At 54.6% G+C, this 515,388-nt stretch overlaps 22 protein-coding genes, 6 long non-coding RNA genes and 1 pseudogene across 100 annotated transcripts in view; 16 read left to right on the top strand and 13 right to left on the bottom strand.

Moving 5' to 3' along the window:
• The window catches only part of LOC125752636 (uncharacterized), a 9,657-nt gene extending 6,583 nt beyond the window's left edge, over positions 1-3,074 (top strand). Inside the window, exon 3 of the long non-coding RNA XR_007402623.1 lies at positions 1,158-3,074. This is a non-coding gene — a long non-coding RNA (uncharacterized LOC125752636). The remainder of the gene's footprint in view (positions 1-1,157) is intronic.
• Positions 1-13,353, top strand: part of LOC112645416 (uncharacterized) — a 69,052-nt gene extending 55,699 nt beyond the window's left edge. For 2 of the 3 annotated variants that reach the window (XR_007402614.1, XR_007402613.1), the window contains 2 exons: positions 10,070-10,252; positions 10,681-13,353. This is a non-coding gene — a long non-coding RNA (uncharacterized LOC112645416). Of the gene's footprint in view, positions 1-4,843; positions 4,974-10,069; positions 10,253-10,680 lie in introns of all 3 variants that reach the window. The other variant, XR_007402616.1, reaches the window with a different exon arrangement.
• Positions 13,354-19,645: 6,292 nt separating this feature from the next.
• On the top strand, positions 19,646-38,789 carry LOC112645414 (carcinoembryonic antigen-related cell adhesion molecule 6-like; annotated as a pseudogene).
• A 5,860-nt stretch (positions 38,790-44,649) lies between these two features.
• On the top strand, positions 44,650-48,504 carry LOC125755082 (carcinoembryonic antigen-related cell adhesion molecule 5-like). Its single transcript, XM_049109872.1, has 4 exons — positions 44,650-44,663; positions 44,974-45,154; positions 45,968-46,325; positions 47,509-48,504. The coding sequence occupies exons 1-4, from the start codon at positions 44,650-44,652 to the stop codon at positions 47,775-47,777; spliced, it is 822 nt and encodes a 273-aa protein (XP_048965829.1). The 3' UTR covers positions 47,778-48,504.
• Positions 48,505-64,694: 16,190 nt separating this feature from the next.
• Positions 64,695-70,733, bottom strand: LYPD4 (LY6/PLAUR domain containing 4). Of its 8 annotated transcripts, none has more exons than XM_049094818.1 (6): positions 70,582-70,703; positions 68,911-68,997; positions 66,517-66,709; positions 66,177-66,320; positions 65,217-65,543; positions 64,695-64,959 (listed from the first exon to the last, which is right to left on the bottom strand). In XM_049094818.1, the coding sequence occupies exons 3-6, from the start codon at positions 66,581-66,583 to the stop codon at positions 64,757-64,759; spliced, it is 741 nt and encodes a 246-aa protein (XP_048950775.1). In that variant the 5' UTR covers positions 66,584-66,709; positions 68,911-68,997; positions 70,582-70,703; the 3' UTR covers positions 64,695-64,756. The 8 variants fall into 8 exon arrangements, with proteins under 8 accessions (XP_048950775.1, XP_048950776.1, XP_025280663.1 ...); XM_049094819.1 differs by having other exon boundaries at positions 70,628-70,648; XM_025424878.3 differs by having other exon boundaries at positions 69,516-70,621.
• A 207-nt stretch (positions 70,734-70,940) lies between these two features.
• DMRTC2 (DMRT like family C2) lies at positions 70,941-76,576 on the top strand. Of its 6 annotated transcripts, none has more exons than XM_025424868.3 (9): positions 70,941-71,058; positions 72,177-72,404; positions 72,485-72,642; positions 72,922-72,998; positions 73,274-73,457; positions 73,607-73,733; positions 74,690-74,750; positions 74,900-75,074; positions 76,009-76,576. In XM_025424868.3, exons 2-9 carry the CDS (start codon positions 72,181-72,183, stop codon positions 76,119-76,121), a joined length of 1,119 nt encoding a protein of 372 aa, XP_025280653.3. In that variant the 5' UTR covers positions 70,941-71,058; positions 72,177-72,180; the 3' UTR covers positions 76,122-76,576. The 6 variants fall into 6 exon arrangements, with proteins under 6 accessions (XP_025280653.3, XP_025280652.3, XP_025280650.3 ...); XM_025424867.3 differs by lacking the exon at positions 70,941-71,058 and adding an exon at positions 71,190-71,329; XM_025424865.3 differs by lacking the exon at positions 70,941-71,058 and adding an exon at positions 71,331-71,422.
• A 6,572-nt stretch (positions 76,577-83,148) lies between these two features.
• Positions 83,149-94,113, top strand: RPS19 (ribosomal protein S19). 5 transcript variants are annotated; one of them, XM_025424864.3, is made up of 6 exons: positions 83,149-83,320; positions 83,789-83,859; positions 84,140-84,240; positions 90,055-90,238; positions 90,752-90,806; positions 91,762-91,823. In XM_025424864.3, exons 2-6 carry the CDS (start codon positions 83,789-83,791, stop codon positions 91,786-91,788), a joined length of 438 nt encoding a protein of 145 aa, XP_025280649.1. In that variant the 5' UTR covers positions 83,149-83,320; the 3' UTR covers positions 91,789-91,823. The 5 variants fall into 5 exon arrangements, with proteins under 5 accessions (XP_025280649.1, XP_048950690.1, XP_048950731.1 ...); XM_049094733.1 differs by having other exon boundaries at positions 83,239-83,320; positions 91,769-94,113; XM_049094774.1 differs by lacking the exon at positions 83,149-83,320 and adding an exon at positions 83,333-83,668.
• A 965-nt stretch (positions 94,114-95,078) lies between these two features.
• On the bottom strand, positions 95,079-100,277 carry LOC118353830 (uncharacterized). 3 transcript variants are annotated; one of them, XR_007402601.1, is made up of 3 exons: positions 99,444-100,277; positions 96,977-97,126; positions 95,079-95,241 (listed from the first exon to the last, which is right to left on the bottom strand). It is a non-coding gene; the product is annotated as an uncharacterized LOC118353830 (long non-coding RNA). The 3 variants fall into 3 exon arrangements; XR_007402602.1 differs by having other exon boundaries at positions 96,977-97,123; positions 99,444-100,276; XR_004813250.2 differs by having other exon boundaries at positions 99,639-100,275.
• On the top strand, positions 95,807-99,440 carry CD79A (CD79a molecule). The gene is made up of 5 exons (XM_025424863.3): positions 95,807-95,972; positions 97,389-97,712; positions 97,877-97,995; positions 98,771-98,839; positions 98,972-99,440. Exons 1-5 carry the CDS (start codon positions 95,894-95,896, stop codon positions 99,089-99,091), a joined length of 711 nt encoding a protein of 236 aa, XP_025280648.3. The 5' UTR covers positions 95,807-95,893; the 3' UTR covers positions 99,092-99,440.
• A 171-nt stretch (positions 100,278-100,448) lies between the features above and the next one.
• Positions 100,449-119,492, top strand: ARHGEF1 (Rho guanine nucleotide exchange factor 1). 6 transcript variants are annotated; one of them, XM_025424860.3, is made up of 31 exons: positions 100,478-100,501; positions 100,594-100,683; positions 105,519-105,561; positions 105,653-105,736; positions 106,194-106,307; positions 108,255-108,353; positions 108,527-108,569; positions 108,809-109,055; positions 109,466-109,495; positions 109,772-109,871; positions 110,015-110,111; positions 110,193-110,228; positions 110,417-110,554; positions 111,445-111,550; positions 112,710-112,877; positions 113,174-113,319; positions 114,743-114,889; positions 115,226-115,308; positions 115,529-115,654; positions 115,760-115,874; positions 115,987-116,087; positions 116,280-116,357; positions 116,605-116,680; positions 116,763-116,930; positions 117,451-117,538; positions 117,682-117,768; positions 118,035-118,105; positions 118,197-118,283; positions 118,531-118,700; positions 118,790-118,892; positions 119,126-119,264. In XM_025424860.3, the coding sequence occupies exons 3-30, from the start codon at positions 105,532-105,534 to the stop codon at positions 118,871-118,873; spliced, it is 2,919 nt and encodes a 972-aa protein (XP_025280645.1). In that variant the 5' UTR covers positions 100,478-100,501; positions 100,594-100,683; positions 105,519-105,531; the 3' UTR covers positions 118,874-118,892; positions 119,126-119,264. The 6 variants fall into 6 exon arrangements, with proteins under 6 accessions (XP_035568473.1, XP_025280643.1, XP_025280645.1 ...); XM_035712580.2 differs by lacking the exon at positions 118,531-118,700 and having other exon boundaries at positions 100,449-100,501; positions 119,126-119,492; XM_025424861.3 differs by lacking the exon at positions 112,710-112,877.
• A 274-nt stretch (positions 119,493-119,766) lies between these two features.
• Positions 119,767-125,131, bottom strand: ERFL (ETS repressor factor like). The gene is made up of 5 exons (XM_025424854.3): positions 124,980-125,131; positions 121,957-122,191; positions 121,373-121,568; positions 121,144-121,261; positions 119,767-120,705 (listed from the first exon to the last, which is right to left on the bottom strand). The coding sequence occupies exons 1-5, from the start codon at positions 125,044-125,046 to the stop codon at positions 120,251-120,253; spliced, it is 1,071 nt and encodes a 356-aa protein (XP_025280639.1). The 5' UTR covers positions 125,047-125,131; the 3' UTR covers positions 119,767-120,250.
• A 35,931-nt stretch (positions 125,132-161,062) lies between these two features.
• On the bottom strand, positions 161,063-163,754 carry RABAC1 (Rab acceptor 1). The gene is made up of 5 exons (XM_025424853.3): positions 163,556-163,754; positions 163,033-163,245; positions 162,674-162,771; positions 161,384-161,485; positions 161,063-161,299 (listed from the first exon to the last, which is right to left on the bottom strand). The coding sequence occupies exons 1-5, from the start codon at positions 163,609-163,611 to the stop codon at positions 161,211-161,213; spliced, it is 558 nt and encodes a 185-aa protein (XP_025280638.1). The 5' UTR covers positions 163,612-163,754; the 3' UTR covers positions 161,063-161,210.
• Positions 163,755-169,011: 5,257 nt separating this feature from the next.
• Positions 169,012-189,038, bottom strand: ATP1A3 (ATPase Na+/K+ transporting subunit alpha 3). The gene is given in 24 exon segments (XM_025424850.3): positions 169,012-169,400; positions 169,621-169,712; positions 170,194-170,295; positions 170,566-170,696; positions 170,956-171,101; positions 171,890-172,013; positions 172,091-172,245; positions 174,749-174,917; positions 175,034-175,184; positions 175,436-175,572; positions 175,659-175,834; positions 176,150-176,342; positions 179,336-179,470; positions 179,553-179,662; positions 179,753-179,951; positions 181,435-181,703; positions 181,844-181,961; positions 182,361-182,495; positions 182,607-182,720; positions 184,170-184,307; positions 184,309-184,374; positions 184,737-184,796; positions 184,936-185,064; positions 189,018-189,038. Coding segments are annotated over 24 exon segments (3,084 nt in total). The 5' UTR covers positions 189,024-189,038; the 3' UTR covers positions 169,012-169,371.
• LOC112645401 (uncharacterized) lies at positions 171,097-173,402 on the top strand. The gene is made up of 3 exons (XR_003127068.3): positions 171,097-171,541; positions 171,704-171,868; positions 172,860-173,402. It is a non-coding gene; the product is annotated as an uncharacterized LOC112645401 (long non-coding RNA).
• A 4,362-nt stretch (positions 189,039-193,400) lies between the features above and the next one.
• On the bottom strand, positions 193,401-245,498 carry GRIK5 (glutamate ionotropic receptor kainate type subunit 5). Of its 4 annotated transcripts, XM_025424823.3 has the most exons (20): positions 244,592-245,498; positions 241,019-241,147; positions 240,578-240,742; positions 238,028-238,125; positions 237,766-237,931; positions 235,705-235,883; positions 234,145-234,198; positions 233,886-234,047; positions 232,061-232,213; positions 231,570-231,674; positions 231,353-231,460; positions 224,046-224,249; positions 210,703-210,819; positions 210,392-210,501; positions 209,784-209,957; positions 201,531-201,696; positions 200,096-200,321; positions 198,119-198,247; positions 197,902-198,023; positions 193,401-194,414 (listed from the first exon to the last, which is right to left on the bottom strand). In XM_025424823.3, exons 2-20 carry the CDS (start codon positions 241,095-241,097, stop codon positions 193,986-193,988), a joined length of 2,946 nt encoding a protein of 981 aa, XP_025280608.1. In that variant the 5' UTR covers positions 241,098-241,147; positions 244,592-245,498; the 3' UTR covers positions 193,401-193,985. The 4 variants fall into 4 exon arrangements, with proteins under 4 accessions (XP_025280608.1, XP_025280607.3, XP_048950577.1 ...); XM_025424822.3 differs by lacking the exon at positions 244,592-245,498 and having other exon boundaries at positions 210,703-210,816; XM_049094620.1 differs by lacking the exons at positions 231,353-231,460; positions 244,592-245,498.
• ZNF574 (zinc finger protein 574) lies at positions 244,238-255,412 on the top strand. 7 transcript variants are annotated; one of them, XM_025424831.3, is made up of 2 exons: positions 244,238-244,360; positions 252,430-255,412. In XM_025424831.3, the coding sequence occupies exon 2, from the start codon at positions 252,450-252,452 to the stop codon at positions 255,144-255,146; it is 2,697 nt and encodes an 898-aa protein (XP_025280616.1). In that variant the 5' UTR covers positions 244,238-244,360; positions 252,430-252,449; the 3' UTR covers positions 255,147-255,412. The 7 variants fall into 7 exon arrangements, with proteins under 7 accessions (XP_025280616.1, XP_035568464.1, XP_025280613.1 ...); XM_035712571.2 differs by lacking the exon at positions 244,238-244,360 and adding an exon at positions 249,481-249,604; XM_025424828.3 differs by lacking the exon at positions 244,238-244,360 and adding an exon at positions 249,616-249,764.
• A 30-nt stretch (positions 255,413-255,442) lies between these two features.
• On the bottom strand, positions 255,443-257,587 carry LOC112645399 (uncharacterized). The gene is made up of 5 exons (XR_007402584.1): positions 256,982-257,587; positions 256,718-256,884; positions 256,351-256,395; positions 256,038-256,200; positions 255,443-255,862 (listed from the first exon to the last, which is right to left on the bottom strand). It is a non-coding gene; the product is annotated as an uncharacterized LOC112645399 (long non-coding RNA).
• Positions 257,588-257,601: 14 nt separating this feature from the next.
• Positions 257,602-263,772, top strand: LOC112645398 (uncharacterized). The gene is made up of 3 exons (XR_003127066.3): positions 257,602-259,524; positions 260,147-260,268; positions 263,255-263,772. It is a non-coding gene; the product is annotated as an uncharacterized LOC112645398 (long non-coding RNA).
• A 468-nt stretch (positions 263,773-264,240) lies between these two features.
• Positions 264,241-355,781, bottom strand: POU2F2 (POU class 2 homeobox 2). Of its 16 annotated transcripts, none has more exons than XM_025424838.3 (17): positions 355,283-355,781; positions 322,688-322,748; positions 289,131-289,196; positions 288,992-289,026; positions 288,802-288,858; positions 285,388-285,570; positions 284,868-285,149; positions 271,470-271,575; positions 271,291-271,382; positions 269,717-269,878; positions 269,409-269,550; positions 269,172-269,320; positions 268,911-269,087; positions 267,547-267,613; positions 266,119-266,320; positions 265,913-265,986; positions 264,241-265,658 (listed from the first exon to the last, which is right to left on the bottom strand). In XM_025424838.3, the coding sequence occupies exons 3-17, from the start codon at positions 289,186-289,188 to the stop codon at positions 265,327-265,329; spliced, it is 2,118 nt and encodes a 705-aa protein (XP_025280623.1). In that variant the 5' UTR covers positions 289,189-289,196; positions 322,688-322,748; positions 355,283-355,781; the 3' UTR covers positions 264,241-265,326. The 16 variants fall into 16 exon arrangements, with proteins under 16 accessions (XP_025280623.1, XP_048950643.1, XP_048950605.1 ...); XM_049094686.1 differs by lacking the exon at positions 355,283-355,781 and adding an exon at positions 339,621-339,728; XM_049094648.1 differs by lacking the exons at positions 322,688-322,748; positions 355,283-355,781 and adding an exon at positions 296,359-296,488.
• Positions 355,782-357,101: 1,320 nt separating this feature from the next.
• DEDD2 (death effector domain containing 2) lies at positions 357,102-373,433 on the bottom strand. Its single transcript, XM_025424821.3, has 5 exons — positions 373,294-373,433; positions 372,323-372,679; positions 370,667-370,792; positions 367,267-367,410; positions 357,102-358,297 (listed from the first exon to the last, which is right to left on the bottom strand). Exons 2-5 carry the CDS (start codon positions 372,648-372,650, stop codon positions 357,906-357,908), a joined length of 990 nt encoding a protein of 329 aa, XP_025280606.3. The 5' UTR covers positions 372,651-372,679; positions 373,294-373,433; the 3' UTR covers positions 357,102-357,905.
• On the top strand, positions 372,967-380,113 carry ZNF526 (zinc finger protein 526). Of its 8 annotated transcripts, none has more exons than XM_025424810.3 (4): positions 373,472-373,608; positions 374,906-375,069; positions 377,273-377,371; positions 377,460-380,113. In XM_025424810.3, exon 4 carries the CDS (start codon positions 377,477-377,479, stop codon positions 379,505-379,507), a length of 2,031 nt encoding a protein of 676 aa, XP_025280595.1. In that variant the 5' UTR covers positions 373,472-373,608; positions 374,906-375,069; positions 377,273-377,371; positions 377,460-377,476; the 3' UTR covers positions 379,508-380,113. The 8 variants fall into 8 exon arrangements, with proteins under 8 accessions (XP_025280602.1, XP_025280601.1, XP_025280600.1 ...); XM_049094591.1 differs by having other exon boundaries at positions 374,906-375,178; XM_049094594.1 differs by having other exon boundaries at positions 373,486-373,608; positions 374,911-375,178.
• Positions 380,114-382,342: 2,229 nt separating this feature from the next.
• On the bottom strand, positions 382,343-392,072 carry GSK3A (glycogen synthase kinase 3 alpha). Its single transcript, XM_025424820.3, has 11 exons — positions 391,775-392,072; positions 389,673-389,860; positions 388,279-388,362; positions 387,986-388,096; positions 386,040-386,170; positions 385,833-385,939; positions 384,734-384,831; positions 384,558-384,653; positions 383,991-384,177; positions 383,600-383,692; positions 382,343-383,044 (listed from the first exon to the last, which is right to left on the bottom strand). The coding sequence occupies exons 1-11, from the start codon at positions 392,055-392,057 to the stop codon at positions 382,971-382,973; spliced, it is 1,452 nt and encodes a 483-aa protein (XP_025280605.1). The 5' UTR covers positions 392,058-392,072; the 3' UTR covers positions 382,343-382,970.
• Positions 392,073-393,660: 1,588 nt separating this feature from the next.
• On the bottom strand, positions 393,661-413,171 carry ERF (ETS2 repressor factor). 2 transcript variants are annotated; one of them, XM_035712567.2, is made up of 5 exons: positions 413,048-413,171; positions 407,980-408,109; positions 399,098-399,332; positions 398,593-398,708; positions 393,661-398,490 (listed from the first exon to the last, which is right to left on the bottom strand). In XM_035712567.2, exons 3-5 carry the CDS (start codon positions 399,127-399,129, stop codon positions 397,196-397,198), a joined length of 1,443 nt encoding a protein of 480 aa, XP_035568460.1. In that variant the 5' UTR covers positions 399,130-399,332; positions 407,980-408,109; positions 413,048-413,171; the 3' UTR covers positions 393,661-397,195. The 2 variants fall into 2 exon arrangements, with proteins under 2 accessions (XP_035568460.1, XP_025280592.1); XM_025424807.3 differs by lacking the exons at positions 407,980-408,109; positions 413,048-413,171 and adding an exon at positions 403,762-403,920.
• On the top strand, positions 412,849-439,413 carry CIC (capicua transcriptional repressor). Of its 8 annotated transcripts, XM_049094570.1 has the most exons (22): positions 413,632-413,782; positions 416,170-418,682; positions 418,884-418,995; positions 430,501-430,650; positions 430,733-430,967; positions 431,048-431,177; positions 431,272-431,454; positions 431,538-431,703; positions 432,507-432,709; positions 432,790-433,015; positions 433,449-433,552; positions 433,799-435,035; positions 435,117-435,304; positions 435,693-435,814; positions 435,923-436,089; positions 436,197-436,487; positions 436,584-436,909; positions 437,171-437,427; positions 437,527-437,681; positions 437,761-437,892; positions 438,192-438,323; positions 438,422-439,413. In XM_049094570.1, exons 2-22 carry the CDS (start codon positions 416,181-416,183, stop codon positions 438,787-438,789), a joined length of 7,386 nt encoding a protein of 2,461 aa, XP_048950527.1. In that variant the 5' UTR covers positions 413,632-413,782; positions 416,170-416,180; the 3' UTR covers positions 438,790-439,413. The 8 variants fall into 8 exon arrangements, 7 of the variants coding, with proteins under 7 accessions (XP_025280582.3, XP_048950527.1, XP_048950524.1 ...); XM_025424797.3 differs by lacking the exon at positions 413,632-413,782 and adding an exon at positions 412,849-412,996 and having other exon boundaries at positions 416,170-418,995; XM_049094567.1 differs by having other exon boundaries at positions 416,170-418,995; positions 436,587-436,909.
• A 903-nt stretch (positions 439,414-440,316) lies between these two features.
• Positions 440,317-443,116, bottom strand: PAFAH1B3 (platelet activating factor acetylhydrolase 1b catalytic subunit 3). Of its 2 annotated transcripts, XM_025424805.3 has the most exons (6): positions 442,895-443,116; positions 442,424-442,517; positions 442,153-442,242; positions 441,420-441,536; positions 441,219-441,341; positions 440,317-440,641 (listed from the first exon to the last, which is right to left on the bottom strand). In XM_025424805.3, the coding sequence occupies exons 2-6, from the start codon at positions 442,499-442,501 to the stop codon at positions 440,354-440,356; spliced, it is 696 nt and encodes a 231-aa protein (XP_025280590.3). In that variant the 5' UTR covers positions 442,502-442,517; positions 442,895-443,116; the 3' UTR covers positions 440,317-440,353. The 2 variants fall into 2 exon arrangements, with proteins under 2 accessions (XP_025280590.3, XP_025280591.3); XM_025424806.3 differs by lacking the exons at positions 441,219-441,341; positions 442,895-443,116 and having other exon boundaries at positions 442,424-442,743.
• Positions 443,117-445,149: 2,033 nt separating this feature from the next.
• Positions 445,150-447,141, top strand: PRR19 (proline rich 19). Of its 2 annotated transcripts, none has more exons than XM_025424795.1 (3): positions 445,150-445,280; positions 445,870-446,482; positions 446,602-447,141. In XM_025424795.1, the coding sequence occupies exons 2-3, from the start codon at positions 445,876-445,878 to the stop codon at positions 447,072-447,074; spliced, it is 1,080 nt and encodes a 359-aa protein (XP_025280580.1). In that variant the 5' UTR covers positions 445,150-445,280; positions 445,870-445,875; the 3' UTR covers positions 447,075-447,141. The 2 variants fall into 2 exon arrangements, with proteins under 2 accessions (XP_025280580.1, XP_025280581.1); XM_025424796.2 differs by lacking the exon at positions 445,150-445,280 and adding an exon at positions 445,282-445,379.
• A 1,802-nt stretch (positions 447,142-448,943) lies between these two features.
• TMEM145 (transmembrane protein 145) lies at positions 448,944-457,416 on the top strand. Of its 2 annotated transcripts, none has more exons than XM_049094609.1 (15): positions 448,944-449,109; positions 449,886-449,960; positions 450,077-450,154; positions 450,237-450,323; positions 450,417-450,518; positions 450,635-450,719; positions 450,831-450,902; positions 451,018-451,086; positions 451,590-451,670; positions 451,754-451,832; positions 451,978-452,071; positions 452,780-452,952; positions 453,760-453,880; positions 455,904-456,110; positions 456,599-457,416. In XM_049094609.1, the coding sequence occupies exons 1-15, from the start codon at positions 448,990-448,992 to the stop codon at positions 456,845-456,847; spliced, it is 1,692 nt and encodes a 563-aa protein (XP_048950566.1). In that variant the 5' UTR covers positions 448,944-448,989; the 3' UTR covers positions 456,848-457,416. The 2 variants fall into 2 exon arrangements, with proteins under 2 accessions (XP_048950566.1, XP_025280579.1); XM_025424794.3 differs by having other exon boundaries at positions 448,946-449,109; positions 457,072-457,416.
• Positions 457,417-457,837: 421 nt separating this feature from the next.
• Positions 457,838-500,387, top strand: MEGF8 (multiple EGF like domains 8). Of its 3 annotated transcripts, XM_025424792.3 has the most exons (42): positions 457,838-458,773; positions 465,765-465,928; positions 466,214-466,420; positions 467,217-467,397; positions 467,479-467,567; positions 468,338-468,753; positions 469,186-469,331; positions 469,469-469,591; positions 472,227-472,381; positions 472,666-472,785; positions 473,150-473,294; positions 473,377-473,540; positions 476,502-476,702; positions 477,126-477,326; positions 477,768-478,004; positions 478,831-478,949; positions 479,039-479,170; positions 479,269-479,382; positions 479,791-480,039; positions 480,529-480,728; positions 481,052-481,262; positions 481,366-481,615; positions 482,107-482,239; positions 483,603-483,850; positions 483,932-484,042; positions 484,202-484,320; positions 484,713-484,920; positions 485,436-485,616; positions 486,135-486,298; positions 487,065-487,209; positions 488,051-488,282; positions 489,410-489,542; positions 489,646-489,859; positions 489,996-490,210; positions 494,054-494,261; positions 494,424-494,583; positions 494,911-495,103; positions 495,635-495,805; positions 495,910-496,040; positions 496,531-496,663; positions 497,535-497,801; positions 498,189-500,387. In XM_025424792.3, the coding sequence occupies exons 1-42, from the start codon at positions 458,587-458,589 to the stop codon at positions 498,801-498,803; spliced, it is 7,992 nt and encodes a 2,663-aa protein (XP_025280577.1). In that variant the 5' UTR covers positions 457,838-458,586; the 3' UTR covers positions 498,804-500,387. The 3 variants fall into 3 exon arrangements, with proteins under 3 accessions (XP_025280577.1, XP_025280575.1, XP_025280574.1); XM_025424790.3 differs by having other exon boundaries at positions 457,839-458,773; positions 489,410-489,533; positions 497,535-500,387; XM_025424789.3 differs by having other exon boundaries at positions 457,839-458,773; positions 497,535-500,387.
• Positions 500,388-504,869: 4,482 nt separating this feature from the next.
• On the bottom strand, positions 504,870-507,080 carry CNFN (cornifelin). Of its 4 annotated transcripts, none has more exons than XM_049111243.1 (5): positions 506,945-507,080; positions 506,237-506,558; positions 505,685-505,795; positions 505,150-505,286; positions 504,870-505,059 (listed from the first exon to the last, which is right to left on the bottom strand). In XM_049111243.1, the coding sequence occupies exons 2-5, from the start codon at positions 506,271-506,273 to the stop codon at positions 504,970-504,972; spliced, it is 375 nt and encodes a 124-aa protein (XP_048967200.1). In that variant the 5' UTR covers positions 506,274-506,558; positions 506,945-507,080; the 3' UTR covers positions 504,870-504,969. The 4 variants fall into 4 exon arrangements, with proteins under 4 accessions (XP_048967200.1, XP_025277694.1, XP_025277695.1 ...); XM_025421909.3 differs by having other exon boundaries at positions 506,237-506,417; positions 506,945-507,000; XM_025421910.3 differs by having other exon boundaries at positions 506,237-506,357; positions 506,945-506,993.
• Between the last annotated feature and the right edge of the window lie 8,308 nt (positions 507,081-515,388).

The raw sequence follows: 515,388 nt of genomic DNA, 5'->3' as shown, positions 1-515,388 counted from the left end.
CTTTTTGTGTAGAAAGTAATATAGCTTATTGATGAAGACTTCTCCAACAATTAGATTGTGTATAATGGACGCAAGAGAACTCAGGACATAAATAAGGGTCTTCTTCACCATAAACTGGCACATCTTTTTGAAACAACCCAGGAATTTCCATTGGTTGTCTGGCCATGTCACGAACAATGCAGGAACATAACTTCTTATCTTACCCAGGATAAAGGTAGCTACAACTTCCACCATTAATTCTGTGATCCAAAGTTTGATATTGAGCATAACTGACCTGTTACAGAACATAGGCAGTGTCCCCTTGTCTGCTTCGGTCCCAAAGAAGATGTGAAGCCTAGAGAGCCAGCCTTTAATAGTCACTGCTACACAGTAGGAGCTGGGCACGTGATCTCTGTGTCTCATTTCTGGAGAAGTTGTGCCACTTTAGAATTATATCCTTTATGTTTATAAATCTTGTGAGCCCTCTGAAAATAGGTTGAAATAGGTCCCAAAATAGTACAAATCAATTTGTTGGTAAATTTATATGACTACTAATAATTTGCTTATGATTTGAGTCAATGACCCTGTGGCCTTTTTATAGGCTCCACAAATGTAAGGAAAATCCTCCATCAATAAAAATAACCCCATAAAGTTTGAAATTGGATTTTTTTTTTGAAATTGGATGTTTTTTATCTCAAACATCTCAATCGGATTTTTTTTAATCCGATGTTTTTTATCTCAAACATCTCAATTAGATATTTTTTATCTCAAACATCTCAATTGGATGTTTTTTCTCTCAAACATCTCAATCGGATGTTTTTTATCTCAACGAAAGCCATTGTTTTTTTTTTCCCCTCATGCCTCCTAACATTGCTTCTTGTGAGAGGGTTGAAAAAACCCCTTGTCCTCTTGTTTATACATATTGTGGCAAAATGTAGGTATTTTCAGTTTCAATATTTTGTGAAAAACTTCAAAAAACCCTGTTCTTTATCACACACATAAGCTGGCCAAATACAGGATTTATAGTGACAATATTTTGTGAGAAGCTTCAGATAACCTTGTCATTTTTATACATATCATAGTGATACAGAGGTACCTTTTGTTCCAATATTTTGTGAAAAGCTTCAAAAAAAAAAAAAACCCGTCTTCTTTTCTACACATATGCTGGCTAAATATAGGTATCTTTTGTGACAATATTTTGTGAAAAGTTTCAAAAAACCCTGTCCTCTTTTTTCCACACATCTTGGCTGAACATCGGTATTTTTTAATAATATTTTGTGAAAAATACTTCAAAACCTTGTCCTCTGTTTTACACGTTTCCTGGCTGAACCTAGTTATTTTTTGTGGCAATTTTTGTGTGTGACAGGCTTTCAGAAACCATATCCTCTTTTATACATGTATCCTGGTCTAACATAGACATTTTTTTGTGACAAGATTTTGTGAAAGGCTTCGAAAACCCAGTCTTCTTTCTTACACATATCCTGTGCGAATGTATGTTTTTTTTGTAACAATACTTTGTGATAGGTTTCAAAACCGCTGGCTACATTTTTACGTATATCCTCTTCTAAAAAATTGAGATTTTATTTATTTATTTATTTATTTATTTATTTATTTATTTATGAGAGATGGAGAGAGAGGCAGAGGGAGAAGCAGTCTCCCTGTGGGGAGCCTAATGGGAGACTCTTTCCCAGAAGCTCGGGAACAGGGCCTGAGCGTCTTCTCAACCACTGAGCCACCCAGGTGCCCCGCATATATCCCTGTTGTTACTTGTCAGTCTCCTTCATTTTAACTGCTGGCTAGGATCCCACCATAGGAGTAAACTCGTTGCACTCCTGAAAGGCTGTGAGTTGAAACCACTGGTTTGGCTATCACAGCTAGATTTCTGCATCCTGGAACATGTTTTCTTCCACACAGGCTGAAGAGTTTCCCCAGGAGATGTATTCATGCCCAATGTAAGGCTAGTTGGGCAGCCCGGGTGGCTCAGCAGTTTAGTGCCGCCTTCAGCCCAGGGTGTGATTCTGGAGACCTGGGATCGAGTCCCACATGGGGTTCCCTGCATGGAGCTTCCTTCTCCCTCTGTCTCTGTCTCTGCCTCTTTTCCTCTCTCTCTCTCTCTCTCTCTCTCTCTCTCGAAAATAAAAAGAGAAAGAAATCTGGGAGACGTAGATTCAAGAGGAACCAAATGTGCTTTGGGGGCTGTGGGGGTGAGGGGCTCAATTGATGAAGGTAACACCATAGGCTTGTAGAAGTTCTTCTGAAAGAATTAGGATCGATGCAGCATAAATAACTGGCTTTGCCACATAGAGATGGTGTCACTGGGTGGAGTTCAGGGAAATAAGCTTCCTTGTGACAACTGTGGCAGAACGGAGCTGTGTGTCGGTTGGTACAGGCTGCAAGTTCATGTGACATCAGACGTGGAGGCGGATCACACCAACTTGCACATTGGTCTCCGGCCTCCATTCAGTAACTTTTGATGGCTCTCATTTCACTATAGAATTTTTGCAGCCTTCAGGGGGAAGGCATGTAGTAGGTAAGTACCTCTCTTGAAAAAGCCACTTGGAATCCACTCTTTTTGTGAAGATTTAAGCCCATGTCTCTCAGTAATTTTAGGGCAAACTAAACAAGAAGGGTATAGAATATTGGAGCAGTGCAAGCAACTTGGCCTGTATATACATAAAATGCTGCAATACAGTTTTTCCAAGCAAACAAGGCAACTTTATGAATATTTGCCACATACTACACCAAAGAGCAACTTTCAGTAAATACTCATAGATGTAATGCTCTGTAAACACTGTGCTATGAAGTTAGAAGTCCGATTACAAGGATGTCTAGAACATCACCATCTGAATGGAAACCACCTTTTAAAAAACTTGTGCTTGAAGGAGAAATGATAACGGCCATTTCAAAATTTGTATAACTAAAAGTAAAAATACTTTCCGTAGGGACACCTGGGTGGCTCTGTGGGTTAGGCGACACTTGATCCCAGCTCAGATCTTGATCTCAGGCTCCTAAATTAAGCCCACCATTGGGCTCCACACTGGCCATGGAGCCTACTTAAAAACAAAACAAAACAGCTTTCTTTTTTTTTTTTTTTTTTCAAAACAGCTTTCTTTAGAACACATAGGATGCAACTGAGGCGGGCTTCTGGGCAAATTTAAAACACTAAATTGCTTAATAGGAAAGGATGAAAGGTTGGTTGTTTCTGAGCTAATTATCCGCTGGTTGAAGTAAGAAGGAACAAAGTCAAAGGAAAAAGAACGTAAGAGGTGAGCAAGAAACACAAAATTCTAGATATGGTTCTTCTGACCGCGTGATCAGGAAAAAAAAAAAAAAAAAAGAACCAAGGGGCAAGAAGCAATGTTAGGAATCAAAAAGGGAAAAAAAGGACAATGGCCTTGAAAGAGATGATGAACATTTTGATTTCAAGCTTTGGTATTCATTTGTGGAGTGATTACCTACAAAAAAGGACCAAACTGGGTCAAAATGGAAGAAAAGCATGAATAGCCGTATGAGACATCCAACAAACTGAGTTTTACTATTTTGGAACTATTTCAACTGGTAGGAGAGATTTTTAAACATTCATGACTCCATTCTAATCTGACGCATACTCTTCCAGAAAAGAGAAAGAGAAAACATGTCCCCAGCTCTTACTGTGGGGTACAGTAACTTTGACCCCCAAACCAGAAAAAATACAGCAAGGAAAATACCAGGCCCAAGTCAGCACATACAAACATCCTTCAGGGCTCGGAGACACAATGCAGAAATGAATGAAAAAGATAATGTGCATGGAAATGTAGGGTTTATTCTAGGAATATAGTAGTTTCAAAGTAGAAAATCAGTGTCATTCATGGCATTAATGGTTTAAAGGAGGAAAACCATGTGAGTTCTTTGAAGATGCATTAAAAAAAAACAAATGCCTCTACCTAAAATTCTGGTTCCATTGATGGTAAAACTCAGTAAACCTGAAATTAAAAGGAATTACCTTCATCTGATATAGAGTATCTCCAAAATGTTACAGCAAACGTGGTATTAAGATCAGGGGGCCAAGGCTTGGGGACTGCCATCTCCAGGAAGGGTGTTTAGGGGGACTTGCCATACAGCAAGACAGAAACAGAAAAGGAATGACTTGAGAAGGAAAAATGCAGAAACAGTGTCCTAATTCACAGGTGGTATCATTGCCTAGATCAAAAACTCAGAAGAATCTGACAAATTATCAGAATCAAAACTGTAATTTACCATGAATGCCTGATAGGAGCATCCATGTGTGAGGCTCAATGGCATGGCTTTATAAGAGCACCTGTGATTTCTTAAAAAAAAAGATTTTATTTGTTTATTTGAGAAAGAGAGTGAGCAAGAGAGAGTGAGAGAGCACAGCAGGGGGAGCAGCAGAGGGAGAAGGAGAAGCAGGCTCCCCACGGAGCAGGGAGCCCAATGGAGGCACAGAGGGGCTGAGGGGGGTCGTGTGATCATGACCAGAGCCTAAGGCAGATGCCCAACAGATTGAGCCACTCACATGCGCCCCGCACATGTGATTTTAAATAATATTTGTAATGGCAATCTGAGAAGAAACAGATTTATTCTTTATTTAGAACAGAAAACTTAGCTGAATGTGAAAGCTTGACTGTGAATTAGCAATAGGTAACAGATGACAAATAACAGGAAAGAAAGGAAGAGATACCAGAGAGTATCAGTAAAGGGAGGACTTAGTTGGGTGGAATAACTGTTCTCCCCAAATTATCTGGACAATTATGAATCTCCAATAGCATTGTAGTTGCTTGCTTTAAGTGGGCAAGCCAATTCTAAAATTAAATAGCATAACAGAGGACCTCAAAGAAGAGTAATGAGGTGGCAACTGCCCTGCTAGGTGTCAAGATGGACCACCAAGAGCCACACTGTTAAAAACTGGTGCTGTGTCTCCAATGGCGAAGGGAATACAAACTCAGGCACCCCTCCTACACGGACAGAGAAACTTCATAAGGGAGATTGTTTGACAGGTAAGGTGTGCAAAGGAGCATTTTTCTCTAAAATGATTCTGAAAAACCGGTCTCACACACACGGCCTTGGGAAAATATTCTAAAGTAGGGTGAAAATGCACTAATGCAAAGGTAGAAGAAATGATTTCCACTGTATATTCTAAAGTAGGGTGAAAATGCACTAATGCAAAGGTAGAAGAAATGATTTCCACTGTATAAAAATTAGTATCTACTTAAGAAAGGACACTCTAAGGAAAGAACAAAGACCAGCCAGACTGGAAGAAGGGTAGAACACATGGCTGGCAAAGAATGACATCCAGAATATATAAAGACCCTTACAATGCAACAAGGAAAAGGCAACGCAAGAGAAAAGCTGAAATTGTTACCCCCAGGAATGTGTGTGTGTGTGTGTGTTTGTGTGTCTGTGTGCGTGTGTTCTAGCAGACATGTACAGAGGAACGTTCGTAGAGGCAGTATTGATACAACAAAAGAAAACATTTTTTAAAAATCCCAAATGTTCACAAGTAGCCAATAGGAGGGAAAGAGAATGTGCTAATAAGTTCATTCAATGGGAACCATATAGCAATGAAAATGCCCAACTCACATCGAGGCACCTGCAAGAGTGAATCTGGGGAACATAGTTTTTTAAAAAAGATTTTATCTATTTATTTGACAGAGAGAGAGAGAGAGAGAGCAAGCAAGCACAAGCAGGGGGAGCAGGAGTTGGAGAAGCAGACTCCCTGCTCAGCAGGGAGCCCGATGCGGGACTTAATCCCAAGACCCCAGGATCTGGACTTGAGCCCAAGGCAGATGCTCAACCAATTGAGTCACCCAGATGCTATGGGGAACATAATTTTGACAGAACAGAGCAAGTAGCAGAAAATCCAATGTAATTTCATTTTTATGAAAGTCAAAAACACTCAAAATTAAATCTATGGTTTTTAAGAAGATAGGATGTGAAAAAAAATGAAGTGTAGGGGTGGGGCATATTTTGCAAAATGCAGCTGGGCGTGGAGTGGACTGGGGGTTGGACTGGCTGGGAACACAGGAGTGGTGGGGTGCTGGTTCTCTCCTTCCTTTAGCTGAGTGAAGACACAGAGTGAGGCTTTTTCTTTAAATTATTGCTCTCCACACCCAGCACAGCTGGTATAAGAAATTACTTTGAATATCTCCAATACTCAAGATGAAAACAAGAAAAAGTTTGTAGGTTTTTGCTGTTAAGAAAAAGCTCCAGTATAGATTCCTACAAATACTGAGCAAACCTTGAGCCTACACTCATGATAATCAACCGAATTCTACTAAACAAGTGCTTTATTTTTTTAAAACATTTTATTTATTTATTCATGAGAGACACAGAGAGAGAAGAGGTAGAGACACAGGCAGAGGAAGAAGCAGGCTCCTCGCAGGGAGCCCAATGTGGGACTCGATCCCAGGACTCCAAGATCACGCCCTGAGCCAAAGGCAGACGCTCAACCACTGAGCCACCCAGGTGTCCCTAAACATGTGCTTTACAACCAAGAATCATAACATTTGAGAAGAATCCATAAGGAGATAGGAAAAGGGGGGAATGGAGGAGAAAGTAGGTGGCCAGTGCACACACGTCTGAGGAGACCCAGCTGAGGCAGGTCCGGGAGCAATCACCCGAGGTAGAAATGGAACCCGTGACTGCTGGAAACCTCGTGTAAAAGCGTAGATGGAAACTTCTCAACATCCTCCTGACACCCAGGGATTCAGGCAGATGGCTGATGAACTCCCATGGAAAGGGTGCAGTCAACTGAAAAAAGACTTCCCAGAAATTCACACACACACACACACACACACACACACACACACACAAATGGAATGTGTCTGTTAAATAATTGGACTGTAACTGATGAAAAAAACAAATGATCTGGAAGATACAACCGAGGAAATCAACCATGAATCCGGGAACAAAGACGGGGTGTGTGAGAGAGAAGTGCTTGGGGAGATGCACCCATTTGTTTAGTGCCTGACGGGTGCCAGGTGGTACGCGCTGGACTGATACTGGCTACTTTAGTCTTTAGGCAGCCTAGGAGGATGTCAATGTGTCCCTTTCCCAGTTTCCTCTGCGTGTCAAAGGATTTTTATATTTTTTAGAGTTAGGGTTGACTTTTATCAAATAATTTTATTAAATCTATGGAGATAAGTAATTTTCTCCTTTATACTGTTTTTTTTTTTTAATTTTTTATTTATTTTATGATAGTCACAGAGAGAGAGAGAGAGGCAGAGACACAGGCAGAGGGAGAAGCAGGCTCCATGCACCGGGAGCCTGACGTGGGATTCGATCCCGGGTCTCCAGGATCGCGCCCTGGGCCAAAGGCAGGCGCTAAACCGCTGCGCCACCCAGGGATCCCTCCTTTATACTGTTGATGTGGATTGCTACATTCTGATATTGAAACACATCTGCATTCCTTTTTTGCTTTGTAGAGAGAGAATGAGTGCAGCAGTGGAGGGGACAGAGGTAGAGAGAGAGAATATGAAGGAGGCTCCACGCCCAGTGTGGACCCAAAGTAGGGCTTGATCTGATGACCCTGAGATCATGACTTGAGCTGAAATCAAGAGTCAGATACTTAACCAACTGTGCCACCCAGCTGAGCACCCCCACTTTTTTAAAAAACACACTTGCATTCCTGATAGATATCCTATTGGTCATGGTAACTTTTTTGTCTCTATGTTTTTTTTATTATTAATTCTGCACTTGGTTTTCTAATGTTTCCTTTGATTTTGTACATGTATTTGTAAGTGAAATTGGCCTATAATTTCTTGCCTGGTTTTCTAGCTTCATAAACCGAATTAGGAAGTGATCTCCTTTTACTACTTTTTATTCCCTGTAGGGATTTGTTGAGGATTATTTTTACTTGAAGATTTATTAACTCACCCATAAAACCATTGGGTCCTGATATTGTTTTTTTTTTTTTTTGGTGGAGGCTAATTAGTGGCTCTCATTTTAATTTCTTTAATGGTTATTGCTCTACTCATATTATCCATTTTGTTCTGAGGTCAGTTTAGGTAATTTACATTTATCTAGAGAACTGTTCATCATCCATATTTGTAAATACATTGGCGTAGGTTTTGTGGTCATCTCCTGATAACGTTTACAATCTCTTTTGTATCTCTGTGATAAGTCCTCAAAGATTTTTATCAATATACCAATAGATCCCTTTCTTTTTTAATTTTTATTTATTTTTAAAAAGATTTTTATTTATTTATTCATGAGAGACAGAGAGAGAGAGAGAGAGAGGCACAGGCACAGGGAGAGGCAGGCTCCATGCAGGGAGCCTGATGTGGGACTCAGTCCCAGGTCTCCAGGATCGTGCCCTGGGCTGAAGGCGGCGCTAAACCACACAGCCACCCAGGCTGCCCCCCTTTCTTTTTTTAAATATTTACTTATTTATTTGAGGAGGATAGGGGAGAGAGAGAGGAAGAGAGAATCTCCAGCAGACTCCATGCTGAGTGGGGAGCCCAACATGGGGCTCTATCTCACAACCTTGAGATTGTACCTTAGCCAAAGCCACGAGTTGGGCACTTTTTTTTTTTTTTTGAGTTGGGCACTTATCTGCACTATCCAGGTGCCTCTCAGTTGGTCCCTTTCTCTGTTTTTCTCTACTTCTCTCTCTGTATCTCTGAACACCATGATTTAGTGGTGAATGGTACATGGTAGAGGAAAGCTCACAACGAAGATTCTCTCCTGGACAGACTTTAGTCAGGTTCTCTGAGTCTCTTCCTTGACTAGGCCTGACCATATGCTTTAGGTTCAGACTGAACGAGAAACCCGCTAAGTCAGTTGAGCCAGAATCCTCCACTCTTGCTATCTGACCAAATTCCTCATGTCCCAGCATCCCATAGATAGTCTGTGATCACTCTGGCCTATCTTCAGTAAAAGCCCTGTTGGGTCAGTTTAGCAAGAATTACTCTACCTTCCTGGTAACTTTCCATCCACTGACCATCACTTGGTGCTGCCCCTTGGCTCTAATTCCCCACTCTTCTTGTTTTTGAAGTGGAGTCCAATCTGTGTCCCACACTGCAAAACCACTGCAGTAGTCTGCCTCAACAAAGTGTGCCTCACTGTCCTAATGAGTGTTGGAATACTTTTTTTGGTAACACATGGAAACAAATAATGACAATATGATTGATGAGGGCTAGAAGAAAGTGCATGCCAGGAGCTCTGTGGTTTCTAGGTAATCCCTCAGGGGCATTTAAAGGTTTAAGAATTTGGAAAATATTGAGAATAGTGATAAGATGTTATTTAGAGTGGACCAAAAGACTGGGGAAATAACAGGTGGGGGAGACAGAGAAATTACCCCATCAGTATGGGCAAAGCAAGTGAGGACCCCACAGAACAAGTGTCAGAAGAGCTGAGATCTAATAAGCATTTCAACATTTTATGTCCAAAAGGTAGCTCTTTGGTAAATTTTCCCCCAAGTGTTTTCCCCTAAAATACTCAGTTTCCCAGGTCACAAACTGGAATCAATATTCCCTCTGTGTTGAACAAGCTCAAAGCTTCAGAAAGAGCAGTGAGGGCTTGCATTCTGAATGCACTTTTCTTCCTTTTCTTTTACTTTTTTAGTTTATTTTAGGGAGAGAGCTCACGAAAGTAAGTAGTGAGGAGGCAGTGTGAAGGGACAGAGGGAGAGGGAGAGAATCTAAAGCAGACTCCCTGCTGTATATGGAGCCTGACATGGGGCTGGATCCCACGACCCTGAGATCATGACCTGAGCTGAAATCAAAAGTCAAATGCTTAATGGTCAGGGCCACTCAGATGACCCAATGGATGGACTTTTCAAGTGTGTGTGGGGACATGGGGGGCTCGATGGATGCCTTTCCAGAACTCTGTGGCAGGTGAAGTTTGTCCTGGGAGTTCTGATTGCTGTATTATCAGGAAACCCGTCAGTGGGAGATACTTTCAACACAGCAGGGGCTGTTCCAAAACAGGAGTGATAATATTTTTTATCAAAAACGAGAGTTCTGGGTGAAGCAGTGCAGTGGATGCTCCTCATAGCTAACTGTGGTGGGGGAAATAGGATAATTCATTCACTGTTCCAGTGTTTCCATGAATTAGTTGACAAGACAATCCAAACCTTTAAACTTTGTTTCAGAAGCGACAAGTGAACATCATCAACAGAAAGAAGGCAGCCGATGGTCCGTTGTCAGCATGACTCTTTGGTCCAGATGATGCTTCCAGTCTCTCGGGGTATGACCCCTGCCAGTGGGGTCGCAGAAACCTAGACTGAATTCCACTAATCAGAAGGAACGTTGTACACTAGGACCCCCAGAGTCAGGTAGGTGCCCTGGAGGTGAGCTGTGTTCAAAATCTGAGCCCAACCATTTTTCTGGTTTGCTGGTCACCAGAGAAACCTGACCATGTTCCCTAGGCCCTGGCACTGCCCTGTCAGCTGTATCTTTCCATCTGTGCAGAATCCCATCATGAGCCCAAGGGTTCCGGAGGGTGTGGTTGGTCACAGGGCTTCAAGGAGGAGCCACCACTCACTCTGTGAGCTGGCAGCTGTGTGCTGGGAGGCGGCACATGGACTCGGGTCACCCCCACAGATGTTACTGGTTCCTCTTCTCCTTCCTGATTGTGTGAAGACAGATGGTGTTTACAGGGAGAAGGAGGGATGAGTCTTCTGACTATAGGAGTGTTTGCTTCTGTCGCTACCCTGGTGGTGGTGGACCTTGATTTGTGTTTCTTTTGGTTTTGTTCTTTTAGTATCTTCAAGCTCCACGAGGAAAGGAAACAAAAGATCCTCAGGACAAAATGTAGGTTGGATTACTACTGTCTTTGTAGTTGGGCCCGTGAAGCACAGACATGCCAGTAATCTTGACGGCACACAGAATACAAGCAAGACCGAAGGATGTGGGTGGTGAATGTGCCCCAACCAGTGACTCTGTGACTGTAGCTGCAACATCCAGGCTGTTCTGGCCACCAGCAGGGCTGCGGTCACACAGCACCACAGGCTGCAGGACAGAAAGGTGTTGCTCCAGCTGGGGCCTCACTCCGGTCCATGCATCTTGTCAGCACAATTTGTGAATCCTAGAGTTTCATAGATCAGAAGCCAATGATATAGCCAATGATCACCCAAAATAATCTCTTTATTCATTCATTCATTCATTCAGGAGAGCGAGAGAGGGAAAGAGCATGGGCATGAGGATGCGGAGTAAGGGAGCAGAGGCAGAAGGAGAGAGAGAATCCCAAGCCGACTTTCCACTTGGGGCAGAGCCTGACACATGGCTCCATCCCTGGAGCCCTCAACCATGAGCTCAAAACCAAGAGCCACCCAAGTGCTCTGATAATCTCCCCATTTAAGGGCCACATTAACACCTTTAATTCCCCATTGCCATGTCCAGTCATGCATTCACAGGCTGGGGAGCAGGCATGGACATCTCTGGGTGCAACTCTTCTGCCTACCGCACTCAGTTTCCACTGTCTCCTCCCTGAGGCCCTCTCCAGCTGGTAAGCAGAGCGATACCACTAGAACAGCATCATATAAGATAGATCATGTCACTTCTGGAATATCAATCAATCCAAAAACAGTCTCTTTACAGACTTCCAGTGGCCCATCAAATAAGGCACAGAGTCCCTCTTGTGGCCCCCAGAGCCCTGCATGATGGGTCCCCAGGCTTCAGGCACACTGGCTGCTCCAGGATTGGGGGCAGGTGGGTGTGAATAGGGATGGTGGGTCTCCCCGGCCTTTCACTCATGGAGGGATATTTCATTTCTTTTTATTGTGTGGTGAGGTCGTGAAGGTCGTGAAGAGTTAAGCCTCTGGGTCATTTTCTCCCTGAAGAGCTCCTCCATGTAGCTCTTTAGACGTTGTGCTAGCCTTCCTGTGATCATCGGCTCAGCATGTTCCAGCAGCTTTATGGACTCGGCCTCTACCTTAGTGAAACAAGCCTGTGAGTGGTTGATCCAGCTGGACCAAAGAATAACAGAATCTGCGATTACACCCTTGTCTGAAGTCCCCACTGTGGGAGGATGGCGAATAGTAGCTATTACCGTATTGAACTATGATCCTTTTCTGCTAAATTTTGAGGGGGGCTCAAAAACCACAAGTAGTATTTTTGTCTCTAGGATTCAAGGTACCTCTACATAACTGATGCCATATTTTGGTTTCGTTTTTTAAATTGTGATATAATTGACACACAATGTTATTGTAGTTTCTGGTACAACAGAACTAGTATTGAACAGAAAGCCTAGTTAATACCTGTTACCACACATTACAAAATTTATTTTTCTTGTGATAAGAACTGTTAAGATCTACTCTCTTAGCAACTTTCAAATATGCTAAAAAGTGTTATTAACTGTAGTCCTCATGCTGTGCATTACATCCCCAAGACCTTTCTTATATTATAATCAGGTGTTTGTACCTTTTGAGGATCTGCACCATTACGTTTCCCATCCCACTCTGCTTCTGGCAACCACCTGTTTATTCTCTGTATCTGTGAACTTGTTTTTTCTTAATTTTTGTTTTTATGATCCACATATAAGTGACGTCATATGGTATTTGTCTTTCTCTAAATTATTTCATTTATCATATTGTTCTGAAGGTCTATATATGGTGTCACAACTGGCAAGATTTCCTCCTTTTAATTAATTAATTAATTAATTAATTTAGAGGGAGCACGTGTAAGCAGGGGTGCCACAGAGCCAGGATAGTTGGATGTGAACATATGAAGAAAGACTCAGAATCTCACTGAATTTTCATCCGAGACCTGGACTCAGACCCTGAGGCTGCGGCAGGAGGCGCGGGATTAGCAGCAGCGGCAGGCGGAGGAAGAAGCCCGGTGGGCCCAAGAGGCCCAGGCCTGGGCGCAGCTCAAGGAGCAGGAAGTGTTGCAGCTGCAGGAGGAAGCAAAAAATTTCATTACCCGAGAGAACCTGGAGGCACGGGTGGAAGAAGCATTGGACTCGCTGCTGAAGAGCTACAATTGGGCTATCACCAGGGAAGGGCTGGTGGTCAGACCACAGCATAAGGGATCGTAAGGGTCCAGTAAGGACAGTGCCCACCCAGGGACCATGTGTGTATGGGGTAGGAGGGTTGAGCCGGATCTGGAATAGATATGTTGTTGCTGCTTGGGAAGAAGGAGGCTCAGCCTATTCCAGTGTCCTCCTCACATTCTGCCCTGCACCCACCACCTGGTTGGCAGTTCCCATATACACTGTCCTGTTCTACACCATGTACGACTCAGCAAAGCAGCAGACCTTAGAGGTTTCCAGCTCACAGTGGCGCAGAATGGACCACAGTCCCCTCGATCAACTAGGTCATTTACTAAGTGTCATCAAGGACATGGACAGAGGTTGGCAAATTACAGTCCTTTGGCCCAATCTGTCCTACTGCCTGTTTTTGTAAATAAATTTTATTGGAACACACACACAAAAAAATGGACTCAGACCCATTGCTTTGTCACTTCCAGCTTCATTAAGAGAGCTAGCAGATTGGCTATAGGAATGATTAACTTTGGGAAGCAGAGAAAAACACTTTAACTTCAAAGGGTAAAAGACTAGGCTATTGACTCAAGGAGGGGGAGTGGAGGAGCTGTATCTGGAGAACAATGTAGTCAAGAGTCAGTGTGCCAACTCAGGTCTTCACGTATCCCCAGGGTGCCCAGGACTAGAGAAGCTCCGCAGCTGGTTCCCCATGCAGGACGAAGGGCAGAGGGAGACAGGGAGAGAATCTCAAGCAGACTCCGAGCTGAGCTGAGCTGAGCACAGAGCCCAATGTGGGCTCAATTTCAAGATTCTGAGATCATGACCTGAGCTGAAATCACGAGTTAGACATTTAACCAACTGAGCCACCAGGTGCCCCCAAATATCCTTCCTTTAAATAACTGAATAATATTCTGGGGCACCTGGGTGGCTGAGTCAGTGAAGCATCTGCCTTTGGCTTGGGTCATGATTCTGGGGTCCTGGGATCCACCACTGTGTGGGCTCCCTGCTCAGAGGGGAGTCTCCTTCTCCCCCTCTCCCCACTCGAGCTTTCTCTCTGTCAAAAAAATAAAATCCTTTAATAATTATTTAAAATAGCTGAATAACATTCCATTTTACATACATACCACATTATCTTTATCGTTTCATCCATGAATGGACACTTGGAATTCTTTGCTTTAGTTTTACAGGTTCGGATAAAGAGGACTGATTCGCAAAGCTCCTATAAACCGCAATGTGGCAACGATCTGTCCTACTGATGGAATCAGTAGAATTAAACTATTTCGGGAAATGTTTCTCAGATTCCCAGGGTTCTTGAAAATGACATAGGGCGAATTTTGGGAATAGAGATTTCTGGTGTGTATGTTCCTGTGGCCAAGTCTGCAATAAATACTTTCCTCTGAGTGGGAGGAGCTGCAGGGGCGTGGGCAGAAGGTGTGGGTGGGTCACTCTAGCACTGGGCAGGCAGGAAGATTAAGAAGAGGGATTCAATACAACAGGAACCCTCGCTTATTTGATATGGAGTCCTACCATGAATCCCTGAATGTAAAATAAGTATTCATTGAATGAGTCTCAAATTCCCTCAACCTCAGATATCGCATATGTGCAGGGGCTTCACACACACACACACACACACACACACACACACACCCCTCAGAACCTCCAGGATCCTGGACAGTTCCAGGCAGGCAGCTGCAGTGTAGGAATGGCCCATATGATGTCCCTGGGGCAGGTGTCTCTTAGGAGTGGGGACCTGCATGGAGTCTGGAGGGCACCGTGGAGCTGGGTGCTGACACGCAAGGGGGAAGCAGCATTGTGCCCAACAGAGCACATCTCTCTGCAGCAGCTGTGCACACAGGGTTCCCGGGGCCAGGCTGCCAGTGTCTTGGCCCCAATAGCAAACCTGTACTAAGGCTGTGGAATTTGTAGTCTGGGTCCCAAATGGTTGGTTGGGATGGAAGTTGCTGGGGACATCCAAGGGAAATTTCTAATTCCCAACTCAAAAGCCTATGACTAGAAAATAAGAAAATACCCAGGCAATCACCATGACTTCCCAGGGCAACACTCTCCAGGTTTAAATTAGCAAGAAGGTCCATCATTTTCCTGGTTACTGTCCCACATGTGAATCTGCAGACACGCAGAGTAGCTAACAATTGTCCCTGCATCTCTCCTTTGTTCGGGAGCTGCCATTTCCTGGCAAATGACTGACAGCCTCCAGGTTGGTGGGGACAGAGGTGCGATGACTGCTGGGAGGACCAGGGAGGTCGGGACAGCTGGGCACACTGAGCTGCCCGGGTGTGATGGGGACAGGGAGCTGATGCAGGACTGGCTTGTGGAACAGGACTGAGGTGCCTCGGCTGGAAGCACCACGGTGGGAAGTGAGCAAATGTTTACAAGGAAAAGGCTGGATTCTCCAGAGGACAACCTCTCCATTAGTGAGTCAGCTGCAGCAGCACACGGGCTGGGTCCCATGTGTGTGTCCATCACCCTAACCACTCCTACCTCCAGGAATTACAGTCTCCTTACCCACCTGCCCGAACTCACCTGTGCTCCTTCACTGTCCAAGTCTGAAGGGACTTTGGGGTTCTTTCCTGCACTGTAGTCAGAGGGTGGGGAGGCCGAGTTCCCCACACACAGCCCAGCAATGGTGTCCTGCAGAACCAGGCCAGGTGAGACCTCACTCTCCCGACATCTGGGGGCCTGACCCAGAGGAGGTGGTGAAGCCTGGATACCACCTACTCCCTCAGGCCGGGAGAGTTCCTGTGCCCTGGAGAATGCCATACCTCTCCTGATTCTTCCAGGTAAGAAGGTTCTTGAAATACCCAGGAAACCCTTCTGGAATGTTCTACAGAAGCCCTGCCAAGGCCCATAGCACAGATCCTTTAGGGACACAGGCTCACAGTCATTCCCCCAGGGCCCGTACGTGGGGCTGGGGCATCTGAGAGTCCAGCCTACATTGCCCGCTGTCCCTGCACCATCCCCTCGCCAATGCCTTAGACCTGAGGTTGGTTCCAGGTCACCAGCCCATTCAGACACATCTTCTCATCGGAGGTTCTTCTCTGGGGACCCCTATTTCCATCCCAGGAACTTCACCCTGAGTGAATGTAAAGAGTATTTGAGGGTTGGTGGTTTTGGCAGTGAAAACACAATTGTCTCAGAAGATGGGAAAGATGGATGAGAGTTCAGGGAGGGCCGTGGGTGCCGCCTCGTGGATTGCTCCTGCAGATGGAAGAGCAGAGCGCCCTGGAGAGGAGACTGTGGGGCTCAGCCTGGACAAAAGGGACATTCAGGTTCCCAAGGAGGCATATTGAACAGAGATTCATTTATGGCCGCCCAGGGCTCACCACCTGGAAGACTGGTTTTGCAAAGCGGGTAACCACAAATCAGAAGGGCACCCACCGGGTTATACTGGCAAGTCGGCTGAGGGAGAACTATAGACATTGGGACGTAGAAACACGCATGAGCACAAATCTGTATGCGATGTCCTTAGACAGTGTCCGCTGATGTTCTCACCATTTGAGGGGCATCTTAGCAATGAATGCGCAGTCGTAGTACCATTTGGAAGAAATCTCAAGAAGGACATGAGGGGCACTTGCGCGCCTCGGTTGGCGGACTCTTCATTTCAGCTCTGGTCGTGATCTCAGGGGTGAGACCCAGCCACCAGTGGGGGGCTTGCTTGCTTAAGATTCTCTCTCTCCCTCTGGCCTCCTCCTTTCCCCTCACTTCCCAGGCACAGGCGCTCTTTCTCTCTCTCTCAAGTACATTATATCCCAGGAGTGTCTCTGTATCTTCAGAATCATATACTTTGGCATCATTCCCTAAGTATGAGTCTAAACTCCACAAAATGGACTTTAGTCAAGGACTGGCCAGTGTTGGTCTGGTTCCCAGCACCTGTGGGCTGGCAGGTCCCTGCCCTTCAACCCTGGGTCCCCTCTGAACCACGGGAGCCTCTGATGCTCCACCATTTAGAGGAGTGCTTTATCAATGTCCTCACCAAGCACCCGCCCACCTCTCGACTCTGCGGGGCTGGTGGCACAGGCAACTGATTGGCAGGTTTGCCCCCCAGGCACCCCCAAGTGGCTGAATCCCAGCCATCACCAGAACCTCCAGCTCCTGGCCACAGGCAGCGTCCACAGATTGAGAAGTTCTGAAAGCACCAACCCGCACTCAGCTCTCACCGGCAGCAGGTTGGAGCTCCGGAGCACAGCCCGCACCGGTTCTGCCCCGACCCCATGACCACCCAACAAGATGCAGCTGGATGGGACATGCAAGTCCCAGCACATGGGGGTCACCTCGGCTTGGAGGCGCTTTCTCAGGAGGCTGCCCTGATCCTATAACTGAGCCCTTCTCTCCAACACAAAGACGGTTATGTGAGGCTCAGGGTTTGGTCAGTTGGAGGCCCCAAGAGGGCCCAGACGTCTGCGCCAGGGAGTTGGTGCTGAGGCAGAGGAGGGCCGAAGACAAGGTTTGTCAAGATACCATCTGGGAGAGCAGTGCGGGGAGCCAAGGTGCAGGCCGTCCGCCACTAAGCCCCTGATGAGAGATGGGAAGGTCCTCTCCTTGGGCCCAGTGTGTCCTCTGAACAGACACTGCACCAGCCACAATGTCGGGGAGGATGAGACAGCAGCCAGGCCTGTGTCCAGGCGTCCCTGTCTGCACCCAGTAAGAGTAGGTCAATAAACACGGATGAAGGCGAAAAGGAAAACTTAGAAGCATGTCAGCCACGTGCAACACCTGGTGGTCAGAGCCCCTTTGCTGTAGACCCAGGGCCCTGGCATCAGCATGGGGGGGAGGCCACCGAGTGTGAAAGGTGGCCCTTTAGCCTGTGGGGCCTCTACCCCCTCCTAGATTCAGGAGGGAGGACAGGGGCCTCTTTCAGTTAGAGGCCGGACCCCATTCATTCCAGAACATTGACACCCCAGGAAGCCCAGCCTACATTGCCCATCTACATCTTGTGAATGACTTCTCTCCCCAGAGGGCCTGGGTGGGCAACCTGTGTCCCTCTTCTGCTCTCAGAGAACTGACCTGGCACAAATTCTGGATCACACCCCATGTGGACTTACCACCAGGGGAGGCCAGAGCCCTACCCTGACCTCAAAAGATGTCAGGTGGCAACTCCTCATCCTGAGGGCCTCTGGTCTGTGGGGACACCTTTTCATTCCTTGAAATCTCGAGGACAGAGAGCTTCTGTGGAGCACATCCCTGAGTGGATAATTCTCCTGACACAGGACCGGGAATCTTCTGGACAGTGCCAGTGCTCTCCCCGGGCTCACCCTGCCCTGGGATGGACTCAGGAAGTCTAGGACCCACAGGGACCAGGACCCAGGCTGACCAGTCCCTCACCCCTGCCCAGGGCTCAGGGCCACTCACATCCTTTGGAGCCTCCTTAAGATCCTGGTGCAGCCCCTGGCATCCATACAGGGGTGACATAGTGACATGCAGACAACACCCAGGAAACCAAACCCTGAAGCTGGCTTTGGCTAAGGAGGTGGAAGAGGAGCTAATTTCCATCCGTTTCTCCAACAGACCCCCTGGTCCTTCCCACATGCCTGTTCTGTCCTGCTTACTCCATCTAGGGCCCTAGGAGCACCCCAATCTGTCAGGAGTCCCTGTGCAGCCTACACTCTGCCTGGCAACAGACAATGGGAGACGCAGCGTGACCACAGGAGGGTTTCCCAGGCAGACAAGAGAGGATGCACAGGATTCTGAATCACATGGACAGTCTCTGGGCCAAGTTCTGCTCACAGACACTGAGAGAGGGTCTCCTCCAAAACTCCCCTTGAGAACCAGGGTGCGTTGAACCACCTAACCAGCCGCCATCATCTACTGTTCCCAGGACATAGAGAAATCCACTTCTCATCTGGGATCTGAAATCCAGAGATACCTGGTACTGGGTCTGTGTCCCTAAAGCAGAGGCCAGGTTGGAGACACTGAGTGATGGACAGTGGATCCTCATCAGTCATCACCCTGCCTGCCTATGTCTCACCCCCAGAGTCTTCTCTGTGACCTTGCTGCCAGGAGGAAATCCATCCTCCCCAGAGCAGGTGAGATCACTGGGGAGACCCGGGCCCAGCTGGGCTTCTCTGTTACCAAGGGAAACGATCCCCTGGACCTGGGGACCCTGGGCTGTGTGTGTGGTGCCCACAGACTCAAGGCCAGGACACAGCACAGGCCACTGAGGGAAGGGACAAGGGTCACCCTCTCAGGGAGCCGGGTCCCCCTCAGCCCGGCTCTTCAAAGCCTGCCCCCCGGGGCCAGGAGGATCCGCGTCCCCTGGGAGCTGGTTAGATGCAGGCTCCGGGGTCCACACCACACCTGCCGAGTCAGATCTGCTTTTCCACAGGATCTGCGGACCCTCCCTCCGTGGGCGCAGAGCAGAGGCGGCCCCGGCGCCACGTCCCGGGGTCTCAGCCTGGCTGCGCATCTGCTAAAGCAGCCTGTCCAGGGGTCACCTGGGCCTCCGCAGTCTTGATGACGTTCCCCAGGTGATCCCCAGGCCCGGTGGGGGTGACGTCCCGGGACAGGCTCTGGAGGCGGCCGCGGGCTCCCGCTCTGCAGGGGGAAGCCCCAGGGCCAGGATGGAGGGCTGTGGGGGCGCGGACCCTGCACCTCGCCCCCAGCTGCGGGGCGCGCCCCGGACCCGACGCCCCGGGCTCGTGCTCGGGCCAAGCAGGCCGTGTGCGCAGCTGCGGGGACCCCCACGGGGACAGAGGAAGGGAACCCCGGGACCTGCCGTCGGGGAGGGGGGGGCCGGCGAGCCCCCGCCCGGCCCGCGTGACCCGGCCCCGCCCCCAGAGGCGGCCCCGCGCGGAGGGGGAAGGACGCGGCGCTGTGGGGCGGACCGCGGGGCCCGAGCGTCTGCGCGGCGGCAGCTGCTCTCACCCCGGCCGGACGGAGCGGGCAGCGGGCACCATGGAGCCCCCCTCGGCCTCTCCCCGAGCAGGGCGCGGCCCCTGGCAGGAGCTCCTGCTGGCCGGTGAGGGGGCCGATCCCCTGGGAGGGGCGGGAGGACGGGGGAGCGGCGGCCTGGGGCCTGGGGCCTGGGGGGGCGGACGGGGCTCCGCGGGGGACGGGGCGGCGGGCGGGGCGGGGGAGCCGGCTCAGCGACGGGGCGGCCTCGGGATCTGCAAGTGGGGAGTGAGGGGCTGGGTCCCAAGGGCCTCCTCACCGGGGACTCAGTTTTGCAACCTGACGGGAACCACACCCAGGGACCCTAAACCCTGGCCTTGCCACCACCCTGGGGTCCTGACCGATAAGCGCCAGACTCGGAGGGCCCTGGGGACGCTCAGCCCTGGTATTTGCAGCCGGGCCACCCCGGGGGACAGCACAGAGCAGACCAGTCCCTGCTCCCTGAGCTCACTTCTCTGGGAGGAAGACAGACCCGCAGAGACATCTGGAATGTCATGTCAGGTAAGGATAAGCGGCAATGAAGGGAACAGAGCAGGGAAAGGTCAGGACATGAAGACAGAGGGTCCTTAGAGGAGCAGGTCACGGCAGGCCTCTCCCAGGGACCCCCTGAGTGTCACCAGGTATCTGAGGGCAGTGAGGGTGTGAGCCACACACATTTGAGGAAGAGCTTTGGAAACAGGAAATTAAGTTGAGGGGCCCAAAATAACGTGGTCATGCCACTGACCTTGACCAACAGGAGACACACAGACACCCAGATACACATGTCTGCTCACACCCCTCCCCTGAGGCTGGGGGATTAGGACCTGCTGTGTCTCCAGGGCCTCAGCTTTCTGTCCCAACATGTAAGTCCAAACAATAATCCATCCCCTCTCTTCCCTCCTAGTCTCACTCTTAACCTTCCAGAACTCGCCCACCACTGCCCAAGTCACTGTGGAATCTGTGCCTATTGATGCTGCCGAAGGGAAGGATGTGCTTCTGCGTGTCCACAATCTGCCCGGGAATCTTCTAGGCTATGACTGGTTCAGAGAGGAAATTCTATCGTATCATATGTAGGAAACACACAAGTGATTACCCTGGGGCCTGCACATGGGGCAGAGAGACAGCCTACCCCAATAGATCCCTGCTGTTCCAGAACATCACCCTGAACGACATGGGGTATTACACCCTACAAATCATTAAGAAAAAATTTCAAATTGAACAAGTACTTGGACAGCTCCGTGTATTTCGTATTTCCTCTCTCATGTCTGGTGTCAGGTGGGGGGATTTCCACTACACACACACAGGATTCGCAGGCCTGCACTGGGCCTCCATCCCTCTCTGCATTATGTCCCATGAGGGGTTCAGGCATTTCGTGGGGGACCCACACACAGTGGAGACATACTTCCTAGGATTGGAATTCCTTTCCTGGAATTCAGACTCTGTAATCATCTGACAAAGACCCTGCAGGACTCATTCAAGGCCAGGCCTGAGGGATCCTCCCCAGACCTCAGCCCAGAAAGCCTCTGCCCAGACCACTGTCTTGGACCCCTGATTCTGGTGACCCCGGGGAGTGTGTGCCAGGATGGAGTTGGGGCTCTTGGGCAGAGCCAACTGGGAACAAGGAATTCCTAACAACCTGAGCTGGTCACCAGCCACATGTGGGGGAGTGGCAGGGCCTGGGCCTTCACCTGAGGCTCAGAATGGACAGCACAGACATAACAGGTCCCCAGTCTGTTGGCCAACTGCTGTGGGGGACTTGGGGTCTCCAGAGGAAAGGCAGTTCCCCAGGGAGCAACAGAGCAGTGAGATGCTCCTGGCAGCTCCTCCTCCACCCAGATTCAGGCCCAGGGAGCCCTCTCCTGTGGGGTGAGCAGGAACAGAGGCCATTTGATTGACCAGCTGCTATGGACAAAATTTAGATCAGGTATTTCAGGATGTTTAAAGGTTAATTCACAGGCCTGGCAAATAGACATCATCTACCATTATTCCTCTTGCATTCTGGGGAAACCAAGGCATAGGGATAAACAGTCACTGAATCAGGGTCACACAAACTGATGAGCAGCACATCAGTCACCCAAGTTCTCTCTGCAGACCCAGCCCCGTCGTCTCCTCCATCAGTGGGTCTGGGCAGTGAGACCAAATGGAGGCTCACTCCAGTTTACTCTAGACCAGAATGACCTGCCTCAGCAATCAGAGGGAGAATGCCCCTGCCCCCCCAACCCCAGGGGGCTCATCCTCGCCTGCCTGGGCTGGACTTGAAATCAGATTGTTTCCTGATGTGTTGCTGTGGCTCCCACTGGGGTGTAAGGGATGGGACTTGCCTTCCCCTCCTGACTCTGCATCTGAAACCAGCACAGGGTCCACACGTAACAGACTCAGTTGCTTTTGCTTAGGAGGGAAGGAGTGGATGGTGGGGGATTCTTTCCCGCTGGAGGGCAGGGAGCCTGTGTGGCCAGACCTCCTAGGATCCTGCACCCAAGACCCCTCTCTGAAGAGATGATGGATCATTCATCGCTCACCACCCCTGCTTCCTGCTCATCCTCTGGCTCTTTGCTTAGTGGTTGGACTTGGCTCTGCCATGTAAGGGGTCACTGCCTCTTGTCACTCGTTATCAAACAGCCAGGGGGTGCTACGTCTCCAGGCTGTGGGGGGCTGAGAAGTGAACTGACCTCTGGGCTTGTTCCTGGTGGACTTGGGTGTCATTTCTGCTCATAACCCCATCTCCAGGGCAGGCTGTCATGTCTCTGATGAGCCAGGAGAGGTCCAGGGCTGCCTGTGACTCTGTCTGGCGTCTTCTCCTCTGACTCTGTAATCCACATTTGAGAAAGCCTGAAGTTTCAGGCACACAGAGTTGGGGCTTCGCTCTCCCTGAGCGCTCAGATACTCATGTATTTTTTTTAAAGATTTTATTTATTTATTCATGGAGATGCAGAGAGAGAGAGAGGCAGAGACACAGGCAGAGGGAGAAGCAGGCTCCATGCAGAGAGCCCGATTTGGGACTCAATCCAGGGTCTCCAGGATCACGCCCTGGGCTGCAGGCGGCGCTAAACCGCTGCGCCACCAGGGCTGCCACTGTATTTTTTTTTTTTTTTTTTTTTTTTGCGGATACACAGATTTGCTTTATTCTTTTAAGGACTCTAGTTGGCTGAGTGCTGGGATATGTCACGTCTGATTCAAGATGCCTGTGGAAGGGGCACCTGGGTGCCTTAGTTGCTTAAGAGTCTGCTTTCGGCTCAAGTAATGATCCCAGGGTCCTGGATCGAGGGGTTGGTGGGGCTCTCTGCTCAGTGGCAAGTCTGCTTCTCCCTTTCTCTGTGCCTGATCCTCCCCCTTCTTGTGCGCTCTCTTTCTCTCTCAAATTATATATATATATATATATATATTTAAAAAGATGCCTGCTGAGGAATCACAGGTACCACACAGGGCAATGTTCTCTCTATTGTCTGCACAGCGGAGTTACACAAACCCAGCATCACAAGCAACAACTCCAGCCCCGTGGAGAATGCGGATTCTGTAGTGTTAATGTGTGAAGCTCAGACTCAGAGCACAAGCTGCCTGTGGTCAGTAAACAGTAAGAGCCTCCCGGACAGTCCCAGGCTGGAGCTGTCCCTGGACAACAGGACTCTCACTGTACATGGTGTCACAAGGAATGACACAGGACCCTATGAGTGTGAAACTCGGAACCCAGTGAGTGCCGATTGTAGTGACCCATTCACCCTGAATGTGCTCTGTTGAGTAACTTCCATTCCTACCTGGCCCAGCTGCGAGCTCAAGTCCACACAGCCAGAGGCCAAGCCACATCCTTCCTTCTGGGGTCCACGTCCATGACCCTCAGCTGGACCCCCAGCCTGGCCATGGCTTCCTGTCCCCAGCAAACTTGGGCAGGCCCAGCATAACCAAGACTAGGAAGGGGTGGGCTGCTCCTTCCTGGGAGGGTCAACAGCCTGGGAGGGGAAACAGCTTCATGTCTCAGACCCAGGCTCAGTGAACACAGGGGGCTTCTGGTTGGGATGTTTGAAAACAAGGTTGGGACCCAGCTCAGAGGGACACTGTGGCCCTTATACAGATGGGAGCTTCCCTTTCCCTGGGATTACATCACCTGTGGCTTTATTCTGTTTGCTCCAGATGGCCCGGACACACCCACCATTTACCCCTCAGACTCCTATTACCATCTAGGGGGAAACCTCAGTATCTCCTGCGGCACAGCCACTAACCCACCTGCACAGTATTCTTAGTTTATCAGTGGGAGACCCCAGCTATCCACATAGGAGCTTATTATCCCCAACATCACTGTAAATCATAGTGGATCCTATACCTAACTTATCTATCAGAATGGCTCACCATTATCTATCTATCTTATCTATCAGAATGGCACTTGCCTCAATAAGACCACAGTCGAGATTGTCACCGTCTCTGATAAGTGCATCCCTGGAGCATCTGCACTGAGCACTGATGTGAAGTTCTGTCTGCTTTTCAGAAAAGGGCCTAGAATAAGTTCTTTCCCATTTTCTTGTCACAAGCATATCCCAAATCTGTCCCTGAATGATCCCCTTACATGTCTGCAGGTGCTTCCTCCCCTTACTCTTGGATTTTTCATGGCCCCTTGGGTCCAGCCTGTAATGTGGGGAGAGGGTCCTCAGCTCCAGAAAGACCTGCATAAAAGGGGGCTTTGCAAATGGGGCAGAAAGAAGGGTCCTCAGGGTCAGGTTGCCTTTTGTTATTGAATTACAGAAGTGCTTTATATATTCTGAATATTAACCTTTTACCTGATAGGAGTTGCAATTATTTCCTTCTAACCCACAGGTTGCCCTCACTTTTCTTTGCAAAGTGAACTTTAGTTGACACACTATGTGACATTAGTGACATCTGGGCTCTCTCTACAGTGGGCTATTATGGACATTGCTGCTTTAAACTTTGGGGTGAAAAAAACTTTGGGGTGCAGGTATCCCTTCAGATCACTACGTTTATATCCATTGGAAAAATACCTAGTAGTGCAATTGCTGGGCCATAAGGCAGCTCTATTTTTAACTTCTTGAGGAATCTCCACACTGTTGTCCAGAGCGGCTGTACCAGCCTGCATTCCCATCAAGTGTAAGAGGGTTCTGCTTTCTCTGCATCTTCACCAACATTTGTTGTTGCCTGACTGAATTTAACCATTCTCACTGGTGTGAGTTGGTATCTCATTGTAGTTTTGATTTGTATTTATTTCCCTGATGCCAAGTGATGTGGAGCATTTTTTCACGTTTTTGTTGGCTCTTGTATATTTGCTTTGGAGCAATGTCTGTTCGTGAATATCCAACAGAATAAAGACAGTCTCCTCAAAAATGGTGTTGGGAAAATTGGACACCCGCACATAGAAGAATGAAATTGGACCGTGATCTTACACCATATACAAGGATAAACTCAAAATGGATGAAGGAACTAAATGTGAGAGAGGAATCCTTCAAATCCCTAGAGAAGAACACAAACAGCAACCTCTTCGACCTCAGATGCAGCAACTTCTTGCTAGACACATCTCCAGAGGCAACAGAAACAAAAAAAAAAAGCAAAAACAAAAAAGAATTGGGACTTCATCAAGATAAAAAGCTTTGCACAGCAAGGGAAACAGTTGATAACCCTCCCTGGCCCCCAGGAATCCCTACAGAATGGGAGAAGATATTTGCAAATATCTTATCAGATAAAGGGTTGGTATCCAAGATCTATAGGAACTCATCAAACTCAACACCCAGAAAACAAAGAATCTGGTCAAGAAATGGGCAGAACTCATGAACAGACATTTCTGTTAGTTTCATTTTGGGGTAGTTCATTCTTAGTATTAGCAACAGACTGATTTTATATGTCGATTATTTATTCTGCAAATTTGTTGAAATTATTTATTGGTTCAGCAGTCTTTGGGGGGATCCTTAGGACTTTGGACATAATTTCATGTCATCTAAAACAGACATAATTATACTTATTCCTTTCCAATTTGATTGCGTTGTGGTTTTTTTTTTTTTTCTCCTCCTAATTATTTTAGCTTGGATTTCTGAACTTTTTTTTTTAAGATTTATTTATTTATTCATGGGAGACACACACACACACACACACACACACAGAGGCAGAGACACAGGAAGAGGGAGAAGCAGGCGCCATGCAGGGAGCCCGATGCGGGACTCGATCCTGGGACTCGATCCGGGACTCCAGGATTACGCCCTGGGCTAAGCGCAGGCGCTAAACCACTGAGCCACCCAGGGATCCCCTTCTTTTTTTTTTTAAGATTTTATTTATTTATTCATAGACACAGAGAGAGAGAGAGGCAGAGACACAGGCAGAGGGAGAAGCAGGCTCCATGCAGGGAGCCCCATGTGGGACTCGAATCCAGGTCTCCAGGATCACACCCTGGGCTGCAGGCGGCGCCAAGCCGCTGCGCCACCGGGGCTGCCCCAGGGATCCCCTTCTGAACTGTTTTGAATCAGGTGGTGAAAGTGGCATGTTTATCTTCTATCTGATCTTAGAACAAATGCTTTCAGTGTTTCATCATGGAGTATGATGCTAGCTACGGGCATTTCATATAAGGCCTTCACTATGTTGGGGGTAGTTTTCTTCTATTCCTAAGAGTGCCAGTACTGTATATACAGTAACCACTTCTCTACAGGAGGTTTTTGCCATGAGAGTGAATCCACAGGTCTGGAGGTGAAAATCTTTTTCAGAGTGAGAAATCCTGTAGATTGAAAAGTCTTGGATTCCTAAGGTTATGAAGACTGGGCAGTCTGCTCTCATTCCCTAGTAAATTATAACAATGTGAATGATGGGGCAGCCTGGATGGCTCAGGGGTTTAGCGCCGCCTTCAGCCCAGGGTGTGATCCTGAAGACCAGGGATCGAGTCCCACATTGGGCTCCCTGCATGGAGTCTGCTTCTCCCTCTGTTTGTGTCTCTGCCTCTCTCATGAATAAATAAATAAAGTCTTTATTAAAAAAAAAAGACAGCGTGAATGAATGCCTTCCCTATGTTACATAAAGCTATCTTGAACAGAGAGATGGAAGGGCTATGAGTCTTTCAATCACAAACTACATGGAAAGATATATAAGGAAAGAAGCCTCATCTTTTAAAGTCACAAAAATTCAAGAAAAAAATCATACAGAATTCCATGGGAAAAAATTCCACCTGATGATGAGGATTCTGGACATGTCAACTTAAAAGAGGTTCCTAGTGCTGATACTACAGAGATGTCCAGGCAGATCAGACACATGACTGAGGGCCAGAAGGGAATGTGAGGGCCAGAGGAGGAGGTAAAGCCCTCTCCTTACAGATCATCACCTGAACAAAGACCTTCATCGGATCTGAAGACAACGGGATCATCCCCTGGGTCACCATTATAGAGCTCACGGGGGCCTTAGAGTGGCCGAGATCTCAGAGGAAAGAGCACAGCCCTTGGCTCCAGGCCAACTCTCCTTCTGTTTCCCCCAGTGTATCTCCACAGAGCAAGTGGACCAGCCTTGTCTCCAGGCCAGAAATACCATAGTCATAGAACCTAATAACTCTGTGGTCCTGATCTCCACAAATGACACTGGGGTCTCTATCCAGTGTTCCTTCAATGGCCAGAGTCTAAAGCTCATAGAGAGGATGAAGCTGTCCCAGGACAAGGGCACCCTGGCCATATGCCCTGTCAGGAGGGAAGATGCTGGGAATTATAAGTGTGAAGTCTCCAAGGTGGTCACTTCCAGCAAAACTGACCCCCTCAGTGTGAGGAGGAGGTAGAGGCCTGCAAAACATCATGGATAAGATCCCCAAAATTAGACTTGCTTGTAGTATCTTGCTTCTGTTATGTACCAGCTCTTGAACCTTGGGCAAGACACTCAATCTCCTGAACCTCAGTGTTCTCATCTTAAAAAACTAGAAAGAACAGGTGGATCTTAGGGCTGCTGTGAGGGTTGTTAATATGAGCTCATGAGATGAAATCCTGAGACAGTATCATGCTTAGATTTGGGGCTCAATCAAATTTAGTAGCTATTGGTTTTTTGTTATTAACATTTTTGTTACTAGCTGTAATGTCATGTGGATTTGAGATTCAGTGTTGTCTTATCACGTTGCAGCTCTGTGACCTTCACTGATTTAGTCAAGCTCTTTCCACACTCAGATACTCATTTTGCACAGTGGGGATGACATCTGGCCCCCTCCAGGGCAGAGAAGCAACAGATGAGATAAATACAAAGTATTTCCCATGTGCTTTGCAGAGAACTGACCTCAAAAGCTATCATCTAATGTTCTTCTCTTTAATCAGTGTTGAGTGGACAGGTAAGAATCTCCCTGTAAGAGCATCAGTGATGATGAAAGGGAAGACACAGGGGAAGAGGCATAACGTGAGAGGAAGATACACAGGACAGCTGTGCTGGTGCGGGGAACTACATGAGGATTAGAGCAAGTCCAAGGTTTTACTTCGAGGAGCAGAAATGATGCAGCAGTCAGGGGGTCAGGACTCTGGTGACAACACATACACCACCCAGACCTCAGTGGCCTTTCCTTCCTCCCTAAGCATGCCCTTCCCTCTTGGCCCCTCCTGGTGTCCCCAGATTTGACTTCGGACACATTCCCCTGACTTTTTCTTCTTATTTTGGATGAAAGACCACAGGCCTCCCTATGGGGTCCATCATTAGCATTGTACTCGGCGTTCCGCTCGGACCAGCGCTCATGGCTGCCTTGGGGTGTCTCCTGCTCTGCAGAAGGACTGGAAGGTACAACGGCATTTCCCACATGCTGATCCTGTCCCACAGCCTACTCCCGGGCAAGACGGAGACCCCGTCCTGACCTAGGATTCTGGGCTGGCTCTTACAGACCTCCCAACTGCCCCCTGGATTTTCCCTCTCATTCCATCTGGCTCCTTCCTCATCAGCTACAGACCTGGGCACTTCCTTCACAGCCTCCTCTGTTATAAATGAGAGACAATTGGGGAACAGCCCCTCAGGGTTGTCCTGATCATTTGCCAAACCTATAAAAATGCTGACAGGAGTAAGGGCTCAGTAAACAGCACCTCCTATGGTTTTTGTTTAGTCCACACACCTTGTGCATGGGATTTGTGGGCTCCGGATGTGAGAGAGATCCTGGGGAAGGTCACACAACAGAGAGTGGAAGAGCCTGACTAGCCAGGTGGGATCATCCCTCAAAATGGCAGATGCAGGAACCAGAGCCTCTGTTGTGGAAGACAGGAAACCTGGGTTCAACCAAAGGATGTCCTGGCATGTCCTTTGTGCCTCTTCCAGGCAGAGGGAGATTGATGATGGCCAGTGTCACATTACAGCATCATCAGGCCTGAGGGGCCTTGGTTCTGACCCCAGCAGGAGCCCCACCTTCAAGGATCCAGTATCCCCAAGGCTCTCCACTTGTCCTGAACATACAGCTGCAGCTTTGCTCCTTCTATTCATCAAACCCTCATGTTTGATTCCTCTCCTGGGTCTTCCATCACTTTTCAGGACACTTTCTCCTAGACTCCCATCAGCCTCCAAGGCTTCCTCTGTGGGCCCAGGACAAATGTGCTCCACGGCCTTTCCTTATCCCCTCTCCTGGGCCCTTGCTCTCCTAAATAGCAGTGGTGGAGAGAAGAGATCTCTAACTCCTACCTGCATGAGGATCCTCCTTGTCCCCAGCTGTGACACCAAAGCTGTGACCTCACCCTGCTCCCATTACACGTGGTCTTTCCTAGGGTCACTGCCTGCCATGATCTCAAAGAGCTCCAGAGCCCAACATCCATCCCCAACCACTGAGTATCTCTTCAGCCCAGAAGAAACTGGGATCCCTACTCCTGCCCCACAATGTCCACTCCTGGATTCAACTCCTGGGGCTTCTGACCCTTTCTCTGGGGCTTCAGCACACAGGACCTCCACTGGCCATACTCCCTGACTTGTGGAATTTGGATCATAGGTTATAACCTGGCACTCATGAAGCCCTAAAATATCCTATGGGTCTTTCCCTGGAAGGTGCTCCTTCTGTGGTTCTCTGAGCGCTAAAGACGTGTCCCTGACTGGGAGTGTGGGCTCAAAGTTCCTCACAGCCCTGGATGCTAACTCCTGTCTCTCCCCCCAGGCCATGGTCCAGCCAGCAGCTCTACATCCCCGGTAAGCTCGCTCCCTCCCCCAGCCTTTCCACTGGGGTCCAGGCTGTGCAGGCTCAAGGCAGGGCCACCAACCAATTCAGCAGCATCACAGACCCTGCTTCCCTAAGAGTAGCCAGGCAAGGCAAGCCATGTATTGGCCAGGAGTGGACCTACTCCTGGGGCAGGACCAGCCCTCACCATGTCCTGAGATTTCCCTATTCCCCTGAGCTGGCCAAAGGTAAACCCTGGAGTCCAGCCAGGCAGGGGCAGGGTGGGTACTGGGAGCAACAGGAAGGGTCCTGGCTAACAAGAATGGGGCAGGGAGTGCAGTGGGCCTGTTTGGGCATGGATCAACAGGCTTGGAGAAGGCTGCTCAAGAGGCAGATCTGCTCACTCCTGTAGAGAAAAGACCCTCCCTTCCTGCTACCAACACCCATTCTCTCCTGTTCAGGACTCCCTGCCCAGCTCCACAGCAGCAGTTCCTATCTGCCAAGTGAGTAGGGCAATGAATGTTCTGGGCTCTGAAGCCCAAGGGAGCCAAAGATTTGCCCCCTTCCTGCCCTGGCTGTGCTGTCAGGTTCAGGAAACAGCAGAGCAAAGAGGATCAGTGTCAGTGGGAGGAAGAAGGGGCCTGGGGCAGAAACCTGCCACATGGCCAGGCTCCCAGAGAGCAGCCAGGTAGGCCTAGAACCTGAATGTCAGGCAGATATGTTCACAGAAGGTTATAGGGGCTCAGAGGCCTCTTCTTGTTTTACAGGAATTATGACAGCTGGACACAAGCATTTACTGCAGACCAACTACACCACAGAAATTGCTGTTTAGTTTCCCCTGCGAACTGCTACTTCCAGGGGCCTTCCTGAGACCCCAGACCCTGTGTGGGGTTAGAAGGTCAGGAGCCGCAGCTTGAGCCACAGAACCAACTCTAAGCATTGAGAATATTCATAGACCTGGACCCACAAGTGGTCTTTTTTCAGTCCATTCTTTGTTCTCTCTTCTGGTTTCCAGTGATGTCAATGTGAGATCGTTCCCTTTTTCTGATTTTTTTTTTTTTTGAGAGAGAGAGAAGGAGAGAGAGAGAAATGCTCCTGAGAATGGAAAGGGGCTGAGGGAGAAAATCCTTAAGCCGACTCCCAACTGAGCAGGGAGCCCAGCACAGGGCTTGATCTCAGGACCCTGACATCATGACTTGAGCCCAAATCAGATGCAATGCAATCCCCATCAATGTGCCTACAGCATTTTTCAATGAAAGAGAAAAAAGCAATTCTGAAATTTGTATGGAACCACAAAATGCACCAAATAGAAAGTCTGCTTGAGCAAGAAGAAGGAAGCTGGCAGCATCACTTTTCCTAATTTCAAACTACATTCCAAAACTGCCATCATCAAAATACTAAGGCATGGTGACAGCACTCCAACGAATGCATCTACCGTCACTTGTCTCTCAAGTGTGGATTTAAGAGATGTGAGCAGCCAAACCCAAGTTCATAACCAGTTCTCTGTCAGGTACCAGTATTCACAGAGGGAAACAATAGTGGAACAGAAAAGAGCCCTGAACTAAATCCATGCATATAAGATCAACGGATCTTCGACAAGGGTGTCAAAAATACACAGTGGGAAAGGATAGTCTCTACAACAGTTGATGTTGGGGAAAGTGGATAGCCACATGCAAAAGAATGAAATGGCACACTTACTTTACACATACAAAAATCAACTAAAATTCACCAACTTAAATCATAAAACTCCTAAGAGAAAACATAGGGGAAAAGCTTGATGACATTGGTCTTGGCAAAGACTTCATGGATATGACAGAAAAAGCACAGGTAACTGAAATGAAAGTCAACAAGTAGGACTATATCACACTAAGCACTTTCTGTACAGCAATGGAAATCAGGAACAAAATGAGAAGGCAACCTAGCAAATGGGAGAGAATATTTTAGAACATGTACATATAATGGGTTAATATCTCCCAGATAAAAGGAACTCCTACACCAGCATAGTAAAAAAGACAGGAACAAATGACCTAATGTTCAATGGGCTAGCATGTCTCCAAAGACAAAGGAAACCAAGCAAAAACGAAGTCTTGGGTCTTTGACAACATGGAAAGCCTCCACACAGCAAAGGAGATGGTCAACAAACTCAAAGGCAACCGATGGAATGGAAGAAGATATATGCAAATTTCTTATCAGATAGAGGGCTGCTATTGAAGATCTAACAGAAATCATCAAACTCAACACCAAAAATAAACAAAGAATCCAGTCAAGAAATGAGCAGAACACATGAACTGACATTTCTTCGAAGAAGACAAATGGCCAAGAGACACAAGGGAAACTGCTCCACATCACTTGGCATCAGGGAAATACAAATCAAAACCACATGAGTTATCACCCTACACCAGTCAGAATGGCTAAAATGAACAACTCTGGAACAACAAATGGTGCAGAGGATGCAGAAAAAGGGGAACCCTCATACACTGTTGGAGGGATGCAGGCTGGTACAGCCACTCTGGAAAACTGTATGGAGTTTCCTCAAGATATTAAACATAGAACTACAATACGATCCAGCAATCCCACTTCTAGATAATTCTCAAAAGAACTGAAAGCAAGATCCCGAGGAGGTATGTGCACACCGGTGCTTATTACAGCACTATTCCCAACAGCCCAGCTATGGAAACACCTAAATGTCCATTGCAGATGAGTAGTTGAGGGAGATGTAGTATATACATATAATGGAACACTATTAAGTGGATAAATCTCATATGCACTGTTAATAAAGTTAAAGTAAGGTAATAGACAATGATAAATGTTTTCACAGTTGAAACCAAAGCAAACAGCACCCTGAGATGCCACTTCTCATACATCAGACTGGCAAAACAAATGTAAAAGACTGTCCATAATTAGTGTTGTTGAGGATGGAAGCACTCTCATACATTACTAGTGAGAAAGTAAAATTACAATACTTTGGGAAACAATATCGCATGTTCTTCAACCAATTAAACTTGTGCCTCCTCAGCGATACCCTCACTGCCCTCCTGTAACTCTTCCCAAGAGATATGAGAGCACACTCCCATTTCAAAGCCTCCTGCACTAAAGTTTCTGGCAAGTCTACTTGTAATAGCCCAAAGATGGAAACAATATAAATGTCCATAAATGAGTGAACGAATTAAAAAAAAACCTTTCTGCACCCTTCCAATGTACTACACTAAGAGATTAAAAAGAATAAAACTGTGGATCCATGCAATAAATGTACCAATGGGTTAATTTTTTTTAAACCACACTGAGTAAAGAATTCAACCCCGACCTTAAATTATATTGTATTATTCACCTATTCAAAATTCTAAAAACTGTAAACTAATGTCTAACAACAAGCAATGTAAGGTTTCATGTGAACAGGGGAAGGAGGGTTAAAAGGGGCCAAAGAAAAGAATAGAGAGGACATGAGGGGACTTTTGAGAGGAAGGGACATGTTCACTATCTTATGTAGGAATGAATTTTCTAGTGCATCCACATGGGAAAACTGAACATATTGTTTACTTTACATATGTTGAGTTTCCTTTTTATTTCTTTATTGGGGAGAGATAGCAGGACCAAGGGGGAGGGATAAAAGAGGAAGCAAAATCCTAAATGAGCAGGGAACCCACTTGGGGCTCCATCCAGGACCAGGAGATCATCACCTGAGCCAAAGGCAGACACTGAACTCCCAGGCACCCCTGGTGAGTTTCTTATATGTCCACTATATCTCAATAAAGTTGTCAAAATTATATATACATATATGAAATATTACTTAAGTACAAATTTAAAAAATAGCCAACTTCAGGGCAGGTCTCTGTCTTCCCTCCTTCCCTCCTTGTCCACCAGGTGGCGGCAGAGCTGCTCTGTAGCCAAGAGCCTTGCTCAGGGCGCCACAGCCCAGCAGGCTCTGACCCACCTGTCTCACCGCCGCACACTTCTCCTGGCTCCCAGGCTCTTCGTCCTGAAGGCCCCTGGTCTGTGGAGACCCCTGAAGATTTCTCAGCAGCCCGTGGAGTCCTGGGGAACTAGGGGACATTCCCGTGCAGGTGGGACAGGAGAACCCAGGATCTGCCTTTGTTTCCGGGGGGCTGAGAGTCTCCTCCCCTTTACAGAGGCAGCCCTGGGATCCCTCAGCTGAGTCTCTGGGTGGAGCCGCTCCAGCTCCTGTTTCCTGTGGGAGATCTAGAGCAGAGAAAAGACAGAGACACAGATAACTTGGAGGCAATACCCCTACCCCTAGGCTGTGATGGAGAGACAGGGCATTGTGGTGTCCAGCCTTCCAGGCAGGTATGTTTTCCCCCAAGTCTCAAGAGATGACTACTAGGTCATTCCTTGGACTGTTGAGGACAGAGAGCTCCTACTGTGGAGCACATCCTTTTGGGTAGATAATCCTCCTGAAAGAGGCTCAGGAATCTTCTGGACAGTGCCTGTCCTCTCCCCAGGCTCACCCTGCCCTAGAATGGACTCAGGCAGTCTAGGACCCACAGGAACCAGGACCCAGGCTGACCAGTCCCTCACCTCTGCCCAGGGCTCAGGGCCACCCATATCCTTTGGAGCTGGTCAGCATCCTGGATGCAGCCCCCGGCAGCGCCTCCAGGAGGCGACATAGGGACATGCAGACAATACCCGGGAACCCAAAACCCTGAAGCTGGCTTTGGCTAATGAGGAGAAGGAGGAGCCTGAATTCTATCCCTTTCTCAAACAGACCCCCTGGTCCCTCCCACCGGCCTGTTCTGTCCTGCTGGCTCTGTCTAGGGTGCTCCTAGGGTGATCCGTAAGGGGTCTCTGTGCTGTCCCCACTTTTTACCTGACATCAGCCAATGGGAGAGACAGTGTGACCACAGGAGGCTTCCTCAGGCAGAGGACACAGGCTGCCCAGGATACTCAAGACCACATGGACAGTCTCTGGACCATGTTTCAGCCAAAAGACCTTTAGAGGGTGAGTCTCCTCAAAACCTTCCCTTGGGGACCAGAGAGCCCCAGCCACCTGATCTCCCACCACTGCTTCTCTTCCCAGGATGTGCAAGAATTCCTCTTCACACCTTGTAAATGAGCTCCTCAGACACCTGGTCCTGAGTCTCTGCCCCTGGAAGCAGAGGTCAAGCTGTTGACACCCAGGGATGGGCACTGGACCCTCACCAGTCATCACCCACGCTGCCCCTTTTTCACCCCCAGAGTCCTCTCTGTGACCTTGCTGCCAGGAGGAAATCCATCCTTCCCAGAGCAGGTGAGAACACTGGGGAGATCCGTGCCCAGCTGAGCTTCTCTATTACAAAGGGAAACGATCCCCTGGATCTGGGGACTCTGGGCTGTGTGTGTGGTGTCCACAGACTCAGGCAGGACACAGCAGAGGGCACTTAGAGAGGGGAGAAGGGTCATCCTCTCAGGGAACCAGGACCCCTCAGCCCGGCTGCTGTGTCAGGAGGGATGATGCTGGGAGTTACCAATGTGAGGTCTCCAGCCTGGTCAGTTCCAGCAAAAGTGACACACTCTGTGTGACTGTGACCTGTGAGTGAACTTCAACCCCTCTTCCATCCATCCTGTATATTTTCCTGGCAGGGGGTATGAAATGGATGAAGTCCCAGAGGAGGTAGAGGCCTATAGGACATCGTGGATGAGGTCCCCAGAATTAAACTAATCTTTTAGCATCTTGGTTCTGATATGTACCAGCTGTTGGACCTTGGGCAAGACTCTCAACCTCCAGAGCCTCAGTGTTCTCATATATAAAACTGGAAAGAACAGCTGGATCTCTGGGCTGTTGTGAGTGTTGTTAATATGAGCTCATGAGATGAAATCCTGAGACAGCATCATACTCAGATTTGGGGCTCAATCAAATTTAGCAGCTATTGGTTTTTTTGTTGTTGGCATTTTTGTTACTAGCTGTAATACCACGTGGAATTGGGATTCAGTGTTTTCTTATCACGTTCCAGCTCTGTGACCTTCACTGATTTAGTGAAGCCCTTTAAACACTCAGATGCACATTTTGCACAGTGGGAATGACACTTGGCCCCCTTAAGGGCAGAGAAGCAGCAAATGTTATAAACATAAAGCATTTCTTTCTCATGTGCTTTGCACAGAACTGACCTCAAAAGTCATTGGCTAAGGCTTTTCTCTTTAATCAGTGTTGAGAGGACAGATGAAGGTCTCCCTGTAAGAACATCAATGATGATGAAAGGCAAGAAAAAATGATGATGAAAGGGAAGACATAGGAGAAGAGGCATAATGTGAGAGGAAGATGAACAGGATGGCTTTGCTGGTGGGGGACAATGTGAGAATGAGAGCAATCCAAGGTTTCACTGTGATGAACAGGAATGATGCAGCAGTCAGGGTGTCAGGACTCTGTGGTGACAACACATACACCACCCAGAACTCAGTAGCCTTGTCTTCCTCCCTAAGCATGCCCTTCCTTCTTGGCCCCTCCTGGTGTCCCCAGATTTGACTTTGGACTCCTTCCCCTCCCTTTTTCTTCCTATTTCAGATGAAAGAAGCACCATGGGCCTCCCTGTGGGGTCCTTCATTGGCATTGCATTTGGGGTTCTGCTCAGATTAGTATTCATGGCCACCGTGGGGTGTCTCCTGCTCTGCAGAAGGACTGGAAGGTAAGAGGCATTTTCCACAGCTGATCCTGTCCCACAGCTGACCCCCAGGCAGGAGGGAGACCTCGTCCTAACCTAGGATTCTGGGCTGGCTCTTCCAGGCCTCCCAACTGCCCCCCTGATTTTCCCTCTCATTCCATCTGGCTCCTTCCTCACCAGCTGCAGACATGGGTGCTCCCTTTACAGCCTCATCAGTTATAAATTAGAGACAATTGGGAAACAGCCCCTTAGGGTTGTCCTGATCACTTGGCAAACCTATAAAAATGCTGACAGGAGTAAGGGCTCAGTAAATGGCACCTCCTGTGGTTTTTTAAGTCCACATGCCCTGTGTGGGGGATTTGTGGCCTCGAGATTTCAGAAAGTTCCTTGGGAAGGTCACACAGCAGAGAGTTGAAGAGCCTGACAGACCAGGTGGGGTCATTCCCCAAAATGGCAGATGGATGAACCACATCAGGAACCACAACCTCTATTGTGTGAGGCCAGAGAACCTAGGCTCATCCAGGGAGAGGTCCTGGGATGTCCTCTATGCCTCTTCCAGGCAGATGGAGATCAAGGATATCCATGTCACATTATAGGATCTCCTGGCCTGAGGGGGCGAGGGTCTGACACATCAGGCGCCCCACATTCAGGGATCCAGTATCCCCAGGGCTCCCAACATGTCCTGAACACACAGCTGCAGCCTTGCCCCTTCCACTCATCAAACCCTCATATTTGATTCCTTTCCTAGGTCCTCCATCAATTTTCAGGACAGTTTCTCTTAGATCCCATTGCCTGCGGGTCTTCCCCTCTAGGCCCAGGACAGGCATGGTCCATGGCCTTTCCTTATCCCCTCTCCTTGGCCTTTCCTCTCCTAAACAGTAGTGGTTGAGAGAGAAGTTCACTAATCCTGCCTGAATGAGGATCCTCTTTGTCCCCAGCTGTGACTCCAAACCTGTGACCTCACCCTGATCCCCTCACACTTAAGCTTGATCTTTCCTAGGGTCAGTGCCTGCCATGATCTCAAAGAGTTCTGGCGCCCAGCATCCACCCCTCATGAGTATCTCTTCAGCCCAGTAGGGACCGAGAGCCCCATAGACCTGCCCCATATTGTCCACTCCTGAAATCACCCTGTGAGGTTTCTGAGCCATTCCCTTTAGCACACGAGACCTCTCGTGGCTTTAGCACATGGGGCCTCCACTGGCCATACTCCCTGACCTCTGGAATTTGGATCATAGGTCATAACCTGGCCTCACTGTGCCCTAAAATGGCCTATGGGTCTCTCCCTGGGAGGTGCTCCTTCATCCCTGGTCCCTGAGAGCTCAGGACCTATCCCTGCCTGGGATGGTAGGCCCAAGCTTCCTCATAGCCCCGGGTGCTAACTCCTGTCTCTGCCCCCAAGCCATGGTCCAGCCAGCAGCTCCACATCCCCAGGAAGTTCGCCACTTCCCCTACTCTTTCCACTGGAACCCCTTCTGTGCAGGCTTACGGCAGAACCACCAACCAATTCAGCAGCATTCACAGGCCCTGCTTCCTTCAGAGTAGCCAGGCAAGGCAAGCCATGTACTGGCCAGGAGTGGACCCACTTCTGGGGCAGGACCAGTCCCCACCATGTCCTGAGTTTTCCCTGCTCCCCCGAGCTGGCCAAAAGTGAATCCTGGAGTCCAGCTAGGGGCAGGGTGGGCACTGGGAGCATCAGCCAGGGGTCCTGGGCTAATAGGAATGAGGCAGCAGTGCTGTGGGGAGTAGTCTGGGACAGGGGCATGGGTCAACAGGCTTGGAGAAGGCTGCTCAAGAGGCAGGTCTGCTCATTCCTGTAGAGAAATGACCTTCCTTCTCTGCTACCAATACCCATTCTCCCCTATTAGGACTCCCTGCCCAGCCCCACAGCAGCAGTTCCTATCTACCAGGTGAGTGTGGGCAATGAATGACCTGTCCCTTAAGCCTTAGGGGGACAAAGATCTGCCCCCGCCTGCCCCTGGCTGTGCTATTAGGTTCAGGAAACAACAGAGCAAAGGGGATCAGGGTTAGTGAGGGGGAAGAAGGGGCCTGGGGCAGAAACCTGCCACACAGCAAGGCTCCCAGAGAGTGGCCAGGTGGGCCTGGAGCCTGAAAGTCACACAGATATGTTCACAAAAGGTTACAGGGGCTCAGAGGCCTCTTCTTGTTTTACAGGAATTACGACAGCTGGACACAAGCATTTACCGCCAGATCAACCACAAAGCAGAAGTGGCTTCTTAGGGCAGCCCGGTGGCTCAGTGGTTTAGTGCTGCCTTCACCCCAGGGCTGGATCCTGGAGACCAGGGATCGAGTCCTGTGTCGGGCTCCCTGCGTGGAGCCTGCTTCTCCCTCTGCCTGTGTCTCTACCTCTCTCTCTCCCTCTCTGTGTGTCTGTCATGAATGAATAAATAAAATCTTAAAAAAAAAAAAGAGGTGGCTTCTTAGTTTCCCCTGGGAATTGTTCCTTCCAGGGGACTTCCTGAGAACTCAGACCCTAGGTGGGGTCAGGAGCCACAGTCTGAGCCAGAGAACCAGCTCTAAACCTTGAGGATATTCAGAGTCATGGAACCAGGGTTGCGTACCTCCTGTTCTCTGGAGATCCACAGGCTGGCCTGAACCCGGGACAAAGGCTGCCATCTCCCAGGAAGTACAGGTTCCCAGGGAAAGTGTCCTTACCCCTGAATCACCAGGAACATGTTGAGAGGACCTGAATAAAGAGGAGTCTTCCCCTCTTTTGCCCTTTTTTTTTTGTGAATAGCAATTTCTCTTAGCAGAAATTTTCCCAGGGGCACCTGGCTGGTCAGTCAGTAGAGCATGCTACTCTTTATCTTGAGGTCATGAGTTTGAGCCCTATGTGTGGCATAGCGTTTACTTTTAAAAAAGAATAAAGTAAAAAAAAAAAAAAAAAGAAGAGAAAACATATTCACCTGAAACTCTGGGTCTCTTCTCTCTTGGGTCACACAGGGAGATGTTTACCTCTAAGCTAACCAAGCCCCCATCTCTAGTCTCCCAGAATAGAAGAAGTGGTGAGGGGTGTGGACATGTTGGGACCATGCTCACCAGAACACCAGAGCTGTGGCCAAACCATGAGAGCACTCAGCAGTCCTCACACCGCATGGGGACCAAGGCTATAGACACTCCCAGAGCTTATAAATATGCAGCAGGTTTATAAGTGTGCACAGAACATGGGGCCTCTGCTGACCACAGGAAGAGGAGCTAGGGAGGAGCAGCCACAAGCCGGCAAGCATCCTGAGTGGGACCCTTTCACAGCCTTTTGGTGTCCTGAGCCCTTTGGCCCTCCTCACCCAGCCCTGGTGGCCTTCACCAATAAACTTTCCTGTCCCCAAATCCAGGACCCAGGGGTCTGGCACGGGTCCAAATGTTTCTCCTCTGTGTTAGAGGCCAGCCTTCAGGATATCCTTACCTCTGGGGTGACAGAGAGAGGCTGTCAGAGTAACCCCAGTGGGGAAGACCCAGAATTCATGCCTTGAGCATGGCCCTCACAGGCACTGCCTGTACCCTCTAGCCCAGTCCTTCCCATCAGTGTCCACTTTTCTCCCTGAACTGGATCTTCCTGAAACATACCTCCTGACAAAGAAGTGTCTAGGTCAGAGGCAGGGGGCTTACCCACCAAACTGTCACCCAAGCTCCCATGGCTATTGGACAAATGGTCTCTTCCACCTGGGCCATGGGCTTCCTCCTACCTGTGCATCACTTGCAGCCCCCTCCGCACACCTGGGCCAGCAGTTCTTCATTCTTCCCTGAGGCCCCAGCTTGGGCGCTCTTCCCATGGGGATTCATTTGCATCCCGGTGCCCACATTCACACAAATAAAAGTGGTCTGAGCACCAAGGCACCACTCCCATATTTCACAAGTGTGCCTGCCTTTGCCTGAGTGTTCTTAGTCATGAGATGAGAGGTAAGAAAAACAACCTCCAAAGTATCATTATTCAGCTCTAAGATCTTCCTTTTCCCGATGCACCCTATGCTGGATTAGACAAGGTGACATCTCTTGCTAGTTTCCTCTTGCTGCTGTACCAAATTATTGCAAGCTCAGTGGTGTAAATCAGCACAAGTCAAGGTGCTGACCTGGCTACTTCTTCTGGAGGCTCAAGGAAAGTCTGTTTCCTTGCTTTTTCAAGCTGTTGGAGGCCACCTGCATCCCATGGCTGTGGCCCCTGCCTCCACCTTCAAAGCCAGCAGAGCAATGCCAGGTCTTTCTGTGTCCTGTTTCCATCCATCAGGTCTTCTTCTTGGCTCTGCCTCTCCTGCTTCCCTCTTTTCTTATAAGAAAGAACCATTGTGGTTATTTTGCCCCTCCCCCTGGAAAACCACCATAATGTCCCAGTCACATGATCCCTAGTTTGTAAGTCTCTTTATCATTGACATATTCACAGATTCTGAGGATGAGGATAGAAACATCTCTGAGAGGATCATTGTTCTGTATACCACACCCCTCAAGGTCAAATTCGACACTCCTTCGAAACAAACTGCTGATGGGCACCTGGACTTGGTCATCTGACTGTGGTCGCTTCCTGCAGTGATGGCCACCGCACCCTCACTGCCCTGAGTGTTGGAGACAGAGGCCAGTCCACACTCCCTGCAGCCCTCTCCACCTCTTCCTCATCAGTAATGTTCCTTGTTAAGAATGGAAGAGAGGGGTACAGCTAGAAGATGAAGGCTCCCAAACCCTGGGAAGGCCTGAGGGTCCTCAGCACCACGGACAGCGTCCCAGCCCTGCTCCCCCCACGACTTGAGCAGGGAGGAGCAATGAGGGACTGCTGGAGAGGCTGCCCATTTCTGTTCTACAGAAGAGAGTGCAGTGAGGCAGAAGTAGCATTCTCATGGGATAACCCGATTCTGCTCTCATCTCTCAATCCTAAACCCTTATCACATGTGTGGATGTTACTGTCTGGCACATCCATTCCAGCTCCCTGCATGGCTGATTGCTGCACCCAGAGGGTGTCCATAGGGAGGCTGGGAGTCTGCTCAAGCCTTTGAGGAATCTCCTGGCCCCTGAAGGTCAGGCAACTCACTCCCTTGCCTACAGTAAGGCAGGAATGTTTCCTGATTAACTTCTGACTCTTGGTACCTGACCTTGGAAACATACCCATCACCCGCCTCCAGCCCCCCTGAGTACAGCATCCTGTTTCCTGAGCTCCAGCTGAGCAACCCCCCTCCCCCAGGCAGCAGAGCTGAGCAGAACCCTGGGCTCTTCTCACAGCTCCTCCTGGCTGAGCCCTGTGCCTGGTGTCAGAGTCCTTTGCTCTCTGCCCGCCCTTCCCGGCAGAGCAAACGTTCCACCCAAGGGCTAGTGAAGCCTGAAGATCTCCCAGGGTAGAGGTCAACATCTGAGGGTTCCTGCATCTGCCCATGACCCTTCAAAGGGAGAGAAAAGACTAGGCCCCTCACAGCCACCCCATCTTCCTCTTTTGCATCCACATCCCACCCACAGAACCAACTCTGATGTTACGGACTCAGCCCTGCCCTTCTATGGGGCTCAGGTCAATTCTATCCACTCACAGTGTCTGACATAAGGGCCACCTGGGTGCTCTCCTCTTCATGATTTTTTTCTTTCTACTTTTAGTTGGGTTCACTTTGCTCTTATTTTCCTAGTTCTTGTGGTAGGACATGAGATTATTGATTTGAGATATTTCCTCTGTAAACATTTCAGAGTACAAATTCCAATCTCAACACACAGTACAACCTGCATCCCAGAAATGATGGAGATTTTTTAGTGTATTTAATTCTGTGTATTTTTAAAATTTCCTTTGAGTCTTCTCTTTTGACCCATAGTTTATTTACATATATGTAGCTTACTTTCAAAATATTTTGGAAATTTTTCTGTTGTCTTTCATTTATTGATTTCTAGTTTGATTACTATTTTTAGAGAACATACTCTGGTTCCATTTATTTTAAATTTAGTTAGGGGCAGGGCACCAGGGTGGCTAAGTCATTAAACATCTGCCTTAGTGGGTCCTGGGATTGAGCCTCCTCTGGGATTGAGCCCCCTCAAATCCTGAACCCCTGTTCAGTGGGGAGCCTGCTTCTCCCTCTCCCTCTGCTGCTCCCCCTGCTTGTGCTTTCTCACCTCTCTCTCTCAAATAAATAAAATCTTTTTAAAAAATTGATTAAGGGCACCTGGCTGACTAGGTCTGTGGAGCGTATGACTCTTGATCTCAGGATCATGAGTTTGAGCCACCAGGTAGAAGTACAGTTTACTTCAAAACCAAGTAAATTTTGTTAGCTTTTAGATAGGACACCAAAGATAAGCAACAGAGAACGATGAATTGGATCTTTTCCTTTTAGCCATCTTTTAATAGCAGGTCAAGTAGCAACAAATTTTCATCTTCCTCCTTCATCAGAAATTTCCTTATTTCTCTTTTGCTTCTCAGGATCATTTTGTCAGAGACAGGATTTGTCCTCCACTAGAAAAACAGGCTACTTCTTTTTGGCCTCCATGCATCAGATACAAAACTTGTGTCTTAATATGCAATGAGTTGTTTCTCTGGCTGTTTTTAAAGATTTTTTTCTCATCTTTAGTTTTCAGAAGTTTGCCATGTGTTTTAGTGATGTGTATCATGTTTGGGGGTCAGCTTGTTGGACCATTGTTTCTTCAGACACTTTTTCAGTCCATACTTTTTTCCTTCTTCTGGTGTCCAGTGGCACCATTGTGAAATCCTTTCTGATTTAAGATTTATTTCTATATCAGAGAGAGAGAGAGAGAGAGAGAAATGCTCCTGAGTAGGGGGATGGGGCACAGGGAGAGAATCCTCAAGCAGATTTCCCACTGAGCAGGAAGTCCAATGCAGGGCTCAACCTCAGGACCCTGACCTCATGACCTGAGCCAAAAAAAAGAGACCACAAGCCAAGGAGAATCAGCACACTCCAGAGGCTGGAAAAGGCAGTGCCCCCACCCCTGGGCTGTGATGAGGAGAGAGGGCATTTGATATCCAGACCCCCAGGCACGTGCGTCTCCTCCAAAGTCTTAAGAGATGCCTACTCCGTCATTCCTTGAACTGTTGAGGACAGAGAGCTCCTCTGAGGGAGCACATCCCTGGGTGGAATCAGGAATCTTCTGGACAGTGCCTGTCCTCTCCCCAGGCTCACCCTGCCCTGGGGTGGACTCAGGCAGTCTAGGACCCACAGGGACCAGGCCCCTGGCTGACCAGTCCTCACCTCTGCCCAGGGCTCAGGGCCACCCACATCCTTTGGAGCCTGGTCAGCATCGCGGGTGCAGCCCCCGGCAGCGCCTCCAGGGGACGACATAGGGACACGCAGACAACACCCAGGACACCAACCCTACTGCTGGCCTCAGCTAAAGAGAAGGAGCCTCAATTCCATCCCTTTCTCAAACAGCCCCTTTGGTCCCTCCGGGAGCCTGTTCTGTCCTGTCGCTCTGTCTAGGATGCTTCTAGGGTGACCCGTAAGGGGTCCCTGTGCCGCCCCACTTTTTACCTGGCACCAGCCAAGGTTGAGCCACAGTTCAGCCAAGAGACCCTGAGAGGGAGGGTCTCCTCAAAACCTTCCCTTGGGGACCAGATAGCCCCAGCCACCTGACCTCCCACCACCTCTTCACTTCCCAGGACACGCAGGAAGTCCTATTCACACCTGGGAAGTTAGCTCCTCAGACACCTGGTCCTCAGTCTCTGCCCTTGGAAGCAGAGGTCAAGCTGGTGATACCCAGGGATGGACACTCCCCTCACCAGTCATCACCCAGCCTGCCCCTGTCTCACCCCCTGAGTCCTCTCAGTGACCTTGCTGCCAGGAGGAAATCCATCCTCCCCAGAGCAGGTGAGATCACTGGGGAGACCCGGGCCCAGCTGGGCTTCTCTGTTACCAAGGGAAACGATCCCCTGGACCTGAGGACCCTGGGCTGCGTGTGTGGTGCCCACAGACTCAAGGCCAGGACACAGCACAGGCCACTGAGGGAAGGGACAAGGGTCACCCTCTCAGGGAGCCGGGTCCCCCTCAGCCCGGCTCTTCAAAGCCTGCCCCCCGGGGCCAGGAGGATCCGCGTCCCCTGGGAGCTGGTTAGATGCAGGCTCCGGGGTCCACACCACACCTGCCGAGTCAGATCTGCTTTTCCGCAGGATCTGCGGACCCTCCCTCCGTGGGCGCAGAGCAGAGGCGGCCCCGGCGCCACGTCCCGGGGTCTCAGCCTGGCTGCGCATCTGCTAAAGCAGCCTGTCCAGGGGTCACCTGGGCCTCCGCAGTCTTGATGACGTTCCCCAGGTGATCCCCAGGCCCGGTGGGGGTGACGTCCCGGGACAGGCTCTGGAGGCGGCCGCGGGCTCCCGCTCTGCAGGGGGAAGCCCCAGGGCCAGGAGGGAGGGCTGTGGGGGCGCGGACCCTGCACCTCGCCCCCAGCTGCGGGGCGCGCCCCGGACCCGACGCCCCGGGCTCGTGCTCGGGCCAAGCAGGCCGTGTGCGCAGCTGCGGGGACCCCCACGGGGACAGAGGAAGGGAACCCCGGGACCTGCCGTCGGGGAGGGGGGGGCCGGCGAGCCCCCGCCCGGCCCGCGTGACCCGGCCCCGCCCCCAGAGGCGGCCCCGCGCGGAGGGGGAAGGACGCGGCGCTGTGGGGCGGACCGCGGGGCCCGAGCGTCTGCGCGGCGGCAGCTGCTCTCACCCCGGCCGGACCGAGCGGGCAGCGGGCACCATGGAGCCCCCCTCGGCCTCTCCCCGAGCAGGGCGCGGCCCCTGGCAGGAGCTCCTGTTGGCCGGTGAGGGGGCCGATCCCCTGGGAGGGGCGGGAGGACGGGGGAGCGGCGGCCTGTGGCCTGGGGCCTGGGGGGGCGGACGGGGCTCCGCGGGGGACGGGGCGGCGGGCGGGGCGGGGGAGCCGGCTCAGCGACGGGGCGGCCTCGGGATCTGCAAGTGGGGAGTGAGGGGCTGGGTCCCAAGGGCCTCCTCACCGGGGACTCAGTTTTGCAACCTGACGGGAACCACACCCAGGGACCCTAAACCCTGGCCTTGCCACCACCCTGGGGTCCTGACCGATAAGCGCCAGACTCGGAGGGCCCTGGGGACGCTCAGCCCTGGTATTTGCAGCCGGGCCACCCCGGGGGACAGCACAGAGCAGACCAGTCCCTGCTCCCTGAGCTCACTTCTCTGGGAGGAAGACAGACCCGCAGAGACATCTAGAATGTCATGTCAGGTAATGACAACCCCAAGTAGGAAACAGAGCAGGGAAAAGTTAGAACGTGTGGACAGAGGGTCCTCAGAGGAGCCAGTCAGGGCAGGCCTCTACCAGGGACCCCCAGAGTGTGAGTGGGTATTTGGAGGCACTGACAGAGAGTCACAATTTAGGGAGAGCTTTGGAAACAGGAAATTAAGTTCAGAGGGCCTAAAATAACATGGTCATGCTGGTGACCATAAGCAGCAGGAGACACACACAGACACCCAGATACACATGCCCACTCACACACACACACTCCGAGGCTGGGGGATTAGGACCTGCTCCATGTCCAGGGCCCCAGCTCTCCATCCCAACACATAGGTCCAAACGCTGATCCATCCCCTCTCTTCCCAACTAGTCTCTTTTAACTTTCTGGAACCCGCTCACCACTGCCCAAGTCACTGTGGAATCCGTGCCTCCCAATGCTGCTGAAGGGAAGGACGTTCTTCTGCGGGTCCACAATCTGCCTGGGGATACAGCAAGCCTTGCCTGGTTCAGAGGGGAAACTGTAGCACCTGTCCATCAAATTGTATTATATGTAGTAGACACACGAGTAATTACCCCGGGGCCTGCATACAGTGGCAGAGAGATAATATACCCCAGTGGATCCCTGCTGTTCCAGAACATCACCCTGAACGACACTGGATCCTACATCCTACAAATCATAAACAGAAAATTTGAAACTGCACTAGTACGTGGACAGCTCCGAGTATTCCGTGAGTAATTCCTCTCTCACCTCTGGTGTCGGGTGGGGGGAATTCTACTTCACACACACAGGATTCACAGGCCTGCACTGGGCCTCCATCCTTCTCTGCATTATGGCCCGTATAGGGATTCAAGCATTTCGTGGGGGACCCACACACTGGAGACAAACTTCCTGAGATACGAATTCCTTTCCTGGAATCCAGACTCTGTGATCATCTGACAAAAGACCCTGCAAGACTAGGTCAGGGCCAGGCCTGAGTGGCCCCTGGGATCCTTACCAGACTCCAGCCCAGAAAGCCCTGCCCAGACCACTGTCTTGGAGCAGCCCCTGATTTTGGTGACCTGAGGAGTCTGTACCAGGATGGGGTTGGGGCTCCTGAGCAGAGCTGACTGGGGGCAAGGAATTCCTAGCAGCCCGAGCTGGTCACCAGTCAGGGCTCAGTCTCAAGAGCCACATGAGGGGAGTGGCAGGGCCTGGGCCTTCACCTGAGGCTCAACATGGACAGCACACACCTAACAGGTCCCCAGTCCATTGGCCAACTGCTGTGGGGGACTTGGGGTCTCCAGAGGAAAGGCAGCTCCCCAGGGAACAACAGAGCAGTGAGATGATCCTGGCAGCTCCTCCTCCACCCAGATTCAGGCCCAGAGAGCCCTCTCCTGTGGGGTGAGCAGGAACAGAGGCCATTTGATTGACCAGCTGCTATGGACAAAATTTAGATGAGGTATTTCAGAATGTTTAAAGGTTAATTCTCAGGTCTGGCAAGTAGACATCATCTACCATTATTCCTATGCAATCAGGAGAGACTGAGGCGCAGAAAGAAACAGTCACTGAATCGGGGTCACGCAGACTGATGAGCAGCACATCAGTCACCCAAGTTCTCTCTGCAGACCCAGCCCCGTCGTCTCCTCCGTCAGTGGGAGGGATGCTGGTCTGGGCAGTGAGACCAAATGGAGGCTCACTCCAGTTTACACCAGAATGACCTGCCTCAGCAATCAGAGGGAGAATGCTCCTGCCCCCCACCCCAGGGGGTTCATCCTCACCTGCCTGGGCTGGACTTGAAATCAGATTATTTCCTGATGTGCTGCTGTGCCTCCCACTGGGGTGTAAGGGATGGGACTTGCCTTCCCCTCCCGACTCTGCACCTGAAACCAACACAGGGTCCACGCGTAACAGACTCAGTTGCTTTTGCTTAGGAGGGAAGGAGCGGATGGTGGAGGATTCTCTCCCTGGAGGACAGGAAGCCCGTGGGGCCAGACCTCCTAGGATCCTGCACCCAGGACCCCTCTCTGAAGAGATGATGGATCATTCATCACTCACCACCCCTGCTTCCTGCTCATCCTCTGGCTCTTTGCTTAGTGGTTGGACTCGGCTCTGCCATGTAAGGGGTCACTGCCTCATGTCACTCGTTATCAAACAGCCAGGGGGTGCTACGTCTCCAGACTGCGGGGGTGCTGAGAAGTGAACTGACCTCTGGGCTTGTTCCTGGTGGACCTGGGTGTCATTTCTGCTCAGAACCCCATCTCCAGGGCAGGCTGTTATGTCTCTGATGAACCAGGAGAGGTCCAGGGCTGCCTGTGACTTTATCCTGTGTCTTCCTTGACTAAATGCTGCCCTATAACCCACATTTGAGAGGGCCTGTGCTTTCAGGCACACAGCAGGTGTTTACTTTTTCTGAGCGCTCAGATCCTCATGCGCTGAGATACACAGATGTCTTATTCTTTTAAGGACTAAGTTTGGCTGAGAGCTGAGAGAAGCCAACTCTGATTCAAGTTGCCTGTGGAAGGGGTGCCTGAGGCCTTCGTTGCTTAAGAGTGCTTTCAGGGCAGCCTGGGTGGCTCAGTGGTTTAGCGCCACCTTCAGCCCAGGGCATGATCCTGGAGACCCGGGATCAAGTCCCACGTCAGGCTCCCTGCATGGAGCCTGCTTCTCCCTCTGCCTGTGTCTGCCTCTCTCTCTGTGTGTGTCTCTCATGAATAAATAAAATCTTAAAAAAAAAGAGTCTGCTTTCAGCTCATGATGCCATGGTCCCGGGTTTGAGCCCTGGGTGGCACTCCTAACTAAGTGGGAAGCCTGCTTTTCCCTCTCCCCATGCTTGCTCTCTCTCTCTGTGTCTCTCTCTCAAATAAATACATAAAATCTTAAAAAAAAAGAAAAACATTCCTGCAGAAGAATCACAGGTACCACACAGGGCAATGTTCTCTCTGTTGTCTGCACAGCGGAGTTACACAAACCCAGCATCACAAGCAACAACTCCAGCCCCGTGGAGAATGCAGATTCTGTAGTGTTAATGTGTGAAGCTCAGACTCAGAGCACAAGCTGCCTGTGGTCAGTAAACAGTAAGAGCCTCCCGGACAGTCCCAGGCTGGAGCTGTCCCTGGACAACAGGACTCTCACTGTACATGGTGTCACAAGGAATGACACAGGACCCTATGAGTGTGAAACTCGGAACCCAGTGAGTGCTGATCATAGTGACCCATTCACCCTGAATGTGCTCTGTTGAGTAACTTCCATTCCTACCTGGTCCAGGGTGCCAGCTCAAGTCCACACAGCCGGAGGCCAAGCCACGTCCATCCTTCTGGGGCCCACGTCCATGACCCTCAGCTGGACCTCCAGCCTGGCCACGGCTTCCTGTCTCCAACAAACTTGGGCAGGCCCAGCCTAACCAAGACTCAGAAGCAGTAGGCTGCTCCTCCCAGGGAGGGTCAACAGCCTGGGAGGGGAAACAGCTTCATGTCTCAGACCCAGGCTCAGTGAACACAGGGAGCTTCTGATTGGGACATTTGAAAACAAGGTTGGATCCAGCAGAGGGACACTATGGTCCTTATACAGACAGGGAGCTTCCCCTTCCCTGGGATTACATCACCTGTGGCTTTATTCTGTTTGCTCCAAATGGCCTGGACACACCCATCATTTCCCCCTCAGACTCCTCTTACCATCAAGGGGCAAACCTCAGTCTCTCCTGCCGCACAGCCTCTAACCCACCTGCACAGTATTCTTGGCTTATCAATGGGAGGCCCCAGCCATCCACACAGGAGCTCTTTATCCCCAACATCACTGCAAATGATAGCGGATCCTAAACCTGCCTTGTCTATAACAATGGCACCTGCCTCAATAAGACCACAGTCAAGGCTATCACAGTCTCTGGTAAGTGCATCCCTGGAGCATCTGCAGTGAGCACTGTGGTGAGGGTCTGTCTGCCTTTCAGAGAAGAGCCTAGAAGTTCTTTCCCATTTGCAACCAAAGCCCAAATCTGTCCTTGAACTCTCCTATTATATATCTGCAGGTGCTTCCTCCCCAAAGTCTCTGATGTCTCATGGCCCCTTGGGTCCAGCCTAGAATGTGGGGAGTGGAGTTCTCACCTCCAGGTAGCCCCATGCATAAAATGAGACTTGCAGTTGGGGGAAGAAAGCAGGGTCCTCAGATCAGGTTGCTTTTTGTTGTTGTTGAATTGCAGAAGCACTTTATATTTTCTGGGTATTAATCTCATTCCAGATATGATTTGCAAATATTTTCTAATCCTTGCATTGCCTCACTTTTACTTATTTATTATTTTTAGTGAACTTAATTGACAGACAATGTGACATTAGTTCATTAGTTTCAGGTGTACAACATAGTGATTGAACAACTCTATAGGTTCTGCTATATTCCACACAATGTAACTCCCATCTGTCACCGTGCAGCCCCATTAAAATACACGGATTGTATTTCCTATACTGTATATTTCATCCCTATATCCTGTTCATTCCATAACTAGTGCTATCACTCTGCTAATTGTGTTTTCATGCACAGAAGTTTTCCATGTTGATGCTATCCAATTCATCCGTTTTTTTGTTGTTGCTGTCTTTGCTTTGGGTGTCATATCTAACAAATCATTGGGAAATCCAGTTTCAATAAGTTTTGCTTTATGTTTTCTTCTAAGACTTTTATAGTTTGGACTCTAATGTTTAAATGTTTGATCATTTTAAGTTTATTTCTGTACATGGTGTAAGTCGGGTCCTACTTCATTCCTTTTCATGCATATCCAGTGTTCCTGACACCATTTGTTGAATAGATTTTTTTTCTCCATTGAATAGTCATGACAGTCTATTGAAAATCATTGGAGGGATGCCTGGGTGGCTCAGTGGTTGTCATCTGCCTTTGGCTCAGGTTGTGATCCTGGGGTCCTGGGATTGAGTCCCTGCAGGAAGCCTGCTTCTCTCTCTGCCTCTCTGTGTCTCTCATGAATAAATAAAATCTTAAAAAAAAAAAAAAAAGGAAGTAGGAGTCCTCCAACTTTGTTCTGGCCTGAGGGGGTAATGGTCTGGGCACACAGGAGCCCTACATTCAGCATCCCTAGGCCTCCCCACATGTTCTGCAATTGCAGCTGCAGCCTTGACCCTTTCACTCAGTCAAACCTTCACGCTTGATTACTTTCCTGAGTCCTCCAGACCTTTTCAGGACACTTTCTCCTAGGTACTGTCAGCCTGTGGGGCTTTGTCTCTGGGTCCAGGACAGACATGTTCCAAAGGCCTTTCCTTATCTCCTATTCTAGGCCCTTGCTCTCCTAACAGCAGAGGAGAGAGGCATTCTCTAACTGCTGCCTGAATGAGGATCCTCTTTATCCCCTGTTCCAGCACCAATGATGTGACCTCACCCTGCACCCCACATCAATAAGGATGATCTCTCATAGGGCCAGTATCTGGGATGATCTCAGGTACCTCTGGCGCCCAGCATCTACCCCCTGTGAGTATCTCTTCAGTCTGGGTGGGACTGGAAGCCCTAAAGTCCTCCCACGGTGTCCACTCTGCCAGTCACCCTCTCTGGAGCCTCTGACCCTTTCTCTGGGCTTCAGCACAGGAGACCTCCACTGGTCATATTCCCTGACCTGTGGAATCTAGATCATAGACCAGCACCTGGGCCTCACTGGGCCATAAAATAGCCAGTGGGTCTCTTCCTGGGAGGTGATCATTCTTCCCTGGTTCTCTGAGAGCTAAAGACGTGTCCCTGACTGGGAAGGTGGGGCCAAGATTCCTCACAGCCCTGGGTACTAACTTCTGTCTCTGCTCCCAGGCCATGGTCCAGCCAACAGTTCCACATCCCCAGTAATCCCCCCCTCTCCCACTGTTTCCACAAGAGTCCAAGCTGTGCAGGGCCACCATCCAATTCAGCAGCACAGCATGCTCCCTGCTTTCCCCAGACTAGCCAGGACAAGACAGTCCTCATTTTGGCCAGGAGTGGACCTGCTTCAGAGGCAGGACCACACCCCACCATGCACTGAGTATTCCCTGCTCCCCTGAGTTGGCCAAAGGTGAACCCTGGAGTCCACTCAGGGACAGAGCGGGCACTGGGAGCATCATCCAGGGGTCCTGGGGTAACAGGAATGAGGCAGGGAGTGCAGTGGAGAATGGTCTGGGACAGGGGCATGGGTCAATAGGCTTGGAGAAGGCTCTTCAAGAGGCAGATCTGCTCACTCCTGTAGAGAAATGACCCTCCTTCTCTGCTACCAACACCCATTCTCTTCTGTTTAGGACTCCCTGCCCAGCCCCATGATAGAGGTTCCTATCTAGCAGGTAAGTATGGGCAATGAATGTTCTGGTTCTGAAGCCATAGAGGGCAAAAGATCTGCCCCCAGCCTGCCCCTTGCTGTGCTCTCAGGTTAAGAAAGAGCAGAACAGGGATGCCTGGGTGGCTCAGCAGTTGAGTGTCTGCCTTTGGCTTAGGGCATGATCCCCGGGTACAGGGATCGAGTCCCACATCAGGCTCCCTGGGAGGAGCCTGATTCTCCCTCTGCCTGTGTCTCTGCCTCTCTGTGTGTTTCTCATGAATAAATAAATAAGTAAAAATCTTAGAAAGAAAGAAAGAGCAGAACAAAGGGGAACATAGGGTAGTAAGAGAGAGAAGGGTCCTGGGGCAGAAACCTGACACACATCCAGGATCCCATAGAACAGCCAGGTGGGCCTAGAACCTCAAGTCACTGAGATATGTTCTCAGAAGGTTACAGGGACTCAGAAGCCTCTTCCTGTTTTATAAGAATTACAACACCCGGACACAAACATTTGTTGCCAGATCAACCACAAAGCAGAAGTGGCTTCTTAGTTTCACCCTAGAACCCTCCTTTTCAGGACTCTCCTGAGACCCCAAACTCTAGGTGGAGTCAGGAGCCGCCGCCTGAGCCTCAGAATCAGCGCTAAGCCTTAAGGATACTCATGTTCATCATCATCCTTCACTACAAACTGCTGATGGGCACGTGGGCTTGGTCATCTGACTGTGGAGTCACTTCCTGCAGTGATGGCCACAGTATCCTCACTGCCCTGAGTGATGGAGACAGGGGCCAGTCCACACTCCCTGCAGCCCTCTCCACCTCTTCCTCGTCAGTAATGCTCCTTGTTAAGAATGGAAGAAAGGGGGAAAAATTAAAAATAAAAAAAAAGAATGAAAGAAAGGGGATACAGCTAGAAGATCAAGGCGCCAAGCCCTGGGAAAACCTGGGGGTCCTCAGCACCACGGACAGCGTCCCAGCCCTGCTCCTCCCACGACTTGAGCAGGGAGGAGCAATGAGGAACTGCTGGAGATGCCGCCCATTTCTGTTCTACAGAAGAGAGTGCAGTGAGGCAGAAGTAGCATTCTCATGGGACAACCCGATTCTGCTCTCATCTCTCAATCCTAAACCCTTATCACATGTGTGGATGTTACTTGCTGGCACATCCATTCCAGCTCCCTGCTTGGCTGATGGCTGCACCCAGGGGGTGTCCGTGGGGAGGCCAGGAGTCTGCTCAAGCCTTTGAGGAACCTCCTGGCCCCTGAGGGTCAGGCCACTCACTCCCTTGCCTACAGTAAGGCAGGAATGTTTCATGATGAACTACTGACCCTTGACGCCTGACCTTGGAAACACACCCATCACCCAGCCCCCCTGAGCACAGTATCCTGTTTCCCAAGCCCTAGCTGAGCTCCCCAGGCAGCAGGGCTGAGCAGAACCCTGGGCTCTTTTCACAGCTCCTCCTAGATGAGCCCTGTGTCCCGGTGTCAGAGTCCTTTGCCCTCTGCCCGCCCTTCCCGGCAGAGCAAATGTTCCACCCAAGGGCAAATGGAGCCTGAAGATCTCCCAGGGTAGACAGCAACATATGAGGCTTCCTGCATCTGCCTGTGACCCCTCAGAGGGAGAGAAAAAACTAGGCCCCTCACAGCCACCCCATCTTCCTCTTTCGCATCTACATCCCACCCACAGAACCAATTCTGGTTCTACAGACCCAGCCCTGTCCTTCTATAGGGCTCAGGTTCATTCTGTCCACTCAGTGTCTGACATGAGGGTCACCTGGGTGCTCTTCTCTTTATGATTTCTTTCTTTATGCTTTCACTTGGGTTCACTTTGCTCTTATTTTCCTTGTTCTTGCAGTAGGACATGAGATTATTGATTTGAGATATTTCCTCTTTTGTAATGTAAGCATTTCAGGGTATAAATTCCCCTCTCAGCACAGCATAAGCTGCATCCCACAAATGGTGAAATTCTAGTTTTAGTATATTTAATTCTGTATATTTTAAAATTGTCCTCAGAGACTTCCTTTTTGACCCATCATTTATTTACATATATGTAGCTTACTTTCAAAATGTTTTAGAGATTTTTCTGTTGTCTTTCTTTTAGTTGATTACTGTTTTCAGAGAATATACTCTGGTTTCATTTATTTTAATTTTGGTTAGGGCCAGAGCACTGGGTGGCTAAGTCCATTAAGTGTCTGCCTTCGTGGGGTCATGATCCCAGGGTTAGGATCCAGCCCCCACTGGGATTGAGATCCCCTGGGATCAAGCCCCCCATCTGACCCCCTGCTCAGCAGGGAGCCTGCTTCTCTCTCTTCCTCTGCTACTCTCCCTGCTTCTGCTCTCTCACCCTCTCTCTCAAATAAATAAAATCTTTTAAAAACAAATTTGGTTGGGGCATCTGACTCCTTCTGTGTGTGTTGCATGTGACTCTTGATCTCAGGATCTTGAGTTTGAGGGTAGAGTTTATTTCAAAACCAAGTAAATTTCATTAGCTTTTAGGTAGGATGCCAAACATAAACAACAGAGAACAATGAACTGGACATCTTTTCCTTTGGCTGTTTTTTAGTAGCAGGTCAGCTGGCAACAAATTTTCATATTCTTCCTTCATCAGAAAATTTCCTTATTTCTCCTTTACTCCTGAGGATCTTTTTGCCAGTGACAGGATTTGTCCTCCACTCGAAAACAGGCCACTTCTTTCTGGCTTCCATGCTGTCAGATACAAAACCTACCGTCACTTGAATCAGTGTTCCTTAACATGCAATGGGTTGTTTCTCTGGCTGTTTTTCAAGATTTTCTTTTGTCTTTAGTTTTAAGAAGTTTGTTATGTGTCTTGCGATCCTTATGTTCGGGGTTCACTCAGTTTGTTGGATCATTATTTCTTCAGACACTTTTTTCAGTCCATTCTTTTTCTTTCTTCTAGTTTCTAGTGGTACCAATTTGAGATTCTTTCTTTTTTTTTCAGATTTATATATTTGAGAGAGAGATTACTTCTGGAAAGGGGGAGTGGCAGAGGGAGAGGGAAGGAGAGAATCCTCAAGCAGACTCCCTACTGAGCAGGGAGCACTCCCAGGGCAGGGCTTGACCTCAGGACCCTGACATCATGACCCCAGCCCAAATCAAGAGACCACAAGTGAAGGAGAATCAGCAGACTCCAGAAACTGGAAAAGGCAAGAAAATAGATCCATCCCTAGAACCTCCAGAAAGAAATGTGGCCCACCAATATCTTTATTTTAGCCCAGTAAAACGCATATTGGACTTGTGACCTTCCAAAATGTAAGATAACAAATGTCTGTCGCTTTTGAGCTGTGGTGGTGGTGGTTGGTAGTGGTGGTTTGTTACAGCAGTAGTAGGAAGCTAATATAGACATCACAGTAGATTATATTATTTAATTAATTCAAATTGGTGAGCTTGAGTACTGTGGATATATAGGAGGAAATCCTGGTTCTGATGAGTTACAGGCGAAGTAGTTAGGATTAAGTATTAGGATGTATGTAACTTTCATATGATTCATCAAAAAATTACATATATATGTGTATATATATAATGAAAATGTATGCATCCACCAGCATATATTTACATCTGTACAGCTAGAATACAAGTGCCGCATTGGTAAATAAGCATGAAATGTATATGGGAGTTCCCTCTAATAGTCTTGCAACTTTTCTCTAGGTTTGATTTTTTGTAATTGGGGGGTAGGGCCTCATGTTTTAGAAGTACACACACACACACACACACACACACACACACAAAAGAAGAAGTACACACAAAATATTTCCCAACAATATTCTATGATTTCTAATGTTGAATCCAGTGGGTGGAGGAGTAGAAGGGAGACAGATACAGCAAACTTTACCAGAAATTGATACTTTGGAGCTGGAGTTAGGTTCAGGATACCATTCTGTCTGGAATTATGAACTAGAGTCCATTTGTACATATTTGTATACAAACTCTCTTTGCATATCTTTGCAATTTTCCATATGAAAAGCTTTTAAGGCAAGAGAAACAAATTTCCAGCTGAGAAGTTTTATTAGTGAGTTCCACAGAACTTTCAAGACATGTCATCTCAAAATCATACAAATTCATCCATAGAACAGAGAAGGACTATCCCCCAACTCATTCCAAGGTTGGTTTACACTTTCAATTGAAATAAGACCAACAACAAAAGTACAAAAAAAGGAAACTATCAGGCCAGTCATCTTCATGAACAGAGGGGCAAAATTGCTGAACAAGGCATTCTCAAACCAAATCCAACAGAACATAGAATAAGACAGCAGACTAGGACTAAGTTCAGTTTGTCCCAGGAAAGCAAAGGTGATTGAACATCAGAAGTGTATAAATGGGGGCCACCTGATGGCTCAGTCAGATAAGCAGCTGGCTCTTGGTTTCGGTTCAAGTCATGAGCTCAGGTTCCTGGGTTGATCCCAGTGGGCTCCGTGCTCAGTGGGGTGTCTGCTTGAGGATTTCTCTTTCTCTCCCCCTCCCCTTTCCTTCTCCCTCAAATAAATAAATTAATCTTTTTTAAAAAGGAACTTCTAGGGATGCCTGGGTGGCTCAGCGGTTGAGTGTCTACCTTTGGCTCAGGGCATGATCCTAGGGTCCTGGGATCAAGTTCTGTATCCCACCCCCTGCATGGAGCCTGCTTCTCCCTCTGCCTGTCTCTGCCTCTCTGTGTGTGTGTATGTCTTTCATGAATAAATAAAATCTTTTTATTTATTTTTATTTTTTTAAAGATTTATTTATTTATTTATGATAGACACACACACACACACACACACACACACACACACACACACAGAGGCAGAGACACAGGCAAAGAGAGAAGCAGGCTCCATGCCAGGAGCCCGACACGGGACTCGATACCAGGACTCCAGGATCGCGCCCTGGGCCAAAGGCAGGGGCCAAACCGCTGAGTCACCCAGGAATCCCCATAAAATCTTTTTAAAAAAGAATTTATAAATGGAAGAGGTCAGGAACTTCTAGGGTGTTAGCAGTGTTCTTTTTCTTGATCTAGCTACTAGATATACGGGTGTATTCAATTTTTGAGAATTCGGTAAGCAATACACTTAGGATTTGCATACTTCTCTATATGTAAGAATACATCAGTCTAAAAGTTTTTAAAACTACATCATGTGCCCCATTACCAGATCAAAGGGAAAACTCATGATCACCTCAATAGACACTGAAAAAATCATTTAATAATATTTGCCATCGGTTCATATTTTTTAAATTATTACCTAGGAGCCAAAGAGAATTTAATCTGCTAAAGAACATCTACAAATATCTGCACTCACATATTTATTGCAGCATTACTCACAATAGTCAAGATATGGAAAGAACCTAAGTGTCTGTCAGTGGATAAATGGATAAAGAAGCTGTGATATATATATACAATGAAGTATTATTCAGCCATGGGAAAGAAGGAAATCCTGCCATTTGTGACAACATAGATGGACTTTGAGGGCATTGTGCTAAGTGAAATCAGTCAGAGAAAGATAAATACTGTATATCATTTATATGTAGGATCTAAAAAAGCAAAAGTCAAAAACAGTAGAATGCTGGTTACTAGGGACTGTGGAGAAAGGAACGGGGAGATGTTGGCCAAAGGATACACACTTCCAAGTACAGTAATCTCTCTCTCTCTCTCTCTCTCACACACACACACACACACATACACGCACACACATACACCCACCATCCACGGTTTTGCTTACTGACGATTCAGCTACCCACAGTCCAGAAGATAATCCTCTTTCTGACATATCCTCAGAAGGTCAATAATAACCTAACAATACATCACAATGTCTACACCATTCACCTCACCTCATCTCATCATGTCGGCATTTTATCATCCCAAAATATGATAATGATGATGATAACATGTGGGCATTTTATCATCCCAAAATATGATGATGATAACATCATCACAAAAAGGGCAAGCGCAGTATAATAAGATATTTTTAGAGGGAGAGACCACATACACATAACTTTTATTATAGTATGTTGTTATAATTGTTCTATTTTATTGTTAGTTATTGTTAATCTTTTACGGTGCCTAATTTATAAATTTTGTTTTAGGTGTGTATGCTTAAGAAAAAACATAATATATATATAGAGCTCAATACTATTGTGGTTTCAGGCATCCATTGAGGGGTCTTGGAACATATCCTCCATGGATGAGAGGGGACTACTGTAGAAGATGAATAATTTCTGAGAATATTATGTACAGCACAGTGACTTTAGCCAATAATACTGTATTGTATATTTGAAAGTGCTAAGAGAGTATATCTTAAATGATCACACCACAAACAAGAAATGACAATTCTGGGCATCCTGGGTGGCTCAGCAGTTTAGCACCGCCTTGAGCCCAGGGCCTGATCCTGGAGACCTGGGAACGAGTCCCACGTCGGGGTCCCTGCAGGGAGCCTGCTTCTCCCTCTGCCTGTCTCTCTGCCCCTCTCTCTGTGTCTCTCATGAATAAATAAATAAAATCTTTAAAAAAAATGACAATTCTATGATACAATGGAGGTGTTAGCTAATGCTGTGGTAATAGTCATTTTACAATACATATGTGTATCAAATCATCACATTGGGGATGTCTGGGTGGCTCAGCAATCAACATACTTTTAAAAATTTATTACATTTCTATAAATTAGAAACAAATAGAAAATGTACTTTTAAAAAGACATCATCAGGATCCCTGGGTGGCGCAGCGGTTTGGCGCCTGCCTTTGGCCCAGGGCGCGATCCTGGAGACCCAGGATCGAATCCCACATCAGGCTCCCGGTGCATGGAGCCTGCTTCTCCCTCTGCCTATGTCTCTGCCTCTCTCTCTCTCTCTGTGACTATCATAAATAAATAAAAATTAAAAAAAAATTAAAGACATCATTTATAATAAACACTATAGATTATTTTGGAATAAATTAATAAAAGATGTGCAAGACCCCAATGCAAAAACTAAAAAACTTTACTGAAAAATATTAGAGAAGACTTAACAGAGAGGCATCACATGTTCATGGATAGAAAGGCTCAACTTCATCAATACATTAAACTCTCTCCTAAATCAGCTATTGTTCAATGAAATTCAAATGAAAATCCCAACAGGGTTTTTTTTTTAAAGGTTTTATTTATTTATTCATAGACACACACACACACACACACACACACACACACACACACACAGAGGCAGACACAGGCAGAGGGAGAAGCAGGCTCCATGCGGAGAGCCGGATGTGGGACTTGATCCTAGGTCTCCAGGGTCTCCAGGGTCACACCCCGGGCTGCAGGCGGCGCCAAACCGCTGCGCCACCGGGGCTGCCCCCAACAGGGTTTTTATGGAACCTACAGCTGAACCTAACTAAACTTACATGGAAGTGCAAAAGCTCAAGAACAGCCAAGATTCTCCTGAAGATGAGCAAGGGGGGAAAGGAACGACTTGCCTTCTCAGGTATAAAGATTTAGTATAACGCTATAAAAATTGGGGTGCCCGGGTGACTCAGTAGGTTAAGAATCTGCATTCAGCTCAGATCATGATCCTAGGGGCCTGGGATTGAGCCCCATACCGGGTTCCTTGTTCAGCAGGGAGTCTGCTTCTCCTTCTCCCTCTGCCCCTCCCCCTGCTTGTGTTTTCTCTTTTAAATAAATAAATAAATAAATAAATAAATAAATAAATAAAATCTTTTTAAAAAATAAGAATTAGGGATCCCTGGGTGGCGCAGCGGTTTAGCGCCTGCCTTTGGCCCAGGGCGCGATCCTGGAGACCCGGGATCGAATCCCACGTGGGGCTCCCAGGGCATGGAGCCTGCTTCTCCCTCTGCCTATGTCTCTGCCTCTCTCTCTCTGTGTGACTATCATAAATAAATAAAAAGAAAAAAAGAAAATTAAAAAAATAAATAAATAAAAATAAAAAATATATAAAAAATAAAAATTAGGGGGTCCTTGGGTGGCTCAGTGGTTTAACACCTGCCTTTGGCCTGGGGCGTGATCCTAAAGTCCTGGGATCAAGTCCCACATCGGGTTCCCTGCATGGAGCCTGCTTCTGCCTCTGCCTCTGCCTGTGTCTCTGCCTCTCATGAATAAATAAAATCTTTTTAAAAAATAAATAAAAATTAAAGTTATAAAAGTTAAGACGACGTCATGTTGGCACAGGAGTAGATAAATTGATTGACAGAGAAAATAAGGAGCCCAGAAACAGACTCATGCAAGTGTGGAACTTTGATATACAACCAAGATGCCATTGCAGAGAAATGGGGAAAGATGGAATTATATAATAAAGGAGATGGGGCAATTAGCTATCCATATTTTATTTTATTATTAAATATTTTATTTATTTATTCATGAGAGACACAGAGAAAGGCAGAGACACAGGCAGAGGGAGAAGCAGGCTCTATGCAGGGAGCCCAACACCGGACTCAATCCCCAAACTCTAGGTTCACACCCTGAGCCAACTGCTGAGCCACCCAGGCATCCCAGCTATCCATATTTTAAAGATGAAAATAGATTCCTACTTCAAAGAAGCACAAAAGTAAATTCAAAATGAATTAAGAATTTAAATGTGAATGGAATATTGTGTTTTTTCTTTTGTTGTGAGACGTACTTTGGGTTTGTTTAAGATTTTTAATTAATTTTTTAAAGTAATCTCTACACCCAATATGGGATGCAAACTTACAATCCTGAGATCAAGAATCACGTTCCACCATGTATGGAGCCAGGTGTCCCAAGACATACTTTGATTTGCTGTTTGATTTCTTATTTGGCCCATTGCTGGCACAGCAATGTGTAGTTTAATATTTACATATTCAATATTTAATAATTCCATTGTAGATTTTCCAGCTTTGTTTTACTGTTGATTTATAATTTTGTACCATTGTGGTTGGAAAATATACATGGTATGATTGAATTTTTAAAAAATTTTTTGGTATGATTGAATTTATTTATTTATTTATTTATTTTTGGTATGATTGAATTTAAATGTGAAAAGCAAACAACTTTTTGGAGAAAATACAGCATCTTTAAGCAAGGCACAAGAAAAATCAACCATAAAACTGGAAGATTGAGAAATTTAACATTGAAATTCTGTTCTTGGGGATCCTTGGGTGGCTCAGCGGTTTAGCGCCTGCCGTCAGCCCAGGGCGTGATCCTGGAGTCCTGGGATCCAGTCCCACGTTGGGGTCCCTGCATGGAGCCTGCTACTCCCTCTGCCTGTGTCTCTGCCACTCTCTCTGTGTCTCTCATGAATAAATAAAATCTTTAAAAAAATAAATTTTGTTCTTCAAAAGATATAAGAAATGAAAACAAATCATCCAAGTGACAGAATGTTCGTATTTAATACATAAGCACACATAAGGAACTCCTACATATCAATAAGAAGAAGACAAATGACCTGATAGGAAAAGAGACCCAGGAAACCCATAAATAGGCATTTTACAATAGAAGCACAATAAATAGGCACATGGAAAGAAGCTCAGCCTATTTACTAATCAGGGAGATAAAGTTCAGACCACAATGAGAAGCCATTTTACACCCACCAGACTAGCAAAAATTAAAAAGTCAGAAAAGTTGGAGGGATCTGGATCGACAAGAATTCTTTACTCTCTCACTAGTAATTTTTAATTGCTACAACTTCTTTGGAAAACAATTTGGCGTTCTCCAAAGCTGAACAAACTTTACAGCCTAGCAATACCACTCCTGGGTGTGTGCCCAGGAAAAACTCTTCTTACACATAAGCACTAGGGGACATGTAAAAGAATATTCATAGCAGCAACAGCCGTATCAAAAAACTGGGTGGAGGGGCACCTGGGTGGCTCATTGGTTAAGCCTCTGCCTTCAGCTCAGGACATGAACCTGGGGTTCCTGGATCAAATCCCACATGGGGTCCCTGCAGGGAGCCTGCTTCTCCCTCTGCCTATGTCTCTGCCTCTCTCTGTGTGTCTCTCATGAATTAAAAAAAAAAAAAAAAAAAACCTTAATAAAAAAACCTAGGCGGAGGGAGAGAGGAAATCCAAGGATAATTGACAACAATTGTCTTGTGATATGATAACTCAAGAGGAGGTAATACAATAGTAAAAACAGAGGAACAGGGGCACATAGGTGTCTCAGTGGGTTAAGTGTGTGCTTTCAGTTCCAGTCATGATCCCGGGATCCTGGGATCGAGCCCTGCATCTGGCTCTCTGCTCAGCCAGGAGTCTGCTTCTCCCTCTCCCTTTGCCCCTACCTTCTGCTTGTGTACTGACTCTCTCAAATGAATGAATAGAATCTTAAAAAAAAAAAAAAGAACAAAAGTATATCCTGGAATTTGAATGAATATTAAAAATATAGGAGCATCTGGCTGGCTTAATCCATGGAGCTTGCAACTCTTGATCTCAGGGTTGTAAGTTTGAGCCTCACATTGGGTGTAGCGATTACTTAAAAATAAAATCTTTTTTAAAAATTAGAAATATGATGATGAGTTTTTAAAGAGCAACTTTCAGAAATGTATAAACATACCATTTTTGCATAGATCAAAGGAAGCACATTAAACATGTATTGTTTAAATATATTATACATATGCAATCAAAGTACACAAAAATCCAAGGCAAGTAAAATGTAGAGGGGTGGTTACATCATGGGAGGAGGCAAAGAGATGGGATGGGAAGAAATATATAGGTACGATACAAGTTACTCTTCCTATCCTGTTTCTTAGGTAGAATTGAAGTGGGAGAGCTTGGTTCTTGTCTCACACAGCCAAAGAATGAATTCCTCGGGCAAAGGAGAATGAGTAAAGCAACAGAAGTTTATTAAGCAAAGATACAGAGAAAGCTCTCAGAAATGAGAAGGGTCCCGACAAGGTTGCCACTGAGGGCTTTTAATTTGTTTTGTTTGTTTTTTTATGATAGTCACACAGAGAGAGAGAGAGAGGCAGAGACACAAGCAGGCTCCATGCACTGGGAGCCCGACATGGGATTCTCCAGGATCGCGCCCTGGGCCAAAGGCAGGCGCCAAACCGCTGCACCACCCAGGGATCCCCCACTGAGGGCTTTTATAGAAAACCTGACTAGGGAATTGGTGGACTTGAGATTTCTTGTGCCATCTTGAGTGAATGACATAGGACTGTTTGGGATCTCAGTGATTACTTGATAGCTGACAAAGGAAGATACTCCCTAACATTTTGGAGTCAAGGGGCCAGATTTACTTCCTTCTGTTTTTGTTGCATCTCAGTGTCCTTGGGATTTATGGGAGCCTGACCTTGGGGCCTCTTGGTGCCCTAGGTTTTATGGGAGCCCAGAGATTTGTGGGAGCCTGACTCTGGGCCTTTCCCTTATCTTTCCCTGCCTAGCCCCTAGCCCCTTTGTCCTTAACTCAGTGATATGTTTGTGGTATTCATTAAATTGTACTCCATAAGGACGCCTGGGTGGCTCAGTGTTTGAGCGTCTGCCTTTGGCTCAGGTTGTGATCCCAGAGTCCTAGGATCGAGTCCCATATTGGGCTCCCTGCGGGGAATCTGCTTCTCTCTCTGCCTCTCTGTGTCTCTCATGAAAAAATAAATACAATCTTTAAAAAAAAAAAAAATTGTAGTAAGAATAGATAAGGGAATGCACAGAAAATGCTTAATCTACCATAAAAGTACCTTAAGTTCCCATCTCCTCAAGTCCCCAATTCTCAGTGGGAAGAATTAAACTGAGATCACATATGGAAATGGTGGACTCTCTTCCCTATTCCCCACCCCCACCCCCACTCAAACCACACCTAACTTGTAGACTTGCATATGCATAGTGGGATTATCTGCTTCCCCCTATGGCCATATAGAGGAATTACATTGCCCTCCTTCTAGGAACTTGGAACCTGAGCTCTGGGTGAAAACCAGCCACCGCCAGCAGCACTCCTTCTTTCCCTTTTATTTGCCAACTTACACATAAAGACAACTATTGGGCAGAGGAGAGCAGCCCAGGTCTCCAAATTTCTCAATAAAATTCCCTCTGCAGGGATGGAGATCTGCAGGGAAGGCAAGAGGGAATCTACTCTGGGCAGGTAATTTAACCTCTTAGGGTCAGTTTCTTCTTTGCAAAATAGGAATATACCTATCTTACTGAGGTTTTCTGGGGATCAAATGAGATCCTGTATGTAAAACCCTAGCACAAATACCAGCACAGTATCTGACACTCTCAATAAGTGATCCTATTTAAAAACCACCCTGAAAGGTGGCTTAGTTAAGCGTCTGACTTCAGCTCAGGTCATGATCTTGGGATCCTGGGATGGAGCCCGTGCTGGGATCCCCACTCAGCAGGAAGTCTGTCTCTCTCCCTCTGCCCCTCCCCCCAGCTTGTGTACGCACTTGCTCTTTCTAATAAATCCTCTGGTGGTCTCTCAAATAAATAAAATCTTTAAATTTTTTTAAAAAATAAAAACCACCCTGATGAAACGTAGCTCTACTGCATAAAGTCTTTCATTTTAATGGGGAGGAAATTGAGGCCCAGAAAAGGGGAGAGATTTGGCCAGAATCTCTAGAGTCGGTGGCTGAACCTGGCTAGAGCTCAGGTCGCCAAAGGAAGGGAAAGGAGAAAAGAAATATTGGTGGGGGGAGGGGTGTCTGGCTGGCTCAGCTGGAGGAGCATGCCAACTCTTGATCTCAGGGTCGTGAGTTGGGAGTCCCAAATTAAGTGTAGAAGTTACTAAAAAATAATACTAATAATAAACTCCAAAGAATATTTGGGGTCCTCCTGGTTGCTGGGCATGACTGTCCCTTTGCCAGTGACCCTGGTCCCCACCCACCTCCTCCTCACTGCTCCATGCACCTTGCCTGCTGCTGCCCCTCCCCTCCACTTTTCTGGATACATTGGCTCCCTTCCCAACTTCCACACCTCCACCACCCTCATGGATCACAGGACAAAGCAAAAAGGCAACTCTGTGACTTTACTGGGTTACTGGAAAGGGTTTGTCCAGGCTGGCTAGACGGTTAGTCCCTGAAGGCAAGCAGAAAACTGGAGAGGATGCTCCAAGCAGGACTATGGCTGGAGCGCTCTGCACTAGCAACCTGGGCCTTCTCTAAGATGTTGAGGACCTCAGTTACTCTGATGTTTCCAATATGGTGAAAATCTGATAAAAGTTTGTGATGTCCACGAGCACAGCCCAAGAGGAGGAAGGTGGTATTGAGAAGCCCTGTAAGTACAGCAGACAAAGAGGAGAAAGGAACACTTTCCAGATGCAAGCACACTGCCCCTCCTTCCAGACACCCCTTACAAACCAGAACATCAGCTCTCACACCAAAAATTTGGGTTCCAGCCACCTGAGTCCTTCCTCCCTGGAATTCACCCACCTGCCCCTCCCCTCTCCCTCCCCCCACCCGCTTTGGCGCCAGTCCCCTCTCAGATTCCACTAGCCTGGGAAGGCACTAAAGCAAGCTTCTCTTCTCTCACCTGCCTGGAATTTTAAGGTGGAACTGTAACACTTAGAGGCGTCGTAGGGGCAAAAATCAGTGGTGACAAAATTTGGGAGGCAAGACTTAGAGTGTTCACCCACGCAGGTGGGGCAACTGTGGGAAGAAAATGCTGTCGACTTAGGAGTGCCGGCCTTGAGTTTCACAAATGGATCCAAGTTGGTGAGGTTATTGCAGAGATATGTGCGGCAGACACGGCTATAGGAGGCAATGGACAATCCAGGTGGCGAAACAAGGTAGGAGACTTGCGGGGGGTAAGATGAGGCTGGACTGCAGCCCTTAAAACCCACAACTCCCCTTCTGGTCCCTGAAGAGCAGATAGAGAGCTCTGATCAGATCCCTTGGCCACACCCAAAGGCCACCCTCCCTCCCTGCACCCTGCTCTTCCAGCTCACTCTGCCCCATCCCCAACTGTGCCAGGAGGTCCACTCGCTGCAGCTGCACAGATCCCAGGGTCTCCCCCTTGCTCCTCTCTCCTCTGTGTCCCTTTCTTTTCTTCTCTCCCAGATTGTCGCCCATCCATCTGTGATCTGCCTACTTCCTTTTTTTTTTTTTTTTAAGATTTTATTTGAGAGAGAGAGAGAGAGACATCATAAGTAAGCATTTGGGAGGGGCAGAGGGAGAAGCAGACTTCCCCCTGAGCAGGGAGCCCAATGAAGGACTCAATCCCAAGACCCTGGGGTCATGACCTGAGCCAAAGGCAGATATTTAACTGACTGAGCCACTCAGGTGCCCTGCCCTCCTCCTTTCTGCCCTCCTATCCAGCCCACACCACATCCAGCCAGGTCCTGCCCCTCTCCTGCCAGTGTCTTGACATTATTCCCAAAGATATAATGGAGTAAATGTTTGGAACTCGAGTCCAGAGTCCTGGGTACTGGGAATGGAGTTGGGGGTCAGAAGAACCATCCCCCCCAAAAGTATCAAAGCCACTTCCCTTCACCTGTCTCGATGAACACCAGCGTCTCCTCACAGCCCTCACTCAGCTTACACACCATGCTCCTCATCAGAAGCCATTTCCAGTCATGGAGAGAAACAGCTCTGAAGAGTGAGGACGTTGCTTCATAGCATAAAAGAGCCGCAGCCCCTAAAGAGAGAGTGCCCTTCCAGGCATGGGCCCCTCGCATCGCCTTCTAAGTGCCCCAAATTGCTAGTCAAGAACTCAACCTCCACAGATCCTGTCCCCTGAGGAACCCAGATATCCAGCCCTCCTTCCCCCAGATAGGTGAATCCAGCCCCCCACCCTCTAGAGGTCCCAAAGCATCCAGTCCTGCAGGACATACGGGGAAGAGTAGAGATGGCCCCTAGGAGGCAGAGCAGCTGCGCAGGGCTCAAGTGCTGGGGTCCCATGGTCCTGGGTCTGGGTCTGGGTCCTGAATGCTAGAGGTGAATCTGGAACCAATTTCAATCCAGGTATCAAGCTCAGTTCTTGTCAGTATCTGGATTTTCTGTTCACCTGCCTCTGGGTCTCTGTTTCTAGAGCAGAAAGTTGATTGTCAGTTTTTGTGACATGGGCTCCCTGAGACCTTCAGGGACTCAGGTCTTCCCATATCCATAGTTTGCCCTCCAACCTGCCCCAAACCCACCACATTAGCTTCTCAAGTCCTGACTCTCAACCTGCTTAGGTTTTCCCATTGGACATGGTGCTGAGCAGAGCTGACTTAGTCATTAAAGAATCACTGTTACACAGGCTATGCTCCAGCCAGAGACAGTAAGATCAGAACAACAAAGATGTGTGTGGAGGTTAACGGAAATACTACTAAATAACTCTTGGTTCAGAAAGGATCTTTAAAAGTATTTAGAAGTGAATAATAATGAACATAGTACACCTCTCTCACACACACCCACACAAGTGCATGTACAATCTGGTGAAAACTAATTAAGGTCTATAGTCTAGTTAGGAGTATCGTGCCAATGTCAAGTTCATGCTTGTATACTACAGTTACAGAAGAGATCCCTGTGGGGAAGTGGGAAGAAGTGTTAATGGATTTACAACTTTTGCAACTTCTTATGAGTCAATAACCACTTCAAAACCAAGGTTTTTTTTAAACTACACGTCAAAATATGGGACCCAACTAAAGCAGCAGTTACAAGTAAATTTATACTTTCAATACATTTGTCAGGAAATGGGAACATTAAAAAAAATGGTCATGAATTAACTTCAGAAGTTGTACAAGGCACAACAAAGCATTCCCTACCCCCTCAATAAAGGATAGAAATCAACATAATTTCAGAAATCAGGGAATTAAAATAACAAAATTACAGAAAACTTAACATTCTTTGACAAAATCAATGAGATAATTCTCCAGCAAATCCAATCAAGAGACAAACATGCAAATAAAATACCAAATTAAAATAGGAAGTAACAGACAATAGCAGTTAAAAAAAAAAAAAAAAAGTATCCCGACGCCTGGGTGGCTCAGTGGTTGAGCATCTGCCTTTGCCTCAGGGCGTGATCCTGGAGTTCCCGGATGGAGTCCCACACCGGGCTCCCTGCATGGAGCCTGCTTCTCCCTCTGCCTATGTCTCTGCCTCTCTCTGTGTGTGTTTCATGAATAAATAAAATCCTGAAAAACAAAAAAGAAGAGTATACACAATGCCTTAAAGCAATGAAAATGGCCAAGGATCTCTGGCAAACTGACAAGAAGGGTAATTCCAGTAGGACAATGGGCCAAGCATATGAACAAGCAATTCTCAGAAGAACAAACCAGAAAGACTAAGAAACATGCAAAGAGACACTCAAGCATAAGGATAATCAGAAATGCAGCCTATCAAACTGCCCATATATCAGACTAGCAAAGGATTAGAAAGCTGGAAAAAGGTAAGCGTTGGCACCAATGTGGTGATACAGATACAGGGACCCTTGTATACTGCTGCTCATGAGGTTGCTGAGAGGTGGGAGAAAGGATCCCCTTCTGGACTCTGAGGAACAGTTGTGAGTTCTGAAAGGCCCAAAGGCCCAAAGCAGCATTGCGGGGAGGAGTCTAGCAATACTAAGTCAAATTAGGTTTACAAATACCCATTTCTAGTATATTGTAGGTGCACATAATAGAGATTTCCACCCTCTTCTACAAAAGAACATAGACCAGGATGCAGCATTACTATGGAGAAGGTGAGTCGAAGGCATAATTTCCTGAGACTTAGTGGACACACAACGTGCAGAGGATGCACACCACAGAATACTGTTCAGTAATTAAGAGAAACTGATTAGATGTACACATAACATGTATATGGATGGATCAAAAAAGCATAGTGCTGATTATCTTAATAGTAAATATCACTTGCAAAAGTTAAAACCACATGCACAGGGCCGCATTGGTGGCTCAGTCGTCTGAGCGTCCAGCTCTTGATTTCGACTCACTACTGATCTCAGGTCCCTGCCTTGAGCTCTGCCTTTAGGGTATGGAGTCTGGTTAAGACTCTCTCCCTCTCCCTTAGCCCTACCCTCCTGCCCGCTCTCTAAAATAAAAAAATAAGGGGGCAGCTCTGGTGGCGCAGCGGTTAAGCGCCGCCTGCGGCCCTGGGAGTCCCATGTCGGGCTCCCTGCATGGAGCCTGCTTCTCCCTTGGCCTGTGTCTCTGCCTCTCTCTCTCTCTGTCTCTCATGAATAAATAAATAAAATCTTAAAAAATAAAAATAATAAAATCTTTAAATATAATAATAATAAAACCACATACACAGGGGGGCCGAGCTGGCTCAGTAGGAACAGTGTACAACTCTTGATTTTGAGGTCATGAATTAAAGCCCCACGCTGAGTGTAGAGACTATTTAAATAAATGAATAAACATTTTTTTAAAAACCACACAGACATAAGACACTACACATCTTGCAAGAACACACATGAACCAAAAGATAGGCATTAGCCACCTGAAGTGAGGGTCTACAGGAGAGTTAGGGAATGAAAGTGGGAAATGAGTATTACTGGAAATAATAAAACGGTGTAGGTGGTACAAAAATTCATAGGTTTTAAATTCAGCCAAGTTCAAAGGCTGAAAGGTTGAGCAAGGTTAGAATCTTTACCCCTCCATTTACCAGCTGTGCAATCTTGTGTGAGTTGTTGAACTCATTCATAAAATGGATTAATAATACATCTCATAAAGTCATTGTTGAAAATTAGTAAGGCCATTAATATAAAGTGCCAGGCAAGTGCTAAGCTCTCCATAAATGTTGGCTCCCCAGTCTCTGTCTCTCCACTATCTAAAGGATCAAGGTCAACCTCTTTAGTAGGCAGTCAAGACTCCGGCACCCCACATCCCCCATGGCTAGATTGGCCCCAAACAACCTGTCCAATTTTGTCTAGCACTGCTCCCCTGCACAGCAGTCCAGCTAGAGGTCACTTCTGCCACCCTTTACTGTTCGGAACACCTGGCACACAGGCTCCGTAACACAGAAGCCCGTGGCAAACAAAAGGGCTGAGAGTCGCAGAAAAGATGGGACACAGGACAGGGACAGGACAGGCTGACAAGGGATCACACAAAGGGATTGGGCCAATCAGAGAAGATGGCGTGCACCAGCCTGGAATGCAAAACGATAGGACCTCAAAGTCTGAGCACGAGAGGAGGTACAACCAGAAAAGAGTGGGATGAAATTCTCAGGGGAGAAGGATGAGGAAGTGGTCAGAGGGGATGCTACCCCTGCAAAAGAGAAACCATGCAGAGGAGGAGGAGCAAACGGATGGACTGGAACCTTGCCAGGAGTCAGAGGTCCGGCAGCAAGAGTCCAAAAGGAAGGGCAGGAAAATGAGGCCTAGGGCACAAAAACGCAGCTGGAGAGGGGTGTGGGGGAGGAGACGGGGCAGGAGGCACAGAGAAAAAGAGGACAACACAGAGAGGGTGGGAGGGAGAGGCACCGTGAGACTGGAGAAGACAGGTGACAATTACAGAGTGGAGCCCAGATGGGAGGGAAGGAGATGCACACAGGGAGTGGCGCAGCGGTTTGGGCCGAAGGGACAGAAATATTACAGCGGCTTCTCGGAAAGGAAGCAAAGAAAAGGGGGGTGGGGTGGGGCGGGGGGACAGGGCCAGGCTATTCGGAAATTAGGGAATCCTGAACGTAAAGGAAGGGGTCCGGAAATCAGCAGGATGTACAGGCGGACAGCAACTCCGAGAGAACGGGAAAACCAAAGTTAGGAAAATCAGCACCTAAACGGACACGAAGAGAGACGGAAAAGGAGGCGCGCACCCTGAGGTGGGGTAAGCGAAGGAAACGGGGAAAATCACAGGAGGGGGAAAGGGTAAAAGGAGAAGGGTAGATCGGGAGATGGGGCACAAGGAAGAGAAACACGAGCGTCCACGCAGGCAAGAGGAACCGCCAGAGCGAAGTCGCCGCCAGGGACCGAGCGGCAAGACCTGGCTGTGCAGGCTAGCTAGAGGGCGAGACTGCGCGTGCGCACACCGGGCCAGGTCAACGACTGGGGCGGGACGCGGCAGCCGTTTCTAGGGGGCAGGGCCAGTCTTATCCTGGGAGCAGTACTCGACGCCCCATTGGCCACATCTCCCAAGAGGGCAACAACAATCTAGGAAGTCAAGCCACAGGGGGAGGGGTAAGGGGGGGGGGGACGAGACTCAACTCGACGCGCTATTGGCTGGCCGGACAGTCAGGCGCGAGGAGAGGCGGGCTGGGGGTAAGGGGAGGGCCGTCAGTGTAGGATCTTGAAGCGCATTGGTCGCTTGCCTCTGCGGCGTGAGGCGACGCTCGAAGCTCATTGGTCCGTGTGAGAAGGGGCGGGAAAACTGGCGCGAGCGCAGCCGTTCCTCACGCCACTTCCTCACGGCGTCCTTTCGCGTCCTCTTGACTGAGTCTGGCTTTGCTCGCTCGAGGCTGTGGTAACCGCGGGCCGGGGACGCGAACACGACCCCGCCCCTCCCTGTCCCTTCTCCCGCTCTCAGTGGCGTGGACCCCCTCCCCCGCCCCCCCCTCGCGCTCCTCGCGCCCCTCTCCTCCCCTCCCCCAGGCCGCGGGCCCCTGGGCGCCCTCCCCGTGCCCCGCCCCCGCCGTGGGACCCTGGAGCGAGGCGAGGCGAGGCCGCAGGCCCAGCTGCTGAAAGGGGGTGCACGCGAGTAACAGCCGCTCGAGGCGGCGGTGCGCCGTGGGGAGGTGGGCTGGGCGATGCATGATTCGTTGCTGGGAATGGGCAAAGGCCGCTCCCCCCTCGCCGAAGCGCAGGGCGCGGCGGCCACCGCGGGCGGGGTTTGCCTCGGGGTTTGGAGGGCATGTGGGTGCAAGAGGGGAATCCGTGCCATGAGGGGGCCTGCGGCCGTGGTCGGGGCCTGGCACCTGGAAGGGGCTCAGTAAACGTTTGTTGAGTGAATGAAAATAATTCTTGAGTGGGGCAAGCAATCCGTGAGAATAAAGTAATCGCGGGGCGGGGGTGGGGGGGAGGCAAGAGAGTGTTCTGGTTTAAAAGGGGGGCAAGGGGGATGTTGGTGTGCGGGAGGTACCTGACGCTAAAAATTGACCGGGGAGCAAACACGTAGTTGTAGGAATTGGATAAATGCAGGAGGGAAGGATGGTGGTTGCCGAAGACGGTGGCAGGAAGAAACAAACCATTGGAACAGGGACATTGGGGGAAAGGGAGTGTAGAGTCCCTGGGGAGGGGGGGCATGAGTGCACGGCTAGGAGCATGGGACTTGCTCTGTTCCTGCCCACTCATGTGCCCGGGAAAGCACAGGCCAGGAACAGAGAACAGTGTTTGGTTGAAAGAATACATAAGAAGGGAAGGAGGAGGCAGGTGGTGGGAAGAAGGCGAGCCTTCTAGGAAGGAGGCTCCCAAAGGGAGGCAGTGGGTGAAGGAGAGAGAGAGCCATGCGGTAGGTAGCAGGGTGAAAGCTGAGTCCACAGATGGGTGCCGTGGAAACCCCTTCAGGTGTGGCCTCCTAAGGGCAGGAGGGCTGGTCAGGAGAATGCCCAGGTGGCCACCCTGACCTTCCACCCCTGCCTCTAGATCCATGGATGCCAACGAAATGCCCACTGCCCAGCACTGTGCCTCTGACTCTACCACAGGGGGTGAGACCAGAGCCCCCCCGGGCATGGAGCTTATCCCCAAGAGAGCTGTCAGCCGCTCTCCAACCTGTGCCCGCTGCCGAAACCACGGAGTCACTGCCCACCTCAAGGGCCACAAGCGCCTGTGCCTCTTTCAGGCTTGCGAGTGTCACAAATGTGTCCTCATCTTGTGAGTATGATCCAGGAAAGAGAGGAGGATGGGCCTCATCTGCACCGTGGCTGACTTTTGACCTGCAACCCCCATTTTAGGGAGCGCCGAAGGGTCATGGCTGCCCAGGTGGCCTTGCGTCGGCAACAGGAGGCACAGCTCAAGAGACATCTGGCTCAGGGCCTGATAAGGAGAAGGACAGCTCCTCCCAAAGCTCCTAGCCATGTTAAGAAGGGAGCCATTCGACCAGGGGTCCCCTGTGAGTGGCCAGGGATGTGGCAGGGTCTGGGGTGGAGAAAGCATAGTAGGAAAAAGAGCCTCAGACCTGCCATTGGAATTGGTGTGTGACCTCGGGCAAAGCATTTCTACTCTCTGGGTCTCTGTCTCTCCAACTTTAAAATGCAATCAGGTGTTGGGAAGATGTAGTGAGATCCATGGGTAGCAAAGGGCCACAGGGAGATAAGAACTCAGTTTGCAGTTGGAGTGGGAGAGTGGTCAGGAGAAAGGGTTCATTGAAGCTCTCCCTGTTCCCTCACAGCTGGAAAGGAGAACATAGCACCCCAGCCTCAAACACTCCATGGGACAGCCCCCCTGGCACTGACACCCCCTGGGAAGGTAAGGAGAACCTCAGTCCTGGGGAAGTGACTCCTGTGTAGCATCTGCCCAGATCCCTTCCTCTCTGTGCCTTCAACACGTGTGTTCTGGGTCTAGCCCTGACTTGCAGTATCATCCTGGGCAAATCACTTCTCTTCTATGAGCAAAAACCAAGAGGGTGGGATTTTATAGCCCTCCCAAGGCTAAAGTTTTGAGGTCCTGCCCCCACCCTAGAACATATTCATTCTTTCCCCAGCCTTGTACCTGACTCTGACTTGTGCTCTCTGCCCTTGCAGGATAACTCCCGGGGGCCTCTGCTACTCAGCGGTCCCCCAGAAGCCTTGCCTTTGTCTTGGACTCCAGCGCCTCCGGGCTCTTGGGCTCCTGGACACTGGCTGCCTCCAGGCCTTCCCATGCCACCTCCAGTGGTGTGCCGCTTGCTGTGCCAAGAACCTGCTATCCCTCTGCATCCCTTTCCTGGTGAGATGAATTCAACATTTGTTCAACTGATTATTTGAATGCCATTGTACCACTGTATCAGAAAAAGAAGAGGATACAGGATAGGAAGGAAGATGGAAGCCATGACCTTTTAACACCCGTACACTTCTGCATTCTCTTACCCTCATTAGGCTTTGACCCTGGCACTTCCCTCCTGCTGCCCACTCATGGGCCCCTCCCAACCTGCCCAGGATCTCACCCAATACTGACGGCTCCTATTTCTGGAGAATCCCAAGGGCCCTCTGCCCTGCCCCGCACGTGAGTAGGGAGGGAAGAATATATGTCTATAATGTGCCTAATCCTGTCCTGGACATCACAGTGGATGATACAGAACACCAGGTCCCAGGTGAACGGGTGAGGAGGAACTCTCCTAGCTCTGCCATTGCCTGACTGGGAACTTTTTTAGTATATGTGCTGCTGAAGCGAGCACAACTGGGAACCTTTGTACAAGTGTCTTTACTTCTTTGAACCTGGTTTTCTATCAGTCATTTGGAGACACAATTACCTTTTTTTGCTTTGTCTTGAGAATTAGTGATAATATATGGAATACACCTAGCAGAGGCCCTGGTCTTGGACAAATAGTGGCTATTAAATCCTCTTAAACAGATAAGATGGAATCAGATTGCCTGCTGAAAGGGTGGGGTAGGGTGTGATGTTGAAAGACTCAGGCCTATTGTAGAGGCCATTAGAGAAAGCTTCTTAAAGGTAGGCCACGGGCAGCCCGGGTGGCTCAGCAGTTTAGCGCCCGCCTTCAGCCCATGGTGTGATCCTGGAGACCCGGGATGGAGTTCCACATCAGGCTCCTTGCATGGAGCCTGCTTCTCTCTCTGCCTGTGTCTCTGCCTCTGTGTGTGTGTCGCTCATGAATAAATAAATAAAATCTTAAAAAAAAAATGCCAAACTGCTCCTCAAGTTCCATGAGGATTGGGGACCTAGGGGAGAGAAACTAGACTATAATAGGGCAGGAATAGCCATCCCAGCCCCTTTCACTGTTTGATAGGTTTTTAAAAAACTGACACCAGTGACTTCACAGTAGTTCTGGAGGAAATAAGCTGGCAGGATTTTCACTTTATAGTAAACAATGCCACCCAAGACAGAGGGAGGGACTTGCCCCATTCCACGAAGCCTAATGGCCCAGCAGGCCCTGAGATTCCCATGTGTACATGTCTGTCCATGTGTTTCGTCCCACTGGCATCTTCTCTCCTTGCTTCTAGATGTTCGACTCTGATACTCCAGCCCTGTAGCACTCCAGATCCTCTTCTGCTGCAGCCACAGGTCCTGGGAAAAAAGTGGGATCCAGGACCCTGGGAGGAAGTTGACCATGGGGAAGAGAAAATAGGGGATAGTAAAGTACCAGGGGCTGAGAGAATACTTGGAAGGTGGGCAGAAGTGGGGATGCCCAGTCTATTTCTTTCCTTTTGCAGGCCCCTGGAGCCTCTCGTCTGGCCTGGTCCTCTGCCCCCTCAGAACGGCAGCTGCAGCGGGAGGTAGCTGAGGCTCTTGTGGGTCTGAAAGACTCTTCCCAGGCTCCCCGCCTGACCTCTTCTGTTCCCCCCAATCCTGCGTGGATCTCCCTGCTCCACCCCTGTGGCCCACCAGGTAACCCGTTCCCTGAAAGGGACAACATGGGATAAGGATAGTTGGGAATGGAGGTACCAGAGTAAGTAGGGACTAACCAAGGAGATCGGGATCAGATGGTTGAGCATCTTCAGTGGTGTGCCGCTTGCTATGCCAAGAACCTACTGTTCCAAGCTTCTCAATCTGTCTCCTGGAATTGCAGTTGAGAGTTGTTTGATAAATTAGTATTAGTAATTTTGTGCACAAAAGTAAATACCTGGTGCCCTGATGTCAAGGAAAAGGAGGCCCTGAGAGAGGCAGGAACTTGCCCAAGGGCATATGGCAACACAGTGGCAAAGCCTGATCTCCTCTGACCCTAGCCCAAGGCTACCTAAGGTCTGGAGAGGGGCTGAAGAAGGAACAAGGGTCTGGCCTGGAAGGACATCTGATAATTGCCTTCCAGGAGCTTCTATTCTACTTGGGAAAACGAGATGCCTTCACAAAGCTCAGTGACAAACCTGGAAAGAAGTAGAGGAATTTTGAGGGGGCAGAGAGGGAAGGCCAAGGATTCTTCTGTCCAAAATGGTGGATTGGACATGGTGTGTGGGTGAGGAAACCTACTTGGAAGAACTGCTGGAACAGAAGGACATGAGACTGGAGGGACTTCTGATCTTAGAGGTCTGGCATTCCAGGCTTAGGAGTCTAGACCAGCAACTGCACATAAAAGGGAGCCAGGGGATGTTTTTGAGCTAAGCAGGAACATATCCAGAGACCCAGAGCTTTAGATAGCCAAGAATGGTGGCTGTTATGGAAGGACTGAAAGAGATAAGACTGGAGGTGGGAAAATCAGTGACGGATAAGTGTTTGCTTTAACCCAGGTGAACAAGGATGAGGCCTGGATTGGATGGGATAAAAAGCGATTTCTGGGAGAGGATATGAATGTGACTTGTCCTACCCCCTTCCTTCCTACCTATAGCTCCTGCTGGAGGAAGAGGATTCCAGCCAGTTAGCCCTTCTCTCCGACCCAGCCCAGCCCCCTCGGTGGCTTTGCATATTGGGCATCTGGGCTCTATCTCCCTCCTAAGCTAGAAGCTCAGAGATGGAGGCCTCACTGGGGCAAGAGGTAACAGCCTTTGGGTACTGCATATTTGGTATTTAACTTCTGGATTTATGCATGGAATTTAATTTAGTACAAGCTTCTGGCTTTTTTTTTTTTTTTTTTTAACCTTTTAGGTGCCTCAGTAGCTTTTGGTTCCTTTTGTAGTGTGGGCATTTCCTAGACTGAAAGTTGATTCTCTTATTCACTTGGGTCCTGGGACATTTTTAAATCCCCAACAAAATGAGAGTTGTGCAGTTTAAGCTAACCAGTGTCTAAATAATTTTTTGCATGAGTTCATGTTCCAGAATATTTATTTGACATGTGATTCTGTATAAGCCTGTGCACTCATGTCTGTCTCCATGCATGTAAAAACAGGAGAGTATTTTCATTTTGTGTCTACATTTGGGTGAGTAACCAAGAAATAAACCTTTGTTGTTGTAAGCCACTGAGATTTGGGGGTTATTTGTTGCCATAGCCTAATCTAGCCTATCCTGACTGACACAAAGGACTTGTTCAATTTATTTTTCTGTACCACAAGTAAATACAAACACAGATTTCTTATAGCCAGATAAGAAAGATTGGTAGAGGAGGATAGTGGGAGATTCACTAATTTGATAATGAAACCTCCACTCTGTGCCAGGCATAGACCATTTCCAACTGTATAGAGGACTACAAATTGAAATGTGAACAGGGCCAAGCACATCCTATAAATGAGTAAAGAAGGCTGGATGGGCCCTAGAAAACTGAGAATGCATGCCCTACCTAAGGGAGCAGCCTCTTTTGGGCCTAGTAGATTATTGCCGTTATTGTCACAACTTCTGATTCTTCCAAGAGAAGCTGGAAAACTGAATTTCTATGTAGAACATCTCAATTTTCAAATGATGACTCAGTTTTCTTCTTTAAATCCTATGTGAGCCAAACAAAACATATCTTCAGGCCAGCTTTGGCCAGTGGAGTGCCAATTTAATGCTAACCTAAAATAACATTGTTCAAATGGGGAAACTGAGGGCAATGAGAATAGGAAGAATCAAGTTAGCCTTTATCAAGGGCTTTTTCTTGAACTATGAACTAAGTTTTGAAGGGCCTATAAAAGGTAAGAGACAATTATTACCATTTATCGAGTACCCCACTATATATGAATCACATATATCCTCGCAGCAACTCTGTAAACCATGCGTGATTACTCCTGTTTTACAAATAGTAAGTTTGAAGAGAAAAACCGACTTGCCCAACTATTTTTTTTAAGATTTATTTTTTTAAAGATAATATTTATTTATTTATGATAATACACAGAGAGGAAAATGAGAGAGAGAGAGAGAGAGAGAGAGAGAGAGAAGCAGAGACACAGGCAGAGGGAGAAGGAGGCTCCATGTAGGGAGCCTGATGTGGGACTCGATCCTGGGTCTCCAAGATCACGCCCTGGGCTGAAGAAGGCGCTAAAGAAGGGGCTGCCTAGTGGCTCACTAGGGGATTTATTTATTTATTCGTGAGAGACAGAGAGAGAGAGAGAGAGGCAGAGACACAGGCAGAGGGAGAAGCAGGCTCCCCATGCGAAACCTGATGTGGGACTCGATCCTGAAACTCCAGGATCACACCCTGAGCCAAAGGCAGATGCTCAACCACTGAGCTACTCAGGTGCCCTTGCCCAACTATTTTAGGGGAAAATTTCTGGGCAAAAATAGGGGGAAGTATATCTCTCCTTGCCAAGCCCCAAATCAACTAGGTAATTTTTATAAACAGAGTGAAAGAGTCAGGACTCCAGGAGACAGGGATGAGCCCAGGGGTTTTTCAAAAAGTCTTTTATTTTTCTACTCAAAATATCCATAAGTGATCATGAGATCTTACCTGCATTCGTTTCTTAGTCCCCCGCTGTCAAGTTCTACTTGAACCGTTCCACACATATGAAGACCTCTTGAGCTATTCCAAAGATATGAAGATCCCCACCCCCATTCCCAGCCTTAGAAGGGACAGACAGCTCAAGGGACATGTCTGCTCACAGATTCTTTTTCCTGATGCTACCTACACCCCTCTTTAAAAAAAAAAAGGGGGATCCCTGGGTGGCGCAGTGGTTTGGCGCCTGCCTTTGGCCCAGGGCGCGATCCTGGAGACCCGGGATCGAGTCCCACGTCGGGCTGCCGGTGCATGGAGCCTGCTTCTCCCACTGCCTATGTCTCTGCCTCTCTCTCTCTCTCTGTGACTATCATAAATAAATAAAAATTTAAAAAAAATTTAAAATAAAAAAAAGGTATTTGAGAGAGAGTACATGCGCTCACATGAGTGTGGGCGGGGGCAGAGGGAGAGGGAAAAGCAGGCTCCCCACAACACAGGGCTTGACCCTGGGACCTGAGCCAAAGGCAGATGTTCAACCAACTGAGCCACCCAGGTGCCCCTTTATGCCTCTCTCTCTCTTTTTAAAAAAGATTTATTTCTTCATGAGAGATACAGAGAGAGAGGCAGAGATACAGGCAGAGAAAGAAGCAGGCTCCACATGGGGAGCCCTATGGGGAGCCTGATGCGGTACTAGATCCCAGACCCTGGGATCATGCTCTGAGCCAAAGGCAGACGCTCAACTGCTGAGCCCCACCCAGACATCCCTACGCCCCTCTTTTTATTCAAGCTTTTTGCTGGTGATGAAATTTAGTCATAGCTTGTTCCTTCCTGTCTGGGGCCTTGAGAAGATAGGCTTCTTCTACTTCCTAGCATTACAGAGAGCAAATGTGCAACACTTCTCAGGACTCGGCACAAAATAATCAAAGGAGGAAAGTCTTCACGTTTTCTTTCCTCTTCTTATAACTTAGGTATATGATTGCCCCTTAATAGACCTGCCTAAGCCTTGGCATGCCATACTCTCTGTATGTCACTCTCAAGTGACAGATGACTAAGTCCACATGGTCACGGAGGAGGTTTGCAATACGAAACATGGCTGAGACCCTGCTACTCAGGGCTGACCAAAGGTCCCAGTACACCAAGGTCACACAGCTGGGAAGAGTAAAAGAGAAAGTATAATTTGGGATTAAAGGATTACATGAGAAGGTGGAGGAAGAGATGAGGACTAGGCCAAGGAGCTAGGGGCAGGCCCCACTTTGCAGGCCCTTCTCAGTTCTCAGCAGCCCCTTATAACTTCAGAAGCTCATTTCACATTCTGCCCTTTGGGAATTTATGCTTTCTTCACTTCAGCTCCCTTAACTCCAGGAAACCTGGTCCACTCCTGACCATACTTCTTGTCCAGTGTAGAACTAACATCATGCCACCCAACCCTAACCTGTTTCTACTCAGACTCTCATTGCCTGGCCCTTATAGGCCTCATTCTGTACCCCTGTCCCATTGTGTAGCTGTCTCCGTGGACCCCAACATATGTCTTCATAGACACAGTCCTATAACCCTTGTGAGATCCTGAGCTCTTCCCAAAAGCAAGTCTCTATTTAGGGGAATCTTCTTAGTATCTCCCAGAAGCTCCTCAAGCAGAGTGCCCTACATTCCTACTTTCACAAGCCTGATCACCCTGAGCAGCCCCTGGCTCTGTGCATCGGTTTCCTCCTCTGAGAATAAGCAGTCTCAGGGCGCAGGATCTACACTCAGTTCCTCTCTGGGAACTCAAGAAATAATTAAACACATTCTGTCTGATTCCTTTGGATTTATTTTTTTCCAACAAAGTTCACACACTCCAATGCTGCTTCTCCCCTTACCACAATATGAACAACTTCCTGTCCTCAAATCATTTTTTTTAAAACAGAGTTTGTTTTTTAGAGCAGTCTTGGGTTCGCAGCAAAATTGAGCGGAATGTAAGTGTTCCCATGGTCTCCTTGCCTCCAGGCAAACACAGTCTCCTCCGCTATCAACATCCCATACCAGAGTGGGACATTTGGTATAGTTGATGAGCTACACCGATGTGTCACTTCCACCCCAAATCCATAGTTTACATTAGGGTTTGCTCTTAGTATTGTACATTTTGTGGGTTTGTACAAATATATAATGACATGTACCTACCATTATAGTATCACACAGAATAGTTTTCACTGCCCTGATTTCTCTGTGCTCCACCTATTATTCATCCTTACCCCCACCAACCCCTGGCAACCAATGATCTTATTACTGTTTCCATAATTTTACTTTTCCCCCCAGAACATCATATAGTTGGAATCATACAGTATGCCTTTTCAGATTGCCTTCTTTCACTTACTACCATACACCTAAGTTTGCTCTGTTTTTTTCATGGCCCAATAGTTCTTTTTAGCACTGAATAGTATTCTATTGTCTGAATGTACCACAACTTCCTATCATTTTTAAATTCTGTCTATAGAGTTATTGGAAAACGTTGGAGAGTCATTACTTATGGATTCAAATCCCAGCCAGGCTTTACCCTTATCTGAGCTTGGTCAAGCGACTTGACTCTCTAAAACTCAGTTGCCTGGTTTGTAGCCACCTTAAGAGTTGTTAAGATTATGAACCTGTAAAAATGAACACCAAGGACATAGTACTGAGAAACCATGTTATTTAAAATCATAGACTGTCAGAACGTTTGCTCTTTGAAATCATAGTAATAATAAGAAGGGGACATCTTACTGTTGCCTGGAGAGTCACTTTAACACAGAGAATCAGTTATGATTTCCAACCCACGTGCAGAGCTTCAGAGGGCAGTTTCTGGAGATGACACTGCACATTTATCTTAATCTTATAATTTCCAAAAAAACCAGGACCTTGTGTCTGCTGCTCAGCCCAGGCATGATGTTGACTCCATTACATCAGATCTGCTTTGCCTTGAGTCCATCAAAGCTCTGCTTAATGCAAATTTTATCTAACCTTCATTCTTCCCCAAAACTTATATTAACCTTGTGTCTTCCTTTGTTTGGTGAGTGACACTACACAGTTCCTCTAGAGAGCTCTTTTCTCAAAAAAAGAAATATTTAGTAAATTGACTCAAGTGAACTAAGCTTAAATGATTCAGCACTGATATTAGAAACATATATCGAAAACGTATAAAAGTGGGATGCCTGAAGTGGCTTGGTGGTTGAGCGTCTGCCTTCGGGTCAGGGCGTGATCCTGGAGTCCCAGGATCCAGTCCCACATCGGGCTCCCTACATGGAGCCTGCTTCTGCCTCTGCCTGTGTCTCTGCCTCTGTGTGTGTGTGTGTGTGTGTGTGTGTGTGTGTCTCATGAATAAATAAGTAAAATCTTTTTTAAAAATTCATTATGAAAAAAATAAAAGTGAATATAAATTACCTAAGTATAGGATATTTATAGTTACACATGCATGCAACTTAGGTATTCAAAAACACATATATTGATTCAGGGGGAGGGGTGGAATCTGAGATACTAAAACTATTCTTAAGTTTTCAAGACAGTGTGAAATAGGTTTCAACCACATTCTGCATGAATGTGAGGTGCTCTAATCTAAATACATGATGCTAGAAACATGGTTTATGTTCTAGACTAAACATTTGTGTTACTTCCCAAAATCCCTATGTTGAAAACTAATTTCTACTTGTGATGGTATTTGGAAATGGTGCCTTTGGTAGGGATTAGTGCCCTAATAAAAAATTCCCCAAAGACCTCTCTCCCTCACCTTTCTGCAAGGTGAGGACATGGCAAAAAGATGGTTATGAGCCAGGAAGCACATCCTCACCAGACACCAGATCTGCTGGCACCTTGATTTTGGACTTTCCCAGCCTTCAGAACCATGAGAAACAAATTTGTTGTTCATAAGCCATTACCTGTGGAATCTTGTTATAGCAGCCTGAACAAACTAAGATAGTTGGTTTTAATTTTTTAACAGTTATTGGTATAACATATCGGCTTATTAATAGCTAAGGCATTTTGCATACACAGTATCTCTGGAAAAAATATTCGCTCTTATGTTTTAAACTCTGTCCTTTCAACATAATAGCCACATACATTTATTATTTTTTTAATATTTTACTTATTCATGAGACACACAGAGGGAGAGGGGCAGAGACACAGGCAGAGGGAGAAGCAGGCTCCATGCAGGGAGCCTGATGAGGGACCCGATCCCAAGACTCCAGGATCACGCCCTGGGCCGAAGGGAGGTGCTAAACGGCTGAGCCACCCAGGCGTCCCAGCCACATGCATTTAAATGTCTCCTTTTGCAGCGAGTTAACAATTTTATCAGACAAGAAGTGTGTCCTTTCTGTTCTCGGTTGCTGGACTTTACAAGGATTTAACTATCAGGCATGTAACACTACATAAGGTTTATCTGTGCCTCGCACAGGGTAGGAACAGACACAAAAATATGTTGATAGAATTAATTAGACACATCAAGTACAGGAGCAGTCACTTAAAGGGGGCAAATAAAACAGGATTTCGGTGCATCCATTTAAATTGTATTCTTTTCTTTAATGGGGAAAGACTGGAGTGTTGATAGGGCAGTGGACAGCTTGGACTCGCACAGGTCTGGGAGGTGGATAGATTTTAAGCGGGCAAAATAAGCCCAAAGCGCTGAGCGAACAAGATTCAGGCACTAGGAGGCAGAGCTGCACTAACTTCTCCGAAGGTCCCGCCTCCGCCTCTTTGTCCCTGCCCCGATCTCCTCCCCGCCAGCACTGCCTCATTCCCACTGCGGTCGCCTGGACGGTGATGAAGCAGTTTCCGCCCTAACAAGGGTGGTCCGCCTCCTCCTGCTCTCGCGAGAACTGGTGGCCGAACGCTTTTCTTCCTTGCTCCACCGCTGGGTCCCCCAACACAGTTCCGCCCTTACTGCCCCCACTTCCGGCACGAAAAGCTGCTTCCTCCCGGGGCGGGGGGGGTCGCCCCCCTGGGGGCGCGGGCAGTGGTCCCGTCCCGCTTCTCTGCCCACCCAAGTGCCCCTCAGCTTCCGCCACCACCGTCTCCTCCGCCGCTGTTCCTTCCGCCCCGATCAACGCAAACGAAGCCACCTCGCCACCCCCAGCTCAGGATCGGAGCTCTGTTTCGCTCCGGGAGAGGAAAGGGTGGGGAGGAAGCACACCTCCACCCCCGCGTGCCCCTGGCTTTTCCTCTGCCAGCCCGCCCCCTGGCCACACACCCTCCCATCTCCACGGAGGCGAAGCCGCATTCGCCCTGAGAGAGGCGGAGCGGCTCTTCTGGTCCCGCTCTCGCGAGCTCTCGCACCTCTCGCGAGACTCGACGCCCGACTTGTGCGCCCGGGAAACCCCGTTGCTCCCTTTCCCCTGGCTGGCAGCGCGGAGGCCGCACGGTAAGGCGGGCGCTCCGGCTCGTGTTGGGCGCCGGGCGTCAGGGCCCGGCTCTCCAGCCGGGATCGCGTACCGGGAAGGGCTCCGAGGCGACCGCGTGGGGCCGCCCCGCCCCCTGGAGCCGCCGCCACGTGCGAGCGGCAGGCCCGGACATGCCTGGACCGCGCGGTCCGGGAACCGAGGCTGGACCGAGTGGGCGGCGGAGATGCGGGAGGCGCCCCCGAATCGGGCCAGGGTCGTCTCCGTCTCCATAGCGGCGCCAGACCGTGCTGGTGCGACCCGCAGAGACCGCGAGGCGCGGTGAAGTGGAGCGCCCGCAGGCGCCGGGGCCTTCAGGGCCCAGTTCCGAAGTGGGGCCTTGGGAAGTAATGGGAGTGCGGCGGTTTCGGTGTCGTGGGGGCCGCACCCCGTCCCCTGTCAGTCGTCTGCCCGGGTCCTGAGCTCACATGCTTGCTCTTTTTTTCTTCCAGATGCCTGGAGTTACTGTAAAAGACGTGAACCAGCAGGAGTTCGTCAGAGCTCTGGCAGCCTTCCTCAAAAAGTGAGTGTGGGGATCGGGGCTCGCGGCCTGTGGGGGCTGTGGTCTTTCCGGGCTCCTGGGCGGGCGTTTCTCTCCCCTGGTGGAGGGAGGCTTGTGAGGTCTCTGTGGAGTCTGCTTGTCTGCCTGAGGCCTGGGTCTGGCTTGTAATTGGGTTTCAGATGCTTTGTATTCTGGGACACGTGGGGCTCCCCTTAACCTACAGTTATGCTGAGCAGAGGGGATTTGGGGGACGGAGTTTGTGGAGACTCCTGAATCGTGCCTCTATCGCTGTTGATCCCAGGTCTGGGAAGCTGAAAGTCCCTGAATGGGTGGACACTGTCAAGCTGGCCAAGCATAAAGAGCTTGCTCCCTACGATGAGAACTGGTTCTACACGCGAGCTGGTGAGGAACTGGGGCCTCTGCCTGGGTAGTGGGGGCCTGGGTGACCCCTGGCACAAACCATACCTCCCCATTCTCTGTGAGCCCAGGATAGGCAAGAGAGGTGAAACTTTTTAAATCATGGTTGACCTACGGTGTGAGAGGAGAAACCTCAGACGGTCCCTGTGTGCTTGTGTGAGACACTTGATATCTTCACATTCTGAATTTGTTTTCTTCGTTTGTAAGAGGGTTAAGTGAGGACCTGTGGCTTCCTCTGAGCCTCCAGGGAAACCCAGGGTCAAGCGAGTGTTCATATTTTACTTAGAGGTGGTGTGTTTTAGAGGGAGGTATTTATGTTCATGGGGTCTACACTCTCTGGGTTCAAATTCTTCTCTACTGCTTACCTGTGGCCTCCCCATCTGCCTGTGCCTCTTGTTCTCTTCTGTAAAATGAGGCTGATGGAGATGCCTGGGTGGCTTACTGGTTGAGCATCTGCCTTCTTCTCAGGGTGTGATCCTGGGGTCCTGGATCCTCCACGAGACTCCATATCACATCAGGCTCTCCTTGGAGCCTGCTTCTCCTACTGCCTGTGTCTCTGCCTTTGTCTCAGGAATGAATATGTAGAATCTTTAAAGAAAAAAAATAAAATGGGACTAATGAATGTACCATTGCAGGGTTGTAGTGGGAATCAAATGAGTTTATAACTGTTAAAATGCTCTGGAGTTTACCTGTGGCAGTAATCCTTCAAGAAAAGTCGTGTGTGTGTGTGTTTGTTTTTTTTTTTTTTTTTTAAGATTTATTTATTTATGATAGAGAGAGAGGCAGAGGGAAAAGCAGGCTCCACGCAGGGAGCCCGATGTGGGACTCGATCCCGGGTCTCCAGGATCACACCGTGGGCCAAAGGCAGGCACCAAACGGCTGAGCCACCCAGGGATCCCCTCTATTGTGTTTTTTAATGTTTAGATCATCAGACTCACTTTCTCATTGCCTTTTTAGTAAATTATTTCTAAGAGGTTGGGGTCTGGCCAGATGATTCCTTTCTCTAAATCTTGGTAAGTTCCAAGTGCCTGAAAGAAAGCCTTATGGTCTCCCTGTAACCATTGCCAGTCCCAACTATTGGTTTTCCAGTGATGACAACTTGGAAGGAATGACAAATGTAGTACCTGATAGCACAGTGCTCATTTTCACCTGTCGTTGACATTTTAAGTTTCTCCAAGCTGTCTCCTCATTAAGGCCTAACTTGGGGATGGGAGTGGTGCTGGTCAGTGCTCAGTTGTTCTAGGTGGCAGCCTCTGCATAGGCCTTCACTGAGGGCCCTCAGCCTCTACAACCTTCGATCTTCCTCCGTGACCTAGGGGCCCTATCCTGGCCAAAGCTTGTCTCCTGATAGGAAGTAGGCGGGAAGCAAGGTTTGGGAATTGAGAAAACCTCCAGATGACCTTGAGAAGAGTTGACTTTGGTACAGATTGCCTTAGTGCTGTGGAATATGGACCGTTTCATAGATTGGTGGTGCACTCGTGGATTGAATATCTGTGAGGTCCACTCTTCATTCAGGCCTACACTGGGCACAGGGGCAGCAGCCTCAGATCTCTGAGGTTGAAAAGGTCAACTCAGGTGGGTAGGGTGGATGGCATTATGGTGGGAATCACTGCTGTGCTTTCAGGAGGAAAATGGGGTTGGTGAAGGAAAGCTGATGTGACTTGCCTGGGCACAGTGAATGAAGAGGTCTGGGTGAGACCACCACCCCATCCACCCATCTAGGGAAGAAAGCAAGCCTGCCCGATCCTGAGTTTTTTGGCAATGCCCCAAGAATCCATTGGTCATGGCAACTTTGGGTCTAAGATGAGAATTTGAGGTAGCTTTTCCTGTACGGTTAGGTACACATGCATATTTTGCTTAATCTGCCTTATCAAAAACCTCCAAGGTAGAATTGGTGGTTTCTGTTTTATGGTTATTGTCAGGAACCTTAAATAACATGCCAGCTAGTGATGCCACAATCCACCCCATCCGTGCCATCACTTTGAGGAGGGGGTCTCCAGCTCTCTTCCCTTAGCTGCATTTCATACTTTATTTTTGGAGGTGGGGAGAGATTAATAGGAAATGAGATCAGGACTCTGGGCAATACACACAGATGAGTCTTGCTGTAGCTGTGGCCCCTTTCTGCCTACCCCATCCCTCCTCTTGACAACTAAGTGTGTGTGCTCTTCTGGTCTCCCTTACTCAAGGTTCCCAGATTCCTTTTATTTTGGCGGGGGTTAAGATTTATTTATTCATGGAAGAAGCAGAGACCTAGGCAAAGGGAGAAGGTAGCCTCCCTGTGGGGAGTCTGATGCAGGACTCGATCCCAGGACCCCAGGATCACTACCTGAGCCAAACCACTCAACCACTGAGCCACCTAGCACCCCCCTCCCGCCCCCATTTGTTTTTTACCTCTATTTTCCAGCTGCCTCAATAGTATATAGCCTGGTGATTCTAGACAGGTCTGTTGGGTACATTTTTGTTGGGATACCGCTACGCCTGTTTGTTTACATCCACACCAGAGGTAGAGTTGTAGTTGTCCCAGACCACATGGCCTACAAGGCCAAAAATGTTTACTCTGACCCTTTACAGGAAAAGTTTGCCAGCCTAGTTAGAGTTCTCCCATACTTCAGACAAGTCATAGGAGATACTCTGCTACCAAAGAGGAAACTAAGGTGCCTATGGGGTGAAGTGACCCTGGGAGGACATGGCAAGCAGTCTGTGCTGTATTTGCTTTTTTTCTTTATTTGGATCATGAGGCCTTGGCCTCTAATCTCCTTGGAGATTTGGAGCCAGAGCACAGTAGGACAGTGGCCTGTTCTGGTAGGCTGAGCTCTGGCAGTGGGTGGGTGGTATGGGACTTGACTTCTGGAGGCATGTTGATAGAGCCATTGTGGAGTGAACACGTTTTGATCTCTGGTGGAGGCAATAAAAAGGCAGTTGGCAGAGCCTTCCTGAGGGCTCCTCTTGAAGAGGAACAGAGCTAGAGGAGTTTAAGAGGTCCCAAGTCAGTGGTGAAGGGTGAGGTAGGGCTAGAAAGAACCTGTCAGGAGCTGCTCTAAGAAGAGGAGGGGCGGTGTCCAGGAAAGACCACCTTTAGGGCTTTGTGAGGGGCCTTGGACAAACTCTTAATCTCTTGATTTTTAGAGGGGAGGTGAGAATCCATTGTCTCGTCTTGACAGTGAGTGACTGCTGAATTGGGACATTGGAGTGCATTTCATTGTAGGATGGAACCTGGTTGTCTCTGACCCCTGCTCAGGGCTGGGCAGTCACCCATGTTGTGTTACTGGCAGAATCAAGACCTTGCAGGAAGAAGATCGGGGTGACAATGTCAGGAAGTCATTTTTGTCTTTAAAAGCTTAGCAGAGGAGGGTTGGGGGCAAGATGTACATGAGAGGCTTCCTTTTCCCACTTTGTGACTCGGGAGATGAGAATGGGGTCACAGATCTGAATTTAAACAAGCTGTTGAGATGCTGGCTTGCAAAGACACTTGTGCAATTTCCTTGGTCCGCCAGGTGCTCCAGTGCATTCTGACCCTCTTCCCTCTGGTGGCCCCATGCGTGGGGCATGCTGCTGGTCCTTCACAGTTGGAGGCACCAAGTGACTCCTGGATACTTGGAATAGGATTTCCCCCAGAGGAGTGGAGCAGAAAGCCTTTAGAGGGACTTGAGGAGAAGCCATTTGACTCGCTGTGGCCCTCATAAACAGCATCTAGGATGGCCTGGATTTGTGATGTTACAACTCCACTTCAAAAGAGGTTGGGGGCTGGGTCTTCTTCAGGGGTGGAGGGGTGCGAAAAATTGGTCAATATTTCGTAGAATTTGTTTCTTTTGACTGTAACAGCTTTCAGTTTGTGGAGTTAGTACTCTTCTAATGGGTCAGGAGAATAATTATCAAGGTGAGGGGGGCACCTCGGCTTGTGATGTCTGACACCACACCAGATAGTTTGATGCAGCTTTAAAAAACAAATTAGGGGCACCTGACTGGCTTGGTTGGTGAAATGTCTGTCTTCTCCGATCATGATCCCAGGGTCCTGAGAGAATCTGGCATTGGTCTCTGCTCAGTGGGGACCCTACTTCTCCCTCTCTGTCACTCTGCCTACTTATGCTCATTTGTTCTGTCAAATAAAATCTTTTTTTAAAGAACTTTAAAGCAACCCGCCACCCCACCATTTCAAAGAAACTAATGGTTGGACTTTGCTGGAGCTTATTCTCTGCCACTCACTTCTCAGGATTTAAGGAAGTCTTCCCCTTTAGGTACCATGACCCAGACCACCTGAAACGGAAATGGACTCTCACAGCTGATGAGGAGTAGTGTTGGGATTCAGACCCTTTGGTATCAGACAGTTCGGGTTTAGGTACCCCTTTTTATACAGAGCCCAGATCGGGTTTGAGCAGAGTGTTAATCCTATCTTGGCCAGGCCTCTCCAGGGCAGCTGTGTGCTTAGGAATATGCATCTCACCCCCTTCCTGAGGCTGTCCTACTCTCACCCAGGCCAAGCTGTGGAAGGAAGGATGGTGGCTGTTGGGCATGTGAGCTGGTAAAGTTCGGAGTTCTTCAGAGATGTGTCCCTGGAAAGGGAGTTTTGGTCCTAGAGGTGGTGTTGGGAGGGTAAGGGGTAAAGTGGGGATGGGAAGAACCAAGGAGAATGGTTTTTAAGGTGAGCAGCAGCCAGAAGCAGTTGTTCTAATAGGTGGTGAAGGGTTCATCTGTGCTATGGCTCCCAGAAGCCCACAGCTGTAGCTGGAGATTATGTTACAGGGGTGCAGGGGCCTGGGGAGCAAGTGGTGTGGAAGAGCTACTCTGGGAGGGGCAAGCAGAGGGGTGGCATAGCCCTCTTCAACTGGTCAAGTCCCCCACCCCCAGGGGGTCGTGGACACGGCCCAGCACCCAGCTCTTCCGAGTAAGTGGTTACTGAGGAAGTGAGTCCTGATTGCCCCTTTGATCTGCGGGACTAAACCTGACTTGCTGGTCTCCGGGGGCCCTGGAATGACCTGGAGTCCTTGTATCTTGGGCCCCAATTCCTTCATGTGCAGTGGCCCCCTGAGGTAGAAAGCCAGAACAATCTGGAGGGGCAGTCCCTCAGGGCTATGTGACTCCAGACCAGTGAGTACTTTCTGGAGCCTGTTAGCTTTTCTGTGAAGGAGACTAGCCTTAGGCACCTGTGCAGTGTTCACAGCCACGCTCCTCTGAGGGACTGTTACTCCTGGTTCTCAGATGAGGGTGAGGACTTGCCAAGGCCATGCCATCAGGCCAGGTGCTGAGGGTATCTTACTGCCTCATGGAAGAGAGTGAAAAGCAGATCGTCCAGTGCCTGGTGGAGAAGCGATTCTGTAGGACAGAACCGTGAGGGAGTGGGGACTTGCCCAAGCAAGGCTAGAGATAAGAACCTTGTGTCCACAGAGTGGGTGACACCCGTTCCAGGTTGCATGGGGCATCCACCCTGACCCTGAGTTCTCCAGAGCTGAGGGGCTTGGGGAGCTGCACTCCGGTAAGCAGCATGTCCCCTCCCCTACCTTCCTGCCCCTTGGGCCTGGGCACATGGAGATGGACAGTTGTGGCTTAGGCATTTTCTAGGCTTTACCTACAGGTTAGAGTCCTCCTTCATGGCAGCATAGCTGTGGTGGGGCAGCTTGGTGGTAGGGGCCTGGAACTGGGCCTTGGTGCATCTTCGCAGTTCCCCAGGCCGGCCATACGAAGGGAAATACTAGCTTCCACACGCGCACAGAATTGATAGGTGTGACCTCGAGCAAAGCCCTTCCCTCAGCCTGTCTCGGCTATGGAAAGGAAGGGTCCTCACAGCTTCCACGCACCCCACAGCTTCCACAGCACGGCACCTGTACCTCCGGGGCGGCGCTGGGGTCGGCTCCATGACTAAGATCTACGGGGGACGTCAGAGAAACGGGGTCATGCCCAGCCACTTCAGCAGAGGCTCCAAGAGCGTGGCCCGCAGGGTCCTCCAAGCCCTAGAGGGGCTGAAAATGGTGGAAAAGGACCAAGATGGGTAAGTGGGAATGGCGGGTGATGGAAGAGACCTGGGGCCAAATCACCTGTAAGGAAGTGATCTAGAGCCATCCTTCCCCCTGTGGAGAGGTGTCCGGTCTGTCCTGCATGGTCTGCAGCTGCCCCTCAGGCAGGCAGGGGATTCAGCAGAGAAGCCAACAGTCAGGGGCCTCACCCCGACCTCTCTGGCTGACTACCCCGAGCTCTAGGAAGGTAATTTAGCGACTGTCCGCTTTCATTAGCCTGCTCGTTAACTTTTCCCAATTGATTTTTCGGGGCTTTTGATCTAATGCTTGCACAAACGACACCCCAGCAGCTCTCAGGGGGGCTCCCACTGCTGCCCCCAGCTTGTTAGAATGCAACCAACTAGGGCCCTCGGTGGGACTTGGCTGGTGTCATGTGCTCCCATGGCCAGGTGCCTTCTTGGGAAACCTGGCTCACATCCAGGAGGGGCCTGGCAGTGACAGGGCTGAGAGCCGGCACTGATGGGGGGCACATGACCCTTCTCCCACAGGGGCCGCAAACTGACACCTCAGGGACAGCGGGATCTGGACAGAATCGCCGGACAGGTGAGGCCTGGGTGTGGGCCAGGACTGGTGCCTTAGTCACTGCCTGGGCATTTTCAGAGCCCAAGCTTTGTTAGAGTTTCCTCCCCTGGAAGGCATAGCCTGGGCTGGTGGGGGTCAGAGAGGGCTGTCTGGGGTGGGGAGTGGGGGGGGCAGGAGAAAACATTTCTGACTTCCTGCCAGCGCTGGTTGAAAATGTGGGTGCCGGAGTGAGGGGACCCCAAGCCTGAGGTGCAGCCGGGTTGGTTTCTCATGCAGGGCATGTTTCTGCACACACAACTCCCTCTTCCCAGGTCAGCCTTCTTAGGATTCTGGCTGCAGTGTTTCCTCCTATTTTTCATGCTTACTGAGCACCAGATGGGACGGCTGTAGAGAGGGGGAGGCAAGCCAGCTCAGAACTCGGGTCTCCATCCACATGACTGACTGGCTGGACACCTTGGGGCAGAGTCCATTTGCCTGGAGCCACCCCCATCTGTAGAGCAGTCTGTCCTTGCCCGCATCAGAGGGTGGTAGTGAGGGCTCAGTTAGCTACAGCAGCAGGAGCCCCCAGGCTTTCTTCTTTATGTTAACTCAGACCCCCTAGGAGCTTTGGAGGGGGCTCAGTCACTTAGTCAAGTAGCAAGAGAGAATAGAAGGTGTCAGCCCCCTGGGAGTCCCAAGGGTGGCCTGGAAGGAACCAGTGAACTGTGCCAAGGCAGGGCCGGGCCTTACACAGACACCCCTGTGGTGACAGGGCAATGGGTGTTGGAATCCCCCTAATATGCTCAAGTCCCAGTTGACACTTCTGTAAAATGAGGGAGTACCTGAGGTGGCAGGGATCCAGGGATCCGATTGGCTGGACACCCGTCAGGCCACGAATCCAGTTGCCTGGTGTCCCTTGGATAGTGGGGAGGTGCTCTGAAGTACCGAACTCCAACCCCACAGCTGATCTTAATTACTCTCCCATCTTTTCCCGCAGGTGGCAGCTGCCAACAAGAAGCATTAGAACAAATGCTGGGTTAATAAATTGCCTCATTCGTAGTGCTGGTCCCAGTCTCTTGATTGGCTGGTCCTCTTCAGTTTGGAGGCCCAAGGAGGGAGCACTGCATCACTGCGCCGCACTTCCTTCCCTCGTGAAAGGGGGGCTAGGGGTCCCCTGGGTGGCTGCAGCACCAATAGCCACTAAAACCCAAGGCCCAGCCTTGCCAGTTCAAAGACTTCTCCCGCAACCGGGGTGGCTCCAGACCTGGAGGCTCTTGCCCCTCCTCCCACATCCTGCCTTTGCAGTTTTCAGATGAGAAACTGAAAGGAGTGGCTGTGAACCGTGGCCCCAACTGGGGCCTGGGCTGCAGAAGTGGCACTCTTCCCCCTGCTGGAACAAAGCAGGAGGGGCAGATGGCTTCTTCCCTGCCAGCCTTCACTCCTGGCATCTCCTTGAGTGCCTCCTGACCAAGATGACCTGTGTGCACCTTTCATTGGACAACACAAGTGGTCCTGCCCCAGAGCCAGGATGGGGTGGCATTTGCACCCACACCCACCACCACCCGGATGGAGGGGTGTGCGAGGTTCCTGCACTGAGGTTGAGCTGGGCACCACTGCTTCTACAGTCCTGCATGGTGATTGCCTCTTGGTGCCAATGGGGTGGAGTTCTACCTGTGATTGGACCTTTGGTGTAGGGGTGGGAGATCTGAAGGACACCAAGTGGGCATGTGCCAGACCCCAGAAAGCTGAGCCTGTGCTGGTTTGGCCAAGGTCTCCAGATATCCCGTAGCCTAAGTGATTGGACCCATTTACTTCCGGTGTGAAGCCTCCCTGAGCTTTGAACTCCAATGACTCAAGTTAACTTCCAGCTCTGACCCTAATGCTCTGCAGTCTTGAGCAACTTAATCCCCTTCAGCTTTCCACTCCTTGTCTTTATCACTCCTGAGGGATCTTACAGAGGCCATATATAGATAGGGCCTGACCAGCTCCTTCGTGTTGAGGATGGAAAAATCAAGAGTCCCGTATTCGGTGGGGGGTGAAGCTATCCTCCCTCCCAGCTCAGGTGTCCATGCTGGAAGAGGTGCACTGAACAGCCTAAGCCTACCAGGTGCAAGGCACTGAATAAACCTCACTTAATACACTAGGCAACCCTGTGAAGATGCCAAAAAGCACCTGTAGTTTGGTTATAGGGCAAGTCAGTCACAGATTGGGTGAATTGCCTAGACACTACAACTAGGGGATGGCAAAGCAGGTATTTGAGCTTGGGCACTGTCTCCAGCACTGGGCAGAGCCATTGGGGTTCTTCCCTCGATAGGAAGGGAAATGGGAAAAAAGCCCAGAAGGTTACGCTCCCAGGCATGGCCTCAGCTAGTCATTCCCTGTTTCCTTTGTCAACTGAGGATGAAGACATGTCATAGAGTGGACATGAGAACACAATGCAGCGAGTCCAAGTGCCTGCTTGGCAGCGGTGCTGGGTAAGTGGCAGGTGGACTCCCCCCCCCCCCCCCCCCAACAGGCCCACCAGGCCTGAGGACCTGCTATCCAGCAGCTGCGCCCTTGCAGCCACTGGGGGGCGGTCGAGGGCCTGGAAACCAGTTCAGATGAAGGAGGTGAATTCCTAGGGCTGCAGTTATGTGCTGAGTTTCTTCCTAGGTAGGGGGTCACAAGGAGAAGCTGAAGCACAGAGGGGCTGTTGGCCTGCCACAGAGCAAGGATTGCAACTGAGCACCTGGGTCCCCGGAGGGAAAGGAGCAGGGCCGCCAGGCCAGAGAAGGGTGACGATGTCCTAGGAGCTGCAACAAGCTCACTGTCCAGGACACCTGGGTGGCTCAGCAGTTTAGCACCTGACTTCGGCCCAGTATGTGATCCTGGAGTCCCGGGGTTGAGTCCCACATCAGGTTCCCTGCATGGAGCATGCTTCTCTGCCTGTCTCTGTCTTTCAATAAATAAAATCATTAAAAAAAAAAAAAACTCACTGTCCTACTCTTGCAGCCTCACAAGCAGGACAAGGGGGTTCCAGGGGGATTGTGCCCAGATTACAGGAGAAGAAACCTAGGCCCAGACAACCAGTCAGTTGGCAGAGCTGAAATCCAAATATAGGAATCAAACTTGTGGCCCATGCTCCTCCACATAGGTGATGGTTGCACTTTTTAAAAAACTTATGGGGGATCCCTGGGTGGTGCAGCGGTTTAGCGCCTGCCTTTGGTCCAGGGAGTGATCCTGGAGACCCAGGATCGAATCCGTCAGGCTCCCGGTGCATGGAGCCTGCTTCTCCCTCTGCCTGTGTCTCTGCCTCTCTCTACCTCTGTGTGTGACTATCATAAATAAAAATTTTTTAAAAAATTAAAAACTTATGAAATGCTTCAAGTATGCAAAACTTCCTATTCCTATTCCTGTGAGAAGAACCCGTGGACACACTACCCAGCTTAAAGAAGTAAAACAAGACCTAAAACCAAGATGGGCAAAGCCCTCTATCCCTCCCAGTCCCAGCCCTCCCTTCCCCCCCAGAAGGAACCCCTCTCAGGAATTGGATGTCACTCCCCCGCACAGTTCACACCTCAAGTACAGGTGCACGTGTCCCTAACGGCACCCGATGTCGTTTCGCCTTTTGGAAACAAGTCAACTGTTGCATGCTACATGTTTTTTGTCATTTTCATGCCGTTTCTGAGATGCAGCCATGTTGACAAGTAGAGCTCAGCTTCTTCCTCTGCGGAGTGCTACTCCACGGGCTGCCTACATCACAATGTGTGCATCCCATCTCCCTTACATGGACTCTTTGTTTCCACATTTGCTACTAAAAATGTCCCTGCAGTAAAATTTTTTCCTAAGTGTCTCCTTATGCGTGAGCGTGATGGTCCCCCGACTGCTCACAAACATCTCAACAATCTCTTGTAATTCCCCACCCCCACTCCTCGGACTCAGTTTCCTTCCACATGACCTACAATGATGCTCCAAGGTATGTGGGCACACGTAAGTGACTTTGAATTTCTGCTCCACCACTCCCAGGCCGTATGACACCAGGCAAGCTACGGCATCTCTCTGGGCCCGTTTTCTCTGTACAATGGGGCGGGGCCTACCTTGCCCACTTGTGGGGAGGCTGACTTGCCTCAAGAACCCTCCGTGGCTCTAACTTCTCACTCAGGTGCTGGGAACATCATCTCATGTTACAACACCGGAGTTATTCTCATCCTCTTCTCTAAATGCTAAGGCTGGGGTGCCCAGCTGGCTCAGTCAGTAAGAGCTGGTGACTCTTGACCTTGGGGTTGTGAGTTTGAGCCCCCTGTTGAGTGTAGAGATTACTTAACAAAATTTTTTTAAGATTTTATTTATTCATGAGAGACACAGAGAGAGAGAGAGACATGCAGAGGGAGAAGCAGGCTCATGCAGGGAGCCCGACATGGGACTCAATCCGGAGACTCCAGGATCAGGCCGTGGGTCAAGGGCAGGCACCAAACCGCTGAGCCACCCAGGCGTCCCACTTTAAAATTAAAAAAAAAAAAAAATTTAATGCCAAGGCTCAGAACAGGAAGCCACCCCTAGTCATAGAGCTGGTCGACCTGCCTCATTTTTTTCCTCATGAGCATTAGTAGTAACCACTTTTTACTGAGCAGCTACTATGGGCTGGGCCCTGTGTTCAGAGCTTTGCATGCACAACCCCTTTGAATCCTGGGTTCCAGCACCAAGAAGTGAGGACATGGAGGCTCAAGAGAGGAGATAAGCTTTGCCTACAGCCAGTGAAGAGCAGAGACCAGGCCCAGAAGCTCCGGGCCGGCAGATCACCAGTAGGCAAGAGACACCTCAGACTTTGGCTCCTTCAGGCTTCCTTCCCAGGGCTGGCCTGTGAGGAGCCAGGCCTCGACTGGTCTCTTTCCCCCACCCAGCAACCTCCCCTCAGGGGAATTGTGGCCACAGGTGCAGGGAGCGGTTTCTCTCCACTCCGGGCCTGAAGCACAGTGACAGGGGCTGCCCCCCCTCCTCCAGCCCACAGCTGAAGGGGCCCAGCCGTGGGGCCATTGGAGCCCATCTCCGGCAGGGCTGGGCAGGAAGTGGGGCGGGGTTTCGGGGCAGCCGAGGTGGAATCTGGTACCCCAGGACTGCTGCTCCCCAGACCAACCACCCCACTGGGAAAGATGCCTGGGGGTCCCGGACTCCTCCAAGCGCTGTGTGCCACCACCTTTCTCCTCTTCCTAATCTCTGCTGGTGGCCTGGGTACGTGGCTAACAGGCTGGTGCTGGGAGGTGGGGGCTGGTGGGGCGGGGAGGACTGAGGAGGCTGGAGAGAGGGCAGAGGCAGAGACGAAGGCACTGGGAGTGGAAGTGAAGAGCCAGCAGGTGTAGGGGGGTGCCGGGAAAGCCCCTAAAGAAACTGCATCCACCTGCTTGACCATCCTGAGCAGGCCGCAGGTCCGAGGGGAGGCTGCAGGGGATTCGGCAAAGTTGAAGGGGTGTCCACAGCCACATGGACGGAGAACAGGGCGACAGACGACTTCCCCACCCCCTCATCCCCACAGGTCAAAATAAGGAACTAAGGTTGCCCTTGACTGAGCTCCAGAGCTGGGGGCAGGAAGGGGACTTGGGGGTAGCTCTCAGCTTCAGAGAGAAGAAACAGCTTTCTCCTTCTTTGCCTTGAATCTCCGTCACCCCACTGTGTAGGGAACCCCTTCTCAGTGCTGGGGAAGGGGGCTCCTCATCAAGACACTGCCCTCCTGGGGCTTCCTCCCCACCTCCACCCCATACAATGCCAGCTGGTGGGGCTGTGACTGTCCGGGTTACACACTGGGAGTGGGGCCAGGGATTGGCTCCCACGCCCCTAAGGTTGCTGCTTCTTTCTCCACCTCTTCCTCCTCCTCTCTCCCTCACCTCCCACCTCCTCCCTCCAAAAGAAGCAGAGCCAGCCAGGTGGGTGGGCCTGCCTGGGGGACTGGGAGCTGGGGTTTCCCCAGCAGCCAACCACTTCGCTGAGGCCCTCCCCTAACCCCCCACCCCCACCCTCCGCACACCCAGTTGCCAACCTAACTCACTCCTGACCCCCAGGTCTACACACACAAGTTACAAAGAACAAGACGGGTTTGAGGTCACAGGGCAAGGTAGGCCCAAAGGCTCAGACTTTGAGATGCTAGCCTCTCTTGCTGCCCTGGTGATGCCAGGCAATCAACGCATCCTCCTTGGGCCTTAGCTGTCCCACCTACAAAATGGGATAATGAGAGAACCTACCTCGAAGGGGTTAGTGAAGATTACACCAGATAAAGTGCCAGGTGCCAGGAGAAGCTGGGGGCTGGGAAAGCGAGCCTGGAAGGCCTTCAGGAGGAGGAGGTGATGCCCAGACTGATCCTGGAGGTTGCTACCTGGTCCAGGGCACTCCTACTGCAAGGAAATCAAATATCCAAACGCCACTGAGTTCTCTGGGGGCAAAGGACAGAGCGCAGGCAGGGAGGGTGGCAAGAGATGGCGCTGGTGAGGTGTGGGGACCTGCAGGGGTGTGTCACCACCCCAAGGTGTCTTACACTCCTCCTCGGGAGTGTCTTCAACACCCTCCGCACATACACACACACAAGCGCCCAGGGGTGCTGCTGCTGCAGGCCAGAGCTGGGGCCCATCCACAGTCCCTGTCTCCTCCTCTCCACAGGCCCCGGGAGCCAGGCCCTGTGGGTGGACGGGGGCCCGCCATCGATGACGGTGAGCCTGGGGGAAACAGCCCGCCTCCAGTGCCTGCATAACCGCAGCAGGCTGTCCAGCAAGCTCAACATCACGTGGTGGCGCGTCCTCCAAGGCAACGCCACCTGGCCCGACATCTTCCTGAGCTACGGCAAAGGCCCCAATGGCGAGCTGACCATCGACACTGTGAACAAGAGCCACATGGGCATGTACCGATGCCAGGTGGAGGAGAAAGATCTCAACCAAAAAATCCTCAGCTCCCAGCAGTCCTGCGGCACCTACCTCCGCGTGCGCGGTGAGTGCCAGCCCTGGTGTGGCTCCCAGGCCACCCGGCCATGCTGCCCCATCTGCGCCACCAGGATGGGGCCGCGGACATCAGAGGGTGGGGACAGGGCTGGGAGGCCAGGAGGGTTGGGGCGGGGAGGCACCAGTGCTCTGAGCAGCACCCCCTCCTCCCAGAGCGGCTCCCCAGACCCTTCCTGGACATGGGAGAGGGTACCAAGAACAACATCATCACAGCCGAGGGCATCATCCTGCTGTTCTGTGCCGTGGTGCCTGGGACCCTGCTGCTGTTCAGGGTGAGCCCCCCGGTGGACCGGGACCCTCTGACGCTGAGGTCCCCTCCTAGCATGGGAGGGTGACAGCCCCATCCCAAGGCTGAGGGGCAAATGAATTAGCACCATGACAGGATTTTGAAGGGGGCAGGGGGTACTCAGCGGGTGGCTCAGCGGTTTAGCGTCTGCCTTTGGCTCAGGGCATGATCCCGGAGTCCTGGGATTGAGTCCCGTCAGGCTCCCTGCAAGGAGCCTGCTTCTCCCTCTGCCTGTGTCTCTGCCTCTCTCTCTCTCTCTCTCTCTCTCTCTCTGTCTTTCATGAATAAATAAATAAAATCTTTAAAAAATCAATAAATAAAGGGGGCAGGGCCCAGAGGGGCCTCCTCACCCCGTCTCCCCTCAGGGTTGTCCTCATACCCCCCAAGTCCCCCTCACCCAGCCATGGTGTCTCGCTCTACCCCCCCCCACCAACCAGAGGCACAGGAGCCCTCCAGAGGTAGCCAGGGAAGAGGGGCCTGGCTGTCCTCCTGGAGTCTCTGACCTGCACCAGCCCCGCCTTAGGCCACAGGACAGCCACTGCCATTTCTATGATAGTTGTGGCTCCTGCAAGAGCAGTGAGGCAGTAGAGACAGCCAGGGGGACACGGGCTTGGATCCAGAGACACCTGCCACTCACCTGCTATGTGGCTTTGGCCATACCTTACCTCCTCTGGTCAAGCACTTCTCAGCATCCAGGAGGTTCAGAAAACATCTTCTCCTCCCACCTCCCCTCACTGTGGCTCCCAATCCCTCCCTCCCAGAAACGATGGCAAAATATGAAGTTTGGGGTGGATGCCCAGGATGACTATGAAGATGAAAACCTTTATGAGGTGAGTGGGCGAGTGGGGACAGGTTAGGGGCGGGTGCGTTGGGGCTCTCATGGGGGTCCTTCCCGGGGTCACGTGGGGCCGTGGGTCTGGGCGTCAGGGTGCTGAGCCCCACCACCGTGTGTCCACACCCAGGGCCTGAATCTGGATGACTGCTCCATGTACGAGGACATCTCCAGGGGCCTCCAGGGCACCTACCAGGACGTGGGAAGCCTCCACATTGGAGACGGGGATGTCCAGCTGGAGAAGCCGTGACCCTGCAGGGTGACCCTGTGGGCTGCCCTCTCCTGCTGTGTCGCCAGCTCTGGTGTCCCCCCACCCCTTCCTGTTCTCTTTTCATAATCTTTCCTGGAAGTGTCCTGACTCAACTTCTCCCTTGAGGGTGTCTGCTCTTCTTCCCTTTAGACTGTCCTCATCCCCTCCCCATGCCCCAATTCAGCGCTCCTCCTGCTGCTTTTCCCCCAACCCCCCCCCCAACACCCAGCGGGTAATGAGCCCTTAATCGCTGCCTCTAGGGGAGCTGATTGTAGAGCCTCGTTAGTGTCACCTCCCCCTCCCTGCTCTGTCATGGCCACTTAGTGATAATAAATCCTTCCCAACTGCAGACCTTGGCAGGAGTCATGGATCTCATGGGGATGCTCCCCTCTGGTGGGACCCAGGAGTCCAGGCCCCCAACCCCCTTCTCTCTCAGACCCAGGGTTCTGGGCCCGCAGCCCCTGCCCACTCCCCACAACGGAGGGCCAGGTAGCCAGTCTTAGCTGCTCTCTGAGAGAAATAGGAAGTATTTGGGGGAGGCTCTCACCCCAGGCTACGCCCCGGAGCAGGGAGGGGACACAGAAAGGAGCCAGGTGGCCACATTTATGTGCATTTCAGTCCCACGAAGAACACAGGGCCTGGTAACAGGTTCTGACTACAGCCAGGCACACCAATTCTCCGGGAATGGACTTGAAGCAGGGGTGTCTGGACAGTCTGTGGCTTTCACCTGCGGATGGTGGGGAGCCCCGGGGCGGGGGAGGGGACAGAGGCACAGGCATGCAGGGTTCCTGGGACAGGCGAGAGAGGCTGAGACAAGAGAGACCGTGACGGACACACAGAGCCAAGTGAAGAGAGGGACAATGAGGGGACAGGGAATCAGGGCGAGACAGAGATACGGGGAAGAGAGAAAGCAGGAGACAGAGAAAGAAAACAGGGTCCATAGAAAAGTGGTCACGGAGAGGCTGACCCCTGGGACTCTAGAGAAAGCAATCGTTGGGGGAACGACCGAGGTGGCCCTGTCTTCCCCGGGGATGGGAAGACGGGAGAAGCAACGGTGGGGAGGGCAGCGCGGAGAAGCAGGGGCCGGGGCGGGAGGCAAAGCGCGCGGCGGAGCAGAGAGGGCCCGAGGCGCCGGGCGGGAGCGGACCAGGCTGCCGCGCCGGCCCCCGCCCCGCCGAGGCGCCGCTGACAGCGCAGGGGCGAGAGCCCGAGCCCCAGCTCCGCGGACCGACCGACCGACCGACCGACCCACCGACCGACGGACAAAGCCCGGGCGGGGCCGGGAGGGGCCGGGCGGGGCCGGGCGGGGCCGGGGCGGGGGCGGGGGCGGGGCCGGGGCCGGCGGGTCCCCGGGCCGAGCGGGGAGAGGAGGGGCCGCGCGGGCGGCGAGAGAAGGGGAAGGAAGCGGAGGTGCCGGGCGGGCGCGGGGCGCGGGCAGGAAGCGGGGAGGGGCGGCGGGGCGGGGGCCTCCGGAAAAACGCCCCGACTTCCTGCCCCGCCAGAGCCAGGAAGCGGGAGCCGGGACGCAGGGCCCGGGATCGCTGAGCCCGACCTCGGGCGCCCCGCCGGTCACCTCCCCGCGAGGACTCCAGGTACACGGTCTGGCCCCGCCCGGCCTCCCGCCCCTTGGCCGCCGGGGGAAGTGGGGAGGAGGAGGGAGGGCGCCGGGGCGCTGCCGGCAGCGCAGGGGCCTCCTAGCGCCGCTCACAGCCTGCGGCCGCCCCTCCCTGGGCCTCAGTTTCCCCATCTGTCAAAGGGGGGCAAAGGGAAGGGAACTAATACCTGCCGAGTGCCCACTAAGTGGGGATGAAGGGTGCGAGGCCGGAGTCGAGGCCTCCCAACTGTCCAGCAGAGGACGGATGATCACTCCCATTGTACGGGTGGGGAAACTGAGGCTCGGGGAGGGGAACCGGCTTGTCCCAGGCTACACACACACACACCGTGGGGCCGAGTGGTGTTGGGATTTGAACTTGCAGGTGCTTTTCAAGCACCGTCCTCCCACCCCACATGCTTCAGGGCCGCCGAGAAAAGAAAAACGTCAATAACCACGCCGTAGGCCGCTGGGAATGAAGCTGAAAGTTGCAGAGCGCGTTTGAAAGCATTTCTGGAAAGCTCTTTTTCTGGGCCATTAAATTATACCCTGAGAGATGGGCTGTAGGGAAGGGAGCTGGAGATCTTCCCCCATTGTACAGGTGGGAAGACTGAGGCTCGGAAAGAATTACTCTTTCCAGGTTACTTAGGCTCGCTGCAAGTCAGCGAGAAAGGTACGCCGGAACCCAGTTTTGCTTCTCAGCCCGAGCAGAAAGCGTGCTGCCGGGGCGGTGGGGGTGCCGGGGAAATTAGCGTACGCCTTGGGAATTCAGCTGGTGAGGAAGTTAGGGAGTTAGGAGTCAGGAAGGCAACCCAGATGGAGGGGGGAACCCAGTCCGAAGACTGAGGGCCAGGGGCGACCAGGAGATCGCGGACTGAGCCTGGACCCGGGAGCTGGAACCACTCTCTAGTCCGGCTGGGGGGCGGGGGCAGGGGGCGGGGCGCGGTAGAGTGACAGAGGCAGTCGAGATACGGAAACGCCAGCCCTCCCAGGCAGGCCAGAGCGGCCCTATCTGGCCAGCGTGGCGCAGCGGAGAGCTAGAGCGGCCGGCGGGAGGAGTAGAGTCGCCGGGGCCGGAGCCTGGCAGGAGCTGGGCTAGAGCGGCCGGCGGGAGGAGTGGAGCTGGAGGCAAAGGTAGACGCTGGGGCAGCTAGAGCGACTCGGCGGCGGGGGTGGGGGGACCCCGGAGCCGGCGCGCAGAGGCTTCGGTGGTGGAGGCTGCTGTGGATTTTCCTACGACCGGGAGCAGGTGAGGGACGCGGCCCCCGGCGGGCGTCAGACCCTGACTCCGCAGGTCGGCCGCATCATCCCTGGCCGTGCGCACCGCCACGTCCCCTGTAGAATTTGGGGCCCGTGTAGACCCGCCACGTCCCACGTAGGATTTAGGGGCTGGTGTAGATGCGCCACATTCCATAGAAATTGCAAGGTCTGTAGACCCCCCAGCCTCCTGCTAGCCCCCCGTGGAAACTCGGCTTCTTATAGATGTGGGGTCTCCATCGGTCAGTAGCACTCCCTAGAATCCTGGGCCCTGGGACCATCACTTGCTCCTATAGAATTCTGGCCCCCTTTTAAGTCTCCAGAGCTCCTATAGACTGGCTGCTTTACATATGGAATCTTGATGCTGTGTGATCCTTAGCTCCGTGTGGACCCACCATGTGTCAGAATCTGGAGCCTTATACATCCCAAGGGCACCTCATGGGCTTACCTGGACTACTCTGTATTTTAAGTTCTTTAAGGCTTCCGGAGGTTCTTGGGAACCAGGGTCATCCACTCAAGTGTCATAGATCAGAAACCTTGCATAGAATCCAGGCGCCCACGTAGTCCCCAATTGGTGCCTGCTTTGCTCTAGGATCCTCACCTCTTAAGAACCTTCTAAACCTTCCCTAACCACCACCACCCCAGAGCCCCCTCTGCTGGACCCTAGGCCTTTTCAATTGCTCATAGATGCATCTGACAGCTTCAACCTATGATTACCCTTTGTGGCGCCCCCTCACCCTCTATCTCCTAAGCAGCCAACCCCTGCCCCCCTTCCTTGCCAGAATGCTCTCTGAGCCCTAAGCCTCTGTGGAGCAGCCTGAGCAGCAACCTGCACTCCTGCCCAAGTCACAGTGCCCACATATTCCTGATTTTCCCAACACTATAAAGAGACCAGATGTGTTTCAGCTTTGGTTCAGATTTTAGTTTCCTAAAGGTTGGGGCGGGGGGTTCCCCATGCTCTGAAGCAGCACATTCTGATCGTTGAAGTGCATAAACGCTGGAACCAGACTGCCAGGATTCAGAACCAGGTCTGAATCCTGGCTCTGTCCCTTGTGAGCTGTGCCTCGATTTCCTCTTCCGTAAAATGAAGATAGTTATAAAACTGACCTCCAGGGGTCATTTAGAGGATTAAATGAGCTAATACCTGTAAAGCAGTAATGTTATGCCTGGTGTATGCTTAATGGCACTTAGGTTAAATGAGCTATTATTTTGTGGTTCCATGATGAGAAACGAAGGAGATAATCTGTGTCAAGTGCATGACGTGGGACCCGTGTGGCACTGAGCATTTGCGCACATAACGTGTGTCCTCTCCTTTGCCCTTTGTGGAATCTCCCTGCCTCTTTTGAACCTTCCTGCCCACCCAACCCCCACCCCCTATGGGTTGAGCATGGTCCTTCCATGTGTGTGGTCATGTTTTCCAGCCAAGAAGTTGCAGCTGGTAGCCTGGTAAAGGTTTTCCACCTCGAAAGGGATTACGAGAATACTAATTGCATGGGTGCTTGTGGTTGTGAGCTTTAAGTGAGTTCATATGTGAGAAGCACTGGGGGCAATGCCTAGCACAATGTGCTAGTTAAGTTTAGCTTTTATAATAAATAATCACTTTGCTATTTTTTTTTTGTGTTGGTTTGCAAGTTTATTCACGTGAAGATTTAACAGTGCTCAAATCTTAAATTACCCACACTCAAAGTTGGACAGATACACTGTATGGAAGAGAATAAAAATGTGGTGTGCTCTGGGGAACCCGTGGGATGACACTTGGACACTCCAGAAAGCATCATTGTTTCATGATCGTAATCAAAATTGTAGCCACCATTTATTGAGTGTTAGGGAGGAGGCCTCTGGAGGAGGCAGGAGGGTGAGTCTCCAGTGACCAGGGTTATAAATAGCTTTGGACTGTGGGGGAGCTCCCCCACCCCACTCGTCCACCCCACCCCAACTCCACAGCTCCTTCCCGCCTGACACGGGCTCGAGTGGCATTAGTCAGACTAATTAAGGATACAGAAGATGGTGGTGGGAAGATGCAGGGGGAAGCAGAGACTCTAAGGGAGACAAAATGGGAAAACCAGCAAGAGATGGGAGAGCGAGAGAGATGAGAGACAGCACGTGACACAGTGACTCACAAGGACTCAGAGAGGTGGCCGCAGAACCAGATGTGGGAAGAAGACAGGCAGAGACACCGGCTGAGGGGAAAGATACTTACAGAAGCAGGGTTAGGGCGAGGTGGCTAAGGGGGAGGGGAAGCAGAGATGGTGGGAAAGTGAGACTGGTCTGAAGGGAGGGAGAGGGGGGAGACGGAGAAGAGAGGCAAAGACCTGAAGCATATTCAAGGGACGGCCAGCCAGAGAGCTGGCGGGACAGATGGATACAGGGTGAGGGGGGCAGACACACCTGGGGCTGAGCTAGCTGAGGACTGTCCCTTGCTTTCTGGGATTGGAAGGTGGGGAAGATACCAGGTCCCCGAGGTAACTTAGGGTCTGGGGAAAGGAGGTTCAGATTTTTGTTTTCTTATGTGGAGAAGGTTGGGGGTTGGGGGATTTGCCATTAGATTTCCTGTCACAGGAAGTGGGGCTGGTGGGTTCAGAGGCAACATCCGGCCCCAGGCCTGTCAGGTTAAGGAGAGCCCCCCCACACCCCACTTATCTCCTTTCTACCTTTCCTTTAACCTTCCCATCTCTATTAGCCTCCAGGCCCTGCCTCCCTAGGATCAATCCTACAGTGCCCTCCTCCCTCAGACCCAGGAGTTCAGGCCCCAGCCCCTCCTCCCTCAGACCCAGGGATCCAGGCCCCCAGCCCCCTCCTCCCTCAGACCCAGGGGTCCAGGCCCCCCAGCCCCCTCCTCCCTCAGACCCAGGGATCCAGGCCCCCAGCCCCCTCCTCCCTCAGACCCAGGGGTCCAGGCCCCCCAGCCCCCTCCTCCCTCAGACCCAGGGATCCAGGCCCCCAGCCCCCTCCTCCCTCAGACCCAGGGGTCCAGGCCCCCCAGCCCCCTCCTCCCTCAGACCCAGGGGTCTAGGCCCTCAGCCCCCTCCTCCCTCAGACCCAGGGGTCCAGGCCCCCCAGCCCCCTCTTCCCTTAGACCCAGGGATCCAGGCCCTCAGCCCCCTCCTCCCTCAGACCCAGGGGTCCAGGCCCCCCAGCCCCCTCCTCCCTTAGACCCAGGGATCCAGGCCCTCAGCCCCCTCCTCCCTCAGACCCAGGGGTCTAGGCCCCAGCCCCCTCCTTCTTCAGACCCCCAGTCCAGGACCCCTCCCTCCGCCTTCCTCAGAACCAGGGGTCCAGGCCCCCAGTCCTTCCTCTATTAGGGACCTCAAATTATAGGCTCTCCTGGCCAGAGCTCTCTTATGGACCCAGGCTCCTGGGCCTCCCCCCCCCCCAGGGCTCCCTGTCCTTGGGCTCCCCCGCCCTGACTGGCCTCTGAAGGGCTCTTTGTCGCCACACAGAGGCCCCATTGAGCTGCAGAGGCTGGGATTGGCGGGGAGGCTGTTTACTCACCTTCACACCTGGGCCAGGAATCTGTGAGTAACCTCCCTGTGCCGCAGCCTCCTGCCCCCCCTAACCATCGCCCCTCCTCTTCCCCAGCCCTGTGGAGCCCATGGAAGCAGACAACGTTGCCCGAGGGCTGGTGAGTGGAGAGAGCCTGGGAGGGGGAGGGGACTGGGGGGCTGCGAGGTGGGTTTGCACCCCGAGCTGAAGCCATCTCACCTCTTCCACAGGCACCAGGACCACCGCGGCCTGGCCTGGTGCCAGTCAGCATCATTGGGGCTGAGGACGAGGATTTTGAGAATGAGCTGGAGACGGTGAGGGGGAGATGGGGTGGAAAAGCTTCTGTCCCAGTCTCCCTCGTCCCAGCCCTCAAGTCCCACCCTCAGTGTCCCCTCCCTCCTTAGGTCCATGTTGGATGCTGCCTCCTGCCTCCTCTTACTTCCCCATTCCTCTTTCTGTTATCTGGATACCACCATCCTCATCCCCTACTACTTCATCCTCGATGCCCCATTATGACACAGACTCCCACCCTTGGGTACTCTAACCTCGGTTTTTATCACCACCCTCCTTAATTACAGCACAGATCCCTCCTCTGTCTCCTAATGCCTGTCCTCATCACCCACCATTACCACATTAAATCTCATCCACCTTCCCTAACACCAGCCCTGGCCACCACCATGACCGCATAGACACCTCTGCCAGAAAGGGGAAGGGTCGACCCCCATGTCCGTCCTCTGCTCCCCACTCTCTCATCCCCATCTCCACCCTCAGAACACAGAGGAGCAAAACAGCCAGTTCCAGAGCCTGGAGCAGGTGAAGCGGCGGCCTGCCCACCTCATGGCCCTCTTGCAGCACGTCGCCCTGCAGTTTGAACCAGGACCTCTGGTGAGGGCAGGGCTGGGTGGGCAGAGGGAGGGGTTGGGTTGGGTCAGGTCAGGCCACAGTACTCAGCGACATAGACAATTGAAGACAAGGGAGGGTCCAGAATCAGATCCAGAACACACAGCGCAAGATCTAGAAATGGAGAGCCAGAATGCTAGCCATGTGGCCTCTGACAAGATTGCAGGTTCCCCGCGTACATCTCAGTGAGCAGGGAGTGCAGACGGGAGAGTCCACACGGCAGGGTCAGGCAGAGAGCAACAGAGAATCCAGAAGCTGGCAGAGAACATGCCCCCCACCCCCCTTCCCTGCCTGTGACTGGGTCACCTGTCAATGACAGCGCCTTCTCCCACTGGTCCCGGAAGTGGAATCTCCTCTGTGGCCTCAGCAGCCGCCACCAGTCATTAATTCAGAGCCAGTGCGTGGGAGGAAGCCACTAGCCTTCCCAGGTCTAGGTAGCACGGCAGGCCCTGGCCCAGAAACAAGAAACGCCTGCAAGCAGCCCACAAGGCAGAGCGAACATAACTCATGACCCACAGATAGCAGGCAGAAATTACCTGGGCCACGGCGGGTGCAGGACCGTGCTGTCCGGAAGCACCTGCAGAGTCTAGGGAGCCCAGCAGGTGACTTAGGAAGGAAGAGGCCGCTGCGCGGGCTGGAGTGGGGTGCTCAGTGGACAAGGAGCTCATCCGAAGAAGAACCCAAGAACACCCTACAACTGGTGCATAGCCCAGAGCACTGGCCTGGCACGTAGCCCAGGGATGGCGCTTCCTGCCGTGTCCTCTGCCAGATGTGGCAACAGGCCTGACAAGGGTCAGGGGCTTGGCCGAGGTGACCCCGATGGCCCCCAGCTTTGGAATCTCTCCTGTGGCCCCCTCACCTCATCAGCTAGGAAACCGTTCGCCTCTCGTGGAGTTTTGTCGTGGAGTCTGGGGCTGTGCCGAGGTTTGTTCTAAGTGTTTACAGCAGAGAATTAGAGTCCTGCCCCCACCGGGCTGAGTCCTTAGCACACAGACCATGTCACTTACCTGTCGAAAGAGGCCAGGAGCCAAGGCAGGTTGGAGTTTGCAGTGCATTGCCGGCATCACCCAGCATGGGGCTGACACGGAGGCAAGCTCAGGGAATGAGTGGTGCATGAGCGAGCCCCACTCATCCACCTGTTTATTTACCCAGCCCCCACTGCACCCAGGCCCTATCTGGGGCACAGATGAGTCGGAACCTCACATGTGTGTGCACACACACACACAAAAACCTTCACATTGCTCCCGGTATTTCTAGGCTGCCTAGATTCTCTTTTTTTTATTTTTATTTTTTTGCTAAATTTTTGCTATTTTTTTGCTATTTTATTTTTTTGTAGAAGCTTCTTTGCCTTTTTTTTTTTTTGTATACTTTTTTATTGGAGTTCAATTTGCCAACATATAGCATAACATCCAGTGTTCATCCCGTCAAGTTGCCCCCCTCAGTGCCCGTCACCCATTGCCCCAACCGCCCCCCCTTTCCACCACCCCTTGGCTGCCTAGATTCTAATCCCTACTTTGCCACTGACTAGCTGTGTGACCTTGGGCAAGCTTCTTGAGCTCAGTTTTCTCATCTGTAACATGGGATGATGATAGGGCCTATGATTGACCAGGTTAATGTAGGTAGAGCGTGTAGAACAGCATCTGGTGCAGGCCTAGCTTTTTTAACAGTAGCTGGCGGTGGCGGTGGTGGTGATGGTGGTGGTAGCCCTCTTAGTGTAGCAGGCGACAGCAGGAGACGGAACCACAGCCATTTCACAGGATAGAAAATGAGCAAATGCTCCCAGTGGTCCCAGGGAGGCCAGGAGAGGCAAGGGCCGGGGTGTGGGGTGGAGATTAGGGAACGCTTCCCAGAGGATGTGAGCCTCAGGCTTTTCAAGGGAGAGCGTGGTGTAGGAAGGGGGTGGAGAGGACAGGTGACGCTGTGTCCCCTCAGCTCTGCTGCCTGCACGCGGACATGCTGAGTTCCCTGGGCCCCAAGGAGGCCAAGAAGGCCTTCCTCGACTTCTGCCATTGCTTCCTGGACAAGACGGCGGTGAGAGACACCTTCAAGGGGCCCCAGTCGCCCCACTCCTTGGTCCTGGGGAGACTCTGTGCCAACCTGGCCCTCCCTCCACTGCTCCCTCCCCTCAGACCATTCCCAGCTGTGGCCCCAAGAGCCCATCACTGCCCAGTCCTCCCCTTCACTCCATTCTCTGTCCCAAGCAGGTTTTGCGGGTGCTAGTCCCTCCCGCCGTCGCCTTTGAACTTGGTAAGGAGAGGGAAGGGGACTGTGGGTGAGGGAGATGGGTGAGGGAGAGGTCTCTGGCAGGGGTCAGCTGTCCCGAGGGCCCCAGGGCGGGAGGTCACACTCTTCTGCTCATGCGGTCTCCTGCTCATGCAGACAGCACAGATTCCTTCCCCCTGGCCATAGCGGCCCAAGGAAGTGTGGCTGTCGCAATCCAAGGGTAGGTGGAACTGGCCCCCAGCCCCCTGCCTGTGTCCCCGCAGACCGCACGCGGCCCGAGGTCATCTCCGAGGACTTGCAGCGGCAGTTTGTACAGGAGGTAGTGCAGAGCCAGCAGGCAGCTGTTAGCCGGCTGCTGGAGGACTTCCGCTCCAAGCGGCTCATGGGCATGACACCCTGGGAGCAGGACCTGACCCAGCTGGAGGCCTGGGTTGGGCGGGACCGTGCCAGCTTTGAGGCCCGGGAGCGGCACCTGGCTGAACGGCTGCTGGCCCACCTGGAGGAGATGCAGTGAGTGGGGCCTGCCCCTCCCCAGCCGTGTCCCAGCCGTGTCAGGGTTCATTCCTTAACATTTGTGCTCTGCCTCTGACTTCTGGGTTTCCCCAGCCCTGGCATTTTAATTTGCCTGGTTTTGTGTTGTCTGTTCTTGGTTTTGGGGAACCCTCCCAGTTTCCAGGTCTTTCCGCGGTCTTGGGTTTGGGCCTGGTGCTTGGGTCCTGTTGCTGCAGCTCCAAGCTGCCTCACAAGAGACACTCCTCCCTACTGTGATCCTCCTTCTTTGTAGCCTTGGTACTCTTCCTCTCTGCCTCTCCTTGCTCCTGTCCATGCTTCTAAGGGGACAGCAACCCGGACATTTGTGCTTAAAGGACAGGGACCCAGGCTTAGCAAGTTTGTCATAAACTTCTTTCTTATTTTTGCAGACACACCATCTCTAACGATGAGGAAAAGAGGTGATGATGGAAGCAGAGAGGACAGCAGGAGAGGCATTTAGTCCCCTGGGCCCTGGGGAGGAGGATTGGGGATCAGGGTCCTGGGCACGGAACAACATCCTGGTCCTGTCCTCTGGAGCCCTCTCCCCCTTCCTCAGACATTCAGCTGGAAGCGGTCGTGGGGTTGTGGGGGGAGCAAATGAGGAGGGGAAGGCTCAGGAACAGCAGTGTCCCTGCAGCCATAGACGTGTGTGCGTCCACGCACGTGTTGGGGCCCTCACCGTCCCCTCCCCACAGTGCCGCTGTGGTCAATGCCATCAGCCTGTACATGCGCCACCTTGGGGTGCGGACCAAGAGCGGAGACAAGAAGTCAGGGATGAATTTCTTCCGCAAAAAGGTGCCTCCCTGATCCCCCAAATCTGGCCCCTTTCTCCCCGAGAGACCCTCAGGGAGTCCCGTGACTTGCCCCTGGGATCTGATTCTGCTTTGTTGGGTCTCAGAGATGCTTAGCTCCCTCTCTGCTCTCCCTACTTCCCTCAGGTGATGGGGAATCGGCGGTCAGATGAGCCAACCAAGACCAAAAAAGGCCTGAGCATCTTCCTAGACCCTGCTCGCTGGAACCGGGGAGAGCCTCAGGGTGAGGTGCCCCACCTCAGGACCCTCTGCCCCATGACTTCCCCACACAACCCCCGCCTCATGGTACCATCTCTTGTTTCAGCCTCGGATTTCCGACACCTCAAAGTCGAGACTGATGGTAATGGTCCTACCTGAAGCCCGGGGTGGCAGTGGGGGGCGGGGGGCTGGAGATTGGGGGGGCTAGGGGTGGGGAGGAGGGGACAGGGTGTGCTCCTGGGCCGAGGGGAGGATGGGGCTGGGCACAGGCTGCTGTGGATTAGAGTAGCTGGGCTCTCATTTCCCCCTGTTCCCTGGATGTCTCCCTAGCTGAGAAACCAGGCCTTACGGAAAGGAAGGGAGGCCTGGGGGTGCCCTCCCGGGACCGGAATGTTGGGGCTCCTGGGCAGGATGTCCCTGGAGTTTCTCTGCACCCTCTGCCCGGGGACAGCCCTGACCGGGAACCAGGTGAATTTCTTGCCCCCCACCCCTACCCCAGAGAGACTACCCCTCAGTTCTCCACTTGTCCCTCCCTGTTCCTGGTCACCAGTATTATTTTATTTTTTCCAAGATTTTATTTCTTTATCATGAGAGACACAGAGAGAGAGGTATAGATATAGGCAGAGGGAGAAGCAGGCTCCCTGTGGGGACCCTGATGGGGGATTCGATCCCAGGACCCCAGGATCACGCCCTGAGCTGAAGGCAGATGCTCAACCACTGAGCCACCCAGCTGTCCTGCGGTCACCAGTATTATTAATAACCACCCCCCTTCCCTCAGTTCATCCATTCCACGGCTTTCCTCTCAAGCTTGAGTCTCTATCCTGGTGATGCATAGTGTACCTCCTTGGACTACATTTCCCATCTGCCCCCACGGCATCATTTGCCAGAACCCTCTCTGAGTACATTGTCAGTCACCCCATGGATCTGAGACAGCAGCTTGGCCAACCCTGGCCTTGGTTCAAGTCCCAGCTCTGCGGCTTACTCGGGTTATATCTTGGAAGCCCTGCCTGAGCCTCAGTCTTCTCATTCCTAAATGGGGTCTACCCTCTTCCTGGAAGTCCTGGCTTAGGGTTGGGAGAAGGAAGGGACGTGGAGGCATCACCCAGAGCACCCAGTCTGCCCTGGTTCCGTGGCTTCTTCACCCCCCTGGCCCCAGCTGCCCACGGCCATGTGCTCTGAGGCCTTTCCATCAGTTCATCCCCCACCCAAGTGCCAGGCAGCTGCTGGTGTCAGCCAGGCACTGGATGGCTTTAGCCCCCGTCCCCCATTCCCTGGGAGGAAATGGAGGCCCCAGAGTGTGGGTCTTGCCCCTGGGCCCCGGCAGCCAGCCCTGCTCTCCCTCCCCTTCATCCCCACAGGTGTTGACACCCCGCCAGAGCTGGGGGACCCACCCCCCCAGGGCCCGGCCAGCCTGGAGCCCCCGGGGCCCTCGGAGAGCACTGAGGAGGGTCCTGACACAGAGAGGTGCCCAGGGCTGGGTGCGGGCGGTGGGGTGCGGGTACTGGGTACAGAAATGGGCTTATCAGGCTGGGGAGGCGCGTGCCAGGGGTCGCGCTGCCATTTGCTCCTGCTGTCCCTGAGCCATCTCCACTCTGCTCCGCTCCTCCCTCTGTCCATTTTCTGCCTCTTTCCATCCTCCACTTTTCCTTTTCTCATTTTCTCTTCCCTCTTCCTCCTCCTGCACTCTTGGCGCCCTTCTTCACCCCTCCAGGTTTCCATCCCCTCCCCTCCTCTTCTGAGCCACTGCCCTGCCCTGCCCTGCGCCTTGCTCCTGCCTCCTGGTGCCCTATCCTCCATCCCCCACCCTCTGTGCTCCAAGCCCGGGGGCCCTGTCCTCCTCACAGTTGGGGGGCAGGCTCTGCCCCCTGCCTGTCCTTGTGCCGCAGCTTTGGGGGCCCTTTGGGGGGGCGGGGGAGGTGAGTTGGGTTCCATTTGGGTCCTTCTCTGACCCTGTGCCCCTCTCTCCCCAGAAGGTGGAAGAGGTGGGTGCCTGGGCCCTGGGTGGGGGGAGGGCTAGCCCCTCCCCCCATTTCTCCCAGCCCCTCCCCTCTCCCCATGGGCCACCCCCTCCCCTTCACCCTGCAAGGGGTGGGTGGGGACATCACCCTCCCAGCAGAAGAGCTAAGTATTGAAATCTCCTTCCCTCCCTGCTCTGCGCCCCCCAACCCCGTTGCCTCAGGGAAGGGAGGGGTCAGTCCTGTGCTCCATACTGGGTTTCCCTCCCCACCCCCAACAAGACTCCCTGTCCCTCCTGACCACCCCCACTGCCCCAGCACCCCGAAATCCCATAGCTCCTTCTGACTCTCTCCTCTCTTCTGTTGCATGTTTGATCTCTGTCCTGGTCTCCCCTACCCTGGTCCCCCGTCTGTCCCCGTCCTGGTCTCTCCCTGTCTGTCCTTGACCTGGTATCTCCCCACCTGTGTCCCCGACCTGGTATCTCCCGGTCTCTGTCCCTCTCCTGGTCTCTCCTCAACTGTCCCTGTCTTGGTCTCTCCCCGTCTCTGTCCCTGTCTTCTGTCTTGGTCTCTGTCTTGGTCTCTCCCTGTCTCTGTCCTTGTCTTGGTCTCTGTCCCTGTCTCTGTCCTGGCCTCTGCCTGACTCTGTCCTTGGCCTCGGGGTCCAGGCTGTCGGGGCGTCTGGGGCGCTCGGAGAGCCTGCGGGTGAGTGACCGCCGCCGGCCTTCCCGGGGCAGCCTCGGGGCTAAGGGCCGGGGTGGGGGCCGCTCCCGGAGTGACGTGGACATGGACCCCAGCTCTGCCACGGCCGTGCTTGGCCCTGCCCGACGAGCCACGTAGGTCATTCCTCCCCCACCTACTGAGGCAGCCTGGAGAGTCAGGAGGATGGTGGGGGAGGGGTTGTTGCCAGATTACAGGGAACTGGGTATTGGATGCTAAGGTCACTGAGGCCACAGGAGAGGGATGGGACTCTTCTTTCTAGAGATTTGGGGACTGCTCTCCAGCATGGGCTACTTTGGAGGTGTGGAATGCCAAGGCCACGGGATTAGGGGGATGGGGTTGACACTAGGAATGGAAGTCTCCTTCCTGGGATGCCCCAAGCTGGGGCCCTAACAAGGCCTCTGTCTCACAGCCCTGAGCCTGGAGACGAAGGGGACCCTGGGCGGTCAGGACTAGAGCTGGAACCAGAAGAGCCCCCTGGCTGGCGGGAGCTCATCCCCCCAGGCACCCTGCACAGCCTGCCTAAGAGCCAGGTGAAGCGGCAGGAGGTCATCAGCGGTGAGTACCACCCACTGCAGCCCACTGTGGCCGGGGACACCACCCAGTGCTGGCAGAGACAGGGAGCTGTCCATCCCCGGGCAGAACTTGAAGGCAGCCAGTTTCCACCGAGGGCCATTTGTTGTGTAAACTGTAGAACAGCAACTCACAGAACTGGAATGTGGCTGTCAGTGTCAAAGTGACATTCCCCGCGAATTTTTCATAGTGTAGGGCAATGCTGGTAAGAGCTGGAAAGGGTATATAAAGTGGTATTTCTAGCGTAAATCTTTGTTACCTTATTTGGGTAGTAATAGTCCCTGCCTCAAAAAACTGTCACGAAGCTGAGGTGATTCATGCAAGGCGTTTAGCACGCTCACTGTAGGGCCGGGTAAGAACATTCCAGTGAAACTGTTCTTACTATGATCTTAACCATTCAGGGGCAAAAAGAGTCCCACGGGAACAAGTTTCGGAAGATAATCAATATATTATCAGTGCTTGCCTCTGGGCGGGTAGATGATGGAAGTATTGTTTCTGCCTTGATTCTCGTCTGTGATTTCGAATTGTGTGTGTGGAGGCCGTTTGGCCAAAGTAGGACACTTTTTTTGGAAGCTGTGGTTTGGGAGTTTATTTACAAGTTGTTTAATAGTAAGAAGGGCACTCATTCGGAATTGTCAGGGCAGTGGGTGAATACTTTTTGTGTCGGATCCTTCTAAGGATACGAGCAAAACAAAACAGTGTTATCTGGTAGAATTTTCTGGAATGATGAAAACATGCAATATCTGCGCTGTCCAGCGTGGTTACCACCAGCCACGTAACGGCCATTGAGCACTTGAAATGTGACAATTACGACTGACAACTGAATTTTGTATTTCGTTTCGATTAAAATCTGAAGGCCTGTATGTGGTTAGGGGCTACCGTAGCAGACAGCACAGCCATTTCTCTGATCAGAAAAATATTTGTAACACAGAATTGTGCGTTTGTCTCCAAGCACTCCTGGGGCCCCTGAAACCCAGGCATGTTCCCTCTGGGTGTGTGGGGGGAAATCCCTGGATCCAAGGCTATCAACATGTGTGTAAAGGGTATCATTATTCCAGAAAGCAAGGCCGGGAGACTTGCTAGACGCTAAACACACTTGCAGGCTTGCTGGTGGTGGTGCAGCCTACTCATCCCACTTTGCCTGGGACTCTCCCAGTTGAGCACTGAAAATCCCATGTTCCGAGAAAGACCTCGGTGCCAGGCACACAGGGACTGTTGGTCACCCCAGCCGACGGCTGCAGCCAAGGAAAACCGGCAGTAGGTTAAGGAATCCTTAGTGGCTATTTCAGGGCTGAACGATTCCATCCAGAGAGAGCCATCCCTGTCCCCCATCCCCAGCCTGCCTCTGAGACTGCACCCTATCGTTTGCACCCTCCGCAACCATGCTTTCTGCTCGGTGGCCCCACAGAGCTACTGGTGACAGAGGCTGCCCATGTGCGCATGCTCCGGGTGCTGCATGACCTCTTCTACCAGCCCATGTTGGAAGGGAACTTCTTCTCCACGGAGGATCTACAGAACATCTTCCCCAGCCTGGATGAGCTCATCGAGGTGCATTGTGAGTGCAGGGCCATGGCCCACTGTGTACCCCACCACGGGCTCCCTCCTCCAGGCTTTTGGCGGCTCAACCTGGAGCCTAGCACCTTCTCCTTGAGTGCCTGCTATGGGCAGCTTCTTTTTTAGCCCTGGGGCAGCCCCAGCCCCCCCAGAGCTCACATTCCAGGGGGCACATCAACAAGCTCATGGCACCGGGGTGGGGGTCGCGGGGACAGCCCATTGGCCCCAAGGATCTGACAGGCACACTTGCAGCCCAGCCTCTGCCACCTGCTGGTTAGTTCTACAGACAACCTCTTGGGCCCTGATGGAACACCCCCTTCCCTCATGCTCTCCACAGCCCTGTTCCTCGATCGACTGATGAAGCGGAGGCAGGATAGTGGCTGCCTCATTGAGGAGATCGGAGATGTACTGCTGGCCCGGGTGAGGGCGCCCAGCCCCTGCCCCCCCTCAGGTCCCCTCCTCCCAGCCAGGGACCTGGAATCCAGGCCCCCGAAGGCCAGGTGTCAAGCCTCTCCCTGATCAAGACCCAGGGGTCTGGGCCCCTCACCCTGTCCTCCTGTCTAGGCTGCTATTCCCATGTGAGGCCATGCTCTTCCCAATCCCACCTGAGACACCCTCCCTGGCCTGAATCTCGCTGTAGTTTGATGGTGCCGAAGGCAAATGGTTCCAGAAAATCTCCTCCCGCTTCTGCAGCCGCCAGTCATTTGCCTTAGAGCAGCTCAAAGCCAAGCAGCGCAAGGATCCTCGGTTCTGTGCCTTTGTGCAGGTAAGGGGGTGGTCTGGGCCCCGGGGTCCCAGGGGAGGAAGGGGCTGGTGTCACAGTCCCAGAGGTGGGCCGGTATGGGCCACCTCAGCACCGCTCTGCCCCCAGGAGGCCGAGAGCCGCCCCCGGTGCCGCCGCCTGCAGCTGAAGGATATGATCCCCACGGAGATGCAGCGTCTGACCAAGTACCCCCTGCTCCTGCAGAGCATTGGGCAGAACACAGGTGCCAGCCCCCAGAGCTGCTGGGCCCCGGCCCTCCCATCTCTAACCGTGGTTGTGGGAGCAGGAGCTTCCTGGTTGGGGTTTCACCAGGGCTGGTTTCTCCCTTGCCACAGAAGAGTCAGCAGAACGGGAGAAAGTAGAACTGGCAGCTGAGTGCTGCCGGGAAATTCTGCACCATGTTAACCAAGCCGTGCGTGACATGGAGGACCTGCTGGTAAGTGCTGCCGAAATCCTGGGCCCAGGCTGGTGGGGCGTCCACATGCGGAGATTGGCGGGCCCTTGTCTTGTCTACCTTGGGGCCACTTCTCTGGAGGTCAGGCCCGGTCCTCGGCGTGTCCCCCTCAGGGTCACTGTGGGTTAAGCCCAGCCCTCGGCGTGTCCCCTGACTCTCCCTTCCCTGCCCCAGCGGCTCAAGGATTATCAGAAGCGCCTGGACTTGTCCCTCCTGCGGCAGAGCAGCGACCCCATGCTAAGCGAGTTCAAGGTGACCCCTGCCTGCCCTGACCTCCCCTCCTCTCCCTAGCCTCCGCCTGCCCTCAGCCAGCCCTGACCCTCCTGCCCAGGGAATCTCTGATAATGCACCCAGGGAGTGAGAGCCACCCCTTCGCCCTGAACCCCCTCATTCTCTGCGGCTTGCCCATCCTGACCCCCGCCTACAGTCCTGCCCCCACGGTCAGCCCCACCCGGCCCCACCCTCGCCTGTGCCAACCATGACTCCTTCCTGCCTCCAGAACCTGGACATCACCAAAAAGAAGCTGATCTACGAGGGTCCGCTGACGTGGCGGCTGACGAAGGACAAGGCTGTAGGTGAGCGCTGGGCAGTGAGTGGAGCCTGGGGGTGGGATGCTGGGGGTGGGGGTGGCTGCTGAGCACAGGCCTTGCTCCGCAGAGGTACACGTGCTGCTGCTGGATGACCTGCTGCTGCTGCTCCAGCGCCAGGACGATCGGCTGCTGCTCAAGTCCCACAGCCGGACGCTGACACCCACACCCGACGGCAAGACCATGCTGCGGCCGGTGCTGCGGCTCACCTCCGCCATAACCCGCGAGGTGGCTACCGGTAAGGCCCTGCCCAGTGGCCCCGGGGTCTTCCCCTGCCCATGGAATGGGAGGTGACCCTCCCAAAGGCACACTCTGGCACCGGGAGGCAGCTGCAGAGGCGGAGGAGTGGGAAAATGTGAGAGGGGCCCTGGAGCTGGGCACGGCCGGGGGGCCGGGAGGGTTGTGGATCTTAGGATAGGAGATGGGCAGCCCCCCAGGGGTTTGCCCAGAGGAGCAGCCAACCCTGACCTTAGGGGAGCAGGGGTGGAGGCTGGAGCCCAGTAAGGAGGGGCTTGCAGACATGCTGCCAGGAGGCCACACCAGTGGCTCTGGGTTTTTTTTTAGGGAGAGCCAGACTGGGAACTTGCTGACTGATGGATTAGGGGGTGAGAGGGTGAGAGGGAAGCCTCTGGAGGATGCATGAGAGGGATGGGGTGAGCTGGGGGAGCCTAAGGCCACCACCATGGGGCTGCCTCAGCTCAGGGGAAGTGCACACCGGGGTGACCCTGGCTCTGAGCCCCCTCTCCCTCCCCCTGCAGATCACAAAGCCTTCTATGTCCTTTTTACCTGGGACCAGGAGGCCCAGATATATGAGCTGGTGGCCCAGACGGTGTCGGAACGGAAGAAGTGAGGGGGGTCTGGGTTCTAAACTCGGGTGGAAGAGGAAGCCCAGGCCCCTGGGGCTCTGGGGGCAGGCCAGGGGTGGGAGGCCCTGGCACAGGATCTGGGGACTCTGACTGCCTGCCCTGGGGGCTGACCTGTCTCCCCAGCTGGTGTTCCCTCATCACTGAAACTGCTGGATCCTTGAAGGTCCCTGCCCCCGCCTCTCGCCCCAAACCCCGGCCCAGCCCAAGCAGGTGAGGGAGGACATTGGAGGGCTGAGGGGCCAGGGGAGAGTGTGTGTTTCCAGAACCTGAGCTCTGGCCCTGTCTGTGTCTGTGTACGGGTGTGTGTGCAGGTGTGTGCCACTCCACCACAGCTCATCTGGCCCCTGTCCAGGCTCCCCGTGTCTCCCATCTCCCAGCTTCAACTTCTGTTTCTGTCTCTGGACAACCCCCCCACCCCATCTCCTTCTGCTGCTTCTTGGGGCTGGGGGGGGTCACCCAGTATTTCCTACCCACAGCACCCGAGAACCCCTGCTCAGCAGCTCAGAGAATGGCAACGGTGGTGGCCGAGAGATGCCCCCAGCTGACGGTGAGCCTTTGAGGGGGTGCAGAATGGGGGCAGGGTGTCCCGAGGAGGCCAGGCAGGAACTGAGCACTCTGTCCGCTCCCCTACCTGCCAGGCCAGACGGAGAGAATCCTCAGCACCCTCCTGCCCTACTGCAGGCCCCGCCCTGAGGGCCAGCTTGCTGCCAAGGCCCTTGAGAAAGGTAGGTTGGCACTGCCCACGAGGGGCTGCTACTCCCCTCCTGCCCCGGCCCTGCGCGTACCAGGTCTGCACCCGCCTGCACCCTCGTGGCCCTGACCCCTCTTCTCCTGTAGCCTTTGGCTCTCCCTTGATGCCCTCCATCCTCTGTGCCCCCTCACCTCTCCTCAGCACCCCCTTCCCATCCCCCAGCCCCCTGCAGCACCCCCCTTCCAGCCCTGCTTCTCACTCTGTCCCCTTGTCCCTGCCAGTGCTGTCCCTGAAGCAGCTCCTGTTTCCCTCGGAGGAAGACAGTGGGGCAGGGCCTCCCCAGGAAGGGGATGGGGTCCCTGGGGGTGGCCCCCTGAGCCCGACACAGACCCACACCCAGGAAATTCGGGAAAAGCTGCTCAGCCTGGAGGAGACCATGAAACAGCTGGAGGTGGTGGCCTGGGAGAGAGGGGCAGGGCAGAGGGGAGGATGGGGCTGATTTGGAAGACGGACCCCTCTCATGGAGGACTCCCCCACCAGGAGGTGGAGGAGGAATTTTGTCACCTGCGACTCCTCCTGTCTCAGCTTGGGGAGAACAGCACCCCCCAGCCTGGGTGTACCTGAGGCTCCTTGGGCCAGGCAGGTAAGAACCAGAGGGCCCTAAGCTCTGCGCAGAGGGGAGGGACTGGAGTGGGCATCTCAGGGGCTCCCTCCCTCTTAGCCTCTCTGCATCTCAGGGTTCCACCTCCCAGTCTCTCTCCTCCTTTGGCTCTTCTGTGCCCTCTCTGCATGGTCCTCCCCCTCTCCTCCTCCTCCCTTCCCCCTTACCCTGTTTCTCTTCATCTCTCCCCATCTCCTTTCTCCTACATCCCCCAGGCCTTTTGCAAGACTGAGGGCCACCCGCCGCCACCGCACAGCACAGCTGCCGCAGCATCTCCAACCCCAAGGGTCCGAGGAGAGGGAACCGGGCTGCCAGGGGGGCCATGCCTGGGGGGGCCCAGCTGGGATCACTGCCTCCCCCAACTTCCCATTGGCCTTGGCCTTCTCTCTCTCCTGCCTTCTGCTTGGGGGACTCAGGGCTTCATTCCGGCAGGGGGGGAACCACAGTGACCCTCTCCCATTCCTCAGGCCATCTCAGTATTGCCTGGAGGGGGCACCCTTCTATTCCCCACCCCCAAGTGCCTTTGCTCTGTTTTTATACCCTGAATTGGAGGTTTATTTTTTAATATATATTATCTAAGGAGAGGTTTGTGTTTGTGAGGATGGGGTAAGGGCCCTGGAGTGGCTTCTGGAATCCTCGGTGACTCTCTGGCATCACCTTTCTGGGTCTATTTCCCCCCCCCCCCCCCCCCCCCCCCCCCCCCCCCGCCTTTCTCCAGTTCTCCCTTCCTTCCTTCCTGTGCTTTGACAGTGACACCCCAGGTGACCTCCCTCCCTCCCCTGCATCCCAAGCCCCCACTGTCACCTGTGACGCCGGGCTCCCCCATGGCTCACACTCCTTTCCACTTTTTTATTTTTGTAGTAAACTCTCTGGAGGTGGCTGGTGGGGGTGGTGGAGAGCTGGTGGGGAGGGGGCCCTCCTGGGCGGGGGTTGGGGGCGGGGTTATTGCTCTGAGCTCCCTGTCCCCAGGGGGCCTGTGTGGGGAGGGTGTCAGGACTGGGGCCGGCACAAGGGGAGACACAGCCGCACAAACACGCAGGTCACAGCACGGGGGGCGGGCAGGAGAGGCTGGGCGCCATATTGCACTTTGGGAGTGGGGCCAGGCGGGGACCCCCCTCAAACTGGAGCCTGGGAAGGAGGCTGGAGGCCATCACGTTCCCTCCCCCTCTGGAGAGGGAGGCGAGCCCCCCCAACCTGGGGTTAGGGAAGGAGGTGGGCAGCCACGTGCCTGGTCCTGGGAGGGGCCGAGGGCTGGTCCTGGCCTCCGACGGTGAGGGCAGACCAGGCCAGAGGCCACGGCAGAGGCTGCGCGGGCGGCCGCCCCGGCGCCCCACACTGGTTCAGCTGCCGAGCCCCCCTTTGCTCGCCTTGGCCTTGGGGGGCACAGGGAGGCCATCGTCGCCCTCGCTGTCAGAGCTGCAGCCGCTGACGTCAGTGATCTCCAGCTCCGAGTCGCTGTCATCCTTCCCGCCCAGCGCAGCCTCTGGTCCCCCAGCTCCGGGCAGTGCCAGGCGAGGGGCTGCTGCCAGGCCCGAGGGGCGCTCGGGGCCCAGGCCCTCCCCTGCTGCGGCCAGTAGGGGTGAGGCTGTAGGGCCTCCCCCGGCCCCCGCCCCTGCCGAGGGCAGGTGGCCCAGGGAACTGGCCAGAGGGTTGGGGTAGAAGTGGGGGGGGTACAGAGAGGGGGGCAGCTTGGGGAAGGGGCCGGTGAGGTACGGATTAAAATTCCAGGGGTACTCCGGGAAGGCGCGGCCGTAGGGACCCAGCAGGCCAGGGGGCTTGGAATAGCCAGTGGCACCTGGGGAGCATGGGGTGCGTCAGGCTGGGCACAGCACACCTCCACCCTGGGGCTGCCTCCCGTGGATTCGCACAGCCTGTACCTTGGCCCGGCACCTTCCACCCGGGTCTGCCCCTTACCTCTCCCACGCAGCATCCGCCCACCACCCACGCTATGTGGTTCCCCCCACTTCTGCCCTAGTGTCCCCAGTCCTCTGGCACCCTGAAAGCCCTCCTCCCTGCCTCTCCCTGAACCCTCCTGTGGCTTTTAAACACACACAGGCGTGTGCGCACGCGTGCACGTGCACACACATACACACACGCACAGCCTTGCCCCGGGCCTCCTTCCTGCATCCTGCCTCTCCCCATCTTTTCCCATCCTCTTCCCTCCGACACAGCAGTGTGCCCGCCCCCCCCCCCCCCCCAACCAGCCCCAGCATCCCCACCTGCAGGTCCTTACCAGAGCCCAGGAATGGGAAAGGGCTGTCCAGACGCAGCTTGTCTGGCTCGGGGGTGAACAGGGGTGCCCGGGCCCCTGGCTCTCCCAGGCGAGGGGCAGAGAACAGGGTCTGCAGGGTCTGGAGAGGGAGGCAGCACCACTCAGACTGGCTACCCTGTCCCCAGGGGGTTGATGGCTGGGGAGGGGACCACCAAACACCCGGTTCTGGGACCCCAGAGTCCTAACTCACCTCGGGGGTAAGGGGAGGAGCATCTGGCCCAGGCGTGCCCGCAAAGGGACCAGGGGTCAGCAAGAGTGGGGAGCCCGTGGTGGCTGCTGCCACATCCAGCAGCGGGTAATTGACAAGTACGACTTTGCTGAAGTTGAACTTGTAGGTGAACCTCTTCCCTTTGGTCTTATGGAGAATCCGCTTGTTGTAGTAGTAGCTGTGGGGAGAGGGAGCAGGAGGGGATGCTGGGGAGGGGCACCGAGGGAGGGAGAGGGAGCCCCTGACTCCTGTTAGTGCACAGAATGCAACAGTTTGGGGAAACCGAGGCACACAGGAGTCCCTGAACCAAGGTCACAAGGCAGGGGCAGGGCAGGGGCAGGGCAGGGGCGCAGCAGGGGCTGGGATCCTGACTTCTGGCCACCTCCTTGCTTCCCTTCCACTCAAGGAATCACACAGTAGCCGCCCCACGCAGATCCCTGCGCGTTGGGACCCAAGGGACTCTGCCCCAGCAGACTGAGGGCAAGCACCGCGGGGTGCGGGGTCCAGAGGGACGGTGAGGGGAGAAGGAGCAAGGTGGGGGCCGGCCTCTCCCTGCCCCTCCTCACCGCAGGGCCCTGCTCAGCTTGTCATAATTCATGTGGGGCTTGCACTTGCGGATGCCCCAGAGCCGAGCCACTTCGTCGGGGTCCTTGATGACGAATTCCCCGTAGTCCCCCTGCCAGGCGATGACACCCTGGTACTCCTCCTTCTGCAGCAGCTCCAGGATAAAGTGCCACAGCTGGATCTGCCTTGAGCCAGGGGACGACTCCGGCTTGTAGGCCCAATCCGGGAAGGCAAAGCCTGGGGACAGGGGAGTGGCCCCAAGTCAGGACCCCAAGTCAGGGGCACCAGGACCCACGTGGACTTGGGAACCAGGAGACATCCAGTCCTCCCCCTGAATCCTGGACTCTGATGAGCAGCTACCCAACCTCAAGCATCTTTAGAGACCCAATTCCTATTCTCTGTACCCTAGCTGGTGTCAGTCCCCAAACCGTCCAAATAGTGACAGAGAACTCAGTCGTCCAGGGACCCTGGGGTGGCACCTCCAGCCTCATCCTCTACCTTGGCACAGCTCTCCCGGGTTTGGCGTCCCGGGATAGAGCGTGGGAGGAACCAGTTTCCTGCAGCCTTGACTGTGGGGAGGAAATGGGAGGGGGCAGCTTATGGGGAAGGGCACCCCCTCTGCATCGATAGCCCTTCTGGGAGGCTGCTGGTCTCTCCTCTCTGGGACATCCCTGACACTTGCTGTCTCCCCTCTCTGGCCTTTGCCCCCTGCTCACTCTCTCCCCCAAGCCCTCCAGGGGCCCAGAAGCCCTCCATGGACCAGGCCAGGCCCATGCCCACATGTCTCTGCCCCTGTCCACATCCATACACCTTTCACGTCCCGTGTCCCCTCCCTACGTCTAAGCTACATCAGTCTGAGCACACTGTGCATAAGCAGATATCCCCAGCATACGTGTCACACAGATGTCCACTCACGTACAAGGGACGCCCAGCCACACCACAGACCACGGACGCACCAGAGTGCTGCACTCCTGCTGGAGCGTAACACCTCATGCACAATGTGCCTCCACGGCAGACACGCCAGATACCCGGCATCACACATCTGTCCCAAAACCCCGTCACACATCCCAGGCCCCTCAAAATTGGGACCCCCTAGCAATACAGCCATGACAGGAGACACACAGGACCGCAAAGGCCCAGATAACAAGGTGCGATGGAGCCGGTGAGTGTGGCATCAAGATGTGTGTCAGCCTGACGGGCACACACAGGGTAACACCATGCCTGTAAAACAGCCTCCCAATCCCACAACACACAGGCGCCCACGCTGCAGGACCCACAGCTCGTTCTGGATTTTGAGCCCTCAAAGGGTGTCCTGTGCCCCATTGGCCAAACACACCAGGAGAGCTGGATGGATGTGGGAGGGTCTCGCCCACCCCTAAATCTTACCTCCCATCTGGGAGGTCCCAGGTCCTGGGTCCCACTTCTGGGCTACATCCTCTGTCCCCTCTCCCTCAGACACCCCGGCCCTATGCATGAGAACAGCAGGCAGGGTGAGCCTGTAGGGAACCAAGGTTGGGGAGAAAGACAACACCGCGCTGGGAGACCAGCCACGTATCTACTTGCTGTGTGGTCCCAGGGCAGCTCCTTGCCCTCCCTGGATTCTTAGAATCTCAGGGGTGGGAGCTGAGAAGCAGCAGGGTCCCTTCTGGGGTGCCTGGAGTATCAAGGGGGGTGCTAACGCCTCCCTGCCGAAGGCTCCAAGGCCGGGCAGCTTCCTCCCTGAAAGGAGAACTTTTCTCTCCACCCCATTTTGGGTCTTTCATATTCCAGGTGACAGGACTCCATTAACTCGCGAGCTCTGGCCCATTCCACACCCAGACCACACCCTAGTGGGGAAGTTAGTGTATCACGGACACACTCAGACAACCCCAAACACAATAGCACACAACTGGCCATATACGTGCAGATACACAACCCAACCTGAAACCACCACCTGTCCTCAAATATATTGTACCTGCTAAGACACTAGAGAGGACACACATTATGAAAGCCTCCCACATTCAGTCACACTCGGTGACACACGGATGCAAGAAACCCCCTGACACAAACACATACACACACACCCAACACAGAGGCCTAAAGCACACCGAGACCTCCATTCTGGACCAGACACCGACCCAGAAGTAACAGTAGCGGGCTCCCCACCCCACTGAGGCAGGCGCAGACTTAGTGACCTGGCACATACCACCTCCTCCCAATCCTAGAATGTAAACAGGCTCAATATTCTAAAGAAACTCGACCCACGCAGCCCAGAGACACTCAGGTAGCTTCCTGCATCTGTGCAAGCAGGCACGCCAGCTCACACAAAGACAGATGCTGCACAGACATACACTCTCCCAGTGTGACCCCTTCTTCCAGAAACACAAGTGTGACACAGGACGCATCGAGACCCCACACATAAGCAGACACAGAGTCCCAGTCTGCACGCACGCATCTGCATATGTAGACACGTGTGCACGCTCACCACACACACATACACACACACACACACGCCATCCGTGGGGCATGTGACTTGGACTCATGCACATCCAACCAGTCTTACTGTCCACATCCCAGCTCTGAGTGTCCACTTCTGAGCAGGCCGTCCTCTCCCAGGGCTCCGGCTGGCTGGGCCGTGTCTCCACGTCCCCTGCCCAGGCAGTCCCTGTCCATTTGTCCACCTGCACCTGGCCTGGTGCCCACTCTGGTCCCGCCCCTGCTCCATCAGTTCCTATCCCTCTCCAGTCTCCTTGCCTCTTTTTTGCCCAAGGATTTGGGGGAGGAAGGGAGCAGATGAGACCCCACAACCTCAGACCCCTGGATCCAGTCCTTTTCAGACCCCAGTACCTCCACCCTCCAGAAGACCCTCCCATCCCAGCAGGCAGGTGGCAGGGACATCTGGCTGTAAAGTTTTTAGTCAAGTTTTCCAGTGGGGGTTTGCATTCAGGGGACTGAGAGAGACCGGGGCAGAAGAGGGAGGACAGGAAGAGGGGCAGAAAGGAGGAGCCGGCTGGCTGGGAAGGGGCGGGAGGTCCGGGCCAGTTACCAGGGGTCCAGAGAGCCGGCAGGGCGGGCGGGGCGAAGAGAAGGTCGGAGACGCAGCTACAGTCCATGGTGGAGCCAGCCCTGCGGAGAGGCCGGGACAGACGCGGGGACAGGCGGGGACAGGCAGGAGAGACAGACAGGGGTCAGTGGGGTGGGCGCTCCTCCCAGGCCCACCCGGCCCGCCACCCGCCTCCCTCTCCATCCACGTCTGGCCGACCCTTCCTCCCAGCCTCTCCCGAAGCCGCCGCCTCCTCCTCCTCCTCCTCCTCCTCCTCCTCCTCCTCCTCCTCCTCCTCCTCCTCCTCCTCCTCCTCCTCCCTCCGTGCCTCCATCACTACCCACGGGCCGGCCTCCCTCCCGCTGCTCCCACTCGCTCCCACTCGCTGGCTCACCACCCGCCCACCCCGCACCCGCCCGCCGCTGCCGCCGCTGCCTCTCCGGCGCTCGCACCTGACCTCTCATCCGTCTCTGGGGCTCTGGGGCTCTGGGGCTCTGGGGCTCTGGGGCTCTGTCCCTCTCTCTGGCTGTCCCCGATTTGTCTCGCTCTGAACCTTGCCCGCCGCCCCCCCAGCCCCGGCCCACCCAGCGGACCCTGGGGCTGGCTTGTCCGGCTTCCAGGCAGCCCCCAGCTTTCAGCTGCTGCCCGCAGCGGGCCAGAAGCGGCCTACGGGGCCGCACCCTGCAGGAGGGCTCCCACAGATGCCCCCCAACCTGCTGCCCAGCCCTCAGACCCCTGCCACTTGCACCTGCCACCCCCCCTTCAGACACTTTCTCCTAGATCTGCCTCCCCCCCACCAAACAGCATCTCAGAAACCCCTTCCCCTTAGATCTGCCTCTCCCTGGGACAGCCCCCCCAGATGCCTTTCCCCCTAGATCTGCCTCCCCTAAACAACCCCCCAAACACCCCATTCCCCAAGATCTGTCTCCCTTCATCAAACAGCACCCCCAGACACCCCATCCCCCTAGATCTGCCTTTCCCTGAGACAGCCCCCCTAGATACCCTTCCCCTTAGGTCTGCCCCCCTCCATGGCCCTCTCAGACACCACTTCCTCTTAGGTCTTCCTTCCCCTCAGAGAGACTTCTCCCCAAACATCCCTTCCTTCCCCTACATCTGCCACCCCCCCAGACAGCCCCCCTCAGACACCCTTCTTCCTTGAATATGCCTCCCCTGGAGACAGCCTCCCTCAGACACTCCCTCCCTTAAGATCTACCTCCCCCAAACAGTACCCCTCAGACACCCCTTCCTTTCTCCCCCTCAAACACCCCTTTGCCCTTGGATCTGCTTCCCCTCTCAGACCCCTGCTCCTTCAAATACCCCTCTCCTCAGATGCCCCATCCCTATGCCTTTCACAACCTTTACCCTTCTGCCAGCCCCTCCCCGTCAAGCACCCCCCTATCTCAGACACCCCCACCCATACCCGTAGACATCTGCTCCTCGACACTCACCCCTCAGACACACCTTCCCCCTTAGATACTTCAGCCCGCCACCACTCCCACCCCTCGAGACCCACCTCCTAGAGGGAGCACTCTCCTCAGACCCCTGGCTCAGACGCCCCCCTCGCATACCCTACCCCCATCACGGGCTTTCGCACCCAGCATTCATCTCAGACACCGCTCTGCCCAAAGATCCCCAACAGCCGCTCTGTTCCCCATAAACCCCACCTCACCCCTCGGACGCCAGACAAGACTTGGCAGATGGCCCGTTCCCTCCAGACCCGTCAGATCCCCACGGACACCCAGGCGGCCCCCCCCCCCACCCAGTGTCCATCGCATCTCTCCCACACGGTCCCCTCCGGCACTCAGGCCCCCTGCCACCTCCTCTGCCCCTTTGTGGGGCCCCCTGCCTGGCCCCTCTGCCCCAAGTCCCCTCTGCCTCCCGTCCAATCTCCCCAACTTTCTCTTGATCTCCTTCCCTGTCTCTCTTTCTCTCTCTGCATGCATCTTTTCTCCCTTCTCTGCCTCCCCACCCTTTTCCATCTTTCTGTCCCTCTTTCCTGGTCTCCCCCTAACCCAGGGCCTCCTTGCACCCTTCCCCACCCACTCTCTCCAACCCCCGTGCCCCCCACCTCCCTCTGGTCTCCCCGATCTCTGGCTTCCCCACGCCCCCTCTCCTCCCTGACCCCGGCCCTTCCCCCGGCTCTCCCCTCTCCCCTCTGCCCCCCGTGCCCCGCCAGGGCTCCGTGCCCCTAGCCCGTCCCGCCTCAGTCTCCCCCTCTCCCTCCCGGCTCCGCACCTCACCGGCCACCTCTCTCCCACCTCCCGCTCGCTCTGCCTCTCCGGGTCCCCCTCCCTCCTGCCTCCGCCCCCGCCCCCACCCCCATTGGCCCCTCTCATTTCCGTGTTGGTTTTGATTTCTCTTCCCGACGCTTTCAACTCCCCGCCGCCTCCTCCGGACACGTTATAACGAGGAGCCGTGGGATCGGCGCTCCGGGCCCTGCTCCCACGCTCCCCCCCGCATCTCTCACACGGTCTCTGCCGTCTCGCCATCTCTGCCTGCCCCTTCTCTGTTCCCGCCTCTGTCCGGCGGGGCCCACGGGGACTGGGTCCCTGCCCCGACTGTCGGGGTCCACAGCGCCACGTCTCTGGGTCCCCACATCTCCCTGTCTCCACATCACTCTTTTATGTCTCTGGGTCTCCATGTCTCTCCTCCCCACATCCTTGTCTCCGCACCCCTCAGTCTCTTGTCTCCATCTCTGTCTCCACATCTCTGTCTCTGCGTCTCTGTTTCCGTCCCAGTGTCCGTCTCTTGGGGCCCCTTTGATCTCACCCTGCCCCTGGCGCCCCCCTGGCCCCATTGATCGCTGATCGACCGATGGAAGGAGCGGGCCTGCGGGGCCCGGGGCTGCAGGGCCAGGCAGGGGCCCAGTAGGACGCTGGACAGACGGACAGCGGGCCCCAGACCTGGGAGCAGTGGAGGGGGAGCTGCCGCAGCCCCCGCCCCGCCCCGCTGGTCCGCGCTGTGCGGATGGGGACTCCGGGCAAGCTTTAATTTTTAATTTTATTTTGCTTCCTCCACCCCCCCCCGCCGCCCCCCATCTCCACCGCCTGCAGCCATGGCACTGAATGTGTGTGTGCATGTGTGTGTGCGCATGCAGCAGTGTGCAGAGGGGCTGGGCAGGCAAGACGCTGGCTCTCTCCTCTCCTTGCCAAGCAGACACACAGCCTGGGCACGCACACACCACACCGTCACACAACATACCACGGAGACCTGGGTCGACAGAGCCACACACAGCATACGGTCACACGACACACCACACAGACCCAGGTCCATAGAGTCCACACACCACACTGTCACAACACATCAACACAGGTCAACAAAGCAATACACACCATGCTGTCATGCACAACACATCACACAGGCACAGGTCAAGTCCCACATACCACAGTGTCACATACATCACACAGTCAGCCGAGTGACACATACACCACGGTTATACACAACACATATCACACAACTGTGTGATGCACGCGTCAACAAAATCCTATGCAACAAGACTATAATCAACATACGTCACACAGACCCATGCAGCGAGCAACCCAGGCACACATACCACCAAGTCTACACAACACATGGGCATGCAGGTCAAAATAGTCACACGCTCCATGACTGTCACACACACATCACAATGGTCACAGATACTCACAGAGAAACAGATATGCAGTTATATAGATACGCATCTAAGACTCACCAATTCAATCCCACACAGAAACAAAGACACACAATCACAAATCGCACACAGAAACACACTAACACAGATACATAATGACACACTGAGTCTCACCATCAAATGCAGACATACAGACACAAGCATGCACTGACTCAATGCCACCCAGAAACAGAAACGCTCCCAGGCACCCAGACACACACACCAGCACAGCCAAGCCAGTCACACACAAGTGACACCAAAGCAGTGTCACACAGACAAGCACCAGAGACCCCGGGGGCACATGTGCTCCAACACACATGGAGGCGGAGATGCACATGTGGCAACAATACAGACAGATCACCAGGAGACCACAAACACACACCCCCCCCCCACACACACACACTCACACACGGACCAGTCCGCACAGGCTCACTCAGACCCAAAGGCCAACTGGGTGAGGGGCTATGGTGGGGTGAGGTGGGCACTCAAAGGAAAGCACCCCAAAGCCCCCACTGCCCCTGCCACCATCTGTCCAGCTGTCTGATTGTCCCCCTCCCCACTCGCCATCTGTGTGCTTCTCAAGCATGTGTTGCACGCGTGAAATGGGCAGGGTCCCGGGCCTACTTCTGCTGCTGGCTCTCCGAGGACAGGGCTCCGGCCTCCTTCAGGCCCTCTGGGAGGCAGGGTCTCTCTCACTGAGGTCTTTGTTGTTGAGGCTCTGTCTGCCTCTAGCTCCAAATACCTCCGTTTCTGAGTGTCTGTGTTTCTTGTCTGTCTTAGGGCATCTCTGTCTCTCTCGGTCTCTGGGTATCTCTGGCTCTCTGTGTCTCTCCTGGCCTCTGTCTCCTCACCCCCCATCACCCCGGCCCCCCTGGACTGGGGTTTAACCAGTTGCTTTCATTTCTCTAAGCTGCTCGGGCCGCCTCGGGAGCTGCCTCGGGCCTCACCCCCCCCACCAGCCCCTTCATCCCTCACCCAGTACCCCCTCCCCTTAACACAATCTGCACAAGTGGAATGAAAATTGATTTTTTTTTTAAATTTCATATCTTCTCCGGGGCTCTGTCTAAAGAGGAGAGAGACGCGGCCCAAGACCCTTCTCCTGCCACCACCCCCCGCACACAGGCACACACCAACAGGCACACACATCACGCCTGGACACACACACGCACTCTGACACTCCGTCTGCACCCACCCTGGGGACACACCCCTATGTCACACACCCACATAGGACACATCTGTGCACACAGCACACAACAGACCCCTGCACACGCTCTCTAGACACCCCCCAGTAGGCACAATTCACACACCCTGTCCCATCGGGGTGCATGGAGCCCGGCTGCCTGCTGGCACACACTATAGTGCGCATGCTCACACACACACCTGTCCATACAGATTATGGGCACGGCCATGTGTACACGGGCTCAAGGGTGGCCCCACTAGAGGTACCAAGAGACCCCAGTGGCTGTTCCGGGGAGGAACGGGTTCAAGGAGGTGACACGGGCTTTCCTGCCTGGACTTGCCCCTCCAAACCCCCAAGTCACCTCTACTCCCACCCCTGCCCGCATCAACCAGATGCTTCGGCATGACCCTGGGTGGAAGTGTCTCTGTGCCAGGGGTGTATGAGTGCATGTGTATGTATGTATGTGTACACACACACACATCTTCTCTCGAGAGCACACGCTGTCATCCCAACAGGCTGGTTCATTTGAGAGCTAGCTTGTCCCCACACAGGCACCCATAACACACAGGCCCACAGAATACACACCACACACACAGCAGCACCGAACACATGTCTGTACTCACACATCACAGACACACAACCTCATGCGTCATTGGGCAACAGTTCACACAAGGAGGGCACACACGTACCACCCAACAGTCACCCATAAATACACAACCACAGGCACACAAAGCCTTCACCGTTTTAGGGCACACAGAGCACCTTCCATGTCTGATCCCAGACACAGACACAAGCCCACAGGCTCTGAGACACCACAGCAACCCCTTAATACAGAATGCACTGCCACACAGGCTCACACAGCCAGTTGTGATGCCCAGATTTGGGGGGATTTTTGTGACCATAGCCCACAGCTGCTCCCTCACTGTGTTTCTCACACCCGCACCCCCCAGCCCAGCTCTTGGCGTCTAGCACCCACTTGCTCCTTCCACCATGCCCCCCTTGGCCTAAGCTTTGTCGTCTCCTTGCCTTCAGAGATGTGCGCTGTCCTGGTCACTCAGACACGCCAGCCGCCTTGGAGAGTCCAGACACTAGCACAACTCCAGAGTTTTGGGCAGTCACACAGGACGATCACGGCTGAGCATCACGCTCCAGTCACGCACATGCTCACAGACACGGCTTGGATGGATTTCCCAGCCCCGTGGGCTCATGCTCCTGCAGGTCGTCACCTGTGCTCAGGAATGCACGCACCGCCACAGGTCACACCTACACATCCTGCCACACAAACCCATCACATGAAAAGACAGCCGAGCCCCCCACCCCACCCCACATAGTGTCACACACACACAGACACAGTTGCAGTAGCTTGCACATGTGCGCACACATGCACACACGCGGGCACACACCCTGGAACCTCTGCTGAGGCTGCGCTGTGCAAGAGAGACAGAAGGACAGACTGGCAAACAGACAAGGTACCAGCTTCCCTGCTTGGAGAAGGTGTGTCTGTGACCCCGGTTTGGGGTGCTGGGGAGGCTTCCAGCCAGGGCAGGGATGGAGACCTCACACCCACCCTCTCCCTGTCTCTCCCTCTGGCTGCTGTCTCTGTCTGTCATGTGTCTCTGGGTTGGTCTCTCCCTCCTGTGCTCTCTCTCGCTCTCGCTCTCTCTCTCTTTCTCTCTCTCTCCCCCCCTCTCCCTGAGTCCCAGTCTCTGCACGAACGTCCCTGGGGCTGTGGCCAGCACGCGGAACCGTGTCAGTTGGGGGGTGGGGGGGAGCATCCCCAGGGAGGTGGGAGCCGCAGTGCCACGCACCCCGCCTACCAAACAGCACTGGGGGAGGGGAGGGGAGGGGAGGGGAGGGGAGGGGAGAGGGAGGCGCCACCGAGGACGTGGACCCAGAGCTCAGGCTGCCTCCCTACCCCCTGCCTGCATCCCCTTGCCCATCTCCCCTCAGAGACCCCTCAGAGATGGAGGAAGTGCAGGGGGTGGGAGGGGAACAGGGAGACGAAGACACGGAGAGCCGCGGGGGGGGGGGGGGGCGGGGGGCAGAGAGAGAAGCAGGAGGCAACACCTACCAGGACATAGATGGGGACAGAGACCAGAGGAGAGACACGGAGAAAAGATGGGAGATCAGAGAGTCCTGCCAAGACGGGAAAGAACTAGACCCTGAGGAAGGTGGGGGGAGGAGGAGCCGAGCTGGGGAGACCCGGAAAAGGGGAGCGAGTCAAAGCAGCTTGGACAAAGTGAATTAGGGAGCCGGAGGTCAGAAGACAGCTGCTCCAAGGAGAGACCCCAGTCTGGGAGGAAGGACAGGAGGGGCAGAGATGCGGAAAATTGAGGGATTAGGGCAGAGGCGAAGGAGTGGACCAGAGGGCAGGGGCTGTGGGGCCGGGGCAGGCGAGAGAGGGAAGCGCAGGTGTGGGTTCAGGGCCAACGGGATGCCCAGCTGCCGTCCTGGGGGTGGGGTCTGTGGTCAGGGGCTGATCCAGCTCCTGGCTGCCACCCCAACTCCAAAACCTACCCTACCCCTCCTCCTCACCTCCACCTGGCCACTTCCTACCTCCTGCCTCATCCTGAGCCCCAACCTCTTCCCAAGGGTCCTCAGTCCCAGCTCCCTTCCCTGTCTCATCCCTGCACCTGGACCCCACCCCACTGCTGGGTGGGACCTCTTGGCCCCAAAAGCCTTGTATCAGAGACTTCTGTGATTGGGGGTGGGGGGAGGGGCAGGAAGCTGAAGGGCTGCTGGCCAGCTTGTCCCAGGAACCCAACAGATCCTCTCTGGACCGCAATGGCCAAGAGGCAGGGGCATGTGTGTCCTGTTCTTGGGACCTGGCAGCAAGTATGTGCTCAGGAAATATTGTTTAAATGAAATTCAGATAAAAAGGAGCAAGGCAGAGAGATAGTGAGTCAGGGAACAGAGATGAAGGTGGAAGGGAAGGGCCTAGAGCTGGGGGAGGAAGGACCCAGGGATGGAGAAGGGAAGAAGCCAAGGGACACAGAGATGAGAAGACTGAGACACAGGAATACAGGGGGGCAGAGACAGATGGGGAAATGGGGACCAACCTGAGGGGGAAGGGAGTGACTGGTCAGAGAAAATGAGCAGATGAATGGGGTCAAGGACCCAGGAAGGCAAACAGGAGACACTGAAAGAGAAGAGAGGCATGGGGGGGTGGGGGTGGGGGGGGCACAGGGAAACAGGAGACACAGGGCAGGGCCTGAGAGCCTGGGGCCAGGCGTGGGGCCAGGCCACTGGAGCCGGGTGCCTCGGCTGCAGGGGATCGCACAAGGGCCAGAGAAGGGCCAGGGTCCGGCTGGGGTCCGGCGGGGCTGGGGGAGGCTCAGGGCTCCAGGGGCATCGCACGGTGCTAATTCAGCTCCATCGATCAGACGGGATGAGAGCAATAAATTATTGTGACAAGATGCAATCCTGGCCCGCGCACTGCCGCCGAGGCGGATCGATCCCGGTCCCCAGCCCCACACCGGGGCCCATGCCCAAGCCCTGGCCCGGACGCCTCTGCCATCTCTCTCTCCATTCCCTCACCACGCACACTCCCGCTGACAGCCAGGTGGGGCAGCAGCCCTGGGAAGAGACAACAGGAATAGGAAGAGAGCCAGGGCAGGAAGACCAGCCCCTGCCTGTCCTGAGGCCTCTTGCTTCCCTCACCACCCCATCCTCACCACTACCCGGGAGGAAGCAACTGCCAGGATGCCCATCTCACAGATGTGGAAACTGAGGCTCAGACAGGGAAAGTAACTTGGCCAAAGTGCCATAGGGGTAGGTGTGAGACCTGGACTCAGATGTGGGTCAGCATGACTTCAAGCCCCCCCAAAAAACTTGCCCTGTCAGAGGAGAGAACAAGGGACAGGGAAAGAGGAGGGAGGAGACCGAGAGAGCCTGAGAGGAGAGACAGAGACAGAACAGAGAGTCAGACGCTAGAAAGAAATAAAGACACAGAGACACTGAGAGGGACAGAGGTGGAGAAACAGCAGAGACAGGGAGGGAGGGAAAGAGAGACAGAGACAGAGACTCAGGTTCAAGACAGGCAGGGGGGAGGTGGGCAGCCAGGGGCAGAAATGGAATAGAGGAAGCAAACAGGCAGGGTGGGCAGAGAGAGATGGAGCCAGGAAGCACCACGATAGGGATGGCTAGTTCTGGAGAGCAAGGGGTGCCTGGGGGACAGGTGTGCGGTGGTAGTAGCTGGGCTGGCTCCAGGCCCCTGGGAGGGCAGGTGGGAGTGAGGACACGGATGGCCAGCTTGGTTAGGGGAGTTGGTGTCAGAGAGGCCAGGTGTACAGGCAGGGCGGTGGGGAGTGTCGAGGGCAGGAGTGGGGTGGGGGTTGGGGGGTGACCCTGAGGCTGGGGTGCAGGAGAGCTGGGGGGACTCAGAGAAAAGTGTTGCCAAAGCAACAAGGTAGACAGAGGTGTCCGTGGAGGAAGGAGGTCACCTGATAGGCAGGTGTGGGAGCTAAGGACACTTGGATGCCTGAGGACAGATGGCCTCCAAGATCTACCAGTTTCTGAGAACTCCAAGGAATTACTCCATTTCTCCGGGCTCAGTTTCTGTCTCTGCGCAGTGGGGATGAGAGTAAGGACCTGCCTCATAAGGGCCTGGTGGGGGTGAAGTGAGAACCGAGAACACAGCCTGCCACAGAGACAGGCTTAATAGGCAGTGCCCGGATGGGGCGCCTGGCTGCTCAGCCGGTAGAGAGGGTGACTCTTGATCTCGAGGTTGTGAGTTCGAGCCCATGTTGGGTGTAGAGATTACTTAAAAATAAAATCTAGATTAAAATAAGTAACAATAGCTGGGAACATGTCATGAGTAGGCGGGTGCTACCAAGGAGCGATCCCGGACCAGCAGCCCCTAGAGCTCGTGAGAAGTTCAGTCTCAGGCTCCGCCCCAGACCTGCTGCCCCAGAATCCCTGGGGTGTTCCCATCCAGTGTGTGTCCAACATCCCCAGCTCAGTGTTCCGCGTTCCGGTAGGCCCTCCAGCTGTTTCTGATGCCCGCTGAAGTCTGAGAACCTCTGGCTTAAGGAGTCTGTAAGATGCAGTGGCAGGTGTGGGGAAGGCTGGGAACAGGTGTTCTGTGTGTTTAACAAATGCTACAGGTGGTACTTATGCTCAGCAAGAAAGGCGTTCCCTTGGGGATCCCTGGGTGGCTCAGCGGTTTAGCGCCCGCCTTCGGCCCAGGATGTGATCCTGGAGACCCAGGATCGAGTCCGAGTCCCGCGTCGGGCTCCCTGCATGGAGCCTGCTTCTCTCTCTGCCTGTCTCTCTCTCTCTCTCTCTCTCTCTCTCTCTCATGAATAAATAAAATCTTTAAAAAAAAAAAAGGTGTTCCCTGAGATAGATGGGTGGTGACATGCTCTATGAAAGGGGGACAGTATTTCCAGAGGGGAGCAGGCTGGAGACATGTGTGAGGGATCTGAAGGGTCGGTTCTAAAGGTGTGGGGGTGGACAGGTAGCGCAGGTGAGCACAGGGGAGACAAGGTGGCTGAGAGGTGTGGGGTACGGATACAACATCTGAGCAAGCTATGGAGGGGGGCGCCTGGAGGGCTCAGTTAGCAAAGCCTGTGACTCTTGGCCTCGGGGTCCTGAGTTCAAGCCTCACACTGGGAGTGGAGCTTACTTTAAAAAAATTCTTTTTTAAAGAAGAAGCTACAGGGGCAGTTGGGTGGCTCAGCCAGTTAAGCCTCTGCCCAGGATCTTGGGATCAAGCCCTGAATAGGGCTCTCTGCTCAGTGGGGAGCCTGCTTCTGCCTCTGCCCCTCCCTCTGCTCATGCACACACACACACACACACACACACACACACACACACTCTCTCTCTCTCTCTCTCTCTCCCTGTCTAAGAAAGAAAAATGAAAAAGCTATGAAAGGACAAAAGTTACATGGATGCTGGTGGGTGGGGGGAGAGAAGGGGTCCCGATGTTGGTGCAGGTCTGTGGGGAAGGAGGGTGGCCAGGAGTCAGCGTTCCCCTTGGGGATAGGCTGGGGACACCAGGTGTATGGCAGAGACCCACTTGAAGAGATGTAAAGCAGAGAGAGATTAAGGCAGGTGTGGAAGCCTCAGGACCTGTTTGCCAAAGAAATGAGTGGACGTGGTACTGGAGCAGGTGACGCCTGCGGCAGACAGGTGAGGAAGGGGAGAGGTGTAGAGATGTGTCACCTTGCATAGCAAGGGAGGAGGAAGGAAGAAACCTGGGGAATTAGTGATGTGGGTAAGGGAGAGAAGTAGATAGTGCCCAAGGGACAGGTGTGGGGAAACAGGGATGCACGTAAAGCAGGTACCTGTGGCCAAGGACAGGTGTGAAGTGTGTGAAGTACTGCTGTGTGTTGTGTGAGACAGACAGAGAGAAGCAGAGACAGAGATAGCGAGGAGAGACAGGTGGCTTTCAGAGGACAAGGGCTTGGAGGACCCTCATGGCAAGGAGGGACATGAGAGGAGGAGGAGGAGACCCATGATGCCCAGGGACCACTGCATGTGTGAGCAATCAAGCCGTGTTGAGGTCAGGAGACAGGTGCGGTAGGTGCATGTGTCATCTGGGATGTTACCTGAGATGACAAGTGGGAAAGGCAGATGTGGGAAAGACAGGTGGGAGTAGATATCTGTGTAAGGATATACGTGGGCACGTGCATGGGAAGCTCCTCTGGAAGGACAGGCATGAGGGTGGAGGAGGTGAGCACCGTATGGGGGAAGTACGGGACAGGAGAGGCGGGAGGGGGCCGGCTTCACCTGAGGACAGATTAAGAGAAGGCACGTGACAGGTGTTAGGGCTTCTGTGCAAAGAAAGGTGTGCACTGTATGTGAAGATACGATGAACAGGTACTGCTGGAGGGGAGACAGAGGTGAAGAAGTATGAATGTGTGAGAAATAAATGTGTTTAGAGCCTTAGGGGACTAAGGGGTGATGCAGGTGCAGGTAGGAAAGGGACAATAGGGCAGGAAATGAGACAGATGCAAGGATTCAAGTGGGAAGGGCAGATTTCAGAGAACAGGTGTTACCTGGAGGTGCAGGTAAAAGGGGACATGTGTTACCTGAGAGATCGCGGGCATCTCTGGGGCAGGTTTCAAGGGACAAGTGTTACCTGGAAAAGCAGGTGAGAGGAAACACTCGGTACCTACAGGGACAGACGAAGAGGACAGGTTACCTGCAGGGGACAGGTACAAGGAGACTAATGTCGCCTGGAGGTCCAGATGCGGGGACCTGAAGGGGAAACACTAATGTGACAGGTGTGCTGATAGGCAGGTGTGAGTGAAAGGTATTACCTGAGGCCACAGGTGTGTGCAGCGTGGCTCTTCAGGGTGAGGTGCTGCCTCTGGTTCCTTCACTTCCCTTCCCTCCCCTCCCCTCCCCGGGGGCCAGTTCTGGTGCTGGGACCGTCCCCGGGCTCCTGCCCAGGGCAGGGCACGCAGTTAGCTCGGCCGTCAGCTCTGGGCTCAGCGAGGCCGGCCAGGCCTGCCGGGCAGCCGGGCTCCTGAGGCTGCTTGGCGATGCGGAGCGCGTCTGGGCCTCGGCGGGCCGGCCGGGCAGGGGGAGCGGGCGGGGGGGCCGTTTAGCCGTGATAGATCCGCGCGCCGCTTGTCTCTTAATCTCCGGAGCGACCGATCGATTCGCTATTTCCCTTTGTTGCCAGAAAATTCGATCCTGGGCCTGGAATTAGGTCCCCGGCTTAATCTGAGCGGAAACCAGCGAGGGGGAGACAGAGACAGAGATGCTGGGAGACACAGAGACACCGAGACAGTAAGAGACACAGAAAGGCAGAGACAGAGAGACAGAGAGAGATGCTGAGAAAGACGCGGAGAGAAGGAGGCACAGAGATTCTGAGACAGTCCAAGAGTTGGACCCGAAGAGGAAGAGGAAGAGCGAGATGCTGCGAGAGACAGAGTCGGAGAGAGACAGAGATTCTGGGAGTTAGACACAGCATCTCTGGACACAGAGATGCCCAGAGACAGAGACACAGTAAGGAGAGACCCAGCCAGGGAAGAGACAGCAGAGGTGGCCCCGCACGGCCCTGGGACGGTTGTGGAATGACAGAGAAGGTGTGCAGCAGACTGGGCCACCTGTCCCCAGAAGGACACAGCCCCTGGAAGGTCAGGGCTAGACCTGCGCTCCCAGCCCCGAAGTGTGTGCAGACCCATTTATTGGCCCAGTGTCCTTCCCACAGGCCCTGTGGACCCCCTTACCCCAATATCCAGACCCCAAATATGCAGACCCTCAGCCTTGAACTCCAGCTCCAAATCCAGACCTCCCAGCGCCCCCCAACCCATCCAAACCTCCATACTGACCACAGCTCCAAATGTTCACACCCCTAGTCTGACCCCAGCCCCAGTCGGCTCTCAACCCCAAATACGCAGTCTCTTGGCTCTGAACCCCTAGGTCCCAAATTTCAAGCCCTCGGGTCCTGGCCCTCAAGTCCCCTCCTCCCCCCCCACCCCAGGATTCTAGCCCCAGAGGTCCAGACTCACCCTCAGGTGTGCCCGCCAGCCTCGGTTCCCAAACAGACCGGGTCCGCCCAGCCCCCGACCCCTGGCGCTCCCGGACACTCCTCGGCCCGAGTCCGGAGTCCTGCCCCCCACCCCCCCACCCCCCCGCCCCGAGCCCAGCGCCTCCGCAGGGGGGGTGACCCCGCCCGCCCTCCCCAGCCCCAGGCTCCGCGGCCCCGCTCCGGAGGTCCCTCGGGAGCACCGCGCGCCCCGCCCCCTCCCTGCACCGGCCCGCGCGCTCACTCACTTTCCGGGGTTGGCGCCTCCGCTCCGGTCCGGCGAGAAGTGTTTAAAGTTGGGATCCCGCGGCCATGGCCCCCGCGGCTTCCTGGGGGGCGGGCACCGGGTGGGGGGGCAGGGCCGGGCGGGGGCGCGGCCGGGGCCCGGGGGACGAGCGCGGGCGAGAGTCTCGGAGAGCCCTGGAGACGGAGGGACGGCGGGGACCGGGAGGGGGGCGCGCGGGACCGAGAGAGGCGCGCGGGGGCGCGGGCGGCCGGGCGCGGGGCGGGTGCGGGGCGGCGGGAGAGCGGGCGGCCGGGCGCGGGGCCTCCTGCGCTTCCTCCTCCTCCTCCTCCCCCTCCTCCTCCTCCTCCGCCGCCGCCGCCGCCGCCGCCTCCCTCCGCTCCTCCGCGGCGCGCGGCGCGCCTCCGCCCTCGCGGCCGCCCGGCCGGCTCGGCGCGCAGATATATGGAGGCGGCGGCGGCGGCGGGCGCTGCGGGGGAGGGGGCGGGCGCGCGATCGATGGAATATAATTTTCCTCAAACTCGGAAAATAAAGTTCAGAGCTGATCAAATTTGAAAACAGATGTCGAATCGCGACTCTAAATAAGGTTCGATCCCGGGACTGAGGGAGTGGGGTGGGGGCGGGGCGCGTGGAGCGAGGAGAGACCCCCCACCTCCTCGCGCCTCCCCGCCCCGCCCCGCCCCGCCCCGCCCCGCCCCGGGAGGACGCGCGGACGGACCGACCTACCCGCTGGCGGTGGAGGGAGCAGCTGCGCGCCAGGACCCCTGCTGGACCCGCGAACCTGGACCCCGACACCGGCCCGTAGAGCAGACACACAGACACACGGACGTCGGGACGCCCGGATACAGTGACACAGAAAGTGCAAACACACACGCAGAGTACATAGCCCAGGGGGCCTGGGACACACAGCCACAGGCAGAGGCAGACACAGAGCAGCACAAACAGATGGACCCTGATCCACTGACCCCCAAACTGGACACACACACACACACACACAACCGTGGTGACCTACAGTTACACTCCACCTCCTAACACAAACCTTCAGTGACACACAAGCCCAGGGCATATGGACAGACACACTGACAATCACAGAACCCAGAGCAGGCACACGGACACTCCTCTTCACACGCGCAGGAGTGGCAGGAGCCCACCCACACCTGCGGCCACAGGGAGGGCCAGGTGGGCTCCGACTGAAATAAAAGAAGTGGCCACTGGCCTCAGGGCTCTGGGAGCAGCAGCCCCCAGCCCCAGGGTTCAGCCCCTTCCTAGCCCGACCCTCGCCCTCACTCTCCACTCTCTTCTTTCCCTTGTACCTTCCCCTCACCTCTTCCCCCTCCCTGCTTCTGTCCCCCACTTTTCTCTCCCATTCTCAGATCAGGCTCTGCCCCCCCAAGCACCAGTGCCACTTTCTGGGGGGGGGGGGGAACAGCAGCCCCTGGAGCCACCTGCCTCCAGAGAGAAAGTGTCTGGGGTTGAAAAGACAGTCCCCAAAGGAGCTTGCCATGGCCAGGGCAGCTCTGCGAGATCGCACCAACCCCCCTGACCTCCAGCTGGGCCCCAGCTCCGCCAGCCACTGCCCACGACGCACTTGGGCAAGTTACTAAGCATCTAAGCATGAGTTGGTAAGCAGGAGCCTCAGTTTGCTCAGCTGCGAAACAGGGCAATAGTGACAGCTGCCTCCTAGGGAAGTAACCCCCAGGACACTCGGAGAGCGCTCTGCATTGGGTCAAGCACCAAATAAAGCACTTGCCACGAGCAACACTACTTCGGAATAATCACATTAAAAACACTGGATTCTGCTCGAAAATGAGAATCCCCTCACTGGTTTCTACGTGGAACAGCACTCTTCCAGGGAGCCACCAGGAAGCTCCTGCACTGGGTGTCTCTACCCCTTCATTAGGCCACACTGAGACCCCCTCAGGACAGCCACCGTCCTCTGCGTGTCTAGAACAACCCTCGACCGTATATAGCATCCTTGAAGATAGCTCACCAGCTAGACTTGTACCTCTTGGGTGTCTATGACACCCACCCAGCACCTTCATGGTGTGCGGCTCTGGATGCCAAGTTGGAGGTTTTGGAACACCCGCTGGGAGGCAGGACTCCTCGTCAGCACGTGGTGCCATTCGGGAGAGAGACAACACCCTCCAGGTGTTTCAAGAAGGCTAGAACCCGGTCAGGACACCAGGAAGATCAGCTGGAATGTATTTAATGACCGTTAAGTGCACGAAAGTACACCTGGGAAGAGAGAAGGCGCACTGAGCAGAGGACTGGCTTGTATGCTACGCCCTCCAGTAAGAGTCCACCCTCTGGGAAGGCACCACTTATTACACTGCGTGCAACCCTCTTCTGGAAAATACAACATCCCTGGGATGCCAGTGACGCCCCTAAGGCAGCAAAGAGCATCATCTTTAAGCCCTGCGTCTCGGAGAGAGGAGGGCACTCCAGGGTGTCAGACCTTAGGTAACACCTGTAGGGGGCTTACATTGCCCATCAGAGGTCACGGAGGACTCCCAAAGGGAAGTCTGATGGCCTTGGTGGCCAGGGCCGGATGGGCTGAGCAACCATGCCCACGGGCAGGTGAACACACCCCATCTGATGGCTCAGAATCCACGCCCGCCCAGGAGACACTTTCCTGATCCCTGTAACACCTTTTGGGCTGTGCATCTTTGGACCATCTGTTCCCTCTCTGAGCCCCAGGCGGTTGGGAGGCTCCGCGAGGAGGATGCCAGAGCGTGGCGGGTCCTATAAGCGCGTAGGAACTCCATAGCAGGGAGAGTTCTTCCGTGGAGCGTCCCGGGGAGGGGGCTGCCCACCAAGCCCGCGTCTTCACTCGTTAGCAGTATTGCCAACACCTACCCGACTGAAGGAAGCATCTCACAGGAGGGGGACCATTAAGCTGTAGTTAACAACCCAGGGAGGCTGCACTAGCAGCCACTGTAGTTAACACCCTACTGAGACAGAACACCCTTAGGGTGTTAAATGCCCCCTGGAAAAGAGAGAGAGAGAGAGAGAGAGAGAGAGAAAGGGCACCCTCACCAGCCTGTGACACCCAGTGGGCTGAATTTATTACCCATGGAGGAGAGAACACCTCTGGGGACAGTAACATCCATTAAGACTCTTTTTAACCCCCCCCCCAAGGAGTAAGGACCCCTCTGTTGGGGCGAAAGCCTCCCTTTAGATTGCTTATAACGCCCTTGTAAGAGGTGTCCAGGTGCAGCAAATACCACTAATGGTGACAGAGGGTGAAGCCCGGCTGGGTATAAGCGGGCCACCCCCCCCCATCAAGAAGCCACCCCCTAACCCTCGCCCTGCACGGCTCTCCTGGAGCTGCAGGAGCTCAGGAGTGGGGTGGACTGAACAGGGCCTGTCACCGTTATAAGAGCCATGACAATGAACTGGACTTTGCTTGGGGCCAGGCACTGGCCCAAACCCTTCACGGAGATGAACTCATTTAATTCTGTCAAGGACAACCCTATGAGGTAGGTGCTGCTTAGCATTATCTCCATGTCACCGACGAGGAAACTGAGGCACAGAAGTCACTTGCTCACTGTGGCGCAGCTAGTCAGTGTTGGAAGTGGAACCGGACCCTGGCCGGAGGGGGCGGGATCTGTTTTCCTAACTCCCTGGTGGGGCTGACCAGACCACCTGCTGTGTACACACGACATACTAGACTCTGGTCTCCAGCTTTGGCCCACACGGCCCCACCCCGGCTCCCAGCACTTGCCCTGCACCGTCTGACATCCCCTGGCTGGAGGCTCCCTGAGGGCAGGGCCTGCACTGGAGTCTTCCCTCGTTCCCCAGTGAGGGCAGAGCCTGTCACTCAGGGGCCTGGGGAGATGGAGGGACAGAGGGAGGCGGAGGAAAGGCAGTGGAGAGGGGTGCGGGGAGGAGGGCCCCGGAGGATGCTGAAACTGGGCCAGGCCTTAGGGAAGGTGTTGGGGAGTGGGAGGGAATCCAGAGCCTAGGGGAGGCAGGTCTGCTGGGGGGGGCGGGGAGCAGCGGGATAGCATCTCCACCCCTCCCCCACTCCTCCCCACCCCACCCCCACCCCCTGGAAGGTGCTAGAGGGATGCAGGCAGGGGATGGAGCAGGACAGACAGACCGTCACACAAGGCCGACAGGAGAGCAGAGGAGGCGGCCAGCCAGGGCGGGCCTGGGGGGGGGGGGTGGTCAGACAGACGGACAGAGCTGGGTGTTGAGAAGACTGATGGACAGATGGGGGAGGGGGTCCCAGGGGAAGGGCTGGCCGACTTAGGGCGAGGGAGGAGAGGACAGCGGGACACACAGACAGCAGGAGGGCGCGGCCACGGTGGGGGGGGGGGCGCGGACAGACGCAGGACGGCAGGGGAGCGGCCGGCGGCTGCGGGGCGGCAGGCGGGGCAGCCCGCGAGGCCAGGGCCAGGCCGAGGGCGCGCGGTGGCGGCCGGCGCGGGGAGGCGGAGGCCGGCGAGCGGCGGTGTTTGTGGAGCTGTCGGCTGCGGTGGAATTATGAAAAATAGCAGGCATCGGAGCCGGCCTTCAGCTTCGATTAGGGGAGATGGGACATGACAGGTGCGATCAATACGCAGCCGTTCTATAAAGTGTCAAGTAATGAATCAATTTCGACTAAATTTTCCATTTTTCAGAGGCCGTTCTCCGAGAGAAGAATATCCTCTTTTGTAAAGATATTATTATCGATTTCGGCGGCAATTTGACATCAGGGGTAGTTAATTCCACTCAGAATAAAATTGAAAACACTTGAGAGAGAAAAGAGAGAGGCGAAGAGTGAGACAGAGGGAGAGGGGGGAGGGCGGGAGGGGCCGGGAGGAGAGAGACGGATGGACAGAGAGACAGAGACAGAGACCTGGGGAGAGGACAGACCGCCGCCCGCCCGGGGAGCGGGGCACAGACGCGGAGACCCACTGACGGGCTGTGCAGCCCAGAGTTGGGGGGCGGCAGAGACGGTCGGGAGAGCCTGGGGTGGGGGGAGCCCAAGACTACACGACAGAGAGACAGTGTCTCCCAGACAAGCCCAGATGCTAGGACTTGCCACAGAGGCGCAGAGACGTGGACAAAGACAAATTCAGAGCAAGGGAAAGATGGCAAAAAGAGGCAGGGGAAACAGGGGAGAGACCCAGAAAGTGAGAGGCGGAGAAGGGGAAGTTAGGGAGCTGGGGGGAGGGCCGCTGAGCGAGCGGGGGCGACAGTGACAGGGGTCGGGACCAGATGAGCAGGGGTGGGCAGAGGCCTGTGAGAGGTCCGGGGACTGAGGGCACATGCAGGGGTGGGGGCCTGCCCTGTGTGTGCAAGTCACTCTGAATGAGGTGTGTGTGTGTGTGTGTGTGTGTGTGTGTGTGTGTGTGTGTCAGTCACAGTCCCGAACCGCGGGGACTGGTTGAGGCAGAATGTGAGTGTGTGAGTGTGTGTCGTGTGTCCATGAGCTCCCTGGGGCAAGGGGTCTGATCCAGGCTCCTGGGGTCTGACTGGGGTTGTGGTTCGGGTGGGGGGGGTGTGTGCTCTTGCGTGCTAGGACTGAATCTGATTACCCGTGTGTTTCCTGGAATCCTGTGTGTGTCCCTGTGCCTGCACACGTTGTCAGACCCTGGCCTCGCAGCCCCGTGGGTCTCCGCAGCAGGCAGTGGTGACACTTCTGGTTACTGCCTGCCAGGCCCCCAGCTAAAATCTCCAGCACACCCTCCCACCCCCAACCCCCACCCCAGCTCACAGGCTGCCTGAAGAGAGGGAAGGGAGCTGGACGGTGGGACCCCTGCTATTGAGAGAGAAGATGGCTGGGGACCCCGACTTCTGAGTCTGAGGAGGAGGGGCTGGTTGGCGTGGGTGCTCCTGAAGGGGGAGGTCCGCACCCAGGCACTGGGCTGGGCTGGGAAGCCCCTCAGCCATCCTGCCAGCCTCCCCACCTGAAAAGCCTGTGCCTGCTGCCCCCTAGTGGACGTGGAGATTGGGCAGCCGGGGACAGGGAGCGGACAAGGTCAAGGGAAGGCAGAGGGACCGACCCACAGGGGAGCGAGACAGAGAGACAGGTGAACACAGACTGGGACAGAGATGAACAGGGGACAGAGACGTAGGCGGACAGAGGGGCAAGGGTCGGGCAGGCAGAGGACTGAGCTCTGGTTGAGAGAGGAGACTGGGCATTGGGGATGCGCAGGTTAGGGGTCGGGCGGAGTGGGGACAGACTGGTGTTAGACGGAGGGACGCTGTGCTGATGTAAAGGCTCGGGGACAGCCAGTTTGAGAGACAGACAGGGCCGTGTGGACAGAAGGACAGTGTGACGGGGGTGGGGGGGTGGGGAGGGGATGACCGATGGATCTAGAGAGGGGAGATGTAAGGAAGAGGGAGCCCTGGGGAGCAGGCAGTGAGAAGACAGGGAGACGGAGAGATAAGGAGGTGCAGGCACAGAGCAAAGGGCAGAGATAGAGATGGGCAGACACTCATGGGGAGACAGAGGGACACTAGACGTGGATGGAGAAAGACAGGCTGACACAACCCGGAGAGAGAGCCTGGCAGGTGGACAGAGGGGTACAGAAGAGCCAGGGCCCCAAAAGCCAAGTGGACACCCTGAGATGGAGCAGAAAGCGGTACGTGGGGGTGAGGCTGAGCCCAGGATTCGGGGAGACTGTGGGCTGGGGGGGTTCCAGGCCGAGGGGCCTCCCAAGGCACAGCTTAGGAGTGAAGCTGGGGACCCGGCTCCCCTGGTCAGGGTCTTTGCCCGCCACCCCCTCCTAATCCCCCCCCACCCGGCGGGCTGCCCGGCGGAGGCGACAGATTGAGCGATGAGACGCATTACGCACTTAATCCGCCTGATTGAATGTTTTGCTTTCGCCCAAATTGAAACATTAAACAACACGGGACGAGAAGAGGCGGCCGCAAATCACTCATGAAAGATTCATCTTCTCCCCGGCAGCCGCCACCGCCCGCCTCCACCGCAGCCCGCCCCAGCCGGGAAGCCTGGGGTGGGGGTGGGGGCGGGGGCGGGGGCGGGGCAGTGCCCCCGCCCACCGCTGGGGCCCCAGCCCTCGTGGCCCAGCCAAGTTCTTCCCACTGTCCAGCCATCCCACAGGTGGTCTGAGCCGTGGCCTCAGATCTCTGGACCAGCTCCAGCAGGCAGCATGACCTTGGCCCTGTCCCTGTCCCTCTCTGGTGGGGAGCCCTTTCAGTCCTCTCCGGGGTCCACCTCTCTAGATCCCTTGGGGACCAGCCCAGGACCCTGAGGCATGGAGGGGGCCGCTCAGTGTTGGTTTGGGGCAGGGGGAGTGAGGTCGGAGAGCCTCCTCTCTGTGCAGGTTCTAGAGCCAGAACTGGGGTGGCATCTGGGGTGGGTGAGTCAGAGGGAGGTGGCTACAAGTTGTGTCAGCATGAATGGGAACAGGAGGATGGGGAGTGTGTGTGTGTGTGTGTGTGTGTGTTTTCTGCCACTTGGAGCTGTGTGTCTCTCTACCTTGTATGAACGGCTGTGCTTTCTGTTCTGCTCTGTGTTGTTGTAACTTGCTTTGTGACTGTGCCTGTCTCTCCATCTGTGTCACACCTTTGTGATCCTGGGTGTGTGGCTGTAACTCCATGGGCCTATGGAGGTCTGTGTGCCCATCTGTGTCTGAGTGTAACTTTCTCTGTGTGCACCATGCGTGTGGTATTTGTGTGTGAGTGTCTGTGTGACTTCAAGGGTGTGACTGTGTGTGACTTCCTCTGTGCTTATCTGTGGGTACCTGCGTGCTTGGGTCTGTCTGTCTGTCTGCTTGGATTTGTGTCTATGTGCTGCTTGCTCTGGGTCTGACTTGGGGCTCGTGTTTAACTGTTTCACATCCAGGTCTGTTTTGTGCATCCCTGTGTCTCTCTCTCTCTCTCTCTCTGTCTCTGGGTATTTCTCTCTCTGTCTCTGGCACCTGCTAGGGACAGAGACAAGTCACCAGAAGAAGTAGGGCTGGGGTGAGCAGCAGGGGAGAGAGGAGGCAAAAGAGACAGAGAGAAAGACAGGACAGTGGTGCCGCTTGAGAGCCGGGGAGCAGGGAGCAAGCGCGGGGGAGTTGAGGGGGAGCCGTAGTGGGCGCCACGGCCGGAGCGGGTGATCAATATTCGATTTAGGTTTTAATTCCGGGGCTTTCGGAGCCTGTCAGCCCTGATGTATGAGCTCACACCGGGGCCGCCCAGCCAGCCACCCCACGGATGCCCATGGCCTGGTGGCCTGTCCTGGCCCCAGCTCCCTTGCCCTGCTGGCAGCTGGCTATGGAAGAGGGGGAAGGGGGGATGGGCCCAGAGGCAGAGGGAGGGGCTGCGCTTGCGAGTGAGCAGGAGTTCACAGCTGAGTTCACACCTGGCCACTCACTCACCTAGCGTACCTGCTGACCTGCTCCTTCCTGCCTGTGTTGGAGGGAAACAGGAAGGAGACCCAGGCCCTGTCCCAAGGGACCTGCAGAGCTCCTCGCTGCTTCGGGGACTCCCTGTAGCGTCCCACAGCCTGCTTATGGGCATTAGTCACACACACGTCCAGGTACCACACAGCCCTGGGCTCCTGCATCCCCGTGCATGCACAAACATTACCATTCACATGTCCACACACACGTCTCTGGACTCAAACACACATGTGTACACACACACTCAGACATGCATATCCATACATGCATCCTCTGACATATGCATGTCCACACGCATAACCCCAAGGCACACACAGACACGAAGATAAAGGTTACACATTGATGGGAAGTCGGATCAACGTGGGGGACAGTCGCCTGGCAAGAGAGCAAGAGACAGGGACAGAGAGACACAAAAACTCAGAGACAGAGACTGACACAGGGACAGAGATGGAAGAGACACCCGCAGGTCGAGAGAGCAACAGAGCAAAACTCAGGGGGCAGAGGCAGAGCCGTTCGGGAGAAGCCAGGGGAGGCCCCAGGACAGGTGGTGAGGGCAGTGGGCGGCAGTCAGTGCCGGAGGGGGATGGGGAGCTCTCCCTGCCTCCCCAGATGCCCCCCCAAACCCTGTCTCTCTCTCAGGAAGATGGATCCACCGCCCTCCCCGATGACAATGCTGTCTGCGCAAACTTTAATTAACACTTTGAGTTAATTAGTTCGAGATCATTTAGGAGTAAAATGTTTTTATTAGGGAGGCTGCGAGCCTGTTGATGGATGGGGCGCGATTCGCTCTTCCGCCCGCGGGGACAGCCGGTAAACAGAAATCAATCAGGGGCCTCCCAACCCAGCCCCCCCCCCAGTGCCAAGCTCCCAGCCTAGGGCCCCCGGAGTCCGGGCTCCCAGCCCCCTCTCCTCCCGGGGCGGGAGTCCTGGTCCCCAACCTTCCCCTCCCTCAGGATCCAGAAGTTCCTATAAGGAGCCCACTTGTCTCTGGGACCCAGGCTTCCGACCCCCCAGCTCCATCCTCCCCCTCGGACCCCCTGAAGGCCTAGAGCTGGGGGCCGAGCCACTGCTGGGGGCGCTGCCTGGGCTGCTGTGGTCGGACCCTCCTCGGCCCCCTGGTCGGCGCCCCCGGAACTTTCTCTGGGTGGCCTCCTGTCTCGCTGCCGGCCGGTCGGGGCCCTGCCCTGGCCCCGGGTGCGCTCCCGCAGCCCCTCCCGCCCCCCGACGGCTTCATCAGGTGTCTGGGCCGCGGGCGGGGGCCGGGCGGGGGCGGAGGGGGCGGAGGGGGCGGAGGGGGCGGGGGGGGGGCGGGGGCTCCGGGGCCGATAAATCTTCATCAGGCGGCGGCGGGGGGGCCATTAGGCGCTAATGGGAAGATGGAGGGGCCTGTCGGCCGCGCGGGCCGGGCCTCATTTGTCCTGCTTCCCGCTCCATTGGCCGCCGCCCCCGCCCCGCCCCTCCCCCGCCGCCGCCGCCGCGCGCCCCATTTCCGCTTCAAACCTTTGCAAGGGCTGGGGGCGCTGGGGGAGCCCCGAAGGGAGAGGGAGCCGTAGGGCGGGAGTCAGCCGCGGGGGGGGCGCAGGGCGCTGAGCGGCGGGGCTGGGTCGCGGGGGCAGAGCCTAGACCGTGGGCGGCTCGGCCGAAAGCGGGCGGAGGGGGAGGAGCGCCGGCGGGTCCGAGGGGTCCGCGCGCGGGGAAGCCCTGAGAACTCCCCGGAGGAGGGGGGGACGGGGGGCGGGGCGGGGCGGGGGCGGGTCGCGCCCCGGCCTCGGGGCAGGGAGGCCCCCCCACGGCGGGGAGCGGGGAGGCGCGCGGGCGGCGTCCCCCGAGGCAGAGGCGCGGCCCCCGCCCGCCGGCGCCCCCGCCCGCTCCCGGCCTCGCCCCCCGCGCGTCCACTCTGATTTCTCGGCCCATTTTTCTTCCTCTCCTGTCACTCCGGCGCTCGCCCTCCCGCCGCCGGCTGCCCCGCCGCGCTCTGCTTCCCGCGGGAACCCCGGCCCTGCGCCGCAGCACCCCCGCTCCCGCCCCGCCGGCCCCCGGGGCGCCCGTCGGAACCACGTATTCCGGGCGGGTCGCCCCCAGATTGGCGACCCCCGAAAACGGGCTGCCCCCCTGAACACCCACAGGAGAGGCCCAGCCTCGGGGGTGGCCCTGGGGGGTGGGGACCCCAGAGCCAGTGACCGTGCCTCTAGCACTCCTGGGCCCCAATTTCAGATTCCCCAGGAGGAGGCATCTGGGTACCCACAAATCAGGCACGGGAATCCCCACCTTCCTTCAGAAATCTCCACGCAGAGGGAAGACACTCCCCCCCACCAGATCAGACCTGGATCACACCAGGCCTCAAGAATAGTAACCCAGACTCAGGAACACCAAGACTGTACCCCCAATCCAGTCCCAAACACCCCAAAATAAGGATTCTGGATCCCAGTCCCATGCATCCCAAACCTCCAGCCCCAGAAAATGATAGGATAAAGGAGATAGGCCTTTAGCTCAGTCACCCCAAAATAAGCATCAGTAAGATACCCTTAAAATCGGCATATTCTCCCAGACTCAGGACTCCCAAATTAGGCATCAGGAGGCCCCAAAGTTGGCATGCCTAAACTAGGCCTTCCTCATTGAACCCTAAGCAAACATGACCCCAAGATAAATCACCGTCTAGACATCCCACTCAGCAAGTGATACCCCCCATTCTCAAACTAGGAAAAAGGACTGAAACTCAGTAACCCCTAAACTGACCAACCCCAATCTTGATCCCCAGACTCCATCAATGCCAACTTGGGATCTGGGCTGCCAGCTTAAGACTCCCCAACACGAGGGACGCCTGGGTCGCTCAGTGGTTGAACTTCTGCCTTTGGCTCCGGTCCTGATCCCAAGGTCCCGGGACCCAGTCCCGCATCAGACTCCCTGCGGGGCACCTGCTTCTCCCTCTGCCTGTGTCTCTGCTTCTCTCTCTGTGTGTTTCTCATGAATAAATAAATAAAATCTTTAAAAAAAAGACTCCCCACACTACACATCTGGCTCCCCAGACTCATTTCCACTACACCAGGATGAGGAACCCCCAGCAAATCACCTTGACGTTAGCCATCCAGGCCTCTACCATCATCCCAAATGTTGCATTAGACCCAGTCACTGGTGACCTTGACCTTGACCTAGGCATTTGAACAGCCAGCCATTTGAACAACTATCTGAGGTACCAGATGCTTCCCTGGCTTGGCATCTAGAACCCCAGCATCAGGTGCCCCTGAGCTCCCCCGCTCAGGGCTCACCCCCATTCGTGAGAGTCAGGAGCTTTTCAGTAAGTTAACCCACCAACTAGGCAGCTAGCTTCCCAACCTCAGACCCTCCAACCATGGAACTCTGAGACACTGAAGCTTAGTGATCCCCAAACTACATCATCAGTTACCCCCAGACTAGCCATTAGAATCTCATAGGCTCTTACCCTTCCAAAGTAAGCAAATCAAGTCAAGAAGCCCCAGATCAGTTATCTGGAGCCGACTCTCAAAGTTGATCATCCTAAACCAAACTCTGGGAGCACCAGAATCAGTGGAACTCAAACTCAAAATTTAGGGTGTCTGCCTCAAACACCCCTGTAGTGGGTTGACGGTAGTCCCCCCCAAAAGATATCTCCATGTTCCTTTTTTTAAAGAAGATTTTTAAAATGAATTTATTCATGAAAGACACAGAGATTGAGGCAGAGACAAGGCAGAGGGAGAAGCAGGCTCCCTGCAAGGAGCCCCATGCGGGACTCGATCCTGGGCCCCGGGATCGCACTCTGAGCCGAAGGTAGACGCTCAACTGCTGAGCCACCCAGGTGTCCCGATATGTCCATGTTCTGACCCCAGAACCTGCTAATGTGACCTTATTCAGGAAAGGGTCTTTTTTCAGATGTGATTAAGTGAAGGATCTTGAGATGAGATCATCTTGGATTACCTGGGTGGGCCCTAAATCCAGTGATGAATGTCCTTTTCTTTTTTTAAAGATTTTATTTTTTTAGATTTTATTTATTTATTTGAGAGAAAGCATGAGCAAGGAGAGGGGTGCAGAGGGAGAGGGAAGCAGACTCGCTGCCGAGCCGGGGAGCCCAAGTGGGGCTCGATCCCAGGACCCTGAGATCTTGACCCAAGCTGAAGTCAGACGCTTAACCAATGGAGCCATCCAGGCACCCCTAAGATTTTTTATTTTTAAGCAGTCTCCACACCCAAGGTGGGGCTCGAACTCACAACCCCAAGATCAAGAGTCACACGTTCCACTGACTGAGCCAGCCAGGTGCCCCTGAATGTCCTTATTAAGAAACAGAAGACACGGAGAGATGAGAAGGCCACGTGGAACAGAGGCCAGAGCGCAGCAGTCACCAGTCCAGGAACGCCCCCAGCTGCCAGAGGCTGGACGAGGCCTCCCCTGGAGCCTTCGAGGGTGCGTGGCCCTGCCGACACCTTGATTCTGGACTTCTGGCCTCCGGAGCTCTGAGAGAATCTGCTTTAAGCCACAGGATACTAATATAGCCCCCACCCCACCCCAAACCAACTCTCTGTATCTCTAGACTCACTGGTCACCCCCAAATTAGGGGTGTGGACCCTCATCGCCAAGTGCCCCAAACTAGCCTCTGTTCCCCAGATCAGGCTTCTGGCTCTCAGACCAGTTACTCACCACTGTGGTATCAGGGACCCACAGTCACCCCCAAATTTGTTAACTAGATCCCAACACTCCTTTGGCCACCATCACCATTAAGTGAACCTCGGGATCCCCCGTAGACAGTAACCTCCAACCTCCTCATCATCACAGCCTCGACAGACACCTAACACGGAGCTCCTCCCGAAGGGGCAGCTGGGATCCCAGAGTCAGCACCTCCAAAATGAAATAAGCATCAGGACCCTTCTAGTTGGTTAACCCCAAACTCATCATCTGGGCCTGAGGGTTAGTCCACCCCTGACCGAGGCATAAAGATCCCCACTTTAAGCCGCTTCTAATCCAGGCACTTAGGCTCCCCAAGTTCTGAGGCTCCATGTCGGTCACCCTTAACTAGGTACCTGGGTCGATCAGCCTCAGACCCCCTCATACTAGGCAACAGCACCCCAAACTCTATCATTCCTAAACCAGGTCCAAGGAATATTAGGGAATCTTCCTTAGTAACCTCCGAACTAGGCAACTAGTCCCCTCCCCCACCCCCGTCTCAACTGCCCCTCCAAAGCCAGGCTTCTGATACACAAGAATGACCACCCACCCCCCGGGAGGCATCAGAGGACATAGCCAATGGCAGGTGACCTAGGGAGTGGCCACTAAACTTGGCCTCCGGGTCCCAGCTCTCACATACAACATGGTCATCTCAGCCTCCACATCGGGGCAGCTATGGTAGGCACCCCTAAACCAGACATCTGAATGGCTTGTCTTCGCAACCCCCAAACCAGCCACTCTCTATTGGTCTCCAGACTCACTCACCCCAATCTTGATGGGCAAAGCCCCCTGAAGTCTCCACGTGAGCCCCCTCTATCACAGATCCAGAGCCTGGTTTGAGGCTCCCCAAATCGGGAACATGGGCTCACAAAAACCCAGAATTGGCAGGAGGGACTCTGGTCACCCCAAATTCAGTATTGGAAACCCAGCATCCCATGTCCCCAAAGGAGGAATCGGAGTCCCCTGTTTTCTTTACCTGTAACAATTAATACCAAGAGACTTGGCATCCGGGTCTCAGCTCTCACGTACAACTTGGTCATCCCTTTGACCCTGGGGACCCTGTGGTATCCCATTAAGACAGCCAAGTCTCTCCCATCCCCCCAGCCAGAGACCCCTCTGGACAGCTCCTTGTGCCCCACCCTTAGAGACTCCTCAGCCTAGTGTTCGGGCCCCATCCTCAACTGTCCCCATGTTGGCGACTTCTACGCCGCTCATGCGCAGGTGCCCCCAGCCTTGAGAGCCACTGGCTCTTTGTGCCACAGACATCCCCAAACCCAACTGAGGACCCCTCCAGTGGATCCTGGGTCCTGTGGTCCTGGCTTCCTGGCTCCCCGCTTCCAAATTCCCAGCCTCCCACCTCCAGTAACCCCCAAACACACCTCCATGCTGGTGGCCACGCCCACTCTGAGGTCCACATTTATCCGGGGACCGCATGCCTGGGGTGCAGGAAAGCCCTGAGTCGGTCACCACGGGAGCACCCATGCAACAAGGGTTCTCAGACTCAGCTGCATTTGGAAGGTCCTGGGGCTCTGGGCTCTGCGCCCCAAGCCAGGAGACCAGAACAACAGTTCCTGCCACCACAAGCCAAGAAGGGCAACCCCGAGTCTGCGCCTCCCCGCCCTGGGCTAGTCAGCTGCCTCCCGTGCGGCCACATGCCACACCGCTGGGTTCCTGGCCCAATGCTCCACGCCAGGTCCTGGATCCTAATCTCTGTCATATGAAACGGCTCCCACACCCCAGTTACACCGCCCCAAACAGCACCAGACCCTTGTTGTGAAAACAGTTCCATAACGTCAAGCATCATCTCAAATCGGGCCCTCGGACCCCCACTTCGTGCTTCCTCAGACTAGACAACTGGGCTCCTGGTCTGTCACCCCAAGGTAGATAGCACCCCCACAAGGCACCCCTCCTCTGTCCATGGGAGACAAGCTGACCCTGTCTGAATTCCTTAAACTATTCAGTGTGTCTTACCCATCCCATCATCCCCAGATAGACCATGGGAACTCCCAACTCTTCACCCCAAGATAGATGCATGGCTCAGTTTCTGAACCTAAACTGAACTGCTGTTCACACAAATTGGCCCCAGACCCAGGGACAGGCAGTCTCTGTCACCTGGAACCAAGAGACTGAATCCTCCATTGATGTCACCCCAAAGCAGGGCCCTTGTCACTTGATCCCATAACCCCAACCTAGATGGTAGACCCCAGTTCATCTGCCCCAACTGGAAAATTGCATCCCCATCACTGTCAATCCAAACTGGACAAAAGGACCCCAGTTGCTGTCACCCTAAACTAGGAAACAGGATCCACAGTTTGTCACCCTATCTGGACAACTAGACCTACAGTCTCTGTTACCTTGAATAGTGACAATGGGTAAATAAAGTCTGTCACTCTATCTTCACAAGTTAGCAAGCTGAGCACCAGTCCCCCACCCAGACAATACAACCAAACCTCCAGTCTGAACCGGTTTGTTACCCCAAAACATCCTGAGGACTTCAGCTTCTGTCTCTTAAAACTAGACAATCAGACCTCAATCTCTGCCATCCCAAACATACTCTGAGATCTCAGTCACTGTCCTAGCAACCAGATCACCATTCTCTGTCACCCCCAAAACACCCTGGGACCCCAGTCTCTGTCCTATAAAACTAGACAGCCAAACCCCTAGTCTCTTTGCCCCAAATGCTCCTTAGTACCTCCAGTTTGTCACTCAACTCTAGACAAGCAGACCCTGGTCTGTCATCCCAAATATCCTCAGGGACCCTAATCTCTGTCCCACAAAACTAGGTGGCCAGATTTCCAGAGTCTGTTAACCCAAATAGTCCCTGGGATTCTGGTTTCTTCCCCACGACAACCACGCCTTCCATCTCTGTCAAATATTCCTGGAACCTATTCTCTGCCCCACGGTACCAGGCAACTGACCCCCAGACCCTGCTACCCCGAACAAGGCAACAGCACCTCTGGGCTCTGTCCTTCTGCACTGAGCAACTATGGGCCTGAAGTATCACCTCAAACCAGAGACAGGGCCCCACAGCCCCCTATCTTTCCTCTTGTCAGTCGGCCTCATCTATTCCCCAAAACTGGACAAACAGACCCCTCATCCCACTCGTGCCAAACCGGATGAGCAAAGTCCCATTCTACATCACCCTAAACTAGACCCTAGAACCCTTTCATCCCTAATCTCCGATCCCTAGTCTCTGTCATCCCAAACTAGACACTAGTCTCTGCCACTTCAAGTCCGGTCCTGAATCCCAGAACCCCAGTCTCTGGCACCCCAATCTAGACAATGAACCCCCACTTCTTTCTTAAAAAGAATTATTTATTTATTTATCTATTTATTTATTTATTATCTATAGCATGTGAGCAAGGGGGAGGGGCTGAGGGAGAGAGAGAGAGAGAGAATCTCAAGCAGACTCCTCGCTGAGCACAGAGCCGGATGAGGGCCTTGATCCCATGACCCTGAGATCATGGCCTGAGCTGAAATCAAGAGTCAGACAATTGGGATCCCTGGGTGGCACAGCGGTTTGGTGCCTGCCTTCGGCCCAGGGCGCGATCCTGGAGACCCGGGATCGAATCCCACGTCGGGCTCCCGATGCATGGAGCCTGCTTCTCCCTCTGCCTGTGTCTCTGCGCCTCTCTCTCTCTCTGTGACTGTCATAAATAAATAAAAATTAAAAAAAAAAATTAAAAAAAAAAAAAAAAGAGTCAGACAATTAACCGACTGAGCCACCCAGGTGCCCCTGAGTGCTCCCCACTTCTTATGTCTAAAACTAGACATCTGGATCTCCACTATCTGGCCTACCCAGTAGACAAAGAAACCCCAGAGTCCTCTGAAATCCCAATCATGACAACCATGTTCCTAATCTCTTCCTTCCAAGCCAAACAATAGACCCTAGTCAGTCTGTCACCCCAACTAGGCAGCCAGACCTATAGCGTCTGCTGCCTCAAACCAGTCAAATGGCCCCCCACTGTCTCTTACCCAAAACCAAAGCTCCAAACCCACTGTCATCACCCCAAAACAGATGAGCAGTCCTTTGGTCTCTATAACCCCAAACGGGACAATTGGTCTGTGCATCTGATACCCCCCAATGGGATGACCACAGTCTCAGACACCTCAGTGGAATCCACCAGATTCCCGATTTCTGTTGCTCCAAACTAGTCACCGAGCGCTCAACCTGGCATCCCAAACCTTAAAATGTTGGAGTCTCAGCCTAGCAACTAGATACCATCTGTCTCCCCAAACTGGACCTTAGAATCCCAGCTCCCATCACCCCAACCTTGACAAGGACCCCCATCTCTGACAGCTAGAACAATTCCAGTCCCGGTCACTCAACCAGACAAAAGAGTCCCTCATCGGTCACTTACAGTTTGAGAACTAGACCCATTGTGTTCCTAACCCCAAGCAGACATTCCCTAAACTAAAAAATGCAACTCCCCAGTCGTCACTTCACACTAGGCAGTGAGACCCCTCACTCTGTTGTCCCAAGTTACACAGCAGGACCCCCAGGCTCTGCTGCTCCAGACTAGATGGTGTGGCCTGTTGCTCTTGCTTCAAGGAGATGACAGACTCCAATCAGGTCACCTCCAAAGGGACACCCTACCTTGTCATCCCAAACCAGAGTCCTAGACTCCCAGGGTCATGCCCCCAAAGTTGCCACCTAGCTACCCGCACCCGTTTTCTATCACCCGAAGCTGGATAAATGACCACCAGTCTCTGTCACCTCAAAGCTGATAACAGATCCTCAATTTCTATTACCCCAAACTAGAAACCATCACCCCAATAAGACAACCAGATGCCCCAGCTGACACCTAAAATGAGGCATAGGCAACTCCCTGGCTTTGTCACTCTGTACTAGACAATCTTTTTTTTAAATTTTTATTTATTTATGATAGTCACACACAGAGAGAGAGAGAGAGAGGCAGAGACACAGGCAGAGGGAGAAGCAGGCTCGACGCACCGGGAGCCCGACGTGGGACTCGATCCCGGGTCTCCAGGATTGCGCCCTGGGCCAAAGGCAGGCGCTGAACCGCTGCACCACCCAAGGATCCCCAATCTTTTTTTTTAAGATTTGTTTATTTGAGGGGCGCCTGGGTGGCTCAGTTGGTTGGGTGTCTGCCTTCAGCTCAGATTATAATCCCAGGGTCCCGGAATCGAGCCCAATGCGGGGCTCCCTGCTCAGCGGAGAGCCTGCTTCTCCCTCTTCCTCTGCTCCTCCCCCCCGCTCGTGCTTGCTTTCTCTCTCTCAAATAAATAAAATATTTTTTTTAAAAAAAGATTTATTTATTTGGGGGGGGACAGCTGAGCGAGTGTGAGTGGGGGGAGAGGCAGAGGGAGAGAGAATCATAAGCAGACCCCTCCCCACTGAGTGTGAGCCCAACAGGGGCCAATTTCATGACCCTGAGATCATGACATGAGCTAAAACAAAGGGTTGGATATTTAACTGAGCCACCCAGGCGCCCCTGCACCAAACAGCTAGGTCCCTTGTCCCTGTCACACCAAACCTGGACCCACAGGCTCTTTAATAATGAAGTTGACAACTGGACCCCCAATTTGTCACTCCCAACAAGCCAGCTGGACTCCCAGGATCTGTCACCAAAAGAGATGACCAGACCTTTGTCCCTTTTTTTTTCCTTTGTCCCCTTGATGACACACCAAGTCCTCATTTTTGTTGTCCCAATCCAAACCTCTCAACCTGAGGTCATTCAGGAGGGATGCACGGGGAGTGGGCCTCCAGTCCTCACCACCCTCATGGAAACTTCTGGTCTGAGGCATCTCAATAACCCAACATCAGAATTAGGGACCTGTAGCCAGTCACCCCGAGATTAGGCCTCTGGGGATCCCTGGGTGGTGCAGCGGTTTGGCGCCTACCTTTGGCCCAGGGCGCGATCCTGGAGACCCAGGATCGAATCCCACATCGGGCTCCCGGTGCATGGAGCCTGCTTCTCCCTCTGCCTGTGTCTCTGCCTCTCTCTCTCTCTGTGTGACTATCATAAATAAATAAAAAAAATAAAAAATAAAAAAAAAAAAGGCCTCTGGACTGAGTCAACCTCCCATGTCACCCAACCCCAGGCTGCCGACCACTTGCCTCAGTGACCCCAGTCCTGGTCCTTGGGCCCCTGGTCTCCTCACCTCCAGACAAGGAGCCTGACCACCTTCCCTCCAGGCTCGGCAGTGTCAACGGGACGTAGGGACCACCCACCCTGTGTGCATGAAGACGGGCCCCCCGGAGCACCGGCATCTCCATCGGCGGACAGAACGCCGCCTACCACCCCACAGGTGGGCTTGGGAACCTGGCCTTGCTGCAGCTGGGGCTGGCCTGGGCCTGGGCCTGGGGCGGGCAGGTTTCAGTTCCCAAAGTCCATCTCTGGCGCCCTCCCTGGAGAAAGCACTTTCCCGCCCCCTGGTGGCAGCCACTGGAAGCGCGCCCCTGGTAATGAGACCCAACGTGGGCCGAGCGCCCCTGGCCCCCTGGTCTCCCCGTGGGGCTGGAAACCCACGCCCGGGGCTCCTCTCAGTTCCTACGCACATCCGTCCCTAAGCTCCTGGTTCCGAATTTGTCTTCCCTGTCCCTCCTCTCCACTCCATGTCCCTGCCTCCTCCTCCTTGGCCCAATTGTCCCTCTAGCCCATGCCCCTACACAAACCCGAAGGGATATTCCAAAAATTCACACCTGGCCCTGTTGCCACACAGTTCAAAATCCTCCCATAGTCCACATGACCTTAAGCTAAAATCCCAAGACCTTCTTAGTGGCTTGCAGGTCCTGTGTGATCTGGCTCTAACATCCTCCTCACCAGTCATCTACAGCTGTTTCCTTCACCCTTCACCCAGCCACAAGCGCTGTCTTGTCATTGAGCAGTTCCCACCCCAGGGCATTTGCACTTGCTGTTCCCACTGGCTGGAATACTCTCCCCCTAGACCTCCAAGGAGCAATCTCTGCCTCATGCCCAGCAAGGCCCTGCCTCACCACTCTAAGCGAGCCCTCTCCTTCCACGACTCTCCAGCCTTGCCCAGTCCATGTTATTGGCTTCACCAGCTTATCACTTCCTAAGTTTCGTGTTTGCTGGGGGTTTGGTTCATGTATCACGTGCCTCTCCCACTGAATGTGAGTCGGGAGAGGGCAGGGGCTCATCTGTTTGTGGTGCTACTATTTCTCCAGCGTGCCAGCCAGTGTGTGCAGTAGACTCAGGATACGAGCCACAGAGGTATTTTCTACTTAATCACATTTTAAAAAGTAAAGAAAAAAGTGAAAATAATAAATTTACTTACAGGGCACCTGGGTGGCTCAGTCAGTTAAGCCTCCAACTCTTGATTTTGGCTCAGGTCCTGATCTCAGGGTCCTGGGACTGAGCCCCACGTCAGGCTCTGTGCTCAGTGGGGAGTCTGCTGGAGATCCTCTCCCCCTCTCCCTCTGCCTCCCCTGCTCTCTCTCACTCTCCTCTCTCTAAAATAAACAAGTAAATCTTTAAAAAAATAATAACAAGCTCACCTAGTATTTTCCAACATATTACACTTCCAACATATAACCAGTATAGAAAATTATTAAAAGACATTTTAGGGACGCCTGGGTGGCTCAGCGATTGAGCGTCTGCCTTTGGCTCAGGGCCTGATCCTGGAGACCCGGGATCGAGTCCCGTATCGGGCTACCTGCGTGGAGCCTGCTTCTCCCTCTGCCTGTACCTGTGCCTCTCTCTCTGGGTCTCTCTCATGAATAAATAAATAAAATCTTAAAAAAAAAAAAAAAGACATCTTATACCCTTTCCTGCTAAGCCCTTGAAGTCGGGTATGGATGCCACACTCACAGCACACCTCAGTTCGGGCCACCATGTTTCAAGGGCTCAGTAGCCACATGTGGCCACCAACGATTCCAGAACAGCGCCAAGTCCTCAGCGGGCACTCAACAGGACACTTGAATGGTGAGTGAATGGGTTTTGGTGATGCCACAGGAGGTTGGGGAGGCCAGGGGCCTGCACTGCCAGGCCTTGGTGCTGTGGCTCTGCTTAGGCCACCCATCCCTCTGCCTGTGGCTGCCTCCGTGTCCCTCTGGGCTCACTGAAATGTCACCTCCTCAGACAGCACCTCCAGGCCGGCCGCATCTGAAGCAGCTTCTCAGGGCCTGGCGCCCTCCTTTGTTATCATTTCGGCCTAGTGTTTTCCCTCAGGCCTGTTCCTCACCGCACACTCTTCACGTTATTAATGACGAGTGGGTTGTGTCCCTCCCACCTCAGAGTAAAGCCAAAGTCTTCCACTTTGCAGGGCTCACGTGCTCCAGCCACCTGGGCCTCCCTGCTGCTCCCTCCCGCCTCCAGGGCGCTGCCTGCCACCCCGCCTCCGGCCCTTTCACTGGCTACTACATCTGCCCAGAATATTTTCCTCTTAGGGATCTACAGCTGCTCCTTCACTCGGCTGCAGGGCCTCAGGGAGGCCTTTAATCTGTAACTCAGCTCCAGAACTTTCTTTATGCAGGAGAGCTAACATGGTAGGTTGTCCTTAGAGAGGGCTGCTTGCATCGTTGGCCCTTGGCTGGTGTCTGGGAACTTGGGATCCAGAAGGCTTCTCCCTGGCCCCTGTAAGAATGACTCAGTGTGTCCACGCTGTTTGTGCAAGTGATACTCTATGCTGAACCCCTGCTTTCCTTCTGGGAGTCTGGAATTTCGGTCCATGCTAGACAGAGGGTGCTCGTGTGGCCACCACCACCACCCCCAGCAGAAAGCCTGGGCCCTGGGTCTCTAATGAGCCTCCCTGGCAGACATCCATACCTGCTGTCACACCCTGCTGCTGGAGGAAACGAGCACAGCAGCACAGCGAGTGGGAGTCCCCTGGGAGGAGTCTGCGAAGCTCCAGCGGGGCTTTCTCTTGACTCTGCCCCATGTGCCTTTTCCCTTCCCTGACTTTGCTTTGTAGCCTTTCATGATAATGAATTACAGCTGTGGGTCTGACCATGTACCGAACCCTCCTAGCAAATCACTGTATATGGGGCGCGGTCTGGGGTACCCCTGGCTCCCTCTCCCCCCATCCCCCAGCACTTACCATCATTTGCCATCCTATTATATATTCTTTAATTAATTAATTAATTAATTTAAAGTAGGCTCCACACCAGTATGGAGCCCGGCACGAGGCTTAAGCTCATGACCCTGAGAGCAAGACTAGAGCTGAGACCAAGAGTCAGATGCTTAACCCCCTGAGCTGCCCAGGCGCCCCTCCCATGCTACTTTATTTTTTTAAAGATTTTATTTATTGATTCATGAGAGACAGAGAGAGAGAGAGGCAGAGACACAGGCAGAGGGAGAAGCAGGCTCCATGCAGGGAGCCTGACGTGGGACTCGATCCCGGATCTCCAGGATCAGGCCCTGGGCTGAAGGCAGCGCTAAACCGCTGAGCCACCCTGGCTGCCCCCATCCTACTTCAGTGATTTATTTTGCTTATCGAACCCCCACCTACCCAGGGGACCCCTCTATCTTGGCCTCTGCAGTCGCCCCGGACCACCCGCACAGGCCCACAGAAGACCCCGGGAAAGCATCTGAATGACAACTGTAACAGCTTTATTTCCACAGCTGGAATCCCGCCCTGGGCTCGAGATGGGAAGGAGGCCTTTGGCCAGGGCCTCGGGGCCAAGCGGGGCAGGGGGGAACAGGGATGAGGCAGCCGATTCCAGAGGCCCGCAGGTCCTCACACAGGCTCCATCTGCAGCTCTTCCCCATCCACAGCTTCCATCTGGTGGAAGGCGGCATGGGAGCCAATGACCACGAGGGTGGCTCCTGTAAGAAAATGGGCAGTTCAGGGCCTTGCTCCCTCACCTGCTCCCCCACCACCCACCCCAGCTTCCCAGACCCTGTACTCACCCAGAACCCAGAAGACAGCAGACCCTGCACCAGCCAGCCAGAAGAAGGGAAAGGAGACGCCCCCGGCCAGAGCATACTGATGGGCTGGGCTCACCTCTCGGCCTGGGGGTGGGGGTGGGGCAGATGGCAATGGGGGCAGCTGTTCCAACACTCATGCCCTCCCCCTGAGTCACCCCTGATGCCCCGCCCAGTCTGGTGACACAAGCTCCAGGGCCCCAGGATCATCCCGACTCCTCATGCCAAGGCCCTCCAAGCCCTGACCTCAGCCACTTCTCTGATGTTCCCACCGCCCACCGCCCACCGGAACAGAGCACACCTTCCTTACCACAACAATCCCCACTCCCGCCCTAGCCCTGCTCACGGCCCTTCAGCCCAACTTCTGTTAGGAAGCTCCCAGCCTCCCACTCCCCCAGACTACGGCTCTCCTGCCCCAATCTGCACCCACATAGACCAGGAGTCTCAAAATGGTCGCCCAATGGCCAAGCCTGATCTGTGGATGTAGTTTTTGAATCTGCACAATGTTCCCCCCAAATTTTGATTTATAGTTGATGGGAAACTAAGTGCTTTCACATAATCATGCAGACTTCTGGCTTCTCGGGCCGATTGGAAGATCGTGTCTGCAGGCCCTGGCGGCAACAGGGGCGGAAGCCAAGTCATGGCTGTGCTCCAGCCGCTTCCTCCATGCCACTCAGGTGCCTGCCTGGGCCCTGTCATGGGCAGAATGTGCAAGCCCCTGGACTCTGACTTGGGTCTTCCTGTTTGATCCCAGCTCTTCCATACCGCCACTCTGAATCTAGAGCTCCCCTTGGGTGGAGACTCAGTCCTCTTTTTTCCCAGTGGTGCTAAGGGCCAGTCTGGGACCAGAGGAGCCCCAAACCTCAGCTTCTCTCTTGGAAGAGTCCCAAGATCTTTCCGGCCCCACCCCAGGAAGCGGGAAGGCCAGGGGCACAGATCTAGGCCAGTGTAAGGTCGCCACCTGGTGTCCAACGTGCGTACCTGCAGCTGATGCTTTCTGCAGGACAGTGACAGGATGGGGGCGGCAGGGAGTAGCTTTAAAGGACAGGAGCCAGGTGAAGAGTAGGTTCTGGGGTATCTCTAGCTTTGAGAAATACCAACTGGGGGGATCTGATACTTGGGTGTGCGTATTTTGTGTGTCTAGAGTTCAACGGCTCCAGTTAGAGGGACCTAGTGTAAATTTATGCTTGGGCAGACGGGTTTGGGGTTTTAGGCTTGTGTTCCAAGACCAGGATTTGAAGGATCAGAGAACCATCTGGACAGGGAATTTCTCACCAAACAGCACAAACTTGGACTGCAATGTGCGGAGATAGAGGATGTAACAGGCGCCAAAGAAGACAGCCAGAGCCACCAGCAGCATAGGGGACGTCACCCTGGAGAAGGGTAGGGAGGCATGGGTCAGGCGGCTGGGAATGAGCCAGCCAGGGGGACCCTGACCACCTACGTCCTTGAGGCCAGGCAAGGCCAGGTCACGTCTGGTCACGCTGGGTCCCGGCCAGATTGCCAGGGCCGTGGTGGTGGCCTGGCCCTCGGGTGGAAAGGTCTGGCGCAGAGGTCCCCGTGGGGGCGGGGCCGAGCGGCGGGGGCGCGGCCGGGTCGGTGGGCTGGAGCGTGCGGGGCGGGGAGGCACTCACACGCAGTACAGGATGAGGCCCAGGAACACGAACACATAGTTGCTCTGGTAGTACTCCACGTTGCGTACGAGGCGCTGGCACAGCTCGCCCAGGTTGCGGGGCCGCGAGAAGCGCCGCTGGTCCACGAAGGAGCTCCAGGGCCGGATGGTCGCGCGGCGCCGCTCCAGCCACTCACGGCCCGCGCCAGATGGGATCAGTTTCGGCAGCAGGGTCCTGGTGGGCGGCGCCGGGTCAGTGGGAGACCGGGGTGGAGCCCGGAGCCCCCAGTCCCCACCCCCGAGCAAAAAGGGTGCCGAGGGGGGCTGGACTCCGGCGCCCTAGGGTGGAAGGAGGTCCAAGACCCCTGGATCCCAGAGGAGGAGGGGGCGGAGGGCCCAGACTCCAGAGTCCTTGAACTGGAGACCAGGGGCCCAGACTCTAGTGTCCAGAGCCCGGATTCCTGGGACCCGAAGGAGAAGGGGGCGGGGGGCCGGGGCTCCCGGGTTTGGGTCGGGGAGGGGGTGCCTAGAGCCGGCTCGCTCACGTGGCGCTCAGCCCTTCCGGCTCAGCATCCTTCTGCTGGTCCTTCTCGGCCGCCATGTCTGCGTCGTGAGGGGTAGAACCGCTGTAACGAGCCCGGGGCCCTGCAGACCCCGGCGGCCCAGCCCGAGCCCGGCCCCACCCAGCAGAGCCGACGTGGCGCCGTTCCGGAGCCGCCGGGGGCGGTGGTTCTGCCGCCGAGCATTGTGGGAGTTGTAGTCCTCATGGTGTCCGGGAGGCTCTGGCTCGCGAAACACCTTGGGAGTTGCCGCCGCGTGAAGCCGCGCTGAGCGCCTCTAGGCATTGTGGGAATTGTAGTTTCAAAAGCGAGGCGTGTGGCGTCCGGGAAGGTGGGTGGCCGGGAAGGTGGGTGGTCAGGACTCGGTGTTATCACGGGAGATCTAAAGGCAGAAGCGGGCGTCATGTACTCACCGCCCCCCCCCCCCCGGGAGTACAACGGGGCTCGTGAGAACTGTCGTTCTGACTCTAGAGTGCATGAAAAACACCTTAAGGGCCTGCTAAAAAACTCAAGTGTCCTGACTTTGAAGATCCGGGGTGGGACCCATTAATCTGCATTCCTAACAAGTTCCTAGGTAATGCGGATGCTTCTGGTCCATGGACCACATTTTGAATGGCTGTAGATAATTCCTGGGAATCTATTTGTTCTTGGAGGCAAAGGCAAATGGCGGAGGGAGTTTCTGAGGTGGAGAGCAAAGCTCCCCCCACAACCCTTGAGCTCCCAGGGATGCATGGGTTAGGACTAAGAACGTTGGGATACCCTCCTCCCCTCAGATAGCAAGACGAGACTTGGGAAAGGGTTGACTATTTATTGGGGAAGAGGGGCAGAGGGAGAGAGAGAGAATCTCTCTCTCTTTTTTTTTTTTAAGATTTTATTTTATTTATTCATGAGAGACACAGGGAGAGAGAGAGAGGCAGAGACACAGGCAGAGGAGAAGCAGGCTCCATGCAGGGAGCCCGACGTGGGACTCGATCTTGGGTCTCCAGGATCACGCCCCGGGCTGCAAGCGGCGCCAAACCGCTGCGCCACCCGGGCTGCCCTTTATTTTTTTATTTATTTTTTATTTTTTTAAGATTTTATTTATTCGTGAGAGACACACAGAGAGAGAGGCAGAGACACAGGCAGAGGGAGAAGCAGGCTCCCTGCAAGGAGCCCGAAGTGGGACTCGATCGCGGATTCTGGGATCATGCCCTGGGCAAAAGGCAGACGCTCAACCGCTGAGCCACCCAGGCGTCCTGGAGAGAGAGAATCTCAAGCAGGCTCCATGCCTAGTGAAGAGCCCAATGTGGGGCTCCATGTCAGGACCTTCAGATCATGACCTGAGCCAAAATCAAGAGTCAGACGCTTAACCAGCTGGGCCACCCAGGTACCCCCAGGATTGAGAAGTTTTAGAAGAGGGAGTTGTTATAATCGAAAGAGCTGGGATTTTGGAGTCAGAGATGAAAATATAGGCTGTGGGGCACTTGGGTGGCTCAGTGGTTGAGTGTCTGCCTTTGGCTTAGGTCATGATCCTAAGGATCCTGGTATCAAGTCCCACATCAGGCTCTCCACAGGGAGCTTGCCTCTCGCTCTGCCTCTGTCTCTCTGTGTGTCTCTCATGAATAAATAAATAAAATATTGAAAGAAAGAAAGAAAGAAAGAAAGAAAGAAAGAAAGAAAGAGAAAGAAAGAAGAAAAGAAAGAAAAGAAAAGAAAAGAAAAGAAAAGAAAAGAAAGAAAGAAAGAAAGAAAGAAAGAAAAAGAAAGAAAGAAAGAAAGAAGAAAGAAAGAAAGAAAGAAAGAAAGAAAGAAAGAAAGAAAGAAAGAAAGAAAGAAGAAAGAAAATAAGTAAGTCTAGGCTGTGATGACCTTCCTGATGTCATAATCGAGACAGTGGAGATCCTGATAGTACCACACTCACTTCTGGGATTATAATGACTCAGTTAAATGGTCTGTGTACAGTGCTTGGAAGAGTCTTGATATTTTATACTCTTCAATAACATCGACTAAATGGTAGTCGATGTTATTGCCATTACATTATCATGAATGTTTTCATTATTTCTAGAGTTACACTTTCTGAAAATAAATTATTTGAAGTGATCTGCACACCCAATGTGGGGCTCAAACTCATGACTCCAAGATCATGCTGCCAGCTGAGCCAGTCAGGTGCCCCTTGCCTTCCTAAATTTAACAGTAACATTGGGAGTTGTTGGCCCCTTTCTGTCAAGGTGTGGCTGGTATCTGAGGCATGGGCCTTTCTTTTTCCTAGCTCCCACAGCCATGGTTCCCCCTCAGTCTTAGGCCCTGCCCCTGAATGAGTTGTGGGTAAATGGCCAGAGTGCTAAGGGGTGGGTACACCAGAAGAGCCTCAAAAAATGTGTGTGGAAGGTTCAGCAAGCCCGGCTCCCTTACATGGAATGAAATTTCAGGGCTGGTGGGACTGCAGAACACCCAGGTGGAATAGCCTGGTGACTCCTAACCCCAGCTGTCTCCTGAGACCCACATCCCTTTTGGTTTGGGCTTTGAGGCCTGCTGGAGGGCATTCCCATGAGGTGGGGGAGACACCCCCTGCCAAAGGGGCTGGTAGAGAGGCCCCCTGTGTGGGGAAGGTCCCAAGCTGAAGCTCAATGAGCCATATTTTAAAGATCAAGTCTGGCTAGTGACTGTTTATTTCCCTGTTGTCAGCCCCAGGCCTTTGTGGAATCTTGTTCAGGCTTTTTTTTTTTTTTTTAATATTTTATTTTTTTATTCATGAGAGACACAGACAGAGAGAGAGGCAGAGACACAGGCAGAGGGAGAAGCAGGCTCCATGCAAGGAGCCAGATGTGGGACTCGATCCCGGGTCTCCAGGATCATGCCCTGGGCTGAAGGCAGTGCTAAACCGCTGAGCCACCAGGGCTGCCCAGAGTGGGACTGCGGAGGTTTCTTTATAGGAGGTGTCCAAGAGCATGGGCTGTGGACAGTGGTGTCCAGAGGATGTTGTGGGGGTGACGGCCCTCTGGGTGGGGTGTGGGAACTTTGAATCAGATTTCAGGCAATAGGGCCTTGGCACGGGGCAATGTGGGAGAGGACCCCCTTGACACAGAGATTGTGGGCAAGGTCAGAGGGTCCTTGAGGGAAGGGGATGGTGGGAGATGGTGGGGAGAGGGGGCCTAAGGTAGGTGGGCCCTGAATTAGGGGGATGGTGGGAGATAAGTGGGCTCCTGAAAAGACCATGGGAGATGAGCCCTGACCCCATGCTCCCTCCAGTCTGAGGCCTCCTTCCTGCCTCTTGGATTCCTGGAGGAAGTGGAGGTGGGAGTGTAGGAGGACCTTAGCACAATCAGAAATCTGGCTTATGTCCCTGCTGTGTGACTTCAAGGAAGTCCTTGCCCTCTCTGGTCCTCAGATTGCTCAGCTGTCTATGGGAGTACAGGTGCCCCTACTACCCAAAATGAAGCATTTCTATGAAACCTTTCGAAAGCCAAAATGATGTAAATCAAAGAGTATCCCTCACTTTCCAAAAGCTCATGTAATGCCACTTTTACAAAATACCTACATTAGTACCTGTCTTCCCTAAGTGAAAGAAATCTAAAGAGGATTTTCACTTTTACAAAAAATACTATTATGGGGGCACCTGGGTCCTTTAGTAGGTTGAGCATCTGCCTTCAGCTCAGGTCATGATTCCAGGGTCCTGGGGTCGAGCCCCACATCAGGTTCCCCGCTCAGCAGGTTGCCTGCTTCTTCCTTTCCCTCTGCTGCTCCCCCTGGTTCTGTGCACTCTCTCTCTCTCAAATAAATAAGTAAAAAATCTTAAAAAAAAAAAAAAAAGACCATTATGCATGAATGTAGGTAAATGTAATTGTCTGGGGTGGTGGGCATGTGCACACACCCACGCTTACATCTCTGGGCTGTATTAGAAAGTCTGTGGGCAGCCTGGGTGGCTCCGCTGTGGTGGCGGTTTAGCGCCGCCTTCAGCCCAGGGCGTGATCCTGGAGTCCGGGGATCGAGTCGCACGTTGGGCTCCTTCAGTGGAGCCTGCTTCTCCCTCTGCTTGTGTCTCTATCTCTCTCATGAATAAATAAATAAAATCTTAAAAAAAAAAAAAAAAAAAAGGAGTGTGCCTCAAGTGAAGGGGGACTGCGGCCCAATCAGAACGGCTGAAATTCAAACTATTAACAATACGATTAACACCGGGTGGGAATGCAGAATGACCTCAGAGCTTTGGAAAGAATGTGGCCATTTCTTTTAAAGCTAAACACAGTCTGTGCCATGATTAGCAATGGGCCCAACAGAGATGGGAGCCCATGTGTCATCGGGAGACAGAAGGTTCCCACTTCAAGGAAGTGCCAAAGCTACTGGTACATGGGACAATGTAGGTGACTCTCATAGGTGTGGTGAGGATAAGAAGCCAGACACACGAGACAACATGCTTGTAAGATCTCATTTATACGAAGTCCAAGAACAGGTGCAACTATTGGATGACAGAAATCAGAGCAGCCTCTGATGGGGTGGGGGGGAGTGCTGACTGGAAAGGGGCATGAAGGAACTTTCTGAGTGAGTTGAAATGTTCCACACCTTGATCTGGGTGGTGGTGATGCAATGCAATTTTTTTTTTTTTTAAAGTAGGCTCCACGCCCAGCAGGGGCTTGAACTCATGACCCCAAGATCAAGATCTGAGCTGAGATCAAGAGCTTGATGTTTAACTGCCTGAGCCACCCAGGTATCCCGCAATGTCAATTTTAAAAATCACTGAGCTATGCCCTTAAGATTTTTGCACGTCACTGAAAGTTTATCTCAATAAAAGAGCGAGAGAAAAGCACAGTACTTAGAGGTTGGACAGCTGAGGTTCAGATCTCAGATTTGTCCCCTCTCAGCTGTGTGGCCTTGAGCAGGTCACTCCCCCTCTCTGTGCCTCACAACCTGTGAGGACTGAATGAGCTGATACACCAGAGGGCAGAGCACAGAGTGGCCAATCAGTGAATCACCATCATCACCACCATTGTCACCATCATTGTTCCTCCCTTCCCCATCCTCCTCCAATGTGAGAGGATTCTGAGTCTGACTCTCTTCCTCTCTCCTGTTCTTCTTCTTCTTCTTCTTTTTTTAAGATTTTATTTATTTATTCACGAGAGACACACAGAGAGAGGCAAAGACACAGGCAGAGGAAGAAGCTGGCTCCCTACAGGGAGCCCCATGCGGGACTCCATCCTAGGACCCTGGGATCACGACCTGAGCAGAAGGCAGATGCTCAATGGCTGAGCCATGCAGGTGCCCCCTCTCCCCAGTTCTGATCCCATAATCCCACTGCCTGGTAAATTCAAGCTGAGCTCACTTAACCTTGGTCGGGTCTAAAACTCCAGGACTTGGTAACTTCGTGATTCCTGTGGCTTCTGGGGTTGTGTGGATCACCCGGCAGTGGGTGCCAGGCCCGGGGACAGCCCCCCACCCCCGGGGCCAGAAAGCAAGCACAACACACACGCTTCTCTCTCCCCACTGATATATTTGATAATTGTCCAGAACCAGAGATGGCATCAGCCAGGGGTGAGGGGGAGTAAAAAAGAGCCCAGGGAGGGGGTGGAGAGGGGGCAGGGAGGGAGGGGTGAAGAGAGGGAGAGGAACAGAGACACAGAAAAGAGAGGCGGAGAGGAGGGTCGGGATGGTGGGGAGAGAAGCCAGCCAGAGGGGGATGGTGGGGTGGAGAGAAGTTGAGGGGGTAGGGGCCAAGGTGGGGCCATGGGGAGAGAGGGCCCCTCCCCCAGAATACAAAATGGGGGAACTGGTGGGGGCTGTCCTGGGCTTGAGGGGGCAGGGAAGAGATGGGCGATGTGGGGGGGGTGAGGTCAGTAGTAGGTTTCCTTCTCCACCCAACCTGGAGACAAAGAAAGGAAGAAACAGGAAGAGACACGGGGAGGGGTACAGGAGGGAGACAGAGGCAGAGACAGACAGAAAGGGAACAACGGGAGAGAGAGCCGGGGAACAGAGGAGGAGGGACGTGGGGAGACAGAGGTCAGCACGGTGCTCCGCCTGCCTGCCCTCCCCCCGCCCCCCCTCCCCCCAGCCCCCGCCCTGCACCCGGCAAGCCCCCTCACCCCCGGGGTTCCTGCGCAGGATGAGTTTGCGGATCTCGTCATAGACGAAGATGAGGAAACTGTAGGGGAAGGCACAGAACCACCAGCTGGGCCTGGAGAGAGAGCAGGGGGGCGCGGGTGAGCAGGCGGCACTGCGGACCGGAGGCAGAGTCTGGGGAACGGGGGGGGGGGGGGGCCACCCGGGGCAATTCTCCCTTGCGCTCTGCGCCCACAGGAGAGGGCTGCCCCGGCCAGGGCTGCTGGGCTGGGGGCTCCCAAGTGCCACCCCTCTGCCCCGTGAGGACGTCCACGGGGGAAGGCTCAATGGCATCAGAACAGGGACTGTGGGGGGGCCCGGCTGGCTCAGTGGGTAAACGTGGGGCTCTTGATCTCGGGGTTGTGAGCTGGAGCCCACTTTGAAGGCAGAGATACCTCAAGATAATACAATCTTTGAGGAAAAAAAGAACAGGGACCGTGAATGGGGAGGGGGGGGGCGGCGGGGGGGAGTGGGGGACAGGGTCCAAAGAGACACCAGGAGAGGTGGGGCCTGCGAGGAGGATCCTGGAGCAGGGCGCGGGGGTGGGGGGCACTCACTTGAGAGGGTACATGCGGAGGGCCACGTCCATGCCAGGGCAGTAGGACAGGAAGGCAGCCAGGGCCGTCTCCTCAAACAACCCGAAGATTAGGATCTTGTTCCTGGAGGCAGAGGCAAGAGCTGGACTCCGAGGACCTGAGCCTGACCCCGCCCCGCGGAGACGGACGGACAGACACAGATGGGGACCACAGAGAGACACAGCGACACACAGACGGGCCTGCAAAGGGACCCCAAGTGATCCCCTCCCCACACATGTAGAGACAGACATGACCCCTCGGTCGGTGACCACCCAGGGGACGGAAACGGCGCCTGCGGGGAGGGACGGACAGACACTCGGACAGGATGGAACGGAGCCTCGCGGCGGCCCTCACTTCATGCCCTGCTGGAAGACCGAGTTCCTCCGGGTCTTGCAGATGATCAAGTCGGCCCACTGGACGACCACTATGCTCACGAAGAAGGCCGTGTGGCACGTGAACTCCACCACCTTCCTCTGCTCGTAGGTCTGCAGGGGCGATGACCAGCGTGCTGGACCCCGACCCACTCTGCCGGGGCCCGGGGGGGGGGGGGGGGGGGGCGCAGGGGGCGGGGCTGGGCCGCGGGCCGGCAGGGAGGCAGCCCCGCGAGTGGCGGGCCCGGTGGGGGTGCTGGGGGGAGGGCAGGGGCGGGGCTGGGGATCCCGGCTGGGCTGGGGTGGGGTGGGGGAGGCTGGGCCGTGGGCGCTGACTGCGAGGCCCCCCCAAGCTGCAGGCCCGCCCACTCACCCACTGCTGCCCGTAACTGTCCTCCAGGTCATTGACGGTGCGGTCGTCCCAGTTCAGCCGGATGCCCACCAGGTTGCTGGGCAAGAAGCCATTTTCTGCCAGGATCACGAAGTAGGAAAAGAAGCCCCCGAGGGCCTGGATCATTCCTGGGGGCGGGGTGAGGAGATGAGGAGAGGCTCAGGTCGGGGCCAGCAGCCAGCCCAGAGCACCGGGGAGGCCCTGCGAGACTCCCCTTGGGAGGTGGGGGGCTCGCTCAGAACTCCGGCCCCACGGTCACCTGAGGCGGGCTCCCGCGGACCCCCTGAGCGCGCCACCTGGTGGTGAGCACCTGACATGGGCCAGGACGGGAGCCTCAGGGAAGGGCCCACCTGGAGGCTCTCCCACCTGACCCAGGCCACCTGAACTTCAGGGAGTCCCTGGGAACCCCTGGGTTTCAATCGGACAGGCTCCCCGATGCAGGAATGATCTCCCCGGGCCTCTGACCACCACCATGAAGCCTCTGCTTTCTGGGACGCTCCCAGCAATGGGGAGGTCAGCACCTTCAAGGCTCTGTGCCTGGGACCTCCGGCAGCAGGTTGAGGAGGAGGTGCGGAGGGATAGGGCTCACTCCTGCCCTCAGAGTGCTCACAGGCTGATCCTGTCTTCCCCACTGTGGAGGCAGGTGGAGCCGTGGGCTCTGCAGTGGCCAGCTTGAGGCCAACCCCATCTGCTACTTGGTGTCCCATGTGCTCCCCACATGCACCCCTAGGCCTATACTCCACCTGTACGGGCCCTGCCATGCTGACCACCACCTATCTGCAAGTCACTCCTTCCAAACCTCCAGCACCAAGTCCTGCTTCTAGCCCCCTCATCCAACACAAGGTTTCAGAGTGCCAACTATGGGCCAGGCACTGGACATCCAGCTATAAACCAGGTAAGGGCCCCACATCCTCACCAATCTGCCCATAGGCCATGCTGATGAGCCTCTCATTGACCAGCTTGTCAGTGCGTGGGTTCCTGGGCTGTCTCTTCATGATGTCACTCTCTGCAGCCTCGTATGCCAAGGAGATGGCAGGAACCTGGGCAGGAGAGTCCACATGAGCTGGAAGTGGGGGACCCTCCCCTTCCTGGGGCCCAGAGGGTGGCTGGGACTCACCATGTCAGTGCCCAGGTCGATACAGAGGATGGTGATGGTGCCCAGAGGCAGTGGGATGTTGGCCATGATGAACAGCAAGAAGGGTGTGATCTCAGGGATGTTGCTGGTCAGGGTGTAGGCAATGGATTTCTTCAGGTTGTCGAAGATCAGGCGACCTGAGGCAGGAGCAGGCTCAGATCTGGGGCACCCTGGCCCTCTGCCCCTTCCCTGCCCAGTCCCCGAGTCCTTTCCAATTCACCCTCCCATCTGCCCACCTTCCTACGCAAACATCCAACCATGGCACCCTGGTCAAACGTTCTGGAAATATAGCCACATTGGAAGACTGGCAATTTGTATTAAACACCCCCCCTCCTCTATCGACCCGGTGATCCTACTCCTGGGTTTGAATGAGGATTTACATCCACCAAACAGCAAGTACGAGGAGGTTCACCATCGCCAAAACCCAGAACTGACCCCAGTGCCCATCAGCATGGGAGTGGATAAATTAACTACGGTCCCCCCACACAACAGAATACCACTCCGGAAGAAAAAAGAACGAATAAGCTATGACACACTCAACTCCATGGATGAATTTTACAGATGTTAGGTCAAGTGAAAAAGGCCAGACACAAAAGCATTCATATCATGTGACTCCAGTTAGATGAAGTTCAAAACTAATGTATGGTGCTAACAGTCAGGATAGTGTTTCCTTCTGGGAGGGGTGCTATGGGCTGGAGGGAACCTGACGAAACCCTAATGGGGCTGGAAATGTTCTTTATCTTGATCCGAGGTCTGGCGGTTGCAAGGGTGTGTACGTCTATAAAAATTCCTCAAGCCGCCCAGCTTCCTGCGTGCCTGTCACATCTCAGTACAAACTCCATCAGTCCAGTGTGTGTAACGTAAAAAGAGGCCCCGGATGAACTCAGCCGGCACCTCCTCCCACCCTCCCGGGTGCGCTGAGAGGTGTGAGAGAAGAGATGGGTCATTCACATCGCACAGAAAAGGCAGGGCTGCACAGTGGGTACGGATGGCCTGATCACCTTTGTGTACACGGAAGACCCACTATTTCCTATTCCTGTCGTGCCTGCTCTGCTCCCCACAACCTGCTGCTGTCTCTTCCCAAAGTATTGACGGAGGAAATGAAGCCTGAAATGTGCTTCGACAGGGACGCCTGAGTGACTCAGTGGTTGAGCGTCTGCCTTTGGCTCAGGTAGTGATCCCTGGGGTCCTGGGATCAAGTCCCGCATCGGGCTCCCCGCAGGGAGCCTGCTTCTCCCTCTATGTCCCTGCCACTCTCATGAATAAATGAATAAAATCTTAAAAAACAAAAAGAGAATACTTTATGAAATGTGCTTCCACATAATCCAGTGTGTGTGCTGAGACAAAAGAGGATTGGCCATGAGTGATAATGGAGTGGGGTGGGGGATGGGGACGTGGGGTTCACTATGCTCTTTGCTCTGCTCTGTGTTTTTTTGGTTGATTTTTTTCCACCCCTGAGAGGCCTTCCTTGCCCACCCTATCCAGGTAGGACCAGGGTTATCATCTACCATGGCATCCCACTTGTTCGCTTCTTAGCACCTACCACAATTTACAACTACGTTTATGTTAGGATTTGTTTGTTAACTTGTCTAAAGCTGCCTCTCCCAGCTCCTCGAGGGCAGGGACCTTGTCTGCTCTGCTCACAACTGTCTCTCCAGCACCAGGCAAGATGCTCAAGGCAGGAGCCCAATAAGCGTCTGGAAGGTGTGAACAGTGTATCCCGGTGAGTGTACACTGCATACGCAGAAATATCTTGGGAAGAAGAAAGGGTTAACCATGGTGTCTTCTGGGACACAGGAAACAAGGGGTAAGACCATTTAATTTGTCACTTTAGGGCTCAGCTTTACTGTTGGAATTCTCTTTTATCATGCATTATTTTTTACCCTGGGGACACTTCAAATGAGAGAGAGAGAGAGAAATTGGAAGAAAATGCACCACAGCATGAATAGTGATTATTTCTGGATGGTGAGGTCATGGGTGATTCCAATTTTCTTCTTAATGCTTGTCTACATTTCCTATAATTATCAGCAATTGCTTTGATGATCAGAATAAAATTAAATGTGAACAAGCCCCATCTGTGGCCACATCAAGGCCCGTCAGGAGGCGGTGCCCGTTGGCTCTGCAGCCTGGGCTCAGTGCCCCCCCTCCCCCCCGCCCCGCCGCAGATACCCGAAGCACGGGCTCCCTCATGGCTCTGCAAACTCTGTTCCTCTGCCTGCAGCTCCCTTGCTTGGCCCTTGGGATTCTGTATAGTAATTCCTATCCACTCTAGAAGCTTCCTTGCCCCCTGACTCCAGGCTGAGTGAAGGGTGTCCACAGGGCTCACAAAAGACCCTTGGCTTCCCCGAGGTTGCACTTAGAGGGTTTTATTTTTTTTTTAGAGGTATTTTAAAAGTGCTTCTACATCTGCCTCATCCACCAGAATGGGCCTGTGCTGGGTAATGCTGGGACCCAGCTCAGCCCTGCCTCCAGGGAGCCCCCAACCCCAGAGTGGGGAGGAAGACAGGTTCCGCCAGGGGCTCCATAGGATTCTGGTGTCTCCCTACTGTGCATTCTGCCCCACAGCCCTGGCCGGTCCCCTTGCCCTTCTTGGGCCTCATGCAGGAACCCCCGTCTCCAGAACCACCCCGGGCAACTCACCCTCCTCCACACCCGTGACAATGGAGGCAAAGTTGTCATCGAGCAGAATCATGTCCGCTGCCTGCTTAGACACATCAGAGCCGGCAATGCCCATGGCCACCCCGATATCGGCCTTCTTCAGGGCAGGGGAGTCGTTCACACCATCCCCAGTCACAGCCACGATTGCTCCCTGGAGGGAGAGAGGGTGAGGATGACGCCCAGGGGCTTGGCCCCAGCCCCTCCTCATCAGGGACCAGGAGTCCAGGCCCCAGCTGCCTCCTCCGAGGGACCTCAGCCCAAGCCCACCTGTCTCTGACAGCCTTCCACAATAATGAGCTTCTGCTGGGGGGACGTGCGGGCGAAGACGATCTCAGTGTGGTTCTGCAGGATTTCATCGATTTGCTCAGAGGTGAAGTCCTTGAGATCCGTGCCATGGATCACACAGGCCTTGGCATCCCTGGGAAGAGCAGAGAGCTGGTCAGGACTCGTGGGGATTAATGGACAGGCAGCCAGGCAGGCTGAACCCACAGATAGGAGAGGACTGGCTTCTAAAAGTGAGACTCACGAAGTGTAAGTGACTTGCCCAGGGTCACACAGCTCATGAGCAGGGAAGCTGAGATGCCCATCCTCCCATGTGTGGGGGGAGGGGGACCCAAGGCTGAGACCCCGAGGGAAGGGGGACAGGCCGCCACAGAGGGGGGGGCTCACCGGGGGTTGACCTGGCTGACGGGAATGTTGAGCCGGGCAGCAATGTCCTCCACAGTCTCGTTGCCCTCAGAGATGATGCCCACACCCTTGGCGATGGCCTTTGCCGTGATGGGATGATCTCCCGTGACCATGATGACCTGTGGGCATTGTTTGGGGATGGTCTAGCCTCACTGCAGACCCTGGGGGGCGCTGGCCCCACCTTCCTGGCTGCCCTAGGCCATACCTTGATGCCAGCGCTGCGGCACTTGCCCACTGCATCGGGGACAGCCGCCCGGGGTGGGTCGATCATGGACATGAGGCCAACAAAGCAGAGGTTGTCGGTGGTGAAGTTCACATCATCACAGTCAAAGGCAAAGCCCTTGGGGAACTGTTCTTCGGGAAGGTAGTAATGGCAGAAACCTGATGGCAGGACGGGGTGGGACATGAGGGCTCCAGCCTCGGCCCTCCATGCTTCCCACCATCGGGTCCCTGCAGTCAGGACAGTCCCAGTAGGCGGGATGCTCTGTCAACATTCATCCCCTAAAATGCCTTCCCCTCTCGTTCATACACACACTCGCTCATTCATTCATTCATTCATTCATTCATTATGGTGCACTCTGGGATGCCCTATTCTGAGCCAGCCTCCGGGCAGCCTCACATCCTTCCATAACCTCAAGGGGCCCCCAGAGCTGACTCTGCCACCCACCCCAAGTCAGCCCCACCCACTGTGCGCACCAAGCACACGCTCGCCCAGGCCGCCAAGCTCCAGGTAGGCGTTCTGGAAGGCCTCCTTCATCTCCTCATCCAGCGGCTGCTCCTTGCCCTGCAGCAGGATGGTGGAGCAACGGTCCAGGATGCGCTCGGGGGCCCCCTTCATCACTAGCAGGTATCGGTTGTCATTGGGGTCTTCGGTCTCGTGGATGGAGAGCTGTGGAGAGGGCAGAGGGTGGAGGGCGGGCATGCCTGAGCTTCTAACAGACTAAGTTGGGGGAGGGGATGCCCCACTCCCACGCTTCCCCCTGCCCAGTGTCATAGGAGCCAGGACAGACCACAGCTGGGGTTCCCCCAGAATGCACTGCCCCTAACTCTCTACCCAGGAGATCTCCATCTGGTTCTTGAAGTCTCTCACAGACCTTGGCTCACTCCTGCCCATCTCTGCCTCTATCTCACAGATGTTTCTGCCTACGGGGCTCTCTTACAGAAACCCCAGCCGTCTTTAGATATGTGCGTTTCTCCCTGGCTCACCCTCATCTCTTATCCCACATCTGAGCTGTCACCAAATCTGCTCAGCTCACCTCTCAGATATTGACCTCAGATTCTGACCTCTTCTCACCTGTCCCCTGCCCTCCCCTCCCGGTTACTATTATCTCTCATATGGAATATCACACTGAGTCTCTGTGTCTGCCCTCCCCAGTCCATAATATTCCCTCCCTGCAACAAGCAGGAGGATCCTTTAAAAAAAATGCAAGTCAGTGGAAAATGGTGAGGTCACTTGGGCAAATAGTCTGACAGTCCCCCAAAAGGCTAAAAGTAGAGTGACTACACGAGCCAGCCATTCCCAGGTACACTCAAGAGACATGCAAAATATGTCCATACAGAAACGTGTGTGAATGTTCCCAGCAGCATGGCACACAGGAGTGCAAAGGGACGAACAACTCAAATGTTCATCCACAGATGGATGGATAAACAAAACGTGGACTCTCCCAGGTCCGATGACCAGTGGGAGAGGCAGGAAAGGGTAGCCTGAGAACCCCAGAGGGAGGTTCCCCAAGGCTGGGTGGACTAGGTAAGGGGAGCGGACTAAGTATGAGCCTCAGCCACTTGCCACCTCTGGCCAGGCTGCTTCCTTCTCTCCCGCCCTTCCTCTCAAAGCTGGGTCCCTAAGCCCTTTTGCTTTGTCACTGCCTAAGAGTGTGACAAAAAGCAAGTTATCTAACTTCTCTAAAGCTTGGCCTCCTGGTCTGTGACACTGTGAACAGGTGAGGGGTCACCAGCCCAGCCCCAACAAAGGCTTGTTCGGAGACCAAATGAGACAAAAGCAATTTGTCTTGGCAGCTAATTTCAGTCTCCCTGGCAGTGTTTCCAGAAGGCTAGGGTCACGGTTTGTTCACCCTGTGCTCCCAACACCCTCTGTAGTACCTGATACTTAGTAAGTGCTCAACAAATGTTTATTGAATGAATAAATAAAGTGTGAAGACTGTAAAAACAAAACAAAACAAAACAAACAAACAAACAAAAAAAACAACCATGGACTCTCCAGATGATGCAACGTTATTCAGGCATAAAGAGGTACGTAGCACTGACACATGCTACCACAGGAAGGAAGCCTGAGACCATCACACTACGTGAAAGATGACAGTCACCAAAGGCTATGGATTGTGTGATTCCATTTATATGAAATGTCCAGCATCAGCCAACGCATAGACACAGATGTAGGTTAGTGGTTGCTCAGGGATCAGGATGCTGGGGGAGGTGGGGGCCAAGAGCTAAGGAGTGGGGCTTCTTTTTGATGAGACGGAATGTTCCATAATCGTGTAGATGAGGGACACCTGGGTGGCTCAGTGGTTGAGCATCTGCCTTTGGCTCAGGTCGTGATCTCCGAGTCCTAGGATTGAATCCTGCATCAGGTTCCCCTTGGAGAGCCTGCTTCACCCTCTGCCTCTCTCTGTGTGTCTCTCGTGAATAAATAAATAAAATCTTTTAAAAAATTGTGTGGCTGATTGCACATATCTGTGAACATACCAAAATGCCGAATTATGCACTTTATGTGGGTGAACTACGATATCTGAATTATCTCAGGGAAACTCTTCTGAAAAACTTGAGTCAGGTCTCATCTCTCCTCTGCTCAGAGCCCTCCCGTGGCTCATGTCCATCTTAAAGATACACCTGAATCCTCTCCATGGCCCACAAGCCCAAAGGGACCTGGCCAGGCACCTACTGTCTTCACCTCCAGTACAGTCCCTGGCTCACTTCTTCACCATGCTGGCTGCCTGGCTGTTGTTCAGACACATCAGTACCCTCCTACCTCGGGGCCGTTGCACATGTTATGCTCACTGCCTGGAACACTCGTGCCCCAGACACTTGCAGGCAGCATATTCTGTATTTCCTCATGCCTTTGTCATTGTCTTCTTCTTATTTTTTTTTTTTTTTAGGATTTTATTTATTTATGAGAGACACACACACAGAGAGAGGCAGAGACACAGGCAGAGGGAGAGAAGCAGGCTCCATGCAGGGAGCCTGATGTGGGACTCGATCCCAGGTCTCCAGGATCAGGCCCTGGACTGAAGGCGGCACTAAACCGCTGAGCCACCCGGCTGCCCTGTCATTGTCTGTCTTCTAGCATTAGAGTGTAAGTTCCATGAGAGGAGGGACTCCACTGTGGCACTCACTGCCACAGGTGCCCCAGTACCTAAAACATGTGCCTGACATGTGGTGGCTGCTTGAAAAAAATATTTGTTGTGGGGCATCTGGGTGGCTCAGTCCATTAAGTGTCCAACTCTTGATTTAGGCTCAGGTCATGATCTCAGGGTCATGAGATCGAGCCCCACGTTGGGCTCCATGCTGAGTGTGGAACCTGCTTGAGATTTTTGCTCACCCTCTCCCTCTGTGCTTACCCCTATTCCTGTGCAGGCTCTTTCTACCCCCCCAAAAAAACCCACTCTTGAATGAATGAGAGATCTCTGGCTGGTCCCCAGTCTCTGCCTCCCACTGTGACAGAGGCCTTGCTCTCACTCCTGGGTCTGCTTGCCCTTTACCTGACCGGGTGGATACCATCATTCCCATTTTACAGATGGAGAAACCAAGGCTCTGGAAGGTTAGCAACTTGCCCAAAGGAAGAGGGCACCAGGGCAGAGGTGACTGCTTACAGGCATTAGAGAGAAACTGAGGTCCAGGCTGGCTCTCCTAGACAGCCCAGAGTACCTGGTATTTGTTGGTGGAATTGAAGGGAATCTCGGCCACTTTCTTGTTACGTTCACGCATCAGCTTCACGGAGCCAGAGGACAGCTCGATGCACTTGAGCAGGGCAGACTCAGAGGCATCCCCGGCCACATCCCTCTAGGGAAAAAGAGGCCTGTCAGAGCAGAGCAGCAGGCTGTGGGCAGGGGCAGGGCCAAGGTGAAGGGGCGGCTGGACCCACCTTGAGCACCGGGATGTTGTCCTGACCTCCCTTGAAGACGGCACGGTTGCAGAGTCCGGCAATGTGGGACAGGGCCACCCAGGTGTGCGAGCTCTTGTCAAACGAGGTTCCTGAAAGGAGGTGTGTGTCCCATATTACTGTGCCTTGGGGCCAGACCACCCCCCCCAACACCCCAACTCCTGCCCGGGCCCCACCCTCACCTGACTGGTCCTCGGTAGTGTCAGCCTCATGGATCTGGTTATCAAACCACATGTGGGCGACTGTCATGCGGTTCTGGGTGAGGGTCCCTGTCTTGTCTGAGCAAATAGTGGAGGTGGAGCCCAGGGTCTCCACAGCCTCCAGGTTTTTCACCAGGCAGTTCTTCCGAGCCATGCGCTTGGCCGTCAGCGTCAGACACACCTAGGGGGTGTCCCAGGGCAAGTAGGTCATGGGCAGAGCGGGCGGCGGGGCTGGACCAGCCACAGGAGTGCCGAGGACCCAGCTGCCCAGTCCAGGGACAACCCCGGGTGGCCCATAAAAGACAAGGGTGCTGCCCCCACGCAACAAACAACAAAACAGACACACACATACACAGGAGAGTGTTGTTGCCTGGCAATTCCACCCCAAGGCACAGACCAATGAAAACGGGCTTGGATGTGCCCTCAAAGACAGGTACTGCTATATGCAAGGCAGCAACCTTTTACCATCATCCCCCCAAAAAACAACCCAAACGTCTGCTAACAGCACAAGGGATAAATAAATAGCAGGGGGAAAAAGATGTAATAATATATGCCAAAGAAAAAGGACAAGCTCTTGCTGCCTACACCTGCACAGATGAAGTTCAAAAAGATAATGTCTGGCACATTCCATCTGTATGAAGTACAATGATGTAGAAGCCAGGGCAGGGGTTATCTTTGAGTTGGGGGCAAGCAGTTGCACAAGGTCTGGAGGGGGTTTCTGGGGAACTCAAGTCTGGTGCTGCGCACATGCACGTGCCCAGATTCACAGCCTGTGCGTGAATATGTGCAACTCCAGGTCTATATAAAGCCTCTGACCTGCCCTGGCTTTGAAAATGCTAATATGGAAAACGCTGCAGGATGTATTAAGTAAAAGAATCAAGCAGCAGAAGAGAATTCCTGGGACTATGTACCCTGAAGACAGCATTTACCCACAGGCTGGAATCTGCCCATATCTGCCTGGGAGCAGTGTGGACGGTGTGCTTCTATGGTGGGGCTGACTGTAGGGCAGCAGAGCAGGGATGGGGGGGCACTTATTTTTTAACTATTTTAATGTATTCTTTAGACTTTTTGCCATGAGGGTGTACTTCTTCTTTAAAAAAAAAAAAAGATTTTATTTTTAAGTAATCTCTACACCCAACGAGGTGCTCGAACTCACAACCCCAAGATGAAGAGTCATACACTCTCCTGGCTGAGACAGCTGGGAGCCCTATGAGGGTGTACTTCTTAATTTTGTAAGTTAACTTAGAAAGTGGTAAGACTGAAGGGGCACCTGGATGGTTCAGTTGGTTGAGCCTCTGACTCTTGATTTTTGGCTCAGGTCATAATCTCAGGGTTGTGGGATCAAGCCCTGTGTCAGGCTTATGCTAGATGGGTAGTCTGCTTGAGATTCCCTCTCTCCCTCTCCCTCTCCCCCTGCCCCTTCCCCCACTCACACACTCTCTCTAAAAAAAAAAAAAAAAAAAAAAAGGTGATAGGCTGTTAGCCCTTTATGCCTTGCAGTGTGCCTCAAGATTTTTGTTTTGTTAAGAAGGCCTTCCAGTCCCCAGGTCCAGTCATTTAAGATCCAGGAAGCTCAGCCCTCAGTGTACAAGTTGTCCTCATCAAGAACATTACACTTAGGCCCCCAGACCCCTCCCCCTCAGACTTGGGGATCTGGGCCTTACAGTGACAGTGGCCAGCAGGCCCTCTGGGACATTGGCCACGATGATGCCGATGAGGAAGATGACAGCCTCAAGCCAGGTGTATCCAAGAATGAGGGACAGGATGAAGAAGGAGACGCCCAGGAAGACAGCCACGCCGGTGATGAGCTGGATGAAGTGCTCTATCTCGATGGCAATGGGCGTCTTGCCCACCTCCAGGCCCGAAGCCAGGGTGGCAATGCGGCCCATGACAGTACGGTCACCTGTGGCCACCACCACACCTCGAGCCGTGCCTGTGGGGGCAGAGGGGATCGGGCTGAGGTGGGGATGGGGTCTCAGGGAGGTTCAGAGGGACCCCGAATCCCAGAGGCACAGCCCTCTGTCTGGACCAGCCCTGCCCCAACCTGGGTGCCCCCATTGCGCCCTGCCGCACCTTCCACGCAGTTGGTAGAAAAGAAGGTGATGTTCCGAGTCTCCAAGGGGTTGTCGTGTGTGCAGTCAGGAGAGCGAGTCTGTGGCTCTGATTCACCAGTCAGGGAGGAGTTGTCCACCTGAGTGGGTAAAGGGAGAGAGAGAGAGGGCTCAGCCCTGGGATCAGGGAGCATTTGGCCAGAGGACACTGAGGCTAAAGCTGTCTCCCTGGAGGTCAGATCCAGAGGCCTGGACATCTGGGTGAGCGAGTGGTGTCTGGGAAGCTAGAGGTTAGGCTCTTGAAGTGGGAGGCAGAGGTTTCTTGCCAAGGTCTAAGGTATTGATGGGTCTAGGGGGTGGGGACCAGGGGCCTGGGTTCCTGGGTCTGAGGGAGGAGGGGTTGGGGGCCTGGGCTCCTGGGTCTGAGGGAGGAGGGGCTGGGGGCCTGGGCTCCTGGGTCTGAGGGAGGAAGCACTGGGGTCTTGGACCCCAGAATCACTCCAAGAAAGACAGAGCTGGGCCCCAGGTCCCAGTCTCACCTTGCAACCATGAGCTGAGATGATCCGCAGGTCGGCCGGGACTCGGTCTCCGCCCTTAATCTCTACCAGGTCCCCGACCACCACCTCCTCAGCGTTCACCTGCATCTTCTCACCCTCTCGGATCACCAGGGCTTGCTGGGGGTCGAACGGAGAAGAGTCAGCGCCCCTGCTGTCTGCCGGGCTTATCTGGCAGACCTCACCCCCATCCTTCCACTCCCACCTGGCCCCTTTCTGGGCCTTCCTCACCTGGGGAACCATGTTCTTGAAGGACTCCATGATCTTGGAGCTCTTGGCCTCCTGGTAGTAGGAGAAGCAGCCGGTGATGATGACCACAGCTGCCAGCACAATGCCCAGGTAGAGCTGCAGGGAGACACAGGGTCACAGCTCACTCCTGCTCCCTACCAGGCTCGCCCTGAGATTTTTGCAATCTGGGAAGGGAACTCTGAGTCAATGGCAGGTAGCGGGGTCTGTATTTGTGTGTCTGATGCCAGGTTGTGTCTATCTGGTTGAGGGTCCATGTGTCCATCTGCCTATTCAGGTTTGGGTCCCTCTTTCCGCACATGGTTTTGTTTGAGTCTCTAGGTCAGTCCATCTCTCCATTTTGTGCATCCACCTGTCTGTCCTTCTGCCTGTATTCGAGGATCTGAGCATATGCTATTAACCCTCCATGTGTCTGTGTCTTTAGGTCAGCACGTCTGTCTGTCTGACTGTCGGCCTGTCTGGCTTAAAATTTAGGGGGCCGTTTGTGTTTGAATCTTTTTTTAAAAAATATTTTATTTATTTATTCATGAGAGACAACGAGAGAGGCAGAGACATAGGCAGAGGGCGAAGCAGGCTCCATGCTGGGGGTCTGATGCGGGACTTGATTCCCCAGATCGGGATCATGACTCCAGCCGAAGGCAGATGCTCAACCTCTGAGCCACTCAGGCGCCTCGTGTTTGCGTCTCTGTATGCGGTTCCCTGTCTCTCTCTGTTGGTCAGCTTAGGTCTGAGACTCCATGTCTGTCTATCTGCCGATTTACGTTTTAACTGCCTTTTCTTTTTTTTTAAGGTTTTATTGATCGATTGATTGATTGTAATCTTTCCACTCAATGTGGGGCTTGAACTCAGAACTCAAGAGTCGAATGTTCTTCCTACTGAGCCCGCTGGGTGCCCCAGGTTTTAATTTCTGAGAACACTGTCTGTGCTTGGTTCTCATGTCATTCTGTCTGTCACCAGGCTAGGCCTGCAACTCTGTGCGTGTTTGAGTTTCTGTTTGTGTCTACGTGTGTGTCTCCACTTGTGTGTCTGAATGAGGCACCTCTGTTTGAATCTGCGTACAGATGTGACAGTGCTGACTCTGAGTGTGTTTGCGTGCACTTGTGCATGGATCTCTATGTAGTCAGCATGTAGGTCTGCATTTACGGGCATGGGGTCCGCTGAGATTGTGTCCCCCTGTGTGTCCCTGGCATTGGATCCTGACGGATCAGCAGGTGGGTGTGCCCGCCTCTCTACATGAGTGTACTTATTTTTGGGGCACCTTTTACACCACGGCCACCTGATGATGCCTGTCCCCAAGACCACCAAGATCACAGACCCTTGGGACACAGACTCAGCTCACACACCCCACATAGTGCACATGTTACTTGGCTTTTCTGAGCCTCGGTTTCCTTATACCTTCTCTGGTTCTCTCACTGAGTGGTTATGAAAGTCCCATGAGACAAAGCTGGAGTGGGCTCTGAGAAGTCTGAAGAGGCAGGAGAAGTGAGGCAGGATGTGTGCCCCTAAACGTTCAAGCCCTTGTTCAGGGTAGCAGTGGAGGGTACTCACATTGTCACCCGAGGGATCATCCTCTGTGCCCGCCTGGATGCCATAGGCCAGGAAGCAGAGGATGGCTCCAATCCACAGCAGGATTGAGAAGCCCCCGAAGAGCTGGCGGCAGAACTTGACCCATTCTGGGGTAGTAGGCTGGTGGTGTGAGCGCATTGGGCCCGTCCCGGGCCAGGATCTCTTGGGCTTTGCTGTGGGTCAGACCCTGGGGGACACAGGACTCACACAGAACCCTCCCTGAGCCTCCCTGGCACCCAAACTCTTCACGAGCACCCCAGGCCCCCAGGAGTCCTGTCCTCAGCCCCTCCTCCCTCAGACTCAAGAGTCCTGCCCCCAGCCCCCTCCTCCCTCAGACCCAGGGGGTCCAGGCCCTCAGCCCCTCCTCCCTCAGACCCTGGGGTCCAGGCCCCCAGTCCCTCCTCCCTCAGACCCAGGGGTCCAGGCGCCCAGCCCCTCCTCCCTCAGACCCAGGGGTCTAGGCGCCCAGCCCCTCCTCCCTCAGACCCAGGGGTCCAGGCACCCAGCCCCCTCCTCCCGGAAGCCCTCCTCCCTCAGACCCAGCCACACCTGTACACAGTCCGTGTTGTATTTCCGGCAGACCTCTTCCACTGACATCTTGTGCTCTGTCTGAGGAACAAGAGTTTGGAGGGAGGAAGTGAGAACCCAGGCCTTTCGGGGGCCGGGGCAGGACCTGAGAGCATTAGGCCCATCCTCAGCCAGGATCTCCGCTCTGGGAGCATGTGTGGGCACAAAGGGCGAGGCTTACCATAGCCACCTCCTTCTTGAGGTCATCCAGGTCCCTGCGCTCTTTGGTGCCCTTGCTCTTCTTGGGCGAGCCCTTGTCATCTTTCTTGTCCTGCGAGGTGGCGACACGATAGCTGTCAGAGCCACCAGACTGCGGGCGAGAAGGGGTTACAAGGGGGACACCGGCCCTCTGGGCCCCCACCCCGGCCTGCTTTCTGTGCACATCTGCGCCCTGGGCAGGGGCTGGCTCTGGGAGTCTCTGTGTGTCTGTTGGGGCTCCCCGACACCTCCCTGTCTCTGCCCTGCATCTCTGGGTGGCTGTCTCTCAGGACCCTGGGTCTCATCTCTTCTCATTGTGTTCGTCATCTCTGGCTCTCTGTCCTCCAGGGTCTCTGTCTGGGTCTCTCTGTGCTTCTCTCTCTCTCTCTCTCTGATTCTGGGCCTATCTCTGTGTCTCTCTCTCCTTCAGTCCCTTTGTGTCATCTCTCTCTCTGCCTCTAAGTCTCCCAGCACGTGTCTCTATATAATTCTATCTGTCCCATACAATGTCTGTCTGCATCTCCAGAATGATCTCTCCCTGCGTCTGGCTGAGTTTCTCTCTGGGTTCCCATCTCCAGGTCGATGTGTTGCGGGATCTCAGACTGTCTCTGAGTGTCTGTATTTTCTGCCTCGGGGTCTTTCTCCATCCCTTCGAGCTGGGTCCCTGTCTGGAACACTTGGTGTGTCTCTCCCTCTCCGTCTCTCCCATTTCAACCGCCTTGTGTGTCCATCTCTCGTTGTCTCGCTCTGTGACCTTTCTGCCTGTCTGTCCCTCTCGAGTCTGTCTGGACATCTCTGTCCTTCCAGCTCTGAGTCTCCCGGCCTATGTGACTCTCCTCATCTTCTCTACGTGTCTCAGTCTCTGTCTGTCAAAGGACTCCGCTAATCTGGGGAGCCCCCCAAGGGGTTCCTGGCAGAACAGAGGAGAAAGAGTACTGCACATGTTGGTCACAGCTAGGACACAAGCCCAGGAGGCAGCCCTCGACGCACAGGGATGATGGCCTGGCTGCCTATTCAGCCCATCCTGAGGGCCTTGACTGACAATTTGGGGGCCCTGGCCTCTCTCTCAGGGGCTGGTGGCAGCTTCAGACAGCTCTGAACAGAGGACGGGCAAGGTCAGGTCTCTGGAGGACAGACTAAGAGCGGGCTGGGGTGTGGGGTACAGAAGGGCGAGAGGCAAGAGCCCCAGCATAGCTTGAACTGGATGCGGCGTGAGGGGGTGAGTGGGGTTGCAGTTGGGGGTTTGGGCAAAGGGGGAAGGCGGTGTCCCCCGAGGCTGGCAGGAGGGGTGGAGCCAGGCCAGGTGCTGGCAGAGGGCTGCTGACAGGTCCTCGGGCCCAGAGCCAAGCCGGGATCCCAGGCTCAGGCAGCTCAGTGCTAATCCTCTCGTGACCTTGCAGAGGGCTGAGCTGCCTGCTGTCTGCCCCCAGACCCAGGGGCTGAGCCTGGGGGTTACTGCAGCCCAGCGCCCCGGAGCCTCTGAGAGGGTTTCAGAGGGTGGGAGGGAGGCTTGGCCCCGGGCCAGCCCTGCAGCAGCACTGCGGCTCACTCAAAGGCACTCAAAGGCCCGGAGGCCTGGGGGACAGGGAGGACAGGACTTCACTGCCTGTGCCAGGAGGGGTCTTACCTGCCCACAGGGGTGGACCCAAGGATGGAGAGATGTGGAAATAGAAGGTCATGGGGTCAAGGTAGAGAAATGAAGGGGAAGGCGGGGGGGGGGGGGCTGGCAAGAGCAGGGGAGAAAAACAGCAGCCCATCCTTGAAACTTTAGGGAAAGCTGGGAGCTGATGCTTGGGGTGAGGAAGGGCTGGGGGCCTGGACCCCTAGTCTGAGGGGGGAGGGATTGGGGGCCTTGGATTCCTGAGTCTGAAGCAGGGGGCTGAGGGCCTGGACTCCTGGGTCTGAAGGAGGAGAGGGCTGGAGGCCTGGACTCCTGGGTCTGAGGGAGGAGGGGCTGGGGGTCTGGACCCCTGGGTCTGAGGGATGAGGGGCTGGGGTTCTGGACTCCTGGATCTGAGGGAGGAGGGGCTGGGGGTCTGGACCCCTGGGTCTGAGGGAGGAGGGGGATGAGGGCCTGAACCCTGGGTCTGAGGGAAGAGGGGCTGGGGTTCTGGACCCCTGGGTCTGGGAGGAGGGGCTGGGGTTCTGGACCCCTGGGTCTGAGGAAGGAGGGGCTGGGGACTCTAGACCCCTGGGTTTGAGGGAGGAGGGGACCGGGACACCCCAGTCCCTGGCAGACAAGCCTTGGCTCCTGCTTGCCCTTGCTTTGACCAGACTCCCTTGGGGGCGGGCTTCCATCTGTTGGAGGGGGAGCCGAGGCTTTCCCAGTCAAGGCAGGAGGCCCAGATGGGCGCACTGCGGGGTGGGAGGACCTCTGAGGGTGGGGGACACGCCTGTCTCACTGCAGCCAGTCTCTGCATCTCCTCACCATTTTCCGCTGTCCGCCTCCCCCGACACCCGCCAGCTCACGCAGCTTCTGCACCTTGGCCAGCCTCTCCCTCCCCCGCTTAGAGTGTCTGGGGCCTTCCTCTCTGAGCATCTCTCTCTCTCTCTCTCTCTCTCCACCTCCCCTTTTGCTCTCTGCCTCCTCCTCCCATCCTTCAAGCTGACTTTGGTCGTCTCTGGATAGCAAATGTCTGTCCTTGGGTCTCCTAATCTCAGACTCAGTTTCTCTCGTTGTCTCTGTATGTCTCTCCACGTCTTTGTCTCACATGGCCATGTCTCTGTGTGTCTCTCTGACCATGTCTCTCTTTGTGTCTACGTCTACGTCTCTTTCTCAGCATCTCTGTCTCTGCCTGTTTCTTTCACTCCTTCTATCGGGTTCTGTTTCTCTGCCACCCACGTCTAAAGCGTCCCGTCTTCTTTAATTAATGCCCCGCTTCCTTTCCTGGGGCGAACAGTCTCAGTCCTCTCCTCCAATCGGCCCACGCCTCCCTCCTTCCATTCCACTTACCTGGAAGCCATCACTGACTCTCACCTCCCCCCTTCTCTCTCCCAGTCCCCTCCCCACCCAGTTCTTCTCCCCATCCCCCTTCGCCCACCCCAAACCACAGATCTGCAGCCCCACCCCCCACCTCCAGCCCTGGGCCCATCAGCCTTCCTCCGCCATCTTTCTCCCCATCCCTCATATTCCCTCTCCATTAGCCTTTCCCATCCGGACCCTCTGTCTTCATCCCACCCAGCCCAGCCCACCCGCCTCCTTCTCCCACTCTCCCCCCATGGCCCCGCCCCAGACACGCAGGGAGGAATCCAGGGCTGCAGAGGGGATCAGGTGGTCAGTCAGGGAAGGAGGCGGCATCTGCTGGAGAGACTCACAGACAGACAAGGACACACGGACACAGAGGCAAGGGCATAGCCAGACATGCACGATCCACTCCCCCCGGCCTCCCCACCCCCCTCATGTGCAGACAGGCGCCCCCAGCCAGGCCCTCAGTCTCCCTGCCCCGGCTGTCCTGCTCCTCCCAGCGCCCCCGTATCAGCTTCCCCAGATTAGGGGCTGGACACACAGCACAGCCCCAGGCCACGCGCCGCACTGCGGAGCCCCCCCATCCAGGCCTGGAAGGAGAGGGAGAGGTCATCTGGTGTTCATCCCACCGCCTGGACCTGGCCCCACCCGGCCGGGGACGCAGACGGGTGTCAACACCCCCAGACACAAACCCCGGCTCTCAGACACACCCAGACACGAATGCAGACAGTCGGACACAACCTGGGCCACTCGGTGCTGGCAGGACCTGACGGAGCCAGGAGCTCCCACACGCACACGCGCACACGCACACACGGCCCGGGGCGTGCGACCGCACCAGGTCAGGCAGACGGGCCGAGGGCCGGCCGGCGCCCCGCGGGCCCCGCACACAAAGACGCGCCAGCACACGCCACAGCCCCGCGGCCCCAGGCGGCCCCGCGCACACGCTCCAAGCGGCAGGGCAGACGCACCGGCCGGGACCCGCAGACCCGGCCCGGGAGCGCGGGGTCCCGGAGCCCCCGCCCCCGCCCCCGGGGCCCCCCAGCGTCGCCGACCCCCCCAGTGTCGCACACACGCACGGCCCGGCCGGCCCGAGCACCTACCCCCATCTCGGCGGCTCCGGGGGAGAGGGGCGGGCGGGCGGGGCGGGGGCCGGGGCCGAGGGCTCAGGGCGCAGGGCGCAGGGCGCAGGGCGCAGGCTCAGGCGCGGGCTCGGCTGGGGCCTCTGCAGCGCCCGCGCCCCGGTCCGCGCTCCGTGCAGCCGGCAGCCCTCCCGCACAGAGTCTGCGGCGGCCGCCGCCTCCGCCTCCTCATATGCCCGCGCCCGCGGGGGGGCCGGCGCCGGCCAATCAGGAGCGCCGCCGCCCTGACGGATGGCCCGCGGCCCCGCCCCCGGCACTGCAGCTGTCCTCCCCGCCCCCAGCCTCCGCAAAGTGGCGGCTCGGCCGAGGAGGGGGAGCGCTGCAGCAGCGGGGGATCCCGGAGACCCCGCAGTGAGGAGCCCCGAGAGCCCCGCCATGGGGGTGGCGCTTCCGAGGAAGGGGCGCTCGGACGGAGAGCGCCCCGAAAATCCCCTTATGGTGGGGGTGTTGCCACAGGGAGAGGGGCTGCGCGGCGGGAGGTGGACACCGGGTGGGAGGCGAGCCCCCTCCGTAAACCGCCACAAGAGGGCGGGGGGGGGGGTGGCCCAGAGCACCTCCTTCCGCAGTGAGGTGGAGGGGGTGGCTGGAGACCTTGTAGGGGTGCTGTTCAGGAGTTGGAGGGGCCCTCAGAGGCAAGGAAGACCCCCCAATAAGGAGGGGTGCTGCAGAGGGGAAAGGAGGCCCGCTCACTAGTGTGCCCCACCTCCCCCCCCCACACACACACATAATGGCAGAGTTATCCAGGGAGACACAACTGTACAGGTACACAGAGGATACATCCCAGCCAGAGGACCCCACCAAACCTCACACTCACACATAACCATCACCCACAGAGCCCAGATAGGGAGGACACACACATCTACCACCTCATCACACATCACCACAGTTTCACCGTCACATTCCAGAACACACCTGCTTGGACCCTCACACACATACCACACAACCCCATCACACAATCCCAGAGATTCACCAGCATGGAAATAAAATGCATCTCCCATCACACCACAACAGAATCACAATCACAGTCATAAGCTGCCGTGTGGATTGACACACACCCTCCGAACACTACATCACAGACATGCACATTGTACACTCCACCATACCCTGCCATGTCCCATTTCACATAGAGACCCACAACCAATTGACCCATAAACCCAAAGACCAACACATCCCCACACTCAGCAGCATCACACACGCACAGGCCACACACTGCCTCACATACCCCATGAGCCTTTGTGGATGTTGCTGCAGAGTCACACAAAGGCACACATATAACCACACACACACACTCCTCCCCAGGGAGCAGAAGACCACAGGGCGTAACTGCCAAAGCATGGCTAATTGTGAATGACAGACAAAAAGGTGCACACAGACTCACACACAGAACAATAATTCACAGAAACAGAGCACATGACGCCATCCCACACACTTCCCACACTACACACATCACGTATTGCAGTGCTATCACATACACCTCTGCTGCACCTGCAAACACGCCCCAATGCCCCCACCCAGATGCCACACACATCCCATCTCGGTGTGTGCGCGCACACACACGCACTTAGCTAGCATACACACCCCAGGCCCACCACATACACACAATACCCGATCAGGCACCCATTGAGGCCTGAGGTGTCAGTCTCTCACCCCCACACTTTGCTCTCTGAGGAACAGCTCAGACTTTCCTTGGCGATTGTGGAAGGGGGCAGAGAGCAAGGGAAAGCCCGTCCTTGTAGCTTTCTCAGGATGTGGGTATTCTCCCCACCTGTGGGAGTGGAGGCGTGGGGGACACAGGCAAGGGGCACAGAGTGAGCCTGGTGTGGATAGGGTCTGGGTAGTGAAGGTTAAGGGCCTGATCAGGGAAATATGTGAAAGGCTAAAAGCCAGAGTGAGACATACAAAAAGATAAGAGAGAAACAGAGATTCAAAGCGGAAGAGAGACAAACATGGACAAGGAGACAGGGCCTGAGAGTAAAGGGGGCAGGAGCCAGCTTCCTTGTCTTTCCCCAGCACCCAGAGCCTCAGCCCAATCCTGTACTCTGACCCATCCCTATCCCTCCCAGCTGTCCCTTGTTGCCATGGTAATAGGGAGGCCGAATATGCAGCAAAGGAGGCTGGGCCTGCAGACCTGGCCTGTCTCCATGGAGACTGAGGAAGGGGGGGGAGCCATATCTTCTAGCCCAGGTGGTTGGCCCCCAGGTCCCCTCTGCAATTCTGCCCCCTTCCTGGGTGTGTGTGTGGTGCGGGGAGGATCTGTCAACATATCATCTCTGTCCCCCTTGTCTGTTTCTGGCAGGGATGGGCCTGGACCACAGGCAAGGTGGTTCAGAGGACAGACATGCCTCAAGGTGTTTGGATCCCAGGAGATTCTAGGCTCTCTCTCTCACTCTCTCTGTTCTCCCATTAGGCTGGGGGAAGCCTCGGCCCCCCACACGATACCCCAGATACAGGCTCATGTCCCCCTTTATGCACTCCCTCCTCAGACACGAGCCTGGTGAGACTGATGACTGTGCACCGTGCTCCCAGCGCGAGGCTCTGCGGAAGTTGGGGGGGGGGGGAGGAGAGAAGACTTAGGAAGGTCACAGGGATGGACAGGGACAAGGGAGCTCAGTGAGCGAGACATAAGGAGAGACTTAAGAGGAGAAATGGACACAGTTCAGAACCAAGTAGGGCAGATACAGACAGAGAGATGGGCAAAGACAGATGAGAAAACAGACGGAGGGAAACAGAGCAACAGAATTACTCAGTGAAGGTGACAGAGAACCACAGGGACATAGAGAGCCTGGCAGAGACACATTTGGCAAATGGGAGTCTCGGAGATCAAGACCGGGGGATACTTGGAGCAGAAAGGGGGAGGGGTGGGGAGACTGGGAAATGGGGAGAAGACCCCACGGATCAGCAGCATGGTATGGGGACAGAGAGCTGGAGAGACCGGAAATGCCTGCAATCATTGCAATCATATTCTAGTCACCTCAACAGACCCAGAGTCTGGCCCAAGGGCAGAGACATTGATTAAAGTCTGTACAATAGATGTGGGGACAAGAGACCCTGACTCGAGCCCACCCCCACACCTGTCCCCGAGGGGGATGCACACACACAGCAAGGGCCGGAGACACAGGAGGGGCTGGGTGGAGACTGGGGGTGCTGTGTGTCGGGCGGGGTCTCCAGGAAGGGGCCCGCCCACGCACCTCCAAGGCAGGCGGGCCCAGGCGCCAGTCCCCGCCTGGCCGGTGCTGAACGGACAGCTCCCGGGCTCGGGCAGCCTGCCGGGGAGAGCCCAGCCTCTGGCTTTCCTCACCGCTGCGGCCCCCTCCCCTCTCCATCTAGTTTTCCTTGGCTTCTCATCTCTAGCCTCCCTCTCTAGTCCCACCTCCATCTCTGCTTCTCTCAGCCCCAGTTCCCGGGGGGTGGGGGGAGTGGGTCTCATAACTTCCCTGCTTCATCTGTCTCCCCGTCTGCCTCGGTAGTACCCTGTCCCCATCTCCATTCTATCTCTCCTAATCACGGTGGGTCTCCCTCTGTTTCTCCCCCCTCTTGGCTCCCTCTCTCTCTCCCTCCCTCTCTGCCCCCTCCTTGTTTCTCTCTTTCTCTCCCCGCCACCACTGCCCTATCTCTCTTCCTCTCTTCCCACCTCTCCATCTCTCCCCCTTCTACTCGGCCTCGTTATGGCTCTTGCTGTGTGACCTTCACGCGTCCTTTCTCAGCTGCAGTTTCCAGTGGAAACCTCCAGCGGGGCGGGGGAAGGCGGGGACGGAAAGCAGACCCACCCCTCTCCCCGCTCCACCAGCCCTTCAGCCACCCCCTCTCCACTGGGATTTCTCACTTCCTCTCTTGGGGGCTGGGGAGGCACACTTTCCACAGAAACACAGGGCCACAGTCACAGACAGTTGAAGATGGCCTCCTGGGTGTACACACACACACACACACACACACGCCCACGATGAAAAAGTCACCACATCACCCTGGCCCAAGCACACACTTGGCACTGTGTGGCCACTCCAGGCACCACCACACTAAGCAGTTCCCTCGCCCTCCCCGCCCCCAACCCCATCTGGTTTCTATCTTTCTGTGTCTCTGTTCCCTGGTGTCTCCGCCTCTCCAGATTCCTGCATTTTTCTCCATCTGTCTCAGGGTCTCAGTTGCAGCCTCCTTCTGTCCTGAGAGAAGGTCAGTGGAGAGGGGCCAGCTGCCAGGACCTGGGCTGACCTGCTGCCTGAGGGCAGGGCCCAAGGGTGGAGAGAGTCCAAGAGTGACCATCCAGTGTGTGGTTCTCAGCAGACTCCGTGGGGAGCCCAAGCCTTAATGCCCTCACATCCCCAGGAAATGAGACCCAGGTATCCCCAGTTTTGGGGTTTTGTTCTTTTTTTTATTCCAACAGGGACTGGGGTGTGGCAGCGGGAGGGATGGGGGCCCAACTGACCTCCTCCCTGGGGGGGGTCTCATAGAAATTCCGAGGTTTCTCCCCAAAAAAAAGAGAGAAAGAGAAGAGTTTAGGGGCGCCAGGGGACACCCATCCGCCCAGAGGCCCTCCCCTCCTCCAGAAGTGGGGAGGGCTGTGTCAAGTCTTGGGGAGCCTGAGCAGTTCCAGGATGGGGCTCTCCTCGCGGACTGCTTTCCGCTTCTGGAGGGGCCCCGCAGTCCCCGGCCCCTGAAGTCCTTGGTTCCTGCGCTCCTGTCCGCAGTCGGGGGCGGAGGGCAGGGTCCGCGGCACCCTCTGGCGAGTCCACTAGGGGGCGCAGGCAGGCTCCGGAGCCGGGCCTCGGACTTCACCGTGAGCCGAAGGCAAAATCGCGGCGTCCCGCGCACCGGGGCGCAAAGTCCCGTCCCTTGCCCCACTGGGGAAGCGGTGGCGGGGGGGGGGGCAGCCCGGGCCTGGGGCGGGCCCCGTCCCTGCGATCAGTCCGGCCGCCAGCCCGGCTCCGCCCGCAGTCACTCGTGCTCCGCCAGCTCGCGGGGGCCGGCGGGGCCGGGCCGCGGCCGGGGCGGGCTGGTGGCTTCGGCGGGGGCGCCAAGGCCACGCGGGGGCGCGCCGGCCCCGGACGCCCGCAGCGCCTGGATGCGCCGACACTCCTGGCAGACGCGCACGTGGGTGCAGGGCGTGGGGGCGGCGGGCCGTGCCCCGCCGGGCGGCCCCGGGTCGTCCAGGAGGCGCTGGGGCCCTCCGTGCGCGCCGCCCGCCTCCCCGCCCGCGCCGGCCGAGTAGAGCTTGCCGTTGCTGAGGCGCATCTCGCGGACCGCGCGCAGCGACAGCAGGGCCCGGCTCGGGCCGCCCGGGCGCCGGCGCCGGCGGGACCGCGACGTCTTGCGGCAAGACACCGCGTGCCGCAGCTCCTGCAGCATCTCCTGGCACACCGACACCTGTGGGCGGCGCGGGGCGGGGCGCGGTGGTCACCGGCCGGGGCGCCGCCGCCCCTCGCCTGGCTTCTGCGTCTCCCCTCCTCCTCTCCTTTCCCCTCTCATCCCCTGTTCCCCGCCCCCGTCTCACCTCTCCATTCCTCGGTCTCTCCGCTTCTCTCTCCCCTTCCGTTCCCAGGGTTTCTCCCCAAGTAGCCCTCACCTTCTGTCTAGGCTCCTCTCTCTCCCTTTCTTATCACTCTTAAGTCTCTGACCACCTCCTGCTTCTTTTCCATCTTTTACCTCTCATTCATGCTACCATTCCTGCAATACATTTCCTGAGCGCCTGCTGTATGCAGAGAACCAAACAGACACAAGTCCCTGCCCTCATGGAGGTTGGGTTCCAGCGTGCAGAGACAAAAACAAAAACAAAAAACAAAACTGTAAATGTAGGTAGCCTGTTAGCTGGTGATGAGTGGTTTGGAGAAAAATAAAACCGGGAAGAGAGGTGCAGGGAGTGATGCTGCATCTGCAGAAGGGAGGTCAGGGAACACTCATTGCGAGGAGGATCTTCAGTAAGACTGGATGCTGAGGGGCACCTGGATGTCTCAGTGATTGAACACCTGCCTTTGGCTCAGGTCGTGATCCCGGGGGTCGTGGGATCAAGTCCTGCATTGGGCTCCCCGCAGGGAGCCTGGTTCTCCCTATGTCTCTAATGAATAAATAAAATCATAAAAAAAAAAAAAAAAGACCGGAGCCTGGGAGGAAAGCAGGCGGATGCCGTAGCAGGTCAAAGGTGTGGGGGGAGAGGGGGACCTATAAGCAGGGCAGGGTGGCTGGAACCGAAGGGAGATACAGGGGGAATGGGAGATGCGGGGGGATGGAGAGAAGAGGAGGAATGCAGTCCCTAGGCTGTTGTAAGGGTTTGGTTCCCAGTCAGGTGGGAGGCACTGGAGAGTTTTAAGGAGAGGACTACTATACTTTCACAGGCTCTCTGGTGCCGTGTTAAGAAGAGACTAGGGAGGCCAAGGGCAAGCTGAGTGGCAGTGGCCGAGGAGCTGAGCAGGGGCTGGATCCTGGGTATTTTTCGAAGGTGGAGCCAACAGGACTGGCTGAGAGATCTGGGGGAGGACTGAGAGAGAGGGGAGAGTGAAGGGTAATCCCATCTTGGCCTGAGCAAACGAATGACTGTGCTGTCTGCTGCGTGGGCAGGAGCTCTGCACTGGCCACGTGATGTTCCGTGGGCTACCTGTCAGACATCCATGGGCAGATGTCGAGTACGGGGCTGAGTTTACAAACCCTAGGTCCAGGGAGAAGTCCCTGTGAGGGATGCACACTGGGGGGTTATGGCAGGCAACTCCAGGGTCCTGCCTTCCAGTGCCCCCCCCTCCAGTGTAGTCCCCTCTGTCTTTGTATCTGGGCTGCTGTGTGACCAACAGAATATGGCTAGTCAGCTAACTAGTCAGCTGACATTTTGGCTTCTGCTGGGTTCACCCTTGGATCACTCGCTCCGGGAAAAGTCAGCTGCCACGGTGTGAGGACACCCAAGCAGCCCTCTGGAGAGGTCCCGAGGCCTCCTGTCAACTGCCATTGGAGTGTGTATTCATCATGTTCTTTATTCTATCCTAGGATGTTCTGACATCTTAAAAACCTTGCTGGCCAGGTAGAGACTGGTCCTCCCAGAGCTAGACAACTCTTAGGGATAGCAGAGGGCTGGGAGCCCACCTTTCATGCAAATCAACCAATCCCAATACCTCTCCACCCCGCCACTTGATGTAACTCCCACACCCTAGCTGCTCTAAATCACCCAGGCCCAGATACACACAACTAGAGCCCACTGACATTACCCACACGAGCCAGTTCTAAGCTGCTCTCCCTGCCTGCCTTGCCTTCATGCAGAAACCCCAGTGAAGTCTGAGGCCTAGGCTTTTCCCCAGCTCCAGCTCCTGACAATCCTGATGCTTCCCCTGTGGCCCTGTGTGGTGTGGCATGACCCCTCCTGGGAAATGTAAGTAATAAAATATCTTCTCTCAGTGGCATTGGCCTCTCCGTGTCATCACTTAGTCACCTCTAGAAATCAAAATCCTACAAGTACATTTGGAGACAGCATGCCACCTTGGAAGTGGACCCTCTGACTCCAGGCAGTCTTTCAGCCAACAGCATGACCGGGACCTCACTAGAGACCCTGGCTGCCAGGGCCACCCAGCTAAGGTGCTCCCAGATTTATGACCCACGGGAACTGTAAGCTGACATAAGTGTGCTGCTTTAAGCTGCTAAATCTTAGGGTGTTATATAGTAATAAATAACTAATACAGGTTGTCAGCATAGCAGTGGTCTTACAAACCGTTTGGCTGGATGGGATCGCCAAAGGGGTGGAGAAAGCCAGAGGAGTCCAAGAAGGAGCCCTAGAGCCTCTTAACAAAGGACTGGCCACAGAAGAAGGAGCAAAGTGAGGCATGAGCATGGAACAGAGGGTTTTGAAGAAAGCAATCAGCTGTGCTGAAGCCTATCACTAGCTTACATGTGATGAGGCCTGACATTCCTGCAGTGGATTCTGGATGTGGGTCACGGGTGACGAGTGGCTTCAGTGCAGAGGTGAGGACAACAGCTGGATGGGAGTGTGCTCAAGAGTGAATGTAGGTGAGGACCTGAAGCAGCAGGGAGAAACACTTTCAAGTGTGTAAGGTTAGGGGAGAAGTGGAGTGGTGTCTGGGAGAGGAAGCGGGGTCAGGGAAATTTCTAGAAGATGGAGAAGATGACAGCAGGTTTGTATGCTGACGGCCTTGATCCAATAGAGGGGAGGAAACGGATGATTCGGGGATGGGGGGAAAACCATGGAAGGATGGAAAACCATGGAAGGATGTCCTTGGGGAGGGAAGAGAGGAGATGGGGGCACAGGGAAGGGCGCCTTAGCTGGGAGTATGCATGTTCCCTTGGAGTAACTGACTGGGTGGGTGGAGAAAGCAGGCAGGTGCCTAGATGTGGAGAGGTCTGCATGCTCTCCTCTGACTCCTATGCTTTCCTCAGAGACGTGGAAGCAAGGTCATGGGTCAAGGTGAGGAGGGGGATGGGCCCGGAGCTGGAGGAGAGAGGGGGGTGGGACGTGCAGGAGTGCAGGGGCACGTGTGGGTCCGGAGATGGAGGAGTGCCACTGGGCAGCAGCGAGGCCCCATGGAGCAGAGACCAGCCCCACTCGTTGCCTGCTCACCACCTCTCATTCCTCTTGCTTCACCCCCTGCCTCCCCACATCCTTCTCCCCTCCTTTCCCCTTCATCCTCATCTCTGTCCATGCCTGCTTCCCTCCTCTGGCCTTCCTCACACTCGCTCTCCTCTCCCTTCTGTTTGCACCTGCCTCTTCTTGGACCCCCTCTACCCCAGGGGTCTCTCAGGTCCCCTCCCTGCCCCTCACTGCCTCTGCTATTCCTCTAGGAAGGCTGTGCAGGTCACAACCTCCATGCCCCTCCGCCCTGGCACCCCACTTCTCCCCCACACCCTTCGCCAACCTCCTCACCTCTTCGGATTCTGCCGACCTCCGCGTGGACCATATGAATTCCATGACCGCCACGAAGACAGCAATGATGAGGCCACAGATGAGCACAACAAAAATGCCACCAATGTTCTCCATGCCCAAACCTGGGGGTCGAGGGGGAAAGCCAGGGGGTTGGGGCTGTGTGGGCACAGGGACCTCGGGGGGCTTTGGGAATGGCACGTTGTGTGGGGTAGCTGACCTTTAGCTCGATGGTCCTCCTCCTTGGGGCACCGGCCCCCCTCCCACCACTTGCGCTTCAGGATCTCCAGCCGGTTGTTCTCCTGAAGCTGCAGGATGGCCAAGGTGATCTCATCCCGGAATGGGGAGCCTGGACCAGACATACAAGGGAGTGGACTGGCCGCTGGGGCCCTGGAGCCCTGCCCACCCAAACCACAACTGCTCCCTCACCACGACACTTCCTTCTGCCTCCACCACATCCCCTGGGGCTTCTCTGTCCACCTTCAGGTCTGACCACTGCTTGCCACTCTCCTGTGACCAGCCTGAGCCAAGCCCCCACTATACCTCATGTCACATTTGTCACGGCCCCCTCCCTGCAGCTCTCCTCACCCCCCACCCAGGCTCTTCTTTATGGCAACCAGAGGGACAACTTCAGAAACACAGCCATAGATCTCGCCTCTCTCATGCTCACAATTCTCCAATGGTTTTCCAATGCAGAGAGAACCAAGGCCTTCCCTCAGACTAAAGGGCCTGCGTTCACTGACCCCGGCCACCTGGGGCTCTCAGCTCCAGCCACACCAGCCTCCTGGCTGTTCCTCCAGACACAATCCTACCATAGGACTTCTGCCTGGAAGGTTCCTTTCCCCACATCACTTGGGGCTCTACTCACATGGTACCTCAAAGGGTCTCCTCTGATCAGCCTCACTTAAAATGGCACCAAGCACCCCACTCCCTGTCAGTCTCTTCCCCTTAATTTACTTCAGAGCAGCTGTGACCCCCCGGTGTCACGATATAAAGCCACGTGTTTATTGTCTGCTTGCTGTCAGTGCCCCTAGTCAAGGGCAGGAGGCTGAAGGCTTGGCAGCTCCCTGCTGAGGCATTCTAGCATGCAGTGCAGTGCCTGGCACACAATAGGGCATCAGACAATCTGCCAAGTGAATGAATCTCCGGCCACATCTCTCCTCTGCGTGGCCTCAACCCCAGGCAACCTCTCCTCCCTACCCTCGGATCCTTGTCTTAAACCATCCTTAGGTCCCGAATACCCTACATGTGTCCTATCCTGGACTCATTTCTTCATTCACTAGGACACTTCTTAAGCATCTACCAGGGGCTAGGAACTAGGGACATGGGCGAGTAGAGTGTTTCGTATTTATCAGGCACCTACTATGCGCCAGACCCTTGGTTTACAGATGTTAATTCAAGTCCCTCATGATCCTGGTATTACTAAGTGTTACTGCTCCCCTCCCCCCCATTTTCTGGATGAGGCAGGTGACATTCTTGCCTAAGGTCAGGCACAGAGTCACAGAAGGAGCTGGAATTTGAATCCAGGTCAGTGTGACTCCAGAGCCTGGCCCCCAAAGCACCAGGCTACACGGCTTCCCCGGCACAGCACTGAGACAAAACACAAAGCTGCTAATATTTAGGGTAATTTGTCACACAGCAATAGAAAACTAACACAGCAGTGAGAAGTAGTGAGATGGATTTCAAAACCAAGATGTCAAGATGTAGTGATAAAGTTGGTGGGTTTTCAGCTCTGGGTCCTGGAAAAGCAAGTCTAAGTCCCCCTGGCAGATCCACCCACCTATCCCTCATACCTCCCTTTCTCCCTCCCTCCCATCCATCATCCCTATTCTGAGCACCTGTGTTGAGCCCAGCTGTGGGTTCCATGCAGAGAACATGAAGTACATAAAACCAGGTCTTCACCCTCAAGAGGGTCCTTGGGCCAAAGGGGAAGGTGGCAAGTGTCATGGCTCATAAGTACTGGGTTGTACGCAGTCTCACTGGGTTCCCCCAATGGCCATGCAGGGTTGGAACTGACTGTTGCCAGGCCCGTTTTTGCAGGCCTAGTGTGTTGGTTCAGGATGGTGACACATGCCCAAGGCCTTGCAGCCAGGAGGCCGCACATGACAGGGGGCGCCTGGCCCAGTCCCCAGCTCACATGGCCCTGTTTCAGATGCCCAGGGCTCCCTCGGCATTTCCCAGGCCCACCACTCCGTACCCAGTGGCATGCCGATGCCGTAGCCCTTGGTGTCGAGGAGGCCCCCGATCTGGGTGAGGTTGCAGTTGAGACGCCGGTGGTACTCGTTCATGGTGGACTCAAGCAGGAAAGCGTAGCGGGAGTTGAGAACACGGGCGATGCCTTCTTCTGTGCTCTTGACAAACACGCTGGGCTGCTTTGACTGCATGTAGTTCCACATACGCTGGTATGTCTGGTACCGCGAATTCTGGGGATAGGGGGGTGGCAAAAGGGGAAGTCAGGCATGCGGCAAGCATCTTTCCCCTGAGCCCTGTCCCCTGCCCTATAGGAAGTTTCTCTCAACCAGAGAGCAAGCAAGGAGACCAGAGGAAGACTAAAGAGCCAAAGTCAGAAGAGAAGAACAAGACAGACCACTCGAGGCCAGGTCCAAGTCATCCACACTCCCACCAGCCCAGCGAGATCCCTGAGGACTGGAGGCTTTGGAAGAAGGGACCACTGTCTGTTCTCCAGCCTGTCTTCTCTCTTCCACCCCTGGGCCTGGCTTGGCCTGACACCCAACCCTGTCTTCCCATCATTCCCAGGCCTTATGTGCAGAAGCTCAACCCCAAATTTACCAGGACCCACCTGGGTTGGGGAGACCTGTGTCTGTGCCAAATAGGACAGTTTACTTCCTTCAGATCCTGCAGGAACCTTCTGGGGAATGCCCCACCCCGCCACTACTTGCGACATGTGCCCTCCTTTGCTCTGAGGTCCAGACACTGTTCTTCCTATGTACCCCACAGGCTAGTTCCCAGGGCTCAGCAATCTCCCAAACCTACTTCTCTGGGCTCCCATCTGTGAACTGGTCCTGTGACCCACCTAGGACATCTGGGAGTTCACCCCTCCTCTCCGTGCTTTGACCAGTGGCCCCTCCCAGCTCCAGCCTCCCTTAAATCATTAGTCTACTCCCCACCTGCCCTGGAGGGAACCTCCAGCTCTAAATGGATCACCCCTGTTTGGTTACCATTCCTATCTCCCCACTTACAGGTTCCAATCTCAGCCCTATCCTAGCATTCAGGACCTCTACAGTCACGCAAACCTCCTTGCCAGGCTTGTTTTCCTTGTGATTCCTTCCCACCACCCCATTATACACAGTGACAAGCTCCTTTCACCCTAAAGGGCCTTGCCCTCCTCTCGGCTGGCCCATTTTCCTAAGTCTAACACTTCTAGCAGCTTCCCTAACCCCATTTGGCCCATCTAGCACTGATATAACATTAGATCCCACATCTCCTTTCTATTCCCTGGGTGAGAGTCTAGTTCCTCCAGCCAGACAGTAACACTCCCTGTGACACCATAAGAGTGTCTTCTGCTCCGCAGCCTCCCTGACTGTCATGACCCAGGAGGCCCTGTCCAGCCCCCACCCTGGGCATCTACACATGGTAGGGATACCAAGCCCAGGCAACTTCAAAGGCCCCACCTGAAAGAAGGTCATGGTGGAGCCAGCATGGATGGTGCCATACTCAATGTTGGTCTGGTCTGCCAGGTCGTCGGCTGACTCCACGGGCACCTCCATGCGCTGCACGGTGAGGAAGGCAGCCAGGTTGGCCGTGTAGGAGGAGATGATGATCAAGGTGAAGGCCCACCTGAGGGGTAGAAAGACTGAGCCACAGTCTGGAGCCATGCCTGCCACCTTCCCACTGTGGCCATGCACCCTGCTGGTGGTGCCCATCTCAACGATCTCAGCATTTGGAAGGCTCAGTGACTGCTGACTTGTGGGAAGGCTGGAAGCACAGATTTTGGAGCCAGACTCTCTGGGTTTAATACTGCTTCCAGAGACTTCCACTTCCAGATATAAGAGAATAATATATCCTGAACATACTGTCCCACTGTGAACAACTAGAAAACTGAACAGAATAGAGAAAACTATTTAAAGACACAGGACAATAGGCATCACAGGACTGTAATCCCTGAGGAAAAAAAAGCAATGAAGTGAGACTTATCATTGCCCAGGCTGCCTAGCTGAATTTAATTTATAGACTGCAATGCCAGGAAGGGAAGCCCAGTCTGGCAATCACACTGAGTTGCAGAGGTGGAGATCAGAGAGGCCAAGGTGGCTAGAATTTGTGGGACAGAGAAACCAAGAAGAGGGAGTGGCACAGAAAAAGAGGGTTCCAGAAATCTGCACAGAGCCCCCTCAAATCTTTGGCTGAATATTGATCCGTGCATGCATAGGGTCAAACTCCAAGAGGCCAGAGAAGAACTGCTTTCAAAGACAACAATTTTTAGGGTTCATACAGCGCTGGGAATCTTTTGAGCTCCTTCCAGTAGTGAGATCTCACTACTCTGAATACATGAGATATTCAGTAAAGACCCCCAAAGACAACCCATTACAAATAGAGTTAAGTCAGCCCTAGAATAAAGATTATGCTAGACCTGGCCCCAGTGAGCTGAAAAACAAGTCTGAAAAGGATCAAAATTACCCACAAGAATTTTAACTGCCTGTTAGAGAAAGTCTAAGACTCTTTAAAGTAACACATTCAACAATGTAAATGATGTAAAATTCAGTGTCTGCCATCCAGTAAAAAATTGCGAGATATACAAAGGTGCAAGAAACAGGGTACTGGGTGACACAGTTAACTGTCTAACTCTTGGTTTCAGCTCAGGTCTGATCTCAGGGTTGTGAGATTGAGCCCCGCATTAGGTTCTGTGCTCTGTGCAGAGTCTGCTTAAGATTCTCTTCCACCTCTGCCCTTCCCTCATGTGTGTGCCCACTGCTTGTGCATGCTCTCTCTCTCTCTCTCTCTCTCTCTAATCAATCAATCTTGGGGGGGAAAGGCAGCCAAAAGAGGGAAAACATGCATAACAAATCAAAATAAGAGTGACATCAGGGGTGCCTGGGTGGCTCAGTGGTTGAGCATCTGCCTTTGGCTCGGGACGTGATCCCGGGGTCCTGGGATCGAATCCCGTATCAGGCTCCCCACACGGAGCCTGCTTCTCCCCTTGCCTGTGTCTGCCTCTCTGTGTGTGTCTCTCATGAATAAATAAGTGAAATCCTTAAACAAACAAACAAAAAAAAGAGTGACAACAGACTTCTTGTCAGAAAGTGTAACAGGAGATAATGCAATAGGCTGCTGAAAAAGAAAAACAACCTGTCAATCTACTATTCTATATCCATCAAAAAGATCCTTCCAAGAAAACACACTAAAAATTTTCATACAAACAAAAGGTGAAAGAATTAATTGCTAACAGACCTACACTTCAAGAAATGTTATGGGGAGTGGTGCCTGGCTGGCTCAGTTGGAGGGGCGTGCAACTCTTGATCTTGGATTGTGGGTTCGAGCCCCATGTTGGGTGTAGAGATTACTTAAAAATAAAATATTTTTTTTAAAATAAAAGAAATGTTATAGGAAGTTCTTCAGGTAAAAGGAAAATAATACTAAATGGAAATTTGGATGTACACAAAGCACAGAAATAGTAGATGTGTGGGTATATATAAAAGACACATTCCTCATTTTAAAGATAGTTTTACTTTTTAAAAAAAAGATTTTATTTATTTTAAGATTTCTCTTTTTTTATTTTGAGAGAGAGAGAGAGAGAGAGAGGAAGCAAGCAAGAGAGAATGAGCAGAGTAAGGGGCAGAGGGAGAAGCAGACTCACCACTGAGCAGGGAGCCTAATGCAGGACTTAATCCCAGCACCCAACAGATCATGATCTGAGCTGAAGGCAGACACTTAACCAACTGAGCCATCCAGGCAACCCTAAAGATTTTATTTTTAAGTAATCTCTATACCCAATGTGGGGCTTAAACTCAACAAATCAAGAGTTGCATGCTCCACTGATTAAGCCAGTCAGGCACTCCAAAAAAATGTCTTTAAAGGACATTTATTGTTGGGGCACCTACGGCGCAGGTTGTGATCCCAGGGTCCTGGGATGGAGTCCTGTAACAGGCTTCCCACAGGGAGCCTGCTTCTCCCTATACTTATGTCTCTGCCTCTCTCTCTCTGTATCTGTCATGAATAAATAAATAAAATCTTTAAAGAAAAAGGACATTTATTGTTTAAGCAAACACACACACACATATAAACCTAATGTGTTGTGGGGTTCATAAGATAGAAGTAATACATATGATAAGAGTAGCTCGATGGATGGGAGGGAGGGACAGAAGTATATTGCTGTAAGTATTTTGTAATCAACTAAAGTTGCATATTGTAAACCCAGAGCAAGCAACTATTAAGAAAAATTTTAAAAGAAGTATGCTTAATGAAGCAGAATCATAAAAATCTCAATAAATCCAAAAGAAGGTAGAAGAGGGAAAAGGGAACCAAAAGAGATGGGACAGATTAAAAGCAAATAGTAAGTTGACAGATTTAAACCCAACCATAACAGTAATTGTGTTAAAGGTAAATGGTCTCAACCAGGGGTTGGCAAACGATGGCCCATGGGCCAAATCTGTCTTGCTATCTCTTTTTGCACAGCCCACAGGCTAAGAATGGTTTTCACATTTTTAAACGTTTAAAAAGAAATTCAAAGAAGAGCAATACTTCATGACAAATGACATATAAAATGCAAATTTTAGTGTCAGTGTCCATAAATAAAGTTTTATTGGAACATAGCCACACTCATTCATGTATGCATCATCTATGGCTGCTTTCACAATACAAGCAGAGCTGAGTAGTTGTGACAGTGACTGGATGGCCAGCAAAGCCTAACGTATTTACCATCTGGCCCAGTATGGAAAAAATTTGCCAGCCCATGCTCCAAGGCCTAAGTATGTGATGCCTATAAGAAACTTGCTTTAGATATAATGATCCAGGTAGGTCAGAAGCAAAGGAATAGAAAAAGATATGCTATACTAATATTAAGCATAAGAAAGCTGGGGTGGCTAGGGGCGCCTGGGGGGCTCAGTCCTCTGTGCAGGGTCTGCTTGAGATTCTCTTTCTGCCCCTTACCCGGCTAACACATACACTCTCTCAAATAAATCAATCTTAAAAAAAAAATAAAGAAAGCTGGAGTGGCTATATTAATATCAAATAAGGTAACTGCAGAACAGGCACGTTACCAGGAATAGAGAGGCATTAGATAATGACAAAGGGATCAATTCATCAAGACAACATAACAATCCTAAACATTTATGCCTCTAATTACAGAGCTTCAAAATTCATGAAGCAAAAACCCTTAGAACTGAAAAGAGAAATAGATATGATTTTTCCACAATTACAGGTAGAGCTTTACCCTCCTCTCAATAATTGATAGAACAAGCAGACAGAAAATCAGTATCGATACAGAAGCCTTGAATAACACTATCAACCTACTGGCCCTAATTGCCATTTATGGCACACTGCACCCACCAACAGCAAGTTCTGTGCAAGTGCACGTAGGACACTTACCAGGATAGACCATCTGCTGAGCCATAAAACAAGTCTCAATAAATTTCGAAGGATGAAAATCCTTCAGAGAATGTTCTGACCACAATGGAACTAAACAAGAAATCAATAATAGAAAGATCTCTGGAAAATCCCCAAATCTTGGAGCTATCACTGCCTGGCTGTGTGACCTTGGACTCATCTGGGAAGTAAGTACAACCGCAGGCTGCCCCTCACGGGGCTGTTTTAAGAGTGAGCCACGTCTGGCACAGAATGAATGCGGTGCAAGCGTATGCCCTCACTGTCTTGGTGACTTGGGAGAAGAAGGTACCCATCGACCTCGCCACAGAGCCCAAGAGCAGCCACTGGTCTTACCCTGACCCTCTCTGTCCTCCTGCCTGGCAGGTGAAAGTGGCTCCCTGCAGAGGGTACAGATCTGTGGGGCAGGAAGACAGGGAGAAGCTGAGGGGCTTTCTGGACCACGTCCTCCCCTAGCAGGGAATAAGGAAAACAGCAGCTAACCTTCCCTGAGCACACATGCACAGTTCTGTGTTAGGCATGGGGGTGGGGGTAGAGTGGAAGCCAGAGGGATGAATAATACAGCCTACTGCAAAAGAAAGTCAAAACCCGACACACAAAGACCTGGGGTCTGACACAACTCCCTGGAAACCAAGTCTCTTCAAATCAACCCCAAGGGCCAGGGATCCCTGGGTGGCGCAGCGGTTTGGCGCCTGCCTTTGGCCCAGGGCGCGATCCTGGGGACCCGGGATCGAATCCCGCGTCTGGCTCCCGGTGCGTGGGGCCTGCTTCTCCCTCTGCCTGTGTCTCTGGCTCTGTCTCTCCTTCTCTCTCTCAAGAATAAATAAATAAAAAATTAAAAAAAAAAAAAAACAAAACAAAACAACCCCAAGGGCCAGTGTCATTTGCTCAAGACAGAATGATTCAGTGCCTAGGACACACCAGGCACCACCTCGACCCCAAGGATACAGCGTGACTGACTGGTGGTGGGGACTGCAGGGGAGGTAGGGTGGGAGAGGCCACTCACTGACACGGAACAGGGGAGCACAGATGGGGAGTCTGATGTGGGAGTAAAGATGTGTGCTGTGTTTGGGGGTGCTGTTGGCACACACGGAGGGGGTCTGGAGGGGAGAATTTGATGTCAGTTCCAAAACACAAAGGGAGCTGGAGCTGGCTGAGAAGGCCTCAGAGTGTACAGAGCAGGGGTTTCCCTGGTGGGGAGAGCCCCCTAGGGCACTTGGTTAGGTGTGGGGCACCCTGGTGGCTCCTGGTGTCGGTGGGTAGGGACAGGTATGCAGCAACGCAGCCCAGTCTAAACAAGAAAAATACAGTACATGATGATCTGAGCCTAACTCCATGGTAGATAAAAACCAAAAATGTTTTTTGCATGGTGATCACAGAAACTGAAGTTTCCAGAAGCGCATCTATTGTTCAGATTGAGGAACAACTGGATGTTGTGTTTGAAACTTTGCCAAAAACCCTTCATTGTTTGGAACTCAGGTCTCTGACAGCAGCCCTCCTCATGGTTTCTGAATCACTAAACCAAGACTGTTGGAGGAGTTGAGGTAGTAAATCATCATGCTCATGGTGATTTGTATTTGTACAAACATACTCATTTACCAACTATTTTAAGGTGTCAGGTCTCAGGGGTCGACACAATTCTATTAAATGGTCTCAATTCTCGTAATTCCCAATGTGCCCGTAATAAGTTGGTCTGAGCCTTGCATTCTGTCTTATGGCAGGGCCCCACCCAAGCATTTATGCATTGCTATTATATTATTCTATCATAGATCACTTCCCTTCCTCCCCTTTGTATTGCAATCAGGGCGTATTACCAATTTGTTTTAAATCATGTGTAGGCAGGTGTGTAAGTAGATATATTACCCTTGAATTTCATCAGGGTGGGAAAGCAGATGTTACAAAACGTTCGTGGTAAATCAAGGGCATTGGGTCTGGAGGTACTGACACATCACTCGTGTGGGGTGAGAAGCTGGGTGAGAGAGGGCAAGGTAGAGTCGGGCTGTGGTCGGGCATAACCTCAAAACCATGGATTGGAGGCAGGGCTGCCCTAAATGATGGTGAGCCCTTGGGTAGGGCCGTAGGAGGCTGTTGCCCCAACAAACACCAAAGATGAGGGGTCCAGGAGACCAGTTTGGGCCCCGCTGGCAGCCAAGTCCCAAGGCTACTGGCATCGGACTGCTGAGTCATCATGCTGGGGTCACATTTAGAGACTAAGAAACCTCTGTTGAGACATCCGCTGGCCGAGTGATCGAGTGAATGTGTGAGAGGACAGAGGGTGAAGACAAGAGTGAGCTGGGGTCAAAGTCTCCGGTGGGGGGTCCAGGGGTGTGTGACTGGGGGCTTCCAGGGTGATGGTGATGGGTACAGGCAGAGAATGCCCAGCTGGGGAAGGGGTCCCTGACCGAGGAGCAGAAGGGATGGCCCACAGAGAGGAGGTCACCAGTCCACCACCTGACCTGAGGACCCAGCCAGATTTGTCACAGCACCTAGCCTGTCTGGAATGCTCCTCCCTCTCCTGGGCAGGGAGGCCTCTATTTTAGCCTTTAGGACTCAGCTAGATGTCACCTCTTCAAGGAGGCTTCCCTGAGCGCTCATATTCCCTACTGTTCTCTCTCCCCCTGCTCTGTTTGCTTCAGAAGCACAGTTTGCCTGTATCTAATATTTCATTATATTAACACCATCAGTAAGTGGCAACTGGTGTATGTGGTAGGCCGAAGGACCTCCGCCACCAGAGATGTCTACATCCTAAGCCCTGGAACTCACGAGTATGTCCCCTTATGGGGTAAAAGGGCCTTTGCAGATATGATTAAGTTAGGGGATTTGAGATGCAGAGATTATCCTGGATTATTTATTTGGGGGGCGGGCCAGCCAGGGTCCTTATAAGTGGAAAGAGGAGATCAGAGCCAGAGAGAGAGATAGGAGGATGCTATGCTGCTGGCTTTTAAGACAGAGAAAGCAGCCATAAGCTGAGGAATGCAGGTGGCTTCTAGGTGCCAGGAAGGTCAGGCAAACAGATTCTCCCCTGGAGCCTCCAGAAGGAGCCAGCCCTACCAACACCTGGACCTGAGCACAGTGAGATTTCGGATTTCTGACCTCCGGACCTGTAAGAAAATACATTTATGTGGTCTTAAGCCACTAAACCTGTATACTTGTTGCAGCAGCAATGGGAAACTAATACAGAGCACGTGACACTTGAAACGATGCCAGACCCGAAATGTTAAAAAACTGTCATCAAGACTCAAAAGATGCAAAGCCAGCGGACCAAGCGAGTTGCCAACGACTCAATATATGAGGGGGTTAGTCCCACTCACTTGGGAGAGGAAAACCTGCCACCCATTAAACGTTAGTCTTGAACAGGTTTTGGATCAGACGACATCTTTGGGATTTATTTATTCTTGGGATAAAAGATGACGTTCCTGTGTTTATTCGTTTAGCTATTTATTCTTGGCTCCTCTGCCTCTTGAGGCCGGATGCTTCACCTGAGGGCCTGACACAGGGAGGGGCTTGAGAAGCATCTGCTGAATGGCTGTTGATGCATAATGAATCCTAAATGACAGGGAGAAGATGAGGAAGACAGTCTTTAAGAAGGCCCTAGGGAGCAGGGCTGGGCTCAATCGGCGCTGGAGCTGGGGGCCCTGGGGAGGAAGCCAGCCTAGCTCGGCCCTGCCTCTGGAGGAGTGTGTGGTCTCAGTGCTCTAATGCATAAACCCAGGAGAAGGTTGGCTCGTCTAGTGCTATCATAGCTCCTGAATTTTCAAGAAGAGTGAGAAACCTGGATTTGTGAATGAATTTGCCCAATTTTTAAATGTTACTAATTCAAATGTTTAAAAAACGGTGGGCCAAACAGACATTAATTGACAGTGTCCACTGTCCAACATGTGGCTTCTTGGAGCTTGTCATGGGGATAAAGTAAGCTCTGTCCAGGTTACTAGGGTCCCTAAGGGAATTTGAGGGAGCAGGTATCCCTAGACAGTGAAGGCTGCCCAGGTCTCTGTGACCACAGGGTCTGTGCAGGCCAGCAACAGCCACGCTGATGCTGCTCCAATCATCATCCTCATGTCAGCAGAAGCACTTTTGTATATCAGCCCAACTGAATCCTTACAACCTGAGACATGGGCATTTTTATCTGCGTTTTTCAGATGAGGAGACTGAGGCATGGGGGCGGAATGTGGCATACCCAATGTCACACAGCTCGCAGCAGGCAGGGCTGGGGTTCAGCTCTCCCCACCCCGTTCCCTGTCACACAGCTGGCGGAGGGGGACCGGAATCCACCCAGGACACAGATGGGGCTCTCCCCACCCGGGTGGGACAGACAGAAGGCTGCTCACCAGACTCCACTGACACAACGTGTGGACAGCGCCCGGGGCATGATCTCTGAGCCCTGCTGCATGAAGCCCCCCACGGGGAACCAGAGGCTGTTGCCCAGCGTGTACTGGTTCTCCAGGATGTGGGGGCGCGCCCGCAGGCACGGGTGTGGGTTGTACCACTCGTAGGGGCTCAGCCTGTGGAGAGACATGGGAGTGAGGGGTGGTAGGAGCCAAGGGAGGGAGAAAGAGGAGAGAAATAGAGGAAAGAGGCAGAGACACCGTGATGAGAAGAGATGAGGGGCAGTTAGAAAAAAGAGGGAAAAGAGAGAGATGAACAGAATGAGACGCATACACAGAGAAGAGGTGGAAAGAAACACAGAGAGACACAGAGAAAGAGGGAGAGAGAGAGAGAGAGAGAGAGAATGGGAAGGGGAAGGGGAGATGCCCAGAGAGAGAACCCCAGAGCAATAGTCAGAGCTGCAGGGTAAGACAGGGCCTGCAGACAGGGAGAGAGGGCGAGAGGAAGGCACGGAAATCCAAAGCCTGGACAGACAGTGCGCGTTGGCCAGACGCCCTGGCCTGTGCCTTTTCCTTGCCTCCTCTTCCCAGGCAGCAGGCAGTGGACTCACCGGGCAGCCAGGAACAGGACGCAGCTGACGGCCAGGTAGGCGAGAAGCATGAAGAGCCACACAGCAGGCGAGAAGGGGTCCAGGAAGGAGAAGTAGCCAGGCTTGCGGCCCTGGGGGGAAGAGGGAGTGAGGCCCAGAGCCACCCCAAACTGAGTCACATTCCCAGCCCCTGACCCGCTGGGTGCCCATGAGCACAAACAGCCCATCAAGGAAGGTCCAGCCCACAGCATCTGCTTCCCTGGGGGGACACAGTTGTCAGCCCCACAGCCAGCTTCTGCCCCACAGCCTCCACATCTCCAGAGGAGCCGTACCATGTGCACTCGGTAGAGGATGCTGATCCCCAGGGTCATGAAGGGTTTGGAGAAGTCGATGACCTTCTCCCGCTCGGCTGTGATGGTGAATGCAGCCACAGCCAGGTCCGCCTTCTGCTGGAGGGGAAGCAGGGCAGGGGCAGAGGGGTGGGCCAGGGAGACAGACAGGCAGTTAGGGAGAAATGCACAGAAAGAGCTACCGAGAGACCAGCAAAGAGAAAGGAGGGGGAGGGAAGGGGCCAGGAGCCCGCGCTATCTCCAGAGCAGCACCTTGGGGCCAGAATCGGACCCCTGTCATCACATGTCTGCGGGAAGACGCTCCTGTGACCTCTTCCCTGCCCGGCTGCCCCTCCTCATCCTGTCAAGTTCACTGTTAAGGCCCTGCTTTATAAACTCCCCGGGGACCTGCATATCTCCCACCTCCTTCACTGCTCGGTCCTAGAGAGCACCTGCCACTGATGCTGAGATGCCAGGACGCTGACCCACTCAGGCCTTGGTTTCCTCTCTTGTCTTTACAGTTAACAACATGGAACATTTACTCTGCACTGACTTTGCACCAGGCTCCACCCTAGTTAACACTTTCTATAGATTGCCTTGAATCTTCCTTCCAACAGCTCCCGAAGGGCCACTATTAGCCCTGTTTTATAGATGGAGAAACTGAGTCTCAGAGAGGCCAAGGCACTAGTCAGTAAAGGCAGGAGCCAAGGGACCTTAAGGCAGAGATGGGACCTCTCCTGCCACTGGCAGGCACTGGTGACTTAAGTGTGTACATAAAGGCACCCCTGCCCCGACATAGGACCGGCGCCCAGCACAACTGACATAATGACCTTGGGGGAAGCTACATGTCTTGAGTGGGGGAGGGGTACCCAGGGTCCAGGTCTGAGGTAGTGAGGGTGGGGAGTGGGTGCGGCAAGACAGAGAGAAGGGTTTGGGTTAGGGTCTGGCTGGCATACCCAGAATCCCTAATCCAAAAGGATCATTTTTGCTCTAGCCCAAGTGGACTTAGCCGGCCTTTAGCTGTGGGCCAGACATAAGCCTGGGAAACACCCAGCACTTTGCACACCCTTCCCGCCACACAGGCACACATACACACTGCACACGTGAGCACTGCCCACGGTCATGTGTATGCCACCACTGACATGTGCACACCACACCACATCCACACACACGTGCTAAGACACAGGCTGACCCAGAGGCGGACCACCAGCACGGATGCAGGCAGACAGACTCCTGCCCTACACACAGTGTAGGGAGGAGTGGAGACACAGGGTGGAGGGGCATTCCCTAGAGGCACACGCGGCTCTCACATGCGTACATACATGACGGAGCAGGCAGGGCAGGGCAGGGCGCTGGAAAGGGCCAGGTGCGGGAATGGGGAGCCCCGGCTCTGCCCTGAGTTCGCTGGGTGACCTCGGGCAGGGGCTTCCGCGTCTCTGGGCCTCAGTTTGCTCATCTGCAAAATGGGGGTGGGGGTTGGACGAGATGTCTCACACAGCTCTCTTGGTCCTGGGGTTGCCACCTGGCTCCCAGGATACCCCTGCCAGGCCTACTGACTATCCCTCAGGCCTCAACCGGATCCCCGAATTGACTCTAAATTCAAGCAGAGACTACCCATGGGGCTGAAATAAGAGAAGAGGTCCTGGATCACTGGCCCAGGAGGAGACACACACTCACACAGAAGCAGCTGAGACTGAGAGCACACGAGGTAATACAGGTGTGGACAGAACTGGGGCGCAGGTCAGAAGACAAGTGTGGGGCGAGGGAGATAGCACCAGCTCCAGGGTGACGTGAGAGCTGGGAGAGGGCACAGCCCCACAGCAGGATCCAGAGTTGGGAGGGTGCGGCAGGGGCCCAGAGCCTGGCTAAATTTGGGGCATACCCTTGGGAATTCTTGATGGTGACAGTAAGGAGCATCTTGCCACTCTCATGACTAATAGGTGAACTGCCAGGAGCAATGTCACTATTACAGGAATCCTATTACTTTTATGCACCCACGGGATGTGTGCCCTGGGAAGGCCCTCCATGGGGGCCCGAGTCTCCACTTCGGAAAGCAGGAGTCAGTGGCACTGCAGACAGGGCTCAGGAAGGCGCTGCTGGACTCTAGTCCAGGGAGCCCACTTGCTCCCTCCTTTCTGCTCCATCCATGCTCGGCTCACTAGCCTCCTCACCCACTCTGGACACCTTGCCTCGAGCCAATACCTAGGCCAAACCTGCTTCTTTCCCTTTCCCGAATTCTCCACATCTCTTCCAGTAGGAAGGAACTCTGGTCTGTCCACTTCCGTCCATCCCCTCTGACCAGGCCCTGACCATCAGAGTCTCTCTCCTGACAATCCTTTTTTAAAAAAATATTTTATTTATTTATTCATGAAAGACAGAGAGAGGCAGAGACATAGGGAGAGGGAGAAGCAGGCTCCCCGACGGAAGCCGGATGTCGGACTTGATCCCCAGACCCAGGATCATGCTCTGAGCTGAGGGCAGATGCTCAATCACTGAGCTACCCAGGCTTCCCTCTCTTCTGATAACCTTATCAGCTACCTCACCAGCCCACCTGGCCACCACTCAGAACCCCACAGTCCAGAGGGAAAGTCCCCTGTTAAAGAGCCCCGAGTGGCTCTGCACTGCACCTAAAACAAATCTTTTCCTGGCCAAGAGGCCCTAGATGATCTGAGACCCACCTGCCTGCTGACCTCACCTCATGCCCTCTCCCCTCACCCATTTGGCTGCAGCCACAATGACTGCCTTTTGCTCTTCAACACAGAAGGCTCATTCCCCACCTCAGGGCCTTTGCATGTGCTCCTCTGTAGCTCTTTCTCACCACTCGAAGTTTAGCTCACACTTCACTCCTTCAGGCCTCCCCACAGAGGCCTCTAGATGCCATTTACCCCTATGCCAGGGTCTTCTCTCTTGTATTACCCATTACCCTGCTTTATATTCTGCTTTTTAGCAGTCCTGGAGATGACCCTGCCTGTTTGCTTATTAATGGACCAGCTTTCCTACTAAATTATAAGTTCCCTGCCTATCTGGTTAGAGGTGTACCCCAGGATCTACAGAGGGGTTCCCAACAAATATTGCTGGATTTTGACCAAGCCTGGCCTCTCTGAATGGCACCCAGGGCTGTTACAGTTCCCTAAAATATTCCTGGGCCTCTCGCCCCCTCTCTCACACCAGCTGCTTTCTGGCCTCTGCATCACTGAACACACCATTCCTTTTGCCCGAGGCATCCCACTCTGCCCTGCAGAACTGGATCTCACCCACTTCTACAGGGTCCCTAGCTTCCCTCCTCTGCAGCACCTTCTATGGATCCCCCACATGCTCAACACCCTTTGATCTATCACAGCATTTAGCTCAGTTTGGAAAACATCCGTTCGCGTCTCTGCCTCTGCAACTAAACCTGCAAAAGCAGGCCCAGCTGGACACATCATGTATCCTCTGAAGAACCAGGAATGTCACCCCTCCCCCAGGGGCCTCCCAGAATGTCCCAGACAGAGAAAGCTCTCCTTCCCTGTGCTTTATGGAACCTTACATGGCTGCAGAGGTTAACACTTATGCAGCATGTGACTCCTGGCCACCATTTTAGGGCTTTCCCTCCCAAGAGTAGCTTACATAGTCCCCAAAGCAACCCTGTCAGAGGGACCATCCTTCTCACCATTTTACATGTGAAGAAATGGAGGCCCCCGCTGATTCCGGGATTCAGAACCAGTACCCCTCTAGGGGCTTCACCTGTCCACTCTCCCCACCTTCCATGGCCGGGGGCATCTGAGGTCAGGGCCCAGGTGTGTGACTCCTCTCTGGTCCTGGGGAGCTCGGGAGATGGGCACTTTGCAAATGACTAGAGTGAATTTGAACTTCTCGTCAACACACAGCAAACTCAGTCCTCACCCTCTATCCATGTCAACCTAGGCAGAAGCCTCCACCCTCTGCCCAGCATTGTCCCAGGCAGAAGCAGACAGGCATCCTTGACATCCCCCCACCCCTCACTGCTTCCATCTTCAAGCTCTCCTGATTCTGCTCCCCAGACACCTCTAGAATCCATCACTTCTTCCACCTTCACTGTTCTGCTCCAGCCCGGACCACCATGTCTCAGGACTGGAAAGCTCAGCCAGCTGCCTGAGGGACCCCCCAAACTACAGCCCAGTCACAGCAGCCCTGCTTAAACCTGGCAACAACTCCCACTCTCCTTAAACTGTCATCCCAACTCTTCTCACTCGGCCCACTGAGGCCCTGCCCCACTCAGCCCCCACCCCACTGCTACATACTGAGTGCGTATGTACAAATTCATATGTTGAAATCTTAACCTGTAACATGACAGTGTTAGGAGGTGGGCCTTTGGGAGGTGAGGAGGTCATGAGGCTGGAGCCTCATGAATAGAACTGGTGCCCTCATCCCATTCCATCCCTCCACCATATAGGCATAGCAAGATGGCCATCTGTGAGCCAGGAAGAGGCCCCTCATAGACACCAGATCTGCTGGCACCTTGATTTTGGACTTTCCCAGCCTCCAGAACTGTGAGAAATAAATTTCTGTTGCTCGTAAGCCACCCAGTCTGTGGTATTCTGTTACAGAAGGACAAACAGACTAAGACACCCACCATGTTGCCCTGTGTCTCCCCGTTGCAGCCACTCTGCCTATTCTCTCTGGCCATCCACTCATTTACCTACTTGACCAATATTTACAGAACACCCAACACTGACCAAACATGGTTCTACCTCTGGGAACCCAGCAGTGAATATAAACATATAATGGTGGATAGCGACAGGTGCTATGAAGAAAAACAAAGCAGGGCAACATGATGGAGACTGCTGGAAGACACTAGTTTGGACACCACCACCCCAACCCCCCACCCCCACCCCGCCCCACTGCAGGGAAGTCTTGAGTAAAGCAAAGTGTGGAGCAAGGCCCAAGAAGAACCAGGGAGAAAGTCCCAGGCTGTGAGACAAGCACATACAGCCCCTGTGATGGGAAGGGACTTATAGTGTCCCGGGTGGCTGGAACCCCCTGGGAGGGTAGAGCAAGGATTGGAGCCCTGCAGTGCCTGGCACACATGGGAAGGGGACTGGATTCTACTCCAAGGACAACAGAGGATGTCACATCGGAGGGTGTGTGCAGGGGGATGACGTGATCTGGCCACTGTGAGAACAGACCACGGGGGCAACAGTGGAAACAGGGTTCCCAGGGACAGAATGAAGTCCGTGGAAATACCTCTGGGGGTGGGGCTAGGTAGTGGTGGAGTCAGGTGGCAGATTTAGATTTAATTCTGAAGGCGGACAGATGAATCCTTAAACCCTGCAATCTCCTTCTACGATCTCCTTAGGGCCTTTGGAGCTCTGCTTCTCCCTCCTCCTCCTCACCCTTGATTTCCTGGCAGAGTCATCTAGTTCTTAGAGGTTTACCTCCACAAGGGGACGCTGACATTTAATCTCTGGAATGAAATCAGGAAAAATCCAAATGATGAGCCATCTGTAGAAATGACGGGACGGGGAGGCTGTCTGAATGCCGAAAAGCCAACCAGAGCACTTGTGAGCATGCATCCCACCCCAGCCCCAAGCTTGCCCCCTATCCCTGCTCCACGCAAACCACGGTTCCGCCTCGCCGGCAGCTCAGGGTCAGACTCTGCCAACAGAGGGCGCTAGCGGGCTGCTGCAATGCTGGAGGAAGGCGAAGGGACCTGCTCCTCTGTGTGCCCCTGCCTCCCCCACCTGGTGGTGCAGGTGCTCCACCCCTGCAGCAGCTATTCGTCCTGAGGCTGCAGATGAATCCATGAATCCAGTTTGTGGCTTCCCTGCAGAACCGACCTCACTGAGCCCCTCTCCGGGAAACCAGTGCCAGCTAGTGAGCACCTTCCTCTAAGTTTCCAGTAATTTCAGCTCCTCTCTCTGTCCCTTCAGAACTAGGGATGCAGCCATTTCCCGCCTTGTGACCTCCACAATACCTGAGAGCAAAGGTGTGCAAACTGCGGCCATCAGGCCAAGTCCAATGCCTGATTTTGTGAATAAAGTTTTATTGGAACATACCCACTCCCATTTGTTTAGGTATCACCTGTGACTGCTTGTTGACTAGTGGTGACACTATGGCCTGAAAGCCAAACCTACTTATTATCTGGCCTTTACAGAAAAAGCTTGCTGATCCCTGTATTAAAGGTTCAACTTTAACCTTCTTAGTTACCTAGTTAACAACTTTATTCCTAGTAAATAATTCTCTTCATTCAAACATTTGGCCTGCCTTGTCTCCTGGCAGGACCCCGACTCAAGCAGAAATGACAACAGCCAGGTCCCCAGAGGACACAGGCCACATGGTCACTCACCATTCAGCCTCTAGGAGGGCCCAGTAACGAGCATTTTCTCAAAAGGAGACTAGATAGCCACAGAAGAGAGCACAAACCACTCCAAAACCCCAGAGGTCTCCGCTGTGAGTCACCTCTGGGTGTCTGTGTCCCTATTTGCCACCAGCGCCCTGCATATCCCTGGACCTGCAGGGGCATCAGGCCCAAGTGGCAGATCAGCTTGCACACAGCTGGGACTTGCTGCAGAGCCTTCGTGTGCTCTAGGCCTCCCTCAAGATGAAAAGCCATGTTGGTTGTTTAGTAAACAGGTTGAAGCAGCACACAACTTACGCCCAGATCCCCAACCCCACCATACGTCACCAGTACCAAACAGTGGCCCCTTCTCAGAGGTCTGGGTTTCAGTTCTGTGGGACCTCTTATCCGAGTTTCTAGGTTTTCCCCTTTTCCAACTGCCTCTCTTGTCCTCTTAGGCCTCAGGGTGGCGGCCATTTCCTGCAGCCCTGAACCTGTAACCCCTCACTTTCCTTTCTATTCTTTCAGTTATCTGGCTCACCAGCTTGACACCTAGGTAACAATTCTTTGTATCACATCCTCTCTGTTCAAGTAGCTGATGTGATTCTGTTCAAGTACCTGGGGCTATTTTTTGTCTTCAGATTGGACCCTGACTGCCAGATGTCAGCAGCAGGTTTACTGCCAACCCCTTTAAATGTGACGTCCTGCTCCCGAGATCCGATCAGTGTAATGTTGCCAGGGTAAGTGGACCAGCATGACCCCGGGGCCACTGCCAGGATCAAATTCTCTGTGGCCTGTGCAATGGCAGAAGGCGAGGGAATGGGATGTCACCCTGAGACGAGACTGAGGCATTTGGTGGGCCTCAGGAAAAAGCATTTGCCAGATCAGGAACACACACCAGCTGCCAAGGGCCTTGTTGACTTGCTCCAATAAAGAGACTTCATTTGGGCCAGCGACTGCAGTTGGAGTCGCTGCCTGATTACATTTACAATAATCCACAGTTGTCCAAGATCCATCTGCCTTCTGCATAGGCCGAATCGCCCAGTTGACGGTAGATGAGATCACTACTTCTGCTTCTTTCAAGCCGTTAATGGTGGCACTAATCTCTGCAATTCCCCCAAAGGATGTAGAACTGCTTTTGGATTACTATCCTGGGAAAGGCAGGGAATTCTAGGGTCTTCCACTTGGCTCTTTTACCATAATGGCCCTGACTATATGGGTCAGCAAGCCAGTGTGGGATTCTGCTGGTTGTCATGTATGCCTCTTCCAATTATACAATGGGATGTAGGAAAACTCAGGGTGGGTCTGTGGACCTAGCAGGCCCGTTCTGAGTTGAGCTTGGGCTTAGACTCTATCACCCAACTACATAAGACTCACTGTGGTCCACCAGGCAAAACAGGAAAAATCAAAGTGACCTATCATCTATAAAAATGATGGCAGTGGGTTGAGGGGTGGGATGTCTAAATCTCCAAAAGCCAACCAAAATCCTCTGTGTGAGAAGAAGCCTGTATAGAAACTGCTCTAGCTTTTCTGAAAGCGGTTCAACAATATATAACAAAAGCCATACAAAGGGTCCTCTTTTATGCAGTCATTCTATTCAGAGAATCGGTCCTAATCAGCTGCAATGCAGTACAAAGATTTGTGCATAAAGATATTTGCTTCTGATTGTTTATATCTACACAAACAAATAAAAATACCTGGAAACAACTAAGTACAAAAACATGCTTCAATAAACTACAGTCTATCCACATGGGGATTAGTATGCAGCCAGGTAATGTTCTGTTTAGGTGGGAAAAATAAGGTATTATTTTTGGCCTTTGAGATCGGCAGAGTTTTTTTTTTTTTTTTTTCCAAAAGATTGATTATACCGCTTGTTGGCAAGAGTGTGGGAAATGTGACATTCCCGTGCACTTTTGGGGGGAATATAAATTGGTGGAACCTTTCTGAACATCCATTTGGCAGTCTCTGCTTAAAACACATTCGTACTCTTTGACCCGGCGCTTCCGCAGTTTGGAGTTTCTCCTTTAGGAATACACCCACAAATCCACAGGCCCAGCTGATGGTGGCATCGTCTATACCAGCAAAAACTGGAAACCACCCAAATAGGGGCTGAGCTAAATAACTCACGCTCAGCTGCACAATGAAATCCATATTTCTCCTCTCGAATGTTAGTCACCCCAAGCGATCCACGCCCAGAGATAACCCTTATTTCCCCAGACCCAAACCAAACTGTTCCTCCCACATCCTCCCCAGGGTGGGAGCCAGCCTCATCACCCACTCAGCTGCTCAGGCCACACCCTGAAATCACCCTTGATTGCCCTCTCCCTCTCAACTGCACCCAACTCCAGTACGAGCCCTCATCTTCTGTCTTTTCAACCCTCTAACGGATTTTTAACCAGACCATCCTGTCTCTACTCTTGTCCTACTACAGTTATTGCTCAAGAGAGTAGCCAGAGCAATCATTTTAAAGTGATTTAAAAATTAGTCAAGGTCATATGTCCATATAGTGGAACATTATTCAGCCCTAAAAAAAGAATGCGGCGCTGATCCGCGCTATGACATAGATGGATCTTGAACATGTGATATTGGACCAAAGAAGCCACACACAGAAAGCCACATATTGGGCTTCCACTTGTAGGAAGTATCTCGAATAAGTAAATCCACGGAGATGGAGAGACTGGTGGTTGCCAGGGGCTGGGGAAAAGGGGAATGGGACCTGACTACTTAATGGCTATGGGGATTTCTTTAGAAGGTCAAGAAAACATTTTAGTACTAGGTAGAGGTGATGGCTGCACAAACTACTTGCCGCTGAATTATACACTTCAAGATGGTTAATTTTATGTTATGTGAATTTGACCTCAATAAAAAGAGAAAAAACAAATTAGATCACAGCATATTCTCTGCCTACACTCTTCCACTGGCTTCACACACAGTGAAAATAACATCCCAGTTCCTTGTCCACAAGGCCTCCATGATCCAGGCTCTGCTCTAGGGCCTTGTACTCTCCCTCACCACCCCCTCCAAAACCCTGTGAAGGTAATATCATCCCCATTTCAAGAGGAGACACTGAGTCCAGAGACATGATGTGCCTCTCAAGGATCTCATGGGAATGCAGACAACTGAAGCTGGCTCTTCCTAACTCCTAACTAGCTCATGGCTGTAGTAGCCGCAGCAGAGGCCACTCAGACCCCCTCCCTCAGGATCGGGCACTCACTAATCCAGCTGCCAAGCGTGCTGGTGGGGATCACTCTCCGCTTGGTGGCTGGAAGAGCCTCCTTGAGGACAGCCCCCTCCCATGACAGGTTGGTGGGGCATTTACAGGCCTGCCCCCTCACCTCGGGAGCTTTGATGGCCAACTGAGGCCCAGTCTAAGTGCACTGCAACTCTACTCCCTCCTCTGCCCAGGCTTGCTCCTTCACTCCCTCACAGGGCTGATTTCCAAGTGGGCCTTCAGCCTGCTAAAGTCTACCTCAGGGTCTGCTTCCCTGGACCAACCTAAGATATCTGCTTTGCCCTTGAGAGAAGGGCCAGAGAGCACAGGCTTTCTCCTGGGGGTGGGAAGGTGTTCTGGCTACACCATGTGAATGACAGGCCAGACTTGTACCGCAGGAGATCCTACTGGAGGACAAACCAGAATGGAGAGAGATGGGAGGCCAAGAAGTCAGTGAAGAGCCTGGTGAGAGCCTGACTTCGTGCCATGGCAGTAAGGACAGGGAGAAGCCAATTCCAGCAATGGCCACTGGGTGGAATAAAGGGACTAGAATTTAAGACTGGCCTAGGGACGGGTGGGGTGACTGGGGAGATTCCAGTGCCCTGGGCCGTCTTCCATCTGGAAGTCACTCGTCAGCACCAGGCCAGCCTGATGGGGGCCAGCCCTGGCTGTGACAGCCACCAGCCGTGTGGCCTGGACATGGTACCTTGGTGTCTCACTCTCCATTACAGAAAACAGGGCTAATACCAGGCCCTCCTCATGGGGTGGAATTCATACAGTTCAGAAAGCTTAGCCAAGGCCCTGGCACAGTGTGAGTACATCATCAGGAACACTCTGGGCTTCCTGAGGACCTGCTGGGGGTCTGGGAAGGGCCTTGGGTCAGACACACCTGGCTGCGCCCCATGGTGAGGGGAGGCAAGTTCCTTCCCCTCTGAGCCCCGGAGCAGCAGTGGGAAGACTGCGATTTTTAGGACCTTTAAGTAACACTTCAAAAGCCTCTGGCATGTGGTGTGGTGTCAACAAAGGCAGCTGCTGCCGCTGCTGGGAGGCCATGGCAAGTACCCGCATGAAGCTCCGTGTACTCGGCCATCCCACGGGCAGCAGGCAGCTGAGCCTCTGCAGGGCCAAGCCCCGCCCATCCTTCGCGCTCCTAGCCTGCTCCTCCTCCAGTGTTCTCTCCCTAAATGTCATCGCCGCCACCCAGCTGCCCAAGCAACAAGCAACAGAGAAACTCAATCCTTTCTCCCGTGTCCCCCCCGCCCCCGCCCCGGGCAGTCACCAAGCCCTGGTGCTCACAAGCCTCCCCCTGTCTCCATCTCTGCTATCCCCATACCTCCCTGCAGGTCATCCTGCTGCCCACCCCCAATCCCAGTGATTCTGAGACCTTTGGGGGCATATGCTGTGAGCCCCCTGCTCATGGCCAAACTCTTCAACCTGTTCAGTAAGAGCAAGGCCAGGCCTGACTACTGTATCCCCAGGGTGTAGCACAGGGCCTGGTATACAGTAGGCCCTCAGTAAATGCTAGCTGGCTAGGGAACACACAAACACATGAATGTATGCATTGGCCACGTCGGTATTATTAATATATACCAGTATTATTAGTATTCTTATTAATATGTTAATATGAATATAAATAGAACACATGCTTATAATACACACTACCTTCCGGGCTCCATTCTGAGCCCCAGAAATAACTTGTTTCATGCTCAAGACAGTGGTGTGTACTAGCCACTCTTATTCCTCCAATTTACTGCTGAAGAAATGATGTTAACAGAGTGGTTGGTAACTCGCCCAAGGTCACACAGTTAGTATGCTGCAGAGCCAAGATTCAAATAGGACTCAAGATCACAATCACAGCAGCTCATCAGAAAAGCTCCCCCCAGCCTCTGTGCTATGCTCGCCCCAGACACCATGGTGCCCGATCCTAGCTCATGCTGTAGGATAGGCCTGAAGCTCAGGAGGTTAAGACTCTTCCCCCAGGTCATGTGGCCATAAATCAGACTATCCCGCTACTTCTTTGTTGAATAAACTGGTATTCTGTTTACAGTGACTGGTTGGGGGCTACTCGCCCGCAGTCGGCTTACTTCCAGGGACCCTGATGAATGTTAAAAGTTCTGAACCTACATAACTGAAGACTAGGACGTGGAAATGGAAGTCACGGAGAAGCTGGCCAGTCGGGTGGGTGCTGGGCCGACAGTGCTCCATGCCCCCTCCCTTCTCAGACTCTGGCTCTGGGACCTTTAAATCCACCCAGGATAGATGCTTTCAAATAGGCTGGCAGCCGTGGGGCAGTGCCTCGGGCCTGCTCATGGGGTGAGGTGGGAGAGACTTAGCCACCAGGACCCCAGGGACACCCCTACCCCTCCCTCCACCAGAGCTATTCTGCTTTGTCTGGGGTTCTGAGGGTACTTTCAATTGGGGGAAAAAAGGTTCTGCAGTCAAAACAGCCTTTGAAAATCGGTGCCCTAAGGAATAAATTGCCCTTGTCATGCAAAACGGCCTTCTCAAGTCTACCCTGGTGACATTCAGGGGCTTGGAGGCAGTGAATTCTGGGATGGAAGAGACAGGAGGGTAAGGATCCTAGATGCCCTCAGCCAAGTCCAATGTCAAAGCTTCCCTGACTGTTCGCAGCCACAGGTCCTTAATATGTACACCTGCCTGGGGTGTCTGGAGCCTGTTTGTCTAGCATAGGACAGTCCTGCCTCCAGGTACTTGTCCCACATGGCTTTTTCCTGCCTGGAATGAAAAGAGGGAATACACATTGAGATCCCCTGCCTCTGACAAGTGACATGTCTGGTGCTGTCTCCGTTTCCTGAAACCCTCCTGACAGACCTGTGAGGCATCACCATCTCCATCCACAGGAGGAGAAAAAGAGAAGTTAAGGAAAGAGAAACAACTCACCTGAGGATTCAAACCCAGACTGGTCTGACTCCAAAATATTTTTTCCACATTATCCTCACTTCCCACCTCCCACACCCTGCCTCTCTCCCTTTTCCCTTCCATCCAAATCCCACCTACAATCAGGTCCCTTCCAGGGCACCCCACTCTCCCTCACCCTGATGTCCCTTGTAGAAATGCCATTTCCTCCACTCTGAACACATTCCCCTGCCCCCACACCCCCTTCAGCCCCCTGTTGAACCCTTCACACCCTTTGGGAGTCTGTTTGGGCTTCACTTTTTCAAGGAAGATCTCCCTGGATGCCTGGCTGGATCAGGAGCCTCCCCTGGGTCCCTCCTCTGAGTTTCTCCCATCATAGCCCTGAGGGCTATCTTGTAGGTCATTTGCTTTCCTGAATCTCAAGGACAACCTAACCTTTTGAGAGCAGGGTCCAGATCCACTATATCCTATGCCCAGCATGGTGCAACATACGCATTAGGTGCTCAATAAACACCTTCTGAGTGTGGGGACTTGTGAGTTCAATGCATAGCTTCAATGTCTGCAATGTGCCAGGCCCCCCTGGCAGGGGCAGGACACAGCGCGCAAGTGAGCGCCATCCCTGGCCTCCCAACCTAGGCCTGCCTCCTGCGGGAAACCTCCCACCTCTACGGTCTTTATCCAGTTCTAACTCCATGGCTTTTCTGTTCACTCAAAAAATCCTGAGCACCAGCCAAGTCAAGGTGATGCTAGAGGAGCATGCAGCAAAGCAAGACAAAGGAGGTGATACATTGTCTCTCGTCCCCACCTGCCCCGCACCTGCCCATGACATTCACCAGGTACAAGAACACAGCGCACCTCTTGTTATATGCCAGAGTGCTTGGAGCAGCCACTGGCTGCTTGCTTGCCGGCCTCCCCATGCCCACCTGGGCCACAGCCCCCTCCCCAGACCTGGCCCAGCCGTACCCGGTTGATGAGCTCGCCGACCATGCCCGTCCAGGAGCCATTGGGCTCGGGTGCCCCGTAGAGCCCATCCTCCACCAGCCGCAGGCGGTAACGGAAGCGCAGGAGCTCAGCCAACTCTCGTAGCATGTCCACACAGAAGCCCTCAAAACGCTCATTCCCAGAGAGGGCCTGGAAGTTTGGCCGGCGCATGACATACGGGTTCTCCTGGGAAGCAGCAGAAAAGCGAGGTCAGAGACTGAGCATCTAGGGGCTGTTTGGGGATCCCGGAGCCCGGGCTGGGCCGCCAGATCAGGAATCCGCCTCAGCGTGGGATGGAATCGCTGCATCCATTCCTTGGCTACAGATGCTCAGAGTGCGGAGTAGGCCTGGAACATCGGGGCAAAGTCTTCAGACGATGTCCCCGCCCCCCAGCAGATCACAGGGAGCTGTTTTAATCTCCACCAGCCAACCTGATCAATCGTCTCAAACCCAAATGTCTACCAGTGAGGCAGGTTACCTAATAGTTAATCACACTGGAAGGAGATTATGCCAAACTAAAATGGGGGCTTTCAAATTTCTGACAGGACCCACAGTAAAAGATACCTGTTACTTTCGGATGCAAATCACACACACACACACACACACACACACACACACACATGCTTAAATAGACTGTTCTTCAAAACGGTCCTTACAAAAAAATGGTCCTTACCCTTAGTGACTAAAGGCAGCAGACCCTCGTTATTTTCTCTCCTGCTCTACTTCACTTTTTTTTTTTTTAAGATTTGATTTTTAAGGGACACCTGGGTGGCTCAGTAGTTGAGCATCTGCCTTTGGCTTAGGTCGTGAGCCCGGGGTCCTGGGACCGAGTTCCACATCAGGTTCCCCATAGGGAGCTTGCTTCTCCCTCTGCCTATGTCTCTGCCTCTCTCTGTGTGTCTCTCATGAGCAAATAAATAAAATCTTTTAAGACAAATTTATTTTCAAGTAATCTCTACACCCAACATAGGACTCAAACTCACAACCCCAAGATCAAGAGTCACATGTTCTACTGACTCTGCCAGCTGGGACTGTGCCCTCTACTTTACATCTGCACAAACCTGTAGCAACACACTGAACGGACTTGATGAGCTAGCAAGGGATCACAGGGTCTGCCCCGCCAGGATTTAGCGCCAGCAGACGCCACCATGAGGGAAGCAGGCCTGAGATGCCAGATGGCCCAACGTCAAGAATTCTGGACTCCTCGGCTGTTTTGTGAAATGTCCTGATTATAAAGGTTAACAACAATTCACATTCTAATACCAATTCTTGCAATGCTCTGCAGGCTAAATAAACACCTCAGACTCTGTACAGGTTTGCTACCTTGATACTTATTTCTGAGGGGTTTACTGGAACCCCCAATGCAGCAAAAATAAGTACAGAAGAAGAGAAAATGTGCCTAGGGCTAGTAAGATTAGGCGTATGAAAGTGATGTCAACAAAAGGGATGCAGTTATTATCTTAATAGGTGTTTGTATGGTGTCACTTCAGACTTAAGAACAAAGGAAGTTAGGAGTTAGGACATAGCAGGGAGGGCTTTGGCGAGAATATCTGCAATGGTGGCCTCGCACTGAGTACCTGCTGAGTTTAAGCACCCCCCATCCCCCTGCCTGCGCTGCACGTGCTCTCTCGAACAGGTTATTTTATTTTTTTAAAGATTTTATTTATTTATTTGACACAGAGAGACCACAAGTAGGGAGAGCCGCAGGCAGAGGGAGAGGGAGAAGCAAGCTTCCTGCAGAGCAGGGAGCCCAATGTGGGGCTCAATCCCAGGACCCTGGGATCATGACCTGAGCAGAAGGCAGATGCTTAACTGGCTGAGCCCCCCAGGTGCCCCCCAGAAGGATCACTTTAACTCCTGGCAGTGACCTTATGCCAGAGGCATTATCAAACTCAATTTACACATGTGGAAACTGAGGCTCACGGAGGTCAAGTAAGGTGATTTTTACCCAGTGACAGGTACTATGAGGCCAAGTCTTAGTATAGGCTCTGGATTCCCGGACCACACAAAGCCCCACAGCTGAGGGGTAGTGGGATGGAGGGAAGTCAGTGCTTCTCTCTCTTCACCAAGCCGCCTTTCCAAGCCCAAAACTGTGGAACGGGGAGTAGGAATGTGAGATAATGCTAATAATAGCATCAGTAGCTAGCATTTCTTGTAGGCTTGCTGTGTGACAGCTATTCTGTCAGCGTGGGAGGTCGGTATTATTACCCTTCTTTTAGAGATGAGGACACTGAGGTCCCAAGAAGTGAAGTAGTAAGTGGCTGAGATGGACAAGTTGGTATGACTCCAAAGCTCTGCTCTTGAGCCCTGTGCTAGACAGAATTCAAGTGGACAGAATCAGAGAGCAACACAGGAGAAGCCAGAGGAGGGACCCAGGACAAGTATCAAAGCAGGAGAATCAGAAGTCAACACTCCTGTAGACAGGCACCAGCACTGGAGCTGGAAGGCTCTCCCCGAACTCTCTGGACATATGGAGTAGGGAACTGAAGCTCAGGGAGGTCAAGTGTTTTGTCTGAGGCCACACAGCTGAAGCAGGGGAGATGAGACAAAGCTGGGACTCAAGATGCAGTAACTGTGCACTGTGAAGCCCTTGGTCCTTCCACCAGGCTCATCTGTTCTCGGCTGAGGCACTTGGGTTATGGATTTGGGTTCAAGGCCTCAGGATTGGGGTCTGGGCTTATAGAATCAGAAATAAGCTGGGGGCCTATGAACAGAACTCAAGTCAGAAAACAATGATCTGGGGGGGGGCATCAGGGTGGCTCAGTCAGTTGAGTGTCTGCCTTTGGCTCAGGTCATGATCCCAGGGTCTTGGGATGGAGCCCCATGTCAGGCTCCCTGCTTGGCGGCGAGTCTACTTCTCCCTCTCCCTCTGCTGCTCCCCCTGCTTGTGCTTGTTCTCTCTCAAATAAATAAAATCTTTTAAAAAAAAAAAAAAAAAAGGAAAGGAAAAGAAAACAATGATCTAGGACTCAACACAGGGCGCCAGACCAATAGAACCCAGGGTCTTAGGGAGCCTCTCATCCAGGGTTTTCAGATTGTTCAGAGAGTCTTCTGCGGAAGCACTGCAGACAGACAGTGGGCTGGTGCTAAGTCTGATTCTAAGAATCCATCCCACAAATGGCTGTGCATCTGTACACAAAATGTACGCCCGACAGAATCATGGCAGCATGGCTCCTAGTGGGAACAAAGACTGAAGCTGCCTAATTTGGGACAGGTTAAAAAGATTATTGATGTCATCAAAGACTCCTAGGCAACTACTAAAATAACAAGTTCTATCGGATATATTAGGAGGAAAAAAAAAAAACCCAAGCTACAGAACAACGTGTACAATATGCTACTCTTTGTGAAGGAAAAAGTGAGGATGTGCTTGTATATGCACAGACATTTCTGGAAGGATGTGGCCTCTGAGGAAAAAAATGGGTGCCTGGAGTGTAGGGAGCCTGGCTTTTCTCTCCTCACTCCCATGTGCTTTCAATTCTATTTTACATAGCTTTGTATTAACTTCTGTGCCTCTCCCGATGTGATGAATTTTTTTAATTAAAATTTGTAAGATTAAATATTAAAATATTTTAAAATTTTGAAGTAGAATATTTAAACGTATACAGAAATGCCAATGGTCAGAAGAGCCATAGCAATCCTAAAGAAGAAACAGGAGGATTGACTCTAGAGGTATTAATACTTAAATTAAAGCTATGATATTTGAGGGGTGCCTGGGTGGCTCAGTGGTTGAGTGTTTGCCTTTGGCCCAGGGCATGATCCTGGGGTCCTGGGGTCGAATCCTGCATCAGGCTCCCACAGGGAGCCTCCTTCTCCCTCTATGTCTCTGCCTCTGTCTCTGTGTCTCTCATGAATAAGTAAAATCTTTTTAAGAAATCCACACAAAATGAATACATTCTGCCCCCCTACCTCACATGGTACATAAAAATCAATTTCATGTGGATTATAGATTTAACTGTAAAAGGTACAACAGTTAAGTTTTTCGAAAATGAATAGAAGACTATCTTCGTGACCTTGGAGTAGAAAGAATTCTTGAATTCTAAAAGCATTAATCAAAAAGGAAAAGAAAATCACAGATAGAATGGACTTTAGCAAAATTAGAAATCTTCTCTATCAAAAGACAGAGTGCAGAAGCAAGCCACAAAGCACAAGATATTTGCAATACATATATCTAGTAAGGATTTGTATCCAGAATATAAAAATAACTCACAAATTGATAAAAAGTTCATATATCCCAATATTTTTTAATTAAAAAGAAAGATTAAAAAAAAAAGAAAGAAAGAAAGAAAGAAAGAAAGAAAGAAAGAAAGAAAGAAAGAAAGACTCCAACAAGGGACTTCCCAAAAGAAGAGTATCAAATGGCCAAGAAACCCAAAAAGGTTTCTTCAAGGGTTTCCTGTTAGGAAAATGCAAATGAGAACCACAATGTGGCTGGTAGGGCGGTCCTCAGGGTACCGGGAAGATGGAATGACACAAGCAGAGGGCTTGACCCAGCACTGAGATGTGGGCCATGATGGGTGCTAGTTCATCCAGGATGCAACATCAGGAGAGCATGCCTTTCATGCTGGGAAGCCAGGTGGCTTGCTTACCTCATGTGATCCTTCCACAGCCCTTCTAGGTGGGATTAATAGATCCATCTTACAGATAAAGGAATAGACCACCTGAAGTGGTCAGGAGGAGAGCCCAGAGTCACCAAAGAGAAGGATGGATGTCCCAGCATGACGAAGACAATCATGGGGACCCCTGAGTGTTCTGGCAAACCTCTGCAGGAGGGAACAGAAGGAAGGCCCCTCACAGCCTTGCCTCCATGGGCCTTCTTTTGCTCCTTAGCTTCCTTGTGGGGCCTCCGTCAATCTTGGTCCCAGCCACCCTTTCGGCTCCAGACCAGTGAGCCCCACCTCTGAGACAGCCTCACCGTACCCCCATCTCAGACCTTCCCCTGTTAACCTCACCCCCAGCCTCTGCCAGCCTCAACACCTGCAGCAGCTTCTCTTCCCGACCTCAAGCACCTCTCCTCCCTGGAGCTTTTCTGACATCTGGATCTGACTCTGCCCCTTTCTGCTCAACACTCTCCAAGGGTCCAAGGGCTCAGGGAAAGCATAACCGCATCCTCTAGAGACCCTTCCCCCTCCGCAGCTGCACAGCCTCTAGGCCACCTTGGTCACAGCACTTACCATCCTCCTGGCCCCTCCATGCTTGGTAGGGGCCAGGCACTATTCTAGGCCTCAGGGACAGAGTAGGGCAGAAGGCCAACCCTGACTGCCTCTTGTCCCAGGCACCCAGTTTGAGTCACACCAGAATCCCTAAATGCCTGACGTAGGCCCTGCCCAGAAATACAAGTCAGAAAACACGAGTGAACGATGGGTACGTCCTGCTGTGCACACAAAGCCGCTGCCTCCACAACCAGTCTGGCACATATCTCCTAAGGCCCCTGCTCTTATAGCTCATGCTTCTTGGGATGTCTGGCCCTTCCTTCCCTATGCATCCAAGTCCTACATAGCTTCTAAAGCCCTGTCTAATGCCACCTTTTTTTGTGAAGCCTTCCACAAACCTTCTAAACCTGAGTTAGCCCCTCCTTTCTAAGGAGGGGCCCTCATTATCCTGGGTTGGAATGATTGTATCCAGCTCAGGACTCCTCCATCAGACTGGCATCCCCTTCCCCAGTGCCACTTAAGAGTAAGGAAACCACAAGACCACCTATGACTAATCACATGCTTCCAGCATTTGTGTGAGGCCTGGTGTACAGCAGTTTCAATAAAAATGTGTGGAATGAATGAATGAATGAGCCATAAATGTCAGGAAGAGAACAACACAGGCTCATGGGCTTTTGGGGGAAAGGAGAGACAGATGTGAGGAAGAAATGAAGCCTCCAGGGTGACGGCTCGTTTCTCCTGACATCCCCTCCCTGACCTCTGTCCCTGCTCCCTGCCCAGATGCCATCTCTTTTGGCCCTGGGAAGCTTCTGGGTCTGACCACACTGCCACAGGCATGGAGGTGTGACTTCCCTCAGCTGGCCCAGCCTGGCCCTCAGGGCCTCTGGTTGAGGCTGTTACGGAGTGTCTGGTTCCCTGTCTGCAGGCCATCTGGCCCTCCCCAGCAGGCTCACTGGCCCTTCTCCAGAGGGACACGACGTCCACACTAGATCAGGAGTTCCCCAGGGACTGAGAGGATAGTTCTGCGCCGCACTGCTGAAGGGGGCATCCTGTGGCACCTGTGGCAATCCTCTCAACCTCAGCATCACAGCTGTGAGCTGCCCCCGCCTGCACACTTACTGAGGGGCTCCCACAGACACCGGCTGCCAGCACACCGGGGACCTGGCTGCTCCGAAGGCCATGGCTGCCTGGCACACGGGCCTCCAGGCCTAGCTGTGCATCACCCCCTGCTCACCAGGTCCTGTGTATCACCCCCTTCCTGACCTCCTGATGGCCCACCATGCCTGGCAGGAGGTGGCAGGGTGCCGGGGAGAGAGCACAGGCTCCGAGCATGTCACTCAGCTCCAGCCAGGAGTCGCCCTGTGACCTGTTTCCTTACCTTCAAAACAAGGGAAATCAGACAAGCCTCACAGAGTGGCTGATAGGTTTATAAAGCAGCGCCTGGCAAGGGCCCTGTATGGTGGCTGGTATAGAATGGGGTGCTCCGTAAATATTCACTGACCCACAAAGGCCCCTGGGTCTCTGATCTGCTCAACTCAGGAACAGCCCACACAGGGGCTACAGGATCATTTCCCTGGCTGGTGTCAAGTATGAAAGGACCACAAATGCAGGGCACAGCGGCCACGGCTCAGGCTCTGGAGCCTCTGGGGCACGACTTCCACTCTGGCTCTACCATGTCCTTGGTGTGAGACCTGGGGCAAGATGCCTCACCTCTCAGAGGCCCATTTTCCACAGCTTTAAGATGTATATGGAGTTGTCACACGCCAACACACTCAACTAGCAAGTGTGGCAAAATGACTGCTCGGCCAACCATGATTTACAGGTGCCGACCCTGGACCAGACAGTGTGGGAGGTGCCCTGCCTGTGTGGCCCCATGGGATCCCTGTGACGTCAGTCATGTCTGTGTCTGCTATGTGACAGCAGGTTGGCAGAGCCTGTGCCCTCCCCTCTTCCAGTGGTGATTAGGCTGGTGACTCCTTGGCCACAGTCAGGAGTTGCCGGGCACATGGGTCACATTCCCTTCAGGTCTGTGAGCTGTGTGAGCAGAGGCATCCTCTCCTCACTAGGACCGGGCTGGGGCACTGCTCAGGAAAGGCCCCTCCACCTACTACCCAACCCCCTCCCCCAAGGGCCACTCACCAGAATGGTCGTGACCACCAGTGTCTTGTTGGCCAGGGTCTGCGACAGGTTGATGTCCAGGGTGGTGGCATTCATGGCCAGGGTCCGGTTAGAGTACCATACCCCGATCTGGGGCAAAGAAGGTGCCATCAGCACAGGCCCTGGCCTAAAGACGCCTCAGCCCTCTGGGCCTGCCCCCACCCCATCACGACTCTGCAGTTTCCCTGGACCTGCTCACCTCACGGTGGCCCTGCCGAGACTTCTCTAGGATGCGCAGGGTGTAGTTGGTCCTCTGTCCTTTGCTGTTGAACTCGACCCTCCCAGTCAGCCCGTCATACTCTACCTAGCAGGGTGGGAGGCGGGCAGAGGGAGGGGTGGCAGGGGCCCAGAGATACAGGCAGGAGAGCCCCAGAGGGGAGGAGACAGAGAAGGAAAAGACAAACAAGAGAGGGAGAGGGACCAGGAAGAACCACAGTTAAAAGAGAAAGACGACGCCCCAGCAGAAGGGAGATGGAATAAAGAAGCAGGGAGAGGGCAGCACAGACAGGCAGAGAGAAAGCCAGGAGGGGAGAGACCATGGAAAGGAGGAGGGAGAGGCCCAGAGAAAGCAGGAGGCAGGTGGTGTTGGCAGCGGGGGAGAGGGCAGAGGGGCCACAGGGTGGACACGGTGAGTGTCCCAGCCTGAGACAGACGGCCCTGCCCCCTCGGCCCTCCCCGCCCCCAGCTCACCATGCGCAGGTAGTTCATGAGGCTGGTCCCGTGGGGCCAAATGTTGGCCGACGTACAGGCCAGCGGCTTCACGCCGATCTCTTGGCTGCGGTTCAGCTCCCGGACGGCGCTCACCACCACATGCACGGCGTCAAACATCAGGGCCGCCGACAGCTGCAGGGGGACGGGAGGGGGAGACAGAGGTGGGGCAGGACAGGGGAAGAGGCAGCTTAGCCAAGGGGACCCCAAGCCCCCATGATGCTACCCTAAAGCCCTCAGACAATCCCTGCCTCTCCAGGAACATGAAAACAAGCGGGTGGGCAGGAAGGACCGGTCTCTGGGTGCCTCTCTCAGGGAATCAGATGGCAGTGGGGAAAATGTACGTGCTGCCCATGCCTCTGTGGGAGTAGCTCCTCCTGAATCATGAGGCGCCTGTGTATTTGGGGAAGGGCACGTCAGAGAGGGTTTGCCTGGACGGCCAGCTGGGTCACCTCCAAGGGACATTCTCGTGGACCTGAGGGCGAGCCCCAGCATCTGTGTCTACGTGGCTGCTGTGGGCATGAGAAGAGGGCCACAGCCTGATCGTGTGTGGGGACACATGTACGTAGGCTGGACAAATGTGCCTATGTGTCTACACACAGGGTGGGTGTGGCATCTAGAAGGCAGGCGAGCATAATGGTTGTAAGCGTAGGCCTAGGCAGCAGGCAGCTCTGAGCCAGAGGTCTGGATCTCCTATTTCCTATAGAGGGCCAAGTCCCCACCCCTGTCTGAACCTCAGTTTCCTTCCCTGTAAAATGGGGACAATTGGACTCTCTGCCTCCATGTTCTAGTGTGGGGATCAAACAAGATAATCCACGTATGAGCTCAAAACTGCCCAGTACAAAAACAAAAACAAAAACAAAAAAACTGCCCAGTACACAGTGAAGGCTTGATACACATCAGGCATTGCTCTGTGGCTGGGGACATGTGTCTGTGCACATGTGTTTGTAAGAGTGGGTCTTCGCTGGACTGAAGTGAGGGCCTGAATGAACATCTGTGCTGTGGAGAAAGGTGCAGGGGTGCACACAAATGCGCCTCTGCCTACGTTTGTCTGTAACGCCCGATTGCGTGGCTCCATGCATGCATGTGTTTCTCTGTAGGAAGAGTGCCTCGGTGTCTTGGCATATGACTATGAACAAATAGTCATAAGTCTGTGAACAAATACACATAAGTATGCATCTTTTGTATGTTTGCCTTTATTCAACATATATCATTGGACACCTACCCTGAGCCAGGCTGATTTTAGGCACTAGGGATACAATGGTATACAAAACAGAAAGAAACCCCTGCTCTTGTGGAACTGACGGTCTAAACATCTGTACCTAACACCTAAGCAAAACATAGAGCAACTTACGTGGTGATTGAATATGCAGAGACAGGTGCTGTGGAGAAAAATTCAGTAGAGGAAGGGGCTAAATAGTAGGGAGTTTCTCATTTTTAAGATGGGGGACCAAGGAAGGTCTTATAACCAAGGGAACATTGGAACAATAATTTGGCAATGAGGCAGTGAGTCACTAGTTCTCTGGGGAAGTATGTGTGAAGGAGTGGGAGAAGTGAGGGCAAAGGCCCTGGGGTGCATGTGTACTGGGGCCATAGAGGCAGATGGAGGAGGCCAGTGTGTCTGGGGTAGCAGGGGAGGTAGAGAGGAGGAAACAAGTCAGACTTATCTCAGGGCCACCCTGTGAGGCCTCAAAGCATAGACTCGGGAAGCGTGTGGGGGCACCAGAGGGTTCTGAACACCATCTGACCCACGTTTGAAGGGGGCCCCAGAAGTGTCTGTGTGCCCAGGAGGAGGGCAAGTGCTCACCGCAGGACCCGGGTAGGTGCTGGCTTCACAGTTCTCCCTCCAGGACATGTTGAGGCTACGCACAAACTCGGGGTAGAAGGGATGTGAGGTGTTGAACATGGAGAAACCCAGAATGTTGGAGGTGTCCTCCACGATCCCATCCAGGTGCAGGATGGGGAAGTCCTGGGACCAAGAAGAAGAAGTGAGGCCTGGGTCCAGGCCCCATATGGGACAGACACCAAGTAGAGTGGGGGCTGGAGGGGCTGGGTGGGGTACGCACCATGGTGGTGAGGATGTACTTGTAAAACGCTGAGGTCATTCCCAGCTCTGAGGCCTGGAGAACACGGGGCAGCACAGAGGTGGCGGGAGAGATGGAGACCCACAGGCAGGGCCGAGGAGACGCCGAGAGAGGAAGAGAGATTTAGAGACAGGCCTAGTGAAGACACCCGTGGGAAACGCAGTAAGAGACACCCAGAGACAGGGAGAAGGAGACGCATGGGGGCAGAGGAAGACCTCAGTCCCCAAGATCATGTTGTGTGAACTGGTGCCCTAGCGGGGATGACGGTGTCGGTGGAGGAGAGAATGGCCCCCTCAGATGGCTGCACCCCTCTGTAGCGCACTTGCAAGGCTGCCTCCTGGAGACAGGCAGGCAGAGGGATGCTTAGAAACAGGGCAGGCCACTTAGAAACAGGGCAAACCTTGAACCCTAACCTTCTCCCCGCACTGCCCCTGAGCCAAGTTTGGGCGGCTACTGTGTGGGGCCTAGCCTGGTCACGGGCCAGATACAAAACAAAACAAAACAAAAAAACAAAAAACAACAACCCTGCAATATTTAAAAACACTTTGCAGCACTTCAACTGGAATCTCAAAATTCACATTTGGAGCACACCCTTCTCCACAGTCCTCGAGGAGAATAAAACTAGAAGCTCTCTCCCCACCAAGGGTACAGAAACCTGTCCCCACTATGTCATAGAACAGTAAACAGCACCAGCCTGCACTGACTGAGTGGCAGGAGCTGTCATTGTGAGGGTCACGGCCTACTCCCTGGCACAGAAGCGGACTTAAGAGGAAAGTCACCACTGGTCATTAGGCTCACAGGGCCCCAGGCCTGCCTCCCTCCCAAGCCCAAAACCTTTTCTCTAAGCTTTCCTTCCTCAAAGGCCCTATAGATTCATCCACACTTCTTCCTGTTTGCTATGATCAGCAGTGACATATGGTTTTAATTAAAAAAAAAAAAAAGCTGGAGAAAAATAAATAATACAGATTAGATTATGAGAATGAATTAAGAGCAGCGAAACAATGAATGATTAATGAATATGGATCACTGCTGGAGGGCACGTGGCAGGCCCATGGGGGAAGGTCCTGGCACTACCTCGCCTGGGTGCCCTTGAGCCAACCCATTTCTCCCTGGAACCCTGACTCCTTCAGCCACAAAATGATTATCACGCTTGTCCTGCAGGGTGGGTGGAAGCCAAATTCAAGTGCCTCCAGGCAGCAGGACAGGCACTCAGTGAAGATCACAGGGAGCTCCCACTGCACCTGTATCTCCTCTGGGCCAGGACCCATCCCAAGCGCTATGCCACCATTCACTCACTAAGCCTTGCAGGGACCCAGCACGCAGGAACATTCACAGAGAGGAGAGGGGACCGTCCAGGGCCTGACCAGGGGTGCAACCAGGAAGCGTCCGAGCTGAGACAAACTGCATGCTAATCATCTGTAGTAGGAAGAGGATCTCCACACCCCATGTGACCACTGAGACACCGCGGGCACTAGGTGACTTGCTCCTTCACCCCACATTTCTGCCCCGACCCTGTAGGGAAGCAGAGACCAGGGGACCCACCTTACGGAGGATGAGGTGAGAGATGGACGCGTTGGCGTCAATGATGATGGTGGACACCTTGTCGTCGCGGATCTCCTTGAGCAGTGGCGTGGGGTCTCGGCTGTCGTCCAGCATCCTCACTGACAATGTCTCCTTGGAGATAAGGAAGCCACGCACGAGCTCCTCCAACCGCAACAGGCCTGGGGGAGCAGGAGGGCCCAGGTCAGAGTCCACGGCAAGTGCCCAGCACAGGGGAGCCTGGGAGAAGATGAGGGCCACACTGCCCAGGGTTCAGGTGGCTCTCTTGGGGAATTGGGCCCCAGGACCCTGTGCTGAACCTCCACGCAACTGTCTCCTGCCACCTTTCGACCCACTGGGTCGTGTGACAGGGATTTCACAGTTCACTCGTGCAAGCCACACTCCACTCCTGTTGCCCAAGCCACCACCAGCGTGCTGGGGGCTCAGGCCGAAATCCTGACAGCAGCCTGGCGTCCTCGCTTTGTCTCTGACCTATACCCACTGCAACACGACCCTATCACCAAACTGACCTAAACCACTGCCTTCCCTCACCCGTTACGACCGACAGCCACACCTGTCCCCAAGTCTGTTAGCTTCACAGCAGCCACAAGCATGTCAAGCAGATGGTGCTTCCTCTGGCCCAAACCTCCTCTGGGCTTCTGGCTCATTCAGAGTAAAGGCCCAAGTACTCACGGTCTCCAGGTCCTGCACATCCCCTGGCTGTCCTCCTGACCTCACTGTATCGCACACACCAAGGCCCCACTCCTGTCCTGTGGCCTTTGTGCTAGCTGTTCCCTCTTCTCCCAGACCCCCGCACATTCCCTCCCTCACCACCTTCAGGTCTCTACCCAAATGTCACCTCCTTGAAGAAGTGGTCGCCATCTCATTTTGAGGTGCACCCCTTCCTCCAGCACCCCCAGTCCCTGCTACCCTCTTCTGTTTGCCCCATTAGAAAGCAGGCCTGATAAGGGTGGGGTGGGGGTCCTAGCCTGGCTCCCGCATGCCCGTGGCTCTCTCCCCTATACGGAGAGCAATGTCTGGGCCATGGCAGGTGTTCAGTAAATATCTTTTAGAAGACAAATTTCTCCTGGATGTTACGGAGTGTGGTTCCCCCTCTCTCACCAGCTGCACACCCACAAACCCACCAACTTACTGGATATTTCTACTTGATGGTCTCAAAGACACCCTGACCAAACTGTTCCCCCCCATTCTTGGGCAGAACCAGGCACCATCTGTGTTGGCACCCTCTCCCTTCCCTGGCGACTCTCTGCAAACCCCTCCTGGCCACTCCAGCCCTCAGTCACCACCTAAGATTTAAGTAGCATCACTCCTCCCTGCCTGGTGCTGGTCTCCAGCCACACCCTATGGCACTCTTCAGTTGGTTCTCTGGGCTGCAGCCAGAGCACTTCCTGCGACGCACACCCGGCCACGTTCCCTGCCCCACCCTACGTGGGAAACTTCCAGGGCCACCACCACATTCAGGCTGACACAGGCCCCCTGCCTGATTGTACGTCCTGCATGTGCTGCTTCATTGCTTCCACACTCTGGCAGTGGGCTGGCTGGGGGCATCCTTGAGCCTCTCAAAGAGGCCTTGCTCCCCTGGGCCCTCAGCCTCTGCCCTGCCACACATCCACCTTTCCCTGACTCCAATTCATCCCCAACCTTCAGGTCCAGCTCAGAAGCCCCTTTCTTGGGGACACAGGCTCTGAGTTTTCTGGATCCAGGTGGGATTCCCTTCTATGTCCTCTGACAGTACCCCACATGCCCACTGACAGAGCATGGATCACTGCACATCACAACTGCTCTGCTACTGTGTCCCCCACAGGTCCTGGAGTGAAATCAGGGGCCACACCTAGTGTGAAACCGCCAGGCCTAGCAGGCACCTTGCACACAGGTGCCAGTCACTACCTGTTGACCAAATGATCTCTTTAGGTAGGTGAGGAAGTCTGGGTTCCTAAAGGGAAAGGGGGTGAGGACTGGGGAAGCTTGTGCTGTGTGGGAGACTAGATCTCTTGGGCAGGGGAATTTAGGGGAATAGAAACAAAACATCCAGTTCTCCCTCACACTCGGCCTTGGCGCAGATGAGGCTGGCCGAGGGGTAGTTGAAGGACTTGAGGATTCGGGAGACCGCCAGGCTGACGTCCTCGTTACTGGGGTACAGGCTGACGGACGCGAAGCGCAGGTACTGCAGGCGGGGTGTCTCCTCGGGACCCACCTTGATGTGGGGGATCTGGACAGAGAAGGAGCCTTTGCTTCTACCCCATTGCCTCCTCCCCAGCCTCACCTCCCAGGGACCCACCCCCACCCCACCCCACACTCTACTCACCTCCTTCTCCCCACAGATATGGCTCACGGTGGAGGCAGACGCAGGGCTGGAGGAGGGCCCCAGGACAGACACGACCCCTTTAGGCAGGATCTGACACACTGCAAGGGGTGGGAAGAGACAGATGGCAGTCAGGGGGCCTCCTCTCCGTACCCACCTGGCCCAGGAGTGCACCTGATGCTTGGAGCTGCCAGATCTCCCCTGGCCACCCCAGAGCCAGAGGCCCAATCTCCAACCCCATCCACTGCATTGGACAAGACAGAGAGAGGTGGGGAGAAATGGGAAGAGGGATGTGTCAGACCAAGAGAGAAACAAAGGAAGGACAAAGAGGAAAGCCCACGGGTCTTCTGGAGCCAAAACTAGTGCCTAGGTGCTCAGCCTGCCTCACTCCTCCCTTCTAACCAGCTACAGCCTCGGGTACATCCCATGGCCCTTCCACCCCAGACCCACAGCCCAGGGCCCCTCTAGGCCCCACATCCCAAACAGCTCTTCTCTTACATTCATCTGCTCCTCTTTCTTCTTCTTTTTTTGTCTTAATATTTTATTTATTTATTCATGAGAGACACAGAGACACAGCCAGAGACATAGGCAGAGGGAGAAGCAGGCTCCCTGCAGTGAGCCCAATGTGGGACTTGATCCCAGAACCCTGGGATCACGACCTGAGCCAAAGGCAGATGCTCAACCACTGAGCCACCCAGGAGTCCCTCTTTTTTCTGATTTCTTTCCTCTTAAACATGTGTACATCTCAACACTGGGAGGTAGAAACCCTTGTTTTTGCCTGCTCAATGCTTATTCTCATGGCAAAACCCTAACTTCTCCTCAGGGAACTATAAGTTTCCCAAGAGTGGCTGGCACTCAGGCCAGTATCACAGAACCACACTGCCCTGGCCACAGTGACTGGTGCATAGATGAGGACGGGCTCAAACCAGGCCATCAAGAGCCTTCCCCAGGTTTTTGCTCTAATTATTACTAGGTTTGCTATCCTGGTAAAATGTAAGCTTTGAGCTATTGGGGCCGGGATTTTAGGGAGAGTATTCCTGAAAATGAAGCCAACTTAGAGGAGGTCAGGGACCACAGATGAAGACAGAGATTCTTGGGACATCATTTGCCATGCCTGAAGTTAGTCAGCCCTAGGCCTTCTGCTGTCATGAGCTGCTAAGTTCTTTTTCCCTTAAGGACAGCCCAAGTGGGGCTCCTGCCACAGCCACCTAAATGCCTTACCTTCCTCTAAACTTGATTCTTCTGTGCCTTCCACATTGGGTAAAGGCTCCATTTGTACAGACCAAATGCTCAGAAACGATCCTTGCCTTCAATCCTTCTCTCAATAGGCAAATTAGTCACCAAGTCCTTTCTCTTTTCTGTCCTCAAATTTTCTCACATCTGTCCCCTTCTCTTTGACTCCCTCCTCCCCTGCCCTACATTAGGGCTCTCAACTCAGGCATGCAACAGCCTCCTCACTTATCATCCAAATCTAGCCTCCAAATTTACCCCCAGAAGCCCAGCTCCCTGGCCTAAACCCATCAATGGCTCCCCTCCGCCTCTTGGTGAGGCCCGCAGCTTTCAGCCCGCCACTGTAGGCCTCCTTGAACTGTTCCGCCCATCTGCCCAGCCTCATCTCTCATGGCTCCATTGCACTTCAGCCCAAAAATCTCTCACAATTCCTCCAAACATGTCCTGAGTCCAGGTAATCAGGACAGGTGCAACCCTAGACCCTGTCCCCTGGCTCCATATACCCACTTCCTCTGCTCCAGCTCCAGACTAAAGGCATATGCCTGGAACACCATCTGCCTTCTCATCCCCCATCCCAGCTTCTCCCAGTTTGTGCACCAATCAGAAAAGTATAAGCAACATTGTACCCCATTCTTCCTCTCCCTGACTTGAAACATACATAAATACAACAAAGGCTCTGATAAGGCCTGTAAGAAATCAACCAGTCAGAAAGAAAGAAAGAAAGAAAGAAAGAAAGAAAGAAAGAAAGAAAGAAATCAACCAGTCTAAAACACACTGAAGGCAGCATCTCCTGAAGGTGTACAAACCCAGAAAGTCTGTTCAAGAGACACGTATTAACATTCACTCAATCTGTCAGGATCCAACAAATACTTATGCACTCCTACTCCGTGGCTACTGATGTTCTACGGAGCATACTTTGAGCAATGCCACTCTTTCTATATCCTGCTCGCCTTTCAGAGCTCAGAACTTTAGTTTAGCCTGCTCCAAAGTGCCGTCACTGTCCTTGCCCCTGAAGCCCCCTGGTCTCACTGCCCAGGTCCCTCATTACTCAGCTCTGAGGGCTGTATCCCTGGCCAGCTATGAGCTTATCTTTCAAATGAGGCCCTCAGCTCCTATAGGGCGGGGCTGGGGCTGGTGCTCTCCCCACCTCCCCACGCTCAGCAGCACCATCTCTGGGAAGGAAAAGGTAGAGCAGACACAAAGGAAGGAGCAGGTGAAACTAGAAAGAAACAAAGCAAGCTGAGGGAGGCTGGAAGCTGAGGAACAGACTGAGGGCTACCAGCCTGCCCCGCCTCATCCCACACCCCCTGTGGCCCTGCTCACTGGTGTCCGTGGTCTCGTACTGGCTGTCCCGCTGAAGCTCGAAGATGTCTACTTCCACCCGGGCCTTGGCTGGGACTTCAATGATCCCGTTGATCTGCTCCCGGGCCAGAGCCAGGGCCAGACGTTCACCACGGCCACACACTGTCTGGTCATCCAGGATCGCAGCTGAGGGGACACAGGGATTGGGGACTTGGGTGCTAAGAAAGAAAAGGCTGGGGTCCTAGACTCCTGGGCTCTGAGGCGGGGGTGGGGATGCTGACAGGGGTCCAGGCTCCCGGATCTAAGCTTAGAGCTGGAAGTCCAGGAGGAAAAAGGAGCTGGAGGTGCTGTTCCTTGTTGCCGAGGGAAGCTGAGACCCAAAGCCCAGATTCCCGGGTCCTTGGGGACTGGCATGCTTGGGAGGGTCTCTGTGGAGGCAGGGCAGGGGCTGAGGGGCCTCACCCATGCGCAGTGACGAGAGCACCTGGCGGCTGGGGCTGGCGAAGGCAACAATCAGCAGCAGCAGCAGCTCAGCCGGCATCTTCCTCCCCTCCTCATGGGGACGCAGCTGCCGCGGCCCCCACTCGCCACCTGCAGGGAGCCCCCCCGCCCACAAGGAGATTGCTGATGGGGGTGCCTCAGAACCCTTTGGAGGACTGCTAGACGAGGTAGTGACCATAGACCCCGGGACATTGTGGGTGAGGTCTGAAGGGCCCTGTCCTTGTCAGAAGCTGACAGTACCACGGGCATTGCTGCAAAGGAAGCTCGAGTTCTGAGAAGCACCACCAAGAAGGACCCCCCCAGCACTGAGTGGGGACAGGCACTGCAGGAGGACAGTCACAGCTACCAAAACAGAAGGGATCTCAGGTAAGAGCAAATTCCAGGGACCATCCCCACTCCAATAGGAAACCAGGAAGTGCCACCCCCCACCCAGTCCCGCCCCTGTCTCTGGGCAGGCCACCGTTCCTAGGCAACAGAAACTGGCTGGAGAGGATGCGGTGGTTGCTAGGCAACCCCATCCCAGGCCTCACTTGCCACTTTCCTGACGTCCCTGGTTCCCACAATCCCCCGGGGAAAGAGGCCTGGACATCCGGGGTCTGGAGGAGAGAGTATCTGGGAGTTAAGGAAACTTGGAGAGAGAGGGAATGATGGAGAGAGTCAGAGACACACACAGAGACAGATGGATGGACTTGAGGCAGCCAAGGGGCTAAAAAAAAAAAAAAGTAAAGAGAGAGAGAAGGGAGAAACAGAGACAGAAATAGAAAGAGAGGTTGAGGCAGAGAAAATACAAAGAAATTTGGAAAAGGAGAAAAAGAAAAACAGGCAGAAATACAAGGGAACAAGAAGATAAGAAGACAGGAAGCAGGGGGAATAGAGATGGAGAGGACAGAGGAGTTTCTGGGAGGTAAGGAAAAGGGAAGAGGCAGCAGGCAGGGAGCCATGGGAGTAGAGAAAGGGCAGGGTGGGGAGAAGAGTGTAGGGCAGGCGGCAGAGAGAGAAATTAAGGCACAAGAGACACAGAATGGAACAGGAAGACAGAAAGGAGAGAGGACACAATCCCACTTGAGATGCCACCAGAGACAGCTGGAAAGGAAGACTGAGTAAGGCAGGGAGTGAGCTATCTGCCAAAGAGGTGCCACACTGCAGCCCCCCACTCTGCTCTAGGAAGCCGAAAAGTAGGGGGGAAGACAATGCATCTCTGCTCTCCAGAACAGCTCCATCCCTAGGAAGTTAGAGTCCTCCAAGTACCCTAGCCTTCTGTGGGGCATCCCCCACACCTAGGGAAGGAATGAGTTTGGCTAGATGCACAGCTTCACCTGGCCAAGAGCCATGCCCCAATGGAGGGGACATTGGGTTTCCAGGGGAGAAAGTTGCTGTGAGGTGAGCCTGAGGGTCTCCCTGTACCCCACCTGATCCCCATAGAAAGGGAGCTTGAGCTAGTGAGAAAGCAGAATGAAACCTCCCAGGGGAGAGCAGAGGCACAATGCAAAGCTTTGGGCCATCCTTGTGGCCAGGAAAACCTAGACCAGGGCAGCAGGAGACCCTCTCAAAAACCTGCTCTGCCCCAACTCGCAACCTGAACTTGCAGCAGGTCCCTCTCTCAGGCCTCTATGAAAGGCACCGTTGGGGAGGGAGGGCAACATGGACTGGCTGGGGTTTACAGATGGTCATTTGGGTCTAAAGTGGAAAGCTTCAAGGGTAGAGGAGCAGGCAAGTTAGAGACCAGGAAGGAGAACTCTCCGGGGAGGGCTGTGGAGGGTGGGGCTCAGAGAGAGGCAGGAGTGAAGGGGTGGGTCATCCTGAGACACCAGGAGTTTCTGGGGACAAGCCGGGGAGCAGAGACTGGAGAATGAGGAAGCCCAAGGGAGAGACAGGGGCCAGAAGGGCAGGGTCCCACAGGTGGCAGACACAGGTGGGAGCAGAAAGTGCAGGACCAGGGTTGGGGACAGCAAATGAACAAAGACATACCGGAAGGCACAGACAGAAAGACAGCCCAAAAAGAAGTAACTGGGGCTAAATGAGAGAGAAGGACACACACACACACACACTCCTCGCCTAGAAGTGAGGCACCAAAAGAAACAGAGACAAGACAGGCAGCATGAGGTGGCAGAGGCAGATAATCAGGCGGGCCTGGGCCCCACAGGCCCAGACCCTTAGGCAAAGCCAAGTAAAGGTGGAAGCACAGCAGGCAACAGGGCAGAAGGAGCCTAGTGAGGGGGCCTGCCAGGGGAGGGAGACAGATAAGCGGGCAAGCAAGAGACATGGCCAAGGTAGGAAGGGGACATCCGTGAGACAAATGGGGTGCGGAAGAGGGCAAAAAAAAAAAAAAAAAAAATGACCACAGGTGCAAGTAGGAAAACTGCAAAACTCTGAGAAGAGGAAGGCTAGCTGGAAAGAGACAGAGACAATGAATGTCAGAGCCACACAGCAGATCTAGAGAAGACGAAGGGGCAGGTGGAACAGGCACAAACTAGGAGAGGGGGAGCAAGGGCCCAAGAGGGAAATGTGGCAGGGAAGAAGATGGAGCAACCTGGAAGGGCAGAGGCAGGGACGGGGCAAGTGCCCAGGTAAAGGGGACAAGTCCACACAGAGGTGCCTCTGCCTCCCCCCAGGAGGGTCTTGAGGACGGTGGTCAATTCTGGAGCCCACAAGCCCCAAGGCATGGGACCGGATAAGGACCGACAGGCCAGCCCAGGATGCAGAAATGAGCAGAGGATGGGGCAGGAGGTGAGACCACCAAGGAAAAGGCAAAGTGGACCACAGAGTGGCTGCAAATAAGGAGAGAGGAGTGGATCTGGGGTAGGAAAGCGGAAAAGTGAGCAGGAAGACGGCCTCCAGGTGCAGGGGCAGAGGCAGAGCCAAGAGTGGACGGAGAGAAGTGGATAGAGAGCCAGACCTGGCGGTGTGGGCACCGCTGAAAGAGCCAGACAAGAGGCAGGGGAGGTTTGAGAGAGAGAGAGAGAGACATCAACAGAGACACACTAAGAAAGAGTTAGGCTAAAGGCAAACAAGAGAGAAGTTGGACAGAGCCAGAGAGAGGCCCAAGAGACACAGGGAATGGAGACTGTAAAACGGAAAGACATTTCCAGGAGACAGAGGGGATGGGATGGGGATGGGCTTGTGGCAGGTGGAAAGGATGAGCCTCCGAGGAAAGAAGAGAGGTGGAAAGAGAGAGAGAGAGAGAGAGAGAGATTGAGAGAGAGAGAGAGAGAGAGAGAGCAGAGCCAGTCACCGTGGGACCGCGGCTGGAGAAAGCAGGGGCGGAGACTGGCCGGGAGTCCCGGACGAGGAGTGAGCCCACAAGTAAGAGCCAGGCAGCCCCTCAGGACCCCCGGGGCTGGGGGCTGGGGGTGAGGAGGAGCTGTGCACCCAGAAGAAGGGTGAGGGGAACGGAGGTTGGGAGATGGGGGGCACGAGGCAGGCCCCTACTCGAGGAGGGGCAGGGGGACGTGGGAGCCCCACCAGGCGCCCGCGAGCCCAGCCTTCCAGGACCCAGGCTGGCCCCAGCCCAACCCCCGCCCCGCAGACACTCACGGATCCTGGTGGGACGGAGGGCTGGGCTCCCTCGAGGCCCGAGAAAGACAGCGGGAGATGCTCTGGCGCTGGGTGGTGGTGTGGCCGGGGCGGGGGGAGAGGGCAGTCCACAGGGCCCCCTCCCCCGCCGCCGACAGTGGCCCCCAACTAGTCCAAAACGGGGGCTCCCCAGGAGCAAGGAGGAAGGACAGGTGGAAGCGGAGAGGGCGGGCCGGGGCAGGGAGGAAGGGGAAAGGAGAAAATGGAGGAGAGAAGGGGAGAGAGGAGAGGGGGAAGGAGCAAATGGAGGGGAAGGAGGGAGGAAAGGAGGAGAGGAAGGTGAAAACGGAAGGGTGGGGGACACAGGCAAAGCCGGGGGAGGGGGAAGCCGGCCCAGGAAAGGGCCCCCGCCCCCTCCCCTAGCCGGGCCGGCCTGGGGGGGCCACAGGGGGCGAGGACTGGCTGGAGACCAGGAAGCCGGCCATCAGGAGGAATGGGGGAGGGGAGGGCTGGATTGGGGGGAGGGGGCCACCCCTTCCCCCCTCCCCCCTGGAGCCTTGGCCCTGCCCTGGATGAGGCAAGGGCCTGGAGTCCTCAAGCCCTCAGCCCCCACGGGAAAAGCATGCTAGGGGCGGGGAGAAGCCAAGGGGTGGAGGGGCTGGGGAGGATGGGGTGCTGGGAGACCCGGAGAGCCGAGAGGGGGGCAGGCGAGGTGGAGAGACGGGGAGGAGGGAGAGGAGGAGGGAGGGAAGGATGGAGAGAGGAGCAGGTGGAAGAGGAAGGCGGAGGAGGGTGGGGTGTCCCGGGGGCGCCCGGTGCAGGGCCCCGGTGGGAGGGCCTGGCCACGGACTCCTGGTCCCCTGCGAGGCGCAGCCGCGGCTCTGGGTCCCCAGCTGGGCCTGCCTCCCTGCTGCTGGCCACCGCCGCCACCGCCACCGCCACCGCCGCCACCGCCACTGCCGCCAACACCACCACCACCACCACCACCACCTCCGCCGCCGCCGCCGCCGCCACCTCTCCTTCTCCCCTCCGAGGCCGCCGCCTGCCTGCCCGCCCGCCGCCCGCGCTGGGTCCTGGAGCGCGGGGGGGCGGGGGGGGGGGAGAGATGAGGGAGGGAGGGAGGGAGGGAGGGAGGCAGGGAGGAGGGCGGGCGGGAGGAAGGGAGGGCAGCAGGCGGAGAAAGAGGAGGGAGGGGAGTCAGGGGGAGGGGGAGCCCGTATTGGTCGGGGCTGGGGGGCCCGCGAGGAGAATGCTGATGAGGGGGGAAGGCGCTGCATTGGACAGAGGGCCCACCCCCGGGCCACCCCCTCCACCACCATGCCACCGCCCTGCCCAGGAGCCCACGGAGATGAGAGGCTGGGAGACCTGAGGAGAAGGCCATGGAGCTGGGGGGAGAGGGCTACAGAGATGAGGAAAAATGCAGAGGAATAGCAAGCTGGCCATCAAAACTCACAGAGGTGGGCCAAGGTCCACAAACCCCACAAGGACAAGGACAGGAAAAAGCCCAGAGAAAAGAGGGGAAAGCCCATGGAAACATGGGAGCAGACCAGAGACAGCAAAGGACCTCAGAGACCAGGGCAGCCGGTGGACACAGAGAAGCTCCCATGAAGATGGAAAGAGGCCCATGGGAACAGAAAGCACTCCAGGACCTGGGGAGTGGTCCATGGGGACAAGGACACGTATCACAGAGACAGGGAGGCAGGCCACACAAAGTGGGAGAAAGTCACAGAAATGGGGTTGGGGGAAGACAGATATCAGGAACCCATGAAAACAAGGATGTGTGGACATAAGAGGGCTAAGGCAGGAGAAGCCAGCCCCTGGAGATAACCGAGAAGCCCCCAGAAGTAGAAATAGTCCCTGTGGAGGGGAAGGGATGGGTGGGGAGAATGGGAATTGTCTATAATGCATTGAGACATCCTTGGGCCCCACAGACATGAGTGGGTGGGGTGAAGAGGCCCTCCTTCTCGGGCCACCACCTGAGCAGAGAGGTAGTGGGAAAGGGCAGGGAGATGGAGAGCAGAGCCAGCACAAGTGGGAGACTCCCTCCTAGGGAGCCCACTGCAGCCTCTCAGAGGAACGAGCAGGACAGGGGGATGGAAGACAGAAGCAGTGACACAGATCTTGGAGTGGGGGTGGGTGGTGCACGGCTGGGTGGGGGGTGAAATTTGGGGGGAAGGAACATGACAGTTGGCGCTGAAGGCTGAGCCCGTGACTCACCACCACCCCCAATGCTCGTGATGGGGAGGAGACACTGACACACTCACGTGCAGCCCCCCGCACACGTGACCATATGCCTTTCACACACACACACACACACACACACACACACACACAGCACATGGCAACCCCTACACCAGCCTGGCATAGGAAGCCCTTGTCCCATATGGAGCATCCCTGACATAAGCCTGACACATACATTGGACCCTGAAGGACCACCAACTTTGCACACACCTCCTCCCCCTACATAGACAACACCTGTGGTCCCCCAACGCCCACCCTCAGCTCCAGGAAAGCTGAAAGCCTAGACTCTCACTGGCCTCTAGGCTTTTGCTTATGCAGGGACCCCAGCAAAGAACGCCTATCCTCTCTAAAATAAACCTATCCCGAAATCTAGTCCCATGCCACCCCTCTATAAAAACTGACCCAGGCCTCAGCTTTCTCCTGTGCCATCAGAAGAGAAGGAACCTAGCTAGAGGACCTGGGAAGTCCAAGCAAAAGGTCTGAGCAGAAAGGGACCTGACATGTTGAGCTGGACCCTTGCATTTTCAGGTGGAAAAGGAGGCTTCAGCGGAGTGAGAACCTACCCAAGTGCATGGAGCCTATCAAAGGCTGAGTCCAACTTCTGGGTTCTGGCTCCTGCCCAGGTGATTTCACCCTGATGGCAAACCCAGATCACCAGCTTCAGAGCTCACACATTCCCATCAACTTCTTTTCTTTACTTCTTGCATTCATCCATTCAACACACCATGCAGGACAGGACATCCACCTGGCCAGGCAGGAGAGCCTGGGGGCCAAAGGCACAGACCAACACAGTCAACCCCTGGGTTGGAACCCTGGCTCCATCTCCTCCTAAAGATAGGCAAGCAGCTTAACTCCTCTGGGCCCCAGTCTCTTAGTAAAGTGAGAACAGTAATTCCTCCCTCCTAGGGTTGTTGAGATGATCAACCTGATAAAGCATAGAAAGCACTAAGCACAGTACTTGGCACATCATAACAGGCTGAGGATACAGGAGCTATTGTTACTGAGCTCCTTGAGGTCCTAATAAAAATTCCTACATAGCATTTACTCTATGCCTCACCACCATGGCACAGGGGCTATTATCCTCATTTCACAGATGAGGAAACTGAGGCACAGGGGAGTGGACTTGTCCAACAAGACAGAAGTGGCAGGGTCAGTGGGGAGGCCGGTTGGCTCAGCGGTTTAGCGCCACCTTCAGCCCAGGGCCTGTTCCTGGAGACGCGGGATCCAGCCCCAGGTGGGGCTCCCTGCTGTGTCTCTACCTCTCTCTCTGGGTCTCTCATGAATAAATAAAAATCTTAAAAAAAAAAAAAGAAGAAGAAGAAGAAGAAGTGGCAGGGTCAGGATTCCAATCCAGATGGCCTGGTTTAATTACACTGGCTTGCTGTTAGGGACTTTAATGTAGTGGGAAGTTAGGGTATCCAGTTAGAAACCAATTGAAGGACACGGCTAAGGTGATGACCAAAGAGTCAGACCTAGTTTCTACTCTGTATTTGGGGCTCCTTGGTCACTTTGAGCCTCAGGAAGGTAAAAAAAACAAACTCCTCTGAGACCCAGTTTACTCATTTGAGAAATGGTGGTGTGTGGGGGGGTACTAGTTAGAACAGTGAATCTCTTGCACCCCCACTCCCCACCCCCAGTCCTTGGGTTTGGAGAGTAGCTCTGAAAACGTAGCAATGCTCTGCCAACGCCCTGGGGCCAGAAAGGAAGATGAGCAGCAACGGCCCCTGGACACACAGAAGCTCCACCTTCCCAGTTGCCCTGGGTCAGCCTAGAAGGAAGGCACCTTGGAAGGAAGGAAGCAGAGTCCATCTGCTACAGCGTCACTTTCTTTTTTAAAGAAAATTTTAAATTTTATTTAATCATGGGGGGGGAGGGGCGATGAGCACAGGCAGGGAGCCCGACGTTGAACTCGATCCCGAGTCTCCAGGATCACGCCCTGCGCCGAAGGCTGCGAAGGTGGAAGGTGGCGCTAAACCGCTGAGCCACCGGGGCCGCGCCACAGGGTCACTTTCTGCAGGTGCTCACCCTAGCTGCCCCTCAGGTCTTCTACGCACTCCCCCACCCCCACCCTCTCCGTTTCTTCCAGTGAAACTGTCCTTGGCTGAAAATGAATGGAATCCCATTTCCTCCCCTCTTCGGGTTTTCCTCGTTGCCTCGGATCCCCTCGCTCCTTGCTTCTCCTTTGACATTTCTCCTTCCCCCTCTCTCAAGAGTCCCTCGGTCGACCTCCCCTTCCTCTTTTCCATGAAAGGAGTCTGGAGCCTCAGTTTCCCTTTTTATTCCCTCCATGTGCTTGGTGCCGCAGTCTCCCTCCCCGCTGGGCTGACGGGCGCCTCACTTTCTCCCTTCGCCCCGGGGGGGGGGGGCTGCTGCGCCACAGTTGCCCCGCCCTCACCCCTCTGAGTGTCCTGTGCCTCAGTTTCTCCAACTTCCCCCTCCCCCCCGTCCGACCCCGACGCGACTCCAGCCCGGCGTCCCCAAGATGGCGCCCGCAGCCTCGCTCCGCCGCCTGACGTCACCGCGCTGCCGTCCCTCCTTCAGGCGCCAGGCGGAGTCGACGGGGAGCTGGGGGAGGAGCATCCTCCAGGGGGCTTAAAGGGGCGGACACTATCAGCCCGGGGCCGGCCGGCGAGGGGACTTCGCTGGAGGATTGGTTGGGCACCGCGGGGATCCCAACGCTCCATCCTATTGGCCCAAGGCTCACAGACGTGAGCGTCGATTGGTCGAACGGCCGGAGCCAGACGGACGCTGATTGGGTGCGTTCGGCCGATCGCGGAGCGGCCGAGGGGGAAGGTAGGCGGGGCGTTGCTGAGGGCGATTGGGGGCGAGAGCGAGGCTGCGGAGCAGACGAGAGGCGACGGCGGGAGCTAGAGAGGGCGCAGCGCTAGGGTGGCCGCGCGAGGGGAGCGGCGGCCCGGGCCCGGGCCCGGGGGGTGCGAGACGGCGGAGGCGAGTGAGTGCCGCGGGGGCACCGCGGGCCGGCGCGGCCCGGCTCCCCCCTTCCGCCGCTCCCGGCCTCTCCACGCCACCCCGCCTGCGCACTGAGGCCCGGAGGGGGCGCGCGCCCGGCGGGGAGGGCGGAGCGGCACCAACGGCCCCCGGGGCGCGCGGGCGGCGGGGCGGGGGCCGGGCCGGGGCGGCGGGTGGGGAAGGGGAGCTAGAGTCGTGTGCTGGGCTGAGTGAGGGGGGGCGGGGCTCGGGCCGGGGGCCGGGAGGGACAGGGACCTCGGTGGAGAGGGAGGCGTCAGAGCTGCCCCCCGGGAGAGGCTCCGAGGCCCGCGGGGCGGGGGGTGGGTATCGAGCCAGGGCCTAGCGGTAGGGCCGTCCGGGACCGAAGCGGGGTGGACGGTTAGAGGGGGCTTGGGTGTCCCGGGAGGGGCTTAGGGCGTGAAAAAAGAGATAAGTTAACAGAAAGAAAACAGTTATGCCTGGAGGGTATTAGATCAGTGAGAGGGGCTTGGTGTGTGAAAATGAATATTTTAGCAAATAAATATCCCTGGGTGGGGAGGGGGGGTTGGGATTTGGAGCCGAGGGAGAGGTCCGAGTGTGAAGAACGGGGTTACGTTCATGTGAAGAGGAGTTGGGAGGTGGGTACTGTTGGAATGGGGTTGGGGTTGAGAGGAGCCCCTGTGCAAAGGGTTAAGTTATGTAAAAAGGGTGTCTGGGTGTCCCTAGGATAGGTTGGGTAGAGGTGATGTTTTTGAAAAGTACAGGGAATTAGGTCAAGGTGAAGAGTGGGAATTGGGTATCCCTGGAAAAGGTTAGGGTGGTGAGAGATCCGCGTGCCAAGTGGCAGAGGGGTCTTGGCACTGCCAGAATGAGAATGAGCTGTTAGGTTGACAAGAAGTTGGGGGTCTGGGTATCCCCAGGTGATAAGCTGGTGAGAGGAGTCTCGCTATCCTCTGTCTGGGCTGGGGGGTGAAGGGGTTCAGCATATCAAGAAGATAGGTATTCCTAAAGGGGATTCTGGCAGTGGGAGGGGTGTGTGTGTGTGAAAGTTTAAGCCTTTGTGAAGAGTAGTCTGGATCTCCCTCGATTGGGTTATGGTTACAGTACATGCTGGGATGTTTTTGCAAAAGAAAGAAACTAAGTTGTTATAAAGAGGGGGTCTGAGCATCCCTGGAATGGGTTAGAGTGGGTTGGGTCTCTGCAAAGAAGAGAGGTCTGTTTATGCTGATATGAAGAGGGGATCTGGGCATCGCTAGAATGGACTAGGGTGGGAAGGGGTCTTTTTGAGAAGAAGAAAAGATTAGGTTTATAACAGGGACTGGGGTCTGGATGTCCCTGGCAAGGGTTAGGGTCCCGTGGGTTTGTAAGGAAGGGTTTGCGTTGATAAGAAGACCGTATCTGGGCATCCCTGAAATGGGTTAGGGTGGGTCATGTTGTAAAGAAGAGGGCTCGAGGTTGATATGAAGAAGGGTGTGGGCATCCCTTGTAGTGGTTGGGGTAGCTGTATATGTGAAGAGGGGACCTGGGGACTCTAGGGGGTATTAGAATTGTAGGTGAGGTCTCAATGTAAAAAAGAAGTGATTGCCGTGAAGAGTATCTTGAGACATGACTTAGAGGGTCACGGGTAAAATATAGGTGTGAAGAAATAGGTTTTTGGGAAGTGGGGCTGGATGTTCTGGATACAGGGTTAGGGCTGTGGGAGAGGGCTTTGATTTGGAGAGAGGTTTGAGTACTTTGAAGAGGGGGATCATCTGGCTCACATGGGGAAGTGGTTAAGGAGGGAAAAGTGTAGGTGTGATGGATTAGGCCAATGTGAGACAAGATGGTTGAGGGAAAGGAGAGTTTGATGTGAGGGATCTGGGCACTGGAGGGAGAGACTGTGCGCTTATGTGAAGGAGAGCAGTTGTGCCATGTGCCGGGCCTTGGGGCAGTTTGAGTTCTCTGGTGTAAAAAGATGTTAGGAGCCAATGGGAGGGAACAGAGGAGGAGCAAGGCTGGGAGACGTGGCAGCAATTAGGGCCTGTGACGGCTTCCCCAGGCACCTGAGAGCAGGAGTGGGGTAGTAAGTTGGTAGTCAGTTGGGCAGCCCCAGTGGCGCAGTGGTTTAGCGCCACCTTCAGCCCAGGGCATGGTCCTGGAGACCTGGGATCTAGTCCCGCGTCAGGCTTCCTGCGTGGAGCCTGCTTCTCCCTCTACCGGTGTCTCTGCCTTTCTATCTCTCTCTCTGTCTCATGAATAAATAAAATCTTAAAAAAAAAAAAAAAAAAGTTGGTAGTCAGTGGAAGGAGGCTCAAATGGAGAGGACACAGGTTCCTGGGGCATGTGTGTGGCTGTGGGCCAGCTGAGTGGCAGAGGAGATGAGGGGTTGGACAGGTTTACAAGAATCCGGTGGGTGGAGTTTGATGTGCATTGATTTCAGACGTGAGACTTGGGTAGATTCTAGGAAGGGACTGCTGAGAAGGTTCTGTGCTTGGTAGCGTGTTCCGGAGAGGAAGGATTGCTAGGGAGTAGGGCGGGAATGAGAGATGGAAGTGAGACTTTAGAAGGTAAAATGCATCTAAGGTTTTGGCTGGGGGAGGGGAGTGCTAAGGAGATAGAATTGTCCCTGGGAAGGACCGAGGAAACAGCAGTTTAGCTATTATTTGTCCCCATCTCTCTTCTTTTCACAGCCCAGGGCCTTGCTGCCGCCATGACCGAAGAATCCGAGGAGACAGTCCTGTACATCGAACACCGCTATGTCTGCTCTGAGTGCAACCAGCTGTATGGGTCCCTGGAGGAGGTGCTCATGCACCAGAACTCCCATGTGCCCCAGCAGCACTTTGAGCTGGTGGGCGTGGCTGACCCTGGAGTCACGGTGGCCACCGAGGCAGCCTCTGGCACAGGCCTCTATCAGACCCTAGTGCAGGAGAGCCAGTACCAGTGCCTGGAGTGTGGGCAGCTGCTCATGTCCCCCAGCCAGCTCCTGGAGCACCAGGAGCTGCACCTGAAGATGATGGCTCCCCAAGAGGCCGTGCCAGCGGAGCCGCCGCCCAAGGCACCTGCACTTAGCTCTAGCACCATCCACTATGAGTGTGTGGATTGCAAGGCGCTCTTCGCCAGCCAGGAGCTCTGGCTGAACCACCGGCAGACGCACCTCCGGGGCGCTTCTACCAAGCCTCCAGCCCCGGTTGTCCTGGGGTCCCCAGTTGTCCTGGGGCCCCCCGTAGGCCAGGCCCGTGTGGCTGTGGAGCACTCCTACCGCAAGGCAGAAGAGGGTGGTGAAGGGGCTGCTGTCCCTTCTGCCACCGCCACCACCACCACTACTACTGAGGTGGTGACTGAGGTGGAGCTGCTGCTCTACAAGTGCTCTGAGTGCTCCCAGCTCTTCCAGCTTCCAGCCGACTTCCTGGAGCACCAGGCCACCCACTTCCCTGGCCCTGGCCCTGAGTCTGAGGAGTCTGCCTTGCAGCAGGAGACCCTGACTCCGTCAGCCACAGAGGGTCTTGGGTCCCAGCCTGATCCCCTGCCGTCCTCTGACCATAGTTACGAGTTGCGCAACGGTGAAGCCATCGGGCGTGACCGCCGGGGACGCAAGGCCCGGAGGGACAACAGCGGAGAACCAGGCGGGACAGCCACCCAGGAGCTCTTCTGCTCTGCTTGTGACCAGCTCTTTCTTTCACCTCACCAGCTCCAGCAGCATCTGCGGAGTCACCGGGAGGGCATCTTTAAGTGTCCTCTCTGCAGTCGTGTCTTCCCCAGCCCTGCCAGTCTGGACCAGCACCTCGGAGACCACAGCAGTGAGTCTCACTTTCTGTGCGTGGACTGTGGCCTGGCCTTTGGCACGGAGGCCCTCCTCCTGGCCCACCGGCGAGCCCACACTCCGAACCCCCTGCACTCGTGTCCTTGCGGGAAGACCTTCGTCAACCTCACCAAGTTCCTGTACCATCGGCGTACACACGGGGCAGGGGGCGTCCCCTTGCCCACAACACCAGTCCCCCCAGAGGAGCCTGTCATTGGTTTCCCTGAGCCCGCCCCATCAGAGACTGGAGAGCCAGAGGCACCAGAGCCTCCTGTGACCGAAGAGGGCCCCGGAGGGCCGGCTGCTTCGGGCACCTACCGCTGCCTCCTGTGCAGCCGTGAATTTGGCAAGGCCTTGCAGCTGACCCGGCACCAGCGTTTTGTGCATCGGCTGGAACGGCGCCACAAGTGTGGTATCTGTGGCAAGATGTTTAAGAAGAAGTCTCACGTGCGGAATCACCTGCGTACACACACAGGTGAACGGCCCTTCCCCTGCCCAGACTGCTCCAAACCCTTCAACTCACCTGCTAACCTGGCACGCCACCGGCTCACGCACACGGGGGAAAGGCCCTACCGGTGTGGGGACTGTGGCAAGGCCTTCACGCAGAGCTCCACGTTGAGGCAGCATCGCCTGGTACATGCCCAGCACTTCCCCTACCGCTGCCAGGAGTGCGGTGTGCGTTTCCACCGCCCCTACCGCCTGCTCATGCACCGCTACCACCACACGGGCGAGTACCCCTACAAGTGTCGTGAGTGCCCCCGCTCCTTCTTGCTGCGCCGGCTGCTGGAGGTGCACCAGCTTGTGGTCCACGCCGGGCGCCAGCCGCACCGCTGCCTGTCCTGCGGGGCTGCCTTCCCTTCCTCCCTGCGGCTCCGTGAGCACCGCTGTGCCGCTGCAGCGGCGCAGGCCCCACGGCGCTTTGAGTGTGGCACCTGTGGCAAGAAAGTGGGCTCGGCTGCTCGGTTGCAGGCGCACGAGGCGGCCCATGCGGCTGCTGGGCCTGGAGAGGTCCTAGCTAAGGAGCCCCCAACCCCACGGGCCCCCCGGGCTGCTCGCACACCTGTTGCCTCCCCAACTGCCCTGGGGAGCACAGCCACGGCAGCTCCTGCAGCCCCTGCCCGACGCCGGGGCCTGGAGTGTAGTGAGTGTAAGAAGCTGTTCAGCACAGAGACGTCGTTGCAAGTGCACCGGCGCATCCATACAGGTGAGCGGCCATACCCGTGTCCGGACTGTGGCAAGGCCTTCCGTCAGAGCACCCATCTGAAGGACCACCGGCGCCTGCACACAGGCGAGCGACCCTTCGCCTGTGAAGTATGTGGCAAGGCCTTTGCCATCTCCATGCGCTTGGCGGAACATCGCCGCATTCATACGGGTGAGCGGCCCTACTCCTGCCCTGACTGTGGCAAGAGCTACCGCTCCTTCTCCAACCTATGGAAGCACCGCAAGACCCACCAGCAGCAGCACCAGGCGGCCGTGCGGCAGCAGCTGGCCGAGGCAGAAGCTGCTGTCGGCCTGGCTGTCATGGAGACTGCAGTGGAGGCACTGCCCCTGGTGGAGGCCATTGAGATCTATCCTCTGGCTGACGAGGGGGTCCAGATCAGTGGCTGACCCTGTCCCCATTCCCTCTTCAGCACTATTGTGCCCTGTTGCTGAAGAACCTCCTCCAGCGTCCCTTTCAATCTCTGTAGATACTGTGCCCTTTCCTCCACCTCTCCTAACTGCCATGTAAGTTCTGTAACTGGATTTATTCTCCCGAGAGGGGGTTGATCTGGGGTCTTTAATATGCATAAAAGGCACCCCACCCCCTGACCTTCCACCTGTTCACACTGGTGGCCCCAAGTTGAAACAGTCAATAAAGACTGAATTGGACATGTGTTCTGTCTGGCCCAGCTGTGTGGGTGGAATTTGGGAGCTTTTCATGGTTTTTTCAGCATCCAGAACAGGGCCTGGCGAGTAGTAGGAGCTCAGTAGACATTTACTGAATTCAGGACTCAGAGTCTGAGTGCATGGCTCAGCAGGGACTTCACCCTGGTGCTCAGCAGGGACTTCATTGGGAAGCAATGTGGCTGTCTTGCCACCAGAGGTCCCCACAGCACCATGGAAAAACTTGAAGTTGTTTCAATTGGTGGCAGGAACATTTGGGAAAATCTGAAGGTTTTTTTTTTTTTTTCTCACCACTTCTGCCCTCTACTCCTGTGCCAGTGTGAGCGGTCTCCCCCCAAGGCCATCTGAGTTTCTCACTATGGGTCCCTGAGGGCAAATGCAGGTCTGGGAAAGGCATGATCTCCAGGGCAGTTGAGGGTGGCTTCTGGGACCAGACCCAACTGTGGAGTTAGAGAAGATTCTGGAAGTTAGCCTCATAAGGGGAGCTACCTTGGCGCCCACCTAGAATTCTGGCTTAGCCAACAGATGTGGGGAGAGGGGTGGTTGGAGTGGCTCTCTGGCATTTGTCTAGTTTGTCTCAAGAACTTAAGTTTTTATAATAATCGTCACACTGACCTGTGAGGAGAAAATCTTGTAGGGAAGGAGTCTGAAGTTAGAAGCAGGGAGGTGATTTGCCCAAGGTCATTCAACGACATAGGATAGAGCTTGATTTTAAGCCTAGGTTCATCTGGTTTAATCGCCCATGTGTTTTCCTCTGCAGCTGCTGCCTTCCACATGCCTGGGGGAGGGCGGTTGAGAAGATGGTGATTGGTGACAACTCTCAGTTTCTGTGCTTGTCTTGTCCCTAAGAGCCGTAGCCCAGGAAATACAAGCCCCACAGAATTGCTCTGTGACAGTGGGATGATCACCGTTCCTCAATTGTGGTTACCTCATATTCCAGTCTTTCTGTTGGAGAAAATTCCTATTTGGAACCCTAAGGAGAGATGAAGGGAAGCTGTTTGTATTGAAACCAAGGAAAGGGAGGCCTGAGACCTGCCCACTCAGACTGTTACTCTCGGCCCCCTCACTGGTCTTCTAGCCTCTGGGCACCAAGCTTGGGGAAATACACTGGCCTCACCTATGTTCAGGTGAAAGATGAGAGCTCAAGAGGGGAGATTTATCAAGGCTAGGTAGATAGATGGTAGACCAGAGCTAGAAACCAATTCTAGCCCAGGATAGAAATTTTACTACTTAAGCCTTATTAAAGAAAAAAATCCCGTTTGATAACCTGACTGCCCCTAATGAAGAGCACTTACCTGTTAAGCAGTTGTTTTCAAGCAGAATGTATGGATGACAGGCACTGTCAGTGACCTCATATCCTGCAGAAAGGATTCAAGCTATCTTAGCCCAGCATGCCAGATCCCCTTTAATCCCCAGGTAGAGATTCCTTCTCATACTGCCTCCCAAGAAGAGCTACAACATCCTGAAAGTCATATCAAATAAGTGCTTAGAACAACTGGGGATTTATCCTTGCCAAACCAGGTAAAAATCAGGTTGAATCAAGGGACAGGGTGGAGTACCTGGGTGGCTCAGTGGTTGAGTGTCTGTCTGCCTTCAGCTCAGGTCGTGATCCTGAGGTCCTGGGATCAAGTCCTGTATCCTTCTCCCCGCAGAGAGCCTGCTTCTCCCTCTGCCTGTGTCTCTGCCTCTCTCTCTTTGTCTCTCCTGAATAAAATCTTTAAAAAGAAAAGGAACAGAAATGGGGGAGGGGTGGGTCCTGAGGGTGCTGGGTGACTCCCAAGATTCAGCAGGGAAGAATGGCTCTGTGACAGTGGGATGATCACCGTTCCTCAATTGTGCCTTTTCAGAGCCACTAATGAAAACTGTAGACTCCCACCCTGTGAAAAGTTGACGCATGCAAACACATTTATGAGCAAGACTCATTCTTCACCCGACTGAAACTTGATGGTCCTCAGTTGAACCACTGTCCTAAAAAAAGGCACTAAGCAAACCCTTGTTGGATGCTGGGGTTTGAGCTGAAAAGGCAAAGGTTCTTGAACTTTAATGTTTGGTAAGGAATTCCCCTAGAGGTTCAGATCCAGCAAACAATGTCTGGATGAGACCCAGGAATCTGCATTTTACTTTTTTCATTTATTTTAAGAGAATCTCATTTAAAATTTTAAATCTGCATTTTATTTTTTTTTTTTAAGATTTTATTTATTCATGAGAGACCCAGAGAGAGAGAGAGAAGCAGAGATACAGGCAGAGGGAGAGGCAGGCTCCACACAGGGAGCCCAACGTGGGACTTGATCCCAGGTCTCCAGAATCAGGCCCTGGACTGAAGGTGGCGCTAAACCGCTGAACCACCAGGGCTGCCCTGCATTTTATTTTCTTTAAAGATTGTATTTATTCATGAGAGACACACACAGAGAGAGAGAGAGAGAGGCAGAGACCGGCAGAGGGAGAAGCAGGCTCCATGCAGGGAGCCCAATGCGGGACTCAGTCCTGGGACTCCAGGATCACGCTCTGGGCCAAAGGCAGGCTCTAAACCGCTGAGCCACCAAGGGATCCCATAAAATCTGCATTTTATTTATTTTTTAAATATATAATTTTTAAATTTTTTTAAAATTTATTTATGATAGTCACAGAGAGAAAGGCAGAGACACAGGCAGAGGGAGGAGCAGGCTCCATGCACCAGGAGCCCGACGTGGGATTAGATCCCGGGTCTCCAGGATCGCGCCCTGGGCCAAAGGCAGGCGCCAAACCGCTGTGCCACCCAGGGATCCCCAAAATCTGCATTTTAAACACCAATTCTGGGCAGCCTGGGTGGCTCAGCGGTTTAGCGCCGCCTTCAGCTCAGGTCGTGGTCCTGGGATCGAGTCCCGCATCGGGCTCCCCGCACAGAGCCTGCTTCTCCCTCTGCCTGTGTTTCTGCTTCTCTCTCTCTCTGCCTCTCATGAATAAATAAAATCTTAAAAAAAAAAAAAGAAATTCTGGGGTGCCTGGCTGGCTCAGTCAGTAGAGCGTGTGGCTATTGATCTCGATGTTGTGAGTTCAAGCCCCACATTGGGTGTAGAGGTTACTTAAAAGTAAAATCTTTAAAAATGAATAAATAGGATACCTGGGTGACTCAGCCGATTAAGTATCCCACTTTTGGGGTCAGGTCATGATCTCAGGGTCATGAGATGGAGCCCACCTTTGGGCTCCAGGCTGGGTATGGAACCTGCTTAAGATTCTCTCCCTCTCCTGCTTCTCCCTCCACCCCAAATAAATAAGCACACCAGTTCTGATGCAAATAATCTGCTGACCCCTCTAAGAAGAGCCTTGCATTGCCTATTTTTAGTTGGATATGGAAGCTACATAAGCAGGAATGTCAAGGGAACACAAAAGTGGTCCTCTATTGCCCACTATGCTCTTGACAAGAGGAGGCCCAAATGTGACTCTCTTTTTTTTTTTTTTAATAATTTTTTTAAAAGATTTATTTATTTATTCAGAGAGAGCGAAAGAGAGGCAGAGACACAGGCAGAGAGAGAAGCAGGCTCCATGCAGGGAGCCCGACGTGGGACTCGATCCCGGGTCTCCAGGATCACACCCCGGGCTGCAGGCGGCGCTAAACCGCTGCGCCACAGAGGCTGCCCCCAAATGTGACTCTCTGAGGGAGGGCATGTGGAGCAGTTGGGCACATTCACGGGACTGTAAGTGGATACCTTGTTCAGTTCCAGAGTGTTCTCAGGTGTGCTGCCTGTGCAAGTCACAAGAAGACCTGGGTAACAAGGAACTCAGGTCTGAAGGATTCTGACTGGACCACCCTACCTGAGGGGGCTGGTCCAAATGACCTTCCTCTATACCAACATCCCACATCCCCACGCATACTGACCTGTCTTGAGAATTGGGGAGGTGCCTTTTTTCAACCTTGCCAAAACGATGCAGTGTGAATGCTTTTTTATCTAAGTGATCCAGCTCCTATTCTTTTCCTTTCTCCTATCTCCCCCATCCCTTCCTACTGAATTTTCAGAATTCCAGCATCTATGTGCCAAGCATTCATCAGAGGGATGGAACAGCAGCAAGGAGACTTGATGCCAGTGAGGAAACCAGTTGTTGACACCATTTCTGATCTCCAGTGGTGAGGGTTTGGGGATCAGCCCTGTGAGGCCACTGTTTGTGCCAAATGTGACATAGGCTGGACACACAAATTTGAGTGAATGAGAGTTAATATCACTCTGAAAAAGAGTGTACCTTATACTACCAGACAACTTCAAAGTCAACTATTTGTCAAGGGTCTGGTTATAGTTCCTCTGGGAATGGAAGTGGGGAAGGACTCACTGGCTTTCCGGTTTCCCCATAGCTCTCATTTATTGAAGACCATGTGCTAGGGGTGTCCTAAGCACTTACCCGTCATCTCCTTTAATCCTTGCGCCCCATAGGGTAGGTACTGTCTCTATGTTACAGGCAAGGACATTGGAGGTCAGATATCAAAAGTCCCATAGCTTTAAAATGGCAGAACTGAGACGTGAATTCAGAAATTTGAATTCATCCTAAATTCCGAGTCTCGGTTCTGATCGGTGAAAACATGGCTCAGGCAGGCCCCACTTCTGAACACTTACTGTTTGATGAGAAGCAGAGCCTCCCCTCCACAGCACACACGTACCCACCGCCCTTACCAGAACAGAGAGGAGACCACAGGAGAGCAGGGCAGCATTTCTCTCTGTACAGTTTTTACTTTTTTATTTTTTGATGTTGTTCAGATGAATGACACACTCAAGTTACAAAAATGGGGCCTTAAAAGAAGCACATTGTACAATGAACAAGCAGATTGGAGTTAAGAACACTGAAACGCTAACCCGCTACCACGAGAAGAGACAGGGAGGTGGGTACAGGATGGGAAGGGAGGGGCTACCAACACAGGGGTTCAGACAGAACTGAAAGTGGGGCTCACTTGCTGAGAACGGACCAAAGGCAGGTCTCCTCCGGGCCCACTCAATTTCCGGAAGCCACTTCATGGTCTTCCTTGCCCGCTACTTGCCACCTCTTCCCCTCCCCATCCCAACCTAGTCATCTGAATGAGCAGGTGAGAGACACCCACTCCAGAAAGGGCCGAGCCACTCAGATCTTTACCAGATGGGTAGTCACCTTGCCTCAGTGCAGGCTTGGATTTGGGAGGTGCTGGTGGCAGCAGTGGGATAAGAAGCCAGAAAGGAGCTAGCAGAGAGGCCCCTGCTTTTCCCCCAAAGACTCCTTGCCCCTTCCCCACCCCACAGTGATCCAAAGGCCCTCTCTACCTGCGGAGAGAGGCCCTCAGTCACCCTGCAATTATGCAAATAAATTAATACTGAGCCCCTGGGCTTGGAGGACAGGCTGGGGGAGGGGCAGCAGGGATTGAGGAAAGGAAAGGGAGGCAGAAGGGGGAGGGGTCACAGACATAGTAAATAGTTGTCTCCGTCCCAGCAACACTTCTCTCTAGATTTTTTTCTCTCCTTTTTGTGTTTGTTTAACAAGGAGCTAACATTTCAAGGACAAATACTTAAAAATATACATAATTTTTTTCTTCTTTTTCGCCTTTGTCATCGTCATCTTGCTTTGGAGACTGCTGAGGTCAAAGTTCAAACCGCACGCAGGAACTGCGGCTTGGAGTTTTTGTGTATTTTTTTTTTAATTTTTATTTTTTAATTTTTTTCACTTTTTTTTCCAACGTATAAAAAGGTAGCGGAGTTGTCTGTGGGTTTTTTTTTTTTTTTAAATGGTTAAATCTTTGGTTTGTTTCTTTTTTCTCTTGGAGGCCTTTATCTCTCGCACTTGCCTTTCCCACTCGGAGGCCAGTGGGGGCCCGCGTGTCTCAGTCTTGCTCAGACGGTCTCACTCTCTCTCTCTCACTCAGTTCCCCCTACCCTGGGCTAAAGGGAGAGAGAGGCACCCTGGGATTTGGGTGGGCAAGGAAATTAGTTGGGTCAAGAGGTCATCACCCTTACCCTGTCCACCCAGGGTGTGGGGCTTGGAGACCCTCTCTTGGCCTTCCCCAGGGAGGAGATATGCAGGGGGGAACTAATACCCTTCCTCCCTCCTGTCCTGATCTTATTAGCCCTAACTCCTCCAGGGCTTGGGTTCCCCATCTCCACCCACCCCTACTGATACCCCCCAGCCCCTCCTTCCCACTTCCAGCCCCCACCCTCCCAGAAGAGAACAGAGAGGTGTTTTCCTTACTGGCATTTTTTTTTTTTTTTTTGGCACAAAAGGCCCACCATTAGGGCAGACCCATTCATTCTCTGTCCCTCCCTCAAGTAGGAGGTCAGGGTCAGGGAGAAGAGAAATTCAGAAGGCTCCCCCTTTCTCCAATGCACTCATCTTCCTCTCTTCCTAGACCAGGCCGCTGCCCCCCCCCACCTCAGACATCTCACCTAGCCCAGAGCCTGGCTTGGGGTCTCCCTCCCCATCCCCCACATAAAGTCCCCTAGCCCCCCCCCAACTCTCTCTCTCACACACAGACACACGGACACAGGCTCTGTACAGACCACAAAATAAAAACGATGAGATAGTTTTGTTTCCCGGAGTCGAGACAGGGGGTACTGGAGTGGAAGGGGCAGAGCGGGGTGGGGGGCATGGATTCCCCCATCACCTCCCCAACCCTGGCTCCCTCCAGCCCCCCAGCCCCTTGCCCTGGCTGGCCCCCAGCCAACGATATTTGGTTTCCTTTTTTTTAACATTAAAGTTCTATGAGGTATTTGGTGCCTTATCTCGAGTCCTCGGGGGAGGGGGGCCCAGGGGAGAGACCTGGGGCACACTGCCCCTCCCTCCCTCCCACCCCCTTCCCAATATTTGGTTTCACAGCTGTAGTTAAAGCTTGGGATTTGGTTATTTTTCCCCTCCCAGGAAATTTTTTTTCTTGTTTTCTTTTCCCAGTTATGGGGGTCAGATGGGGAGGGTCCCCCTCACCCTCCAGGCTGCACGGGGGGGGGGGGGGGGTCCCTCCACCAGTGTCAGGGCATCGGCCCCATCCCTGCCCCTGCTTCCTCTGCTCCTCTCTGCCCTGCTCCCCCAACACCAGGGGTGCGGGAGAGGTCCCCAGTGGCAGGACTTGATGGGGAGGAAGCAGGACGAAGTGGGTGGTGGTGAGTCCTGGATTTTCTTTCCTTTTTCTTTTTTTTTTTTCCTTTTTTTTTTTTTTTTTGTGTTTTTTTTTTTGTGTTTTTTTTTTTTTACTTTTTTTGTTTTTTTTTTGTTTTGTTTTTTTGTAGTTTTTTTGTTGTGTTTTGTTTTTTGGTCTAGAATCATAGTTTTTAGTCATCTCCACCATGCCTTCCATGCTGCCTGTCTTCTCGGAGGGGTTTTGGTCGTAATTCCTTTCACTTTGCTCTGCTCAAAAGTCCTTCCTATCTGTTCAGGAGCCCTTGGCCCCCTCGCCACCCTTGGGCTGGGGCCCAGGCTCTCTTGCCAATCCCATCTCTTCGGAAATAAAAATGGACAAACTCAGAGGTAGGGTAAGGGCAGGGAGTAGGTTCAGCGGAGATGCTTACATTCTGGCGAGGATGGGTCGACGGCAGGCCAGGCCCCATTGGTGCCAGGATGGGAGAGGCAGCTACTCCACCACTGCCCAGACAAGGCACCCCGAGACCCCCAAAACAACCGAGTCTCTGCTGTCTCCATGGCCCAGCCCAACAGTTTCATTTCCCCGGGTGGGAGAAGGGAGACAAGAAAGAAAGAGAGAACGCTGAGACCTTGGGGCCCAGGGTGGGCGGCTGCCTCTCCTCGGAGTGTCCAGCCGATTCCCAGGCTCCCAGGGGGGGCTTCCAGGGGGGCTCCCGGCTGCTCCGCCCAGCAGGGGTCAGGCCTCTGATTTCAATGGCTCTCGTCCTTCACAGCAACACTTTGGTTTGAGGAGAGACACAGAAAGACTGGAGACTGAGAGAGGTGAGAGAAGAGCCAAGAAGAGGGAGAGGCAGAAGCAGAGAGAGAACAGACTGGAAAGAACAGAAAAAGAAATGAGAGGAATCAAACCACCCGAAAGTTTGTTCGTTTTCCTTCGTCCATTCTTTTTGCTTTCTTATTCCTTTTTTTCCTGTTTTGTTTTGTTTTTGTTTTAAAGCTTTTTCAGTGGATTGGGGGGCAGGGAGCAGGGGGCTCTTCACCCCTGTCCCTGACCCCCTCTCTCAGCCCTGCCCACCCGCTTCCATCCGCCCTGGCTGAGGGACAGGCCCTGCCCCAGCCTCCCCCTCCGGCTTTCCCGAAGACGACGTCCATGAGGTATTTGTGAAGAGAAAGAAGCGTCTGTCCTTCCATCCGCCTTGAGGACCAAGGGCCTGGACCACTGGCGCAGGGGCTTGGCTCCACCTCGCGGCTCCTTCTTATTCTTGAAGAGTCCTCGTCTTCTTTCCCTTAAATATATATATATCTATAAATTCTTTTTTTCTAGTTTTAATTTATTGTTTGGTTTTTTGTTTTTGTTTTTTTGTGGTTTTTTTTGGTTCAAAACTTTGTTGGCCTCCACAATAGCAGGAGGGCAAAGTGGCTCCCGGCGGCGTCTCTCCTCTGTCTGTTGAGACGTGTCCAGGGCTGGGCAAACACGGGGTCCAGCCAAGACTCAAGGGAGGTCTCGTGGGAGTGGTGGCCACCACAGTGCCCTCTCGGATGGGGACCACAGGTCATGGCACTGTCCCCGCCACATGGACCCTGATGGGGATATCACCTCGAGGAACCCCACCACTGGGGTGCGTGCGTGTGTACATGTGTGTGGGGTGGGGAGGGGGAAGAGGCATCTGCCAGTATCAGGGGCACAGGGTGGGAAGAGTGAGGTGAGTTCTCTTTTTGGTTTCTGGTCAATGTCAAAGAACGTGAAAGATCCCACGGATAGGCACTGGAATATGAATTTTTTTTTCAGGGAAACTGACAGACGAGAATGGGAAAAAAGACAACTTGAATGCCCTCACCTCATCCCTCTTGCCCGAAGCTTCCACCTTCCCGTGGGCTGGGGAAGGGAGTGGATTCCAGAGCAGAAGAGGGTGACGGGTTGAGGGGGGAACGAACGTGTGAGAGCTAGAACTTTTCAAAACGGCCTAGCCCACCCTTCAGAGGGAAAAGGGGGAGGTACAAGGGGTGAAAAGTCATCCCAGGCCTGCCCCTGCACTCTCCCCTGGCTGGGGGAGGGAGGAGGTTAAAGCGAGACCCCCCTGCCCAAGTAGGGAGAGCTGGGGGCCAAGGGAGAGGGGGACACATGGTAGGGACACATTCTGTTGAGCGCAACGCTAAAAATTCTGTACATCCTTTGGATGAAGCTACTGAATATTTGGTGTAAGGTTGTTCACGCCCCTTCTCTTTCAACTTCTGGAAAAGAACATTTGGCGGGTGGTTCTGAGCCCACCCCGTTGGCCCCAGGCTGCTGTGCCCTGTCTTTGCTGGCCCAGGGCTAGGGGCTGGGGCTGGAGGCTGGCACATTCTCTTGCCTTCTCTGGCCCCCACTGGGGGAGACCAGGTTGGGGGTTGGCCCCCAGCTAGGGGCTCGGCGAGAGGTCCGCCCTGCCGAGGCTTCTCTGCCCCTGGCTGGGGTTCTTATTTGGTGTCATAGCGGTGAGGGTGAGCACACTGAGGTCTGGCTCGCAACTGGTTTTTGGTTTGGTTTTGTGGGGGATTTTTTTTGATTTTGGTTTTTGTTTTTCACCTCTGGTTCCTTTGGGGCAGCTGGTTTCTGTTGTGATTATTTTTGGTTTCTTTTTGTTGGTTGTTTTCTTTCATTTTCTTTCTTTCTCTCTTTTTTGTTTGTTTGGTTTTTTTTTTTTTTTTTGGTTAGTTGGGTTTGTTTTGTTTTTTTGGTCTTTCCTTCCTTGTCACTCCGGCTCCAAGGACCCTCTGCGCCACCACTGCTGGCCTCCTCGCCCTCTTCCCAGGCGGGGGACTGAGGTGGGGGTCAGAGGAGTAGGAGGGGAGGCAAGGCGGGCCCTCACTCAGGCTTAGACCCTGCCTCGGGCCCCCCGGAGCCTCCAGGGGTCTGTGCTGCCGCCTCACTGCAAGTGGAGGACGAGGACGAGGACGACGAGGAGGACGAGGAGAGGCCCGGAGACTTGCTGGAGATGGAGGCCGCCACGGCCGCAGCGGCTGCGGAGACCAGGCCCACGCCAGGTGGGGCACTGAGCAGGGGCAGCCCAGCGTGGTTCAAGAAGAGTGGCGAGGTCACCAGGCCAGGGCTCCCTGGGGCCGCGCCGGCCGCCCCCAGCACCAGGTTCCCGCTGCCGTCAAGGCTGGTAAGGGGCAGGGTTCCACCAGAGGCCAGGGCTGGTGGGGAGAGAGAGAGGCTGGGCTGGGGGCACCTTCCAGCATCCTGCCCGCAGTGCCCCCTGTCTTCCCATCTGTCCCACTGACCCCCATCAGCAGCCCTCACACCTTCCCCACAGGTGAGATGGGTATGAAGAGGCGAGCAATGCAGTGAGCGGGGGGCAGGATGGCATGGCTGGAGCAGCAATGAGGGGGGCTCGAGGCCCCAGGGGGCCAGGCTGGTGGCGATGGGAGTGACATGAGGCAGCACGCACCTTGGATAGTGGCCAAAGGGTTGTTGCTCATGAGGGCTGGACTCAGCCCGGAGCTCAACCCCACCATTGTGCTTCTGCAAGAGGCAAAGCAGAGGCGTTAGCAGGGGACCCGCTGGCAGCAGAACTGGGGCACAGCTCCCACCCAGGAAGCAGCAGCGACCTTGCTTCTCTCCCCACAGCCTCCCTAACTGCAGGTGTCCACTTACCCCGTGCTGGGGTTCAGGCCCGACAAGCCGATGGCCGAGTGGCTGCCTTGAGGGCTGGGATTTGTGCTGTTGGTGGTGGCCGGGGGTGGGGGAGTGACAGAGGGGATGGAATTGAGGGGGGGCGCGGCCCCGCCCCCGCCCCCACCCCCTCCGGCTGTCCGGCTGGGATGGAGTGTCCCCACAGCTGAGGATAAGGTAGTAACTGCCAGAGAGAGATAGAAAGAGACTTCAGCTTTCACTTGTCCTCCACCGAGGAACCCGGTGTCGGTGTGAACTGGGCTCACCTTCCCCCCCAGCTTGCGCCCTGCAGCATCTTCTCTGGAGGAACAGACTTAGGCCTCCCACCCACTCTTCCCACAGCCTCGGTGACAGAGATCACGATAATCGCAGTAAGAGCAGTTGCCACTCACTGAGCCATGCCCTGTGCCCGAGTGCCCGGGTGCGCTCACACACAGCACGAACCTTGCCCTGAACCCCTGCTCCGGGCGCCCAGAAGACTATGCCCCATGGCTCCCTCTAGGAGCCAGGCAGGGGGTTGCGGCTGTGCCCACCGAGGTGACAGGGCTCAGAGCCCACACTTGGGCCAGACAGCCAGGGCAGCAATTTCCTGGCTGTTCAGTCCCATCTGTGCCCTTGGGCAAGTGCCTTCACCTCTCTGGTCTTCAGTTCCCTAATCTGGAAAAAAGGTATAATAATAGAACCTATTTCATAAAGTGGTTGTGAGGATAAAATGAGTCATCAATATTCTCATTTCAAATGAGTTTAGATAGTGCCAGGCACACCCTTATTACTTTATAAACTTCCACTTAATAACTCTTAATATGAGAAAAATCAATATGATGTTTGTTTTCTATTCTTTTTTGTTTGTTTGTTTATTTATTTAAGTTATCTCTATACCCTATGTAGGGCTCGAACTCACAACCCCAAAATCAGGAGCTGCATAGTCCACCAACTGAGCCAGCCAGACTCCAGTTTTCTATTATTCTTGTATATGGTGTTAAACATGCCTGTGCCAGGAAGGGAGTAAAGGGGGTTTGGTCTGGTGTACACAGACATACACACTCTTGTATGTATATATTCCTGTATATAGCTTTTCTGTGTATTACACGTTCACAAAGATTTTATAAAAACTGAGGCTCAGAGAGGTAAAGTCACTTCTAGAGTTCACAGTTTATAAAAGCCAGGAACAGAACCTGAGTACATCAATGTTTAGCAAGCCCATGTTTTTCTCATATGAAATCATAAAGCAGATGAGAGCCGAGCTGCTCTGGCAGGAAGGGATGAGGCTGCCCTTTCCCCTCTGTGACCCCTGCCTCCCTCATCCCCAGGCTCAGCCTTGAGGCCCACGGATGCCCTGAGCTACTAGAGAACCTCGGACCTGTACTGTGTCCTCCCAACACCCCCTCACAGGCTCCTGCCCTCCCTGACCTGTTGTGCTCAGACTGCTGGAAGCTTGGGACAATGGCAAGGTCCCGGCACCCCCTTGGGGTGTGACCTGGGGAAAGAGAAAAGAAGGCATGGTGAGGCCATTTCCCAGCACCCCCCATGACACTCCCTGTGGGTAAGAGCCCCAGTCATCTGCCCCAAGGCTGGGGGGAGAGGGGCTTTGGGCACAATGCAATGCTTGTATTATGCTATGGTTCTTTCCATCATATCTATCTTGACATTTACCCAAAGTGATTTCAAGCCACAGGTGGGAAGAAATAACTCCCAGTTGACAGTGTTCCCCTACCTTTCTTCTGACACCATCCATTGCAGGTCTAAAGTGTGCATAAGCGCGCGCGTGTGTGTGTGTGTGTGTGTGTGTGTTTGCACGGGGGTGGGGATGAGGGTGGGGAATGGGTGTTATGATGATAAGGGATATCTCTGCATCAGAGTGTTGGGAGGTCATATTGCTTGACTTTCTGGGACCACCCCCACCAGCCTCCTTGGCCTCCCTGCCTCCAGTCCCATCCTTCCATCAGCTCCAGAAGCCTCATTTAATGGAACCCTGTCCCTCCCCAGCTCAAAACTCCTCCTTAGCTCCTCACCGCCCATGGTTCACGTTCAAGCTCCTCAGCATGTTACTTGAGAATCTGGCCCCTGCCCACCCCCTATACATATGTATTCCTACTCCACCCACATTAAAATGCACTGGAGTTCCTCAGTTTGGTCTCAGCACACTCGGGCTTCTAGACCATTGCACACAGCAGTCCCTTTGTCCATGCTTCAAGTGGCTGGCTACCTCTCCCTCATCCTTTATGACTCAGTTCAGATGGTCTCTTCTTCCTCCATACCAGGGGTGGGGGTGGGGGGCTCCCCTCTCCAGTGTCACAGCCTTTTGCACGAGAGATTCAATAAAGGGGTGTCCCAGTGTGTCTGATCCCGAGTGGGCTTGTGTCCAGCTGTGAACCTGAATGTACAACCAGGGACGTAATGCTGTCCCTGCCTGCATCTGTGTGTGTGGCTGTGAACCTTGTGTGTGTCGGGGCGGGGACAGTACCTCCATCTCCTACCTGGGATCCATCCCTGTGTGGCCCTGCCCTGTGACAACTATTTTTGGCTCTGTTGGTGTGTCTCTGTGTGTGCTTGAATCCCCCACATAAGACTACAGTACCCTGGAAACTGTGTCCTTGTGTGACTGTGCTCCACCCATATGACAGCCTGATCCCAACGGTGAGTCTCCCTGCCTCTGTGCTAGGCACTGTGAACAACCCAGTAGGCTGTGCTTCTTCATAGACATGGCTGCCTAGGGGCATGGTGTTGCCATAGCTTTATGCCCCACCCCCACCCCTCAGAGGGGTTCCTGGTACCAGATGGGGGCTGTAGCTCGCCGGTTTCCCCGGGCTGGGCAACATGGGGGCTGCGCTGCACGGGTTGATGCGTTTTTCCTTCTGGCGCCGGTTGCAGAACCAGACGCGGATCACTTCCTTCTCCATGTGCAGCTGCTCTGCGATCAGCAGGATCTCCTCTGAGGTAGGCTTCTGGTTCTGTGGGCAGAGGGGTGGTGAACCCCAGGTCCACACTAACACACCCCCCTCCCATCAGGGCTGCCCAGGAAGCCACGGCCTCACCGCTAGAAAACTCTTCTCTAAGGCGAAGCGGACGTTTGTCTCGATGCTGGTCCTCTTCTTGCGTCTCCGGCCGGGGAGTCCGTCGAAGCCCAGGCTGGGGCTGCTCAGCTGGTTGGGGCTGGGCAAGCTTGAGTCCACAGACATAGTCTCTGTGCCCAGGAGGAGACGGGGGCATGAGAGGGCGCCTCCCAGGCCCACCACCCACCTCCCGCCGTGGGAGCCCCAGGCCAGTCTCACCTGCGTCGTTGAGCCACTTCTCCAGGAGGGGCTTGAGTTTGCACATGTTCTTGAAGCTCAGGTTGAGGGCCTCGAAACGGGAGATGGTCGTCTGGCTAAAGTCGTTGCCATAGAGCTTGCCCATGGCCAGGCCCACGTCACCCTGGTCCAGTGGGGTGGGAATGGGGTCAGCGGTCAGGCCCTGCCTTTTGGTGCCGGGCTCACCCAGGTGCACGGGCTAGCCACACCCCTGGCCCTGCCCAACCCCACCATCTGGCTAGGCCAGGTCACCCTCATGCCCAGGCCCGTGCTGCTGGGTGGCCCCAGACCTGTGTGAAGCCCAGCTTGATGCGGCGTTGCTTGAAGGTGCGGGCGAACTGCTCCAGCTCCTCCAGGTCACTGGGCTCCTCGGGGTGGGATGGTGGCTCCAAGCATTTGGGGGGCTGCGGGTGCGAGAGGTGCGGGTCGGGCAGCGTGGGGCGGGTCACGGCCTGGTAGGGTGGGCAGGGGGGGTGGGATGCAGGACCGAGCACCAGGATGGGGCTCAGCGATGGCTACGCACTCCTCCTTCCCCTTCCCTCCCAGCGGTCCCGCGTCTTCCTGCAGGCTCTTCTGTACCTGTCTCCAGGAGGCTGATGCGCACTCACTGACCCGAACTCTCTCTCTGCACATTCCCTCCCAGCCTGCAAACTCCCAGAAGGAGCAGCCAGCTCCATTCAACCAAGGACTTTTTTCCCTGGAGGTGGGGGCCATGGTTTTATCGTTCTCTCAGTCAGGGAATCAAAGACTGGCTCTGCTACCGAATTGCTGGGAAACTTAGACAAATTTCTTAATCTCCCTGGGCCTCCGTTTCCCCCTCCCTGCAGAATGGAAGGAGTCATGGCTGCTCTGCCCATCCCATGGCGTTGATGGGAGAATCTGTTGAAAGGTTGCAAATAAAGTGAAAATATTTTTTAAAGTAGATGGGGAGGGTGACTGGGGGATTTACAAAGAATGAACCACTCTCTCTAGAATGCTTCATTTCCCTAAAAATATCTGAAACAGGTGGTGAGTGCAGCCACGTTGGTCACACAAGTCCTTGATCCATTATCCAAATGCTAGGGCCAGATGTGTTTTGGAATTCAGAAATTTTGTAGATTTTAGAAAGCCTACATGGGGCATGTATAAATAACATGACTCCCCCCATCAGGGTCAAGACATTACCCCATAATTGAACATATTCACAGCTCTCAGAAAAGCACAAATATCACACAGAAGGGAGAAAGAAAAGTCATACTCCTTGCCTTAGGTCAAGACAAGTTTTGCAGCCAAATGACTTCTGGTTTCACATTACAAAAACAACTTGGTTTTCCAAGCATTTTGAATATCAGAATTCAGCTCAGACCCATATTAGTCTCTAAATTTTTTGGGTTTTCTGAAATAGTGCATCTATTTTTGAAAGGGCTGTTAAAAATAAGTGGGTAGGAGGGAATGTTGAAATCTGTAAAGAATCACGAAAGATTATTATTAAAATCTAGAACCCAGTCAGGAAACTGAAAGAAAGGCCAAGCCATAATTTATAGGTTTTTTGTGTGCTTATGCATGTGTGCATTTTTGGGGGGCAATGGGGGTCAGATCTAAATCTTTCTTCAGATTCTCAAAGGAGCCATGTGTCTGAAAGAGTTAAGAGCCACTGGCCTGCCTGACTCCCCTGGTTCTATAGAGAAAGAAGCTGAACCAGACAGGGAGAACAGCTTGTCCAAGGTCCTACAACAAATCTGTGGCAGAGCAGGGCTGGACCCCAGGTCTCCCCAACTCCTGTCCTGGCCTTTGTGGTCCTGAGGAAGGTCAAAGGGAGAGGAGACCCTTACCTTCCCACCCCCATTCACCCAGCCTGGCACACTCACTCTATGGACATTCTCACCTGTGTGGGCAGCCCGGCCCGGGGCTGGGAGGTCAGAAGAGCTCCCTGGGTTTGCTGAGGTAGCTGGAAGAGATTTGGCGTCGGTAGCAGGCCTGGAGAGACAAGAGGAATGCACCGGGTGAGGGGGGAGGAGAGTTTTGTGGAGGCATCATCAGGGAGGCCATGGGGGTGGGGCTTACCTGGCTGACTCTGCTGGGCCTGTGGCAGCAGGAACTGAGCAGGTGGCTGGAGGTGGTGACCCGGTACAAGCACCAGCTGCTGAAGCTGGAGGAGCTGCTGTATGTCCTGGCAGGGAGGAGGACGGACAGAAAGACAACCTGAGTCCTGGCCCAGCTCCTTCTGCATTGCTTGAGCCCTGAGGGGTTCCCCAGGGAGGGCAGTAAGGCATGGGGCGTGGTCTCTGAATTACGTCCAGAGCTAAGGGCGCCTAGGAGGCTTCTCCCAACCCTGGGGCTATCATAGCAACTATCTGGGCTGTCCCAGGAGAGCTCGCTCTTTATTTATCTTTCCTTTCTTGAAGAAATATTTGCCTTGTCTTAACATTCCCACAGAACAAATACTATCGTTTAAAAATGTAAATCAGACCAAGTCTTCCCTTCTTTTAAAACCCTCAAGGCAAATGATACCATGGCTGGAATTAGCTTTAAAATACTCTGGCACAGTAAATTTGTTCAACCACTTTGGAAAGCTCTTTGGCACTGTTATGGCTTGAATTGCATCCTCCTCTCAAAAGATATGTAGGAATCCTAACCCTTAGAACCCTAGAGTGTGGCCTTATTTGGATATAGGGTCTTTGCAGAAGATCAGGTTAAAATTAAGTCATTAGGATGGGTCCTAATCCAATAAGACCAGTGTCCATTTAGTAAGGGGGGATTTGGACACACAGACAAATGCGTACAGAAGGAAGGCACTACCTAAAGAGAAGATGGCCAACCCTGCCAACACATTGGCTTTGGACATGTAGCCTCCAGAACTGTGAAATAATAAATTTCTGTTAAGAGAGTCAGCTTGTGGGACGCCTGGGTGGCTCAGCAGTTGAGCGTCTGCCTTCAGCTCAGGTGTGATCCCGGAATTACGGATAGAGTCCCACATCAGGCTCCCTGCAGGGAGCCTGCTTCTCCCTCTGCCTGTGTCTCTGCCTCTCTCTGTCTGTCTCTCATGAATGAAAAAATAAAATAAATCTAAAAAAAAAAAAAAAAAAAGACAGCCAGTTTGTGGTTGGTTGTTACAGCAGCTCTAGAAAACATACACCTGCCTCATGACCCAGTGGTTCCACACCTGGGTATAAGCCACCATAAGTATGTGCATGTGTTCACCAAAAGACATGTACCAGAATGTTCACAGCAGAACCATTTGTAGTAAGCAAAACCTAAATAAAGCCCAAATACCCATCAAGAATTGAATGGGTAAGTGAATTGATTCACTAGAATGCTACAGCAATGAGAAGGGGCAGTCTACAATCAATCCATAATGACACAGAGCAAAATAAACTTCCCAAACATGATACATGGAAGAAGCTAGACACCACAGAGAACATCCTATATGGTTCAATTTGCATTTTGGGAGGTAGAGGCTAGAAGGCATCCCAGGGGCTTCTGGGGGGCTGGCCATATTTAGTTCTTTTTTTTTTTTTTTTTTTTAAATTCAGCATTCTTGCTTCTTTTTTATTTAATTTTTATTCATTTATGATAGTCACAGAGAGAGAGAGAGAGAGAGAGGCAGAGACACAGGCAGAGGGAGAAGCAGGCTCCATGCACCGGGAGCCTGATGTGGGATTCGATCCCGGGTCTCCAGGATCGCGCCCTGGGCCAAAGGCAGGCGCTAAACCGCTGCGCCACCCAGGGATCCCCTATATTTAGTTCTTGATCTGGGTACTAGTTACATGGGTATGCTCAGTTTGTGAATGTCATTGATCTGTATACTTATAATTTGTGCACTTTTCAGTATTTGTTATACTTCAATGAAAAGGTTTTTTTAAAAGATTTTATTTATTTATTCATAGAGACAGAGAGAGAGAGAGAGAGGCAGAGACACAGGCAGAGGGAGAAGCAGGCATCATACAGAGAGCCTGACGTGGGACTCCATCCAGGGTCTCCAGGATCACGCCCTGGGCTGCAGGCGGCGCTAAACCGCTGCGCCACTGGGGCTGCCCGAAAGATTTTTTTTTTTTTTTTTTTTTTAAGGGAAATGAGGCAGGGTAAGAAGGAGAAGAAAAAATAATCCAGCCTTTCCACCAAAAAAGTGAAACGTATACCCAGATGAAACAGGATTGACAAAAGGTTGATATCTATTGAGCTCTGTGAAGGCATGTGCAGTTCCTTATATCATACTCTCTACTTTTAGGTTTGAACATTTCCGAAAGAAAAAGCAAAACCCCCTACACACGCGTGCACACACACAAACACACACCACAAATACTCTAATGGTTTCTCATAGCCACAATAATACAATCAAAACACCCTCACCTGCTCACTAAGGTCCTTTATACCAAAACCTTCCTGATCTCAACTCCTACCTCAGGCCTTTGCACATGCTATTCCCTCTACCAGGCAGTTCTAGTTCTTATTATCCTGCCTAGGCCCTTGTCACTCGGGTCTTCACGTAAAATCCCCTCTTCAGGGGTGTCTGGGTGGCTCAGTCAGTTAAGTATCTGATGCACTCAGGTCATGATCTCAGGGTGGTGATTTCAGAGTCATGAGATTGAGCCCCACATCAGGCTCCATGTCCAGCTCCCTCTCCCTCTGCTCCTCCCTCTTGTGCTCACTCTCTCTAAAATAAATAAATAAATAAATAAATAAATAAATAAATAAATAAATCCTTAAAAAAAAGATTCTCTCTCCCTCTGCCTCCCCACCCAGATACACATGCTCTCTCTCTTAAAAAAAAGAATCACTTCTTCAGAGATGCCCTCATTGACCATCTAAAGCAGCCACCACCACCCCTCCCTTTGTTATCTCCATTTCACCTCTTCTGTAAGACTTATCACCATCTCAAGGTAGGTATCTCTCTTTCTGTTTACTCTTTCACAGTGCATCTCTGTCACTGATATGTCAGCTCCACGACAGTGTGATCTTGATGGTTTTGGTCATTATTATAATCTCAGCATCTAGAATAGCATCTGGTACCCAGTAAGTGCTCCACATATATTTGTTGATTGAGCCAATACTGATGCTTCATGATTTACTTAGCAACTTTTATGTACAATCGAAAGTTATGTTACTTGGAGTAACATTCTTTTTCCTTCCAAGAAATTGAGGGCAATGATACATGCCCCTCAATTCCTCCCAATGCTATCTTTATTCCAAAGACCAATTTAATGTCCCAGGAAATGAACAAGCTGAGGAAAAACATAAGCAACCTGACACAAAGGGTTCATTTCTTTAACATATAAAGAGTGATTACAAATCAATAAGAAAAAAAAACCTAACAATCCAATAGTAAGCTGGCCAGCATAGGTCTGGCAACTGCCCAGCAAAAGAAATACAAACAGCTCTGAATTAAAAAACATTCAGATTCATTCACAAAAAGATAAACACAGCTATAACTGCACTGAGATACTGTTTTTACCTAGCTGATCGGCAAAGATGACAGTAGTGCAGAACACCCTCTGTTGGGGCATATGGGGAAAACAGTCTTTTTTTTTTTAAGTTTTTTTTTTAAGATTTTATTTATTTATTCATAGAGACACAGAGAGAGAGAGAGAGAGAGAGAGAGAGAGGCAGAGACACAGGCAGAGGGAGAAGCAGGCTCCATGCTGGGAGCCCGACGTGGGACTCCATCCCAGGTCTCCAGGATCACGCCCTGGGCTGCAGGTGGCGCTAAACCGCTGCGCCACTGGGGCTGCCCTGGGGAAAACAGTCTTGCATGTCACTCACTGCTGAGAAGATAATTTGGCAATGTGTGTCAGAATTACAAAGGCATATACCCTTTGACTCAGCCATTTCACTTCTAGGAATTTATCTTAGAGATACATTCACACTTGTTGTGCAAAATGATCTTTCTGGAATGATATTCCTAGCAGTGTGGAGTGTTTTTAGCAAAAGTAGAAACAAGCTGGACGCACAGCAGTGGGGAATGGGTAAATGAATTAGGGTGGATCTTTATGATGGAATACTATACATTCACCAAAAAGAATGAGGACACTCTTTGTGTCCTGATATGGAACAATCTCTAAGATGTCCTGTTGAGTGGAGAGCTCAAGAGACAGAACAGTGGGTCTAATGTGCTGCTATTTGTGCTATTAAAAATATATATATATCTAGGGATGCCTGGGTGGCTCAGCAGTTGAGTGTCTGCCTTAAGCTCAGGATATGATCCTGGGGTTAGGGGATCGAGTCCTGCATTGGAATCCCTGCAGGAGTCTGCTTCTCCTTCTGCTTATGTCTCTGCCTCTCTCTGTGTGTCTCTCATCAATAAATAAATGAAATCTTTAAAAGATTAAAAATAAAAAAGTATGGGATCCCTGGGTGGCGCAGCAGTTTAGCGCCTGCCTTTGGCCCAGGGCATGATCCTGGAGACCCGGGATTGAATCCCACGTCGGGCTCCCAGTGCATGGAGCCTGCTTCTCCCTCTGCCTGTGTCTCTGCCTCTCTCTCTCTCTCTCTCTCTCTCTCTCTCTCTGTGTGTGTGTGTGTGTGTGTGTGACTACCATAAATAAATAAAAATTTAAAAAAATTAAAAAAATTAAAAAATAAAAAATAAAAATAAAATAAAAATAAAAAAGTATATCTAGGTATTTCCTGGGTTTGCATAGACTATACCTGGAAAGCTATACCAGAAACTAGCAACACTGTAAATCCTTCCATATCTCTTGAGTTTTGAACATTTACCTAGCCTAAATAAATAAAGATTCCCACCCCCACCTACCCAACTGAACAGTCACTTCTGCCCAACATCCCTGTTTTTCCAGCTATTTGTGTTTTGACTGCAAAGGCCTCTGCTTTCTCTCTGTGCCTCAGAAAGTGGACAGAGTACCCAGATGCTCCTGACCTCTCACTTCTTCACTCTAGCTGCTAACCATCTAAGAATGCAGCTTAAGGGATTTGAAGCCCCAACACTCTATCCTTCAAAACTGTGTCCATTCTGCCTTTTCTGAGACTCCTCCACCTGATAACTCACATAGAGGCGTCCCTTCCAGATGAGGCCTGGCCACAACATGAGCAAAGCTTAGAATTCAGCCCCCCACCCTTTATAACGGACTCTTCCAAGTCCCCATACCTAATTTTGATCCCATAATTTTTTCTTCTTTTTCTCTAAAAGGACCTGAAAATTGTATAAACATCAGGCCCCACAAAACTGAACCCATCCTGCTCTACACTGCATTTCTCGCAACGCAGTGCATTTGTTTATGTACAATTTTTCCTCTTGCTATACTGTAACTCTCGGGGGCAGAGGCCATGTCTTATTCTTGTATCCCTAACCCTCAACACAGTCTGGTCAGCCCCCATTAAATGCCCACTGACCTGAATCAAAGAATAAAGCCAGAAATAAAGTCTTATTACCAATGTTCTTCTGACTAGCTTGGTAATTAAAATATCTGTTAACCACTGTCTCTCCCTGGTGTGACTCTCAGTGAAAATCCCCCTTCCTCCCCAGAAGCCTAAAAGAGAGGTGTCTGCAGATTTCTGTCTGAATCAGCAGGGAGAGGAAAAGAGTGGGGGAAGTGCATCCCAGTTTGTAGGGGGGGTCTCATGGTGAGAAGTCCAAATGAAAAACCCAACCACACCCCCATTCACTGTCACTGAGACCAGAAACTTAGAGGTCAGTCCCAATACCCTCCATCCCATACAACACATCTGCAAGCCCTAACAAAAAAAGTTCTCAATGTTTCTGTGCTCTGAATTATTTAGTGTCTGACAAAACTTACTGCCCCCTTCTCAGAGTTTTAAAAAAATGAGTAAAATAGATACAATTTCCTATGAAATCAACTATATATGAAAAAAATCATCCAATATCTTGAATTGTGATAACAATCTATGGGTTTCTTTATTAGCACATTAAATAATAAGATCAAGCAATATGTCTGATGACTACTGTAATTTCAAAGCAATGATGAGTGAAAACAATATTTTGAGGTCTCTGTGTATAGAAATATCTGTGATTCCATTTGTGACAAAGTCCCACTGATGCTACTGTGGTCTGTTGCCTATATTCATAATAGAAAGACATGTAACATTTTCAGTTAGAGGATAGTAAAAATTGAGACATATTTTTGTTCACGGACTCCCCTGAATTCTATCACAGACCCCTCCAGGGGGTTCCTGTTCTGAAATGTTGATCTAACCATAAAGTCTCCACTAATTTCCATCACATTTGTAACACAATTCAACTCCTTGCCATGGCCCTGCATGACCTGGCCTTCCTCATCAACTCCCTAACTTGGAGCCAATCACACTGGTCTTCTTCCTGTTACTGAACCCAGAAAAGGTCCCCACTTCAGGGCCTTTGCACATGCTGTTGCCCTCCCTCTTCTTGATCTGCACATGACTGGCCCTGCCTCATCATTCAAGTCTGTATAAAACGCCCCCTTCTGAGAGAGGCCTCCCCTGGCTATCCGCTCTGATGAGGAGTCTTCCTCTTCTCAATCTCTATTACATTATACCCTTTTCTTTTCTTCATTGCAATTATCAGCTATGAGTAGGTGCCAGCTCTGTGAAGGCACAGACTTGTTTGCCTTATTCCTCACTGTATCCCCCATGCAAAAAGGTGCCGGGGCATGGTGGATGTTCACTAACTGTGTGCTGACTAACGAAATTACATAATGAGAGAAAGGAGATTCCGGGTGCTATGCTGGCTCAGGACTGGGGTTAACCAGTAGGAGGCCCCATTTCTCCATAGGCTACAGGAAACGAGCAATCTGAAGCCACTTGGGGGCGCATTAGGACCAAGTCAAGATGGTAGAGAAGTTAGAGGAAGTGGAGACACTGGGGAAGGGCCCCTGGCTAGGATATTTAGTGGATCATCTGCTCTGTCCCTAACCTGTGAGAAAAACTAGCCCAGAGGGCTTAGCACACCTCACTAAAGCTGAGAAGGGAAGAGACCATTTCTTGTTAGTTGCTGTATTCCAATCACCACCACCCCAGTGCAGGCACCCAGCAGGCGACTAGTGAATGAATTGAATGAATCAATGAATGAATTTCCGATGAATGAATGAGTAAAACCTAGGACTGTTTGGTGGTGTTTCAGAGCGGAGGGGCTCCATTTTGCAGTAGCTGGGATCCTGGCCACAGTGGGGCAGAAAGACTGACACTCAGTTCACATGACACTTGGGGGAGCCGGAGTATAATTGTCCACTCTCCCATCTGGGCTTGTTTCCACCTGGGGGTGGGGGTGGGGGGTGGAAAGAAAGCCTTTAAAAGGAACTAGAGGAGGCCTGTCCCCTGCTGTGGCCGCTTGGGACCAGGTGCAGCGCCTCACTCCAGTGCACAGGACAGATTCCCCACCACCACCACCCTGCAGGCCCCCACACATGCTCTGGCAGCCACCCAGACTGGGATGGTGTCTGCGTGACACTGGCCATCCCTGATATGGCAAACTACGACCGGTTCTGGACACCCCATTCCAAGACATGGACAGTATAGAATTAAGTCCAGAGTGGGGAAGACAGGAAGGGGGTGTCTGGGGACCATGTAAACTACACTGTCATCGCTTATGTTCAGAATGAGGACGGGCTTCCCGACCCTCTGAGACATGTCAGGCTGCCTGTTGGTGGGGTCGGGGGGCTTCCTGGGAAGGCAGAGGGCACCTGTCCTGGGAGCCACCTGGGAAAAACTGCACCCCCACTTGCCCAGAACTGTGCGGAGGGAGCTCCCACACCAGGTGGGAGGGTGGTCGGAGGAGGGCCAGGGTCTCTGCCAGCTGGGAATCTTGGAGGTCTGAGCCTTGGGCCTGTTGCTTGCTTCTTGCTGTGTGACTCGGGCAAGCCAGCCCTCTTCTGGGCCTTGGCCTCCTTAATTGTATAGGGTGATAGTGCACAGTGTCCTAGAGACGGCCAGACACCTGGCTGTCCCTCACACAGTGTGTGTGGGGAGACATGAGCATCCCTTACCGTGAATGCCTCAATATCCTTGGGTGACCCCTCAATAATTCTTACCTCGTGGGGCTGTTATAGGAATTAAATACAACAACAACACACATAGCATGTTGAGCCTGGTCTCTGTTCACTCAAATCCTGCATAAATGTTAGTCATGACTACTGAGTCATAGCTCTCATAAGGTCTTGGTGTTCTCATCTACAAAATGGGGATAAGACTGACTCTACCGGATTGTTCTGAGGCCTGAGTAATATTAGTATCTGCAAGGAGTTTGGAAAATCACAACATATTCCCCCTGCACAAACATTTGCTACCCCTGTACTCATGTCACTCCCCTCCTGTGGCCCCACACAGCCATAAGTTCTCAAGGGCAGGGGCCCCTGTTCTCTGCCTGACAACTCACAACTGCCAGTCCCCACCCAGCCTCTCCACTGAGCTTCAGCCTCAAATGTCCGCCTGTGTATTTGATGTCTCCACTTGGATGGTGAATAGACTCTTTATCCCCTGCCATGTCCACAGAGAAATGCCTGGTTCCCTACTCCTGCCCTCCAAAACGCCCTGTGCCTCCCGTCTTCCCCAACTCAGGAAACCAGCTCACCACCATCCTGGTTGCTAAAGCCAAAATTCTAGGAGTCATCCTTGATCTATCCTATCCATATAAAATAGCACCCCAGGCCCCCACAATCACCCTCACCTCCCACCTGGATGTCTGCCAGGATTTCCCACTGGGCCTCTTGCTTACTCCAGTCCCCCACAGTCCATTCTCCACCTGGAAGCTGGAAGGATACCACTTCTCTGCTGAACAACCCCCCAACAGCTTCCCATCATAACTGGCATACATTCTAAACCCCTTGATCTGGCCTGGAAGGCCCTGCGCCACCTGGTCCTGTCTACCTCCCCCTCACCCCTTACTTATCTCCTGCTCACTTGCTGTGCTCCAGCCATACCACTTTTCTTTGTGCCCTGATGTCAAGCTGCCTTTCACCACAGGACCTTTGCACTTGCTGTTGCCATCTCCTAAAATCTTCCCCAGGCTTCTTCATCACTGACTTATTCAGGCCTCAGTTCTCAAAGGCCAGCTCCTCAGTGATACTTTTTCTGACCACCTTTTTCTATGACACCAGCCTGTTTCATTTTCTGCAGTGCACTCACTCTAAAACAGTCTTGTTTTGTTAGTTTGTTTACTTGTTTACTGTCTCCCCACTAGAACATGAGGTTCTCAAGGGCAGCCACCTATGCCTTGTTCACAGCTGTCCCCTCGGGGCCGTGAATGGGCACCTGGCATATACAAGGGGCTCAATGGATGAACGAATAAACGACTTTGTTACTCTAGTCACTTCATTAGAAACGAAGCCCTAAATTTTTTTGCGGGGAGGAGATGGTGTGGGCAGAGGCGGCCTGTCTCTACATGGGCTCCTGTATGTATCCCTCTCCCCCAAAGTTGGCCCTGCCACATGGAGCCCAGAAAGTCCCAGCAATTGGGGCAGAACACCACAAAACTGAGACCTGTCCAACAGGAAGAAAAAAATGCCAGGCTAGATGAGCAACAGCAAATCCCAATCCCACCATTGTGGAGTGACTGGTACCCCTCAGCCCAGCTCCTAGACTCCAGGGCCTGTGGGTACACTGATGGACCTCCAGGTGTGGCTGAACTGGCCCCCCACTGCCCCTTCTTCAAGCAACAGGACCCACCTCTTTCTCTTGGGGACTTGCCCTCCCCGATTCTTAGGTAACATGGTCCAGGGTGGGCTGACACTACCTTCTCAGGGGTTGAGGACACCAACTCAACCCTGGCCAGTGGGAGGGTTTTATCTCCCTGGGCGCAGTGGCTGCCAAGTCTAAAAGGGCCCATTTTGCCTGCCTCAGAATGAAAATAAAAGACCCCTGGGGCTGGGACCCACGTTCCAGGCTGGGCCTCTTCAGGGATCTGAACCAAATATCCCCTTTTCTTCTTCAGCTACCTGGCGTGGGGTTTGGTCCAGTTGCCACCCCTCCTAACCCACTGTCTTCCACTGCTGTCCCTCCCCACCCCCCACTCCCCAAGCCCACCGTACTCTCACTTTATTTTCCATGCCTGGAACAGCTTTCTCCACTTCGTATGGTAAACTCCTACTTGTCCCAGCTCAGGTCAGATACCACCTCTTCCAGGAAGCCTTCTCTGATTCCCTCAGACACAAGTCATCTGTCTTTTCCCCCAATCCCACCACATCCAGTAGGCTTCTCTGGGGACCCTGTAGTCACTAGGTCCTGCCAGCCTAAAAGATCTTGTCAAGCTTTATTTGCCATGGTCATATTATGAAAATAGGGACTTTTTTTTTCTTTCCTCTCCAAATATAAAATGATGTTTTACTGGTTAATGTAAATTTTCAGTCAATGCCTACCCCTACCCCAGATATTCTGAATTACTCCCCCAGCGAGATGTCTTCCCTACCCTTGATTGAAAAACTGCAGCAAAACATCCCTCATTGATTCAGTAAACATCCATGTGGCCCCCGTGGTGGAAAGCATCGTGCCGAGCACTGGACACACAAATTATAGAAGTGTGTTATGATCACCCCCTTCTCTGTACTAGCTAGGAAAATGCAGGGAAGGCTCCTGCCAAACTGTTTAACTGACATAACTGTGGACGCTGGCATTAGAGGGACAGATGGAGATTTTCCCTTAGCACCTTATGTAATTTTAAAGTGATAAGGTTTGGGGTGTTTTTGACTCTCTTAGTATTTTTAAAGTAAGACATTTCTTAGTGGTTCATTGGTGAGTCTTCTTTCCCTAAAAGACTGGGAGCCCTTAGGGGGCAAGGAAGGGTGTGAGTCATTTTTAAGTCTTTAGCTTCCCACCAGGGCCTGACACACACAGGAGGCCCGGAAATGTCTGTGAAATGACTACAGGGTAGAGCTGAGCGGGTATGGGAGGGAGAATCGGCGGTGGCACAGGACACAGGCTGAGAGGGGTCGTGCCCAAGGGTGAGACAGCTGTGGCTGCAGTAGGCAGCGAAAGCAGGAGGAATGTGGTACCCATTGCAGCTGGTTGGCATGGTGCCTGGAACGCTGGTGGTACGGGATAAACATTGGTCTATTGGTCTGTTAGGGAGATGAGGTCACAGGGTAACAGAACTCCCAGAAAACAAACGTGGCCCAGCTTCGCGATAGCAGAAAGCAGACCTGAGCAGATGGGAGCTGGGGCGGGAGGAGTGAGAGGAAGGGGTTTGGCAGGGCAGGTTGGAGGAGACCTTGAGAATCCGAGTTCCAGCAGGACAGCAGGTGGTAGAGGACCAGCCTGCTGCAGCCCTTGGCTTGCAAGGAACTTGAAAGAGGTGGTTCTAGCAGTGTATGAATGGAAGGAAGGCCTGATGCTCCCAAGGGATGATGGTCTGGTTGGTCTGAACTAGGCTGCTCTGTCCCTCCTCCCTCCCTGGAGTCTTTGTTCCTTCCACAGATACTTCCTTAGCCATATTCGGACACAGTGCTGGCGATTAGGGCCAGAAGGAAAGGAAAGGGCTGGGGGCCTCCAGAGAAGGCAAGAGACAAGAAATCAAACCGGCTGTTGAGGGGGAAATCATGGAAGACTTCCTGGAGGTGCGGACTCCCAAGCCGAGGCTTAAAGGCTGAAGAGAAGCTGTCCAGGTATAAGGGAGGGAGCTGACTTCCAGATAGACAGGAAAATAGGAACAGGTGCAGCAATCTTGAGACCTAGGGAGGAGCCCTGGGCATTGGGGTTGCTCTATTAAGAGCTGTATATACTGAGAGGTGACCCCTGCTATTGGGATCTCTGGTGGCCAGGGTGGGGAAAGGTGGGAAGATGGCTAAAGGTAGCAGCCCTGGATCATGTGGTTAGAGCCCAGACCTGGTTCCCAGACTGCTCTGCCACTTGTGCTCATGGGGTAATCTTACCTAGGATGAGGATTTGTAGATTCAAGGAGATCACCATTAGAACAGTGCCTGGTACAAAGGCAGCACCTGCCAGACTCTGGTTACAATTACCGTGGCGAGCCAAGCACCACAAGGCTAAGTTTGGAAGAGCCATCACACTGCCTTTGGCTCAGGTTGTGCTCTCGAGGTCCTGGGATCAAATCCTGCATCTGGCTCCCCACAGGGAGCCTGTTTCTCCCTCTGCCTGTGTCTCTGCCTCTCTCTGTGTGTCTCTCATGAATAAGTAAATAAAATCTTAAAAAAAAAAAAAAAGATTTTGGAAGAGCCATTACAGAGCAGTAGGTACAGATTGCTCTGTGTGTCTCTGCAGAACCAGACCCAGAGGCAGGAACCTCTAAGGAGGCAGACACCAGCTCAGGGTTAAGGACAGTCTCAGTCTCAGTGGAAGCGCTGGTCAGTAGTGGAATGGGCCCATCCGAAGCTGAACTCTGTCAAGGGACAACCTTGTGGGCACTGGGCATCTTCTCTGGGTAGACAGCATCTGACCCTGAGGTTCCATGGAAGGCAGCGGATAGAGAGAAAGAACAGCAATCTAAAGAGCAGTCATTGTGGGAAGCACAAGACTAAGGGAAGACTTTCACTGTCCTGGAACAAAGACTCCCACAGAGTCAAATGCTTAGGGAACTCCAGGAAGATAGCACAAATGGGTGACAGGGACAAGTGTGGACCGAGTGGAGACAGCAGACCCATCAGGAGGGGAGCTCCTACTCGGTTCTGCCAGCTATCCTTACAGGAAATTTGTTGGCCACTATCAGGGTTGAATTGGATCTCCCAAAAAGATCTGTTGGAAGTCCTAACCCCTGGTGACTGTAAATTCATGACCATATTTGGAAACATGGTCTTTGCAGATGTAGTCAAGTTAGATGAGGTCATTAGGATGGGCCCTATTCCAATGACTGGTGTCCTTATAAAAAGAAGAGGAAATATTATCATGGGGACAGACAGGCACAGAGAGAAGATGGCCACATGACCATGGAGGCAGATTGGAGTGATCCAGTTACAAGAATGCCAAGGATTTCTGGCACTTCCAGAAGCTAGAAGAAACAAGAGATTCTCCCTAGAGCCACCCATTTCGTGGGGCTCTTTCGTGGCAGCCCTGGGAAATGGATACAGCCACTAACTCATGATTCAGTGTATGCCAGAAGTTTCCAGAATGGCCAGAGTGGAGGCAGCGTTCCCTGACCCAGAGGCCACAGGCCCCTTTTCTGAAAGAGCATCTCTCACTAGGTACGCCAGGGCACATGTTATAGGTCACTAGCTCAGAGTCTCAGCCTTTTCTTTTGCACCCACATGGGCACTATTCCATGGAGGTGACTCCTCGTTTCCTCAGCTGTAAACTGAGGATAATGTGCCAACCTCCCAGGTGGCTGGGAACCCTCAGCGAGATACACAGAAAGCACCAGGCTCTCCACCACACAGAGGATGTCTCAATCTGAGCCTCACTTTACCTCACTGAGACGGGTGACAGCATCCCCCAAGGCTTTCAAGGGTTGCTGGGAGCTGCCTGGCACATGAGCAGTGGTCAGAAACGTCCACTCGGACCAGTCAGCCCCCGCACACCGGGCTTCTGTGGGCCCTCCACTGGAGGGCGTGTGCCCCCCAGGGCTGCCCTTACCTGTGCTGTGAGCTGGATGGGCTGGGACAGGGTGAGCTGTGGGGTCCCAGGGGGTTGGCTGGCAGGTTGTGGTGGTGGCAGGTCGCCTCCCCCAGAGGAGGCTGGGGGCTGCGAGGTCGAGGAGGAGGCAGAGGAGGAAGAGGAGGAGGAAGAGGAGGAGGAGGTGGAGGAGGCGGCGGCGGCGGCTGCGGCGGCACTGGATTGCTGCACGGCGGCGGCCAGGAGCTGGGCCTGCGCTTGCTGCAGGAGGAGCTGCTGCTGTGCTGGCATCAGCGCCGTGAGCTGTGGGGGGCGCAGGGTGGCAGGGCCAGAGGAGGGACAGAGGGAGGAGCAGAGAAGGCAGACAGGGGTTAGTGCCCGAGCCAAGCAGGTTAGATGGCAAGTCTTCCAGGAGGACCGAGTTGGGCAGGAGGCAGGTGTGAGAGAGTAGCTGAGGCCCTGGTGGGACACCCCCTGGTCCTGTAACAGATGGGAGGTGGCTGGTCTATGCCCACATCCCCATCCTTGCCCAAGTACTTACCCCGGCTAGCTGGCTGCCCGTCAACATGAGTTGGGCCTGGGGCAGATGCGGCTGAGCCGGCTGGGGGGGCGGGGGTGCTGCCGGGGCTGAGTCGCCACTGGGGTCTTCAGCCTTGATCTGGGGGGGAGAGAGGCAGGGTCCGGGACCCCAGAATGTTAAGTGGAGGCCAGAGAGAATGCCCACCTGTGAACCAAAGAGAGGGCATGTGTGTGGCAACAGCAGCCTTGGGCTGGAATAGGAGGAGCGCACTGGGGTACAGAGGCAAGACCCTGCACTGACTGGCCAGGATCTTAGGCCACTCCTCTGGCCTCAGGTTCCTCATCAATCAGTAGTAGAGCTAACACATCCCCTGCACCCAAACTCCTTACAGGAGAGGGGCACCTTTGAAGAGCAGTTTCCCCCTCTGGGAGGTGTGTCAGTTTCCCCATCTGTAAAATGGGAAATGTGCCAGTAGGGGGCTCATGACATCCAATAATAGAATTCTAGGTCCCCATTGGTCATCGGCTAAAGCCGGAGGTGCATCTCTCATTAATGGAGTAAGGCTTCATTGGAAGAAAGGGCCTTAGGTTATTAAAAAAAAAAAAAAAAAAATATATATATATATATATATATATATATATATATATATATATATATATAAACTGCCTTGGAACATGGATTTGGAATTCAAATGAGTATAGAAACAGACAGACAGTACAAACGGGTGAGATGGGCAGAAGAGGAAGGCTAAGCTTGCCCATCTCCTCCTCTGTTCCCACCAATCACCCATTACAAAATCTAAAGCAAGGGACACCTGGGTGGCTCAGTGGTTGAGCGTCTGCCTCTGGCTCAGGTTGTGATCCCAGGGTCCTGGGAGCCAGTCCTGCATCAGGCACCTTGCAGGGAGCCTGCTTCTCCCTCTGCCTATGTCTCTGCCTCTCTCTGTGTGTCTCTCATGAATAAATAAATAAATAAATAAATAATCTCATTACAAAAATCTAAAGCAATAACAAAAAGCAATCTTAAAAAACAAAAACATTGGCAGGACCAGTAAAGCACATATGTAGGCCAGATGTGGTCCAGATGCTGCCAGCCTTCAGTCTCTGCCCCAGAAGTGCGCTGAGCCCCTCCTCATCTCTCTGTGTAGGATGTAGAGGCATCATACACCAAACACATAGGCCAGACCAGCACAGAGCAGTCCTGGCCTTCCTACTCGCCTAGACAGAAAGGCCAGACCACAGCGGGCTTGCCTGGGAGGTCAGGTGGTAAAGGAGATGTCAGGGTGGGAGGAGGAGGCATGGCTTGAAGAATCACACGCTCAGGGCCAGAGGGGACACTGCATTTTGCAGAGGTCCCAGCAGCATTTTGCAAAAGGGGGTCCAGAGAGGGAAAGCAACTTGTGCAAGGTGACACAGCAGCTTGGCGGGGGTGTGGCATTCTGAATTTCAGAGTGAGATGAACAGAGGCCTGGAAAAAGCCAGATAACAGAGGGTGAGGGGTATGCCCCCCGGGTATGGATACAGATGTCAGAAAGTCTAAGGGGTACAGGAATGCAGCAACCCCTGGTGGGGAATCAAGGGCCTCTGGAAGTTTGGTTGTGTTCTGTGTCATGATCTAGTGGTGCTGGCAACACGGGTATTCAGTTTGTGAAAATCCACAGAGCCATACACTGAGGATCTCTGTGTGTGTCATATTTTAATTAAAAGTTAAAGAAACTTCCCTTCTCACATCCAACAACACGGTGAGGATGTTAGTCCTCTTTCAGGTTTCTTTCATCCTTTCTGCTCTTGAGAAAGCCTCCCTTAGCTGCTAAGATGGCTCTAATGCCTCACCCCCAACACTACTCATCTGACTTTTAAACAAATGAAGGAAAAGCCTCAGGCTTAGACTCGTCAGCAAGCAAGAGTCCCTGGGTACATTTTAAGAATCATTGTGTTGGGGTGCCTGGCTGGCTCAGTCAGTGCAGCACCGACGCTTGATCTCGGGGTTGTGAGATCGAGCCCCACGTTGAATGTGGAGATTACTTTAAAAAAAATCATTGTATTTATTTCCATGGCAAGAGATTCTGATTTTCCACTCGTGAAATTTCCATTTAAAAAACATTTATTTGAGCTGTTGAAAAAGCAAGCCAGTTCATGAGCTGAAAATTGTTGAAGCTGATTGATGGGTACCTGGGGGCTTATTTTCATGATACTCTTTTTTTCTCCTTTTGTATCTGCTTCACATTTTCCATAATAAAATGTTTTTTAAAATGAAGCCAATTAACACAAGTGCAATGTAAGTAGTTGTACGTGGTGGTGCGTGAATGTGTCTGAAATCATGATGGGAGCACGTAAATCATTGCAGTCGGGTAAAAGAAAGGCACCCAGTGAACAGGACGAGGTGTGGACAAAGGCCCGGAGTCAGAGGTCAACACCCTCTCTGCCTCGGGCTTTCCTGAGGAACGGGGGTCCAGGCCAGGGAAGGGTAGGGAGAACCCCTCCTTCTCAGGGCACCCCTCCACCCCCACCCTGGCTTCCTCACAGAGAAGCAGGGCTGCTGTGACACAGCTGAGGAGGGAGATGGTCAGGGCGATGGACACGTGCTCCTCTCCAAGGGCTAAGGCCAGAACTGCACCTGAGATTGGAGGGAAGGAGGCCAGAGCCAGAGCCCTTCTTTCTCCCCTGGGCCCTGGCCTACTCACTCAGCACAAGACACCCACCCACGAAGCTGCACAGGGTACCTCAGAAGCCCCGGGACCTGATAGCCCCCCGTGTTAGAGAAGAGGAAGCTGAGAAGCCCAGTGGAGGTGGGGGTGGTTTTCCCAAGGTTACAGAATAGTTTCCTACCCCAACCCCAACCCTCACCCAGGACCCCTCCGCCCCTGCCCTGCCCTCCGCCCTCAGGCCTCTGGACCCACCAGGCTGGGGCCTGGAGGCCCAAACCCCAGACACCTCAGGAAGCCCAGCAGTGCCCAGAAGCGGGCAGGGCCCCTCTGGATTAGGAATTTGTTCTGTCTGGCCACTTCCAGCCTCCTCATCATCCTCAGCCATCCTTATTGGGTCTGTCCCCCCGCCCCTGTGCCCCCCTCATCGGCTGGCCCCTGGGTATGTGTGTTGGGGGGCTGGGGGTGGGGCAGGCCCCTGTCAGGGAAGTTGGGATGGGGGCGGGGCCCTCAGCTTCCTGTTGTTCATCGCCCTGGGGCTCTGGGGGGGATTTCCCTGGCCACCCCCACCCCCCCAGGGAAGGGGAAGGAGCCTGGGTGAGTCACAGGCCTGGGGCGGGAGCCGAGTGTGAGAAGGGGCGGGAGGAGCCTTGTCACCAAGGTATCAGGGCTCTGTGCACCCCCTTCAGGCCCAGGGCCCACAGGAGCATGCGGGACCCTCTCACAGATGCAAACCCATCACAGGACACCCTCCTCGTCCCCCTGCCCAGGCTGTTCTGATAAATGCTTACCTTGGTGCTGGGGCCAGTTGGGGACACGGAGAACGGGGAGGTCTTATTCTGGGGGTTCTGGGGAGAAAAAGGGTGGGGAATGGGAAGAGTGAGCTGAAGCAGCTTCTGGCACCCCACCCCTCCCCCATAGGGGCGCCCTCTGTCCCTTCTCCCCCTCCCCACCCCTCCTGCTCCACCACTCCCGCCTGACCTGATGGTTAGTGTCTGGTCCATTTCTTTCAGTGTCTGCAATGAGAGGGAAACAGTGAGTTGTCACCTGTGCCCCCCATATGCCCGCAGCTCCCCCATCACACAGGCCCTCTGCCCTCCCTGCTCCCCTACCCACCCACCTGTGTGCTCTGACGGGGAGTCCAGACCTTGCTTCTCGGCCTCCAGGGGCTTAGACATTCTTATTTCTGGGGACAGAAGAGGGATGTAAGTGGGGTGAGGGAAGCTGGTGGGGGGGGCTCTTGGACTCTCCTCCAGCACTACCCCGGCCTCTCTCCAAATCCCTCTGCACCCCCTGCCACCTCGTAAACGCCTCTTTCCAGGGGATACGTCCTTCTTACTGCGCCTCTGGCAAGACAAGAAGGGGCCTTCAGGCCTTGGGAGTCTTGCCTGGTCCCTTTTACCCCTGCAGAAGGTGGCACAGAGAGGGGGGTGTGGGAGGTAGCCAGTGGTCGTGAGAAGACATCAGTGCCCAGGAGGAGGTGGGTGATGTTCCACAGGAGCGAGTCAGCCTTGGGCCTCCTCCTGAGGCGCACCCGTCCTGCCTCACCAGGTTTCGGGTGAGACATGTTTTCCACTCTGAGTGGAGCCTGGGGGTGTGAAGGGCTGCAGCATCCCCAAAGGAGTGAGTCTTCTGATCTCTGCGTGGGATTCGGCACCCTCGGCCCTTCCCCCAGCCCGCAATGTTCCTGTCCACACCTGACTCCCACCCGGCCCCCCAGCCTCCCTTCTCATATCCAGCACACAGGCCCAGCCAGCAGCCCCACCCGGAACTGGGAACTCCGACCTCAACACCATCCGGCTCTGCCCCTGACCAGGCCCTCAGACTCATTCCTAGGCCTCACCTAGGACTTCCGCCTTGAATCCCAACTGCACGCCCAAATCCAACCTGCATGCCCCACCCTACAAACATGATCCCATTCCATAGTCTCGTAAAACCAGGAAATGAGGGGAGGTGGCAAACAGCAAGCTGGCACCAGGACACGAAGCAACGCTCTCTCCTCACAACACTCTGATGCTGATAATGGAAAGGTGAGTGTGCTTACCGGTGCTGAGCACAGCGTTAAGTATGATTCAGAGCTTAGTGCTAATATTACCCCCATTTTACAGAGGAGTAAACTGAGGACCCAAAAGCACAGAGAGACAGCAGAGGTGCCCTGATTAGACACCTGTCTTCATGACTCCAGGGTTCCCGCTTCTAATCAGGACTGCTACGGTCTAGTGGACCCCTGCTGTGACTTCCACCCACCTCATCTCCAGCTGTCACCCCTACTCAAGTTCACCCTGAGGCCAACTCGAGCCCAACCCCTTCTGGTCCTAGACCCCACACAAACCCTGGCTTCCACCCTACCCATTCTCAGTCCCCTGATCCACCTGAATCCCAGCTCCCATCCAGATGTTACAAGTCCTTCATCTGACCTTGACTCTCAGTTTGGCCTCCGACTTTACTCATAACCCTGACTCTGACCCGAAGGTCTCCCCCACAACTCACTCTACATCCCTGCTTAAATCGCAATGCCCTATCAAAGGGGCTGTCCAAATCAAGCGTGTTCTGTGCCCAAGATATTTAAAGAAGGTCAGCTAAAGAGAGCTAGGACGTCCTCAGCAACTGGGGGGGAAAATGTCCAGGAATTTTGCAATTGAGGGTTACTCGACATGAAACACCACTCGGGTTTAAAATTCCTGATTAAAAAGCCAGGTCACACACTGCTCATGGGAGTGTAAATCGATACAAGCACAATCCAGGAAAGCTGAAGAGGTACCCCCTCCCCAGGACCCAGCACATCCGCTCGGCTTGCTCCGCTCAAGTCGGCTCAAGCGTCCCCAGGAGACAGAGGAACGTCCCGCCCACCATGGAACCAAGTCCACGGACATATGTGCTCTTTCGAAATGGCCCCCAAGGCCGATCAGTGGATCGACACAATGTGGTACGTCCATACACTGAAACACCCCACAGCAAGAGAAGAAACAAACCCCTGCCTCACACCCACCACTAAATCTTGCAGGCACGACACCAAGGGAATGACATCACACACAAGCGGACAGATGGTAGGATTCCAATTACAGGAAGCTCAGAAACAGGCAAGATGATATCTGATGATCAAGGTCAGATTATGGGTAACTTTCAGGGGTCGTTGACGGGGAAAGAGCGTGAGGAGGCCTGCAGGGGGAGGGAAATGTTCTGTATCATGATCTGCTTGGTGGCTATGTGGTTCCACACATAGGTAAAAATTCATCAAGCAGCACCCTTAAAATTTGAGCACTTTGCTGTTGGTATGCTATGTTTCCACATTTAAAAAAGAAGAAAAAATTAAAAGCTAAACAAGAAAAAAAGCCAGTACATAGTACTATTAAGCATAGACTGGTGAGAAGATAGCGTGGGGAACAGATGGTCAGGATGCTTTGGGAGCTCGTGTCCTGTTTCCAGGCACTTGGATGGCAGTGAGTGGCCAATGATCTTGAGAAACTCAGGGGGACAGACCAGGTGCTGGTGCCAGGTGACAGACCCCACTCCTGACTTTGGGACACCAAAGGCAGGGGTCCTGCTTAATCCTACCTCTAAATGGCCCAGAACTTGGCCCAGCTCCTGACAACCACTAATGCTGGCGTGGTCCTGCATTCCACCCCTGCTAGCATCCCTGAGACCCCTGCCCCAACCCTGTCCCCAGCCCCTACTTCCCACCTGTGTCCATCTGGCCCCAAGGAGATCCTTCCCACAACTTGGCCCTGAACCTTTCCACGGCTCCCCATCTCCCCCACGTAAAGCCCCGATAGCGTTTTTAAAGAGGTTTAAGTTAAATGAGACCATTAGGGTGGGCCTTAATCCAATATGACTGGTGTCCTAATAAGAGGAGGAAATTGGGACAGAGACACACAGAGAAAAGACCACGTGAAGACACAGGGAAGAAGTCGGCCATCCCAAGCTGAGCAGAGAAGCCTCTGCAGAAACCAACCCCACTGCCACCTTGATCTTGGACTTCTAGCTTGCAGATTTCAAGAAAATTAATTTCTGTTGTTTAAGCCACCCAGTGTACAGCACTTTGTTAGGGCTGCCCTGGGAAAATAATACAGCTTCCCACGACCGTGCCGAGCCCTGAGCCCACAGGGCCATGGCCTTCTGTGTCCCTGTCCTTTCCCACCAGACCGGGGGGCAGGCATGCTCTGACTCACGGCTGGGTCCCTGGCATCACCCAGCTCAGAATAGGTGGTAAATGTCGGCAGAATGTCCCTCCCCGCAGCTTTCTCTCTTTCCTTGCCCCTGCCTCCATCCTGCTGTCTCTCTGCCATTTAACACAGTTTCCTGAGTCCTTGGCGTGGGCTGGTCCCTCTGCCTGGAAGGCTGTCTCCCACGCTGTCCACCTGGCGACCTCCTGCTCATCCTTCAGGACCTAGCACAGGCTCTGTCCTCTCTGGCGGTGGCTCCCTCCACCCCAGTTCCCACTGGCCGAGCATCTCCCCTTGTGACTGTCCTAGATGGGGTCCTGCCCAGCCCAGGACATGTGGGTCGGGTGAACATGGGTACCCCGCGGACTTTGCCTCCACTCTTCTCCCACATGGCGACCTTTTCTTCTCCACTTGCAAACTCCTGCTCCTCTTTATGATCCCAGCTCACACATCACCTCCTCTGTGAGGTCCTCCCTGACTCCTCGGGTGGTCAGTGTCTCTCTCATCTGTGAACCCCCCTGCCCCTGCCCCTTAACACACCCTGTCTCCCTGGACAGTGGCCTCCCCCTGCCCCAGACTGTGAGCTCCTCAGAGCCCACACTGGTGTCATAACAGCACTGGCTGGGACTGTGCCTTTGGAATAAAGCAATGCACACAAGAGTTTCAGACGGATCAGGACCCAGTCTTGTCCCAGACAAGCTTCTCTCTCTGCTGCCACCGGCCACCATGACCTTGAGCCACAACTCCAGCCCAAAGCTTTAAGGTTCTCTGCAGGGATAGTGGCTGAGGAGGCAAAGGCGGCATGAGAGGAAATCTCCAAACTCTTTCCCTTGTTCTCCCTAATTCTTTCTCCCATCCCGACTCACACACAGCCCAGGCACCCCTACAGCAGCATTTGGCTGGGCTGACGGCAAACTCGCCAGTGTTGCCCTTGGCCCAAGCTCATCCTGCTTTCTTTCCTCCTCCTCCATCAGAACCCAGCCTGAGAAAAGAATCAAATTATCCCCACCAAGGATGAACAGGGAACTCCATTTCCACCGCAGATCCAAAGCCAAACGATGCCCTAACACTTGAGGGTGTTGGCAATCCCCTTAGGAGGCTGGCCCAGGTGCCTGTCCTGCAGCTGTCAGCCTTGGCCCAGGACCCTCTCTCTCTTGACTCGAGAAAAATAAGGACACCTATTCCCACCCAGACACTCTGCTTTCACAGGGACAAGGTGAGACCGGGACATCTGGATTTTGCAAAGCCCCACCCCCACCCCCCACCAGGTGATCCTAATATGCTCTGGCTCCCTGGTGCCTTCTGAAGCCGTCTCAAAGCCTCCTTCACACAGAAAGGCTGCTTGGTTATATGACCTTAGTCACCCTCCTTCTCCCATCCCAGGCAGTGCATTAACTCGTTAGAGGACCAGGCAGGAAAAAGCAATGCAGAATTCTACTGGGCCCCTTGTATCCCACCACCCTGGAGTGAGACACACCCAGGGCTACCCACACCCTTGGGGTCACACTCGCTTGCCCCACTGCCTCAGGCCTGGGACTCTGGGTCCCCTCCGCCCTCCCCACCTCTCCCTTGCCCCTCCCTCCCCGGACTTTCACTTCTCCTCTGCATTTCCCCCAGCCGGTTTTAGCAGACTTGGGCCAGCTTCTCGTTAGCACTTACCGAAAATGGGGCTAAATATAGAGGGCCCAAGGGCTGCCCCTCACCCCTCCTGGCCCCTCTTAGCCTGTCCCCTGGGTCTCCTGCCTTCAGAGCTGACTTCAATCAAGGCTGTGGCCTGGGAGCCCCTGTGGGCAGGGTTCTCATTGCCGGGAACCTCTGTGGGCCCAGCTGGCCCGGTCCCTGCGTCCCTAGGAGCAGCACCTCACACCCCCACTACCCCACATCTGTCCCTGGGTGGCCTCAAGGGAGCGAACACTTCTGAGCTGTCAGGAGGGAGGGATGGAGATAGTAGGCAGCAGACACAACAAGAGAGGGTGGCCCCACAGCTGTGCTGACAACAGGCTGCTACTTCACACACACACCACAGCCTCAGCCAGGCAGGGCCCCAGACAAGGACAGAGACCATGCAAACACCACGGGGACAGGTGTGCACAGATCCCAGGCAGAGAAGACATACACCCAGACACAATGGCATGGGTAGATATGCAAAACACACACCCAGACATGTAATGCACACCTGTGCTTACACACACACACACACATCCCGAATCATGGCCCAGAGTGACTCACAGACAGATATACATGTACACACATACACTCAGATCACTCAGACACATACACATGCACACACACCTGAGTCACTCACAGACAGAAATACAGATAGATACAGATGTACATACACATATACACTCAGGTCGCTCAGACACAACTGAAACATGCACACACATGCGCGCATACACACACCTAGAGTTACTCAGATGCACACAGATGTGAACACACACATCCAGAGTCACTCACAGACAGATACACAGATGGACACAGATATGCAGACACACACATACCTAGGCAACTCAGATATACACACACGTGTGCACACTCCCACACCCAGAATCAGCTCATCCTGGGAGATGGCCCGGGTGGACCCCTAAGCCTAATTCACAGGTGTGGAGCTGAGCCCAGGCAGGATGAGTGATCTGCCTGAGACCATGCAGTGTATTCATTCACATCCAGGCAGGGAACCCAGGTGGGCCTCGCAGGCACCGCAGTTATGTGCAAAATCCCCAGTAAGGGGTCTAACTCAGCACCCAGCATGTACAAGGCTCCCATTCAACCCCAGGTAGGGACGAGTCCATGGTGGAGCATATGGCATGCATGTGCAGACACCCGGGATCTCTGTGTCTACACTGTATGTGCGCACACGCATATACAATTGCATGTACATTCACCGCAACAAATAATCACGTGCCATCCCGCAAGTAGCCTTCCCTCCATCTCAATCCCCTCCTTTACCTCCTTTGCCTTGCTCATACCATTCATCCTTCACATCTCAGCCCAGATGTCCCCTCCTCCAGGAAGCCCTCTGTGACACCCTTCTGGCTCAACTGGGCAAATCTTCTGGGCTCCCATAGCTCCCCATGTCTCCAGCATCCAAGCCCTGACCCCTCTGCCTGTGCTTCCTCCACTGTCTGGCAACACGTCTGTCTCCCCCACTGGGAGCTCCAGGACAGCCCCAAAGCTGCCTTTTTCAGTTCTATTTCCAACACCTAGCAAGGAACTGCTCAATAAATATATGTTTTTGAAAGATCCCAGGGATGCCTGCGCACACAGATGCACATAGGATGGCACAGGTCCAACCAGGACTTGTCCCTGCAGACTCTCACGAGTGTGACATAGACCAACACTCACACCTATATGGCCACAAATGAAACAATCATGCAGTATTGATGCTTGCTGTCTTCCAGGCAGTGTTAAACATTTACACACATTACCTCATTTAACTGTCCCATCAGTACTGCTGGGAGATAACTATCATTATGCAGAAGTAGACACATTTTGCCAAATGAGCCAACAAATACAAATCATCTTGTGTGGTGCCTGGCACACAACAGTCACTCAGTCAACCATCATATAATAAATTTTCAGGCAGTGATACATGTCATAAAAGAAAGACAAAGCAGGGCAAGGTGATGACCAAGAATGGCGGGACTGGTTGCCAGTCCAGACAGGGAGGTCAGGGAAGGCCTCCCTGAGGAGGTGACATCTGAGACAAATGAAGTGAGGCTGTGAGCCAAGAGATCATTGCCAAGGCTAGCCCACAATGCCACACACAACAGCCCTTCACACACAGACACATGACAGTCACACTCAGAGGACTCAGAACTGCCACTCACATTCACACACACAGAAACTCACGTACACTGTAAAGTCCTGCAACTCAGGGTTCCCACCACCCTGTAGCCCCCACCCAAGAAGCCCACCCACTGGTCCTCCATATAAGAGCCTGCTACAGGCACTGGGCTCCATCCTCACCACCCCCACCCCCAGAGCCCTCAGAACACTGCAGCAGAGATGGGGGGGGATCAAAAGCCCCCAGGTGTCTGGAGTGAAGAGAAGAGGGAAGAGGAGTTGAGGGTGGGGACCTAGGGTGGGAAAAGGGGAGTTGCTGAGGTTCAGAGCCAAAGTTAGAGGAGACAGCTAAGGAGGAAGGGCAGGGCAGGCAGCAGGCGCTGGCCCCAGGCCCCTTACCTGGAGCCCCCATGCTGGAGTGAACCATGCTGCCCGCCCCGCGGGGCCGGGGGAACAACTGTGTCATCTCCCCGCCCTCTCTGGGGGCCAAGCCCTCTCAGCCGGAAGTCACCCAGGGAGGAAACCACAGGGTCCGCCCCCTTCAGAAGGGAAAATACTCTGGCCCAAAGGCCCACCTCAGGAGGCGGTGGACCCCAAATCATGTGTATGTTGGGGAAGTGGGGGTAGTGAGGCACAGGGCAAATAGGCTGGAGGAGCTGACTCCTCCAGCTGAGTCTCCAGGAGGTGCCTGCCACAGCTGCCCCAGCCCTCCAGCTGCTTCCACCAAGGCAAACACATCTGGAACAGGGCATGTGGGTCTGGGAGAGAGGGTGGGCCCATTACAACAACGGCAATAATCCCAAACACTGGCTAGAAGCGTTTTTTGGGGGTGGAGGGGTTTTCCCAATGCCAAGCTTGACAGACACCATCTCTTGAGGCGATTGGTACTTGCCCCATTTTACAGACGAAAAGACTGAGGACCAGAGAGCCGAGGTAGCCTTCCCCAAGGCCCAGAGCCCAAAAGCAGGCCCAGAGCCCCAAAGCGTTGAAGCCAAGAAGCACAGCAGGAGACATTTGCGGTCCTGCAAGGCTGTGGGAAGGGAGGTACTCAGCCATGCACCTGTCCGCAGGTGAGGCTTCCGTCCACTGAGAGGAAGCCGAGCCCGTGGGCAGTGGCAGCGCGGGCGACGGGGCGGGGCCTTGGCCCGCAGTGGCAAGACGCCTGCCTGCCGGGGGTGGGGGGGTGGCAAATGCGGGTGCCTGAGGTGGTTCCGGCAAGGGGAGCCCGGGGACCCCGGACTGCCCGCTGGCCCTTCTCCGAACTGCGCTCCCGGCCCAGCGTTTCCCTCCGCGCCCGCCAGAGGGCGGCAGCGCCCAGCCAATAGGCCGGAGGGCGGGGCCGGCTGCGGAGGAGGAAGCCCCTCCCTCCGCTCCCCTCCCCGTCCCCCCCCGCCCCGCCCCCGCGCGCACACCTGCGAGGGTCACACAAAGGCGCGGGACTCCCAGCGCACGGCGGCGCAGACAAAGGCGCGGCCAAGCCCGCTGCCCCCTTCCTTTGCCCGCGCCCGGTGCGAGGCTGCCAGGCCACCTGGCTCCTCCGAGCAGCCCGCTGCCGCCCTAGGCCCCGCAGGACTCAAGGCGCCCCACGCCGGCGGGACCCCTCAACCACAAGCGCGCACACGGATGCCTGGACTCACCCAGACAGACACATACACTCAAGTGTTTATACATAGGGGCCCCAGCACTTCACACACACGTGTGCACACGCAGTCACATGGGAACCCTCTATGTGCCCAGGGTCCAAGACCAACCCTCCCTATCCACCATCCCTAACTCCTGTGTACAGAACCCCCTCCGCTCCCTCAGTGGGCACAAGGGCACATCTACACAGGTGTGTCCAGGCACGCCTCCTGGCCCTGTGGGCCATGCTCACACCCATGCACCTTCAGGCAGGATATAACACACAGGCAGACCTTCATGAGTGCCCTTCCTTCTGCACACAAGACCCTGTGAACCCAGACCCTCCCAGGCAGGCAGACCCACTCACTGGGGATGACCAGCAGTTTTTACATCTGTACACAGAGGGGACAGTTCCCAGCTATCTACACACCACAACATCCCATACCTCCAGAGACCACATAGCATTAACCCAGCTTCAACTCAGACCTCCTGCCTCCGGGTCCACCACCCCACCCCCCACCCCCATCTCTCTTTCAGATGCAGGGTGTCTGTACATGAGGGCCTTCGGACAGCAGTCTTGTGGCAGTGAGTACTGGAGCCTTGTCTTGAAGCTATAGGTTCTGTTTCGATTTAGGATATATGTTTTGAGGGGCTTGGAAATAAGGGTCGTAAGGACATTGGGGGGAGGGGCCAGAACCCTACCAAGCCACCCCCATGCTCCACTATGGACATAGTCAATGTCATCTATATCAGATATGCATTTTTGGACATGACTGGGTGTCAGCCCCTTATGGTGAGCATGAACAGAAGCACCACCCATTCCTGGCGCTGCCAGACTGTAGATCTGTAGCTGAGTGGGGGAGCCAGGCAAGGCCTCAGGTGCTCTCCCAAGGGATGAAAATACTCTATACCTCTTGGCCCCCAGGCTGAATCCCTGAGCTAGAGTCAGGGATTTGAAGGAGAATGGGTCTGAGACGTCTGCCTGCTGGGAGAAGACAGAGGAACAGAGTTCAGGACCACCAGGGGCCTAGCAGCCAGCAATGGGAGGCCCAGGCTGGGCAAATAGTGGCCTCTCAGTCAGGGAAGAGGCCTCAAGCCATGTTGAGCAAGGCAGGTAGGACATAGGAGCTGGGGAGCACTGGGGGGCCTCTCGGGGTGCAGGGAGCCTGGGAGGGAGGCAGCGCAGGGGAGGCCAGGCTGGGCTCAGGGCTGAGCGGTAATTAAAGGAGACGTAGGGGGCTCCCCAGGGCCAGCGGGGCTGGTAACTGACACGCGGGCCCCATTGCTCTGCTCATATTTCTCACCGGATCGATACGTTTGACTCCCGACAAGACAATAATCGCTTGTACGCGGCCGGCGAGTCGATCAAATACATTATTAGAGCGAGGTCCCCCGGGGGCCCGGCGGGGAGCGGTGGGGGGGAGCAGCCAGCCCACCGGGGACAGCAGAGCGGGATTCTTCACCCCTCAGGGCCCCCAGCCATGGCCTCTTCCTCTCTGTTGCCCCTGGGGACCCTCTCTGTGGCTTGGTTCCCTGGCTTCTTTCGGGATTCCCGTTGTCTCTGGCGACCTCTCCACTCAGCCCCCCACATGTCCTTGCTCTGCGTGGGGACCCAAGGGGTCTTTCTCCACAAGTGCTGCTTCATCTGTAGGGCTGAACTTGTGGGAGCTCAGAGAGGCCCCTCAGACCCCCCAGCTTGGCAGTAGATAGGGACACAGGGCTGCAGGCCACACTGAGTCAACAGCTGGGCCAAGAGATGAACTGGTGATTCATTGATACCAGCACTTACTCAACACATCAGCCTTCAGCACAGAATAGGCCGGGCATCGTCTTGGTGGGTATGGCAGGGGGGTGCAGGGGTGGGGGGCAGTCAGGGAAAACCGGCTTAGGAACCCAAACTCATAGGAAAACAGGATGAGGAGTAGCAGACAGACACAGAGACAGAGAGATGTCTGGCTAGTCCTACTGCAAGGCTGTGTCATCTTCCAGTGGGCCCTGGATACTCTCAAATCAAACCTAGCCTTGGCCTGCCCAGGGCACTGCCTGCCCACCTCTTCCCCCACCTTCCTGGTTTCTGGGCTTAAGCCTTCACTTCCTGTTTACACACCTGCTTCAGCCTCCGCCCTGCCCTCAAAACTGCTTCTTCAGTGGCCCTAAGTCAAGGTCAAGCTGCAACCACCCCATGATCTGCCTAAGAACACCCAGCATCCAGGGACTTAAAAATATTTCTTCTTTACCATCATCATCATCACCACCAGCAGCAGCAGCAACAGCAATTGTCTACTCTGTGCTAGTTGAGCCAATACATTATTTCTAATTTTCATGACAATCTGAGAAAATAAGGTCTATTATCATCCCCATGTTACTGATGAATTGGAGCTCAGAGAGGTGAAGTCACTTGCCCCACGTCACACAGCATATGAATGGTGGAGTCAGGATTGAAACTCAGACCAGTCCTCTGCATAGCTTGTTCTCTCTCTACTGCACCGTGGGTCTCCTTTGAGCTTTGAAATGCTCCCTATCCTCCAGCAGACAGCAGGGAAGTCTGCTCAGGAACAGCAAATCTCACAGTCCACAGGCCCACTCCCGCAGCCCTGAGTCTGGATATTCAGCAATACAGTGGACTCTCTCTGCCTTATCAATTCTCGGCGGAAGGTAGGCCAACCCTTCCATTGCTTTTGATTCAGATGTTTCCTGTGTCCCTTGGTGCCACACCCTGGGCTGGGGTCTGAGGGCCTAGAGATGAGCTGGGCTGAACCCTGCCTGATGATCTGATGGAAGACAGAAGGTGGGCAGTGTGGTATGGAAGGCTTTGTGAGGAGGTGGCGTTTTCATGGCAGTCCGGAGCTATTCGTGAGGCAAAGGATGTGGGGAAGTGCACTGCAAACAACAAGAACAGAAGAGGTAGGAAGGGAGGCGTGTATGGCTTGGTACAGGGCAAACGAGGTGGATATAGGAGACTGAGGTGGAGAGGCAGAGCAGACCCCAGGGCCTTGCAGGCCAAGTAAGCATTTTGGATTTTACTGCAAGCACAGCAGGATGCCACTGGGAAGGTCTCAAGCGGAGAAGTGATGTGATTCTGTGAATGTTTTTGTAGACAATACGGGGTGCTGTGGGAGGCCAGTGAAGGGCCACAGTGTGAGGGAGGTCAGCTGTGAGAAATGCGTGGTTTCTACATGAGATGGAGGGGATGGTGGCTGGGACCAGGGTGGTGGCGGGGGTGGGGTGGGGAGGAACACGTGTTCCTAGGAGCAATTTTGACAGTAGACTCAACAGGATTGGTGATTTGCTGAAGGTGGGAGTTGGGGGAGGAGTCAAGAATGAAGCCCAGGAACACAGAAGTACCTCTGTTGCCATCGAAAGGTTGAAGAGAAGGGAGACCTCAAGCTGGGATGAGAAAGATCCAGGCAAGGTGCCATACAATGCCTCGAGGCTGGATTTGATGTTATAGGTGGAAGATTTTTGAGCAGGGACAGTGTGTGCAAGACATTCCATGGCATGAGGATAGGCTAGTGGGTGGAATCTGGAGTCAGGATGAGTAGAGAGGAGGCTGGGACAATAGGTGAGATGACAGGGAGATTGGGGCCATGTGGGTCCACCTTCATGGGAAATTCTTTTTTTTTTTTCCTTCACGGGAAATTCTACAGGACTCTAGCGGGCCTGCAGGTGGATGACTGGTCACATGGCTGGGTAAACACTGAGACCATCATCAGTGGACAGTGGGAAGGAAAGCAGGCTGGGAGAAGACGCTCGGGTCAGTGCTGGGGGTGAGGTCAGGAAGAGGCCTCTCGGAAGCAGCAAGGTCTATGGACCAGGAAGCCAACAGATGCTTAATAAATTCACATGGACACAGCATGCCTCGATGTACCACCCTCAACTTCATGACACCAATTACCCAAAACCTGCCAGAATTATCAAGAGTTTACCTCAAGTCAGAAGAAATCGAGCACTGTGATATGACTTAAAGAAGACAAGTCATAAGACCAAGCAGATCCCCATTCTGAACTGGCCACGTGGTGACCAAGGGCAGCCCTTTGCATGCTCTGGGCCTCAGTTTCCCTGTCTCTAGGTGGGAAGTGGGCTGGAGGAGCTCACAAAGGCTTTTTTCAGCTCTAACAGTCTGTGCTTGAATGAAACAAGAATGGGCAAGATAGTCTGATGGATAAACGCTGTAAGACAAATACAAGGAGAGAAAGGGAATGTATTACAGGCTTAATCTAAGTAGGACTGGCTAAGGATACTAAGGGCTCCACTGACTCCTCACCTCTTATTAGGGACTTTTGTTATGACTATTTTATTTTATTATTTGTTAAGATTTTATTTATTTATCTGACACGGAGAGAGAGCAAAATCAGGGGGAGCAGCAGGCAAAGAGAGAGGGAGAAAGCACTCTCCACCAAGCAGAGAGCCCAACGCAGGGCTCGATCCCAGAACCCTGGGATCATGACCTGAGCTGAATGCAGACGCTTAACTGACTGAGCCATCCAGGCATGTTATCCCCATTTTAAAGAAATGAGGGAAAGTGAGGGCTGTGTTCACAGCTAAGCTGAGGTACACCCACAGCCTTTCTGACCCCAAAGTCTGTGCCCAAACTGCTGTGCTGGGCTCACTGCTCCTCTTGGCTAGTGTGTGTCTCTCTGAGACTGTAGATCCTCTGAGAACAGGGTCCATGGCATCCATCAACACATATCCACCAGGGCCGCCAAGGAAGCTAAAGAAGCAGATGCCTGGCCCCTTCCCCTGACAAGGCACCGCCCCATGCTGTCCACACCAATCCAGCCCAGACTTCCCACTTTTCCAGCAAGCCTGCAGGCTCAAGGCCACCGCTGTCCCACAAGCAGGGAGGGAGCTGTCCAAAGGCTGAAGCGCAGGGACCATCGTCCTTGGTCTGGAAGCTTTCTAGTACCTCCCTTCTGCCTCTGGGACAAGCCCAGTGCCTGCACCATCACGGCCTCCTAGGCCCAGCAGGACTTCACTTCATGTCTCCCCACAGAAAGCACCGCCCACCAGCCCCACTGGTGGAAGCTGAGTCTGTCGTCCCCACCTCGGGGCCTTTGACCCTGCTTACCCCTCTCTGAGAATGCTGTTCCCATCACTTCCCATTCCTCTTGTCCTTGAGAACCCAACTCAAAGGCTGCCTCCTCTGAAAGATCTTCCCTTAGTCTCTCTCCACTCTCACCGGTTTCATTTTCTTCGTAGTACTCTCTGGAACTCAGTTATCATCAGCTTGTTTTACTGTCTGGATCCCCCTCTGAAATGGAAGCTCTCTGAAAACTGGTGGGGTTGTGGGGTTTTTTTGTTGTTGTTGTTGTTGTTGTTGTTTGGTTGGTTTTTTTTTTTTTTTTTTTTTTTTTTTTTTTTTTTGGTCTATTCCCAGGACCTAAAATAGTGCCTGGCACACAGCAGGTGTCCAACTATCTCTGTTGAATGAGTAAATCCCTTGGGGCTCCCAGAGCCCACAGAATGAAGTCCAAGGCTGGCTCTCCAAGCCCAAGTGGGTGAGGGCCTCTGCCAATCTGTGCAGCCACTTTGCCCTTAGAGCTCACCTTCTTCCTCTGGTCAGCACCTTGGATTCCCCTATGTGCCCAGCCTTCTTGCCTCCTTTGTCAGCCTCGGCTCAAATCCCCCCCCCACCCCCCAGAAGCCATCTCTGACTCCACCAGAGGCCCAATTAATAGTAATGACCTGGTCTTTCCACAGTCCAGGCAGCATTCTGGGCTTTAGCACCAGTGGTCCTGCATTGCAATTACTTCCCATTCAGGCTGCCCCACAGGGCAGGGCTTGAGGGCAAGGCAGGGTCCGATTCATTACTGTGGAGTCAGAGCCCAGCACTGGGCCTGCAGACAGCCGGGGCTTCAGGAATGTTTGTTGCATTAGGGCACCCACCCTGCAGACTGTTATTATCTGTACAGCCTATACAAGCACTGGTTTGGGAGTCAGATGTATGAAGATCTACAAACTAGTCCTTCCATTCACTTGCTATTTAACTCTGGGCAGTGAATTCACCACTCTGAGCCTCAGGCTCCACCTCTGTGAAATGGGGGCAGTACCATGGGCTGACAGGAACGTCATTAATTGTAAATGTAATATTTGCCACCATGCACACAGAGTTCAGAAAGTTCACAAAGTGTTCATCACATCAAGGTTTAAAATACACATGATAAGATGAGCACTGGGTGTTATACTATATGTTGGCAAATTGGATTTAAATAAATTTTTTAAAAGATTTTATTTGTTTATTCATGAGAGACACACACAGAGAGAGAGAGAGAGAGAGAGAGAGAGAGAAAGAGGCAGAGACACAGGCAGGGGGAGAAGCAGGCTCCATGTAAGGAGCCTGATGTGGGACTCGATCCCGGGACTCCACGATCATGCCCTGGGCCAAAGGCAGGTGCTAAACTGCTGAGCCACCCACAGATCCCCTGATTGAAATGAAATTTAAAACACCTTGTTTTATTTTTTTAAAAACACCTTGTTTTTTTAAAAAAATTAGGGATGCCTGGGTGGCTCAGTGGTTGGGCACCTGCCTTCAGCTCAGGTCGTGATCCCAGGATCCGGGATTGAGTCCTACAGCAGGCTCCCTGCGAGGAGCCTGCTTCTCCCTCTGCCTATGTCTCTGCCTCTCTTTCCCAGTCTGTGTCTCTCATGAATAAATAAATAAATCTTTTTTTTAAAAAAAAAGCTTAGAAATAGAGGAAAATTAAAAACAACCCAGATGCCACCAGTAGGACATGGTTAAGTGATTTATAGTATATTCATCCTCAGTATGTGTCAGGAAAGACATGAAAGACAGATCTACAGATGTGAACATGGAAAGTTCTCCAAGCCACTGCTGAGTGAAATAGCAAGTTGCAGAAGGATTTATACAATTTAATATCATCTATGTAAAACATCTACAAACAACGCCATACATTTTCTGTGAGTGCGCAGGTGCCGATAAATGCAGAGGCAAAGGTCTGAAGATAACTGACTAATGACCCCTACCTTTGGTGAGGGGACCAGACTGGGGAAGCAGAGAGTTTTTAACCTTTTCTGTTATGGTTTTGGGTTTTTTTATTTTTTTAAAGATTTTTTAAATTTATTCATTAGAGAGAGAGAGAGAGAGAGAGAGAGAGAAACAGACATAGGCAGAGGGAGAAGCAGGCTTCAAGCAGGGAACCTGACATGGGACTCGATCCCGGGTCTCCAGGATTACACCCTGGGCTGAACGCAGCGCTAAACCGCTGAGCCACCTGGGCTGCCCGGTTTTGGTATTTATAATGAGATCGTATTCATTTTTTGAATTAAAATTAGACTCCACTAAATGAGACATAGGTGGCTAACTACAAAGGAAAAAGCAAAGAAATGATTATCCCCAAAGTGAGGACAGGGGTTACTTCCAGCAGGGGTGAGGTGACAGGTGTGTAGAAGGGACATGCAGGGGTGGGGGCTGCTGGATGCTTGTGGCCTTCTTCATCCTGACCTAAGTGGACAGCACAGATGTTCACTGTATAAAGATTGATTAAGCTGTACATTTATGACTTGTCCACATGACTGTGCTTCCTGTGGGCAGGGGCCAATTTGTACACGTCGCGGTATCGTCTGGGCCCCATCCACTCCTAATTCACTGCACAGAAGCAGACCTTCACAGAAGTCTTTGTTCAGTAGGGTGCGCCCCATAGCTGCGAGTGCTCCAAGGGACCAAGCCGCTGTCCAGGGTCCTAACGGCCCACGCCTGGGAGGCCTCGAGAGGCTGGCCAAATCAATATGCCAGCTTCAAGATTCCTTATCCTAACTAGCACCCCTCAACCCTGCCGTGTGACCGACCCCAGCTCGCCTCTAGCTCATCACCTCCCATTATGCGCCAGCCATCACTCACTTCCTCCTTGCTAGCTTTCTTTTCCTTCAACCCAAGCCCAAGCTCTGCTGTGCCTCAGGACCTATGCTCACACTCGCCTCCTGTCTGGTGCCACCTTGCCCCAGATGTTCTATGCTGCATTCCCTCACTCATCCCAGGATTCCACTTATATGTCTTCAACACAGAGAGGTCTTGTTCATCTTGCCTCACATTAGCCTTTCCGCTCCTCATTTCTATCCTCTTCCAGCACTTCTCACTACTTAACATTCAGGTTTTTGAGGGTTATGTGGTTGTTTATAATCTGCCCCCCCTCCCCACTTGGGTTTTCTCAATGCCAGGAGGACAGGGAGCATAGTATGTCTCTCCTGTTCTGTTTTATCCTGCTTTTTAAAAGGGCTTCTGGTGCCCAAAATTGCATTCATCATAAGACTTGTTTACCACATACTCCCATTGTTGGCTGGGCAAACCCCTGGCCATTATTTATTTGCTTATTTTATTTATTTTAAATAATATGCTCATGTGAACCTGCCACTCAATGTTCAAGTTGGAACCATGGAAATAATCACTCTGACTCTTGTAGGACTTGTTTACGCTATGTCCCCAGCTCCTGTCATATAGGAGGCAATTAGTAGCTATTTACTTAAGAATAAGCTAAGGGAGGGGGGGCACCTTGATGGCTCAGTTGGTTAAGCATCTGCCTCCAGCTCAAGCCTTATGCTTAGGTCATGATCCCAGGGTCCTCCCTCTGCCCCTCATCCTGCTCATTCTCTCTCTCTCTCTGTCTCTTTCTCTCTCCCTCTCTCCTCTCTCTCTCTCTCTCTGTCTCTCAAATAAATAAATAAAATATTTAAACACACACAGAATAATAAGCTAAGGGACACTGACCTGCATACATGAAAAGGGAGCTAAATGGGAGTGCCTGCCTGGCCTCCCAGAAGGCGGATGGCGGTGGAGAAAGAATCAAAGGCCAGGCCCTCCACTAAGCTCCCTTGTCCTTCCTGGTGCTCCCAGCCTCTGCTCAGCCTGGCCCAAGGCCTCTTCTGTACAATTCCACTCTAAACCTTCACAGAGGCCCCACTGTGCCAGCCAGACCCCGTGCCAGGACTGAGGACACCAAGCCCACCAGCCTGGGACTCACCCTTGAGGGATTCTCAAACCACTATGTCCCGGGCCCCCTGGCTGTCTACTGTTACCATGAGCTACAGTAAAAGCAGCCAGCCAGCTCCTGTTCTGTACTGGCATGTGCTCTGTGCAATCCTCGCATCATCTTATGGCATCTTCCCAGTGAGCCAATAAAGCAGGTGCTATTCCTTTCACCCCCTTCCAGAGGAGCACCCTAAAGTAGGCCAGAGTGGGTAGAGACTTACCCAGACCAGGAAGGGGGCAGGGTGATTCCAGAGCACGGCTCTCCTTACCACCCGGCATGCTGCTGTGCCAGCTTCTCCCCTCAGAGGTCCACAGGATCCTGGGCCTCCTGCATTTCTGCAAAAGCAACTGAGCACGGTGGGAAAGGTGTCCATTCTAGAGTCACCTCACAGGTGGTAAGGTCCCAGTGGCAGGATTCAGTGAGGCCTGGGCAGGGGTGTCACTTGGACCAGGTACCCCATCCACAAAGGGCCTCACTGAACAAGACTTTTTACTTTATGGTTGGGCACCACTGCCAGACCACACCACCTGAGGGACACTCTGCATTTTGTTTTACTTAAATAGTTCAATACATGACCTGGCAAATACTAGTTATTTCGCATTTTGTTGTTGTTGTTGAGAGTACAAGTCTATAACTCCATTTTTTGTTCCTTTTTCCTTTATTCTTAGCATACTGGGAAGCTCAAAAAGTATAAGCAGGTCTTGGGGTTCTCTCAGCCTCTATGGAGCTTGCTGAGTCCTTGCTGTGTGACTGCAAGCAAGCCACCCAACCTCTCTGAGCCTCTCCACAAAGAAACAAGATGGCCTCTGAGGGTCTTTCTAAAACTTAATCAGGCTGTCACTCCTTTGCTTAAGACTTCAGGGGCTTCCCCGCATTGGGGGAAATAACCCAAACCCCTTAACCCAGGCCACGACATCCTGTGCAATCTGGCTCCTGCCTACATCTCTCATCTCTTCCCCTAACACTGTTCCAAGCCACATCCACAGAGGGCCCTGCCTGCAAGAGGTGTTCCACAAACATTTATTTGGAGGTGTTTAACTTGATGAAATCGGGTAGGCCCACATTTTATGAGACAGTCCCTGCCTCTGTGGAAGCAAACTCTGAGCTCTGGACACTTGAAGGAAAGTGAAGGATTGGGACACCTGAGTGGCTCAGAGGTTGAGCATCTATCTGCCTTTGGCTCAGATCGTGGTTCCGGGGTCCGAAATTTTAAATAAAATCTAAAAAGAGTGTCTATTCTTTCTTTTGAAAACAAGTGAAGGATCAAGGAAGATGTGTAGAGTTGTTTTTTTTTTTAAGATTTTATTCATTTATTCATGAGAGACACACAGAAAGAGAGAGGCAGAGACACAGAGAGAGAGAGAGGCAGAGACACAGGCAGAGGGAGAAGCAGGCTCCATGCAGGGAGCCCGATGTGGGATTCGATTCCGGGTCTCCAGGATCATGCCCTGGGCTGAAGGCGGTGCTAAACCACTGAGCCACCCAGGCTGCCCCAGATGTGTAGGTTTTTGGTGTGATAACCATTTACTGAGATGGGACAAGTTCCTAGAGGAGCTCAGGGACAAGGAATCCAGAGTTCTGCTTTAGACAGTAAAAGGAGGTACCCTGCACCCACTGGTTAGAAACACTTTCCATGCATTTTCTCATTGAATATTGTCATCGAGTGGTTCTATAAGAGGACCATTGTCAACATGCCCATTTTACGGATGAAGAAACTGATGCGCAACAAGGTGGAATCATTTGCCTGAGCTGACACAGATGGAACCAGGGTCGGCATCCAGGGTCCATGCCGCCATCCACCTGTTCTACCTCTCCCCAGACCTTTGTCCACTTCTTCCCTTTGGCTTGGGCCTGGGCTTGCTGTCTGAGACATCCACGTGCCTCCTGTCCCTGTCCCGGCTACAGCCTCCTGCCAACAGGAGTCATTTGCTAAGAGTGTTTACGTTGGTTGCCTCCCCGAGTCACAGCAACATTGGGGTGTACACTGTTCCCAGGGGCCCGGTATATTCCCCAAGTTCACACAGCAAGGCCAGCTGTGAGGAGCACAAACACCTTCGGACCGACTAGCCCCCTGCACCACCTCACTCGGAGCTCGCCTCCTCCCTGGAGTATCCTAAGGAAGGCCTCTCGGTCACCTTCATGCAGGACCTCTATCTGGCAGTGAACTTCTCCCTAGCGCCCAAAAGACCAGGCACTTTGAGGTTTGTGTAGAAAACACTAAAATAGATGCAACCCAAGATTCTGCCTCCCAGAGGCTGGCCCTGGCCTCCTTGAGAAAAAGCAGCATCCGTCCTGGTGAGAGGAAAGGCTCAGGTGCGTGCAGGCTCAGACCCTCACTCTGCCCGACCAGCCGTGTGAACTTGGATCGGCAGCTCCGCTATTGAAGCCTCAGTATGAGCACCATCTCTAAAGCCCCCTCTGATTCCTCTACACCCCCAGGCTGGGACCCCCCCCCCCTTCCAGCTCTCACCCTGCAGGTCTCCATGCTGCCATGCCTAATCCCCATAGTCTCCTCTCACCCTGGCGCCTCAAGAGGGTCTTTCTAAAACTTAATCAGGCTGTCACTCCCTTGCTTAAGACTTCAGAGGCTTCCCCGCATTGGGGGGAAATAACCCAAACCTCTTAACCCAGGTCACGACATCCTGTGCAATCTGGCTCCTGCCTACATCTCTCATCTCTTCCCCTAACACTGATCCAAGCCACACTGCCTCCTCTCTGTTCCTTAAACCAAACTCTTTGTAACCCTAGACCCTTTGCATGTGCTAGTCCCTCTGCCTGGAAGGCTCTTTGTCTAGTTAGGTCCTATTCCTCTTTCAAGGTCCTGCTTAAATGTCTTGTCCGATCTCTGTTAGCTCCATATGACTGTCTCTTCTTCGGAGGAATTTATCACCATTTCTGATTTTGTATTTAATTGATATTTGCACTTAAATATCCACATCCACTCTGGTCTGTCAACTCCACAAAAGTAGACCACACCAGTTTTGTTCACTGCTTTATCTCCAGTGCCCGACACAGAGCCTGGCACACAGCAAGGGCTCAGCAGAGGTGGGGAATGTGTCAGTTAAATGGATCCTTTATGGGGACAAGCAGCTGAGGCTGGACTTGAGTCTTCTGTGCCTCAGTTTCCAGTTCTATAAAATCAAGATCATAATTCCTCCCATACAGAGTAGTGGTGAGGATCCAAACAGACAACAAATATTGATGGTGCTTTTGGGGGAAAATGTTCTTCAAATATAAAAGCTTGAAAAAGCTGGAACCTAGAAACTGGCAACATTCAGAGAAGAGCAAGAGAGAAGGGCATGGCCATTTGTCAAGTAACCTTATCTGCCAGACATTTTACATTTCCCCGTTCACCAACTTCTATGAGATGGTAGTTATGGCCCAGAGGAGGAAGCTGAGACTCAGAGAGAGGAAAACACCTGCCCATGGTGAGTCTGGAAGGGCCCGAATTTGAACCAAGCACATGGAGGCAGTCACACTTCCCGTGCATCTCCAGCAGAACTTGACCTCTTGCAGTGGGCTTTGAACAAACACTTAGAGGTTGGATTAGTGAAAAGGGCCAACCAGAGTGGCTTGGGTTGGAAGGGCTGTCTCGCCAGGTTCTGCCACTAGCTGGTGACCTTGGGCGAGCCACTCCCCTTCCCTAAGCCTCAGTACCCCACCCGCAAAGGGGTAATGATGACTGTGCCTGCCACCTATGGTGGTCAGGGATTCAGCCCAAGCCTGCAGGTCGAGTGCTTAGGAAAAAGTAAGCAGTTATGAGCAGCTGTAGAACCATTATTCTTGTACACGAGGGAGCAGCATGGGCAAAGGCTTGGGGGCAGCTTAGGGGGATGATGAGAGGGCAGTGGAAAGAGGGCCCATCAGAGAGGATCCTACACTCTGAAGAATAGACCCTGTGGGCAGGGGGCGGGGGTGGGGGGATCATCCTCAAGCAGCCATGGGTGAGGTGGGATCCTCCATCTCCTGTCCTTCTTTCCACCCTCTGCTCTCAGACCCCTCACCTCCTTCCTGGGCCCCCACCACAATCCCATACATCTCAATCACCTGCCAACCTCGTCTCCCATCCCAGGGTCCAGCCCAGCCCCAGCTCAGGAACACAGCCGAACACAGCCCACAGGGATCTTTCTTTTGTGTCAGGAAGGCCTTCTACTAATTAGAAAATTATCACCTGAAGACCGGATAGAACATTTCCTAATGGTGAAAAGTAAGAATTGTTTTAGGCGATAGAACATTTCCTAATGGTGAAAAGTAAGAACTGTTTTAGGCGCAAGCCAGCACCTGACATGTGGGTAGGTACGTGTGTTTAGGCACCACATTTCTAACACAAACTGCCTCTTCCCACTTTCCAGAGGAATCACAGACACACAGCTCCTCACTCCCCTTCACAAGCCAGGGAGCTGCGAGACCTGAGGGGAGGAAATGAGAATGCTGTACCAACGTAGGGATTTGTTGACTGGCGGTCACTGAGTCCCTAGGTGAAGAATGACGGCCTGGAAGGGAGACTGGGGTTCATCCTGGACTGCTCCCTCTCCCAAGTGCCCCCCATCTGTCAACCCCCCATCAGTTCAACCCAGACATCTAGAAATCCTTCTGCTTCCTCCGGCTCTGTCCCCAGCCCTGCCCCCAGCCCCCTCCATCTAAGCCCCCCTCTTTCTCCTCCTGCCTGCCTGCCCCACCACTGCTCAGGCTCCTCCCCAGGCAGACACTGAGCTAGGGACAAGATACAGTCCGGTCCATGGAGCTGCCGATGGAAGCGGGACCTGGGGTCCTGAATCCATGCCTTACACAACTCCCTAAAAAGCCCGACTCTGGTCAGATCACACCCCCTGCCCTGACCTAGAGGATAAGTCTTGGCATCTTGGACTTCCTCCAGCTTGCCCTTCCCAGCTGTAAGGAGAAGGTGAGAGGGCATGTCTGCAGTGTTGAGACTTCCTCCTGGGAGGACATGGGGATGGGGTGGTGACCATGCCCTGCAGCAGGACCCTGCCTGGCTGCCTCTCCAGGAGTCTGGGAGGACTCCAGATTCTCAAGGCTCTAGTCAGGCCTGTCCCCAGAGGATGGCAAAAACCGAGATGCAGGGCAGGCAAGTGACAGGAGCAAAGCCACTTGACACATCTGTGGGACCCAACCCCCATTCTCCGGCTCTGTCTCTGCGGGTGCAGACTCATTCTACCTCCAGACACTGATGACCCCAGGAGAAGAGAAGAGAGGTCCGAGATATTTTCTCTGCACTTCCTGCTGACGTTGTAAGGGCCTGCGCCTCTGTTTATGTTCATGCAGCTGGAGAGAGCAAGCAGAGATAAACCAAGAAAGACAGGCAGTGGGACAAGGGATGTGGGGGCAGCCAGGGTAGGAGAGGCAGGTAGTGTGGCAGAGAAAAAGGGTGCCGGGAAAGAATGATCAGGGACTGTGCAAGTAGAACAGAGAAGAGTGTGGGGGCTCTGGCATCCCTGGACGGAGAGGCAGCAATAACGGAGAGAGGTACACAGAGACAGAGACAGAGACAGAGGGCTGCAAAGAAAGAGAGACAAAGAGGGAAAAAGAACAGAAAAGGGGGGGGAGCTAGAGCAAGCCAGGGTGGGGCTCCCAGGGCCCTCTGTAAACTGCTTCCCTGACACCCCGCCTGATGGCACCCCGCCTGATCTGGCTGGTGTGGGAGGGGTATCCAAGCCCACGCTATCTCTTCCCCTGTCCCCCCAGACAGGGCCCAAGTGCAGCTTGGAAGGGGGAGGTGCAGGCGCTGGAGGACCGCCACCGGCCAGCCCAAGAGCAGGGACCTGTCTCCCCCCACCTGTTCTTATCCTCTGTGCTACACTGCTGCAGGTGGGCGGCTCCAGCTCTCCTGACTTCTGTCCACACCTCCCTCAACCTGTGGCCATCATCTCTCTGCCTGCCCACCCTGACACTGTCTTGTCCATCTCCGTGCCGCCCCCCCAACACACAACTCATCCACAGCCCACCTTTCTGCTCCCCTGCAGGTTTGGGGTTAGGGCGGGTAGCCCAACAGCCTAGATGGGGAGGGGGCCTGGTGGATTATTGAGGATGTACTGGACTGCGGCTGACACGGATGAGGAGGAAGAGGAGGGGGTCTTGGTGATGGACGATGCTGGTTCTGCGGTGGGGGGCAGCGGGGAGGGGGTGGAGGAGGGCTGGGGGAGGGGTGGTGAGGAAGCGGGTTGAGGGGGGAGCAGGACCAGGCTCACATTTGGCATTCAGGGCAGCTGACAATAAAAATGCTTTATTGCCAAGAAACTGGATCGATCGGGGCTGGAGGGGGCCGGCAGGGGGGACGCGGAGGGCTCGGCGCAGAGGCCGGCGGCCGGGCCTCCGCAGCGACCAGGGCCCGAGCTGCCCTCCCCCCTGCGCCCCCCTCCCCGCCTCCTGCCCTTTCTCTCTCCTGCAGCCACCGCTTAGTTCTTATTATATTTTTTCTTATATATTTTTTCCCCCAGCTTCTCCTGCTCCTGTTATTTTTTTTCTTTTAATTTTTTTTAAAACTCGCTGCACTCCCGATGCCAAAGGCCGCGTGGGGGCTGGGTGGGGGTGTCTGCCCAGGCCAGGCCCCTATCCACAGGGCATCCAGAGCTGCTGGCTCAGAGCTGAGCCCCACTTTGCCTCCACATCCCCCAGTTCAATCAGACTCTCCCCCACCACCAGAGCCTGCCCCCATGGGTGCCTATCTCCCCTGCCATTCATGCTAAGGGTCTCCGTCCTCCTATGAAACAACCCCCCCTCTCTGGTAGGCTCAGGGCCCTGGCCAGACCTCCCTCCCCTCCCCCCTACCTGGTCCCCTGCTCACTCCCAGAGCCATTTGGCTGATGGTCAGAACTGTCCGTCAAGGGGGCTCTGAGCCCCTGGGGACCCAGATGGGAGGAGGGAAGGGGAGAGGTCGGGGGTCAGGCCACGTCCCCTCAGCTCGGCTCTTTCCCCTCCCCCTTCCTAACAAAGGGAACAGCGGCCGACGCTGGGTGGGGGCGGCCTGGTACTCAGGGAAGCAGGGAGGAGAGGGATGGTGGGGATGGCCATGGGCAGGAGGTGGGGGTGGGGCTTGCCTGCCCCTCCTCTGCCCTCCCCCTCGGGTCAAGGCTAAGGTGATTCCTCAACCTCTCCGGGAGGCTGGGCTGGGCTGGGAGGGGAGGAGGATCTGGATAGACAAAGAACCCAGAGCCCCGGGGAGTTGGGGGCTGGGGGGACGCACCTGGGACCCAGGCAGCCCCGGCTGAGGGAGGGGCAGCAGGCACCCCTCTGGCCTTGGTCTCACCCTCCGCATGGCCCTGCCTCCCATCTGTACTAATCCTTGCAGATCCCACAGCCATACAGAACCTGAGCTTGGGCAGAGTTAGATTGGGCTGGGGGAAACTGAGACCCAGAGAGGGGAGACTGAGACAGGGCTGGGATGGAGGGTGCAGGCTTGGGCCCAGGGTTATCAGCGCTGTCTGGAGTCTCTCCTTTTTCTTTGCTCCTACCTAGGGACACATCCCTCCCCTTCCCTGCCCAGCCCTGGAGAGGCATAGGTAGGGGACAGGTGGTAGAAAGTTCTACGGGGGAGGAAAAAGAGGGAGAGGCAAGAGGAGGCTAGGAAGAGGGAGAGGCTGTTTTCTTCTCTCATCTGAGAATGAGGGGGACCAGGAAAAAGAAATTGTAGGGATCCCTGGGTGGCGCAGCGGTTTGGCGCCTGCCTTTGGCCCAGGGCGCGATCCTGGAGACCCGGGATCGAATCCCACGTCGGGCTCCCGGTGCATGGAGCCTGCTTCTCCCTCTGCCTGTGTCTCTGCCTCTCTCTCTCTCTCTCTCTCTCTCTGTGTGACTATCATAAATAAAAAAAAAAAAAAAAAAAAAAAGAAATTGTAAATGTGGTATGTCTCTAGCACTGGCCTGGCAGTTTTGAGGTGGAAACTCAAGTCAGAAAGGGCAGGATACCAACATGGATGGGGTTCTCCTGAGTGCCTGGCTATCACTGGCTGGAGAAGAAGACATTCAGAGAGGTTCTTTCTCCTGCCCACCAACACACAGCAAAGGAAGATTCGTACTCCTGTCCATCTGACCCAACCCAACAGTGCCTCAAAGCCTCCCACCTAGCCAGCCCAACTGTGGAGGGCAGAGGGAAGCCAAGGCAGTGACCAGCTTCGAACGCCCCCACCTACCCCTCTACTCCCCCCAAGCCTCGTGCCCATAAGAGATGAAGAGCTGCCAGAGGCAGAAAGAAATGGGAAAATCTGTGCTTAAATTCTACCCAGGTGGCTCCCAGGGAGAGGGCCGCAGCTAAGAGGAGGTGGGGGAGGATATGGTGGGCCTCTTTTTTGGGGGGTGGGCTGGCTGGAACATGGCCCCACAGCCTGCCAGGGAGGCCCCAGATGGGCCAAGGACTATAGGGGTCCCGCTGCCCTCCCCCAAACCTCCCCTCCCTTCTCTCCCTCTCTTTCTCGGCTGGCTATCGACCGGGGCTGTGACATGGTAGATCAATACGGCAGGGATATAAAGCCGGCTGGCTGCCTGCCTGCCTCTGCCTCTCCCTCTCTCCCGCTTGCCTTGCTTCCCTTTCTCAGAGCCGCACCCAGGTCCCCCACCCCCCAGGTCCCCCTTACCCATGCCTCTCAGGGGCCAACACCCCCCACACACCGCCAGCCACCCCCCTACAGCAAGAGAGCTTAGGGAGGCTGAGAGCTTGGACAGCCAGGAGAGGGGGTGAGTATGGGAGTGGGCAGGGAAGCAGATGGGGATGATGGGGATGGGGGGGTCACACTGGCAGGTAAGGGGGCTGGGATAAATTGAGGGACAGCCCCCCTAGAAGAAAGAGGTATCCCCTCAGTTGGGAGCAGCTCGGGGAGATGGGGCCCTTTGAGGGTTGGAGAGGGATGGAGCTCTGGGAGATGGTCAGGGGGTACCTGGGGGTGCTGGGGAGACACTGTCCTGAGCCCATGGACTGGGGAAAGGCCTGAGGGCATTCTGGAGTAAGCTGAGGTGAATGGATGCCCAGATCAGCGGGGCAACCCCCAGGCAGTCTGCTGCCCAACCATAGCGCCCCTGGCTGCCCCATCCTTGGGTCTCTGTGGACAGAAGCTGCCTTGGCCTCGCCCCAGGGCCTGGCCTGCACGTGTATAGAGGGGTGGGGAGCGGTGTGGGGGATGTTGTGAGGCTTCGGACAGGAGGTTCCAGGGGAGCTCTATGGTGTCTGAGTTGCCATACATATAGGGTATGCGTGTGTCCCCTGTGTACTTGGGTGGCTGTGTGTCTTTGAGTGCTTAAGCTCTGCTGTGGAACTCCAGGACTGTGTGTCTCTGCGTGTCTCAGCTACTGAGTCATGTCTGTGTGACCACGAGTATGTGGGTGTGTCCCTGGGGACTCGGTGGCTCTGTGTGTACGTGTGTGTGTGTCCGTGTGTCTCCCCCACTCTGGGCATCCCCAAATGTCTGAATGTGTGTATACAGATCTGTCTGACCCTCGGGGGAGAGTGCAAGGTCTCTGTGACCTGCCCCCAGGTAATGTGGCAATTGTGCGTTCTTATGTTCCAGGAAATGTGTGTGTGTGTGTGAGTCGCCGCCTGAGTGTCTGAGCAGGGATGTTTCTGGGAGAACTGGGGGACCGTGGAATGAGGCCCCATGTGTCCGTGTGTGGATTCTGTGTCTGTGTCTGTGGGTGGCCGTAGGTGTGGTTGCCTCGGCGTGTCATCGGAGCTTCTTTCTTTCTGAGTGTCAGAGAGCCAGTGTGCCTTCTGTGCGGCTACGTGATGCCACGTGTCCCTGTGTGCCGAGGGCCGAGTGTGTTTCCGAGAGTGGGCTAGAGGCTCTGGGTGTGTCCCATGTGTGTCATGGTGCCTCGGTGCTTATGACAGTGTTGGTGGGGGGGGGGGGTGTCTCTGAGTGGGGGAGGGTGGCGAGGCAGCAGGGACTGCCACTGCGGTGCAGGCTGGCCTGTTCTATTGCTACAGCTACATCGCCTCCAAATCCATATGTGAGGGCCTGCTGCCTTCTCTTCCCTGCTGGAGGCCCCAGATCCCTGCCAGGATGGGCCCAGGGCCCCTGCCCCCTCCCTGTCTTGGGCACTGCACCTCTGCTCCTCAGCACCCCCTGCTTTGGTGGACGCCACCTCAACTCCACCAAGCGACCTCCGTCCCTCCCAACCCCCCCAGCGCCACCCGCTCCCCCCGCCCTCCCCCCACCACAAGTCCAGTCCAACCCAGACAAAAGCAATTACTCCTGAGGTAGGATGTGAGTGTGGGTGTTAGAAACAGAAAAAAGGGGGGGAAGGAGGGGGAGCGAGAGACACACACACAGAGGCAGGGATGGACAGCCAGAGACCCAGAGAGACAGGGACGGGAGAGACAGAGGATGAAAGAGACTGGATGAGACCCAGCCAGACACAGGAGGCAGCGGAGGAGAAAAGGAGCAGAGGAAGGGCAAACAGGAGGTGGAGAGACACACAGACACAGGGACCAGACAGACAGAGAGCGTGTGCGCGCGTGTGTACACAAGGCACAGAGACAGAGGCACGCAGATAAAGCGAGGATGGGGGGCAGAGCTGCAGAGGAGCAAGGGGTCAGGGCAGACAGGAGCGATGCACAGAGGGAAATGGAGAGATTGCCATGGAAGAGCAGGACAGACAGGGAGAGCGAGACAGAAGAGCAGAGACAGCTGGCGAGAGACCTGGAGAGCCGGGCAGCTGGAGGTGGAGGGAAGTTGGGAACACGGGAGACACTGAGGCTGCAAAGCTAGCGAGGAGCTAAGGGAGGCCTAGTGCAAAGTGGTCTCTCCTCCTGCGGGCTCAGGCGCTTACGTGTGTGCGTGTGCATACACACACACATTCATGGCTTTCTTCCCGTGTCCTCCGCCCCTCCCCCTGCCAGAATTCAGGGGTGCCCAAGCTCCAGGGGCCCTGGTCTGTCCTCCAGGCCCCTGTGAGCAAAGGCAGGGAGGGGACAGGACCAAGACAGACAGGTAGGGAGGAGTGGGAGCAGACTGGGCTTCTGGCCCCACGACAGAGAGAAGCAGTACCTCCCTCCTCCCAGTCCCTGCCCTGTGTCTCTCTCTCCACACACACACAAGGGGCCTTGGCCAAGTGTAAGTTCTTTATACTCTGTCCCACCACGGTCTGGTGAGGGGTGGGGCCGCAGGCACCAGGCAGGGGTGCAACCCCCACTGCCCCCCTGTTGTGCCCTGGAGGCCGGTGGCCCTCACCTCTAGTGGCTCACTTTTGCGCCCTCATGCTCACACTTTCTGACTGGCTCTGAGCCTCTTGCTCTGCTCTCCCGGCTGACTTTTTGCTATCTCCCAGGTCTCTTTGTCTGCTCTTTTCACCTGCTCCCCCTCTCCAGGCATTTTTCTGTTGCAGGGTGCTCCCTGAATCTCCCCGAGTTTCCCCTAGTCTCTCTCTCCCTTCCTCAGATGACCCCTCTGGCCCTCCTGTCCACACATGCCCCCAGAGGAAGGCAGATGGCTGTACAGGAGAGCTTTCAGAAGCTGTCCTGGATGGTGAGGCCAAGTGAGAGGGGGGTACCTCTTTTCTTGTTTTTCCCTCAAGCATCGTTTTTCCTTCTCTCTTCTCCACCCCCCCATCCCCACCAGGTCCACATCTCTGTGTGGCTCTCTCAAGACAGAAAGCTCGATATGGACCTGTACACACTCTACTCGCAAGACTGGAAAGAGATCCAGGCTCAGAACAAGGAGGGAGAGGGGTGGAATGGAGAAGCCAAGACCCAGAGGAAACCAAGCAAAGGAAAAAAGAAGGGAACAGGGTAGAGCCTCAGGATGAGGAAGTGGAAAGAAGGAAGCCAGAAACAAAGACAATGTGAGCTGGACAATGCAGGGGCTGGGGTGGGCTGGGCTGGGAGCGTTCATCATGACTTCCAAGAAACATTGCTAAAGCTGCACAGCGTCAGACTCTGTAGCCTGCCCTCTGCCTACCAGCCCTCTACATGGAGTTAGGGCCAAGTGCCCGTCCTTGGCCCCTAAGGCTCCAAGCCTGACGGGACAGCAGGCACTTTAGCCTTCACTTGCTCTGGGACTGAGATGCCCGGGACCAAGCAGTCCCTGAACCTGCAGAGGATGACAGCCATTTGCACCTCCTCCACATCTATACGCCCTACCCTCTGGCTGACATGCTCCCAGTCCTGGGTGGGGCACAGCTATCTCCACCCATCCAGTGACAGCAAAGGCAGCCAAACAGATTGAGTGATCTCTTGACACCTCCCAGCATCCCACCACTACAGCAAACAGCACCCCCGCCCAATCATGATTCCATATCCAGCGAGGAGCACCACTGCAACAGTGCAGTTGGGTCAACAGCCTCACACAGCCTTGCCCTCTGGACCACCCCCCGTGGGGCCTGCCCACATCCAAGGAGCCACCTCCATACTGAAGCTCCTTCTGGCCCAACCCAGCCCCAAGGCCCCTCTGTAACACCACACACCCTATTCTATAGCCAAAGCCCCCAGCTGCAGCTGCGACAAAGGGGTAGCTAACTGCGCCCAGGGCATCCAAACAAATCCCTGACCCCACCTACTGACTTCGTGGTTCTGGTCTGCAGAACACCTGCAATGCCACTCAGGCTGCATTTTGGATCCTGGAGCATCCCACCGCCACACCCATACTCTCACCCTGGGGAGGAGGCATCTACCTTGCAGCTCCATTTCCCTGTCTCTTAAGCAGCCCTGGGTTCTCTTCAAGACCCCTCACCAGACCCAGCAATAGGAACCTGTCACCCACAGCTGAGCTCCCTGCGTCTGAGACAATCCAGACTCTTCCCTCAGGGTGTGTGGGTGCCCTGGGCATGCCCTAGTACGGCTGTCTGAGCCACCTGTGGGACTCTGGGGCCTCATCCACACCAAAGGCCAAGTCATTTTGTGGAAGGATGGAAGGAGACAAGGTGAGGACACAACCTGCTCTCTGCCTAGCACTGGGAGGGCCTTGGATACCCAGTGGACAGTAGCTGGCCGTGGGGACTCTGAGGCCAGGCCGAATCCACAGTCCCCAATACTGACCCACCGACTGGAACAGTAGCTTACGCCTTGGTTTCTCCTAACCTCTCAGGAACCCCCTCACTGCCTCTTCCTCTCAAAGTCTGCCCGAGTCCCTCCTCCCTCCCGTCACTCACATCACTCACATCCCGCTTTCTCCTGACCTAGTCCCTTGCAGGCCTGTGGGTTCAGGGTAGTAGTGTTGATGCTTGTCTCCCCACCAGCCTGCAGCCCCTCAGAGGCTACACAGGTCTCCCCCAACCCCACTCTGAGGCACAAGGCCTGGCACACTAGAAACCCCCGAAAAAATGTTGGCTGAAGGAAATAAATGGATGGATATGGGTTTATGTGTATGTGTGCTCACTTATTTATTCTTTCAACAAATCCTAACTGAGCATTTACACTGTGCCAGGGGCTGGGTGTCGAGAGCTTGGGGGGTGGGATGTTATACACACAATATATCATCAGATATGGTAACAGTGCTCAGAAAGGAGGAACAGGGTAGGGGGGCAGCCTTTGGGAGGCTGTCAGGTAGCCTTAGATGGGGAGGGGAGGGAGCCGGATGGGAGGAGATCCTGGTACTGAGGAGGCCTCCAGCCACATCTGGGGAATCACTCAACTTCCAAGTGCAGCTAGAAAGGAAAGACCATGGGGATGGGGGCAATGTTTGTTGGAGCTCTTGTTTTGTAATGAAATTATGTACCTAAAAGAGTGTGGCCTCCTTCAAACATGTCTCCCTGGAGTGGAGGGGCATGAAACTTCCCCTGGACCGCTCAAGATATTTTGGTGACAGCCTTCAGGGCCAGTTCACAGACTACATAAGCCAAACATCTCCTGTTGTTACATGTGTTTCTTGTTTCTATCAAAAAACCAACAAGTAGCCCCAGTATTATCTAACCTTTTTTTGGTGCCAAACTTATCAGAGTTGGCACCAAATAAGACTTCAGGGGTTTCCCCAAAATCAAGTCCCTCCCCACCCCCACCCAACCAAGCCTAAGGATCCAAGGATCAGCCACCCTGAGGAAATTCCAGTCACCATGGTGGGTTCTGGTGAGGTCAGAGTGAGAGCTCGAAGTTCAGGCAGACCTGAACGCAAATTCCACCTCTACCGCTCCCTTGCTTTAGGCCTTTTGCCTCTCTGTGCTTCAGTTTCCTTCTTTGGCAACAGGGGACTACTAATTCACCTCACAGGCTTACACTGAGGTTTAATGCAAAATGCCCAGAGTGGGCCCTGGCACAGAGGTAGCCCCTAATAAGTATGGGTTTCCTCATTAGGCTGCAACAGCTCTTGGCACATGTGAACAAATCTTCCAGACATATGTCCCTGAAACCTTGGATACTGAACAAATATCTATTTAAACACAAAGAGCTAAAATCAGAGACTTGATTAGCAACCTCCATCAGCTTTGAAACATAATTCTGTTAACAGCCTCTTATTTTAGCCCGACTTCAGACATTCCTCAAAGCCAGCCTCTAGCCCCCAAACAAATTCTACAATCTGGAAGCTCCTTGACCCTCTTATTTTTATTTTTATTTTTTAAGTAGGTTCCATGACCAATGTGGGATTTGCACTCATGACCCTGAGATTAAAAGTCACATGTTCTACTGATTCAGCCCCTCCTTGACCCTCCTTTCAACATCAAGAGCATCAGGAGACGTGAGTATTCCTGGGAAAGCTACAATTCTGGCTCCTTGGAGAAAGCACACATCCTATACTCAGACTCCTACATTCCTTACTAGTTAGAATGGGGTTTATGGATGGGTTTCAGGGTCTGCAAAGATCCCAAGTTGGAGCACAACTGAGGAGATATAGGGATGTGTTTTCCCAGGAGAAAGTCTATACTAATTGCAGTACAACTAGAAATCTGTGAGGCAAAGATTACCCAAACCGTGTAGTTTGGATCACAAGGAGATTTTTGAAATTTCGTTAGTAGCCAACTTTAAAAATTGGGAGATTGGCTTCTTTCAGGAAATTGTAAAATCTGGCAAGTTAGTTTTGCCTCTCTGTGGGAGACAGTGAGTGGAGCTGAAAAGCAGGCTCCCACCCCAATGCATTTTGTAGTCCACTATGGTCCCTACCAGGTTGCAAACCCTGAGCTACGGCTTTCACCTGCTTCCTAAAGTGAGTCTGGGACCCTGGCTACAGCAAGGATGCACATGGAGGATACCTATGAGGGCAGCCAGAGGCTTCCCCAGGACACCTAATGCCCACCCCTGGATCCCATTCTAACTGGTAAGGAATGTAGGAGTCTGAGTCCAAGATGTGTGCTTTCTCCAGGGAACCAGAATTGTCCTGAATCAGAACAGTTCTAAGGCCTGTAGGTTAAGCTGGGAATAGGGGTGGCAGCAAAGAGTGGGGGAGTCCCACCCCCGAGCACCCCTCTCCAGATGCTCACTCCTCAGGGCCTCATTGAGCTGAGCAGAGAAAACACCAGAGGACACACCTGGAGCCCCTGTTTCCTTCTGAGCCAAGCAGCTGAAGAACTCCTACTTCTGCTTAGGAGTCTCAGTGGGCTCCAAGGAGGGGTCTCACCAATCCTCACTTGTTCAGGGGTATCTTTCAGCTGTATTTCGAGCTCCTGCCTCCTGAGGCACATGCTTCCAAGAAGAAACTTATTTCATCCTTACATCCTGTGTGGTGGATGCCATTATCACCCTCCTTTGATAGATGGGGAAACTGAGGATCACACAGCTGGTGCCATCCGGCTCTGGAGCTGGAATCTGAACTGCCTCACTAGCCTTCTGGCCTCAGGTCAGCACGTAAGGCAGATTCTGTTATTATTATTCTCTTTATAGATGAGGAAGCGGAGGCTCTGACTATCCCAAGTCACTCACAGCTAGGAAGGGAAAGACAAGGGGCTCAGACACAGGTGTGCCTGCCCCCAAGCTGTGATCTGAGCCACCAAGTTATCCATCTCTCTCCTACTGAGTATGACACTCATCAACAGAAACCCTCATGTCACCCACACCCAGAACCAAATCAGTGTGGCCAGAAAGCCACGGGACACAAAGGACAAAAACGCAAAGCAGACTAACCTTGTGGAGGACAGAGCAGAACAAGGAAGGGCAGCTCTCCAGGGAAGAGGATGGGAAGGCAGGGGCTTCTGAGAGGGAACAGGACCCACCCGGAGCATAGCAGTAAGCAAAGCTCTGAGGCCGTGGCCCTTACCTCTTGGGCAAACGCAGCGAAGCTAATACATTCAGGCCACCAACCCGGTCCAGTCGAGAACCTGGAAAGAGAGGAGAGGAGAGTCAGCTGGGAGGGAATCTGTGAAGCGTCTCTGACTCGGGCAGGATGAGGCACTCCTCGAGTGGAGGAACTCTGCTCCTGTCACACAGTCAGGACTGGCAAATGTGGGCTCAGGACCTGCCAACCACTTGTTGCCCCCAGTGGTCATTTCTGGGCTCTGAGTCTCAGTGTCCCCATCTCATAAATGGGCATCCTACTGCCTGTCTTGTTGAACATCTGTTTTTCCCATCAGACTGGAAGCACCTTAAAGGGCAGGGACTATATAGACACAGTTCTATAGCTTTAGCCTTTGGCAGAGGGCCCTGCAAAATGCAGAGTGCTCAAGAAGTCAATGACAGGTGATGAGTGAACAGGTGGACGGATGGAGGGATTAATTGATTCACAAACTATGTATCTCAAAGGACAGCCAGGAGGATCTGATGAGAAAGACATCTGAGTTACTCATTATCAGGTGCCTATGTGTTGCGAGGAGATGAAAATGGAGTCCCAATGATACTTCTGACCTGTATATTTGTTCATTTACTTATTTGCTGGGTCAATCAGCAGATATGAAGCATGTCTAAGCTGGGCCCTGGACCAAGCGGGGGTACAGGGGTGGATTAGACAATGCCCCGGCCCTGTCTGCCAGAGGGTTCGCAGCCAAGTCAGGGGGTGGGTGGCTGGATAAAGACCCAATGCCAACATGCTGGGGTAAGCAGAGGGTGCTGCGGGGACCCCAGCAGAGGTCAGGGAAGACCTAACAAGGGTGTCACCCCTGAACCAAGCCCAGCAGACAAATTAAATGAACTTTAATCAGGCAGAGGGCCAGATGGGAGGAAAGAGCATGTCAGGCCTCTATCTGCCCAGGAGGCAATGGGGAAGTAGGAAAGACAAGGCTGCAGAGAGAGCAGGGGCTGCACCCCACAGTGCCTGCCTGGGCCAAGCTGCTAGGGGAAGGGACACACTCCACTTAGTCTTTTTTTTTTTTTTAAGATTTTATTTATTTATTCATGATAGTCACACAGAGAGAGACAGAGAGGCAGAGACACAGGCAGAGGGAGAAGCAGGCTCCATGCAGGGAGCCCGCCGTGGGATTTGATCCCAGGTCTCTAGGATCGCGCCCTGGGCCAAAGGCAGGCGCCAAACCGCTGCGCCACCCAGGGATCTCTACTTTGTCTTTAGAAAGGTCCTTCTGCGTACTATGCAGAAGAGGGAGAGGACTGAGAGGACATGGGGAGACCTGTCCCCAAAGAGTATTAGCTGAAGCCTCTCTGTGGCCCTACAGGGAAACAGAATGGCAGCTGGTATCAGCCCCACTTTACAGATGCGGCCGACGAGGCTGAGAGGAGATGTGACATCCCTGGGGTCCTAGTTAGAGTTAGGAGCTGGTTAGAGTTAGGGCCGCGTGCCGCCTCCTGAAACCTCATTTCCTGCCTTCTGGGTATATGGTCCTCCTGGAAAAAGAACCCACACAGAGGCTACCTTCGCCCCTGTTTGCTGTGGGCTTTCAGAGAAGGAGCAGGAAACGTCGGATAGGGAGAGATTTCTCGGAGGAGACAGGATATCAGATACCTTCCCACCAGGTGAGTACTGATGAGTTCACAGAAAGGGGCAACATCTGAAGAGGGAGAGCCCTATGAAGGGGGTTAACAAAGACAGGGGGCTCACAGCTGTCTCACAGTTTGGGACCTGTGGGTACAGTCCCCAGAAGGGAGACAACAGGGCGATGGACAGGATGACCGTGCACTACTTTCCTATCTCGTGGCAAGTATGCAGGCACAGATCGGGAGACTGAGGCCCAGGACCAGCAAAGGACGCAAAGAATTAGTGGAGACTGGACAGGAGTTGAGAATGAGAAAAGAGATAGAGAAAAAGACGGACGTACAGAGTGGGGACAAGATGATGGACAGATGGACAGACGGATGGAGAAATGGATAGGAAAGAGACGAGAAGAAATGCGGAGACACAGAGTAGAGGAGTGGAAGGAGCCACAGGCAGAGACCAGAGAAAAGCCCAAATGAGAAAAAAAAAAAAAAAGTGGGTAAAAAGAGCAAGGGGCCCATCCAATTCCACCCCCCCCCCACTCCTCCTCTCTCTACCGGGGCCTCCATCTTCAGGGTAACAGGACCCCTGTTCCCTGGGGAGAGGGAGGAGCTGGGGTCTCTCCCCACTCACGAGCTGCTCCCCCCACCCCCCCACCCCCCCACCCCTGCCTGGAGCTAATCAGCGGCTGTCATCTCCACGGTGAGGTCTTGGTTAAGGAGATTTAGGGCCGGGATCAATAGGAAATTTAAAAATCGATGCAGCGCGCAGGGCAAAATCGATGGCGTTTAATCGCCTTGCCGATTCCCAGTCAAAACAATTAGCCGCGCTGAGTGTTGAACACGGTGGCGACACGGCATTAACCGTCAATATTGGTGTAAGTGATGGCGGGCGGGCGGGGGAATCCCTGAGCCTCTGAGGGCCCCGAGTCAGACGGTGCCCGAGGGCTGGGGTCTTCCCCGGGGCAGCGCCCCACGTTGGCAGTTCCCTCTGGCAGCAGCTCCCACGCCGGCTCTCCCTTCTACACGCTGCCACCCTCAGCTGCAATGCCCAATGCCCATGGGCAGCACTACCCCCGGCCCGGCCTCCTCATCTCATCTCCCAGCCCCCGTGCCCCCATATGTCCTCTGACAGACCCCTCTCCCCAGTAGATAACATCTTCCCTGTGCAGGAGACAGCCCTGTGGGAGCTGGGAGCTGCCTTCCCAGCGGTGCCTGGAGTAGAAGATGGCAGGAGCTATTTAGGAGGTGCCTTCTGCCCGTTTCACAGATGGGGCCTCTGAGGGACAGGGAGGGGAAGCAGCTGGCCATAGTGACCGGGCACAGGAAGTGGAGCGGCCAGGCCTTGAATCCCGAATTCTCTGACTCCAAAGGCTATATTCCTTGCAGCAGGCCACAGAGAAGGGGAGGGTTCTGCTATTTGCCCAGAGGAGAGAAAGCCCTCACCTCTCACCAAAGCTAGTATCAAAGTTTGTGTGTCTTGGTATCGGTCAGCTACCCGGCTGCCAGAGTGTGAGCTCGAGGACAGTAGGCTGGGGCCTGGCTCTTCTGGGGCTCCCTAGCATCAGCCAGTACAGGGTATGGCCCCCAGCTGGAGCTTGGGACAGGCCTGAGGATGACAGTGCCCCTTGGCCCCACACACAGACAGCCTACCTACACTCCCACCAAGGGACAGACGGGCAGAGCAACTGGCCCCCCTGCAAACAAGCAGCTGGATAAGTTCAGCAGAGTAGCTCTCAGTGAGAGCAGCTGGTGTTTCTTGAGTGCTAGCTACAGGCCAGGCTGCCGGACATGCTGAGTTGCTCTGTGGACGTGATCTCACAGAATCCTCGTGACCCGTTTGGTGAGGATCATCCTAAGATAGACATGGAGAGATGGAGGTTCAGAGAGGTGAATTCCCTTGCCCAAGGTCACACAGCCAAGAAGGAGCCGCTCCATCTGACTGGACTCTGAGAGGCGTGTGGGAAACAAAGCAAACAAGATCTAGTGACAGCAAGCAAGAGAAAGTGATGTAAACAGAGGGTGTGGGAACGTAGCACTAAGACTGAGGACCTGGAGGGACCCCCAGGGGGCGAGGGAAGGGAGGCAGGGACAGAACTGGAAATGGCATTCTGGGCTCCGGACTTGGTAGGACTACGATGAGAGATGGTGAGGCCAAGGCTGGCTCTCACCTTCCCTGAACTTGCAAAAGGGCTCCCGGTCCTGGGGTGCTGCATACGGGAGGGCAGAGGCTTCTACCGCCACCTGCTCCCTGGCGCGGAAGAACAGGGCGGGGGGGTGTGAGCAGGGGAGGAGGCCCATGAGATGAGCCAGGGATTGATCTGACAAGGTCCTAATCAAATGGTCAATATCGCTGACCTGACCACTTAACCTATTGATAAGCTGGCAAGGATGGAGCAGGCAGCGAGTGGGCTCAGGGCGGGAGGCAACGAGGGGGCTGGGGGGGGGTGGCTGATGGGATAGTGCTCAGGTCCACAGCGTGCCTGGGTCTGGGAGCCCTGGAAGACGGTGGTCTCCTCCTCAAGCACCCCTCCCTCCCCTCTGACGGCTCACACATCTTTTGTCTGCGGGCCCCTCACCCCTGCCCTGAGGCTAGAAACCATTCCCAGCACCCAGGCCACCGCCAGATCCCCTTGGATGGTGTCTCAGCTTTTCATACATATGAGGGACTTCTCCAAGCCTCAATGTCCTCACCTGTTAAGTGGGGGTAATTATCACAGGGAATGCCAGGAAACAACCTAGATATCCTGTGACTGGGTACAGGAATAATAAATGCTAGTACAGCTGCCACAGAGTGGAGGATGGCAGGGCTGTAGAAAATATGCTCAAAATAAATTCATTGACAAGGGAGTGATGCTCATAACCCATTGTTAGGAAGAAAAAGGCAGGTTATAAACTGGTATATAGCTTATGATCTCATTTGTATGAAACACATACATATATACTCCCCCCACCCCACCCCCTGCTCCCCAGAGAAAAAGGTTTAGAGCAGAAGTCAGAATTCTGAGTTCGGTCCCATGCATCTGAGTTATAAAAAGTTCTTTGGGTAAACTCCTAGGGATACTCCTGTTTGAGAAAAAGCTATCCAGAAAGACAGGCATCGAGAAATTCATTTTTTTCTCATTTGACTCAGTGATCATGGTGGGTTCTTCCTTCAACTCTCTGAATATCTACATTTTCTCTTTTTTCTACAATGAGCATGTGTCACATCAGTTAATGTTGGTAATTGCAAACAGTGGGGCTAACAAGCCCTCCACTGGCAAGACTGTGAGGTGGCGCCCGGTGGGCTTACAGTGAGCCATGTTCCTCTGGCCCTCTTCCCTTTCCTGGCCAAGCTTTAGGTCCCCACTGTGTCTAAGCCCGGCAGAGTCCACCTCCACCCCCCCTCCCCAGAAGATGAATAAATCTAAAGCCTACTGAGCAGAGAAGTGCTTGCTCCTCTACTTTCTCTTCTATCAGAGAAGACAGGGTAGGCCCAAGTCAAAGTCTACACCTCTTTGGGAAATTGGCTGAGGGCTCATAGACAGGAGTGACAACTGGAGGGGAAGCTGTACCCCAGAGGGGGAGGGGGACGGAAAGAATTTTCCCAAAGTCACAGAGCTGGTTGTGACAGAGCTGGGACCAAAGCGGGGCTTCTGACTCCTGGGTCATGCCCTCCCACTGCTGGGAGAAGAACAATTGTAAGAGCAAGTATTCATGCAGACCAGAGGGCTCTCAAGAGAGCATGGACTTCTGTGGGGCAGAAAAGTGTGGTGGCCAAAAGACAGCTCTGCCACCACTTCGCTGTGTGACCCTGGGCAAGTCACTTCACCTCTCTGAGCCTCGGTTTGCTCCAACATACAAAAACGAGAATAATAACACCTGTCTTACGATGTTGGTGTGAGAAGTCAACAAGACCATGCTCATAACAAACTCAGCCAAGAACCTATACAGAAAAGGGCAAGAGAGTGATGGAAATGATATCGGGATCACCCAGCCACGACTGACATGAGAGTTGGGTGTGAAGCGGGTGGGCGGGGATGCGGGGGGAGGGGAAGGGAGAGAGTGTGCATCCTGGTACTCTCTCTTGGGGTTAGCAAATTCAATGAAGACACCTGCCTAAATATGTTCCTTTGTTCGTTCACTCATTCACGTAATAAGCATTTCCTGAGGCCAGTTCTAGGCCAGACCCTGTGCTGGGCCCTGCAATCCAGAGCCGAACAATGGAAGATCCCACTAGGTTAGTAAAGAGGAATTAGGGACGGCTGGGGCTGGTCTCTCATCTGAGAGTTGCTGCCTCAGTGGCCTCCGAACTCTCCCTCGGGGTGGGGGGAGGGGGGAGCTTCTGCTGCCAGGGGCCGAGTACAGGAGCCCAAGCCCCCACTGCCTGACCAGTGTGGCACTCCTGGCGTGTGTGTGTGCATGCACACTGGAATAGTAAGCTCTGTGAAGAAGGGTTATGTTCACCTTTGTGATTCACAGCACCGTGCACGGGGCCTGACACTCTGGGGACACTCCACGCTCAGGGTTTTTTTCCTCCGTTTTTTCTAATGAAAAAAAGTTCAAAGTACCTAGCACAATGCCTAACACCTGGCAGGTACTCGATAAATAGCAGCTATTATTAGTAACATCATCACACGCGCGCGCTCACTCTTCGTCCCCACAAAAACCTTATTTTGCCGAGGAGGAAAGTTGAGCCTTAAAAAGAGTGATGTGATTTGCCCTCAAGCCGGGATGGGCCTGGAAGCAGGGTGTGTGGACCTCACACTCTGGGGTCCCCTCTCCCGTGGCTTGGGGGTGGGGCTGCCAGGGTGTATGCTGGGGGAGAGGAAAAAGAAGGGAAGCAGTGGGGGTGGGGGGCGGTTGGTGAGCAGGTGAGATGATGGGGGACAGGGATGAATTGGCTGAGGCGTGCGGAACATGGTGAGAGATACAGACTACAGCATACGGGTCCAGGGTGCCGGGTCTGGAGTCTGGCTGCTTTGGGGTTCAGGCAGGGACCTGACTTGCCGATACCCAGGTACAACCCCCAGGGAAGGTGAGCTCCTTATACCTTTCTCTGGTCCAGCAGATGTCCACCCCTGCCATTCATTATACCTGGCAGACTGGGATGACAGGGGACCTGTTCCTTTCATCAGACTGAGCACTTACCGTGTGCTGGGCACCATTACAGGCATTGGGGATTCACCTTCAAACAAGACAGAGTCCCTGCCCTCACAGCATTGACCTTCCAGTGGAGGGGGAGATACAATAGACAAGAATACATATCTAAGAGCTAAGAAGGAAAATAAAGCAGATGAAGGCATGGATGACAAGAGAATGTTTCTTTAGAGTGAGAGGTCAAAAAAGGCCTGTGGGGGAAGGTAGGTTTTGAGTAGCAGCCCAAATAAAGTGTGGGGTAAGAGCTTTCCAGGCAAAGGAAACAGCAGGTGCAAAGGCCCTGAGGCAGGACCCATGCTGGCGTGTTTAAGGAACACCAAGAAGGCCAGAACAGCCTGAGCTTCCGGGAGCAGGAAGAAAGGAGTAGAAATTGAATAGGCAGGCAGGCGTCAGCTCATATGGAACTTCTAGGCTAAGGAAGATGTTCTAAGTGGGAAGGGGCCCCCCGGGGTGGGTTGGGGGATGACAGGCCTTCTTACTGTGGCAGGTGAGGGTTAGTCTCACCTTTAAAACTCAGGCTCCAGGGACACCTGGGTGGCTCAGCGGTTGAGTATCTGCCTTTGGCTCAGGTCCCGGGATCAAGTCCCACATTGGGCTTCCTGCATGGAACCTGCTTCTCCCTCTGCCTATGTCTCTGCCTCTGTGTGTGTGTGTGTCTCTCTCATGAATAAATAAATTAAAAATCTTAAAAAAAAAAAAAAGACTCCATTCTCACCCTTTTCCCATATACTCTTTGGGAGCTTCTGACCCATTCACTTTCCAAGAATAAGCTCAAGAAACCTTCAATAAATGCAAGGAATCCCTGACAGGGCTTTGTCAGGGGACTGGGGACTTCCCTGGAGCAGGGCAGTGTCTGGCTTATCCATGTACCCTGGCATGCAGCTCAGGCCTGGCTACAAGAGGCCTCAGAAAACAGTAGCCTACGGCACCTGGGTGGCTCTGTTAGTTAAGCGTCTGCCTTTAGCTCAGGTCATGATCCCAGGGTCCTGGGATTGAGCCCCCCCTGCATCGTGGGGATCCTTGCTCAGCGGAAAGTCTGCTTCTCTCTCTCCCTCTGCACCCTCACCCCCAGTTGTGTGTTCTCTCTCCCTATTTCAAATAAATAAATAAAATCTTAAAAAAAAAAAAAAGTAGCCTATGGGCAGTTACTAAGGAGGTCTGCAACCCTTGACCTCCAGCCCTCAGCAAATTTCCTTGTGGGAGAAGTTCAACTCTGCCCAGAGGCCAAGAGATGGGGGCTGGGAGCAGGGAAAGGTAGTCTGTGTCACTTCCCTGGCCAGGCCTCGTCCAGGGATCCCAGAGTGGTTAACCAGGGCAGGAGATCCCTCCCTCCATGTCTTGCCATCCTTCACCTGTCTGTCCTCCACACCAGGAGACCCTCCAAGGGATCCTCGACTTAGCTCCCGGCTCACATCCTGTCGAGAACTTGGAATAAATCCCAAGCCTTAGAGATCTTCCCAGTGATGTTCAAGCCTCGTCTCCCACCGCTCCCTGCACAGCCCTGCTAATCCAGAGACTTCCCACACTGGCCCACAGTTCTGCACCTGTGCACAGGGAGTGCCTCCATTTGGAAAGCCCTCTGCTTCCCCTTTTCCCTTACACCCTACCCACCCTTCCCCCAGGTCACCTCCTCCCTGAAGCCTCCTGACTCTCCTGCGTAGCTTGGCCACCTGTTCAGCATTGGCCCCTGCTCAGCATTGGCTCCCCCTGCATGTTTTATGTGCCTCTCTCAGAGCCCAGACATCAGGGCCCTAGCCAGTAGGGGAGACTCCATTTCCCACCACAGAAGTTTTCTAGAGGGGACAATGAGGCACAGCTGAGTTGGGGTGGGGGTGGGATCAGTGTCCTGCATTGTTTATGCCTGTGTGGTCTTGGTGAGTTTCGGGAGGGATGCATGTGCACATTGACAATCTGTGTGTTGTGTCTAACGCTCAGCTTAAATGTCACTTCCTCAGAGGTGTTCCATCTGACCCACCAATCTAAACCAGGCTCTCCCATGACCCCTCCCACAGCCTCTGGTTTCTTTCCTTCCCAGATGTTATCACCATTTATAACTAACTATACACTGAGGTCCGATCAGTGCCCATCCTGTTGGCTCAGAGCTTTTGGAGAGCAAGGCTCAGGTCTGTCTTGTAAATCATTGTTTCCCAGCTTCTAAGACAGGGCCTGGTTCACACAGGGCTCAGTTCCTGTGTGATAAGTGGATTCGTTCCATGAATATTTGCAGACTGAAGCATCTACCCATTTTCATTTCGCTCTAAGGGGATGAGTCTAAAGTGGGGGATGTTTATTCCTATAACTCAGAACATGACCCTTCCACGCACTACGAGTGGCTTCCCCATGGGATCTCTGAATGTGGCCTATGTGCACTCATGGGCATGAGGGCTGGGATACCACCATGTTTTAGTATCCGTATTTGTACCTTTTCTGTTGGAAAAAAAATCTCTATGGGAAGGCACCCTGGTACTTTGGTATGTCATGCCCTGTGATGTCTCGGTACATACGTGCATACGTGGATGTCTGGGCTTTCATACCTGTGTGTATGTGCCTCCCCTTTTCCAATCTGGCAAGTCCATTTCAGCATCTCTGGAGATGTATGCACAAATGTCTGTGTGAATCTGTAGGATTTAGTAACTATACATTTTCTAAGAGAATCTCTGGCCAAGGGTACGTGTCTCAGGATGCACAGGTATGTGTGCATGTGTCCAGCATGTGTCTGAGAATCTGTGTACGTGTCTATCTCAGGACCACTGCATATGTCTGCATGTATATCTACTTCAAAATTTGCGTGTGCATCCGTTCAAGACTTATGTGGCCTCCGTAGTTTGGAGACAGAGAGAGAGCGTGTGTGTGTGTGTGTGTGTGTGTGTGTGTGTGTGTTATGTGTGTGTGTCAGGGGTGACAGGAACATTTGTATACTTGTGTGTGTCTCTTCCCCTGGCTGCTGTTGCCTACCCAGTCTGGATGAGTACCTATTCCCTATCTCTCTCCCTCACACCCATCCATGCTCATGTGTGCCGTGAGGATGGGGAGGGGGCCGGGGTGTCGGCGAGCTCCTGTGTCACAAGGTTAATTTCTCCGCAGCCAGGCAGGCTGGGCCCTGAGGGGAGTGGTGGGGGAGGGGCTGGTCCCCACAGTCCCTCTGATAAATATGTATTTGGGGCTGTTGTGCTCAAAGGTCATGGGGGGAGAAGGAGGAGGAGGGGTGGTCTGCACTGTGCCGTGCTGCTAGGTCCCAGCCAGGCCCAGTGCAGGGTTGTGCGTGATCACCTCCAAAGGGATGATGAGATTCAGGGAGATGCCTCCCTCATCCTGGTCTGGCCTACCCCACCCAGAGCCATGCTCAGTGGGAGATGCTGTTGTGGACACACAGATATTCAAACTCTGGAGCAGGCAAGCACACAAGCCCACGCCCGCCCATACCCAGACAGAGGCTCAAACGGATGCACAAAGACAGCCTCGTGAGCCACCAGATGCACAGATAGCTAGGAGCCCAGAGCCAGACCCACATCCTTTCTTTCTCACCTAACCTTCACCCCCATGTCAAAAAAATACAAGCACACAAGAGTACAGAGCATCTTACAATAAGAAAGGTCCCTACGCACTCAACAAACACACGCACACTTGAACACAAAGGTGCACAGGGTCCAATGAAAAAGGTGCCCGGACACTTTGTGGGTATGCATGTATACACACAACCAAAAGCACACACAAAGGTGTGCACATAGGTGCATACCAAGAGTCCTGAAGACACAAAGTTCTACGGAGATAGGTGCACACTGACAGTCGCAGATAAATGTCTGTGCGCACACACACACATCCACATGCGCATGCGCGCACACACACACACACACACACACACACACACACACATACAAAGACCTCAAAACCCACACACCAGGCAGGATGCATGGCAAAGCCAGGCTGGGAAACCCACCCAGCTGCGGCACAGCCCGCTCTGGCCCTGTCCCCACTGAGGCGAGAATGGCCGCCTGGTCTCTGGTCTATGGCCCCCTAGCCAGCTCCAGCCAAATGCGCCATCATTCGTCCAGCCCCGATCACATCAATTGTCGAGCTTCCCTTCCTTGCTGACCGGCCATCTCGGCCATCAGCGGCCTCGGCCATTAGTCGGCTCCCGCCTCTGGCCTGAATTTGTTGAATCTCCCTTACCTGCCAGAACCGTCCAGACCAATGGAGCCCTTCCAGGGTGGTCTCCCTGACCCTCTCCTCAAGGGAGTCTGATGTCCCTGTTGTGTGACCCACAGCCCATGCCTCAGCACGATCCCCCCCACCTCGGCACACTGTTCATGCTGTCATTCTTCAATGACCGCTAGCCACGGTGGTTCTGGTGGATCAGGAGGCTGTGTGTTTGAGTGTGTGTGTGTGAGTCCGCTTGCAGGCATGTGTGTATGGGTGATGGGATGGCTACAGCTGTGCTTTAAGTCAAAAGGAGTGTGTGTGTGTGTGCATGCGTGAGTGTGTGTGTATGTGTGAGTAAGGGGTTAGGATATTAGCAGCTGTGCTTAGAGTCAAAGTGTCTGAGTGTGGTTGTGCATATGGGGAGTTAGGACATCAGGGGCTGTGCTTCACATGTGTGTACATGCGTGTGCACGTGTGTGGCTTTGATGCAGGGAGTGACTCAGTGGCTAGGGCTAGCCTCAGTTCCGGGGAGCTGAGAGGAGCTGTCTTGGGCATGGGGGAGCAGCACAGTACAGGGGTCTGCTTCTCAGGCGCTTGTGAGCAAGTGGAGTACGTCTCTCCCAGACTCTGTTGCCTGTGTTTGTGAAAGTGACAGATGCTGCCTCCCTGGCCTCACTGCGGCGGATTAAGTCTGTGAATGCCACATGAGTCCGCACCCCAGTGGGGGAGGGTCCCCAGCCTGCTCTATCGCTCAAATGTGTGGCCACAGCCCTGGACAGTATATCCTGGGGGAAAGGGGCTAAAGTTGGTTTCTGCGAGGGAGATTGTGTCCGAATGGACGTGAAGGCCAAGGGCTCTGCATGTGTGTTCAGGCACCTGCACTCATGCTCACATGCTAGTCCGTGTTGTCCAAGGCACATCGTTCTGAGACACACACGTGTACACACGATTGCACAAGAGCTAGCTCCTCGCAGCCAGCCAGATGGAGTCCAAACTCCTCAGAGCCTCCACGGAGGGGTCCTGCATCACCGTGCCAACCTCCAGCCTTCGGGCCACACCCCCAACCTGGGCTGCTCCCTCCCAGTTTTCCCCAGCCATCATTCTGCCCTCCCACCTCCCCACATTCTCAGTGCCCAGAGCAGCGTCAAAGACCCACCTCCCTGTTTAAACCCATGCCTCCCTCCTTGTCCAGATTCCCGACAACCTGGAAACTACCCTGGAGCTCACAGCCCAAGCACTAGAATCTTGTCTAAGGCTGGGATGGGGTCCACTCCAGAGTCTATGGTTGGTGTCCGATAATTGTTTGCAGGTAAGAAGTGATCATGCTACCATCACCTGAATATCTCAGGGGACTGTACTTCATCTGCTCAGAGACTCACACTACTCAATAAATACCTATCAAATGTGGGGACCTAATACGTGGGGCCACCACCTCCAGTCTCTTGCTGGCTGTGTCAGAGCTGGAAAAGCTGCCTTCCCCGAGCATCTAATGAAGGTGGAGCTGTGTATGAGTGAGGGAAGGTGTACCTGCCTTGCAAGGCCACTGTGTGCATGGGGGGCAGGTAGCTACACAGCCTGGGGCTCACAGGGGCTCTCTGCACACGTTGGAGGGGCATGAAAGCTCATCTGTACCCCTATCTTTGAACAAGCTCAGCCCCAAACTGTCACCAACAGAATGGGCTCTTGACCTCACTTACTTGTCAACTTTCCCATCAGGATACAAAGAGAGACCCAGGTCCTCAAAGCCCTCACTGAGCCATGAAGGCATCTATCCACCTTAAAAGGTCCTGGGAGACAGTCTGTAGATGGAGGTCTCAGGGGGCCAGGGAGCAAGCAGGCATGGGGCTGAGCCAGAGAAAGGACATGGTGCTGAGACAGCTATAGGGAGACCTCTAAGGACAGACCAAGCTTGGTACCAGGAATCCAAAGCCCTTGGCTCTAGCACTGCTTGGTAGCTTACAGCCTGGGAGGATGGTATGGACCTCAAACCCTCATCTGTGAAAGGGGCATCGCCAGGGCTCCAAAAGAGTTAGGTGGATGTAAGTGTCATCTCATCATCATCATCATCATCATCATCGTCGTCATCATCATTATTAGATCAGGAGGTGGTGGGCCTAAGGGGAAAACGATGAGTGATCTATATTTAGAAGAAAGAACAGATCCCCGTCTGAGGAGACCCCACACTCACTCTCTCCTCAAACAATTCTCCATACTGGGGTTTCTCAAGCATTTCAATCCCGAGAAAAAAACCTGGAGATTAACCAGCACATATCAGATGTGGAAACTGCTCCCTTGCCCCCATGAGGTCCAAGCAGCCCCTGGTGTGGCCATCTGTCCTCCCCCAGGGCCTACATTATACTCCCCACATTAGGGTTATGAGCCAGGGCTCTGACAAGCTCTACCTAGTGGGGTGCTGAGGTTGAGGCCCTAGCTTGGCTGTCACACTAGTGGGAGAAGGGGTTCTGGCCTGTGGCCCCTGCATATAAGGAGCTAGCGCGTAGGAGCCCAAATGGAGGTGGCCTCAGTGGCCACTGATGGATCCGCTGGGAAAAAAATCTGTCCAGGACGCCGTCTGGGATATATAGGCTAACCTTTATGACACACACACCATGGGTGTGGGCATGCACAAACACCACACACACACACACACACACACACACACACACACACTGTGGCCAAGTTCTTTCCCTATGACAGCCCCTGTCGCAGACACCCTCCATTTTCCCTGCAAAGACTGACAGAGGGAAGTGAGGGCAACCAAGGCACCCAAGAACAGCACTGCGACCAACCAGAGGGTTGGCCAGTAGCTTAAGGGAAATGGGGACGGGGATGTGGACCTCTCAATGGGCACAAACGAGCCTCTGTCCAGCATTACCCAGAAATCAGGAAGTAGACACAGAACTGCGTTACCAGCAAGTAGAGATGCAGACTGCAGCCCTGATCTCCTTCTCTCCTGGCCTGCCTTCCACCCCTGACACGGGACGCTTTGTTACGAAGAGCCAGGGAAGGTTTCTGTGGGCTGACTTCGGGGCATCTTCTCTTGTTTTGTTTTCTTGAACTGAGCTTCACGACTGCTGTGCAAGCATGCTGTCAAGCCCACCCATATGCCTGTGACCTCTGTACGCATCTTTCATCACGGCACCCAGATCCTGCTTCATAAGCCCACCCTCCCCCTAACCTAAGACACACAGAGACACCTAACAAAAACAACAACAACAATAATAATAATAGCTCTGTGTAGCAATGGTACTTTCACATGTGACTTTATTTAACATAGAACCTCGAGTGCACACACCACGTTCAGACCTAGTACACACACGCAGAACCTCTACTCCAACCACGCTGCACGTACGCATTGACGCACCCACTGCCGATGCCAGACTTGGCACACAGACCTGCACACGCATGGATGGCTGCCATGCACTGAGCCAGCGAGTGCCTCCCAAGTGCACACTCAGTGAGGGGCCCATGAATGTCCAGACAAGGGAAGAACCAATATAAATGCCGGCGCCGACTCCCTCCTGCACACGTATGGCCCACAATGGGGACCCCCAGTACCCAGCCCCCTGCTGAACGCACAGGTTGTGATTCTACACCTTTGGCTCCTCATTCTGCCGAGGCTCCCAAGCCCTGCACACAGTCAGTCTACCCTGAACACCTCTTGCAACGTACACGGGCCTTGCACACAGGCACACTGCCGCCATGGTCTGACTCCGTACACACCAGCCCCCCACTGCGCAATGACGCTATATTCTTATGCCCTAGGGGAGGGGGGCATATTCACCAGACAAGATGGCAAGAGACTAAAACCTACTGAGTTAAGCAGCTCCTGGGGTCTTTCTCTAAACCCAGGTCCTGCTCCCCAACTCAGCAGGCCCCAGAAGCTAGAGAGAAATCGGGGAGTGGTCGGCAGGCCACAGGCTTTCTCTTAGGACCTTTTACCTGGGACTCAGAGGCTCTAAAGACCCTCTCAGATGCCCCCCCCCCCTCAATTTTCTCCCTTTTCACTTCCCACTAGCCATCCGTGTCATTTCCTTCTCTGTCCACACCCTTCTCTCTCAGTGGGGCTGAGTCCACAGCCATGAGCCCTCACTTAAGGTATTCCCCTCCCCCTCCAATGGCCCCAGTAAGCATCCAGCGGGACTTCTCTAGGAAGCCGGAGGAAATAGGGGGTGGCGCTAGAACCCTAGGGCAGACCCAGGCCCCCAGCAGGGAAAAAAGACGGTAGAAATACTTGGGGGGGTATAGAATAAGGGTTAGGTTGTGGTGGGAACTCAGGGATTCTTGTCTTCGTGCAGAGCCTCTCCCTGGCACCCTGCTCCAGGCCCATGCTACCAAAGTGATGAATAAATGAAACTGAGGGAGGGGATAGAAAGGACAGGGAAATAGGGAGAATGAGTGGCAGGGAGGAAGAATGAAAGAGAAGGAGAAAGGGGGGAGGGAAAAAAGAGAAAAAAAGAAAGGAAGGGGTGGAAAGAAAGAAGATGGGGAGAAAAACTGAGTGGAGAGGAGAAAGCTTTTATTGAGAGGAGGAAGAGACAAACTGGAAAACAGGGAGAAAGAGAACCGGCAAAGGGATGGAGAAAAAGCAGGCTGAGATAGGACAGGAGAGGAAGAAAAGAGAAGGGAGCACAGACGCAGGAGGAGGCCACCAAAGGGGTTCCCCAAGTTACAGACTTTGCCCAGAGAGCCGAGGGGTGCACCCTAGCTCCCCAACATCACTCCTGGGCCCTGGAGCTCCACTCCCACCTCTCCTCCTACCAGAAACGCCACCGCCTCTCAGGCGCCCCATCCCAGCTGCTCCCTCTCCCATCTTCCACCCTGCCGGCAGTCCAGAGCACCCCGTTTCTTTCTCTTGCCCCTCGTTTCCACCCCCAGCCCGTTCTGGTCCCCCGTGCCCTCTTACCTCTCCCCCCCATGCACCCCGCTTGCTTCGGAGCTTCATACAGCACCAGCAACCAATATGCTCACCATCATCACACTAAACCGGCCCCCACACCCCCAGGAAAGGAGGAAAAAAAAAAAAAAGCAGGCGGCACCACCACCAGTCCTGACCCCCTCTCGCCTCATTTTCTCCACAGCCGCCCCTTCCCCAAACGCAGAGTCAAAAATGGGGATCCCGCCCAGCCCGGGGAGCCTCTCCAAAGCGCCGAAGCCAGCCGGGAGCGGATGCCACCTCTCCTCTCTTCTCTGCACTCGCTCCTTTTTGTATACGACGGCCCCAGCTGCGATGGGTTTTATTTTCATCGTCTTTTTATTGGTATTATTGTTTTTCTCTTTTTCTTTATTTTTTTGCCCGGGGGGCGGCAGCGACGAAGCGCCCACCGCCTGGTCTCCGTCGCCAGCTCCCGGCCGTCGGCTCTTTCTCTCTCGGCGCTGCTCTCACCTCCCTCCTTTCTCTTCTGTCTCCGCTCGCTCCTCCGTCCTCTCGGCTCCGTCCTCTGTCACTGCGCCCTCTCCTCCCTACGGCCTCCCGCCCCACGCCTCTCCTTTCCCCATCCTTCTTGCCCCTTCTCCCCTTTTTCTCTCCTTCTTCACCTCCTCTCCGTCCCCATTTCTTCCCATCCCTCCCCCCCACCAACCACGCACATCTCCTTTTGGTTCCCTCGCCGCCACCGACAGCAAGCCACCCCCCTCGCCCCCAAATAATAAAAATATCCGGCCGGGGGCAAAGCCCCGACGCCGGCGCCGGGAGGGAGGCGAGAGGGCCGGGGCCGCAGCGGCGGGCAGCCCGAGCGCGGTGCGGAGCGAGCGGCGCCCGCCCGGCTCCCGCCCGGAGAGCTCTCTGCAATAGGCCGAGCCGGCTGCATTAAGCTTCTTGCAATCAATAAAGCGCGGGTCAGATTATGCAAAGCGCAGATATTAATATGCAAAGTTTTAAAGATTTTTAAATGGAAGGGCGAGCGCGGCGCGGGCGGGCGGGCAGGGGCTGCGAGGGGAGAGGGAGGAAGGGAGGGCGGGCGGGCGGGCGCGCAGGCGAGCTGGGGAGAGGAGGAGGCTGCCCGCCGCCCGCCCGCCCGCCCGCCCGGCTGCGCCGCGCCGCCTTGCCTTACCGCTGCTCCCATCGGTAGGCGCCGCTGTCTTCGCCATGCGCGTCAGCTGCACGGCTCCGAGGGGATGGCCGAGGAGGAGCCGCCGCCGCCAACGCTACCCCCGCTCCCGCTCCCGCTCCCGCGCCCGCTCGCTGCCTGCTGCTGGCGCTGCTCTGGCCGCTGCTCCTCGCCTGAGCTGCCGGCGCGAGCCCAGGCGCGCGCCATCCCCGGCTCCCACCTTGTCCCCATGGCAACCCCGGGCCCAAGGATGCTCAGAGAGAGAGCGCGAGCGAGAGAGCGAGGGGGGAGAGAGGGAGAGGGAGAGGGCGGGGAGCGCAGGGGACACGGAGGCAGGGAGAGGCCCGAGACCCACAGAGACACAGAGACACGCAGAGACGGAGCGACTCAGAGACATGCAGAGATAGGCTGAAACAGACAGAGACGCAGTGACAGAGAGAGGGGAGAGGGGCGGGGAGTAGAGGGGGACACCGAGACCAGGAGAAGCCCAGAGACGCACAGAGACACACAGAAATGCAAAGAGACACAGAGAGACAGAGGGGAGAGGGAGAGGGAGAGGGAGGGGAGCAGAGGGGGACTCAAAGGCAGGGAGTGACCCCGAGGCACAGAGACACCCATGGATAGAGAGACATCTAGAGACAGAGAGAAAATGGAGAGAGGAGAGGGCCAGGAGCTCAGAGGACACAGAGGCAGGGAAAGACTCAAAGAGACAAAGAGATGCCCAGAGACAGAGACACACAGACACACAGACACACATAGACCAGGGACAGAGAGGGAGAGGTGAGGAGCAGAGACAGACTCAAAGGCAGGGGGAGGCCTCAAAGAGACACCAGAGACACAGAGACAGGGAGGAAAGAGGAGAGACAGTAGTACAGGAGACACAGGCAGGGAGAGACTAACAGAGGCAGAGAGATGTGAGAGACACACGGAAACATAAACACAGGCTTGGTGCAGGGGGTGAGAAAGAGGGGTGGGGAGTTGTAAACAGGGGCATGAAAGCAGAGGAGCACCAAGAATCCCAGAGACATGCAGAGACAAAGAGATAAAGAGAAGAGGTCCGTGCGAAGAGAAAAGAGATGAAGAACTAGAAAGACAACCACAGAGAGGCAGACACACAGACAGGAGACAGAGTTATATATCTATATCGATAGCTACAGATACATAAAGAGAGGGAGGGAGAGAGAGTCAAAGAGATAGACACAGAGATAAGAGACACAGACATGCAAGAATCAGAGATGGGAAAAAGAGCTACACTCAGAGTTGGAGATACAGAGACAGGAAGAGAGAGACAGAGACAGGCACAGGAGATAGACACGGAGATAAGAGAGACATGCAGAATCAGGGAGTACGAAGAAAGAGCCATGAGGGGGAAGGCAAAGCCAGAAAGGCACAGGCAGAGACCAAAAGATATGGAGACAGAGAAAAGGAGAAGGCACCCAGAGAGAGAGAGACAGAGAGGTGGAGGCAGACAAGGAGACAGATGTTTAGTGAGGTGTAGATAGAAATACAGAGAAGTAGGGATTCTGGAAGAGAACCCAAGAAACAGAAAGAAAAAAAGGAAATGTGCAAAGAGAGACACAGGACGAGACAACCAAAGAGACAAACAGAGACAGAAAGCCAAGACGGAAGATTTTGAGAGTCAAAGGGCTGAGCTGAGAAACCCAAAGAGACAGGGACAGAGACTGCAGGAAACAGGGAGATGGTGAGATGAAGAGGGACACTAGAAGAGTCTTCCTGGTGGACAGAGATCCACAGGGGAGATACGAGTCAGAGACAGCAGGGGACAAATGAAGAATCAGAAATTGAGACTAAGACTTGGAAGTAGGGGACGAGGGACAAAGAGAAAGAGCCTAGGGGAGGCCGGGGAGAGGGCAGAGACCAGGAGAGTGACAAGTGGGTCTAGGGGAGCACCAGCGGGGAGAGAGCAAGTAGGGAAAACTAGAACAGCAGGGGATGGGGAGGGAGGGAGGGAGGAGGGCAGTGTCCACTCTGTGAGCATCACCCCTGTGCCAGGCACATTAAGGCAGGGAGGGAGAGGAAGGAGAGGGGGACTGAGCAGGAAGGGACCCCAGCCAAGGGAAGGTGGGCTCTGGGTCTGGGGAGGGCACGTGGCTCTGGCCCCAAGTCAGAGGGGGGGGCGCTGCGCTGCAGGGGAGGGGGGAGGATGGGGCTTTGAGTGGTACCCAGAGCTGACGGGTTTGTGGGAGGGAGGAGGAGGAGCATCGCGGAGTCTTGGCTCAGAGGCTGCAGCTGCCCGAGGACGCTTTGTTACCTACCCTGCTGCTGCCCCGCACGGACTGCGTGGGCACACGGGTGACATGTGTGTGAGAGAAACACGAGAATCACCGACTGCCCACGTGTACAGAGAAGGCTCCAGGGACCTACACTGAAAGCGCGGAACAGAAATAAATACAGGAAACACCTACCCCGCGGGCGTACAAAGTAAGTACACGGGACATGTGCAGCGCATAACAGACTTGGAACTACCTCCTCAGCCCTGTACTGGGCAGCCTCTTGGGACCCACACTGTGTGCACAACACAGGTAAATGCGAGAAATACCTATCCCGTGTGCATACAAAGTAGGTACAGAGACTAAGGCAGTACATGCATGAGCCGAGGAACCACTTAATACCCCTATACGGAGCAGGGCCCCAGAGTCCACACTGCTTGTGTACAACACAAAGCAATACAGGAAATGCCTGCCCCACCTGCACACAAACTAGGCACACAGGACCCATACATCATGAACATAAGGGACATGGAACCACATAACAAGCGGCTTCCCAGGATCCACACTGTGCGTACACAGCATAAATAAATGCAGGAAGTACCCTATGGCTTGTGTCTATAAAGTAGGCACACACCTAATATTAGGACCTAAGGGGTATGAATATGACAGACACCCATGAGCAGGTTCTGGAGACCCGCAAAGTGCATACTACACAAGTAAATATAACAAATACCCACCTTGTTTGGATGAAAAGGCTCAGGGGTTCCACTGATAAGGACAAACTCAAAAGGGGTGTGTATAATGACTATAGAGGAACAACCCACCTTGGAAGAACCAAGAAGGAACAGTGGGCCCTGCCATGAGCTCCCCGCTGTGTGTGCACAGACACCTTGATGCCTGTTAAAAGGGAAGCTCCAGGCAGGGACTAGGGCCAAGGGATAGTTCTCTACCCCACCCCGAAACCCATAAAGGACCCACACGTGGTGGGAGCTTCTCCCCTCCAAGAATGAGCAAGTAGGCAATAACTACATGTATGGTGAGCACACACTACACACTCAAGTACCAGTGTGAATGATCCCAAAACGTTGATTGGATACATACATGCAAAATCCTTATCAGATGTTTAGTGGACAGTATGCTGAGCAGTGATGGCCCGCTGCTGATATATGAAAGGTGTCTTTTAATTATCCAGAATATCCCCATGAAGCAAAAGCTGATGTCACTCACATAGCACGGGCAGATCCAGGAGGAGTCTCAAGTTAAGCCAGGGGGCAGGTTGCCCTAACTGCTCTCAAGGGCTCCACACGCAGCCCTGAGTCAAGACCATGAGGCTTAAGGTAGCCACCAAGCACACACAAGGACACACAAGGCACATTGCACACAACACGGGGGAAATGCGCATGTTCCCCCTCCTTCTGAAGGAGCCCTAATTCCAGAAGTGCTGGATTCTTGGGAGGAGTGTGCGGGCGTATGAGTCTGAGTGAGGCTGTGTCTGGAGATGGGTGTATAGCTCTTCTTGTGCCAATGAACTTGTGGCCTTAGCTCTCACTCCCTACTCCTTCTGCCCCTTCACATTCCAGAGACTGTGTAAAAATAGCAGTACCTGGTGTACACTAAGTGCAACATGTTGTAAGCTATGGATACTCTTAATCATGCGTGTGCATCTGAATGCACATCTAGATGGAAGCACATGCTCACTAATGCAATGTGTCTGTCCGTGTATCTGTAGCCACCTATCCATGTGAGTGTGGGCGTGTGGACATCTTTGTGTCTGGGTCCCCAGTCTTGCATCTCCCTTATAAACTGAGGACAAAGCGGGTAAGATAAAGGAAATGGAGGCACACAAAGGGGGAGGAGCACTCTGGGAGAAGGAGGAGGGTTGTGGATAGGAAGAGGGAAAGAGGAAAAGACCCAGCAATGGAATGGGGCCAAGGGAAGGAGGAAAGGAGCTTCAAGGATGGAAGCAGTGGGAGAGGGTAGATGAGGAAGGAGAAACAGTGGGCTGGGAGAAAGGAAGGAGGCCGGCAGGAGAAAGGGATGCAAGTGAGACCCACTGGAGAAAGAAGAATACGGAAGAAGGTGCCAAGAAAAGGAAGGGGCCTCAGGATGGAGGGAGGGAGACAAGGGAAGGAAATAAGAGAGAGAGAGAGGTTTTTCTGGTCTGCACAAAATTTAGAGATCTCCCCCAAGGGCCTCCTTGAGGGAAGGAGTCTGAGTAGGGGATGAAGGGGAATGGAAGGGAACAGAGGAGATAAAGGAGGAGAAAACATAATGAGGCTCCCCAGAATGGGACAGCCAGCTGCCACCAGCATCCTAAAAGGGGCTCAGGAGACAGGGACCTCAGTGGCCCAGAGAAAGAGGCACACAGAGCATGCCAGGCAGAGGCAGAGGAACATCTGAAAGGAGTGAGTCTCAGAAGAGGTGGGGGGATAGCTGAGCGACTTGCGGACTCAGGGAGGCCAGGGCTCAATGGTGGAGACTTCCAAAGGCCAGAAGAAAGCTGCGGTGGGCAAGAGAGAGGGACAGAAGACCAGGTAGGGGGACAAAGCCTAGCCGGGGCAGAAGAATGAGGACTTGTGGACTGGAAATGGCTGGAGCAGCTGGAGGGCAACCTGAAGGCCATGGGCACCTGGCAGATGAGCCCTGTCGTATGCACATCCAAGATCCAGAGGTTCTCCTAGGTGTGCTCTCTCAGAACATTCGATTCAGTTCCATTTAAGAAAACATCTACTGAGTGCTAGTATGTGCTAGTGCTATGTTGTGAGCTGAAGACACAGGGTGGCCGAGGTACAATGCTGCCCTCACAGAGACCTGGTCTGCGCAGAGACAGTAAACATGCAGTTAGTGAAAGAGGCGGTAACACAGATGGACCCCAGAACAAAGTGAGAGAAGCTGGACGCGGAAGACTACATACTGTAGGATCCCATTTACAGGAAATTCTACCCAGAGCAAAACTATAGCGGCCCAAAAGCAGATCAGTGGTTGGAAGTGCTGGGATTAGGAGGGGACTCGTGGGGTAATGGGCATGTTTTGCATCATACTGTGGTGGTGGTTACATGACAGTGGGGTTGGGGGGGTACTCATCATACACTAAGAACTGGTGAATACTGGATTTAAATTATACTGCAATAAAGCAGACCAAAAATAAGTAAATAAAGAAGCAATTATAAGCCAGAACATTGAGACTCAAGATAGGGAACACTCAGTATTCTGCAGGAGCCAAGAGAAGGTAAAGGGGGCAGTGAGAGAGGGCTTCCAGGAGGAGGTGATGTCTGAGATAAGATCTAAAGGATGGGGGTGAGTGGTGAGGCATTTCCATGGCCATGGCGGTAGGACTTTCATGTGGAAGCAGGTGAGAACTGTAAAAAGTTAGATATATTTTTTTAAGATTTTATTTTTAAGTTATCTCTATACCCGACATGGGCTCAAACTCACAACCCGGAGATGGAGAGTCATATGCTCCACCAGCTAAGCCAGCCAGGAGGCCTGAAAGTTCAGTATGTCTTGGGCATAGAATGCAAAGTGGAACTAATGAGAGTAGAAAAAATCAGAGTCCAAAATACAAAGCCCATGACTTCCGGGGGTACCATGTTGACTAAGCCCCCCCTCCCCCTCTCGGCAGCCCCGCAGGCCCTCCAGAGGGAAATTGCAACACGGGATTGGGGATTGTGAATCTGCCCCTGTGTACCTCACAAAAAGGCCTTCCTTCCCCAGCCCTTCCAGAACTTCTTCTCTATTCCCTTCACATCAGAACGTCCCTCCCCCCTAGTAAACAGCCTCTGCAATGGGTCAGCTCCCTATTCCCTGCCACAGCCCACATCAAGCCCACCAGCTTGCCGGGCCCCAGCAAATCCCTTCAACCTGGATTCCGTGTGGCCACTGCCCCCTGGTGGCTACAGCCACGCATTACTGAGGATCAAGGGCCAGTCCCAAAGCCAGGCCTAGTCTCTTCCCCTCCAGGGCCCAGTCCAGGCCACTCCTATCACTGTCCCCTTCCCCAGACTGCCTCCTTCTTGCTAAATCCAACAGGTGCTTCTCAGTCATAGGACATGCCCTCTCTACAGCACTGGGCACAACTGTTTTTTAAAAATCCTCTTTGCATCTAAGAAAACTCACTCTCAAAAAAAAAAAAAAGAAAACTCACTCTCTTGGTTCTCCCGCTCTGTCTCAGCTGCTCTCTCTGGGTGAATCTTCCCCTCCCACAATTGCCTTCTCTAAGCTGGTAAACCCAAATATTTCTCCATCTTATCCCTCTCTCCTAAACTTGGGACCCACATATCCAGCCACCTCCTGGAGGTCTCAAAGTCACCTCAAAATCAAAATGTTCAACCTGAACACACTGCCTTCCCCACCATGCCCCACCCCCACCCGATGTGAGTTTCTTCTCTCCCTACTGACCTCTCCATCTGATTCAGCAATCCAGTCAGAAAAATAGCCCCACACTGAGGGGGGCACTTGACAGGATGAGCACTGGGTGTTATGCTAAATGTTGGCTAATTGAACTCCAATTAAAAAATTAAAAGAAAAAAAAGAAAAATAGCCCCAGACTTGGCAGCCTCTTTGTCACGTTCACCTCCATGTCAGACTCAAAATCCCATCCAGTTCATTTACTTTCTTAATATATTTTTAAAGATTTTATTTATTTATTTGAGAGAGAGAGAGAGAGAGCAATAGAAAGCACAAGGAGGGGCAGAGGGAGAGGGAGAAGAGGCTCCCCGCTGAGCAGACAGTCCGATGAGGGGCTCTATCCCAGGACCCCAGGATCATGACCTGAGCTGAAGGCAGAGGTGAGCCACCTAGGTGCCCCCTACCTTCTTAATATTAAGATGAACCACATAAAAATTGCCAACAGTCAACTGGCTTTTTCTTTACAAAACAGCAATTTCATAGATCTCAACCTATTTCTCAAATCTATCTCCTCTTCTCTTCCAGTGACACTTGCCTCAGGTCCTCATTCAGGCCTCCACACCTGATGCACCGGCTTCCTGCCTGGCCTCCCAGCCTCCAGTCCTGCCTTTTCTAGTCCATTCTCCACAACCAGCCACTGGGGCGATCTTTCTACAACATGGCTTTGATGAAATCACTCCCTGCTTCAAACTCTTTCAGGGCTCCCCGTCACCAACAGGATGAAAGCCAAAACCTTCCTTAGCCAGTTTTTCAGGCCCTTCCCAGTATCTGGCTCCCCTCCTGCTCCTCCAGTCAGCACCCACTATGCACTATATACTCCAAACCAGACCACCACCACTTCCTTGAATTGGCTTCCTCTGACCTCCTGCCCTTTGCACATGCAGTTCTCTATAACTGGAATGTCCTTCCCCCTCTTCTCCCTCTGGCTAACTTCAATTCGACTTCAAGAACCGTTTCATAGGGGGTGCCTGGGTGGCTCAGTCGGCAGAGCATGCACTCTCGATCTCTGAGTTCAAGCCTCACGTTGGATGTACAGATTACCTTTAAAAAATAAAACATTTTTAAAAAAAGAACCATTTCATATATCCTAAGCTATCAAAAATCTCCAGTTTATACATTCACGCATTTAATACACACAGCTGGAGTAACCCATATAAGTACGACCTCCACGGAAGGTGCTAGTGATGCCAAGAGGGAGAGAATACGATTCCTGCCCTCAAGAGCTCATGGTCCAGTAGGAGAGACAAGCACATCAATAAATCAAAACAACATGGTGTGCTGGGACACAATACCAGCCTGGGTAAATTTTCTTGAGTTTTAAAGGGGAAGTCGTTCTCCTGAAGTGGGAGGGGCATTAAAATCAGAGAGGACAGTAGAAAGAAAGACATGCATGTGAAGAAGAGCAGGTTGTGGGCAGGCAGGCAGTGAGGTTGCTAACATACAAACTGTGTCAGAAAGATCCTCTGGAAAGGCTGGATGGGGCCCTATCATTAAGCATCTTTTGATCTCAGAGGCCATGGGGGCTTTAATACAGGGCAGCTCTGTGTTTTTGAGAGGGTCAGAGTGAGGCAAGAAAAACCAGGAAGCTGTTGCAATAACCCAACCAAGAGGAGCTAAAGGCTGATATTGTGACATTATTAGCAACCCAAAGCAGGTGACTGGTTTGACAAACTTTGAGGTAAATCCAGTCAGCAAGGCTTTATGTCTGGATATGAGGGTGAGGGAGAGGGTGGTGTCAAGGGTGATGACCATGTTTCTCACCTGGATGACTGGGTGGACGGAGTGCCATTCATTGAGACAGGAGAAAATATGAGGGAGGCACAGAGCTTACTTGAAGAAGTTCTTTTTGGAACTTCTTTTTTTTTTTTTTAAGATTTTATTTATTTATTCATGAGAGAGACCCAGAGAGAGGCAGAGACATAGGCAGAGTGAAAAGCAGGCTCCCTGTGGGGAGCTCAGTGTGAGACTTCATCCCAGGAACCCAGGATCACGCCCTGAGCCAAAGGCAGATGCTCCACCACTAAGCCACCCAGGCGTCTCCTTTTCGGAACCTCTTATGTCTGAGGTGTGCATGGGACACGCTCTGATCCAGCAGTCTATACTGGCTCTGCAGTGGATATTAGAATATAACATGGAGAGAGTCTGGGCTGAAAGTTTGCACATCATCAGCATACTGGTGAAAGCTAAAATCACGTGGGTAGATGATGTCTCTCAGGAAGAATGTGCAGAAGGAGAAGAGCTATGGGTCAAGAAAGGAGTCTGGGGAAGAGCCACATTTCAAAGATGTACAGAGGAAGAGGAGTCCCTATATGGACCAGAGAAGAAGCTGTCAGGGAGGAAGAAGAACGATGACTAAGCTAGGTCATGGAAGCTATGGTAGGCAGCCCTAAGAGGCACCCAGTGACCCCTGCCTCGGGGGTCTTGTGTGGTCTCTTCCCCATAAGTGTGGGCTGGACCTAGACACTCACTTCTCATGAAGAGAATACAGCAGAAGTGATGGCTTGTCACTTCCAAGATTAGATTATAAGAAGACTACAACTTCTATACATGCTCGCACGTCTTTTTCCCCTTCTCTCTCTCTCCTTCCCATCCCTGATCCCTCTGTTGGATCACCCACCCTGGGGAAACTCTTGCCTGCTATATCCCCCCCACACACAACCCGAGCCTTCAGACCCTTCAGACGAGATCACAAGCCCTCAGCTAAACCGCGCATGAATTCCTGACTCGAAGAAACTATGAAATAATAAATGTCTGCTGTTCTGAAATGCTAAGTTTTGCAAATCAATTTGTTATGCACAAGCCAGGAAGGAAAGATTGTCTTTTGTTTTTTCCTTTTTTTTTTTTTTAAGATTTTATTTATTTATTTATGAGAGACACAGAGACACAGGCACAGGGAGAAACAGGCTCCCTGAGGGAAGCCCGATGTGGGATTCAATCCTGGGATCACGCCCTGAGCCGAAGGCAGACACTCAACCACTGAGCCACTCAGGTGTCCCAGGAGGAAAGATTTTCAAGAGAGAGGTACTGGTCAATGGAGTCAAAAACTGCAGACAAAGACTGAAAAATGTCCTTGGATTTGGCAAGAGAAGGTCACCAACAAGCTTAGTGCAAATGGTTTCAGTGAGTTGAGGCTCAGATGGGAGATGAAGGCTGGGTCTGGTGAGCAGGAGTGCTCTGCACCGCAGACATCCATTGTTTCTGCCTGCCCAGCATCCATTTCCCCCTCGTCTATGATAGCTCCCTGATTTTTCTCTGAGTAACCACCCCTGGCCTACCAGATACAATTCCATGAGACTGTCCAACAGGGTGCCCAGCTGTCCACAGGCCAAGGGGAGGCCACATGGCTCAAGCCACACCAATCAGAGGCTCTCCCTGGAATTTGAATTGTGAGCTTATGTGACCTGCCGCCGCTGGAACCTGGTTGGAGCTGATCCAGACGGCAGCCAGGGCCCGAGGAGACTGTTATTCCTTCTTGCTGTCTCCATCCCTGCCATGCCCCTGGTTCAAATCCTTTTGGAAGCCGGGCTCTTCAGACCCTCCCTCCATCTGTGTGCCACCCTCATTTCCTTCTAATCAATTCTTTTCTTGCTTAAGTTTGCAAGTCAGTCTCTGTTGCTTACAGTCAAAGAACCCTAACTCATACATGTTCTTGCCAGAATTTTGGATGAGGGGCACTTAGGTGGCTCAGTGGTTGAGCATCGACCTTTGACTCAGGACCCTGGGATCAAGTCCCACATCAGGCTCCCCTTAGGGAGCCTGCTTCTCCCTCTGTCTATGTCTCTGCCTCTGTGTGTGTGTGTCTCTCATGAATAAATAAAATCTTAAATAAAAAGAATTTTGGATGAGATGAGGAGGAAGAAAAAGGACAGGCAACAGAGATAAAAGGAAGTAGAGGCTTTTTGTTAGTTTTTAAGGCAGTAGAAACTTGGACATATTTACAGGCTAAGAGGGAAGAAAGAGAAGGAAGGACCATCGAAACAGAGAAAGGAAGGATGATGGAGTGATGCTCTAGGAGTCACGACGGGCTGGGTGATACATAGGTGGAAAGGCTGGCCTGGAACACAGCCTGGAGAAGTATAGTAAATCTGGGTGTGGATCCCTATAGGTTTGAATAGGAAGCTGAAGGAAATCATGATGGATTCACCTTAATTGTATTTATTGAGACTCAAAGGGTAGTGTCAGAGGATACTTGTGGGAAGGGGTAACAGAGAGAGGCTGCCAAAGAAGTGGGACTACTTTGCCACCATCCTTATCTGTTTTTTTTTTTTTAAGATGTTATTTATTTATTCATGAGAGACACAGAGAGAGAGAGAGGCAGGGACACAGGCAGAGAGAGAGGCAGGCTCCATGCAGGGAGCCCGATGTGGGACTCGATCCAGGGACTCCAGGATCATGCCCTAGGCCAAAGGCAGGCACTCAGCCACTGAGCCACCAGGGTATCCCAGCCACCTTCCTTCTCTGAGCCAGTCTCAACCACCTGAACTGAGGCTAGGGCTATGCTGCCAGATGAGGCAGATGGCCCCCTGTAAGGCAATCAACAGTGTGCTGGTCATTTTCCCTTTGTCCTTCCAGGTCCACCCCCACCCTTCTCTACCCATATGGATAGCATGCCCCAGGTTCCTGTGCCCTCTGACATCTACCTGGGATCTCCACAGAAGCACCAGCAGGATGTTAGAGTCGGAAAAGAAAGCACTGTTGTAGATATTTCTCCTCCTACTCCCAGCTCTGTGTCAGTACCGTGGTTCTGGCAGTGGCTGTACCTTTCACAACTTCAGCCCCTCTCGGGCATGTTCCACAGCTCTCACTGGGCTCCAGTAGTACCGTTTCCTCTCCTCACCCCTGCAGACCTAAGGGTGGTCACAGCTTCCTGCTGCTTTCACCTCCCTTGTTGGCTCCCTCAACCCTGCCCACACCTCTGCAAATAGTTCCTTCATTAAATTATCTTCAAAATCCCAGCTGTGATGCCCTGTTTCCTGCTGGGACCCTGACTATTAGAGAGCTAGTGAGAAAGATCAGATAGTCTCATATGAGGCTCTGGCTGGGCAGGGAAGGGAGAGAAGCCAGAAGGGGTCCGGCCAACTAGCCCCAAACAGAGGGATCAGGGGAGTGGAGCTCTCTGTGAGTTAATCTACAGGTGTGATGGCAGTGGGGGCCTGGGAGCCTGGAAGGCAGGTGCTGGGATCAGAGTGTAAGATACTGGATTTCAAGCTTGGAAAACAGTAATGGGTTGTGGTTAAAATCAAGGCTTTTTTTGTTTTGTTTTAATTTTTTTTTTTAAGTAGTTTCCACACCCAGCGTGGGGCCTGAACTTACAACCCTGAGATCAAGAGTCACATGTTCTACCTACTGAGCCAGCCAGGCCCCCCTAAAACCTAGGCTTTTTAATTTGGGATCCAGAGAATCCTGTGTTAGCATCCTTGCCTGCCGCTTCACTATGCGTCAGCCAGGGAAGTGACTTCACCTTCCTTACTATGCATCCTCACCTTTAAAATGAGGCTCCTAATACCAACCTTGCTGGTTTTTGTGAGGGGTAAACACATGTATACCATTTGGCACTATGCCTGCCATGTAGTATGAATGCTCAGCAAATGTTCACTATGTGTACTGCACTTCTGAGTAATGACTTAGTCCAAGGTGTGGTCACGGGAATGAATGGCTGGTTTGGGAGGAAGTTTCAGCAGAGATGAGGTGGAAAGAGGCCAAGAGGTAAGATAATTGGAAGGATGAGTTATCACAGGGAGGTTAAATATTCCAGGGGGATCGTGGCATGGGGTAGACATGCAGTCTGTGAGGAGGTGCCAGAGTCTTCAGGAATGAGGGCAAGCAACCAGAGTCAACAGATGTCAATGAGGAAGTGGCACAGTGGTAGAACCTTTAGACATAAGCCTCAAGGAAGCCCGAGTTCCGTGAAGCCAGATTAGACTCAGTATGTGCCTCATCTGACCTCCCACAGTGACTTGTGTGTCCTCTTGAGACGCCCACAGTGATCATGTCCCCCAGTAAGCCAGAGCTGTCAAGAGAGGGATTGGATCTGACCCATCCTGTAGTAGCTAGAACAGAAGTATACATTGTTAAACGATTGTTGAATGACAGGAGAGGGGTTCAGGAAAGAGCACAGTTCTGGATGACATTTAGCAAAGTGGCAGGGCCAGGACGCTAACGCAGGACTCTCTAGGTCGCAAATTAAAAAGCCCTGGTTTTAGGGGCACCTAGGTGACTCAGTGGTTGAGCGTCTGCCTTTGGCTCAGGTTGTGATCCCGGGGTCCTGGGATCAAGACCCGCATCAGGCTCCCTGCAAAAACCTGCTTCTCCCTCTACCTATGTCTCTGCCTCTCTTGCTGTCTGTCATGAATAAGTAAAATCTTAAAATAAAAAAAATAAAAAGCCCCGGTTTTAACCACAACCCATTACTGTTTTCTGTGCTCAAAATCCAGTATCTTGCACTCTGATCCCAGCACCTTCCAGGCCCCCAGGCCCCCAGGTCCCCACTGCCATCACACCTATAGATTAACTCACAGAGAGCTCCGCTCCCCTGATCCCTTTGTTTGGGGCCAGTTGGCCAGACCCCTCTTGGCTTCTCTCCCTTCCCTGCCCAGCCAGAGCCTCATATTGGACCATCTTATTTAAGTTTGACTTTGTCCCATTTATCTCTCTGCATTCTCTTTTAATAACCTAGTGCCTTAAAAACACTTCTTATTCAATTTAAACAAATGTTCCCTGAGGGGCGTCAGTTGAGCATCCAACTCCTGAGTTCAGCTCAGGTCATGATCTCAGGGTTGTGAGATGGAGCCCAGAATCGGGTTCTGCATACTCCCCTCTCCCTTTACCCCCACCCATTGCTTGCTCTTTAAAAGAAGAAGAAGAAGGAGAAAGAGAAGAAGGAGAAGAAGAAGGAGAAGAAGAAGAAGAAGAAGAAGAAGAAGAAGAAGAAGAAGAAGAAGAAGAAGAAGAAGAAAAGAAAAGAAAAGAAAAGAAAAGAAAAGAAAAGAAAAGAAAAGAAAAGAAAAGAAAAGAAAAAGAAAGAAAGACAAATGTTCCTGAGATCTCATACATACTGTTCCATCTATCTGGATTACCCTTGCCCATTCTATCCACTCAAAGACTTCTTACTCCTCATTCAGGAGTGAGCAGAAATTAGTCATTAGGGTGAAGAAAAATAAACAACGATACCACACGTTCATCAGACTGGCAAAACTAAAGTGTCTGACAATACCAAGTGTTGATGAGGATGTGTAAAGACAGGATGCAAAGACAACTCTCATTCAGTGCTGGTGGGAGAGTAATCTGGTACAAACACTTTAGAAAAATACTTTGGCAAAAAAAAAAAAAAAAAGAAAAATACTTTGGCAATGTGGCAGGCTGCAAAATGGCCCCCAAAACATATCTTCGGCTCAATCCCCGGAATCCGTGAATGTTATCATGGATGGCAAAAAGACTGCAGATGTGGGGATCCCTGGGTGGCGCAGGGATCCCTGGGTGGCGCAGCGGTTTGGCGCCTGCCTTTGGCCCAGGGCGCGATCCTGGAGACCCGGGATCGAATCCCACATCGGGCTCCCGGTGCATGGAGCCTGCTTCTCCCTCTGCCTATCTGCCTCTCTCTCTCTCTCTCTCTGTGACTATCATAAATAAATAAAAATTAAAAAAAAAAAAAGACTGCAGATGTGGTTAAAGTGAGGATTTTGAGATGAGGAGATTATCTTGATTATTTGAGTGGTCCCTAAATGTCATAACATGTGTCCTTATTAAGAGGGAGGTCAACAGAGATGTGACACAGACAGAAGAGGAGGCAATGTGATCACAGAGGCAGAGATGGGAGGAATGTGGCCACAAGCCAAGGGATGCTGGCAGCCACCAGAAGTTGGAGGAGGCAAAAAACAAATTCTTCCCCAGAGCCTCTGGAGGGAGTGTGGTTCTGCTGACACCTTGATTCTGGCCCAATGAAAATGATGTTACACTTCTGGCCTCCAGAACTACAGCGAATACATTTCTGTTGTGTTAAGCCATCAGATTTGTGGTTATTTATTACATCGGCCATTGGAAACTAATATTGGTGGTATCTATGAAACCTGAACATACCCACATCCAGCAGTTCTCCTTCCAGGTATATCCCAATAGAAATGTGAGCATTTGCTCACCAAAAACCATGCACGACAACGTTTGCAGCAGCATTACTCATTATAGCCCCAAAGTGGAAATGACTTCTATGTCCATCAACGGTGCGATGCATGAAGTACTTTGTAGGATGGTCATAAAAATGAGTCAACTGCAAACAGACACATAGGGGAACCTCACAAACGCAACACTGAGCAAAAGAAAGCAGACCCAACAGAAGACATATTGTACGATTCCATTTATATCAAGTGCAAGAGAGAAACTTAACTACATCGAGGGACATAAAACAAGCCAAAACGAAACAAAAGCAAAGAATTATTACTGTAAAAGGCGGGATAGTGTTCCTAGCTAGGGGGAGGAAGGGGCAGGTGTGGTCAGGAGGGAGTATATGACAGCCAGGTGGCAGGGGGTGGGGGATGTCTGGGATGCTGGCAATGTATTTCTTAATGTGGGAGGCACAGGTGTTTCACAAACACACTAACACCGCACTTGCACTGTATATCCTTTGTCCGTACTTTTCGGAATGTTGTATTTCACAGTTGAAAGGTATGGTGGTGGCGTTGATTCTAAACAGAATGAACAGGGGTCCGATCCTTGAGGCCTTTCTGGGGCGCTCCACTCAGCGTCCTCTGGGCTCCCGCAGCCTCTGCTAATGATTCAGGTCACCGACCCTCCGGGGCTGCGACCCGCGGTGGCCCTGCGTGGCTGGCCGGCCAGAACAGGAGCTGCGGGCCAGCGCCCGGCCAGAGCGCCGCCAGGGACTCCGGCGGAGGCCTGGGGACAGGTGCGCGGCCACGGGCCTGCCTCACTCTACCACTTCCTAGCGTTACTGTGACTGTGATCGTGGCCAGCCCGTGGGAGCTGATGGCTGCTGAGCAACCGACGGGGGGCGGACTCTGCACCGCCGCCACTTACCTCTGACTCTCCCTAAGGCCTTCAGGCGGGCTGCTCTCTCTGCTGGGAGGCTTCCTCTCGGTCACTCGGTTGAACTCCTACTCATCCTGCAAGAGCCAGATGCGGGCTCCTCTCCTCTGTGAAACCTGCCTTCCTCTGAGCTCCCACAGGCCCCTCCGTCGCCTGGCTGCAGCCTGTCCATGCCCTGCCCCACAGAATCTGTCCCAACTCCTGAAGCTCTTTGATCTCCCCGGCTTGTCCTCATGGCCTGGGTCTGACCCACTTCTGGGCCTCAGGGGTGCGTCGGTCACCGACGGTGCCGGGCGCGGGCTCTGGCAGGTCCAGGCGAGCTCCACAGCGCGCGCGCCCACGGAGGCTCTGCAGGCGAGACGTCTCAAGGTTCCCGCCACCGCCGACTCCTGCATGCACTGCGCCTGCGCGGCCCCCGGCGGCCTCGCGGTTAGGCGTCCCTACGCCCGGCACGCGCGTGCCAGCGAGGGGGCGGGCCCCGGCTGAGGAGGGCGGGTGGGAGGAGCCTAGAGGACGGGGCGGGGCGGGGCGGGGCGGGGCGGGGCCTGGGCGGGGTGCGGACGGGGCCCGTGTCAAGGAACTGACGCGCGGACGGGGCCCGAATCGCTCCCAGCGAGGAGGCGGAGCCATCACTCAAAAGGGGCGGAGAGACAGGCCTCAAAGACTATGAAGAGGCCAACTGCAGCTCAGCCCAGCGGCGGCAGTACCGGCAGCCGCTCCGACACCCAAGTACGACACCCAAGTACGGAAAGCCCCAAACCTTCCAGAGAAAACCTACTCCCGCCCAGACCCAGGAGAGTCCCCCAGCTGTTGGGAGGAAGGGGCGTGGAAACCTCCCACCTGCCTCCCCAACCTGCGTCCACTAGGGCAGAGAGCTCTGGAGCTCAGCGCTTCTCCATCCCCCAGGCAAGTCACCTCCCTTCTCTGAAGCCCATTTCCTGTCAAAAACGGGGGTAGAATCCCTACTTCACACAGGCTAAGCATCAAATAAATAGATCTTGAGTAGGTGCCCAGGAGACCTCAGCTCCCTCCCGGAGAGGGTGAAGGGCTAGTCTGAAGTCACAGAGCAAATAGACCAGGTCCTGACTCCAGGACAGAACTCAGCCCCCAGACTTGCCACTCTCCCTCTACACCAACACAGGCCAGGCGTCCAGGTTCCCAAGTGTGGGCAGGAGCGCCCACTTCCCCAGGAAAGGCCAACAGTCCCTGCCACCCCCTAACCTGGTTCTCTTCCCCACAGGAAGGAAAACCTTGGTTACTGTGTAAGAAACCTGAGCTCCTAGGCCCTTAAATGAGGGATTGGGAAAGCCAGGAGGCCACAACCTCCTGTAGCCGCAAGGGAGCAGAAAGCCGTACTGCGCCTCGGGAGGAAGAATGCAGGTTCAGATTTAAGAGGTGACCGTCAAAAAAAATAAAAATAAAAAAAAAAATAAGAGGTGACCGTCCAGAAGGCACGAAGAGCCAGCTGAAAAGGGATTCCAGGTAGAGAACTGTTGCTCATGACCAGTTTGGTTTCCAAAGCTCTGGGCTAGAGAGCTGGCTCACCTCTGGGAATAAAATAAAATAGTAGTACTTTCAGGAATAAAACAAGAGCAAATGCGGTTGGGACGGGTTAGGACTCCAAGGCAGTATTCCCTTGGACAGATGAGGAAACTGAGGCCCAGAGAGGAGGGCAGCAGGCCTGTGGTGCCAGCGGCGGATGATGCTCCAGCACCCTACCCTTCCTCCAGCCTGATACCGGGCAAGGAACCCCAGGATCTCATCAGCTCCTTCCCCCAACCCACAAAGAAAGAGTCCTAGGGAGCCTTGATGCCCACCCTAAGCCCCAATCCAGGGCAGTTTTATTGGTGCCATTTGTAAAAGGCCTTTCCCATCAGCCCCAAGCCTTTGCCTTCCCTTTCTGAGAAGGAAGTTGCTGATCCTGGCCCCATGGGTACAACACACTTGGTCTGATACTGCTGCAATGCATGTGTGACACTCCAGGTGCAGGTCCTTGTGCAAGTCTGCATCCAACCATGGGCAGCAGGAAAATGTGGAGAGCCAGGTCTGTGTATGGAAGCTGGGCAGAGCCCTGGCTGGCTGTAGAGATGTGTGGGCAAGGTGAGCAGGCCCCGTGTACACCCGAGCCCCAGTGCCCAGTGTAGCTGAGGTCCAGGATTGGGGGCAGTAAAATCAGAGATCCTGAGAGAGAAGCCCTTGGGCCAAAGACATGTGTGGCGGCCAGGGCAGGAGCCCAGGTGAGATTCCAGAGGGGGCAGTGCGCATGTTTGCGCACAGCCCAGGGGCAGGGACACTGTGTGCAGGGGGCCTTTGGTGAATGTGTAGCTATGCCTCCCTCCCTTTCTGATCTGCATGCCTGAGTCCCTGGCCTCCTGAAGCTGGGGGTACACACCAGAGGGTAGGGTGGGGAGGAGGTTGGGAAGGAAACTCAGGTGGAAGTGGTTTAGGCCTCAGAGCCCACATCCTGTGGGAGAGTCTGTCAAGGAGCCAGGCCATCTGTCCCAGTCCTCAGAGCTGCTGGAGTGACAGTCCTCTAGGGGCAGAGATGGATGTCCTCTGGGGGAGGAAATGGCCCAGAGGCTAGGAGGTGGGTTTAGTCCTCCCCGTTCCAGGATCAGGAGGCCTCAGTCGGGCGCCGTCCCCCCTCCTCCTCCATCAGCAGCAGGCGGCGCCGGCCGGCCTCATAGTCGGCCTCGTCCACACTGACCAGCAGGCGGACAGCCTCCCGGCCCACGGCCTCACGAAGGGCCTCAGTCAGGAACACGCCCCGCAGGGCCTGCAGCAGGGCACCACTCAGGTAGTCGCCCCAGAAGGCGTCCAGATAGGAGAGCTCTGAGAACTTGATGTCGCAAACCACGGAGCCCAGGTCTCGTGAGCGCAGCACTGCGGTGGCCTGCCCAAACACGTCCAGCTGCCGTGCCAGCGCCTGGGGCCGCCGGGATGCCACGCCCTGCTCCAAGGCAGGCCCGTGCTCACAGTACTCTGCTCGCACCCTGAGCCGGATGTCTGCGGAGAAGGAGGGACCGGTCAGGAACGGGCCAACACTTCACACACTGTGCAATGGGACTCGGGGATACAATGGGACTGAGGACAGAAACCCTTTCTCTCACCTTTCCTCCCCCCACAGGCTCCTCCCACTGCCCCATGGGTTGCACTGCACCTACCCACATCCTTCCCCCTTCTGGCACCCACACCCAAGGATGGGTGACACCCTCCCATGGCTTCCCTCCTGTGGCCTGGCCTCCGTTACCTCCTTCCTGACCCCACAACCTCCTCTCCCCTCACGTGCTCCACTCTAGCCTTAGCACTCTGCTGTACCTCCACTCACCAAGCAGGTTCTATCCATCCCTGCCCTCTCCTTTGACTAAGGATGCTCTGTGTGTCCCTGTAGCACTTGCTCCCTCACTTCCTTCAAATGCCACCTTCCCAATGAAGCCTCCCCAACCTCCCCATTGAAAACTTCACCACCAGCACCCTGGCCCCCCACATTCCCAGTCCCTCACACCCTGCTCCATTTCTTCCCAAGGCACTTACCACCTTCTAACCTCCTCTGTGCTCTCCCTTATACTGTCATGCTTATCACCTGTCTCCTCTGGGTGAGCCTCCTGTGAGCCCCCTGAGAGCCCCCTGAAGTTAGGGGCTGTCTGGTTTTGTTTTTGTTTTTAAAGATTTTATCATTCATTCATGAGAGACACAGAGAGGCAGAGACACAGGCAGAGGGAGAAGTAGGCTTCCTGCAAGGAGCCCAATGTGGGACTTGATCCCAGGACTCTGGGATCAGGACCTGAGCCAACGACAAGAGGTTCAACCACTGAGCCACCCAGGTGTCCCCAGGGGACTGTTTTATTCACGTGTGTAGCCCTGTGGCACACAGTGGGTGTTCAATACATATTTGTGAAAGAACCAATGCATGGACCAACGGATTTGCTTTGAGGCAAACGGCCTCACGTCCTCCTGCCCTCAGAGAGACTCCTGTGGGGCCAGCCACATCCTCAGCACCCACCCACCAAGTGAGCACCACCCAGGAGTCTCAAGGCTGGACCTGGCTGGATCTGCTGGCAGCAGGTGCTCTTTACCCTCAGAGGCTGCTGAGATGGTGGGCTGTAAGCCCGGAGCTCCTGGGGGCCACCTGGCCACCAGGAGGGGAGAGTATGAAGCCTACCCAGGGTCAACAACAGAGAGGAAGGAAGAAATGGGGGTTTCTTATGCATCCCCCCGAACACCCAAATTTGCAACTACAATCAATGCCCTTTCTGCTAAGGCCAGTCTGAGGTGAGTTTCTGTTGCTTACAACCCTACCCACATCTGCCCAAATGAGAGGACAGCTCTGCAAAGGGCACAGGCTCCAAGACTTCTTCCTAGACTGCCCCTGTAAATGTGTCCTCAGGCGTATCACACCTCCCTGTGGGATTACTGAACTCCCACTTGTGACACAGGCTACTAAGAGAACCTCCTCTCCAAACAACACCGGCTGTGAGGATCAGCTATGAGCTGGAAATGACAACAGGCACTACCCACATATGAACTTGTTTAATCCATGAACACCCTGTAAGGCAGGCCCTATTATCACCCCAATTTACAGGTGAGCAAATGGAGGCAAAGAGAAGGGAAGTGATTTTTCCAAGGTCACAAGGCCAGGGAGTGGTAGTGCCCCACAGAGGTCATTGAACCTCCTGTGCCCCACAGGGCAGCTTCTGGTCAATGGAAACGATTCTAACCCAGGAGCCTTAAGGCACCAGCTGTGTGACCTGGCACAAGCCACCACCTCTCTGAGCCTAGGTTCTTGCCTGAACCAGGGAATTCCGACTCTGGAAGGCTGCTGAAAGGATTAAAGAGAGAGCAATGGATGGAAAAGAAGTGGCTAGCACTGCAAACAGTGCCCGACGAGTGCTCCAAGAATGGCAACCGCCAACAGTTCCAATGTGCCAATGCTTTACCCCTAGTATTCAGAAGGACCAGCCCTGTAGGGGCAGGGGCCACATGCAACCCATTTGACAGATGAGGAAACTGAAGCTCTGCAAGGGGAAGTACCATGTCCCCATCTCCCTTAGCCTTCCATACACAGTGTCAGCAGCAGAGCACAAGGTAGAAGGCAGGTCCCTGCTGCCCCAGATGACTTCTCAGTAACACCCACTTCCTCCTCCCACCTAAATAAACCCTTTCTCTTTCTACCTCAAGGAGAACCTCATCCTCTCTGCCTGAAGCCCAGGGCAACCTACCTGGCCTTGGCCCCTCGGACTTCCCACAACACTCAGGCCCAGCTCCTTCCATCTTAAGAACCACACAAGAAAAAAAGAAAAAAAAAAAAAAAAAAAGAACCACACAAGACCTCCAAGCCCACAACCTAGACTCCCAGGGGCGTCTGACCATGCCCTCAATTGGTGTGGGCCAGGGAGCAGGGGATTGGGAGGGGCAGCACCTGTCCAAGGCCACACGAAGCAGCTCAGTGGCAGAGGCACAGAGCCAGGTGGCGGAGTCCGACAGACCTTGAGGCGAGTCCCGGCTCTGCCACTCTCTAGCTGTGGGGCCTTGGGCATGTGACCTCACCTCTCTGAGCCTCAGTTTCCCCATCTGAAAAACATAAACAGACAAACAAGAGGTCCCTGCTGCATGGTGCAATCGTGAGGATTCAATAAGGCAACTCACAAAGCACTTGCCCCAGGGCCTAGGACATAGAAGGCACCCAGAAACAGGAACTGTGATTTCGACACCCACCACTCTACCCCATGGCTCCTGCTCAGGCTTGGCTCTCTCTTGCTTGGGCCCCTTAGTTAACTCCTCCCTCAGTCCCCACTGCATTCTCCCATGCTCTGAGACTCCAGGTGCAAGGGCAGCACCCCCAGCACAAGCCTTACTCACTCACACAATGACCTGTCTACCTCCTCTGCCCACAACAGCCCCATTCACCCGCCAAGGCTCAGCTTGCGAGACCACATGTCCTGAGCCTGTGAAACCCTCCTAGATGGCCTTTCTCCTCAGCACAGATGGGTATTCAACCTGTGGCAGAAACTGTTCACCCACAGCCTACCCCCAGCATGGGAAGTGGAAGGACAACAGGACCAGGATGGACTAGTGTATGTCTCAACCATTCTTTCATTTGACAGATGTATTTACAAAGTGCCAGGAACGCTAGCATGGCATGCATGCCTGCCACCAGTGTGCCCAGGAGATACGAAACCCCAGTTAGGGAGCACCTCTCATGGGCCAGGCCCTACCCAACGGTTCTCCAGATCTTCAGCCCCAAATCCCCACCGTACTTTCCTATCTCCATTGACAAATGAGGAAATCCTTCACCACGCCACAGCCCAACCTCGGACCTGGAACACAATAGCATGACGCACATAGAAAGAGCACAAGGAGACTCCAGGAGGGAAAAGAAGACCTGCATTACCTGAGCCTCCCTCTACTCCCCCTAGCCAGGAATCAGAGGCAACAGGTGCAATCTCTCCTTTAGTCCTCACCAAAATGACCAAAAAACAATAGATGATCTCCATATAGCATTTACTGCAGACTAGCACACACACGGCATGTATTGACCCTCTGATTATCCTTGCAACCTTACAGGACAGTGCTGTTACCTCCTTTCAGCAAATGGGGAAACTGAGGCACCCAGGATGAGTCACCTGCCTGAGGCCACACAGACAGGAAATGGCAGAGCTGGAGTTCCAACTGGGGTGCCTGGCTCCAGAGCCCAAGCTCTTAATTACCTCTGTTCTGTTTGCTGCCTCTCACACAACAATACACAGAAACCTGTAATTAAAAGACATCCCAAGAGCCATGAGAGAAAATTAGAGAGAACGAGGTGTAATTTAGATGGTAACAATCAGAGAACCTCTCTAGGAAATGACACTGGAAGTAAAATGCGACGAACAATCAGGTCGAGAGAGAAAGAGAAGGAAAAGCAGCCTTCCCAGAAGACAAACCGGCTCGCAGGAAAGTCTAGAAGCTGAATGTGAACTTGAGGCTTTCACAGGCTGGGGGCCGGTGTGGCTGGAGCACATGGAGAAGGGCGCCACGGGAATGAGCAGAGGTGCGGGTGGAATCATGCGGGGCAAGGTGTCACAGCCTCTGGGAGGGGACCACAGCCCTCCGCACCGCAGTGGCCACTTCCATAAAACCTCACCCCGGCACCTGCTCTCCTGGGGCTGGTTGGGGGATCACACGGCTGGATGCAAGTGAGGAACAGAGGCCAGTGCCTTGCACATAATGAGCCCTCTGAGGGCCACAGGAAGGATACAACCTCACCCCAAAGGACTCCGCCTGTACCCCAGAAGCAGCCTGGCAGTCTGGGACAGAGCCAGGGTGGCAGTCGGGGAAGGACAAAGGCATTCAACCCAGGAAAGATGCAGCAGACACGGAGAGAAGTGAATGATCCAGGCCCAGGTGTGTCAGGAAGGAACAGAGTGGGGAAGAGCATGGGCCAGGGGCTGGCTGAACTGTGTCCTCTGGCCAGAACACCAAGCATGGGCCAACGGTCCCTCTCCACTTGGGCAGCTGGATGGAGAGGCTCACTGGCCCCAAGGCAGAGGCCGTGGCTATACTCTCCTTAGTGAGGAGAGCTGCTCTTGCTCCCACACTCTGGTGGTCCCCAGCACTCTCTGGTCCTCCTGCCCCACACCTCAACCCCCTCTCTACTAGGGCAGAGGGAGATGTGGAGGGAAACTGGCAGGGATTCCCAGTGGGGGACCAGAGAAGGGACAGGCCAAGGGGGAGAATGGCAGCCAGGGTGCTCTGATGGAAAGACCCCTGCCCCTCCACAGCCATTCCAGATGCCCCTCTGGACAACAGAGGCACCCATCCCTTGCTTTAGTCTCTTCCCCAGGATGTGGCCAGCATCATCACATCAGATACGAGCTTCTGCTAAACTAACAGATGGAGGCAATGAGGAGCCACTGCCACCAATGTCAGAAAGATAAGAGCCACTACCTGCTTCCCAATGGAAGGCCACACCACCACCTGGGGAGTGAGCTTGAAAATAAAACCAAACATCACATCAGAATCTGATCAAGTCTCTCTAGACCAACTACCGATTTTCAGGAAACAGACTATAGGGGACTATATCAATCACCTCAACTGTGGGATTCAACTAACAAAATCCAGTCTTGGGCAGCCCCAGTGGTGCAGCGGTTCAGCGCCGCCTGCAGCCCAGGGCGTGATCCTGGAGACCCTGGATCGAGTCCCACATCAGGCTCCCTGCATGGAGCCTGCTTCTCCCTCTGCCTGTGCCTCTGCCTCTCTCTCTCTCTCTCTCTCTCTCTGCATCTCTATGAATAAATAAATAAAATCTTAAAAAAAAAAAAACTTAAAAACAAAACAAAACAAAATCCAGTCTTTAGGAATCACTACAGGACTACTTTCAACAAATACAAAGCTAAAGGGATGGGGAGGGAGAGAGAAGTGACATGACGAAGGAAATATCAGAGATCAGGAGAGACTTAGAGAGCCAGCAGACAGCTCCTGGTTGGCTCACACGGAGCATTTGCCTTTGGCTCAGGTCATGATCCCAGGGTCCTGGGATGGAGTCCCACATCGGGCCCCCTGCTCAGTGGGGAGTCTGCCTCTCCCTCTGCCCCTCCCCCTGTTCCTGCTCTCAAATAAATTAAATTTAAAGAACCAGCACTTCTGAGACAACCAGACGTTGGAGCACTGATTAGACATTTAAACAGTTAAGGAACTTAACTTTCGCATGGTGATTTTTCAAAAATTCTGATCCTTTAGAGGTACACAGTGAAAAATCCACAGATGAAATAAAAAGACACCTGAAAGTGACTCCAAAACCATGGATGGTGCAGCAGGATCACCCACGAGTTGATAATGGTGGAAGCACAGTGAAGACGGGGGAAAGGGGTCATCATGCTGGTGTGTCTGCCTCTGTCCCTTCACCACAGAAAACGGGAAAAAAGTCCATTCTGCCACTCAAATCCTCTGGCTGCTTTCCGTCATTTAAAGCAAAGAAAGCACTGGCCCATGCTGCTGGCCCTGAAGGATGAGCCCCACACCTCCCAGCAATCTCCCCTTTACTCCCTGGGCTCCAGTCTGGCCAGCTTCCTCACCATCCCTTCACCACCACTGGCTCACCCTTACTCAGATCTTGGCACCTGCTGTCCCCAGATCTAGAGCACTCTTCCCCGGTCATCCACACACTCTGTCTCTTCCAAGAGGGCTTCTGAGACCACCCTACTACCCACACATCTAAAGCTGAATTTTCCATCTCTCTCTACCCCCTTGCCCTGCCTTCTCATCTAAGCTGCCATCTGAAGTTTCTGTGTCTTGGTTTTCTCCTCCCATCAAAACACATGCTCCATATGCACAAGCGCCTCCCATCCCTGCTGTGCCTAGTGCGTAATAAGTTCTCTAAGAATACACATGGAATAAGAGAATGAACCAACCCTGCCACTCTGCACAAGGAGTGCTATCTCCCCTACCTCAGGGCTGTCTTGAAAATTCAGGGCCAGGCGAGTAGTATGCCCAGCACAGTGCCCGATGGATAGCCTTGAAAGGGATGTGGAAACTCAGAGGATCTGTGTCCAAACCCGGGGTACTCCAGACACTCTTCTTCCCCTTCGGAAACCCAGAGTTTGGTCTGGTTCTACCCCTCTGGGGAGGGCACCTGACTAGGGGCAATCCCCACAGCGGTCACACACCAGGGGCAAAAATGGCAGATCACGCAGGTCTGAACGAGCCTTCTTCCACCCCTGGTACTGGGCCTCGTTAAAGGTGAGCCATCCCAGCTTTCAGAGGGAAGGAACCACCAGTGCCCTTACTGGGAAGGGCCTCCCTCCAGCCCCACCCTGCCTAGTGAGTCAGCAGTTAGACCTGCTTACAGTCCTCCCAGCAAGACCCAGCCACACCCTGGGTAACAACCTCCCTGCCTCAGCCCTGCCCTCCGGGAAGAGACCTGAGGCCTCTGCAGGCAACAAGACCCCTCCCCAGCCCCAGCTCAGCAGGCTCCCTAGGGAGGCAGTGACTCCCTCTGCTACAGCCAGCCAGCCCAGTGGCTCTGCTCATTGCTGCTGGCCCACCGGGCAGCCACTCCCTCTAGCTGAGGGTTGTTGGAGGACACTGGCTGGCTCTATTGGTCTGTTCCTCCTGGCAGCATTCAGCACAGGTTATCTGCAGCCTCATCCGTGGAGTGGATGTGACACTCAAGAGAGGGAACCAAAGAGGTGTGGGCTGAGTGAAAGAGAGCACGTCTACACCCCTTAGAACCAGCTGGAATTTCTCGAAGGCAAGGTCTAAGCATGAATCTCCACAGCAGAGCCCACCACCCACCTGACCTAACACACCTGCAGGCCCAGGCAGCCCTTCTCCCCAAGAGAACGTCCCTGGGCCATACCTCCCTCGTCTCCTGCATGGGCTGCCCAGCTGCTTCACTCCATTATCTGCTCCCTTTTCGTTTAATTTATGTAATACCTACCTGGCACGGCACATACTCTTTATATGCCTGACACGCTTCTAAACACTTCATAAATCAAAACTCGTGGGCAGCCTGGGTGGCTCGGTGGCTTAGCACTGCCTTCAGCCCAGGGCGTGATCTTGGAGACCCGGAATCGAGTCCCACATCAGGCTCCCTGCATGGAGCCTGCTTCTCCCTCTGCCTATGTCTCTGCTTCTCTCTCTCTCTCTGTGTGTGTCTCATGAATAAATAAATAAAATCTTTAAAAAAAATAAAAAATAGGGCAGCCCCGGTGGCGCAGCGGTTAACGCCCCCTGAAGCCCAGAGCATGATCCTGGAGACCCTGGATCGAGTCCCATGTCGGGCTCTCTGCGTGGAGCCTGCTTCTCCCTCTGCCTGTGTCTCTGCCTCTCTCTCTCTCTGCATCTCTATGAATAAATAAATAAAATCTTAAAAAAAATAAAAATAAATAAAAATAAAAAAATTAAAATAAAAAATAAAATAAATATATCAAAATTCGTTTATTAACTAATTTTCCAGATGGAGTCAGAGTTCCATCAAAAGCAGGTATCAGGGATCCCTGGGTGGCGCAGCGGTTTGGCGCCTGCCTTTGGCCCAGGGCGTGATCCCAGAGACCCGGGATTGAATCCCACATTGGGCTCCCGGTGCATGGAGCCTGCTTCTCCCTCTGCCTGTGTCTCTGCCTCTCTGTCTCTCTGTAACTATCAATAAATAATAAAAATTAAAATTAAAAAAAAAAAAAGCAGGTATCCGATCACCTAGCTCCCCTACTGAAAACCTTAAGTAACACCTGCTGTATGGAATAAAATCCCAACTCCCATCTACTCCCAGGTCTGCCAGGCCCAGTGGCTTGGCTCCTGCCAAGCTCCTCCACCCACTCCCCACCCTCTGTTCATGGCACTATCTAAAGTGAGCTTTAGTTTCACTGATCTGTCACCCTACTAGAAGGTCGCCTCCCCAAGGGCAGGGACCTCACTGCTATTCCTGTCCCAAGCACACTGCACATAACAAGACAACCCACAAACTGGAACATAGCGCATAGCGCGGGCCTCAAGCCAGGCACCGTTGTGGACATATTACCAGGTTAAATCATTTTCTCTCTCAACAACCCTACTCGGAAAGCACCGTATCAGCCTTGTTTTACACAAAGGATTCGGCCACCTGCCCAAGGTCAAACGGACTATTTAAAGGCCAAGGCTAAAAGATGAATCTGGCAGCCTGCCCCAGGATCATTTTCTACCCATATGTTATTCCACCCCTACAGAAGAAATGACTGTAGGGTAAGTGAACCCGGAAAAATTTTTTCTGAAAAAAACAAATGAAACTGAGAGCAAGGGGTCGTCAGTAAAAGCTTCCTGAAGGAGGTAGTACATGTGATCCTTCAACTACGGACAGGACAGACAGGACGTAGAAAGCAAGGGGCTGATGATGAACAGAAGCCACTGCCTACCCACTAGGTGTGCCACTCTCCGGATCAGTGTCTGTCTCTGCCATGCTCTGGCTCAGCACCCGGCCACTGGCACTATACATGCATTCACCAAGGCCCACAGACACCTACCACAGGTCACTTTGCCTTCTGAGACAGGTCTGGCTGGCTCTTGCTGCTGCTGCTGAGGGGTGGTCGGGGCCCCTCTCCGCCGCCGTCTGGCACCACCACTGGGCCGGCCCCGACTCCGCCGCTGCCGCTTGGTCGGTGGGGAGCCTGAGGAGAGAAAGATGGGGCACACTGAGGGCCAGGATAACAGGTAGAGCAGATAGGCAGGTGCCTGCTGAAGAGATTAAGGCTTGTCTCCATGCCAAGAGATCCTGGATGAGCCCCTCCACTTCCTGGGCCTCAGTTGGCCTCGGCCATAAAATGAACAGGGAGTATATCCAACCTAGCATCATCTAGAAGAGCACACCCTACTACCGGGCAGCCCCACTCCCATGTGTGACCCTGAAGAAGCCCCTGCACCACAAGGCCAGGAAGCAAGCATGACAACAAACCACTGGGGCATCTTCCTAACTGTCTAAATGTGAACACAATGTAAATATCCAGCAAGAAGTACATAGGGTAACTCCTAGGGCAGATTGGTTAGTGAAATAAAAGCAGAGTCAAACAACTGTCTACAATTTGCTACATCTGTGTGAAAAAAGAGAGAGAGAAAATAAGCATATATACACATTTGTTATTTTTGCAAGACAAAACACTGTAAAAATAAATTGGAAATGAATGGAATTAGTTACCTATTCACTAGGAGTGGGGGGCAACAGTGGAAACGATCCTTCTGAGAACATCTTTCTCACCCATGTTAGTTCTGACCTTTGAGTCGTGAAACTTATTTTACATACTCAAAATATTAAAGAGACCCCAAAAACCCCCAACCATAAAATTAAACAGAAATAAATGAACCTAGTTGTTTATATAATTGGTAATTCGAACAGAAGAATTATTTCAAGTAACTTAGAAGAACACTCTGACTATAAACTCTCAGTGGGATATACTCCTAGGGCAGGAAGAACCAGGAATAAATGGTATGCTTCATTCAGGAGATACAGTCAGCAGCGGTGCTGGTACTGATGTACTTTCGAAGCTATGCCTGTCGTAAAACAAAGTAAACAAACCTATTATCACAAAGTTATTAATACCTAAAATTTTTAGAGTACCAAAAAAAGTCTTTGTAGTATTAACTTTGAAAACACTAAAATAGGGCAGCCCCAGTGGCGCAGCGGTTTAGTGCCGCCTACAGCCCGGGGTATGATCCTGGAGACCTGGGATCGAGTCCCACGTCGGGCTTCCTGCGTGGAGCCTGCTTCTCCCTCTGCCTGTGTCTCTGCTTCTCTCTCTCTCTCTCTGAATAAATAAAGCTTTAAAAAAAAAAAAAAAGAAAACACTACGATAATTTATTTTTGGAGACAGAAAGAGAAAGCGAACACACATGTATGAGAGCAGGAGAGACAGGGAAAGAGAGAACCCCCAAGCAGGCTCCATGCCCAGCACAGACCCTGACATGGGGCTTGATCCCATAACTCTGAGATTGTGACCTGAGCCAGAATCAAAAGTTGGCCACATTACTGAGCCACCTCGGCGCCCCAAAATAACGAATACAAATTTCTTAAAAGCAATTTCTAGTTCTGTTCACTAAAAAGAGTCTGGAACAGCACACACACTCAGCACCCAGGTCTGGGTCTCTAAATGCCAGTGCCTCTAAAAGAAACAGGCTTCTGGAAATAGCAGATTCCAGGACTGGGGAAGGAAAAGTACAAGTTGAGTCCAGGACATCTCACTGTGCCACAGAGGAGGAAACCCAAAGAATGATGGAGCCACATCAAAAAGACAGTAGGAGCTAGTCAATTTGAACCTCAGGAAGAATGACTAATAGATTCTAACACAGTAAATAAATAACAATACAAGAATACATAGTGCTGCTCCCTCTCCCCCCAAGAAAAGAGAGAGAAATAAAAGAAAGTCCTGAAAGAACGCCAGCTAACAGACACTGAAAAATAAGAAAAGAATAAATCACCGTTTTGGGAACACCAGTGTAATCACTGGTTCGGGCGGAGATCACCAACACATGCTAAAGCCACTGGGGATGGCATTGGGGAACAGAATGTGCCAAAGTGTCACCCCACAGATTGTCTAGCCATTAAAGGGGAAAATGTCGGTTTACCAAGGACAAATATGGCAGACACCACCTTACCCGAGTGATCAGACTTGCCTACTCACAAGAAAACCAGATCTTAAGCAGCCTGAGGTGTTCCAATGTGAAACACATGGCATCAACCAAGGAGCATTCCTGCCAAAACATGTAACCTGAATCTAATCAAGCCTCCTGACCCACTTTTTATTGCACCTTACTTTACTAAACTCTCAACCCTGGAAATTACTCTAACCTCTTCTGGCCACATGTTTACATGATTTTTAAGTTTTTTTTTTTTTTTTTTTTTAAGTTTCAAGTTATAAACTATACACAGCGCCAGGTGGCTACTGCCATACCTGTCTCCTAGTATATGTGTGTGTGTGTTGGGGGGGGTGGGTTCCCACTTCACAGCAGATGCAGGGCACCAGAGGGACCAGCTTCAGTGACACCATGAGGAAATTATCAGACACTTCCAAAAACAATCAGGACATTCTGCAAAACAACTGGCCTGACAGGGTTAGGAACTCAACATCAAAGGAAAAAAAGAAACAAATATGGGATGGGAAAGGAGTTTACGTTCTAGAGTTAAGAGATTAAGGAATATAATAAATGAATGCAAAGAACCTCAACTATCAGTGGATCTTAAGAGTGGAGACAATCTTGGGGAGGTGTGAAAATGAGGATGAAAGAGAATTATTTATTTACTTCCGATAATGGTCTGGAGATAGTCTAGGAGAATCTCCTCATCCTCAGGAAATGCCTCCTGATTTAGGAGTAAAATATCCTGATGGCTACAACTTACTTTCAAAAGAGTTCACCCAAGAACCCCACTGTTACATATATACACACAAAGCCAAAATGTCAAAATGCTAAAATTACTGAATTGAGGCGGAAGATATGAGTACACTCACTGCACTCATCTTTCAACTTCTCTGTATGCTTCAAATTGTGTTTGAATAATTTAGGAATAGAGGAAGAGGAGACTGCCCACATGAACTGGCAGGGAAACTCAAAGAAACCCATTAAAGGTACTTGACATAAAAAAAAAAAAAAAAAAGGTACTTGACATAAATAAATCTCAGAAACACGTCCAGCAAAGTCAGCCATATGAACACCCACCATGTGATGTCATTCAGATGCACCATAAAACCACAACAAACAATTCCATACGTTGCTTCTGGACACATGCTTTTGTAGAATAAACACCACGCAAAAAGCAATGTGGAGACGTAATGACCCCCTCGGGCCCCTTCCTTGATGGGTCGGGATGGAGCGGGTTCACCAGGATTCAGGAGGAAGAAAGGGACGCTGCCATCACACCCAGCTCTCAAGGCTCACCTGTCTCCCACTGACCCTGCTGAACCTCTGAGGTACCACTGGACTGGCGACGGCGACGACGGCTACCTTCAGTCCTTTTAGAAGAAGAGCCAGAGGAGGTGCCATAGTTGTAGCGTTCTGGAGACACTTCAGAGAGAGAAAAACGGAAAGAAATATTCACAGCCTCCAACCCCTCCCCGACCCAGGCTCCCATTCCCACCTGGAGATGGACTCCTGCCCCACTAGGTGCCTGAGTTCCCCAGAAGTCAGAGCCCAGACAGCCGCTCCCTCTCAAATGCTTCCTGCCCAGTGGTTGCTACATGCCTACAATGAGAGATGAGACCCGTGACCTTCTGGGGCTATCCAACCCATGTTTATAGCAGCTTCCAATTGTCAGGGCTGGATTCTGTAAGTCGAGTCATGGCCAGGATCCCTGCAATGTGGCCCCCCACCGCCAATTGCCCCCAATGCTCCCTGAAGCCCCAAGAAGTAAGCAGGCTCCCCAAATTCCCTCTTCCGTAGCCCGACCTCCGCATATATTTTTCTAAATGCACTGTTGGCTCTCCTCTAGTGATGCCCTTCTCCTGGTTATCCAGTTCCCGTGGACTTTCTATGGGCAGGGGAAGTTTGCAATCCCCCTCCGCAACTAGCCACTGCACCTGATAACCCAGCCAAGGGCTCAACAGTTCAGGGCCTCTGCACACACAGGACTTCTATCCCTTAAACCCTTGGGTTCCTCACCTTCTCAGAACTGCTCCTCCAGGAGTACTTCCCTCACAGGATTAAGAGCATCAACTCAGAGCCAAGCCAGCCAGGTTTAAATCCTGACTCCCACACTTTCTACCTGTGTCATCTTCAAGCCCCTGTATAAAGTGGTTTCTTACCTCCCCCTCTGCTCTTCGTTTGTCAGTCCCCTTTGCTCCTGCCACACTGGTCTCTGATGATACCAAACTCAGTACTGACTCAGGGCTTGAAAGCCTGTCTTTCACTCTGCCTGGCATTTTCTCCTCTGAGATCTACGCACACCAGGAGTAGAGCCTCCATTCCATCACTTTCTCAGAAAGGTTTGGACTGGTTATCCAATCTGAGGGGAGCTCCCTTCACTAGAAGGCACTCTCTACTCTCTGCATTCCCGTAACTCTACTTTAGTCTTTCCATAACCCTATCTAAAAATAAACCATCTGCCTTGATGGCTGCTTCCCTCCACTAACCATAAGCTTCATGGAATAAACACTTTGTCAGTCCCAACACCCTGTACCTCCTGTACTCAGCACATAGGATTCAGTTCTTACATGGGTACAAGCTGCTTAACTTCTCTTAACCCGGTTCTTTTCCCTGTAAGGTGGAGACACTAACAGGGCTCCCCACCCCCACAGGATTACTGGGAGGATATAAGGCGACAGTTCACATGAAGGGCTTACCGCTGTTCCCAGCATGAAACAAGCCCTCCATAAAGTGGCCACAAACGTCACAGATGTGACCAAATTCCACAAGCTCGTGTCTCCCAAAGCCATGTCTCCTCCCTGTCCTGTTCCTCATTGATACTCTCGACGAAGGGGAGGAGCGAGTGGGGAAGCAGGCTGATATGGTGCTGTCCCTATCAGGCCACCATGGAGGCCCAGCCAGGGCAAGGCCCCAGGCCTACCGGAAGTCTGTCGCCCTCCCATTCAACCATACCTGGCCGGCGCCTCTTGCGCGCCAGGTGCGGCAGCAGGTCGTGGCGCGCCAGGACGCGCAGGAGTTGCCCCAGCAGGCGAAGGTTGCTCTCGTCGCACTGTCCGCGGCGCTCCAGCTCCAGCAGCAGCTCCAGGCCGCTTCGGGCGCGGGCCAGACCGCCGGCCGCGCCGGGGGCCTCGTCGAGCAGGAAGGCCAGAAGCTCCAGCTCGCACTCGGTCAGCTGCCCGCCCACCACCTCGAACATACGGTGAAGCGACAGCATCCCGTAGTAGTCCAGGCATTCATCCTCCTCCCAGCTCGGGGCCGGGGTCAACCCGGACAGCGCCATATCAGGGGGAGGGTGGGTGGCACCAGGGCCTAGAACCCACACAGCGCGGAGGGGACAGTGGTCAGCGACGCGAGGACCCGGGCCCTACTCCCGCCAGCGCGTCTCCCCAGCCCCGTGCTGCCGGGCAGGGCCACCTTCGCACCCCAGCCTTCCCGGCCGTCCGCCTCCCCCCAGAAAAGAATGGTATCGCCCGAGGTCCCCTAGTAACAGGTCGAGACGCTAGACCCCGCTCGTCCTCCCACCAGTAGGGCCCGCCCGGCCCGCACACCCCTCCCCAGGTGGTATGTCCCGAACCAGCCTCCGGATCCGACCGAGTGATCCGGTCCGAACAAGTGTGGGGGCCCATCCCGGGGCACCCTGCCAACCGCCCTTTGACTCTGGGCAGCACTGTCCGGACGTGCCCCTTGGCTCCGTCCTGTGGTATTGTCCGATCAGCGCCGCGGCTCCACCCAAATGGTACCGTCCGAAAGTGACCCTCTGCCCCCCACAATGGAGCCGACCAAAGCAGCCCTTCACCCCACACAGGTGGTGCTGCCCGAACCCGACCCCCTCGCTCTGTTAGGGCGGTACCGCTCTCTCCCCAACACCCAGGTGGCTCCGTCTACCCGCCACCAGTCGCCCTCAGGCCTCTCTGGATCCTCACCAGATTCCGGCGTCTGACGACTCCTGGGCGACGGCCGCAGCCACTTGTTTTGGATCTTTCTGGCACCTTCTCTATTATTACGCCTGCGTCACCTCGCCCCTCCTCCTTCCCCCAACTCACGCAGGTGCGACCGCCACGCCCCTTGGGCGCATGCGCAGAGTGAAGCTTCCAAGCCCCACCCCCTCCGGGCCCGCCCCCAACCGTAGCGTCGGGGCCCCGCCAGTGCTGCGCCTGCGCAAGACGAGAGCGATTCCGCGTCTTGAGTTGGAACTGGTACTTGGTTGCAGGGTTGCTTCTGTCCGCCGGTGACTTAAGGTTGGGTCCCTGTTGCCCCACGTCAAGCCCTGTTGGAACTACCCAACTCAGGGACTACAGCCCCATCCTAAGCACGACCTAGACGCCCACATAACCGCTCCTTCCAGCTGCCTGTATGCAAGGAACCCCAATCGCCACCTTCCGGGCTTCTCATAGCCCCCAGGCCCCTTATGATCCGGACTTGAATGCTCCTCCATCAGACTGGCCCTTACCCCTAATGGCAACCAGGAACCTACGTCACAGCTGTGCCCATCTCATGACCCCAACTGGAATCTCTCTTCGAAGCCCCCATCACTAAGTTCCTACACCTCCCCCCCCCCCCCATCGAGGCTAGGAAGCTTTCCCATCTCACGTTAGAGACCAATACCTCCTTCCTGATTGCAATAGGCCCCTCCATCCCGACTGCTCACTTCCTGATGGCATCCAACACGGTCCCTTACTACAGTCAGACACCCTTTCCCTGTCTCAAACGCCCCCTCAACGACTCTTTCCAATCTCTGCCCTCAAAGATCAAGGGGCCTCCCAATGCCCCCTCTCTAACCTGCACTCTGGCGAGGGTAGATCCCTATTAAGACAACTGGAGTCTAGGCTGCAAGTCTGAGCATCTCCCCTGAGGTGGGGCCTTAGGCGTGGTGGCCACGGCCCACCCCCCCACACACACTTAGGTGACTCAAGGTCGAGACTCGCACTGTGCCTTGAAACAAGTCCTCTCCTCTGAGTGGTTCCCACCCCTGAAATTATCTCCCTTTGGAAAGCAGGGGACTTGGGTCCTGCTTGGCACTGGCTCAGCACTGTCGGCTTGGGCTGCAGCAGGGCCCTCAGAAGAGTCCTTTTCTCTAATGGCAACTGTCACCTATTAAAACCTAGTCCTGGGCCGGACACACAGTAGGCGTCCGATAAGTGAATATCCTTAAGTCAACTGAAGAGGGGGTGGGAAAGGAAAGCAATTTTGCAAACTGGTAAGGACTATGTCCGTGTTAGATGGGCTCTAATGAGCATCTACGGTGTATCAGGCCCTGTGCTGAGCGCTTTTACGTGTTTGATTTCAATCAACAACCTTTAATTTAAGGTGGATGTGATTCAGGTCCGTTTTACGCAAATGTAGAAGTGAGGCCCTGAGAGAAGTACCCCAGGTGTGTCTGGCTCCAAAGCTATGCTCTCAGCATAGCATCTGCTCGGCCTCTTCCTCTATGAAATAACACTTCTGTCCAGGTCTCCCGCCACCCGATTCACTCCATAGGCCCTGGCTCTCCAACGATGCCCACTTCTCACCGCTTAACTTTCTGATTTTTGGCAGAGCAGCCCAGGAGAACTGCGCAGGCGCTCACCTGCCCCCTCCCCAAGCTCCGCCCACGGGGCTCAGTTGTGTGCGTGGAGCAACTCGCGGCGCCCCGCCTGAGCGTCAACACGCAGGCGCGAGGGCGCGTGCCCTCCGCTGCCGGCTCTGATTGGCTGCCGCGGGTAAGGGCACCGCCCAATGGGAGGTGTGGATAGTGAGGGGTCCCGCACGCCAGGAGCAGAGAGGGTCTGTGTCAAGAGCGGCGGGGGCTGCAGGAGGCGAGAGAGACGGGTGAGGGCGCCGCGGGGCGGGCGGGGAAGAGAGCGCTGGGCGTACGGAGAGGGCGGAGGGAGAACGAAGGGGACACCGGGGGACGGAGAGCCGTGGGGCCTGCGTTAGGGCGGGAGCGGCGCGGAGTGGAAGGAGAGCGCTCCTTCCTCTGTGCCCTAGAGCATTGATTCCGCTCGTGCGGCGTGCAGGACCCTTCCTTGAGCCCGCCGCCCCCACCCCTGCCCCTTGCAGGGCGCTCTCGTGCCGCGGACTTGATTAAGTCTGATCGGTGAAAGGGGACGTATAGCGGAAAAGTTCGAACTTCCAGGCCCCTGGTGGGTTCTTTCCCGGAAGGACTTACTGACCCACCGTGTGAAAAGCCCCTATCCCCTCCGCACCAGTAGCACACAATCCCAAAATTGGGAAAGGAGGAAGGCAGACGAAAAGTCCCAAATTTTAGATTGCTCAGGCCACTTCTGAAGGGACATTGACAGGGTGCCTACTTTGTGTAAGCCTTCCACCAGGCCTTGGGCCTTACCCCATGGGAGTTCTGATGGAGTGTGGCTGTAAACAAGGAAAAAGCTGAACTCTGGGGCTCCAGGTCGACTCATTCCTTTATCGAATGGCTGTTGTGTGCAGGGCCGTAGTAACTGAGGTATTAGTGAGGGAGTTGGAATAAGTAGTTAAGAAAGAGTAACTCCTGGGCTTTTAGTGAATCATTTATTCAGGGACCATTTATTGGGCATCGAGTGAAAACAGGGTCACATGCTGGGCTGTGTTATTGTGGGAATTCACGGTCCAATGGGAAAGTTGGCCTGTTGTGAGAAGTGGAAGGGGCACAGGGAAAGTTAAACACTCATGGCCTCGCTTCCTGGAGGGAGCATTATTCATTCACAGAATATCTACTGAGTACCTGTTGCGGGCTAATCATTATTCTTGGTGCTGGAAATACATCAATGAGGAAGAGACCCAACTTTCCTGCTCTCTGGTAGCTTAATATGAGCAACTTTGCCTGCCTGGCTGTAATCTGAGCTCCACCTGCCCTTTGGAACTAACAGATGAGTTAAAGAAGAGATAGAGACAGTGGAGGTTGGATTCAGAAAATTAGCTGTGAGGGGTCAGTCATTTGCTAAAGGGTCTCTGAGCCCCTGCTGTGTGAAGAAGCCTTGGTTGGGTTGAGCCCACACATAAAGAAGGGGAGGTGGGGGCACGAACAGGGAAGTTAAAAATCCCTCTCCCAGGTCCATGGTTCTGTTGGTGACATCAACCCCTACAATAAATTAGACCTGCCTTGCCTGCATGGTCAGTCTGGAGAGGAGCACAGACTTGCATCCTGGGCTCATGATATCTGCTACGATAGAGGTGGCACAGGTTGCCATAGGAACCCCAAGGAAGAAGGAGTGGACATCACCCTGCGGATGCAGAGATGTTGTCAAAAAAGGCCTCACAAAGGAAGTGCTAGGTAGGGGTTTGCTAGACCAGGAAAGGAGAGAATCTTCTTGGCAGAGGGAATAGCCACAGCAAAGATTTCGGGTTCAGGAGTAATACTCTGGTGAACTACAAGTCATGGTTGTATTTGACGTTTCTCAGGTACCAGGGCCTTCATGGTCAGTAGTACTTTTACCTCATTTCACAGGTGGCAGAACAGTGTCAGAGAGAGGAAGTAAGTGGTGGAGCTCAGGTTCAAGCCAAGGGCATTCTGGTCCAAAGCCTGTGCTCTTGAGTGCTTGGCCGCATCTGTGTGTGTACATACGCTAGGAGGAGAGGTGGTGCCCAGTGAGGGAACTGCACAGGCAAAGGTTGAGGGGCATAAAGAGACAGGTATTCTTTTTTTTTTTTTTTTTTTTAAGATTTTATTTGTTTATTGGAGAGTGAGAGTGAAAAAGGAAGCAGAGTGGGGAGGGCAGAGAGGGGGAGAAGCAGACTCACTGCTGAGCAGGGAGCCTGATGTGGGGCTTTATCCCAGGATCCCAGGATCATGACTGGAGCCAAAGGCAGACGCTTAACCAACTGAGGCACCCAGGCACCCCGAGACATGTGTCCTTAGAAAGGGGCAGCTGGCCCTCTGGGTAAGGAGGGAGGGTAGCATCAGAGGGGGCTGCCCCTGTCTTACAGATGCCCGGCAGCATGGTGCACGTGTCAGCCTCAGAATCCCACGTTCATTGAAGACTGAGGCACCAAAACTGGATCCAGGCTTGCTGATTGTAGAGGCTGGTGAGTAAGGGGATGGGCAGAGAAGCTCCTAAGCCACCTCCCCCTCCTGGGGCCCTGACGTTTCATCAGCTCCCCCTTCTTTTTCCAGGCACTGCCTTTCCCACCATGGCAGAGGTAGCGGCTGAGGTGGCTGAGCTTCCAACACAGATGTCACCAGGGGCAGTAGAGATGGCAATACCAATGTTAGGGGAGATGACAGAGATGTCAACAGAGGTGACAGAGATGACCCCTGGGGAGGCCCTGGCCTCATCCCTTTTCTTTCAGCATCACCAGTTCATGTGCTCTGAGTGTGGCAGCCTTTACAATACACTGGAGGAAGTCCTGTCACACCAGGAGCAGCATGTGCCCAATGTCACCGAGGACGAGGCTCTGGCCACCCAGGATCCAGGCTTGGAGCCAGAACTCCTGGCAGGGTCTGACGATGGGCCCTTCCAGTGTGGGGAGTGCAGCCAGCTCATCCTGTCCCCCAGTGAGCTCCTGGCCCACCAGGACGCCCACCTCCGGGAGTCTGCAAGCCAGATCCAGTACCAGTGTGGGGACTGCCAGGAGCTCTTCCCCTCGCCTGAGCTATGGGTGGCTCATCGCAAGGCCCAGCACCTTTCTGCTGCAGCAGCTGAGCCACCCGGGCCACCCCCGCTGCCCCCACCAACGCCACCACCTCCACCTCCTGCTCCCCCTGAAGTGAAGATGGAGCCCTATGAGTGTCCTGAGTGCTCGACTCTCTGTGCCACTCCTGAGGAGTTCTTGGAGCATCAGGGCACCCACTTTGACTCCCTAGAGAAAGAGGAGCAGAATGGTCTGGAGGAGGAGGAGGAAGAGGAAGAGGAGGAAGACGATGAGGAAGAGACAGAGGAGGAAGAGGAGGCGGTGGCGGAGGTTGGCGATGATGCCACAGGAGGCGACAGGGCCACAGCTGGTCCAGCCCAGGGCTGTGGGGATTGTCCCCAGCACCGGACTTCAGCAGAGGCCCGCCGGCGGCACCGACGGGCATCCCGGGGCCCCACATCGACAGCCCACCCCTTCCACTGCAACCAGTGCCAGCGCAGCTTTAGCTCGGCAAACCGGCTGCTGGCACACGGGCGGGCCCATGTCGGCGGCACACACGAATGTACCACGTGCTCCAAGGTGTTCAAGAAGGCGGCCTCCCTGGAGCAGCACCTGCGGCTGCACCGCGGGGAAGCCCGCTACCTGTGTGTGGACTGTGGCCGCGGCTTCGGCACGGAGCTCACATTGGTGGCTCACCGGCGGGCACACACTGCCAACCCCTTGCACCGCTGCCGTTGTGGCAAGACATTCAGCAACATGACCAAGTTTCTCTACCACCGACGCACACATGCGGGCAAGAGCGGGGCGCCCCCTGTGGCGGCCTCCTCTTCCTCCTCCTCAGCTTCCCCGGCACCCACCATGCCCGCACCTCCCCCGCCACCCCCTGCACCCCCCGCCCAGCTGCCCTGCCCACAGTGCCCCAAGTCATTTGCCTCGGCTTCCCGGCTCTCCCGGCACCGGCGCGCGGTCCACGGACCCCCCGAGCGGCGGCACCGCTGCGGCGTCTGCGGCAAGGGCTTCAAGAAGCTGGTCCATGTGCGCAACCACCTGCGGACGCACACGGGCGAGAGGCCCTTCCAGTGCCACTCGTGTGGCAAGACCTTTGCTTCCCTGGCCAACCTCAGCCGCCACCAGCTGACACATACGGGTGTACGGCCCTACCAGTGCTTGGACTGCGGCAAGCGCTTCACACAGAGCTCCAACCTGCAGCAGCATCGGAGGCTGCACCTGCGGCCCGTGGCCTTTGCACGCGCCCCCCGCCTCCCCATCACTGGCCTGTACAACAAGAGCCCCTACTACTGCGGGACATGCGGCCGCTGGTTCCATGCCCTGGCCGGCCTGCGACTGCACCAGCGGGTCCATGCCCGAGCCAGGGCCGTGACCCTGCCGCCGCCCCGATCGCCACCCCCAGCCCCGCCCCCACCCCCTGAGCCTCAGCAGACCATCATGTGCACCGAGCTTGGGGAGACCATCGCCATCATCGAGACGTCCCAGCCACTGGCACTTGAGGACACGCTGCAGCTGTGCCAGGCTGCGCTGGGGGCCAGTGAGGCGAGCGGGCTGTTGCAGTTGGACACGGCCTTTGTGTGACGTGGCCAAAGAGCGGCAATAAGAGAGTTTGGTTGCAGCAGCAATTGTGGGCGCCTCTGGGGAGAAAGGGGACCACCCCCCGGGTGCCAGCATCCACCCTGGCCTCTTACCCGCTGACTCCTCACAACAGTCCTCCCCAGGTCTCCCTCGCCACTTTTCTCTGCCTGACGGGATACCGAAACTCTGAGGTCTGATGCGATCTGTTCCAGGTCATCCCCACTGCGTTATAAAAGAGGGTCTGCCAAGGTTCTTTGTTCTGTATCCATCACCCTGGTGCCCAGCAATGTCAGGTGACCTTTCCTGAGCCCTGAGCATGTGCCAGGTCTGTGCGGGGCACTGTCTCATACCTCCTCGGGTTCTCACTTGTCCCTTAAGCCCTCACCTTCCCCGGACTTTGGGCACCCAGGACTTGGCTCTGCCTTGACCTCTGTGGACTTCCCTAAGCTCACTTTTGACAATGTGGAGGGAAATCTGTAGGTACCTAGGGACTCTGCAGCAGGCCAGGTGGTGCCGGAGCCCCAGGAATGACTCAGAGCCAGGCTGTACCCCAGGAGGTGCACAGTGGGGTAGGAGGAACACACAAGTACAGATCGCCTTGCTCTCTGAGTGCGTCTCATTGATTTGTTCAGCCTGGGAGTCCTGCGGCCTCCTTCCCTCACACATGCTGGGTGACGCTGGGGGCCAGGAAGGAGGCAGCTCTGCCCTGCCCCTGGGCAGCAGGCAGATACCAGCCCCAGGATCCTCAGGGCTGCGATGGGGATGTACAGGGACAGTGGGATCCCAGAGCAGGGAGCAAACCCCCACCACCAGTACCACTCTAGGAGGGGTAGTCCTTGAGGAACAATTAGAAATCTGCTAACAGGAAGAGGACATAGCAGGCAGACAGCACTGCAAAGAGGGTGAGTTCTTGGTATACTTGGAAAGGGTCCAGTTATTCACAGCTACAATAACAGCAAATGCGACTGCCTAGCCGTGGCAGGCACCGTGGCTAGCACCGTGCACAGATTATGATGCAGCAGGCCTGCGAGGTGATCTCAGTATTAGCCCCATTGTGTGGATGAGAAGACAGGGACAGAGACTCGCCCAAGGTCTCACATTAGGCAGCAGTGTCGCTGAGATTTGAATCCAGGGCGGGGGTGGGGTTGGTGCCTTCAGTCCGTGTCTGCCACAGTACTGCCGAGTGAGTGACTGGAGACTGAGACGGGCACGGCAGCACTCAGAGGAGGCTCTGTTCCAACTGGAGGGAAAGTGAAAAAGTGAGCTGGTGTCACACAGCAGCTGAGGTTTGATCGTACTTCGAAAGATCAAAGGTCTGAGGAACAGGAAGGACTTCCCAACTTTTTCAAAGGTTACCTGGGTTGGCAGTCCTTCCTCTGTAAACAGAAGTAGAGGGTTTATGGCAGGTCCCTGGAACAAGTTCCCGCCAGGCCTCTACAGACAGAGGTGTTCAGGCAGGGGAGGCCATGGCTGAAAGGCATCTGTGAGGGAGGCAGGTCTGGACCTGGGAAGGCCAGACTGAGAAGTGGGGGCAGGGTGGGGTAGTAGGGGGGCAAGGAGGGTCAGAAGTGGGGCTTAGGGCTCCCGGGCATCAGGGTGGGGCAAGGGGGCAGGCTGAAGATGGTCTAGGAGGGAAAGAATGGGACTGGGCCAGGGTAGAGGCCACAGGAGTGGGAAGAAGGGGAGGGACAACCTCCGTGACCTCACTGGCTGAACGGATGTGAGCCACAGGAAGGTAGGCGTGCCTGGGGTGCCCCTTGCCCAGACCAGCCTTTCTCTCTTCTCTGGTCTCCTTGCTTTAAGTATTCATCTTACAAACAAGGTGCTATCCAGAGAGCACTGAGCAGGGAAGGCCAGGGATTGTTCTGGGCAGTATACAGATGCCCCCTGGAGCTGGCCTGAGCAGACTGGAGAGTTCAGATGCCATAGGAACAGTCCCTGAACTCTCAGAACACGTTCAAAATTCCCCTTTTGGGGGCACCTGGCTTGCTCAGTAGAGCATGTAACATTTGATTTCCAGATTGAGTTCAAGCTCCGCCTTGCGCGCACGCGCGCACACACACACACACACACACACACACACACTGGATATAGAGGTTACTTAACAAACTCCTTCCCTTTTTCTTCACAATTGAAGTCCGGTGGAGGATGTATCAGTTGCTCCTCAGGCCTTCCACTTCTGGGGCCTCCCCCCTCTCATAGCATCAGCCCTGCATGGAGGAGATGCCCTATTCCTGTGCCCATGGGCCCCCCCATCTGGCCCCCCCAGCATGTTTTCAAAGCAAAGGAAGAAGCCAAGGTCTCTGCACCCATCTTCCCAGTATCCCTAGATGTGGGCCAGGTATGTGCCATTTAAAACAGAAATGAGAGCTTGGAGATGTGTTACAGTTTAAGAACAGCTCCCCTGCCCAAGAAGAGTCCACATCCAGGCTGATGTGGCCTCAGTGACCGTTTGTCACCTGGCGTCCTTGTGAAGCCCCAGGTAGCTCGGGCCGTGGGACACTAGAGCCCTCATGTTCAAGTCTTGACTCTGCCATTTCCACTCAGTGGCTTTGACCCCTGATCCCCTGTTCTCTCAACTGTCACCTGGGGATAACAGTGCCTGCCTCCCTCTGAAGGCAGCCCCCCAACACACACTAGGCCTCTGCTGTGGAGGAGCCAGACTGTTCATCCCACGTGCAGAGCTGAGGCCCGGGAAAGCTGGGCACGTGCGTCAGGGCCAGGACTCAGGCAGCCCAGCCTGGGTTCACCCTGCCCCATTGCTGAGATGTCCTGTCCCAGCACGGCCCCTCAGGCACCTCCCTCACCTCTGTGGGAACAAGGCAGCCAGACAGGAAGCAGGTTTTCATGCCAATAATTTATTGAACGGAGGTCTGTACACAGGCAAACCTTACTGTGGAAACCAAGACATCAGGAGCTCCCCCACCCCCACGCCCTCAGCCCTCCAGGGTGGGGAGAGGAGGGAGGAGACCTCAGGGGCAGAGGACAGGAGGGGGAACACAGCTGTAGAAGGGGGATGGGCCAGGTTGGACGGTGTGAATCGACGTTTTCTTTAAGAAAAAAATTATAACAATCTATTTACACCCGGGGGGGGGGGGCGGGGGGAAGGGAAGGGAAGAGGAATAGACGGGCCGGTCTGGTTCTATTTACAAGGGACACAGGAGGGGAGGAGGGGTTGGAGGAGTGTAGGCCTGGGAGGAAGGGAGGGGGCCAAGGGGGTAGGAGGTCCTCATGCCTCCAACCCCCCGTCCTTCCTACTCTTCCCTCCCCACAACCAGTTAAAATCCTCTTAAAAAGCCCACCACTGGGTGAGGCTGGTGAGGGAGGGACTGGAGGTAGGGACAGGGACTCATTTACCTCTGCCCTCTAGTCTAGGGGCCCAGCCAGGTCAGGAACTTGATGGGCTATGGTCCCCCTTCCCAGCCCCACCAGGGGCTCCCAGATGGAAGGGTGATGGGAGGGGCCCTCAGGAAGAGTTAGTAAGGGGAGCCGTGGCATCGGTCGTCTGCCAGTCTGGGCCGGTCTGAGCCTCACTTAAAGCTGAGGAGGAAGAAAAAGCAGAGTTACCCTGGGCCTCTCTGACCCCGGTCCAGGAGCAGGACCTCGGTGGGGGATACTGGTAGACACAGACAGCTGCCACTCTTAGGTCCAAGGCTACGTCCGCCAACGCCAAAGGGCCAGGTTGGTCATGGAGTGACTCACCAGGGAGCCAGGCCCCACATAAAAGCGGGCAGCTAGAACTCAGCCCCCACCCACAGCACTGCCCTGAGGAAAGGCAGGCCCACTGTTGCCCAGATTTTCTTCCCCAGGAGACACAGGAAATCGGGATCTGTACAGGCAATGGCCTGTTTTTAAACGTGGGCAACAAATTTAACTGTTTATTTGTGTAAGCCAAACCTATCTCTTTGGTTTTCCAGTTAGCACTTAAACACAAATATAGGCAATCAGACTCTATAAAGGTGGCCGTTCGTGTGTCGTATACTGTCAATCCTCAACGAGTTCCATGCACATGCAGGGATCCCAGGGGCTGTGGGGACAGGCCTGCCTCCCAGGCCGAGAAAGGCTTTCATCCACAGCAGGTGGCCCCCGACTTACCTTGTGAGGATGGAGTGAGGGAGGCAGTGCCCGCTGGGGACCTCAAGTGAGGAGGGATGAGAATGGCGTTGAGAGATGGCTGGATGGAGAGTTCTAAAGACAGGAATGGACAGGCCCAGTCAGGAGGCGGGTGCTGGCAGCTGGGGTTGGGCTTAGGAAGGGGCACCAGGTAGGGACCCAGCTCTTGGCAAGGCCAGGAGACTCTTGTAATCACTGAACACTTTAAATGACAAACCAGAAAGGGCCTAGCACAGGTGATTGCAGAGCACGGGTGAAGCAGTTCCGTGTCTCCTATATCAGGGCCATCTCCCGAGCACCCCACTCCTAGCTCTAGCACCAAGCGCTCCTCCACAACGCTGTTGGCTCCCTGTACCCCACGCTGTGCCCTCACCTCCAGGACTGAAGTTGAAGAGGGGGGGAAGCGGGCGGTTGTTGGGGAGCTGGGTTCCGTGACATCGCAGTTCATCAAAGAAGCTGTGGGCGCAGGCTTCCAGAGGGGAGAGCCTCGAGGACGGTGTGTACTCCAGCAGGCTAGAGCAGAGTGCAATGGCCTCTGGCGGCGTTCGAGATTTGAACACCTTGAGGGGAAGGGGACAAGTCAGGAGGGCGAGCAGCCCAGGCACCGGGTACTCCTGCACCGCGCTGCTCCAGGGCCTGACTCCTGCACTCCCACTTTCCAAATGAGGTATAACCACTAAGAAGTCACTTTTTTGGCGGTGAACAGCTCACCCAGGTCCCATCACTGGACAGGTCCTGCAGTGAGCCTGTTTCCCCAACAGAACAATGGCACTCTCGAACTTACCATGGACCCTCAACATCTAGAGAATGGAAGATGCCATAAACTTTGAAATCTGAACAGACCCACTCCCAAACCCTGACTCTATAGCCAGGTCCCCAGACCAGCTGGCCTCCAGAGGGGACGTCGACCTTGCTGCCTGAGCCCCCAGCCCTGCCCCACCTTTGTCCAGGGGTGAGCTTTAATCTGGGGAAACTTGAACTCCGTGTAGTTAGGGTTCATCTCTCGGATCTGTTCCCGGGTTGGTGTACCCAGCACCTGGAGAGAAAGGGAGGGGTCTGAGCCACAGCTCCTAGCCCTCGACCCTGTCCCCGCCCACCCGGCCACAGTGCCCTCACCTTGATGATCTCCACCAGCTGATCTACCCCGCTGTCCCCAGGGAAGATGGGCTGGCCCAGGAGGAGCTCGGCCAGGACGCAGCCAGCTGACCACACATCTAAAGGGGGTGGGGGAGGGTCAGGGCTGCCCCATCCATCCCCTCACAAACACTTCTCTTCCCCACAGTCATCCTGAGGGTGCCAGGAGAAAGCCCCATTTTCTCAGCCCCAGCTCAAAGTCCTACACGGTTTAGGGACACGGGAGCCCACTATTGAACCTCCAGGTCAGCCTGACCACACTGCGCTCCGCCATCCAAGCGTTTGCCACCGTCATTGCCTCTCCCCCCTCAGCGATCCCAGGAAGCCCCTGCTCTGCCTCTAGACTCGGGACAGCCCAACATACCTAGGACAGGCTTCTGTGTTCTCTGGGCCCCAAGAAGGTCAAGCCTTAAGTCCTAGGCCTAGCCTCTATCCTGCCCGCAGGAACAGCTATAGGCCAGTAGTCTTGCCCCCTCCCTGGTCTGTACCTTGACCCCCACCCCCCCAGCACACATTCACACCTAAGGACCACGAAGTTTCTTCACGCTGCCTGGGAATGCTCTCCCAACCCTTTCACGGCCTCTCCTCCCGCCTGGAGGTTGCACTGTCATCCCCACCAATGGGACAGGCCCCAGAGACCCAGGGAAAAAGTCACACCCTCTTGCTGGTCAGCCTTGCCTCCAAGGTTGCTGGCAGCTTCTCACCACCACCACCACCACCACCACCACCATCGCCCCGACCGCCACCCCCACCCAGATTTACCCCCTCCCCCCGGGCCCCCGAAGAGAAGGCTGACTGGGAGTTTCCAGAGCCCACGTGGACTCTGAAGTCAGGTCAGCTTTGAAAGCCCAGTCCTGCCCAGCCCCAGCGGTGCGAATGCAGGCAGGCGGCCTCTCGGCTCTCAGCCTCAGACTGCTCATCTGTGAAACGAGCAGACGCCAGCATCGCCCTCCAAAGTTTGTGAGGACTGGATAAAAGAACACAGGTTAAGCTTGTATCACCGAGCGTGGCAGACAGCACCCTTAATGCAAAAACTGCCATGCCTGCCGCTCCCCACCCACCGCCCTCCCATAAGTCTGACCAATGGACGAGGTGTAATCAGTGGCTCCGAAGATCAGCTCCGGGGCCCTGTAGTAGCGAGAACAGATGTAGGAGACGTTGGGCTCCCCCCGGACCAACTGCTTTGCACTGTGGGAAGAGGTGGGCAGGGGTCAACAGAAGGCAAGGGATGGGGTCCCCCACACTCCTCACCCCTTCAGCCACCCAGCACAGCCCAGGCCAGGCCCACCTGCCAAAATCGCAGAGCTTGAGGACAGCTGTGTCAGGGTCCACCAGCAGGTTCTGGGGCTTGATGTCACGGTGACACACCCCCTGGGAGTGGATGTAGGCCAAGCTCCGGAAGAGCTGGTACATGTACACCTGGGATGGGCAGGGGACAGCACGACTGCAGGTTCTGCCCACAGAACCTGCCAGAGATCCCCCCTCATGGCTGAAGAGCCCTTCCAAGCTCCTTGCTCCAGCTCAAAAACCCTTCTGCTGCCCCTGGGTCCTCCAAGTTTGGGATGCACCGGGATCACCTGGAGGGCTTGTTCCAACAGGGACCCCGGGGCCCCGTCCCAGAGTTTCTGACTCAGTAAGCTCAGGATGTGGCATCTGCAACGGGCCCTTCAGGGCTGGTGCCGCCCCCCACTTTGAGACTACTGCTCTAGTCACACACCTCAGCAGGAGCCTGACAGCAACACGCAGACATCAGGAAGGCCTTGTGGGAGCCAGTCGCTCAGCTCCGAAACCACTGGCTATAGGAAGGGCTCTGCTTCCTTCGTCTGCCAGTCAAAACCACCCACAGACTAGCCTCTCTCCAGCTGGATTTTCCTGCCACTCTCCCTCCCACCGATTAGAACATAAGTGCCAGGAGAGCAGGGATCTCGATGTGTTTATCACCGCTGCATCTCCTAGGGCCTAGCCCAGTGCCCAGTGTGCAGTAACCACTCAGGCCAGTTTCCTGGGCCCTCGTCCTCCTGTTTCCACTGCCCTTGGCTAGAGATGCCGCTTCCTCACCCTGCACCTGATGATCTTTCAGAAGCCTTCCTTGATCCTTCTTACCCCCAAAGCAGGCAAGCCTGGGGGCCTGTTTCCAGAATTCCCTACGCTCCTTCTAGTACGGCAGTTGCTAGTCGTTTTATAGTTCTTTGTGACAACAGCTGTCTGCTCGGCTAAACTGAGAGCTCTTCCACAGCAAAGCCTGGGTCTCAGTCAGCTGGGCCTCTGGAATCACTCGATGCTGGGTTCAGCACACAGCAGCCACAGCAGAGATTCATCAAACCAGAGGACTCCCCTCCCGGGAGGCAGGATCCCCCAACACCAACCATTGGTAGAGCTCTGAGGCTGCCCTGGGCCCAGGGTTCTTAGAGCTGGCAGGAGGAAGCTGTTCAACCTTCAGCCGACCTGAAGCCACCCACCCCTCCCGATGCACAAGGCTGCTGCAGCCTCTGCTCTCTGTATCAGCCCTCCACTCCTTGATTCTTTCATCCATTCATTCGAACGTCTCCTGAAGGACAGTAATAGCCGGGGCACAGCACCAGGCCATGGGGAATGAGCTTGCACAGATGCCAAAGATGCGTCCTTTCTGGGTTCTGTGGACACCAACATTCCTCCAACCCTGCCTCCTTCCCACTTGCCTCTGCCAAGGCTCCGAAGGCCAGGACTCTGACCTCAGTGTTTCCTCCCTTGGTATTCTCAGGCCCCACCCCAATTCTGGGCCAACTCCACCGCTACTGGAGCCCTGGGCTCCCAGTGTGGACCCGAGCAGGTACCCTGCAGTCTCCCCAGGCCCCACTTAGCCTGCCTCCCTGATTTGGTCAGGCCTCAGGGTGGCCTGCCCTCCACTGAGCAAGTTCCATCTGCGGCGGATATGGAGACAAAAGCAGGGAACACAAGGCCTCTGAGGAGCAAAATAAATCTAAAGAATGAGGGACACCTGGGTGACTCAGTGGTTGAGCATCTGCCTTTGGTGTTATTCCGGGGTCCTGGGATTGAGTCCCGCATCAGGCTCTCCGCAGGAAGCCTCCTCCTCCCCCTGCCTGTGTCTCTGCCTCTCTGTGTTTCTTGTGAATAAATAAATAAAATCTTAAAAAAAATTTTTTTTTGGAGGATAAGGGAACCCACAGAAGGCAGGAGGATCCAGGGACCCTGGCTTTGTAGGCCTGGGCCCCAACAGCCTGCCAGACTGCCCACCTTGACATAGATGATAGGGATGGTCAACTTGGCCTTGGTGAAATGGCGGGCCACCCGGTACACTGTCTCGGGCACGTATTCCAGCACCAGATTTAGATAAAGCTCATCTTTCTGCAGAGAGCAAAGGAGAGGTGTGAGGCGCTGCTGTGAGGAACAGGCGGGGAAGGGGGGGGCGGGGGAGGGAAGGCTCATAGAGGGGGTAACGGGGGAAGGACTGGCAATCACGAGAAAGACAGGCAGGAACATGGCGGGGAGTCAAGGTGGAGGACTCCCCCGCACACCCAAGGTCTCACCTTCTCCCCACTGGAGTAGAAGAAGTATCTCAGCCTTACAATATTGCAGTGGTCCAGCTTACGCATAATCTGCAGCTCTCGGTTCTTGGGAGCAAAGGGAAAGTGCCTCAGATGACAGCCTGACTCCCCTCACCTCCCCCGCGCCCACCCCACAGCCTCGCTCCCCCACCCCTGCGAGTAGAGCCAGGCAACCACTCCTTACATCCCAGCTGCACAGCCCCTCTGGGGCAGTCCCTAATTCCTCACCCTAGGAGCTAAACCCAACCTACAAATGAGCTTTCTTCAGCCCACTGCTCAAAAATGTCCAATTTGTTGCTGACCTTTGAAAACCAAACATCTTCACGTACAAATTCAGTTTTCCAGCTGTCTTAAAAAAAATCGCACAAGGCCCAAGTGACAAGAGACAAGTAGTGGCCACCAAACTTACCCTGGTCCCCACTCCTCTCTACTGCTTCTGCTAGAGGCATCTGGGCCCTGGAACCCTGGGCCTGGATCCTAAGGCCCAGGTTCCAGACTTCCACCTTCCCAAAGGGGATCCAGCCTCAGCCTCTCCTCCAAGACACAGTCTTAATCTCTTCCCTATTCTCTGTCCCCCTGAGAACTCCTGCCCTCAGATCCCTCTCACCTCTGGTACTCAACACTAATCAAATTCTGACCCACACCCTGGAGCTCCTCCTGCGAGGGCAAGGAGGGGTTCTCCCTGCCAAGGTCCAGGCCGAGACCTGGTTCCCTCCCAGCCTAGGGTCAGTTCATTCATATCCAGACTAGCCTAAGCTCTAAAATGCCAGTCCTCGCAACACCGATCAGCCCTCAACTTCCACCTCCCCCATGTCCTCCTTGTTCCCTGGGCCTCCACTAGGTTACAGGGCACAGCTGTGTGAAGGAGGAATGGGGGACAGATCTCCCCACCACGGCATGTGGTTTGGTGAGTGTGGGGCAGGCTGCATTTCACCCTGCACTTGGCCAAGCACCTGGGTCAGGGCATGACCTTCACAAACACGCTCATCACCTCCACCAGCTTCCTGCCCGCTCTGTGCAGAAGGGTAGCTTTGTGCGTGAAGTGGAAGGCTTCGGAATCAGGCAAGCCAGAGTCTAGTCTTGCCCTCAAGTCAACTCTCTTCTACGAGTCTCAGTCTTAAGACACCGATACCTACCCTCAAACGATCTTTACGGGAGTTAGATAAGAACTTGCCCTTGTTACAAAGCACTTCACGCCAATCCAAAAGCCAGTAAACACCATCCTGGGCTCTCTGGGAACCCGCATGCCTATCTTCCACACAATTCACTCCCTTCTCTTTCCCTACTCTGGCCCATGTTCAGGTCCCCTGTGGAAAGCCAATTCCAGCCCTCTCGCCTATCACACCTGGTTACACCTCCTTGTCCCCACTTGCTACCTTGAACCTTTTGTCCTGGAGAACCTTCTTGATGGCCACCAGTTCCCTGGTCTCAGCCAGCCGTGCCTGGTACACGACCCCAAATGAGCCATTGCCAATCACTTTGATGTCTGTGTAAGCCACCTCCTGGGAGCGCTCCGGGCCTTGGCCTAGAGTGGCTACCACTGTGGTCACCTTCCCGCTGTCACCTGGGGAACAAAGGGGACACACAATCCACTGACCATCCCCCTTGCCACCACCCAATCATAGGGCTGTGGGAAGGAGGGGAATCACTACAAGGTGCTTACTAGGGGCCTCCTCATCCCCTCATCTTGGAGCAAAGATGGGTGTCAGATGCCTCCAGGTGTACTTTCTCCTTTTCCCTCCAGGGAATGCTAAATCCTGCCTCTTCTTCTGTGGGAGGACACTGACATCTAAACCTCTTGCTGTTCAAGCGTTGATAAGCTGTAATTTCTATGCCTGATAAGCAGCAAATCACTGGTCCCTCTTGGTTCGAGGGCAGCCTCACACTTGCAGATGTTGACTCCATCGACTCAGAGCTTACTGCCTGCTGGGGCCCCCTCCTGCCTGGGGAAAGCCTGACCCAATCTCTTCCATTTAATACAGCAGCAACCCTAAGGTACTTTGACTTTCAGCAAGCACTAGTTTTTGTCACAGCTTGGGGAACAGTGACCTCTAAGTCCTCATTGGTAGAGCTGGTAACTGCCACTGGTTTTCGGTGGCAGAAAGGACTCCTTCAGACTTAAGTGCCAGTGCCAGGACTCTCACTTTTTGGGGAGAGCTAGCCCGTCCCAAATACTTTGGGGTTAGAAAAAGTGCTGACATGACCTCCTCATCTGTGTGACCCAGAGCCCTAGACCCTTTCATGTATTTGGAGGGGTCCCCAGTGGGCAAGTACTAAGTTCTGAGAATGGCGAATCTGACCTCCGTTAACCAGGGGCTAGCCAAGCCTCGGTCCTCCAAAGGAAAGCTGTAACCCCTAGCTCCATTCTCCAAACAGCAGCAAACTTTTGTGGCGTTCTTAGAGAAAAGTGGCCCCTTTACTTTGGGGAACCATCAGACCCCAAAGAAAAGGAGTCACTGATGAATCAAACCCATTTTGAGGGGGCAGTGACACCTTTTGGAAAGAGATGATCCTACACAGCTGTTCTTCCACAGCCAGTGACACCACACCTCAGAACATGGGTTTAACCTCAGATCCATATCCTATGGGGAACTATGACCCTCCCCTGACCCTGTTTCATTTTTGTGGAAGAAGACCCACCACTATAAGTTTTTCATTTTCCTTGGTGTTTTGGGTTTGTTGTTTTTTTTTATTTTTTTTTTATTAAGCAAATTCTACCCTCAATGTAGAGCTCGAACTCACAACCCTGAGATCCAGAGTTGCATGCTCTACCGACTGAACCAGCCAGGCGCCCCAAGCCAAGCTTTCAAAAGAACACTGACTACAGACTTGGTCTGCAGAATACAATGATTCCTAGTTTGTCCTTATTTCTAAGAAGCAACAATCATTAATTTCTACCACCGGGGATACAGTTTTACCTGTTACAGATGGGGTGATGGTAACTGATCTTGCGTTTTAAAAGGAAAGACTGCCTGGGTACCAGGTTTGGGAAGCCCTGGCCCAATCCTTCCCGGCCAGAGTGACCCCTAAACCATTTCCATGTGATATTCACTCCAAATCCCCATCCTCTAGAGGGGAGCAAATTCAGACCCCCCTCTTCTGAGGTGATGGTAATCTCATTCTTTTTGGGAACAATAACTCTCTAGCCCCATTTGCAAGTGATGACTCCTGATCCTGTTGTCTAATGGATGGCAACATCAGATTCCTGTTTTTGAGGCTTAAGGATCCAAGCCCTAGGCATCGGAAGAACAGGAACCTGTGACCCCTGTTTTGTGGAGAATTACTAAATCTAATCCTAAACTCCAATTGATGGTGACCCCTCAAATCCCTTTCTCTGGGAGGGGGAGACCTCAGATCCCATCTTTGGGAAGCACACTGAGCTGGAGCTCCTATCTGGGCATACTGAAGAACCTGATCGACGTCTGAAGGGCTTCAGGAACCCAGATCTCCACCCCCCACGGACGCTGCTAATACTCACGGCCCAGCTTCACTCCCGGCGGCGGGAAGCTAGTGCCCGCACCCGGGCCGCCGCTGCCTCCTCCGCCGCTGCCGGTGGGGCCGCCCCCGGAGCTCGAGGCCCCCACGCCCCCACCCATGGCTCCGACTGACGCCTTCCCACCGCCGCTGCCGCCCGGGCCGGAGGCCGAGCCCCCGGGGCCGCCGCCGCCGCCGCCGCCTCCGCCGCCTGGCTCCGCGAACGAGCTGGTCCGCGCCCGGCCCGAGCCCCCAGGGCCGCCCCCTGAAGGCGCGCCGCCGCTCATGGCGCCGAGCGCAGGCCCAGGCCGCGGGGCTCGGGCTGCCCGGGCTGCCCCCGCCGCCGCCGCTGCCGCCGCCTCCCCCGGGCTCTGGCCTCTTCCAGGCCGCGCCGCTCGGGCTCCGGCTCCGGCCCAGCGCCCGCCGCGGGGCACGCCGGGAGATGCAGTCCGCCTGCCCTACGCGCCGCCGTCGCCGCCCTCGGTCGGCACAGAGAACCGCGGGGCACGCCGGGAAATGGAGTCTGCAAAGGCTTCAGAGCTGACCGCGGGGGATGACGGGTCGCGCTGCTCGTCAGGAAATAGAGTCCTAGGCAATAAGTCGGCCGACTGTGTAGACGGCGGACCCTCAAGTACTTTGAGAAGTGGAGTCAGAGTCACACACTCGCTCCACTGCAGCAACTGCGAGCGCTAGATGTGCTTCAGAAATGCAGTTGAAGCCACTCTTTTCGGAGAGCTTTGTAGTCCTGATGCACGCCGGGAAACGGAGTCCAGACGCTCATTTAGTCTATTGGTTGTGTACGCCGGTCAGCGCCAGGTGCACTGTGGGAAATTGAGTCGGCGCCGGTGCATCCGCAGATATCAGGCCGTGAAGCAAGCCGGGAAATGGAGTCGTCGCCACGCCCTCACCGCATTGCAGGTGTACCGCGACTGCCAAAGTACGCCGGGAAATGGAGTCCCATGTGCTCCCCAAGCCCCAAGTGGACACTGCTATTACGGAGATAGGCTAGGAAATAGAATAGGTAGGTACGGCGTTCCTCTGCCCTCTTATGGTGGGTCGCAGTTCCTGCCGGGAAATGTAGTCGACACCAACGCTTCGGAGTAGTTGCCACAGTGAGCCTTTGTGTCTTCTGGGAAATGGAGTTCAAGGCAGACTCATTTGACTGAGGGGGAGGGATCTACCAGGAGCCCGAAGAATGCTGGGTAATAGTCCAGACCGGATCCTAACCCTTTGAGACGAGACTGCAGAGGCTCGCTGGGAAGTGTAGTCCAATCGGTACATTTGGGAAAGCGTGAGCCAAATGTGGAAGACGTCAATCCCCTGGGAAGATTGCAGTGTTCAACGCCTCCTTACCCTCCTCAGACCCCAAGAAAAAGCTGAAGTTGGTCAGGGGCTGCGGTAAAATGGAGCCCAAACATTCCAAATTCCAAGTTTCCACAAATCAGGAAGGAAAAACCCTCCCTCAAACAATTTGGGGAACAAAGTTCCCGGTGGTCTCTCAGAACAATAGTCTTCTAGCTTTTTCTACCGACGCGGGTTCACCAAGAGGCTGAGACGAGCATTAAAGCAGGTGAAAAAATTTCCGTTTTGCATCTCCTTTCAGCCTTTTGCGTACTCCCGCCTTCTAAGTTTACAGGATCCAGGAGGGCCCAAAACAAGGAAGCCGGCTAAGAGTAGCCTCGGGTTTTGTGCACGGACTAGGTCGCCCTATTTATCGATTAATAACCGGAAAGACTAATTTCAAAGGACCCTGGGAAATGAAGTTCGTGCGAGGGAGCGTGTGTGTGTGTGTGTGTGTGTGTGTGTGTGCGCGCGCGCCGGAAATATTTGGAACTAGAATGAAATCATCCTCGGCCCCTCCTATCCCCTAGAATAATGGGAAATGGAGTCTCTAGACGTTCACTTTAATCTGAGTCTATGTTCATACTGTCTTGCCCTTTCTGAAGCCTGAAGTCTCGTTCACTAGGTCTGACTGCAATTCGCAGCGGACCCACAAAGCCTTAGGGCCCCGGCAGTCTCGCGAAAGCCTTCTGGGACTACATTAACCAGAAGCAAAGCGCGGACATACTTCCGCTACCTTTTCAATGAACGCGGCTGCATTAAGGAACAGTCCAGAGCGGGGGCTTCTGGGAGTGGTAGTTTTTCGGTCAAGTGGTGGTTGCTGCCCTCTGACGGCAGCTCAGAGATGAAAAGCAAAAATCTGAGTCAGTCCCAAGCCTGGGTAAATCAAATCCTACACTGGACCACCAAGGCCCAAAAGGGCAGCGGAGAAGTGCGGGATGGCAGCGGTTACTTAACGGCCGGAGCTCATGGGACACGCGCAGTGGACGGCGCGTGGACAACCGCCACGAGGGGATTGGGGTCCGTGGGAGTTTGAGGGCGACCATCTGAGGGAACCTTACCAGATTGTTTGCAGGGGTGAGAACGTTTGTTGAGGGGTACTAGGGCAGACTCTTAAGTGTCTATGAGGGGCCCGTGGGTGTCTTGAGGTGCTCAGGGGAGTCCATGGAGAGGTGAAGGGGCCTTACTGGGAACCAGTGGAGAAGTCACAGGGGATTTGGAATGTCTTCAGGATCTGTAGGATACCAAGAAACCACCGCTGACTGAGGGGATCTCTCAGGGACCCCAAAGGGCAAGCACCAGGAAGGAGCTTCAGGGGCCTGGGAGGGGGCGAGGGGGTGTGATGGTGCTGGGGGTTACAGGCAAGAAGAGAGTCTCTGAAAGGATGAATTGATGAAGTATTGTGAGACCTATAAAGGGCTTTCTATTTGGAATCAGAGATCCTGGGATATAGAAGGGAGCAAGGGTGTGGTCTTGCAGAAACTGAATACATTTAGGTGGGTCATTAAAGATTAGAGGAGCCGCTGGTGTTTTCAAGACCAGATGCCACCTGTGACATTCCTCAGGGTCAGAATTGGAGGCAACAGGTCTGGCTTTGCCGTGGTCTGACCTGAAGAGCAGTTCTGGAGCTGAACGCTCTTTAATCCATATTAGACCTGGTTAGAGATGCTCTGAAGGCACTGGAATCGGGCTGAGATTACGAGTCTGGGTCCACCCCCCTCCTCCCAGTGATAACATCCCCCTTTCTTCATCACACCACCACCACCACCACCAACTCAGTTGCATCTATGTTGCCAGGAGACATGCCTCATCCCAACTTCCAGAAATAGCCCAGTGGCCCCCACCCCAGGGAGTGACTTACATCACCCAGGAGAGGGAGCAGTTGCCCGCAGGCTGCCAAGGGAGCCTCGGTTTCCTGCCAGTACCCCAGCCCTGGATCCTCTCTTCACTGCCAATCGACATCATCTGGGACCACCCACCCTGGGCTGGCAGGAAATGAGGGTGAAGCCTGAGCAGATAGGAACTGCCAGCTCCTTCCCCCTCAGTGGCGCAGGGTGGAGTTTCTCCGTGAAGCCAGTCCAGCAGGCCTGAGTCCTCAATTCCCACTCCATTTCTTAGCTGTGTAGCCTTAGGGAAACTCCTTCCTCTCTCTGGGCCTCCTGTGCCTCACCTGCACTGAAGGGGTTGGACTGCCCCTAAGGACCTTTTCGGCCAGAATTCCTCCTTTTTCATCCCCGGAGCAAGTTCTCCAACCTGAGCTTCTAGCTTTATAAGCTCACCCTTCAGATCCTATGATCTTGAGACCTTTGTCTAGATCCAACCATCCTGGCCTTAGGAGAAAAAGGAGTCGTCAAAAGAACATGGGCTCCAGAAACAGACCTCATTTTAAGTCCTGGCTGGCCTTAGGGCCTTAGGCAAGTCATTTAACTGAGCCTTGCCCTTACCTCACTGGATGTGGGAGATAAAGCACTGCAGCTAACTAGGTATCAGCAAGTCGATCAGTACCAACTATGATTAAGCCTGTCCCTTCTCTTGGGACACCTAGGTGGCTTAGTGGTTGAGCATCTGCCTTCGGTCAGGGCATAATCCCAGGGTCCCAGGATCAAGTGCTTTGTCAGGCTCCCCGCAAGAAGCCTGCTACTCCCTCTGCCTATGCCTCATGAATAAATAAAATCTTTTAAAAAATTTTTTTAAAGCCTGTCTCTTCTCCACTTGCTGGCAGAACATGTTTCCTTGGTTTGACAGACCACTAAGGAAGCGTGCAAGGTCTACATTTCAAGAGACACTGCAGGCCTGCTGCCAAAGTCTCACTCCCAGCCATGGGGACAGGGACAGGAGTACACAGAACTAGAAAGGAAAGGCAGTTCAGGTGATCAGAAGAGCAAAGGGCGATAGTGTTGTGGAATCTCAAGTGCTTCCAAGGACCAGGGGATCCCCCACAGAATAGGGGAGCTGTCTGAGGGCCAAAGGGTGCCTGAGATCTTTATCATCAGGCCCTGGGATTATGTGGCTCTGGGGTCAGATATTCCCCAGGCTTGGATTTGACCCATTAAGATGAGGTTAGACCTTCTGGCCATAGATCTCCTGGAGGGACAGTCTAGGCCCCTGTCTTTCAGAACCAAATCAGAGGCTGTGACCTTGTGGTGGTTGTGCCTAGCACCCAGGACAGATCACCACATCCAAAGGTCCAAAGTTTTATTGTTTTGAATACATTCTCCAGCAGCCCCCCAACTTCCCTCCCCCCCCACCCTCCATCCCCAATACAGAATAAGGCTTGACCAAAGACCCCCACCCCAGGGGCCCCAGCTAGGAGGCAGAGGGGGCTTCCAGTTTGGTTTCAGGGCACCCCCTTCTCACCCCCCCCACCCGCCTGCCTATGGGCTTAGTCCTAGGAGCAGCTGGGGGTGAAGGGGTTGGACCAGTGCTGGGGTAGGGAGTGGGAGAGGGATAGCAGGCACTTGTAGAGATTTGTGGCCTCTGGGCGGCACCCCTCCCCCTCCTCTGCCCCCCACCCCCCACCATGGAATTTTTGGTTCATCAGAAAATGTCCCTCCCTCTCCTGCTGCAACCCTGTGGGGTATGAGAAACCCAGGCACTCAGGGCCCCTGGAGGGGCAGGGAAGGCAGGACGGGGCTGAGGATGGCCGGGAACGGAGAGGGACTGGGACAGGGACAGGAGGCAGAGAACAGGGAGGGAGACAAGGCTTTTACTTCCTAAGCGATTGTAATAAAAAACGTTCCTGGGCATGGAGGCCAGAGCCTCAGTTCAAATATAAATTCCCCAGAATGGAGGTGGCCCCCTCAACTCCCCCCCCCTCCCTACCCTCCCCACCACCACTTTGCCTGGAGCTTAGAAACCCACAGATAGGGGAAAGCCCCCAGCCCTGGGCACCCACCCACCCTCACCATTAAAAAAAAAAAAATTAAAAGTTTTATACAAAACGTGGGGCAGGAAAGGGGAGGAGGCCGGGAAGACACCAGAGAGCTGTCCTCACCTCCAGGGCTGGGGGTGGGGGGGTGGTTAAGGCAGCAAAAGAAGCATGGGAGGTGGGGGGGGGACCAGGGGGACCCCCTGCCCACAGCTCTCAGGAATCTCGATGCTCCAGGGAGAGCTGGGCTGTAGCGTGCTGGAGGTCAGAGCTCACTCGCCTCGGGGTGAGGGGTCCCCCGGCCTCCCCGGGCCCCTCCCCGCGCACCTTCTTGTCCTCACCCTCATCCTCTGGGCCCCCAGCGGGGCCCCCACCCCCCTCCAGGCGACAGTCTTCACTCCAGCGCCGCTTGAAGCGCAGCTTGAGAGGCATGCACTGCGCCGCCCCGGGAGCCTCGCCGGGCTCGGGCTTGGGGGGCGCGGGGGGGGCACGGGGGGTCTTGAACACCTCCCCATCTTCCTCATCCTCATCGCTGATGTCCGTCACCTCCACTTCCTCCGACTCGCCTTCCGAGATAGGCTCCACCTTGATCTGTGGCGGTGGCGGTGGCGGGGCCAGGGCCCCCGCACCCTCGGCCAGCCCGCCCGCGCTGCCACCACCGCCAATGCTGATGCCACTGCTCTTGTCAGCACCCGCCGGGGCCTTCTCCCCAGCTGCCCGCTGCCGGCGTCCCAGCGGGGGCGGCTGGAGCTTAAACTTGAATGGGGAGGAAGAGGAGGAAGAGGAGGACGAGGCCGAGGAGGGGACCGGTGGGGTCTCCGGTGCCATGGGCGGCAGCGGGCACTTGTCAGGGCGCTGTGGCTGGGGCACCACCAGCCCAGGGTAGTGCAGGAAGGCGCGGGGACTGAGGTGGTAGTTGTAGACGCTTTGGGTGTGGGCCTGCAGGTACCGTTTCATGTCCTCCGGGCTGAAGGAGAAGTGGGAGCCTCCCCCTGAGCCGCTGGGGCCACCGCCACCACTGGGGTACATGGGGCTCAGCGTCGGGGAGGGAGTGTAGGCCAGGTGAGTGGGTGTCATGGGCAGAGCCGGGGAGAGCTGAGGGGGGAGCAGGGAGCCAGGCCCAGCCAGAGGTGACACAGGGAAGGGGCTGAGGGGCTCAGGGCCACCCCGGGGCCGGGGGTAGACACGGAAGACGCCGGGGTCATGGGGCAGGCGTGCCAGCGGGGGCCCGCGGAAGGCACCCAGCTCCGGAGGCCCTGGCGGTCGGGCCCGGGGGTCCTCTCCCAGTGGCTCTTCCAGCTCCGACGTGCCATCGCTGCAGTCACTGACTGAGCCTCGGCCCAGGCGTCGGGCCACCACAGCCGAGAAGAGGGAAGAAGAGGATGAAGAGCAGGCCGGTGGGGAGCGGGGGTCCTCGGTGGGGGACAGCACCTCAGAGGGCGTTGAGGGAGGGAAGCGGAAGTGGCTGCCACCCGATGGCACTGGAGGGGCACTCTGGGGCACTGCGCCCCCTGCAGGAGAGGGGAGACGTGGCGTCAAGGTCCGCGGTCCAGCCTGGACACAGGCCCATCCTCTCCTCCCTCTGAGGCCAAACCCCCAGCCCAACTACTCACCAGCCAACCCCACATCGATGAAAGGGTAATTAACCAGCACCAGTTTGTTGAAGTTGAACTTGTAGGTGAACCGTTTCCCCTTGGTCTTGTGCAGAATGCGTTTGTTGTAATAATAGCTGTGGGCGTAGAAACACATTGGACCGTCAGTCATGCAGGGACCCCAGTCTAGACCCTTACTCGACGCAAGTTGGGTGTCGCTCACCAAGGAGGACCAAGAAACCTGGGTCACACGCAAGAAGCCAAGGACCCAGGAGAAACAGCTCTCCCCTCAGGTCTGGGGCCAAGACTAGAGGCCACACCCAGACTGTAGTCTCTCCTCAGGACACTTCTATGTGACAGAAGCACTCCAAGGAGGATCAGGACTTGCCCGTGGTCTCACCGCTCCGAGCTGGCAAAGGATCAAACCCGAAGCCTATTCCCGTGGGTTATACGCTCCCCAGCCAGTGGGGGCTCCCCAGCCAGTGGGGGCCATCCACTCTGCCCAGGGGCTTCTGCCCCTCCTCACCGCAGGGCCCGGCTCAGCTTGTCATAATTCATCTGGGGCTTGCACTTGCGGACACCCCAGAGCCGAGCCACTTCGTCAGGGTCCTTGATGACGAATTCCCCGTAGTCCCCCTGCCAGGCGATGACACCCTGGTACTCCTCTTTCCGCAGCAGCTCCAGGATAAAGTGCCACAGCTGGATCTGCCTCGAGCCAGGGGACGACTCCGGCTTGTAGGCCCAATCCGGGAAGGCAAACCCTGGGGACAGACAGGAGGCAGGGGAGTGGCCCCGGGTCAGGATGCCAAGTCCAAGGCTTCAGGTCCCCTCCCAGGGTCCACCCTCCTACCCCGCCCTCCACGTGGGGAAATCCGTCTCCCCTCTGCCAAGTCAGGACCTGAGTTAGGGAGAGACAGTGTGTGTCTGTGTGTGAGGGGGCTAGACGGGAGCTGGGGGGGGAGGGAAGCTGGAGCCTGCTCCAGCGACACGGGAGAAACAGGAAACCGTCGGCGGCGGGTCCCGGGGCCAGTGCCAGGGGGCCAGGCACCAAGCCAGGCCGGCGGGCAGGGCTGCCAGTGGGGGAGGGGCAGGAAGGGGCACACGTGGCCAGCCGGGTTGGGGCGATCCCCCCCGACCCCCCCAATTCCCATTCAGGGCCAGTTATACCCCTCCCCCAACTCACCCCACAGCTCCAGTCCCCTTCTGGGAACATAACACTGTCTCCCCTCCCAAAACCTACCAGAGCCCGACTCCCACCCCAGGACCCGATGATTTTTTTTTTTTTTCTTAAAAGGACCAGGAGGGGTGGGGTGGTTGGTTGACGATGAGGTCAGCGCTTGCACACACAGAGGCTTCTGTCTTCCCTGGAGAGTGAAACCCAGACTGTCTGAGAGAGCCCCCCCCCAACAAGCCCTAGACCCTCTGTGCTGACTGCCCTCCCCGGACCCAGGCGCATGGACACAACCTGGCTGGAACGCCCCAGCCCAGGCCTGGAGACTGAGCAGGCAATGCTGCAGCCTGTTCCCCCTTCCGCCTTCTCATCCTCAAGCTTCTTCCCTGCCCACCTGCCTACCCGCCCCCAGCATTAACCTTGGGTAGAGGTTGGTGGTGGGCTGGCTGGTCCCTGGAGGGGGTGGGCAGCCTGGGGGGGGGGGACGGTGGGGGGGCTGCGGTTGTCATTTCCCAAACCCCCGGGTAATCAGGGGCCATCAATAATTCAGCACTAGGCAGCCGGTAATGGAGGGGTGGGAGGAGGGAAGGGGAGGAAGAGAAGGAGGGGGAGGCAGGATAGGGGCCCTGATGCCACCAGAGGGAGAAGGCCAAGGTGGACAGCAAAGGATGGGCGGGGTCCCAAGTCCCAGTCAGGCTGCTGGAGTGAGCCTCTGGCCTGCCTCAAGCCCCAACTGAAGCAGGTACCAACCAGGCCTGGGGCAATGCTGAGCCTCCCTCAAAGACTCCACCGCAGCCTGGACTCCCAACAGAGGATACTTCCCCTTGGGGACACAGGGATTCAGCAGTTCCTACTCCCACAGGCACTACCCCTTCTAAATCCAAAGCTGACTCTATCCCCTACAGTGAACCAGCTTCCTGAGCTCCAGCCTTGGGTAGGATGGAATGGCCAGCATTCCCCACTAGTCACAGCCCCATTCAGAAATCCTAGCCTCAAACCAGCGCCTCGGGGCTCCAAGGATACGACCTCCAGCTGGTTACAGTCCCAGAGTCCTACACCAGCAGCCCCTGCTCCATTCAGAAGTGACAGCCCCTGACAATGCCTTCCATAGATCCCAGCATCCATAGCCCCATCCCTCTCTCGGGAATCCAGGTGTTCATCCCCATTATCCTCACCCCACTGGAGATTCCAGGTCCCAGGGTCATCCTCAGGGCCCGAAGGCCCTTAGGAGCCAAAGTTACCAAATGACTAGCTCCATGTACCCTCTGAGTCCTACAAAAAAAGCTCCTACCTCCCCCCAACTCAGGGCACCAAGCTCTGTGCTTCTCCCACCTAAGCTCCAATCTGGCTCACAGACCCAGGAGTGTGTGTGGTGTTGGCGGTGGGGGTTGTGAAGCCCCTGAGACATCAGTCTGGAGTTGGGGGAGTATACTGACTTCCATCCTCCCCCCCAAAATTAAAGCCACCCTTCCCAGCCCACCCGCCCCAGCCTCCTTGTCCCGGTAACCAGGCAACGTGTGTGCAGCGACAGTCCTGGGAGCGGGGGAGCAGGAGGCTAAAAATAAACTTTGCAGAAGAGAAGGAGTGAGAGAGACTACATGCAACACAAAGGGAACTCGGAAGGGAGGTGGGGGGCTCTGGGAAGGCCTCAAGCTGCATTCTGGGGGCCGTCCCAGGCTGCCTCGTTAACCCCCCCTCCCTGAGCAAGCCTCCCTCAGGGGCTAGGACCCAGGATCCCACTCCAGTTAGAGACCCTCCCCACTCCCAGGTCCACCCCTACCCGGCTTTCCTCATCGGACATGGCATACATGAGGGCCTGTTCCTGGCTTTGGGGGGAGAAGAAGAGCGGGGGTGACGTCAGGGTGTCTCAATGGGGCTCTGTTCCCCAGGCCTTGGAGCCAGGAGCCAGGCACGGGCAAGGGGAGCATGTGTGAGTGTGTGTTGTGTATGGGTCCACGTGCTTCAACAGGGAACCACCGGGCCTGCGCCAAGAAAGCTTAGGGGAGCAGGACCCCTGGAGCATGGGGGTGGCAGTGAAACAGACAGCAAGCAGTTGACACTGAGAGAGGTGCTCAGGACATTCTGAGACAGGATGGAGAGGTGGCAGCAGACAAGACAGGAAGGGTTGGGATGGCAGGGTCCCAGAAGGCACACCTGGGTCCCACAGAGGCGGGGTAGGGATTCTCCCAGACGGACTGGAAACCAGGGGTGGGGAACAGAACTCCTGGGCACCCCCCAAATTCACATGACTGGCCAAACTTTTTTTAAAGGGACCATGGGGGTCGGAAGGGAGGGGTGGTGGTAGAGGAAGAACACGCCGACCTCCTGGGGGGCCCTACCACCTCCCCCACTACAGGCAGCCCTCGGTGGCGCCAGAGCCGGGAAGAAAACAGGAAGTGGGAAACAGCCGCGGCAGAGACTAGAGGGGCCGGGATGGAGGATCGGATGAGGGGCGTGCAGACGGACAGACGCGCCGATGGACCGATCGGGAAGCCATTCCAGGCCCCCGCCCCTTCCCCCAACCGGAGAATCCACACGCGCGGCTCGGCCCCAAGACAGGGGTAGGGGAGCGGCCCAGCCGGTCCCACCAGGAGAAGGCCCGCAGCAGGGAGGGAAGACGAGGCGGGGTTGTCTGGGCGCCTAGGCCCCCTCCTCGGGCGAGGGGAGGCTCCTGCTGCCCCCAAGGCCCAGCGGCCCCGCAGCCTGTGGGAGCCAGAGAGTATGTGGGACGCACGTGACTGACCCTACAGCACTCTGCACCCCTGCCCCACCCCCCTGCCCCCCTCCTCGGCCCCAATCCCCAGGCGCCGGAGCCCGGCTCGGAGCCCTTTAAGAGCCGCCCCCACCCGCCGAGCGGGGGGGCGGGGTGGGTGGGCCGGTCGGGGCACACACCCGCACACAGGAGCCCGAGCCGCGGCCGCCGCCGGGGGAAGGAAACAAGTTTGAACAGCGGCGCCCGGCCCCCTTCCCCCTCCCCCGTCCCCGCCCCGGGCCGGATTCCGACGGGGTAGACGGGCAGGGGGCGGCTGGGACCCCTCCCCCCAGCGCGCTCGGGCGCAAAGTCCAGCCCGCGCGAGCCCGGGGGCGGCGGGGGAGGGGAGGGGGGAAAGTCCGAGTGGGAGGGGGGTTAATCCCGCTGCCCCCCGCCCGCCGACGGACGGGGGGGAGGGGAACCTTGGCCCCTTAAGGAGGAGCAAGTTGGCGGGGAAGAGGGGGGCGGAGGGAAAAGACGGCCGGTTGAAAGAGAAGCGCTGGATGAGGGAGGGGGGGCGAAGGGGGAGCCTCCGCGTCCCCCCCACCTTCCCCACCCTTCTCAACCCCGAGGCCCCGGCGGCGCGGGAGGAGGCTACCCAGGTCTCTCCGGAGCCACCTTAAAGCCGCGCGTTCTAAGGTCGGAAACAAAAAGTTCCTTTTTCGAACGTTCGGGCTGCGCTTTGGAACTTTGCGACTCGGCGCGGGCGGGGGAGCGAGGAGCCGGCGGAGACGGGCGGGGGAGGGGCGGCGCAGCCCGGACCCCGAGTCTCGGGCTCCCCAATCACGCCTTCCTCCTAGAAGCCATCCCGTATCCCCCTCTAAGCCGGTGCGGGGCAAGCGCCGCGGTGAAGGTCATGGGCCGGACCACGCAGCGCGGAACCGGGAATAGCGGGCCCCGTGGACAGCCCCCCCACACACGCCCCGCACACGTCCCGGCCCCCAGAGTGCAACGTGACAGAGCGGCGGGGAGGGACCCCGCCACCCCCGTGATCCCAGGAGTGGGGGAGAACCCAGCTTTCGGGGTCCAGCAGGGAGAGGACCAGGACTCGCGGCACCCACACCACTCCGCCCAGACCCAGAAATTGGGGGTCCCATGCAGCACCCCTCGCTTGCGCCACGAGAAGCAACAGGTCTCGAGTGCTCGGGGGTCCCCCGGAACTGGGGATCCCTCGGGCTACCCCGAAACCCTTCAGCCCCCCCAAAGTTTCTACGCCTGGTTTCCCGGGGCAACAAGTCTCCCCCACACGTGCTGCCCCCGCCCCCACCTGTGTCCGCCGGGGTCTTCATGCTGGGGGGCCCGGGGCGAGGCGCCCCGACTCCGGGCCGCAGCTCCCGGCGCCCGCGCTGCCCCGTCCCGTCCCGCGCCCGTCGGGCCGCCCTCGGCGCTTCACCCGGCCTCGCCTCTCAGAGCCTCTCCCCTCCCCGCCGCCGCCTCCCGGGTTAATATCGCACTCCGGGGCCGGGACGCCCACGCCCCCCGGCCGGCGACGTCACCGCCGCGTCGCCATGGAGACACTGCGCCCGCCCCCTCCCCGCGCACTCACACACACACTCGCCGGCGCGCAGCCACTGAGGACCGGCCGGCTCTGGGCTTAAAGGGGCCGCGCGGCGGGGGAGGAAGGAAGGAGGGGGCGGGGGTGGGATGGGGTCCTGGGGGTCATGACCCTTTTCTGAGGCTCCAAGTCTGCAGATAACTTAAGTCCTCGGCACTCGCGACCTGCCGCCCCTCCTCCTCTCCTCCCCACTGCAAAATCCAGAGTTTCTTTTGGGAGCTTGTAAGAGGGGAGGGGGGAAACTGGAGGTGGGGGGTCAGAAACTTTTGAAAGGCCTGGACCTTTCGGGAGGGGTCAGGATCTTCACTGCAGGGGGGCAGGGTCAAGACCTTGGGGGATGATCAAGACCACATTTCCCACCCTGGCCTTACCCTACCCGCCCACCCACCCCCCCCCCCCAGCCCTAAGCCTGCATGGGGGCAGCTGTCCGGGGGTGGGGTGGAATGGGTGGGAAGCATTTCCCAGCATCGGAAACGGGGAGGCGGCTGTGCCCTCTGCTCCTCCGGGGATGGGATGGGGTCTTGGCCTTCCAGATAGCCCCAATCCCAGCTGGTGAGGAAGTGACCAGAGAGAAGGCATTCGGGAGCATCCCCCCACACACACTCCATCCTCGGGCAGCAGCTGTCCTAAGGACACGGCTGGCGTCGGAGGTACCCCCACCTCCATCGCCGGCGCTGGGGGTTCCGGAGGTGGAGCCAGGATGCGAGGGGGCGATCAAAGTCTGAACAAATGTGCTCCCAAGGGGCACTGGGGGGTCGCCAGGAGAGAGGAAGGTAGGCTTAAGGATGAGGGCCAGTGCGTAGGGCAGTGTTAAGTCTGTTCTCCGCAGCGGGGAGGGATGGATGGAGCCTGAGGCTTCAGGAAACAGGAAATCAGTGCTGATCAGATGGCTAGCTGGAGCTGGCAGCAGGGTAGAGGGCAAATAGAAGCGATATCCACAGACTGAGCCTGGAGACAGAGTTTCAAAGAAGACTCTGAGGTACCAAAGGAGAGGAATATTGGAGGGGGTGGGGGAGTGATGCTCAGAGAAACTGAAATTGAGAAGATGGGCCGGGAAAGACAAGCCACTGGGAGGGAAGGCCAGCAGGGTCAGACTCTTTACTTCTTGGAGCTTCCTGATGCATTAGAGCAGTCCCTCACCATTGCCTCAGAAGTCTCTAGCCTCTTCCTCCATGGAGGCCAAGGCCTCGAGGGAAGCATCACCTCCCTGGGGAATTATGTAACCTTGCCTACGGACAGTGCAGCTCCCCCACGGATATTGTAACCCTCTGGGAGCAGTGTGGTCCAGCAATAATAATCGCCATCATTGTTATTATAACAGCTCCCGAATTCCTAGCGCTCATGATGTGCCAGGCATTGGGCCAAGCATTGTCTGGGGCATCTTGTCATTTGATGCTCACAAAATCCCAAAGAGGGAAGTTACTATTGTTACCCCCATTTACAGATTAAGAAGGTGAGGCTCAGAGGGGAAATCAGCCTGCCAAAGTCCTACAGCCAGGAAGTGTTGGGAGTCAGGATTCAAAGGAAACCTATCCAATTTGGAACCACTACCCTTCACCACTATTCGTTAACGCCTTCACTGTCCGCCCCCCTCTGAAAAAGACAATGCTGAGTTTCAAAGATTATAGGTCTGTAATGGCTTCAGTGATCCCACACTCCCACTGACAAGAGAGAGACTTAGGTTGCACCCCTAACTTTGCTACTTCCTGTCTGTGACATAGAGCAAGGGAGTTTGCCTCTTTGAGCCTCAACTTCCTCATCTGTAAAATGGGGATTTTATTAGACCCAACATGACCAGCTTGTTTTAAGAAATCGGGGATGTGAAGTAAGTATGCAGTAAATACTGGTAATAATTAGTAGGAGAACGAATGAACTATATACCCCATGAATAATGTAAGGACCCCTCACTGTATAGACTCCGAACAGTAGGCAACAAATACAGGGTACCGACAGTGTAAAATGGCCTCTTAATGGCATAAGTCCCACCCTGACCCAGTTGGATAACTCAATCCTACTGTTTCAATGAAGTACAATCATGGATGGGTGGGCGTGCCTCGTGGCAGAGTCTGAGACATCACTGAGAATGAGAGTCCCTGGTGAAAATGTCCCTTGGGTAGTGTGACCTCTGGTGGTTTGTGAAAACCTATCCACAGATAGTGTAACCCCTCAGGGGTTGAGTGACTCTACCACAGAATCATCGTAGGCCCTTTTGGATAGTTCACTTGCCTCGTGAACCCCATCCTTGGGGAAGCTGGACCCCACTATTACCATATGAAACATTCACATATTCTGAACTTGTGATAGAAACTATTCATCACTACCAGTCATTCCTTAAAGACGTGCCATCCAACCAAGACCGTATCAATTCCTTTTCTTCTTTTTTAAAGATTTTATTCATTTATTTATGAGAGACACAGAGAGAGAGGCAAGGACACAGAGAGAGGGAGAAGCAGGCTCCATGCAAGGACCCCAATGTGGGACTCGATCCTGGGACTCCAGGATCACGCCCTGGGCCTAATGCAGTCGCCAAACTGCTGAGCTACCCAGGGATCCCTGACCGTATCAATTCCAATGAACAAGGAGGACAGTCCTCTCTCTGCTCCCGTTCACTGTGAAAAACCTACACAGATCCCCCCTCCCTGGGGCTTGTGAAAAGTGCAGCCTCTCACAGACCTAAGACACGCCTACAGTGAGCAGTGTCATGCTCCAGGGAGAAAAGAACTCTGTCCAGACAGTGAAAGCACCCTCACTCCCATGGACCTAGCACTTCTTGTTCCAGTTTACCATTCTGACACAGATAACATTTATCCTGTTGCTATCAGACTAAGGCATGGACAGAACCTGTCCTCAAAGAAATCCCAACACTCCACAGACCTCACTCCTAGAAAGGAAACTGTATGGATGATAAAAAATCAGAGTTGCAACCTACCCATCATCACCTAGAATGAGCAACAATGAGCCATTACTAGGTACATTGTAGCTCCCTTAGAAATAATATGAATCACCCTATAAGGAGAATGTAGCCACCTAAACAGTGTGACCACCCCCAAACAAAAAAAAAATGTAGTCCCATTAAAGAGTATAACCCTTCTTCAGCTCCCTGACTTGAAATGCTGAAGGGCTCCTGCACTCAGACCTGGGTCCTCCTCTCCCCCTGGGTGATCTCCACCAGTACCATGTTTTTCATATGCCATCTCTATGCTGATTACACCCAAATTTCTCTCTCCAGCATAGGACTCACCCCTGGCCTCCAATCTCACACATCAAGCTGCCTCACCAGTGTCTCCATTTGGATATCTCAAGCTTGTCAAGTCTTTCTCAGCTCCCACAAACTGTCCCCAAACCAGTCTTCCCCATTGTGGGCACCTGCAACACCATTTTGTAAGTTGCCCAGGCCGAATTCCTTGGAGTCATCCTTAACTTCTTTCCCTCACCTGTCATCTGGTCTGAAGGGAACTCCCATATGCTCTACTTTCAGCTGCTTCAGAATCAATCTCCTCCCCACCACCACCTTGCACCTCTGGTCTGGGGACTCTTCACCCTCTCCTAGCTGCCACCAGCCCCTACAATTTGTGCCTCACTCACAGCCAGAGGGGTTCTAGTAAGTCAGATGACATTCCAGTGCTGCCCCAAATCCTCTGTTCTCTGGGAGTAAAAGCCAACTCCCTGCAGTGGCCAGCAAGGCCCTTCCTCCCTGACTTCACCTTCTACCTCTCCCTCCATTTCTGTGCCAGCTGCACTCCAGCCTGTGATTCCTTGAACAGGCCAGGCTTATGCCTGCCTCAGGGATTTTGCCTGTGCTGTTCCATCTGCCTGGAAGGCTTTCCCTCCAGAAGTCTACATAGATCTGCCCTTCATCCCCTTCAGATTTTTATTCAGAAACCCACCTTCCAAAAAAAAAAAAAAAAAAGAAAAGGAAAAGAAACCCACCTTCTCAGGCGGCCCCGGTGGCACAGCGGTTTAGCGCCGCCTGCAGCCCAGGGCGTGATCCTGGAGACCCTGGATCGAGTCCCACGTCGGGCTCCCTGCATGGAGCCTACTTCTCCCTCTGTCTGTGTCTCTATGAATAAATAAATAAAATCTTAAAAAAAAAAAAAAAAAGAAACCCACCTTCCCAATAAGACCCTTCCTGACTACTCTATTTTATTTATTTTATTTTTTAAGATTTTATTTATTTATTCATGGAAGACACAGAAAGAGAGAGAGGCAGAGACACAGGCAGAGGGAGAAGCAGGCTCCATGCAGAGAACCTGACATGATCCCGGGTCTCCAGGATCACCACCCGGGCTGAAGGCGGCGCTAAACCGCTGAGCCACCGGGGCTGCCCACTGACCACTCTATTTTTAAATGGAGCCCCCTTGAGATGCTTGGGTGGCTCAGTGGATGAATGTCTGCCTTTGGCTCACATCATGATCCCAAGGTCGTAGGATTGAGTCTCACATCAGGCTCTCCACGGGGAGCCTGCTTCTCCCTCTCCCTATGTTTCTGCCTCTCTTTCTGTGTTTCCCATGAATAAATAAATAATTAATCTTTAAAAAAAGTAAATAAACTGGAGCCCCCTTCCAAGACCCCTATGTCCCTTCCTTCTATGCACTGTTTTTCTCCATAGCACTCATTCTCACATGATATGTATTTCTGGGACGCCTGGGTGGCTCAGCGGTTAAGCGTCTGCCTTTGGCTCAGGGCGTGATCCTGGAGTCCCAGGATCTAGTCCCACATCAGGCTCCCTGCATGGGGCCTGCTTCTCCTTCTGCCTGTGTCTCTGCCTCTCTCTCTCTCTCTGTGTCTCACATGAATAAATACATAAAATCTTTTTTAAAAAGATATATATTTCTGTAATATATTAGCTTGTCATCTGAATCCCTCCTCTACAATGTCAGCTCTGCTTTATCACCGTGCCTATACCACAGTGGGTCATAGAACAGTCTCGTAATATGTATCTGCTGAAATGAACTGAGTCCAGGTACAGTTGGTATAACCCCACAATCAGAACCCATCATACAGACAGAACGAAGTCCATAACCGATACAAACTCCAATCTGCACTGTGGCTCTCATATGGACAGTGGAAACCCCAAATAGTGCAAAGCTGAAGAACAGTACAAACCCCGGTTTAGGCAGCACAACCCTCATAAACCTCATAGAGACAGGGTAACCCTCATAAATAATGTGAGTCTCACTCAAATAGCACGGCCTTCATAAACTTTGTGAGCCTCATATAAAAGGGCAATCCACATAAATGGTGTAAACCACATATTGGCAGTGTAACTCTCATAAACAGTGTGAGCCCCATATACATGGTGAGACAGCAAATAAACAGTGTGGGTCCCCCTACATATAGCATATACTCTCATTAGTGCGCTCTACCACAGAGGCAGCACGGCTGGCTTAACACTTTGAATTCCTCTATCAACAGGGTCAATTCCTACAACCTGGGTAAACCCATATGCACTCTGGAGACAAGCATATAAATAGGGTCATTTCTGTAACTGGTGTAACTTTTCATGTGAACAGTGTAGCCCCATAGTCATTTAGCCTCATGCAGTGTAACCCATGGACACCATGCCCTCACATGGACGGTGCCGCCAGCCTCAGTGGGCCACTCAGTGAACAGTGCAGATTTAACAATGATTGCAATAGGGTGCCTGCATGGCTCAGTCCTTTAGGCATCTGACTTCAGCTGAGGTCATGATCTCAGGATCCGCACTGGAGTGTTACATGGGGGAGGGGGGAAATCCGTGCTCAGCAGGGAGTCTGCTTCTCCCTCTATCTCTGCCCCACTCCATGCTTGTGCAAGCACTCAGGCACTCTCTCAAATAAATAAAATCTTAAAAAAAATCCAATGGTTGCAATAAACCTCAATGTCACTATGTCAGTTTTATTAAGTCATTGACAATGTAACCTTTTTCCATAAAAAGGGAGAAAATTCCACCTTCCTTTTAAGCCCCTGGACCTTGTAACCTTCATAAAATTATATTATGCACCCCCTCTCCAAAGTCCTAATTCTCCTATTAAAAATTACCCAACTTCCCTTCAACACACACATGTATTAAGACAGAATGGCATCCCTGAAGGGTGGTGTAACCTGTCACAGACAATGAGGCTCCAAATAAAGACCAAGAAATGGTGAATTCATGAATGGCAGGGATTTCCCAGGGCCCAACACAGGATGGGGCACATAAAAAAAGTGCTTCTCCTATTTACTGAGCGTTTACTATATGCAAGGCCCTGGATTCAACATCTGATTTCATTGCTACCTCAACTTTATCACGTAGCTACTCCCATGATCCCCATTTTTCAGATGAAGAGAGTGAGACTTAGAGAGGTTCCAGGCTCCAAGGCAACACAGCTAAATAAGGTGACAGCTAAGACATCAAGTACTGGACCAAATGCTTCCTGGTAGACCAACAAATGCCCCAAAGATCTGTTGAACCCTGAAATCTTGCCGAAAAACACTGCCCCCACCATGACCAGCACCACCATACACAAACCGTGGACAAGGTGACCAGTGAGACTGAGGTGGCACAAACTCTTGAGGCAGTGATAACCTCCCGAGTACTGCCAATCACAATAATAGCTAAGATTTTTGAGGATTTACTCTGCTGGAGACACTGTTCTAAATGCTTTGCACATAAATTCATTACAACCTAATGCCAAGGTGGTTTTTTTTTTCTTTTCTTAATTACCTCTGTACAGATGTAGAAATGGAAGCACAGAGGGATTAAATGACTTGCCCTAAGTTACACAGCTGGGGAAAAAGCCCAGCTGGGTTTGACCCCAGCAGCCTGGCTAAGCCTCTATTATTCTGCTTCCTGCAACATCACCCCTTCCCTCCACTTCGCAGGACAGTGTAATTCCATTGAACTGTACAACTAAGTTAACTACATTTTATGTAATTCTCTCAGGGGCAGGGTACAGCTGACTGTGCATACCTTTCCTTGATGACAGCGAAAATAGGTCTTAGCATGAATTCCCATGCACAGGTCTCCTTCATGTATGGTATAACTCCAATAAGCAGTGAGGATTCTTCTGTAGACATTGTTTGTGTGTGTGTGTTGTTGTTGTTTTTTGGTAGATTTTATTATGAGAGAGAGGAGCACAGGGGGAGGGGACAAGCAGGTTCCACACTGAGCATGGAGCCGATGTGGGGCTCAGTACCGTGACCCTGAGAGCATGACCTGAACTGAAACCAAGAGTCTGGACACTTTACTGATGGAGCCACCCAGGTGTCCCCCCCGCCGCCCCCCTGTCCGCCCCCCGCCTGGTGGACATTGTAAAACTGACCACAGCTGAGCAGATCCTGAGCCAACAGCACAGGCTCTTTCACTACAGCAGAATGCTCCCTGGGCAAGGTGAGTTCCTTCATAGACAGGACACACCTCCCCACCGGCTGGCTGATTCTCCCTCACACCTAATGTGAACTGACCATGGACCATGAAATACCATCCCAATCAATGGAAGTCTCCCTCTAATGCAATATAATCTGCTATGGGCAATGTGAACTCCCACCCGGTATGTGCCTCCCCGTGGACAGTATAATGTCTCCTATCCATGACAAAGTTAACAAGGACAGTGCACACCTCCATGTATGGGGAGCCTTCTGCAGCGGCTGTGAACACTTTTCATGACAGTGTAAACCACTCTCCAAGGGTCTACCTGAGTAGGCAATGGGAACTCTTCTGATACTATAAGCTTCCCTCAGACCCAGCATCTACTTAACATACAGTCTAAACTCAAAACCTGCTCGATACTTAAGTGCACACTCTTCTGGAACGTGATCAAAATAGCACAAAATAGCATAAAATAGCATGGTTATGAAATGGCATATGTAAGTCATAATACAATAGCGTAAGTAATAGTGTAAGATTCCTTCTCAGTGTGAACTTGTAGACAGTGAAATTTCTCCCTCTCTCAAAGCGAAATCTTCTGTGGACGGTGGATAACATGAATCTCTTCAAACTCAGTGAACCCCAATGGACAACTGATATTTCTTCCTAGCCCCGGGATGAACTGGCCCCACAGTGGGAATGTTGCACAGCATGCACCTGCGATAGGTTGGGTGCGTTTTCTTCACAACTGGGATGAATCCTGTGTGCATCCTCGGAACCCATCACAGGCAGCGGAAGGCTCCCCTAAGGCCAGTGTTCACTGTTCCCCATTACCCTCTATCTAGGGCAAATCCAACGGATTTGGAGAATGGATGCACTGCAGACGGCTTCACACCTGGCATAAACTCCGTGTCCGGGCTGCAGGAATCTACTACTGACAAGGCATATGTCTCCCCTCCCTACCCTGTGTGAACTCCACCCCCCCCACCCGAGACCTTAAAAAAAAAATCTCGCTCCCGCCAAGCGCGAACACCCACAAAGTAGCTCTCCACAGAATGTAGCGAGAAGGGAATGTGGTGTGAAGCCCCATGGAGCGCCGCATATCCCCATCCCATGCCCCGACAAGCCGAGGGGAGCTGTCAGAAAACTGCACCGCCCTAAATGTCAAAGTCTTGGAAGGGGGGACTTTTCCCCAGGGTCCCCGAGCCCCAGGCCGCGCGCGTTCACTCCACTGCAGCGCGCGCCACCCTACACGCGCACGTTCTCTCCCCTCCCGGTGGCAACAGGGCTTTCCGCGGGGCCGCGCCGGACTTTCTGAAGCTGTTGATTGGTCATAGTCCCGGCCACCCTACAGCCAATCAAGCGGGGGAAAGGTGACATCACTCGTTCTCCTCCCCTCCCCCCCACCCCAAACTTCCCTACTCCCGGCTACCGACAGCAACAACCACGTGGGGGAGGGGTAACAGAGTAGAACCCGGTGAGGTCATTGCGCCGCCCCGGCCGCTGCTGATTGGCTGCGGGGCTTGCGGGTGGCGGTTGGCTGCTCCTCGCACCTCCCCCTCGTGCCGCTACAGCCGCTACTGAGAGGAGCCACTGGCGACGCCAGAGCCGGGAATCCGGGTGAGTTGGGGCCCTGGGTCTAAGATGCTCCCGGTGTGCAGGGAGACTTACAGGAACTGCCCTGTCCGACTTTTTCTCCTCGCCCGAGTTCTTTGGTGCTACAGCACTCTGTCACATGGGAGTTGTAGTCTGTTATGTACTGTCGACTATGGGCCGGAGACGTCAGAAGACTACCATTCCCAGCAGGAATTGCGACTAGCCGGTCAACAAACGCTCAGGCCACGCCTTCTCAGTCCGCTTATTGGACAGCCTATCCCTTAGCCCTTCCTTCTTGCACTTCATTGGCTACTGTCCCTAACAGAGGCTGGGTTCCGGCCTAGAGTGCAGGGCGAGTGGGTACTGTATTCGTCATTCTGCACTAGGACGGCCTGCAATTGGTCAAGGCTGATGCCCATCACTTGTTGTGGGGCAGGGCCCTAGGCAGATCAGGCGGTCGTAGGCTCAGGTTGGTGTCGGTCCCAGAGGGAGGCCGGTCTTGGACTTTGGCCCCTCCCCCTTGCGCTGCCGGGTGGGCGGGATTGGTCGTGGCGAATGTCGCTCGTCGTGGAGAGGCGGAGCCGACCAGGCTGCGAACATCTATTGGTCTAGGACGGCGCCGGTCAGCGGGGTTGTGGCCGGTGATTGGCTGGCTGCTCCAGCTGTTGCAGGTCCATTCACCATTTTGTGTGTTGGAGTAAAAAAAAAAAGGGAGAATCGAGAGGGAGAGCCGGAGGGGGGGCGGGGAGGGACCGGACCGGACCGAGCCGGGGCCACGGCCCCCCGCCCCGAAACCCCGCCGAGCCCGAGGTGAGGGGCGGGGCCAGGGCTGACACGGGCAGGGGGGATTTGGGGTGCTGGGGGCCGAGAGGGGACAGGTGGCAGGGACGGGGAGGGGGTACAGGGGGAAAAAAGGTGGGTTGGATGGTGGGAAGGGGGGATAGAGTGGATGAAGTGGTGGGGAGGAAGAGAGACAGAAAAGGGGTGACGGAGAGGGGATGGTGGGCAGAGAATGGGTAACAGGAATGGAGGGGTGACAGGACTAGATCAGGGTGACAGGGAGAGGGAGGGGACAGAGTTGGAGGGGTGACAAGGAGAGGTGATGGAGAGAAAAGGTGACAGGTCCGGAGATGGCTGACAGGAGAGTGACTGGGAGGAAGAGGTGACAGAGATAGATGAGGGTGACAAGGATGGGGTGATTGAGGAGGGGGCCTAGGGCCTGTGAGGAGAGAGGTAGAGGTGGTGACAGGATGGGAGAGAGAGTGGCAGAGAAGCTGGTGCCAGCAGGGCTGATGGGACCAGAGGGCATGAGACCCTGAAGAACCAGGGCCTGGGCCGGCCTGGGCTTCCAGGAGTTACTGCTTAGATTCTGAAGGAGGTGAGGGCCCACAGGGCCTTGGGTGGGAGTTCTCCAAAGTGGGGTGAACAGGGAGAGAGTAGGCCCCAGGGGAAAGAAAAAGGCTTGGCTTTTGGGGTGAAGAGGCAGGATCAGGTGGCAGGGTCCAGGGGTGCCAGGCGGTATGGTTGTAGGCCCTGGGTGGGGTATGCAAAGGTTTGTGTTTGGGCAGGACTGGGGCCGGATCTCAGTCCCCAGGATGGTGGCCCAGCGGGTCAGTGGGGAGAAGGTGGTGGCAGCTTCCCAACTCCTGGGCACTTGGATGCCTGCCCCAGTGTGAGAAGCCCCGGACCCTACAGGCTCTGCCTGTGGGGACCCCAGGATTGGTCCAGAGAAGGAGCAGCCTGAGATTGCAGGGTCCACTGGAGGAGCAGGCCCCAAGTAGGAGAACACGAGATCAGGGGTTCCTGGGGGAGTTTGCACACTGAGTTGGGGGTGTCTCAGATTGCGTTTGGGTTATGGTCCCAGGCACCCCCACCCTCCCAGAGGCCCCCTTTTGGCCTCTCAGGTTCTCTTAGTCACTTTAGAGTAAAGTTTTTTCCCTTTTCTTTTCTCAGGGCAGCTTGAAAGGGGGCGGGCAGTAATGACTGTTCAGGAAGTGGGTGAGGTTGGCCTGCTGGGCTTGCCCTGCTTTCTTTGACCTTCTCCCACTTACCCCCACCTGGAGCCGGAGGGCATATTTGGGGGCCCCAGGGGGCCTGGCCAGCTCAGCCACCCTGCCAGAGGCAGCCCAGTCAGGGCGGGGATGTGTGCAGGCCAGAAGGGGGGCTGGGCTTGCTGGTATCACGCTGGGTGCTGTGGGGGAGGGGCAGGCTCCCATCCAGTGGGACAGCGAAACCCTGGGGTGTAGCTCTGTGTCCCACTGTGTGATGACGTGTGTGTGCCTCTGTGTGTGTTTTTGTGCGCGTGCGTGTGCTCATGCACGGCCCCGTGGCAGTACTGGGTATAAGCTCTTGCCCCAGACGTGCCCCTGCCTGCTCCCTGCCAGGATCTGGGGAGATGGCTATACCTGGCAGGCCTGGGGTGCAGAGAAGAGTGGGCAGCCGTCCCTTAGGACTTCCAGCTGCCCACTCCTTCCCACAATGTCTGGCCATGCCAGGTGGCCCAGAGGGGTTGGGGGTGGGGGTGGAGAGAGGCTCACATCACAGCCCAGTCACCTCCTTTTCTGTGACTGTGTTCCTGTGCATGTGTGTGTATGAGTGTGTGTGCTCTCTGGACAGTGACAGTGCAAGGAAGCGTGCCCTCTGGATCATGTGACAGGCGGCACACTGAAATGGTTAGGAGCACAGACTCTGGAGCAGCCAGATTGCCTGGGTTCAGACCCTAGCTCTGCCATTTCCTAGCTGGATGAATTTGAGCAAGTTGCTTGATGTCTCTGTACCTCAGTTTCCTCAACTAGGGCTGTTGGTCGCACCTGCCTCTCAGGGCTGTTGTCAGGATCAAATGGGTTAATAAAATCAAGTTCGGCCCAGGGCTTGGCACAAAGTCAGTGCTCCATAGGCATGAACGGTTACTGCATTTTGTGTCCCCCTGGGCAGTTGCACACACTTGCTGTGGCCTCTGTAGAGGGAGCAGATATATGTAAGTGTCCCCGAGGAGCCAGACTGTATAACTCAGGGTACACGGTGCCAGTCTGTGTCTGGGGCCCCTGGCCCACATGAGTGGAGGACAGCCAGGAAAGAGGCTTTGGGCATCATGGAGTTGAGGCAGTGGCCTCAGCAAGTGAGAAGTCTTGGGGCACACTGGCTCTGGGGGGCCCTTGAGTTGCTCCCGATGATCCCTGTCTGCCTCCCACCTGCAGGTGGACAAAAGATGAAGCCAATGAAGAAGGCATGTGTCGGCCTCCCGGGTTCTGGCAGTGGCGGCAAGTCCCCACCAGCCACCCGGGCCAAGGCCCTGAGACGGCGAGGGGCTGGGGAGGGCGACAAGCCAGAGGAGGAAGACGACGAGGCACAGCAGCAGCAGCAGCAGCAGCCACCTCCGGGGCCAGAAGAGGCTGAGGAGGGTGAAGAGGAGGAGTCCGAGCGGGGCCCTGGGGCGGAAGGGCTGCCCCCCGAGCTGCACCCTGATGACCCGGCGGCCCCAGGCCCAGCCGAGGACCCCAAGGTAGAGGGGGAGGCAAGCCGCTGGGAGCCCTCCCTCAGCCGTAAGACGGCCACATTCAAGTCTCGAGCGCCCAAGAAGAAATATGTGGAGGAGCACGGAGCTGGCAGTGGGAGCAGTGGGGCGGCCGGGGCCCCCGAAGAAAGAGCACGGACCCCGGAGGAGGCTGGCACCCTGGGTGTACCTCCACGGCCACCCACCTCCACCCGTTCCTCTTCCACTGACACAGCCAGCGAGCACTCGGCTGACCTGGAAGATGAGCCAGCCGAAGCTTGCGGGCCAGGCCCCTGGCCCCCAAGTGGCGCCAGTGGTGGATATGACCTGCGACAGCTGAGGTCCCAACGGGTGCTGGCTCGGCGCGGAGATGGCCTCTTCCTACCGGCCGTGGTGCGCCAGGTGCGCAGAAGCCAGGACCTGGGGGTACAGTTCTCCGGGGACCGGGCCCTGACTTTCTACGAGGGGGCACCCGGCGGCGGCGGCGGTGTAGATGTGGTTTTGGATGCCACGCCGCCGCCGGGTGCCCTGGTGGTGGGCACCGCTGTCTGTACCTGTGTGGAGCCTGGTGTGGCTGCCTACCGTGAGGGTGTGGTGGTGGAGGTGGCCACCAAGCCGGCTGCCTACAAGGTCCGCCTCAGCCCTGGCCCCAACACCCAGCCAGGCCCCCCAGCCGCCCTGCCACAGCCCCCACAGCTGCCGCACCGTGAGCCCGAGGAGGCCGTGTGGGTGGCCCGCTCCAGCTTGCGCCTGCTGCGGCCCCCCTGGGAACCCGAGGTTCCACCGAGGAAGCCCCCTGCGGGCCCTGAGGAGGAGCAGGCTGAGCCAGCGGGTACCCTACCCCCCTGCCCTGCTGCTCTGGACCCCAAGCAGCCTGAGGATGCCGAGGTGTCTAAGATCAGCTTCGGTGGCAACCTGGGGACTTGCGAGGAGGGCGAGGAGAAGCACCCGCCGGCCCTGGGCACCCCGGCCCTGCTCCCACTGCCCCCGCCCCAGCTCCTGTCACCGCCACCGAAGTCCCCGGCTTTCGCAGGCCCAGGCCGCCCTGGCGAGCAGCCCTCACCCTGCCAAGAGGGGAGCCAGGGCGGCAGCCGGAGCAGCAGCGTGGCCTCTCTGGAGAAGGGGGCTGCGCCAGCCGCCCGGGCCCGCACCCCGCTGACAGCCGCCCAGCAGAAGTATAAGAAGGGTGACGTGGTCTGCACACCCAACGGAATCCGCAAGAAGTTCAATGGCAAGCAGTGGCGACGGCTGTGCTCCCGAGACGGCTGCATGAAGGAGTCGCAGCGGCGGGGCTACTGCTCACGCCACCTGTCCATGCGAACCAAGGAGATGGAGGGCCTGGCAGACAGTGGCCCTGGTGGCGCCGGGCGGCCGGCGGGCGTGGCGGCGCGCGAGGGCAGCACCGAGTTTGACTGGGGCGACGAAACATCGCGTGACAGTGAGGCCAGCAGTGTGGCGGCCCGTGGGGACTCACGCCCACGCCTGGTGGCTCCCGCTGACCTGTCACGCTTTGAGTTCGATGAGTGTGAGGCGGCCGTGATGTTGGTGTCGTTGGGCAGCTCTCGCTCGGGCACGCCCTCCTTCTCCCCCGTGTCTACGCAGTCGCCCTTCTCACCTGCCCCATCGCCCTCCCCGTCGCCGCTCTTTGGCTTCCGCCCTGCCAATTTCAGCCCCATCAATGCCTCACCAGTCATCCAACGCACTGCTGTTCGCAGCCGCCACCTGAGCGCCAGCACCCCAAAGGGAGGCGTGCTGACGCCACCAGACCTGGGCCCCCACCCACCGCCACCCGCCCCCAGAGAGCGCCATTCTTCTGGCATCCTACCTACCTTCCAGACCAACCTGACCTTCACCGTGCCCATCAGCCCTGGGCGGAGGAAGACAGAGCTGCTGCCCCACCCAGGGGCTCTGGGGGCCCCGGGCACAGGGGGCGGAGGAGCCACCCCGGACTTCCCCAAGAGCGACAGCCTAGACTCTGGCGTGGACTCGGTGTCCCACACGCCGACGCCCTCCACGCCGGCTGGCTTCCGGGCGGTGTCACCTGCTGTGCCCTTCTCTCGCTCCCGCCAGCCCTCGCCGTTGCTGCTGTTGCCCCCACCTGCTGGCCTGACCTCGGACCCTGGGCCCTCTGTGCGCAGGGTTCCTGCTGTGCAGCGGGACTCGCCGGTTATTGTTCGCAACCCCGATGTGCCGCTGCCCTCCAAATTCCCTGGGGAGGTGAGCACTGCCGGCGAGGCGCGGGCAGCGGGACCTGGGCGGGGCTGCAGAGAGACCCCAGTGCCCCCCGGGGTGGCCAGTGGGAAGCCTGGCCTGCCCCCACCTCTGCCAGCCCCCGTGCCCATCACCGTGCCTCCAGCCGCGCCGACTGCCGTGGCCCAGCCGATGCCTACCTTTGGCCTGGCTTCTTCACCCTTCCAGCCGGTGGCCTTCCACCCCTCACCTGCTGCCCTATTGCCCGTCCTGGTGCCCAGCAGCTACACCAGCCATCCTGCCCCTAAAAAGGAAGTCATCATGGGCCGACCTGGGACAGGTAAGAGATGTGGGTGGATGGGTCGGGTGAGGGCTCGTTTTAGACGGGGCCACTTGCAAACTGGCTCCCGAGAGAGGTGAGCTCCCCACCTTGGGAGGGGCTCAGGGGGAGATTAGCGTAGATGTTTCAGCAGGAAGTCACATTGTCAGGCAAGGGACTGGACTTGGAAGGCTCAGTGCCGTGCTTTCAGAGGGCTCCTGTTGGAAATGCACTCTCAAGGGCTCTACCAGTTAGCAAACCTTTCCTGAGCTTTGGGAGCCAGGCCCCCACAATTCTGATGGAGTAACAGAGTTGACAATCGTGATGACAGCTGCCATGTCTGGAGGACTGGCGGGGGCATCACCGTGATAATAGGCATTGCGTGTGAGTTATCTCACCGAACCCTCAGACACACCCCTACGGTACCAGGGTCTGTTTTCAGCCCTTTGGAAATATTCACTCATTTCGTCTTCACAAACCTAACAAGCGGGTGCTAGGATTATGCTCATTTAGAGGAAACGGAGGCCAGGTTAGTAACTTGCCCTGGATCCCATGGTTAGTAAATCCTGGAGCCAGCCTTCAAAGCCAGGCTGGCTGGCTCGTCCCCCTGGGCCATAGTGCTGGGTTACAGATGGGAAGATGGAGGCTCCAGCAGGGCCTTCTGCCTCGGGGTGGCAGGATCAGGACTGGAGCCCTCACCTCACGCCTGTGCCGGGTAAATATCACAGGTGCGGTCGGTGCCATGTAGGGGAACTGGGGGTGTGCTGGGCAGGCCTCCAGGTGTGAAATCCAGTCTGGCTGCCCTCAGGAAAGGGTGTGTAAGCCAAGAGTTGAAGGATGAGTTGTAACCAGCAACCGCGGGGTGGAAGAGCCTCCTAGGAGGCTGGCAGGAAAGCTTCTAGGCCAGAAGGAGCACAGCTGAGGAAAGCTGGTATGGCCAGAGGGCTGAGGTCAGAGGCGGGGAGAGCCAGAGGCCAGGCCAGGCCTTGTCAGAGCAACTGTCAGGGAGGGTGACCAGTCACCAACCCTTCCTTAACATCTCATTTATTAATCCACTTTTGACTGAGTATCCCGGCCCTATGCCTCTGGGCCTGGCCATGTGCTAGTTGGTCTGAGGACACAGCTCTGTCCCCAGACAGTGAGCATCCAGAGTGATCTGAGCTGGGATGGGGGAAGCCAGGAGGCTGTGGGAAGTCAGGGAGGGCTTCTTGGAGAAGAGGCCAGGGTCTCTAGAGTGAGATATGCAGGGTGTGCAGATGTGAGCCTGGCAAGGCCGGCAGGAAGACCATTAGGCAGAGGGAAGGGTTTGGGGAAAGGCATTGAGGCCAAAGTAAGTATTTGAAAGGAGTGGAACCTGCAAAGTCAAAGGCTCTAGACGATGAGGGTGAGTGTGGGGATATGGGGCTATATTAATGAGTGAGAGTCAGACCATCGAGGGCCCTCAGGAGACTTGGGAACTTTACCTTGGAGGGCACTGGGGAGCCATGGAAGGTTTAGAACTGATCCAACCATGGTTGTACTGTGGAGGGCTATTTCCGGAGCCTGAGACCAGAGGCAAGGAGACCAGGGAGGAAGGAGGCCATGGTGGGGACCTGGGTGGAAGCAGGGACTAGGGCTAGAGGCTGATGCAGGAAGGAACCCAGGCCCTGACCTCACGGAGCTCCAGGTCTAGACCCAGGACACAGGGACACGGGGCTGTGCTTGTCCCTCAGACTCATAGACTGAGGTTGTGAGTTGTTTTTTGCTCTGCCTCCAGCAGTTCTAACATTTGTTAGGGTAGTTGATACAAGTGAAATTCCACAGAAATGGGCACAGCAGGGATTTCTGTCCTTAGCCATAAAGAAAATGAAGCAGAAGGACACTTAACCATCTCCCCCTGCCACATGCCTACAGCCCCCGACATTGTTTTCAGAGCATTGTGTCACGTGACCCTGACTGCTGGCACTTGGGGAGGGATGGCACTGATGCAGGTGACCCGAGGCCTACCAGGGCAGCCCCAACAGGGGTACCTGCCACCATTTTCCAGATGAGGAAAAGTGACGGAGGAGTCCTGATTGAGATCGTCCTGCCAGGGAGGGTCAGGACCGGGCCTTGAATCAGGTCTCCCAATCTCCAGATCTGCCAGAAGCTACAGCCGTCAGAATTTCTTGAGCACCACCAATGCGTGCGTGTGGTACACAGCTCTGTAAGTGCCGCCTGAGCATTTACTCACCAAATCCTCACAACACTCCAGGAGGCCAGCGCCATTAGTATTTCAAGTGTTCAGAGGAGGAAACCACACCCCAAGAGGTTAAGTGACTTGCCCAAAGCCACCCACTTAGGAAGAGGGAGAGCCAGGATTTGAACCCAGGCTGTCTAGCTCCAGAGCCCAGGCTTTTAAGTACTCTCAACAATAATGGTAACGATAATAGTAACCAGTCTTTTATTAAGCATTTACCGTGTGCTCAGCCCCAGGTGTGGGGCCATCTCGTCGGATCCACCTGATGCTATGCAGTAGGGATTACCAGCCCGGTTTGGGGGGTGGGAGGGTGGGGACTGAGGTTCAGAGAAGGGAGGCTGCAGGCTGTCTAGTCGTCAGAACTTGTCCAGTGCCTGTCCTGGCGGTTCTGAGCAGCGCCTCCCTAACAACACCCATGCTGAGGTATCCAGGCTGCCCTCAGGTTCTCAGCCAGCAGGTCCTTTTGTTCTTGTCCCAGAGGCCTCTCCAAGCCCTTGGGAGGCAGGCACCTTGGGGCGTTCTCCGTCTTGAGGCCCAGATAGGGAAGACCATGCCCAGTGGCATAGTGAGGCCGTGGTCTGGTCCCTTTCTGACCGCTCATGCCAAGGCCTGACCCTCACTCAGGGCAGCAGGTGTGAGGGGGCGGCTTGGGACAGCTTGCCTGCTCCTGCCCCCCGCCAGGCATTTGCTTCCGCTGGGGGACGTGCCGGGGCAGGCGGCCGGCATTCTCCACATTCTGTGCATGGCCGGGCCAGCCAGCTGCCATTGCCACCTCCCTCTGACTCTTCCCGCCTGCTCCCCAGGAGAGGAAGCCGCCCCAGGGCCTGCAGCCCCAGCCCAGGAGGCCAGATGTCTCAGCCCCATTCCTGGCACAGCCTCCTTTCTAGCTCCCAGCTTCCGCCTGGCTTCCCCGTACTGACAGGCAGTGCCCCCCTCTCCTGGGCCTCTGCCTGCCTGCCTTTGAGCCACTGTGTGTCTATCTGTTGCTCCCTTGGGTCCCTACATCTGTCTGTCTAGGTCTCTATTTCTGGGTCTGTCTGAGTCTCTCTCTCTGGACTTCTGGCTCTCTCTCTGTCTGGCTCCCTATATCTTTCTTGGTTTGTTCCTCCCTAGACATCAGTCCTTGTCTAGGCTTTCATCCCACTTTTTTTCTGTTTTGGTCCCCTATCCTGGGATCCTGTGTCCCTGGGCCTCCCCTGGCCCTCCTCCCCCTCCTTCAACAGACTTGCTGTCCCTGTCCTAGCCCCTCACATCCACTCTCTGCACGTCCAGGTGCTCCATCCCTTTGAGTCAGTGGACAATTGCTAAGCACTAGGGTCCCTTACTCCCTTCTTGGGGAGTGTTGGGAGGTTGTACAGGCCTGAGAGTCCCTTCCTGTTCCTTGACAAATTAACTGCCCACCACTGTCCCTGAAACATGCTGAGAGGTGCCAGGAGCCATCTCCATCCAAGCACCTGTTCCCAAGTCAGGCAGGAAGGCGGGGGCTGCCTGGGCCAAGCTAGCAGATCCGGCTGTAGGGGAACAACAGGAAAGCAGCTCCCGTGCCCACCCACCTGCTAGGGGGCATGACCTGGATCACCCCTACCACCTCCTCAGTGCCTTGCAGGAGACACATTTAGTGCCAGCTCCATTTAACAGAATCCCACATGTAGTCTGCCCCAGTGAGTAAGACTTCAGAGACCAGGCTGTACCCACCAACTGTGCTTGGCCAGATGGGGAAAATAAGGCCCAAAGAGGGGCCTAGGTTCTCCGGACTCCCCAAATCCAGATTCTGCCCACCAGAATTTTCATTTTGTCTCCAACAGTGAGCCCCTTCTCTCCCACCAGAAGTCCCTAGTCATCTGTACCAAGCTCAGGCTGAGCAGCCCTGGGGGAAATGGGTGGGGAATGCAGACATGGATGCAGGCACCAGCGAGGATGAGCGGAAGGAGGTAGTCTGGGCAAGCCAGAGGGCAGAGACAACTCTGTGGCTCGGTGCAGGGTGATGAGGGAGGTACAGGTATGCCTCACAGTGGAAGTGACATTTGAGCTGAAGCGTGAGGAACGAGTTGATTTCAGGACAGTGAAAGAAAGGGGTGTTCCTGGCCGAGGTAGCAGTAGGATCAAAGGCCAGGAGGGGTGAAAGTGCATGACCTCTCTTGCTCGTTGAAGCTGGAGCTGACACTAGAGCCCAGGATTGGCAGAAGGGTGCCAAGGAGTCCAGGTCTCGCCAGGCCAGCTTGTATGCTGGTCGCTGAAGAGCCAAAAGTTTAGAGCAGGAGAGGGAATAGGTTAGGCTTGGGTGTCAGAGACCCCTGGAAACTGTCCTGGAGAGGAAGGAGGCCTCGGCTGGGAAGAAGAGGATGACTTGCCCAGGAGAGAAGAGAAGGGGCGTTTTTTGAGGTAGTCTTAGAGACTTCGTGGAAGAGACCCCAGCGCCGGGAGCTGCGAGGGGTCAGGCTGCCTCCTGGCGGCGGCGGGCGGCGGGCCGCAAGCGGCGGGGGGAACGGCGCGCGCATGCGCCGGGCGGGGTGGGGGGGGGCGGCCCGGAGCCCCCGGCGCCCGGGCATTAATGGCTCCATTAGTGGCCGGGAGGGAGGCGCATTAGCGGCGGCGACGGCGTCTGGCTCCCATTACCACCGGCGGCAGCGGCTGCACCGCAGGCGGCTGGACCCTAGCCCGCCGCGCCGCCTCCTCCGCCCGCACCCCGTCCCCTGTTCCCGCTCCCCACGGAGGCCTGGGCCAGGGAACCCCCCGTCTCCCTATTTCCGCAGAAAAGCTGATTGTGAGGCCAGGCAGACCTGGGTTCAAATCCCGAGCGTGCCACCTCCTGTCTTGCAAGGCCCTATCCCCCTCTGAACCTTTTTCTTGCGAAGCAGCCGGGGAAACAGGGTGCACCGGGGGCATTGCAGGTCCGGACCGACACCCTGAGAGGACCGCGCCCAGCCCCCGTCCGCACGGAGGGGCGCGGGTTCCCGCGCCCTAGGGGTAGGCCCGGAGCGGCGGGCCTCTGTCTTTCCCATTGGCCGCCTACGCGCCTGCCGACGCTGATTGGCCGAGAACACCTCCCCCCAACAAAGCTGCTGCGCCTTTAACCCTTAAGCGGCCGCGCCCTCGGGCTGGGTGGGGGGGCCCCCCCGCAGACAGCCCGGGTGCCAGCTGGCCCGTGCCCCGCCGCGGCCCGCGTGGGTGTCAGGCCGGCCGGGCGCCCGCCCGCCCTCCCAGCACAAAGCGGCTTTGTGGGGCCCGCCGGGGGCTGGCTGGGGGCCAGGCGGCGAGTGGAAAATCTCGTGAGCTCGGGGAGGGGAGGAGAACGCAGGGCGGCGCCCCCTCCTCCGCCCGGGTTGGGGCGCCTCCCTCAGTCCGCGCCGACCAGCCCTCTGAAATCCCGGTGCCTGTACAGTCCCCCACCCGCCGCCCCTTTCCACCCCCGAACCCACATGCCCCCCTCCGTCCTATCCCGTCCGTCTCCCAATCCCTGGGGACCCTCCCCCACACCTCGCCTGCCTCTTTCCCTCCTAGTCCCCCTGCCTACCCCAGCCCCACTCACACTGACTCACCCCGGCGCTATTTTTAGGCCCCCATCCTTCCCGAGCCGCACCAGCCCAATCCTGGGCTCGTTCCCCAGGCAACCCTGGCCGTCGCCGACGCCGCCCGGGGTGGGTGGGTGGGTGGGTGTGTATGTGGAGAGCGGGTGAGGGGAGCTGGGGACACCGGGGTGGTGAGCCGAGGCGGGGACCCAGGCCTGTAGAGCAGGGTGGGGAGCCGCGGGCCACAGGGGTGCGGTGCCTCATGGGCTCAATAAATGGGCCCGTGAGTTCAGAGTGTGTGTGCCTGTTCCTCAGTCTGTCAGCATCCCTGGCTGTACGCCCCAGGCCTCTGGACAGGCCTCAGCCTGTGCCACCCTGGGTGGCAGTTGGTGTCTCCGTCTGGGCTCCCTGTCCCCGGGCTGGGGGTGGGGTAGTGCTGCGGGGGCTGTTTGGCGCCAAACCTTTTGTGGAATTGGTGATGGGGTGGTGCAGAGGGTTGGGTTGCACCATAGTTATGCCGAGGACCTGCACTGAGTGAAGGATGGCGTTGCACCCTCTCTCAGATGAGGGGCTGGGGCCCTGGTTTGGGAAACCCCCTCAGCCTTTTCCAATTAGGGAGGCCCCAGTTAGGGTTGAGAATGGCTGGAGAGATGGAGCTGTCTGGGGTTAGGACCTGCTCCCTCTTCACTTCCAATCACCCCCACCCAGGGTTCCTCCACTCTGAACAATGGAAGCTAAGTATAGGGCTGGCCCAGTGCCCAGGGCAGGGGGGCCCTTCCCGCCCGGATTCCGGCCCCTCCCTGCCAGGCTGGGCCCCCACTTGGCTGTACCCTACCCTGTAAGGGGCCTCTTCCCATCCCTCCTATGTGGGCACTGTGTCTTCTACCAGATGTGCAACCCTCCCAGATGTGTGGGGCCCTCTTTTCCCTGCTGTGCCAGGCCTAGCTCTTTCTCTCACCCTGCAGAAGTAGGGGAGCTGGGGGCAATGTTTCTCTGAGCTCGGTCCTCGCCTGCACTGCAGTAGGGAAGGGGTTAACTTGCCAGTAGGTGACTCACCGGTGGGGAGAGGAGGGGGCAGCGGTGGGGAGATAGCGGGCCACATTGATTTCAGCCTTGATTTCTGCCTCACATTGCAGTCCCTGGGGCAGTGAGGTAATGGAGGGTCTGAGTCTGGGGCTGCGTAGGGAGGAGGGGGCAGTCACCTAATAGTCCCTCCAGTGGCCCCCTCCAGGCTCACAGCCAAGTGTCTGGTCCTGCAGTCTCTGGAGGTCAGAGGGCTATGGACCTTCCCTTCCCCTCTGGGCTCAGATTACCAGTTTTTGCCCCCTTTCCATGCCTTCAGCTCTGTCAGTGGATGGAATAGGCTGGGAATGGGATTTGTTTGTGCCTGTTGCTGACTCCACCTGTGTAGGAGCCCACTCTTTATCCATCTGAGCTTGTGCAACCTTTACCTGCCCAGGTGTGACCCCAGGGCCATGCCGCTACTGAATGTGACCCCAGGGCCCATCTCGGGTATCCCAGGCCTCTGCCTTTCTCCCTAATGGGCCCCAGACCTTTGCAAGTGTCTGTGTGTGTGCTCTCTGACCTTTCTGCAGTTCTCTGTATCATTGTTTGACCATAGTCCGGGACTTCTGGGAGTGTCTGCCTGGGTCCACCCCAAGGTTAAATTTTCAGTAGTGGAAAGAGCAGCTGAGTTGGAACACTGGGCTGTTAGGTTCTGGAGACATGATCTTGCACAATTTACTGCTTCTCTGAGCCTCATTTTCTCATCTGAACAATGGGTGTAATAAAGTATACCTCCCTAGTGGCTGTGAGGATTCAATGAGCAGTATAATACATACAAACTCTCAGCATGCCGCCCCCTCCCCCATGTTAGTTTCCTTTCTTTCTCCTGGGCCTTTTCTGGAAGGGGTTGCTCCTAGCCTAGAGTGGTAGACCCAGCCCACAATGGTGCTCTGTGCCCCCCCCACCCCCCTTACACTGTGAGGTAGAGGGTCCCAGGTGGCTGCTAAGTGTCAGGCGGGGTAGCTGAATGATGATGAATGGCCTTGGCACTCTGTATACCTGGGGGGCCAGGATACTGAAGTAGTGCTCACTGGGGTAAGTTTATATAGTGTGCCGGGGTCAGTATGACGGCATCTGTAAGAGTTTGCCTGTGTCCGAGATGAGAGGTGCCAGGAAGGCCACATGAGAGTGTGTGAAGATGGAAGATTGTGTGTGTGGCTGGGTGGGAGGGATGTGGGGGGTGTGTGTGTATGATGGATAAGCAGTGGTTGTGATGAGATGTGTGAGATAATGCTGCCTGTTTGATATGTTGTTTGTATGATGATTCATGTGGGCTGGCAATGAGAATATGCGTTGGTGAAGCATGTATGACAAGGCGTGTATGAAATGGGTGATGTGGAGGAAGGGTGAGAACGTGTGTATGATGATGGGTGGGGAGTGATGGACCAGGAGTGTGGGAGGTAGTACATACATGTGAGCAGGTGTTCAAGGTGTGTGACTTCGTGTTTGACTTGACCGTGGGGTGTGTATGAGATAATGGGTGTGGCAGGAAAAGTCTACGAGAGGGGTGTGTGTGTGTGTGTCTGTATGTATGTGGGGGGGGTCAGAGTCGGCTGGTGTGAGTTGGGGAGGGCTCAGGGTGGCTCGCGTAGCCCTAGCGCGCAATTCGTCTGCCCTGCGGAGCCGTGCGCGCCCAGGCGGGCGTGAGGGAGGCGGGCCAAGCCGCGCGGGAGCGTGTTCCTCGCGTGGACTGGACACACGTAGCACCACACACAACCCCGGGGCCTCCGCAGCGCGGTGCCGCGAACCGCCCCCCTGGCTCGCTGCCTTTACTGCAGTGCGCCCTCCCTGCCACCCTCCTCCCGCGGTCCCGCCCCGGGCCGGCTTGGGGCCAACCGGAGCCCGCCCCGCCCTTCCCGCATTTGCATATGACTGACGTTCCCCCGGGGCGGCCAATGGGGGCGGGCGCGGCGGGGCCTGACCCGCGCGCGGCGGCGGCAGCCAATGGGCTCACGCGCGGGGGGCCGGGCTTGCGCGGAAGGCCGCGGGGGAAGCGGGGAAGGGGCGGGGGGAGGTGCGGCGGGGGGAGGGGAGCGCGTAGTAGTGGCGGGGCGGGGAGGCGGCGGTGGCTCTGCGCGGGGCTCGCTCGGAGCGCACGGACGCACGCACGCTGGTCCGTCTGCCCGCCCGGAGCCGAAGGTCGACCCGGCGCTGAGCCGCGGGCCCGGAGCCCGGAAAGGCGGGGCGGCGGCACCGGCAGTCGGGGCGCGCGGGGCCAGAGCCGTTACCCGCCGGAGCTGCGAGGGAGGGAGGGAGCGAGCCAGCGAGAGGAGAAGGGAGGGGGCCGCCCCCGCGCACGCGCGCCGCGCCCCGCCCCGCCTGCCCCGCCCGCCGGGCACCGCGCGGGAGGAGGGAGAGGGAGGGGGCGGCGCCGATGGCCCCTGTGCCGCGCGCCCCGTGACGGCCCCCGCTCGCGCCGGGGGGCGGGGCGGGGCCGGCGCGCTCTGACCTCCCCCGCCCCCCGGGCGGCGGGAGGCAGGCGGCGCTGTGCGCAGGCGCGCCCGGCGGAGACCCCCGCGTGGGGCGGCCGGAGGGGGGCGGCGGGGGGGGGCATGCGGCGACGGCCTCCAGCTCCCCCGGGCCCGAGCGGCGACGGCCGAGGAGCCGGCGGCGGGCGGAGTGGCGGCGGCCGCTGAGGAGGCGAGAGCCCCGGCCGGGCCCCCCCGCGCCGGACCATGTACTCAGCCCACAGGCCCCTGGTGCCCGCGTCCGGCGGGGCCTCCCGTGGCCTCGGCATGTTCGGTCAGTAGCGCCTGGGCCCTGGGACTGCAGGGGTCAAGGTGTCGGGGTGCTGAGTGCGGCGTAATGGTGATAGGGGTATAGTACGAGAGTGATAGAGGCGGAGTACAGGGGTGACGGAAAGTTAGAGAGCTCGGCTGGGCCAAGCGGTTAGTGACGGCAGGTGGGAGTGTAGCGGAAGTGATGGGAATGAGGAGAGGGGCGTAGCTGGGGACAGCTGTGGTGTTTGGGTGATGGGGTGGCGTGGTCCGTTGTCATTCGAGGTGAGGGGTGCAGAGTAACTGGCTGGGGAGCGTGCATTAGAATAGGGGCAGCGTGAGACCTGCTGGCCTTAGGTGGAAGAGAGGGGGAAGGGATTGTGATCTAGTAGTGGGGCTAAGAACAGGGCTTGAGAAGTGAGTGAGGCTCTGCTTGCTTAGAACAGAGTGATGGGCTGGAGTGTTTGTGGTGTGCTTTGCAGAGACAGAGGGAGGGACCCAAGAACCTGGACGGTAGTGCACTGAGGAGGACTAGAGGAGGGGCAGGACCAAAGGACTCTTCACCCATTGTCTGCTGGTCCCCTTCTTCCCCACCCAGCAGATGAGGAGACCTGATGAGAAAGATCTTGGTGAAGAGAGGGACAGGTTCAGGTCCTTGGGGTTGGAGGGCTGAGTAGGCTTTTGTGGTCCCCAGTGCCCCCAGGGATCGGGGACAGGGTCCTCACAGGGTCTTGAGACCCCCCCCCCCTCCGGTGCTGGCTTCCTTCTCTCCCTTTGGTTGATTTGATGGCTACTTTTTCTTTTGTCAGCCCCTTGAAGACTCAGGTCTCGAGGCCAGTGTCACTTATAGAGCTCTCTTAGTCCAGGCTTTTGAAGGCATAGAGGGGTCACCCCAGGTCAGATTGATCTGGATCAGGGGGAGGCCTGGAATGATGGAGACCAAGGCTAGGGCGTTTCCCTTCTCTCTTCATCATCTTCCCTCGCAGGGGCCTCCTCTGCTGGTTCCACTTCCCCCAGGGAGCCAGCAGTGAGAGGGCAGCCCACTCCTAGCCTAAGCCTGCCCCGGGAGCCCCACCAGGGATGGGTCCCAGACCAGGGCTTAACCCTGCTACCACCCAGCTCCTGGGGCAGAAGGTTGGACCCCTGGGACTACCGCCCTGGGAGGGAAGTGCCTTCCTGTGCATGTGTTCAAGAAAACACCTGGCACTTTTGTATTCCTTGGGCGCAGACTTGTTACAGTTTTCTTGTCTGTCGTATTGTCTGTGCTTTTTCTTCCAAGGAGTTTACTGCACCCTCCTTTCTTTTTGGGCAAGGGGGCTGGATGCTGCACTCAGGTTAAGCTCAGGGTTGAGAGGGAAAGGGGCTGGGAGACCTCTTAATGGGCAGTAGATTCTCCTAGTGGGTGGGGGAGATGCTGGAGCCACCTGTGCCCAACCCAGGAAAGGCGGGTCTAGCTCCTTGGGGTTTGTGGTATGGCGAGGGAGGCAAGGAGAAAGACTTAAGGCCCCACCCCTTATGGGTAACAGAGAAGAGAGGGGCAAACCAAGCCATGGTCTCCTCAAGGGAGAGAAAGGGAGTGCAAGGCAAAGATGTAGGATCATGTGAGATAGCAACACGGGTGCTGGGAACGTGGCATGACTGGGGAGGGTTCCTAGCCCTGATGAGGTCTTGGGGCCCTGGGAGTATGAGATGGCAGTCGAACATGGCCTGGTTTGTGACAGGAGCCAGTCATTCCTCTGGCCTGGTCCCTGGTGGCAGGGCTGGTGGAGGTGGGGGAGGGAATGGGGCGTGAGGCCTATTTCCCTTCCCAGCTTCTGTTTTCTTTTTTATAAACCTCGAAATCTTTCAGGGAGGAGTTTTTCCTGAGTGATGTCGTGTGCATGAGCCTCTGAGGCTCTGGGATAGTGGAAGGGGATGTAAAAGAAGAGTAGAGCCACCTCATCCAGGGTGGAAAAGAGCTTGAGTTGGGGGTCAAGGGCAAGGTCTTCTGCACAGCTTAGCTGGCTTCTTCCCACAGTGTGGACGAATGTGGAACCTCGCTCTGTTGCTGTGTTCCCCTGGCACTCCTTAGTACCCTTTCTGGCCCCCAGCCAGCCCGACCCCTCTGTGCAGCCAAGTGAGGCCCAGCAACCTGCCAGCCACCCAGTGGCCTCCAACCAGAGCAAAGGTGAGGAGCGGGGGGCCACAGAAGGTGTGGGGATAGGGTCCAGATGGTCCAAGAGCCCTCTGACCTGCCTCTCTGCCCCCAGAACCTGCTGAGTCGGCAGCTGTTGCTCATGAGCAGCCCCCAGGTGGGACAGGGAATGCTGATCCTGGGCGGCCCCCTGGAGCCACATGCCCTGAGAGTCCAGGGCCTGGACCCCCCCACACTTTGGGGGTGGTGGAACCTGGAAAGGGTCCCCCTCCCGCCACTGAGGAGGATGCCCCTGGCCCTCCAGGAGAGCCCCGGCTGGACAGTGAGACAGAGAGTGACCACGATGATGCGTGAGTGCTACGAGGCTTGGGCCTGGGGGGTGGGGTGGCCCTAGATATGGCCCTCACTGTCCCTGCCACTCCTGCCACAGCTTCCTCTCCATCATGTCTCCTGAGATCCAGTTGCCCCTGCCACCCGGGAAACGCCGGACCCAGTCTCTCAGTGCCCTGCCAAAGGAACGAGACTCCTCTTCAGAGAAGGATGGACGCAGCCCCAACAAGGTGCCTCATCTCTACCTGTCCCTAGCTTGCTCTACGGCTGCCGGAGCCTGTCTCCTGGTTTTAACCATCCCACTTGGGCCTGTGTCTGCTGCAGCGGGAGAAGGACCATATCCGGCGGCCCATGAATGCCTTCATGATCTTCAGCAAGCGGCACCGAGCCCTGGTCCACCAGCGTCACCCCAACCAGGACAACCGGACCGTCAGCAAGATCCTGGGCGAGTGGTGGTACGCCCTGGGGCCCAAGGAAAAGCAGAAGTACCATGACCTGGCCTTCCAGGTAATGCCTCTTCCTCTTGGCTCTTCCCCAGCTTCCTCTGGTGGGACGAGGGAATGAAGGGTCCCTCCTCTCTCCCTGGCCAGGTGAAGGAGGCCCACTTTAAAGCTCACCCAGACTGGAAGTGGTGCAACAAGGACAGGAAGAAATCCAGCTCAGAGGCCAAGCCCACGAGCCTGGGGCTGGCAGGAGGGCACAAGGAGACTAGGGAGCGGAGCATGTCAGAGACGGGAACTGCCGCCGCCCCTGGAGGTTGGTCAGCGCCTCTGTTTTCTCTCCCTGCTGCACCAACCTCCCTGAGAAATGCCAGCTACCTCTCCCTCATTGCCTTCGCCCTCACCCCAGAAGCCTCTCTCTGTCCGATCATTTTATTTGGTGACCCTTACCCCTAAAGGAACTGGCCCTTGTCTCGTATGAAGGAGCCAGGGAGGCCCAGACAGACAAAGTTTCCAAGCAGTGATCTCATTATCGGTTGTCGTTTACTGAGCGTTTACTACATGCCAGGTAACAAAAGGAGTATAATCTCTACTTCTGGAAGCTGTAACCCGCTTTCCAGATAAGAAAACCGAGACTTACAGAGGCGGAATCACTTGTGGGAAGTTCTGGGAGACCAGTGAATGGTAGAGCCGGCGTGTAAACCCCAGCTTGGCTGGTTCCCAGAACCACAGTTGGAAGCCCCTCGTGGCTGCTGCTAGTGGCATAGTGTCTAGCGTGTGCAGTGCCGTCCTGAGGCACTTTTGGGGAGTGCTCCTATGGTGGGGCCTGCAACTCTGAGGGTGGGGTCACTTTCTCTCTGAGACGTGGGGATGGTTAGGTAGCTGGCCAGCACCCCACCCCCTGTCTTCAGCTTTTCGTACTCAAAGAAGGCCCGCCTCCCAGGGAGCAATTTGTTAGGAAATGCTGGGCTGGTGACTGGTATATTTTCTGCCAGGTGGCCTAGGGTTTTTAAACTTCTCTTGTCCAGTATTTAGAGCTGTTTGTGGATGTCTTGGCCAGTCTGGGTGCCGGCACAAGGTGTCTTGACGCTGTGACGCTTCTCTCCTACCGCTCTGCAGTGTCCTCGGAGCTCCTGTCTGTTGCAGCCCAGACACTCTTGAGTTCGGATACCAAGGCTCCGGGGAGTGGCTCCTGTGGGGCAGAGCGTCTGCATACAGTGGGCGGACCTGGCTCAGCCCGGCCTCGGGCCTTCTCCCACAGCGGGGTCCACAGCCTGGATGGTGGCGAAGTAGATAGCCAGGCACTACAGGAGCTGACTCAGGTCTGGGGGGTAGGGGACATGGGCAAGGAGGGCTGCCCTGAGGTGATGGCCCCCACTGAACTCTGGTACATGCCCTGCAGATGGTGTCTGGCCCTGCGTCCTATTCCGGTCCAAAGCCTTCCACCCAATATGGGGCTCCAGGCCCCTTCTCAGCCTCCGGTGAGGGAGGTGCCCTGGCGGCCAGTGGGCGACCCCCACTGCTGCCCACCCGGGCCTCCCGTTCCCAGCGTGCAGCCAGTGAGGACATGACCAGTGACGAGGAACGCATGGTCATCTGTGAGGAGGAGGGAGACGATGATGTCATTGGTAAGTTGCGAGGCCCAGAATCCTGCTCAGAGAGCAGTAGGCTAGGGTTTGGGGGGTGGGCAAAGATCTGATCTAGGCCTCAGGCTCTTCCTCTTTCTTCTCTTGCATGTCTGTTTATGATTGCAGGCATATTCAGTCCAGGCCAAACTGAGTAGACCCAGCCCTGCCCTTGGGAAGCTCCCGGCCAGGCAGGAAACCAGGAGGACAGGGGCATGGATGGCCAGGCCATCGGGCACAGTGTTAGGTGGTGTTATCTGCATGCTCTTAGGCCCCCCGTCGGGCAGGGGGGTAAATCCTAGACTGAGGAACAGTGTTCTTGGACGCCAGTTCCTTCTGGCTTAGCGGGGAGCTGAGGCCTGAGCCTGGGCTCCGTGCTGTTCCTCCTGGGCAGTCCGGCCCCTAGCCCTTTTGCCAATAATTTTCCGTCCCTCAGCTGACGACGGCTTTGGCACCACTGACATTGACCTCAAGTGCAAGGAGCGGGTGACTGACAGTGAGAGCGGAGACAGCTCTGGGGAGGACCCAGAGGGCAGCAAGGTGAGGGCTGGGGAATTGGTGCTCTCTGGTAACAGTCCGAGGCAGGGGAGATAACCTGCTCTTGGGTGCGTCACCACAGAGGGAGATTGAGGCCCAGAAAGGGCAAGCTACTCATCCCGTGGCAAAATGGTCACACCTTGGATGAATTGAGGCCTTCAGCTGGCCTCCCTCCTGGGCAGGACAGGGTTGGGCAAGTTGGGGGTATCCAGGCTCCCTGATGTGGTTGTGTCTCCTTCTTCCACCTAGGGCTTCGGCCGGAAGGTGTTCTCGCCTGTGATTCGTTCCTCCTTTACCCACTGCCGCCCACCGCTGGACCCTGAGCCCCCAGGGCCCCCGGACCCACCTCCAGCCTTTGGCAAAGGCTACGGGCCCACCCCGTCCTCTTCCTCCTCGTCCTCACCTGCCTCCTCCTCAGCCTCAGCAGCCACCTCCTTCCCATTGGGCTCAGGGACCTTCAAGGCCCAGGAGTCAGGCCAGGGCAGCACAGCAGGCCCACTACGGCCCCCACCCCCTGGGGCTGGGGGCCCAGTGACACCTTCCAAGGCCACCCGGTTCCTTCCAACGGATCCTGCGGCTTTCCGACGCAAGAGACCTGAAAGCGTGGGAAGCCTGGAGCCGCCAGGCCCCTCGGTCATTGCAGCCCCTCCTGGTGGGGGAGGAAGTGTCCTACAGACGCTGGTCCTGCCCTCAAACAAGGAGGACCGGGAAGGCAGCGGAAGCCGCATGCCCTCGGCCCCGGCTCCCTCACTGTCCTATGGGGCCCCAGCAGCCCCCCTGTCCCGCCCAGCTGCTACCATGGTCACCAACGTGGTACGGCCTGTCAGTAGCACTCCTGTGCCCATTGCCTCTAAGCCCTTCCCCACCTCTGGCCGGGCTGAGGCATCTCCAAATGACACAGCAGGTGCCAGGACTGAGCCGGTCGCAGGGTCCCGGGCTCCTGGGAGCTCCCCACTGGGTGTAAGCTTAGTATATTCGGACAAGAAGTCAGCAGCAGCCACCTCGCCAGCCCCGCATCTGGTGGCTGGGCCCCTACTGGGCACCGTGGGGAAGGCCCCTGCCACGGTCACCAACCTGCTGGTGGGCACGCCCGGTTATGGGGCCCCAGCACCCCCTGCTGTTCAGTTCATAGCCCAGGGGGCCCCTGGCAGTGGGGCCACTACAGGCTCAGGAGCAGGTGCAGGGAGTGGCCCCAATGGGCCTGTGCCCCTGGGCATCCTGCAGCCAGGTGCCTTGGGCAAAGCTGGGGGAATCACCCAGGTGCAGTACATCCTGCCCACGCTGCCCCAGCAGCTTCAGGTGGCACCCGCCCCGGCACCAGCCCCTGGGACCAAGACAGCAGCTCCCGGCGGCCCCGCACCCACCACCAGCATCCGGTTCACTCTCCCACCGGGCACCTCCACCAATGGCAAAGTTCTGGCGGCCACCGCACCCACTCCTGGCATCCCCATCCTGCAGTCTGTACCCTCCGCTCCGCCCCCAAAAGGTGAGGCCTGGGCTGAGCCGTGAAGGAGAGGGGCCCCAGAGCCCCTGTGGCTCCCTCCTAATTTCTCCTCTCCTCTTGCAGCCCAGTCCGTTTCTCCTGTGCAGGCCCCGCCCCCGGGTGGCTCAGCCCAGCTGCTACCCGGGAAGGTGCTGGTGCCCCTGGCAGCCCCTAGCATGTCAGTGCGGGGTGGAGGGGCTGGCCAGCCGCTGCCCCTGGTGAGCCCACCTTTTTCAGTACCTGTGCAGAATGGTGCCCAGCCACCCAGCAAGGTAAAGGCATCTGGGCTCCACCTGTTCCTTGTCTGTTCTCTCCTGGGTATTGGTTTCTGTGCCATGGTTTCTGTGTCTGCCTTTTTTTTTTTTTTTTTTTTTTTTGGTCTCGTGCTTTTTTTCAGTTCTGTCTGTCTCTCTGGAATCCTGTTTGTGGGATCGTGTCTTTCTGCTTGCTTCAACGTCTGTGTGCATCTCGGTTCTGTGCTAAGTGCCTGCGACTTGTTCCTTTGTTTTTCACACGCCTTGCTTTTTTGTCTTTGTCCCTTTCTGTCTCAATTCCAAATTTTGTGTTCCCTGTCTTTGCTAAGACCCACCTTCCTTGGTCCTCCCTCGCCCCATTCTGAGTCCCCAGCTCACCCCAGCCTGTGGGTGCCCTTGCCCACAGATCATCCAGCTGACTCCGGTGCCTGTGAGCACACCCAGCGGCCTGGTGCCGCCCCTCAGCCCAGCCACACTCTCTGGACCCACCTCGCAGCCTCAGAAGGTCCTGCTGCCCTCTTCCACCAGGTAATGGCAGCTGAACGTCACCTGGAGGCCAGCCCAGAGAAGGGCTTGGCGGGGCGGTGGGGGGGCCGCAGCTCACCTCATTCCTCCCCCTTCCTCTCCCTGCGGCAGAATCACCTACGTGCAGTCGGCGGGTGGGCACGCGTTGCCCCTGGGCACCAGCCCTACGTCCAGCCAGGCTGGAACAGTCACCTCGTATGGGCCCACGAGCTCGGTAGCCCTAGGCTTCACCTCGCTGGGGCCCAGCGGACCTGCCTTTGTGCAGCCCCTGCTTTCAGGTGAGGGGCAGCCTGGCAGGCAGAGCTGGGGACCCAGGGTGGTGCTGAGGTGGCCCAGGCCCTTAACTGGGGCCCCTGCCTCTCTTTCTCTGTCTCTGTCCCTGCAGGCCAAGCCCCGCTGCTGGCTCCTGGCCAGGTGGGCGTGTCGCCCGTGCCCAGCCCCCAGCTGCCGCCCACCTGCACAGCCCCCGGAGGTCCCGTCATCACAGCGTTTTACCCTGGCAGCCCTGCACCCACCTCCTCAGCACCCCTGGCCCAGCCATCCCAGGCTCCCCCGGGCCTGGTCTACACTGTGGCCACTAGCACCACCCCACCTGCTGCCAACATCCTGCCCAAGGGCCCACCGGCCCCTGCCACTGCCACCCCGGCCCCTACCAGCCCTTTCCCTAATGCCACAGGTGGGTGTTGGGCCAACCCAGGGTGGGGTGAGTTGGGGGACCCAGGAGATGGGCTCCAGACAGGCCTGGCTCAGCAAATGCTCTTCTCCCCACCAGCAGGCTCCATGACCTACAGCTTAGTGGCCCCCAAGGCCCAGCGGCCCACCCCTAAGGCCCCCCAGAAAGTGAAGGCAGCCATCGCCAGCATTCCCGTGGGTTCCTTTGAGGCAGGTGCCCCTGGGCGGTCAGGCCCTGCAGCCCGGCAGCCCTTGGAGCCTGGCCCAGCCCGTGAGCCCCCTACCCCTGAGTCTGAGCTTGAGGGGCAACCTGCAACACCAGCCCCTCCACCGCCCCCAGAGACCTGGGCTCCCACAGCCCGGAGTAGCCCCCCACCGCCCCTGCCTGCTGAGGAGCGGACTAGCAGCAAGGGCCCTGAGACCATGGTGAGTGCACAGTGGGCCTGGAGGCTCTGTCTTAGTCCACTGCCTGCTTTTCTGTTCCATCCCTCTTTCCTGCATGCTTGTCTGATCTGTGTCCTTGTTGGTGGGGCAGGGGGCTTCTGTCTCTTTTGCTTGTTTGTGTGACTGGGTCTTCTCCAAGGCTCTATATCTGGGGCAGTCAGCATCCATCTATTTGTCGTTCTGGGTTCGGCCCCGGTGAGTCTGAACCCAGTGTTCTCTGTCTCCCTGCCATCCCTACCCCAGGCCAGCAAATTCCCCGGCTCATCTTCAGACTGGCGAGTCCCTGGGCTGGGTCTGGAGAGCCGTGGGGAGCCTCCCACCCCTCCCAGCCCAGCACCAGCTCCGGCCCCAGCCCCTGGCGGTGGCGGCAGCAGCAGTAGCGAGGGCAGCAGTGGGAGGGCAGCCGGGGACACCCCCGAGCGCAAGGAGGCCGCTGGTACCGGCAAGAAGGTGAAGGTGCGGCCCCCGCCCCTGAAGAAGACCTTTGACTCTGTGGACAAGTGAGCATGGGCTGGGGTCCGTGGCAGTGTGTGCGGGGCTGGCAGGAGAGGGGGTAGCTGCAGCCTAGGACAGGAGAGGTGACCCTGCCGGCTCTCCAGCAGGGTCCTGTCGGAGGTGGACTTCGAGGAGCGCTTTGCTGAGCTGCCTGAGTTCCGGCCTGAGGAGGTGCTGCCTTCGCCAACCCTGCAGTCTCTGGCCACCTCGCCCCGGGCCATCCTGGGCTCCTACCGCAAGAAGAGGAAGAACTCCACTGGTAGGCGAGGTGGGGGCTCCCGGGGTAGGTACAGGACAGACTGGGGCTGCCTCCGCTGAGCCTGCTTTTGTTGGACCAGACCTGGACTCAGCCCCTGAGGACCCCACCTCGCCCAAGCGCAAGATGAGGAGACGCTCCAGTTGCAGCTCCGAGCCCAACACCCCTAAGAGTGCCAAGTGTGAGGGGGACATCTTCACCTTTGACCGTACAGGTACTGACCCCGAGGCAGGCAGAGCTATAGGAGACCCAGGGCCTGCAAGAAAGGTGGGGTCTTGGGAATGGGGTTACAGATGAGAAGTGAGACAGGTGTCGCTGAGCAGAAGGATGGCAGGTCAAGAATGGGAGGGTGGGTTCTGGAGCCTGACAGGGTCCAGAGGCGGGTGCCCCCTCTGAACTCTGCTGTGGAATAGAACTCGGTGAGGGCTGCTGGGTGGACACATCAGATGGGGGTCAGGGGCGGAGGGAAGGCTGCTGCGGTCCCCTCGACCCTGCTCCTTTCACCACTCCCAGGTACGGAAGCCGAGGATGTGCTTGGGGAGCTGGAATATGAGAAGGTGCCATACTCTTCACTGCGGCGCACCCTGGACCAGCGCCGGGCCCTGGTCATGCAGCTCTTCCAGGACCATGGCTTCTTCCCATCAGGTGAGTCTAGCTTAGCGCTGTGGGGGACACTTGGAAGAGGACCTGCCTGCTCCTCTCACCCTGGCCTTCCCCCACCACCACTGTCCTTCTGTCCCCAGCCCAGGCCACGGCAGCCTTCCAGGCCCGCTACGCAGACATCTTCCCCTCAAAGGTCTGCCTGCAGTTGAAGATCCGGGAGGTGCGCCAGAAGATCATGCAGGCCGCCACGCCCACGGAGCAGCCCCCTGGAGCTGACGCCCCCCTCCCCGGACCGCCCCCTGCTGGCACTGCTGCTGCCCCTGTCCCCACTCCCAGCCCTGCTGGGGGCCCCGACCCCACCTCACCTGGCTCGGACTCTGGCACAGCTCCGGCTGCCCCGCCACTGCCTCCACCTCCAGAACCGGGTCCCGGACAGCCTGGCTGGGAGGGCCCCCCCCAGCCATCCCCCCCACCCCCCGGCCCCTCCACAGCTGCCACAGGCAGGTGAGGGGTCCGAGAAGATCCCGGGACCTACAGTACCCCCCTCAGGACATGGACAGTATGTAGGTGGCAGGAATGGGGGGGCAGGATGGTTACCTCCTCCCCAATAAAGCCATTTCGTCCTTTCTAATGTGGGGCGGAATGAGGTCTGCTCCTCTGGTCTATCCCCTCCCCCCACAGCTTTCTCCCTGTGATGGGGGGCAGCTGAGGGGAAGCAGGGGCACAGTCTGCCTCCACCGAGCCCCTGTATATAACCTGGAGTGTGTTACCTTCAGACCTTTTCACTTGTACTTTATGCAAAATGGCTCATGTGAGGGCTACAAGCTGGAGGGTAGTGTGGGCCTTGGGCCACAGGGAGGTGCCTGTGGAGTAGGGGGAGTTCATGCACCCCTTTTTTCCCCAGAGGGGCTGGACTCAGGTTAGTTTGGGGTGGGGGCTCCTGCACTTTGCCACAGGCATGGGGAGGGTTCTCTCCCCACCCCCTCTGCCCTCCCAACTTGGGTTGTACTTTCTAAGAAGGTGATTCCCCCTACCCTTGTCCCCGTCCCCAGAACAAAACATGTTGATCATGTGCAATATTTCTTACTGTGCCGAGAAGCCGAAATGACCGAAATTAAAGCTGTTTAACACACCTGTGTGGTTGTCCATTCTAAAGGGAGAAGGATTGGGGGTTGTACCGGGCCTGTCCCCAGATGGGGCAAGGAACTCTACTATACACTCACCACTGCCCCCCAATGAGGTTGGGGGAGTGAGTCCAGGACCTTACCCTCCCAACATCAGAGGGACCCTGTGGGCTGACGGCCCAGCCTCACCCAGGACAGCAGCCTCTCCAGCCCCGGTGCTTGGGAGTCACTGTGCCTGTGTGTCTCTCTCACAGCCATCCAGTATGAGGGAGTTGGGGAAGGCCTGGGATGAGGTGCTACAGGAAGGGCAGTCCACCCTCGAAGTGACCCAGGAGGTCTGAACCTTGTTGGAGTGGGGTACAGTGCAGTTCTCTCAGTGGCTCCTGCTGCCCCCACATGGCGTGAGGCAGCACTGCAGCCAGGCCCAAAGGAGCCTCTTCTGGGTTCCACCCCTCACCGCCAGCCTGTGGACAGTGCCCCTCTGGGGAGACACATAGCCATGCCAGGTGTGAAGGGAGGACTGCTTGGGATGGAGAGTGTCAGGAAGTGGCATCTAAGCTAAGACCAGAGCACCAGAAGTCCCAGCCAGGGGAAGATCTTCGGCAAGGAGGAGAGGGTAGCTTTGGATGGGCTTTGCCAGGCTGCTATGTTTCCAGAATTGTTGCTTAACCTTAATCCTATAGGTAGTGTTGGCAAACTGGTTTCACCTACTGTGTTTCTGAGCAGTAGTGCCTGTGTGGAGCTGATAGTAGAAACCTGCCAGACTCTCCAAGAACCAGAACACCTTGATGGATCGGCTGATGCCTGCTTCGGGCAAAAGCAGAACACCCTCCAGAGCTCCAGGGTTGCAGAAGTCGAAGTTGAGGTTGAGATGCCCAGAGGGCTTGGCCATAAAGCAAGAAACGGGAGACTGAGGAATGAGAATTTAATGTCGGGGGAGGAGGATGCTTAGGGTGTAGCTTCTGGCAGGGGGATGCCCTGGCCCTGGTCTTGGGCCAGCAGACGCAGAAGCAGGGAGTGCAGGGCCCGACAGACAGGTGTGTAGCCCAGGCGGCTCAGATGCAGGTAATCGTACATGTCATGGTGGCTTATGGTGCCGTCTGAGTGCACAAAGCCAGGGTCGGCATCCAGGAAGTGCGCCCGTGGGTGGCCAGCCAGTGCCGCTCGGACCAGCTCGTTCACCCGCCGGTTTTTCTCACGAAGTGGGTTAGGGTGCTGGCCCCTTGGAAGCAGGCCCTGGGGAGGGGCACCAACAGTTGTGAGGAGACACCCTACCAGCATCTGGGTATCCTGTGCTCTGGGCCAAACCCTTCACCCGCCCCACAGAGTTCCGGCCTGTGGAATACGCTCAGAATGGGAAAGCAGGGCGTTGGCAGGATAATTCCTGATACCGAGTCTGAGACCCCCAACTCAGCAAGAACCTTCCGGGTGCCAGCCCCTTTCCAAGTATCAATCATAAAAATGTTGACAGCATGGATGGCAAAGGGTCAGTCCCTCTTTCCGAGTAGCAAACATTCCAGCTGGAAGGGTGGAGCCTGGATTCACCCTAGGAATGTGACTACTTTTGGCTAACCATTTTGGGTTTTGCAACACCCCCAGAATCATCAGCAGTTCCTTAGGAAAAAGGGGCTTACTGGTCCCTGAACACGGCCTTAAATGCAGCTGCTGGGTGTGTAGCAAGCTTCAATGTGAGCTTTTGCCTGAAAGCCACTGTTCTGCCGCCTTGCTGCCCAGAACTGTGCCAGCTGCAGCTGCACCCAAGGGGGTCCCAGACCACTGCCATTCTTTCTTCCCTGACCTCCCCTGCTCTCACCAGCACCACAACCCGGGCCTGGGGCTGTCGTTGGTTCACCAGTTGCACAATGGCCTTGATGCCACCAGTCACTTGCTCTGCTGTGTGCCCATGGTTGTTGGTACCCACCCAGACCACCACAATCTGTGGAAAGAGAGGCATGAAGCAGTGGTAAGGGCAGAGGCTTAGGGTGCTTTAGCTGCCCACTCAGGCTCTGCTCACCTTGGGCCGGATGTGTTCCAGCTCACCATTCTCCAGCCGCCAAAGCACATGTTGCGTGCTGTCACTGCCAATGCCAAAGTTAAGCGCGTGCAGAGGAGAAAAAAGCTCCCGCCAGATCTGTAGATGAGACGTGGTGTGAGCACCGGGGTGTTGACAGCAGGGACCACCGCCCTCTGTACAAGTGTTAACCAAACGTCATCGTGGAAGAGCCCTGCCTTACAGAAGCAGTGTGGTCAAAACCTCACTTTATGCAAACCTGTTATACTCTCTGTTTCACGGAGCCCCACAGAAGCAAGACTCACTTTATGAAAAGCCATTTGCTTGAGTCATGCATTGAACCAAAAACATTACAGTTCATGAAAGCTATTACAGTTTGACCTCACTTAGTGGAAGGATAACATAATTGAGCCCCCTCTGTGGAGTGCTATTACAGCTTTCACTTCGTGGAAAGACCACAGCTTTATGGACATCCATTTGGGCTGTGCACTCCCTTAAGCAAACAATAGAGTCTCAGTTTAGGCAACCTTCTTGCAAGAAAGCCTCAATCTGACAAAGACCGGTCACACAGTTCCTTCTCAGGAGAATGTTGCACCTTACACCAAGATTTGGGGTTGTGGGTGCTGCCTGCGGCTACTCGGGTACCTCATACTGGATCTGGCCTGGGCTCTGATCCGGGTGTGAGAGGGCACAGGCCTGGGTGGGGCAGGGGGACGGGGACCTGCACGGGCCTCACCTCGCACTGGTGCATTAGCTGGACCAAGGAGTCCCCGATGAAGACGACTTCGGGTTCCTTATCTTTGCTGTCGGCCACGAACCGATGGTGCTTCGGGGACGTACAAGGGGGAGTCAGTGGCACACGCGCTCCTGGGCCCGCCCCGCTCTGCTTCCTTAGGCAGCACCACCCCAACTGCCCTGTTTCCTAATCACGTAGAGAGACAGCGCCAAACAGCTGCTCTCCCGAGGCCCCTCCCGGACTCCAGAGTATCGCGGGCCGGGTCGCTCACCAGGGACATCCAGCGTCCGTCGCCCTGCACGTCCTGCACCGGCGTCGGCTTGCTGGCTGGGTTCTCCTCTCCGCTCATCTTGGCGCCGCTGCTCCTGCAAGGATGGGCGAGCGAGGTCGACCCGGGAGAGTTGGCCCAGGGGGTGGCTCCGCCACGCCCACCCCTCCCTTCCAGGCAACAATGGACGGTCCCGCCGCCCGCACTCCCGCGAGGCCGCTGGCCGATCCCGGGCGCCGCCTCCCTCTGCAGGAGCGGAAACCCGCACTTAGAAGGGGAGGTGGAATTGGGAACCCGTGCCTCCCCCGCGCCGGCCGCGCAGTGGGCTCGTCCAGCGCTTCCCGCCCGGGCCGCTCGCTCTCCGGCGCCGGCCGCTAGCGCACCGGGGCGCCCGGGGACGGCCAGGCGAGACCATCAGCACCCGTGGGGGAGGGAGAAGCCACCACACCCGCGGCAGGGGGAGGGGTGAACTACCTGAAAGGCCCAGCGTGTGTTGGGGGTGGTGGTGAATCTAGAGTCTTTTCTTGGGAGGAGAAACCATTTGCTATAGGGTGAGAAATGTGCGGAAGGGATCACCAGCTGTGTGTGTGTGTGTGTGTGTGTGTGTGTGTGTGTGTGTGTGTGTGTATCAGAGTGAAAGAGAGAGAGAGAGATCACCAGCTGTGTGTGTGTGTGTGTGAGACATCACCAGCGCTGTGTGTCTCATTCACGTGGGGGGGGGGAGGGGAGTGAGTGGACGAGTCCATTCTTGGATCCTTTGAGGGGGTGGCTCCTACGCACCTGGCTAGGAGGGGACGCTCCTATTTTCTACTGATGTGGGGAGAAAGAAGGAAGATGGCAACATGTGAAAAATAGAGCCTCAGTTGTAAGGCTAAGGCAGCACTAGCACTTTAGTGAGCCTGTCTGCTCGTGCCTCCTCCCAATACCCCCTCCCGCCCCGCTGAAAACCACCAGGTTTTGTGGCATAAGATCTAAACTATCTTTGCGTTACATACATCATACATCACTGGCCCTGCAAAGAGGGCAGCAGAAAGTGCAGAAAGAGAAAGGAAATTAGAGATGCTGCAAGGCCCAGGTCCAGCCTGGCGGCCCTCCCGCCCAGCTCATCTTGCAGATCTGTGGCCTCCGTTCCTCTCCCTAAACCCTCAAGTGTTTCTGGGTACTGAAACCTACAACCATAGCCAAGGCCACCTAAGGTCGCCCCCCACTGCCCCATATTAATCTCAAAGCTCAAGTCTTCCCAGCTCTCCAGTTCTCAGGGACCAGGTGGGGGTCCCCTACCTACCCACCCCCAAACTTCCTGGCTATATTCCTGTAGCTCTACTCCCAGATGGGACCTTCCATCTATTCAATCTATTCATTCTTTCTAGGTAGGTTGATACTGAAATAGTCTTATTTATCATGTTAATGTTTTGCCTCCATCCACTAGTTTGGAACAGGCCCTTATAGTACCAAGTATTATGGCTGCTCATAAGAACTTGAATATTAAAATGAATGGGTCAGATCCTGGCCTTGTCCCAGCCTGTTGGGGAAGACAGATCAGACACAGAGTTGGGAGAAGATCAAGGTTGTGATTAAGAGAAGTAGAGGAGGAGGAGGAAGAGGAGGACTCTGAGGGTGAGGGGTTTCCTAGCAGTATTTGAGTTAGGCTTTGAAAAATCAGGAAGACTGAGTGAGCAATATTACACAGGTAATATAGTTTATCAGGGCATGGGGAGTACTCCGGCCACAGCTAGGCACTCAGCAGGGAGCCTGCTCAAGGATTTGCTCTCCATTCTGTCTGCCCTTCCCCTTGCTCAGGCATGATCTCTCTCAATTTTTTTTTTTTTTTTGGTCTGAGGGGACAATTGTAAATAGAAAAGTTGGAAAGGTAGAAAAGAACTGGAAGCAAAGCTTGTCAGGAAATGGCTTCGAGGCACTCATTTCATTCAAATCAAGTGCTGTTTCAAGTTAGATATATTGGCTCATTTAGATATATTGGCTCATTTTCATACAGCAACCACATGAAGGGTGTACTATTACCAACTCCATTTTACAAATAAAGAAACTGAGGGTCTGAGCAGCTATACACATCCCCAAGTTCACACAGTTCAAAGATGCCACTTTGGGCATTTGAACCTAGGTAGTTTAACTCCAGATCCTTGTGTTTTTTTTTTTTTTTTTTAAGATTTTATTTATTTATTCATGAGAGACAGAAAGAGAGAGAGAGAGGCAGAGACACAGGCAGAGGGAGAGGCAGGCTCCGTGCAGGGAGCCCGCCGTGGGATTTGATCCCAGGTCTCAGATCAGGCCCTGGGCTGAAGGCGGCACTAAACCGCGGAGCCCCCCGCCCCCCCCCCCCCCACCCCCGGGCTGCCCCAGATCCCAGTTCTGAATGATGACTCTACAATGATTGTCTGGGGATGAACTCCGTGACTGCCTGGGGACCGACTGCCAAAGTAGACTGGCCCTTTACCCCACCCCCCACCCCCTAGTGCCTCGCCTCTTCGCACTTTCCAGAAAGTCCGCCAATAGACATCTGAGCCAATCAGCAATCAGGAAGGGGGCGGGCCCCAGCGGGCCTCGCAGCCAATTGGTGGATCGGAGGTGTCCAAAGACAAATGAGAGAGGTTTCTGAAAGTAAGGCTGGAATGGGCGGGACTATAACCGGCACTCTGCGCCTCGCCTCGTGCTTCACGGGAGCGGGAAGCCGAAGGGCGTGGGTGGGGCACACGCATGCGCAAAGCGCGCATGAGGCTCAGCGTGAGGCCTGGAAGAGACCCCCAGTGCGTCGTGAGCTGGGCTTACCGCGGAGAAGCAGCCACTGCACCCCACAGCCACGGGGGGTGGGCGGGGGCGGGGTTCGTTGGTCCAGGAGAAGGTGAGGTGCTCGACGCCCTGCCCCCACCAACTGTACCCCCCTTCCTAACCTCAACTGCCCACCCCTTCCTTGTCTCCTACCCTGGGCCACCTCACTCCCGTGAGTAGGCCCCAGTTCCTGGTAGCTGCTCCGTCGCCCCTTCTGCTTTCCCAAGGCCTTCTCTGTCTCCAGCTTTTTTTCTGCCTTTCCTTCTCTGCCACGCCTCCCTGCGTTCTCCAGTACCTCCTCTACCCCTGGATTTCTCCTCTGTTCACAGTCCCTTTCTGGTTCACCAGCTCCCTGTGGTCTCATGATGCCGTCCTGTCCCCCATCTTCTAGCTATTTCCTTATCTCCCTGTACCCTGTAACCCTTTCTCTATTCCCTGGCAAATCTCATTTACCATGACTCCTTTGACTCCATCTGACCCCTATGACTCCTTTACTGACCAAGCCTTTGCCAAAGATTCCCTCCCTACTACCTTACTCTCATCTTGTCTCTGTAAATACTCTCATCTTTCCACCTCACCCCAAACCCTCTCCTCTTCTCACCTTTCACTCTTAGTCCCCGACTTACTTGCATACTGATGGCCATTCTAGCTTTTTCTTCCAGGACACTATGGACCCCCGGGGGCCAGCCCCCCAGCCTTTCCAGCGGCCTGAGAAACCTGGTCGAGTCCGCCGTCGGAAGACCAGGCGGGAGCGTAATGAGGCCCTGATGGGCAGCCGCCGGCCACTTACCTGTCAGCATCCTTCTGTGACCAGTCAGGATCCTCTTGTGGCCCCTACTGCTCCCAAGCTTGTGGTCATAACCCAGGGCCGGCTGAGCCGGGAGCACCGGGGTCTTTTCAACCATGAGGTGAAATCTCTGGACGTGGCTCGGCTGCTTAGAGGTGGGCCCCTGGAACCAGGCACCCCGTCACCCCCTGCCAAACCCTCCCCAAGCCCAAGCCCGGTGCAAGAACCAGCTCTACAGTCAAGAGGCAAGGAGAACCAGGTCCCTAGAGGCTCAGGCCCAGGTCTGCCCAGTTCCAGTCCCGCAGAGCTCCCTGGCTTGGGGCAGCTGTTGGAGGAGCTGCAGTGCCAGCTGATTCTGCCACAGGCCTTCCCCAGGAGGAACCTAGTGCAAGAAGCCAGGGATGCCATTGTGAGCACCTTACAGGCCTGCCATGGCTGTGTGCCTGACCTCACCCTGGTGCTCCGTGGCTGCCAGCCGCCCTTACCAGGTGAGCCTACCTGTACTCCCTGTACTCCCCTTCCCCTTGTCTGCTCTAGCTTCCTGTATGCTCCTTCCCTTTGTCTGCTCTAGCTTAGCTGTCCCCGATGCTTTTTTCCTTTGTTCCAGGGACCAAGCCTGGGGGCCCTGAAAGCCAAAGAATGACACCTTCCTGGATCAACAGCCCCAACCAGTGCCCAGGGGAGGGGAGGCAGAGGAGGCAACAGAGGACAAAGGAGCTCACCTTTGCCATGCCTCACAGTTCCAGCACTCCTATGGTGCATAGGGTGAGCTTGGCACCATCAAAAGGTCCCTGGCCACCCCCCTTGCCCTTGTTGCCTTCACCATCTGGGGCAGCCTGGGGCCCCCCAACAGCCTTTGATCTGCTGAAAAGCATCTGGCTGGTAGCCACACCGCCCCCTCCGCGGCCCTGGGGGGTTGGGCCACAACAGCCCCTGCCTCAGCCACCATCACCCTTGTTGCCCGGAACCTCTGCCCTGGACTGGAGCCCCAGCCCCCCTGCCCCACTGCCCAGCCTCTCCTGGGTAGTGGCCCAGAGCAGCCCAGAGGCCTGGTCTTTTCCACCCATGAGACTGTACTGAGGGGGCTGGACAGGAGACAGGAAACCGGCACTCCTAATCACCTCAATAAAGTACCTTCTACATGGTTCTCTTGATTTTTAGTGAGTGGCTGACCCAGGACAGCAGCTTTGCTTTGCTGAGTTCTGTGTTCAAGATGGAGGGGAAGCTACCATCACTTGTCACCTTCTTGGGGTTTGAGGGGCCAGCAGCCTGGAGAAACCTGGGGCTTCGGTCAGTTTAAGATCTTCACCCACTGAAGCCAACTATGTGCTGGGCTCAGCTCTGGTGATGCTGGGGCCCCAGAGTGAGCGCTACTGTGGCTCTGTCCCCAGGAGACTTCTAGCCTGGTGGTGGGCGGTCTGGCCCCAATGGTTGCATTTGAGAGACAGAGAGGTGGAGGGGCTGAGGGAGTGATGACACTGCCCTAGTGATAAGGGAGTCCTTCAGAAAGAAACAGATCTAGACTTTACATGTTTTAAGATTACTAAGAACTTACTAGTAAAGGGGGGAAAAACATTTCAGGCAATACCAAATTGCTGTTCTATGGCATAGCATGTGCAAGGCCTGGAGGAGGACATATAGAAGACTATTTTCATTCAGTCCATATCCGGAGGCTATCCTGGGACCTAGAGTGAGTCATGTCCAGTCCCTGCCCTTGTTGGGCTCCTGGTCTGGTGGGCTTGGAACTGTGTTCGAAGGATCATGACAGGAATGGCAGATGAGGCCCGAACCTGCCCCACAGGCTTTTTACTTTGGCCCAAGATACATTTAAAATTTTTGAATTCATTACCCACCATTACAAATCAGTATGCTTTAAAACAAAAGCAAAACAAAAAAAGCTCAACACATTTCTGGCTTGTCTGAAAAAAAGAAAGAAAGAAATTTGGCAGTAGACCTACTATCCCTTCTGGCAACAACTGGCTCAAGCCAAGTAGCCGAGGCCGCCTTTTCATGGGGCTCACACTCTCTTACACTGAAGTGTTTCATGCACTTATGTTTCCTGTTGGCCCCTGGCTTAGAAAGTTTTTTAAAATGATATTTTGAGGAGCAGCACTTTTTTTTTTTTTTCGGAGAAGGGGGAGGAATGAAGCTAGAAATGTTTGTTGGAATCTGATCAGGAAAACGAAGCTGAGGGACTTGGATGCTACTCTGTTAAGCCTTTCCAGGGATCCTCATTGCCCACTGGGAAACCATAAGGTTGGAACCAGCCGGCAGGGGACTGAAGTGGGAGATCACACGACTTGGCGGAGGTCTAATGAGAAAGTGGCAAAGCTGGGTTTTGAACCCAGGCGGCTGGTTTCACTCTGCTCTGGGCTTCTCACAACACCACCTCTTCTGCCTCACAGCAGCCAGATTTCACACCCTGGTGAGCGGCGACTGGACAGGGCCAGGCAACAGAATGTAGTGGTTGTGGCCCAGAACAAGTGGTGTGCCCTCTCCCTCTTCTGTGTCCCTGTGGGCACTTCACAGAGCCCATGGGATCGCGGGTGGACACAGCTGGGGATGGTTGTCATGGGGGCGGGGATGAGCAATCAAAGAGCAGTTTGGGGACTAAATCTGGGGGAAGTCAGGACAGAGCTGGGGTCTGTGGGTTGGGGGTCACCCCGAGATGGCAGTCTGGAGGAGGAGGCATGGCTGGGGGAACGGGAGTTCAGCGTAGGACACGGGGAGCCAGAGGTATCAGGGACACCCCCAGAGGGGAGAACTGAGGCTGGGGCGGGGTGGAGAGGCTAGGAAAGGGGCGTCCTCTGTCACACCGCTTGGGAAGGCGCCAGGCCGGGCCATCCCCGAGGAGGGGGGCGGGGAACGCAGCGCCCGGCGGCCCCTTTAATCGGGGGCGCGCGCTGGCCGGCCCGCGCGCTCTCGCCGCCGTCGCCGGGCCGGAGCCGGAGCCGAGCTGGGGCCGGGGCCGGGGCCGGGGCCCGGAGCGGGCGGAATGGAGCCCCCGCGCGCGCCCGCTCTGCGCCGCCTGCTGCCGCCGCTGCTGCTCCTGCTGCTGCCGCTGCCCCCCCGCGCCCGGGCCAAGTACGTGCGGGGCAACCTCAGCTCCAAAGAGGTGAGCGCGCTGGGCCCTCCCCTGCCGCCCGCCGGGCCCCCGGGGACGCGAGGGAAGGGAGGGGGGCCGCCCCGCCCCCTGGCACCCTTCCCGGGCGGCCCCCGGGAGCCGCGGGAGCCGCGTGGGGGGAACGGGGCTGAGGGTTACGGGGTGGGGGGGCTGGGTCAGTGTTGAGGCCGAGAGGGGCTGTGGGGTCGGGAAGAGACTTGGGGATGGCAGGAGGGACATTGAGGTCAGAGCTGGGCGGGGAGGAGGGACTGGTTGGGAGAGTCGGAGTTTGGAGTGGGGGTTGGGGGGACGCCGAGGTGGTGCTGAAGGGACAGCACTTTTCACTCCGCGGAGAGCCTGGAGTTCACACTCCTGCTCAGGCCCGGGCGAGAGCCGTTTGGAATATTCCCCAGCACGAGATGGTCTCTGGGACCACCGTGGGGGCGTGTGTGTGGATAACCCCCCGGGGCGGGGGGGGAGGGATGGCAGTCAGGTGGAGTCTAGGACTGAACGTGGCCAGGGTGGGGATCTGGCCTCCAGGGTCTTTCTCAAGGCACTTGGAAAACGGGAGAAGTGTTTGAGGGGAGAAGAAACTGAAGAAACTTGGGTGGGGGGGCATCTGAGGCAAGAATCCAGGACCCAAGGTGAAGGGATCACAGAAGGATCTGGGAGGTAACTTGGTCCCCTGTGTTTCTTGGGAACCAAGTACCGAAGGGTAGGGAAGGAAAGTTGAAGGCCTATGGAGTCCAGGGAGTTCTCAAAGGACTCGGACTGGGCCCCTTTTCCAGGACTGGGTGTTCCTGACGAGGTTTTGCTTTCTTTCGGATTACGGCCGACTGGACTTCCGTTTCCGATACCCTGAGGTGAGCCTTCCCCAGCCAGTCTCCATGCTGAGGCTGGGTACTCCCTTGGCCTCCTGAGGCAAGGGCCAGCCCAGCTCCCCGCACTTCCCCAAACTTCAAAAGCTCTGGGTTTACAGGCCAAGTGCTGTCAGAACATCCTCCTCTATTTCGACGACCCATCCCAGTGGCCGGCTGTGTACAAGGCAGGGGACAAGGTAAAGGCTGTGAGGAGGTTACATGGGAGGGAGGAGAAGGTCGAGGCTGGCCAGAGGGTGACCAAGTCCCTGCCTTCCCCAGGACTGCCTGGCCAAGGAGTCAGTGATCAGGCCCGAGAACAACCAAGTCATCAACCTTACCACCCAGTACGCCTGGTCAGGCTGTCAGGTATGGGCCCAGTCTGGGAGTGGGCAGGTGCTGAAGGCCGACAGCCTCAGGGCTGTGCAGACAGGCATCAGCCTTCTTCTTGCTCCTTTTCAGGTAGTGTCAGAGGAGGGAACTCGTTACCTGAGCTGCTCCAGTGGCCGGAGCTTCCGCTCAGTGAGAGAGAGGTGGTGGTACATCGCACTCAGCAAGTGTGGGGTAAGGGGCTGGGCCGGCCACCTGGGCCTTCTCTTCCATGCCGTCCTGCTGACCCCCTGCCTGCCCAGCACCCCCCCCCACCCACTCCCTGACTTAGGCCAACACACTCTCCACAGGGAGATGGGCTACAGCTGGAGTACGAGATGGTCCTCACCAATGGCAAGTCCTTCTGGACTCGGCATTTCTCGGCTGATGAGTTTGGTGAGCATAGGGGGACCCAGAAGCCAGGATCTTTGAGGGACGTCAGAGTGGAATGCCTGCTGAGGGATGGCTATCCTGACCTACCATTTCCTCCTTCTTCCAAATCGGCAGGGATCCTGGAGACGGATGTGACTTTCCTTCTCATCTTCATCCTCATCTTCTTCCTCTCCTGTTACTTTGGATGTGAGTCCAGCACATGGTGGTAGTGGTGGGGTTAGGAGTTATGGGGGGCAGGACTGGGGTAGATGAGCTACTTTCCTTCCTGTCTGTGAACCACCTGACCCTCCCTCTCTTCTAGATTTGCTGAAAGGTCGACAGTTACTCCACACAACTTATAAAATGTTCATGGCTGCAGCAGGAGTGGAGGGTGAGGTTTAGAGTATCACAACTTTGAGTTCTGCCAGAGGAGGGAGCTAGGGTCCAGATACCTGGGTCTGAGGGAGGAGGGGCTGGGGGCAGAACTCCTGGGTCTGAGGGAGAAGGGGTTGGGGGCAGAACTCCTGGGTCTGAGGGAGGAGGGAGCTGGGGGCCTCATTCCTGGGTCTGAGGGAGGAGGGGCTGGGGGCAGGACTCCTGGGTCTGAGGGAGAAGGGGCTGGGGGCAGGACTCCTGGGTCTGAGGGAGGAGGGACTGGGGGCAGGACTCCTGGGTCTGAGGGAGGAGGGGCCTGTGGGCCTGGAATCTGGGTCCTGCAGAGGTGGGGCTGGGGCTTGAACTCAGGAGTCTCCCAGGACATCAGTGGGAGTAAATAGTCTTGAATCCTGATGGGGATGAAGGAGGGGTTCTGGCCATCTGGATCACAGTGCTAGGGAACAGTGATGCCCCAAAGCCGGTTTCTGTCTTTCCTCCCTCTGCCCATTCTCCCCTCAGTCCTGAGCCTCCTGTTTTTCTGCATCTACTGGGGCCAGTATGCCACTGATGGCATTGGCAACGAGAGTCTGAAGATCTTGGGTGAGAATGAAGTGGGCCGGGGAAGGGTGCCCGGGCTCTCTCTGAGCCCCGTGTCTGAGACGCCCTCTCCTCCCTTCTCCCAGCCAAGCTGCTCTTCTCCTCCAGCTTCCTCATCTTTCTGCTGATGCTCATCCTTCTGGGGAAGGGATTCACGGTGACACGGTGCCCAGGCTGGGGCGGGAGGGCATGCGAGGGGGAGGTGTGGTGGGGCTAGGGAACAGGGCACTTGGGTGGACCTGGGGGGTGGCTGCCCGCTTCTCCCTGACAGCCCCCACCCCTGCTGTCTCCCCTCATGGCTGGCCGCCAGGGGCCGCATCAGCCACTCGGGCTCTGTGAAGTTGTCGGTCTACATGACCCTGTACACCCTTACCCACGTGGTGCTGCTCATCTATGAGGCCAAGGTGAGTGCCACCCGCCCCCACCCCACCCAAAGCTTTTGGCCACCTCCTCCACCTGTCTGCCAGCCCTTCCCCACATCGCACCCTTGCTGGCTCGCTCTCTCCCACTCTGCGATTTCTGCCTGCCCATCTGTCTCTCGAGTGCCTGCCTCCCCTCTTCCCCATCTCTGAGGAGCCTTCTTCCTCCTCCCTCTGTCTCTCGCTGTCTGTCACATTTATGCTCGATGTCATGCCTGAGAGTTCAGGAGTCCCACAGACCTGGATGCCACTCTAGCTCTCTCACCTCCCAGCTAGCTGACCTCTGGTAATGCCCACCCCCTCTAAGCCTGTTTCCTCTTCTGTAAAATTAGTAGGGTCTTACCTGTCCCAGAGGGCTCCTCTGAGGCTTTATGTCACCTCGGCTTTGACCAAAAGGTGTCCGTCTTAGCCTCAGTGTCCCCATCTGTGAAGTGGGGTGATAATAAGACCTAACTTCATCAAGTGGATGCAAATGGAAAAGCTTATGTGTCGTAGGTGTCTAGCCCCATGCTGGGCCCCTGGTAGGAAATGTGCTGCCCTTCTCTACATGCTTCTATTTCCATTTTGTGCTCTCCTGCTGCTTCTGTCCTGACCAAGTACCTCTGCCCCCTGGGTGCCCAGGGGTGGGGTCTGGGGCCCCTGTATGGAAGGCAGGGGGTCAGGGCTATGATGAACCCTCTCCCTTGGGTCCAGTTCTTTGACCCGGGCCAGGTACTGTACACGTATGAGTCGCCGGCGGGCTATGGGCTCATTGGGCTGCAGGTGGCGGCTTACGTGTGGTTCTGCTACGCCGTGCTCATCTCCTTGCGCCACTTCCCGGAGAAGCAGCCTTTTTACGTGCCCTTCTTTGCTGCCTACACCCTCTGGTGAGACGTGCTGGGGCCCCAACCTGTCCCTGTCTCCTGGGGCCTCCCAGAAATGGCTCTCCGTTTCTCAGACCCTCCTCAGTGAGGCTGACGGGCTTTTGAGTCAGGCAGCTGTGCCAGGGTCTGCCACTTACTCACTTTGTGGCCTGGAAAAAATTACTTTCCCAAGTTTAAAAAAAAAAAAAAAAGTGCCTCAGGTTGCTTACCTGTAAAGAAAGGATTATCTTGAGCATGCGTTGGTAATATTGGGTCTGGCACATAATAAGTGTTCAATGAAAGCTAGTTGTAACCTTTTTTTTAATCATTCAATGTAACATAGCAGGACAGTAGACAGATTCTCAGCCCGACTGCCTGGGTTTGGATCCCAGTTCCAAACCTTGTAAGCTGTGTGACCTCACACAAATCAATTAACTTCTGTCTGCCTCAGTTTCCTTACCTGTTTAGTGGGGATAGAAACTGTACTTGCCTCATAGAGTCATTGTGAGAGTTAATGAGTTTATATACGGGAGATGCAGTAAGTCCTTATGTTCATTCATTCACCAGACACCTTCTGATTTTCTATCAGGTGCTAGGATTTGGGGTGGGGTGGAGCTGAGTTAAATTCAACCTAGTCTCTCCTTCCAGAATTTCCCAGGCTAGTGGGATTCCTCGCCCCTTTTAACGTCTGGCTTCTGAAGGTCACACTTGACTTCTTTCTGGTTTGGGACCCACTGGGGCCCTGTGCGTGTGCATGGCAGGGGAGCTGGGGCCATGGGGTGGGTAGGAGGGCAGGGCAGTGTTTCTACTGACCCAGTACCTTCCCTTTAGGTTCTTTGCGGTTCCTGTCATGGCCCTGATCGCCAACTTTGGGATCCCTAAGTGGGCCCGGGAGAAGATTGTCAATGGCATCCAGCTGGGGATCCATTTGTATGCTCATGGCGTATTCCTGGTGAGGAAGGGCATCCAGGTGGGAGTGGGAGCCTGATGGGCGGGGGACACGTGAGGGTCCCCACCCCTGATCTTTCTGAATCTTCTGTTCTGAGCTCTCCATCCATTTCCTTCACTTCATTCCTTTAGTCATCCAACAGACATTTACTGAGAGCCTGCAGGCTACTCTATATACCCCCCAGAGTCCACCCTCTTTTATTCCTCTCTCCTACCTTGTCCTGCCCTCTTCCTCCAACCCTACTGCCCCATTTTTTTTTCTTAAATAAATTGTGTTCAATGTGAGGCTCGAACTCAACGACTCTGAGATCAGGAAGCCGCATGCTGTACCAACTGAACCAGTCGGGTGTCCAATAACTCTACCCTCTTTCTTTGCCCCCTTCCATTCCCATTCGGAACCTGTGTCCCCAGACTCACATTTCCCTTCTGTATCCCACCCCACTACCTTTCCCAAACTCCTTAGTCACTACTACAGCCTTCCCCAACACATTCTCCCATCTGCCATCACAGGCCATTGTCCAGGAAGAAGCAGGTGGGGTGGGCCAGGCAGGGACCCCAGGAGGCCTAGATCTGAATGATATCAAGAGAGTATCAGCACCAAACCTCTTTGCCCTGGTTTATATTCTATATGGCCTTCTGGGTGACAGTTCATTCATCTATATGTTTGTATGCCTTGTTTAATTGTCAGAGCAGCCCCAGGACAGGATGGATAATGGTTATTGAACCCACGCTACAGAAAGGGTTAGAAGCTAAGGCCCAGATAGGGGAGGTGACCTGCCAGGGCTCCATAGCATTTGGTATTAGGTCAGAGACTTGAGCCCAGTCCTTCCCCAGCATACCATCAGAGGGAGCTGGACAGAGATATAGGTCCTTACCCCAGAGGTCCACAACATGGACCTGGGGAGGGAATGTACTCAGTCACAGATAGTCCAGTCCCCCATCTTCCACCCCAGAGCCTGACTTAGGTACAGACTGACCTTCCCAGGACAGCACTTCTAAAAGCTCTGCGGGAAGTCTGAAAGGAACAGAGAGAGGAGAAATGCTAGGAACCATCATGTGCCAAGCTCTGTGCCAGGGGTTTGCATTTCTACCCTCTCCTCATCTTTCTAAGTAGGCACTGCAATCTCTTTTCCCCAGTGAGGCTCAGGGAGTTTTATCAACATGCCCCAGATCCCATACTCAGTGAGCTGTGGGGCGAGAGGTAGGGTGCTAGCCCGAACACGGAAATGCAGTGCCCTTTTAGCTAGACTTCACCTTCAGCTGCTTTCTTTCCTAAAAAACGCTGTTAGTTCAGCACTGCTCCACCTCCGGCATTCCACAGTTCCTTGTTTCCTACTGAGCACAACCTTAGAGGGGTGGGGGTGGGGGGGTTGTGCTAGGTTCCCATGGGCTGCACACCCAGTCCCTGCCCCCATTACCTACTAGACTAACTGGGGACACATCTCTACATTTGACCAATACCTATCGAGCACCTATGAGCCCAGGTACTGTTCTAGCTGTTGGGGATTCAGTAGGGAACTGAACAAATTCCTGCCCTCATGGAGTTAACATTCTATAGAGTCTATCTGGTGTTGTCCAACTGATCTTTCTGTGTTTATGAAAATATTCTAAACTCTGTGCTGCCCAGTACAAGAGCTACTATTCACGTGTGGCAACTGAGCACTTGAATGTGGCCAGTGTAATTAGAAGCAAAACTTTTCGTTTACTTTTGATTAATATAAATGTAAACAGCTCCATATGGCTAGTGGCTATCATACTGGACAGTGAAAGGCTCTGACCCTTAACCAGCCAGCGATAAGTCAGTGATCAGGGCTGATGGAGGAAACATCGCAGGGTGGTTGAGGGAGGAAAAAAGGTCGGAGCTAGGGCACGGTGAGAGCTCAGAGTAGGTGTCTAATCCAGGCTGAAGGGCCGCAGGCAAGCGTGGGGGATGTCAAGTGAAGGGGAATCCTTAGGACCCCGTGTTTATGGAGACGGCCTGAGGCCTGGACAGTACTTCTCCAACCAGCACCTGGCTCTCGCCCCAGATCATGACGCGCCCGTCGGCGGCCAACAAGAACTTCCCGTACCACGTGCGCACGTCGCAGATCGCCTCAGCCGGGGCCCCGGGCCCCGGAGGGAGCCAATCCACGGACAAGGCCTTCCCGCAGCACGTCTATGGGAACGTGACGTTCATCAGCGACTCGGTGCCCAACTTCACGGAGCTCTTCTCCATCCCCCCGCCCGCCTCCTCCGTAAGCCCCGCGCCCCCGGCGCACGAGGAGCTGCTGGCGCCGCCCCTGGAGTACCTGACCCCGCTCCCGGCCCCGCCGCCGCCCCCCTCTCCCAAGCGCCTGAGCCCACCCCCTGCCTTTCGCACGCCCCGAGCCCCCACACCGCGCCGCGACCGCCCCCCGGCGCCCGCGCCCACCCTGCCCGACTGGGTCCTGGCGCTGCTGCGCACGCCCCCGCAGACGCCACGCGCGGTGCCCCCGCCCCCCGCCTTCCGCGGCTCCCCGCCCGCCCCCCGGCCGCCGCCGGAGTTCGCCCCGCGCGCTCCCACGCCGCCCCTTGAGTACCTGGCCCCGTTGCCCAGACGCCCGGCCACCCGCCCCTTCCCCGACTGACACCTGCGCCCGCACCTCGGGAGGGGGGCTCCTTTGCGGGGAGGGGGACGGGCCTTCGGGGCCGCATCTGCCCCCCGTGGGTCCCGGACGGCCTCTGACCCTGACCCCCCTCCCAGGCCGGGAAGCAGGTGGAGGAGACGGCGGTGGCGGCGGCGGTGGCCCCGAGGGGCCGCGTGGTGACCATGGCCGAGCCGGGCGCGGCCTCCCCGCCCCTTCCCGCTCGGTTCCCCAAGGCGGCCGACCCGAGCTGGGATGGCCCGACGCCGCCCTACCAGCCGCTCGTGCCCCAGACGGCGGCGCCGCACACCGGCTTCACCGAATACTTCAGCATGCACACGGCCGGGGGCACCGCACCCCCGGTCTGAGCACCCTAGCCCACCCCGCCCCATGGGCCGCGCGCCGGGCCCCGGCCGGGCTCCGGATCCCCGCTCTATCCCGGCCCCAGGGCTCTGCCATCCCAGGCCTTCCCGACCCTCCCCACCCCGCGCGCCCAGGTAGGGGTGCGTACTGGCCCGCCCCCCTCTCCCGTTCCCCCGACTTCTGTGCCAAACGGTCCCGCGGGAGCCGCTCTCCCCGTCCCCTCCCTCAGCCCCTGCCCCGAGCGGCGCCGGATTCTGGGCTCCCGCTGTTCCGAGACCTACGGCCCCCTGGCCCCCTCCGAGACCTCTGATCCCGCCGGACCCCGGAACACCAGTGACGATCGCCGGGACCCTGCCCGTGACTCTCCAGGACTCCGCGACCCCGAGCCATTGCTCCTGGGACGGAAATTGTGAATCTGGTCTCGACTCAAACCTTCCCTTGGATCTCTGTGACCTCGGACCCGAGCTCTGCCCACCCCATCTCCATCCGGGGGCCCCCCCTCAGGTCCCCGGCAGAAAGACTTTCTCCCTTCTTGCCAAAATAAAGCGGATTCGTTGAGTTTTTATCTATAAAATGGCCTCTTTACATCTTGCCAGTGCTCAGAGGCGGGGCGGAGCGTGAACCAGCCCAGGCTCTGGGCCTCGGTGTGTCCGTCTGTGAAATGGCATTTTGGGAGGGGCCTGCATAGCCCTGGCCTTCACGCTGGCCCAGACGCTGGCAGCACTGAACCAGCGATTCATCTAACAGAACCCTCCTCACTACACCGCTTTTAATTTCGCCGTCTCTTCTCCAGTCAGAGCTAGAGGCGCCCTCCAGTGGCACAAACTTTGCTCAACCACCTGTACCCCGAGCCCGGCTTACGACTTTCGCACTGCGCATGTGTACTTCTCTCTTCGCAGACGGAGGCGGTCCCTGCTGCGCACGCGTCTGGGAGCAAATGGGCGGGGAAGCTTCCGGAAGTCTCCTTCTGTGGAGGGGTGGGGTTGGATGCTCCGCAGTCCTCCCAGGGCCGCTCTGACCTGCGGCTCTGCAGCTTCTCGCCTCCTCTCCATCTTTCCTCCCACAGCGGCCGCTCGGCCCCCGCCCCCTCGTCCTCCCAGCGGGTCTTCCCAGGCCGCTCTGGCCCGAGCGTCCCCTCGTCTCTCTGATCTGGCCCATCCGGCTCCGGAGGGAGGCGCGGGTGGGTGAGCAAGCGAGTGCGTCTATGGGGTCCAGGCCCGAGCCCCTGCAGACGGGCTCCGCCCCCGGCACCCGCTCGCGCCCCGCCCCCGGCTGGAGGGGTCTCTCTCGGACCTTCCAGGCCTGGCCCGGCACGACCCGCACCCTCTGTGGAGGCCCCCGCCGGGCTGTAGAGCCCTTCGCCCCCTGGGGACCCACCCGTATATAAGGTCCGTTTCCGCCTGCAGCGGCCCGAGTCCGTAACTGCTGGACACCGTTTATGGGGTCAGCTAGCCTATGGGGGCCCGTAACTATGAGGGACTCCCACGGTCCCTAGGGGTCGGCCCCGTCCATAACGACCCCATCTACAGGTCCCTGCATGGGTCTATAGGGCCTACTCCTCGACTTCCCGAGCCCTTCTGCTGCGGCGGTCCCCGTCGCGGGGTCTGCAGTTCCTCGACCTCCCGGGTCTACAAGGCCATGTCCCGTCTATAGAGGTCACATTTGCGGGGCCTCACGCCGCGTGGAGGTTCCTCTCCCGGTCTTTCAGGCCTGTCCCGTCTGTAAGGGTCTGCGGGAGGCGGCGATGGCCCTGGGCTCGGCTCTGGCCGTGGCGCTGGCTCTGCCGTTGGCCCTGCTGGGGCCGCTGTTCCCTGGGGCCCGGGCAGGGGACTGCAAGGGGCAGCGGCAAGTGCTGCGGGAGGCTCCAGGCTTCGTGACGGATGGTGCGGGCAACTACAGCGTCAATGGCAATTGCGAGTGGCTCATCGAGGGTGAGTGGGGCCGCGTGGGTCACACACCCACCCATTCGCTAATTCATTCATTTGTGCACTCATTAATCCCACTCACCGCATTCCCACACCCGCTTCTGGTCTAGGCCCTTTGCTCCGAAAAGCAGCCAACCTGGGCCCTGCCCTGGGAAGGCCTTGAAGACTGGTGGGGGAGTTGCACCCAGACCCAGATGGACAGTTACAAGCCAAGAGCATCAATGAGAGATATTCTGAATAACTGTTACCAGCTCAGGCTCTGAGCCCAGCCACCTGCTTCAAATTTGGGTTCCACTTCTCACTAGCTTTGTGAATTTGGGCAGGCACTTCCCCTCCTCCCAAGTGGGGTTCACGCTAGTACTGCCCACATAGGGTTGTTGGAATTAAATGAGAACACTATTGAACAGGCCTGGCACATAGTAAGTACACAATAAATGGTATTAGAATTATACTGTCGTTATTTATTTATTTACTTATTTTTAAAGATTTTATTTATGAGAGACACAGAGAGAGGCAGAGACATAGGCAGAGGGAGAAGCAGGTTCCTCACAGCCTGATGCGGGACTCAGTTCCTGGACCCCAGGATCACACTCTGAGCTGAAGGCAGTTGCTCAACCGCCGAGCCACCCAGGTGTCCCTATACTGTTGTTATTTTTAAAGTACTTTGATAAAGACATTGTTTTTTTTTTTTTTTTTTCAGTCATTCATGTGCCAGACATGTTTGCCACTGGGACATAACAGAGACCAGGACAACCCTAGCAATCTGTGATGATTTGGGGCTTAGAATCCAGTGGGAAAGACAAACACATGAATAGACAATGACAATCCAGAGGGGTTGGGACTGTGATGGAAGAACCACAGGAGCCTGTGGGAGCCCAGAGGTAATGCCTGGCCTGGAGGCTGGGAGAAGAGAGAGGGCTTCTTGGGGGAAGAGGTGTCTGAGCTGAGATCTAAAGGACCAATAGTAATCAGCCAAGAGGAAGAGCATTCCAGAGGGAACAGCCTGTGCAAAGGCCCCAACCCTATCCTTATGGGTTCCTAGTCCAGTATGGGGAGCAAACCCACCCCCAGGGAGTGAGAAGCTTGGAAGACCTCTGACTTAGCCTGGCTTGTAGCTAAGATCAGAGGCTTGTGTAGGAGGGAATAGGAGGGAACAGAAGGGCACCCCAGGCCAGGAGAATAGCCCATGCAAAGGCCTGGAAGCAGGAGGGATGATGCTTTGGAGAAACTAGAAATCCAGTGTGCTAGGACACAGAATACAAGACAGTGAGCCAGAGGGTGGAGGACCTTGTGATTTTGAGCTATATACCCTGAGGGCAGTAGGGTGGTGGTAGTGGAGTGCAAAGGCAGGGGATGGAGAAGTCCAGGAAGGCTTCTGGGCAGTGGATATAGGAGCTAGTGTCCAAGGAGAAATAAGAGTCCTCCAGAAGAAGTTCTGGGCAAAGGCCAGAGGTGTGATGGTGCAGATCATGCATAGCCTCCCTTTACAGGCTGCAGACCTTGGTCTTTATCCAGGGAGTTGTGGGAGGGTTTTGAACAGGGAAGGACGTGATCTGATTTATGCTTTAGGTCTCTGTGGCTGTTGCGTGGGGTATGGATGAAGCATGTTTCTTGGGGACCAGTGTGTCTGTCCCCAGCTTGGGAGCCATCCCTGTCTGGGGGTGTGGGTGAGCATACAATGGGAAGTGTATGTATGTGTTTGATGGACACATCATTCTCTGGCCTTATAGAGCCCCAGCCTGGTTGGGGATGGTAAGGCTGGACGCAGACACTCATCCCACAGTATGTCCAGGGCTGAGACAGAAGGAGGTAGGGGGGTTGGGTAGATGGGCTTAGGGGGTTGAGAGTATTCTCCTGGGGCGGGTCACAGAGGAGGAGCCTCTGAAGTAGAGTTCTGAAGCATTCATAGGAGTTTATTGTATGAAAAAAAGGAACAGCTTCTGTGAAGACAAAAGAGAGGCAGGTGTGTCTCTGGAGCCATGTCTGGGTTTTCCTGGTCTGATTGGACTGTTGGCTGAGAGGTGGGGAGGGTGCCACAAGCAGGGGAAGAAAGTCATGCTGAGCAGCTTGGCGTTTTCTCTTGCGATAGGTGGGGACCCACAGAAGAATTTTGAGCCATCAGCCCGGTAGGGGGTGAACTGGAGAGTTGGTGTGCAGGTCTCGCAGGAGAGGATGGGTGTTGAACTGGGCAGAAATGGAGGAGGTGGAGAGAGCGCTGAGAGATGCTGGGGAAATTTCACCAGTGAGACTTGGGGACCAGCTGCCTGGACATTGGGGTAGGAGGGAGTCCAGGCGGCTTCCAGATCCTCTTGATCTCCCGTGCTTCCCCACTGCCTATCACCTTTGAGAACCAACATGTTCCCCCATCTTTTAAAAATAAGCAGCTGACCCACTTCCTTTTGTACCACATTCATGCTTTATTGTAGCTAGTCCTCAGAACATCCTCATGAATAAGAGGCGTTCTGCTTTTGAAAAGCAGGGAGTTGGGGCACCTGGGTCGCTCAGTGGTTGAGCGTCTGCCTTCAGCTCAGGTCACGGTCCTGGGGTCCTGGGATCAAGTCCCACATTGGGCTCCCTGCAGGGAGCCTGCTTCTCCCTCTGTCTGTATCTCTGCCTCTTTCTCTTATCTCTCATGAATAAGCAAGCTCAGGTCGTGATCCTGGTGTCCTAGGATCGAGTTCAGCATTGAGCTCCCTGTAGGGAGCCTGCTTCTCCCTCTGCCTATGTCTCTGCGTCTCCCTCTGTGTCTCTCATGAATAAATAAAGTCTTAAAAAAAAAAGAAAAGCAAGAGGTTGGGGTGCCTGGGTGGCATAGTCAGTTAAGTGTTTTTTTTTTTTAGAGATTTTATTTGACAGAAAGAGACAGAGAGAGAGAGAGAGAGAGCACAAGCAGGGGGAGAGGGACAGGGTGAAGCAGGTTCCCCACTGAGTGAGGAGCCCGATGTCAGTCTTGATCTCAGGACCCTGGCATCATGACCTGAGCTGAAGGCAGATGCTTAAATGAGCTACCCAGGTGCTCTTAAGTGTCCAACTCTTGGTTTTGGCTCAGGTCCTGATCTCAGGGTCATGAGATTGAGCCCTGTGTCAGGCATTGAGCTCCATGCTCAGCATGGAGTCTACTTGGGTTTCTCTCTCCTCCCTCTGCCCCTCCACCTCCCATCCCTGTGGGCGCTCTCTCTCTCTCTCTCTCTCTCTCTCAAATAAATACTTATCCAAAAATAAAATAGGGGCACCTGGGTGGCTCAGTGGTTGAGCATCTGCCTTAGGCTCAGGTTGCGATCCCGGTGTCCTGGGATTGAGTCCCACATTGGGCTCCCCATGGGGAGCCTGCTTCTCCCTCTGCCTATATCTCTGCCTCTTTCTCTGTGTCCCTCGTGAATAGATAAAATCTTCAAAAAAAAAAAAAAAAAGAAAAAGAAAAAGAAAAAAAAAAAGAAAAGAAAAAAGAAAACCAGGGCGTTTTGGGGTTGGAGCTCTGTCCAGGAAGACATGAGGGTTGGGGCCATGTTAGGTGGAAATAGGAGATTTTGAACTTAGGAACTTGGGGAAAGCAGATGGAGAGCTGGCCTCTGGCATGTCCTTGACAAAGATGTACTTGTTGTGATCCTGGGAACTGAGCTTGTTGTGATTTTAGTTGAGGTTGGCAAGATTCTGGGAGGTCTGGTTGCCTGGTCTGGCTAAATGGTTCTTCTTCATTCTCCAGACCATGGTTTGGGGTCTATGTGATGTTCTCAGGGGGGGGGGGGGGGGGGGGGGGGGGCTCTGATCAGAACCTGAGGGAGAGCTGCCAACTTCAGTATTCTTTCTTTTGTGCATTTCTTCATTCCTTCATCCAGCATTTCCTGAGCCCTTGCTCAGTGCTGGGCCCTGTGTTGGTTAATGTCAGGGAGGGACCCTAAGATGAGTTAGGCTTTGGCCTGGCCCTCTGGGCCTCCTTGGATGTAGAGGAGACAGACCCAGACATAGACGGTTCTGGCTCAGAGGAATGAAGGTTACAATGGAAAGTGAGAACCCCCAAGATAGGCACCTAACATAGCCAGGTGGCATCAGGGAAGACTTCCTGGAGGAGGTGGGGAAGTTTGCTGGTGTGAAGGGAATATGTGCTCCAGACAGAGGGAGAGGCTTAGTGCAAACGCCCAGCTCCTGATGGAGTTGCAAGCAGTGGGGAGACGTGAGAGAAGATGAGACTTTTTTTTTTTTTTAAGATTTTACTTATTTATTCATGAGAAACACACACACACACAGAGGCAGAGACATAGGCAGAGGGAGAAGCAGGCTTCATGCAAGGAGCCCGATGTGGGACATGATCCTGGGACTCCAGCATCACGTCCTGGGTTGAAGGCTGGCGCTAAACCACTGAGCCACCCAGGGATCCCCAAGATGAGACTTTATTTTATTTTAAAGGTTTTATTTATTTATTTATGAGACACACACACACACACACACACACACACACAGAGGCAGAGACACAGGCAGAGGGAGAAGCAGGCTCCATGCAGGGAGCCTGATGTGGGACTCGATCCCAGGTCTCCAGGACCACACCCCAGGCTGAAGGCGGCACTAAACCGCTGAGCCACGGGGCTGCCCAAGATGAGACTTTAAACACGGGGTTAGGGAGCTGGACTTTCCCCTCGGGATGGCGGGGAACCATGGAGGGCTTCTTTTTTTTTTTTTTTTTTCTTAAGAGAGAGAATGCTAGCAAGCATAGGGGGAAGGGGCAGAGGGAGAGCTTTATTTATTTTTTTGGTGCTGAAAGTAGGAATGAACCAGGGATAGAGGGAATCTTTAAGCAGGTTCCACACTCAACTGAGATCATGACCTGAGCCGAAATCAAGAGTCAGACACTTGGGGCACCTGGGTGGCTCAGCTGTTTGAGCATCTGCTTTCAGCTCAGGTCATGATCTTGGGGTCCTGGGATCCAGCCCCACTTCAGGCTTCCTACTCTACGGGGGGCCTGTTTCTCCCTCTGCCTGCTGCTCCCCCTACTTGTGCGTGCCCCCTCTCTCTGTCAAATAAATAAATAAAATCTTAAAAAAAAAAAGAGAAACTGAACCAACTGAGCCACCCAGGTGCCCCAACCATGGAGGGCTTTTGAACAGGGTGGGGCCATGGCCAAATGCCAAGTTGGAACAATCTCAGGGACCCTGGTCAGGGCAAGACAGGAGGCCAGGGAGAGGCTGAATCAATGGTCCTGGTAGGAGAGGACGAGGCCTGGGCAGGCATGTTAGAGTCACCATCTTTTTTTTTTTTTTAAAGATTTTATTTATTTATTCATGAGAGACACACACAGAGAGAGGCAGAGATACAGGCAGAGGAAGAAGCAGGCTCCATGCAGGGAGCCCGATGTAGGACTCGATACTGGGACTCCAGGACCACACCCTGGGCCGAAGGCAGGTGCCAAACCGCTGAGCCACCCAGGGATCCCCTAGAGTCACCATCTTGAATCTTCCCACCAGCCTTGGTGGGTGGGGAGAATATCTTCATTTTACATCAAGGAAACTGAGGCTCAGAGAGCCTGTGGAACCAGCCCAAGATCACACAGCTAGTGAGTAGTGCATGAGCATCTCTGTTATACAGATGGGTGTGCTGGAGGCATGGGGGACGGGGCTGGCCCAGGGTCCCCCAGCAGGTCAGGAGCAGAGCTGAAACCCAGGTCTAGTCTTCTGAGCCCCTAGTGTGGGATGTGGAATGAGAGTTAGGAAGGGCCAGGGGATCCCTGGGTGGTGCAGCGGTTTAGCGCCTGCCTTTGGCTCAGGGTGCAATCCTGGAGACCCGGGATCGAGTCCCACGTCGGGCTCCCAGTGCATGGAACCTGCTTCTCCCTCTGCCTGTGTCTCTGCCTCTCTCTCTCTCTCTGTGTCTCTGTGACTATCGTACATAAATTTTAAAAAAATAAAAAAAAAAATAAAAAAAAGGAAGGGCCAGGCCTTTTCGGTGGTCCTAGCTCCATGTCAGCTGGGACTTAAGTTGTTGGAACACTCACCTGGGTCACATGCCCAAGAAAGCTCCCTCACAGGGCTGGCAGTTGCAGCTGGTGGCCGCTCAGCAGGGACTGTCAGCTGGGGCGCTTACACATGGCCCCTCCATGTGGCTTTGGCTTTTCATAGCTTGACAGCTGTGCTCTGAGAAGGAGCATTCTGTGATGTTCAGGTAGAAGGCGCAAGGCTTCTCTGATGTAGCTGTGCGAGTGCCAGAGTGTCCATCCTGCTCTTTTGTCTTGCTAAGCTCGTCTTTCTGAGGGTCTTCTGGGATACAAATGGCAAAGAATCAGCCCTCCCCTCTCGATGGGAGGAGCGGCCAAGAAGTTTGAATCGACCTCGTTATAACCCTACTTTACAGATGAACAGACCGATCCAGAGAGGTTAGGTGACTTGCCCAAGCCCACAGCTAGTAGCTGGTAAGTGGCAGAGCCAAGATGTGAGCGCAGGCGGTTTGACTCAAGCCGGTGCCTTTAGCTACTAGGACAAACTGAGATGAGACCTGGATGAGGGCCCAGAGGACCTCTGGCACTCCGAGGTTTGGCCCATCCAGGGGGAAGAAACTGGCCTCTTCCTGTGGAACTCTGATCAGCCTGGAACAGGGGACCCTCCCACCTGGGAGTGTGCTTCTCTGCTCAGGTCTGAACCCTGCCCCCCAGGCATAGTGTCTGAAGCTCAGGGATAAACAAGAAGAGCTCCATGTGACCACTGGAGTGGGATTCTCTCTGGGGCACTTCAGTTTTCCCATCTGAGTGGTGGGAGGTGGGGTGCCTGGTCTCAGGAGTCCTTTCCAGGACTGACACTGGGATTCCTTCTCTGGCTCCTGTCCTTCTTGCTGTCACAGCTCTGATCTCCCGGGGCCATGAGACCAGGAGCCCCTCGAAGGCAGGGCTCAGGTCTGACTCATCTTTGGGCCTCCAACATCACCAGGCAGGGCTTGGTACTTTTGGGTAGGGGCACATGGAGGCACGGGGAGGGGGTGCACATCTGAGCCTGGCCCCTGTGCTCTCACCACCCAGCCCCAAGCCCCCAGCACCGGATCCTGCTGGACTTCCTTTTCCTGGACACGGAATGCACTTACGACTACCTGTTCGTGTACGATGGTGACTCTCCCCGAGGGCCCCTGCTTGCCAGTCTGAGTGGGAGCACTCGGCCTCCACCCATCGAGGCCTCCTCAGGCAAGGTTGGTGGGGCCAGACTGTGGTGGGGATGTGGGGGCGCTGGACTGTGGGGTTCTGGCTGGAGGTCTAGGGGGAGTTTGGAGGAGAGAGGGGGTTTAATACACAGAAGGAAGCAAAAGAGGGGCAAAGAGGCAGCAGGAGAGACTTGACGTCAGACCGAAGGATATAAGGGCAGAGAAGGGTGGAGAGACAAAGGAAGGAGGTGGGGCTTCCCAGGGTGGGGTGGGCACAGGAGCAGCCACCATCCCAGTCCAGGCCCCAGAGCCGAGTCCATCCTGTGCCCGCAGATGCTGCTGCATCTCTTCAGCGATGCCAACTACAACCTGCTGGGCTTCAACGCCTCCTTCCGCTTCACCCTATGCCCCGGGGGCTGCAGCGGCCATGGGCAGTGCCAGGCCCCCGGCGTGTGCACCTGTGAGCCTGGCTGGGGGGGCCCTGACTGCAGCCTGCAGGAGTGCCCAGCCTACTGCGGCAGCCATGGCACCTGTGCCTCGGTGAGCCTGTCCCCAGCTGTGTCTCCCTGGGCCCCTGAGTGGTGGCCGTATCACCCACTCCATCTCCGGCCTCAACCCCTGCCTGAAACTCCCCTGCCACCGTGCCCTTTCCTGTGACAGCCACCCCATCACTTCTTGGGATCCTGCCATCACCCACAGATCCCACCATCACCCACAGATCCCGCCTCCACCTGTCACTCCAGCCATATCCCACCTTCACCTGGAGCCCCTTCTCTGCCTGAGCCCACTTCTGTCCTGCCTGTAACCTACCTCTCACCTGTGAGCACCTGCCTTCCCCTTGTTGGGCCCAATTCCATCCTCCCACCCAGCCACTTTGTCAGCCCTGACGTCTGACCACTGACCTCGGACCTCAGCCGTGCACATCCAGCTTTGGGGCTGTGGCACGTCTTGAGCTGTCCTGCCTTCACTTCCCCATATTGAGGTCTTCCAGCCCAGGCTGACCTTGCCCTCACCACTGTCCTCCTCCAACCTTTCCTGCTGTCTCTCCTTGTTGTCCTCTCCATGGCCTTCTGTCTTTCCCATTCCCTTTTTTTGTGTGTGAGTCTGTCTGCTTTTTTCTACCTTTCTGCCCCCATCTGGTTGTTTCTGTGTCCCTTTCTTCCTCCGTCTGTTGGCCTGTCTCCTTCCTGGCTCTTATTTCATCTCTCCTTTTCCATCCCATCTTTTTCCTTCTCCCTTTCTGTCCCATGTGTCTCACTCTGGCTTTGTCTCTCCTCCCCCTGGCTCTCTCTTTTTCTCTCTCTATCCTTGCCTTTGTGCACCTGTGTCCCTTCAGCCCCTGGGACCATGCCGTTGTGAGCCTGGCTTCCTGGGACGTGCCTGTGACCTGCACCTGTGGGAGAACCAGGGCGCTGGCTGGTGGCACAATGTGAGTGCCGGGGACCCTGCCTTCTCGGCCCGAATCGGGGCGGCTGGTGCCTTCCTGTCCCCGCCGGGGCTGCTGGCCGTGTTTGGAGGTGAGCAGATGGGATGCATGTCTGGGGTCTGGCGGCCTGGCAGCCTGTGGCCAGGGCTTGAGCCTGTCTGCCTCTCCACAGGCCAGGACCTCAACAGCGCCCTGGGGGATCTGGTCCTGTACAACTTCTCTGCCAACACCTGGGAGCGCTGGGACCTGAGTCCTGCCCCGGTATGGATCCCCCTTTGCCTCCCACCCCACCCCCACCCTGCTTGGAGGCGCCTGTGCACTCTGGGAGACCCAGCCGGGGTCCCCTGGAGTGGCCCCTCACCCCATACGCTCCCACCCTTGCAGCTTGATATGGGCCCACCTCCTCCCGAGGCTGCTTTTCTATCTCTTATTTTCTTTTTTGTTCCTGTATCTCCCTTTTTGCATCTTATCCTTCTGTACATCTCCATCTCTTTCTCTTGGTTTTTCTCTCTCCATTTTTGTCTCATGTGTTGATCTTCTGCTCTCTTGTGTCTGTGTCTCCCCTCTGGGCTGTCTGTTTGTCTCTCTACATTTCTCTGCCATCTCTCCTATTCCTGTCCCCCTGCCTCCTCTGCTTCTTTTTTTTTTTTTTTTTTTTTTTAAGATTTTATTTATTTCTTCATGAGAGAGGCAGAGACATAGGCAGAGGGAGAAGCAGGCTCCCTTTGGGGCGCCCAATGCAGGACTTGATCCCAGGACTCTGGAATCATGCCGGGAGCCAAAGGCAGATGCTCAACCACTGAGCCACCCAGGCGACCCCCCACCCCTACTTTTTTTTTTTCAATTTGTTTTTATTCACTCATGTCTGCCTTCCTAAGTCTGTCTTCTTTTCTCTCTTTGTGTATCCTAGGCTATTTTTCTCTATGTCTCTGTCTTTCCCTCCATGTCTCTGTCTCTGCATCTCTCTGCCTGGCTTTCCCTGTCACTCTTCCTTTGTGTCACCATCCTGTCTCCTGGTCTCTTCCCCACAGGCTGCCCGTCACTCCCATGTAGCTGTGGCCTGGGCCGGCTCCCTGGTGCTCATGGGTGGTGAGCTGGCCAATGGTTCCCTCACTAGCGATGTGTGGGCTTTCAGTCCGCTGGACGGGGGCCACTGGGAGCTCCTCGCACCACCTGTCTCGAGTTCCTCGGGCCCGCCAGGCCTAGCAGGTCACGCGGCCGCCCTAGTGGACGACATCTGGCTCTATGTGTCTGGTGGCCGCACCCAGCACGACCTCTTCTCCTCTGGCCTCTTCCGTTTCCGTCTCGACAGCACCAGCGGGGGCTACTGGGAGCAGGTGGTTCCAGCAGGCGGGCGGCCCCCTGCTGCCACCGGCCACTCCATGGTGTTTCATGCCCCCTCTCGCACCTTGCTTGTTCACGGTGGACACCGGCCCTCCACCGCCCGGTGAGTGACCTGCCTGGCAGTGCCAAACCTGGCTCGGGACCCTGGGTCTTCAGTCTTTAGTGATCTTTGCCCACTGATGGACTAGGGCAGTCATCTGGTCCCTCCTTCCTTAGGTCATTCACTTATTCATTCATTTTCTTATTTTCTCCACTGCTCACCAACTCTCTAACCCTCCGTCCACTCTCTTGGCCACTTAACTTCCCATGCACTCCCACCTGTCCATCCACTCAGCTATGCCCTGCTTGGTGGCCAACCCTGGGTACATTATGCACGGAACCCAGTGATGAGCCAGACCTGGGTCTTGCCCACCAGAAGCTTCTTGTTCTGTGGGGACATAAACCCCATCATGCCAGTCTCCCCCTGCTCTTGAGAGCCCAGAGGAGGGAGAGGAGCCCTTCCTGCCCTGAGCCCCTCCTCTGTCCCTCCCAATAGGTTCTCTGTGCGGGTGAACTCCACCGAGCTCTTCCATGTGGATCGGCGCGTGTGGACCACCCTGAAGGGCAGGGATGGGCTTCAGGGCCCACGGGAGAGAGCCTTCCACACAGCCAGTGTCCTGGGGAACTACATGGTGGTCTATGGTGAGGAGGCTCCCTGGTCCCACCTGCCTGCCTACCTGCCAGCCAGGGCCCCAAGCCCACACCGAGCTGGGGCTCCCTGCATGGGTGTCCCCACTGCCACCAGGCTTGCCAGCTGTGCCCCTTTCGTCCTTTCCCAGGAGGCAACGTGCACACCCATTACCAGGAGGAAAAGTGCTATGAGGACGGCCTCTTCTTCTACCACCTTGGCTGCCATCAGTGGGTATCAGGTGCCGAGCTCGCACCCCCAGGAACCCCAGAGGGTGAGTGGCCTGTCTGTTTTCCTGAGGGGTCCTGAGATTCTGAGAGTCACACATCACCTGACAGAGAATCTGGGCTTTGGGCAGGAGCCACCTGGGTCCTTGTAGGGTGAGCCAGGTGTCCCGTTGGAGGAGGCCCCCAGAGGCAAGCCTTGGGAGGAGGCAGGGCAGGGGCACTGTTGCCATGGAGACGGGAGGAGTTAGAGCCATCTAGGCTCTAGTCCAGATTTTGCCAGTTTCCAGCTGCCCAGGGAACCGTCTCCATGTAGCCTTTTCAAAGTCCTATGATGGGCAAGTGGCAGAACCAGGATGGCTGGCCCTGAGCAACCGTCTACACAAAAATATCGTTTCGTCTCTTTGTGCCTCAGTCTCCCCGTCTGTAAAGTGGGGATGACAGTAACACACCACTGGGCTGTCACAAGAGGTGCGAAGAATGAAGACCGCCTAGCAAAGGGCTCAGTATGTTGACTTTCTGAAACTGTCAGGATCCTGACCCAGGGCCTGAGGGCTTGCCTGGAAGGGGGTGTGGAGAAACCCTTCAGACTCACTCAATCAGACTGCTTGGAGAATCAGAAGGAAGCCATGGGCCCTCTCCTCAGAAAGGCACCTATACACACAAACTGGGCATATCATTTCATGGGGCTGTGGACTTCCAAGAGGCCCATCTCTTCTCCCCATGGCACTTAACAGAAGAGCGAGGAAGAGAAAACAAGCATGAGGAAGGGACATTGACATTTAAGGGGTAGGCTGGCCAAAGGGTTCCCCATGGAAGCCTATTTGACCGTCAGGAATAAAGCCTTGGCCTGGCCTTCGAGGCCTATAATCCAGGGCCCTTCTGCTTGTCCTATTTTTTTTATTTTATTTTATATATATATATATATTTCTTTTTTTTTTTACGATAGTCACACACAGAGAGAGAGAGAGGCAGAGACACAGGCAGAGGAGAAGCAGGCTCCATGCACCGGGAGCCTGATGTGGGACTCGATCCCGGGTCTCCAGGATCGCGCCCTGGGCCAAAGGCAGGCGCTAAACCCCTGAGCCACCCAGGGATCCCATCTGCTTGTCCTTTAAAGATTTTATTTATTTATTCATGAGAGACACAAAGAGAGAGGCAGAGACATAGGCAGAGGGAGAAGCAGGTTCCCTGCGGGGAGCCCGATGCAGGACTCGATCCCAGAACCCCGGGATCACGCCTTGAGCCAAAGGCAGATGCCCAACCACTGAGCCACCCAGGTGCTCCCCGGGTTCTCCTTTAGGCCAGAGTGTGAGGTTTCTGGAGGCCTTTTCCTCCATGGTTTGTGAGTCCCCAGGCTAAGTCCCATGTGCTTGCACAGAGCATACGAATCGGTAAGTGGGTGAGGGATCACCAGTCACTGATCACTTACCCATCAGTCAGAACTCTTGGTTCTGAGTAACAGAATCCAACCCAGCCAGCTTGAGCAGAACCAAGTTCTCAGCTCAGTTGAGTGACAGCTGGCTTCAGGCTGGCCTGGGTCTGAGTGCTCACCTGATAGCATCAGCTAATTCTCTTTAAAGTGGGTGAGGGATTTTCCAGAGTAAAATCAGAGGCTATCACCAGGAGGGAGGCTGGTGCCAGACAGACAAAACCACGTGAGAGTCAGGGCAGCCTGCCTCATGGTTCCCTGAGGGCAGGAAGATGGTCCTGTTTGTTGAGGAGGAAACCAAGATTCAGAGAAACTGAGTCCCTTGCCCAAGGCCACACAGCTAGTCAGACCCATGATTTGAACCCAAGGAAGTATGGATGCCTGGGTGGCTCAGTGGTTGAGCGTCTGCCTTTGGCTCAGGTTGTGATCCCAGGGTCCTGGGATCAAGTCCTGCATTAGGCTCCTCACAGGGAGCCTGCTTCTCCCTTTGCCTGTGTCTCTGCCTCTCTGTGTGTCTGTGTCTCTGTGTGTCTCTCATGAATAAATAAATAAAATCTTTAAAAAAATCTTTTTTAAACGACTTTATTTATTTATGGGAGACACAGAGAGAGGCAGAAAGAGACACAGGCAGAGGGAGAAGTAGACTCCACTCAGGGAGCCTGACGTGGGACTCGATCCTGGTCTCTAGGATCAGGTCCTGGGCTGAAGGCAGCGCTAAACCGCTGAGCCATCCGGGCTGCCCAGAAAATTTTTTTTTAAATTTTATTTATTTGTTCATGAGAGACATAGAGAGAGAGGCAAAGACATAGGCAGAGGGAGGAGCGGGCTCCATGCAGGGAGCCCAATGCGGGACTCGATCCTGGGTCTCCAGGATCACAGCCTGGGCCAAAGACGCTCAACCGCTGAGCCATCCAGGTGTCCCAGAAAAAAATTTTTTAATTAAAAAAGTGAAATAAATAAAATGAATCCAAGTAAGTGGTAGACCGGGGAATTGAAGCCAAGTTTTTCTGACCCCAAAGATCATGCTCTGTCCTAAAGGTGGTTTGGGCTGTGGCTGTGGGAACTCTGGCAGGGCCAGGGCCAGGCGAGCTAGGATGGTTTCCTTGGACACATTGAGGTAAAGCAGGAGGTGAGAGGCTGGGCTGAGGCATAGGAGAGTCCGTAGTCCTCCAGGCAAGGGAGCCGAAAGTGTTGGAGGGGAGATTGGTTGGAATCTCATGTCCTTGGTTGGGGGGGGTTCTGTATTCTCCTAGGCCGAGCAGCACCTCCCAGTGGTCGATACTCACATGTGGCAGCTGTGCTAGGTGGCAGCGTCCTGCTGGTGGCCGGGGGGTACAGTGGCCGGCCCCGTGGGGACTTGATGGCCTACAAGGTGCCTCCCTTTGTGTTCCAGGCGCCTGCCCCGGACGTGAGCACAGGGGTGATAGGGAGAGGGTGGCTGGGGAGGAGATAGCATGGTCCCCAGGGAGGAGGGAGAAAGGTGGGGTGGGTCCCAAGTCCCTAGGAGAGGAAGGTTGGTTCCCAGGCCCAAGCCGGGGGAGGAGTGGAGGTCCCTGGGGCTGAGGGCAGAGTGTATAGAGTGGGGTCCAAGGTGCCGAGCAGGTGAGGTTCCTGGGGTAATCAGAGTGCAGGGGCATGAGGGAACAGGCTCCAGGTCTGAGGAGACCCCTCTTCCCCCCCATCTCTCTGCAGTACCACTTAGACTACTGCTCCATGTACACGGACCACAGTGTCTGCTCCCGAGATCCCGAATGCAGTTGGTGTCAGGGAGCCTGCCAAGCTGCACCACCTCCTGGGACTCCCTCTGGGGAGGTGAGTGACTGTCACAGTGCTCAGTCTCCTAGCATAGAGACCCGATGACCCTCAGTGTCTCCCTCTGTCGAAACCTAGTAGAGGAGGACTTTCTTCCACTTGGGAGATTTGGTGTCACACCTAAGATTGGCATTCCTGACTGCTGTCCCCTGAGCCTCTGACCCATCCTGATCCTTTTGAACTTACGACCCTGTCCCCTGAACCCCTAGCTCCTGCCCTCTTGATCTTCCTCATTCTAACTGGCTTTCAATTCCCTTCTGCAATTTCCTGATGCTTTCTACCCCAAGACTCCTGAATCTACAGTACTTCTCGGGTCCCATACTACCCTGTGGACAGTAACCCCTGTCCCCTCCCCTCCCCGCAGTGTCCAGCTGCCAGCTGCCTGGGCCTGGGCCGCCTTCTGGGTGACTGCCAGGCCTGCCTGGCCTTCAGCAGCCCCACAGCTCCTCCCCGGGGGCCTGGGGCCCTGGGCTGGTGTGTGCATAATGAGAGCTGCCTCCCTCGGCCTGGTGAGTGTGCAGGGGCAGTGTGGGAGGGGGCGGTGCAGCACCCCATACTGACCTCCATTCCCCCACCCTCCTATCCTCACAGAGCAGGCCCGCTGCCGAGGGGAGCAGATCTCAGGCACTGTGGGCTGGTGGGGGCCTGCCCCCGTATTCGTCACATCCCTGGAGGCTTGTGTCACCCAGAGCTTCCTGCCTGGCCTGCACCTGCTCACGTTCCAGCAGCCGCCCAATGCCTCGCAGCCTGACAAGGTTGGGGGCCAGGGGGTGGGGCCCGGTGTGGAGTGTTGAAGGGTCTGGTCCTAGAGTTTTCATTTTTCAAATGGATCTGTACCAACTCTTATGTTTGCCCAATAAGTCTTTACTTTCAAGGGTCTAATTTTTTTTTAAGATTTTATTTATTTATTTATTTATTTATTTATTTATTTATTTATTTATTTATGAGCGACACACAGAGAGAGGCAGAGAGATAAACAGAGGGAGACGCAGGCTCCTTGCAGGGAGTCTGATGCAGGACTCAGTCCCTGGACCAGGATCACACCCTGAGCTGAAGGCAGACGCTCAACCGCTGAGCCACCCAGGCGTCCCAAGGGTCTGATTTTTTGCACTGACCTCAAAAGATTTTTTAAAATTGTGCTGAAACACATATTACATAAAATTTACCATTAGTGATACTAAGTGCATTCGTGATGTTGCACCACTGTCACCCCCTAGTTCCAGAACATTTTTGTTACCCCACAAAGAAAAGTCCAGATCTATTAAGTAATCCCTCTCCATTACCCCACCCCTGCCCCAGCCCCTGGCAACCACTAACTAACTGTTTAGTGGTTAGTGGTTGGCAATCCACTAACTCTGGATTTGCCAACTCTGGATATGTCATATAAATGGAATCATGTATGTTGTCTTTGGCACATGGCTTCTTTCACTTAGAGTAATGTTTTCAAGGTCTAGCCACATTGTAGCTTGCCTTAGAACTTCATTCCTTTTTATGGCTGAGTAATATTCTCTTGTATGGCCGTTCCAAATCCATTCATCAGCTGGTGAACATTCAGGGTATCCAGTGCTGCTATGAATGTTCATGTGTAAGCCACTGTATTTTCTTTCTTTCTTTCTTTCTTTCTTTCTTTCTTTCTTTCTTTCTTTCTTTCTTTCTTTCTTTCTTTCTTTCTTTCTTAATACTTTTTTTCTTTTTAACAATACTTTCCTTTTTTTTTTAATTGAGAGAGACGTACAATATTACGTTTCAAGCGTAGAAGGTGATTTGAAATTTGTATATATTGCAACAAACACCTATTTTTTTGGGGGGGGTTACATATCTAGGAGCAGAATTGTTAGGTCATGTGGTGATTCAATATTTAGCTTATTGAGGAATCACCAAACTTTTCCATAGTGGCTTCTTGTTAAATTTTTTTTTTTTTTTTTTTAAGAGAGAACGGGAGAGGTGGAGAGGGAGAGAGAGAATATTAAGCAGACTCCATGGTCAGCGTGGAGTCCCACATGGGGCTCAATCTTAGACCCTGAGATAATGACCTGAGCTGACCTGCTTAACTGACTGAGCCACCCAGGTGCCCCTCCTTATTGATTTTTAAAAGAGGTAATATAGTTGTATGGTTCAAAAGCTATAATGTAAAAAGTTGTGGAGTGAAAAATCTCTCCCATCTATTCCACTCCCTACCTTCAGTGTGGGAAGCTGTCCCCAGCATCTCCTCAACTCAACCCACCCTGACTTTCCCTAGAAGATCTATTTGGATTTCTTTTATACCCTTGCAGGGTCTACCTATTCAAATATGTGTAAATGCGACATTTAATTATTTTTCTTTCTTGCACAAAAAGTAATATTCTAGCCACAGTATATTGCCACTTCCTTTTCTCTTTCTCTCTCTATTTTTTAAAGATTTTATTTATTTAGGGCAGCCCCGGTGGCGCAGCGGTTTGGCACCGCCTGCAGCCTGGGGTGTGATCCTGGGGACCTGGGATCGAGTCCCACATCGGGCTCCCTGCATGGAGCCTGCTTCTCCCTCTGTCTGTGTCTCTGCCTCTCTCTGTCTATGAATAAATAAATAAAACTTAAAAATAAATTAAAAATAAAATTTATAAAAAAAAAGATTTTATTTATTTATTTGCAAGATAGCATAAGTAGGGGGAGGGACAAGGAGAGGGAGATGGAGAAGCAGATTCTTTGCTGAGCAGGGAGCCTGATGTAGGGCTCTGTCCCAGGATCTTGGGATCATGACCCGAGCTGAAGGCAGACGCCCAACCAACTGAGACACCCAGGCACCGTTCCTTTCATTTCTTAATGTATCCTGGCAAGCAGGCAGCCCGGGTGACGCAGCGGTTTAGCCCCGCCTTCGGCCCAGGGCATGATCCTGGAGACCCAGGATCGAGTCCCATATCAGGCTCCCTGTGTGGAGCCCGCTTCTCCCTCTGCCTGTGTCTCTGCCTCTCTCTCAATCTCTTTGTCTTTGAATAAATAAATAAAATCTTTAAAAAAAAATGTATGCTAGCAAGCTTTTTAGAACTTAGGAAACACCCTCTTTTTTCTTTTCTTTTATAGCTTTGTAATATTTCATTTAGATTCTAGGCCTGAAGTGCTATACTTTAAATAAATAGTCTCCCATTGACAATTACTGGGGTTATTCCATTCTTTTGCAATTACAAAATGTGTGCTAATCATGTAGTGTATCTGTCATTTTGAATGTTGGATCTGGACTCCTTTTTTTTTTTTTTTTTTTAACTCATGTACTTGTTTATTATATAACAGAGAACATGTTAGTTATATAGGGTGAGGTCCAGAAGGGCCATGAGCAAAGGAGCTCTGTCCCCATAGAGCTGGGGTGTGACCATCTGCTGGCGCACAGATGTGTCCACTAACTTGGAAGTTCTCCAAACCCTGTAGTTAAGAGACTTTTTAAAAAGCATGGACTCTCAAGGGGTTTAGTGGAAAGGTGGAATGTCGGAGAAGAAGCTTGAGAGGTCTGGGGTCCCGGAGTTTCATGAGAGAGGTGATGAGTGGGGGTCAGGACCCTGCTGTCTATTGTCGAAGTTGGAGTCCTAACTCAGAGGGCCCCTGGCCTCTGTCTTTTGTTTGATGAAAGAGGGAAGGAGGTTGGGGTGCCTGATCTTTTCGGGCTTTGATGTTCACCTGAGGGGTGTGGACACCATGGGGCCATGCGGAGAGGCACTCATGCATCCCCTCCCTCCTGGTTGGTCCAGGTCCTGATTGTCCGCAGTACGACCATCACTCTGACGCCCAGCCCAGAGACCGACGTGTCCCTGGTCTACCGTGGCTTCATCCACCCACTGCTGCCGGGAGGGCCTGGGGGGCCGGGGGCTGAGGATGTAGCTGTGTGGGCCCGGGCCCAGCGTCTACATGTCCTGGCCCGGATGGCCCGGGGCCCTGATACGGAAAACATGGTGAGGGTGCCGGAACATTCAAGGGGCTGTTGGTTATAAATACAGGGACTTTGGTGTGTGGTGCAGGGGAGGACCTGGGAGAAATCAGAGACGTGGGATATATCCTCAGTGGAGGGAGGACCCTGGGGTTTTCAGTTATGAAAGGAATTGTGTGATGGGGAATTTTGAAGAAGATGGGGAATTTTGAAGAAGATGAAGAAAGCCTAAGTTACTGAGTCAGACTTCCCCCAAGGAGGAGGTGGGTGGAAGTGTTGGGGGGGTTGAGGGTTCTCGGAGGTTTTTGGGGTCCAAGGAACTCTGAGGCCCTCTTCCTCTTCCCAGGATGGAGGTGAGTGTTAGGTGGGGTTGAGGCTCTTCGGGGTTTCAGGGGTTGGGGCAGCCGGAACGTTCTGAGGCCTCTGTCTGTCCCTCACCCCTATGCAGGAGGAGGTGGGGCGCTGGGTGGCTCAGCAGGAGAAGGAGACGAGGCGGCTACAGCGCCCGGGGTCTGCTCGCCTCTTCCCTCTGCCTGGCCGGGGCCACAAGTACGCGGTGGAGATCCGGGGCCAGCTCAATGGCTCGGCAGGCCCTGGGCATAGCGAACTTACCCTGCTGTGGGACCGGACTGGCGTGCCAGGTGGCAGCGTGAGTACCCAGGCCCCAGCCTCAGATCCCCTGAACTACCTGAACCCCAGACCGCAAAGTCTGACTCTCTTGACCTGACCTCCCACTCTCTGACTTGAACTTTGAGTCTCCTTGAGCCCTCCAGACCCCAACCTCTGACCCCCAGACTCTGACCTGATCTCACTTCTGACCTCGACCCACATCTGACTCCTCCTGCCCTTACCCCACTGGCCCTGACTGCTGCCTCCATACTTGGATCTCTAATCTCTAGATTCTCTCAAACCCTGATCCCCCTTTGTCTGCTCATCCCAAATCCTGAATTTCTACATGATTGAGTTCTCAACTTTGTCTCCAAACACTTAAGTCTTTAGCTCTAAAGCCCAACCCCTACCCCTAACCTCAACTCCTGCCCTGGGACTGGGGAGTGTGGCCCCCAGCCCCTCATGTGAGCCCTTCCCCCAGGAGATCTCCTTCTTCTTCCTGGAGCCCTACCGCTCTTCAGCCTGTTCCTCCTACTCCTCCTGCCTGGGCTGCTTGGCGGACCAGGGCTGCGGCTGGTGCCTGACCAGCGCCACCTGCCACCTGCGCCAGAGCGGGGCCCACTGCGGGGATGACGGGGCCGGTGGGTCCCTGCTGGTGCTGGTGCCTGCCCTCTGCCCTCTCTGTGAGGAACATCGTGACTGTCACGCCTGCACTCAGGTGCCTGCCAAGCCACGGAGGGGAGGTCTCAAGATCAAGGCAGCTGAATCAGGCAACTGGGGAGGGGGAGGGCCCCCTGGAGTTGGCATGGGCATCTGAGACGGTCTCCTGGGTGCAGTGGGGAGAGAGAGATGGGGCCGTTGTCCTTGCTCTGGAGGTGAGAGAGGCTAGAGAGTAGGCTCCCGGCAGTCAAGACCGTCCCTGTTGTAAGGGCCAGAAAACGCAACTTAGCACCTCTTTACTGGAGGGACATTTATAGGCTGGGGCACCAGAGCCCAGGAGTAGGTCTTTAGGCCTTTGTTACATACCATGTAGTCAGACACCCACCTCTCCATTCCCTGGAGAATTATTCCTTGGGAGTGGCAAGGGAGCCACAAGGGCTCCAGATATTCACCCCCTTGCTCAGCCCCGAGTCCCAAGTGGAAGAGAGTACCTTTCTGTCCCCACCCCACTTTCACCCCCAGTTCAACTGAAGTCTTAGAAGCACATTTCATTGGCTCTGTTTGGGTCTTGTGCTGACTCTCAGACCCATCTGTGAGGCTAGAAGAGGAGGGAATGTGGTCCCTGGCCCACGTCTGGATCTTAAGGATGGATTGGCCCCAACTAGACCACACATACGTGTTCTTTTGCCCCCAAAGGGGTGTGGGTCCTAGGAAGGTGGGTCCTGTGAATGCCCTCCAGGAAGGGGAAAGCCTGGAGAGGCAGGCAGCTGGGGAGGGGAGGGGAGTTGGAGGGGGGGTTCTGTGGGTTTGAGCTGGTGATGGGACTGTTGCTGGGAGCCCAAGGTAAATGACTTAACTGGGCTTTTACATTTTTAATTCCCCAGGATCCCTTCTGCGAGTGGCATCAGAGCACCAACCGCAAAGGGGATGCTGCATGCAGCCGGCGAGGCCGGAGTCGGGGTGCCCTGAAGAGCCCCGAGGAATGTCCCCCGCTCTGTAGCCAGTGAGCCGCCTGGGCCCAGAGAGAGGGTAGGTAGGGGGTTTGTGGGGGCCGGTACACGGTTTGACCCTGCCCCTGCTCCCCGTCCCCAGGCGCCTGACCTGTGATGACTGCCTGGCCAACTCCAGCCAGTGTGCCTGGTGTCAGTCCACCCACACCTGCTTCCTGTTTGCCGCCTACCTGGCCCGGTACCCGCACGGGGGCTGCCGAGGCTGGGACGACAGGTGCAGTCTGGGCAGGGTGGCAGGGCTCACAGAGAAGAGGGGGGTGTGGGAGGGGGGAGAGGGCTTAGACACGCCTACCCACACCTGTTGCCCTACAGCGTGCACTCCGAACCTCGATGCCGGAGCTGTGACCGCTTCCTGACCTGCCACGAGTGTCTGCAGAGCCATGAGTGCGGCTGGTGTGGCAATGAGGACAACCCGACGCTGGGACGGTGAGGCTGGGTGGCTGGAGGGTGGAGGGTGGAGGGCGGGCAGGGTGTGCGGCTCTCCTCCTGCCCTGATTCTAATGACCATGGTCTCTTTGTTTCTCCTCCCCTTCTCCATCCCTACTCTTTCCCTGTCTCTGTGACTGGTTTCTTCTGGTCTTCCCATCTTGTCCTTCTGTTTCTGTCTTTCCTTCTCTCTTCCTTTCTTTGTTTTCCTGTCTCTTTCTCTTGTTTGCCTGTTAAAATCTTGCCTGACTTCTCTGGGCATCTGTCTCTTTCATTTCTCCTCGTGTCTTTCTCTCCATATTCATATTTCCATTTCTTTCCTTCCCATTGGCCCTTCTCTCCCTGGCTGTGTCTCTCGTTCCTTTATCATCTCTCCCTTCCAAACCTCCCATCTCCTGTGCCTCCCAGGTGCCTCCAGGGGGACTTCTCAGGGCCGCTGGGGGGAGGCAACTGCTCCCTATGGGTGGGAGAGGGCCTGGGGCTGTCGGTGGCCCTTCCTGCACGCTGGGCATACGCCCGCTGCCCGGATGTGGATGAGTGTCGCCTGGGTCTGGCACGGTGCCACCTGCGGGCCACCTGCCTGAACACACCCCTCAGCTATGAGTGTCACTGCCAGCGGGGCTACCAGGGCGATGGCATCACGTACTGCAACCGCACGTGAGTGGGTATGGGTTTCCATGGAGATGTCGCCCCAGAGCTGGGCCTATGGAGATGGAGGGAGGGGTGCCTCCCAGGGAACCAGCATCTCTGGTGAGCCTGGGGTTTTTACTTTGCAGGGTAGGTCCTCATAGAGTGACAGGGTCCCCCGGTGTAACACTAGTTACTGTGGGGACAGATCACCCACAGACTGCGGGCCATAGTCTTCAGCGTTGCCATGGAGATGGAGGAGGACCAAGTTGAAAGGGGTTTTCACAGAGCAGATCACCAGTGGTGATATGTGGTTACTATAGAGACAGGAGTTACCACGTGTGGTGGGGTTACCTTGGAGACAGGGCCGCCCACAGAGTCCTTGGGTGGGGCGGAGGAGCAGGCAATACCCAGTGATGGCGTTGCTGGGGAGAGGATGGGGTGGAAGGGGACAAGAGGGAGGTGTGCCTTGGGGGCTCCGGCCCGCCCAGCCCTTCCCCACCCCCGCCACACCCTCAGGTGCCTGGAAGACTGTGGCCATGGTGTGTGCAGCGGTCCCCCCGACTTCACTTGTGTGTGTGACCTGGGCTGGACGTCCGACCTGCCCCCACCCACACCCGCCCCGGGACCCCCTGCGCCCCGCTGCTCCCGGGATTGCGGCTGCAACTTCCACAGCCACTGTCGCAAGCGGGGACCTGGCTTCTGTGATGAGTGCCAGGGTGAGCGGCCTCATCCTCAACTCCTGGGGCTGGCCTCAGGGACCCTCCCCGGCCTCCGGTTTCCTTTCTCTGCCTGGGCTTCTGGGTCCCCTCACCCAGCTCTGGGTCCCCCTGCCCCATTGCCTGCTCCTGACCCCAAACGGTTTCAGTGCCAGCCATCTCTTTGGTGGGGCCTCAGGCTCCCCTCTTGGGGCTTGCAATTCCTCCCCAATCTGGCCCCAGTTATCTTCCTCTGGAGCAGCCATGGGGGGTCAGGGATCAGCTGAGTGTTCCGGGCTCCTGCCCTGCCCTGACTCTACGTCCTGCCTGTGGGGCCTCCACAGACTGGACGTGGGGGGAGCACTGCGAACGGTGCCGGCCTGGCAGCTTTGGCAACGCCACAGGTTCGGGTGGCTGCCGGCCCTGCCAGTGCAACGGGCACGGGGACCCGCGCCGTGGCCACTGTGACAACCTCAGCGGGCTCTGCTTCTGCCAGGACCATACTGAAGGTGCCCACTGCCAGTTCTGCTCCCCCGGCTACTATGGGGACCCCCGGTGAGCCAGGGGTCAGCCAGGTGGGCCTGGGTGGGGTTAGGGACATGATGGGATGGGGTGGGAATGGTCTGACGTTCTTGCTCTCTCTCCTCCATCTCCCCAGGGCTGGTGGCTCCTGTTTCCGGGAGTGTGGAGGTCGTGCCCTCCTCACCAACGTGTCCTCAGTGGCCCTGGGTTCACGCCGGGTTGGGGGGCTGCTGCCTCCAGGTGGCGGGGCAGCGAGAGCCGGGCCAGGCCTGTCCTATTGTGTGTGGGTTGTCTCGGCCACCGAGGTGCTACAGCCCTGTGCCCCTGGGACCCTCTGTCCCCCACTCACCCTCACCTTCTCCCCTGACAGCAGCACCCCCTGCACGGTGAGTCCCGAGGGCTCCAGAGTTCAGGCCCATGTCTCCCCCACCCAGTCTGAATCGGCAGGCAGATCCTAATCCCATATCCCTGTTTCTTTATTCTCTAAATCCAAAGCTCTCTTCCTCAGACCGCAGACCTCCGGTTCCCCAGACCACCTCCCATCTCCGGAGTCCCCACTCCCCAGTCTGGGCATGGTTAATATTTGTTCTTTGTGTGCCAGCTCCCACCAGTAGGTAGTGGCCACCAGGAGCTATGTATTGAGAAAGAGGCTCCATGTGAGAGTGCCTGATTGATTAACCATGTCTGCTGTGAACACAGGAGGGGGACGGTGGCCTCCACGCCACTGTTTGACAGTCTGCCCAGAAGTGTCAAGCGGCCTGCTTCCCGGTCTCAGATTGCCTCTCCTCTTGAGCTCCTCCTCCTCCCAGACCCCAGGTGTCCCTCTTTCTCACCCTTCCTGTCCCCTGATCCTTCACTCTGCATCCTCCACCTTTAGCTGAGCTACGTCCTGGCCTTTGATGGATTCCCGCGTTTCCTGGACACTGGTGTCGTCCAGTCAGACCGGAGCCTCATTGCTGCCTTCTGTGGCCAGCGGCGGGACAGGCCCCTCACAGTGCAGGCCCTGTCTGGTATGGGGACTGGGGAAAGTGGGAGCCTGTCCTAGGCTGTGTAATCCTTGCCCTCTTGTATGCTGTCCCCCGAGGTGGGCTTGAGACCCAGCCCGACTCTGCCCCTGACTTGCCACATCTAGGCCTCCATTTCTCTAGTAGAGAGGATTGCCCTGGCTGGGGACAAGTCTTTGGGGGACACAGAATGTGGCTGGTGTGAAGGCCCCTTGCCTATCTCCTCAGCCTGGTGGTTCTCAGCCAGGGGTGATTTTGCCCCTTGAGCCCTTTGGCTACATCTTAGAGACACTCTGATCATCATGAGTGGGGAGGCCAGGGATGCCACTCTACATTCCACAGCATACAGGACACCCCACAAACAAGAATCACCAGGCCCGTTACATCAGCAATGCTGGGAGTTTGGGAAACCAGCTCAGGCTGATGGAGTTGTGCTAAAAATAATTTGTTACCTGGGGCACTTTGGGCCCGAGCCTGGAAACACTTCTCTTCACATCATAGATCAGAGAGATCTCCGAGGCTGGGAGAGAGAGGGCGGAGTGCTCGTGGGCCTGCTGGGGATCGCTTGAAACCCCAAACCCCCTCTGCAAGGAGCAACTTGACCCGAGGGGCCGTCGATTTTATTTCATTCAGCAAATGTGTACCAAGCTGCACCTGCGCTGGATGCTGAGGATACAGGAATGAATGAGGGACACAGGCCTTCGTGGACTGACAGTGGGAGGGGCTGCAGGGGGTGACAAACAGCGCTTAACCAGTTAGAGTGAGGAGAGTGGCACCTTTGCTAAGGGAGGAGAGGATGTGGGAAGGAGCAGGCACCTGGCCTGTCTGGGGAGTTGGGGAGGGCTTCTTTGCGGAGGCGATATTTCACTTGAAGCACAGGAAGGGGCGAGGGAGGAGGGCGACCTCTCCAGGCCAGAGGAGCAGGTGCCCAGGCCCTAAGAGGCCAGAAGGGGGCCTGCGGTGCTGGAGTGCTTAGGTCTGGGGCACAGGGCGGCCTTAAGGTCAGAGAGCCTACAGCTGCCCACCTGCTTTGGACATAATTTTATTGAGGCACTATTTGCATAGCATATAACTAATTCCTGCTCCCTTCCCCCACCACTAATCTATTTTGTAAGGAGACTGGGTTTTATGTCAGAGCTGCAGGGAGCTGTGGAGGGTTTGGAGCTTGCCAGTGATGGGATTGGAATGGGAATTTGATGGGTTGGATGAGGGAGAGGGTGTGCAGGGTGCAGGATGACAGCTAAGTGTGGCAGTGATTATAAATGATGAGGAGGGCCTTGCTGTCCTGGCCAGTGACACTGAGAACCTGGGGTAGAGCAATGCCCTGGAACCTGGCCCTGCCACAAACCTTTGGCCTCTCCCCCAACAGGACTGCTCGTGCTCCACTGGGAGGCCAATGGCTCCTCATCGTGGGGGTTCAACGCTTCAGTGGGCTCCGCCCGCTGCGGGTCGGGGGGCCCCGGGAGCTGCCCTGTCCCCCAGGAGTGCATCCCCCAAGATGGAGCCACAGGTGCTGGACTCTGCCGATGTCCCCAGGGCTGGGCTGGCCCCCACTGCCGCATGGCTCTGTGTCCTGAGAACTGCAACGCCCACAGTGGGGCGGGGACTTGTAACCAGGTATGTGGAGGACAGGCAAGCCGAGTGGGACCCAGGTAGAGATCTGGGCTCCCTCTTGAGCCTCCTTCCACTGTTCCCCAGAGCCTAGGTGTGTGCATCTGTGCCGAGGGCTTCGGGGGCCCTGACTGTGCCACGAAGCTGGATGGCGGGCAGCTGGTCTGGGAGACCCTCATGGACAGCCGCCTCTCAGCTGTGAGTTGTGGATGCCACTCTCCAAGGAGGGGCCACACAGCCTGCCTCTGGATCATTCTCCCCGCACCATTTCTGGGACCACCCCTCCGACCCTACACCCAGCCTGACACTTTATAATGACTTTCACCTGACCCCTCACGTCCCCACCTCCACCCCCAGGACACTGCCAGCCGATTCCTACACCGCCTCGGGCACACCATGGTGGAGGGACCTGATGCCACCTTGTGGATGTTTGGGGGCCTAGGCCTCCCCCAGGGACTACTAGGAAACCTGTACAGGTGAGGACTGCCTCCAGGAGGTGGGATGCGTGAATGAGAGAAGGTCACCTCAGGACATGCTGAGATGTGTGTCATAAGAGTCCTTTAGGGGTGAAAACAAAACCAAACCTGATGTAAAAAAAGACCTCTGCAGGTGAAGGACACCCTAAAAGATGCTGGGACACTTGTCACAGGAGGCTCACCTCGGGGTCTGGGATACTTATTTGGGTGGTGCTACTTGGGGGAGGCGGGGATGGTAAGATGGTTGTCATAGGAGGGTCACCCTAGGGATTTTGGGATATCTGTGTGTGTGAGGGATCATCCCAGGTGATGCTAGGATACTTATTGCAGGGTCATCCCAGGTGATGCTGGGATAACTATAGCAAGACTTCTCTTTTGCTCCATGGTGCCAGGTATTCAGTGAGTGAGCGACGCTGGACACAGATGCTGGCGGGAGCTGAGGATGGGGGCCCGGGCCCCTCACCCCGCTCCTTCCACGCAGCTGCCTACGTGTCCTCTGGCCGTGGTGCCATGTACCTTCTGGGGGGACTCACAGCTGGGGGTGTTGCTCGCGACTTCTGGATCCTCAACCTCACCACCCTGCAGTGGCGGCAGGAGAAGGTGAGCCCCCTCTTCTCCCAGCCCCCATGATCCATCTCTAGCAGGGAGGGCCAGAGTGGCTCCTGCCCATCCTACCCCCGAGAGGATGCAGCTTCTCCCCAGGGCTCCAGCACGGGTCCGAGAGTTGAATCTCACTGGCCATCCTGTGTCACGTCATATTCCCAAGCCAGCCTGTGGCCAAGTGGGTGGGATACTCTTGTCCGCCGGGCCGGGCTGTGGCCCACTGTGGGGCGGGTACGATCAGCCCCATGCAGCCAGAGTGAGAAGAGGGCTTCCCAGAGGAACAGCAGGCTGCCCCGACCTGCATCAGTGACAGTGAGCGAGTGGAAATGGCAGGGGGCCCCACCGCACGCCTGCAGGGACCATGGCCGGTTGGAAGCTTAGGGTCTGGCCAGCTTTGGGGAGCTTACTACCTCCTTACAGGCTCGAGGGGAGTGTTGAGTTCTGAGGCTTGCTTCTGCCCATAAAATCACCCCTCACCAGCTCCCTGGTGACTTCTGCCCTCTGTCCCCCAGGTTCCTCAGACTGTGGAGCTTCCAGCGGTTGCTGGTCACACCCTTACATCCCGCCGAGGCCTGTCTCTGCTCCTGGTGGGCGGTTACTCCCCTGAAAGTGGCTTCAACCAGCAGCTCTTCGAGTACCAGCTGGTGACTGGCACCTGGGTGTCCGGAGCCCAGAGTGGGACACCTCCCACGGGTAGGGCTGGGCACAGGGCAGGCACCTGGCCAGCTGGGGCTCTGTGTAGGCTCTCTGTCCACTGCCATACCCTGTCGTCACTGTCCCTGAGGCCCCTGTCTTCCCCCCATGCCCACGCAGATCCTCAGAGCAGCTCTTGAAAAGGTCAGCCTTTCTCTCTCTAGCTGAGGATGGGGGCCCGGGCCCCTCACCCCGCTCCAGGATAGGCTGCCCATCTCCAGCCCAGTGTCAGGGGGTCACCGTGTTCCTCTCCCGGGTGGGTCCTAGATCCCTGTCCCTCAGGTATTTTCCTTCTCCATTCTTTGCTCATTGTCCCTCCCCCGACCCAGGACACTCAGGTCACCCTGTCTCCCTCTCTTCCCTTGCCCAGAGTCTCTGGTGGTTGTCCTTTCGAGCCGTAGCAGGAAGGAGGAGTTGAGGAGAGCTCCTAGGTAGTGTGGCCCCAGGAAGGGGAGACCAGGAAGGTGGGAGATCGTTCCTAATCAGCCCCCGTCTCTGCTCACTCCTTCCCCCCCCAGGTCTCTACGGTCATTCTGCAGTGTACCACGAGGCCACGGACTCCCTCTACGTGTTTGGGGGTTTCCGCTTCCATGTGGAGTTGGCAGCCCCGTCCCCTGAGCTCTACTCCTTGCACTGTCCTGACCGCACCTGGAGCCTGCTGGCCCCTTCCCAGGGGGCAAAGGTCAGGAAGAGAGGTGTACACAGACAGACACGGGGGGCAGGAAGGAGGGGGGCCCCCCTTTTCCCAGCACCCCAGGGACTAGCTCAACCCTGGATTCCTACTCCCCTTCTTCCCAGTCCCCTCGACTGAACTGTGGCACCCCTCACGTCTCCCCTTCTTGCACTACGCACTTGGAGGGAAGAATCCTAGAGCAGGAGGTCAGAGGCCTGGTTTGGTCCCAGCTCTGCCCCACTCTGGGGGTGGCCCTGACAGGTTCCTCCACTCCCCAGCCTCCCCTTCTGGGCTGGGACTGAGCCTCCTTGTGCCTCCTGCCTTCAAGGCCAAAGGAGGTAGATAGCGGGTGGGAGTCTGGACTCTGGACGTGCTGGGTAGAGACCATTGATTTTCCATCTGCAAACATCTTTCCAAGCCCTTTTGGGGACTGGACTATAAGGGAGGCCCGAGCTTCACCCCCAGGGTGCCCCCAGTCCAGCTGGCAAGGTCACACGAGAATTGCAGGATTCAGCGCAAGCAGCCTGGGCCAGCTTCCTGGGGAACAGCACAGGGCATGGGGGTTCTGGGAGTCCAGGGAAGGGAGATGGCCCTGGGGACTGCTCTGAAGAATGAAGGAGGTTTCCCGGAGGAAGGAGCTGAGATTTGAGGGAGGTTAGGGTTGGGTGGGCTGGTGGTGGCTGAGGTGTGGGAGGGGTCAGGGTGGCAGGTGGGCTGAGGGGTGAGCAGAGGAGTGTGGACTCTGACCGGCCATCCTGCGGTGTCTCCCCAACAGCCCCGGCCCCGGCTTTTCCACGCCTCAGCCCTGCTAGGGGACACCATGGTGGTCCTTGGGGGGCGCTCGGACCCTGATGAGTTCAGCAGCGATGTTCTACTCTACCAAGTCAACTGCAATGCCTGGCTCCTGCCCGACCTCACCCGTAAGTCCAGTGCTCCCCTTGGGAGCCCCTGTCCTGGGACACTCACTCATCACCCACGGCAAAGCTGCTTTCCCCTCTGTTACCTAAACACCTGCAGAGATGCCTGCCTTCTTTTTCTTTTCTTAGAAAGTGTATCTTTTGTTTTGATTATAAAAGTAATAATATTCATTGCATGTAATTGGTGAAATAAGAAAGAAAAATATCCCCCATGATCCCGCTCTCTAGAGACAGCACTGTTAACGTGGGGCTGTTTCTTTTCCAGTCTGCTGTTCAGAGGCTGGAAAGGGGCCTGTACAGTGTCTTTTCGCTTACTGGTGCAGGTGACTGCCTATGCTCTGGGCCTGCCTCCTTTTCTTTTTGCTTCTCTCTCTGACCCTCTGTCTCTAATTCCCTTTTGCCCAGAATCTATCTTGCTCACTACTCTGTGACTTTCTCTCTCTCCCCCTGCGCCCCGCCTTTTTTTCCTGGAGGATTTAAAAAACTAGGCGAAATTCACATTAGAAAATGAACCCTTAAAAAAAAATGAACCCTTGTGAAATGAACGATGCAGTGGCACCTCCTGCTTTCATGATGTTGTGCAGCAACCAACCTATGTCTTGTTCTAGAAGCTTGTGTCTCCATCCTTATCCCATTTTTTCTGCTTCCTTTTTCTGTTTGTGTCTCCCCTCTTTGGTCTTGCTTTCCATGTCCAATTTTCTTGCCCTTTCTGGCCTTCTGTCTCTGTTCTGTCTGTTCTGTGTCTACTGTCCTTAGCATGTCACTCCGCCTGACATCCCTCTCTGACTGGCATCTTTGTGGGGACGCTCTTCCCTGAGTCTCTGAATGCTCTGTCTTTCCCCAGGCCCAGCCTCTGTGGGGCCCCCGATGGAGGAGTCTGTGGCCCATGCAGTGGCAGCGGTAGGGGGCCGCCTGTACCTCTCAGGGGGCTTTGGGGGAGTGGCCCTGGGCCGCCTGCTGGCCCTGACCCTACCCCCTGACCCCTGCCGCCTGCTGCCCTCACCCGAAGCCTGTAACCAGTCTGGGGCCTGTACTTGGTGCCATGGGGCCTGCTTGTCCGGGGACCAGGCTCATAGGTAACCATCATGACTGATCAGCACATGGGTGGGCAGTCTGGTGCCCTCTGATGGGGGTTCTGTGCTAGGCCAGGCTTGCGAGGAGGCCTCAGGAGGGTACCATCAGGAGGATACCAGCTCCCATGGGAAAATGGTCAGCTGCCTCACAGGCAGGGTCAGGCTGGGGGACCCCTGAGTAGCCCTGCCTGTGGGCTGGGTTATCATCCAAGAATGTTTCCTGGAGGAGCTGGCTCTGAACAGACTCCTGAATGACCACAAGAGTTTAGACCAGCAAAGGTTCAGAAGTGGGGCTGTGCCTGGTGTATTTTAGAAGACCATCTGTACTAGGGGGAAATGAGACTAGAGTTGTGGGTGGGGATAGCTCAGAAAGGGCTTCCAGTGCCTGGCTGTGGCGCTGGGCTTCTGTTGTTTGGGAAGCCAGATATCTCAGGAAGATGAAAGGGCTGTCTTAGGTTCAGCACAAACTCTTTGGGCTACAGAATTATCCTGAACCAGTATGAGGCTACTAATGGGCTTGGCTAATCCCATTAAATGTGTCACTGTGTTTGCTCCTGAATTATTAAAGGGTTTGATTTATGGGGTTCTCCCCCGCACTTCACTAGGAGTGTTATGTAACTGTGTACACCCACTGCTTTTCTAAAATCTGGAAAGTTCTGAAACGTGTGCCTTCAAAGATTTTGGGTAAGGGATTATGAACCTCCAGTGTGGGTGATGGGGAGCCAAGGAAGATTTGAGCGGGGGCGATCAGGGCCAGGCCTGGGCAGAAAGCCCTGGGGCTGTTGGGAAGGAGCCAGTAGTGAGGGGAGACTGTGGGTAGAGACCTGGGAGGAGGCTGAGGAGGAGGAGGCTGCAGTAAGAGGAAGAGGCCTGAACTGGGCAAGAGGCTGCAGGGGTGGAGAGTGGGGGATAGTGCCCAGTGTCTTGTGGGAGTGGCAGGGGAGACATGAAATCATTGCTGAGTGGGGTGGGGGAGAAGCAGCCTCGGGAGGCCTGGGCTGAGACCAGCCTGGGATGCACATGGGGGCCCTGCAGGACGATGCCCAGGAGGCACCAGGAAGGGGCGAGGCCAGGTGGTGGTAGTATGGGGTCTGGCTGGGTGTGCTGACCCAGGCCTCTTGCCTTCTCAGGCTGGGCTGCGGGGGCCCCCCCTGCTCCCCAATGCCTCGATCCCCCGAGGAATGTCGACGTCTCCGGACCTGCAGTGAGTGCCTGGCCCGCCATCCCCGGACCCTGCAGCCTGGAGATGGAGAGGTGAATGGGGTGGGTGTCTCAGGCACTTCAGCTGGGATTGGGTGGGAAGAGCCGAGTCAGGAGGGGTTCCAGGGACTCCGAGGAGCCTGCTAAGCCCCTGTTCCCCCACCAGGCATCGGCCCCCCGCTGTAAATGGTGTACCAACTGCCCGGAGGGTGCCTGCATCGGGCGGAATGGGTCTTGCACCTCGGAGAACGACTGTCGGATCAACCAGCGAGAGGTCTTCTGGGCCGGGAACTGCTCGGAGGCTGTGTGCGGGGCTGCCGACTGTGAGCAGTGCACCAGAGAGGGCAAGTGCATGTGGACGAGGCAGTTCAAGAGAACAGGTAAGGCTGGCTCAGTCCACAGGCCCCCCTCCTGGGGAGGTGCAGGGGGCCTGGACTCCTGGGCCCAAGGGATGGAGGAGGAGGGGAGGGGCCGACGGCCTGGACCAGGCTCTGATTCCTGTGTCCTTGACTCCAGGGGAGACCCGCCGCATTCTCTCAGTGCAGCCCACTTACGACTGGACGTGCTTCAGCCACTCTCTGCTGAACGTGTCCCCGATGCCAGTGGAATCATCGCCCCCACTCCCTTGCCCCACTCCCTGTCACCTCCTGCCCAACTGTACTTCCTGCCTGGACTCCAAGGGTGCGGACGGGGGCTGGCAGCACTGTGTCTGGAGCAGCAGCCTCCAGCAGGTACCGCTCAGGCTGGATGTCCAGGGGGCCCTCCCTACCCTGACCCTGCTCACCTGTCCTGCCTCCTGCTCCATTTCCCTGGCTCTGGTCCCACCGTGGTGCTACCTCTGTCCTCCTGCTTCCTCTCCTCTCCCACTGGCACCTCTTTCCTGGCTTCGTGAGTCTCCCTGTCACGTCTGCTGTGGACTCCACAGCCGGGTTCACACTCCCCCAGTCCTTCCTGTGACTGCTAATGCCATCTTGGCTTTCTCTCCCAAACCTCTGCGCTTTCCTTCATCTCTTTCTCTGCTTTTGGAACTCCTGGTTGTAGGAAACAGAAACCTCCTCAAGCTGTTTTTATTGTAAGGAATCGGGGTAGGAAGTATTGCTGCTCCATCCTTCTCAGGCCTCGTGGTTTCTAATCTCAGCTGCTCTCTGCACAGCCCCATCTGTGCTGGGCTTGATCATCCGGGCACTGGGCTTCATACGGCAGCCCTTGGCCTTTGGTCTATGTGACTTTCTAATTCCAGAGAAGACAGTCATCTCTGTGTTCCTCGGTTAGCTCACGTTCTGTTTTGTTTTGTTTTGTTTTGTTTTGTTTTTTGTTAGCTCACGTTCTTAAGGGGAGACTTCAGCTCAGCTCACAAGTTAGATATCCAGCCTTGACCCAGTGAGATGTGGCCAGGGACGGGTAGGAGTACACGGTTCTAACACAGCGGTTCAGACCCACTCCTTATTTATGGCTGTGGGTTGGAGAGATGATTCCTTGTGGGCCTGTTCCGGGCAAGCCCTTTGAAGCTCAAGCTTCCTTACAGAATCCGTTCCAAAGATGCCTCTGCCTAGGATGATTTGGCCGTCCCAGTGGCAGACACAAGCCCTTGGACCCTCAACCCCACCCCAGGGGGAGACAAGAAAGATTCACCTCCTGCCATCACATCTAGAAGCAGTGTCGTTGGGCCAGAGGTCTGGATCTCTGATTCCCAGTGATGTCCACATCTCATTCATCTTTCTTGGGGAACACCCATTCCACATGTGGCCATTCACCATCTCACAACATGTGAGCCTACGTGAATCTTTGGTAAAATAGGACCAGTAACAAAAGACCCACTGGGGTGTCATCCAGCACCAACAACCTGTTCTCCAATTCTCTGGACACCAACTGGGTATCTAACAACTCAGTTTATTCCTGACACTGCCCACCAGAGTTTGAGCCAGATCCTGCAAGGTTAAAGCCCCATAAGCCTGCCCCCATTTCTGAGGCCAGTCATGACTGGAGACCACTTCTGACCAACCAGCTATAAACCAGGCGTCCTACCCCCTCCCCTGCGGTTTTGATAATTTGCTAGAATGGCTCACAGAACTCAGAGAAACAACTACTTATGAATACCAGTTTCCCATAAAGGCTGTAACTTAGGCAGAGCCAAGTGAAAGAGACGAATAGGACAAGGTACGGGGTGGATGCACAGAGCTTCCGCACCCCCTTGGGGCACACCATGCTTGTGGGGAGCTTTCTGAACCTCTATGTTCTTGAGTTTTTATGGACCCCAACTCCACCCCCATCCCAGTCAGGGTGACTCTAAGCGCCAACCCATTAACCCCTTGGTCTTTGTGGTCACACCCTCCCTAAATCACCTCTTTAACATAATCTCAGGTATGAAATCAGCTTCTTGTGAATAGCAGAAGAGATACCAGCACTCAGGAAAAAAACAGGACTCCTGTAGTCCCACCGACAGGTTGTATAAATTAAATGGGAGAGTGTATTTGGAGCCTGGGGCCCTGCTTGCGACTCAGTAAAAACCCAGTCGCACCCCAAGTTCTGCCCAGCGGGAGGATTCCCAACCTCCACTCTCTGTGACACACCCAGAGGGTCACCGCCGCAGGGTGGGCAGTGTTCCCAGTAAGGGTTCTCGGTGTGACCCTGCAGGGTGGGTCTCTAATGCACAGAGGCCTCATGGCCTTATGGTGATACGAGTTCTCCCCACATACTATTGAGATTCCCATCATCCGCGTCTGTGGGGACTCCAGGGACTGGGAGGCAACACCAGAGAGCCTGTCGGCAGGCACCCGCTTCTCCCCTAGCCCCTCCATGCTGCTCAGCGAGGCCAGAGGGAGCTGTGGAGCATGAGCCTCCAGCACAAAATCAGTGCCACATGCAGATGTGAGAGCACTTCTGCCAGAACGTCGGATTTCTGTGCAATCTCCTAGCTTTGAAGTGTTGGCTCAGGCTCTTAGCAGATGTGCAGACCAGACCTGTTATGATTTGGCTCAAGGGCAGCTGTTAACCACCAGGCATTGTTTGTTTGTTTGTTTGTTTTTATTTATTAGAGAGAGAGAGAGAGAGAGAGAGAGAGTGAGCACAGGCTTGGAGGAGAGGGAGAAGCAGACTCCCCCAAGTCCGGAGGCTTGATCTCAGGACTCCGGGATCATGACATGAGCTGAAGGCAGATGCTTAACCGACTGAGCCACCCAGGCGCACACACCACCACCTCCCCACGCCCCCCACCCCCCCAACCCCCCACCACCTGAGCATTGTTCTTTTGAATGACTTTGGCCTCAGAGCCTGGGATGGGGCGACAGTGCTCTCTTGCCTGGCTTCTCTTCACCAGGTTCTTTATTGAGCACCTTCCCTATGCCAGGCACTTTGTTAGGTTGTGGGCATCTGTCAGCACAAGCTAGAGTCCTGCATTCGGAACTTATATCCCTATGTCTCTTCAGTGAACACCAGAGATGCAGTTCATGGTGTTGGGCAGCATGGCGTATGGCCACTAGGGAGGTCACAGCAAAAGACGCTGTGCACACCGGGGACTTGGTTTCCCCCTCCCACCCTCCAGATTGCCCCACCATCTGCCAAGGGGTGCACTAAATTTAGATCTGGAACCTGGCTCCGGCAGTTCGGCAAGGCTCAGCTCACTGCTGGCCGGAACCGTCAGTGGGCTCAGAGCTCCGGCCACAGCGGTGAGGGTGTCTATTTCAGGATCGCGTGGTTGCTGAGTGCTGTCAGACAGCCCAGGCTAATCTCTGTCGTCTTTATACTTAAGGCCCAGACAGTGAATAAAATACTCTGACACCCTGAGGTAAGTTCCCAGGAGTCTGAGCCTCATTGCCCACCTTATCTGGGTCCCAGGACATGAGAAGTGATGGTGTGTGAGCTACTGGGCACCCCTGACCACAGATTCCACTTCCCAGCCTCTGTGGGAGGACCCTGTTGTCCCAGCAGCCAGCTCTACATTTTTCCTAAGTGATAGTGGCTTGCAGCCCCGCTCCTGTTCCCAGTTTCTATGTCCATCTGGAATTGTTGCCTTCCTTTGGTTGTGAGAAACAGCTGTGCACACTAAGTCGGTGGGGAAGGGGGAGACCTAATACCACCAGTCGCACTAATGCAGTGGTACCTCTTGCAGGCCAGGGTGGAAGGTGCAGCCAGGCCAGGCCTTTCCATGGGATTGGAGACAGAGCCTGGAAAGCTGCCCACCCCCTGCCCCCAGCTCCACCACCAGCAGTTTTGGGTGTGTGGTCCTCATCAATGCTTCCTCCTGCATCTACTCTTTTCCTGCGCCTCTCTTCTCTTCATTTGCTGTGATTTGCTCATGCAAATAGCCCCACCAGGCCTCATCTCCAGAATCTTCCAGTTTCAAGGATGCCCCAAGTCTGACTGCCATTGTGGACTATGTGGACTATGTCAAGTTACAAATACTTGACATGGAGAATGTGATGCGCCCATGCTGGTGTCCACTTTGGTCCAGCGGCTGTGGCCAGGGAGGGGCAAGAGCCCCGAGGAAGGGTGCAGTCTGGGAAGACAGGATATGTTTGATCCTCTGCCTCTTTCTTGCTGACCACCTCATTTCTCATTTCTCCTCCCCTGTACAGTGTCTGAGCCCCTCCTACCTGCCCCTGCGATGTATGGCTGGAGGCTGTGGACGCCTGCTCCGAGGACCTGAGAGCTGCTCCCTGGGCTGTGCTCAGGCAACCCAGTGTGCCCTGTGCCTGCGGCGTCCCCACTGTGGCTGGTGTGCCTGGGGAGGCCAGGATGGGGGTGGCCACTGCCTGGAGGGTGGACTCAGCGGTCCCCGTGATGGTGAGATGGGCTAGGGGTGAGGTGAGAGGGCCTGACCCTGGGCTGGGGTCTGGCACAGAAAACCTGCCAGGGGAAAGGCTCAGGGGGAGGTGGAGTGAGGGCCCGGGTGGCTGGGTGGGTGCTGCAGAGGCACCCAGGTGAAGCTCAGTGTCCCTGTGCCAGGGCTGACGTGTGGGCGCCCTGAGGCCTCCTGGGCCTTCCTGTCCTGCCCTCCTGAGGATGAGTGTGCAAACGGGCACCACGACTGCAACGAGACGCAGAACTGCCACGACCGGCCGCATGGTTACGAGTGCAGCTGCAAGGCGGGCTACACTATGGACAAGTGAGTGGGTGGGGGTGGTGGGCCCAGGCAAGTGAGGTGGGAGAGCCTATGGGAGTAGGAAAGGGTGAGGCCTGGACCAGTGTATGTATGAGACATGGGATTCATCCAGGAAGGGGTGAAGGTGGAGGGGCACGGTTGATGAGCTCATCAGGGCATGATGGAAAGAGGGAGGGTGGGAGGCTAACCCCTGAAGGAGGTGGAGGGTAGACCCTGGAAGGGGAGTGTGGAACCAAGGATGAGCCACCAGTTGTGGGCAGTATAGTGGGGGCGGTAGGCTGACTGGAGCCCTGAGGTCGCCTCCCCTGCCCTGACCCTCCACCCCTGCAGTGTGACCGGGCTGTGCCGCCCCGTGTGTGCCCAGGGCTGTGTGAATGGCTCATGTGTGGAGCCTGACCACTGCCGCTGCCACTTTGGCTTCGTTGGCCGCAACTGCTCCACAGAGTGTCGCTGCAACCGCCATAGCGAGTGCGCAGGTGTGGGGGCCCGTGACCACTGCCTCCTCTGCCGCAACCACACCAAGGTGGGCTACCTAAGGGCCCCAGACGCTCCTCTGGGACAGATCCTGCCTTGCCTTCAGCCCATGCTCAGGTGTCTTGAGACTCACTCCAAGTCCTGATAAGCCAGGTTCAGGGAGGAGGTGGCGTAGCCCTAACCCAGGGGGATGCAGGGAGATTTGGGGGCTGCTGTCTGCATTTGTGTCAGAGAGGGGCCACCCCGGAATAGTGGACAGAGGGAGTGCTTGCTAGCCTAGGGAGGCTGGTCCCAGGGAGGAGGACTTAGGATGGTGTAGGGACGGCCTTTCTGAGCTCACACTTTGGACTGGATGGGCATGAACACAACCCCCCCGCCCACCACCACACCCCGCCGGTCACTGGAGGTGTGCAAGCGAAGGCAGAAGGCTAAGTTGCACAAAGGCTGGGATGGCCCAAACCAGGTGCCCGAGCCCCTGCTGCCCTCCCGTGGTGCTCTCAGAGTGCTCCTTTCCCACTCCCAACTCGTACCCACCCCATGATTCTCCACCTTCTCTGAACACCCCATCCCTGGTTTCTAGGGCAGCCACTGTGAGCAGTGCCTCCCCTTGTTCGTGGGTTCGGCTGTGGGGGGCGGGACCTGCCGGCCCTGCCATGCCTTCTGTCGTGGCAACAGCCACGTCTGCGTCTCCAGGAAAGAGCTCGAAATGGCCAGGAAGGAGCCAGAGAAGTATCCGCTGGATCCAGAGGAGGTAAAAGGGCTGCAGTCCAGGACTCCTGGGTCTGAGGGGCTGTGACTCAGGGAGGAGGGGGGTGTCCACACCTTTTTGTGATCACCCCATCTTTCCTTGGCCAGATTGAAAACTGGGTGACAGAGGGGCCTAGTGAGGATGAGGCTGTGTGTGTGAACTGCCAGAACAACAGCTATGGGGACAAATGCGAGAGCTGCCTGCACGGCTACTTCCTCCTGGATGGGAAGTGCACCAAGTGAGAAGGGGGGCCTGGGACCCTTGCCCTGCCCACTCTCCCTACCCCCAACTCTCTGCCCTCAGTCGGGAGCCGACGACAACCCCAGGGAGGCCCCCAGCTCAGGCAAAGTTGGGGGCAATGAGCCAGGCTGCAGTGGGAGGCCCCCTGCCCCAGAGGCCGGCGCTGACAACAGGCTACAGAGCGTCCCCCATGGAGACTGGTGGGCAGAGAGATAGCTGCCGGGGGTCGAGGCCTTGGGACAGCCTCCCATCCCAGCCCTTCCTTCTGATCGGTCGCTAGACTCTGGAGTCATTCCAACCTGGCTTCAAATCCAGACCTTGCTACTTACTGGCTCCATGGCCTTGGGCAAATGGCTTGCCCCCGCTGTGAGCCTCAGTTTCCCCTTCTGGCCTATTGGTCAGATTGGAGCTCACATATGTAGCCTAGACCCCTAGGCTCCCCTAGGTCAGGGGAGCTCTGTGACCCCCGTCTTCTTCCCCTTCCTCAGATGCCAGTGTAATGGCCATGCAGACACATGTAACGAACAGGACGGGACGGGCTGCCCGTGTCAGAACAATACGGAGACGGGCACGTGCCAGGGCAGCTCCCCCAGCGACCGTCGAGATTGCTACAAGTACCAGGTACGGTGGAGAGGCGAGTTCCAGGCCAGGGGACCCACACCCTGAGAGGTCCACTCGTGCATTCAGCACTTGTTTACTGGGCACCTACTATGTGCCAGGTAACGTGAGAGTGTGGGAGTCACTGGGACGCAGGAGGGAACCGAATGGGCAAAGTGTTCTGCCCTCAGGAAACGTACATTCCTGTGGAGGAGTCAGCAACAAACAAATGAATAAGTTAGATGCACAGTATGCTGGTGATGAGCCGTTAGGAGAAAGGAAGGCCGGTGCTGCGGAGTGGGAATGGTAGGCATGATGACCAACGAGGCCTTAGTGAGAAGGTGACACTTGAGAAAAGACCTGATGTAGAGAGTGAGCCAGGCAGGAGGATCAGCCAGTGCAAAGGCCCTGAGGTGGGACATACTTTATGCAGTCTAGAAATGGCAAGGCTGGCAGGTGAGGTTGGCCCACCCTGTGCTGTGCCTGGGGCTTCGGCAGTCCCGTGAACGAGCCCTGTTTACTGTTTGGGTATAGAGGAAGATCTCCAGTTCAGTGAGGTTAAGTCCCTAGTCCGAGGCCACACAGGTAGCGGGGAGGTAGAGGCAGGCTCAACTGAGCTCTTTATCACTGTGCCTGAGTTCCAGAGGCCTCCGCATCAGGGTGCTGTGGCCACTGGGGATGACAGCGGGGATAGCAGTGCTGGAGTGTCGGGTCCTGATGGCTTCCACACGGTGTCAGGGAGGTCTGAGGGTTGGAGTGGGGGTGGTCACGGTCACAAGGAAGCTTCTAGGGATTCGGAGCCTGGGGCAGTAGCTACCCACTGATTGGTACAGAATGTCACTACTGCATGTGCTGGCCCCTGAGCTCGGCCCTGATCGCCACCCCTTTCCTGCAGTGCGCCAAGTGCCGGGAGTCGTTCCACGGGAGCCCGCTGGGTGGCCAGCAATGCTACCGTCTCATCTCTGTGGAGCAGGAGTGCTGTCTCGACCCCACGTCCCAGACCAACTGCTTCCATGAACCCAAGCGCCGAGCCCTGGGCCCTGGCCGCACCGTCCTCTTTGGCGTGCAGCCCAAGTTCACCAATGTGGACATCCGCCTGACGCTGGATGTGACCTTCGGTGCTGTGGACCTCTATGTCTCCACCTCCTACGACACCTTTGTGGTCCGTGTGGCCCCTGACACAGGCGTCCACACCGTGCATATCCAGCCACCTCCGCCCCCACCACCTCCCCCACCCCCTGCTGATGGCGGACCCCGGGTAGCCGGGGATCCAGGGGGACCCGGGGCCGGGAATGGGCCAGGCACCCCGGCCGAGCCACGGGTGCGGGAAGTGTGGCCACGGGGCCTGATCACCTACGTGACCGTGACTGAGCCGTCGGCGGTGCTTGTGGTCCGTGGTGTGCGGGACCGGCTGGTCATCACCTACCCGCATGAGCATCACGCTCTCAAGTCCAGCCGCTTTTACCTGCTCCTGCTGGGCGTGGGGGACCCAAGTGGGCCTGGCGCCAATGGCTCGGCTGACTCGCAGGGCCTGCTCTTCTTCCGGCAGGACCAGGCCCACATCGACCTGTTTGTCTTCTTCTCCGTCTTCTTCTCCTGCTTCTTTCTCTTCCTCTCGCTCTGTGTGCTCCTCTGGAAGGCCAAACAGGCCCTGGACCAGCGGCAGGAACAGCGCCGGCATCTGCAAGAGATGACCAAGATGGCCAGCCGCCCTTTTGCTAAGGTCACCGTCTGCTTCCCGCCCGACCCTGCTGCCCCAGCGCCTGCCTGGAAGCCGGCTGGGCTCCCACCGCCCACCTTCCGCCGTTCAGAACCCTTCTTGGCACCCCTACTGCTGACAGGGGCCGGTGGGCCCTGGGGACCCGTGGGAGGAGGCTGCTGCCCGCCAGCCATCCCTGCCACGACTGCCGGCCTGCGAGCCGGGCCTATCACCCTCGAGCCCACCGAAGATGGCATGGCTGGTGTGGCCACTCTGCTGCTCCAGCTGCCTGGAGGACCCCAAGCACCCAACGGTGCCTGCCTGGGCTCAGCCCTCGTCACACTGAGACACAGGCTGCATGAATACTGTGGGGGCGGCGGGGGTGCCGGGGGCAGTGGGCACGGGGCTGGCGCAGGCCGAAAGGGGCTGTTGAGCCAGGACAATCTCACCAGCATGTCCCTCTGACCCGCGGTGGGGTCCTCAGCCGCGGCAGCTGAGTGACTGGATGATGTCGCCCTGGACTTGGGGCTCCTCCTCCCGGGGAGCCCCGGGCCCCTGTGTCCTCTGAGACCTCTGGCTCCCTTTCCCTGGGGCTCCCCAGACAGGGCATTCAACGTTCTACATTCAACGATTATTTATTGACTACTTCCTATATGCCAGGCAGTGTTGAAGGCCCTGGGCCAAGCAGAAACTGAGACCAGTTCCCTGATCTTGTGGGACTTAGGGTCTAGTGGAGGGAGACGCTTGGTGCGTGCCAGCACTTGCACACATGCACACAGATGAGTAGGATCATGTCTGTGCAGAAGGGCCATGGGTGATCACAGGATGTGGTCGTGAGGGATGGCGGGGTAGAGTCAGCTGGGCACTTGGAGAAGCTAGGTCTGATGACGGAGAGAACTGGCCACGGGGAGAACTCTGGGGAGTGGGGCCTAGGCAGCAGGAGCTGCAAGGACAAAGCCCAGGGGTGGGAACCAGTGTGCTTTATTGGAGGGATCGTAGAGATGGTCGGTGTGACCTAGATGGAGTGTGGAAAGGAGGTGAGGTTGGGGACAGGCAGGGGTGGGCATTATCCAGGGCCCTGTGGGCCCCAGATGGGGTTTGGAACTTTATTCTCAGGGCAATGGGAAGCCGTGGGACAGGTTTAGGAGGGGGAGTGACAGGATCCGATGTATCTATTCAAGAGGCCACTCAGCTGTGGTGTGGAGAATGGGCCAGAGGTGACAAGAGATGACAATGGGCTGGACTAGGTTGGTGGCGGGGAGGGGGGTGGGTCAGGGACAGGTGCAGGATGTGTGTAGGAGGAGTAAAGGATGATGTGGATGTTGGGGTGAGGGAGGGGGGAATCCAGGACCATCTCAAGTCTGTGGCCCGAGCTAGGGGCAGACTAGAGCGTGTGGGGAGGATCAGAGGTCCGGTCTTAGACTCTAGGATGCTCGTTAGGCATCACTTCTATCGGGTCCAGCCAGGAAGACAGACTGAGTGCAGGGGATTGGCTGGACTGGTGAGGGCTCAGCTGTCAGAGGTGGGATGGTGAGGCAGCCCAGGGACCAGCTGTCACCTCTAGGCTGGAGGGACAAAGCTCAGATGATGTTGTTGACCCTAGCACCAGGGTCACCTGGCTCAGCAGGAGTCCCAGGAGACAAAGCTTGAGATGCTGCCCCAGGGAGTAGGGGGTTGTGTGTGTGGTGGGCGAGGTACCAAGGCAGGAGATGGAGACGGTGGGATCTTCAGTGCGCAGCTCTCTCCCCAGATCGTGCTGCTTTGAAGACTTGTGGGCTCTCTTGGCGCTGCTCCCGCCCACCTGGCCACCACCTTGGACTTCCGAGCTCATGTCTGCTTGAGGACCACCCCCCTCCTACCCATCTTGAACTTGGAACTTCTTTTGCAAGACTCCATCCCTGAGCTGTGTTTTTGGACCTTGAGGAGCTGGGCACTGCCTCTTCTCTGCTGGGGGCTTCTGTCCAAGAGACCTGTCCATGTGTGTATGTGCCCAAGGTCAGAGGCTGAAAGGGGGGAGCAGGTGAAGCAGCAAATAAAGAGTGTGGGGAAGGCCGGTGTCTGAGCGCCGTCTGCATGCAGGAGATGGGGTGTCTTGTTTCTCTGAACAGCACCGAATGTGGAGAAGTCCAGTCAGGGTGCTTACCTTGGTGACCCTTCTGAGCCACATGGCTGGGCCTGGCTCCACCCTGCCTCCCCAAGGCAGGGGTGTTGGGGTGGGGCCACTACGGAAGCTCTCGATCATTATTGGAAAGGACGGACCTGGGGGACAGGAGGGTGTCGATCCCTATCGCAGGGAGACCCGTTTGTTTCAGGAGACCGGCTGCCTTGGTCTCAGGCTTGGTTTTGTTCTGGCCTCTGACAGAAGCGTTGAGGCAGTGGAGAGACCAAGCCACCCCAACGTGATGAGTTTTCTCAAATCCGAAAAGGCTCTCATGGCCCAAACGGGGAGCATCACGGGAGCCTTCATCTGCCAGGCCCCCAGGGCAAGCAGGCGGTGGCAGTGTGCCCTCAGTGGGAGTCTGGCTGAGAGTTCACGACACATGTTCCCTTTGGGCCAGCCTGTGGCACACACTGGCGGCTTCATCTGATGTTTAGCCCAAGACCTGGCAGTGAGGTGCGCCTAGGGGGTGTTTGGGTCTCCAGTATGGCCCCTGAAAATCATAGTGGTTTCAGATATATGGGCAACTTTTTTTTTTTCTCTTAAAGTTTTTATTTATTCATCAGAGACACAGAGAGAGACAGAGACACAGGCAGAGGGAATAGCAGGCGCCCTGTAGGGAGCCCGATGTGGGACTCAATCCCAGGACTCCGGGATCATGACCTCAGCCGAAGGCAGATACTCAACCACTGAGTCCCCAGGTGCCCTGCAGGTTCCTACTTAGCCTACCTAGCTGAGTGCTGACCCAGCACAGAGCGGGCGGTAGGGGCAGGTGTTCAAAAAGGCCAATTTCTAAAAAAACAAACAAACAAAAAAAACAATTTCTGCTGGGGATAAGGCACAATTTCCCAACCAGGAAGCTCACCAGAAGTGAGCCATACTGCCGCAGGGAGTCCACAGCCAGTGGAGAGCTCATCTGTGACCAGGAAGGAGCTAAGGTGGCTCTCCAAGACTCGTCTGTGTTATGATCAGACCTTTGGGAAGGCCTCTCCCTGGCCACCACCCCATGACTCTGCCCTCCCGAGCAGGGTGTTTGCTCTGTGGCTGCACCCTTTGTCTGGGATGCAGAGCCACCTTCCCAGCTCCCATCTGTAGGTGCGGATGCCCCTGCATGAGTGCCCCATAGCACATGGTCCTCCTCCCTCCACGTCAGCCCGCGGCTGGCACCTCCCCCTGTTGTCCATGTACCTGAAAGCATGAGGCTCAGGGACCATGAGAGAAACACTGAGCATTGGGTGCTGAAGTTCTGGACCCTGTTCTGTGTATGGCCATCAATGCCTTGGGGACTTCAGAAAAGTGGGGGGTGGAATTTCACCAAGGGCCTACAGCATTACAGGCAGGGTGCTGGGTGCGAGTCTTTTTTTGTTGTTTAAAGATTTTATTCATTCATGAGAGAGAGAGAGAGACAGGCAGAGGGAGAAGCAGGCTCAATGCAGGGAGCCCAACGTGGGACTCGATCCTGGGTCTCCAGGATCACACCCTGGGCTGAAGGCAGTGCTAAACCGCTGAGCCACCTGGGCTGCCCTGGTATGAGTCTTTTACTCTTCCCAACATCAGTGCTGGGAGGTATAGGTTTGTTCCCCCATTGTGTGGATTTGGAAACTGAGTCCCTTGGCTAAGCACTCAGGGCAGATTGACAGATGAGCCCAGATTCTGGTGCAAGCCTATCTGACTGCCCGTTTGTCCCCCACTCCCAATTACCTCTAAAATCGTGTCCCTTTTCTGTGCTGATGTCTCCCACCTGTCATCACTCATCTCTACCTGCAGTGGGCTCCACACTGTTCTAGGTGCTGGGGACACTGCAGTGATCAAGATCCCTGCCCTCATGGAGCTGACAAGCCAGCAGGAAGCCAGATGATAAATAAATAAATGATGTGGTATGTCGATATGTGACCAGAAAAGTAAGGTGATGAAGGAAGGAAAAGGGGTTGGTACTTGCTATGTAATATAAGATGGAAGGGAAGGCCTCTCAAGATGATGTATGAGCAGAAGTGAAGGAATGAACCATAGGGACAACTTAGGGAAGAGAATTCAAGGTTGACAGAAAAGCTAGTGCAAAGGCCCTGAGGGGGAAGCACGACTAGCATTTTAGAGAAACAACCAAGGGACTCCTATGCGGAGTTGAGGGAATAAGGAGGAGATAAGGTCACAGGGGAAGCAGGTCCTTGGGCCACAGTGAAGACTCTGGCTTAAACTCTGTGCAGGAGGAGACATTAGAGGGTTGCGAGCACAGGAGGGATGTGACCTAACTTAGGTATTCATGGGGCTTCTCTGTGGGAGGAAACTAAAGATGTGAATATAGGGCAGGGAGCCCAGTGAAGAGCCACTGCATTAGTTTAGGCTGAAGAGGAGGGTGACTGGAACTAGGTGGGGGCAGCAGAGTAGGAAGAAGTAAGGTTCTGGATATATTCTGAAAGTAGAACCAACAGAATTAGTTGACAGATTGGGACCTGGGGTAACAAAGTGAGCAGCTGGAAAGATGGGGTTTGCTATGTCCTGAGAGGGAAATGGGAGAAGCAGGTTATGGGTGGGGAATCAGGTTAGGTTTTATTTTTATTTTCTCTTTTTGCAAAGGGGGTGCACTTGCAGGGTAGGGAAGGTAGGGGGAGAGACAATCTCAACCAGGCTCCATGCCCAGTGCAAAGCCTTTGGTGGGGACTCAGCCTCACAACCCTGAGATCACGACTTGAGCCAGAATCAAGAATCAGGTGCTTGGGCAGCCCCAAGTGGCGCAGTGGTTTGGCGCCGCCTGCAGCCCAGGGCGTGATCCTGGAGACCCTGGATCGAGTCCCACATCAGGCTCTCTGCATGATGCCTGCTTCTTCCTCTGCCTGTGTCTCTGCCTCTCCTTCTCTCTGTCTCTATGAATAAATAAATAAAAATCTTTAAAAAAAAATCAGATGCTTAACCAACTGACCCATCAGGTGACTTTGGAGTTAGGTTTTTTATTTTTATTTTTTTTAAATATTTTACTTATTTATTTATGAGAGACAGAGAGAGAGAGAAAGGCAGGGACACAGGCAGAGGGAGAAGCAGGCTCCCTGCGGGACTCAATCTCAGGACCCTGGGATCACCACCTGAGCCAAAGGCAGACGCTCAACCACTGAGCCACTCAGGTGCCCCTAGGTTTTAAATTTGAGATGGCAGCGATCCCTGGGTGGCTCGGTGGTTTAGTGCTTGCCTTCAGCCCAGGGCATGATCCTGGAGACCGGGATCGAGTCCCACATCAGGCTCCCTGCATGGAGCCTGCTTCTCTCTCTGCCTATGTCTCTGCCTCTCTGTCTCTGTGTCTCTCATGAATAAATAAAATCTTTAAAAATAAATAAGTAAATTTGAGATGCCCATTAAATATTCCAAGTGAGGATACCACTTGATGGTTGGATACACAGATAGAAAGAAAGAGAGAATACCAGCAAATAATACAAATAACAGAATAGTATAATATTATTACACATAATAATATTAACAAGCTTATTTTTTAAAAGATTTATTTATTTATGATAGACATAGGGAGAGAGAGAGAGAGAGGCAGAGACACAGGAGGAGGGAGAAGCAGGCTCCATGCCGGGAGCCTGACATAGGACTCAATCTCGGGACTCCAAGATCGCGCCCTGGGCCAAAGGCAGGCGCCAAACCGCTGAGCCACCCAGGGGTCCTCTATTAACAAGCTTATTAAGCTCACTCTTTGGTCTTTCCATCTGTTCTATCTCTTGTTCACACAGTAGCCATATGACATATTAGGGATTATCCTCAGAGGAGGAAACAGACTCAGAGAGGCTAACTAACTCACTAAGATAACACGTGTAGTCAGTGGCAAGATTCAAGATCAGATCTTAGGTCTGCCCAATTTTGAGACCAGATTTTCTAATCTGCTAGTTGCTTTTGCAATAAAGAAAACTGGGTGATCCTTAAGGATTAGTTTCAGCTCCAGAGAGCCTTAAACCTGGCAGTTCTTTGCTTTAGAGACAAAGGACCCTCCCTCCCCAAACCTGTTACCATTGTGTGTAGGTCAAGAGTCAGTAAGTATTGACTTAGTGGAGATAGGGGGTGGGGGAGGGGCTCTCTTAAACTTTTTTCTTGGAGTGTCTAAACTCTACCAAGACAGCTTTTTCTGGTTTTGCCTATTTTCAGGGTCCACGCAGACCGTCGGTTGGGCAGCTTAAGAGGTTAGTGGTTTCACTTTGTGAATGAGGACTTAATGAGGTTGAGAGAGGTAAGAGACTTGCCAATGTCTTACACAGCAGGTTGGGGTCAAGGATCTGACTCTGGAACTCCTTCCACACCTAGGCATCTTCCCTGTGTCCCCACACCCCTCACCAAGCCTCCTCCTCCACCCAGATTCCTTCCCTGGGACAATAAGAATGTAGGCGGAGTTGGTTTTCAGGTTTTTATTGTGGGTGTATTTCTGGTAGCGGGATAGGGCGTGGGGGCAGGCCCTCCCAGGAGGGGGCAGAGGAGGCCGGGGGAGCCTCCTCACTCTCGGATCTTCAATTCCCGCGCCATCTGACAGAGGGCGCAGGGCAAACAAAAGGTGAGGGCCGCCCAGTCGTGCCCCACGGAGCCCTAGAGGGTGGGAGAGAGAGGTCAGGAGCCCGGCCTGGGCCCGGGAGGCCCGTCTCCCCCGCCCGGCCCCGGCCCGGCCCGGCCGCGCACCTGGATGTGATAGCGCTCCCGCATGCCGGTGCGCAGGGAGTGCAGGCCTCCGGGCAGGTAGGGCGCGCAGCAGCACTCCCCGAAGTCGTCGGAGATGCGGCAGGCCAGGCACAGGGGCGCGAAGGTGCCGCACAGACCTGGGGCGGGCGCAGGGCGGTCAGAGGCGGACCCCAGGGGCGCACCCAGGGCGCCGGGCGGCTCCCCCTCGGGGAGAGGCCAAGGCAGGCAGCGCAGCGCCCAGTCCAGAGTCCGGGGGGAATTAAGGGTCCCAGCGCGGGTGGTTTAGAGGCTGGGGGGTAGGGTTGGGAGGGGGAGCTGGGGCCACAACGAGGAAGATAGAGGGTGCACGGGGGAGGTTGAGGGTCTGAGGGGGGAGCTGGAAGGGAGTGAGGTCAGGATTCTAGGGCGCTTTGGAGGTGGGAGGAAGGGGCGGGGGGGGGGTTAGACTGTGGGAATTCAGGGTAATCCAAGGAAGAGAGGGGAGTGAGGTCAGTGAGCCCCCCCCCCCCCCAGCCTGGGAGCGGCAGGTACTCACAGACGGGCATGTCATTGCAGCAGTCGGTGAGGCCCGTGTGCCAGTCACTGAGCTGGGTCTGGTAGCAGCTGCTGGCGCACTGGGGCTGACTGGTCACTGGGTAGGACATGGCTGCAAAGGTGGTGGGCCAGGGTCAGGGGACAGCCTGACAGCCTCTCGGGGACCCTACCTCCCTGCTGCCCCTTCCCCTGCCGGGCAGGTCTGGGCAGGGCCACCAGGCCGCCCACTGAGGGGACACCACTGCACCCCCCTTCCTTTCTGCCATGTTTGGGTGCTGACACCCCAGTGTGTCCCCATCGCCACTGCCTCCTGCACATCTGGTTGAGCTGTGAGTGGGGAACTCCTGCACGTCTGGGGAAGGGTGGTCCGGGCAGGACCTAGACGTGCTGCTGCCTCCTCCACGTCTGGGCCTGGGGTGCTGGGTTCCCGCATTTCCAGGGACCTCTGGGGTGCAATCAGGTGCCATCTGTCTTCAAAGCCAGGGCGCCCAGGGGAGGGAAGCAGCGAGGTTCCAGGGACTGGAAGGGTTGCTGGTCCATCCAGAGATCCCACCTTTGCCTTTCACGTTGTCGTGCATCTCAAACTGCATCTTGCTGGCCCTGAGGATGTGGCGTTGGGGACGGCAGAGGTGGCGGCGGTGACAGTGGCGGGTCTGTCCAAGGGATGCTGGATACTGGGGAGGGGTGGGCAAGGAGCAGGGGCACTGGGGGCTGGGTTCTCAGGGAGAAGGGCACTGGGGAGAAAGAGGCCAAGTCAGCCTGCCAGCTCGGAGAAACATGGAGTAGGGGTGTATGGAGTGGGGGCGAGAAACTCGCCCATCTCTGTACAGCTGCCCGACAGACCCCAGAGGACCTTCCTTATACCAGAGGTAGAGCTGGAGGCAGAGACCAAGAGACAGAGACAGGCAGAGTTAGAGACACGGGGAGAAAGACACCTGAACCAGGTGCCCATAGAAGATGCCATCAGTAACACACCTGCCCGGTGCTTTGCCTTCTCTGCAAGCCCATTTCCCAGATGGAACACTGAGCCTCAGAGAGGTGAAGAGAAATGCCCCACATCCCAAGCCAAGGGAGTTAATAGAGGCAGTACGGGGCCCCAGGACTTCCAAATTCAACCCCACACCACTCAGGTTGAGAAGGTGGACACGGAGGGCATTGAGAAAGACAGAGATGTTCACAGAGACAGATGCAAGGAGACAGAGATGTCAGTGGAGCGAGGTGGGGGTGCACAGAGCAGAGGGCTGTGGGCAGATGCTCCTACCTGCAGGACGGCGATGGCGATGATACAGGCAGGTGTGGGTGAGCCAGGCACTGAGTTCTGTCTCTGGCCAGGAGCTGCTTATATTGGGGCGGCCACTCAGCCCTGGGCGGGGCTCTGACGGAGGTACCCAGGGAGCCCAGCCGGTCTGGCTGACCCTCTTCCCTTCCCCGCCCCCCCTCGCCCCCCCGCAGGAATTCCTCTCCCCTGGCTCCATCCTCCATCCCCCCTTTACACTCCAGCTCTTGTGGGACCAAGGAAGTCAGGGAGGGGGCCAGGGATGTTGATGGGAGTAGCGGGTTGGGGGGGGGCAGGGGATGCGGTGCAGGGAGTGCTGTTGGGTGAGACAGAGAAGACGAAGATCTGGGGAAAAACAGCACAGGGGAGCTAGGTTCAGAGGGGAGACACAAAGGAGGGAAGTGAAGGAAGGGATGGGGGTGCCGGGGAGTGCAGTGAGGGTGCCCTTGCGAGGGCCTCTCCTGTTCCCCCTCAGTGAGGTTCCCACTTCCCTCCCATTTGGGGCCACCAGGCACGTGGGGGGGCAGTGTGTTTTGGGGGTGACTCATGCTGAAACCAAAGTAAACATATGCAACTCACTCTACCTTCAAACTGGGAAGGGAGGAGGCTGGGAATTGAGATGCTGTAGTTCTGGAGGAGGTGGATGTGGCCCAGGACTAAGGACTCGGGGTGGTGGTGGGCAGTGGTTTGTGATTAACAGAGCAGATGGGGGGTGGCAGCTGGACTCCTGGATCCCAGGGAGGAGAGACTGGGGCTTCATGTGGGCCTCTAATAGAGGAGGGAGAAGGGCTCAGGTTCTCCGTCTGAGGTGGGAGGGCCGGGGGTGTGGACTCTTGGGCTAGGTGAGGCTGTGCCCCTGAGTGTGCAAGGGTCCTGGAATTTTTGGCTGCTGGGCTCTTGAGGTGTGAAAGAGCAAGGGGCCTGGAAGCCTGAGTCACCAAAGTCTGCCCCCAACAGGCCTGGCAGGGTTGGAAGTGACTCAGTGAGGGAAGCAGCATTAGAGCCGGGTGGGGTTTCCAACACGGGTGTCACCCCAAAAATGTAGGAGGCACTGGAAAATTGAGGTGTCACCTGCAGAGAAGGTGGTGCTGTCACCCCACTGGGAATGGGTATGGGGCGATGGCAGGTGGATTACCCTGTCTGCCTGGGATCCCAGCTTTTCCCTCGCCTCCTTCCTGATCCAACACACCAGGACCAAGCCTTGGTCTCCCAGCACCACCCGGATGGCTTGTTGTCCTCGTCCCCGGACTGATGGGTGGCACTCAGCATTTTGCTGGTGTGTGTCCATCACTTGGTCCAGGAGCCTGAGTGTTCAGAGGAACATCTCTCCGCTTCTGGTGTCGTGTCCCTGTGCTCCCATCTCTGGAATCTTTGCCTCGCCAGCTCTGGATCTCTTTCCTTATCTCTGCCAATCTGTTTTCAGGTTGCTCTGGTTCTCTGGCTCCCCCTCTTTGAGTCTCTGCCCCCCCAAGCTGTGTGTCTCTTGCCCTCATCCTGGGGTCTCTGCCTCCCATCCCACATCCCCATCTCCAGGCCTTCCTGCGGAGGCAGCCAGAGGGCCCCATCCCCCAGCTGTCCAGACCATGGGCTGCAGGTGATTCAGGGTGAGTTATCTCTGAGGACCCCACGGCTCCCAGGATGGATGACAACCCGAGTTGTCCTCAGGTTTCCTCTCTCCACTCTGACACAGCCTGGGGGCTGCAATTAGACAGCAACTCATGTAGATGAGGAAATCGGGTGGGGAAGCTGTGAGGTGGCCTGCTTAGGGGTGAGGAGGAGGGCAGCAGGAAGAGCAGGGGCCTGGGGCCTGACCGGTGGCCACAGCAGTCTCCAGGCAGCAACATCCATCTCCTCAATAGGGTTGCTGGATAAAATATAGGATGCCCAGTTAAATGTGAATTTCAAGTAAACAATAAATTTTTTTAGCATAAGTATATTCCATGCAATATTTGGGATATACTTATACTAAAAAAGGTATGTGGTGTTCATCTGAAACTCACATTTAACTGGCTGTCCTGTATTTTATCTGCTAAACCTGGAACTCTGCCTTTAAAGACAAAGGAGAGGAATCCAAGTCCCTGCCCCCCACCTTTTTTTTTTTTTCCAGAACCAAGGATCCCAGGCCCCCAGCTCCTTGTCCTCAGGAGCTGAGAGTCCAGGTCCTCACCACCCCCCCCCATCCTCCTCTCTCCTAGAATCCATGACTGGGCACTCAGCTCCTATTCCCTCAGAACCCAGGAGTTCAGGCTCCCATCCCCTTTCTCTCCAGAATCTAAGCGTCCAGGCCAAGTCTGGGTCCAGTTGCCCAATGTGGGTTTCATAAGGCGGGTGGTGCCATCCATGACCCTGGTGGAACCAGTCAAGCAGAGCGGACAAGTGAGGTTGCCCCCTCTTCCCATCCCAAGCCTGCTGCTTCCTCAAGGGCCAGCCCAGTGAGGCTGGGAGCAGAATAGGAGCTCAGTGTTCTGGGTGGGACCCTGTGTCTGGGTTTGGGTGTGTTGTGTCTCTGCATGTGGTGTGTGCGTGTGGTGTGTGCCTCTCTCTGGGTGTTGTGTGTCTTTGTAGGGGTTGTCACGATGTCTCTTGTGTTCTGGGGGATGACACATGATGACACATGAGGGGGTCTTTTCTATTTGTGTGTCTGTATCGCCTTTCTGTGATTCTCCCTACTGTGCATGTAAATTTTTTTTTTTAAACCTACTCTGCATCTGGTTCAGGTGTGGCCAGTTGTCATGGTTCTATAATTCTGATTGGATTAGGTCAGGAGTGTTTTATTTTTTTTTAAGATTTTATTTATTTATTCATGAGAATACATAGAGAGGAGAGAGAGAGAGACACGCAGAGACACAGGCAGAGGGAGAAGCAGGCTCCATGCAGGGAGCCCGACGTGGGACTCGATCCTGGGTCTCCAGGATCACGCCCCGGGTAGAAGGTGGCACTAAACCGCTGAGCCACCCGGGCTGCCCAGGAGTGTTTTATTGAATAGCGTAGCCTTGTGTGATGGATTCTAGAGCCAGAAAGCCTGAATACAAATTCCTTTTTTTTTTTTTTTTTAGATTTTATTTATTTTTATTTGAGAGCAAGAGTGGAACACACAGAAGGAAAGGAAGAAACAGACTGTTTCCTGAGTAGGGAGCCTGACACGGGGCTCAATCTCAGGACCTGAGATCGTGACCTGAGCTGAAGGCAGATGCTTAACTGACTGAGCCACCCAAGCGCCCCCGAATTCAAATTCTGCAGCCCCTTCCTGGCTGTGATAACTTTGGCAAATCATGAAGCTTGCCTGGACCTCAGTTTGTCCATCTGCAAAATGAGTTGTTGCAAATAACAACAACATGGTGGTTGAGAGGATCAGATGAGTTAATTCATGTGAAGTGCTTAGAATTGTGCCTGGCACATAGCAAACATTTTATGTTTATGCCAATAGTGTTGGCAAGGTGCTGTTCTAGTTGCTGGAGATACAGTCGTGAATGAAACCAAATCTTCTCGTTTCTGCTCGCAGTCCTGGTAGGGATGAATGAGTGGCCTGCTGGTGGCTGGGTGTGTAATTGCATACCTGGGGTGTCTGTTTTGCATATGAAATAGGATATTTCTGTGTGTGCTGTCGGTGACGCTGATTGTGTGATTGTGTGCTTGTGTTTATATTTGTGTTTGTAGGTGACTTCGAGTGGTGCATGTGATTCTCTGTGTGGGTGCAAATGAGGATCGCACTAAGCAGGTATTGAGGGCATGTGTTTGGTGTGATCTTTCATTTCTGACTCTGAGGTGCCAGGGGTGTGTCTGTATTTGGGGTCTTGAGAACCCCTCTCAGCTACTCCTTATATGTCCCACAGGTGACCCTGGGAAGGTGACTCCTTCCAAAATGAGCCTCAGTTTCATCTTTTTCTTCTTCTCCCCCTCTCCTCCTCCCCCTTCTTCTTCTTCAAGATTTATTTATTTACTTTGGGGGAGAGGGGCAGAAGGAGATGGAGAAAATCTCAAGGAGACTCTCCGCTGAGTGCTGAGCCCATCACAGGGCTGGATCCCAGGACTCCAAGATTATGACCTGAGCTGAAATCAAGAGTCGGATGCTCAACCGACTGAGCCAGCCAGGTGCCCCAAATCCTCAGTATCTTCCTATTGGGGGTGGAGGAACAGTGGCCTCGAAAGAAACATCTGTGTGAAAGGGAAGGTGGGAGGAGATGGGTGAGGCCAAGGAGAGGCTGAGAAACATGATGGGGACATGGAGAGATGGTCAGGATGGAGACAGAGGAGGAACTGCACAGAGAGTTTGTCTATCCACTCACTAAGCATTTGCTGAGCTCCTGCGATGGGCCAGGACCTCTGGTGGGCATTGCTTCAAGGTTTGGGGGAAAAAAGAGAGACCCAGAGAGAGGAAGACCTACCAGGAAAGCAGGCCCAGGAGGGCCTGTTCATCTCCACTGTGGGGCTTAGTGCCAGTTCTGAGTGATGGAGACGCAGCGGTAGAGAGGGACAGAGAGGACCCTGCCCCTCCCCAGTCCTTCCTGAGGCCTTATCTGTCCAGATGAAAGAACAGAGGCCATGGGGGGAAGGTCCCTCTGGGCTGGGGGCACCCCCATGAATCACTTTCTTATCATCTCCTAATAGGATAATGACACACCTGCCCCCTCCTAATCACTATTTTTGGCCCCAACTAGGTCCAACGCCCACAGTGAGAAGGGTTGGATGAGTCTGGTCTTTTAGGATCCGGAGAGGAGATACCTGAAAGTCTGAGTCCTGGGTCCTTCCAATGCCAGGACACAAGAATCCTAGGCCTCCCCACCCCACCCAGGAGTCCCCCTTTGCAGCCCCTCTCCTTTTGCCGTCTGTCTTTTCTAATCTCTCTGGGCCTGTCTTTATCTCTATCTGTGTTTTGTGTCTCTCCTGTCTCTTTACATCTGCATCTGATCCTTCTTCACTGGGCGTCAGTTTTCTTACTTGTAAAATGGATATTAAAATAATAATAATCTGATCTCTTAGAACTGTAATGAGGAAGACACGCGATAATTATGTAAAATGCTTTTGCGTAGAACCGGGGCCGGAGTACACGCCATACAAGAGAGCTCTATTTTAATTATTGTTTTCAATATTTTAATCTCTCTTGGTATCAATGTTTTTCTCTTTGTCTCCGTGAGAGTTTCAAGTCTCCTCCCGCTCTGGGTGCCCTTGGCAGACAGCACCCTGGCTTCCCTTTTAGGGGAGGTGGAAAGGGCACATGGAGGCCAGACCTTCCCCTTCAGCCGCTGCCTCTTCATCTCTGTTTCTAAGCCCCACCTCGGGACCCAGAACCCTTGCTCGGGGACAAGGCCTGGCTCCAATCCCATAAAATCTTAAACCTCAAATCTGTCATCCTTGGCCAGGGCAGTGCCTCTTGGGTGTCCCCGTCCCTACACGCGGACCTTTCAGGGTTTCCAGTTCCCACCTCCCTCAAGATCCAACCATTCAGATGCTCCTGGGACCCTGAAGTCTAGGTTCCTCCGTCCCTCCTCCCTCGGGACCAAGGAGTCTGGACTTCTCAGGTCCCCATCTTCCCTCAACACCCAGGGACGAGGCCAGCGGCCGCTCCCGGACCCCGCGCAGCCCACCACGCCCTCCGCCCGCAGCGCTCGGCGTATTTCCAGAGGCGGGCGTGACACGGTCCTCCGGCGGCTAGCTGGGATAAGCCACCCATGACGTCAATCACTATCGTCCAGCCAATAGACGCTCCGCCTCCTACCGCCCTGACCAATAGGAGCAGGTTCCCCGGTGGGCGGAGCCCACGGCCTATGTCGGGCAGCGATTGGCTCTGGAAGACGCCAGTCTCCGCCAGCCAGCCAATAGGCGGGGACCTGCGGGGTGGGACTCCGGCGGCGCACCGCAGAGGCTGGAGCTGCTCGTGAGGGAAACGGGTTCCGCGGGACCGGTGGGTAAGGCCTTTCCAGCACGCCCCGTCCTGGGATTCTGGAGACAGTTCGGAGGGAAAACGGCGAGGCTTGGTGGGGCTGGAGGCGGACGGGGCCGCTGAGCCCGGGCGACCGCGCGTTTGCTTTGATGGAGAAACGGAGTCCCAGACACCCACCTCTCCGTGCCTTGCCTCTCGCCCCGAGCCTCATTCTCTCTGCCCCTTCCCGGCCTGCACACCCGTCCGTTCAGTCTCGCTTGGCCTCATTGTCTCTCCCACTCACTGGCTTTCCTACTTCCTTCTCTTGCCACTCACTCGCTCGCTCGTCGCACACCCAGCCACTTATTACTTAAACGTTTCTCGAGGCTTCCAGTGTGCCAGGCCTTGTGCCGGGCGATGGTGGTGACCAAGATGAGTCAGATCGAGGCCCTGCCCTCGAGGATCCCGGGTCAGACGGGAGGACAGACACGCTGATGGGCAGGGGTGTGTCCCAGCCAATCGCTGTCCTTGGCTTTGCTGGGACAGGGAAGGGCTTCCAGAGGAGGGGACATTGGGACCGGATCCTGGAGGGGCAGGAGGTGCCAAGCAAAGGAGATGAGCACGTGGGAGGGTGTTTCGGCACAAGCAAAGTATTACTGTGTGTAGGTGCCCAAGAAGGAGGCCCGTCACGTCCATGTTGTGATGGGGTAACTGTAAGGTTGGAAGAGGATGAAGAAGTGCACAAGGGCAGCCTTGGCATCTTGGGCTTTGTCCTGGGGTAGGGTGGTAGTGGGAAGCCAGGTCAGAGCTGGAGCCAGAACTGGAGAAGTGAGACTGGATGCCAGTGGCCCAGAAGGTGGCTTGGGCAGGGATACAGGCAGGAGAAGATGAAGCCTGGATTAGGACAGAGACTGAGGGAATAAGGCAGAGGGTTCAGGAGGCCGAAACAACAGGATATGGGGCTTGATGGGCTTTGGGACGAGGGGCTGTCCAGGACAAGACCCAGAGTTCTGGCCTGGGGTACAGGGGTAGAAGAGCCGTCCCTGAGATGGGGACAGGAAATAAGAGGCAGGTTCGTGGGTGGATGACTGTTTTGGGAGAGATGAACAAGGGGTCCTATGAGCTCTCAGGGGCAACAGGACCTTCAGGGACAGTTCTGGGCCATGGTTCCGTCCCCCATCACAGCCCTGGCTCTGAAGTCACTTGCTGGGTGAAAGAGGGCCTCTGAGATGAGGGTCCCTCTGTTCCTAGCCCCTCAGGAGACTTTTCTTGTGCTTCTGCATCTTCAGCCTCTCCCTCTTCCCCCCTCCTTTCCTGGCAGCATTAAAACATATTCTATCATCTCTAAACACACACACACACACACACACACACACACACACACACACAACTACATCAAGCTCCCTTTGCATTATTTCTCATCCCTTTTACAGCTGAACACTTGTGCTACCCACTGGCTAAATATCTTACCTTCCGCTCCCTCCTCAGCCCTCCATGCCTGGCTGCCCACATGCCATGGCCCTGCAATGGCTCTGGACAAGGTCACCAAGGTCCCACCTGCTCCCTGGTGAGGATAACATTTCCATCCTCATCTGACCCAGACCCGCCCTCCCACCTGAAATCCCTTCTACTTACATCTTTCTTGTTTCATGGTTAGCTTCCTCTCTCTCCGGCTACTCCTTAGAACCTTCCAGGACTGAGTCCCCTTTTGCTGCCCATCCTTTTACTGGGGGCTGTCATCCTCACGGCTCTGTCTTGGCCCTTGGCTCATCCCACCTGTCTACTCTTTCTGGAAAGGTTCTAGTCCCTCAGCCAGAAGTGAGCACCCAGCCTGCTCTCCTGCCCCCTGCTGCCTTCCAGATGTCCCCCTGGATTGTCTCGCAGAGACCTTTTGATCTCTCCATGTGCAAAACAGCTCTCAGAACCCCAACACCCACCTTGTACACACCAGAGCCTCTTCCCAGTAAAGACAGCTCACTGTCTACACGCTTCCGTGGCTAGGCCCGAGTGCCCCCTTCACCCCCTTGCTCTCCTGTAACATCTGCTCTGCCCTCAAGGAGTCCTCTTCAACCTCAGTTATGGCTCCTACTCCTATTCCCTATTCCCCAGCTCAGGCCTGTCTTCCCTGTCCCCAGCCTCCTTGGCTTCCTCTACCTCTAGTCTTGCCCTTTCTGGTCTATTCCCCAGTGTCCCAGCAGGCCATTTCAGGACCTTTACTGATCCTGGCCCTCTCCTGTTCAAAGCTCCTCTGTGGCTCCCACTGTTCTCATTATAGCCCAGATTGTACTCCAGGCCCTTCAGGATCTGCTCTTGCTGACTGCTCCAGGCCTCTCAGGCCACTTCCCACTTTACACCAGACCTCTTGGCCAGGTGGAGGCTTTAACTGCCCACTGGTTCTCACAACTTTGCATGTTTCTTCTGCCTGGCAAACTTCTGCTTATCCTTAAGGTCAAGCTCAGATCACCTCCGCTTTGAAGCCCTCCTTGATTACCACAGATGGAGCCTGGGGGGGACTGTGACTGGCTGTGTCTCAGCCGCTCTGCCCACGCTCCCTGAGTCCCTTGAGGGC

Source organism: Canis lupus, chromosome 1, assembly GCF_003254725.2.
Source record: "Canis lupus dingo isolate Sandy chromosome 1, ASM325472v2, whole genome shotgun sequence".
Taxonomy (NCBI): Eukaryota; Metazoa; Chordata; class Mammalia; order Carnivora; family Canidae; genus Canis; species Canis lupus.
The sequence above is the reverse complement of the archived record's forward strand: the minus strand, read 5'-3'. Positions and strand labels throughout refer to the sequence as shown.

Bases quoted from the DNA above. Each gene is read 5' to 3' on its own strand.
- POU2F2 (XM_049094648.1), bottom strand. From the start codon at position 296,425: ATGACACAGTTGTTCCCCCGGCCCCGCGGGGCGGGCAGCATGGTTCAC. The intron at 285,571-288,801 runs GTAAGCATTTAT...TTTGGTTCACAG, and splicing joins CAACTGGCCCCAGCACCAAG to GTGGGCATTCTCTCTGGCCT. The intron at 265,987-266,118 runs GTAAGTGGACAC...TGCCTCTTGCAG, and splicing joins GGCCTGAACCCCAGCACGGG to AAGCACAATGGTGGGGTTGA.
- DMRTC2 (XM_025424865.3), top strand. From the start codon at position 71,346: ATGATTCGTTGCTGGGAATGGGCAAAGGCCGCTCCCCCCTCGCCGAAG. The intron at 72,643-72,921 runs GTGAGTGGCCAG...GTTCCCTCACAG, and splicing joins CATTCGACCAGGGGTCCCCT to CTGGAAAGGAGAACATAGCA. The intron at 73,458-73,606 runs GTGAGATGAATT...TACCCTCATTAG, and splicing joins CCCTCTGCATCCCTTTCCTG to GCTTTGACCCTGGCACTTCC.
- DEDD2 (XM_025424821.3), bottom strand. From the start codon at position 372,650: ATGGCGCTGTCCGGGTTGACCCCGGCCCCGAGCTGGGAGGAGGATGAA. The intron at 367,411-370,666 runs GTGAGCCTTGAG...TTCTCTCCTCAG, and splicing joins GCAGGGTCAGTGGGAGACAG to GCTCCCCACCGACCAAGCGG. The intron at 358,298-367,266 runs GTAGGTGTCTGT...CCTTCTCCGCAG, and splicing joins AGAAGGCAAAGTGACCTGTG to ACATCCGGCTCAGGGTGCGA.
- PAFAH1B3 (XM_025424805.3), bottom strand. From the start codon at position 442,501: ATGAGCGGAGAGGAGAACCCAGCCAGCAAGCCGACGCCGGTGCAGGAC. The intron at 442,243-442,423 runs GTGAGCGACCCG...ACGTCCCCGAAG, and splicing joins ACGGACGCTGGATGTCCCTG to CACCATCGGTTCGTGGCCGA. The intron at 441,342-441,419 runs GTGAGCAGAGCC...CTCTTTCCACAG, and splicing joins TGGAACACATCCGGCCCAAG to ATTGTGGTGGTCTGGGTGGG.
- MEGF8 (XM_025424789.3), top strand. From the start codon at position 458,587: ATGGCCCTGGGCTCGGCTCTGGCCGTGGCGCTGGCTCTGCCGTTGGCC. The intron at 469,332-469,468 runs GTGAGGAGGCTC...GTCCTTTCCCAG, and splicing joins GAACTACATGGTGGTCTATG to GAGGCAACGTGCACACCCAT. The intron at 483,851-483,931 runs GTATGTGGAGGA...ACTGTTCCCCAG, and splicing joins GGGCGGGGACTTGTAACCAG to AGCCTAGGTGTGTGCATCTG.
- LOC125755082 (XM_049109872.1), top strand. The intron at 45,155-45,967 runs GTGAGGGGGCCG...CTTCCCAACTAG, and splicing joins GCAGGAGCTCCTGTTGGCCG to TCTCTTTTAACTTTCTGGAA. The intron at 46,326-47,508 runs GTGAGTAATTCC...GCTTTTGCTTAG, and splicing joins TGGACAGCTCCGAGTATTCC to GAGGGAAGGAGCGGATGGTG.
- RABAC1 (XM_025424853.3), bottom strand. From the start codon at position 163,611: ATGGCGGCCGAGAAGGACCAGCAGAAGGATGCTGAGCCGGAAGGGCTG. The intron at 162,772-163,032 runs GTGAGTGCCTCC...ACCCTTCTCCAG, and splicing joins GGCCTCATCCTGTACTGCGT to GGTGACGTCCCCTATGCTGC. The intron at 161,300-161,383 runs GTGAGTACAGGG...ATTTTCTTACAG, and splicing joins TGCTGTCTTCTGGGTTCTGG to GAGCCACCCTCGTGGTCATT.
- TMEM145 (XM_049094609.1), top strand. From the start codon at position 448,990: ATGGAGCCCCCGCGCGCGCCCGCTCTGCGCCGCCTGCTGCCGCCGCTG. The intron at 450,519-450,634 runs GTAAGGGGCTGG...CACTCTCCACAG, and splicing joins TCGCACTCAGCAAGTGTGGG to GGAGATGGGCTACAGCTGGA. The intron at 450,903-451,017 runs GTGAGTCCAGCA...CCTCTCTTCTAG, and splicing joins CCTCTCCTGTTACTTTGGAT to ATTTGCTGAAAGGTCGACAG.
- LYPD4 (XM_049094822.1), bottom strand. From the start codon at position 66,583: ATGGGACCCCAGCACTTGAGCCCTGCGCAGCTGCTCTGCCTCCTAGGG. The intron at 66,321-66,516 runs GTATGTCCTGCA...CTCTCTCTTTAG, and splicing joins GGCCATCTCTACTCTTCCCC to GGGCTGCGGCTCTTTTATGC. The intron at 64,960-65,216 runs GTGAGAGAAGAG...CTGTACTTACAG, and splicing joins CACCTTAAAATTCCAGGCAG to GGCTTCTCAATACCACCTTC.
- ARHGEF1 (XM_035712580.2), top strand. From the start codon at position 105,532: ATGGAAGCAGACAACGTTGCCCGAGGGCTG. The intron at 112,878-113,173 runs GTAGGTCATTCC...TCTGTCTCACAG, and splicing joins GGCCCTGCCCGACGAGCCAC to CCCTGAGCCTGGAGACGAAG. The intron at 116,681-116,762 runs GTGAGCGCTGGG...CTTGCTCCGCAG, and splicing joins GACGAAGGACAAGGCTGTAG to AGGTACACGTGCTGCTGCTG.
- CD79A (XM_025424863.3), top strand. From the start codon at position 95,894: ATGCCTGGGGGTCCCGGACTCCTCCAAGCGCTGTGTGCCACCACCTTT. The intron at 97,713-97,876 runs GTGAGTGCCAGC...CCCTCCTCCCAG, and splicing joins CACCTACCTCCGCGTGCGCG to AGCGGCTCCCCAGACCCTTC. The intron at 97,996-98,770 runs GTGAGCCCCCCG...CCTCCCTCCCAG, and splicing joins GGACCCTGCTGCTGTTCAGG to AAACGATGGCAAAATATGAA.
- GRIK5 (XM_025424823.3), bottom strand. From the start codon at position 241,097: ATGCCGGCTGAGCTGCTGCTGCTGCTGATTGTTGCCTTCGCCAGCCCC. The intron at 234,199-235,704 runs GTGGGTCCCCTG...CGTGTTCTCCAG, and splicing joins CTCACCTCATCCTCCGTAAG to GCCTCAGAGCTGGGAATGAC. The intron at 224,250-231,352 runs GTGAGTGGCCCT...GCTGCTTCCCAG, and splicing joins TGGTGGTCACGACCATTCTG to GAGAACCCGTATGTCATGCG.
- ZNF526 (XM_025424817.3), top strand. From the start codon at position 377,477: ATGGCAGAGGTAGCGGCTGAGGTGGCTGAGCTTCCAACACAGATGTCA.
- RPS19 (XM_049094733.1), top strand. From the start codon at position 83,789: ATGCCTGGAGTTACTGTAAAAGACGTGAACCAGCAGGAGTTCGTCAGA. The intron at 90,239-90,751 runs GTAAGTGGGAAT...CTTCTCCCACAG, and splicing joins GTGGAAAAGGACCAAGATGG to GGGCCGCAAACTGACACCTC. The intron at 90,807-91,768 runs GTGAGGCCTGGG...CGCAGGTGGCAG, and splicing joins TGGACAGAATCGCCGGACAG to CTGCCAACAAGAAGCATTAG.
- CNFN (XM_049111243.1), bottom strand. From the start codon at position 506,273: ATGCAGTTTGAGATGCACGACAACGTGAAAGGCAAAG. The intron at 505,796-506,236 runs GTGGGATCTCTG...CCACCTTTGCAG, and splicing joins CGACAACGTGAAAGGCAAAG to CCATGTCCTACCCAGTGACC. The intron at 505,060-505,149 runs GTGCGCGGCCGG...CCCACCCTCTAG, and splicing joins GGGAGCGCTATCACATCCAG to GGCTCCGTGGGGCACGACTG.
- ERF (XM_025424807.3), bottom strand. From the start codon at position 403,783: ATGAAGACCCCGGCGGACACAG. The intron at 399,333-403,761 runs GTGGGGGCGGGG...GTCTGTCCCCAG, and splicing joins GAAGACCCCGGCGGACACAG to GGTTTGCCTTCCCGGATTGG. The intron at 398,491-398,592 runs GTGAGTAGTTGG...CCTCTCCTGCAG, and splicing joins CATCGATGTGGGGTTGGCTG to GGGGCGCAGTGCCCCAGAGT.
- GSK3A (XM_025424820.3), bottom strand. From the start codon at position 392,057: ATGAGCGGCGGCGCGCCTTCAGGGGGCGGCCCTGGGGGCTCGGGCCGG. The intron at 388,097-388,278 runs GTGAGACCTTGG...TGCTCTCTGCAG, and splicing joins TCTACTCCAGTGGGGAGAAG to AAAGATGAGCTTTATCTAAA. The intron at 383,693-383,990 runs GTGAGGGCACAG...TCCTGTCTTTAG, and splicing joins CTTCAACTTCAGTCCTGGAG to AACTCTCCATCCAGCCATCT.
- CIC (XM_025424797.3), top strand. From the start codon at position 416,181: ATGAAGCCAATGAAGAAGGCATGTGTCGGCCTCCCGGGTTCTGGCAGT. The intron at 433,016-433,448 runs GTAAGTTGCGAG...TCCGTCCCTCAG, and splicing joins GGGAGACGATGATGTCATTG to CTGACGACGGCTTTGGCACC. The intron at 437,428-437,526 runs GTGAGCATGGGC...CCGGCTCTCCAG, and splicing joins ACCTTTGACTCTGTGGACAA to CAGGGTCCTGTCGGAGGTGG.
- ZNF574 (XM_025424826.3), top strand. From the start codon at position 252,279: ATGAGAGATGGAAGTGAGACTTTAGAAG. The intron at 252,307-252,429 runs GTAAAATGCATC...TTCTTTTCACAG, and splicing joins TGGAAGTGAGACTTTAGAAG to CCCAGGGCCTTGCTGCCGCC.
- ERFL (XM_025424854.3), bottom strand. From the start codon at position 125,046: ATGGACTGTAGCTGCGTCTCCGACCTTCTCTTCGCCCCGCCCGCCCTG. The intron at 122,192-124,979 runs GTAACTGGCCCG...CCCTGTCCCCAG, and splicing joins GCCGGCTCTCTGGACCCCTG to GCTTTGCCTTCCCGGATTGG. The intron at 120,706-121,143 runs GTAAGGACCTGC...CATGCTCCCCAG, and splicing joins TTTCCCATTCCTGGGCTCTG to GTGCCACTGGCTATTCCAAG.
- PRR19 (XM_025424795.1), top strand. From the start codon at position 445,876: ATGGACCCCCGGGGGCCAGCCCCCCAGCCTTTCCAGCGGCCTGAGAAA. The intron at 446,483-446,601 runs GTGAGCCTACCT...CCTTTGTTCCAG, and splicing joins CTGCCAGCCGCCCTTACCAG to GGACCAAGCCTGGGGGCCCT.